The sequence below is a fragment of the Zalophus californianus genome, chromosome 9 (genome assembly GCF_009762305.2).
Source record: "Zalophus californianus isolate mZalCal1 chromosome 9, mZalCal1.pri.v2, whole genome shotgun sequence".
NCBI lineage: Eukaryota > Metazoa > Chordata > Mammalia > Carnivora > Otariidae > Zalophus > Zalophus californianus.
Genome location: NC_045603.1, coordinates 17455447 through 17938598, shown reverse-complemented (window position 1 = coordinate 17938598; position 483152 = coordinate 17455447). Strand labels below are relative to the sequence as shown.

Sequence of the window (483152 nt, the reverse complement as noted above, 5' to 3'; positions counted from 1 at the left end):
TCTCCCAGAACCTCCACGTGGTCACCAACCTGGAAGCGCTCCAAACCCACACCTTTGGTGGTTTTGTAAGGCTCATTACATAGGCACGATTGATTAAATTTTGGCCGCTGGTGATTGAACTCAATCTCCAGCCCCTCTCTCCTCTCAGAAGGTGGGTGAGGGTGGGTGGTGCCTGCACGAAGAGTTCCAACTCTCTAAGCACCTGGTTGGTTCCCTTGGCAACCAGCCCCCATCCTTAGGGGCTTTCCAAAAGTCACTAGATGACATAAACTCAGATGTGTTTGAAAGGAGTTTGTTACAAACATCAAGACGCTTTTCTCCTCTTACTACTTACACAATTCTAAGGGTTTTAGGAAGACCAAACATCTATTACTTATAATAAATCAAAAGATCACAACCACCCAACAGGATCTTCACCACAAATAGCTTGAGACACCCTGGCCAGGTGGATTGTCCCTGCCCCCACCCAGCTGCTGTCGTCCATGAGCATGATGGAGCGTGTGAAGCGGCACAAGCTCATTCTATCCCACCATCTTTTCAGTCATCTTGTAATTGCTTAGTGTCCTGTATTCTTCTCTTCACCACGAATTCTTGGAAGGCTAGGGCATCTTTTGTTTTTCCTCGCATAGGGACCAATATAGACACTCCATAAATGTTAGTTAAATGAATATATAAATGAATAAACGAATAACATGATTTTTTTTCCCACGGGCAAACTCAGAAAACGGCCTTCAAATGTGGATTTGAGGATTGTGAATAGGGCGCAGTTTACACATATCGAGATGCCCTGGTAGAGTGTTTCTTAAGTGTCTGTAGAAATGTTATGTTACCCAAAAAGGGAGGGAAGGGGGAATCCTATGCTCAAATGAGATGGGAAATTCTGAGTTCAAAACTAAGTGAAAAAAGAAATTCTTTTAATCGCAGGACTTTTTAGAGCCTGGATTATATAATGTGCATTATGACTCTCATGACAGGTTAATTTGCCTGCAGTGTTTCCCCTTTCTGGAAAAACATTTCTCTAGGACTACTGTTCTGTGGACCACACTTCAGGCAATGCTTATCTTATCTCTGGATTTGAATTTAAAAGAAGATGAAACCATCCTTTGCGTTCAGCGAAGTTCAACCAACATTCACTGACTACCCTGTGTCCCAGGACGCAGGTGGTGCACTACACAACCCCAGGGGGCAACATTCACTTAGACGTTAATGAATGGCATCCCCGGTAGTTGAGCAACATGGTGGCTCACCCTACTTCCTCCACCCACCATATCTCGTTTTCCGTTTTAACGCATCTGTCCCCACATCATACCGCCACCATGCTCAGAAAACCCTTCCCTAGCACACTCTGGACTACTACATATCACAAGAACCATAATTTGTGTACCAGCCCTTTTCCACTTGGCGTGATGCAAATAGTAACATAAATATTTACGAGATAAAATGCAGCACGGCTTTGTCCTTGTTTTTCTTCTCGGTGATATGAGGCTGTGTTTGTGGCAGCTGAGTCTTATTTGCCTTGGGCCATTTAAAAAAAAAATTTCCTAAACTAGGTAGGATTGAACAGGCCAACTATTGAATTCGGGAGACTCTTAAGGTTCTAGGGGCTCTAAAAACAGGGCAGTGACGAATAGAGGCAACTCAGCTAGGAGCACTTTATTTATTCACTAGCAGAGGAGAGAACCAATGCTGGAAGGCCTTAGCCCTTGCAATTGTCAATACACTTGCATATGAGACCACAGAACCAAAATCCTTCAGTCTTGCCATCAATAAAGATTTTTCAAACGTATCTTTTGGAGGAAAAATTGATCTGGAAGTTCAAAGTTATTCTGCCCTTTTGATCTTTAAGTCAGTCTATGTTTATCTTTTTATTCTTTGGTACACTGCGGAATTCTCATTAAATCATGCTTAGGGGGCGCCTGGGTGGCTCAGTCGGTTAAGCGGCTGCCTTCGGCTCAGGTCATGATCCCAGGGTCCTGGGATCGAGTCCCACATCAGGCTCCCGGCTCAGCGGGGAGCCTGCTTCTCCCTCTGACCCTCTCCCCTCTTACGCTGTTTCTCTCTCTCTCTCTCAAGTAAATAAATAAAATCTTTGAAAAAAATCATGCTTAGAATGCACTCACATCCCATTTTCAGCGTTAACCTTTCAGGAGGGTGCATGGCTAGTAGCTCTTCCTCGCAGGTGAGGGTCCAGGGAAAAATACACTCTGTCCCTCCCCAGCGCAAAACTTTTACGGTAGATTAACTGATACTAAAATTAATGCACAGGACTGTCTCAAGTGGAAGATAAGACACAACAAGATGGCTGAGGGGCAGGAGAGAGCCCAGGGTCCCCTAACCTCCCTACCCGCCTGCAGCGTTGGAAGAATCCATGGGCAGACCATGTGGAGGCCTTTTAGTTTTTCTACTGCCCACTGGTTAGGCTATTGCCATACCGAGTTGGCCACTACACAGAAGCTAGAGCCAGGAGTCCCACTGGATAGAATCTTTCAAAGTCCTCAGGCATAGACTAAACTATCAGTTGGGGGGGTGGGGGAGGGCACCTGGGTGGCTCAGTCGGTTGAGCATCTGACTTTGGCTCAGGTGGTGATCTCGGAATTCTGGGATTGAGCCTGCTCAGCGGGGAGTCAGTTTCTCCCTCTGCCCCTCCCACCCGGACCCCCTGCTTGTGCTCTCTCTCTCAAATAAATAAATAAATAAAATCTTTGGGGAAAAAAATAAACTATCCGTGGGGACTAGGAAGGCAGTTTGGAGTGAGATGTGCTCTGACCCTCTCATGCCTTTTCTCTGGGCCAGATGCTATGAATTCTGACCAAAGGGTGGCCAGGCAGCCTAGGAGCCGGGCGGTGGCGGGGGGGGGGGGGGGGGGGGGGGGATGTACCTGGGAAAGCCAAAACGCATTCTCTTGGGGCAAACCAATAGTAGCCGGTCAAAACAGAATCAACGATCAGAACAGATAGGGGTCCACTCAAGAAGGTGAGTTGTGGTTATACTAAAGGAGGCTGATGGAAACAATCAGGAAGGATATTGACAGTTGATAAAACCTAGAGAGCTGCTGCACAAGGGGATCAGGCTAAAGTACACCTGGTAATTCACAGTTTCTTTCTTTCTTTTTTTTTTTAAAGATTTTATTTATTTATTTGACACAGAGAGAGACAGCGAGAGCAGGAGCACAAGCAGGGGGAGTGGGAGAGGGAGAAGCAGGCTTCCCGCGGAGCAGGGAGCCCGATGTGAGACTCGATCCCAGGACCCTGGGACCATGACCTGAGCCAAAGGCAACACCCAACGACTGAGCCACCCAGGCGCCCCGTAATTCACAGTTTCTGCCCTAGGTCTCAGGCTGTCTTATATCCACTGTGCAGGAGAGGTTCCGGGTATAGGGCCTGTGTGATATTTGGGCCTATGAAAATATTTGGGACCTTGCAAAAAAATATTGCTCTAAAATACAAAGAAAAAAAACTCAAAAAGTTAATAAATGTTAAATAAATGTGTACGAAGTATCACATTTGTCAACTTCATTAATGGTTCAATCCAGTGTTCATAAAAATGTTCTTCTATTGGAAAATAATTCGTAGATTAACATAGTGGTTAAGAGCATGGACTGTGAAACCAAATTGCATGTGTTCAAGTCCTGACTCCTCCATTTACTGTGTGACTTCCAGCAAGTTACTCAATCTCTCTGGGGTTCAGTTTCCTCCTCCTCTGTAATCCTAGAGAAAAAATGGGAAAATCATACCACCAACTTTGAAGACTGTTGACAAGATTTAAATGCAAAACACTGAGCTCGGCACACTCTCAGTACTGGATGTGTACTAATTACTGTTATTACCATTATTTTCCCACTTGGAAAGCATTCCAAAATATGAACAGGTTTCTAACAAATCATAGCCAAATTAAATGAGTTACTCAACTTAAGTCATTTCAAAAGCAAAATTCTAAGAACTCTTTCCAAAGGATTTTTTAAAACATTTTTATCGCTGAAGTTTCCAAGCTAATACAAATGTAAAGAAAATAGTATATAATGAACCTCAGTACTTTTCACTCAGCTTCAACAGTTATCAACTCACAGCTACTCTTGTTTCATCTATACCACTATGCCTTCCCCTGCCCCTCAACTCAGGATTATTTTTTTGGGGGGGGGAAGCCAGATATCTTATCATTTCATTTGTAAATATTTCAACATTTCTAAATGTTTTAAAAACATAACCGCAAAACCCCAAAACAACATAAAAATTTAATACCATCAAATATCTAGCCAGTGTTAAAACACTTGTGTTTATTTATAGAATTGATTTTTTATTATATTTTTAAGATTTTATTTATTTATTTGAGAGTGAGCGAGAGAGGAGAGAGAGCACAAGCTGGGGGAGGGGCAAAGGGAGAGGGGCTGAGCAGGGAGCCTGATGCAGGGCTCGATCCCAGGACCCTGGTATCATAACCTGAGCTGAAGGCAGACGCTTAACAAACTGAGCAACCCAGGCGCCCTAGAATTGATTTTTTAAATAGTTTGTTTGAATCAGGATCCAAATAAAGTCAGTTCATTGCAAATGAATATCTCAAATACTTTAAATCTATAGGTTTTTGCCTTCATCTCTCTTCTTTTTGCTTACAGTTTTTGTTGTTGAATAAAAACCAGGTTGCTTGTTCTATGGAGTTTACTGTAGTCTGGATTTTGCTATTTGGCACCTTACGGCATCATTTAACATGTGACAGTAACTAGTAACAGTCTAGTTACTTGACTGGATTCAGATGCAGGGTTTTTGGAAGCCTCCTTCAGAGTTATCTACCTCAGAGCCACACCTTGTCTGGTTGTCTTTCTTTTTGAGATATTTGCAACCATTGGTGATTGTTGCCTAGATCCATTAATTCATTAAAAGTTGGAAAATGGTGATATTTTAATTTTATCATTCCTCTAATAGTTGAGATACTATAAAAAGAAATAACCCCTCATCAATTATTTGGTTACCCTGAAGTAGAGTTTGTATAGAAAAGGCAAAAGAAATGTTTGATTCTTTCCTTTTATTTACTGGTTTTCAAAATCATGAGTTGGTCCTCTGGTACCCTCGGATGGTGCCCCAAGAGTGTTGGTTGTTATCTTGGTCTTATTTCTTCACAATGTGGTTACACCAGCAATTTAAAAATTTCACTTGCAGTATTAGATATTGCTTTTTTATCTTTTAATTTTTTTACAATTATATAAAATATTACATGGTTCCTTGAATCTACAAAATAAGGTATAGTCAAAGAAGTGTAGCTCTTGTTTCTATTCTAATTCGTTTCTTCCCTTTTTCTATAGAAAACTGTTCCTTCTGATGGTATGTAGTTCCATTGTCCTTTTCTGTTCCAAGTAAGTAAGTATACATGTATCTTTCTATCTCCCTCTTTTTTATATAAACATTGGCACAATCTACTCACTTGTCCCCATTTTGATCAAATAACATTTACAGCAAAACCCAACAAGTATGTTTAATGTGTGATGTGGTTGGGTGCTCTTCTAATTTTGCCATAACAGGTAGGCAGGCCTACAACAACTCAGAGAAGGTCAGGCCAGCTGATTTTACCTTCCCACCCAGACAGAATCTACCCCTGAGCCGGGCCAGTTTGAGGTCGATAGAGTGATTGCACTCAGCTGGCCAAACGCGGGAAGCATCCTGGGATGGCGAGGAAGTGCAGCTCTTGCCAGAAGCAGCTCCTGTGAGGATCAGGGTGCAGAGCGGAGTCTTCAACATCAGGCCTTTGTGATGGGGTTAGGATTTGAGGACGCTTCCATCTCTCAGAAGGTAAGGTGGAGGCTCACCTTAGGTGAACCACATTGGCTGCTTGGCTCTAACAGTAACAGCACGTGACAATGAACACTTCCTGGTAGCTCTGTTTTGTTTTGCTTTTTTGTTTACAGACTCAAAACAACCCCATACAGAGCGATTAGGGATATGGACCATCAGAGCCAGAGGTCCGCGTCTCAGGAAGACGACAGGGGGCGGGGCGAGGGAGCGAGGGCGGGGCCGGGCGCCCAGAGGGAGAAGCAGGCGGAAGCCCGACAAGCTGGGGTCTCGTCTAGTGGCCGGCCAAGCAGATGGCCCCCCCCATCTCGGTCAGCACATCCCAGCCTCTTTCTGCAAGATGATTTGTCCGGCTAAGCCAACTCACTCCGCACCTCCCTCGGGGGCCCCCTGAACCCGGCACGCCAGAGGGCGACAAGGAGCCTAGGTCAACGGAGTGAAGCAGCAAGGAAGGGAAGAGGAAGGGGCAGGAGGAGAATCCAGTGGCTAGAATAGCCTGGAATACCCCTCTTCTGCACATAGTCTCAGGCTTCATCTTTGCGACCAGGCCTTGCTGAGAGATCTTGTCTTCCACCAAACATCTGCCCTCCCTTGTTCTTAAGTCTAAATTATTTTTCAGACTGCCTTTGGTCTTCACTTAAAAGTATATTTCCCCTGCATTAAACGTGGCCCCGTTTCTAATGGGAAGAGGAAGAACATAGCAATTTGATCTCTTGGGAAGGCTCTGCCACTGGGTCTCTCCTCGTGTCTTTCAATGCAGAAAAAGCGTACAAGATAAATGATCATGGATAAAAGCACGTTGATTAGGGCACATCCCTGTATAGAATTCTATGTGGTCATGAAAAAGATGAAAGAAGATTATATGTAATGACATGGAAGGATGTACAAAGTATATTAATGGTTACAAAATAAATCAAGTTGCAAAATGGTATGTATGTCGGTAAATGTACCCGAAAAGCTCATGGTAAACTGTTATAAAAATTCCTTTTGGGAAGTGGGATTAGAGGGTAACTCTATCAGTGGCAATGCTTTCTGCTGCAAGTAAAGGGAACCCCAACTCGGTGGCTTACACGACAAGGAAATTTATTATCTTGTAAAACAAGAAGTCCATGGGGAGAGGTATTCTGGGGTTGATTAGCTCAGCAGCTCAGGAGATCCCTGGGGACCCAGGTTCTTTCCATCTTCCGATTTTGCCATTCTCTGTGATTGTTCTCAGGCAGCTCCCCTGCTGGGGGACAGGTGCAGTAGTTTCAGGAGAAACATTCAAACTTCCCATCCCTGGCAGAGGACGAAGTCACCCGCCAGAGGAGCCCCAGGTCTCCCTGAAACAAGCCTGTCTTAGTATCCCTGCCACACTCCATCATGGCTGGAAGCAGCGCCTGGGAAGCCAGGCTCAGATGCTCAGACCCTGCAGCAGCCCTCATCCACTCATACTCTCTGCAGCTGCAGATCCGACAGGACGTTCTCATGACATCCACAAGCCTTCGCTTTTTTTAAGAACAAATGCCACAGCTGAATCCTCTATGTGTCACATATGTCACATGCCCTTGTCCCAACCAACAAGACCATGATGATTGATTTAAAAATAAACCCATCAGAACCATACCTCAGACTCAGCTAGTGCCCACCTCCCTGGAATCATTTGACTATTGTGGGGAGAAGAAACTGAAAAAAAAAAAAAAAAAAAAAAAAAGCATCCAAACTCTGTTAGGGAAAAGGAAGGGGGGAATGAATATCAGGTAAGTAACCAATAGGGCCTGCTACAATGAGAGAGGGGGACCTTTTTAATCTGTGTATTTCTGTATAGTTTGGATTTTTATGAGTTTGTATTACTTGTATAATAATAGTTGTTAGGGCAGTTCGAAAAGGAGACTTGGCATCAGAAAGAAAAATATTTGTTTCCATCTCTATGATTTATAATCTGTAATCTTGAGCAAGTAATTTAACATCTTCAAGTCTTTATTATTAAAAAGTTGAAAGTAATTCTCAAATTGGAAAAAAGGACAGAAAACATTAAAGAAATAGGGGTTTCTCTTATGTCCTGGGAGGCAAATTATCTCCTATCTGTCAAGATTTAGAAACATATGTGTTAGATTATACTACTTGAGGTTTGTTATTGTTTTGATATTTCAAAGAACCAGAAAAATGCAATCCTTCTCCAGGCACATTAAAGAAAGTCACAATGATTTCTTTTTAACAAGTTGAGTACAATGTTCTTCTGTTTCCTCTCAACTAGTTTGTTGTTTGGAATGATGAAATAATATATTTCCCAAAAAGTTATGAGGTTTGGTTATGAGGTTGTATGGCTATTTTTTTAGATTTATTTATTTATTTATTTATTCATTCATTCATTCATTCATTTTAAATTCAATTTAATTAACATATAGTGTATTATTAGTTTCAGAGGTAGAATTTAGTGATTCATCAGTTGCATATAACACCCAGGCTCATTACACCAAATGTGCTCCTTAATGCCCATCCCCCAGTTACCCTACCCCCCCATCCATCTCCCCTCCAGTATCCCTCAATTTGTTTCCTATGATTAAGTCTGTTATGGTTTGTCTCCCTCTCTGTTTTCATCTTATATTTCCTTCCCTTTGCCTATATTCATCTGCTTTGTTTCTTAAATTCCACAAGTGAGTGAAATCATATGATATTTGTCTTTCTCTGACTGACTTATTTCGCTTAGCATAATACCCTCTAGTTCCATTCACATCATTGCAAACGGCAAGATTTCATTCTTTTTGATGACTAAGTAATATTCCATTGTACATATATACCGCCTCTTCTTTATCACTTCTTCTGTCAGTGGACATCTGGTCTCTTTCCAATTTTTGGCTATTGTTGATAATGCTGCTATAAACATTGGGGTCATTGCATGGCTATTTTGAAAATGATCAGTTTAGTTCTATTTATTCATATACTTATATCTAATCTTGGTTCTTAATCATTTAAGACTGAATCGAAGCCCACTCTCTTAATATCATTTTGAGTTGCCTGATAAGAAAACTGGAAAGTGGGAGAACCATCATTAAGAGGTAGATTAAGGTTTGGGTATTTTCTGAGAGCTACTGGAAGTTGCAGAGATGAGGTGGTCTTTAGAGTCTAGGAAGTAATGTAAGACTTAAGATCTAACCCCAACTTGCAGTGAGATTTTGGAGTCATTTACCTTTGCTGCTTTAAAGTTTCCTTGTAAAAAAAAAAAATAATAATAATTAAGCTGTTTGAAGTTTACACCCTATCAGTTATCTATTGCTGCATTAAAAAAAACCTACCGTAAAATGTAGTGCCTTAAGACAGGGATCATTTAATTTGCGCAGCGTTTCTTTGGGTTAGGAATTTGGATTGAGTTCAGCTAGACAGATGTTCTGAGCTAGTAATTTTTCTGCCGGGTTCATCGAAGATCACTCATGTAGGTTGGCTGAGAGCTGATTGACCTAGGAGACCATGCTGGGATACTCATGCCTGCTCCTTAATTTCCAGGAAACGAGCTTAGGCTTCCTCACATGCCATTCTCTGAGAGCAAGAGAAGAGAGAGCAAACCCAGTGGTCAAGCACTGCATCCTAATGTCCCATTGGTCAAAGCAAGTCACACGGCCACACCAAACATCAGTGTAGGAGGGGTCTACACAAGAGGTTGGCTACAGGAAAACCTCATTGAGTGGGAGCCACTGTTGTAGCCATCTACCACTGGGACATCACAAAAATCAATCCGCAGATATGAAGAGGCATATTGTAAATTTTAAAATACTGAGTGAGTTATAGTCATAAACCCTTGAGGGCAAAACAAGTGTTGTTATTCAGGGTGCATTTAAAACTGCAAGATACTTGGCAAAAAGAGTGCTTTGTGATGTCAAAATGAAGTTTATCAATATATCAAAATTTTTGTTATTTCGAAAATGCCCTTCCCAGATGAGGGAGTTGTGAACAGTCCCACTTAGAACCCCAACTTCAGTTTGACCCCTCATCCTGGGACGTTCTCTGCTCCTTAACTTTCCATTCCTTCTTACTGCACCCGGAATCAACTGCCTTCGCATACTTTTTTTTAAAAGATTTTATTTATTCATTTGACAGAGAGAGCAAAAGAGCACAAGCAGGCAGAGCAGCAGAGGGAGAGGAAGAAGCAGGCCCCCTTCTGAGCAGGGAGCCTGATGCGGGACTCGATCCCAGGACCCTGGGATCATGACCTGAGCTGAAGGCAGACGCTTAGTGACTGAGCCACCCAGGTGCCCCTGCCTTCATATACTTAACACAGTTTGTAAATTTAAATGATGCACACATTTGTTTGTTGCCCTTCTCCCCCAGGATGGTATACGGAAAGCTCCGTGATGACAGGACCGATGTCTGTTTCATTCCCCAGCTTATACCCAGCGTCCAGCGTAGGGCTGGCACATAATAGGAGCCTAATAAATATTTGTTGAGAGGTGAATGAAATGAAAAGCTACACTTACACAACAAGTACCTCCTGATGTTGTTTCCCAGTGACAGGCATCTTCTGTTCTGAGAACACAATGAACTTTGTCTCTTATGGATGATTCATTCTATCAATAATTTGCCAGGGGAGGGCAGTAGCTCCTTGCTTCAAACTCTTGTCTCCACATACCTCTTCTGTAAACCAATTCTTCCCTGAACGGTGGCAGAACCAAATCCCGTAGATTCCATCTGAGCTTGGCTTCTGGAATCCCACACTTCCTTCTACCGCTGTCTTAGGGGTCTTTGTCACTTCTTGCAGGGATTCCCACCCTGGATCTTAACTGGGCTCCTTGCCAACAGTCTTGCCCAATCCTGCCCCTCCTCCCCCTCAGCTGCCAGGGAGATAATCATCAAAATATTTGAAAAACTAATTCTAAGGTTAAAGACCTCCCCTGCTCTCCTGAACCTAGAGATAAGATCAAGTTCAAACATTTTGGCATGAGGCTCACGTTGTCTCCCCTGGGGTTCTTCTCCCAGCTCCTCTCCCATCGACCCCCTTTCCTCCCCCCCCCTCGCCCCCCGCAGCCTCTGCCCAGCCACAGGGAAGGTTCCAGTACTGAATGAACTTGCCTCCCCTGCTGCAACACCGTAATTTGATGCCAGGCATCTCCTTTACCTGGCCTGTCTTCACGGCGCCCCCTGCAGCCAGCAATCTCCCTCCTGACTCAAAATCTCATTCTCAGACTGTTGGGGTCTCCATTGTTCCTATCTCTATTAAAGTCTTCATCTTAATGTGTCTGAAGTCCACAGTCGCAGCTCCTGCTGCTGCCATTTCCAGCAAGGGAAGAGCACTGTTAGAAGAGTTGAAGGAAGGGAGGAGGAAGGGAGAAAATTGGAAGAAAAAAAAATTGTGTCCCACAGTTGGCACCCCCTCCCTGACTTCCTTCCTTCCGCCCCTCTGTTCCACTAAGTTACTCTGAAAGGCCTTTTGTGGAAATTATCTGTTGTGTTTTCCTGCCTGACATCCGTTCTCTCTCTGGACATGGCATTCTTCTTCCATTCTTTTTCATGGGAAAATCTACCCTGTGTAGTTTGAGTGGCTTTGATCATAGCCACCTCTCAAGGAACTCCACGCCCTTGGACATAATGAATGGAAAAATTGGGCACGTGACCCAAACCATACCATTCAAAATCCTCCTTGAGACATTTTTTTGCAAAGAAATTTGGGAAGATGCTCTCCTTCCTCTGAGGTTGCTAAGCTGGTAGGATGTAAGTCTGGGCTTCCAGTGATCATTATGATCTTCAGTAGAGAAGGCCTGTTTAAGATAAAGGGAGTCCTGAAGACATCATTTGAGCTCCTGGATCAAGCTGTGCCTGAAGCCAGCTGACTTTCCTTTCTATGAGCCAATAAATGGTCTTTTCATTTAATCTAGTGAGTTTAAAGTTTCTTCCAGTTGCACCTGAAGGAGTCCCCAACTACTATACCTTTAAAACAAAAATGCTTCCTTATTATCTCAGGTTTACTCAGAGGAGGTGTGGATTAGACACGAAAAGTAAGACCCTGGCCTCAGCAAGGGGTAGGAAACACGACTGAGGTAAAATCTGGGGGTGAAGAAACTGTGCATCTCTCCAGCCCTTCTTGAGTCAGTCTCTCACAGAGCAACTTCATTCTTGTCTGGATATGTGGCAAGGAAGTTGCCAGAAATCAGGCAAACCCATTTCCAAATATAAATACCAAAATGCATCCCTTCGCCCAAGATAAACTCTTTGGTTTAGTTCTCTTTTGCATTACTAACACCTTAATTATTATTGTTGTTACAAATGCTACGTGTACAGCTATTTTAAAAGGGCTGGATTAAGAAGACTGGCACTCATTTTCCAAGTACCAAAGCCAGGGGCAACTCCCCTCCCCGCTCCCGATAATTTCAGTGAACCACTGAGTTCATTCTTATTTATGCCCAGAAAAAATCTAAAATGAACACTTACTTCCTAGGTCTTTCTGTTAAAGCCCATCTCAAGCACAAAAGGTGTTTCATGGCTACTGAATAGAAATAAAATGGATCTTGAGATAAACCTCACACCTTTTGGGGAGCCAGTTAGTATTTAAGGAAGATAAAAGGAGAGAAACCCAAGAAATAATGGCACTTTAAGATCTCTTTCTATATAGGACTTCAAAAGACATTTTTTTAAGTGGAGAATTTCTCTATTTAGAGGTTTTTAGGGCAAAGCAAAATTGTGGACCATTTTGGGAAAAGGGGAATTGTTAAAAAAGCAGTACTGACAAGAATAAACCAGTAGGAAGAAAATCTGTTTTTAAACCATTATTGGCAGTTCAAAAAAGGCCAGTGAACCCATACAGTGATGTTGAGAAAGGAGCATGGGTGAAATGTCTGTGAGAATAAAATCAGTTGGACCCCGTCACTGAGAGTCAACTTCAGGACAAGTTAATAAGTTCAGGACAACTTGTCTAAAAGGATCCATGAGAAGCTGTCACCAGAAAGGTGTGTCCAGGGGGCGCCTGGGTGGTTCAGTTGGTTAAGCATCAGACTCTTGGTTTTGGCTCAGGTCATGATCTCAGGGTCGTGGGACTGAGCCCTGCATGGAGCTCTATGTTGAGCATGGAGCCTGCTTAAGATTCTCTCTCTCCCTCTCCCTCTGCCGCTCCCACCCCCAGCCCTCACACACTCTCTCTCTTAAAAAAAAAAAAAGAAAGAAAGAGCTATCATGCAGTTCTCCTCCGAGATGGCGGCGCTGTCAGTGTCTGGCGTTACCAGAAGAGGTCTCATGTGGATCGTCTTAGGGGCACCACGCAGAGAATTTTGGTCTCAATTCAGAAAAGAGAAAAAGCCAGTGGTGGCTGAGACAGTAGAAGAGGTGAAGGAAGAACCTGTTTTGGTGTGTCCACCCTTACCACGCCGAACATACATACCACCTGAAGATCTCCAGAGACGTGTGGAATCCTGTGTCAAAGAAATTTTTGGCTCATCTGTTCCTAGCAATTGGCAGGATGTGTCCCTGGAAGATGGTCATCTGAAATTCGGTTTGTTGGTACGTTTAGCTGATGACCTGGGCCATGCAGTGCCCAACTCCAGGCTTCACCAGATGTGTAGGGTAAGAGATGTTCTTGATTTCTATAATGTGCCTATCCATGATAGATCTAAATTTGATGAACTTATTGCCAGTAATCTGCCTCCCAATTTAAAAATCACTTGGGGTTACTGGGCAGTTCAGAAGAGGAAATGTTGAAATCATTTTGTCCTGAGCAAGGGGTTGGTTATTAGACTTGATACTTTACCATGTAAAATGATCAGAACTGTTCTCTAAACCCACTTTTTCTGTGGAAGAATGAATTACCTTTTTTTCCCTCAGATCATGACTTAACAGCAGGATTTTCTTTTTTCACATTTGCTGAAATTTTGTTGTTTTTTTAGTGGAATCAGATCATTAATCATGTATGAAAGTTTCCTTCTCTGGAGGACACAGTGATTAAACTTGTTCTTTAGATATGAGGCTATTATATGTTCAGACGTGGCCTTTATTCTTCATACGCATAAAATAGTAGATGCAAAAACGTGTTTTAATCCTGTTAGGACTCTTAAATCTAAGGTGGCATTATGTATAGTACAAATACAAATAGGAAACTTGGATAAAAGAAATGTAAAAATCTATGTTGTTTATTATAGCAAGTTGTTTCTTTCACTGCTTTACTACACAAGTAGAAATAGTAGAAAATGATAGTGTTCATTCTAGATTCGTCTCTTTTGGAATTAAAGTACATTTTTTTGAAAAAGAAAAGAAAAAAAGAAAGGTTATGTTTGGGAGGCCTGGAAAAAAAGGCAACCTTTATGTGCCTTGCTCATCCACCTTCCTTTCTTTTTCTCTGTAGCACCTTGAGATCATTGCTGAGTCCAAGTAAATAGAACATTTATTTCTTCTGACATTTACTTACTCATTTGAGGAATGGTCTTTCTATTACAGGCCAGGCACTGGGGAGCAAGCTTGTGTGACTCAGTGGGGAGCAGAAGGAGCTAGACTGTAGAACTCCTGTGCACACTCTCCACTCCTCACCACCTCTAACCTGGACTAGTCAACCAATATTTATGACACAGGCATATTTTGTGCCGGGCATCGGGAAACCATAGAACCAGTCATTCCCCTTTGCCGTCATGGTGGCAGTTAAACAGGGGTTGATTCCTAAAGAAGCCAAATAGGAACCCCAATGACAACATTGCAGGAAAAGACTAAAATACAGCAATAGCATTCAAGTCGGGTCATGCATAAGGAGTAGCCAAAGTCTGCATCACGACAAAGGTTCTGAGGAGGCCAGATGTGGGCACGATTGTCCTCTCTTTGCAGGGCTGAACAGCTGCATTTTCTCTTTCAGATCAGGAACCACCAATATGTGCACTCAACATCTTAGAATCAGGGATGCCTGGGTGGCTCAGTCAGTTGGGCGTCTGCCTTCGGCTCAGGTCATGATCCCAAGGCCCCGGGATCGAGTCCCACGCCGGGCTCCTTGCTCAGCGGGGACCCTGCTTTTCCCTCTGCCTGCAGCTTCCCCTGCTTGTGTGCTCTCTCTCTCTCTCTCTGACAAATAAGTAAAATCTTAAAAAAAAAAAAAAAACCATCCTAGAATCAATGTCCAAACTGGATATGGAGGCTGGGCTTCTTTTTATTTGTTTGTTTGTTTGTTTGTTTGAGAGAGTGAGAGTGAGTTAGAGAGAGCACAAGCCAGGGAGAGGGGCAGGGGGAGAAGGAGGAGCAGATTCCCGGCTAAGCAAGGAGCCCACCACCGTGGGACTCCATCCCGGGACCCTGGGATCATGACCTGAACTGAAGGCAGACGTTTAACTGACTGAGCCACCCAGGTGGCCCCCCCCTTTTTTTAAATGATAGCATGTTATACATATGGCTACATGCTGTGCTCTGTTTATTGTACTTAAGGACTATTTTGGAGGATGTGCATATCAGTACATAAGAGCTTGCTCTTTCTCATTATGGGGTCTTAGCTTTCTATTTCATGGATATGTCATAATTTATTTAACCTGTCTCTTCTTGCTGGATGCTATACACTGGAGGTTTGTGTATCCCTCCCCGCCCAAATTCACGTTAAATCCTAATGCCCAGTGTGATGGTATTAGGAGGTACTGGGAGGTGATTAGGCCATGAGGGTGGAGCTCCCATGAATGACATTAGTGCCCAGAGCTCCCTTGCCCCCTTCACCAGGTGAGGGCACAGCAAGAAGGTGGCTCTCTGTGAACCACAGAGCAGACCTATATCAGACACCAAATTTGCTGGTACCTTGTTCTAGAACTTCCAGTCCCCAGAAATGTGAAAAATAAATTTACATTGTTTATAAACTGCCCAGGCTCTGGTATTTTGTCATAGCAGCTCCACCTGGTTGAAGACACTAGGCATTTAGATGGTTTCTAATCTTGTGTTACAAAAAAACTCATCGCTTTGTACCTGTGGGACTACATTTACAGGATCCGTGATTAGAAGCAGAATTGAAGAGTTAGAGATTAAGGACGTCTGTTGTTTTGAGGATAATTACTCTGCTGCATCGGTTTGCTCCCCACCCGAAATGCGTGAGAGCGGCTCTTCCCACTACCCCCCACCAATGTGGTGCACCCCTGCTGTCAAATTCACTCCTAAGGGTGTGTTGCAGTGAGCAGAGCTGGTGACGCTTCTTTTGCATAGGAATAGAAAAAAGTGTTAGGGACACACAAGGCAAAATGCAGCGAAATTCCTGCGCAGGTGGAGCTGGGGTAGGTGGTTTCTAAGCTGCAGAACTCAGGGCTGGTGGTGAGCGGCTAGGTGAGCAGGGGAAGCAACGAACCATGCCCAGGTAGGAATGGCAACTCAATGCATAGAGACGTCTGGAAACAGGGTGACCTCAGCGACTCTGTCCCAAGGAGGTAATTTACATATTGAAAAAGCTTTATGCGCTGTCTTGGTTGGCGTGGGCCAAAGTACCCTAGACTGGGCAGCTTAAACAGAAACTAATTTCCTTATAGTTCTGGAGGCTGGAGTTCTGAGATCATGGTGCCAGCACAGTCAATTTCTGGTGAGAACCCCCTTCCCGGCTTATTGATAGGCTGCCCTCTCACTTAGGGCTCACATGGCAGAGAAAGAGAGACAGACACACAGAGAGAAGTTGGTTGAGTGCTTTTCAGTGTCTCTTCCTAGAAAGGCACTAATCCCATGAGAGCCTACCCTCATGACCTCATCTAACCCTAATTACCCCCCCAAAGCCCCATCTCCAAGTACCATCACACTGGGGTTTAGGCTTCAACATGTGCGTTTTGGGGGCCACAATCATTCAGCCCAAAACAGGCACAAAGTTGTTTATCTAACCTAGTGTCTAGCAAAACAGACCTGGCTAAGTGCACTGGGGGACCTCCCTGCAATGGAAGATCATGTAGCCATCGAAAATTTTCAAAAAAAAAATTGACAGCTTAGGTTTATCACCTAGGGTTCGTTGACTGTCTTTGGCCCACTTAAGCAAGAGAGGACCTGTGGAAAGATGTTGGGGGCTGAGACCACCCCAAAGCAAAGCAAAACTGGAGGCCCAGGTGGAAAGCGGGCAGGAATAAAGAAGCTTCCAGAGTCGTGGGCAGCAGGGATCTATCTGTCCAGTGGTCTGGTAACAGGAGCGGCTCACGAGAGCCCTGACGTGGCAGCAAATAACCTGAGAATAATCCTTCCCTCCTTGCCTCATGCGTCTGTGGGATGCCTCAGCCCACACTGAAAGACACCAAATTGCTATTAGTACTTGTCTTTGGGAGGTGCAGTATGGGTGTTTTATCTTCTTCCACTTTTCTGTGTTTTCCACTTTTTTTCTAATGTGCCAAATCCCTACTTATTTATCTTAAAATATCTGTGTGAACAGTTTAAGTGCACTGCTTCCAGGGAAAAATACAATTTAGGACTGGCACTAGGTAACAGGGTGAGGGGGCTTTCTGGAAAGCTAACTCTGCTTCTTTTTCTTCTTCTTCATGGTCCTCATCCTCAGGCACCCAAAGACTACATTTCCTCCACTGACCTGCCACTTTCTAACAAAACCTGCTCTCAAAAAAGTGGTATGATGCCAGTTACCTTCCGGAAATTCAACAGGAATAACACAATAGCAATAAAACCAACTAACAGTTACTGCTAAGGACTGAATTGTGTGCCCTCCCCCGTCCCCGCAATTCATTCACTGAAGCCCCAACCCCCAATGTGACCGGGTGGGGTCCTAATCTGACAGGATTGGCTTTCTAAGAAAAGGAAATGAGATCTTTCTCTCCCTCTCCCTCCCTCTCTCTCTCTCCCTGTCCCTCCCTGTCCTTCCCTGTCCCTCTCTCTCTCTCTGTCTCTCTCCTCTCTCTCTCTCTGTTTCTGTCTCTGTCTCTGTCTCTGTCTCTCCTTAACACATGCCCAGAGGAAAGGCCCTATAAGCAGAGTGACAGGTGGTTCTCTGCCATCCAGGAGAAGGGCTCTCACGAGCATCTAGCCCTGCTAGCACCCTGATCTCACACTTACAGCCTCCAGAACTATGAGAATGTAAATTTCTGTTGTTTAAGCCGCCCATTTTATGGTATTTTTTACGGCAGCCCAAGCAGACTAACATACCTAATATAATATATTCTAAGTGTTTTCCATGTATTAACTTATTCAGTCTCATAAACACCCTAGGAAGTAAGCACTGTTATTATTATCCCCATTCTTCAAAGGAGGAAAATTGATGCACAGAGATACTACACAGCTCACCTGCAGTCAACACGGCCCATCTTTGCTGGCACGGGACTGCGCATCTGAATCAAAGCAAACAGGTGCCGGTCCGTGCCTACCGCATACTGAGCATTTACGTGCCTTATCTTATTGGGTACCTAAAACTCCATGACTTGGGTATTATCCCCATTTTCCAGTTAAGGAAACAGCCTGAGAGAGGTTAAGAAATTGGCCAAGTTGATATAGCTAGAAAGGTGAGGCTCTTCCCAAACAATTTAACATCAACATCAGAGCCACTGTCTTAAACACAAAGTAAATTCCAGAGGGATTTTTTGTGTGTGTGTTGTCTTGTCTCTATGGCCCACCATATAGAAATTGGTATGATTCTAAGAATGTCCTTGCTACATATAACTTTAGAACGCTGCGCTCAACTATTACCCATAAATTCTTTTACGACATATTTGATAATCCTAGTATTCTACAAGTAATTTTTATTAGAAAAATAATGCAAGTTGGAATCAGATAATTTCAAATGTTGCAGCAGGATGGTGAATGAACAACCTAGGAAAAAATCACAGACTCTCCCTCAATGTCGTGAAGTTTAATGTTTGCTCACATGTCACCCTCTTGTTCAGGCCTGCTCAAAAAATCTGTTTATAATGGTACCCCTGGGTGCCTGGGTGGCTCAGTCAGTTAGGCGTCTGCCTTTGGCTCAGGTCATGATCCCGGAGTCCCAGGATCAAGTCCCATGTCAGGCACCCTGCTCAGTGGGGAGTCTGCTTCTCCCTCTGCCCTTCACCCCGCTTGTGCTCGCTCTCTCGCTCTCTCTCAAATAAATAAGTAAATCTTTAAAAAATAAATAAATAAAATAAATAAAATTGTACCCCTTTATCACTCCCTCATCCCCTCATTACCTCAAACCTCCTTCATCTAGCTCAATTCCTTTTATTTACAGCTCTTATCACCTTCTAATTTACTGTATGTTTTACCTATTTATTATTTGCATGTCCCCGGCACTGTAGGGACTGGCACCGTGTAGGTGCTCAGTGAATACTTTTTCAGTATTTTTCTCCAAGGACTTATTTGTTGTATCTTAAGTTAAAATGCCCATCCAAAACAGAGTTTGGAGGAGATGGAGGCAAAATTATTTATGATCCTTTGGAATTCTTTTTAATAAGTCATGTATTCAAGTGGCTCAAAATTCAAAATTATGCAAGGTTGGATAGTGAAAAATCAAATCTCCACCCTGTTTTCCCTGCCATTTTATTGTTTCTTTCGCTGGGGACAGTCAATGTTATCAGTTTCTTTTGTAAACACATATACATGTGTATATCTCATCTTTCCTTACACAAACATTACACCATATTTATATGTATACACCGTAGTGTATGTGGCCTTTTTTTTTAACTCAACAATATATGGTAATTAAGAAGGAATTAAATACTTTCCAAAGTGTGTTCTTCACTAATCTGATTATGTGTGAGCATTTAGAATGCACATGGGGAAATACCAAGAACCTTGTGTTTCAGTCATTTCTTTCTTGATATCTTGAGTAAATGGGAATGACATATTGCACTGCTATCTCAGTTCTCCATCCGTGGTGATGTACCCAGGGGGCTGGGGTCAATTCGCCTACAGGAGTCATAGGTGGGTGTGGCACATAAGGGTGCATACTGAGTATTTCTAAGATTATGGACACGTCCAGATTGGTTCGTAATGCATATTCATGTATGTTGTGTCAGTGTTCTCCAGAGAAGCGGGACCAAATAGGTAGGATGTAAATGCGCGTGTGTGTGTATATGTGTGTATAATCTCTCTCTCTATATATATATATGGAGAGAGAGAGATTTAAGGATTTTACAAAGACTTGGCTTATGCAATTATGAAGGCTGGCAAGTCCAAATCAGCAGTGTGGGTCAGCAGGCTCAAGACCCAGGAGAACTGGGCGCCTGGGTGGCTCAGTTGGTTAAGCGACTGCCTTCGGCTCAGGTCATGATCCTGGAGTCCTGGGATCGAGTCCCGCATCAGGCTCCCTGCTCGGCGGGGAGTCTGCTTCTCCCTCTGACCCTCTTCCCTCTCATGCTCTCTATCTCTCATTCTCTCTCTCTCAAATAAATAAAATTTTTAAAAAATCTTAAAAAAAAAAAAAAAAAGACCCAGGAGAGCTGATAATGCAGATGAAATCCAAAGATGTTGCAAAATGAAAAAAAGTTCTGGAGATGGATGATGTGAATGTACTTAATGCCACTGAATTGTAAATTTTATGTGTATTTTACTATAATTACAAATAAATTTAGGGCACCTTGGTGGCTCAGTTGTTTAAGCAACTGCCTTCTGCTCAGGTCATGATCCTGGAGTCCCGGGATCAAGTCCCACATCAGGCTCCCTGCTCAGCAGGGAGTCTGCTTCTCCCTCTGACTCTCCCCCCTCTCATGCTCTCTCTCTATCATTATCTTTCTCAATAAATAAATAAAAATCTTTAAAAATAAATAAATAAAATAAAATAAATTTAAAAATTTTTAAAAAGAACCTTTAATTATATCACTATTTCTGTGGGCCAGAAATTTAGGAGCAGCTTAACTCGATGGTTCTGGCTCAGTGCCTCATAAAGTTGCAGTTGGATGTTGGCTGGGGCCATAGCCACCTGAACATCCGAAGGCTTAACTGGGGCTGGAGGGTCTACTTCCAAGATGGCTACTCCCATGGCTGTTGGCTGGAGGTCTTAGTTCCATACCAGTTGTTGGCAGGGAGCCTTAATTTCTCACCACATGGACCTTTCCTCAGGGCTGCTTGAGTGTTCTCATAACATGGCAGCTGGCATCCCCCAGAGCAAGCCAAGTCGAGAGAGAGAGAGAGAGAGAGGAGCCCAATGTTGTTTATGATCTAGCCACACACTCATCATGATGACACATACTCATCATTTATGCAACATCTTCTTTGTTAGAAGTGAGTCACTGAGTCCAGCTCACACTCAGGACAGGGATATTAGTTTGCAACTTTTGAAGGAACTGGTGTTCAAGAATTTGTAGACATATTTTAAAACCACTCTAGCATTTGAACTTATGTAGGAACAGATTCTAATAAAAACGACTTAATTTTCCAAGCTTCTGTTTGCTCAAATGACGATGACCAGAAGGGTGGCATATGTGACTGGCCTGGCTTGGGTTTCCTTGAACTTCATGGTATGGATCCCTCCACCAAAAAGAAGGAGTCTGTTTTCAGAAGGAAGGGGAAGGGGATGCTGGGCAGTCAGGCGTGTCCAGACACCTGAGGGGCACATCACCGTGGCTTCAGCAAGGTGTCTCCATGAACGGACTCCAGCAGAGGCATTGCCGTTTGTCCTGTCTGACTTAGTACAAGAGGAGTCTCAGCATGTTTTCATTTTCAATTTTTAAAAATTGTGGTAAAATACACATAAGAAACTTCGCTATTTTAACCATTTTTTAAAAGAGATTTTATTTATTTATTTGAGGGAGAGAATGAGAAAGAGAGCATGTGCAGGGAGGGGGCAGAGAAGCCACAAGCAGACTCTGAGCTGCGCACAGAGACCCACGCGGGGCTCGATCCCAGGACCCCGAGATCGTGACCTGTACTGAAGGCAGACGCTTAACCCACTGAGCCACCCAGGTACCCCTATTTTAACTGTTGTTAAGTATACATTTCAGGGGCATTAAACACATTCACATTGTTGCACAACCATCACCAGCATCCATCCACAGAACTCTTCATCTTCCCAGACTGAAATTCTGTATCCACTGAGCAATACCTCCCCATCTCCCTTTCCCTGTAGCCCCTCATAACCACCATTCTACTCCATGTCTCTATGAATTTGTCTACTTTAGATTCTTCCTATACATGGAGTCATACTGTATTTCTAAGCCTTCTATGACTGGCTTATTTCACCAGTCATAATGTCCTCAGTGTTCATCCATGTTGTACCAGGTGTCAGAATTTTCTTCCTTTTTAAGCTAATAATAGTCCCCTGTATGTATGTACCACATTGTATTTATCCAGCCGTCCAGGAATGGACATGTGTTGCCTCCATCGTCTGGCTATTGTGAATCACTCGGCTATGAACATGGGTGTAGAGTCTCAGCATTTTATCGGTAATTCCTGTGGAGCAATTGGAAGACTTTGTTCTAGAATTTAGATCCAGGGCTCTAAGAGTTGCAGCCACGTCAGGAGAAGAACACACTGGATGTGCAGGCAGAAGATGTGGGTTGAGCTTGCTGCTTGGCCACATATCAGCTACATGCTGTCTGAACCTCAGGGTTTCTGGGAAGCTCAGATGAAATAATAATAAATGAAGTGGCTGGAAAGACCGATAAAGAGGGAGTCAGAAATAACAATTGTGGGGTTGCTTACATCCTTTTCCCAGCTTCTGGCTTACTCTGTACCTAAAGAATCCTCAGGACAAGATTCTTCGGAGGGTACACGATATTGATTTTATACAGAAGCTAGTCATAGGAGCATCTTTCCGTGGCACACCTGGGTCCAGAAGCTCAGAGCTGAAAGCCCACTTTAATGAAATAAAAATCCAATCTGTTCCCAAAATGGTTGGCCTTTGGTTATCCTTAATCCTCAGTATTCTTTCAGGCTAATCTAATTTTTCCCCCAGAAGTTGACTGATTTGCAATATCATTGACACTAATTCCTCATTTGTCCAATACAGGAAAAGGCAATTCCCACCTTACAGCTGTGCCCTGAGTAGAAATGTGAAGATTCTTTCTGGAAGGATCCATAAGAACCTAACAGTAGTTGCATCTAGGCAGGGAGATTTGGGGCTTGGGCTAATGGGAGAGAGAGCCTATTTTTTAGTGTAAACTTTTCTGTATTTTTTCAGGAGAAAACTTTATATTGTGTTTTACTTTAAAAATAAAAACACTCTTCTTGAAGCAAGAACAAATACTAACCATGTGTTCATTCAACTCTGAGTCACTGGGAAGGGGAGGGGCATGAAAATGGCAGAAGAAACAGTGCTTGAATCAGAAACCAAAGCCAGCCCAAAGAAAATTATAAAGCAGATGAAGTTGCTTTAGAGGCAAAAGTGTGTAATATCTGTCAACAAACAAGGTGGGAATCAGATAGAATTGGGAGCAAATTCTAGTTTTGCCACTTTGGAGCAGAGTAACCTGTCTGCCGCCTTCACGTTTCAGTTCCCTCATGCACAAAATGCGGATAATAATGCCCATCTGTTATTATTAATGTTGTAAGGGTATTTGGTGTTTTTTTTCGGGGGAACTTTGAAGAACACAGCTCCCAAAGGAAGACAGGAAAATTTCACCTGTCTGCTGTGTGCCGATGATCACGCTGAGTGCTTACTTGTATTTTATTTAATCTTCAAAACTATCATGCCAGGTAGATATTATAATCATTCTCATTTTGTAGACAGGGTGGAAGCTCAGAGAAGTTCAGTAACTTGCTCAAAATCACACAGCTAAGAGTGACAGAGCAGGCTTTGAACGTGGGTCTGTCCCTTAACAAAGCCCGATTCTCTACCCTACTCACCTGGACTTCAGTCCCCAGGACAGGCACTGTGGGAACCTTTTAAGACAAGCAGCAATCCTGACTGGAATGCATCGGGAGGAGTGGTTTGTAGCTACATCTCCCAACGCTCTGCCCCAGGTAGTCTCTGAGCTTACGTTTCCATCCATAGCAAAACCAGCGCGCATTTTTATCTCACCGTCATACCTAGTTAATTGTCTTGGGTGAACAGACAGTCCTACAAATGGGTGACCCAGTGTTATAATCACTTTTAAAATGGACCATGGAGTTTGCGTGTGACTCAAGCAAAAAGTTCTAATAGTAGAGAAATTGAATTTAGGAAAATTGCTTTAAAATGTAAATTTTACCGCAAATCCGAACAACTGGAAAACTCAAAAAACTAGAATGTTCTTCGGTGTATAATTGATGACCGATGTTTTTCAATGCATATTTGATGGTGGGTGTTGTGTTATATTATTTTCATATTAATTCTCTTAGACACGGAGCCATGTGCTGGGGACACAGAGGTGAATCAGACAAGACCTGCCCTCCACACAGTCACCCTGTTGTAGGGAAAATGGTGGGGGTGGGGTGGGCAGCCGAGGCACCAGAGGTAGGGCTGGGAGCCGCAGGTGGATTCAGAGATTTAGCAGTGGAGGGAGTAGAACCCGGTGGTGACCTCTGGCTGTGGGACCAGTAATAGCAGGAGGAGGACAATCCAGGCAGGGCACCCAGTTGCCTGGAAAAGGGAATTCCTCTTCTGGACGAAGAGTGTACCCCACCTGCACTGCCAACATCTAGAGATTAAATTAATCCAATAATTGTGGAACCCTAATTGTTGGGACTTTAAGACGTCATTTGTAAACTCCATTTATGGAGTGGCCCTCCGAGGCGGACTGATGGTTTTAAAGTAAATAAGATGTTCTGACTTAGATCTGACAGCAGCTTTGACATCCATCATCCCATACTGAAAATTACAAATGTGGTAGCAAGGGGGGTGGGCATCCATAAATTATTATCCTGTGGCATGTAAATGATGCCCTGCACACAGCCGTAAGTATTTTCTGTAGGAATGAATGAATACTGCTCCAAGATCACCAGTTTGTAATCACATTGATGTTCCTTCTTTCTTTCAGCAAATATTTAGTGACTGCCTTGCTAATACCAGATGCTGCCCTGGGTACCAAACAAAACAGATAGAAATTCCTGCCCTTGAGTTTACATTATTTTGAGGGAGGCAGACAATAAACAAGATTATTAAGTAAAATGCATAGAATGTACTATATTAACATTATATAAGATTACCTTATGTTGTTATATTATTATCATTTCCTGTTATATTAAATGGTGACACTTTCTTTTTTTATTAGAGAGAGAGCATGAGCAGGGAGGGGGAGAGGGGGAGAGAGAGAGAGAGAGAACCCAACTTGGGGCTCAATCTGAGATCATGAGATCATGACCTGAGCTGAAACCAACTGAGCACCCAGGCACCCCAATTTCTAAGGAGAAAATTGAAGCCTGGAGGAGGGAAAGGAGGTGTTGGGGTCAGCGGCAGAGCAAGGAGTGAAAGAGAAAGGGAGCGTGGCTAGGGACATCTTCATTGAGAAGGTGCATTTTGAGTGAAGATCTGAAGCAGGCAGGAGAGTGAGCCACATGGGTACATGAGGGGATTGTGGTTCCAACAGAAGGAACAGCCAGTGCAAAGGCTTCAGATGGGAGTGTGCTTGGTGTGTTTCAGGGAAGAAGAAAACCAGTGTAGCCAAAGGGAGTGAGCAAAGAGGAGAAAGACAGGAAGGGAGCAAAGAGCAGAAAAGCAGGAAGGGAGGTCAGAGAGATATGGGTTGGGGATGCTTCACAGAGGACCTTTTAGACCACTGGTTTCACTCTGAGGAGATTGGGAGCCATGGCAGTTTCTAAGCAGAGGCATGACATGATTTTAAGAGGATGCTTCTGGTTGGCCCGTTGCAATAGCAGGAGCAGGGGGTGGGGGCAGGGCAGAAGCAGGGAGACCATTAGGAGGCTCTTGTGATAATCCAGGTGAGAGGTAATCATTTTTTGGATTTTTAAAAATATCTTTTAAAAAACTCTTTAAAAAACTTATTATGGAAAATTACAGACAAATTAGAGAGAATGTGGAGGGAATCCCCACATTCCCATCAGCCAGCTTCAACAATCCACACCTGGCCAATGTTATTTTATTTATATTTCTACCCAGTACACTGGATTATTTCATTTTATTGATTTTTAATTTTTTAAAATTTATTTATTTATTTAGAGTGCGCACTGGAGCGGGGGCGGGGGGCACAGAGGGGGAGAGAGAGAGAGAGAGAATCTCCAGCAGACTCCACGCTGATCATGGAGCCTGACTTGGGGCACGATCTCATGACCCTGAGATCATGACCTGAGCTGAAATCGAGTCGGTGGCTAAACTGACTGAGCCACCCAGGTGCCCCATACACTGGATTATTTTAAAGAAAACCCCAGATATATAATTTTAGTTGTAAATATTTCAAAGTATATCTCTAAAAGATGAGAACTTTTAAAAAATTGCTATAATAAAGGAATCACAATTAAAACGCTGACAATATGTAAATAGCTAGTCTGTATTTTATACACGTAAAGGTTTTCATAATTGATTCGTTAAATCGGGATCCAAAGTCCACACGTTGCCTCCTATTAAAATATACAGAACGTGAGAAATTTGCCATTTGGAGCATTTTAAAGTATACAGTTCGGTGGCACTAAGTACATTCACATTGTTGGGCGACCACCACCGTCCATCTGTAGAACTTTATCATCTTCCCAAACTAGAACTCTGTCTCCATTAAACACTAACTCCCCGTCTCCCGGCCTCTGGCAACCACTCTGCTTTCTGCTTCTATGAATTTGACTCCTCTTAGATACCTCATACAGCCTAAGTCTCTCTGAAATAATAAGTTCCCACTTCTTTTTCTTCTCTTGTCATTATTTGTTGATGAAATCGGTACATTGTGGATATTGCTGATTACATCTCTATGTATGGTTTAACTTGTTCCTTTGTCCTCTGTTTCCTATAAACTGGTAGAGAGATTTTTTTGTTTTTTGGGGGGAGGGTTGTTTATTTTATTTAATTTATTTTTTTAAGATTTTATTTATTTATTTGAGAGAGAGAGAATGAGAGAGAGAGAGAGCACATGAGATGGGGGAGGGTCAGAGGGAGAAGCAGACTCCCTGCCGAGCAGGGAACCTGATGCGGGACTCGATCCCGGGACTCCAGGATCATGACCTGAGCCAAACGCAGTCGCTTAACCAACTGAGCCACCCAGGCACCCTATTTTATTTTATTTTATTTAAAGATTTTATTTATTTATTTGAGAGAGAGAGTGAGATAGAGAGAGAGAGCATGAGAGGGGGGAGGGTCAGAGGGAGAAGCAGACAGCCCGCTGAGCAGGGAGCCCGATGCGGGACTCGATCCCGGGACTCCAGGATCATGACCCGAGCCGAAGGCAGTCGCCCAACCAACCGAGCCACTCAGGCGCCCCTGTTTGTTTATTTTAAAAATATCACTTGAAGGTAGAATGGACAGGATTTTCTGGCAAACTGAATGCGGCATATATGAGCAAAGGGCCAAGGATAACACCAAGGTGTTCAATCCGAGCCCCTGGAAGAACTGAGTTGCCTTTTTCTGAGCTGGGGAAGACCAAGGGACATACAGGTTTGGGGAGGGGACCATCTGTTTGGACACTTTAGGTTTGAGAGTTTTATTAAACACTCAGGTGCAAATGATAGTCAGGGCAGGAGATGTAAATTTGGCAGATGGCCTGGAAAGCTTTGAGACTGGATGAAGTCACCAAGGGAGCAAAGGAGACTGAGAATGGGGGAGAAGGGCAGAGAAAGTTTAAGGATTCAGCCCTGGGGCACTTAAATACCAAATGCCAGGGAGACTGGGGAGGAACCAGCGAAGGAGACCCAGAGGGGGGAGCCAGAAAGATAGGAGGAAATGGGAGAGCGTGGTATCCTAGAAGCCAACTGTTCCAAGGAGGAGAAAATGATAAATGGGGGTCCTACGGGATGGTCAGGTCAAGTAAGCCAAGGACTGAACATTGACTATTATTGGATGAAAGAGAGATGCCCTCTCTTTTGATGCGCTTTTAAACAGATCATATATAATTAAACCAACACTCAAAACATTTCCCAAAGAGGGGTACCTGGGTGGCTCAGTCGTTAAGCATCTGCCTTCGGCTCAGGTCATGGTCCCAGGGTCCTGGATCGAGCCCCACATCGGGCTCCCTGCTCCACGGGAAGCCTGCTTCTCCCTCTCCCACTCCCCCTGCTTTGCTTGTGTTCCCTCTCTCGCTGTGTCTCTCTGTCAAATAAATAAAATCTTAAAAAAAAATTTCCCAAAGAGGGGCATCTGGGTAGCTCAGTAGTTAAGCGTCTGCCTTCGGCTCAGGTCATGATCCCGGGGGCCTGGGATCGAGCCCCACATCGGGCTCCCTGCTCGGCAGGTGGCCTGCTTCTCCCTCTCCCACTCCCCCTGCTTGTTTTCCCTCTCTTGCTGTGTCTCTCTTTGTTAAATAAATAAAAAAATAAAATCTTTAAAAAAAACAACATTCCCCAAAGAAGAGTCCTTCCATGTATAGGGATTAGTGGATTGCAATATCACAATGATCAAATAATTTAGTGGTTAAGATCAGAGGCCTTGGAGTAAGGAGACTTGGATTTGTGTATCAGGCTCTGGGAATCCGGGCAATTAACCCACCCCCTCGGGGTTCTCACTGTAAAACAGGAATAATGATCGTCCCTACCATGTAGGGACGTAGATACATGAGATGAGATGAGAAAAGCAGTAAGCAGGGTGCTCAGCTCATCTTCAGTGTCCAGCAAATTGTTGGTATGTGGTAAGATGACTCGGGCAAGCACGTGACTCTCAGCTACTCTTGTCTAGGTTTTAAAAAGACGGAAAAGCCATCATCTTAGTTTAATGTGTGCTTTAAATAGGGAAAAATAAAAGACAACCACAATTGGGATTTTGCTGACAAAATACATAGTAATTTTAGCAATAAGTTGAACAGCATGTTTCAAAAAATCTCCAAAATAATCATTCCAGCCGAACAAAGGAATTATAGACCCGGCTCACAGAGGGAGGGAAGTTTTCTTTGCCTTTAAAAGTTCCTGGCTTAGTTATATTACTTACCATCCTAACAGATTGCAAACACCTGGATGAGATTGTTCAGCTTCACTTTGGCTTTGTGCGGTGTCTGTTTTTAAAAAGTTTTGGTTCAGCCTTCGCTTTCTGCATTTAAGCGAAAAACACCCGGTGTTTTCCAAGAGCATTTTGACTCTGGGTTGCTCCCAAGAAAAGCAGGAAATAAGCTTGCCCACAAATCCAGATGAAAACAGAGGCCTGCACCACTGCCACACATCTGGTGACCAGACAAGGTCACGAAATCTCAGCTGGGATGGAACTTCCTCAAGAGCAGGAAACTTGTTTTAGATGCCCTGTAACCCTAGAATAAAGCCGGATATGGGTTGGACGCGTAACATATGTTAATTCATTGAAAGAAGGAGAAACCAAGGACTGCACTGAGAACAGTGACCCCACCTGATGTGGCACAATGTTCCTTTGGTGTTAAAAATCAGTCTTGGGGGGGCGCCTCTGTGACTCATTCATTAAGCGCCTGCCTTCGGCTCAGGTCATGATCCCAGGGTCCTGGGATCGAGCCCCGCATCGGGCTCCCTGCTCGGCGGGAGGCCTGCTTCTCCCTCTCCCACTCCTCCTGCTTGTGCTCCCTCTCTTGCTGTGTCTCTCTATGTCAAATAAATAAAATTTTTAAAAAATCTTAGAAAAAAATCACTCTTGGGTAGCATGGAACTTTCATTCCTTACTACTGGGAGTACAAATGTGGACTACCATTCTGGAAAGCATTGTGGCAATGTGTAAGGAGAGCCTTAAAGTTCTAAACACAAAGATGTTCACTGTAGTCTTATTCATAATATTTTAAAATAAGAAACAAATTAAATGTCTATCGCTAGAGGACTAGGTAAGTACACTAGCTCTATTGGGAGGACTTACACATTTATAATTACTAAAGATAATGTTTTCTTCCTTCTTCCCCTCAATATTCAATTCCTACAGTGTCCCAGACACTGTTCTAAGTTTTGGGATACACAAAAGGAAAACAAAATGCCAAGATGCTATTCTGGTAGGAGGCGTGAAGTGAGAGCAGGAGACAGAGAACAGAGGGTAAGTTAGAAGGCTCTTAGTGCTATATAAAAGGGAAGAGTATGGTAAGTGGTGCAGGTGAGGTGAGGATGGTGTGAGCGGGTTTCTGTCTAAAATAAATTGATCAGAGGCGCCTAGGTGACTCAGTCGGTTGAGTGATGGACTCTTGACTTCCCTTCTGGTCATGATCTCAGGGTCGAGATCGAGCCAGGGGTGGGGGGGGGGGTAGGTGCTCAGCAGGGAGTCAGCTTGAGATTCTCGCTCTCTCTCCCTCTCCCTCTGTCCCTCACCCTACTCTCGTAGGCACTCTCTCTCTCAATTAATAAAATCTTCAGAATTAAGTGGTCAGGCTGAGATGAGAGTGGAAGCAAAGAAGTTATCTGGGGGACTTACAGGACTATGCATAGAAAAATGCTAGTATTAGGTGAAAACCTGGGTGCAAAACTAAATATTGAGGGTAAAAAAAAAACTGGAAAGAAATAGTAAATGCGCACAGTAATTTGAAAGATAAGATTTTGGACAATGCCTTTTTCGTACTTCTTTCCACTTCACATTTTCCTACTTATCTTTAGTGAGCGTACTTTAATGTGAAAAAAATCCACCTGCTTGAAAGAGAGGAGGCGTGGGCATCAGGGTGTGGCCCACCGACGCCCCGCCCACCGACGCCCCGCCCTCCGCCGGCAGGGGGCGCGCGGCCTCCGCTCGGCTGCTGCTGCCCTCAGCCGGGAATTCCCACAGGGCCCTGCGCGCCATGGGCTGCGCCAAGAGCAAGAAGGTGGAGGCGGCGGCGTGCCCCCAGCCGAAAGGCAACGGCCACAGCGGCCAGGGCAGCCCATCGCCAGGTACGAGCGAGGGCGAAGGCGCCGCCCAGGGCGCGGGGCCGGGCAGGCCAAGGGCGTGCGGTGACCGGGAAGCGGCCTCCAGACGGCCCACGCCTCCCGGGAGCCCTGGGCCTCGGCCGACGCGCGCCACGCGGGGGAGTCGAGAGGCGCCCAGGGTACCCTGCCGCCGGCGCGGAGCGGCCTCCCCAAGTCTGCCCCCAGAAGGGCCCGCCCGGCCGGTAGCTTTGCGAGAGGTAGGAGACGGAAGGAGGAGCGTGCCGGCCGCAGGACTTGCCCGAAGAGGGCTCACGAGCGAGCGAGGCCGAAGGCGGTTACTGGGCTGCTTTTGGTCGTGGGCCGTTGATGCTCCCTTGTTCCAAGCCCCGTGTTTCAAAGGGGAATTCACCTTCACCTGTCAAGGAGCCAGGATCCCGGGGGCCGGGGGACAGAAGCCCAAATCAAAGGAGCTTAAGCGCCAAGGGGAAACTTGGGCCGTTTAACCGGAGATTCTGACTTGGTAGGTCGTGGGTGGGCCCCGTGTACCCCCATGCCCACACACACCCTCCGCCTTCGAGACTCATCGGATCTTCCTGTTCTCCCCCGTCTTCTCCCCCCCGAGTCTTAGGCACATTTCTGGCAGCGCCAGCCCACTCTATCCTTTCAATGACTCCGGCATGGGAAAGGCGCTTGTATTTTCTCCACTTTGCAGATGATGGTAATAATGGCCAGCAGTTACCAGCACTGTTTCAAGCACTCCACACGGCTAATCTTGTTTCACTTTACCAACAACACTAAAAGATAGGTTTATCATAACCCTGATTTTACAGGTGAAGCGGCTAAAGCACAAAACGACGAAGAAACGTGCCTCAAGTTCCACAGTAGTAAGTGGTAGGGCTGGGGTACAGGCAATTGTTGACTCCAAACCCCAGATCATTATCTTTGTACTGCCTCCTCACCCCCCGAATTTACAGGTGTTAAAAGTGAGACCCGGAAAAGTAACTTGCCCAATAGAAGGAATTGTTTTTTTTTTTTAAGATTTTATTTATTTATTTGAGAGACAGAGAATGAGAAATAGAGAGCACAAGAGGGAAGAGGGTCAGAGGGAGAAGCAGACTCCCCGCCGAGCAGGGAGCCTGACGCGGGACTCGATGCGGGACTCGATCCCGGGACCTGAGCCGAAGACAATCGCTTAACCAACTGAGCCACCCAAGCGCCCCAGAAGGAATTGTTTTAAATGCTGTAGGATCTGTCTTTCCGTGGCTTACAATCTAGTTACAAGGTTACCATATGGTGAAGGGCTTAGAGGAATGGTAAAAACAGCCAAGTGGGGAAGGCAACTCCCTTGGAAGAGTTGGATTTGGCAGCGGGCAGCAGCTGATAAAATCATCGTGGAGACAGTGAGGGTGCATATCCTGCTGGAATAGAGGACATGAGGTGGGGGAAAGGGAGAATGGGAGAGAACGTTGGGTGGGGGCAGCTGCTCAAGATCAAGCAGCTAATTTGTGGCAATCACTTGAGTTTCTTCTCATCTACACAGTGGAATTTTGAGTCTGTGTGTCCCAAATTTACCTTTCCTTTATCACCTTCAGGATTTTTCCAGTGTCCACGTGCTATCATTTATTTACATCCACTTAAAAAGATACTTTTGGATTGAAATATACTGTACATACAGAAAAGAGCAGTTGTCATAATACAGCTTATAACTGACCATCCCTGTGCAGCCAGCACCCAGCTAAAGAAACATTTCCTGTACCCCAGAAGCCCCCCTCATGCCTCTTACTCTCATACCAACGGCAACCACTAGGATTTCTAATAGCATAAAAGTTTCCCCTGTTTTATATTTACTTTTTGAAATAAATTTAGCACTGTTTTAAGCATTAATCTATGAAAAGCACTGCTTTGTTCTATTTTCTATACACACATAGATATGCCTCCTACTGAAATTAAAAAAACTTTTTTTCATATATCACCTATAAACATTCTAGAAACTATCTTCCTTGAGTACCACCAATGATCTGCACACCAAATTTAGTGACATGCTGGACCACACGTTCTGTAAGTTCCCTCCAAATGTGAAATTACATGGCTAGGTTTCAAGGAACTGACTTCCTAAATGAGCAGCCAGAATCTAATGTGAAGTTTCTCACAATCTGTGCCAAGTTGTAATGATGAAGAATTTCTTGATTAAATGACTCTTCAACCCAGTATTTATTATTTATCAGGCACTAATAACTCAGGAGTGAACAAGGCATGATCTCAGCCCTTTGAACATACAGTCCCATGGAAGGGCATGGAAAATGCTGTGTCATCGTGTATAATCATAAAGATGGATGGGTACCAGATGCTGGCAGAGAATGGTAGAGGGAGTCAACTTCTGAGTGCTTTGAGTTTAATTTGTATTCTTGCCATGACACATATTCCATTCTATTTTAATTAACTTGTAAACATTTATTTTTCCTGCTGGATTTGTGAGAGTCAAGAATGTGTTTTGTTCATTATTTTATCTGTCCCAGTCCTTGACACACTGCCTTACAGATGGTTGAGACTCCGTAAATGTATCCATATGGTCCATATGGCAAAGGACAACTTTTTGTAAGTGAGAAATTTTCCAAAAGCCAATGTTACTAACATTGACCAGTGTCACAAGCACACCACGGAGGCACACACACAAGTTGTGTCTTTCTGCAGCGTCAGCTTTATTCAGTCATAAAGCAGGGTTAACATAATTATAAAGCAGGTTCAGGATTCCAAACTCAAATGACATGTCACGATATGATTAACTTGGCTTCTTACACGGCACACGATAAACAAGATAACAGATTGGGTAGAAGTTAATAAACCAAACATGAGGTCAGCCTGTGGGCGCATAGTAGAGATAAGCCCTTGGTCCAGTCCAGGTCAGCCCTCCACACTTACTGCTAGTGATGTTCAAGCAGTGAAGGATCTCAGCCCTGTTCAGAGATCAATCAGGCAGAGCCTTTGGCGGCAGCTGCCTTTTTAAAGTGGTCAGACATAGAGGGCTCATGTCTGAGAAGTCTGACAGTTTGCTGCAGAAATCCTCCCTTTTTAGAGAGATTTAATCAGTCTTGGGCCCCTGCAGACCTCCTCTGCTTCTGCTTTTTATCAGTTCTGGGGTGTCAGCTGCTGCTGGTCTCAGCAGTATCTCGTAGCTGCAGTACCCTTAAGTGCTTACATCATCGCTTGACACAGGCCCCTGCTTGACATGAATGACTCCATCTTGCTCTCTCTAGTGAAGCAAGGAGACAGTGTTTGTCAGTGTGTATCCTAAGACCACCTGCAAGAGAATTACTTAGATAAAGGGTGGGTATGTGTAAGTTAAAAGTTCATTTTCCTGGCCTCCATCCCAGACCTACTAAATCAAGTCTCAGGGTGTTGGGCCAGGAATCGCCATGTTTGGTGCTTCAGGGGATTCTGTTTGAACCAAGGTCTGAGAACATGGGAGTGAGGTGTTTGAGCCAGAGTGAACCCACGTTTTCCTAGGGAGAGGCTCCTGATCTCAGCAGTGGGGTTAAGGTTTGGGTGGAGGATGTAATAAGAGGAAATTGAAATCTGTGGTATAGAAACTAAAGTCATCCTGACTGACACACTAGGAATCTGCAGTCAGAAGTTAATATTGCATAACTTGGCTAGATAATTCAAGGGAAAACTTGCTCATAGCCCACATTAGCCTGATGATTTAAATAAAAGTCTTTGGTCATTGTTTGAATCTTCACACTTAAATGTTCACCTCTTTGTATTAATGTTTTCTGAGTTTTAAAGCTTTTAAATTTGGCTTTTTTAAAAAGTATATTTTGGATTTGCAGTTGTATTAAGCCCTTGAAAGAAGGGATTAATGTGTAAGGTGGTTTTTTTTTAACCTTCATACGACATCATTGAGTATTTCATGAATATTCCTTATATCCTCTTTTTAAGCTCTGAGCTTTACTTTGCTGGTAGAAACCTGTCTACATATGGGACACCTCGGTGGCTCAGTAGGTTAAGTGTCTGCCTTCAGCTCCAGTCATGATCCCAGAGTCCTGGGATCCAGTCCCCACATCCACTGGGCTTCTTGCTCAGTGGGGAGCCTGCTTCTCCCTCTGCCTGACCATCCCCCTACTTGTGCTCTCCCTCTCTCTGACAAATAAATAAATAAAATCTTTAAAAAAAAGAAAAAGAAACTAGTCTACATGTGTACAGCTGTAAAGCACTATCATGAATCTCTATTTGGTGTTGAAAAACAGTTTGTTACCTATTGGTTTAAAGGACAGTGCAATGGTTTTCAGCTCTCAACTGTCAGGTGTGTTGAGAATGCATTAAAAATATGCTACCAACTTTCTTTTTTTTTTTTTTCTGCGTGTCCGGGCCTGGGTTTCACCTGCCCACACGGACGAGTGGGCGGTGAGCTGAGGCCCCCGGTGGCTGTAGGCGCTGAATCTCACCAGCGGCCACGGCCAAAGCCGCGGGTGATTTTCAACCAACGCCGTACCAACTTTCGATCAATATTTAAAAGTTATTTTTTGCCACAATTGAGTGTGTGTGTGTGTGTGTGTATAAGGCATGTGTACACAAAGAGACACAGGCACTTCAGATGTCAGTGTCTATTGGATGAAAAACTGAGCTGAACAGGTGGTGTGAGGTGGGATAGACTGAGAATCAGCTTGTTATGAGAATAATGGACAGGCCACAGTTGAGGGATTGAGAATTTAAATTCACTGCAAGGACAGACAGGTAACAATAGAGAGCGGTGGAGACTAGGATGACCAAGGAGACTAGAATGTGCTAAAAGGGGGCTCAGCTCTCCTTCGTTGGGTGGGAAGATGACTCTAGTGCTGCCAGACCTTTAGATTTTTTCAGGAGAAACTAGAAATCCATATTTATTTATTGTTTTTGTGACTTCTTTCCATTTATAAATGTCAGCAATAATTCAATTAAATAAAACCCTGAGGGCCAAACAAGATACGATTGCAGGTCATTATGGTCTGCGAATGTGTAGTATCAGTACGGCATAGGTTCGGGAAGAGAAGGTGGGCCCTTTTGAACGTGTCAGAGCAGTAGCCGGGGCAGAAAGCAGGTTTTTTTTGTTTTGTTTTGTTTTGTAGATAGGAATGCAACACAGAGAAATGACTGAATGAACAGTGTAATGACCAAAGTGTGATTCTCAAAAAGTTAAAAACATGATTCTTGTAAAAAATAAGATGAACATGTATAAAAATTTATTAAACTAAATGTATGAAGGAATCAGTTGGTGGCAAAGCTACTGATTTGAAGGAGAATCCAAGGAGTAGAGGCTTAATTGGTCAAAGAATTGCTGAATTGAATTTGCTAGTAGTTACAACACTGGTTAATGTCCCACAGGGCAATAAAACTGTAACCTCTGGTGTTACTGGACAGACGTGTACAAGTGAACATAAAACATCAGTGTCCCCGGGGGCGCCTGGCTGGCTCAGTGGGTAGAGCATGTGACTCTTGATTTTGGGGTTGTGAGTCCGAGCCCACACCGGGTGTCGAGATTACTTAAAAATAACATCTTTAGAAAACAACAGAACTTCAGTGTCTGGACACTTAACGAAACAACAAAGTCAAGAACAGGTACATTCTCTTAAAGGATTGAATGGTCCTTCAGTGGGCTTGTTGCACAATACCCCAGTATGACACTGAAATGGCATTGTCGTCCTCTTCCCTTATGTCCAAGCTTTGGATACTGTTTTTTTTTTTTTTTTTTAAGATTTTATTTATTTATTTGAGAGAGAGAGAATGAGAGAGAGAGAGAAAGCACATGAGAGGCGGGGAGGGTCAGAGGGAGAAGAAGACTCCCCGCGGAGCAGGGAGCCCGATGCGGGACTCGATCCCGGGACTCCAGGATCATGACCTCAGCCGAAGGCAGTCGCTTAACCGACTGAGCCACCCAGGTGCCCCTGGATACTTTTTCTTAAGATCATGGATATTATACCATATCATAGTTATGATTAATGTGGAGTTAACACTCACTTATTTCCTGGTATTTTAAGCTACTTATTCCTCCCTCCCCAATGTACTGCACAAATTCGACTACCTTTTCAGGTTTGTGCCGAAGCCTGCAAAAGGTTTAAACCGCTAAACCGCTGTGAGCATATTGAAGACTTGCACCCCTCTCTGTCCAGTTAATGATTGTTTCACTGAATGCTTTATCACAAGGATTTACTTTGAAGTGGGTACCGTGCTCTTGGTCATCATGTTTGTTTTAGGTTTAAGGAAGTAATTGTACGTATTTGAGCAACGGCTAGGGTTGGTTTTTTTTTTTTTTTTTACGTATACAGTGAGATCAAAGAAGTATGGGAGGGTAGTAGAAGGAACTAGAACTTGGTAAGTGGCTCTCCACCCCATCTGGTTTTGTCAGAAATGTAATACTGGGCTAAACGATCTTTATGTTCGGAGAGCAGGGAGCAGGGTTTCTTTGTACCCGTTTGTAGTAGGATTCCGTGGTATCTTTCTGGATGTGATTTGATCTGCTAGACTGGTAACATGATCCTCAGGATTTGGTCGAGCTGATCGCTCTGGGCAAGAGAGGGTGTCCAGGCCAAAGTAGAATGAAAAGGAAGCTGAACGGGGATTGGTCCTCAGTCAAGCCTAGGGAATAGCAGTAACAACTCTCTGGTATCACTAAGAGGCAGCCACGGGTGGGGATGGCAAGGAGGGAGGAGAAAAGCTTGGGCCAGTGTGTGTCTGGCAGCTGGTTTTTGGGCACAACAGCCAGAACAGACTTGCTAAAGAGTACTAATTGTATTTATTAAAGCAACGCAACAAAACAAAGTCAAATCAACATCTTTGGCTCTGGGTGTGGGCAGAGTAATGTGAGAAGGGGAGGGAGTAGATTTATTTTTTTTAAGATTTTTTAAAAAAATCACCATTTAAAGGTGCATAGTTCAGTGTGAAACCATGTAATTTTCACTACCCCTAAAAGAAACCTTGTACCCATTAGCAGTAAACACTACTGCCAGTCCTGTCAACCACCAACCTATCTCCTATCTCTATAGATTTGCCTCTTCTGGACATTTTACAGAAGTTGAATCATATAATGTACATTCTTTTATGACTAGCTTCTTTCACTTAGTATGTTTTCAAGTTTTATCCATGCTATAGCATGTTATCAGTACTTCTTTTCCTTTTGTTGCTGAATAATACTCCATTGTATGGATATGCCACAATTTATTTATTCAGCAGTTGATGGACATTTGGGTTGTTTCTACTTTTTAGCAGTTATGTATAATGCTGCTGTGAATAGTAGTGTATAAGTTTTGTGGGGACACATTTTCTTTTTGGGGGGGATATATACTTAGAAGTTGAATTGCTGGATCATAGGATAATTGCATTTAACTGTTTGAGCAATTGCCAAACTGTTTTCCAAAGGGTCCATACCATTTTACATTCTCGCCAGCAATGTATGAGAGTTCCAATTTCTCCACATCCTTACTAACACTTGTTATTTTCTATCTTTTCTATTTTAGCCATCCAAGTGTTTGTGAAGTGGCATCTCACTGTGGTTTTGATCTGCATTTCCCTAATGACTGATAATGTTGAACATCTTTTCATGTGCTTGTCGATTATTTATATATCTTCTTTAGAAAAATATCTTTCAAACCCTTTTCCCATTTTGTGATGGGCTATTTGACAAATATCCTGAGTTTTTTATATATTCTAGATACAAGTCCCTTATCAGATACATGATTTGCAAATATTTTCTCCCATTCTGGAGGGTTTTTTTTTAAGTTTGCTTGATGGTGTCTTTCGAAGCACAAAACTTTAAATAAAAATTTTGATGAAGTCTAATGTGTTGTTTCCTTTTATTGCTTGTGCTTTTGATGTTGTATCTAAGAAACTATTCAAGGTCACAAAGATTTACTATCATGTTTTTTTCTAAGAATTTTATAGTTTTAAAAAATTTTTTAAAGATTTATTTATTTATTTAGAGAAAGAGCATGAGTGGGAAGGGCAAAGGGAGAGGGAGAGAAATTCTCAAGCAGACTCCCTGCTGAGTGTGGAGCCTGACGCAGGGCTCAGTCTCACGACCCTGAGACTGTGCCACCCAGGCACCCCAAGATTTTTATAGTTTTAATTCTTATATTTAGTTGTATGATATATCTTGAGTTAATTTTTATGTATGGTATGAGGAAAAGGTCCAACTTCATTCTTCATTCATATGGGCATCCAGTTTTTTGCTGAAATGACAATTCTTTCCCCATTGAATTGTCTTGACACCCTTGTCAAAGATCAATATAACAGTTTATTTCTGGAGTTGCAATTCTATTGCATTGATCTGTATGTCTATCCATATGCTAGTCCCACACTATCTTGATTACTCATGATTTGTAGTAAGTTTTGAAATTAGGAAGTGTGAGTACTCCTACTTTATTCTACCTTTTCAAGGTTCTTTTGGCATTTCTGGGTCCCTTGTATTTCCATATGAATTTTAGGTTCAGCTTGTCAATTTCCGCAAAAAAGACAGCTGGGATTTTGATAAGGACTGCATTGAATCTATAGATTAATTTGGGGGTATATTGCCACCTTAACAATATTAAATCTTAAAGTCAGTGAATTTGAGATGTGTTTCCATTTAGTTAGTTCTTTAAATTCTTTCAAAGATGTTTTGTAGTTTTCAATGTGTAGGTCTTGCCCTCTTTTTATTATTTATTTATTAAAGATTTTATTTATTTATTTGTCAGAGAGAGAGAATGAGCACAAGCAGGGGGAGCAGCAGTCAGTGGGAGAAGCAGACTCCTTGCTGAGCAGGGAGCCCGATGCGGGACTTGATCCCAGGACCCTGGGATCATGACCCAAGCCCAAGGCAGACGCTTAACTGACTGAGCCACCCAGGCATCCCAGTGTGGCCTGTTAAACTTTTTCCCAAGTAGTTTATTCTTTTTGAGGTTATTGTAAATGGGAAAAAAAAATGCTTGCCTAACTTCATTTTCAGATTGTTCATATATAGGGATATAATTGATTTTTCTATTTCAATCTCATATCTTACAACCTTGCTGAACTTGCTTATTCATTCTAAGAGGGGTGTGTGTGTGTGTGTGTGTGTGTGTGTGTGTGTGTGTGTGTGTTCTACATAGAAGGATTTTCTACATAGAAGATTTTGTTATCTGTGACTATAGATAGTCTTATTCTTTCTTTTCAACTTGGATACCTTTTATTTCTTTGCCTAGTTGCCCTGGTTATAACTTCCAGTAGTGTTGGATAGAAGTGGCAAGAGCAGACATCCTTATCTTATTCCTGATATTAGGGGGAAAGCATTGCGTCTTTCTTTTTTATTATTATTATGTTATGTTAATCACCATACATTACATCATTAGTTTTTGATGTAGTGATCCATGATTCATTGTTTGTGTATAACACCCAGTGCTCCATGCAGCACGTGCCCTCCTTAATCCCCATCACTGGGCTAACCCTTCCCCCGACCCCTCTCCCCTCTAAAACTCTCAGTTTATTTCCTGGAGTCCATAGTCTCTCATGGTTCGTATGCCCCTCTGATTTCCCCCCCCTTCATTTTCCCCTTCCTTCTCCTAATGTCCTCCATGCTGTTCCTTATGTTCCACAAATAAGTGAAACCATATGATAATTGACTTTCTCTGCTTGACTTATTTCACTGAGCATGATCTCCTCCAATCCCATCCATGTTGATGCAAATGGTGGGTATTCATCCTTTCTGATGGCTGAGTAATAGTCCATTTTCGATATGGACCACATCTTCTTTATCCATTCGTCTGTTGAAGGGCATCTCGGCTCTTTCCACAGTTTGGCTACTGTGGACGTTGCTGCTATGAACACTGGGGTGCATGTGGCCCTTCTTTTCACTACATCTGTATCTTTGGGGTAAATACCCTGTAGTGTAGTTGCTGGGTTTTGGTAGCTCTATTTTTAACTTTTTGAGAAACTTCCACTCTGTTTTCCAAAGTGGTTGTACCAACTTGCATCCCCACCAACAGTGTAAGAGGGTTCCCCTTTCTCCACAACTTCTCCAACATTTGTTATTTCTTGCCTTGTCGATTTTTGCCATTCCCTCTTTCACCATTTGGTATGATGTTAGCTGTGGTTTTTCATAGATGGCCTTTATCAGGTTGAGAAAGTTTCCTTCTATTCCTAGCTTGCTGAGTATTTTTTATCATGAAAGTTATTAGATTTTGTCAAATGTTTTTTCTGCATCTATTGAGATGATCATGTGGTTTTTGTTTTTTATTCTATAAATATAAGATTACATCAATTGATTTTTTTCATATGTTAAATCAACTTATGCAAAGTTAATCCTGGGATAAATTCCACTAGGTCATTGATACATAATTATTCCTATATGTTGCTGGATTTGGTTTGCTAATATTTTGTGGAGGATTTTTGTGTCTATAGGGAATATTGTTCTGTGTTTTTCTTTTCATGTAATGTTCTTGTCTGGTTTTCAAGGTAATAGTGGTCTCATAAATTGAGTCAGGAAATGTTCCTTCCTTTTCTATTTTTTTGGAAGAGTTTGTGAAGAATTGATGTTAATTCTGCTTTGGATGTTTGTTAGAATTCACTAATGAAGGCATCTGAGCCTGGGCTTTTCTTTGTGAGAAGTTTTCTTTTTCTTTTTTTTTTTTTAAAGATTTTATTCATTTATTTGACAGAGAGAGCATGAGAGCAGGAACACAAGCAGGGGGAGTGGGAGAAGGAGAAGCAGGCTTCCCACCGAGCAGGGAGCCTGATGTGGGGCCCGATCCCAGGGCCCTGGGATCATGACCTGAGCCGAAAGCAGACGCTTAATGACTGAGCCACCCAGGTGCCCCGTGAGAAGTTTTCTTCATTATTAATTCAACTCTTTACTTGTTATAGGTCTTTTCAGATTTGCATTTCTTCTTGAGTCAGTTTGGGTAGCATGCCTTTCTAGGAATTTGTCCATTTCACGTATGTAGTATGTTGGCATACAATTGATCGTGGTGTTTTTTTTTTTTAGACCATTAATATGGTAGATTACATTGATTGAATTTTGAATATTGGACCAGCCTTGTATCCCCAGGATAAACACCATTAGCTCATGATGTATTATTATTTTTTTATATATTGCTGGAGTTAATTTGCCATTATTTTGTTGAGGAATTTCATATCTTTGTTTATGAGGGATATTGGTCAATAGTTTTATTATCTTTTAATACCCTTGTCTAGTTTGGGTATCAGGGTAATACTGGCCTGATAAAATGAGCTGGAAAATAATCCTTCCTCTTGTATTTTCTGGACAAGACTGTGTAGATTGGTAGAGTATCTTTTATTAATTTTTTTCTCCTCCTGGTATTCTTTGTGTGTTATGTGTGTGATGTGTGATGTGAAAATGTTGCTGAATCAGAGGGACTGACTTCTAATCAAAGGGACTTCTAAAGACATCTGCCTTCTATAGTTTTCTCTTAAGCCCTGGGGTTAGAAAAAATCTGTTTAAATAGAATGCCACCTTATCTTTTGTTTCTAAACCTTTTTGAGGGAATTGGAAAGATTGAGACATTTTTTTCAAAACCCTAGTGTTGGTCACATTGGCTGGACATTCTAATGTACTATTACTCCATTCATTGGCTAGTCTTAACACTCATTAGGTAACATAAAGAATATGAAAAATGCAAAATATTTTCTGTATAAATGTTTGAAGCATGTTTATTGAAATTATAAGAATTAATGGTCTAGTGTAGGTGAGAGCTTTTTAGCTAGCTCTTAAGTGGTATTTAGTAGGGGAGCGTGTGTGTGTGCGCGCGCGCGCACGCGCGGGTGCGTGCATGTACATGCGTGTGAGGGATCAGTGGTGTCATTTTCCACAGATTCTTTTTATATTTTAGTGACTATAATTCAGGTTTTATAGTGGGTATGTTATACAATCAAAGGTAGCATCTACATTTTTTCCCATGTAGATGCTTTATGTTCACAAAGGGCATATTTGCAGAAGTTTTGTATGTATCTAGACCAACTCATATCACAGCTGAAGAAATTGAAATCCAAAAGGCATTATTAAATCAAAGATATATCTCTCAAGTCATTGAAAGTCATTTTTTGAAGGACATACTAAGGAAGACTTCTCAATTTTATTCTTTTATGTAACATCATTTATGTTTTTACGCTTCTGATTTTAAAAAACTTCTGTAGTATTTCCTTTAAAATGATTTTCTTATTAATAGCATCAATATGAAATTTAACAGCTAGGTAAAAGGAAGTTGGATTTTTTTCTTCTTCCATTTGGTCCTTCAGTAAGCCTTCTAAGGTCCCTGTAGTAGATCCTAACCCTGACAGGATAATCTTTGGGCTGAGTGACCCAGTAAACAACACTAACCTTACTCCCACCCCCTTGCACCCCCACAAGAAGAGTCAGTTTCCAGTGACGACACACTTGAGCTTCTGGCGTATTTTCTCCTACCATAAATCAGTCATTTGGAGAAGAGATACTTCCTTTCAAATGTGTATTCTCAGGCTCATATAGCTACCAAATCCCAGACATGGCATATAATCACATTAGCATACAACTGTGGGGTAAGGCAAGTGGGAAATTCCTAGTAGGTAGGACCTTCAACACAACCCAGGTTTAATTTTAACCTTCCAATGAGACTCCTCTGAAGGAGATAAAGAAGAGCTATATTCAGGATGTTGTAGGCCTGTTTGTAGCAGCTTGCCCGGAACATAGTAAGTACTTTACATGACAAGTTCTTTGTGAGAACTAAAAATCCCTTTGCGGCTTAAAAAAGCATCCTAATGTTTTGTTTTAATTTGGCAAATAAATACTACTAAAAACTAAGATATATTTATTATATTCAGCATCAGAGAAGTCATCATCATGTCCTATGAAGGAGTCTTTAGTCTTCCTTCTTATGTTATGTTTTATTTTTCTAGCATGTCTCATACCCTGCAGACTTTAAAAAGCACGCATAATTATCTTGTCTTCTCACTTTATAGATCATGTCATCCTTCCTCATTAAAGCTTCCCCACTCTTAGATTTTTTTATGGAATAACTTGTTATTTCAAGTTATTTCAATAACTTACTAGACCCGAGTGTAATAATATTCTGTGTGTCTTGTGGGTTGAATAAAATACTATTAATATTGTTAATTTTTTAAAATAAATCTAAAAGTAGTGGTGTGTTTGCAAAACTCTTGAGCCGAATTAAAAGCTTAAGAGCTATAGGATTTGCAGAAATCCTTGATTTCTTCCGATGTCTTATTGTCCAGATGCTTTTAACTGCAGACAATGGGGTGAAAACATGCATGTGACATCTACAAACCAGAAAGTGATGACAGTGGGCAGAGTGGAGTGCTATAAAAATTTTATCATCACATTTGAAGTGATCGTATTGCTTATTAATGGCAGAAATTCGAGTTCTAACAAGTGGCAGTTTTAGTATGTGTTTCACTTTGCCATTTTGCTTTCCTTTGCTGGGCTCCTCTTTGCTTTCCCCCTTGTTTCTCTGCTCTGAAATTTATGAGCCACTTCTCTCATCTTTTGACAGCCTTGACCTGGTGCTCTCAGAAGTCTAAGCGGTCAACTCTAATAATGATCTGCTTCTGGTTTTCTGTCCTTGTGAGCACACCATAGAAAGGCAGGCCTCTGGAGCCTCGGGCAATGTGTGAGGACCAAGAAAGGAGGGGAATGTTGAATCTGTTTGTTCTTTAGTTGGAGTCAAGCCACCTAACTCCTTCTTCTCCTCCTCCCCCTCCCCCTCCCCCTCCCCTCCTCCTTCTTCTACTTCTGGCTACGTTTAATTTAAGTGGCATGGAATTAGAACTAACAACGACAATAAAAGCAATTAAAAAAATTTTTTTAAGAGAGGCCTAGATTGAAGGACTGCCTCATCCTAATTAGTTTTGGGGGCTTTGGAAGAGAAGCCAAGTTGTGTTTGCTTTATTTAGTTTTAAGAGAAGAATATTATTTTTCAGTCCTAAATAAAAAAATTTAGCTCCTATGGAAACTCTACTTTTCACGTTTTATTTCTTTCAAATTTTTCAAAACGTCAAGGTTGGTGGTTTTCCAACTTTTGGTCTTAGTACCCCTTCACATTGTTAAGGATGCCAGCAGTGAAAAAGGCAAATATATCTTATTATTATGAAAATAGTTTTGAGCTCAGGGATTCCAGGGGTATGCCTACCACATCTTGAGGGCCCTGGTCTAGGAGATGTTTATGTTGCCTGAACAAAGGAAATCAAGAAATCAGTCCCAGAGATTCCTTATTAGCTACAGATTGATGTACCCAAAGTGGGCTGCCTTTCAACTTCCTGAGTTTTTCATACTTAAACCAGCCATGTGCAGAGACATGACTGAAGGTGATGGAATGAAGACGAAGGAGCCAGACTTTTCCCACAAATCTGAACAGGAATATACTATTATGGGCTCTGTAGAAGAGTTTTGAAGGCTATTATTCCAGCAATTCTAGCAACTCCCTCAGTCAACAGAAAGGTTGAAAGACTAATATAATGAATAGCTCTATTCTCTTCTTAAGATTCACATTTTGCTACATTTGTTTTATTTTTCTTCCTTACATCCCCTTCTCTCTCCCAATCAGTCTTTCTCTCTCTCTCTCTCTCTCTCTACACACACACACACACACACACACACACACACACACACACACACACACACTCTTTTATCCTGAACCATTTGAAATAAATTACAGACATCATGACTTTCAGCCATAAAAATTTCGGCATGTGTCTCCTAAGAACAAGTACTTTTCTGTGTAAACCAGGTGGACTTAACACAATAATATCATGCTATGTAAGTTCATATGAAAATTTACTCAGTTGTGGGGTACCTGGCTGGCTCAGTCCATGGAGCATGTGACTCTTGATCTTGGGGTTGTGAGTTAGAGCCTCTAATTAAAGATCATATATTGCAAACTGTGGCCAATTATTATGTCTTGCAAAAAAATTTTTCTTAAGTTTGAGAAATATAAGAAAGGAAAAGTCGTGCATAATTCTATCATGCTGTATTGCATATCCCTTTTCAGGATTCCTATATGCAAAGTTTCACGTAATTATAAAACTATGGTACATAGGATTTAGTATTCTGTTTTTTTGCAATTAACATTATGTCAAACCATCTCCATATTGTTTCTTTTTTCCACATTGTTTTGAATCTTGCATAGTATAGAACCATTAAAATTACTGAAGAACAAGAAAATTATTGTCCAACAAGAAAAATGTTGGATATGTGTTGTTTTCCAATTTTTTACTATAACCAATGATCCTGTGTTGGTAATATGTAGATAAAAAGAGTGAACTGAGGGCGCCTGTGTGGCTCAGTCGGTTAAGCCTCTGCCTTCAGCTCAGGTTATGATCCCAGGATCCTAGGATAAAGCCCCACATAGGGCTCCCTGCTCAGTGGGGAGTCTGCTTCTCCCTCTCCCGCTGCCCCTCCCCGCTTGTGTTCTCTCTCTCAAAAATAAATATATAAAATCTAAAAAAAAATAAAAGAGTGGATTGAGGATGGGAATAGACAGGGGTGAAGGAGGCTGGAGAGTAGGAATACAATCTCTTTGCAGTTTAGCCTTTGGAGAGAGAAAGGCAGAAGAGACAAGATATAACTTTGTCCCTGCCTTAGAAAGGTGATACACATGTTCAAGAGGTAGAGAATGGAGAATGTTGATAGGTTAGTGGCCTATTTTGTTCCATTGGATTTCACAGGAATTTAACATGATTGTTCCTAAAACTATAGAACTCATGTTGAAAAGAGATTTGGAAATTTTCCTGTTAACTACATGATGCTAACTGTATTAATAAAAATTACTAAAAGCTTTTCCTATGAGACAATGAAGAGATGAGGGTCATTGTTATGAATATAATGTTTTCATTAGTTTAAATTTTTTGTTTTTAAGATAAATTCCTATAAGAATCCTTCGTTAAAAGGTATGGCTATTTCATTGGTTTTTGATCTACACTGTCAAATTGTTTTCAAAAAGAAAAGTAACAGCTTATATTATATGCTGCCTTATGTTCATGGACTTTTATCAGTGTACACTTACCAGCACTGGGAGTTGCCATTTTTATTTTTTTTTTAAAGATTTTATTTATTTATTTGACAGAGAGACAGAGACAGAGATAGTGAGAGAGGGAACAGAAGCAGGGGAAGTGGGAGAGGGAGAAGCAGGCTCCCCGCTGAGCAGGGAGCCTGATGTGGGACTTGATTCCAGAACCCTGGGATCATGACCTGAGCTGAAGGCAGATGCTTAAGGCCTGAACCACCCAGGCACCCCTCCATTTTTAATATATAAGAAATGATATTTTGTTGCTTTAATCTGCATTTCTGATTTTGAAAGAAAAGTAAAAAGACATTTTATTCTAGGTTTGCTCTTTTCTTTCTAATGAATTGGTTGCTCCTGTTCTTGAATCACTTTATCTTGTGGTCCTGCTGTTTCTTTACCAATTTTCTTGAGTTCTTTTTTTCTTTTATTATGTAGGTATTTTCTCTAGGGTGCTCTTTTGCTTTAAAAAATTATTGTTATTATTATTACTATTATTTTGCAATATAGTCTGTTGCTCTTTTCCTTTGTATTTATTTCTAAGTTTAGGAAGTTATCACCTCATTAGAGATCTGGTAATGATTCTATTTAACATGCTTTGTTATTTAGTGAGAGATAAGTGAAAAAACTTTTTTCCAAATTATCAAGCCATTATTACCATGCTATTTTAATTTTTTTTTAGGGGGGGGTGAGGCAGAGGGAGAGGGAGAGAGAGAATCCCAAGTAGGCTTCATGCCCAGTGTGGAGCCTGACACAGGGCTCAATCTCATGACCCTGAGATCCTGACCTGAGCTGAAATCAAGAGTAGGTTGCTTAACCGACTGAGCCACCCCGGTGCCCGATTACCATACTATTTTAAAAAATACATTTTTTCTTTATTGTTTTGTGCTGTCTTTTCATCATAAATTGTTCTGTATTTGTCTATTTCCTGGGTATCCATTCTCTTTCATTGATGTGCATAATTTTTATGAGTGTTAAGTATGGAGCACTTTTATTATTAACTTTTGGTTTGAGTTTTTACAAGTGGATAGTAGGTATTTTATTGATCCAAATATTAGGAACTGATCTTAGGCATAAGAGTTGGGGCAAAATAAAGAAACTCATAATTACAACTTTATCTGAGTTTTTCTAACCACATGGTTGTGTGCTGTTCTTGCCACATTTACTTAATATATTTCTTTGAATGCTGATTCAAATTTTATTTCAAAATGAGGGGAAACATTTAAAAATAAAATTTGCCTTTTTTGTCAGAGGCAGAGTTTAAGGAAAAATTCTAATGATTTTGATTAGTTGGGCAATCTCTCTGCTTTTTTTTTTTTAATTTTTTATTAATTTGACAGAGAGACAGAGAGAGAGGGAACACAAGCAGGGGGAGTGGGAGAGGGAGAAGCCAGCTCCCCGCTGAGCAGGGAGCCCGATGCAGGGCTCGATCCCAGGACCCTGGGACCATGACCTGAGCCGAAGGCAGACGCTTAACGACTGAGCCACCCAGGCGCCACAGTTGGGCAATCTCTTATCTATCTATTCATTTGTTTATTTTATGTTTATTTGGGGTGAACAATCTCTCCCCAGTAATACTGCAGCTCTTTTTGATTAAAGAGGATATCCCTTTCCCTGTGATGGCCTTGTTTTCTGTGTTCCGTGTACTGGCAGATATCTGAGCTTAATAGGTGGGTGGTGACCTTAGCATAGATGTTATGTAAGGAATTGTCACCTTCCTTTAGAGTCAGCATCCCATGAAGTCAAAGGACTCAGTAAGGTATAATGGAATCAAGAGGCTTGTGTGGTAGCCCTGACTCTGACACCAATTAATTACTGTCTGGAGCTCAGTTTCCTCAGTAGGTGAATGAATAGGTTGGCCTACTGACCCCCAGTGTTTTTCTTGTGCTGACATTCTGTGATTCTCTTTCCACGAGATGTTACCACTAAGAATACTCATTTCCATGTTGTGTAAATAAGCAACATGGAAAAGAGAGTATGAAAACCAGAGTTCAGTTAAAACATTTTGAAGTGTCATTGGTGAGGCTGGAGGGCATTGGTGCAGCTTATGGATGGATGGCAGATACGAAAGGTCTGGTCTGGAATGTCCTGCAACAAATACCAAGCCCCATTGCTCTTTTGGGATCCTATAATTAATTGGCATAGATTTTAGTTTTTCTTTAAGAAGCACCCGTTCTTCATATTAGATATGGGAATTTCTATATCCCTTTTACTTTATCTATATTTCGGGTATTAATAATATTTGAATGTTTGGTATATAAAAAAACAGTCACTTGGGTTTTGACACTGTCTTAACCATGTATAATAGGGGTTATTTTTTTAAAAAATTATAATTAACTAGCTTTAAAAAAAACTTTCTATAGGGTCACCTGGGTGGCTCAGTTGGTTAAGTGTCTGCCTTTGGTTCAGGTCATGATCCCAGGGTCCTGGGATCGAGCCCTGTGTCCGACTCCCCACTCAGCGAGGAGCCTGCTTCTCCCTCTCCCTCTGCTGCTCCCCCTGCTTGTGCTCTCCTTCTCTCAAAATAAAATAAGTTTTAAAAAATTTTTTAAAAAAAGTACCCTTACAACTTAGCAATAAAAAGACAAATAGCCCAATTGGAAAATGCAGAAAGGATCTGAACAGACATTTCTCCAAAGAAGATATATATACAAATAATCAATAAGCACATGAAAAGTTGCTCAGCATTACTAGCCATCAGCAAAATGCACATCAAACTACAATGAGACACCATTTCACATCCACTAGGATGGCTAGAACCCAAAAGCAGATCATAAGTGTTGGCAAGGATGTGGAGAAATTGGGGCCCTCATACATTGCTGGTAGGAATGCTGATGCTTTGGAAAACAGTTTGGTGGTTCCTCAAAAGATTTAACATTACCCAATTCTACTCCTAGGTGTTTACTCAAAAGAATTAAAAACAGGTATTCAAAACAAAAACCTGTGCACGCATGTTCATAGCTGCTCTGTTCACAACAGCCAAAAAGTGGAAGCAGCCCAAATACGGAAACAAACCAAATGTCCATCAATGGATGAATAGATTTAAAAATGTGGTATATTCATACAATGGAATATCTGGCCATAGAAAAGAAATGAAGCACTGATACATGCTACAGCACAGATGAACCTTAACAAATATAATGCTAAGTGAAAGAACTCAGTTACAAAAGACTACATATTGTATGACTCCATAGAGTAGAGTAGTGGTTGTCTAGAGGTAGGAAAGGGGGAAGGGCTGGCTGGGGGAAAACGGGGAACAACTTCTAATGGCTACAGGGCTTCTTTGCAGGGTGATGAAAATGTTCTCAATTTGATTGTGATGATGGTTGCACAACTTCGACTAAAAACCATTGAACTGTGTACTTTCCATTGGGGAATTCTTAAAAAAAATTTTATGTATGTATGTATGTATGTATGTATTTATTTATTTATTTGAGAGACAGCACAAGCAGGGGGAGTGGCAAAGGGTGAGAGGGAAGCAGACTCCCCAAGAAGCAGGGAGCCTGACACTGGGGCTCAATCCCAGGACCCCAGGGTCATGACCTGAGTCGAAGGCAGATGCTTAACTGACTGAGCCACCTAGGCACCCCTTCATTGGTGAATTCTATGCTATATGAGTTATATGTCAGTAAAGCTGTTTTTTAAAAAAGTATGGGTTCTAGAGAATTATAATGTACATTTGAATTCCATTTCCATCACTTAGTGTAAGCTGTGCAACCGTGGGGAAGTTGCTTAACCTCTCTGAGTCTGTTTCCTTATTTGCAAAATAGGGATGACGGTAGCAGTGTTTATATAATGATATCCTTGTAAAGATTAAATGAGATGATGCATACAAATATTAACTCCCTGTCTAGTTCTGGGTAAACATTAATATCAACTATGAAGATGATGAGGAGACTGAGAAAGAATGGGTAGGTCTCAGACAAGCAGAAATGAGAGGAAATAACTTATGGAGTAGGTAATAAGGGTAGGATTGAGCTTGCTTTGTTTGTGGCCCTGGAGAAGAGAGCTAGTTGAAAATATTTACAAGCCAGAGGTAGCAATCTGTCAGTGGCTTTGGCTGATAATGACGCCCAGGATGATAGTGGTGTCATGTGGGGTAACATACCACAAAGCTGGGTCACATTTGTTATGGTGCCAGACTGGGTTGCAGAAAAATCCTGGAGAGGAAAACAGAGAATCTGAAGAAAGTCGTTTTTTAAATCTTGCCATGCTGTGGCCTGAAAAGCCTGTGTCTGCTTGTCCTGAAGTTAACTGGAGAAAAAGAAGTAAGCCTTGGCTTGAGTCGCCCAATCTTGTGTCTCTGAGCAGGGTTGTGTGAGAAAGGGATGTAATCTCTGTTCTTTGGCCCCTCTACATTTAAACCATGGATAGGGTGGGGCTGAGGTAATATATGGCCCTCAGTGTCAGAACCTGTGACTTAGTCTCCTACCTCAGGGAGGTTCAGTCTCCTGCTATCATTTGTCAGGGGCCCCTGAGAACTAATCTCAAATGTAGCAAAAATGAATTGGAAATATCCAGTGAGTTGCCAGGAGTCTGCAGTCAGATGACAGAATTTAATGTGTAATCCATGTTCGAGCCCTCCCTCAGACTCCTTATTTTGGTGGTTGGGGCTAAAATTGTAAGGCTTGCTGAGTGAATCTAATATTAGGAAATGCATCATCATGTTTTCCTTTCTGATAATTACTGTCTTTGCTTCCATTACTTCTAGCTAAGGATCATCTCCCTAGTCAACCTTTGCCAGAAAACCCAGCCACTGGTGTGAGTGGCCCCTCAGGGCCCAGCAGCCCAAGCATCTCCGACCCCAGAGCCCAGCTTAGGGCCTATATAGACAACCACCCTGTAGTCATCTTCAGCAAGTCCACGTGCAAGCGCTGTGCTGAGGTAAGGCTTCAGCCTCCAGGAGCAGCAACACACTGTTGCCTTGAGAAAGTTGAGACTTCTGAGTTCTGCTGTAAACAGTTGGATTTCACCTGAGGAAGGGGTTTGGTGTGGGTGTAAGTTGCTTTAGAGTCCTTGGAGAGTGATGCTTTGAGAACAAAATGTTGCTTGAGTAATCTCCTGAGCTTTTGCAAAATACTAGATGTTTTCTCAAGGTCAAGCAGATTTGGTGTGGGTGAGCTCCCAAACCAGGTGATTGGTTGCTCTTTTAGGCACTTCTGTAGAGAATATTTTCTAAGGAGCTGTTACTTAAGGTACTCCTAAATTTTGGTAAGTACCTCTTCATGCTCATTATGGGGAAAATGACTTCCCAAAGAATAAACTGTGCTTCCTACTTGGTTCTTAGTCTTAGATTATCTGAGAGAAAAGGGCAATGATCACAGCCATGGGGAGGGTTGGTTTAGTCCACCGTGATTTAACCACAGAATGATGTCGAGAATTGAAAGACAAACCTGATCGGGTGCTTTATGGGAAGGTTGAGGATGTTTAATGTCACTGAAGCTTAGCTTTAAATTATACTCAGGATAGCTCTAGGACTAGACACAGTGGATTCTTAAGTCAACATAACTGGCCTTCTGTCAGGGTTCACCTGTAGGGTAATTTATTAAGTTTAATTTTCTCTCCGTTTATCTATCTCTTGACTTACTTTCCAGCTCTCAGAGAGGTTGACCTCAGAAGCCTTAAACAGAGACAGGCTTCTTGGACTCCGTGTGTGTGTGTGTGTGTGTGTGTGTGTGTCTTCCCTTGTTCTAAATAAGGAAAAAGGAAAGGTGGGCAAGCAGTGGAAACACTGAAAGTAGGCAGAACCTTTCATATTTGTTTCTCACCCAACATAGTCTGCTTCATTGTCATCTGGGGCTTCATCTCTATTAAAGCCATCATGGAGCCTTTTGCGCAGGACATCATGTTGGGAACAGGGTTGCAAAGATGTAGGAGACAAAGTCCCATCCCTAGGGCGTTTAGTCAAACTGAGAAGGTAAACCTTGGGCTTAAAAAGAAAAATGATCTGGAGTACCTGGGTGGCTCAGTCTGTTAAGCATCCAATTCTTGATTTTGGTTCAGGTCATGATCTCTGGGTCCTGGGATGGAGCCCCAAGTTGAGCTCCACCCTCAGTGGGGAGTCTATTTCTTCCTCTCCCTCTGCCCCTCCCCCCCTCATGCTCTCTTTGTCTTTCTCTCAAATAAATAAATAGAATCTTAAAAAAAAAGAAAAATGATCTAAGGTAACCGATGCTAAATTCTAAGTGATTAGCATAGGCAGTAAACATTAGAGAATTTGGAAGAGGGCTGTATATTAGAAATCTGCATAATTCCTGGCCTCTGAGAGCTTCACTATATAGCCCTAGTGGTCTTTTGAGGCTCTTCTCCCTTGTTAGTGTAATCTGTAAAATGAAGGGCTTGGACTAGTTGACTGTTGAGATTCCTTTTAGTTCTGAAATTATGGAGTTGTCTAGTCTTTTCTGTTTCCAAATAATGGTGAAGAGCCTGAACTCTGAAGTCAGAGTTTAGACCTTGCCTTTGTGACTTATTAGCCATGTGATCTTGGTTAAGTTTTTTACCTGTTGTGTCTCAGTTTCCTCATCTGTAAAATGTGGGTAATAATACACCTATCTCATAAGTTTGTCATGAGGATCAAATTAGTTAGTATTTGTAGAAGCCACAGAACATGCCTGGCACAAAGTAAATGCTACATAATGTTTTTTAAATGAAAGAACTACTTGCCCTTCCTGTTTTCCTATCAGGACTTCACACCTTGGATGGTGATCTTCCTTCATCAATATTGAGCCTCAGTTAAGTGGAAATCAACAAATATCTGACTCTATTCCCAATATAGTTACTCCTATTAAAAAGTGGCCATTTTTTTTTTCTAAATTAGCCTCTCCCTTCGAAACTATGCATGTGGTGGTGTAATGGAAGGAACACCTGCAGTTAAAAGTGCTCAGTTCTCATTCTATAAATCAGTTTCCTCAACAGTAAGGTTGGCAATACCACCTTATCTACTATACTTGTTAAATACACAGCTTCATGATGAAAACCAAATAATTTCAAATCCATATGAAAGCCTACACTGTAGGCTTGTATTAGGAGCCACCATTGAGCACCTCCTATGTGCCAGGCAATGTTTGGTCACTCTCCTTATATTTTTTAAAAAAAAGATTTTATTTATTTATTTGAGAGAGAGAGAGATTGCATGTGTGCAAGTGCGAGAGGGGGGAGGGCAGAGGGAGAAGGAGAGAGAGAATCTCAAGCAGACTCGACGCTGAGAATGGAGCCTGACATGGGGCTCCATCTCATGACCCTGAGATTATGACCTGAGCTGAAATCGAGAGTAGAACTCTTAACCAACTGAACTACCCAGGTGCCCCAACGTTACTAAAGAATTGGGAAATTGCAGTTTTGACTCTGCTCTAGTCCTGCAGTGAAGGAGGTCTAACGTGTCAGGATTGCTGGGTTTCATTGCATGCTCCCTGCAATCTCCCATCTCTTTGACCTGTAGTTACTCTTATTTCTACTATCTTCTCCCTGAATTCTACTAACTTCTTCATTTCCTGACTCTCCTCCCTGACTCTAAAAAGACAAAGCCTTTTTTTTTTTTTCTCAATTAAATGTACTCTAGGAACAATGAACATTTCCTGTAAAATTTGTGGTAGGGGTTTGCATATTTATTGTATTAAAATGTATAGTAATTCTGGAAACTATTTAATGTCATTATCCGAATAGTTCCTGGGTATGCCAGGTCTTTTGGACAAGCATCCCTTGGTTTTACCTTGACAACTACCAGTTCCTTAGCTTTTCTGATTACATAATATATAAGCTGTTTTCAGATTTGTGCCAATTAATATGGAAATTAACTTTCAATGTCTTTGGCTGTGAAGGATGGTTAGGTGTCTCTTTTTGTAAAAATAGTGATTTTCTTCTGTGAGGGTACAACTTATAGACTTGACTGTTCGTGGTTTTTTAATTTTAATTTTTAATTTTATTATTTTTAAAAATTACCTTGAAGTAGCATTTCCCCAGGTTATTTCCTTCAGTTTTGATCTTATCCTTTAACAGTTGTGATGTGAGTAAATCAGAATGGAGAAACTTCATTTTTATATCTGTACTTGGCCTGATGAATTTATATTTCTCTCTAGGATGAGTAATGTAATTTGCATTGACTCAAGTTGGGATATGCCCACAAAGAAATGAACTTCTATGTAAGTTTCCTGATGTTGCATAACACATTAAGGTGTGTGATTTGCCTGCATCCCGCTGTGAAGACTGGGTTTTAAAATGCAAAGATAACTTCCTACCTCTTCAGAAACTGTGGTATTTGTTTCTTATGGATATTTCAATGGGAAATTAGAAGTATGAAGTTGGAATTAGCAAATGATGTCTCATATAGCTTATCTATTGCCTGACACCCAGATCCACTGCCATTTCTCTGTAGTGTTTTTACAGGCAAAGTTGACCATCCTCTACTTTTATCAATTAGAATATTCTGGAAGCAGGTGCTAATGATATTCAATACAGATCTTTAATCTTGTACTGTGGAGCAGTGTGAAAGTTTCATCAGAGCTAAAATAATCTACCAAAGAGTTTCTTGCTGAGGGGTCACGTGTACTCTGGAATCTAGAGCTGTTATTTTCTACATTTCACATATTGTCAAATTTTGATACTTTTAGGAGCTGTTTTTAGGATTACTCTCTAAATCTGGAAAACTTGTTTTCTGTAACAAACTGCAAATGGTTTATTTCTAAAATTAAGTGGCTGAGGAAGACTTAAGACTCCACGATTTTATATGTGTTTTAACTTTTTTATTTTTAGTCTTAGAAAATGAGCATTGGAATATGAATTGACTTTTGTCCAGATGGTCTCCCAGCTGTAGCTTTCCTTGCCCTTTCCTTAAAGTCCCTCTTTACTCACCCCATCACTCTTCAAAAAGACTCTTATCTTTTTAACTGTATGCTGCCTAGGAGCTGAATTCCCACTAGGGCACAGATACTGCCCCGAGGAGCATAAGAGGAGGGCCGCTGAGGTCATGTGAAGAAACTTATTCTCCCATTTTTATCAAAATGTTATCTTTGGTCCTGTACAATTGATAGAAATCTTTCAGCCTACTGTTTTAGTAGTTAAATTAGGATGGGACAAGAATACATTCTCTAGATTGTTAATTTCTGTGAACTCCAGGCCATAGTTCTGTCTGACCTTTTTCATTTTATTGTAGAAGCTGGAGATGGTTCTAAGCTGTCCTAAAGCATTAATGACAGGCTATTATGTCTTATATATAAATGTCATTTTAAAGCCTCTTTTATCAATAATTTAAGTGTTATTTAGTGGCACAAATTTGGCAAAAATAACTTATCCTTCCAGTAAAATTTTTTTTACCATTATAATTTGTGTAATCTTGGGACACTTGGGTGGCTCAGGCGGTTAAGTGTCTGCCTTTGGCTCAGGTCGTGATCCAATGGTCTTGGGATCGAGTCCACATCGGGCTCCTTGCTTAGGGGGGAGCCTGCTTCTCCCTCTGCCTGCCACTCCCCCTGCTTGTGCTCTCTCTCTACAAATAAATAAATTAAATCTTAAAAAAATAATTTGTGTAATCTTGAGCATATGACTTTTGTAATTGATTTGTTGGTTGAGGTTTACTCGGCTAAAAAATAAATAATATGTTAACTATTGTAGGATGTGGTTTTTTTCTTAGAGTTTCCACATATGTTTTGGAAATAGTACATATTCCAGTGCCTTTTAAAACATGGTTAGTATTAAACCCATTTTATAGTGGGGTAGATGGAGTCACTAAACATGTAAAATGTATTTTATGAAGCTATATAGGTGAATCATTGAACATAGAGTAGAATCAACAGACTTCAAATACCCATTAAGTATCATTACTGTCGGCAGGGAGAGTCTTGTGGGTTGTATAAAAATGGGTTGGTAAGTTTGCAAAAGCTGATTAAAGAGGAAAGTAAAAAGCTGGAGAGAAGGCTTTAAAAAAAATTCTCCCCCTTGTTTTTCCAGGTAAAGAAGTTATTTAAGTCGATGCATGTTCCTTATTTTTTGCTCGAACTTGATCAAGCAGGTAAGATTCTGCTTAATATGTAAATTATATCTGCTGACTGTACATTTTATTTAATCTACTTTGTCTGTTTTTTATTTTTCTCCTTTGAGGTTTTTATTGTTTAGTGAGCTCTTTCCAGTAGATTCCTTTTTTTGACCATTTAGCTAGGCCATTCTCTGGGACTAATGATCATATTTGCCTTTAGTCATTATCTCGTTAATAGCCTTGACAGTAGCTTCCTGCTGTTGAAATCATTCTTCCTATTAACCTGGAGTTTAGTTACAGGTACAGTATTTGCTGGTTTCGTGGTAACTTTATTATTTTTGCAAATTTGCCACCTTTCTGATAAGTCATATCAAATAGTATTTGAAAACAGGAGAGAAGAGGCTCAGCTAGCAGGATATGGTAATTGGGATAGAAAGCTCATTTCTGGGGTCCGGAGGAAGGAGGTAGTTGTGGGGCAGGAAACTCTTATTTGTCTTTAGAAGACAGGTTCCCTAACACAGAGAGAGGCAGGTAATAGCTGCCACCTATTGAGGGCTGGTGCTTCCTAGCAACTGTGCTGGGCTTGTATGCAAAGCCCTTAATCCTCACAAGAATTTTGCAAGGAACTTATCCCCATTTTACAGATGAGAAAATTGAGTTCCAGGAAAATCCAATAACTTTCCTAAGGTCATGTAAGTAGTGGATCTGTAGTCTGGACATGGGCTTGTTTAATTCCAGTCTGTGTTCTTCCTATAATACCATGCTGTCTGTCTCCCCTAGCATGAGAGCATGACCTTTCTATTTCTCTGTCAAGGAACGTTCTTGCTCCAAGCACTCCATAGTATATGGAAGGAAAGCCCAATAATTAAAATTTTACCTGGGCCAAAAAAATAGCCTTTTTTTTTTTTTAAGATTTTATTTATTTATTTGACAGAGAGAGACACAGTGAGAGAGGGAACACAAGCAAGGGGAGCAGGAGAGGGAGAAGCAGGCTTCCCACTGAGCAGGGAGCCTGACGCGGGGCTTGATCCCAGGACCCTGGGATCATGACCTGAGCTGAAGGCGGACGCTTAACGACTGAGCCACCCAGGCGCCCCCAAAAAACGTCCTTTTAAAAATGTACGTTTTTCTGGGAGAGTTAAGTCAACTTGCAACTTGGTGTGAATCAGAAAACTCACAACAAGCTAATTAAACTAACAAGATAAAGCAAATGAACATGTTTGTTAAGGACGGGACATGGATGGGAGGTAATAATGGAAGAGGATGGGCATCACGGAGGTACCAAGTGCCTTGGGGCATGAGTAAGAAGGCAAAGACTGTGACCAAAGTGCCGAAGGTGGATGGGAGATCAGTAAAGGCAAGTATCAACTACTCTGACATTTTAGTTCTGGCAACCCTAATCAGACAGGAAGCTCTTTCCCTTTGGTGTGGAAGTGGCTGTGGGTCTAGAGATCACAGCTGGGAGCTCCCACTCACCCTTTGGTAAAGTCTTACCTAAGAAAACCTGAATGATGTATATGAGCTGGGGTAGGTTTGACCTGACCCAGCTTCTGTAGTTGAAAGACGGGAGCCTCTTGCTGGATGAGGGAGCTGATGATCCTCTGTGTCCTCATTTGCTGCTTCATCACCCAGAAGCTGTCTTCCTTCTCATGCTTACTTAGAGGCTGGGCAGCTTGTAGGAACAGAACAGGATTTATAGAGTAAAGTAGCAGTTCTCAAAATGTCTGCACACTCCTGGGGGTGCCGGTGACTTTTGGGGGGTCCTCAAACTCAAAACTGTTTTCTGATAATGGTTAAGATGTTATTTGCTATTTTGACATTTTCACTGATGGTGCTAAAGCAGTTGTAGGTAAAACTGCTGAGGCTTAGCATGAACCAAACTAGGGGTGCCAGATGGTGCTGGTTTATATTATAGTCTTCACTACCACGCTGATAAAGAAAATGGCAATTTTACCTAAGATTATTCTTGAGGAAGAAGTAAAAATCATTACCTTTATTAAGTCTCAACCCTTTGAGTATACCTCTTTTCATATTCTGTGTGATGAGAGAAGTATGCATAAAGTATTTTTGTTGCATGAAGCATGATGGTTGTCTCAAGGAAAGCACTTATACAATTAATAGTTTGCGTTGCAAACTGAACTAGCTGCTTTTCTCATGGAACACTATATATACTTGAAAGAATGCCTGACAGTCAAATTATTCAAATGATTTGGATTATTCAGATTTGGTTATCTGGCAGACATTTCCCCTCAGATGAACAAAGCAAGTCTGTCACTTCAAGGAAAACTACTGACAATATTTGTTGCCCATGATAAAATTTGAGCTTTCAGGTGAAAATAAGAACTTTGGAAGTTGTACCTGGCATGTGAGCTCAATAGCTTTTCAGTACTTAAAGACTTTTCTGATGAGGTTCGATGTAATATTTATGAATCTAATTTTTTGGTACTGTGGATTAAAATATGTCAACATGTGGAAGATCTGTATAACTCAGTGAATGACTATTTTCTGAATGGTCAATGTATGATCTTACAAAGTCATTCATGGGTCAAAGAGCCATTCAAAGTATAAGATAGACCAATGGGTTTTAATGTGAGAGAGTATGAAAAGCTCATCTATGTGGTTTCAGATTCTACATTGTAACACTTTAATCAACTATTACTTATTGAGTTTTGGTGTAGTATCAAGGATATCTGCAGTTATCTGAAAAATCTACTAGATATTTCTCCTTTTTCCAACTACTTGTGTTTGTTAGTGTGGGATTTTTTTTCATATACTTCTACTAAAACAACATATATCACAATATATTGAATGCAGAAGTGGATAGGGGAATCTGTCTTGTGTTAAACCAGACAAAAAAATTGCAAAAATGTAAAATAATGCTAACTTTCTCATTGTATTTTTTTGTCTTGGAAAATACAGTTATTTTTAATTAAAGTATGTTACTTATGTTAACATGTAATGGGTTTACTATTAATTTCAAGAGAATAAATCAGTATTTTTAAGATGTCTCAGTTTTAATTTTTTTTTTTTTAAAGATTTTATTTATTTATTTGACAGAGAGAGACACAGTGAGAGAGGGAACACAAGCAGGGGGAGTGGGAGAGGGAGAAGCAGGCTTCCCGCCTGGGCAGGGAGCCTGATGCGGGGCTCGATCCCAGGACCCCGGGATCATGACCTGAGCTGAAGGCAGTCGCTTAACCAACTGAGCCACCCAGGCGCCCCTCAGTTTTAATTTTTAATGTGGTAAATATTGATAGCTATAACCCATATAAACAAAACTTCTTTGGGGTCCTCAATAATTATTTAAGAGTATAAAGGGGTACTGATACCAAAAGTTTGACATCTTGAGTTCTGAGACAAGTAGGAAGTGTGAGTGTTAATCTAAGAACTTTGGGGGCGTCTGGCTGACTCAGTTGGAAGAGTCTGTGACTCTGCATCTCAGGTCGTGAGTTTAAGCCCAATGCTGGGTATAGAGATTTAAATTAAATTAAAAAATTAAAAGAGATTAAAATTTAAAAAAAAATCTAAGAACTTTGGATTCTGTGCGATTTACTGGTATCCAGCACAGGAGGATCACTGTACAACATTTGCTGGGCCTCACAACTAGCTGCACAGGAGAGAGACGTGATCAGGTCTGTGTCTGCCAGCATCTTGTAATTACTGAGCTGGAGTTGTTGCCATGGTCTCTAAGTGCTGGTTTTGTCAATGAACAGCTTCTTACCTGTTTTAGCTTGGCTCCACGAAGAACGTTCCCCAGGCATTATTTTCTCACCGGTCTTGGCTACCTGATCTCCCTAGTGCTTGGATCACGGTAGGTGCTCCTAGAGCCAGAGGGTCATTTGGTAGGCAGGAGTATTCGGGATAGAATCAGGTGGGTGCATTTTCTCATCCAGAGTGTTTATTGAGTACTTGCTGAGTGCTAGGCTGTGTACTAGGCACTAGAAAGAGAGTAGGGAACTGTGCTCTTGTGAAGTTAGACTCGCAACCACCCCCACCCCCCGAAAATCCCCGTCCTTTTCTTTTTGAGTTGAGTGTCCGTGGCGGCCAGCGCAGTGTGCCCCCTGACCGCACTGGTAACGGAGTTCCTGGTGGCAGTGGTATCCTCTTAAGGAAAATCAAGGAGGAAAGCTGTGCTGCCAGGAACCTCTGCTCCCACCCTGACAGTTTCTTCTTCCTTATTTCGGGCTGTATTTTGGACCAGTCTATATACATGAAGGTTATTATTTGAGAACCACCATCAAGATCAACTCAGACAGACCAGGACTGGTACTAGAGAGAAGAGCTCAGCACCTGGAAGGCTTGGCATTAGTACCTGTGTGTGGGCAGTGGTAATGGGCATAAATGCTACCCTCCCTGTGCCAGAGGCTTATGCACGTCCTCCTACCTAATCTTCAGAATACCATCAGTGTGGTAGGTAGTGATATCACCTTCTTATGATGAGGAAACAAAATGTAGACAAGTATTCACATAGAGGGTGGGTGGCTTACTGGTGAACCCATTGGTGATTCCAGATTCCTCCCCTCGGTGTCCTCTGATTACCTCCTCAGAGGCTTTCATGACTCACCCGATCTGCCTAATGGATGATGTTCATGGTATTGATACTATGATGGGTGTTCCTGGATGTGCCCGTGACTACTTGTGGCCGGGCACCACCGGGGGTGGTGCAGCCTTCCGCTGTGATAGCTGCACCTCAGCTAGCCCTGTGCATGAGCCGTTCCTCACAGGGCCCACTGGTCTAGGAAGCCTCGATCTTGGCCTGGGGCATCTGCCCAGTGGCTTTGATCTGAGGAACAGACAACATCAATGTAGTCATCTTAATTTGGTCTGGTAGCTGCTGCCACTCTTCAGCTGTTGCTGTGGAAAACAGAAGTTTTGAGAGGACTCGTGTGACCATTGCCAGAAGTGTGTATCCGGATGCCATATGTCACTCACTAGCTTGGGGGTGTTGATGGGTACCATCCCTGTCCCCGGCTGCTTACAGAGGGCATGGCTTTAATGCCTTCAGCAAGAGGGCAAGGAATCAACCTTGACTTACTCACATTTGAATTATATTGATGAGCTTTTTTTTTTTTTTTTTTTAATGCCTGTATTTCACATCTCTCTTACTTAATCCTCCCAATGACCTTGTGAGGTTGCTGGATTTAATCCAGCTTTCTAAGTGGGGAAGCAGACACTCAGCATTTTAGTAACATGCTCAGTGTTGCTGTGTCAGGCCCAGGCCTGTCTGGTTCCCCAGCTGCCTCTTGAGGGATTGCTTTCTTTAAACAAACAAAAACCCCTTACATTCCAAGGTACCCTAGGCCAGCTCAGACCCTACTACTTGGGTATCGATCTTATTCATTCGACAGATGTGTTTTGGGCACCTATTTATGTGCTAAGCACTGGCAGGAGCAAAAAGATGAAGAAGGCACAGCCTCGTTCTTTAAGGTCATTCTATTTGTTTGCATCTGCCTCCCTTCTAATTTCAGTGTGATCTGGTACCTGGAAAGGCTTCAGGATCACAGAGTACTTGTGATAGCATGTTGCACAGGTGTTTTCCTGATAGAACAAAGTGGTGAGTAAGGAATTCATAGCTATAAACAAAACAAATTGGAAAACATCGCGATGTTTCATTTAGAGTGAATCTAGTGAGGAGTGCCTGGCAGGGGGGAGGCAGGCAGAGGGAGAAGCAGGCTCCTTGCCAAGCAAAGAGCCCCATGTAGGCCCAGGACCCTGGGATCATGACCTGAGCTGAAGGCACACTTAACCGACTGAGCCACCCAGGCGTCCCTCTGTGAATCTTTTTTTTTTTTTTTAAAGATTTTATTTATTTATTTGACAGAGAGAGAGAGACAGCGAAAGCAGGAACACAAGCAGGGGGAGTGGGAGAGGGAGAAGCAGGCTTCCTGCGGAGCAAGGAGCCCGATGTGGGACTCGATCCCAGGACCCTGAGATCATGACCTGAGCTGAAGGCAGACGCCTAACGACTGAGCCACCCAAGCGCCCTCTGTGAATCTTTTTTAAGGGCTGCATAATACTACGTGAGTTAGCAACTACTACTAAGCACTGACTGTGTGCCAAGAACGGTGCTAGGTGTTTTATATACATCCTCATTAGATTCCCCACTTTACAGATGAGGAAACAAAGGCTCAGAGGAGCAAAGAGCCCTCCACCTGTGGTGCCTATGACTAATGACCCACAATGGATAATGAGCCCATGAAGAGCAGAACTCTTATCATTTATGTGTAAGAGCAGGCCCTCCAACATTTGTTCAAAGAATGAAAAGAATCAACAATTTACTAGAATGTATATCTGGCAATTAAAGAGAGCTTTATCTTGCCTCATAAAAAGTTTAATCTAAATCTAGCTTTTTCAGGATGCCTAGGTGGCTCAGTCGGTTACGCATCTGCGTTTGGCTCAGGTCATGATTCCAAGGTCTTGGGATCAAGTCCCGCATTGAGCTCCTTGCTCAGCAGGGAGCCTGCTTCTCCCTCTGCCTGCCGCTCCCCCTGCTTGTGGTCTCTCTGACAAATGAATAAATAAAATCTTAAAAAAAAAAAAATCTAGCTTTTTCATACCCAAGTACATTGGGAAGAGGACATTAATTAAATACTATGTTAGATGCATTATAAACATCCTGTTTATTTTTTATTTTTCTAAATTTATTTTTATTGAAGTATAATTAACATACAGTGTTATATTAGTTTCAAGTGTACAATATAATTATTCAACAATTCTATACATTATTCACTATAGTTTTAATCCCCTTTATTTGTTTCACCTCCCCCCCCCCAATTCCCTTCCTCTGGCAACTATCAGTTTGTTCTCTGTACTTAAGAGACAAACATTATCCTATTTAATTCTTCCAACTCAAAGAGGGACAACATTATCCCACCTGGCATGGATTTGAACCTAGGTCTGTGTGATACCAAAATATATTTTCTACTTCTTACTTAAGAGAAATCTTTTCATAAAATGTGTGAGTTGTTTTCTTAAATAATCAGCTTCCCCACCCACCTTGCATTCATTCCAAAACAGAAATTCACTTGAATAGAGGCATATATGCACAGATTCTTATGTGAATGCTATATAACCACTGGTCTCTGTGCTCTTTCTGTAAAAGCAAAGCGTACATGAGCAGTTCAGTCAGTGCAGTGGTTATCTCCACAAGCAGCACTAAAACAGGTTTAAGGAGCAGTCTGGGGCAGCGGTATGTGCGTGTGTGGAGCTTAGTGAGGAGCACTGGGCCTGCAAGATCATCAGCACAGGTTAGATCAGAGTTCAGCGGTAAGAGCTTGGTTGTATGACCTTGAACAAGTTGTCTGACCTCTTTGCGCCTTCATTTCCTCATCTGTGAAATGGAGATAATAGAAAAATCTGCCTCACAGAACTGTGTGGTTAAACTAGTTAACACTTGCCGTGCCTAGGGCAGTGGCTCATAGATACTGCCATCAAAGGGTTTCCTACTGGGACACCTGGGTGGCTCAGTAAGTTAAGTGTCTGCCTTCAGCTCAGGTCATCATCCCGGGATCCTGGGATCAAGCCCCGCGTTGGGCTCCCTGCTCAGCGTGGAGCCTGCTTCTCTCTCTCCCTCTGCGCCTCCCCCCTGCTTGCTATCTCTCCTGAGCTTTCTCTCTCACTCTCTCAAATAAATAGATAAAATCTTTTTTTCTTTAAGAAGAAAAAAGCTTATTTCTCTCTTACCTAAAAGAAGTCTAGATAGAGTAGTCTGTGCAGGGCTTGTATGAGACTCCACAGTGCTGGATCCGTTGTTGAGTCCTCCTGTGTTCATGTTCCACACTTCTCAGCGTTTGTCTTCCATCTTACGTTCCAAGATGGGGGTCCAAACCTCAGCTATCGTTTGAAAGAAGAACTGAAGGAGGACTTGTCCTTTCCGTTTAAGAACATTTCCTGAAAGTTGCACTTGGCAGTTTGCTTATGTCTTACTGATCAGAATTTAGTCACTTAGCCATATATATGCTGAAAGGAGACAGGGAAATGAAACCTTTATTTTGGGAGTCAAGTGCACAGTTAAAAATCAAGAGTCCAGTTAGTGATGCTAATAATATCTTGGTTTTGCCTGCAGAATAGCTGAGGTTGGTTCATCTGAAGATTAGTATAATAATTTCCATATAAACCATACATTTGTCTCCTATTTAAATCATAAGTATACAGGCACCCTGCTATGTTCATTAAATGATGGTAGTGAGCTGGAAAATACTTTGTGGTCTAAGAAAAGCCAGTGACTGAACTAGAGGCCTAGTTATCTCACTTAATGGTTAACACTGAACCTGACTTATCAAGGGGGTAGGAGGTAGTCCAGCCTTGTCTATTGCAACTCCTCAAAAGAGTTTCTGAAAGATTATTACAGTTATTGTAAATCTGTAGATAAAGAAATTCAGAAATATTTTGGTGGAAAATTACAATGTTCTCATTTGTCTTTATAGTGGAAAAGTTGGTCTTAATACATCTATGGTTATAAATGAGACGAAGATCCCTCTCAATTCAAATCAGGGTCTGGATGATTAGTTGCCATCCAGGAAGATCCAAGACCACTTCATGAGGTGTCAGTAGCCCTTCACCAATGACTTGTAGTCATCAACTGTCTTGGGATTCTGGAATTTGGGCTCCTGGGGTGATTAGAGGTAGATGTTCTCTTTTTTTTTAAATAAAGATTTTATTTATTTATTTGTCAGAGAGAAAGAGCACAAGCAGGGGGAGCGGCAGGCAGAGGGAGAAGCAGGCTCCCCACTGAGCAAGGAGCCCGATGCCGGACTTGGTCCCAGGACCCTGGAATCATGACCTGAGCCAATGGCAGACGCTTAACTGACTGAGCCACCCAGGCGTCCCCGAGGTGGATGTTCTTAGTATCAACTACCTAATAGGGTTTAAGAATTTAGAGGTTAACAGTGGTAATAAACTGTATGGCTCTTCTTTCATCTGTAGGATCTAAAAGCTGTTTACCATTACTAATTAATACTCACACCACCTCTTGGCTGGTGGTAAGGGTGGCTCATCTCCAGTTTTTTCAGACGAGTCATCTGAGAGTTGTCTTCAAGAGAGCCTGTGTCTCCTGAGGTTCTGCTGGCTGGTAGTTTTCTGCATTAAAAACATTTTCTTTCCTCTAGAATTGGGATGAGACACCAAGAGATCTAAAACAAATGAAACGCAGAAGGGGCCTCTTTCTGCGTGTTCTAGTGTGTGTACATTGCGTGTGTATGGACGTGCAATTCGAGATGCATGTACTGATTCTTTTAGAAGTTCCTCATGTCCTTTCCATTTCTTTTAGCAAATTGTTTAAGGAACATTTTTCTTCCTGTAGGTAAAGAACAAGTTCTGAGTAATGAGGATAGATAACTGTGGAAAATGGCGTGCTTAGCCACAGATTGCTAATTAAAAGAAAGATGAATAGGTTGCCCTTGAATTAGTTTGAAAGATGAATGGGTTGCCCTTGAATTAGGTTTTGAATAGCGTCTCATGTAACACATTGTTGATGGTCACTGTGAATAATTTGTCAAAGGAGGAAATCCAAACTCTTAACCACTCTGGTCTTCCTAGATTTACACCGTGCTTAAGGATGTAATGATGATAATAACTCGGATATTGAATACCTACCACATTCAGAGCCCTTTACATCTACTTACTCATCTGATTCCCGCTGCCACCACATGAGGTGGAGGTGCTATATTTACCACCATTTTACAGAGGAGTAAACAGAGAGGGAACAGAACTTGCCTAAGGGCATGCTTCTTGGCAGAAAAGCCAGGCTATGTGACTTCAGAGGAGGTTCCCTGACTATTGGGCCATACTGCTTGTCACTAGAAAGCTGGATAAGGCTGTGGGGTCAGTCAGATATTTACAAAAAAGGAGACCTGGGCATGTTTGAAGGCAGGAGGGCTTGAATAGTCCTTGATAGAAGATAGGAAGAGAGGATGTTTAAGGGATGTGGGGTCCCCTAACACTGCCTGGAATTGGAATAGATTGTGGGGTCTGGTAAAGGTGTGCTTAAACAGAGGTAGAATGATTCTTAGCCTTCTGAGATTGCAGTCAAGTCTAAGAATAGAGAACTGCAGTGAAGAGGAGATGTAGGAGGGGAAGGAGCTTGTATCTGATGACCTTGGGCCCTTAGGGGTTGTGCTGGAGCTGCTCCATTATTAAACGTTGAGGAATTCTGCAAGTAGGTTGATAGATTGAAATCAGCCAAAGTGGGAGTATTTATACTATAGAAGTTGGCAAATGCTACAAATTCAGGCTTCCCTCACAAGCTGGTTTACCAGAACACTTTGGACTCTCTTCTCCACTTCATTAACATTTGAAAGCCTGCCCTAGTGCCAGTTGAATTCAAACCTCAAGTGCGCTACTGTGGGAAAGGCACTGTGCTAGGTCCTGGGGCAACAAAGACCAGGCCCTCAGGTGAAAAGTACCATAGTTGGAGAGAAGAGTATGAGACAGAAATCCTGCACTAGCTGTCAGACATCGCTTGGGCCACTCACTTAACCTTGCTTTCCTTGTCTGCAAATGGAAATGGTAATACATATCGCAAAGGGTTATTGCAGTGATTAACGAGAACATGTAAAGTTCCTGGCACAGTGCTCAATAAGTGACCGTTCTAAGCACGGCAGACATGTAAACAGTTTTAATGTAGATTGATGTAAGAAATAAAAGAGTGCCTAGGTCTGTGTTTGATCAGAGAAGGCATCACAGAGATCATGATCCCTCAAGCGGGATTTTGGTATTTTCAGTGTGGATGTTTCATGGATGAAGACTGCCCTGGTCTTTGTCAGGAAGTTAATGGGTTTTTGCTTGTTTGTTTTTGTCCCTACAACATGTTGCTTTTGCCTCTTTTTGGCTCCTATCTCAATATATATTATTGAATTGTAAGACAGACAATGGATTTGGAGATAGGCACACCTGGATTTATTTATTTATTCTATTTTTTTTTAAAGATTTTATTTATTTATTTGACAGAGAGACACAGTGAGAGAGGGAACACAAGCAGGGGGAGTGGGAGAGGGAGAAGCAGGCTTCCCGCTGAGCAGGGAGCCCGATGCGGGGCTCGATCCCAGGACCCTGGGATCATGACCTGAGCCGAAGGCAGACGCTTAATGACTGAGCCACCCAGGTGCCTCCACACCTGGATTTATATCCTAACTCTAATATACCTGTTTTGTGACCTTTGGCAAGATTCTTAACTACCTGAAATTTCAGTTTCTAATTTTTAATATATTGTAATACTTAGATAATTTTTGAGGATTAACTGAGAATGTAGGGAAAAGAACCAGACACTTAGCTGCCTTGTGAACCCCAAAGTGAACCCAACATATATTTATAGTTTCATCTCCCCTTATGCTTTGGCATCTCATGCAGAAACATGCCATTTCTTTCCTATGACTGTGTCTGTATGCATTGCTCTCTGCCTAGAAAAAATTCTGTTCAAGAGGTAGAACAGCATCGTGGTGATTGCCAAGGACTGAGGGTCAGTCTCAGCTCTGCCAATTGTTATTTAGGTGGCTGTGGGCAAGATAATTATCCTTTCTATACCTCGGGGTTTTTTTGGCAAGCACTGAAACATTGATAGGCATTTCTCCCACTCCTATTACTTCTACCTCCATTATTCCTCAAGCTATGGTTCAGGTATCACTTGCTTTGTGAGGCCTTCCCCAATTTTCCCAAACCATCATTTGCTTTCCCTGTTTGAAGTTGATGGACTGCCACATTTTGGTGAACACTATGGTGAGCATAAATAATCCTGAACCCTGCCTACATGGGGCAAACTACATTTAGACAAATTAAATAAAATAAAAGTATCAGATGTGCAATTGCACTAGCCATATTTTAAGTGCTCAATACTCACATGTGGTTAGTGGGACAGTGCTGGCTGGACAGTGGTTGGGTTGGACAGTGCTGATAGAGAACATTTCCAACATCATAGAAAATTCTGTTGAACTGTGCTGTCCTTGGGGGAGGCTGACATTAACCAAATAATCATCAATAAAAATATAACTGCAATTGTGATAAGTAGCAAGCAGAAAGAATACATGGTAACACAGGAGCATTTCATAGGGGGATGTGAACTATGTGATGGCTTCCTCAAGGAAGAATGGTTGAACTTAGGTCTGCTGAACGATTGGGAGTTAGCAAAGACCCGTGGTTAGGTAATTAAAGAGACTGAAAAAAGGCGAATGGCGGGGGTGTAGAGATGGAGAGCAGGTTTGGGTGAGGTAGAGAGGTAGAAGGACCACAGAGGGTCTTGTAGAAAGGGGATGAGGGAGCTGAGAGGCTGAGTAACTGGACAGTCTAGTTACTGACAGAGCCTGTGTTGACGGAAGTCCATGCTGCATCATAGATGCATATTCAAAGAACTTTGCCTCTGTAATGACCTCCTTGCACTCCTTTCCTCTTAAAAAACTGCCGAATTTTCCCTCTTTTAGATTGGCTTTTCAGCATCAATACATGCTATAATAATTTCCTTCTTAGACAAAACTAAACAAAACACCTTCCTTGATCCTACATCCCTCTTCAGCTACTTTCCCACTTTTCTGTTTTTATAGCAAAATTCCTTGAAAGAGTTGGCTCTACTCACTACCTCCATGTCCTTTTTCTGTTTCTTGTTGAACCTCCTCTAATCAGGCTTTCTTTCCTCCCTCATTTTCATAAAAATCAATAAGGACATCCATGACTCAGTTTTTATCTTGGAGTATTTCTCAGCAGTACTTGACATAGCTGGTCTCCCTCCTTTGGGGGGAACACTTCTTCACTGGCTTCTGAGACCCAACATTCTCTTGGTTTTCCTCCTACCTCCCTCCAGTTTCTTCTCAGGCTCCTTTGCTGGACCCTTCTCCTCCTTTGCACTCTGCCAGGGCTCAGTCCCGACTGTCTTCACTTCTTTAAATATATTTCTTCATTTTTTTTTTAAAGATTTTATTTATTTGAGAGAGAGAGAATAGAGAGACAGAGCACATGAGAGGGGGGAGGGTCAGAGGGAGAAGCAGACTCCCCACTGAGCAGGGATCCCGATGTGGGACTCGATGCTGGGACTTCAGGATCATGACCTGAGCTGAAGGCAGTTGCTTAACCAACTGAGCCACCCAGGCGCCCCTCCCTGGGTCTTTTCATCTAGTCTCAGGTGTGATGGTTAATTTTATGGTGCCCTGTTGTTTGGCCAAACACCAGCGTAGATGTTGCTGTGAAGGTATTCTCTGATGTGATTAACATTGAAAACAGTAGACTTTGAATGAGGCAAATTACTCTCCCTTAACGCCAGTGGGCTTCATTCAACCAGTTGAAGGCCTTAAGAGAAAAGACTGCAGTCTCTTGAAGAGGAAGGAATTGAGACTGCCTTGAGACTCAGACTGCATCATTAAGACTGCTAGTATTTCCAGCCTGTTGGCCTGTAGGTTTGGGACTTGCCAACCCCCACAATCCCGAGAGCCAGTTTGTTTCTCTCTCTCTTTCTCTCTCTGCATCCTATTGGTTCTGTTTCTCTGGAGAACCCTCGCTAATATATATGGCATTAAATATCTTTTATATTTGACTCACAGATTCTTATTTCTAGCTCTGACTTCCTCCCTGAACGCCAGATTTGCATACCAGCTGTCTACTCAGCATCTCCTTTTGGATAACAACAGGTCTCTCAAACCGCACTGTGGATTTGTCCCAAACCCCATTTACCCAGCTGCCAAGGCTAAAACTCTATAGAGTCATCATTGAGTCTTCTCCTTCTTTTATGTCCCTCATTTCACCTACCTGCAAAATTTATGAGCTTTACCTTCAAATATCTCTTCTCACCCCCTAATCCAAGCCTTCATCATCTCTAGCTTGGACCACCACAGCAACTTCCTAGCTGGTCTGTGCTCCTCCATTCCAAGTCCCTACCTGCCTTAGTCTGTTCTCCAGACAGCAGAGCAATCCTTTTAAGATACAAAATAGATTATTTCCCTGTCCTCTGTTGTGACACTTTGGCTTCTTATCACATTTAGAATGAAATCCAAAGTCCTATGGCCTTTGGGTTCTGACCCCTGGCTACTCCTCTGGCTTCATTATCTACCACTTTCTTCCTTGTTCACTGAGCCTTAGGCACACTGCTTCCCTTGCAGAGCTTTGGACAAGTCAAGCACGCTCCCAGCTTAGGACTTTGTACTTCCTGTTTCCTCTACTTAGAAAGATTCCCCCCCACCCCCGCCCTAAGTCTTGCTCCCTCCTTTCACTCTGGTCTCTGCTCAAGTGCCATATTCTTAGATCTTTCCTGACTTCTGTACCCTACTTCTTTTTCAGGGTACAAAGAATTCTTTCAAACAGTTTTTTTCAGGGGCACTTGGGTGGCTCAGTCATTAAGTGTCTGCCATCGGCTTGGGTCATGATCCCAGGGTCCTGGCATGGAGCCCCGCATCGGGCTCCCTGCTCAGCGGGAAGCCTGCTTCTCCCTCTCCCACTCCCCCTGCTTGTGTTCCCTCTCTCACTGTCTCTATCAAATAAATAAAAAAATCTTTAAAAACAAACAAACAAACAAAACCAGCCCCCCCCATGAAGGGGAACAATGAAATGGGGTGGTAACTATGGGGGTTGGGCACATGGGATCATGGGAGGCTTTTTTTTTTTTAAATGGGAAAACTACAGTATATATGATGATGGAATGATCAGGCAGAGAACAAGAAACTGATGATACCAGAGAGGGAGACTAATTTCAGGAGTGAAGTTATTGAAGATGGAGAAGGCAGGAAGAAATGAGAATCTGTACACAAGTGGAGAAGTCGGCCTTCATTAAAATGGGTGAAGGTAGAGAATATGGCAGCTTGGTGATTGAGAGGAAAATGGGAGGGAGTTCTAGACAGAACAATCAATCAGGCAATCAATTCTATTTTCTTAAAGTAGAAAGTGGGTCATGAGTTAATGGCAAGGTGTAGGTGTATTAAAGGTTTGAGAAAAGAGGAATAAGTATGAAATATTTACTTTGCACACTAGGAAAACAAATCTGCCAGAGACACAAACGATTGCTGGGCAGCTTTGGGGACACATTGAAGGTTGCAATCTTGACTTTGAAGTGAAATCACTTTTAATTTCTGTGTTTTCTCCAGCAATGTTTTGCTGTATAAGTAGGGTACAGAATATGTGGACAGCTAGGTTTAACAACAGTGGGCCTTGCCAAGTCAGTACAATTGAGTTTGGACTTTATTTTACAGGTCCTGGAGAGCTACAAGTTTTGAGCAGAGAAGATTTGAGAGTCAGAAAGATTGTTCTAGCTCAGTGTGGTGTGTGTGTGTGTGAGAGAAACTTATTGTAGGAGGACTAGTAGTTTAATGTGATAGGACCCTTGCTCAAATACCTGCATAGATCTGCTTATAGTGTGCTTACAGGAGAGCTCAGGAACATCAAGGGTCTTTTCCAGACTTTCCTGAGTAATTTACTACATATAGCAGGTTCTGGGAAGACTAAATAAATCAAACAAGGGTTTGCCTTCCCAAAGCCCATTTGGATTTGCATGATTTATAATTATTCTTAGGTATTTGGAATCCCAGAATAGGGAAGGAGCTATCAACATCGGGTGGGAATCAGGGAAGGCCTCCCAGAGGACATGACATTTCAGATGAGCTTTGAAGGAGTAGGCCTTAGGGAGGGAAGCTTATTTTAGGCAGCCGGAATAACATGAGCTCAGTCAAGAGATGTTAGAGTTACATCTAGAACAGATGCTGCATGATGAGAAATGGTGGGAGATGAAGCCCTTCTTCCACTACCCAGACACTTAAGTATAACTAAGGAGTTCTCTGTATTTTGTGGCAAGGGTAAGGCATCTGGGCCCTTAACTGCAGCAAGAAAGGTTTGAAAGAAATGTGACGGTTTTTAAAAATGGTGATTTTTTTTTTTAACTTAAAAAAACTACATGGAGCTACTCTAGGTATTGGTGCTATAATTTGCTCACTTAAGAACATTGTGAAGTTAAAATGCCTTTTTTGATATGCTGTTAGAAGATATGAACTATGGCAACTCTTGACCTGTCGTATGAGGCTCATAGAAATCAATCCTTATCATTTGCTTTTAGTGCATTATTTCCAGGTAAATGATTTTATAGTCCCTCTCTATCTTGAGACATACCTTTGAAGGAAGCTGTAGTTTCTATATATCTTAGGAATGAGGAGTTTATGACCCTGATTCATGGTTCATTATTGTGTAGATTAAATGAGCTAATGCATATAAAACGGTTAACAGAGCTGGGCCCAGCAGCCAGGAGGAAATGTTGTTTTCTAGCTTGGAGTCCTGGCTTTCTTGCCCTCTCATTATTCATCCTTTGCTCCTTAAATCACATTGCTTCCTGAACACCTGTGCTAGACCTCTGTTCAAAGGATCCCAGAAGAGGTGAGGCACGCACTTAGGCATACAATCAACCTGCACAGAGAGTGACCATTTACGTATGCTGTGTGTGTGTATGTTTGCACAAGTGCACCCGTGTTCAGAAGCTGAGAGGCTATATACCAAGCCTCTAACTTGTGCTTTGGAACAGACCCACAGGAGCAAACTGTGGTTGCCTGCCACTTCAGAGAAGGCATGGCTGCTCTCAGCCTTAAGAAACCAACAATCCTTTCACCCCTGCCTGCTTCAGTGGGCCAGTATCCAAAGAAGTGGGAGAGACATTCATTCACTCATTTATTTATTCAGCAAATATTCGTAGCTACCTACTGATGCAAGGTGCTGAGTAAGAATATGAGTAAGAGCAGGAAGTATGAGAGAGCATGGCTCACTCCAGCAGCTGCAGGTGGTTTGGCATGGCTGGAGTCAAATATACTGTTTTCCCTAAAACAAACACAACAAAGCAAAACCTGAGTGGGTTAAGGAGGAAGGATATAAGGGGAAGTTATGTGCTGGTGAGAATTTGTCACTTTCCAGGATTACCCGGCATGAGTTAGACGTTTCTTTTAAAAGCCTGATAATTTCCTTTAGAGAATTGCCAGACTGACTAATCCATTACCTTAGGGCAATGGGTCCCAAACTTTGCTCTTCACTAGAATCACCCAGGGAATTAAAAAAAAAAACAAACAGCCACCACCATCTCAGATGCCCAGGTCGCACCCAATACCTATTACCTCAGAATGTCTGGGAGTGGGAACGAGGCGTCAGTATTTTTAAAGGGCCTCTCGTGATTACAATGGGCAGCAAAGTTCCGGAGTCACTGCCTTCGGGCATAGTCCAGTTTTGTTTCGTTAAAACACTCTTCTTGGGTTCTGGTTCCAAACATTCCTCACATTGTTTTTGCTCTTTTCTCGGGTTGGGGGCGCTATGAGCAGGAAGAGGATGTGGTGTCACCCAATTAGGAGGTCCCACTGCGCTAAGCCCGTCGGCGTATCGGCTGGGCTGCACGGGAGTGGATTTCTGCTTTGTCATTCTGACTCTGGCGACCGGCCCGAGCAGGGCGTGGCTTCTAGTGGCCGCGGGGAGCCCGCCACCCTTTCGCCTCGCTCTCCAGCAGTCCGCAGCGCCTCGGAGCGGAAGGCGGGGGCCGCCAGCGAGAAGAGCCTGGTGCCCCGGCGCGCGGGTTCACGCCAGCGGTGGGTTCACGGAAACCGGTCAGAGCTCCGAGCCTCTGGGCTGTGAGGCCGGGGCCGGGGGCAGCCGCCTGCCGGGTGCGCTTTGGATCGCGGAAAGGGGAGATGTTCTGAGGTGTATCTGAGTAGGGGTGAAGCTTTTCTAAGCCGGTGAGCTTCTTGGCCGCGTTATTGTTGCGCGTGGGTCGGTGAAAGCTTAGCCTGGGGTAGGTGAGACCGGCCGGCCCCGGTCGGCTGGTGGCTTCCTTCCGCTAGCTCTCTGTAGAGACAGTGTGCAGAAAGGTGGGGAAAAAAATGAGTGTTTGTATTCCCTACTGCATGAGTATCGGAACGTGGATGATAATGTGACGAGTAGATTGACAGATCCTCGACAGTACTAAGGGAGTATAACGATTTAAAAAGGGCTCTTAATAAATTTTCGCATCATTTAATCCCCGGAAATCCTGAGCTGGCAAATCGTCTGTATCTCCCTCTTTACAGTTCGGGAAACTGAGGCTCAGAATCACGTGACTTGCCCCAGCCTCTGAACCGGGACAGCTTGCGAGGGCACCCAGCGCGTGTCTCGCTGTATCGGGCAGTACTGGGTGGCGGTGAAGAAGGGTAAAGGGCCCCGCCTGGGTTCGAGGCATGGCTCTGCTGTGGGCTTTCTAGCCAGTTGAACTCGGGTGAAATGGACCCGCTGGGACCTCCTTCAAAAGAGCATTTGTGGAGATGAAGTGTCGATACGTGCAAAGGACCGAAGAAATGCTAGCTGCCATTATTGTTAGACATCCGCACTTCTGAGTGTTGGTGTGATTTCTGCCTCATGAATGGGCCTGATGATGTTAGAGTAACTGGAGTCTATTTTTAATTCCACCACTGACTCACTCCCTACCTGAGTTCACCCGTTTGTAAAATTGGGCCATTAGCTCCCGGTCTGTCAAGAAGGGTGTTGCTGTATGGCTTCCAGGTTTTGAAATGAAAGCACCCTAAGAGGGCAGAGTGTTCCTAATTTTGCCTGGTGGTTTCAAATTTCAAAGAAACCTGGGAAGCGGGCTTTTGGCATTCTGTATAGATGCAGAGTTCAAAGGCAGATTACATCGGGAGGTGTTTTATAGAAGCGGAGCTGCCTGTCTCCTGTGCGAGGCCGTGGTGCAGTGGGGATTGACCAGGATTCGGAGCGCCTGCTCCGGCGAGACGGCCAGCACTTGAGCGCCGCCGGCCCTCAGGCGTCCGGAGCGGGTCGGAGGCGCCGCGGGCAGCGCGCGCAGGTGTGCAGGGGGCCGGGCGGGAGCGCTCGGGGGCGGTGGCCGGCGGCGGGCGGGCGTCCCCCCGGCCGCGTGGTTGGGGACGCGGAAGCCCCGCCCCTGCCGCGCACTTCCCGCCGCGGCCGGGCCGGCGGGGCTGACCCGCGCCCGTCTCTGCTTTTGTGCCGCAGAGGACGCCAGGGCCCTGGAGAGAGCGCTCTCGCAGCTGACCTCGGAAACCGACGTGCCCGTGGTGTTCGTGAAGCGGCGAAAGATAGGCGGCCATGGTCCAACTCTGAAGGTAGGAGGGGGGCATTAACGTTCTTTATCCGCCTGCTCTGGGAATGAGCTGGTCGAGCCCGCGGTGCTCGCGGCCCTCCCTTCAAGGCCGGGGTGGATGTGAACGGACTTCCACACGGAGCGTGTCCTTAAAAACGACAAAGAAACACACGGGGGCCAGCTCACGTGTCGATGGAAGTTGATGAGTCGGCGGGTAAATTCAGAACTGGGGAGGCTTGGTAGGGAATATGTAACTTTTCATCTTTTTAAAACACGTGTTCAGAAAATTTGTTTCCTCCTACTTTGCCTTCCTTTGCCCCTCCTAATCAATCTAGATAACTTAAAGTTACCCAGCAGCAGTGTAAACTGCTGAAAGTGAGTTGTTTGGAGAAGTACTGAGAAAAGGGGATCAGGAAATGCATATCTTCGTCCATCCCTATCATCTTTCTCTTTAATTCTCTGGGAGGGAAACCCAGGAGCCCCAGGCTCTGGGGAGAGCAACCTGCAAGCTTCAGGAGTGAGTTCATTTCCCTTCAGGGATCTCTTTTCTGGCCCAGAGTTAACAGTTGGGTGGAGGGAAAGGAAAGAAAGAAATCTTCTCTTTGGCTGGTGGCAAGCGTGATGGCACTCCTCCCTTAGGACCGTGCACCGTGGGGTCGGGCGGATGGGTCTGGCTATGGTACTGGCAAAATGCTTGGAGGCGGGGTGAGTGTTTAGGAGGATACCCAGCGCAGACCGGGTGTGGTTGGCTACCAGGTCAGAAAGCCTCATAATCTCATCACCTTGATGCATTTGCTTTAGTTTTTGCGGATGATCTTTTTTTGTCCTTACCTGTTTGTATCCATGTAATTTTTAAGAAATGGAACTCATACTGGAACATTGCCTTCTTAGAAGTAAACCTGAGGCCTCCGTTAAATGTAAAAATTACTTAGATATGTGCATATGAGGAAGAAAATTAATTTGCATTTTTATTTGCTACCTTTTCTTCTAAGAAAATCTTATTTACCATTTTTGAAGAATGGGTAATGAAATAGGAAATGCAGATAGGCTTCAAAAACAAATAGCAACTTAGTGGGAAATAAAGGATAAAAAAGCTTTTAGCGTGATTTAAAGTGTGTTGTATTAGTCAGACCTTTAGTTTGCAAGTACGATGAGACAAAGGTCTATTAATATTACTTTCTGTTCTGTTTTCTCTACTTGTGTCATAACTTGGCACTTAACAAGTTTTAGGGGCATTTGACCTTTATATAAATTCTACAAATGGTTCTGGTTTTAGCATCAACGGGAGTAGAAAGAATCACTGTTTTTATAAGCTTTGAATCCACTTTATTGGTATGATCTGATGTTTTCAGTCCATAGATGGTAGTTAATTTCAGACATTTAGTGAGGTGCAGTGCCAAGATTGAAAAGTACACCCCCAAATCATAATTAAAATAAAAAAAAATATTTAGCACATCTCTTCTAAGTAAGCTTACCACTCTATTTTCTATCATTTATTTTTGCTTTCTAATGAGTAGTAAGAAATGGAAGGAGACACAAGGAAGTAAAGACTACTGATTTGAAATGTTTGTGACTTTCCAGCCAACTGTTGCCCACATTTGGGGCTAAATGATGGGTTTTGAAAATCTTTAGGGAACGTTGGGTTAGGGTGGAGGAAGGCATTTATTTAGTGGAGATTTAAGTGTTTATAGGATTAGTGTTATAATCCTAAAGTCCACACCTTAAAAAAAAGGTTAAGATTTTATACTTTAATTGCAACGTAAATAGGGGAGAGGGAGCTCTTCAAAATGCCTGCTTTTCCTTTCTCCTCTTGTTTCTTCCTTTGTCTCCCTTTCCCCTCAGTAAACACAGTAGCTGGAGCATCAGCAAAGCCTACCTTGCTTTAAGGAAGTGTATTTCAAAAAAAGCAGTGTATGGGCCACCTGCACAGAATCCCCTGGAGTGCTTGTTAAAGGTACATGCCTGGGCTTTACCTGAGGTCTTCAGTAAACCCTCTGGAAGGGGCTAGGATTTGCCTTTTAATTTATTTTAAGCACAGTCCCTCAGGTAATTCTTAGGATAAATATCACATTTGAGACTTACTTTTTTTTTTTAATTTTATTTATTTATTTGAGAGAGAGATTGAGAGAGAGAGAAAGGTCAGAGGGAGAAGCAGACTCCCCGCTGAGCAGGGAGCCCGATGTGGGACTCGATCCCGGGACTCCAGGATCATGACCTGGGCTGAAGGCAGTCACTTAACCAACTGAGCCACCCAGGCGCCCACATTTGAGACTCACTTTAATGTATAAGGTAGTTTGGTCAAGATTGGTTGCTAAATAATTAGAATTGGAGGATAAGGGAAGTGAATGGAAAAGTATTTATTGGCATTACTGAGTGCAGGACATAATTAAGACTAGTAGTTTGAGATAATGGTCTTGGGAGATAAGACTAAAGCCAGCAACAGGGGACTTAATTTCTTCAAGGTAATATAGTAGGAGAGATGCCAGGCATAAAGCAGTGCCTGATTGTCTCCATAATTCACCTGGATGCCAGTTGTGGGCAGAGCTCAGATGTGATCCTGTTGCTGTGAGGCTCAGGCCCCATGATCCATGGCTGTGTGGGTAGCCACTAAAACAAAGGCAGGTCTCCCCCTTTCAAGCCAGAAACCAGATTCTTAACTGAATAAACATCGGAAAATGAGTGGTAATTTAATAACTCTCCAGCCATCCCCTTCCTTTCTTAATACTCTACCAAAATTGGCAGAAAACTTTATTTCTTTTGATTCTTCCCCCTGACATAATCCTGGGGAGATTAGGGGTGTACCTACTTCGGCCTAGAGAAGGTTGAGGCCCGAGGGGGATGGGAGGACTGCTTTGAAGATGAGGGAAGTGAACAGACTCTGGCTGACCTAAGAAGGTAAGGGGTAATAATGAGATTTAAAAGAGGCCTGGATTGTTAGGACTGCAAATAAATTTCTCTGGGGCTGATTTATGTAGTAAAATTTTTAGTGGTTGTGAATCCGTGTTGAGACTCCATTGCGCTTCCTCCCACTTGAACTAAATGACAACACAAACCTCCTTTCTGCTCTTCATCTATTCTTTCACTGTTCTACTGGTCCTGGCTTCAGATCGCTTCTGGCCTCTCCTGTCTATTCACTTGCTAGGGCCTGACTTACATGCCCGCTGCCTCTGTTAACTTCTGCTGGGGCTGTTCCAGGTCCTCATTTCCTCTTGCCTAAACCGCTTCAGCAGTCTCTCTGACAGGCCTCACACTTTTGATCTCCCTCCCCTTCCAGTCCATCTGGACTGGATGTTGGAGGCATCTTCTGGTTGCTCCTTCCCTGCCCCCAGCTCTGCATGCAGGGTACACAGCACATTCCTTAGCTAGGTATTCTGTTTTCTCCAGGGCCTGGCGCCCACCTGCTTTTCTGGTTATCTCTTGCTCTGCTCCCTTACCTACCGGAAGTGGGACTACCGTTGCAGCTAGAGTCCCTAAAATTTCCCTCCTTTGTTCAGCTCTTTATTCCAGTTTCTGATTTATCTTCCTGCTCAAACTGACTTTTCCGACTGCCTACCTGTGTTAGAGTACAAGGCCAGATTTGCCCATTCTTTCTTATGAATTCTTATCTCTGGAAAAGGAGGAATCCTGCCAAATAAAATTTTTTGGTTTCCTATCAAAAGTGCAGAGTGAGTTTTATTCTTTGTGCCTAGGATACCATGTCTATATTAATTAGAGTTCAGCAAATATTTAAATGAGCATGCCTATTAATGATAGTAACTACCATTTATTGAATGTCTGCTATACATTAGATTCTAAATGCTGTGATACCTAGGTGATTAAATTCTCACAGTAGTCCTGTGCAGAAGGGGGTATTATCTAGTTTTACAGATGAGACAATGGAGGCCTTGGGAATGTAAGGAACATGGCTAGATTACACAGCTAGTTAAATGGCAGAACCAGGAATGGAATTCAGGCCTCTCTGTGAAGTTCATGGTGTTGTACTCATACTTGCTGGCACTTGACTTTGTGTTACAGCTATTGGGAAACATGCCTGATCTCCCCAGTGTGATTGTGTGCTCATGATTCAGGCCTGAGCCCATGCAAATCTTGGTATTTCTAGCATAGCTCTGGCAAATGGAATTCATTCATTAAATGCTTGCTGAGAGGAACTGCATTCCTTTGTACCTACTAAATTGTGTGTTCCTTTAGGACAAAAATGATTTATTTTTGTGTCTTGTGTGTATGTGTGTGTGTGTGTTTTAACACCTAGTTCGCATTCAGTATTTGTTGAATGAATGGATGATGGTAGGGCCAGAGGAGACTCACTTCGAGTGAGGTATTTAGCTACAAGCTGTCTGATTTTATAGGGGTGGACTACTCTATCTGAGACCAACCCCTAAGATATTCTGAAGAGATTCTAAGCAGCATATAAACAGTTCCCAATTTTAAAGAGCTGTATGACAGCAGCATTGTCTTATGCAAGTGTGTCCAGGTCATTTGAGAAGGAAGTCACATTACATTTATTTAGCTACTATTTATTGAGTACCTGTGTTCTCAGCTTTGGCTAGGCACTGTCTTTGCTCTCCGTAACACAAATCTGCAGGGCCAGTGTATATATTTAAAGATGTATTTGTCAACAAATGTTTATATATGATTTTTTATAAAGAGTGACAACTACTCGGTGTGGCAGAGAAGACATCCAATAGACTCATTTTACAAAGGAGGAAACTCAGACTCTGAAGAAAATCAATGGAAACTAATACAGCACTGGTTTTGATTTGAGCCCAGGCCTTCAGAGTGAGTTCCTTCAAGGCTGCCAGCTTAAAAACCACATAGCCAGTACCTTCCTCCCCGTAGTCTATCAAATGATGCTCCTGGTCTTTGCTGACTTCTGAGGTGTGTCCTAAAAGAATTGGTAATTGCTCTTGTAACTTGAAAGGTTCTATTCTTAACTCACACCCTTGTTTATGTTAGTTCTTGAGGCTTGGTAAGTCAGCCGGCACTGGGTTTTCTGGTGTCAGTGAAGTGTAAGATGGATCACAAAGAGGGTGGAGGCTTTATGTGCTCCAAGGGATTTGAATGCTTGAGTCCACATTATTTTGTGGGACTTGGCTGTCATTTTGTCTTTTACTTCACTAACAGTAAAGCCATGTTATTTGAATAGAACAGTTATTTGAAGCCTCTTCTGGATACTGTGTTGTTGTTGTTGTTCTTTAAAGAATGTGCTGAAATCCTAGGAACCACTCATGAGAACCTCAGACTCTTCATAGGCCCTGCTTCAGATTATCTAGTACAGAGTTTTACCTCTTCAAAGTACTATATACACTTCCATTAGTTGAAACCTTAGTAGGTTTTTAAATTGCATTATATGGCAAATTTCTTTTCACCAGTATTAGTTATAGGGGATATATTTCTGTATTGCTCCTTATGGATTTAACCTTTAAAATATTTTTCTGTCCTAAAACAACATGCAAGAGTGAGGCTACTGGTTTGTATACTTTTTTCTGTTTAGTTTCTAATGTTTACTAATAAACATTTGCTATCTTTGGGTTGAATTAGACTTACTAAGTACTCAGTAATTGAAATTATTATCAGATCTGTCATGTAATTCTCATTCAGTACTTAGAGTAGCTTTATGGTGTGTAAGTAGTAGTATTCCCACATTTCAGATGAGGAAACCGGAGGCTGAGCAGTTAAGCAACCTACCTAAGGGAACCCTAATAACTAATAATAGGTCAAGATTGGAACCCAGGTTTGCCTCCTTCCCCTGTCCATGGTTATTTAAAAAAATACATATCTGCCTTGATCATGGCAAACTTTACCTTAAATGTTAAAACACTAACCGAAGCAGGGCGCCTGGATGGCTCAGTCGTTAAGCGTCTGCCTTCGGCTCAAGGTCATGGTCCCAGGGTCCTGGGATCGAGCCCCGCATCGGGCTCCCTGCTCAGCGGGAAGCCTGCTTCTCCCTCTCCGACTCCCTCTGCTTGTGTTCCCTCTCTCGCTGTGTCTCTCTCTGTCAAATAAATAAATAAAATCTTTAAAAACAAAACAAAAAAACACTAACCAAAGCAAAAACATAAACACACAAACATAACCTTAAAGGAAATTAAGATGAAAGAGAAAATATACCTAACATCCTGCTACTCTGACAAATCAAACTAGCACTTTTATCAGTAAGACTCTTCTCAGCTAAGTGTTAAATAGATACCCTGGCAGAATGAGGGGAGAGAAAACCGCTGTGAAAGAAGGAACAGAAAAGTTCAGGGAGGTAGCTAATAGCAGGGTAAGCATATCTGCTAGAGTGTGGGATTCAAACCTGATTGGCCCCTGGCTATGGCTCAGAGGCCTCTTCTGTGCCCATTTGTTATAGATTAATCCTGCAGTAAAAACCCCACGGACCCTCCGTGAGTTCTTTTTTTATTTGGCCATAGAGAGGCCTTTAACCTGTGACATCCATCTCATGTTTGTGTTGAGCACTGGGGGTTGTGGGAGAGAGCCTAAGAGCTGGGAATGAATGAGTCTGAACTTGGAGCAAAGGGACTGGAAAAAAAAAAAAAACTGAAGAAAAGAAGAAAGGAAATGTAGGGCCATGCTGAGTTCTTGGCAGCAACTCCTGAAAGAGGAAAAGGGGGAAGAGAAGAGCTGAATTATCTTGGAGGCCAAGCTGTGTGTCATGGTTGCCTGAACTAGCCTTACTGAATGAGGATGGTAGACTTCAGTGATGTCTTTGAAGTACTAGTGCACTTTTGCTGTTACAATCCAGAGAAGTTTACCAGCATAACTGTTCAGACAGTTGCTGCTATTCTTTTCTTTGATCTCCTGTTGAGTTTGTAGGTTTTCAGAAGGGTTTGATCCCTATCTAGCTGAATTCCTGGACCAGATGAAATTTAGGTCTCCTCCTCCTCCTCCATCTTGCTCCTCCCCCTACCAGCATAACTGAATTAGTTATTGCTGTTCTGTCTTTTTAAGCTGCATTTATATAATTATTATGAGTAATTGCACTTCAGGGTAGAAAATCGCTATTTAGTGATCTCAGAATTCACAAGTGTAGAAATCCATTTTTTAAGTGATTAATGAAAATCGTTAGACTCAACATTTTTAGTTTGTAGCAACATTTAAACCTTGTGCTCTAAAGGCAGAGTTAAAAAGGCAGAATATAATGCAAGTATGACTTTCTGAGGATGATCTAAGTTACATGTTACCAAGGTTCTTAGGGACAGGGATCTAGCTAGCATAGAATGAATGAATTCAGCACTGGAAATCAGTACTTAATAATATGCTTGCCTTGATGTGTTCTGTTGCTCCGAGCAAGTTGTGTGGGCTGTTATCTCCTGAGAAATCCCTGTAAATGGTATTAGTAATACTTTACAAGTAGGTTGGGAGAATTTACTTTTTTTCTAAGCCATTTTGAAATTCTTAGATGAAAGGCTCTGTATAGAGCAAATTGGTGTCTGCCTGTTTTCCCTCCTCTGAGACAGGAGAAAATAGGCACCTTAGGGTGGGGAAGGTTGGCTTATTTTTTGGAGTTCTCTTGTAAATTGCTTTTATTGAATTTGAAAAGGATATCAGAAGCTCTCAAGAATATGGTTAACTATAAAAGGAAACATTTTTGGTTTTGGAACTTGGAATTAACTGGGTGTTTTCATCTAAGATTTAAAACGTTTGTAATTGGCCAGACTTGGGGAGGAAAATATGGCCCTTTGGTGATACTGGGGCCCACCTTTGTTTTTCTCTTGCTTTTTCTTTATTTCAGAGAAGAGTTAAGGTTGACTTTCTGAAAAGCAGTCAGCTTTTATTTTCAGTTTGTTGGATCTGTTTTTTTCCCACTAATCTGTGAAATTAATCTTTTGTGTCAAATAACTTGTAGTAGGTACTGGAACAAAGTTTCTCATCTCCATTCATTTATACATTCCAACGTGCATACTCAAATGTATCCTTGTGAAAACAGCTTTGCTTGGAAGATTTAACAGGAGATTCTTGCTTTAGAGAAGTTCAGTCTAATATAGCAGGGTAATATATATGCATGAATAACCATAATGCCTAGTGTTTTTGGAGAAAGCATATTTTTTCCCCTGAATTATACCTCTACTTAAGAAAATTATGGTGGGGGGCACCTGGGTGGCTCAGTCATTTGAGCTTCCAACTCTTGATTCTGGCTCAGGTTGTGATCTCAGGGTTGTGGGATGGAGCCCTGCATGGAGTCTACTTGTCCCTCGCCCTCTGCTCCTCTCTTTCTCTCAAATAATCTTAAAAAAAAAAAGAAAGAAAATTGTGGTGGATGAAGAGTAATATAACTAATTTAGAGAAATTTAATATTAGGTTGTGCTTTTCATGCATTTGCAAGAAACTTTCTGCTAAAGACAAGGAAAAATGAACTAGTCTAGATTAACAGGAAGGAATGTAGGGCTAATTTACTTCCTTGGTGACTTGAAACCCGAGTTGACAGGTGGTACAGTGTGGTGTTCCGTCTGTGGTGTGCTGCTCCCCCCCCCCCCACAAAGGGGCACCTGTTGAAGTGAAAAGCTTTCGATCTTGTGGGTTGAGAGTGCACTTTTTTTTGTTCTCTTTAAAAACAAAATGTATTCCTTATTGTTGTATATACTTTGCTCCTTGTGAAACTGATGAGCTAAGCCCTTTCTCCCAACTGTACGTGAATTTCCAGTGAACTAGTGGGTGAATTTTCCAATGTAGTTAATTGATTTACAGCATTCACTTTCATATCTTTATATCGATTGGGTTTAAAGTCGTCTTTAATCACCTTTCAGGGTTCAGATTTATTTCCACTCAGAGTTTGTGGCCTTTAGCTTTTGGCAAGCTTCCAGATAAACCGCTCTTTTGCAGAGACTGTACCCACTTTATTCTTCCACCCTTGGGTGGTGGGGAACCGAAGGTCACTTGGGTAATACCCGACATTCCCCTACCTTTGCCCCTGCACTAGCGAGCAGACACTCGCCTGGCATCTGCCTCTTCCGTTGGTTGGAAGGGGTCTGGCTTTTGAGGGTCCTTGAAGGTAATTAACCTGATACGCATTTGTATAATGAAGAATGTATTCCAAATAGCCACCTAGCAAATGAACCCTGAGAATTCCATCTATTTGTGGTGGACGTTCTGCAACTCGCGATGCTTGGCTTTACGGGCAGTTTATAACGTAGCCAGATTTAGTTTTCAAAAAAAACAGAACCCCAGAGACCCTGCCTTTTAATCATAGTAAGAACGAAGAACATAGGTTGACCTAACAGCAGTATGTGATGGCAAATGTTTTAAAGCGCAGGACCTTTGGCGCCCAACCCCCCCCCCCCGCCAATTTTGGCATAAGATTTTCCAGGTATTTCTTAGAAAGCTGGATGACACTGTCAGTAATTGCTAAAATAAATAATAGCAATAAAATAAATAATAGCTATCACTTGAGCAGGTATTATTCCAATATGGAGAGGGGGCCCATTATTGCGCGCATTCTGTGCGCCGCAGGGAGGTGGGTGTGAATGCGCTGGGTCTGGGCTCCGCGGGGCGGGGCCGCCGGGAGGCGGAGCGAGCGGGGGGCGGGGCCGCCGGGCCGTCGCCAGCGCGCATGGGCGGACATCCTCGGCTCCAACGGACCCCTTCAGTTTCCGCTGTTGTCGGAAACGTTCCGAAGGCCGTTAGCTGAGTGTTGGCCGAGTGCGCGGGTCGCCGAAATGTCTGATGAGAAAGGTTCCCTGGGGAGAGGCGTAGAGAAAGGAGAGGAGCCAGTGGGGACCATCGCTGCTAGTGCGTACTCTGTGAAGCAGGCGGATGGTGAGGAAGAACCGATGAAAGTGGAAGTGGCGGTGGGGGCAGATGGCTGCTCTGGCGACCTCAGCTGTGGGGAGGCCGACCTAGACCCCCACCTCCTAGGGCTTGCGGACGACAAGGAGAAATGCCGGAAAATCCGCAAGCAGTACCGGCAGCTCATCTATAACGTCCAGCAGAACCGTGATGACATTGTGAACACCGCGAGCGACTCGTTAACCGAGGCTCTCGAAGAAGCCAATGTCCTGTTTGATGGAGTGAGCCGAACAAGAGAAGCAGCTCTCGATGCCCAGTTTCTTGTTTTGGCTTCTGATTTGGGTAAAGAAAAAGCAAAGCAACTAAACTGTGATATGAGCTTTTTTAATCAAGTAGCGTTTTGTGACTTTTTGTTTATATTTGTGGGTCTAAATTGGATGGAAGATGATGAACATGATGAATTGAGTGGCTGTGATGATAATATAGCTCTTTTCTTCTGGGAGACAGTACAGAAGGAAGCAACATCCTGGATATTGCAAGCTGAAACATTCCACTTTATTTTTGGTTCATTCAAATCCAAACCTGCCCCAAAGCCCCGACTTGAACACCACAAAAAAGCTCACAAAACAGAAGAAAATGGGGATATGCCTACAAAACTGAGGAAGTTGGACCTGAGTAATAATCAAGAAGCAACAGAAAAAGAAGTAGAAAGAATCTTGGGATTGTTGCAAACTTACTTTCGAAAGTATCCTGATACTCCCATGTCCTATTTTGAGTTTGTGATTGATCCAAACTCTTTCTCTCGTACTGTGGAGAATATATTTTATGTTTCTTTCATTGTAAGGGATGGTTTTGCGAGAATAAGGCTTGACCAAGACAGGCTGCCGATATTAGAGCCGATTAATATTAACCAAGTGGGTGAGGGAAATGATCCCAGTTCTCATGGCAGGAAACAAGGAGTTATATCTTTGAGTTTACAGGACTGGAAAAATATTGTGGCAACTTTTGAAATTTCAGAGGCTATGATCACAAACTCATACTAGGGATTTTTGTTCTTAGTATAGGATGCATTTTGTGGCTTTTCCAAAGTATCTCAAAATGGAGAGTAAAATCAAGCAGAAGCACATAATTGCATTTCATATAAAGTGAAAAAGTATTTTCAAAAACACCAGAAATTGTTCTGCTGTGCAGTGTATTTTTTTTTTTTTTGGTAGTTTATAAGGTGGTCACGATCTTCTGTAATTAAAAATTATTCACTGGCATGTCGCAGGAAGATTTTTTTGAATGCCCTTTGAGACTTTATCAATAAAAATCAGCTCTGAATTTCATAAGAGGCATTTGATAATTTATCAAAAAATCAATTTTGTGATGCTCTGTGATAGTGCATTGCTTTCTTTGTTACAGGGAACCTATATGGGACTCCTGACAAATGGGGCTCCTGACAAGGTTGGGGGAAGATTGGGGGAAAAAAATGGTCAAGAAAGACTTTATCTGTAGGGCAGTGAATAAGCAGTGTTAATACTGTAAAAAAAACTTAGATGTCAGGCTTCATGCAAGGAGGACTAAGTAAGATTAATGAGTGGGTATCCATATTCTAAATAATTTCTCCTGTGATTAGACTTATCTACTGTAGAGATGTTCTACTTTTGTTAGGGGAGGCATCAATTAAGTGCATGCTGAATGGTTGAGTAGGGTTTGGTCAAAGATAGGAAAGGGATTCTGGGCAGGGGAATATGGAGGCCAAATACGTGGAATTGTGAGAAGTTATGGCACCAGAGAATCATGAGATTTTTTTTTTTTTGAAAACTTCCATTTGAATGTTAAACTGGGCAAAAGCTGAATTACCTTATCTGTTAGTATCCTGGAGGTAGAAGATACTTTTGTCAGATTATTTCAAACACAAAACCAGTTATAGTCTTTATCTAGTTGGTTGATTTCTTCTCTAGCCTCTAGTATCCAAACACTTTTGTAATTTCTGCTAGTGCACAGAGTGACCTTGAGAATCAGTAGTTGTTTCATTATGTAACAGCCTTGAATATTCCCAGTTCAATTTTGTGTTTCTTATTCGGGCTTTTAATGCCTGGAAATGATCTCTCTTTATACTGAGATATATAATTAACTTAACCTGAATGTTCTTTACTTAACCATAAAAGCTTTTTTTTTTCTTTTTGTTGCTTGTAGATGTTTTAAGGTTATAAATTACAACCTTATTTTGAGGTTATGCCAAAAATTTGGGTCTTTAAGAAAACAGTTTTGAAGGTGTAGAGCATGCCTAAATAAACTGCTTTTCTTTCTTCTTCTTTTTTAAATAGGCTCCATGCCCTATGTGGGGCTCAAACTCAGGACCCAGAGATCAAGAGTTGCATGCTCTGTTGACTGTGCAGCCAGCCAGGTGCCTGTAGGCTGCTTTTCTTGATCCCTATAGGAACTTAATCTTTGGTAGTAGTAGATTTTGGCATTAGGCATGATTTGGCAAATGGATAAGTATCTGTTTTGCATAGAAGTAACAATAAACTTCCTTCCTAAGTCTAGTGTGGTACAGGGAAGGGAAGTCCAAGGACTAAATAAATAACATCAAGATTGACAGGAGTAATCTTAATGTATGTGGTGGGGAAGTTTCTTCAGTAATAATAGTTGAGGTTTTTAGCCAAAATAGAAATTTCTCATGAAAGTTGTCCAGTTTTCTGAAGTAGCCATTCCTTCCCCATTTTCATGTGAAGGAATGCTAACCCTCCTGGTGTCTACCACCCTTTGATTTATTTAGCAGTCATGGGAGTATCATTTGGTCTTGCTGATCCTCACTTTAGCCTGTCTTTCCTGATCAAGTTCCTGAGTTTTCCAGAGATTTGCCATTAGAGGAAAATAATTTCTTAGTAGCAACAGGATCCTGCCTCCCTTTTTTAGTCATCACCAGATGGCTCTGTTAAGTGCCTGTCTCTTTACTGAGAGTATTGGAGACTTGACTAAAAACATTAATAAAGCATGTACAGGTTTAGGGGGATGGTAGTTTTGGGGGCCTTCCCTGAAGTTGTAGCTTTTTAAAAATTTTTTTAAAGATTTATTTGAGAGAGAACGAGTGGGGAGGAGGGGCAGAGGGGGAGGGAGAAGCAGATTTCCCACTGAGCAGGGAGCCCGATGGTGTGACTCAGTCCCAGGACCCTGGGATCATGACCTGAGCCAAAGGCAGACATTTGACTGAACCACCCAGGTGCCCTAAAGTTATAGCTTTTAACATATAAATCATGACCACTTGTCTGTATTTTTACTAGTTATTGTGACACCTCAGTTGCCTCATCACTTTGAAATTAAAGTGACTGCTTACTTTGAAGAAAAAAGAATTGACCAATAGATAATTACAGAGATAGGTTATGAGCCAACCTGCAGATCTACTGTTTTCCTAGTAATATAATGAGAGTGGCTTAAATTTCACAGGTTCAATAAAATCAACTGAATTTTAGAAGAATATTGCAGAAAAATTTTTAACTAGAACTTTATTGTGTAACAGAACCACTTTTCTGATCAAAGCACCTGGCATCAAATCCTTACTAACATCCTAGAGACTTTGGGCAAGTTATTGAACCTGTCAACCTTTGGGTTTTGACTTGCTAAGTGGGAATAATACCCATCTCTTAGGTTTACAATAAGGATAAAATTAGAAAATCTATGTGACAAGTACAGTTGACTCTTTAACAGTCAGGGGGTTAGGGACACCATTCCTGCTGCACAGTCAAAAATTCAGCGTAACTTTTGACTCTCCCCAAACGTAATAGCCTGCTGTTGACCAGAAGCCTTACCCTGAACATAAAGAGTCAATTGAAACCTATTTTGTATATGTATTGTATACTATATTCTTACCATAAAGGAAGCTAGAGAAAAAATATTAAAATCATAAGGAATGGGGCGCCTGGGTGGCTTGGTTGGTTAAGCGTCTGACTCTTGATTTTGGCTCAGGTCATGATCTCAGGGTTGTGGGATTGAGCCCTTTGTCAGGCATGCGCTCAGCGCTGAGTTGGCTTGAGATTCTCTCCCTCTCCCTATGCCTGTCCCCTGTTCTCTCTTACGAGTGCACTCTCTCAATCAATAAATAAAATTTAAAAATCATAAGAGAAAATACATTTATAGTAGCATATTTATTGAAAAAAAGTTTGTATAAGTGGACTGCGTTTCAAACCCATGATGTTCCAAGGGTCAACTCTTCTTTGAAATGTGAGTTACTAGGTTTGGTATTGTGAGAAAAGCAAGAGCTTTGTAATCATTTAATCCTGGGTTTGATTCTTGACACATTGGGCAAATTTCTTAGTCTCTAAGGACCTCATTTATGAGATGGCAGTGACATTTGCTGGGAAGACTGTTGTGAGGATCAAATGGGATCATATATTGCTTGAGTACTTGCTGTACCAGACACTGCTCTAGGCACCGGGGAAAAAGTGGTGGGCAGCAAATTGACCATCTCTCGTGTAATTTATATTTCAGAGTGTGTATTGGTGTCCTTTTGTTGCCCTAACAAATTGCCAAACTTTTAGTGGCTTAAAACAACAGAAATGTACTATCTTACAGCTCTAGAGGTTGAAAGTCTCAGATTTGTTTCTCTGGGCTAAAATCAAGGTGTCAGCAGGGCTGGTTTTACTGAGGCTCTGAGGGGAGAATCTGTTTTCTTGCCTGGTTCAGTTTTTGGAGGCCATATTCCTCCATTATCACAGCTGCCAGTGCAACTTCTTAAGTCTGTCTTCCCATTTACTACTGTGGTGAAGTCTCCCTCTGCCTGCTTCGTGTAAGGATATGATAATGTGTTAATGGAGTGGCAAGGAACAAAAGGAGGATGTTCGGGAACTTTAGGGGAGACCTAATGGAAGAAATGGGCATTGTGTTGGAGTCTTAGAGTGTTGATAAAAGAACCCCCCGGGCCCCCAGCCCTAAAGGAATGCTTTGGAAGGGATGTGTTTGTGTACATTGAATAAAAATAATTTAACATCATGGTTTATGTACTGTATCAGGATTTGATGGGAAGAGGGCATTTCAGGTAAGGTATGGTGCAGGGAGGTGCAGGGGAATCTGTTGAACTCTGCAGGAGCTTTTTGACCACACAGGTTCCCTTCTTTAGGAAGGGGAGAGTTAGTAACCTAAAGAGATTTTTTCCTACTGGCCACTGTGCTGATAGGCATTATTTCACTCAAACCCTGCAGGTTGGTGAAGTAAAACGGTAGGTTAACTTCATTTTACAAAATGAGAAAGCTGACTCCTAAGGATTAGGTGATTAGCTCATGTCACCTAGCTTAGAGAGCGGTAGAGCAAGTATTTTATTTGGCCCAGGTCAGTTCAACACCTGAGCTAATGTATAATGGTAAAAACTAGTGCATGTCTGTGTTCAGTAGATAGGAGTCCTGTAGGGGGGAGGGCAACATAAAGATTATTCTAATTTTAAAGAAATCTCGTACACTTGAATTATTTTTGGTATTGTGCCTTTTCAGAGGTGAGTCTGGAGCAGTGTTTCGCTAGGGGTGGGGTGGGGCAGAGGCGTTCCTGAAAGGCAGATGGAAGAAATGGAAGAATATCCAGTGTGTAAGGCTGGCAGACACCTGCAGGTGTGAGGTGTTGTGTAATTACACTTAAGTCCTATAGCAGTGGTTCTCAAAGTGTGGTCTGCATTCCTCTGGGGGCCTCCTGAGGCCCCAAGAGGAAGGCCTTGAAGTCAGAATTATTTCCATAGTACTAAGATGCTTTTTCATTATAATTTTTTCGCAAGTCTACCATAGAATTTTCCAGACAGGTTGTAATAGACTGAAATGCAGAAAAGATAGCAGCGGTCTTCTATTAAGACAGACATTAAAGAGAATTACAAAGATACAATGCCACTCTTCCCACTAATTAAAAGATTATTGTTAATAAGTTATGTTTAACAGTAATACTTAAGGTATTTAATATTTTAATAACAAAATATTTTAATATTAAAATTTCTTTCTTAGTTTTAATTTCTAATTTACTAAAATTGATAAATAAACCTCACATTAACCAAAGCTCTTTGGGGTCCTAAATAATTTAAGGTTTTAAAGGGATCCTGAGGCTAAAAAGTTTAAGAACTCCTGTTCTTTATCAGCTACTATGGTTGGTGGTCACTATTTCTAGTGCTCATAATTGGAGGAGAATAGGGGGCATTTTTCTCCTTCTCGCCTTACCTATGCTCCTTCCTGACCCTGCCTGGGGGAGCTGTTTTTTACTATCTATCTTGTATTACAGGTGGGAAACCACTTAACTTGGACCTTATTGACAGCAATTTCAGTTTTAAGTTGGATTAAAATTTTAAAACACCATGTTTAGTTCTGGGGTCAGTGGAATGCTTTAGTTGCCTGTGTCTTACCGATTTTACTTTATAGAGTTAAGTGTTCAGGCTCACTCAGCTTTCTTTGTAAAATGTGTACACTGGTTGATACAATTTGACTTCCAGTTTGAACTGTAAGCATCCGGTGTGATCCAGAATTTCAGTACAGAACAGATTACACATTGGTGGAGGGAGTATGTGGCTTTTCAGCATGACAGTGCATTTTCTTTCTTTTGTAGATAGGTTGGGGGATTGGTTATGAAATGGGTAGTTTCCATTTAGGCAGCCAATGACTGTGTTCTGTCACTGTCTGTGTCAAGTACTTGCAGATAAAATTGAGGCTGAGATTAAAAATGGTCATGTTATTTTTCCAGAAGAACATCTGGTTGCATTTATTAGTTAATCCTTTTAAGCCAGCAAGTCAGCCTGTGCTCTTTGAGAGCAACTAGAGAGTAACGCTTGTTATCTGAAGCTTATATTGATCCTTTATAAGTGAATGGCTATTATGATTACCAAATTGTTCCCCCCCCGCCCACAGTGCCTTCTGTTGAAGGAGAAGCCTCTGCCATAATGCAAGTTCGTGAATACTGGCTGTGTTTACCAGCCTCTCACATTAGACCTTTCGTACAGACGGTCAGGGTGATGCCGTCTGGTTCCCACTGTTGCTGGTGTCCACGTGTTCTCCCTTCAGTCCCCAAGCTGTCATGTGCACCAGCCACGCTGCCAAGGGCCAGCCACAGTGCCATGCCTCCTCCTTCACCTTCCTCCACTGCACCCCCTTCCACATCCCAGGCATCCTGCTCTACTGACTCTAACTGCCTTCCAACCTCTACAGCTGATGGTAGGCCGGAGGGAAATGTACAGTTGGGGCTGGTAAGTTTGGGGGCTCTTTTTGACTCTTGAGATTAAAATTGGATTGTTACAAAAACTTTTTTAGTGCCTGTTCACAATGTTTCCAACCATTATCTCCCATTAGCACAGATTTTTGTTTTAATAAAAGGTAATATTAAATATATCACCAATATAGTTTTCCAAGCTAACATGAAATGGGTATAAAAGCTAGTGGAATGAAATGGTTTTTAAAATTAAAAGTCTGTAATATTCATATTATAAAGCTTATTATGTGTCAAGTACATGGAAACTAAATCCTAAAAACTTACAGGAGGCCTCGTGCATAGGTAGATGAAAGAAGTAAGCTTGAGGGGTGCCCGGCTGGCTCAGTCAGTAGAGCATCTCGGGGTCATGAGTTTGAGCCCCAGGTTGAATGGAGAGATTACTTAAAAAACTAAAAATATATATGTCGTTAAAAAAACTGTGTTCTTAAAAAAAAGAAATAAGCTTTACAGAGTCATGTTTATTTATTTAGCCTGCTCCATCCTCCTTTTTTTCTTTGCTTATTTAAAATGCCTTCGAAAATCAGGGACTTTTACACTTTTCATGCAGCGAAATGTCAGTTCATGATTTTGTTCTGAATTTTTACCTAAGTAATGTAGAAAAGTCTTATTTGGCTAATCTGCTTGAGTTGCTATTTACCAGGTCCCTGTCTTAACGGGAGACCTTAGCCTGCTTATTGTGGTACTTTTTTTTTTTTTTTTTTTTGACAGAGACACAGTGAGAGAACACAAGCAGGGGGAGTGGGAGAGGGAGAAGCAGGTTTCCTGCGGAGTAGGGAGCCTGATGCAGGGCTCCATCCCAGGACCCTGGGATCATGACCTGAGCCAAAGGCAGATGCTTAACTGACTGAGCCACCCAGGCGCCCCTCATTGTAGTACCTTTGACAATAGAAAATAAAGATGCTGCCGACTCATATTGATAGTTGTTTTTTTTTAAGATTTTATGTATTTATTTGTCAGAGAGAGAGCACAAGCGTGGGTGCACAAGCAGTGGGAGTGGCAGGCAGAGGGAGAAGCAGGCTCCAAGGAGCCCAGTGGGCTTGACGCCAGGACCCTTGGATCATGACCTGAGCCAAAGGCAGACACTTAACCGACGGAGCTACCCAGGCTTCCCTGGAATTGACAGTTTTAGTAAAAACATACAGTATAAGTGTTTTAAAAACCTAGTTTGAATCCTGGTGTAATAATTCTAGGAAAAAAGGACTGATGATAATACTTGATTTAGGACAAGGTTGATCTTTTTGGAATGTCACTCCCTAACGTATGTAGAAGTTTGCAGGAACATCTCAGCATTAGCTCTCCATCAAGTGAAAAGGAATTCGAACAGTCCTAACAAAAGCAGATCGTTGCTCACCGCTTGAAAGGAGGGTTACACATTTTCTACTTGGGTGCTGTAATATAAATTAATATTTTTCCTTTGAAAATTCCTTTTGCTTTTCTTTAAAGAAAGGTTTCCTCACAAAACTTTTCAGACATTGCTGTTTTTAAGTGACATTATTTCCCCTTCCATTGTTTTTCTTTAGGCTTATCAGGAGGGCAGACTTCAAAAGCTACTAAAAATGAATGGCTCTGAGGATCTCCCTGAGGCCTACGACTATGACCTCATCATCATTGGAGGGGGCTCAGGAGGACTGGCAGCCGCCAAGGCAAGGCTCCCTGTGTGTTATCTGGGTGATGGCTAGAATAGTCACATTGCTGACAGACTTCTGGTTCTCCCTGGAATTTGTTTGAGCCACTCTTGTGCCATTTTGCACATTAACTTGGGCAGGACATGTTTATAAAGGAACTATTTTATAAATCATTTTTCCAAGTTGAACTCTATCTTTTTTTTTAAGATTTTTTTTTTTATTTTTTTATTTATTTGACAGAGAGAGACAGAGAGGGAACACAAGCAGGGGGAGTGGGAGAGGGAGAAGCAGGCCCCCCGCCGAGCAGGGAGCCCGATGCAGGGCTCCATCCCAGGACCCTGGGATCATGACCCGAGCCGAAGGCAGATGCTTAATGACTGAGCCACCCAGGCGCCCCTGAACTCTATCTTCTTGATGAAAGTACTTCTATAGCTTCTGTAGCTTAATAAGAATAGCTTGGAGTTTTAAAAGCCCATTTCTAGTCTGTCATGTTTACCTTTCCAATTGATTTTAATACTTTTATTTTCCAGGAGGCAGCCAGATATGACAAGAAGGTAATGGTCCTGGATTTTGTCACTCCAACCCCTCATGGAACTAGATGGGGTAAGCTTTAAAGTATTTTAGAAGTGAATTTGTAAGAGCAGGTTTTTCCCTGGCATTGGCTTAAATGGCTCCTAAAACCCAATTAAAAATTTAAAAATTTAAAAAAAATCTACCTTTTTCACTTTGGGCTGTTAAAATGGACTCCAGTTAAATGTTGAAAATTTAGGGTTTTTTGGCAGTCAAGATAATGCAAAACTTTATCCACAGCTGTTATGATGATTTAAAGCTAAATATTTGAGTTATCTTTTAAATTTAGGGGCTCAATAACTGAAAGTTTAAATACTTTATCTGTGGATTTCTGTTTTAAAACCAGTTCCTACATTCATCAAGAACTGGAATTAGATATCTTAATGAATAGCCCATGCTGCTTCTGAGTCTTGGTGAATTAAATGTTCCTTATTCATTTATTCCACAAATATTAATTAAATTATCACTTATTATGAGTAAGGGCATTGGAGAATATAGCAGTGGACTCGGTAGACATGAAGTTCCTGCCCTTGTGCAGTTTATATGCTAGTGGGGAGACCAAGATAAGCAAGAACTTTATGAATTATGATAAGTGATACTAAAAATAATTATATGGTAGAATAGAGAGGAACTGGGTAGAAGAACGAGTTTAACTTTGAGAAGATTATCAGAGAAGGCCTCTGAAAAGGTGTCCTTTAGATGAGGCCAGAAGAATAAGAATGAACCAACTATGCCAAAAGCTGAGGAAGAACCTTCCAGGGGACTTTTCTCAGTTTCTCTCACAGAATAGAACATACAAAGGCCCTGAGGCAGGTAGGAGTCCTATATGGTTGTAGCACGGATGGTATGAGCTGGAGCTAAGAACGGAGAGGAAGGCAGGTGTCAGTCTGTACAGGACCTGGTAGGTCAAGATGAGGAATTGGATCTTACTAAAGCATAGTAGGAAGTCTTTGAGAAGGGGATTGATGTGATATGTAAATCTTATCAAGATAACTTAGCTACTCTAATTAGGAAGCAAGAAGCAGGAACTCTGGATAAGAGAGTGTCAGAATTTCTAATTGATCCATTCAGCAAATATTTATTAGGTATCAGTCACTATTCTTGGGCTGGGCATAGCCGCTCTGGCCTGTGGAGCTTATACTCCATAGTCGCAGTCTGGAAGCATTCTCTTCAGAGGGCTTATGTGAAGTCCACTGCCGTCCTGCACTCTTAAGCCATTTTGTCTCCCTCCCTGCTTGCCTACGTTTTGTTTTAATGGAGACAGTCTATCACCATGTTCTTTAAGCTCAGAGATTCTAAACCTTTTGTTTGTTTGTTTTGGTCATGAATCCTTTCGTGAGAATCCACGAAAGCTGTAGACCACCTTCTTTTTTTTTTTAAGATTTTTAATTTATTTGTCAGAGAGAGAGCGAGCACGAGCAGGGGGAGCGGCAGGCAGAGGGAGAAGCAGGCTCCGTGCTCAGCAGGGAGCCCGATGTGGGACTCGATCCCAGCACCCTGAGATCATGACCTGAGCTGAAGGCAGATGCTTAACTGACTGAGCCACCCAGACGTCCCGACCACCTTCTTTAAAAAAAAAAAAAAAAAAAAAGTTCATATATACCAGATTTTATATGTAGTTCTAGACCCATTACAGTCCAACCATGGCCAGCTTAACAACCCTGTTACCATTTAGTTCTATTCATAGATGTGGTGGCACGTGTAGGATTGTACACAAAGTAAAATTTCAATTTCTGGCATCTTACCAGCAGTTAATTTTGAATCTTTGCAGTGTGTGGAAATTGTGGTAATCTCATTTTTCTTATATTTTAGGATGTGTCACTGTTTGATACATAAGGCTCTCTGAGCTTAGAAATGCCACGAGTCTTAGAATAAACTTGTAAAAACAGTATTGGCTACATTAGATTATGATCTTCCGTAGCACAGTAATAATTATTGACCGTTTTCTTTAAAGGATTGTGAAGCTGGATGTAAATTTATCTCTCAATGTTGTTGCAGGTCTTGGAGGAACATGTGTGAATGTGGGTTGCATACCTAAAAAACTGATGCACCAAGCGGCTTTGTTAGGACAAGCCCTACAAGACTCTCGCAACTATGGTTGGAACACCGAGGAGACGGGTATGGTGGGAGAAGCCGCTCTTCCGTTTGTGCTTTTGAGGGATTTGAGCTATGAGCTTGCAAAGCACCATCCATTTTTATGGGACTAGAAATTGACCTGGGGGTTTTTACTGCTGACAGTTTTTATGTATAAAATTACTGTAGTTATTCTGTGTCAGGTAGCTGCATAGCTGTTGTAGTAAGAACAGATACTGTACTTGGAGTGCCTTTCTATGATAGAAAACCAGAATTTTTTAGATAAATTCTTTATTATTGTTGTTGTTATTATTATTTTTAAGTAATCTCTGTGCCCACTGTGGGGCTCAAACTCATGACCCCAAGATCGAGAGTCGCACACTCTACCGACTGAGCCAGCCAAGTGCCCTTCAAATAAATTCTTATATATAGAGTTTCATAAAGAGTGTAAGTTACATTTGCTCTCCTTTGAAGCTGTTTTATTTTTCTCTCTCCAAAGAAATGTTTCATGAGCTGATATTTTGGGGGTGGGGGGACTGCTTATTTGTTGAGAAAGAGATGGTTAGTCTTTGTTGGGTAAAATATCTAGAGTACCCTAGCAACCCTAGGAAAGTTGAAGAGAAATTGCTGCCTTTGGAAAGTAGATTACATTATCTGGTAGAAGAAAAAAATGAGGTTGGCACAGCTGCATAGTTAATTAACGACATAGGTCACCATGTCCTTGAAGAGGGAAACTCCAGTCTTATGTGATATTAGTTTTTTGTTGTTGTTCTTAAAGATTTTATTTATTCCTTCGAGAGAGAGAGAGTACAAGCAGAGAGAGAGGCAGAGGGAGAGGGAGAAGCAGGCTCCCCACTGAGCTGGGAGCCCAACATGGGGCTCCATCTCAGGACCTGGAGATCATGACCTGAGCCGAAGGCAGATGCTCAACCAACCGAGCCACCCAGATGCTCCCTGATAATAGTTTTGAGATCTACAGGGTATGGGGCATTTGCCAGGGTATTTTATTTTGTAGTTTTTTCTGAGTTTTAATTAATAGTTTATTAAATATTAAAATAAGGCATAAATACATGCTTTGAAACATTTTGCCCCTACTCAAATTAGTCCTGCTTCCTCTGTTTGATGCTTTTACATCCTGTTTGAAATCAACAGTACTTTTTTCCCCAAGTCTGTAGTCTTAGAAAATCAATTACTTTAAAAGTGTTCTTATGCTGGGGTCACCTCTCTTTCCTCAGATCCTTACAAAGCTATTCTCTGTCCATGACCTTCGGGGCCTGAGGCTGGTACTAAGAGTTTCCTTGTTTACTTCTGAGGTGCCATGCCTCATATCCTTTTCTCTTGTCAACAGAAAGGGCAGTCGAGGTGACCCTTTTGACCTATGGAATATGAATTTAACACATAATCTACCGATAGTCTGCCCCTAGGCCCACCTCTGTCCCCCTACCCAAGTTATTGTTTCCTTCTGTGTCTGAAAGTCTCCTCACTGAGTCTGCCATTCATACACTCTTTCCCTTCCTGGAAGCCTGCTTTTAATGTACCTGGTTAACAAGAGGTCTCCCTTCAGTTAATTTATTAGACTTCTTAGTAGACATTTTAGAAATTCTGATAAGGTTATAGAATATCGCTGTTGAGTGCCCACTATTTGCAGTTGAGTCTGTGCTGGGGAAATACAGAGATGAGTAACACAAATGGTATAGGTACACAGATTCCGCTAATCACTGATGCACTAATATCATTGATGTGCAGACCACATACCCTGGGAGCCCAGAGGTAAAATTGGTAACGTGAGTTAAGTGGGCACACAGTCTTTGCTGGTATTCTGGGTCCCTTGGGTTAAGAACTTCCTTCACCCCAGCCCTCCTGACACATTAAAATGTAGGTTAATGTAATAGTCAGACCTGGCACAACTTCTGACTTTGCCGTTCACTGCATGTCATGAGGATTAAGTACGGCAGCGGCTCAGATAGCCACTACTCATCATATCGTTTTTGTGTCTTCCTCTGGACTTGCTGCTTTTAATTCTTCCATTCACAGTTTCAATAAATTGGAGTAGACTCTGCCAAGCACTTGGTTCTTTGTTTAATGGGGTGTAGAAAAACATTTACAGATATAGGAAGTTCGTATGTTTGAACCAAGTTAGTTCCCTCTTAAAGAGGACATGTAACAAGAATATTCACCTGAAAAAGTCTAGAGTTCGTTGGAAAAAGTAAGGTTGTTCCAAGCAAATTTTGATTTATGTAGCTTTATAATTTCCATATGCTGTCATCTATACCTAATGTGTCTGTCTCTTAAATCTAGGTAAATAACAGTGCTGGGAGCTATATAACTCAGTCACGCAATTTTTATTTATTCATATAGGGATCTAGTACTCAAATTGGTATGTTGTACTAATTGCTGTTAGCTTTAAGCTATCCACTCTTATGAAAAATAAAGTCACAGGAACAGAATTGCTTAATTTAGTTAGAAATGTAGAAGTATATATAGTGGGTCTTTAGAATCTTAAAAAGTTAAGTACAGACTTCTGCTGAATGTGAAATTTTATTAACAGGGCCAACTAAGTATAATTCTAATAAATTCAGTAATCAAGTGGGTGGTGAAATAGAATTTGGTGAATTGACAGATCTTTCCAGCAGAAGAATATCTCTGTAGCTGTCAGGTAACAATAAACAGTAGCTATGCTTATTTATGTTGAATTTATTTCTAAATTTTATAACAGAGAACTAATAAATGTATAGCCGCTGAGGTAATAAAGAGCCACTACTGGCATAGTCCAGATCTATACATTAAAACCAGTAAAAACTCCCTGAAATTTATCTATTTATTTATTTATTTAAAGATTTTATTTATTTATTTGACAGAGCGACAGGGAGAGAGGGAACACAGGCAGGGGCAGTGGGAGAGGGAGAAGCAGGCTCCCCGTGGAGCAGGGAGCCCGATGCGGGGCTCGATCCCAGGACCCTGGGATCATGACCTGAGCCGAAGGCAGACGCTTAATGACTGAGCCACCCAGGCACCCCAGCTCCCTGAATTTTAATGGGATTTTAAGACTTGGACCAAATCAAAGTCTGTCTTTAAAGAAATTATTTATTCAACTGAATTAACAGTTTTACTCTTGTGCTTCTTCCCCCTTTCCAGGTTGTAATGTTAGAAATATATAATTTTCTATTTTTATACCTTCCTCCTCTTGTATATGCTGGGAGCAACAATCTTTGATGAGAGTTGTGCCCTGTATTTAAATCCCTTCACTCTTCCTAAATGGAAACCTTGTGGTTTGTTTACTGTGTTATCTTCCGTTCTTCTCATTGAGCCTTGGGACTTCTGAAGCTAGCTGTGGCCTAGCAGAGACCCAGGTCTGCCGTGCCTGTCAGGACCCACCACTGAGGGAGCGGTCACCACCTCCCTCCTTTTAAAATGGTTGTAGTGAGGAGTACAGTGGATTTAGACAGATGTTACTTTATGTCATTAGGTCTTAGAGCGAGAAAGAAACTTGGCAATGTATTTTTCAAATGAGAAACCCCTAGAGGCTGCTGATCCCTGTTCCCACAGATAAAGCATGAAGGCTTAATTTTGCATTTTTTAAATAGAAACACAGCTAATCTCATGTCCTTGACCAAGTAACAGTGTAACAGTGCTCCAGTGTTCTGGGAAGGTTTTCTTCTCTGACACTGTAGATAGCTCTAGGCGTGGAAGGAGGAGAGGGAGCTGGACCAGGCAGCAGAGCTGAATCTGTGACTGGCAGAGTGACACATCTAGGACTCAGCTGTGATCTGCCCTTTATTTGAGAAGTTTTATGATCCCTCTATCATTACAAAGAAAGCAAGATCATTGAGGATTTACAGGATTAATTCTTCCTACACACTCCTGTTGTTTCATATATAGTGTATCTGTGTCTGCCACTGAATTAGTGTGTGGCCTTGGGTAGGTCATCCATCCTTGATCTCCCTGTGTATATACTGGAAGTAATTTGTACCTCTTCAGGTGTTCTGAAGTTCGAATAAGTAGGTGCGCTGAAGATGTTAAAGATACCACAAAGTTCAGTTAGTCTGATTACTCTTGTCAAATTTAAGAGTGTGGCCTGGCTTTCTGTAGTAGGATGGGGCAGAGCAGGAGCAACAGACAGTTGGCTTTAAGATCCAGCTGCTGTGGTGGGCATTAATGTCACACACAGGTGAATTACACATCTTGCCTGCTCAGCTAGAATCTATATTGCAGAAGCTTAACATTGGATTATAACTGGCACACTGAGCCGGCTGAATCTGGAGACCTATGAGAAATGCTGGAACTGTATCGGCAGGTGGGCTGAGTGGGGATGTGCACTATCCAGGTAGTATTTGGGAATTCAAGGAAGTGGTGGATTTGGGGCATTATCAGAAGGCAGCACAGCCCTAGAGAACTAGGGTTCCAGATATGTTACCATCCAGAGTCCAGCAAGGATCCATTTACCACCAGTAGTACATAAAGTAGGAATTTGGATTTTACAAGACAGAAGCTTAATTCTCAGAATGAAATGCAAGATCAGGACCATAGGAGTAGCTAGAGTTCCCAGATGCTGAATCCCAAACTGGTGGGCTAGAATTTTTGAGTTCCTTCTGCCTGAGCATAATCACACTAGAGATTGGGGGTGGGGGTGACTGCCCTCTATACCAGAGGGTGAAGAAGGAACTTTGGTAGAAAAGGGGTTTGAGGAATTTGAAAATCAGGTGGGGCCTGATGGCTGCAAAGGAAAGCTTTAACAGAATTAAGGCTGGGATAGGTCTAATTGTCAAACTTGAATTTTGAAATAATTGAATTTTTTGGTGCTATTATTTAATCTCAACTCTGTCTTACTTAGAATATAGTATCTCCTGATGGATTAGCAGAGTATAATCCACTTAATAGTTCTATAATTGTGAAATTTCCGAAGTGAATCAATCCTCCCTGTGGTCTAGTTCATTATTTCTCCCCGGGGGCGTTATTGGTATGTTGGGCTGGACACTTCCTAATTGTAAGAAACTATAGTAAAGGATATTTAACATCGCTGGCCTTTGGTCATTCCTAAATCACTGTAACAGCCAAACACATCACCAATAAAATGTTTGGGATTTGCTTAAAATAATTCTAGTAAAGGGGCACCTGGGTGGCTCAGTTGGTCTGACTTTGGCTCAGGTGATGATCTCAGGGTCCGGGGATCCAGCTCCATGTCAGGCTCTGTGCTCAGCCGGGAGTCTGCTTCTCCTTCTCCCTCTCTTTCTGCCCCTCCCCTCGCTCATGTGCATTCTCTCTCTCTCTCTCTCTCTCTCTCTCTCTCTTTCCCCCCAATAAAATAAAATCTTAAATACTCTAGTGAAAAAGGGGGTATATGAAATGAGATTGGCAAAATGTTGGGAATTGTTACAGCTAGATGATTAGCATGGGGGGGGTGAGTTACACTATTGTATTCCATTCCTGGGGAAGAAAGCAGGAGTGAATCCTTTCTTTTCTTTTGCTAGACTGAGGCCAAATGGGCGGGTTGGCAGGGCTCCCTTTGCGCTCCCCAGCCCCGCCCCCCAGCAAATCACCCTCTCAGCATTGCAACCACAGTGGCTTCTGCAGTCACTCTGTTTTCATTGATCTCTCAAAGTCTAACATTTTATGATTCTGTGAACTGAATATCGGCGATCTATTCTCTGGGAGGCCACAGACCAATTTTTGTGTTGTCATTCTCAGTTCTAGAGGCTGGCCGTTGGGTGGCTAGACTTGGCTCACCACTTCTTATGTGGCCAAGCAACTTATTGACCCTGAATCTAAGATTCAGCCGACAGATCTTTCAGTATATGTTGATTCTCTTTTCCTTCTTTCCAAACCACAGCTTTCTAGGACCTGCCTTTGTCCTGTCACGAGAGTATATTTTATCTGTGTCCTCTATTTTTTTTCTAGTCATTGATAAGTCATTAATGAATGAATGATTGATTTTTATCCATTGAAATTTAATATATTAGTGCCTGGCTCAAAGGATTCGTTTTTTTTTTTTAATTGATTTATTTTAGAGAAGGATAAAGAGTGTGCATGCACAGGGAGGGGCAGAGGGAGAGGGAGAGAGAGAATCCAGAGCAGACTCCCCACTGAGTGTGGGGCCCGACCCAGGGCTGGATCTCATGACCCTGAGACCATGGCCTGAGCCGAAATCATGAGTCGGATGCCTAACTGACTGAACCACCCAGGTGCCCCCCAAAGGATTCATTTTATGATAGAATTAAAAAAAATCTTCCTCTCTTTGGTGAGTTGGGGATTTGGGAGTCAGTGAGACAGTCTTAAAATACTCTGTCTAGATCAAGGGTCAGCAAACTTTGAATGTAATACAAGGCCAGATAGTAAATATTTTAGGCTTCACAGGCCCAATGATCCCTGTCACAACTACTCAGCTCTGCCATTGTGGCACAAAAGAAGCCCTAGATGATACATGTGAATAAGTGATCGTGGGTATATAAACTTTTTAAAAAGGTGATGGGCTACATTTGGCTGTGGGGCCTTAGTTGGCCTTTGTTCGCCGGCCTCTGGTCTAGACTCTGTTACCAGCTCACTCACTCCAGACCTGGCTACATCAGGATCCCTTGGGGATTGTTAAAAATACAAGATCTTAGGCTTTACCACACCTTATTATTCCAGCAATCAGTATTTACAATCAAAGTAAAATTCTCGTTGATTTCTAAAAAAGAAAAAAAGTTTGTGCCTAGTTATTTTAAAGAATTGTCAGAAAGCCTTGCATGATGAATTGTCTGATAGTCTTCTGAAAAGGAAAGAATATTTGAGCATGAAAAAGTTGTTTATATGCTTAAAATGAAGGACCCTGCTCTTTCAGACTAAAAGCTCTGCTCTTTGTATTCCATGCGAATAGTACTGAGAAATGATCTTTGCCTGGCAGTTGAAAAGCTAAAAACATTTCGTCTTCTCTTCTTGTGCAGTTAAACATGACTGGAATAAAATGACAGAAGCCGTACAGAACCACATTGGTTCTCTGAACTGGGGCTACCGGGTAGCTCTGCGGGAGAAGAAAGTCACCTATGAGAATGCATTTGGGCAGTTTGTGGGTCCTCATAGGATTAAGGTAATTGTGTGATTGGTTGGGGGTAGGGGAGGAAAAGAGAAAGTGATTATCTTAGTAGAAGGAAAAGCCATGGTGACCCAAACTGTCCAGTTTGGCGATTTTGCAGTCACATCTTATGGGACTTTCTCTTGTGGGGTGGTAGTGTGAGCATACTGGATTTGGGGCCAGGTTACCTGGATTTGACTCTCGGCTCTGCCACTTACCAGATTTATGATTTTGACCAAGTCTATTAACTACTCAGCCTTCACATCTTTATGTATTACCAAATTTTTATGAAGATCAAATTGGATAATGTGAATGGCCTTTGTTAACTATCTAATGAATAATAAGTTATTTAAAGTTGACATTGGTTTCTTTGTAGGCAACAAATAACAAAGGCAAAGAAAAAATTTATTCAGCAGAGAGATTTCTCATTGCTACTGGTGAGAGGCCACGTTACTTGGGCATCCCTGGTGACAGAGAGTACTGCATCAGCAGGTAAGGGAGTGTTGCAGGGAGAAAAGAGAAACCCATTGTAGATTTATGCTTTTCAGGTTTTTTTTTCTTCAAACACATTCAGTCCATTCCTAGAACATCCTAGTGTTTTGCCACATTTTTGCCCAAAGGGACAGGGACTTGGGAAAAAAGAGAAGGGAAAAATTATTTTATGCAAGAATTCAAGACTAAACATTGGTCATCTTACCACCCAGTTAACATCACTGCTGACATATAGATTTATGTTTGGAATGTACATATGTGTGAGTGTATATTAGAAATGTATAATATTTAAAACCAGATGGATATTCATGCAGATGCTAAAACAATGACAGAATGGCGGGCCATGTAGATTTATTAAACCCTAGTCCCTCCTCCTTGCTGTTCACATGGTCACAATGTCAGTGTAGGTTGGCCTTCTGAAATGAGTCAAACAAGGTTTGGCTGTGTGATTTATTTTTGCCCATCTGGTGATCATACGGTGACATAACAATTCACATTAGGAATAAAATAAGGAATTTCACATTATGACGACATTAAGAGAGGTTGTTGAAAAATATGTGCTCTTGGATGCTTTTTGCCCAGAGGTTTCTGATTGTGCTGATTGTGTTATAAGTTATTCCTTTTAGGCCCTTTTTTGGGGGAGGAGATACGATTTTTTTCCTTTGTGCCTCATATAGGGGCAGCTCAGATGGCAACAGTTCTCTTTGTTGTCTTGGATAGCTTCCTTTCTCATATTTAAAAAAAAACTCATTTCCTAACAATGCTTTTCTGATCTCTCTCATGTCTTGTATATTCTTCAGTTGACTAAAAGATTTTGTCAGGTTTTCCTTTTTATAGTTGGTTTTTATTTTAGAAAACAGTTATGTTGGAAGTTTTCTCCTTTTCTCCCCATTCTTGATAATTGGTGTTCCAGATAAAAAGAAGTAACACAGATTTTCCACCTTGGAAAGAACTGAGTGGTGGTGATATGAGGGGTGGGGGTTTGGGTTTGTGAATATACGATATTAGACACATTAGGGGAGAATTACTCCAAACAGTTCAGAATTATTTTGTTTGACCATGAGTTAGGTGGTTTGCTGTGTTTGGCCCTGGGCAGCTTGAGCTACTCCCAAAGCAACTGAGTGGCAAGAGAGGGACAGTGTCTAAGGCCTTGTAAACACTTCTCATATATTATGTGTGTAGCTAATTGAATGTTTTTAATCTTAAAAGTGTATTGTTCTTGAGAAACCAAAAATTTTGCTTTGATTTAGTCATTACTCACATATGAACATTTTCAATTTCTTTCTTTTCTTCTTTTTTTATTTTATTTTATTTTTTAAAATTTCTTTTCAGTGATGATCTTTTCTCCTTACCTTATTGCCCGGGTAAGACGCTGGTGGTTGGAGCATCCTATGTTGCCCTTGAATGTGCTGGATTTCTTGCTGGCATTGGCTTAGATGTTACTGTTATGGTACGATCCATTCTCCTTAGAGGATTTGACCAGGACATGGCCAACAAAATTGGTGAACATATGGAAGAACATGGTGTCAAGTTTATAAAACAGTTTATACCAATAAAAGTAAGTGGAGTTGCTCGTAGGTTTGTTGCTTTTATACTTAACTTTATTTTTTAAAGATCTTTATTTATTTATTTGAGAGAGAGAGAGAGCACGAGAAGGGGGAGGGTCAGAGGGAGAAGCAGATGCCCCAGCCGAGCAGGGAGCCTGATGTGGGACCTGATCCCAGGACTCCAGGATCATGACCTGAGCTGAAGGCAGTCACTCAACCAACTGAGCCACCCAGGTGCCCTATACTGACCTTTAAATGGCAGGAGAGAGCGTTTTGGGGTGGGCGATGGGAGCTTTCTTTCGGCATTATAAACCGTTAGGAATGCTGCGGTGCCTCGTCTGTGACACTGGTATATGAACTTGTACCTGCTACCACCTAAACAGCTTTGTTCTCAGCTGCAGATTAATAATGTCTTTAGTCTCTTCTCAACTTTCTTTGGTTCTCTTTTGTTTAATGCTTTCCTTCAGGCATCCCTTTACTTTATAATCTTTGGTCTGTTATCCTTTGTTCTCGATACACACCAGTGATTTAAATAAGAGTTCAAGACTGGGCTGGTTTTTAAATTTTTTTCATAAGACATTTGCCCTTGGTATACTGTGTAGTCAACAGATGCACAGTATTATTCTGGCTTCTCTGAGAACGATTATCTAATTTTGTTACATGGGCTGGCCTTTTTTGCTTCTTTAATCTTCTTTTGAAATATGCCAATTTACACATATTTTGATATATAAAAGTGACAAAATCAATCACTTCTTGTATCTCAGACTAATAGATAAATTTCCTTTCGAGCAGGTAAGGATGAGACTGTTGTGTTAACACAAATTAAGGAATTTTAGCTGTGAAGTTTGTTCAGTGGCTTAACTTAGGTTCTTTGTAGGACCATGTTAGGGATCTCTTAATGTAGATGGGTAGAGTTTGAGCATTGGGATGATCATGACTTGCTTTCAATACTGTTCTGGCATTTTCTCACTATATGACTTTGGAGGAATTACTTAACCTCTCTGAGCTTGTTTCTTCTGTAAAATCAGGATGATAATAGCACCCGTCTCAGAGTTCCTATGAAGATTGCATTAGCTGACACTTAGAAAGTATTTGGAACAGACCTGGCACAGAGTAAATCTTAAATGAACCTATCTCCCAATATTGTAGTGAGGATTAAGTAGCAGATGTCCTGGAAGTAATCAGTACTTGATTACTGGAGTTGTTTTTTAGGGAGTGGAGGTAGATATGCTATGTTTGCACTAGGACCATGATTAGAAAACAACAGCTGTACGTACACGTTGTTCTGATAGAAGAGTAACCTCTTACTATAATGTCTTTTTTAAAATTCCAGTGTAGTTAACATGGAGTGTTATATTAGTTTCGGGTGTGCAATATAGTGATTCAGCAATGCTATGTGTCACCCAGTGCTCATCATGATAAGTGCCCTCCTTAATCCCCATCACCTATTTTACCCATCCCCCCACTCACCTGTCCTCTGAACCATCCGTTTCTTCTTATAGTTAAGAGTCTGTTGGTTTGGTTTGTCTCTCTTTTTTCTTTTATTCGTTTGTTTTGTCTCTTAAATTCCACATGAGTGAAACCTTACATTCTTTGTCTTTCTCTGACTGACTTATTTTGTGTAGCGTTGTATTTTCTCTAGCTCCATCCATGTTGCAAATGACAAGATTTCATTCTTTTTTATGGCTGAGTAATATTCCATTGTTTGTATAAATCACATCTTTATTCATCTACTGATGGACACTTGGCCTCCTTCCATAATTTGGCTATTGTAGATAATGCTGCAATAAACATAGGGGTGCATGTATCCTTTCAAATTAATGTTTTCATATTCTTTGGGTAAATACCTGGTAGTGCAATTACTGGATCATAGGGTAGTTCCAGTTTTAATTTTTTTTTTTTTTAAAGATTTTATTTATTTATTTGAGAGAGAGAATGAGAGATAGAGAGCATGAGAGGGAAGAGGGTCAGAGGGAGAAGCAGACTCCCCGCCGAGCGGGGAGCCCGATGCAGGACTCGATCCCAGGACTCCAGGATCATGACCTGAGCCGAAGGCAGTCGCTTAACCAACTGAGCCACCCAGGCGCCCAGTTTTAATTTTTTTTAAAAAGATTTTATTTATTCTAGAGAGAGTGTGTACACATGAGTGGGGATTGGGGGGGAGAGGCAGAGAGGAGGGAGAGGGATAAGCAGACTTGCGAAGAGTGCAGAGCGCATCAGGGGGCTCTATCCTGGGACCCTGAGATCATGACCTGAGCCGAAATCAAGAGGCAGACTGTCCGAGTCATCCAGGCACCCCTCTACTTTTAATTTTTTAAGGAACCTCCATATTGTCTTCCACAGTGGCTGCACCAGTTTGCGTTCCCACCAACAGTGCACGAGGGTTCCTATTTCTCCATATCCTTGCCAACATTTGTTGTTTCTTATGTTTTTGATTTTAGCTATTCTGACAGGTGTGAAGTAATATCTCATTGTGGGTTTAAGATTTTATGTGTTTATTTGAGAGAGAGCAAGAGTGGGTGCTGGGGGGCAGAGGGGGCGGGAGAAGCAGACTCCCCATGGAGTAGGGAGCCTGATAATGGGGCTGGATCCCAGACCCTGGGATCATGACCTGAGCTGAAGGCAGATGCTTAATTGATTAAGCCACCCAGGGATTCCCTGCTCATGGTGTGTGGTTTTGATTTGCATTTCCCTGAGGATGAGTGTTGTTGATCATCTTTTCATGTGTCTGTTGGCCATCTGGATGCCTTCTTTGGAGAAATGTCTGTCATGTCTTCTGCTCATTTTTTTTTTAAGTAGGCTCCGTGGGGCTTGAATTCATGACTCTTGAGATCATGACCTGGTCTGAGATCAAGAGTCAAGACACTTAACTGACTGAGCTACTCAGGTGCCCTACCTTTGCCCATTTTTTAGTTGGATTATTTGTTTTTTTGGTGTTGAGTGTATAAATTTTTTTTTTTTGAGAAATTCTTTATATATTTTGGATACTAACCCTTTATTAGATATGTCATTTGTATATGTCTTCTCCCATTCAGTAGGTTGTCTTTTAGTTTTGTTGATTGTTTCCTTCGTTGTGCAAGAGCTTTTTATTTTGATGTAGTCCCAGTAGTTCATTTTTGCTTTTTTTCCCCTTGCCTCAGGAGATGTATCTAGAAAAATTTGTTAGGGCCGATGTCGGAGAAGTTACTGCCTGTGTTCTCTTCTTGGGTTTTTATGGTTTCAGGTCTCACATTTAGGTCTTTAATCCATTTTGAGTTTATTTTTGTGTATTGTGTGAGCAAGTGGGCCACTTTCATTTTTTTTTTTTTTTTTGCATGTAGCTATAGTTTTTCCCAACACCATTTATTGAAGAGACTGTCTTTCCCATTGCATATTCTTGCCTCCTTTGTTGAAGATTAATTGACCATTCCTTTATAATGTCTTAATATTTGGAGAGTTTTGGGCAAGTTTGAGGATCTTGTGGACTAACTCCTAGTGAAATAAATATATCTGTGCACCTGACATTTTACTTGGGTTCCCAGGGTCTCTCTCACCCCCATGGGCCTTGGTGAAGCTGTGTTGCATTAGCCAGTGACCTAGTAGAAGTGGCCTTCTGCAGGGAGGAAGGAGAGAACATGTTTGGGACAGAGCAGTGTGATGTGCAGAGAGATTACGGGGAATAAAGTTGTTCTAAATGCAGAAATTGTTTTAGATACAGGAAAAGCCTAACTGGAATACAAAAGTAAGTGAGGCAGGAAGGAACTAGAGGTGTGATGAGGCCTTTATCATTTTTAGGCAAATCTGAGCTAATGCAGCTAATCTGAGTAATGCAGCACTTCTCCAGAGGTTAGAACATTAAACTTAAATAGGAAAGACATTTTCAGTATGTTCAAATGGGCTTAACTATATAAAAAGGAAGGGAATTTGAGAAGAAAATCTTTATTATTGTATTGATGGTGAAAGTAAAATGATCCTTGGCAGTCTTCCCATACAGAATGGTTGTATCTATAAGGTAGAGTAGAAATTGCAGGTGATTTTAAGTTTCTTTGAGCAAATATTTTATAGAAACCCATGATTTGCTGTCATTCAGAGACAAAGGTGAACTACAGACCTGCAGAAGCCTCCAGGTGATGAAGTTTTTCATCTGTCGCTACCTAGTTTGGAGGTCATGGTTGGCATCTCGGAGTAGTGGGCTAGTGTGTTTGATCCCATCTGGCACAGCACAGCTCCAGGGTTTGCTCCTTCCTCCTTACATCCCTGACAACTGAAGACTACCCCTACTTATGATAAACCTACCTCCTTGCTCACTATACTATTTAGGGTGCTCTAGCTGTTACCTGTATCATGTTTGATTTACTCCAGTGTCTATTCTTTGTTGACCAAGCTGCACATCTGTAGTTGGAAGAGAATCTCTGAACTTGAGCAGTAGTGGCTCTCCAGGGGGTTAATGGTTCTGGGTGAGTTGCAATATAGAAGCCTGGGAAAAGCAGCAAGTCTTTAGTTGGAGTTTAGTGATTGTAGTCCTCTCCCACTTTTCTCTTTGAATTTCATTCTGTTTGGGAATTATTTGAAAGAAAGCACTCCAGCAAACATTAAGCAACAAGAAAGAAGGGGGTAAAATAAAAAAAATCTTATTGTCCTAATGATGTTAAGGTGAGGGAGATGAGACATGAAAGACCTTTCCAGCCAGATTTTGTGTTTAACTTTGCATTAACCTGATAGAAGGGGGTTAGTACATGTTCTTATTGTGGAGTAAAACTTTATTACTTTTATAGGTTGAACAAATTGAAGCAGGGACACCAGGCCGACTCAGGGTGATAGCTAAGTCCACCAGTAGTGATGAAATCATCGAAGGAGAGTATAATACGGTAAGGAGTGGACCCAGGTTATTGCTTCATTAGAAAGCAAATAATGTGCTTATTGGATATTTGCTGGGTACATACAATGGCAGTTTTCTGTTTCCAAAACCCTTGATTATATTCCCATTTTAAGACACCTTTATTACTTGTGATATTATAATTTGTTTTATATGTAAATTAAAAACATCATTTGTCAAATAGCTAAAAAAGGCATCCAAGTTTTTAAATGACCTAGAACTTCTTTTTCAAAATTTTAAGCTCCCTAGCTCACTACTTAAAAAAATAATAATTCAGTCATAGGCTATGCTGTCTTTGTCCCTAAACTTGGCTAGATTTAGAAAGGAATTGTTAACTTTCTTTTTCTTAATAAATGGATAAGGATTTCTGCTATATCCTGTTCAGTGGATATATTTTTTAAAATAATTTGTTTAAACTCTTGCATTATTTTCTTAATGAAATATTTCTTTCCAGGTCTGGAAAATGAAATCAGATTGGCTTAATTATTAAGTAACTTATATGCAGCCTTTTTGATAACAGTCACTGATATATTAATAACTTTTCAGGTATTGCTGGCAATAGGAAGAGATGCTTGCACAAGAAAAATTGGCTTAGAAACCGTGGGGGTAAAGATAAATGAAAAGTAAGAGAAAAAAATTTATTATATCTTATCAAATACTATTTCAGTTATTTCTAATACTGATTAATAGTGGAGTTTTAGATTTTTAGAGTTAGTTTTTATTATAGTTGGAGAAAACTCCCAGTGCTGCTCACATTAGTATTTCCTGTTTTATTTTTTTCCCTTTTCAAAATCTAAATGGCAGAGAGAGCAGCTTGCATTTTGTTTCTTTAAGGTATAGTGTCCAGAAAAAGAATCTAACTGCACAGCTAATTGCAGGTGTGTGCTTTGAGCTTCATTAAATATGTAGATTTGAGCCATGTTTAGAGCTACCAAGTTTTAGGATGATGAGTGGTCACTGTATTTCTAGTGACAGCTGCAAGTATCAAAAACTTTTTTTCTGGGTTAAAAGTTCTTCAGATCCTCTGGACTACAGCACCACATGAGATAACTAAGATGGGTGGTAGCTGCTTATCTCCTGCCTGGGGCTATTTCCCAATAGCACCTTTCCTAAAAGGCCCAGTAAAAATAAGTACTGTGTATGCCAAATGTCTGGGAAACTAAAAATACAGGTTTCTTTTCCCCTTTCAGGAATAACCTGTATTTTGGAGAAGAAACTTCCTAGTCTGATTGTGAGGATTTTTGAAAATTCATTTTTTTACTAGGATGAAAAGACAGTTGTTGAGGAGGTCACCAATAAGATTTAGCAGACCAAATGTTCCATCAACTTAATAAACCTGCTAGCCTGTTTCCAGTGGGTCTAAAGCTTAGATTTTGTGTAATGTTAACAGCTGACACTTGCTGTGCACTTACTGTGAGCCATGGACTTTTGTGCTAAATATTTTGTACACATTTTCATTGAATCCTCATATTCCCTTAAGATAGAAGATGGTATCCTTTTTCTTATTACCAGTATTCCCATTATTATGGTTCCCATTTATAGGTGGGAAAATGAAGCTTAGCGATATTAAATAGCCCTCCCAACATCATAGAGGTGATAACTAACAGACCTGGTTATTATAGTTTAGAATCTGCATATTCTTTTTTTATTTTTTTTTTAAGATTTTATTTATTTGAGAGAGAATGAGAGCCTAAGGTGGGGGGAGGGTCAGAGGGAGAAGCAGACTCCCTGCTCAGCAGGGAGCCCGATGAGGGACTCCTGGGACCCCAGGATCATGACCTGTGCCAAAGGCAGTCGCTTAACCAACTGAGCCACCCAGGCGCCCTCTCTTTTTTTTTTTTTTTTTTTTTAAGTTTTATTTATTTAAGTAATCTCTACAGCCAATGTGGGGCTCACACAACCCTAAGATCAAGAGTCGCATGCTCCTCTACCGAGCCATCCAGGCGCCCCTGGAATCTGCATATTCTTTTCTTTAAATTTTTTATTGTTATGTTAATCACCATACATTACATCATTAGTTCTTGATGTATTGTTCCATGATTCATTGTTTGTGCATAACACCCAGTGCTCCATGCAGAACATGCCCTCTTTAATACCCATCGCCAGGCTAACCCATCCCCCCACCCCCGTCTCCTCTAGAACCCTCAGTTTGTTTTTCAGAGTCCGTCATCTCTCATGGTTCGTCTCCCCTTCCAATTCCCCACCTTCATTCTTCCCCTCCTGCTATCTTCTTTTTTTTCCCTTAACATTTATTGCATTATTTGTTTCAGAGGTACAGATCTATGATTCAACAGTCTTGCACAATTCATAGCGCTCACCATAGCACATACCCTCCCCAGTGTCCATCACCAGCCACCCCATCCCTCCCACCCCACCCCCACTCCAGCAACCCTCAGTTTGTTTCCTGAGATTAAGAATTCCTCATATCAGTGAGGTCATATGATACATGTCTTTCTCTGATTGACTTATTTCACTCAGCATAACACCCTCCAGTTCCATCCAGGTCGTTGCAAATGGCAAGATCTCATTCCTTTTGATGGCTGCATAATTAGAATCTGCATATTCTTAACCACTGTTGTAGTTTTCCCCCAAAGTTTCTTACGTTTTTCTTATTCCAGAATTGTCTCTAAGCTTTTTACGTATTTTTTTAAATTTTTATTTTATATTATTTTATTTTATGTATGTATGTATGTTTTTAGAGAGAGAGTGCAAGGGGGCTATGGTGATGTGATGTGGGGAGAGGCAGAGGGAGAGAGAGAATCTTAAGCAGGCTCCATGCTCAGCGTGGAGCCTGATGCAGGGCTTGATCTCATGATCCTGAGATCGTGACCTGAGCTGAAATCAAGAGTCGGATGCTTAACCAACCGAGCCACCTAGGCGCCCCTGTGTGTATATATTTTTAAGTTAACACATTAGAACATTGCCCTTAGCTAGAATCACAATTTTGGGCTTCTTTGGGAGAAAGGAGATTTTTTGTTCTACTTAATAGTGGTAATTGATGATTTTTAACTGAATGAATTTTCAGGACTGGAAAAATACCTGTCACAGATGAGGAACAGACCAATGTGCCTTACATCTATGCCATTGGCGATATATTAGAGGGGAAGCTGGAGCTTACCCCAGTAGCAATCCAGGCAGGAAGATTGCTGGCTCAGAGGCTTTATGCTGGCTCCAATGTGAAGGTGAGTTTGTGGATGACACTTACTGATGCTGGATTTTTTTGTTTTGTTTATTTATTTATTTGAGAGAGAAAGAGAGCGTGCATGAGTGGGGGAGGGGCAAAGGGAGAGAGAATCTCAAGCCGACTCTGTATTGAGCATGGAGCCCTACACAGGACTCGATCCCACGATCTATGAGATTACAACCTGAGCCGAAACCAAGAGTTGGACACTTAACCGACTGCGCTACCCAGGTGCCCCACTATTGATACTGTTTTCAGTAATACTACCAGTACCCTAGTCAGGGGTAGCTGTGAAGTTTTCAAGGTCTTGAATAATTTAGCTATCTTGCTGACGGCATCCTAGATGTGCTTTATTAACTGTATCCCAAACAAGATATTGTTAAGACTGCTGTACTTTTATGACTTTATTATGAAAATTGTCATTCTTGGAATCACACTGGGTATAAAATGAGCTTGATTAATCAAGTTTCAGCACTGTTATGTTCCATATATGCATAATAGTTGCATTTTACATTAATTTCATTATTACCAATTTAAGAATTTTCTAAATCCTTTTATGGCACCTATCTAGGCTATAAAAGGATTTGGGGATCTGGTTAATAATGTCAGTTTGCAAAGCTGTTAAACCAATTCAGGCTTTATTACCCTGTCATTTTTAAAAATATGTCTTCCGCTCTTGGAATGTTTAACGTGTTATATTAATGTTTTAAAGTGATTTTTTTAAAGTCAGTATAGGAAATTGAAACTCTTAGGTATGTTTCATGGGACTAGATGGCAAAAATAAATAGACTCTCATTTTTTAAGATGAGTTTTTAGAGCATTACAGGTTCACAGCAAAACTGAGAGGAAGGTACCAAGATTTCAAACCATGTGTTTTTCCCTGCCCTCATACGTGCATAGCCTTCCCCATTATCAACATTTCCTCCCTAATTAATTATTGGAAAGGATTCCAGGAACCCTGATTGTAAAGCACTTAGTCTCTGCCCATTTTCCTTACACATTAATCACCATGGGTTGATCTAGGTTGGTTAAAGTAATGGAAACCTCAAAGAATGCAGCTAATAAATTTGTGACCGGCATTTCAAAGGTACCTGGGGTTAGTTTGGATGGTGGCATAGCAAGATCTTCTATTTTGAAATTAACAAAATTGAGGCTAAAAATTAAAAAGGGTTTTAAATTCCAGATTGTCTGATCATCCAGGGCGTAGCAACTGGTTATTACTACTATTTGGGATAAATTTAACCACTTCTTTGAATGAGTTACGTCTTGTATTCATTGTTGCAATTTTTGAGTATCTGGTAAACCAAGAAAGGGGTATTTAGAAATACACCCTGCGATGCATTGAATTTGTTCTTGACCTTATGTCTTTTGTGTTTTAGTAAAATGGAGATATTTTTATATGCCAAAAATAACCAAAGGAGGCACATGCAAATATTTGCTCCTAAATAAAGTTGAAATTAAGTAGCACAAAATTCTTAAAAACCTTTAATGAATCTTTGCACCCACTTTGGACATACATGGCCTTCCATGTGTGGGCATGGTACTGTATTCTGTTCTCTGCCAGGTAGAGCAGATTTTTTCTTAAAGTGCTTCTCTGCCAGGTAGAGCAAATTTTTTCTTAAAGTGCCTTAAGCTTTATCAACATCAGAATTTAATATAAGTTGCAATTAAAGGACTCCTTTTTTGTTCTCTTTTGTGTTTTTTCCCCTTATTTTTAGTCTAACTCTAATAATAAGACAAATGTTTTCCCAAACAGGAAAATATAAACAGGTGCTGCTCAGATCTCTGAGTTTGAAATCTCACTGGTCTATCCATCTTTTAATATAGTAAATAAAGTCAAGTCGAAATGCCAGTAGATACCTAGGTTAAATGTATTTGGGGAAATCAAACACTTCTTTTTTTTTTTTTTTTTTTAAGCAACTGCATAATCTCTTTAATTTTGCCCAACGTGTGTTAATGAGACTGTTACCACGTATCTGAGAAGGTGAGAGAATCCATGTCTGCCCTCCTTCTAAAGGAGCAGCTCCCAGAAAAGATCTCTTTTCTGTTGAAAAGTTTAGCTTAACATCAACACCTGGCTGAGTTAAATCCATTATGGGATTTTAAGGGAGCCCAGATTGAATCTTGGGTGTTAGTGCCTTCCTCCAAAATTGCTATCTATTCCTCACTGCTTTACCAGAGTGTTGGGAGGAAAGGGAGACAAAGGGCTACACGTGAGTTCTTGCGACATGCTTGGCACTGTGCTAAGTGCTTTGTGAGCCTTATCTCACTCAGCCTCGGGGCAGCTGTGGAGGTTGATGACATAGTAAGGGGAAATTAGGTAACTGCGAGGTCATAAGGCTGGGAGGCAGCCGAGGCATAAATGAAGTCCAGTTCTGATCTTAGGTACTGCTGTCTTAATCATGACGATTTATTGCCTAAGAAAGATTTGGGAAGTATAGATTATAGAAAAATAGGGGATGGAATAGGAAAAGTATCTCAAGACTTAAAGAATCCACCAATTTGCAAACATCTCTGTAACACATAACTTTCCTAAATAAAATGAAGTGGCAAATACATTGGGAAAATTTAAATGAACCTTTTTAACATTTAATAATAAACTTTTGAAACTTAAAAATATTTGCCATTAAATACACTAAATATTCATTCTTTTGGAAACACAGATGAAGGGAAGAAAAAAGTTTTTATCATTTCAAAAACTGATCTAGAACAGACTGTAAAACTGAGTCAGCCTGTAGATGATGGACATTCCACTAAGCCCTTTGTTTAAAAAGCCTCACGAGAAGATGCACGTACCAGTTTAAAGCACAGTATGGTGGACGTGTCAGCAGAATGACCAGTTGTCTCTTGGATCCTTTTAGAATTGCTCTCAAACACTTGAAATACTTTGTTTTTACAAAGAGTAAACGTTAGCATCTTTATTATTAAAGTGGTACTTTATTTGTTAACTCAGTTTTATAAAGTATTTTAGGGGTGCCTGGCTGGCTCAGTCAGTAGACCATGCAACTCTTGATCTCAGAGTTGTGAGTTCAAGCCCTGTGTTGGGTGTGAAGCCTACTTAAAAAATAAAATATAAATATATAAAATATTTTATGTGAAAACCATAGAGAAGCCACAGTACACATATCTTCACGTGTTCCTGCTCCTTTGCATGTCTTGTTATTTTGGATGAATGTGGACGTTGGACATTTTACATTGTTGGGTGCTGGGTTTTGTTGAATTCCTTTATACAGTGTTGGATTTTGTGCTGGCCGCCCATTAAGTTATGTGGAACTAGTTTTATCCTTTTGTAAAACTTGCTTTTGTGTTTTTTTAGGGTCTGTCAATGGCCACCTTTCATCTAGGGCTGCCTTTTGGAGGACTCCCCGTTCCCCTTACTTTATGAATTCTTTCTACTCTGGCTTGAGGGAACAGGAGCTATTTCCAGTCCTGTAAGAGCTCTGGTCACTTGGGGCCTCCTGCTTTCTCTGCTTTCCAGTGGTTCTTTCCTTACCGTGGAGTACCTCCTGTGACACATGGACAGATCAGTTCTCAGCCCACAGATTTCAAGAGTTCTTTTGTGTAGCTCTACCCTCTGGGGCGGTGCCCCGCAGCTTCAAGCCCCCCTGACTCCCCTGAACTGTGGTCTCTTATCTCCATGACTCAGAGAGACTGCTGGGCTCTGAGTTCCCTCCTTTTGCACCCAGTCCCTAGATAGTGCTCTGGACGGTAAACAAGAAATCACTGGACTCGCCTCATTTGTTGCTCTTCTGTCAGGGATCACAGTCCTGCGCTGCCTGTTGTCCAGTGTCTGAAAGTGTTGCCTGCTCTTTGTCTCGTTTTCTTGTTGTTGAAAGCAGGACAGTAATTCTGGTCCGTGATAACACCATGATGGCTGTCCGGGGATGTCTCCCTGTGCTTTTGATTCCTAATTCCAAGGGTTTATGTTCTTTTTAGAGAAAAAGGATTATATTTATTGTTTCTAGAGGGAGACACATTTTAAAGATTTTACCCTACTGTTTTAAAGGGGAATTGAGTATCTGATATTTTAAGTGCAAACTGTTACTTAGGCTCCCCTCTGTGTACAGATGTGGTCGGTAGGTTTTTACCAAATTGCATTTACAAACAGATTTGGCATTTACATAATCTCTTTTCCACACTTCACATCAGTGTACTGAAGACTGAGAAATCCATAGTAGAGAAACCTAACCTGTTTATTTACTTAATCCAGTGTTTCACAAACTTGTTTGACTTCAGAATCCTTTTGTCATCTCTACTATTAACATCATAAAATATGCTTTGGAAATAGCGTCAGTAACTGTTTTTGTTTCTGTGGTCTTCCACTTCAGTGGCTGTATAATACCACACTGAGCATATATACTGTAGAACCACTTTCCTATTTGCATTTGAAAGCCAATCAATATATTACCACTCTTGAGGCATACTGCAGCAATGCTCAATTAATGCATGGAGCTTTTTCTGTACAGTAAATTATTATTATAGATTTCTAAAGAGTGGGGTTCTTGGCACAGAGGTAAAGAATGTTTTTATGGCTCTTAATTGGTATTACCTAATTGGTTTTCCAAAGAAGTCTATTAATTCCTGTCACCAATATGAGACTGTCAGCTTTGGGTACACTCGTCTTGTTTTTGGCTGCTTTATAAAGGGAGAAAAAGTGTGTCCTTGTTGTTAACATCAGTTGGTGTTGGATGGAGAAGGCACATGAATCTATTCATGACTGATCTTGCCAGACTTCATACCTCTATTACAACTATCACATGAGTTAATGGTTCTCAGGGTAGTAGGTTTATACCTGGGATTGTGACTTCCCATACTTGTGGTAGAAATTTATTAGTCTGCTTTTCTCCTGATTTTGAACCTTTTTGATGTATACCCTTTTTTGAGTTATAATTTCTCCTGTGTCTTAACTCTTTACTTCGTTTTGAAATAGTGTGACTATGAGAATGTTCCAACAACTGTGTTTACTCCTTTGGAATATGGTGCCTGTGGTCTTTCTGAGGAGAAAGCTGTGGAGACATTTGGGGAAGAAAATATTGAGGTAAATGATATTCTTTATGCCTGTGTTAAGTTACTGCTGCTTTCTGTTCAAAATTAAAAGTAACTTCAAGCATACAGAAAAGGTGAAAAATTGTACAAAGACCTTTCATTAACCCATAAATTTGTTTTATACTTTTCATATTCTCTTTTTATCTCTCTGTATCTGTATTTTTTTCCCTGCACCTTTTGAAAGGAAGTTAAATGCCCCTTTACTCCTAAATTCTTCAGTGTGTGTTTCCTGCGACTAGGGTATTTCTTTAGTAACCACATTATAGTTACCACTTTTAGGAAGTTTAATGTTGATTTGGATATAATCTACCTTCCGCTTTCCAGTCTTGTCAGCTGACCCAGTAATACTTCCTTCTATTTTTTGAAACCGCTTTTACTGGTTCCTTTTATTATTAAAACAATATTGTTGGAAATATGAAAAATACAGGAAAATACAAAGAAGGAAACTAAAAATTAACAACATTTCGACCACTCTCTTAGTGACAGTTGGGGGTTTTGGTACTGTTATCCTCTTGTAACTGCCACAGTCAAGGAACAGGCACGTGGCATGCACTGTTTCTGTGTACGCAGTCTACCCAGAGGGACTGCTGCTTTAAATCATTCAGGAAGAAAGTTTCCAGTAAAACCTTCCAGAAGACCAGATTTGTAAATCAGTAAATTTTATGATAGCCTATTTTAAATCTCTTAATCTTTTTCTTATAATACACATTAGCAGTAGCATGTAATATCTTGGTCTATTAGTATCACATGAGTAGCATTTTCTGATTATAAAAATAGTATATCCTCATTATAGGAAGTTTGAAAAATTAGGAAAGTATAAAAGAAATTGTAATTCATAACGAGATCACTACTATTAATATTTTGGCACATTTCTTTCTAGTCTATAAGTATGTGTTTATATATTGTATATATAGGTGTGTATGTATAATTGTAGGCACATATGTCTTAATTTTTTTAAGTGTGATTAAGTTATGGGCAATTTGCTGTTCTGTTTTACAGTTAATGTTAGGTCATGAGCATTTCACCCTAAAAACAGCGTTTTCAAAAGTGACTTATGTATTTTTGGATGCTATAAAATAATTTGTTAAGCCATACTTTTATTAGATTGTTTATAGTTTTTCACTATCATAAATAGAACAATGAACATCTTCATAATTCACTGTATTTCTCTGGTTATTTTCTGAAGATAGATTCCTGTCAAAAGATTCTTACATTTTAGGGTTCTTAATATACATCTCATATTTCTTGACAGGCTTTGGCTTTCATTTTATTAGAATTTGCATTTTTCATTATAAAAGTAATGCATTTGGGGCGCCTGGGTGGCTCAGTCACTTAAGCATCTGCCTTCGGCTCAGGTCATGATCTCAGGGTCCTGGGATCGAGTCCTGCGTCGGGCTCAAAAGAACCCTTGGGGCAGCGGGGACCCTCCTCCCTCTCTGCCCTGCTCGTGCTCTCTCTCACTATCTCTGTCTCCTTTTCTCTCTCTCCAGTAAATAAATAAAATCCTTAAAAATAAATAAAAGTAATGCATTTGGGTTGAAATTTTGAAAATGGAAATAGGAAACAATTATCCATAGACTTATGTCTGTAACATAGCAGTTGTTAGCAATTTGGGTAATTTCTTTAATCATCTTTTCCCTGTGTAATTGTTGTGATACATGACACTATTCAGTTTTGTAACCCAAGTTTAAAAAAAAAGTTCGCATTGTATTACAGCATCAAAGAAGACTTTATTATAATGGCTGCATAATCAGTTTGTTTTGGGAAGGTAGCCAGCCATACATGTTTTGAATTGAGTCTAGCAGCCTTAGGTGGAAACCGATCCCTGTAGTCACCCAGACTTAAGTTCAGGAAGCGTCAGTCAAGACACCTGCGCCCTCCCACTCTCATCTTCCCTCCCTCCCGCCTTTCTCTTCTTCATTGCTCTGGGCGAGTAACGCCAACAGAGGAAATGCCTATGGAAGCATCAAGCAAGGAACTGGATAATTGCTGTAATTGTTCGTGGCACCTTACTTGTTTCTTTCCCAAAGTTGTCATTCCTATGCAAGATAGTGTTATGTATTTTATTTCTTTTTTCCTTTGTTTTCTTGATGTAAGACAGCAAGTAATTACCTGGCTGCTTTCTCTCATTTGCTTGCTTTTTGTTGTTATTATTACTTAGGGTTTACTGTTCTGAGGTTGAGATATAATTAAGGGATGAGCTTATAGCAAAGGGGCCTGACAACAAGTTTAAGGTTGTTTACCTTCTGACCAAATGCCTACTTATTCCATGAATTTTATTGTTTAATGAAGTCTAAGTATCAAAGAGTCTCCAATGTTTTTATTTTTTTTTTTTTAAGATTTTATTTATTTATTCATGAGAGACAGGGAGAGAGAGAGAGAGAAGCAGAGGGAGAAGCGGGCTCCCAAGGAGCAGGGAGCCCGATGCGGGACTCGATCCCAGGACCCCGGGACCACGACCTGAGCCGAAGGCAGACGCTTAACCATCTGAGCCACCCAGGCGCCCGAGTCTCCAATGTTTTTAATCCACAGCTGGTGTTTGTCAAACATACTTCTTAAGATAATGGGTCTTAAATTGTGTGTATATCTTCTCAGGTTTACCATAGTTACTTTTGGCCGTTGGAGTGGACGATTCCATCAAGAGATAACAACAAATGTTATGCAAAAGTAATCTGTAATATCAAAGACAACGTAAGTGAAATCCTCATTGAATCCTTTTTTCCAGTAATTTCATTTGTTTTTAATATGTAGTTCTATTTTGATCACATGATGGACATCGCATTCCTTTAGTATTTTATGTGTTGGTCTTCCCAGCCGCATGGACACGGTCTGAGGGCAAGGGTCATGGTGACACCACTTGGCCTGCACTCAGTGTCACCGGCACAGGGCTCCGCACGTGGCCAGTAGGCCTGCCGACCTTGCCGAGCGCAGACCACAGAGACAACGCAAGAACTGTGTGTGTTCATAAAAGGGAAGCCATGAAGTCAGTGACTTCTACAAATAATGAGAAACTGTAAAAGAATGGGAGGAACACACGTTTGTGTCCCAAGCAGCTTTTCTCTAGTAAGAGAGAAGCCATCACAGAGGAAATTTATAACAGCTTATGTTTATTGAACACTTGCTGTTACCATTGCAGTACTTGGAGGTCTACATGTATTAACTTAGTTAATTCTTAAACAGTCTAATGAGCTAATGAGAAAGATGTGTAATGGGAAGAGCTCTTCACTGGGTTCTGATTTAAGATTTCATTACTGGCTACTGCATGTAATGCCAGTAACTGAAAGCCTGTGGGTAAACTCCTTGACCTCACAGAGCTTGTTTCCATACCTACAAAGTGATTGAAGACATGCTTGATTTTCTGTCTTTTTTTGGCTGCTAGTCCCATACTCAGAACACATGTATGCACACACACATACTTGTGGATTGACTCTGATGAGGACTGGTATTTTTAACTTAGCTGGGATCTTACCTTTGGAAAAAAAAAAAAGGCCTGAGTAAAAATGTAAACCATGCTAAAGAATCCATAATTAAAAGCCAAATAACCTCACGCTTTTTCTTATTTTGGGATTTGAATATAATTAAACCATGTATCCTGTTGAAAAGCTACTGTTTCAGACAGTAGTGCAGGAAAACCTGGACCCTCTACGAAAAAGATCATCCCAGATGCATTTAATAAGTGAATATGCTAGGATGCAGTTGATGTAAAGAATGATTTTACGGAATTTTTTCCTTTGCAGACATAAGTTTTTATTATTAGAAGTATTTGAGTATACATTAGCCATCATGCTGCTGTAGACAAAAGGAGAAAATGTCTGACGTTCTCACTGTCTCCCTCTAGCAAGAGGTAGTTCAGTTGCATGTTGCATGTAGCAATCAATGAAACCTCCACATTTTCCTTCAGACCAAGCAAATCTGTTTCATCAACATGTGGTTCATTTTGTCTTTTTTTTCAGTGTTGTGTCATTTGTTCAAATAATGCTTTCATTTTAAAGATGTTATTTGAGAGAGAGAGCATGTGAGAGAGAAAGCAAGAGAGAGTATGAGCAGGGGGAGCAGCAGAAGCAGACTCCCCACAGAACAGGGAGCCCTCAGGGCTCCATCCCAGGACCCTGGGATCATGACCTGAGTTGAAGGCAGACGCTTAACGACTGAGCCATCCAGGTGCTCCTCAAATAACACTTTTTAAATTTAATATGAAAAATAGTTTTCACTACAAATGAGCCCCATCTTAATTAAAATAGTTGAGGCCGTAAGGAGGGTGATACTGTTTTCAATTATTTTCATAGACAAAGATAGTATTAGAAAAGATGAATACTTGTCATTGTTCTTCTGTCATGAGCAATCTTATGCAAAAGCATGCTTCTAGAACTTGACCATCCTTGGGGCATATGCTTTATTCATTTTGAGTCAGTCACTTCACAGTGTCTACCTGTCCTTGGTTTTTCCAGTGTTTATTGTCTACTAGGTTTTTATTCTTTCGTATGCTGTGCTTCTCATATGAAATATTTAACATTTACAGGAAGATAGGGAAAGTACCCACTGTCCAGATTCAGTGAATGTTAATATTTTGGTGTGTTTGCTTCACCAAAGCTTTTCTCTAGTAAGAAAGAAACCATCACAGAGGAAATTTATAACAGCTTATGTTTATTGAGCACTTACTACGTACCACTGCAGTACTTAGAGGTCTTCATGTATTAACTTAGTTAATTCTTGTACAAGCCTGTGAGGTGTGTACTCTTGATGAGGCAACTGAAGCACATGGAGGTTAAGTAATTGTGCTCAGCTCACTTACCTAGTTAATGGCAGAGTTGGAACTAATCACAGGCAGTGTAGATCCCATGCTCTTAAGCATTACCCTATGTCTGTGTAGTCTTTTGTATTCCTTCTCGATCCCATAGTCCTCACCCCTTGCCCAGGGGTAACACTGTTTTGAAGTGAGTGCCTCACCTGTTCATGTTTTTACATTTGCTGTCTGTTACATATCCATAAACATTATGCATTGTGGTTTAAGAGTGGTATCCTCAGCTAAAAAAAGAAGCCTGCAACTTTTTTTAGATCACTTTCTTTGAGATCTATCCATATTATTAAATGTATATCTAGTCTATTTTAAGTACATTGTGTTTGGTGCTTTGTCCATACGCTAAACCCCTGATGGGCAGGATGAATAATGTAAGAGTTCAAGGTGGAATATATTACAGTACTTCAGCAACAGGATGACCTTCCTGATTGTTCTCCAGGCAACGATGGAACCTTAGATAAGGCTGTATACCCCACAGCCTGAGGTGCCTTACCTGGGGTGAGGAGGTTGGACTAGATAGTATAGCTCAGTCATGAAGTCTGAACATTAGAATGCATCAGATTTCTCTGCCCTTGGTAGCTAGAGTCCGGGATTTAGAGTTTATTCAGAGTTGCCAACATTTTCCTGTTGATTTCAGAAATGGTTTCAGATTGGAAGAATTTTAAGACTAACTGTGCTGTCTACCCCCAAAGCCTTAGTTAAAATGATTTTTAAATTTAAATGATTGCTTTTATTTATTTTTTCCAATTTTTTTTTAAGACTTATTTTAGAGAGTGAGAGAGTGGGTGGGGGGTGAATAGGGAGAGGGAGAGAGAGAAACCCAAGCAGATTCCACGCTGAGCGTAGAGCTCGATGTGGGGCTTGATTTCATGATGCCGAGATCATGACCTAAGCCAAAACCAAGAGTTGGATGCTTTGACCAATGGCACCACCCAGGCACCCGTAGATTTTTACCTTTTTTAAGTAATCTCTACACTCAGCATGGGGCTCAAACTCAAAACCCCAAGATCAAGAGTGGCATGCTCTACCGACTGAGCCAGTCAGGCGTCCCGAAATGACTGCTTTTAAATGTTACAGCTATCACAGGTAGTTTATCTAGAGCTTTGAGGCAACCAAATAGAGGAGATGAGGACAGAACTGCCCTTTGAAAACATTTTCCAGAACATTTTGGTGCTTACGGAATTGCAGACATGTTTGCTTTTAATGATTTTCTTCCTCGGTCAAGGCCAGCTCTTGTCTCTCCCTTCTTGCTTGCTGTCACCACCACACTCTACTGGCTCATGTTGGAGTATCTTCAGCTTAAGTCACTTTTAGCAAGTGTTAATATAGGTCTTTGATAAATTCTGAACAGGGCTTTTAGAATAGACTAGGTCTGTGTTCTAGGTTATAAAGGGGGAAAGAATTAGTATAACTGTATTACTTTATTTTACATCTTAGGAACGTGTTGTGGGCTTCCACGTACTGGGTCCAAATGCTGGAGAAGTGACACAAGGCTTTGCAGCTGCCCTCAAGTGTGGACTGACCAAAAAGCAGCTGGACAGTACCATTGGAATCCACCCCGTCTGTGCAGAGGTGGGTCCCCTACACTTTAACAGCTCTGTTTAAAAGTGCACAACAGCATGTGGCTTATAAGTGGCAAGTCCAGGACTCTGAAGTTAGTGTCTTTCTGCTGTAGTTGAGCTACTTCTGTACCTCCTTACAGTTTAATTCTTGATGGAATACCTCAAAAGGAACCTTGTCTCTAGAAATGATTTTTCCTTTTTCAAATACCTTCGTTCCTGGCATGAACTGGATAGTAGTTTCATGCTGATGGTAAAAATGATGGCAGTGATTTATTTATAGAGATGTGCCTTAAATCTTCCTTTTTTTTTTTTTTTTTTAAGGTTTATTTATTTATTTATTTATTTGACAGATCCACAGCAAGAGAGGGAACACAAGCAGGGGGAGTGGGAGAGGGAGAAGCAGGCTTCCTGCAGAGCAGAGAGCCCGATGCGGGGCTCAATCCCAGGACCCTGGGATCATGACCTGAGCCGAAGGCAGACACTTAATGACTGAGCCACCCAGGCGCCCCAAGATGTGCCTTAAATCTTCTGTCATGTCTCCTAAATTATTTTCACGGCAGTCAGTGACTAGTGCCGTTCATACCCAGAAAGAGCTTCAATCCTATTATCCCAGAGCTACCTCAAGGCTAAATGATGTTGTCTCCCTCTTTAGTTTTGGTATCAAAGGGTGAGATTTGAAAGTGATGCTTTTAAGAGATCAAGCAAAAATGACATGAGAAGTGGAAGTTGACTGCTCTGGGCCTCTGGGTGTCAGTGTTTCTTCATGGTTGCCTGGCATCATGCAAGAGTTGAATGTTGTCATGCTTACTGCGAAGCAGGCCTTGTAAACCAAAAGTGTGTCTACTTTGGAGACCGTGGTGAAGGTTGGGAGGAGGTAGCTCTTATTAGACCAGCTTAGCTATGGAGTTGAAAATCGTAGCTGTTATCTGGCTGCCAGAGTCCGTGGTTTCCAGGGCGGGTGTGTGCTTACCCACACGTGTGCGTGCTCACACCTGATTTCATTCTACAGCCGGTTACCTGGTTGGTCTCTGTTCTTTTTGCCCTCGCACAGCTGAACTCTGCTGAATATGTGAAATGTCAACTTCAAGACCTGGAAAAATGTTTCAGTTTCTTTCTGCTTTGCCTTTTCTATGATTAGGGATAGGGTCCTCCTCTGTGTTAATATGCACCTGGCTGGGATGGATGCATAAAATATTAACATGTTTAGTGACCAGGGCATTATTCCTAAAAAACTGCTGTTTTTGTGAAATAAACCTAAACTTCTAAAAAGATGACCCCCAAATTAAAAAGAATCCAGATGGAAGTTCTTAAAGAATGTACAATATATCTTTTTCTTGGGTGTAATGACTATCTGCCTAGGGATGGAGCCAACTAACTTCAGTTTTTCAAAAACACGTTCAGTGAGATAAATATTAGAATATAATATGATGCTTTAAAAAGATCAAGCTGACGTAACCAAGTGCCACACACTGGGTGGCCTAACACAACAGAAGTTTATTCTCGAGTAGTTCCGGAGGCCGGCAGTCTGAAATCAAGGAGTTAGCAGGGCCACGCTCCCTCCCAGGGCTCTTGAGAAGAATCTTACCTGGCCTCTTCCAACTCTTGGTGGTCGCTGGCCGCCCTTGGCTGTCCTTGGCTCAGTCCTGCATTGCTGCAGTCTCTGCTTCTGTCTTCATGTGCACAGCCTTGCGTCCTGTGTGTCTGTGTCTGGATTCGCCTTTTTGGAAGGACATGAGTCATTGGATTAGGGCTCAAATCCAGCTGACCTTATCCCAATAATATCATGTTAATAGGGATCGGGTGTTAGGACTTGAGCATATCTTTCTGGGAGACTCAACTCACATCAGTGAGTGTATTTAAAACTTTATTTTTTTACTTTTTTTTTTAAAGATTTTATTTATTTATTTGAGAGAGAATGAGAGAGAGAGAGAGAGAGAGCACATGAGAGGGGGGAGGGTCAGAGGGAGAAGCAGACTCCCTGCCGAACAGGGAGCCTGATGCGGGACTCGATCCCGGGACTCCAGGATCATGACCTGAGCCGAAGGCAGTCGCTTAACCGACTGAGCCAGTCCAAGGTCCTTACAAACGATAGCACTCCTGGCATGGATGAAAAGATGACTTCTCAACTTGTGTGTGTGAGTGTCTAACTTTTTAAATCTGAGTTTAGCTCTCGGTGGGCTGGTGAAAAGACTGCCTGCCCCCACCCGCGTGGTTGTGTTGCCTTGTGGCCCAGCAGTGGCGAGTGGGATGGCATCTGGCAGGATGACTGTCAGCTGGGCAGAGAGATGCGCCGAAGAGCCAGGGCATCTTCCCAAGGCCCCTGCCTGCAAGGAGATCAGCCAAGGGCCTGTTCTCCCTGGTGGACCTGGCACATTTGGGGACCTGGGTAAGCATTTGCTGCTATGCATCTCCATCTGTTGGTTCTCTTATGACTTTGAAGCTTGGAGGCTGAAAGTTGCACTGATTTGATAGGGCTTAAAAAATTTTTTTTTCTTCCCAACCTGGTGGTTGATTAATGAGAGAAAAATAGGTGCTCTGTCAGTCTGCGAACACATTTGTTGTGCAGTTGTGTGTGTAGCACTGTGCTGGGCACTTGTGGGGCTAGAGCAGGGATTTAAGATGAGATTAAGAGAGAGCAGGAGGCAGCTGAGTGAAGGACCAGTGGCAGTTAAGTGTAACAAGCCCCCAGATCAGGGTCCGTCCAAAGTGGCGTCTGGAGTAGGGATGCCGGGGCAGTACTGGTGAGGAGGTAGTTCTTGTCTACAATGAGTAGAATGTGTTGGTGGTTAGCCAGTCGGAGGGATCACCAAAGACAAGCTGGGAGAGATCATGTTCCTTCATGGAACTGGAAGGCCCTCAGTGCTGCTGTAGCTTGAAGGAGCCCAGAGAGAGGTGGAAAAATTATGCTAGAGAAGTAGGTAGGAAGGTCATGGCCTTGTAAACCAAGGCAGGGTGTTTGGGCTTTATCCTGGGGGCACTGGGGTTTGGCTGAGAGAAGGTTAGCGCAGGGGGTAACGTGATCAGATGCACTGTGGAGAGAAATCCCTGGCTGCGTTGTGGCATTGGACCTGGACCAGAGCAGGCACATCCGGAAGTAAGAGAGGAGATGGTGCTGGCAGTGGACATCGAGAGACCTTGATACATTTGGGAGGGAAATAGGAGGTGGCTTCACGGTGCTTGCCAACTGACGGCAAGTGGGAGAGGGAAGAAGTGGGAATGACTTACAGCTGTGGCTTGAAGCAGCAAAAGCAGGTTCCAGGGGAGTGATGCTGACCACGGCGCTGACATTCATCAGGCCTTCCTTGTGTGTCAGGCAGTCTGCTCTCTGCCAGGTCCTTACGAGAATTCCCCCCTTGGTGGGGAGGGGCAGTCGGAGCTCCACTTGACAGATGGGGAAATGGAGGACGGGGAGGTTGAATAACTCGTCCATAATTCTCCAGCTTGGAACCGGCAGAACCAGGATTCAGACCCGACCAGTCTGGCTCCCGAGACACCACTGTGCAGACGGTACTCCACTTGGGTGTTCCTTCCACGGTATTGGACATAGGACTTAAAAAATGGAAGTGATTTCCTGGTGGCAGCACGAGTGTGTGGAGACAAAGCTGGATTGTAATCTCAGCAAAAGCTCAGTGAGCCTGGCCCCAGCACCCAGCTTTTCGGCTGCTTTAGTTTCCACATTAACTAAAACAGAGATGGTGCCGGAGTCATAGGGTCGGTGAGCAGCGCTGTGCAGAGAGTGTCTAGGCTGGGTTCTTCCGGGGCTTTGCATTATTAGAAGATGTGGTTTCACTCAAGGTCATCTTTATAGTATTTCTTCAGGGGGCTGGGGGCTGAGGTGGGAAGGGATGCCTATTTTGAAAAAGCTCCTCTTCCGGGCACCCGGCTGGCTTAGTCAGAAGAGCATGTGACTCTTGATCTCAGGGTCATGAGTTCAAGCCACATGTTGCGTGTAGAGGTTACTTAAAAATAAAATAAAATAAAATAAAAATTATTTGAAAACAAACAAGAAGAAAACAAAATAGTTCATCCATTTCTCCCATCCCCCCACCCCTGCCTCTTGCAACCACTGGTCTGTTTTCTCTGTGAGTTTGTTTTTTTGTTGTTTTTAAGATTTTATTTATTTATTAGAGAGTAAGCGAGAGACAGCACAAGCGGTGGTGGTGGGGAGAGGGGCAGAGGGAGAAACAGACTCCCCCCACTGAGCAGGGAGCCTGATGCAGGACTCAATCCCAGGACTCTGGGATCATGTCCTGAGCTGAAGGCAATTGCTTAACTGACTGAGCCACCCAGGCGCCCCATGTTGTTTGTTTGTTTGTTTGTTTTAGGTTCCACATATAAGAAAGACCCTATAGTATTTGTGTTTCTCTAACTCATTTCATTTAGCATAAAGCTCTTAAGGCCCAGTCATGTTGTTGCAAGTGGCAAGATTTCAGTTTTTTAATGGCTGAGTAATAGACGTGTGTGTGTGTGTGTGTGTGTGTGTGTGTGTGTGTATGTGTATACACACCACATTTTCTTTACCCATTGATGGACACCTAGGTTGCTTCCATATCATGGCTATTATAAGTAATGCTGCAGGGAACATGGGGTTGCAGATACTTTTTCAAATTGGTGTTTTTTTGGAGGGAGGATACGTACCCAATACTGGAATTCCTGGATCATATTGATAGTTCTATTTTTAAGGAACCTCCATATTGTTTTCCATAGTGGTTGCACCAACTTATGTTTCCACCAACAGTGCACAAGGGTTCCCTTTTCTCCACATCCTCGCCACCACTTAATTCTTTTCTTTTTGTTAGTAGCCATACTAACAGGTGTGAGGTGGTATCTCATTTTGGTTTTGATTTTCATTTCCCTGATGATTAATAATGTGGAACATTTTTTCATGTACCTGTTGGCCATTTGGATGTCTGCGAAAATATCTGTTCAGACCTACCTGTTTCTTAATTGGATTTGATTTTTTGCTGTTGAGTTGTATGAATTCTTTGTATATTTTAGATATTAGCCTCTTATTAGATACATGATTTACAGTTATTTTCTTCTGTTCAGGCAAGAGAGGAGTGTTGGTTTTTTTTTTTCCTCCCACAGTATGAAGTACTTGCTCACAAATCAGATTTTGAAAGACCAAAGTCTTCCAGTCTCCCAGCTATGGAAATATTTCTTACAGCGTCTTGAACAAGGGAAAGTGAAATTTGATTTGTAGGCAATTTTAAGGGACGATTTTTTCTGTGTTAAAGGTAGGTGTGACTTGGACAATAATTAGATTAGTTACTGGACCCACTGTTTTCATGTCCAGCTTTAGGCTCTAGAGATGTGCCACTCACAATGTCCCCAGAGGGTTTGTGACCAGTCCATGTGAGATATGGATGGAAATGAAGAAGGGAGGGTAGGAGTTTGATAAGCTGTTTGACCGTATCTGAGCTTGGCTTTTAATTTTACCTGCCTTTTAAAATTTCATTTTCTAATACATTTTTATTGGATTTCACAAATGTCAGTCCATGGGTTGGATTAGAGGTAATAATAAAGTTAAAAACTGGTCCTGAGCACTGTTTTAAAATGTTCAGAACTAGCCCCAGCTCCGGGCCAGCCATGGGTGGTTTGCGGAATGAATCACTGAGTGCTTTTCATACCATTTTGATAACATTACCTGGGCAGTTGAGCAACCAACCTCTGGTTCTGAGGACTAATTACTGAGAAAAGACGACAGATTCCTCAGTTGAGGAATTGCTCTAAAAGAAGGAGAGAGTACTCTTGTTTTGATTGAGATCTCTTTGGTGTGAATAACGGGGGAGTCTTAATGCCTGGAGCATCAGTAATGTGTTAGCGTTATTCAGTGTGAAGACAGTGTGGTGATAATTTATTCCGGATTTCTGAGCAGCGATAATTGAATAGGAAACTGATTGCACATCATTTGGAGTAGTAATTTCAATTAATCAAGTTTATTTGTAGGGGAAAAATAATAGCTCAAGAGGAGAGAGCATTAGGAAAGACTCCCGTGAAATGTTTTTAAGTCAATCTTAGTGCTGAAAATCAAAAGTTTTAACTATCAACCTAATTGCAGCCTGGAGTAGGGGGGCTTGTGAGCCTGGGGAGGCAGTGGCAGATCTGAATGTGAGGTAAGTGCCTACAGCAGCCCTTGACCTCTGTAAGTGATCTTTGTGCTGGCCTAGAGAAGCAGAAAGGGGCGGCCTCCAGGCTCATTTTAAAAAATATGTGTTTTTATGAAAATTCTAAAGCAGCTACGTGCAAATAAGAATCTTGCAAAAATTGACCTTGTTAGTTTTTTCATGTAGACTAATCAGCAGTGGCACTTTGGCTTGTGCATATCTTCCCCGTAAGCATGTTATCAGTACAAGAAAATAGATAAGAGCTCTTTTAAAAAAAAATCTTTTGTTTTGATGGGTTTTCTTTTCTTTCTTTCTTTCTTTCTTTTTTTTTTTAAGAGAGAGCGGGTTTGTGTGAGCAGGGCAGGGTGGGGCAGAGAGAGAAGGAGAGAGAGAATTTTAAGCAGCCTCCACACTGGCGTGGAGCCTGACTTGGGGCTCCATCTCATCACCCCGAGATCATGACCTGAGCCGAAATCTAGAGTCAGACACTTAACTGACTGAGCCACCCAGGCGCCCCAGGGTTCCTTTTCTATCCACATCTCCTACCAGTTCTATTTCTAAATTAGTTCCTGAAAAATAAAACTTAAGCTTATAAATTCAGAAGCCTGAAATTTACTGTAATGCATTCGCTGGCTCTTTATGTTTTTTCCTTTATAAAAATTGAAGCCAGCGTGTTTGATGTTACTTTAAATTGCCCATGATATCATTCTAACACAGCTATTTTCATTATCATGTATAGTCTTTCTGTCCTTGTCCACAGTTGCACATTTTTTTAAACAAAGGAATTTTACTGCTTTTCAAAAGAGTTGTCATAGCTTACAGTGTCATCAGCATGAATTTAGGAGTGCTAATGAAAATGTTACAAAATTCAGTGTAAATTTTTTTTCTGTTTTAGTAAAAAAGGACTAACTTTCAAGGATTTTTATATATCTTTGCTAACCTATTTTTTTTTTTTTAAGATTTTGTTTATTTGACAGAGAGAGAGACACAGCGAGAGAGGGAACACAAGCAGGGGGAGTGGGAGAAGGAGAAGCAGGGAGCCCAATGCGGGGCTTGACCCCAGGACCCTGGGATCATGACCTGAGCCGAAGGCAGACGCTTAACGACTGAGCCACCCAGGCACCACTTGGCTAACCTATTTTTTAAAAATGTGAATCATTCATATTTTCTTCTGGCTTCATATTATTAATGTTTTAAAATACTGCCCATTATTACTTGGGTTTGAATTTTTTAAGGTGTGGCTGATATATATATATATATATATATATATACTGGTATATAAGCAATAAAAAGGCTTTTTGTCACTACTTTAAGACTGAAATGGACCCAGGGCTTTTCTCAGTAATGTTCCTCTTTTACACAAAAGTTTTTCTCCTTTTATTCATAAGTAGTTTTGATGCTGATTCCTGTTGCTTTGACCTGCATAAGTCAAAGTGGTCTTGATTTCTTTGATCCTTCCTCTTTATTGGAAGCCAGGAAACTAGTTATTTCTCAGGAATCAAGGGGGTAGCTGACCAAAAAGTTTGCCCAGGTGTCCAGGTGTGCCGATACAGATGTGGGTACTCGATGAGTCTTGCTTCCCCCCAGGGACTCTTTTGAATAAGCCATTGTTTTTGTGAATAGATGCTCTTGAGTAGTAGACAGTTAAAACAGCCACCTGAAGATGTTAAGGCTCTAAGTCCACAAGCACCAAATGTTTGCAGGGATGTGACAGGAGGCAGACTCATCAGTCACTGCGGATGAGAGTATCTGTTGGTCCGGGACCTTGGGAATCCAGTCACATAGAAGTGACACATAATCCTCCAACCCAGCAATTGTACCTCTAGCTGTGGGTGCAAGGAGACTGCTGGAGTGACCCAGAGCATATTGCAAATAGCATATTAGTAATATAGGAGCCTGGATATGTAATTTGTAATATATATTAACTGTTGGAAATTGGGTTCTGTAGTATACAGTGTATATAGTATACTGTAGTTAATGGAATACTGTTCAGTGCAGAGTTGTACCCTTTTAGGTCAATGAGGTACAGAAATGCAGGATGGGGCCAAGGAAGCAGGTGCAGAGGAGTACATATATCACTTTGCTAAGTCACTCTTGATAGGTAGGTATGGTGTTATCTGCACTGCTCGCTGTTAATTCATCTGCTCAGGTGTCTGAAAATCTCCTGCTCTCTCCTCCCCGCAGGTATTCACGACTCTGTCAGTGACCAAGCGCTCTGGGGGAAGCATCCTCCAGGCCGGCTGCTGAGGTTAAGCCCCAGTGTGGATGCTGCCGCCAGCACTCCAAACCACTGCCCTGTTTCCTTGCCCAAATCCAAGGAGAAGTTTTAGGAAGGGTCTTGGGCTTTGGCACATGCATGTCCTGTGCTCACAGCACCCAAGGCCCCCTTGGATCTCGTGGGTAGGAGGTGGTGAATGGAAGGCAGGCAGCGTCTCACTGGGGTCACCGTGATGGACTGGAACTGACATTCGGCAGTGCATCGGCGCGGTGCGTCCATGAAGTCACTGGCCTCAAGCCCATGTGGTGGGCAGTGATGGAACAGCTGTCGAGCAGTTTGAGCACGACCCTCCCTTTCTGCGTTTGCTGATTCTCACTGTTAAGCTTTCTAATGTTGATTCTTTTTTTCTTTTTTCCTCCAAGGTGTAAATGAGACTAGAGACATGTTAGTAGTCGATTTTTGTCCAAAAATAAGTCTTGGCTAGAGTATGCAAGTAAGGCGCCTTGTGCATGGGAGGCATGACTTGGTCCCTTGGAGGCTGCATAGGCTTGTCGCGCACAAGAGAACCGTCCCAGGATTCCCGTGTCCTGTTCTCTGTGACCGTTGAGCAGTGTCTCCCCTGATGAGTTCTGTGTCCAGAACAAGTACAGTTATGGTTGAATCTGGCCACATTTGCTCCATGTGCTACATCACCGACTATTATCAGTTGTAATTGTGTTTAGGAAAGGAGGTGGCTGCTTGGCCAGCCTGTTGGAAGTAATCCTCTGGTGCATGGAACTCTCACTAGAGGAGGATTCCCACCAGGACTCATCAGGGAGGCAGAGGGGCACCTTAAATGGGGAAAAACAATAAATGTTTTCCTTTATATAGTTTATTGTGTTGGTCTAAGTGAGCTCTTTTGCAGTAAGAAACATTTAACTTGTGTAATACCTTTTTTGGGGGTAACTTTAGCTTTAAGCTAAAAACATAGACTATCACGGCCTTACTTTTCACATGTGCTTTGTATCTGTCCCTTCCTACGAGCTACATTCATAGGAAGAAAATAGGTCTTCCCACATTTATGATTTAACTCTTTTGTGGTAATTGCTTTTTTAAGGAAGGTATTCATGTCATAAGTTATTATTTTTGACCACAGGTGGATGTGAAGGATTTTCATTTAAAAACCAAATGGTTTTGACTTTTTCTGTTGAATGAATGACTGGTCCTGGCGGAATTGTGGCCGAAGTGTTTATGCTCCATTAGCATTCCAACTTGTAGTGTCACAGAGAGGGATTAGCTCTGCAGTTCTAGATTTCTGCGTGAATGTGCTGACTACTCCAGGATTACGTGTGGGCCACCTTGTCTCTCTTGAAGTTGGATTTGAAACTTGTGCTGTGGCCATCAGGCCTCCCGCCAGCAGGTCACCCCTCCCCTCAGCCCAGATTCTCAGCGGCAACGCCGATCAGCTGATCCGCAGTACATTTCTTGGTCACCTCAGGGAGCTTCTGCGTCTGCCTGGCACTTAGTCAGCACAGTGCTTAAACCTACCCCACACGGCTGTGCCTCACGCCCTCACCCACGTGGTTCTGTGAAGACCCTGGGAAAGGAGAACAGGGGGAAACTGAGGCAGTTGACTGTGTTCAGTTTTATTTATTTAATAGTTTTTTCCTCCAAGCCTGCCAGTCTCAGAAGTTAGAACAATAGGCAGTATGATATGTTTGTGCCTAATCATGTTGTGATTTTCTCTTCTTAGTGGAATGGAATGTTTGGCCCCTACAAGAAGGATTATACTTTATCGACTTGTCCTATTTAGATTCTATAATTGCCCACTGTACTGAGATTCATATTAAATTCTATGTATTTTGTTATATATCTTCTGGAGAAAAAACAATGTGAAACATTAAAAGGTATTAATATCCACTCTGTGTGCCTTCTTACTGAGTGGTGGTCTTGGGATTCTTTGCACGAGTGCTGAATAGAGTTCGGGTTTCGTGTTGATGATGATGAGCACTCGCTGCTGAAGAAGCTTCATGGAGGTTGCTGAGCTTTACGTTTTCGTGTTGTTGGCTTTTTGGATTCCATTTTTCAGCTTATCTTGATTTGACCGCTTGGTCTTGATCTTTAGGGCAGTAACCCCCGCCAAGCTCCCTCTCAGCACTCCATGTGCCCTTGGCTGCGTGCCTCTGCCCACAGAGCGGTGTGTGGGTGTGTGCTCCCTCCTTCCCCTCTGGGGATTGGGGATGGATCGACTGGTTATTGCCGTTGCCAGCCTTTGGCTGAGTCAGGCACGGCGCCGCCGTCCTTCAGTCAGTGCTTACGTGAATGCTGCCTGTCCTGCGCCCTTTAGTCACCCACGTGCACTTCATTTTCTTGTGCATAGGTTGTTGAGCAGAAACTCCTATTTCGTGTTAATCCTTAGCCAAAAACCTTTCCAAAATATTTCTGTTCCATCCTGAGTGATTGTAGAGTGCTAACAGTGTTAGCCAAATGCGTGTTCGCCACAGCCCGTGCCAGGCACTGGCCGCCTCCATCCTCCGTCCTCCGTCCTCCGTCCTCCGTCCTCCGTCCTCCGTCCTCCGTCCTCCATCCATCCTCCGTCCTCCGTCCTCCGTCCTCTGTCCTCCATCCATCATCCATCCTCCATCCTCCATCCATCCTCCATCCATCCTCCATCCATCCTCCATCCTCCATCCTCCGTCCTCCGTCCTCCATCCTCCATCCATCCTCCATCCTCCATCCTCCATCCTCCATCCTCCATCCTCCATCCATCCTCCATCCTCCATCCATCCTCCGTCCTCCATCCTCCATCCTCCATCCTCCGTCCTCCGTCCTCCGTCCTCCATCCTCCATCCTCCATCCTCCTCAGACCGCTCTCTCGGGAAGTGCTCTTGTCCCCACCCAGTTGTAGGTGGAGAAACAGGCTGAGGTGGGAATCCCTGCTCAGGATGGCACAGCTAGACAGTGATGGAGCAAGTATTTGAAGTGAGAGCTAGGCCCGTGACTTCCCCGGGCCCCGCCTCTTCGCCACCTTTCCATTCTGCCTCCCATCCCCCTCTGACGAATAGGAGCTTTCAGAGCTGCTGGCGCCATCCCGGGGACTCCCAGCTTTTCACATGCCACGGTGCAGTGTTGTCGGCACAACTAATCAATACTTTGTCTGCATTTTAGCACATTTAGCACTTTTCCTGACTGGTTTTTACATGGCCAGGCTGTAGCCAGGATGTTATTGTTCAAACTTACCTCGCCTCAAGCCCTTGGCATTTTCCAGAGGCCTCTAAATAGGCCCGTAGTCTCCTGCCAGACACCAGGCTTGTCACCTGCAGACCTCTGCTTTGATTCCCTCGTATGCGCGCACCTGCTCTGTGCTCCAAATACACTCTTCTCCTGACCTCCCTGCTCTGGATTGCCTCCACCAAGGATTGTCTCGTACGCTCCGTGGTACTCAGTGTTTTATTAGAGCACTTTGGTTTACTCCGCATGGAGACGGTATATGTGACTTCTGGTCTGTCTCTACCTCTTGATGATCAGGGTTCTTCACCTCTGCCCCCCAGCTTCTAGGACAAGGCCCTGTGAGTGCACAAGAGCAGGTGTGCTGCAGAGGCACCTAAAACATTCCTGTAATTGGCTTGGCTGGTGGAGCCTTAGCCCGGGATCAGGGCCTGTCAGAGATGGCCACTTTAGGGAGCCTGTTAATCTCTTCCTTTTACCTGGGGAACCTTTGATGCAAATGTTAATGAGAGTAGAAAGGGCAGGAACATAAAAACAGTCCACCTCAGCAATGAGGAAAAAGACACATTATTAAACTGCTTTGAGATACCATTGCATTTCAGCTACGGAGCAGATTTCAAGTCTGACAGCCAAATGTTGGCAAGGATGTGGCGCAAATGGAACATTTATTTATTGCTGACAGGAGTGTAAATTAATTGGTACAGTCACTTCGGAAAACTTAGTTTGACATTACCCAGTATCAAGTTAAACGTGCATGTCCTGCTACCAAGCTGCTCCACACTCAGATACATACCCAGCACAAATGTACATCTATGCACCAGAAGGCACGTACAAGAATATTCATGGTGCTGTTAGGAACAGCAAAAGCCAAAACCTGGGAACAGCCCCAAGAGCCGTCAGACAACAATGGACACAGGAATTGTGGTGTCTCCATGTAATAAGACTACAGCAACAAAATGAGTGAAAAAGTCATGAAGGGAATATGTACAGTGTGACTCCATTGCATACCCAAACAGGCCAAATGAAGCTATATGTATACATGTTTAGAGATAAAATTGGCATAGAACCATAAGGAAAAGCAAGAGAATGAAAATTCAAAATGAAGAATATGGAGTGTAAGCCGGTGGTTGCCTGGGAAGGGTAAGAATGGAGGTGGGTCAGGAAGGAGCATCTAGGAACTAAAGGTTTCTTTTTTTTAAAGATTTATCTATTTGAGAGAGAGCAGGAGCTGGAGGAGGGGCAGAGGGAGAGGGAGAAGCAGACTCCCTGCTGAGTGGAGATCCCAACATGGGACTCTCAGAGGTGTAACAGACCGAGCCACCCAGGCACCCCTAAAGGTTTCTTAACCCACCTGGAGGACTTCTGCATCTGTTGTATCATTATATTGTTTACGAAAGTTCATATGTATCTTCTCAGTAGTTCTTCAAACAACTTTAAAAGGGCAGGGAAGGGGGCAGCTTGAATGTTAGCAGAATGTCTGGGAGCAGGAATGTATCCATGGAGGTTCTACCTTAGGAGCTAGGAGACCAGACTCTAAGGAGGGAAAATATTTTATTGTGCTTTGCAGTTCCTGTGTGTTTTTTTGTTTTTGTTTTTTTTTTTTTTTAGACAAATTGAAGGTTTGTGGCAATCCTGCATAATATTTATGCCCTTTTTCCAGCAGCATTTGCTCACTTTGTGTCTGTGTCACATTTTGGCAATTCTTGCAATATTTCAAACTTTTTCATTATCGTATTTGTTATGTCATCTGTGATCTCTGACGTTACACTTGTGATGGTTTAGGGGCACCATGAACTATGCCCACACATAAATATTGTGTGTCTTCTAACTGCTCCACCAACTGGCCATTCTCCCATCTCCCTCCTCTTCCATGGGACACAAAAATCCTGAAATGAAGCCAGTTAATAACACTACGGTCACCTCTACATGTTCAAGTGAAAGGAAGAGTCACGTGTTTCTCACTTAAAGTCAAAAACTAGACCTGATGAAGCTTGGTGAGGAAGGCATGTTGAAAGCCAAGCCAGGCCAAAAGTGAGGCATCTTGGACCAGTTAACCAAGTCGTGAATGCAAAGGAAGAGTTCTTGAAGGACATTTAAAGTGCTACTCCAGTGAACACACAGATGATAAGAAAGCAGAGCAGCCTTCTTGCTGATATGGAGAAAGATAATGAAGATGAAACCAGCCACAGCATTCCTAACCAGAGCAAGGCCCTAACTCTCCTCAATTCTGTTAAGGCTGAGAGAGGGGAGGCAGCTGCAGAAGAGAAGTTTGAAGCTAGAAGGGGTTGGTTCATGAGATTTAAGGGAAGAAGTTGTCTCCATAACATAAAACCCAAAAAATGGTTTGGTTTTTTTTTTAAGATTTTATTTATTCATTGAGAGAGCGAGAGAGACAGAGCACAAGCAGAGGGAGAGGCAGAGGGAGAAGCAGGCTCTCTGCTGAGCTGGAGCCGGACGCGGGGCTCGATCCCAGGACCTGGAGATCATGACCTGAGCCGAAGGCAGACGCTTAACCATCTGAGCCACCCAGGCGCCCCAAAAAAGTGATTTCTTGATACAGAATCTACTCCCTGTGAAGATGCTGTGAAGACTGTTGAAATGACAACAAAGCATTTGGAATAACACATAAACTTAGGTAATAACACAGTGGCAGTGTTTGAGAGAATTGACTCCTAATTTTGGAAGTTCTCCTGGTGGTAAAGAGCTACCAGGTAGGGTTTCCTGGGTGGTTCAGTTGGTTAAGCACCTGACTCTTGGTTTTAGCTCAGGTCGTGGTCTCAGGGTTATGAGATTGAGCCCCCTTGTGGGCTCTGTGCTGGGCATGGAGGCTGCTTAGGATTTTCTCTCTCTCCCTCTCCCTCTGCTCCTTCCCACCCCCATGTGTGCATGCTCTCTTAAAAAAAAAAAAATGCTGGAGCGCCTGGGTGGCTCAGTTGGTTAAGTGTCAGCCTTCGGCTCAGGTCATGATCCCAGGGTCCTGGGATCGAGCCCCACATCGGGCTCCCTGTTCAGGGAGTCTGCTTCTTTCTCTCTCTCTCCCTCTGCCCCTCCCCACTGCTCGTTCTCTCTCTCTCTTTCAAATAAATAAAATCTTTAAAAAATAAATAAAAATTAAAAAAATTCTACCTGACAACATCTCATGCTACAGAAAAATCATTTGTGAAAGCAAGAGTCAACTGATACAACAAACTTCAGTATCTTAAGAAATCCCCACAGCCACCCCAACTTTCAGCAACCACCATCCTGATCAGTCAGCAGCCAACATGGAGGCAAGACCCTCCTCCAGCAAAAAGATTATGACTCGCTGAAAGCTCAGATGATAGCTGTTTTATCAATAAAATGTTTTTTAATTTAGGTGTGTACTTTGTTTTCTTACTGACATAATGCTATTGCATACTTACAGTATAGTGTGAACATAACTTACATGCACCGAGAAACCAAAAATTTATTGATTCGCTGTATTGTGAGAGTCACCGTATCTCCGTGGCTTGGAACCAGACCTGCAGTATCTCCAAGGTGTACCCGAACAGCGGAAGGCCTTTTCTGACCATCACACCATGATTCCATCCCTGATAGGAGATCCAGAAATGGGCAAAACATAAACTTAAGTTTTGGGGTAATTTGTGACACAGCATTAGATGATGGGAGTTGGAGAGGGAGGTCATAGAATGACAGGCCAGTTCTCTTCCCTTGAACCCACTTTAAATCAGATCACTCAACTTTTAATATTTTATAAGATTTTTTTATTTAGAAAAAGAAAAGAGCTTTTTTTTTTCTTCAGGTTTTTAAATTTGAAATTCCACTGCAAGGAAGCGTTTTACTGCAGAACCTTTCCTGCTAATACTCCATAGCGGTGGCACCATACGCCGTCCTCTGGGTACTCCTGGGGTGTTTCTGGACCCCCAGGGCCGGCTGTGCATGGGACCTCACCATGAACAGCCTTATTACAGCCATTTGCCTCTCAGGCACTATTTCATAGTATTTGAGATTGGAAAGGGAGGTCAGCTCCTGCAAGTCTGATTACAGGTACAGAAACTGAGGCTGGATGTGAAGCTGCCTCCTCAACATCAAGGTCAAGGTTAAACAGCTCAGCACAGAGCTGGGACCAGCAGCCATTCTGGCTTCCAGCTTTGTGCTTTCCCACAGCGCGGTGCTGCTTTGTTCTTCCCACCGGCTCCTGTGTAGTTTTCCACATGCCCAACAACACCGGCCATGTAAGCACGCTCTTGATTGCAGGGAAACTGACGGGCACGGAAGCATGTGTTGACTGAGAAAAAGCCCGCAGACGGATAGGGCCTTGGCCCCGTGGCCGGTGCACAGTAGGTATGCAGCAGCACATGCTGACGGACGTGCAACGGGGCGTCGGATCCCATGGTGTTGGCTTCCCTGCGCGTATGATGGGGGTGCCTTGTATGTCAGGACGGTGAGCTAGAGCCTGCCTAATAAATAAAGCGAAAATCCTGGCTGAGTGTTTGCTGAATGAATGAAGAGACAGGAGACACAGTTGAATGCTCCTTACATCCAAGGAAGGCACAATGGATACGAAGTGAGTAACCATGATGATGATTACTTTATGTGTCAACTTGACTAGATCATGGGATGCCCAGATATTAGGCTAAACATTATTTCTGGGTGTGGTGGGAGGGTGTTTCTGAAGGAGATTAGCAGCGAATCCGTGGACTCAGAACAGCAGTTTGCTCTCCCCGTGTGGGTGGGCACCGTCCAATCCATTGAGGGCCTTGGTAGAAGGGAGAATTTGGCTTGTTCTACCTGACTGCGTCAGCTGGGATATGTGTCTTCTCCTGCCCTTGGTGCTCCTGGTTCTCAGACCTTTGGACTCGGACTGAACTATACCGCCAGCTTTCTCGGGTCTCTCCGGCTTGCCCACGGCGGATCGTGGGACTTCTCGGCCTCCGTAATGGCACGAGCCAATTTCTTGTAAGAGATCTTTTCCTGTACATATATCCTATGGGTCTAGTTTCTCTAGAAAACTCAGACTAAAACTCTGAAGGTGTGTGTGGTCAGGTAGGGTGGTTGAGTGTACACAGTTATTCCTTCATTTCTTTAAAAACTGCTGTGCAGGGCCCCTGGGTGGCTCAGTGAGTTAAGCATCTGCTTTCAGCTCAGGTCCATGATCCTGGGGTCCTGGGATCAAACCCAGCGTCAGGCTCCATGTCAGTGGGGAGTCTGTCCCTCTCCCTCCGCTCCTCCCTTCTGCTCATGCTGTCTCTCTCTGTCTCTCAAATAAATAAAATCTTTTTAAAAATGCCATTCAGCAGTAAACAAAACAATAATCCTGACAACCATAGTTGAGGGAAACAGGCAAAAATAAGTCAACTGTATAGAACGTTCACGGGTGATAGATAAGTGCCAAGGAGAAAAATCTAAGCAGAGAAGGGGATGGGGGTGTGGGGCACGGGGAGTGGGATTTTAACTAAGTTGGTCAGGGAAGACCCCATTGAGACGGTGACATATGACTGAAGACTCAGAGAAGGTGAGGAAGGTATTGAGGCAAAGAGCATTCCAGCAGAGACATCAGCAAGTGTAAAGGCCCTGAGGCAGCATATGACTGCAATGTTGGGGGAATAACTAAGCAGGGTGTAGTTGAGTGAGCCGGGGGCGGGGGTGGGGGGGCGCAGAATTAAGAGTCAAGGTCAGAGAACAGGGAGAGGGGCAGATCCTGTAGGCTTTTATTGGTTAGAGGAACTGGCCACCACTGGGAGCCAAGGAAGGCTCTGAGCAGAGGAGGAGCAGGACCCCACTTACAGATTATCAGGAGCACGATGGTGGCTGGGTGGAGGGCCACTGGGCAAGGTGGACTGCTGAGCAATCCAGGGGAGAGAAGATGATGCCTGAGTCCAGAGTGGTAGCAGAAGCTGTGATGAGTAAGTCCTGTTTGAACATAATTTGAGAGGAGGACCAATGGGGTTCAGTGTTGGAGGCTGTGGGGTGGGAGGGAGGGAAGCGCCGGACAACGCCGACACTTTGGGCTTCAGCAACTGGAAGGATTGAGCCTGGAGGTGCTGTTTCACCCAAAATGGGAGGGCTGGGAGGAGGGTGGTCCCTGGGGTCTATCCGATGCTCGGGCCCCGGGGACCGAGTTGGAGATGCCTAGTAGACGGCCGAGTCAAGGTGTCGAGTAGGCAGGTCTGCAGCTCGGGATAGAGTGTGGACTGTCAGAGCGTCAGCCCAGAGCGGGGGAGGTTTCAAGTCCGAGAATGAAGAGACCCTGGGGCATGAGCACAGAGGGCGAAGAGGAAAGCTCTGCTGGAAACCAGCAGCGGCCCCGCAGGAGAACAGAGCAGGGTGGTAGGACCCCTGGGGACCCTCTGCGTGGCGAGGGATGGCAGGTGTTAGATCCACAGACGTGGGCCGGGAAAGGACATCCCAGGCAGACAAGCAGACACGACGTGGAGACAAAATGAAAGACGGGAAGGCCGAGAGGTGAGTCGTAAGCAGCCTGTGGAAGGTCCCCAGCAGACGTCGTTCTGGGGCCTGGGGGAGTGGGGAAGGCACACAAGTGCAGGGCCGGGGTGGGGGTGCGGCGAGGGAGGCCCGCCCCCTCAGGGCCTCCTAAGAGCAGAACCAGCCCTGGCCCAGCTCCAGGACTCGAATTCTGCCCCCTCGGCTCCTCATGCTCCTCACCCCGGCCCCGAGCAGCCAACGGGCAGTCAGGCTCTGGGCAGATGGACGTCCTACCCCGCCCCCACCAAGGCCGCACACTTTGAATCGCGGCTGTGCCACCGCTTGGCCATGTTACCTGTTGCTTAACCTCGCTCTGCCTCAGTTCCCTCACCTGTCAAATGGGGGTGTTAAGTGTACCTCCCGAGGGTGTCTGTGAGGTTGAGAAACCTAAGGTGCTTGCAGTACCACCTTACTATGTGGAGAGAAGGCATGTGGAAAAACCAACTGTTGCTATTAGGTGATTTGGTCAGAATGAAGAACGGGAAGGTGTTGGAGAGACGGATTCGTGGGCAACTGCAAGTCAGAGCAAGAGACAGAGGGAGCCTGAAATGGCAGTTGCTGCAAGAAGGACGAGGTGGTGGCTATTATGGAGACGAGAGCCATAAACGCTGTGGGACACGGCAGGATGCCATTCTGCAGTTCGTATAAATTTCCTACCACCTGCTTGAACTGTTCTCAGAGCTGGCTTGACTGGAAAGCAAGGGAAAGTCTAGTCTTCCAAAAAGGACTCCAGGGGCCAGAGGGGATGGGCGTAAGGCTCAATCCCTAGCTTCCAGCCAGGCACTTCAACCAAACAAGCCTAACGCAGCTCATTTGTTCACCTGGCAGGATTCACAGGTGATGTAGGGGCTCTAGGTCTAGAGACGGGATTTAGGCTGTGTCCGCAGCAGGGCCCAGGGCAAGGGGGCGCCTGACCCCTGGATCCCTCAGCAAAGAGTGAGGCCTGAGCTCCGTGAGCTTCTGGGCAGGTCCCAGGCAAGGTCATGAATTCGTGGTGGGAGCACTGCCTGCCTCTGCTCTGGGTCTCCCCAGAGAAGGGAAGTTTCATTCCTTGCATGTTGGTTTGCTAGGGCTGCCACATCAAAAGACAACAGGCTGGGGGGTTTAAACCTGTGTTTTCTTACAGTTCTGGAGTTCTGGCTACAGGTCCAAGATCAAGGGGCTGGTAGGTTCCATTTCTTCTGAGGCTCCTCGCCTTGACTCGCAGACAGCCACCTTCTTGCCGGTTCTTTGCATGGCCTTTTTCTGTGCACGGGTCCCTGGTGTCTCTGTGTATCCCAAATTTCCTCTTCTCTCAGGACACTAGTCGTACTGTATGAGGGCCCATCCATATGACTTCATGTAACCTTAACTACCTCTGTAAAAGTCTTATCTCCAAATATATAGTCACATTCTGAGGTTAAGCCTTAAACACGAGTTTTAGGGAGGACACAGTTCAGCCCCTAACATATTCATTCTCAAGTATTTCAGTGCCCTGTGCTAGGCTTGTGTTGGTGTTGAACTGTAAGACAAATGCTACTGGTTTCCTTTTAAAGTAAAATATATTAAATAGCAGTATAGCTGTTACGTGGATACGGAAAAGGATCACAGAAGTGAGTATTTTAATAACTCTAGTTTAGAAAACACTGAAAAAGACCAAAATAATGAGGATGTAGAATATTTGAATGACATAATCAGTGAGCTTTACAGCTCTGCCCCTACAGATAGAAAATACACATTTTTCTTTTATGTCCACAAAGCATTTCTAGAAACCATAAAAGAAACCTTAGTACATTTCACAGAGACATACTATCACAACCATTGTATCTGATTGCAATAAATCAGGAGCAAAAATATAACCCAGAAAATTTGCCCACCTGGAAATTGAGAAACAGTCTTTAAAAACCGGATCAAAGGGCGCCTGGGTGGCTCAGTTGTTAAGCGTCTGCCTTCGGCTCAGGTCATGATCCCAGGGTTCTGGGATCGAGTCCCACGTCGGGCTCCCCGCTCAGTGGGAAGCCTGCTTCTCCCTCTCCCACGCTCCCTGCTTGTGTTCCCTCTCTCGCTGTCTCTCTCTGTGTTAAAAAATAAATTAAAAAATCTTTAAAAAATAAAAATAAAATAAAAACTGGATCAAAGAAGTCATTAAAACTATAATAATTGAGGAAATACACATCAAAACCTCAATGAGATACCACCTCACACCAGTCAGAATGGCTAAAATTAACAAGTCAGGAAATGAGAGATGTTGGTGGGGATGTGGAGAAAGGGGAACCCTCCTACACTGTTGGTGGGAATGCAAGCTGGTGCAACCCCTCTGGAAAACAGTATGGAGGTTCCTCAAACAGTTGAAATTAGAGCTACCATACGACCCAGCAATTGCACTACTGGGTATTTACCCCAAAGATACAAATGTAGTGATCCGAAGGGGTACATGCACCCCAATGTTTATAGCAGCAATGTCCACAATAGCCAACCTGTGGAAAGAGCCAAGATGTCCATCGACAGATGAATGGATAAAGAAGATGTGGTTCATATATACAATGGAATATTACTCAGCCATCAGAAAGGATGAATATTTGCCATTTGCACCGATGTGGATGGAACTCGAGGGTATTATGCTGAATGAAATGAATCAATCAGAGAAAGATAATTATATGGTCTCACTCATATGTAGAGTATAGGAAACAGGGCAGAGGATCATAGGGGAATGGAGGGAAAACTGACTGGGAAGTCAGAGAGGGAGAAAAACCATGGGAGACTCTTAACTCCAGGAAATAAACAGAGGGTTGTTGGAGGGGTGGTGGGTGGGGGGATGGGGTAACTGGGTGACGGGCATTAATGAGGACATGTGATGAACACTGGTTATGTGGAGCTGACAGATTGTTGAATGCTACATCTGAGACTAATGATGTACTATATGTTGGCTAATTGAATTTAAATGAAAAAAACTATAATAATTGAAAATAACACAAAAGAATACTTATGGGATATAGTTAAGGTCTTAGGAAAATTTAGAGCCTTTATTTTATTTTATTTTATTTTATTTTATTTTATTTTATTTTATTTTAATTTTAAGTAAGCTCTTTGTTCAACGTGGGACTTGAACTCACATCCCCAAGATCAAGGGTCTCATGCTCTACCAACTGAGCCAGCCAGGTGCCCCTCCAGCTGTTTTTATCAAAAAAATTAACTGATAAAAACAATTTAAAAAAATGAAATAATGATCTGGTCCAAGGAAGCCAGAGACTAAGATGAGAGACAGAGAAGGAAGCTATGCCCCAGGCATTGTGCAAGGTGTTATGGACACTGTTCTAATTCTCACTGCAGCCTGGATAGCCCTTATCCCCATTTTACATAGGGGAAACTGAGGCACAGAGAGACTCCATAATTGCCTAACACTATATGATTCAGATCTGAGATTGAATCCAGAATCCAGGGCCCCACCCCAGACCAACAGAATCGGATTCCTCAAGGGATCGACCTGGGGATCTATATTTTTATCAAGTCCTGCTGGTGATTCTTGTGAGTGAGCCAGCTTTGGAAATACCTGAGTGCCTCCAGTGGGGAAGCCTGCTTCTCAGAACAGAACTGTACTCATACCACACGGGACTTTGGCACTCACCTGCCCCGCACTTTGCACATGGGGTTCCTTTCATATATTCCTCACAGCAACGCTTCTGAGGTCACTGTCATTCCTGCCCCGTTTTACAAATTAGGAAATGGGCATACAGAGGTCAACGAACTTGCCCAAGGTCACGGCTAGTGAATGGCGGAACAAGAATTTGAACCCAGCTGGCCTGGTTCAGGGCCTGCGTTCCTGGCTATTGGCACTAGAAAAGAATACCACACATCCTCAGGTGGAGATCCAGGCAGGGCACTCGGTGGGGTCGGTCAGGTGGAAGATGGCGCTGTGGGTCTCGGGCTCAGGAGGGAGGGGTGGTGCTGGGTTCTGAGTCCATGTCTACACAGGATGGCAAATGGGAGCCACAAGATTATTTAATGTTGCTGAGGTGGAGGAGCCTGGGCTGTTTTATCCACTAAGTGCTAGTGTTTATAAAACATTTCAGACCTTTAAAAAAATGCTTCAAAATATGAAGGAAAAATGTCAGCACAGAAAAATTGCAGTGGAGACATCTTTAAATGCCTCCATAATACTATCTCAACCAATCAAATGCAATCAGATCTGGTTCCCATATATTTGCAAACATTATAGTTAACATGGAAGGGGATGCGTTTCTTATGTCTGGGATGATGTGGGGGCAACTTGCCAACAGAAGTGTGTAGAAGAATGGAGGCCTCAAAATGGCCCCAAGAGGAAATGTGAAAAGAGGCCTTAACTGATGGAAACTTCAGGCAAGTAGAACAGAAGAATTGCACATCCAAGGCACTTCACATGCAGCGGTTCGATTAATCTTTTAAGAACCCTCGGGACTGTTGTACCCATTGTTCTGGTGAGAAAGATTAGGTTCCCAGTCCGGCATCCAGTCATTTGTCCAAGCTCCCAGGGCTTGTAAGCAGCGCAAAGAGAAGGTGTGCCCCCTGGTGTCCATCTGTGTGAACAGCAGGCTGCCGCTTCTGCCTCCTGCTTGTCATCCGTTACTGAACACAAACAATTCCCTTGAATGAGTAAGTCCACAGAGCCAGAAAGTTACAGGACTTGCAAATCTAGAGGGATGGACACACAGTTTGGCAGATGATGCTGGGAAAAATCCATCACTATATATGTATAATTGTATATATGTATAACTGGGAAACTGATCCTTGTCTAACACTCTACGAGAGGCAGCCTTGAAACAGATGAAAGACCTAAATGCATGTGGATGGTACAAACATGAAGTGTGTCTGGTCATGTAGGAAAATATCTCTGTGACCTGGAGGCAGGGAAGGACTTGTAAACCGTGGTCTCAAAGCACGAACCATAGGCAGAAACATCGAATGGACTGATGACATCACAGGTTCTGACCCAAAAGACCACCTGGAAAAGAGGTCATAGAGACCCAGCAAAATTGGGAAAAGACAACTTCCAGCATCTAAAACTGACAAGGGACTTAGACCCCGGTGACACCAAGGAATTCTGCCCAACCCTCAAGAAGACGGGGTGCCTGAAGGAAAATGGGCAGAGGACGCTGAGCTGGTTACTCCATGAAGTCTCCCAAGACAGCAGAGGTGTGCAAGCTTGTGAGGAACTAAGAGGCGAATGGGTAACAGTTTTAGGATCTGCGCTGGATTCTTATGAGATCCGCCGATGTCAGAGGCTGATTGATGCCAAAGGAAGGGACTCCCGGGCTGTGCGAGTTGAGATGGACCAGCACTGTGTATCCCACGACGTGGCCAGCCTGCTCCCGGACGCCAGCCCCAGAGAGTTCTCACACGGCCATAAGGGAGCGTGTCTAACCGTGTCCACTGTAGCATCACTCTAGCGTGGAAACAACCCATGGGGAGGGAATTTTGTGGATGAGTTCCACCCCCAGGGGGTGGCGTGGTGATGGGCTGCGTCACAGGCACCTCCCTCCCCTGGCCTTCCTTCCTGTAGTGAATTTGAGCCTAATAGTTGGGGAAATGAAATTCTCATGGTGAAGTGAAGAGATAGGAGAATGAATAGGGATGTAATTGACTTGCCTCCTGTGTGGCTCATGGAGTTCAATGACCGCCTTATTACAAATTTCTTTTTTTCGAATCTAGTGGCGAATCCTGGGTGTGGACCATTAAACAAAGGTAGGGAAGGAAAGGCCATCAGCCGCGGATCAGGGCTGGTCCTGCCGGGGCTCTCCCTGCTGGGTGTGGTCAGGCAGCTCTGGGAGACGGGCGTGGGGGCTTTCCCGCAGCCACATGCAGAATTCCAAGAGCTGTGCTTCCTAAGGGCTTTGCTTGTGGTCACCATCATCGACTCTGCTCTCCCCTGAGCCTCTGAAATAAGAAGGAAGCTCTAGTAAATGCACCCACTCTGCGGCATACCATCGGAAGCTCTGTCCTGCCTTATCTCATTTTGCTCACAGATGGGCCCAAGAGCTGGGCATTACTGTCCCATGTTTTAGGAGGACCTCTGGGCGTTGGCACATGTGCAGACTGTGGACAGAGACAATCTGCTCTCTTCAGCAAATAAAATACAAAGGAGGAAAAACAGGATGGAAGGAACCAGGTTCCTGGGTGAGCAGGCCCAGAGTACCCTGTCCATCTCTAACTGCTGGATAAGAGGGAAAGAAATATGTGCAGTGATCCCTCTTTGAAGATATAGCGCTCTGGGGGCGGGGGAGGGGTCTGATATAGCAGCTTGCCTGTGCTCCAGCTAATACAGCCGTGTCAATCACTTTTTTCAGAGAATATTTAATGATACAAGAAAAGGCTTATAGTGTATAGCTCCGTGGGGAAAAAAAGTCAGTATATAAAAGCAAGATTTTTAGGGCACTGAAACTACTCTGTATGATTATATAATGGTGGACACATATCTTTATACATTTGTCCAAACCCATAGAAAGTGCAACACCAAGAACGAGCCCTGATGGAAACTTTGGACTCTGGGTGCTCGTGCTGTGTCAATCATAGGTTCGTGGATTATAGCAAATGTCCCACTCTGGTGGGGGATGTTGAAATGGGGGGAGGCTGTGTGTGTGTGTGTGTGTGTGTGTGTGTGTGTGTGTGTGTGTGTTTAGGGGCAGGGGTTATATGGGAAATCTCTGTCCCTTCCACTCAATTTTGCTGTGAACCTAAACCTAAGAAATGAAGTCCAATAAAAAAAAAAAGAAAAGAAAATGTAGCTGCATAGATGTACGCCAAGTATGAAGACCACACATTTTTCTGTGGCATGGCCTTAACCTTCTCATGGCTTGCTGAGAGGCCCACATGTTTATTTGAAGGCAGCCCCTGGGACACGGGGTTTTTTGTGCCTCGTGAGTAATTGTGTAAGGTGCGCAGGTAGGTTCTCAAGGCTCAGCTGGGCCAGAAGTTCCCGTGATCCCTGCAGCTGATGAGTGTGCAAAAAGCGTCCAGGGATCATAGGACAGTCAGGTCTGTCACTCTGCGAGTGGCCTGTGGCACGCGGCACCACAGAGTGACTCTGACAGCTGTAGGCACTTCTGAGCCTGTTTTCATTTGACCCTGTGAAATTCACCTTGGAATCGTTCTGTGCGGTGGCAAACCCGTGCCGCCTCTCTTGAATCTAGCACAGCTCCTAAAACTGTGCCCGGGAGGTGGACACGCTCTGTGTCCTCAGGGCCCCTCTTGAGAGGCTGCATGCATCTCCCGAAATCTGGATCCGGTGAGGGATAGTGACAGTAGGCGGTTCCCTCTCGGTTGTGTTCATTAGATTCATGAGGTGTTGTGTCTGAGAAGAATGAGAGCGTTAATTGTATTTATAATGAAATTCATTAGCGCATAAATAAAATGCATGAATATTTTATTCCTAACTATTAAGCGCTGCCAGACAGCCAACGCTGCGCAAATACGAGTTTGGGATCACTGCTCTGTTTCTGCAACTTCTGTGCTGCTTTACTGAGACACACATGGGGGCCCACCGGCACCTCCATCACATGGGGGCAACAATAGAAATGGGCTCAAAGGCTTCTGATGTTCTGCAGGAGACAGGAGGCCCCAGGTGCCACCTCCAGATTCCCGTGATGGTGGGGGCCGTGCCTTCCACCTGGGCTCCCCTTCCTTCCCAGGGGAGAGGGTGCCGGGGAGGGGCTGCTCCAGCAGGAGGCCTGGATCTGAACTAGGCACCTTCCAACCTCTGACACTGGTCACGGGGGGGGGGGGGGGGGGGGGGCGGGCGGACGAGAGAGGGAGGGAAGACTGCCCCTGGCCCCTGCAGAGAGCAGGGCTGGGAGCAGGTTCTGTGGGCGTCATCTATGGGCATTTACCTAACACTGTGCTTTAATAAAGTGATCCACCCCTTCTTTTAAGTGTGAACACATAGTATGTGTGTATGTAACCTCTATCCCCATTGTGGGGCTGGAACTCAGACCCCGAGACCAAGAGTCACGTGCCCTACCCACTGAGCCAGCCAGGAGCCCCTGAACACATTTATCTGAAAAGAAAACCATATATCGAAATCATAAATGGAAACCAGACTCACTTGCCATAAATAGATACTAATTTTTAAAATAAATGCAAGAATGCACATTGCATATGCCTGCAGTGCAAGAGATATTTCTGGAAGGCCTAAGAAGCACATGGTGATCGCCTGGGAGAGAAGAACTGGCGGCTAGAGATGGGGTTGGGGAACCGCTTTGAGTGACTATTCCTGTGCAATCCCATTTATACTTTCTGCCTTCGGACTTAAACAAAGACAAAGAGTTTGAAAAAAATGCAGTGAAGACAAAACATTGGCATTGCCTCCTGAAGGTACTCAGCCTCGGCCCTCTCTGTGATAAAGGGGATTAGGTAGCAGAGGGAGGGGGTAAGGAGACTAGAGCATCCAGCTGAGACTTTCTCTTTGATGTCATCAAAGAACAAAAACTGTAAGAACCATCTTCCCACTCTGACTCCTGCTGTTCCTTTCCAACCCTTGTCAAGCTCCCTCCCAGCCCCCAGCATCCGGGCCCTGACTGGTGGTCAGCATTGTTCCAGGAACAGAACAGGCTCCAGGAAGTCAGAATTGAAAGCAGGCTTAGAGGCTTCCGACTGAATATTCCTGACTGGGTTCATGCCTCCTCAAAGACACCTGTGAACATGCAAGGTTTTATGCTCATCTCTCTTTTCCAGGGAGATGGTGCCTAGTCTTTCTCAGATTTGCAAAGAATTCTGTGGCTTCTAAAAGCCACTCACTTTGCAGAAGCAGAAACTGAAGGTTGGGAAGGAGTGACTTCTCCAAGGATGGGCAGCTCACGCCTGGCTGCGGCATCAGACTCTTGGCATCTCTTGGCAAACGCTCGTTGGATGCATTAGCAAGTTGAGGATGCCGAAGATCCTAGATCTCTGAGCTGGACGGAAGAACCTGCAAGGACCCATTCTGTCCAGCGCTCTGCCTTCGAGCAGGTGAGGGCTTCCCAGCCTTGATTTCCAAAGGAAGCTTGGAGGACCAGAGAAGCTAAGTGGCTTTGGTGATACTTATGGCGCCAACCTTTACACAGTGATCAAATGTCATGCTTGTGCAAAGCAAAGCAACCTGAGTGTGGGAAGATTTGCTCTGACCACGGGGAAGTGGGAATTTCTGACCTCACCGACCACTGGGGATGGATGTGGTGCCGGTGGCTTGCCCTCCAAGGCACCCCCTGTTCAGATTGCGTTCTTTTCCAAACATTAGGATGATTCAAAGGTTAGAGTGTGCATCAGACCTAGTTTTTCTGTAACTTTGAAGCTTGTGTTTCCACTAGAAAGTGGAGATGTGGGGCTGTGTTTGAACCAGCGTGTTTCTGCAGAAACTCCGTTCTTTGGGAAGTTGAAGGGCCTTTCCTCTGATTAATGGATGTGTTGACTGTGTTGGATTCTGATCCAGTCGTTCAGGAGAAGTGGTTCTCAGTGAGGGGCAAGTTTGCCCCCAGGGGACATTCACATCTGGAGGCATTTTTGGTTGTCATAGCTAGGCACAGGGGTCCGGGCGGAGGCAGGGGTGAGCGTGCTGTTGGCATCCAGTGGAAGACCTGTGATGTTGCAGAACACACCACAGTGCACAGTTCCCACAACAAAGAATGATCCAGGCCAAGTTGCCCACAGTGCTGAGGTTGAGACTGGGCTGTAGGCTTGCTTTAGGATGGCTTCCAGAGCGGTCTGCAAGACTCCCCATAAAACCCCACAGAAAATAAGATGAAACCAGAGAGGGAGGCAAAGCATAAGAGACGCCAAACTCTAGGAAACAAACTGAGGGTTGCTGGAGGGGAGCTGGGGGGGGAGATGGGACAGCTGGGTGATGGGCATTAAGGAGGGCACGTGATGTGATGAGCACTGGGGGTTGTATGCAACGGATGAATCACTGAACTTTACCTCTGAAACTAATAATACACTATATGTTAATTGAATTTAAATAAAATAAAATTAAAAAAAAACCCCACAGAGCTCTAAAAGGACCCATGCATATAGTGTTGGGTTGAATGGTAGAATATACATACACTGTGAACTCACGTCAGCCAGCTTCCTTAAGCAAATGGCGAGGTAACCTCTGTTTGGTGGCAGAGGCCGGTAGATGTTAGGGGTGGTACTCCCCGACTTTGTTCCCTGGTAGAAATGCTACCACTTGGACTGACATTTATCAGCGAAGAGGTGCAAAGCAATCCTACAGCCTGCTCACTAAGTCCCAGTTCTTTGTCCTTGGAGGCACTCTCCCTGCACCTTGGATAAAAGGCTCATTGAGGCAAAGTGTCACCCAATCATCTCAACTGGTGGCTGGACACCCTTTAGAATCAGAGCCTACGGCGGTAGCATGCAGGAGGGTGCCCCGGGCCCCATTTCCTGTTCACACATGGATGGCACGTCTCTAGTGTGTGTCAGCCACTGCGCATATCTGAAGACCACAGATTTTACCACGGAGAGCCCATGTAGCTTCCATGATGCTCCCTAGTCATGAATTTCAGCACCTAAATCTATTTCTAATATCTGTTATTGCTAAGTAGCAAACTCTCCAGTATGGATCCGAGATCAAGAGCGCCAGAGTGTGTGGTGGCCCCTCCAGAGTGGGGCCTTTTGACTGGAGGCCCCAACCCCTCCTGAAATGTGGGAGACTGATCGGGGCAGTCGGCCACCACTGGGGCAGCCTAAGTCCCACAGTCTCCCCTACATCACACTCCGTGGGAAGATTCTAAGGTACATTCCAGGGGGCAGGGCTTCCGGAAGGCCTGAAGTCTTGTTGGGAGCCAGCATGGGGACCAGAAAGAAAGACACGTGGGAAGCAGGGTGTGTGAGAGAAGCCCCCAGAGGAAGGGAAGCCAGGAGGAGTTTTGCTGCAGCAGCTCATCGGCCTTCGGTCGGCAGCCTTCCAGCTTGCCCATGGCCTTGTGTTTTGAGGACTGGGAACCTCAGCCAGGGAGCTTCTCTGCACATCCCCTGTGGCTTCAACCCAGAAGGGCATTGAAAAGAGCAACCCTGGTGCTCAACAGGCTCTTCCCATATCTCAGGAGACTTGATTATTGGGGCGCCTGGGTGGCCCAGTCAGTTAAGTGTCTGCCTTCAGCTCAGGTTGTGATCCCAGGGTCCTGGGATCGAGCCCGGTGTTGGGCTCCCTGCTCAGCAGAGAGTCTCCTTCTCCCTCTGCCCTGCCCCCTACTCATGCTCCCCCCACCCCGACTCAAATTAAAAAATAAAATCTTAAAAAAAATAATAAAGATTGGATCATCAAAGCAAGCATCCCTTGGAAGTTTCCTTTATAGCGCTGATCATGGGGGGATTATTTGAGGAATGTCTTTCTCCCCAACCAGACTGGAAGGTCCAGGATGCTTGGGGCTACATCTGTGGGACAGCATAGGGAACTGTGGGGAGCCCGTAGCCTTGAGTCCAGACTGAATCCTGATCTGCCACTTACTAGCTGTGTAGCTTTGAAAAAAGAGACTGCATTTCTCTGTGCCTCATTTTCCTTTCCCATAAAATGGAAATGTTGTAGCATCTACCTTAGAGGCTTGGTATGTGGATTAGATGAAGTAATGGTTAGAAAGCATTCAGCCCTGTGTGTGGCCCATACTAAGTGTTTCATGAATGTTAACTGCTATTATTGTTATTATTCACCTCTGTACTTTCAAGGCCTAGAACAAAAGCCAGATCAAAAGGGGAGGGAAGGGCGCCTGGGTGGCTTAGTTGGTTAAGCGTCTGCCTTCAGCTCAGGTCATGATCTCAGGGTGCTGGGATCGAGTCCCGCATTGTGCTCCCCCTCCTCTGCAGGGAGCCTGCTTCTCCCTCTCCCTCTGCCACTCCCCCTGCTTGTGCTCTCTCTCTGTCAAATAAATAAATAAAATCGTTAAAAAAAGAAAAAGAGGAGGGAAAAACGTCAGTTGCCAAGAGAACATGTCAACTTGCTGCGTTGGGAGAGACGGTGCGGTTTGAACTCACAGGAAGGAGAAAGAGCTGCTGAACCCATGCAGTTATCCACTCATTTATTCATTCAAAGAGCATCATCGAGGGCCTGCTCTTGCCCAAGGGCTGTGCTAGACTTGAGGGTTATGTCGGTGAATAAGACTAGCAGGGTCTCTGCCCACGTGGAGCTTCCAGTCTAGTGGGGGAAACAGACCTCCAACAGATAATCGCATAAATAAGGGTTTAATTACAACTGCGGTAAGTGACAGACAATACAATACAGATGACTTAGAGGCATTTGAACAGGGAGAACTGCTATAGTCTGGGGGTCGGGCTCACGGGAAACTGGGGTTAAGCATTCAGAAAATCAGCCTGCACAGGCCAGAGGCAGCAGTTTGGTAAGAAAATGTGCATCGTTGGCCCTGGGGGGTGAGGCTCCATGAGCATCTGCATAGGTGGATGGAGGTCAAGGGTCACTGGGTGCCCTCTGGACCCTCAGCTGGCGTCCGTTGTTCCCTGACATCGTCCAGTAAGATGGTGGCCAGGACTGCACTCAGCTAGGCCTCCAAAGTGGGAGGGAGAGCTTGCAGAGTATTACTTCAAGCCGACTTAAAGAACGCATCCTAAATCTGACAGCTAAGATAGTTTACTCTTCCCTTTCTGTGACCAAAGTCCCAACTAGTTAATGTCTGAAACGTGGTTGAGGGAGCGCTGCACACAAACGCTTGGACCATTGACTCAGGAAAACATATGAACTGCTTGAAGGGAGTAGTAGCTCTTCATAGCCAGTGGATTTTTCGCTACGTAGGATTTCTCCACCACCGTAATGGGGAGACAGCGGTGAAATGGCGGGGAGAGGCCAGGATAAGACTCATGCTTCAGTTCATGCTCTGTTGATTGGCAATGGGACCTTGAACAAGACACTCAGTGTCTCTGACCTCATTTTCCTTACCTGAATAATGGAGATAATAGCACCCAAATAGCTCCCCAAATAGCACTCCATAGTTTAGGAGTGTTTTTGGCTGCAGGTAACAAACACCCTCTAACAGGGACCTAAACAAATAGACGTTTCTTTTTCTTCCGTAAGGAGAAGTCCCGGGGCAGGTGGTTTCAGCTATTGGAGCAGCAACTCAGTGATGTCAAGGTTCTGCAATTCTCGTCTCCTTTCCCTCATGGTCACAAGATGGCTGCTGCAGCTCCAGGCACCAAGTCCATATTCAGGGCAGTAAGAAGAGAGGGTAAAAGAGGTGGAACTGCCTCTTTACCTTTTATGCAGCTATTCTAGCAATCCCCAGCAGACTTTTGCTTTTACTTCCCTGGCCAGAGCTGTGTCCCATAGCCACCTTGAGCTGCAAGGGAGACTGGGAAAGTGAAGTTTGTTTTGTTTTGAGCTTTTCCAGTCTATTGGGTGGATTAGCCATGCAAAGCAGTGATAACACCAGGCAGTGGAGGGAGGCAGAGGAGAAGCTGGTCTTCGTTTCATGTCTGTCTTCCTCCTCCAGGCTCCGTAACTTCCCCACAGTTGTTATAGGCTCAGTGAAGACTGTGTGCGCGAAGGAGCTCTGTAATGTGCTGCACAACAAGCTAGAGGCATAATTCAGAATATCAGAGCTGCCAAAAGGGAAAGCAAGATGAACCATCCTGGAGCAGTCTGCTTTCCCCCGTTTATTTGTTAGAGAAGGTTTGGATGTGAGTTAGATCATCATTAAGCATTCTAAGCATTTGCTTTAAAACCTCACCTCTTGTGATCCCTCCGTATTCTGTTCGTTCTTTGTTCTCAGTGCAACAAGGGCCCGCCAGTTCCCTCTGCAAATAAAATCAGTGAAAAACCTTCCGGGTACATTTCAAGGCATACATGGGCACCCTGAATGCCGGCTGGGCTGTGGCGTGTGTTAATTCATCAACAGGGGGGAAAAAAAAAACCTCTGTCAATATTTGCAGGGAAGAGAAGTCTTCACGAGAAAGAAAGGCCACATTATGGAAATGGAATGTTTTATGCAGGAGATATTTTAGAATCAGGGACGGTCAATAAAGAGGCTAAGAAGGGTTAAGTATTTTGGTATAAGAATAAGGCACCGAGGAGTCTAGGCTCAGAAATAGCATGAGACTTCCATCACCTGCCCCTCCCTGCTGCCCCATGCCCTCATTGTAGGAAATAATGGACGTTTCCCTGAGACTGTTTGGTGGAAAATTCTAGAAGTGCATATGCAGAGAGGACGGAGGGAAAATCACCACGAGCCATCCCCACTGTGTCCTGTACTCTGAATGGACTGACTGTTCTGTTCATCTTCAGCCCAAAAGGAATCAGAGAAGGTGGTGAAAGTTACAGCTTTGGGGTTCAGATCCCAGCTGAAGCACTTGCTGTGTGACTTGGGCTGGCTGTTTAACCTCCCTGGGCCTCGATTCATCAGCTAGCAGAAGGGGGTGATAAGTAACATGGGTCCCTCCCTCATGTGGTGATCGTCACGAGGACTAGGTGCTCCGTTGCTGTTAGCGGTGATCACACGTGAGCCGTGGATAAGCAGCAGAGCTGGCTGGAGGAGACATGGGGCTTTCCCAGCCAGCCCTGTGAATTCGTGCGTGTGCCCAAAAGACACATCTTCTTTCCTTCCTCTTTGGTAATGCAGGCAGTGACTGTGAAAGCAGTGAGCGCACTTTCAAGAAGGCCGGGGGTGACCAGGTACAGGCCGCAGAGCCCAGAGGCTGGGAATCCCAGCTTTGCCCACCGTCAGACCCACTTTGATTCGGACCGGTGGTGGCTCCTTCCTGGTGTGATCCCGGAGAAGGTACCTGGCCTCCTGTGTGAAGGAGAGTTGGGCAGTGCTCCTGGTTGGGGGCTACCCAGATGATTCAACAGGACGGTGCTTTCAAACAGTTGGCACCCTGCTGGACACATAGGAAGGGTTCAGTACATGAATTTAGCAACCATAAATCAAAAGCGGCCCGCGGCTGAGGGCTCCCAACCATCTGTGCCAGAATCCATCGTCCCTGCCTTTGCTGTACCCCTATCCCTCAGTTTCCATGCAGGGTTGGGGGGTGCAGGGGGTGCGGGCAGGGAGGGGGCTCCAGGTGAAACAGCATCCTGGCTTCTGTCCGGAGAGGAGCGAGTTACCTGTTCCAGGGGCTCAGGAGAAGGAGCTGCACGTGCTCAGAGCATCCTCTCCCCTTTGGAGTCAGCCTGTCTGCAGGAAGCATATTTTCTACCTGCCCTGCACCCCAGATGCCAGCATTTTGCAGGGGCGGGCCCCTGGGTGCGTGCGTCGCGGGGAGGGGACAGGGAGAGGCCTACAGAGGCCCGGCCGTGTGCCCTGTGACAGGGCGGGCGAGGTCCTTCTGCAGTAGAGCCTCAGCCACCTCCAGCATGGCCCGAGCCTGTGTCTTCAGTCTGGTGCCTGTGGAGGTGAGCTGCCATCGCTGTCCCTCCTCGTGACTCCCATGCGCTCTGGGGGCGGGGGTGGGGGTGTGTGTGGTGAGACAGGGGTGTTGGTGATGAGCCCCAGCTCCGTGGGTCCCAGGCCCCAATCTACCTTCTTGGCAGTGAATGCCACAATGTTTAAATCAGAGGATTATTGTATTCGAGAAATCTGCAGGTTATTAAAATATAGAACGCTTAACCTTTGGGGCAGAGACAGTGAATTTTTTTCACTTGTCCCCAGGGCCTAACATAATAGGCACCCAATAAACATATGTTGAACAGATAACTGAACATTAATTTCAGTAGTTGGTATGCAAAAATCACATAGACACAGAGATGTTCGTTGTAGCATTATTTATAATAGCGAAAAACTATTTTTTATAGTCTAGTTGAGAAACCTGTGTGTGGTATTGAATAGGATTGAATAGGATGAAATACTATTATTAGAGTTACCCCGAAGAGCATAAAAACACGGAAAAGTGTTTATGGAATGTAAAAGAAAAAGCTACAGTTGAAATCTAAAAATACTGCGATTAAAACAATATACACGTGTAACTCTCGATAAAGACGGGAAGGTGCATTTAAAAAGAAAGTGATTCTTGTATACAATTAGCGGGCTTACGTGCAAGCAAGGAACACTTGTGATAATGTTCTACAGTGGCGCTAGGATATTTTTAAAGTCTTTTAAAGAAACCCCTGCAGCACTTTCTAAACAGATGAGCCAGTTTGCTATTTTCCAGGGTCTATGTGGTGAGCTGTGAAAGGCCTCATTGGATTGGGGGCTTTTGAAAATTTCCAGCTCCCCACCTCCCAGTGCAGACCTGGCAAAATTATTCTTGGCAAATGCACGCTCGTCTCAGAACTCTGAGTGCAAAGAGCCTCCAGCAACCAAGGTGCTATAATCTGTACTGGGAAGACTTCGTCAACAGAGGGGATTTGACAGAGGGCTTTTCAGGCTTTATTACTAAGTCTGTTCCTTCTCTTCTCCCCGCCCCCCCACCCCAATTTTAGTAAACAAGCCAGGCGTGTAGTTTTTCTGTCCCCCTGGCCTGTGGGGTCACAACACGCGGAAGGAAGCCTTGCATTGGCCCCTTCCCTCCCCTCTGCTCTGTCCCTGCAGCTGAGCCCAGACCCCTGCGCCCCCCCCAGCCACTCCAGCCACCCTCACTCCCCCTCCCACCGCGGCACCCCAGCACTTGGGGAAAGCGAACTGTTGCCCATTCTCACACCTCTTCCCGCTGGACGGCCCGTGGCCTTAAGGAGACAGTTTGACTCTTTGTGAGACCTGCTGGTGTCCTGCCCAGGTATTTGGTTGACTTGCTCCTGGAACTGCAGCTTCGAACTCTCCAGGCCTTCATTTGCCACAACCACACGCTGGGACACCGAAATAGGTCTCTGCGGAGGTCCAGGTGGGGCTGGCCTGGGCTCTGCCCCACCAAGAGCACCCCAGTGCCACCAGGGTGGGCCGAGGCCATTTGGGGCCCTTCCTTCTGCCCAAATCTCTGGGCATTCCACTTAGGTGAGTGAGAGCAGACAGCCTGTCTGGGACGCAGTGTGTACCTGGGCCCACCTGGCCTTGCAGGAGAAGCAAAACTTTCACTTCTCAACTCTGCCCCTGACCAAGGCAAGTTCAATGATGGCTGTCCTCTGTCAGCACCAGTTAGGTCCGTGCTAAGCCTTCTGCATGTTTTCACCCCTTGTGGACTTCTCCGCAGCTCTGCAGAGACGAGGCCCAGAAAGTTGTTGGGCCTGGGCAAGTTATTGGCCCGGGGTCCCCCAGCCTACAGTAGGGGAAGTCAGCATCCAAACGCAGATGGGCTTCCTTCCCCAGCTGAGGACTTAATCCTTACCTGGCCGGGTCATGATCTCCTTGGGCCTGGCTTAAGCCCAATTCTCTCTCAAAGCAGCAGGGTGACTCTACCTTGTTCCTTTCTCCATAAATCCGAACTGCAAAAATTCTGAACACTGAAAGTTTGGTTTCTTTTTTTTAAACATGCTTTTTAATCTTTTTAAAGATTTTATTTGTTTGACAGAGAGAGCGAGAGCACACAAGCAGGGGGAGCAGCAGAGGGAGAGGGAGAAGCAGGCTCCCCGCCGAGCAGGGACCCCGATGCAGGGCTCGATCCCAGGATCATGACCTGAGCCAGAGGCAGACGCTTAACCGACTGAGCCATCCAAGCGCCCCATCATACTTCTAGCTCCAAAACATAGATAGTGGCAAAGCCTGCCCAGAGCTGCCAGGAGATTCTTTGCGGTTTTGATTTATCTCACTTATTGTGAATGCTCTGTGTTTTACTGGGGAAATGTGAGTCATGAGCTGGATTGTGGGTCTGCCCCAGAACCTGCTGGAGGTGTGACACAGCCCCTGGAGTATATACACTGCTGTGTTTCTCTAGAACCTGGAAAATTCTGAATTCTGAAATGCATCTGTTCCCAGGGGATTCACATGAGGCCACGGAGCTGGATAAAGCTGCCCACACACACTCACGCCCGCCTGCTTAACCTCGCCCAGCGGGAAATCTGTAGGCAGTAATAAATGTCAAAAGCCGACATGTACACGCTCTCTGACTCAGCAATTCCCGTCCTAGGAATTTCCTCTAAAGGTTGGAGAATTTAGGATATTCCTCATGATGACAATCTGTAAATAGCCTAAATACCCCAAACTAGGGACATAATTTAAATAAAGGCTGATGCATTTGTGCAACAGAACCCTGTGCAACCATTAAAATTGGTGCTGGACTTGTAAATTTAGTAACACGGAAAAATATTCATTACATGTTTTGGGACACTTGGGCTCAGTCGGTTAAGCCTCCAACTCTTGGTTTCAGCTCAGGTCATGATCTCGGGGTCCTGGGATTGAGCCCCACTTCTGGCCCCCCACTCACGGGGGAGCCTGCTTGTCTCCCTCTGCCCCTCCCCCGCTTGCGCACGCTCTCTCTCTCTTAAATAAAAAAAAAAATCTTTTAAAAATATATACATTGTATGTATTTAAGTGCGGGGGAACCCTCCCCCCAGAGTTGCAAAATAGCGCATACTATATATGGTCCCATTTTTGTTAAAAGGAAAAGAAATCAAATGACAAGAAAGAACCCTGTCATCACCTTTCCTCTCCTGGGAGGACAGGTCTCCGAGCTATGGTGTGCTCACACCAAGGGCAGCGCTGGGCTGTCAGGACACTGCGCTGGCTGGCATGGCTGTTGATCTGTGACAGTAAGGGATGCCTTCTGTCCTTAGGTGACTCGGACCCTTCCTGCCCTCATCACTGCCCCTCCCTGGGTGCCAGGGCTACATGGCAGGAGCGCTCGGAACAGATTTCAAGGGCAGCCCTTTCTGCAACGTGACGTGGGGTCATGTAGGGATTTTCATCCCTTCCTTCAACAAACATGTCTTTTATTTGCGAGGCACTGTGCTCAATGCCAAGGATACAAAAATGAGCAAGACACAAGGCTCCCGCGTCGAGCACTCGCCAGTGGCTGTGGCTGTGTCTTATCCATCTCTGCCTTCCATGTTCAGCATCGTACCTGCTGTACCTCGAAGGTGGGGGCTCGCTAAACCAGCGATGGATGCACAGGGTCCCTGTCCTTAACAGACTCTTGGTCCAGGAAAGGGCAACAGATAAAGAAATAAGCTTGCTCAGGTGTTGTTGGTGGCACGTCTCAGTGGGAACACAGGGAAGGGAAGATCCATTCTGGGCGCAGGGGGAGAGGGAGACAGGTGCTAATCCAGCCTTTATTGGTTTCACGGACCCCTCTCTTCTGGATGGATGATCTCATTATGCCTAACGGCGTGGTTAAGTCCATCGAAAAGACAACGGGCTTAGTGCCTTGGAGCTGAGCATACATGTGGATGCCAATGAGGAGCCGGACAACGCGGCGCCTATGTTTGGTCCCTAAGAAAGGATAGTGATAAAGACCGCATAGGTTCTTGCCTATTTAATCCAGCGTGTTCTCTTTCCCCTTGCTAGCTCTCAAGTCAGGGGGGCCATGGGGAGGGGTGGAGCCCTGGGTAATTGACAGAGGAGGTCATTTTATTTGTCAGAATTAGTTTCACAGCCCTCAAAGTCCTCTGTACTCCACCTGTTCATCCCTTCCCCAGCCCCTGATAACCTCTGGTCTTCTGACTGTCTCCGTAGTTCTGCCTTTTCCAGGGTGTCAGATAATTGGAGTCATCCAGAACGTAGCCTTTTCACAAGGGCTGCTTTCGCATAGCAATTTGCATTTGAGGCTCCCTCATGTCTCTTCATGGCTTGATAGCTCATTTCTTTCTTAGCACTGAATAATATTCCATTGTCTGGATGTGCTACCATTTATTTATCCATTCACCTGCTGAAGGACATCTTGGTAGTGTCCAAGTTTTGACAATTATGAATAAAGCTGCTATAAACATTTGTGTGTAGGTTTTTTGCTTTTTTGTTTTTTTGGTTTTTCTTAGAGAGAGAGAGAGGGCGAGCACATGCGTGCACAAGTGGGGTTGGGAGTGCAGATGGAGAGAGAGAATCTTTTTTTTAAAGATTTATTTTTTTGACAGAGAGAGACACAGCCAGAGAGGGAACACGAGCAGGGGGAGTGGGAGAGGGAGAAGCAGGCTTCCCACTGAGCAGAGAGCCCGATGTGGGGCTCAATCCCGGACCCCAGGATCACGACCCGAGCCGAAGGCAGACGCCTAACAACTGAGCCACCCAGGCGACCCGGAGAGAGAGAATCTTAAGCAGGCTCCACACCAGCCTCATGTGCTGGGACCCTGAGATCATGACCTGTGCCGAAATCAAGAGTCGGATGATTCACCTACTGAGCCACCCAGGTGCCCCTCGTGTGCAGGTTTTTGTGAGGACCTAGGTTTCCAGCTCCTTTGGGTAAATGGCAGTGGAAAACTTTGTTTATAGCCATTCTGCTTACTGACTCATGACTCCACAGGAAAGACCCAGCTGGGAAGTACATGGTCAAGGGCAGAACTAGAGGTGAGGTGGTTCTGGACGCTGATAGACAAAGGGGATTAAAAGAAGGATTTATACTCATTAAAATTAGTCCGTTTACATGGAGTTCTGGAATGCATACTCTGTGCTATAAACCAAGTCCTTTGGGATTCCGTAATGAACCGAAGGATCCACTCACCTAGATACAACTCTCCGGTGAGAGCCCTTGCCCCTCTCAAGTGACCATGCAAGTGAAAGTGTAGGGACACTGGGGTGTCTGGTCTAAATGGGGAAATGAGTAGGGAACATGTGAAGCGGGACATGGACAAGAGAAGCCTAGAGCTAGCTTGCAGCCTTCCTGTGTCATCTTCCCATCCCTGAAAAGTTCCCTCCTGACTGGAGGTAGTCACACCACTGTCTATCCACCATCCAGAAAATACAGCCACCTGCCGCTTCCCGATCACTAGAAGGTAACTTCAATCCCTCAGATGGGGTTTGTGGGTCCCTTTCCTTTAATAATAATAATAGCTAACAGCATTGAGCCTTCTGTGTATTCCGGGCACCATTCTAAATGGTTTGCATGCATTGACACATGTAACATTCTCACAACAACCTGCTGAGGAAGGTCCTGTGCTGTTCTTTTCATACCCATTTTGCAGATGAAAGTAGAGAAGTAGAGAAAGGTGAATTAGCTTGCCCGAGGTCACAGAGCTGATAATCCATAGAGTTAGGATTTGAACCCCGGGAAGACTGAGCTTAACCCTCATTCTCCTAACCTCTCGGCGCTGACACCTTTGAGTATATCTCGGTGGGTAGGATATAGTCCATGCAGAGGATGAGTTCCTGGCTTATTGAGGGAGAAAGCCCTCAGGTATGCAGCTATAATGCGGTGTGGTCAGAATTATAATCGTGATATGTGTCTGGTGCTGTAGCAATACTGAGGGAGGAACTGACTGCTTAGCAAATTTTATCTTCCTTCCTCTCCCCTTCGCTTCCCCTTTCTCTCTGTTCCTTCCCTTCTTCCTTCCATCTCCAAATATATATTGAGCATCTGTTATGTACAAGGAGAGGGACCAGGCTATCATACAAGAAACACGGGGTTCTGCCCCTATGGATCACTGTCTCATGGGGGAAAACGGAGAGTGAACAAGAATTGTACCAATCTGCTAAGTCTTGTGTCGGGGGACAAAATTGTCCTGACTTTAGCACAGAAAGTCCCACTTCTGGGAATCTCCTCTGTTCCGGGCAAACTGGATGGTACCCTAGTTGTGTGAAAAGGGAAGCATAAAGTATTATCTTTTGTTTGATTTATTCCTAAATTTGCTCACTCATGTGAGCAAATGTTACATGTGCCAATGCATGCAAACCAGGTGTCAGGTGGAATTTCCCTGCTGTTTTTCTTTTTTTAAAGATTTTATTTATTTATCTGACAGAGAGAGACACAGCCAAAGAGGGAACATAAGCAGGGGGAGTGGGAGAGGGAGGAGCAGACTTCCCGCTGAGCAGGGAGCCCGATGCGGGGCTTGATCCCAGGACCCTGGGATCGTGACCTGAGCCGAAGGCAGAGGCTTAACGACTGAGCCACCCAGGCGCCCCTCCCTGCTGTTTTTATGTTGCTTCTCTTTTGATCACCGGGGAGGCTGGACAGTGCTCTTACTGCTTTTCAACTGCGTGTATTTTCTTGTTTGGGAGCCAGCTGCTGTCTGTGTCAGAATTTGCCTACTGAGGCAGAGATTCTCCAACTTGAGTGGGCATCAGAATCCCCTGGAGGGAGGGCTTGTTGAAACACGGATGGCTGTTTCTGATTCAGCAGGTCTGGAGTGTGGCTTGAGAATGTGCATTTCTAACAAGCTCCCAGTGAGGCTGATGCTGCAGGTTGATCAGGGACCGCCCTTGGGAAATCACTGTACTGAAGGTGTTTTGTGGGAGTTCTTCATTTCACAGAGTGGTTCTCAACCTGGCTGCACGTTGGAATCACCTGGGAGCTTTTCAAAATGCAGATGCTCAGGCGCTACCCTGGACCAAATGCATCAGATCTCTGGGAATGGAACTTGGGCATTGGTAGCTTGAAAATGTTTCCCATGTGATTTCATCATTTCTGTAGGAAAGGGTAGCAACTGGGAAGATGAAGAAAAGAAAGTGCTTCCTACCCTCTTTGAAATAGATTACTGTATATTTGTGTATTGTATTTTTAAAATTAAAATAGCCTAAACCTAGATCCCATAAATTGTCTCCTCTGTCTTTTCCTCAAAGTTTTATAGTTTTATGTTCAGCATTTAAGTCCATGAGAAATTTAGAGTTAATTTTTGTACAAAATGTGTGGTTTAGGTTAAGGAGTTTGTTTGTTTGTTTATTTGTTTGCCTACAGATTTCCCATTGTCCCTATGCCATGTTTTGAAAAGGCTACCTTTCCTCCACTGAATTACTTTTGCACTTGCCAAAAATCAGTTGAGCATGTTTGGGTAGGTCTATTTCTGGGTTCTCTATTCTGTTCCATTGATCTGTGTGTCTATTCCTCCACCAATACTACCCGTCCTTGATTACTCTGGCTTTATAATAGTCTTGAAATTGGATGGATGGATTCCTCCCACTTTATTCTTCTCTTTCAACATTATTTTACCTATTCTGGTTCTTTTGCCTTCCCATATAAAGCTTAGAATAATCTTGCCTATATCTACAAAAATCTTGTGGGAATTTGACAGGAATTGAGTTAAACCTGCATAGCAATTTGGGGAGAATTGACGTCTTTACTATATTGAGCCTGCCAATCCATGAACATGGTATGCTTCTTTGTGTATTTAGATCTTTGATTTCTCTCATAAATATTTCGTACTTTTCAGCCTACAAGTCCTGTACATGTTTTGTTAGATTTACACCTAAGTATTTCACCTTTTTTTGTGACCAATTATAAATATTGTTTTAAAAATTTTGATGTCCATCTGTTCATTGCTAGTATATAGAAATACAATTGTATATTTATCTTGTATATTTTTGTATATTTATCTTGTATCCCTGTATCTTTGCTAAACCCACTTATTTGAGGATAATCTTATAGACTCCTTGGTGATTTTCTACATGGACAATCATGTCTTCTGCAAATATATCCTCTTTCTGGTCTGTATGCCTCTTTTCTTTTCTTTTCTTTTCCTTTCTTTTTTTTCTTTTCTTTCTTTCTTTCTTTCTTTCTTTCTTTCTTTCTTTCTTTCTTTCTTTCTTTCTTTCTTTCTTTCTTTCTTTCTTTCTTTCTTTCTTTCTTCTTCCTTCCTTCCTTCCTTCCTTCCTTCCTTCCTTCCTTCCTTCCTTCCTTCTTTTCTTCTTTTTTTTTTTTTTTACCTTCCTTCATTGCCTTGACCTTACAACACTATGTTGAATAAGAGTGGTGAGAGTAGACGTCTTTGCCTTCTTCCCAATCTTAAGAGGAAACGTTCAGTCGTTCACCATACAGTATGTTAGCTGTATGGTGGTTTTCTTTTTAAGCTTTTTTTTTTTTATTTATTTGAGAGAGAGAGAGTGAGTGAGAGAGAGAGAGCACAAGCCAGGGGGAGAGACAGAGGGAGAAGCAGACTCCCACCGAGCAGGGAGCCCGATGTGGGGCTCGATCCCAGGACCCCAGGATCATGACCCGAGCTGAAGGCAGATGCCCAACCGACTGAGCCACCCAGATGCCCCTGCTATAAGGTGTTTTTGTAGATATTCTTCATTAAGTTGAGAAAGCAATTCTCTATTCCAATTTTTCTGTGAGTTTTTTTTTTTTAACATGAATGGCCATGGAATTTTGTCAATGCTTTTCCCACATCAATTTATATGATTATGTGGCTCTTCTTTAGCCTATTACTATGGTGGATTCCACTGATTGACTTTCAAATATTGAATCAGCCTTGCATCCCTAGGACAAACCCTGCTTGGTTATAGTGTACAATTCTTTGTATATATTGCTGAATTCTACTTGCTAATATTTCATTAATGATTTTTATGTCTGTATTCACAAGGAATATTGATCTGTAGTTTCCTTTTTTGGTACTATCTTTGGTTTTGATATCAGGGTGATACTAGGGTCATACAGTGTATTGGAAGTGTTCCTTCCTCTTGTATTTTCTGATACAGAATGTATAGAGATACTGTTAATTTTTTTTGAAACATTTGGTAGAATTCCAATGAAGCCATCTGGGTCTGGAGACTTCTTTTTTGGGAGTTTTTAAATTACGAATTCAATTTCCTTAACAGTTGTAGGCATATTCAAATTTTCCAGTTCATATTAAGTGAGTTATAGTCTTTGTGTTTTTCTAGGAATTGGTCCATTTTATCTAAGTTGTCAAAAAATGTGTTCTCAATAGCTTTTTAAAATTCACTCTCCTCCGTTATTTCCTCTCACATTGAAATAAGATGCTGGGTCCCCCACATGCCTTCCCTACACTCATTCAGGTCACAGAGCTGGTAAATGACAAAAAAACATTGCTCTGTATTTCAACCCAGAGCCAGCATCCTGGACCCTCAGGCAGAGCCCAGGGTGGGGCAGTCTCAATGTAAATTCACAGTTTCAGGGAACCGGCTGGCCTTGGGCATCTCTAAAGTGTCCTGGAACCCAAGAGGGCTGGAGATCCTCTAAGTCACCTAAACCTCCCCAGGGAGATAACCTCAGAGGAAGGGAGGTGGGAGCCCCTTCCTGGAGATGGGGTTTGAGAAGAAATGCTGGGGGCCCCGGGCACCACTAGGTGGCGCTCAGAACACACAGTTACTTGGCGGTGGCCAGTGGTGGCTCTAAGCAGCTCAGCTCAGCAAGCCAGGTCTGTGGGGGCATTTTGTTCTTTCAGAGAGATGAACGCTTGAGCCTAGAGCCTGCAAGGATTGCAGGAGCTCTGGGGTGGTGGAGTTTGCAACCCTTTCTCAGACTTCCCTGCAGACAGAGGTGCTGAAGCTTGAGAGTAAGGTGCTGGCGAGGCTCCCAGGAGGTGTCAGAAGCTCCAAAGAGCAGCTGGAGAGACAACGTCCACACGGAGGCTCTACGTCTGTACTGGGATGTGGAGCCCACACTGGGGCAACATCCACACTGAGGCAAGAACAGCACCCCAAAGCCTCTGGTTAGGAAGTAGTGACACCCCCAGCTGGGCCTGGAGCCCAGTCCTGAAGAATCTACTTTGTTTCCCTTCCGGTCCCCCTCTGATCTTGAGGGTCCTAGCCTTTAGGTGGACGCTGAGTGGGGCAGAGCAGGGGGAACGGAAAGGGGACAGGTTTCTCAAGATCTCAGAGCTGCTGGCCTGTGCTTCTGACTTCCTACTGGGAACGCCAGCAGGTCTACCAGTTTATCATACGCTGGGATTGTGCTGCTGATGGAGGCACAAAGCATAAACCAAACTTTTCCATGGCTCCCCCCACATCTTTTGTTCCATTTTAACGGCACTATAAAGTCAATAGATTACCTTTTGGTAAGGAGCCACTTTTTGAAAATGCGTTGCGTAGAAAGGACGCTTCCCAGTGTTCTCCTCCCACCATGCCCATTTTTTCCCCTAAAGCCGTGACCCGGGAACTTTAGTTATATCGGAATCATGGGAAGGAGCCAGTTCTTTAAGATGCAGACTCTTGGGTCTCACTTCCGGAGTCTGCTTTAGTCCAGTTCCCAGGGGGCATCTTTTGTCTGCATTTTTACCACACTCTCCAGGCGATTGCACTCCCTCCTGATTGGAACAAGAACCATGAGTTCCACTACACTTAGAGGGACGCCTCTTGAAAGATGGGCAAAACCCAGAGGGGTTAAAGAGAAAAGGCCACCAGAAGGGAATCAACGCTGGGCTTGCTGCTTCCTCCCTCAAATGCATGATCAAACGCACAAATAAAAAAGGACTTGACCTTTCCTTTCAGAACTCCTTGGATAGGGACCTGCACATCCCAGGAGAAACTGGTAAAGGCTACGTGCACCTGATTTGGGTCAAAATTAAACAGCCAAACTGAAAATCGTGCTCTTGTGGAATGACAAATTGAATGTGCTCAAAAGATCCATTTGCACAACTGATTGTGATCCTGACCGAGGTTAATAGTTCTTTACAATTCGATGAAGGCTTGGGCTTGGATGATGCAACCATTTTAGCAAGCTTTGTCTGCTCTATGTATAATGACAATGGAATATTAACACATTTTATTGATTCTGAGATGCAATGCCCACCCCCTCCACACACATTTTTAGCAGCTAGGCAACTGGAATGTGTCTTATGATTAATGTCTTACTGTCTTTGACACAAGGTCATGACATGGTTGTCATTGCCCGACACCTCCTTTCAGAATGCAAGCGCAGCACCCAGGAAAGAAATGCTTCTTCCTCACGCCATCGATTGCCTGGAGGGCCAACTTTGTGTTGAAAACTATGAACATTGACAACACTGAGTTGAAAATCGCTAAGAAGATTGAGACTCTGAAAACATTTTGAGAATAACTTGACCACTTTTTTTCACCTACATTTTTCTCTTTAGGTGTGCCCAAGGGTGACATGTGATAAATCTACATAAGCCACTAAATAAGTACTTTTGGTAAGTCTAATATAAGCATTTGAAGAGATAAGGAAGCACTGCATCATAGTTAATTGGCAGCATTTTTTTACTTTCTTAGCAGTACATACAACAGTGGTACTTCTTACAATTGTTGGCATCTCAGTCATGGTGAGATGTAGGAGCTCACACATGTAGCCCTTCCTACCTGCCAGGCACGAACACTTCATGCGTATTAACTCATTTGAATCCTCATTATCATTAGGCCCAGATTACAGATAAGGAAACTGAGGCACTTTGGGGCTAAGGCAGCAAGAGATTGGTAGAGCTGGGTGGGATCCCAGTGCAAGCAGCCAGCTCCAGGGTCCAGGCTCAGATGCTATACTTCAGGATCTCACGTACAAGGGTGTAAGTTTGCAATGTGTCAGATAATACCTGCTGAAGAATTTTCAACTGGATTTGTATTAGTTAGGGGGAAAAAATGTGCCAACAAGGTGCCAACATGTTGCATAGGCAAAGTCAATTCTGTGACAGGCAAAAGGGCAGCAAAGGTGGCCTGGAGCAAGGTTATTTCTCACCTGACCTCCCTAGCAGGCACTGTCTCATTTTACCGGGACACCTCACATCAGAAAGGTTCTCGTGGCTTCTCATTGTGTTTAGTGGAACGTTAAGATATCTTTACACCCGAGGTGGGGCTCGAACTCACGACTGCAAGATCAAGAGCCGCATGCTCCTCAGTGGAACATTGAAAAGAGCAGAAACAAAAGTTTTTCGTCTACTCCGCATTTTCCATTGCTTCATATTGAAATGGGTATGAATTTAATGCTGACTTTTGCGCAGATGTTGCTGCCTTTGTCAGGGGAGGAGGCACTCCCAGTTTTAAGGGACTGAATTCAGGCTTGAATCATTCTTCGAGAAGGAGTAAATAGACATTAAGACAAAGGGTAAAAGTGTGGATTCAGTGTTGATCTAATGGTAAAGCCTTGCTCCCAAGTTTACTTCATTTAGCAGATTTTTTTTTCATTTAGCAGATTTTTTAAAAAGCCTGAATTAGCCCAAATTTTTTTTTCTTTTCTTTTTACCACATGTGACAAAATTGATACGATGACAATGAAATCTGAGCTATGAATGGAGTTGATTGTGGAGACTGAATCTTTGGAGGCTTAGTTCATTTACAGATGCCAAAAGTCACAGTCTTGGTAATAAGACAGGAACAAAGGAATCAGTCGTCTTTGTTCAGGGACAATGTCTTTGGAAAACTGTTTTTTTTTTTTTTTTTCAAGGTAAAAACAGCCCAAAAAAGAGACCAGGATCTGAAAGTCCACCATCTGACCCAAGCTTCTTACTCTCTCAGTAGGAGGATGGTTAAAGAGTCTCCCCGGATAGGAGCCTCCAAGACTAGTACAGTGTTTCATCCCTCATAGCACTTTGCCCTCTGATTTCCCCCCCATCTGCCTTCTGCACCCACACATTTATGAGTATCTGAATTCTCGAAGTATCATGAAAAGAAATCGCCCAGGTCCTGAATCTGCTCTGCAGTATCCACTCTCTTCAATTCAGCCCATATTTTCTGGAATTTACAGCCTTGGTACTTTTGCATTGCCTTCATTGACTGAAAAGAAGGTAGAAAATTTTAGGAAACTTCTATAAGTAATTTAAAACATTATTTTTGTATTAAATCAGATGCAACTGTATTACTGAGGAAATGTGAAATCTTGGGTGAATTTTAAGGAGGAAATTAAGAATAGCAGATACATTTCTGGCTTTCTGGGCAGCTTCAAAACTAGACCCCCAAGCCCCCAGGGTTGAGTTTTCATTTTTGTCTACCCTAGAGGGATACTGATGTGGAAAAGTTTGAGAAGCTCTGCTTTACAAAGAGCCTCTTGAGCCTCATGGCCATTGGTCTTTAAGCAGAAAAATACAGCCGGTTCCTTCTGTCCTGGGCTGCCTTCCATTGCTGTCCACCCATGACCATGGTCTGCCCATTGGTGGGCACTGGGAGTTGAGGGCTTCCTTGGCAGAATGTTCCCTGTAGTTTCATCCCAGGAGCCCATGTAGTGTGGTTTGCAAAGCTAAATTAGAGACCACCCTTCAAGGCTGAAATGAAGTCCTATGCTCTGCTCAGTCCCAACTGGTTTTGATGTAGTAGGGGGTTATAGCTACAGTGGGAGCCATCTGGGAGCCCACCAGGAGCCCCTGGAAAAACCAACAGAGGCCATGCCTATTTGTGTAGAGAGGACAGAATCTCTGCCAATCTTTGGATAATGTTTTCCCTGTCGTCTTGGGCTTTTAAAAGAAAAGAACACATCTCCATGTATTTTAATATTCATTCATTCATTCATTCATTCATTCAGTAAAATTCTTGAGCTGCTTTAGGCATAGGGAATACAGCAGCAAACAAAACAGATAAAAATTCCTGCCCTGATGCAGCTTATGTGCCAAGGTGGGGAGAGAGATAATTTTAAAAATGATAAAAATGTCTAGAATGATAGTGATCTATAAAGGAAAATGAGGGAGGCGCCTGGGTGGCTCAGTCAGCGAAGCGTCTGCCTTTGGCTCAGGTCATGATCGTGGAGTCCCGGGACTGTTGGTCGGGCTCCCTGTTCAGTGGGAAGCCTGCTTGTCTCCCTCTGCTCCTCCTCCCCCTGCTTGTGCTCTCTCTCTCTCAAATGAATAAATAAAATCTTGAAAAAAGAAAAAAGAAAAGTGAGGGAAGAAGGATGGGAACACGTGTGTGTTAATGGGTTGGTTGCAATAGTAAAGAGGATGATCAAATATTACTCAACAGGCGACATTTGAGCAAACAACTGAAGCATTTGGATCTGTTGCTTTGAAGGGACAGCCTGTCATGTTGCCTGATGGGTTGGGTATAGGGTGTGAGAGAAGGAGGGAAATTGAGGATGATTCCAAAGTGGGACCAGCAGCTTATAACATGGCTCCCGGTGATCCCCACCTCCTGGTATTCATGTCTCTGTAGCTCCCCTCCTCTTGAATCTGAACTGGACCCTGTCACTTGTTTCTAATGAACAGAATATGGCAGAGTTGATGAGCTGTCACTTCTGTGATTAGGTGACCCAAGGTTGACTTCCTCTATGCGCAGTTTCTCTCTATTGTCTTCTCTGTGTGCACATGTCAGTGAAGCAAGGTGCCTTGCTGGAGAGGTCCATGTGACAAGGACCTGGGGGCAGCCCCCAACCAACACCCAGGAAGGAACAGAGTCCTCAGTCCAACAACCCATGAAGAACCGAATCCTGCCAACAGCCACATGAGCTTGGAGTGGGTCCTTCCCCAGCTGAGCTTGGAGATGAGATCACAACGCCTGCTGACACTGACGGCATCGTGTGAGCCACCCGGCAGCATGTCCGGGTCCCTCACCCACAGCAGCTGGGGGTAAACCATGTGTGTTTCAAGCTGTTAAGTTTGGGGAGAATTGGTTATGCAGCAATACTTAACTAATACACAAGGTTTTTGATCTGGGCAACTGGAAGAATAAAATTACCATTCATCATGGCATGAGATCAGTATAGATAGAAGGGCTTTTTGGTAGAGAAATTGCAAATTTGGTTTTGCATATGTACAATACGCACACATTTCTGTTTTGGTGATAATGTTTATCGTGAATTTTTCAAATGGTGGTTAGCTACCAGTATGTATGCCCTAAATGTTCTCCCACAAACCACTTTAAAAAATGTTAATTGATGCATCTTCAGAAATCAGATTCTATAGCAATTTTAGTCACAATTATTTCTGGAAACTGAGAACATCAAATACAGTACCAACCCATTAATTCTGATGTCTCACTTTTAGAATTTATTTATTTTTTTATAGTTTGCACAAAAACGGGGATAAAATGCATCTTTGTGTATCTATGAGGAGAAGTTTGGCTGGAGCAAATTGACATACAAATGATTTAAGAGTAAGAATGTCTAATTTTTAGCATTTAAGAAGGATTTATTTACCTGCTCACAGAGCCACTCACGGTTAGTAGAAGTTTGTTCAACCTACTGAGGCTTTGGATTATGATAGCCTCTATGGGGACAAAAAGGAAAGTTTGCAACCAAAGAGACACAAAGGAGATGAAATTGGCAGATAGCGGTGATGGGTTGGATGTTGAAGAAGGGACCATGCAGACACTGTCTGTTACCTATGCCGTCCCTCATCTTTCTTGCCCAAAGAGCACCATTTTGGCTCTGATATCAGGTGGCCAGTGTGATGAGAGGGGCCTGGTCTTCACGTGACCCCAGAAGGCAAATCGCTGTTAATCTCAGCCATTCTAATGATTCCATTCCCCTTGCCTATGACTGGCTTAGGATGGGCATGTGACACAGTCATGGCCAGTGAGACATGAAGGAAGTCTCCACTGGGGTGCCTCTACAAAGGGTTTCTTTGCTCTTTAAAAGATAATGTTGAGGGAGACTTTCTTTTCTGCCTCTGGATATGGCTCTTTGCTTGTGTTAGCTGGAACCAGGCTAAGAGATGCAGCCAACAGGCTGAGGGTGGCCAGCTGGAAAGACAGAGGAACTTGGGTTCTTGATATTCTTGATGCTAAAGGCAAACCACCACATCAAGCAATCCTGGAGCTCCCACATTTGGGGGCTTGTTTTTATGAGATGGGACATATCATAATGACGTAAGCCATTTTGAGTTTGGGTTTTCTGTTACTTGCTGCTACAAGCATTCTGAGACAAGAAAATTCTAGGGTAAGGTCTAGTTTTCTGATTTGGTCAGTGGATTCATTTACTGAAAGGAATTTCAGAAGGAGAAGGCAAGTGGGCTGGGGAGAAATGATTGGCTGGGTTCAGATCATGTTGAGTTCGAGGTGCCTGTGGGACACTCAGGGGAGGACATCTGTGGAAGGACTGACGTGCAGATCTGGAGGGGAGGAGAGAGCTCTGAACAGAGGTAGAGCATGGGAGTCCTCGTGGAGAACAGAGGTGATGGTTGTGACACAGTCTTTGGCTTGGTCTTGAACCCAAGCTTTACCTCTTAATGCCTGTGTTACCCGGGCCAGGGCGCTTGACTTTTTAAAACCTTCCTTCCCTCATTTGTAAAATGGAAAAACACTTTGTCTCAGTGTTTCCAGAGTAGGGATTTTTTTTTTTTTTTTTTTAGATTTTATTTATTTATTTGACAGAGAGAGAGATAGCAAGGGAGGGAACACAAGCAGGGGGAGTGGAAGAGGGAGAAGCAGGCTTCCAGCTGAGCAGGGAGCCCGATGTGGGGCTTGATCCCAGGACCCTGGGATCATGACCCGAGCCGAAGGCAGATGCCCAGTGAGTGAGCCACCCAGGCCCCCAAAGTAGGAATTCTTACCTCGATGTGGCAGAGGCAATTTTAGATCTTCACTGAACCTGTTTTCCATTCCTCTTGGGCTCAGGAGCAAACTACATGTCCCAGCATCCCATGTTGTTAGGTGGGGTCGTATGGATGAACTCTGACCAATGGGATGTGACACTCTCTTTTCCTTCCCGTGCCATCTGGATGCAGAGAACCCAGAGAAGGCCTTGAGGCTCCAGAGGAGGATGGAACCTTTAGGAGGAAGGAGCTTGGGTGCGTGAGTGACTTTGTGGAGAATCCCTGAGCCCCAATCACTTACATGGGACTACAACATGAGCAAAAATTCAACCGTGACCACATTGTTTCTATAGCAGCTACTGTTCCTTACCCTGACTCACATCCACAGCATTTCCCAATGTCTGAGACACAAGATGTCTTAGGTGGTATCCAAACAGTTTTAAATTTTGATTTGTTATGCATTTGTTTAAAGGTAGTAGGAAGGACACCCGGGTGGCTCAGTTGGTTAAGCAACTGCCTTCAGCTCAGGTCATGATCCTGGAGTCCCGGGATCGAGTCCCGAATTGGGCTCCCTGCTCCTCAGGGAGTCTGCTTCTTCTGACCCTCCCCCCTCTCATGTGCACACACTCTCTCTTTCTCTCTCTCATTCTCTCTCTCTCAAATAAATAAATAAAATCTAAAAGAAAAAAAAATAAAGGTAGTAGGAAGGGGTGCTTTGGTGATGCAGTCCGTTGAGCATCCGACTCTTGATTTTGGCTCAGGTCGTGATCTCAGGGTTGTGGGATCGAGCCCCGTGTCGGGCTCCGTGCTCGGTGTGGAGTCTGTTTGAGATTCTCTCTTCCTCTGCCCCTCCTGCTCGTGCTTTTTCTCTCTCTCTTTCTCAAATAAATAAATAAATCTTAAAAAAATAAAGGTATTAGGAAAAAATACATATATACATAAAACTAACCTTAGTTTTATGATTGCAGCCTTATGATTGCAGAGATATCATTACTTAAGATATCTTAAGGGTTGGTTTAATTAAAGAAAAATATCAAGTAAATAACAGAACAGGTGCTGGGTGGAAATGGCAAAAATTGTAATGGTGGCACCCATGTGCTGGCTTCCTTCATGAGGTCGTGAGCCTAAAATGATGTGATGTATGGAAAGTACCTCTCCTAGGCCTGGCACACAGTAAGTGTGTGATAAATGGGAGCCCTTATCTTGTTAGTGTTCACACCTGCAACACAGGATTTATGACACTGCATTGTATGACTGGTTTACTGTTTGCTCATCACCCTTGCTAACTCGGAGCTCTTTAAGGTTGGAGATCTGTTTTATTCCTCTCAGAATCTCTAGTAGTACTTCAGTGCCTGGCACTGGGAAACCAGTAAATGGAGGCTGAGTATTGATAACCTTGGGGGCATAACCTCCTTTCTGTCCTTTCTAGGATTACAGATTTGACTATATTGCCCTGCCCATCCCATGCAGACAAGACCTGTGTCTGACTCAGTGTTGGGTCCTAGCACCCAACACAGTACCTGGCACATAGTTGGAGCTCAAGAAATCTTTGTTGTGGGGGCACTGGGGTGGCTCAGTCGGTTAAGCATCCGGCTCTTGGTTTCAGCTCAGGTCGTGATCCAGGGTCGTGAGATCGAGCCCTGCATCAGACTCCATGCTCAGCACGGCATCTGCTTAGGGCTCTCTGTCCTCCCCCCCACTGCTCTTGCTCTCTCTCTCTCTCTAAAACAAACAAATAAATCCTAAGAAAGAAATACTTGTGCAGGAACATATTGATTTGATTGTATTTTTTTTAAAGATTTTATTTACTTATTTGAGAGAAAGAGAATGAGAGAGCGAGAGCACATGAGAGGGGGGAGGGTCAGAGGGCGAAGCAGACTCCCTGCCAAGCAGGGAGCCCGATGCGGGACTCGATCCAGGGACTCCAGGATCATGACCTGAGCTGAAGGCAGTCGCTTAACCAACTGAGCCAGCCAGGTGCCCCGGAACATATTGATTTTAATCATGCTCATGCACTCCTACACTGTCCAAATGGGCCTGAGCCCAGAGAACAATACATCTCAGCTAAAGATGAGGAAAGGAAAATCTGGAGAAGCAAAGTGACCCAAAAAGATCACAGGCATACAGGAATGTGCAGCAGGGCCTTTGAAAGTCACGTGGGCTGTGGAGCAATTCTTCATTGTGCGAGACTGTCCTGAGCATCGCAGGACATCTGGTATCCCTGCCAAAACCCGTTCGTGTCGATGGTGTCCCCAGTCATCGTGATCATCACATATGTTCTCACAGATCTCCAAGACACCCCAAGGGGAACAGTACCCCCACTGGTCTAACCCATCCTTCCAAATGGAAGAGAAACTAAGAGGCAGGGAGGGAGAGAGGCTTGCCCGAGCCAGAGCCAAGACTTGGACACAAATCTTTGATATTGTACCAACAATCTTTCTCCAGTCACTAATACTCTGACTTATTCAGATCAAAGCGTGAGCTCCAGGAGGGAGCAGGGATTTGGGGCTGGTCAAGGCGGTGCTAAGTTTTCTCCCACTGGCTGATGAGGAGTGGAGCCCATGGGATGAGTCGCTGTGTCCTGACTCCTACCCCCTCCCCCAGCAGCTCAGCCTTGCCCGGGGAGGAGAGCAGCGAGCGGGAGTGGGGAGAGTGGCAGAGATAAATCTGCCTCGACAAAGAAGCTGGCTCTACCTCCTAACAAAACTGAGATGAGTGTGTGTATTATAAAGCAAATACACGTTTCAGAACCTGAGCAGGGGGATGTTAATGGCTCCATTCGAATCCATGGAATTTATTTGCCATCGGGGCCAGACTTTCTGAGAAGCGTGGTCAATCAAGGTTAGACATGAAAGAAGCACTTGTGGGCTGAATGGACACAAAGTCAATCCCTGAGCCTTTCACCTCCTGCACATTCCTTAATTAGATCTCTGAGCCTCCAGCTGCCCCTGGCTGGGACACACAGACATGTGAGCTTTCTCTTGCACTTTCTGGCTTTTTCCATGTTGGAAAGATGATCTTTTCATACTCGTTTTCACAATCAGCACTGAGACGACCAGCTAAACACTCGGGCTGCCCTGTGTGTTTGCAGCCTCTCTATCCGAGGGGGTACCCATCATCCAGAAATGAGAAGTTTGGCTTGGCCTTTCAAAATGATTATTTTAAACAATGAATGGTGTTTACAGAAGTGCAACGGGGAATAGAGGTTCATAATGAATAGCTCCAGCAATAATTACTTATTTTCTATGTTTATCGAAAATGACTGCATACAGTATTGCTGTTTTCTCTGAAGAGAGAAATGCGGAAATTATCATGACTATTTATCAACCCCTCTGTTAGTGACTAGCAATTGCCATTTTTTAATTACTAGGGCAAAAGGAAGATCTTACCCCTTAGATGAGCTGGCTCTACTGTGATTACGAATGCATCTGCACATTAATGTCAGTAACTTAGTGTGTAGAGAACAAACAGGAGGTGTGCCCCAGACCACCCAGCTGGTAGCCTATGACGCAACACAACTTGGGGCTGAAACAGTTTGTCCCCGGATTCCTCAAATGATGAGTTGTATGGGAACCACCTCTCTTAATAAAGGAGGTGTCTTCCAACAGCACGTGCTCATTGATGTTCAGTGATAGAGTGGTAAATGTTTAAAAACCAGCTTTCCGGGGGTAAAAACTTCTGGGATATAGCACTGGCCAGTTTCTGTGGTGTAAACACTCCCATCCTGGCAGATTTTAAGATACAGCATTAAAGAGCTGTGTGCGGTGGGCCCTCGCAGGCTGCCGTGAGCTGCCCCAGCGCACCACTGTGTATAAATGATACCTGACACACGTTTGTTGAGAGCCTACTATGTGCCGGGCACTGTCCTAGTGCTGAAGTTACAGCAGCGAACCAAACAGACAAAGCCGCTGCTGTAGTGGAGCGTAGATCGAGTAGGAGAGACAGAAGGTAGCCAAACAGGCTAACCCGTGAGCACGTAACCCACTGTCAGGACGGATGAGTGACAAGTGAAGCCGAGTAAGAGGGAGGATTGAAACAAGGTGGGGCTTTTGCCTACAGCAGACAGGGTGGCCTCCGTGAGGGTATTACGAGCACAAGTTTAATGAAGTGAAGGAGTGAGTCCGCGAGGATGCCCGGGAAAAGAATATTCCAGGGAGAAGGAAAAACCAGCGCCAAGTGGTTGAGGTGGCAGGTGGGAGGTCGCATGGGTACTTGGGGGTTGCATTTAGTCTCTCTCTGGAAGTCTTGAGATCTGGGAAGTCTGGGGTTGCCTTCTTTCTAGGACCCGGATGTGTCTCTGGCCGTGATCCGAGGAAGCCGTATCGCTCTAAATTAAAGCAAGCGTGGAGACTGGGAGTGGCCCTGATTCTCCCCCCTCCCATCCACGTGCAAAGGCTTTGTTGTAGGATGTACGATAGCTTTTATTCTCCTGTCTGCCATGCTGCCAACTCCTTCAATGTCCTCATATAGATCGGCTCCTGATCTTATTCGTCTCGCTCGCAAACCTATGCCCCTGCCTAGAATGGCCTTCCACAGGGGAAGGATGGGTTCGCTGCTCATTTCCTATCTCCCCGAACAGTGCCTGCCCCTCCTTCCCCATCAACATTCAGTAAATATTGAATAAATTAACACAAGAATATGCAAGCATCTGATTAGTTCATTAGGACTTCCAGTGAGGTCTTGCCTGAGCTGTTAGCCCACACCCTCCACGTTTCCTAGCCCTCTGCTGCCAGTTTTGTTCACCACTCAGCACCTACGCAATTGCTGACAAGAGGCGCTCATAAACATTCATTGAATGATTGCAAGCATGGGTATTATTTTATTCTAAATGACTAATTTTTACTCTAAATTTCTTTTATTCCTCTTTCATGTAATGGATAGGACATTCTATTGATTTCTTTTTAAACTGTGTGCAGGGAGGCAAAATTATCTGTGAATTTCATTACAACCCAGTGAAGGAGGCATTAACACCTTTTGTTCTATAAAGGGGCTGCTGGGCTGGAGGGTGGGAGAAGTAGTGTGGTAGACAGAATGACAGCAGACCCCGGGGGGTCACCTTGAGCATCTCTGAAGCTACAAGAGAAACTCAGGCAGACCCAGGGCAGCTCCGGGGGCCTTGGGAAACTGCTGGTGTCTCGGCTGAGACACCCATCTGCCAAAAAGGCAGGCCTTCCTTCCTGGGCATCCATAGCGAGCGCGAGCTAGAAGCAGGAGAGAGGGCTGGGTTCATTTCCACAGCTTTTAGAAACTCTTCAATGATGCCGAGAGTGGGGGTTTGAAGTGAGTGTGTCACTTCATGCCACATTTGATGTGCGGCGCACAAGGAAAGTACAGAGTCAGAGAGGCGACCCAAGAAGTGAGAGTCTTTTCCTTGTGGGAGCAAAGTCTTGCTGAGTTTAAACACGGATCAATCTGCTCTGCGCTAATAATGAGACTGGGAAATATATTGACATTGAAGGTGTTTTAAGTGCAAAGATGAAACAGACGTTTCCTTTTATCTAGACATCAGTGACTAGACAAGACTCCCAGCTCAAGAGGTTTTGTTTTATTTATTTATTTATTTTCACACTGACTTCTAAACTAAAGAAATTCCTGGCAGCACCTAATCTGTAGAGATAGGTAACTGGCAGCTTAGTGTTGGGAAGTGATATTAAGGACTGTCACCGTGGTGATTCTTGGCTCTGTCCCCCACTCCCCTGCCACTGAGGTTGGAATGGTCATCTCTGTGTTAGGGACAGGGAAACCAGGCTCTGGGAGGTGAATGGCCAGCCTTCTGGTGTGGGGGGGGGGGGTCCCTGGGCTCTAACATGGCCTTTCTGGCTCCAAGACTGCTGTTATCTTTGACAAGGAGTTAACAATAGAAGGCAGGAACCATACTGTACAAGGCAGGGTTCTCCAGAGAAACAGAACCGATGGGAGATGTATACATATATACCTGGAGAGAGAGATTTTATTCTAAGAAATTGGCTCACAGGACGATGGCAGCTTGGCAAGTCCAAACTCTGCAGTGTAGGCTGGCAAGCAGGAAGCCCAGGAAAGAGCTGCAGGTCAGGTCCAAAGGCAATCTGTTGGCAGAACTCCCCCTTGCTTGGGGGAGGTCAGTCTTCTAGCAAGGCCTTCCACTGATTGGTTGAGGCCCATCCTTATTGTAAAGGGTAATCCTCTTTATTCAAAGCTCAATCTTCTAGAAACCACCTTTACAGAAACATCCAGAATAATGTTTGACCAAATATCTGGGCACCGTGGCTCAGCCATGTGGATACATTAAATTAACTGTTACACATATATTCATTTTTAGATACATTTCTTTTTTTTTTAAACTTCTTTTTTTTTTTAAAGATTATTTATTTATTTATTTATTTGAGACAGAGAGAATGAGAGAGAGAGAGAGAGAGCACATGAGAGGGGGGAGGGTCAGAGGGAGAAGCAGACTCTCTGCCGAGCAGGGAGCCCGATGCAGGACTCGATCCAGGGACTCTTGGATCATGACCTGAGCCGAAGGCAGTCGCCCAACCAACTGAGCCACCCAGGCGCCCTTAAATACATTTCTTAATGATAGCAAATGCAGTACACGTTCAATATAGAAACTTCAAAATGGCAAAAAATATAAACAAGAAAAAATGTTCAATCCTATCAAGGCCCAAGGGATGGATATTGCCTTAATTCTAGGCATATGAACGTTGTAAGAAATATGTTTTCAGGGTGCCTGGGTGGCTCGGTTGAGCATCTGACTTTCAGTTTTGGCTCAGGTCATGATTTCAGGGTCGTGAGATTGAGCCCCAGTGTTGGGCTCCGTGCTCAGAGGCTAGTCTGCTTGAGATTCTCTCTCTCCGTCTCCCCGACACACTTGCATGCATGTGTGCACACATTCTCTCTCTCTCTCAAATAAGTCTTTTTTAAAAAGAGAAATATGTTTTCATACCCCTGTGTGATATCATCTTGCAGTAATGTTTTACAGCCATTTCTTTTTCATTTAGCAAGGCTCCATGAATTTTTCCCCAGGTTAATAAATATTCTTCCATATCCTTGTTTTTTTAATTTAAATTTTTATTGTTATGTTAATCACCATACATTACATCATTAGTTTTTGATGTAGTGTTCCATGATTCATTGTTTGCGTGTAACACCCAGTGCTCCACGCAGAACGTGCCCTCTATAATACCCATCACCAGGCTAACCCATCCCCCACCCCCTCCCCTCTAGAAACCCTCAGTTTGTTTTTCAGACCATATCCTTATTTTTAATGATAGCGCAGCAGGTCTGTCTCATGATGGCTGCAATGAATGGCTTCCCGTCCTGCTCAACATCCTTTCTTCTTTGTTTCTGATAATAATATTTGGTTCAGGTGGTGCTAAGTCTTACCTCTTTTGCCAGTGTATAGACATAGGGCAAAGTTGCAAAAATCAAGAAAGAGGGTTTTCTTTTCTCCAGGTTGCTAGGCTGGTACTTTATAGGTCTAGGACTATTGGAGGCCATTTTTGTCAATACTTGGACTTGATCCTAAGAATGAAGCCAGTATAGAGGAAAGCAAAGTAGAGAAATGAAGAAAAACAGACTTTGGATTACATTCTTTGGATGCCTGGATCCAGCCTTGCCTGAAGCCACTCTCTTATACTTTTCAGCTCTGAAAGCTCATAAATCCCTCCTTTTTTTGCTTAAGCCAGTAGAATTAGATTCTATGACGTTCCCCTAAGAGAGTTCTATCTGATATGGCATCATTCCAGCTGACATGCACCAGTACATGACTATAATGTTTTGTTTTTGTTTTTTCTGATAATTTACTCATGGTAGGCAAGATGTTGCAAGGGGATTTGGAGATTGCAAGATGACTAAGATGTACCCCCTGATCTGAAGGAGCCTGTGATCCAGTAATTGCAGCCAAGTGCATTTTAGACATGTACAAGGATGTAAATTCCCATAGCTTATGGGAATCAGGCCAGGCTTCCCAGAGGAAGAAGCACTTGTCATTGACCTTGAAGGAGAGATTGATAGGATTTCAAATTCCTAAATCTAAAAGGATCTAAAAGAACCCACAGTGGACTGGTCTTAAAGCACAGCTATAATGTGCCTATGAATGGCCTGGGGGGTCTTATTAAGATGCAAATTGTGATTCAATAAGTCTAGGGAGGAGCCAAGATTCTGCATTTCTAAAGAGTTCCCAGATGAACTGGGCCCTGCTGGTACACAGGCCACACTTGGAGTAGAGAGGGTCTGGCCCTTGCCCTGTTCCTCCAGCCTCGCCTCGCACCAGGCCTCACACCAGGCCTCTCCCCGACCTGGCAGTCTTCCTTGTGTCCTGGGAGCACACACAGCTCTGACTGCCTTGAGGCCTGCAGCCCACTGGACCCTCTGCCTGGGATTGCTCCTTCCTGCATGCCCACCCATAGGGCTTCTGTCCACCCTCTGCCCCACTGTCTACAGCTAAGGCAGGCCACTGGGGACCCCTGCTTCGCCTGTCACTTTCCAGCCTCCATTATACCCAAGCTTTCTCACAGCCCGCTGGAGGCAGAAAATGGTGCTTGTAGGGCTCATGGGACTAAATGAATAAGCAAACAGTCGAGGGGGGTGCTCCACATCTCACACACGTGTAATCCATTCCTGGCAGGTGGCCAGGGAGCTCGGCCGACCTGCATCAACCTGTTCTACCTCTTTTGTACCAATTACCAGAATCTGCAAGGATGGTGTTGATTGATTTGTTCAGTACCTTCTTTTTTTCCAGCAGAGGGTAAAGCCAGAAAGTCAGAGCCCCATTCTTCTGGCTCTCGCTCTCTCCTCCGTGGTGTTCGACCATGATGGGCGCTCTGCAAATATCCCCAAAACGAAATGGATGAAGGCATGGCTGGGGAGCGGAGGGAGACAGGTAGCAGGAAGGACATTTCTGGCAAAGGGAAGACCGTGAGCAGTAGTGAGGAATAAAATGAGTCACCCGGTTTAGCTGGAACCGGAGAAGAGTATGTGTAGGAGGCGACAGATGGCAAGGAAGGTTGGGAACGCTCTGTAGAGGGCACCTGCGGGGAACCAGTACTTAATCTGCTGGGTGATGGGGTGCTATGAGCAGATATGGTCGGAGCTCAGCCTGAGGAGTGGTGGCCCGGCCGGTTTGGGGGGGGCGGGAGGGGGGCTGGGAAGGCTGGGGATGGGGTTCCAGTAGCTGCCTCAGGCTCTGCAATGAGGGTGGGGAGCACACCTTGTGGAATCATCATGAGGTTTTGGGACAGCATATGTCGGTGAGTGGTTCGTGGTGGGGCGCAGTGTGGTATAGGCACAGAGGACGTCGTGCTGCGCCGGTGGGAACCCCTCCAGGACAGAAGCGTTTATGTCCCCAGTTGTTGGGGGTGTTGGTAGCTGACAGATGACAGCGGAGCCCTGTCTCACCCCAGGACGCATCTCCTTCCCCGGAGTCAGCTACATCCAGTGACGCGTAGATGTGGGGGTACAAAGGCTGGGCTCCCTACCAAGTTGGGACCAGTCCAAGGCACCAGGCTAGCTCCAGAGCTCCCTGTGGGAGGGGCGAAGGCCTTTGTTGTGACTGCCCTGCAGGCCTCCTTCCCTCTGTCCAGCCCTGCTTCCTGCCCTCTCTGGACAGGACAGGCTTTGTTCCAAAGGGCACTCCCCGACACACTTCCTGCACTCACGTCTCTCCCTGAGTCTGCTTCACAGAGACCCACCACAGGACACCCGGAATTATCTAGACAGAGTCAGTCTAAGCTACTAGAATATCAGGTGTGGCTTTTTGGCCACAAACTGAGATACCACACTGCAAATTTTCAGTCCAGAAGCTGAGAAAGAAAGCAATGTTGTAGAGGCTGGACCTGTGGGTCAAGAGTCTTCTTGGGCATGTCAGAAATTCTGTTTTTTGCGCTATGGACCCTTCTTAGATTAATGTTTATAGATGCATAATAAAATACATAGGATTGCAAAGGAAACCAGTTGTATTGAAACATAGTTATCGAGGCGCCTCGGTGGTTCAGTTGGTGAAGCATCCAACTTTTGGTTTCAGCTCAGGTCACGATCTCAGGGTCCTGGTTGATAAAGCCCCATGTCGGGATTCATGCTCGGGGGGTGGGAGGGGGTCCCCTCTCCCTCTGCTCCTTCCCCCCGCCCCCGCGGCTGACATGCACGTGTGTATGCACACATGGACTCTCTTTCTCAAGTAAATAAATAAAATTTAAAAAATTTTAAAAAGAAACATAGTTATCAAACTATTATAAAAACAGACTTATGACATATTAATACATGGCACAGAAATCATTATGATGCAGTAATACAGTTAATGAAAGGCCTATCGGTGGGTCTAATAATCTAGAAGAAGCAATTAAGATAGATAAAGCTGCTAAAATGTGACCTGAAAATTCTGTTAATGATAAAGTTACAGAGTTCGTAAATACCAGGGTCAATGAAAATAAAGATGTAAGTTTTCCCCATGAAAGCCATGGACCCCCCCCAAATTCAGTGCATGCCCTCCCTGAAGATTTGTGACCCACAAAAGGTTAAAAAAGAAAGTCTTGGTATTATAATATCTGTTATTACTTTACCATGCTTAGTTCTCCATGGTGTGATATGAATGTGTGTGTTAGGGACCCTCTAAGCCAGTCAGGAATCCACTCTTCAGGGATGATTCTGTTTCAGTCAGAAGGGTCACACTTCGGGTGCCTGGATGGCTCAGTCAGTTAAGTGTCTGCCTTTGGCTCAGGTGATGATCCCAGGGTCCTGGGACAGAGTCCCTCATCAGGCTCCCTGCTCAGCAGGGGAGTCTGCTTCTCTCTTTCCCTCTGCCCCTCCCCCCTGCTTGTGTGCTCTCTCTCTCTCTCTCAAGTAAATAAATGAAATCTTAAAAAAAAAAAAAGAGTGGTCACACTTCAAGGCACCTGCTGCAGGCTCATCTGTTCCTTATCTCTGGTCAATACCGGGTATCTCACGAATTAGCATAGAGACTAGCAAAAGTGAGTTTTTATTGGTGAAATTTGTGACTAACCATCTAACGGATGTCAGAAATGGGCTCTTGTTAGTAAAATGAGTGGTGTTCAAGTTTAGAGTTGTGGGTGAAATGTTTCTGAGACTCTCTCTGTGCTTGGATGAATGGGCTTAGGAGTTCAGTGAAGTGTCCTGCACCCGTAGGGTGCACGTCCCACGTCCAGCCGGGGACTGCAGGCTAGCTTCTGGCCTAATGTCAACCGTAGGGGAACAGGATCCTGCCTCTGAATTTTGTCTTGTCTAATCCTCCACAAAACATTCCTTGTAATGTGTGAGCAGATCAGCTAAAAAAGTTGGAGAACTGGAACTTTACCAAGTTCGTGTGGTATAAACCATTTGTTAACTGCAGGTGTTTGTTAATAAAGTCCGTGAGGTGGGTGAATTTGCCTGAGGTTTGCTTTCAATATAACTGGCAGCGAGGTTGCCGAGAAGTAGCTAACCCTTGCTCGCCTCAGATAAAAGTTCTTGTATCCATCAAAAAGAACCCAAGAGATTGTGCGTGGCTGTGTTTGCTTAGGTCAGCTGGCAATAATGACAGTTACAAGTTCAAGGGTTCTGTGGTATAAAATCATGTATTACCCTCAGCAATACTTTGCAGGAGACAGGTTTGAGGGCAGGAAGAAGACTTAGTGTCAGAGGCCTCAGAGCAAGGAGGGTGGAACTTGGGGTTAATTACTTAATGAATGTTTAGATAATTAGCCTGGATGGGGATGAGAGGTCAGAGCTCTCCCCAAATGGCCAGAGAGAGGGTCTGTTTGGCTTGGCTGCTTCCCTAGCAGCTCATACGGACAATTCTTGCTTTGTTGGGATGATTCCAGCCTTAACAAACAGCCAGCAGGGCCCCCCTAAATGCTCCTCCAGAGAGAAATGAATCCGGAGGAGGAGGGGCGGGGGCGGGGCTTACTGTGAGGAGCTCTGTGTCTGCTGTATGCGCTGTATTGGGCTTTATCAGGAGCCCAGAAAAAGCTCTTTGAGTCTCCTACCTGGCAACAATGAGGGTACTATCAGGAATGGATCATAGTCCAAAGTAATCCTTTCTTGGGGCGCCTGGGTGGCTCAGTCGGTTAAGCGGCTGCCTTCGGCTCAGGTCATGATCCCAGGGTCCTGGGCTCGAGCCCCATGTCCGGCTCCCTGCTCAGCGGGGAGCCTGCTTCTCCCTCTCCCTCTGCCTGCCACTCTGCCTACTTGTGCTCTCTCTCTGTCAAATAAATAAATAAAATCTTTAAAAAAAAAAAACAAAGTAATCCTTTCTTTTTACCAGTAATCCCTCTATATGAAATTAACTACCCATCGCAAGACTGGAGTGAGAGAGAATAATATTTTAATAATATGCTGACATATCTATCCATCAGGCTAGAGGAGGGGGGAGGAGGAGGGAGATGTGCAGAAACCCAGCCCATGTCCCCCCCATAAATGCTTCATCCATCCAAAAACAGGAGCTGAAGGCCGACTGTTCATCTGCTCACTCATCCACTCACGTGTTCGTTCAGCACATGAGTTTGCGCACCTACTCTGCTCCAGTCACTGTGCTAGATGTAGGGACGCAGCAGAAGCAGGGGAACAAAGTTCTCACGGATCTCAGACTGGTGGCAGAGACAGACATCAATCACATAATTATACAAATTAGTGTGTAGTTCTAATTGTACCACACGTTGAGGAAGAAGATGGAGGATAGCGTGAGAACGTATAAAAAGGGAGGAAGGGTGGCATCTAACGTAGCTTGGGAGATCCGGGAGGGACTCTGGGAGCAGGCGACATGTAAATGAGGACTAAAGATCGAATCAAACATTCAGAATGGTGCCTAAAAGGGAAAGGGTGTGTGTGTGTGTGTGTGTGTGTGTGTGTGTGTGTGTAGATAATTCTACATAGAGCTCACACAGCAGCTTTATAGTGGGAAGCTCTTGGTCAAGTTCAAGAAAGAGAAGGCAGTGTGACTAAGGTGAGACATAGAGGTAGAATGGTGGGAGAAGAGGTAGGGACCATGCTGGGAACAGTGATATGAATTAGACACAACAACTGTCCTTGGGGCTCCCCATCAAGTGGGAGAGATCGCTGTATGACTGGGTGCATCATAGCAAAATAGGGATATCTACAAGAGGGCTATAAGACCTCAGAGAGGGGCGCCTGGGTGGCTCAGTGAGTTAAGCGTCTGCCTCCAGGATGGAGCCCCTGTCAGGCTCCCTGCTCGGCGGGGGGTCTGCTTCTACGTCTTCTTCTGTCCTTCCCCCTGCTCATGTTCTCTCTCTCTCTTTCTTGCTCACTCTCTCTCTCAAATAAATAAATAAAATCTTAAAAAAATAAAAAAGACTTCAGAGGACAGAGTGGCTGATACTGCCTGGAGGAGTCAGGGAAGGCCCCCAAGAGGAGATGATATTTGACCTGGGTGTCAATGATTGCATAGGAGTTTGTTAAGCCAAAGGAAAGGCAGTGGGGGAAAAGTAGAAGCAAAGGCCAGAGAAGTAGTCGGAGTGACTGGAGCATAGGGTTTGCTATAGGAAATAGAAGGAAATGACACAGGACCTACCATATGAACTGAGGGCCAAAGACATTTATTTTTTCTTTTAATATTAGTTCCACTGTGAATTTTCTCTGTATTATAGACACATTTGGTTGCAATTTTCTGATTTTAAACCCTGTAAAAATATTGCCATCATCTTTGTTTTCTGGGCTCGTGAGTAGATTCAATTCTTTTTCTTGGTTGGGTAGAATATTTTCAACAACCCCAAAGTGAAGGCTTCTGCAAATACCTTTAAAATAGTCATATTCTTGCAAATGTATTCTACACTACCCAGCGCTCAAGTCTGTGATATTTACATAACTCAGATGTCTGAGCTGGGGGCCATGACACTGATTAAGCTTTGAGGAATTTACATTTTTCTATTTGGAGACTAACTGAATCACAGAGATGATTCTCATATCCTCAAAATCCTCTTATTGCATACATATGCTACGTAGCCTGGATCTGTCTGGGGGCTCGTTATTACTGGAATATTCACTAATCCCACTCATTTTCCAATCCATCAACATTCCTGGTCTGCCATCTTCCATCAGTATAATCATGTATTTGTTTTGGTGCAATGTTAATATTTCAATTAGACCAGTTACTAGCTGTGCAGTAGCATGCTCATCAACGGGGAGGGGGGAGCCCTAATTTGTAGCATTTGCCAATTACTATGGTCTTAATATTCCTACCACACTAATTTCAAGCTACCGATGTTTAACAACTGGCTCACAAAAATCCTGAATATGTCACAGTCGGCACCCCAGTGGAGCTGTGTGACCTTTGTCAATTTACTTAACAGCTTCAGGCTTGTTTCCTCATCTGGAAAATGTGGATAATAATAGTACCTACTTCCTAGGGTGGGTAGGGATATTCAGGAAGTTGATCCATTGAAAGCACCGGTCAGAGTGCCCATATCTCCAAGAGTATGCAGTCAGTAAATAATTGTTGCAGTGGTTGTTATGGTTTACAAATACCTAATTGTTATTTACTGAATTAAACCCCAAACAAACAAAACACTCCCCTAGATTTCCTGTCACGTTCGTGGGTCTCCGGACAGGTGCGTCACGTATCATCATTTTGCTGCACAGGTCCTTTTTGAATAGCTAGGATTTGGTTCCCTTCCATTTAGCAAAAGATAAGTCCATAGTTGTTTCAAGAGTGTCCTGCTGGTATATGTTGGACTTCCATGACTTTGTCGCCTAAAAAAAAAAAAAAAAAAGAAAACTTTTTGCTTTTCGTGATTTAAAAAAACCCTGCTGAAAGCTTGAAAAATGTCCCTTATGATTTTCTCTTTAATTCCCAGAAAGCACTGAATTATACCTTGTTCCTTCGTGTACTTCAGAGGGAATGGAATTAACTTGCCTACTTTATGCAGCTAATAATATAGTACAGTATACTGTCAAAACAGCTTTATAAATTAGCAACACTGGCTGCAGATGCCCGGCCTGCCTCCAGAAGTTATATTAATGGGCAGCTGCTGAAATTCTGGCAGAGAGAGCATCTGAGTTAATGGTTTTGGTGAGAGCTTCTAGATAGTCTTTTATGATCCTTCAAGGAAAACGGACGAGGGGTGTAATAATCTTTCATTTTTGTAATAAAGTGTCAAGGTGCGTCTGGCTGCATGTTACAGAATACCTAACAATGGCTGGAGCAATAAAGACATTTAATTATCTCTCATAACAAGACCTGTGCCGATCGACAGTTCCAGGTGGGTGCAGGGGCTCGGTCACACCTTCTTTCTCTCACCCGTCCTGCTCAGCATGCTGCTTTTGGTCTGAGGCTTGTTGCTTCGTGGTTGCAAGGTAGCTGCTGCAGCTCCAGGCATCTTGCCCTTCCACAGCTAGTCCAGGGAAAGAAGTGGGGAAGGGATGGCCATAGGGAACTCTCCTGACTTTTATCGAGAAGCAAAGATCCTCCCAGAAGCCCCCAAGCAGACTTCTCCTTGTATATCCCACCGACCAAAACTTGGGCATGTGACCACCTCTAGCAGCAAAGAAGACTGCGAAGGACAGTATTGGCAAAGCACGGTGGGACCACCATGTTGGTTTAGACCAATCACGATTTATCCCTTGGAGCTTGGGGAGGAGTCCTCGGCCCCTGCCCTCAAGCGTTCTAGGCTATCTACTAGAGCAAAATTCAGGTTCTGGGTTCTGTTAGGAAGAAATGGGGGTGTGGAGGGAGTGGAGCAGTATTTGCCCCGTGCAATGAGTAAGTGCCACATGTATGACCCTCATCTGTTAAATCTGACGTTGAGAGGCAGGTGAGATAGTGTAAAGGACACCTGAGTGTGCATGCCTGACTTCCCTTCCTCTCTCTTCGGATGACGGAGCCTTGATTTTCCTTGGGAGAATCGCCTCTCGTCCACTCCTGGACCACATGAAGCGGATCCAGGCCCCCCCGGGGTTTAGGTGACCCTGGCTGCCCAGCTCCTTCTGCCTTCGGTCCACAGCGTTGTCTCAGGGAGGGGCGCACGACCCAGTCTGGTTCCATAACCTCAATCCAAGGAGACCTTGGGGTAGCTACTGCAAGGAGTCGGTTTCTTCAGGGGGTGCTGGTAGGATGGGGCCTTGGCCATCTCAAGGGGAGGGTTCACCTGAGGCAAGAGCCAGTCAAGAAATGAAGAAAGACGGGTTGCTGCCAACACATGACTTTACACACATGAGCCATTATAGTCCTGTGGCTTATACAGAAAGAGCCCTCAGTTACCTTCCATGTAAAACTTCCCCAACCTGGTGGCGCATGGATCCTTCTTTCATTTTTGCCCCCACTGACCATAGACGGGCTCTGCCACTGCATTTCTTACTGTCTTGCATTGTTTTTTTTTTCTTTATGTATACACTCGTCCCTCCGCACTAGGCTGGGAAGCTTCTCGTGGTGTGGACTGTGGTGGACAAGGGCGCAGGTGCTGGAATCCTGGCTCGGCCACTTCCTGGTGTCACCACTCTGGTCACGTTGCTTAACTTCTCCCAGCCTTGGCCATGTCATCCATAAAATGGGGATAATAACCGCGCTGTGGGATTCGTTCCCTGTGGCTGCTCTCACCGGTCACCACACATTTAGGGGCTGCAAACAATACAAACAACTTCATTGTTTTACCTTACAGTTCCAGAGGTCAGAAGGCTGACATGGGTCTCCCTGGGCAGGATCCAGAGGCAGGCAGGGCTGCGTTCCTTCTGGAGGCTCTAAGGGAGACTTAGAACTGCCTTTTCCAGCTCCCAGAGACAGCACACGTGCCTGGTTTGTGGCTCCCCTCTTCTGTCTGCAAAGCCAGCAAGGGCAGGGCAGGTCCTTCTCACCCTGTGTCCCTCTGATCTTGCTACCATTGTCACTCCTCTGACGCTCACTCGCCTGCCTCCCTCTTCCCGCTTGAAGGACCTTGTGAGCACACCGGGCCTGCCTGGACACCGTCTCTACTTCAAGGTCAGCTGGTTAACAACCTTCATTCCATCTGCAACTTGAATTCCCCTTGTCACCCAACATAACAGAGTCACAAGTAACGTACCATATTCACAGGTTCCGGGACTTCACCTGGGGGCATCTTTGGGGGTCCGTTATTCCACACCACATCATACCTTTATTTTTTTTTAAGGTTTAAGTGAGGTAGTACATGGATGCTGGTACATAGCAAGTGCTCAATAAACTTGGCTATTATTTCTGTTTCCCCAGTGCCTGGCATATAGTGGGATCTTATAGTAGCTACTCCTCCCCTTGAGAAATGGATCTATGTCCCCTCTCTTTTAATGATTTGTTGATTGATTGATTTTGAGGTGGGGGGAGGAGCAGAGGGAGAGGGAGAGGGAGAGAATCTCCAGCAGACTCTCTGCTAAGCACGGAGCCCAACACGGGGCTCAATCCCACGACCCTGAGATCATGACCTGAGCTGAAACCAAGAGTCGGATGCTCCACCGACCGAGCCACCCAGGCTCCCCTATGTCCCCTCTCTGGAACCAGGGCTGTGAGATCGCTTGACCAATGGACTGTAGTGGAAATGGCACCGTGCCAGTTTTGGGTCCAAGGCCTTAAGAAGCTGGCATCTTCCACTTCCTGTCTCGTGGGATCCTGGCTCTGGAAGGGCAGTCAGTAGGCTGTGAGGAGGCCCAAGCTGCCTTCGAGGAGAGATGCGCATGGAGAGGGGCCGACAGCCAGCACCAGCCCAACAGCCGTGGGAGCCCATCCCAGAAGTGGACCCTTGAGCCCGGTCGAGCTGACCCAGAGGATGCCACGCAGAGTGGTGACAGGCTGCCCAGCGGAGCCCTGCCTCAGTTGCCGACCTGTGAACCAATGAAATGATTATTGTCATGGCAGCCACTGAGTTTATGGTGATTGGCTGTACCGCAACAGGTAACAAAACAAGGCTCAAAAAATTATTCAGGGAATGACTAAGGAAATGAACCCTCAGGATTTAAAGACAGGAAACAGTTTGCTGTGAAGGATCCGTGTGCCCTTCACCCACAGATCATTTTAAAGCTCATGACGCAGCTTCGAAAAAGCCGTGAGGGATGTCATCTTTACAAATGACTCATACCCCCCAGCCGCGCTTGCACCTTCTTCCGACCAACTGGAAAGTAACCAGTTCAGGAATGACCACTTTGCTGTGAATGGCTGACCTGGCTGGAGGTGTGTCCGTAGCCTTTGTGAGGTGGCGCGCCTTGCGAAGGAAGACTGCAGACATCACTCCACCGGCCGGCCGAATCTATTCCCACCCCCACCCCCAGGAATTGCGTTTCCAGGATGGGAGGTTGACTTCCCACCTAGGCCTGGAAGCAGACAGGGATGACATTCTCATTCAGGGGCACCCCTCGGTTCAATTACATCGCTACCAAGTCTGCTGAGGGGAGAGCACAGAAGCTCTTTCAGGGGAAAAAGGCATTAAGAATGCAACATCAAGATCTTGATTTATAACATTCACATTTACCTGTCCGTCTCCTTGGATACGCCTCTCAGTTGCGGGGTACGGATTTCGGTTAGGCATTCTCCTCACATGCTGGGGTTGGTTGCTGCATAATTCAACTTAAAAGAGCCACCCAAGGAAGCTGGAGAGAGAGGACAGTTCTCCACAGGATGGCCAGGGAGGATCCCGGAGGACCTCAGGGTCTTAAAGAGGCCTCAAATCAAATTGCTGCCCTTTACCACTTCTTCCTACCAGAGCAGAAGGTGCTTGGCTGCTCGCAGAACGCAGGGGTGCGTCAGAACTCCCTTCTGACCTTTGTTATTGATGAGGTGGCCACCATCGGGTGGCCTAGATCCAACCGAATGGCACGTAACCCATACGTGCCCTCCCTCCCCCTGCATGAGGTGAATCAGCCTAATTCCCCTGCGTTCACGGATCACCTACCCAGGCCTGGGCAAATGCAGGGCTAGGCCACTCCAGCCGGTTGAATAGTGTCCCGTCAACACTCATGTCCACCCGGGACCTCAGAATGTGACCTGCAGGTCTCTGTGGATGTAATTGGTTAAGATGATCTTACTGGATTAGTGCAGGCCGCAAATCTAATCACTGCTGTCCTTATAAAAAGAGGAGAGGACACAGAGAGACAGAGAGAGAAGAAATTCCTGTAAAGACGGAGACAGACCGGAGGGATGTATCTGCAAGTCAAAGAACACACCAAGGATTTCTGGCAATGACCAGAAGCCGAGAGAGAGGCATGGGACAGATTCTCCCTCAGAGCCTCTGGAAGGACCCAATCCTTCAGGCACCTCGATTTCAGACTTGTAGCCTCTTGAAGAGTGAGAGCATGAGCCCCTCTTTGTGGTAATTCGTTACGGCAGCCCCAAGTGCAGCCATCGGGGATGGTGATGTTCTGAGCTGGTTGTGAGTGCAAGACGAAGGGAGAGGCAGAGCCTCAAATGCCCTGGTTCTCCCCCCACTTTGGGGGTCTGAGGTGGTGCTGATTCACGTGAAGACACCTGAGAAGTGTCTCCCCCTCGCGCCACCACTAATAAAAATCACACCAGTGGAGCAAAACTTTAACGCTTTCATTCTGACTAAGCTAGAGTCCTTACTTGTAATGAAGGTTTATCCTTTCCTCTCTCTTTGTCAGAAGAACAAACAAGCTTATCTCAAGTACTTAATCAAATCAAAACCATGTCCAGGGGTGATTGTAACCACGTGCAGATGTTTATATCTGCGGATGAGTGTGGACACGGTTGGTCTTGAGAACTGTGACCACAGCTGTTCAAAATGGCACGCCAGAGACTTTCGTGAGCCCCATCCAAATGGGTTCACGGGGCTGAGCAGGCCCTAGTAAATAAAGACATTCAATCAAGCAGGACACACGTTTGTCTTGAAAGCTGTATTTGATCAAATTTCCTTTGTCTGAGCCAGTCTGAGGGGAGAACCAACCCAAGACGGATGGGTCCCCCTGGATGACATTGCCTGAGGCCTGGATGAGGCTGTGCCTGAAACCATTCTTATTTGCCACCTTTTAAAAAAAAGCGGACATCCGTGGAGAAAGCTGAGGTGATCACAAGCCTCAGATGAAGGCCTTTTGTTCAAAGTCTCCTATTTATTTCTTTATTTCCAATAACTCCCACAGCTTTCTTCCTGCCCCCATCTCTCCCTGTGGGCGGTGATCCTTCTGTGTTTAACATGTAACTTTATGTCCTTTGTTGTATTTTTCATTCACACAAAGGACTTTGTCACATTTCATTCTTTCTTTCACTTTCTTACTGAGTACCGTGTTTTTAAGGTCTGTACATGATGCTATGGGTACCGTGTCATCCACTGCTCCTCGTCATGGCATACTTCTCCGTTTTGTGTGTTTACTCTAGTTTACAAACCCATTCCCCTACCACAAAATACACCGCAGTGAACGTGCTGTACGTATCCCCTGATGGAGCTATGTAAGAATTTCCTTGAGTCATAACATTAGCAGTGGGATTGCTAGGTCCTGGGGGTGGGGAGGAGACACGTAATTTGATTAAGTAATGGCTGACTTCTCTGGGTATTATGTGTCTCAGTCGACCTTCCCTACAACCGTGCCAGAAGGTTCCCATATCTCTATTTCCCCATCAGTACCGAGCATTATCCAGTTTTCTAATATTTACCAGTCAAATAAAAGTAATATCTTCTGTTTTATTTTATTTTTTTAAAGATTTTATTTATTTGACAGAGAGAGCACAAGCAGAGGGAGAGAGACAGAGAAGCAGGCTCCCTGCTGAGCAAGGAGCCCGATGCGGGACTCGATCCCAGGACCCTGGGATCATGACCCGGGCCGAAGGCAGCCGCTTAACCGACTGAGCCACCCAGGCGTCCCATATCTTCTGTTTTAAAATTAGCATTTCTCTAATTACTAATGATTGTGAGCATCTCTTCATATACCTTAAGTATTTTGGGTTACCTCTTCTACAAACTGCCTGTTCATACTCTGCTCATTTCTTCTTTTGGATTTGCAAGGATTCCTTATATATTATAAATATGTTGTAACTATTATAAATATTAACCCTTGTTGGTCTCAGAAATTGAAAATATTTCTCCCCTTCTTTCATCCGTTCATTAACTTTGCCCACAGTGTCCTTTGTAAATCAGAAATCCTTAGTTTTAATGTCATTGTAGCAGGCAGAAATCTAAAGATGTCCCCCCAAGATTTCTGTCTCCTGATTATCCAGTCAGACTCTAATCGAGGTACTGCCATGGAGGACTTTGCAGATATGATTAAGGTTATGGACTGTGTTAGTCCATTCTGGCTTCTGTAACAAAATACCATAGATGGGGTAGCTTACACATTTGTTTTCTTATAAGAAGAAATTTATTTCTCACAGTATGGGAGTCTGTGAAATCCAAGATCGAGGTCCCGGCAGGTTTAGTGTCTGGTGAGGCCCACTTTCTGGTTCAAAGATGGCACCTTCCAGCTGTAACCTCACATGGAGGGAGGGTCAAGGGAGCGCTCTAGGGGCCTATTTTATAAGGGCACTAATCCTGTTCATGAAGGCTCCACCCTCCTGACCTAACCACCTCCCAATGACCCTACCTCCTAATACCATCACCTTGGCGTTTGGTTTCAGTGAAATTGGGGGTGGGTGGGAATAGAAACATTTAGATCTTAGCACAGACCTCCAAATAGGGAGATAATTCTGGATCATCTGGGTGTGCCCAATCTAAACACTTGAGTCCTTAAGAGCAGAGACATTTCTCTGGCTGATGGCAGAAGGAGACAAGAAGAGAAATGAAATAGGAGGCCAGAGAGATTTCAGTCATGAGACAGACTTGAGTGTATGCTGCTGGTGTGAAAGACAGAGGAAGGAGGCCAGGGTAGATGTGGCCTCTAGAAGCTGAGAAGGGCCCCCTCCCCCCACCCCCCGGCTGATAGCCAGCAAGAAGAGGGGGAGCTCAGTCCCACAACTGCATGGAACTGAACTCTGCCAACAATTCAAATGAGCCTGGAAACAGATTCTCCTCCAGAGCCTCCAGAAAAGAGCCCAGGCCAGCTTGGTGGAAACCTACACCAAGTAGCCAGTTGAGCTCACTGGACTTCTGACCAACAGAACTGTGAGATAATAAATGAATGCTGGTAGAAGTCAGTAAATTTGTGGTAATTTGTTATGGCAGCAATAGGAAAGGAATAGGGTAATCGAACTGGGTAATCGAATTTATCAGTCTTTGCCTTATGCTTTGTGTTTGCTTTTGAAGTTTTCTTTTATTTCTATTGAGCTATAGTTGACATAAACCCTGTGTAAGTTTAAGGTGTACCGTATGATGACATGACTTCTGTATATTATGATATGATTTACCATGATTAGTTAATATCCATCATCTCATATAGTTACAAAGAAAAGGAAGAAAGAAAGAGCTTATTTGAGCTGAGAACTTTCAGGATTTATATTCTTAGCACACGGCAGTGTTCACTACGGTCATCATGTTGTGTGTCCCATTCCCAGTGCTGATTCACCTTATAACTGGAAGTTTGAACCTTTTGACACCTTCATTCAATTCCTCTTGCCCCATCCGTCCCTCCCCCATCTCTGATCACCACAGATCTGATCTTTTTTCTGAGTTTGGGTTTAGTTTTGTTTTTTATTAAGATTCCACCTATAAGTGAGATGATACAGTACTTGTCTTCCTCTGTCTGACTTATTTTACTTAGCATAATGCCCTCAAGGTCCATCCTTGTTGTCACAAATGGTGGGATTCCCTTCTTTTTTTATGGCTGAATATGATTCCATTGTGTGTGTATGTATAATATATATACTATGTGTACCACATTTTTTTTAAGTAGGCATGGAGCCCCACTTGGGGCTTGAACTCATGACCCTGAGATCAAGACCTGAGCTGAGATCAGTAGTCAGACACTTAACCAGACTGAGCCACCCAGGTGCCCCTATACCACATTTACTTAATCCATTCATCTGTTGATGGACACCTAGGTTGTTTCCATGTCTTGGCTATTGTAAATAATGCTGCATGAACATGGGGGTGCAGGTATCTCTTTGACGTATTGATTTTGTTTCCTTTGAGTACATATCCAGGAGTGGAATTGATGGATCTGAATTTTTTTTTTTTATTTCCTCCTTACCTTATGCAGGTATGCATTCTAAGTGGGTGGGTGGAGTGATCAACCCCAAGAGGGCAAATACTGGTTCTCGGGCGATAAAAAAACTTAATTCTTTTATATATAAAGCACAGTATATATTATATATGTACATACTATATAAACAGAAAATCAGTATAACTGTGGTATTAAAATTTCCCTGAGGGTGAGGGTGGGGGTTACAATTAGGAAAATAAAGTTTATTTATTTATTTTTAAAGAGTTTTTTTTTTTTTTTTAATTTATTTGACACACAGAGAGAGACAGCGAGAGAGGGAACACAAGCAGGGAGAGTGGGAGAGGGAGAAGCAGGCTCTCCTCTGAGCAGGGAGCCCGATGTGGGGCTCGATCCCAGGACCCTGGGATCCTGACCGGAGCCAAAGGCAGACGCTTAACGACTGAGCCACCCAGGCGCCCCAGGGGAAAAAAAAAGTTTTAAAAAACCTCCTGAGGAGGTGATAATAGAAAAAGGTTGAGAAACATTGGCCCATGTCACAGTGATATTGTGTATTTTAAAAAATTAATTCTAGGGGTGCCTGGTTGGCTGTCAGTTGAGCATCTGACTCTTGATTTCAGCTCAGGTCATGATCTCATGGATCATGTGATTGAGCCCTGTGTCAGGCTCTTGGCTCAGCTAGGAGTCTGCTTGAGATTCTTTCTCTCTGCCCGCCCCCCTACTTGTGCTCACTCTCAAATAAATAAATAAATCTTTAAAAAAAATTAATTCTGTAGTTTTATTTTTCATGGTGAGGTCTTTATGTAGAATTTTACTGAGTTCCTCTGAAACATCTATATGGAATTTTCATTGGGATTGCATTGAATTTATAGGTTAATTTGGGAAGAGTTTACAATTTCGTAATAGTCACACCATCAAGAACACAAAAAAATCACTTCTTCAGATCATCTTCTGTGTCTTTTATTAGAATTTTAAGGTTTTCGCCGTCGAGGTCTTATGTATTCTTTGTTATTTCCAAGACATTTAAAATACCTATGACTACTGTGAATGGTGTCTTATTTTTGCTTCTGCATTTATTCAAATGTATGATGCGTCCCAATTTCAGAGACATTAAAATGTGGAAAAATATGTGTCTTAAAGTTATTTTCTTCTATTGATTTACTGCTGGTGTAGAAAAATGCTCTTGATTTTTATGGGCTAATCTTGTATCAGGCAACACTGCTTATAAATTCTAATAATTTTCTGTTGATCCCGTTGGTTTTTCTAAGTAAATGATGACAGTTTTATCTCTTCCCTTCCAATTTTTACATCATGTCCTTCTTTCTTTATAGCATCGGCTATGACCTGTAGTACTATGTAATCATTAGTGGTATAGTTGACTGCAAACTTTCAGTTTATGGACCCATAAGTTATTTTTCTTCAGTCAGTATGCTTGGGGTTTCTGAAATTTACAATCCGAGAAACCTAACTGATATAAAGTAACTTTTTCAAGGATACTGAGTGCAGAGCTATAGCCAGTTCTTTAAAGGAATCTAAATGTTTCAGTCTACACCACTAGGCAGGGGCTGAACGTGGTCTCCCTTTGTGGTTGAAGGCACATGCTCTTAGAAAGGGATGTGGCCAGGAAGAGAATAATTGGTGGGTTTAGTAGAGTGATAATAATAATTAAGATAATTACAAAGATAATGATGATCCTTCCATCTTTACAACCTTAAGTTTTCAAAGTAATCCTTTATCGCATTTGATTCTCGCTACAGTCCTATGAAGTTAGGTAGGAAGAGTATCATTATCTACATTTTGCCCAGGAGGAAAGGAGATCCTTGTTTCCCGCTGGGTCCATGAATGGCTTCTTGGGAACTGGCTTACAAGGGTGAGGGGAGCATGGGGGAGGGGAGTCCCTGGATCAGCTAGAGCTGGGAGACTTGCTTATTCAAGACAGTCTGCCAAGCGGCTCAGATCAAGAACTCCAAATGAGAAAATGCACAGTGTCAGAAAGAATGTTATCTCCGAACGGTGAAGGCGGCCTCGGGTGAATGGTCTGCAATGAAGACATTGAACCAGAGTTTCTAAACTAGGGTTCTGCAGAACGCAGTTCTGTGAGAATTTATGATTAATCAAAAAGCACACATTATATTTACAATTTTATGTCTGCACTCTGCTAGCATTTGCAATAAAAGACCCTGATGGAGCAGCTCCATTCACAATTTTGTGAAAGGTCCTTCGGCCCCTGTATCAGAGTTCCACTAGAGAAACAGAACCAGCAGGAGATGCGTGTCAAGAGATTTATTGCAAGGGACAGGCTTAAGCAGTTGTGAGGTCTGCCTAGGCAAGCCTGAGATCTGTAGGGCAGGTCTTGAGGAAGGGCAGGCATGAATGGAAGCTGCTGTTCAAGGAAGAATTTCTCCTTCCTGGGGAGGAGAAGCCTCAATTCTGCTCCCAAAGCCTTTAAACTGATTGAATCAGGCCCATCCAGATTATCTAGGATAATCTTCCTTCCTTAAAGTAAATTGATTATACACTTTAACCACACCTACCAAATACTTTCAAGCAAGACTTAGATTAGCGTTTGATTCAGTAATGAGGACTATAGCCTAACAAAGTTGACACCGAAAACTCACCACCCCAGCCCCTGTGGGAGTATAGAGTCGTGCCACATTCATCTCTTGAGCGCATTCTCAGCCATGGATTCAAGGGCTGCTGCAGAGAGTGAGCTCTGAATTAACCCGGGGGGGGGTGAGGGGGGCCGTGGGGGGACAGCAGGTTGATGACATCAGCTGCTCCCTCCCAAATGACCTCTCCCAGCCATCCTCAGCCGCCACTGCCTGCCTTACAGGAGCGAACAAATGCTACAGGTGTAATAGAAAATCAGGGCGAACGCTGCCCCGCCTGCATCCCTGCTACCATTGTAAACACGCAAAACAGAGACCGGGTGGGTTAGGAGAGAATTACATGGTGAATTATCGCATGTGTTCGTTTTCTTGTTTATCAGGCCCTCCTACTTTGTTTTTATTAATGGTAGTGTTTTACAAACGCTTTTGAGAGTAGGGTGGTGAGTTTCCAAGATGAGGGATGATGTGTTAAGAGAGCTCCAGGTCTAGGCTGTGGACAGTCCTGATGAGGTTAGGGATGGGGCATCGCAGGTGCGATCTGAAACCAGAAGTCACCGACTGACGAGGAATTATGGTCTTCTGAGACACTGACGAGGGACACAAAAGAGACGCTGTTCCTTACGATGGAAGCCACTCACGTCCACGGGCTTGACGCAGCCTGGGTGATCCACAGGGTCCTGGCCTGTGGTTTTCTCGTGTGGCACGCAACTTGCAGGTGCAGCGGTGGCTTGGCCCACTGAAAAGACACAGAGCCACAGGCATGGCCACTTGATAAGAAAAGAGCTGGTCATTTAAATGGTTATTGCAATCACAAGCAGTGTAAAGCTTTTGAGAAAAAGTCACTCAGGCACAGGAAGCAAATGAGCTAGCAGCAGAGCTTAATGCCCAGAAGAGGAAAGGCCACCCAGTTGGTGCAAACCTAATAAAGCCAGTAAAATTTTAGCAAGTAAAATGCCAAGATAAGATGCAGTATGAGGAATCGGGACGGTTTCATCCTCAAAGAATACAATCAAGTCAATGTACTGATGACACGTCCCCCCCAATGCTGAAGAGGTTTATGTGAGAAACTAAAAATAGCTTCTTCATCCAGGTGGATATGTCAATATATTTCACTAATATGTGTCATGGTGTAGCATTTGTAAGACTTATAAATGATGAAATCCAAGAGTAGTTTTCCTGCTGCAAAGAGTTGCCCCAAATAAGTAAAGGCCAATATATATATATATATTTTTTTTCATTATAACTTTGTTGAAGTATAATTGACATGCAACAAACTGCATAATTTGATGAGTTTTGACATATTTGTACACTGGTGAAACCACCACCACAATCAAGATAATGAATACACGCATCATCCCTAAAATCTTCCCTGTGGCTTTGTGTAATCTGTTTCTCTCTGTTCCCCATCCTTGTGCCCAGGGGAAAACATCCATCTGCCTTCTGCCACTACAGACTAGTTTGCATTTTCCAGAACTTAATATAAGGGAATCATACTGTGTCTACTTCTTTCACTCAGCATCATTATTTTGAGACACAATGGAAACATCCTGTTGTATATCCATAATTTGTTTCTTTTCATGGCTGAGTCACATTCCATTGTATGGACAGGCCACAGTTTAACCATTCACCTGTTGATAGACATTTGGTTTGTTTCTAGTTCTTAACTGGCAGGTAAATCTGTTATGAACATCCATGTACCCGTCTTTGTGTGGACATACACTTTCATTTCCCTTGGGTAAGTATCTAAAAGTGGAAGGGCTGGGTCACACGTTAGGGATGTGTTTCACTTTATAAGAAACTGCCAAACTGTTTGTACCACATTATATAGACAGCTCGTGGACTTTGAGAGTTGCTTGGCATCTTTAGCAATACTTGATACGATCAGTCTTTTTAATTAATTAATTAATTTTTAAGAAGATTTTATTTATACATTTGAGAGAAAGAGAAAGAGCATGAGCAGGGAGAGGGACAGAGAGAGAGGGAGAAATAGACTCCCCACTGAACAGGGAGCCCGATGCGGGGCTCGATCCCAGGACCCTGGGGTCATGATCCGAGCCAAAGGCAGACGCTTAACTGACTGAGCCACTCAGGCACCCCCCAGTCTTTTTACTTTAGCCATTCTAGTGGTGTGTGGTGTTATCTCACGTGGTTTTAATATGTATTTCCTTAATGACCAGTAATGTTGAACATCTTTCCATGTGCATATTTGGCCATCTGTATCACTTCTTTGGTGAAGTATTTGTTTAAGTATTTTGCCCATTTTTTTTATTAGGTTTATCTTCTTCTTATTGAGTTGTAAGTACTCTTTATATTCTAGATACAAGCTCTTTGTCAGCTCTGTGTTTTGGAGATATTTTCTGTCCATCATGGCTGTCTTTTGAAGAGCAAAAATTTTGAATTCTGGCGAAGCCCAATTTACTGAGTTTTTTCTTTTTTGTATTCTGTGTAAGAAATCTGCTAAACCCAAGGTCATTAGGATTTTTTTTTCTAGTGTCTTTGTCTGGAAATTTAATATACTTCATGCTGGATTTTCATATCTAAAAACAAATGGTCTGTCTTGGAGGAATTCTTTGACATCTGTAGGGAAGGTGCCCCATCCGTAGGTGACTCCAGGAAAGGTTTTGCCTCTCTTATAAAACAGAAACTATGGATACTGTCACAACATCCTGTTTTCTTCCTTGAGATCTGATGTTATCAAAAACTCTTGGTGATGAACTGAGGAAATGCTAGTTGGTGATAGAAAAAGAGTTAACTTTATTAAACAAAGATTAATTTATTCAAGATTATTTAACAACTGCATGAAAATCTGAGGTGAGGAAGAAGGACTTCTTTCCTCCAGGAACTCTCACTCTTGAGATCCAGCTGCCATGTAAGGAAGCCCTAGAGAGAGAGAGAGAGAGAGACACATGCCTGGCCTTCTAGCCATCCTGGCTGGGGTGCCAGACACGTAAGGGAAACCATTTTGTTTGTTTGTTTGTTTACTTATTTATTTTTATTTTTAATTTTTTATTAACATATAATGTACTATTTGTTTCGGGAGTACAGTCTGTGGTTCATCAGTCTTACACAATTCACAGTGCTCACCATAGCACATACCCTACCCAATGTCCATCACCCAGCCACCCCATCCCTCCCACCCCCCACCACTCCAGCAACCCTCAGTTTGTTTCCTGAGATTAAGAGTCTCTTATGGTTTGTCTCCCTCTCTGGTTTCATCTTGTTTCATTTTTCCCTCCCTTCCCCTATGTTCCTCTGCCTTGTTTCTCAAATTCCTCATATCAGTGAGATCATATGATACTTGTCTTTCTCTGATTGACTTATTTCGCTCAGCATAACACCCTCCAGTTCCATCCACATCGTTGCAAATGGCAAGATCTCATTCCTTTTGATGGCTGAGTAGTATTCCATTGTGTATATACACCACATCTTCTTTATCCATTCATCTATGGATGGACATCTAGGCTCTTTCCAGTTTGGCTATTGTGGACATTGCTGCTATAAACATTGGGATGCACGTACCCCTTCGGATCCCTACATTTGTATCTTTGGGGTAAATACCCAGTAGTGCAATTGCTGGGTTGTAAGGTAGCTCTATCAGGGAAGCCATTTTGAATGTTCCAGCCTCCATCTTCCTGAAGCCACGTGAGAGACATCAAGTGACACCAGCAGAAATGACCCAGCTGGTCAGCCCACAGAATTGTGAGAGAAGTCACTCAACCTCTGCCTTGATCCCTGGCCCTGTGGCCCATCCCAGCCCCCTCCACATTCAGCCAGACCCACCTTCGTGGTGCTCAGAGCAGGGGGGCGGTGGGTCAGAGGTGTGGACTCCCACTACTCTGCACCCCTGCCTTGGAATTGGTTTTGCTACACCCATCAGGACTTCTCTGCCGTTTCTCTGGAAAACCCTGGCTCCCGGGTTTTCTGTGAATAAAAACCACCTGTGCATCTTGTTACAGTGCAGGTTCCTGGGCCATGATGAGTCTGCCCCAGTAGCTCTGGGGTCTGACTGGGGAGGGTGGGAATGTTTAGGTGGAGATGATGGTGACAGAAGACTTCGGGGGGCCCGTGCTTGGAGAACCTCTGCCCTGGGCTCACAAGGCTCTCCTGGTGAACAGAGGGCATTTCTTGGTCACAAGTTGTTCTTGGTGAGTCAAAGTGTGAGTGTGTATGAGAATGTGTGTGAGCGTGTGGGAGCATGTGTGTGTGGTGTGTGTGCGGGGGACGTGTGAGCGTGAGCGTGGGACTGCCGGCGTGCGAGCATATATGAGCGAGCACATCAGTGTGAACACATGACCGTGTGAGTGTGAGTGTGTAAGTGTGAACACAGCACAGTGCCCGTGGGAGGGGGAGGGACAAGACCTGGGGTGGGCCGCAGAGTTGGGCGGCAGTGGGGTGGAGGCGGTGTGGGTGCCCCGGGAGGAGGAGGAGAAAGGGCTTCGGTGTGGGACGTGGCGAAGTCCACAGCCGTGGTTGCTGGCACTGATGGTTGGCGGCGCCCGGCCACTGCTTTGCTTTTCCTACGAACACATGCGCCTGTGCTTTGGTGGGGCCCAGAAGCCTCACGTTATAAAAAGGTGTCCTGTGTGGGTCATGGAAAATGGGCAAAGAAAACCATCTGGACCTGGGAAGGGATCTGGGCTAGAGCTTGGCAGGCGGCTGGGCCCTCCCGAGGCGCTCACAGCCCCGCTGCCTGCCTGCCCGTGGCCCGTGGCCCGTGGCCCATGGCCCGTGGCCACACTCATAACCTGCCCGGGTGGTGGGGGATGTCACCTTGTTCAGTACTACCCTCTCCCCACCCCGCCTCTCTTTAAGTGAACTCCTGGTACTGGAGCTGGGGATTAGACGTGGTGTGCTTTTCAGAAATTCTCCACCGCCGTTCAGAAAGTCACAGACATAATAATAGTACTAATAATACTTGCTAGCATTTATTGAACATAGGTCTCCGTTCCAGACACCACGCTAAGTGCTTCTGGGGCATTAGCTCATTCAGTTTCGACTTACATGATCACAGACATCTTCTGGAATACTGATCCTGAAATTAACATTTAAAGTGAAGTGCAGATATCCCTGCTTAAACCAAAACTTTTAAATACAAATATAGAGGAAAAGGCACCAACCAGAAGTGTGCACCCCAGTGAGTCAGCACAGGTGGGCACACCTGTGTAAGCAGCGGCCAGGGGAAGAAATGGAACTGCCCCAGTTCCCAGCACCCCCCCCCCCACCCCGTGGTCCTGCTACCCACTGCCCCCTGCCCACTTTCCAAAGGGAATTGCTATCCCGTCCTCCAATGCGTGGGTTAGGTTCGCCTATTCATAAACTTTCTGCCAGATGAAGCACACAGGAGGTAGTGTTTTTGTGTCTGGTTTCTTTCCCTTGACATTGTGCTCGTGGGAATCAGCCATGTGGTTGCATGTAGCAGGGCGCATACGTAAAGTCGCTGTGGGGGATTCCACGGGAGACTCCACTGAATTTTATCTAGCTCTTCTGCTCGTGATAGATTGTTTTATTTTTTTCTGATTTGGGCTATTACAAATAATGCTTAGGTAGCCCTACTTTTTATTGTTTGGTTTAAGGAACTCTGATTATATGTCCCTGTTCAACTCACAGTCTTAAGTGCTAGATCCAAATCCCAGATGGACTCTTCCCTAGCTCTGTGGCCATTGGGGAAATTCCTTAGCCTCTCTGAGTCACGTTTCTCTCTGGGCGTAATAACCGTGCCTGCCTGATGTCAGTTTCCTCACCTCTCAAGTGGGAATGAACAAGATCTGTGTCCCAGGACTGCAGCGAAGGGTCCTTGACTCCTCCAGGGATGATTGTGAGAGCAGAGAAGGTAATTCCTCTGACAAGCTCCATGACATGCTCAGCACCGAACCAACATTTCCCTGTCCCTGTCTTCATATTGGCAAAAAGGAAAAAAAAAATTATCCCTGGACTATGAGACCGTAAACCAACTAAAATAGTTTGCTCATCAAAACTAACAGCTTGGTTGGGAAGACTCCCACACCTTGGATAGCACCAAGCCAGAAGCTTTTGTATTATATTATATTTGCCCAACCCCAGGCAGTTCCCAGCTTTGCAAGGCTCACTTCAAACCATCATCTCTAGCTCTTAACTCTGTCGCTGTCCTCCCAGACACCCTCACTCTGAGATATCCCTCAGATGTTGTCACAGTGATGCTCTCCCTTAAGTCCAACAAACCGTTCTGCTTGACCTATGGGTTTGTCTGGGGTTTTTGGGGGTGTGTGTGTATCAATACTTAACATTCCCCTATCTCCCCCCCCTTTCTCCTTCTCCGTCATATCATTTGATCCTCCGAAGAGCCCGAGAGAGTAGGTGTTATTTATCCCCATTTTACAGATGAGGAAGCTGAGGCTCAGAGAGAAATCAAGTAATTTGCTCAAGGCTACTCAGTAAGTAGAGCGTGTGAACTCAGATCTGGCTGACTCTAAATTCTGCTTGACTTTGTGCTTAGTGCTAAGCGGGTGGGAGCTAGTATTCGTGTTGCTATTACCTGGAGTCAAGCTGGGCCACAGGGAGCACAGGCATGGCCCATGAGGGCCCCTGCTGGCGCGGAGGCCAGGGCGACAGGGCTGAGAAGTCCTGAGGCCCTTCCTTCCAGGCCTTTGCCTCTGACCTCTGCCTCCAGCATTGTCGTCTGGTGCTCTTCTAGACCCTCAGGTTACATTCTACCCTGAAATAGTCTGCTCATCCGGGCTAACAGGTTGACGGTGAGGATTCTCACCGTTTGGCTTACAACAAGCCAAAAACTCTTGTGCCATATTATAGTCACCCAGTCTCGAACATGTGTTACTCTATGTTCATATTCAACTGACAGTTGAGAGCAACAGATTCAAGTCTTGGATACAGACTTGCTGGCTCTGTGAACCGCGGGAAAATTACTCAACCTCTCTGAGCCTCATTTTTCTCTGGAAGGAATAATGCCTAACTTACCTTAGTTTCCTAGTCAGTCAGCAAGTATTTTTTGAGCACCTACCATGTGCCAGGCATCATTCTAGCTCCAACAGGGAACCGCACAAAGATCCCTATGTTGTTTGGTGCCTTCATCCCTCCAGCGGGAAGCGCTCTTCCCTTCTTCCTCTCCCCCACCCCACATTTTTACCTAGTGATTGCCTTCTTATTCGATCTAGACTCACGGTCTAATGTCCTTTCCTCTGGGAATGCTCCATGGCCCCTGGCAGAGCACTGACCACTGTTCACGGAAATGCTGGGGAGCTCATGTCTCCCCATCACCCGTAAGCCTCTGGATTTCCTGCATCCTGGCATCCTTGGTGCTAACTGTGGGGCTCGGCGCCCAGTCAAGTGTCAGTACAACTTGGATAGAACTTCCGTTGTCCAGGTGGCCCGCAAAGCCCGTATGATGGCCACTCCAGGCAAATCTGCTGAGTTAGCAGCACTCCAAGAAACCAGGACTTATTCCAGAGAGTTTGCAGGGTTATTTGGGAGGCTTACTTTCCAGGGTTATTTGGGAAGCTTAAAGAAAACATATGTGAAGTGCTGGGCATCTAATAAAAGCCACATTGGCTGCTTGCTGTATATCCAGCTTCAAAAGTATTTTACTTATTTTAACTCATTTCAACAGGCTTGAGGGAGGGGTTGTCACTGTCATCAGCTTATAGGTGAGGAGACCAAGGCACAGGGGGCTTGGGGAATTTGCCTTTGTCCACAGTGACACAGCCCAGAGGTAGCAGAACTGGGAAGGAGACTGTGACCTTGACTGCCCCGGGCCCCGCCGCGCAGGGTGCTACCACCCTGGAGACAATTCAGAAGTGTCCACAGAGCACGTTAGAACAAGCTCCAGAGCCTGGCTGATCTTCCTCCTCCCTGATTCACCCAGGGCCAGGCCGCGGCTTCGGGCAGTAAAGTTGGAGCCAAACCTGGCTTTCTTCGGAGTCCAAACTCAGTTCTCCCGTCTCTCTGGATGAGGCCTCAGGGCACATGAATTCTTGCCTCCTTATCTCCGCAGCGAACAACTCCCCAAAGACAGCAGCAGCTTGTCTGTGTGGGAAGCTCTGGCAATATTGAGGACAGTCGAATTGATCCATTCATTCATTTATGTGACAAATATTTATCGAGCGTCTACTCGGTGCCAATGCAGAGGACGAGCTCTAAACAAGGCAGTGGAAGACTCTTGCCCTGATGGGGCTTATGTTCTGGTGTTGGGAGGAACAAAGCAAAACCCAAACCGAACAGAACAGAGGAAAGGTAGTTTCCGGGAGTGACAAGTACTTTGTAGAAAACCACACAGTTACGTGATTGATCGCGGCTGGCTGGTGGGGAAATGCCACTTTACAAAGGGCTGTCAGGGGAGGCCCCGGTGAGGAACTGGCATTTGCGCGGAGACTGGCCATGTGCACGTCTGAGGGACAGCACCCCAGGGGGACGGAGCAGCAAGCCAAAGGCTCTAAGGCAGGAACAAGGTGGGTCTGTTCAAATGGCATCCAAAAAGGCCCGTGTGGCCACACTGTTAAAACAAGGTTGAGGGGATGAGATCAAATAGCAGGCAGGGGCCCATAAGTGGCAGGAACTGCTAGCTACCCCCTCCCCCAAATATCCAGTCTGTTCTCTTCCACAGTAATGAAAACTCCCACATTTAGGGGGGCACCTGGTCACCTGAAAAAAAGACTACATTTCCCAGCCTCTCTTGAAAGTCAGGTACAGTCGTATGACTGAGTTCTGCCAATGAGATGTTAGCAAAATTGCCTTCCTTAAAAGGTAGATAGTGTGTGCTCTTTGCTTCTACTTTTCCGTGCCTCCCTCCATCGTGCTGCTGGGACCCCTGATGCAATGACCGGCAACCTAGCATCCATATTGTACCACGAAGAGGTGGATCCCACCCAGGGATGGCGGAGCAATGATGTCAGGAGCTTGCATCCCTGGGGACTCCATGAGTGGAGTCTGAGTAGCAAGTCTGGACTGCCTTCCTCTCTTCTCTACATACAGGAGGAAGAAAGGAACAAAATAAAATTCTCTTTTGTTTCAACAACTTTTATTTGGGGTCTCTCTTACCTTCACCTGAACAAAAGCTGCCTTTGCAATTGATATCCACTATAAAGATTATGGGTGATTCCTATATTTTTGGCTTGAGTAACTGGGTAGATGTTGCCCTTTAAGGAGATGGTGAAGTCTAGGGAAAACAAACCAACAAGGTCGGGTGCGATTCAAGAGTTCTGTCTTGTTTACGTCCAAACTGAGATGCATATTATACATCCACGAGGGGCTACAGACAAACAAGCAGCTGGATATTTCAATGTAAGCCTCGAGGCTTGAGTGGGAGGCAGAACTGAAGGTACACATTTGGAAGCCATCATAATGGGGTTGCGACTTCTCAGAGAGGCCTCAGCAGCATTCAGTCTTCCCAGGGGAAAATGGCTTTGCCTTCCCTGTTATGGGTAAGCTTTGCTTTACACTGTAGATTCTTAGATAAGGATTGAATTTTGGTAAATCAAATTCCATTATACACATACTGGACAAACTTGCCATTTCAAAAAGTCCTTTGTAAATTATTATTATTGGAAGACCAAGTTTCTGTCACCTTTTCTTCTTTGATCCTGTTTAGTTTGTCCACATTTTGGTATTCTGATTTATCCTCAAGCATTTCCTTCTCGCATCTTCTTTCCTAAAATAAGAAATAAGCATTTAAAACGTTATTTTAAAAAGGGAAAGTAAAAGTGAGAGTGTTACAGGGGGATTCAGACAATCTAAGAGACATGGGACTATGGCATTAAAAAAGAACTTTCTGATCCAGACACCTGCCTGGAGTGGGTTCCATGTGAGAAATCACGGCACATTAGGGCTGGCAGGGACTTCTGAGGTCTAGTAGGGCCAGTGTTTCCCAGGTGCTGACTTATGGAATGGCACCGGGTTTTAGGGAATTTTTTCCCACTTAAAAACTTTCAGTGCTCAAGGTATTTACTTTTGACTCACCCAGACACCAATAGACAAACCCAAACTTTATTCTCCATGGTCAAGCCAAAACTGGGAATTTTTAAAAAATGTATCCCTTTATTTTAGAGAGAAAGAGAGAGGGGGGGGAGGGGTGGAGGGAGAGGGAGAGAATCTCACGCAGACCCCACGTCAAGCACAGAGCCCGACACGGGGCCGATGCCACAGCCCCGCGCTCGTGGCCTGAGCCGAAACCAAGAGTCAATTGGCATTCTGGCCAATGCTCAGAAATCTGTGGTTCTAACCACAGCTCTTAACCGACTGAGCTACCCAGGTGCCCCAAAAAACTTGGAATTTTTAAGGAATCTATATATAAGTATAATTTCCTATTGAGGATTTGTGAGGTTTTATTAAGGATAATGAATTTAAAAGGAAGCTTAATAAATTCCTAAATCTACTGAAGAATATATGTGCTATGGACTGAATGATTAGTTCCCCCCTCCCCAAATTCTTTTTTTTTTTAAAGATTTTATTTATTTATTTGAGAGAGAGAGAATGAGAGATAGAGAGCACGAGAGGGAAGAGGGTCAGAGGGAGAAGCAGACTCCCCGCCGAGCAGGGAGCCCGATGTGGGACTCAATCCCGGGACTCCAGGATCATGACCTGAGCCGAAGGCAGTCGCCTAACCAACTGAGCCACCCAGGCGCCCCCCCCCTCCCCAAATTCTTATGTTGAAACCCTAATCCCCACTGGGATGGTCTTTGGAGATGGGGCCTTTGGGTGACAATCAGAGCATGAGGACAGAGCCCCTACGATGGGATTCGTGCCCCTGTAAGAAGTCACTGAGAGAGCTCGCTTCCCCACTCTCTGCTCTGCCCTGTGTGGATAAGGCAGGAAGGTGGCTGTCTACAGCCCGGAAGTAGGCTCTCATTCCCTCACGGCCAGACTCCGGGACTGTGAGAAATAAATGTTTGCTATGTAAGCCACCCAGGCGATGGTATTTTTATGATAACAGCCTGAATAAAGAAAATATGCCTGGCGCATATTTGTCTGTGCTGAGACACAGGCACCCTCATAGGTAATTATGCAGTTTTACTGAGCAGTGATCAAGAATTCAGATAGTGTATGATTCCAACTCTCATTTGACAAATAAGGAAACTGAGGCCACCAAACATAGAAATATGTTAAACAAATACGTATGTTAACCAAACATATATATGTGTAGATACATATATACATACATACATAGATATATATTTGGAAGAGATAAGGCTGGTGTTGAGAGGAGTTGGATGTGAGCATGGGGTGGGTGCTGGGTAGTTGTAGGAGCTGGGCAGATGTGGGGGGTGCACAGCAGATTGTCCAGTGAATGCCGAGGCACCCACTGAGTGGACGGGAGAGATGACAAATGGGGCCGGTGGGGAAGGGGGCGGTTTCTGATAATCACAACATGGGCTTGAGCGCTCCTAAGTGTACAGCGGAAATGGAATGGATGGTAAGAAGGGGAGAAATCAACGTGTGGTCCCATAAATAATTTATACAACCTCTTGAAGCGATGGGTCGCTCAACATCAAATGCTCAGTCTTTCAGATTCCACCCCCCACCTGCTTCTCTGTAAGATGTCAGCTGGGTGTATGGAGGGGAGCTCAGGCGACACTGGGAGGCAGGGGAAAGGGGGACTGGGTCGGGAGTCACCACCGACTTTGAAGACTCCCCAGAGGACTCGCAAGACTCATCATGTCATTATACTCATGGCTGTGATTTATTACAGAGAATGGGCACAGAGCAAGACGAGCTAAGGGTGAGGGCGCATGGGGCAATGTCTAGAGGAAACCAGGTGCAGGTTTTAAGACTCTTCTCCCTTCTCCCAGCGGTCACACAAGGATGCACTTAATTCATTAGCAACCGGTTGTGACAACACGTGTGAAATGCTGTCTGTCAGGAAAGATTGACGGAGCCTAGAAGGCCAGGGACTTCACTGGGGCTCAGTCACATGGGCACCCTTGGCCTTGCATGTACCAAAATTCCAGACTTCCAGAGGAGGGCAGGTGTTCAGCATAAACCATATTGTTTGTACCAAGATTTTGGGCACAGCAAGCCACTCTCGTCAGTTCTGGGAATGGTGACAACCCTGCCTGAGTCCGAGTTCCCAGAGGCCAGCCAACCTTGCAAATAGTCCAGAGCTGGCTATGTTAACTCTTTTCCTCAAGGGGCCTTGGATCCATTTGTGTCTTCTCCACAGCTGGATCCGTGATCACCGCATCACCGTGGGTTCTAGGTTCTGCCGGGGGCCATGTGCTTTCCAAAGTCCTGCATATCCTGAGCTGGCCACAGGAAGCTATGTGTGTGGGCAGGCCATCGACCCAGCCAGACAGCCTTCAACCAGTGCTGCCATCCCGTGCCAGAGGTGGCCTCACTGGGGCTTCTTTCCATCCTTCCCGCCCCTCCCCAGTTCCTTATGGGAAAGTATGGCATGACCCTTCTCCTGCTTAGTATCCTATCTGCCCCTTAGGTCTGATCATCTGTCCATAGCTTGGTCCCAAGGCAGGAGGTGGGAAGGCAGTGCAGGACCCTGGCATTTGAACTGCTTTCTCTGCCTTCTTTTCTTTTCTCCTTCCCCCAGGCCCCTGAACTGGGGATAGGTGGCTTCCCATGCCTTCAAAGCCACAACATCATACTCAGAATAGACTTGGGCATCTGGGCAGCCAGTCCTAGCTGCTGTTAATGTACTCATGAAAGATAAAGAAACATAGACAGTCCTTTTCTCTCTTGGCAAATGTTGGCTTCCAGTGCTACTTGGAGATTCAACATGGACGAATTACTTTTTTGCTCTAAGTGGGACCTTTCTTCCAGTGGGGAGAGAAACCTCATGGCCTACGCTTGGCATGGATGGCTCAAAAGGTGGGTGAAATTTAATATCCACACATTTCATTCCAGAGATGATAATTTCCATTTGTATGATGCTTTGCAATGGAAATGTGCTCTTACGAACATGTCGCAGTAACTCAGTGATATTCATTGTACAGGTTAAAAAAAACCAGAGACAGAAAGAGGGTCAGTTAATAGTAGAGCTTGGACTCAAACTTATGTCTTTTGACCTTGGTGGCCAATAAACTTCTTACTATATGATATTCATTGTTAGCAATAAATCTTTATTGACTTTTGTATTCTTTGGACAGATGAAGATGTGGTTAAAAAAAAAATCTGTTTTTCTCATCCAGTGAGATGGGCTGAATAATGTCTGAATAATAACCCAAAGATGTCCACGTCTTAACCTATGGAACCTGTAAATATGTGACCTTATATGGCAAAAGGAACTTTGCAGATGTGACTAAGGGATTTTGAGATAGGGAGATGATTCTGATGATCTGGGTGGACCCTGTGTAATCACAAGGGTCTTGGTTAAGAGGGAGGCAGGAGGGTTTTGGAGACAGAGAGAGAGAGAGAGAGATTGGAAGATGCTATGCTATGACCTTGAGAGTGGAGGATGGGACCACCAGCTAAGGAATGCAGGTGACCCCCAGAGGCAGCTAAAAAAGACAAGGAAAGAGATTCTTCCTGGAACCTCCAGAAGTGACGCGGCCCTGCTAACAACCTTGATTTCAGCCCAGTAAAATTGACCTTGGACTTCTGACCTCCAGAGCTGTAAGATGATAAATTTCTGTCATTTTAAGCCACTAAGTTTGTGTAATTTGTTACAGAAGCAACAGGGAATGAGTATATTCAGCATCCCTTCTTATAAAAGAATCCATCTTGGCCTCCTGGGGAACCACCCTGCCCATTCTTCCTGTCCTTGTGCAGTGGGTGGGGCTGATCCCACTTCTGGCTCCGGGATGGAGCATGTTACTGGGGCCTGGCCAATGAGAACGGCACAGTCTCTGTCCCTGGTGAGGGATGAGCAGGTGACCACAGTTGGGCACAACGGGCTGAAGCACTAGACTCTTGTTGGGGTGGTCAGGAAGGAGGCATGCATTTTCCACAGTGAATACGGAGCTGAAGCAGGTAAGCCTGGAGTAGGGGGCGGCCACCTGAGAATGAAAACACAAAGGACAGCAGAGTAGTGGGCCGGAGAGAGACATTGTCCTGAAGACATGGCTCAAAACCTTAAATCCAGGCATGCCTAAAGCCACCTTTGCCCCTTGAAGATCCCAATTACAGGCTTCCAAGTCCCTTTTTGTTCGAGCTGGTTGGGAGTCAGATTTCTGAGCCCAGATGTTCCTGACTAATATAATTACTGGTCAGGAGTCACCTAAGTGATATTATTTGATGATTAATTTTGTTGAAGTTTAATGCTGTTGAGCATTAATCTAGATGGGACTACTCAAGAGGAGGCATGTTCTTGTCCAAACGGCACTGACTTTATAATTAAAACCCAGGAGAAAATATGAGCCCTTTCTTATAACAGATCCTAACAGTTGTCTTTTGGGACGTTGCTTTTCTGAGGCTTTGTCGCACATGGCTATGGAGAGACCGGGAAGGGGAATGACTTGCTTCCAGCCACATGGTCAGCTGGTGGCGGAGCTGGGATCAGAGCTGCCTCTGACTCGTGGTGCCCTGTGCTTTCCCCAGCTCCCCAGTGAGTGGGAGCGCACTCCCTCCCTCCCACTTTCATGGCTCTGGAAATTCACACCCTGCTGTGTGCAATTAGTCCTGGCTGCTCTCCCTTGCTGATCAGCATTCTCAATTTTGTTTTCGGAGCCCTAGGTTTATCATGATCATAACGAGATTATTTAACATCCTGAATATTAACAATTTGACTCCACAGAATAAGGTTTGGGTTCCAAGGTTATTGTTGTTTACCCACACCCATCGTTCAACCTTTTTTGAGAAACATCACTTTGAGGGCAAGACATGCACGCATCCCCTCCCCGTAGAGGTCACGTTTCAAAGGATCTCCATTTGAGTTCCTAATAATGGTGGCACTGGTCTGACACATCCACCTACAGGAACCAAGCTCATCTGACAATCCTAGAGTCGCCCCAGAGTCAGGACAGGAAGGGATCTTAAAGCATACTTGTCCAATCTTTGTATTTGTTTGTTCAATGAAAATTGTTTTCTACAATTTAAAGATGTCCTTTTAAAATGAACACTTTATTTTTTTAGAACACTTTAAGGTTCACAGTAAAATTGAGGGGAAGATAGAGATTTCCCGTATATCCCTGGCCCCAGACATGCACAGCCTCCCCATTATCAACATTCCCCAGCAGCATGGGACTTTTATTGCAACTGATGAAGCTACACATGACACATCATCACCAAATCCATAGTTTACATCCAGGTTCACTCTTGGTGGTGTACATCCTATGGGTTTGGACAAATGTTGAATGACATATATTCATCATTATGGTATCATACGGAGCGTTTTCACTGCCCTAGAAATCCTCTGTGCTCTGCCTATTCATCCCTTCTTCCTCGCTAAACCCTGGCAACTGTTGATCATTTTACTGCCTCCATAGTTTTGCCTTTTCCAGAATGTCATGTAGTTGGAATCATACAGTGTGCAGCCTTTTCAGATTGGCTTCTTTCACATAGAAATATACATCATTCTTTGCATTTTCCAGTTGGAAAAGGGAGGCTGGAAAGTCAAGTATGTGTCAATCAGAGTCTTCCATTGAAGGCAACTACTCTGGAGTGTTCAGAAGGAGCTCAGCCCTGCCGATGCCCTGATTTTGGACTGCAGGACTCCAAAACTGTGAGAGAATAAATTTCTGTGGTTTAAAGCCACCAAATGTGTGGTGATTTGTTTTGGGTGCCACAGAAAATGAATACACTGTCACTTGGCATCGATGCCAAGGTTCCTGGGGGAAGCATGTGGGATGGGGTCCTATGAACTCACAGCTCCTCCAAAGAGCCAGACCCTTGGGCTCTGCCTTTGCCACACAGCACTTACCTCTGATAGGCAGAGCCGAGGTCCCTTGCTGCATTTTAGCTGCAAGGCATGCTGGGAACTGGTATACTTTCTGGCCCCTCCCTGGAGTGGGAGGGATTTGCAATGCTCAAAGATGCTGGGTGGCTGTAAATATGACAAGCATCCTCTCCAAAGGGGCTCAGCCACTGTGTTATTAGTCTACTTGGGTTGCTATGACAGACTCTGTGGCTTAAATAATAGACATTTATTGTCCCATAGTTCTGGACACCCGAAGTCCAAGACTGAGATTCTGGCAGGGTTGATTTCTGGGAGGTCTCTCTCCTTGGCTTGTAGACAGCAGCCTTCTCATGGTGTCCTCCCAGGGCTTGTCCTCTGTGAGTGTGCCAGAGAGAGTGAGCTCTGGGGTTTCTGCCTCTTCTTATCAGGACACCTGTCCTATTGGATCAGGGCTGCATGCTTACGGTTTCATTTAACCCTAATAACCCTTTTGTTTTAAAGATTTATTTATGGGGCGCCTCGGTGGCTCAGTCAGTTAAGCATCCGCCTTTGGCTCAGGGTCCCGAGATTGAGCCCTGCGTCGGGCTCCCTGCTCGGTGGGGAGTCTGCTTCTCCCTCTCCCTCTACCCCTCACCCCCACTCGTGTGCTCTCTCTCAAAAAATAAACAAAATTTTAAAAAGTAAAGATTTATGTATTTATTTGAGAGAGAGAAAGCGAGAGAGAGAGCATGGGGGGAGTGGCAGAGAGAGAGAGAGAATCCCAGCAGACTCCCCGCTGAGCATGGAGCTTGACACAGCGCTCGATCTCATAACCCTGAGATCATGACATGGCCAAAATCAAGAGTTGGACACTTAACTGCCTGCCACCCAGGCGCCCCAACCTTAATAACCCTTTTAAAGACCTCACATCCAACAGTCACACTGGGCATTACGCATCTCCATATGAATTTTGGAGGACAATCCAGTCCAGCACAGTGACACAGGGGTTAGAGGTGTGCTGAGCTCTGTGCGTGCACGTGGCTCTGAATCCAACTCCTAGCTCATCCCCCATCAGATTTGGGCATGCCCGTCACCATGTATCTAGAAAAAGCAAGGGTGACTGGCTTCTGGCACCATTTTACCTTATTGCCTGGCAGGAAGGGGGCAGAGGAGGGGAGGACTGGCCAATTACCCTAGGACGTTGGTGGCGGGGCCGTAGGTTCTGCGTCTCCATCCACACCTTATGGTCTGTGTATTCATAGTTCTTAGTGGCAAACAACAGAAACCAACTGTGGCTTAGGTGGAGAAGGAATTTATTAGAGGATTGTTGGGTGACTCAGAGAAATGCTAAGAGGGCCGGGAAATAGCTAAAATGTCAGCAGGAAGAAGGGAGGTGGAACGCCATGATCCCAGTGCACAGTCAGTCCAGAGAGGCCACCACTGCCAATGCCACAGGATTTTGTGGTCCTGCCACTACAGCAGATTCTCTGCTGTCCCTGCTTTTCTACATCAGCAGCTCCTGGCTCAATGTACTATAGTGGGTGCCTCTGATTGGTCAGACTTAGATCTGTGTAGTCCTCACAACAATTCTAAAAATACGTATTATCGTTCCCATTTTACAGATGAGGAAACTGAGACCCAAAGACGTTATGTGACTTGCCAATGGCAGGTTTAAGTTGGCCTGACTCCCAAGCCCACGCTCCCAGTAACCCCACCTGGTGCCTCCGCCCCATTGATGGATAAAGGACACGTGTGCTTCCAAAAGGGTCATTCCGGTTGCTCCTGCCGGTAACGTAAGTGTATTGTCTTCTCACTCCACCCTTCCCAGCGTCAGGGGAAGTGTATCATTTATCATAAAGACTTGCTAATTTGATGGACTAAAACAGAGTCTTCTTGTTTTGGTTTGCTTCTTTGCTTTAACTGTTGAGATTGAACATTTCCCCATATTCTATCATCCACTTATATTTCCTTTTCGTATGTGTGAAAAATCCCATCCCTGTTTTTTGTTCATGTGTCTACTGGGGTCTCGGTGGTTTTATCTTAGTTATTTGTTCACATGAGCTCTTTACATATAGCAAAGAAGTTTAACTCTTTCTTTCTTTCTTTCTCTTTTTTCCCAATGAGTATTTTCACTTCCTGTTTAACTTTATTCATTTTCCTTGGACAAACAGGAGCTTTGCACTTTTAGGGTCAAATATTTAACAATTATTTTTCAGGCTGCCTGCTTAAGACAAGGGACTGTTTCAGGGGGAGACATCTCTAACCCTGAATACTTTGAGAATTCCTCTTTTTCATGCCCTGCCGCCTCACAATACTTCTGGGTCAATAGGCTTATAGGAGTCCTTTCATCTCCAGAGAGAGGGTCATAAACAACTCTGAGAGGCATGGTTTTTCACTACACCCTGGGGCAAAGAAAAATAAAGACAAAGGTGAGTATTGTTTGCTCCAGTCATTGACACAGACTCCTCTCTTCCCCCATCTAAACAACTATGGCTTGGGGAATGCTAAAACCCTGTCTTTAAAATTCGGGAGGTTTGACCTGCAGGAAGGAAAGGCTCTGAAAGTGGGCATGTCTGTGAGTGCAGGGCCTGCTGACAGCCTGAAAAACTCTCCTTTAACTCTTTATTGCCCACCCCACCTTGACCTGTGCCCCCAAGCTCCTCTGAGGGTTGATCTTGATAAAGCATGATCTTTGAGGGTTGATTTGAGGGTTAATCTTGATAAAGCATGATCTCGATAGGAAGTCTAGACGATGCGCTGTTAGACATCTGGAGAACATAGGGACATGGTTGGTACACTGAAGCATGAGTCTTGGAGCCATATAATGTGGCACTTACAAGCTGTGCAAACGGGAGCAAGTCCCTTAATCTGCCGGAGGCTCAGTCTTGTCATCTGTGTAATGGGATACTCCTGCCGGCCTTGTGTGATTGACATGAGGATTAGGGGTGTGCACGACATGTGCTTAGCAGTCTGGGATGTGGTTAAGTACGCAGCAGAAGCCCGTTCTAATGCATCAGGAAAGTAACGGGCAAGAACTTGTGGGTCATCTGCTGTGTGTCCAGCTTTGTATCAGGTCAGTGGCAACTGGTCCCCAAAATCAACCTTCATGAATTTACAAGGTGCCTCCCAGGAGCCAGGGCACAGCTCAAGAAATGACTCTGCAACCATCTGACAGTGTAGAAGTGCTGAATTATAGAGGAAGGGCTTTGCGTCTTACAAGAAGTGAGATAACGTCTGTAGGCTGAAGTATTAGGGAAAGCTTCCTAGAGGAAGTAGCAGCTTGAGTTGGGTTTTGATGATTTAAGAAACATTTTCTCCTTCTATTGGAACATTTTTTTCCCTCTGAAAATGAAAATAACTATATGTTTTTCCTTTTTAGAAATAATATGTACTCTTTAAAAAATACTTAGACAATGCAGTAAATTGATTTTAAAGATCTCAACACTCAGGAATACCTACCATTAATGTTTATATAAAATGTATATATTTGGATACAAATATAATTAGATTTGCTTATGTATTTATACAAAAACAAGAGGATATATACATACTGTGTGGTAATGTCTTCAACTGATTCAGTCATTTCCTTTGTAGTGGCTGGAGTATTCCATCATATGGAGGTTTTATACTTTTTTAAGCCAAACCCGAGGGGTGCCTGGGTGGCTCAGTCATTAAGCGTCTACCTTCAGCTCAGGTCATGATCCCGTGGTCCTGGGATCGAGCCCCGCATCGGGCTCCCTGCTCCACGGGGAGCCTGCTTCTCCCTCTCCCACTGCCCCTGCTTGTGTTCCCTCTCTCGCTGTCTCTCTCTGTCAGATAAATAAATAAAATCTTAAACAAACAAACAAACAAACCCGAATTGCTAGGCCCTTAGGTGATTTTGGCACAGCTAAGTATGTGAATATTCAAATTCTTTCAATCAATAGCTTAGTGATTTTAGTTAAATCATTGTTGGATCACTTTCCAGAAATGTTGTAGAAGTTGTATTGATTTATATTCACTTCCACCATCAGTACATAAGGATTCTCTCTTCCCCACACCATTCCCAGCACTGGGTCTTGCCAATATTTTATAATTTCTGCCAGGCTGCAGGCAAAAATGATATCACTCCTTTAATATGTATTTCTAGACCGCCCTATGTTAACACTATCATGCTAGGCATGGTAGAGACAGGGCCCCAGCCCTCCCCTCACAGAGTTCAAAGACCTACAGGATTGAGAGGCATTAATTAAGCAGTTCCCGCAAATTTGCGAGGAGGGCTGTTATCATTTGCCTTTCTTAGATTATCCAGTCAGGTCCTTAGGTTTTATGGTGATGTAACTTCATGTTTGTCAGTGGACCAAGGAGATGGCTGCTCTCTTTTGCCTCTGTTTACTCGTGAAATGATACAGATGAAGGGACAACACTACAGAACATCCCGAGGGTTTTTCTAGGGGAAAAAGATGAAATTAGTTAGGCTTTTCTGGCCTCATTTCTATAACATCCTTGGAACCTTATTTATTATTAATGTCTTGAAGACTGCATCATGCCTGTGGGGATTATATCCTGATGTGGCATACTTTAATTGCACAACATGGGATAAAATAATAATTGTATAAAATGGTGCTGGAACAACTGGATATCTGTATTAAAAAAAGAGAGAGAGAGAGAGCGAGAACCTCCATGCTTACCTTACACCAGACAGCCAAATTTCACTCAACATAGATCAAAGACTTCAACATAAGGGCTAGAACCTTTATGCTTCAGCAAGAGAACACGGGAGAAAATCTTTGTGGCATTGAGTTAGGCCAAGATTTCTTTAACAGAACACAGAAACACGAACCATCAAAGAAACACTAAAATGGACTTCAGTTTTGAAAACCTTTGCTCTTCAAAAGGCATGGTTAAGAAAACAAAAAGGAGAGCAGACTAAGAGCAGATATATGCAAAACATGTATGAGCTTGTATCCAGAGAATATGAAGAATTTAGTAATATCACAACCGATCATGAGAAATAATAGTTAAAAATTTGAACAGACGCTGCACAACAGAAGATTTTTGAATGATTAAGAAACACATGAAAAGAGGGGTACCTGGGTGGCTCAGTCATTAAGCCATAAGACATAAGCCATAAGACATTAAGCCAAAGACATAACTCGGAGCGCAGACTCTTCCTCCCAGGCTTTGGCTCAGGTCATGATCCCAGGGTCCTGGGACCGAGCCCCGCATCGGGCTCCCTGCTCATCGGGGGGCCTGCTTCTCCCTCTCCCACTCCTCCTGCTTCTGTTCCTGCTCTCAGTGTCTCTCTCTCTCTCTGTCAAATAAATAAATAAAATCTTAAAAAAAAACACATGAAAAGATGCTCAGCATCCCTAGTCACCACGGACATGCAGTTAAGATGAAAGTGGCAGATCATTAAACATTCAGTAGAATGGCTAAGATTAAAAAGACTGACAACACTAGGTATTGAAAAGGATATGCAAGTCTCCTCCTTTGCTGGTAGTGATGCAAAAGGGTACAAAAGTCACTTTGGAGAGGTAGGCCATGTCCTATAATGTGTCCTAGGTATTTGCCCAAGATTAATGAAAACATTCGTTCATACACAGACTTGCATGCAAATGTGCTTTGCAGTGCTATTCATATTAGCTAAAAACTGGAAACCGTGCAAATGTCCGTCAACTGATGGATGGATGGATGAACAGATTGTGGTAAATCCACACTGTGGAATACTGCTCAGCAATAAAAAAGGAATTCCATATTAAGATGAATGAATTTCGAAATAATTTTGTTAAGTGGAAGGAGCCAGCCATGGCAGGCTACATAGAGCATGATTCCATTTCCATAGAATTGTAGAAAAGGCAGGGGCACGTGGGTGGTTCAGTCGGTTAAGTGTCTGATTCTTCCGCCCAGGTCTTGAGCTCAGGGTTGTGAGTTCAAGCCCTGCGTTGGGCTCCACACTGGGCGTGGCGCCTACTTAAAAAAAAAAAATGTAGGAAAGGCAAAACCTGTAGTGAAAGAAAGATGATCAGTGGCTGCCTGGAGGAGCCAGGGTCTGGGCAGGAGATGGATGGCAGAGGGGGCAAGAGGGAACAGTCTGGACAGTGGAAATATTCTGTATCTCGATTGCAGTCATGGAGGTTATATACTGTTTACAATCGCCTAAACTCAGCAAACTGTACACCTAGAGTTAATAGGTTTTATTTATGTATTAAAGCTGGGAGGAAAAAAGAAACATCAGAAAAAAATTGAACTTTCTTGCCTTTCTTCTTATGTATTTCCCGCTTTGGTATGATTTCTATTTTGAATCACATGTGGGAGTGAGCAATCGTAAGGTTTTCAGTTTGAGGTTCTCAGTGTCTTCATCTGGCCCCCAGCCGCACAGCATCGGAGGCCCTTTTGGTCATGCGCTGGGGACACCGGTCACCTCCAAGGCATCTACTGCTCTTGTCCTCCAAGCTGTGTGACTTTCATGCCAGGCTTGGGGCCCCAGAGTCTCTGGTGACACGGGGGCCACCGGGCCGGGTTCCTGCCTCCCCTGGTGACTACAGATGTCCTCTGCCTCCCAGGGCACAGGGTGGGAGGCACTCACACCTCCCTTCTGAAATCCCCCCCAACACCCCCCCCACCTTTTCTCCCTGGCATTCTCCCTCCCATAATTTTACATTTGTCTCTAAGAAAGTCTTCATCCAATCCCTCAGCCAGGTAGCAAGAAGCTGCTTGAAAGGGAGGGGTCGTGGAGCAGTGAAAGATACAGGAGAACAAACACAAGTGAATATTTCAATAAATTACTGGGCCATGGATAGCAAAGTGTGCATCAGCGATGCTAATGTCCGAACCGAAGAGCGGCAGGAGGTAGGGGTCCTGGAAGGATGGGTCACACGGGCATGCAGAGGGGCTGGCAGGGGTGCAAAGGGAGATGAGCCGTGAAGGCACCCAACAGTCATAGAGTGCCATGTCATCTCTCTGGCGTCCTGCCCATCGGGGCAGCTGTGCCTGTAGGGCTCAGAGGGGGACGTGACCTGCCTCAGGTCACACAGGTCCACATGGGCCGTCCAAGCCCTCAGCCCGACTGGCAGTCAAACAAGAGAGGGGACTCAGGAACCACTGCTGCTGCCTGCCGTCTGGCTTTGTGACCTGGAATCTGCCAAGACTGCTGTGTGACCCTGGGTAGGTTAGGTCACCGTTCCCTGCCTCAGTTTCCTCCTCTGTAACACAAGGACGGTAGCGGCCCCCACCTGCAAGCGGGTGGGGAGGGGAAGCACATCAAACGTGGCCTAGAACATGGCCCCCTGGCACCATGCCTGAGCGGGGCGTGGGGTGGCCAGAAGCACCCAAGTCATTGGATCGGAGCTGGAGAGCTTCCTTTCAGGTCATCTGGACAGGAGTTGGGGAGCTGGCCAGGGCCCGCTGCAGCGGGGAGCAGCTCGGGAGCTGATTTCTGAGCTGTGCGTGGACGGGAGGGGTGGGTGAGGCCACGCAGGGGGCATCTGGGGTGGGGTCGAGCCCTAGGGTCCAACAGCCCTCTCTCCTCCAGAAGGCAAGGAGGGGAGCCTCTGGGGCCTAAATTGGCCAGAGGGGGCATCAGAAAATGAACAGAATAGCGGTGGGTATTTCTTCCCTCCTCCTTTGTCTCCCTCATCTTCCCCCCCCCCGCCCCCGCCGTCCTTCTCTGCCTCTTCCCCTTCTCTCCCCCTCTGTCTTCCTTTCTTTCGTCCCCACTTTGTTCCAAAAAGCCTGGGAGGAAGAGTCTGCGCTCCGAGCTATGTCATAAGTAACCCCCTTGTGTACTTGCGGTTTACCTACCTGTAGAAAAATCTGTACCTAAGATCACCACATGCTGTGGGCAAATGGTTTCTGATTCCACTCCACAAATATTTACTGTGCTCTGGTTAACTGAGCGTACTTTGTGCTGGAGGTGCCACAGAGATGCAAATGGGCAAGGCCAGTCCTTGCAGGAGCCAGTTGGGGGCCCCTGGCTGATGTTGGCAGAAGACAAGCCCTCCTTTCCCAAGGATGCTAAAGGGCTCTCTGTCTCCCAGTGCCCTGGGCCCACTTCCTTCTCCAGCCGAGTGCAGAAAGGGCCATGGCTGCCAGTCCTGCAAGGTCTCAACAAGACCGTACATTGAAGGCGTAAGTCCACGGGAATGAGGCCGAGCCCGGCCTGCAGGTATGGGAGGGCTTGGTAAATATCTGTGGGCTCACTGCTGATGGCATGCATGAGCTGAGATTCTGATTTCACATCTATTTCTTCCTTGCCTGTGAGTTTTCCACGATCATCCATTTACGTAGAACTTTCCCCTTAACGCATTTTCTCCGACCACACCAGGCTTTGAAACGGGCGGCCCCAGTTTTATTTGCATGCCATTTAATTCGGAGAGGACATTCCCAGCCTAACAATCAAGCAAGATTTAGCCAGGTCCCAGGATGAGCACAGTGCTGGTTTGCCAGAACTCTCGGGGCTAAAGGGCATTAGAAAAATAAGGGAAAAATAAGATCTGAAGAGCAACTGGGGGTTGCAGTCGGGAAGACTGTTCCCCAAATGCTTTAGGCTCTGAATTCCTGGACTTGGTGTGATGTGGAGCCGTCTGTGAGTAATTCTGACCGATAAATGATGAACAGAAGTGACACGTGCTTCTTTTGGGCTGGATCCCTGAATCGTTCACGTGAGGCCTGCCGGAGACTTCCTCTCCTCAGGCCTGGCAACCATCATTGTTCTAAGTAGGGGCTGCTTCGGCCTCATCCTTGAAAAATGCCATGTGGACAGCCCCTCTTCTGGCCCACCGCAGACGTGGTGGAGTGAGATGTAAGCCCTGGTTGTAGCCACTGAAATTGGGGCTTGTTAGTGCAGCATGACTTGGCCTGTCCTGACTGGTACACTGGGAAAACAGAAACCCTGACCTGAGAGGCAGGCCTTCCTTATCCTCTCTTCAAAGTTCAAAATACCAAATCTTCTCCCTTTTCCTCACTCTTATCAAGCAACACTGTGCTTTATCTGGTCAATATTTATCATGTAGCATGAGTAAAAGAGGTAAAAAAAAAAAAGTTTTGTTAGAAATGTACAGAAAGCAATGAGTCCATTTGAAGTTGGGAAGTTTGCAGTGTGATGGAGGAGACAAGAAATGGAACCTTTTCCCTCACCCCTAATATGGGTAGAACAACAGAATCCCAGGCCATTACCGGTGACCTTTATGGTAGACTTTAGAGGTGATCTAACTTAACTTTATAGCCTAAGAAGGCATTACTTCTCCATCTCTGACTTAGCTGTCCCTACCCAATGCCAGTCATGAAGCTGAGCACTAGAGACAGGTGAATGAAACCCAGTCTAATGGGTACAGTGACCCAAGAGGGGTTTGGACCTAGTGCTCAGAGCACCGAGGAGGAAAGAAGCTACTTCAGATGAGAAATCAGGGAAGGCTTCTTGGAAGAGGTGGTAGTTTACCTATGAGAGCCTTACCCCTCACTGTATGTTTATTTGTTTGGGCCAGTTCCTGACTGATGTGGGAAATACGAAAATGGATATTGGGCGTGGCTCACCACCTTCTCCACCATTTGGGCCAACTCAACCCTCCGTAACCCACCAGAAATTATACTTCTCAGCCCTGTGACTTCCCAGACTGCCTTATGGATGTCCAGACTTTTGTCCAGGTACAGTGTGGTCTCTTCTCTGGATGGTGAGAGCCCAGTTGGGTGAACCCTGCCTGCTCTGTAAAACCAGGAATTAAAACGAGAGCCTGACATTCTAGGCAAAGTGTTGCAAGTGCTCATCTAACCATGCTCTGTGCAAAGAATCCCTGCCTTGGTTGGGGTGGGTGGCCATGTGCTCAACTCCCATCCCCAATCTCCTGTGGGGAGAATCACTGAAGAATGGCTTTGTTCTGGGTTGTTCAGCTCTGCAGCCTTTAGCAAGCAACTCATTCACAAGTGAGTACAAATTAATACAGTACACACCAGTTACATAAATATTGTGCTGTAATTGATTGTCTTCTGTAATCAAAGGCAAGGCTGCTGACTTTGTTACTTCCCCTACCTTGCAACTCTGGGGTAAGGGAACTGAGGTGGTAGAAGTGGGTTTTGCTGCATGGGTCTGTTTGTGAGCTGTGTCTCATGTATTGAGAAGAGGGGTAAGAGCCCTTACATTCAGATTCAATGAGTATTTATCAAATGCCTATTATGTGAGAGGTACTGAAAGACCTATTATCTTAGTTCGTTATGAATTGAGTTAATAGTAGGAACAATTTGATAATATGACACAAAAGTTAGTCTTTACAATAACATTTTCCCCCCTGGTAGATATTCTTGTTGGACTTTAAATAATCCTTTAGGTTTTAAAAACCTGATGTAAACTTACTAAGGAAAATAAAAAGACAGGGCAGCTCCTATCTCTTCGCTTACAGAAACCACAGAGGGCAGAAGAACAAGATCTTCAGTTCCGGGTGGTAGGTAAGTGGACTGTAGTAGCCGATTTTCGAAAGTTAGAACAGGGTAGGTGAGCCAGTGATCTCCTGCTATTTGCCTGCATCTGCTTTATTGATTGTTGAATCACTTCCATGCATGGCATTGGAAATTTTAAGTTACTTCCCACAATACAAGAAAGCAACGTCATCTTTCCATTTACCTGCCAACGCTAAGGCCGGCTGGGTTTTTCCATCAGTTGTTTGGATTCGGAGGACAGTGACTTCGTGGGGGCAACCTCTCACTTCCCCCCCTGCTGGGACTCGAGTGTATCTGGGAGAATTTGGACGGAGCTCTGCCCGTTGAGAAGCCAGAGTTTTAAAATCCTCAAGCAAGCCCCCTTTGCCTTGTCTACGGAGAGACTTTGCGTAAATCCCCGAGGAAGCTCCGTTGTCGCCTGACCCCTGCGGGTAGTGCAGTTTCCCTAACCTTGACCCGAAGTCAGCCGTTTTTAACTCCTTTCCAAAACATCGCACCAGCCTGGCTGTGGTTTGAAAGAAAAACGAAACCGCCCGTTTTGGGCGTCCGCAAAAGGGCACTCGCTCCCTGGGGGCTAGGAGCAACTTCTCGACCACCCGGCCCAGTGATCTGAGATGATCGCGGACCACCAGACCCCTTTCCGCTCCCGGTGCCCAACTCGCTCGCTGCCACTTCCCTCCACAAACGCCGGCAGGAGTGGGTGGCAGCACCGAGGCGATTTTATTCGCGTTTTTTCCCTCTGCGTTTTGTCATGGAAACGCTGACACAACCTCCAGACGGCGGCCGAGCCCGGCCGGGGACTGAGGGCTTTTGGGACCCTGCGGGAGCGCGGCGCGCACTCCGCACTCCCCGGGAAACAGCTGGACGCGACCAATTCCCGGGTAGGGGCGGGGGGAGCGCGACGCTCCGCCCCGGCGCTCGGGTCCCTCCCTCCTCCCGGCTCTCCGCGGGCGCCCTCCCCTCGCCGGGGGCTGCGAGTTGCATTTGGTAAAACCCAGCCCGGAATATATAGATCACTGGAGCGCAATGAAGTAGCCTTTGGAGAGGAGGGAGGGGGCCCGTCCGACAGCCCCAGCGGCCAGCGCAGCGGCGGCACCATCCGCGCTCGCACCCCAGCCGCCCGGCCCGCGAGGAGGCAGCGCGGCGGCCGCCGGCGGGAGCGGAGGCGGCGGCGGGGAGGCGGAGAGGAGCAGCAGGAGGAGCAGGGGCGCGCAGCCGGCGGGTCCACGCATCTCGGCACTTCCAGAGCAACTCCGGCGCCTTCCATACCCCTGCCCGGGGCTGGGGGCTCCGAGAGCGGCCGCGAAGCCCTCCCGATCGTCCCCCCACCCCGAGCCCTGCCCAGCCCTGCCCTGCGCCTCCCGGGCTCCGCTCCGCGCGGCAGGGTCCCGGCTCCTGCGCCCCGGGCGCGCCTCCCGGACACCCCGGTCCCCGCAGCCAGGACAAAGCCATGAAGCCGGCGCTGCTGGAAGTGATGAGGATGAACAGAATTTGCCGGATGGTGCTGGCCACTTGCTTGGGATCCTTTATCCTGGTCATCTTCTATTTCCAAAGTATGTTGCACCCAGGTAGGGGGCGCGTTAGCGTGGTTTTGTTGGATATTTTTTTTCCTCTCTCGCGCTCTCGCTCGCTCACTGGCGCCGGGTTTCTGCCTCTTCCAGCCTTACCTCTTCCCTCTCAGCCACCTCGGGGCTCCTTGCTGCCCGGTCTGCCCGGGTCGCCGAGTCGGGATGGAGAGGAGGAGGGAAGACGTACTCACCTTCCTCTTCTTCCTCCGGGTTCCAGGCTGGAGGATGAGAGCAAGGAGGGGCGGTAGTTTTTTTTCCCCCCCTCTCCCTTTTCTCTTTGTGTCTCTTGTCTGTCTGTCTGCGAGGTAGCAGAGCAAGGTAGAGAGGTTGTGGGCAGCTCCTGGTGGTGGGGGACCGGTTTGAAGAGAATGCAACTCCCCGCTGATGCCGCGATCTGAGGATGAAAGAGGCGCCGGGAGCCTGCCGCCCTGCGCCCAGGCGCGCTGCCTTTTCCTGGGTGGGGGGCCCGGGGGCGAAGGCTCTGCGCCCCAGCGAGGTCGCCAGTCCCCGCCGCGAGCTGGGGAGCCCGAGGCTTAGGCTCCCACGTGTCCCGGGCTCGGCGCCGCGCAGAGGTGTGGGGAGAGGTTGGGTGCCCGGCGCTGCCCCTCCACCAGGCTAGGGAAGCGGCCGGGCGCCCGCTGATTGCCCCCGGGGTCTGGCTCCGCAGTGACCTTGCGGCTGGTGCCCTGGGGCCTGCTTCACCCTGCGCCCCCACCCCAGCGGCTCTCCCGACCCTGCGCTGGTCACGGCCCCCGGGTCACGCCTTGACCACAGCAGTTTTAGAGGAAACTTTGGTCTGGTCCTGGGCTGACCGTCAGGTTGCTTCCCCCACTCCTGGGTTCCGAGCATCTGAAGTCCCCCAGAGGGCCCCGGGGCCTGTGGCAATGAGCCCCCTCCCCCGCAGCCCTCGGGAGCTTCTACAAGTTCCACATCTGAAACGTGGACTGGGGGAGGATTGAGGCTTGCCCCTTTCAAGGGGCGCTAAGGAAAGTTTGGGACCTGGGGAGGGAGGGGCGCCTTCGAGCGCGGCGGCCGGGCGTTCGCAGCTCGAGCCCCCAAGCCCAACAGGTAAAAAACCTTCCGAGGAGGCTTCGGGGAGACGCGGATCTCCCCGGGGAGCCGTGGTATCCCCACCCCACCTCACCCCCGGCAGGCCCCCGCTGGGCCACTTTGGCTCCGAAATCCATTTTTTTTACGCCTCCGAGTTGCCTTTCTCAGTATAGCCACAGCAATAATTTGCTTTTATAATTGCAAGGAGGGAGATGGAAGCACATTTCCTTCCAGGGAAATGGGGTTGGTGTTTTTCTTTTTGCCCCCCCCCCCCCCCGCGTTCTTCTTTCAGTGTGTATCTAACACTTTGAGCAGACGCAGCCCCGAATTCTTCTAGCCCGCGTTTGGGTGGGTGGCAGAGGGATAAAGCTGTTCTTTCCATCAATCATGCCGGGGCTGCTGGTGGGAGCTTCCTTTGACAGCGCGGGGCCGGCCGGGCCACTGGGCTCCCGCTCCCCGCTCGGCGGGAGCAGTTGTTAAAGCGGCCACATGGCTAAGGATATGGTCTGACACTACCACACGGAACCTCAGGACATCCGAGCCAGCCTTGTAGAAGATGGCTTTTGTTTGCAGCTGGGTATTTTTAGTTCCATGTCAGCAAACTGCAGCCGTGTTTGTCTCCTCACCCAAACCGGTGGTTGGGAAACTTCTAAGGCAATTTAAAAATGGACCTCGCTGATGTTCTGGGCGGTGTCGGTGGTTGCAGCGCGCTGGGCCAGACAGACAGAGGCATCCTGGAGGCCAGACCAGACTCCGCCCCAGAGACTGGGGGACTGGGTGGTGTGCAAGTACACTGGGGCTCCACCAGTTTAAACAAAGGGCCGAATGGTTTGGTCTAGACTCTAGACATGTGTTTAGGTCACTTAAAATTTTGCCTGGATGGAACCTGCCAGGTAGCTCTTTGCAGAAATGCCTGGAACAGGGATGGATCTTAGACTCCATTCGGAATGCACTTGAATTTCACTGTACCTGTTAGTGGTCCAGGGAAATATAACTCTATATGTGACTATATATATATATATATATATGTATATATATATATATATATAAAACTATAAATTAACTGTAATACCACCGCTATCCATGCTTTTCATGTAGCCTGGGCTTTGCTTTTCTTGTCTGAGAATTAGGAAATAACTTTCTAACCAGAGACACTGGGAAGAAATTTCCAACTTGTAATTGGCACTTTGCTAAAATTTCCAGCCCTGGTTTACAACGTTGGCTTGAAAGTGGCACTGGACTTTTCTTCGGTCTAACCTTTGGGAATCAGGGACAGAACTTTCTCTCAGGGTATCCTGATAAGGATCCTCTGTCCTTGACCCTATGTTCTCAGCCTTTGCTTCCCTTCCTCCTGGCCCCATTGCCACCCAAGAAATAGCATTTGTTTATTATTTAAATAAAGTAATTTAATAATTTAAATAAAAATAATAAATTATTATTTATCTCTATGAGTATGCTCTTTTGACTACCCCCCCCACCCTGTCCTTAGCAAGTACTACTTTCAATACCTTCTATTCAATACAGACCTGAAGATGGTTCAATCGAAAGGTCTTCCTTATTTTGAATTACATATGGTTCTGCGAAAACTTCATGCCAATGGTTCATTATAACACAGGGTGTAAAAATATGTTTTGAAATCAATATTAAACATTTCCCTTTCTATTTTTTCCATTTTATTCAACTTTACTGACATTAAACATCGCGGAGCTGATGCTCCATCTTTTCTACTGCTTTGAATTTCTTTAAAAGTGAGCTGATCTTTGCTTCTTCAATTTAGGTAATGGTGGGATGATCCTTTGGCCGGGCTCTGCAGTTTCAGTCTTTACAGATCACCCAGGGAGAGGCAGAAAGGACTGCAGCATGGCTTAGATTGTGTTGCTAAAAATTTGGAGCCCTCTGGCAGGAGTTTCACATACCTGTATCTGAAATAGAAAAATAGTATTCCACAAGAAATGGATTCCTGGCTTCTTTGGTGGCTAGAGAACACCTGGAGTGTGAGAGGAGGGAGAGAAAGAAGAAAGGAGACGTGACGTGATGGGGAGGGCTGGCTGTTTCTCTCTTTCTCTCTCATTAGACAATGAGTCTAATCTGGGGCCCATTGTCTTTTGTACTTTTCTAATTCATAAACTGAAGCAATTCCTAAACTTGAGTAGCTGATCTTTCATTTGTTTGGAGCGTTCGGCAGAAGTGGGCCTTGTCAGGAAGGCAGCTTTCTTTAGATCTGTGACACTCTGATTTAATAGTTTTTGTTTAGATCAGGGCTTTTTTTTTTTTTTTTTAACATTTTAGTTTTAAGTGATCTCTACACCCAGCGTGGGGCTTGGACTCACACCCCTGAGATCAAGAGTTGCATGGTCCACTGGCTGAACCAGTCAGGTGCCCCAGGATCAGGTTTTAGGTCCCATTCTAGTTCCGATGTTTTGCACAGTGCCTGACCCATAGTAGGCTCTCAGTAAAATATTTGCTGGATGAAAGCATGAAGTGGCTTAACCCTAGAAGACCCACTTCTCTGGTTTTTAGGAAAGTTGTCAAGCCTTGCCAAGAATGCCCTGTCAGTGAGTCTGGGTCTGTCTGGTGGAGACCGTTCCTTGCCTTCCTGGTCTCTGAGAGCCCCCGCCCCCGCAGACATGAATTTGGTTTAAGTGATCATACACCAGACAGGAGCATTCCCCAAGGCCTAGATTTGCTGCCCCGAGGTATGATGCAGCTGGGGGCACTGCTCCGTGTCCTGGGTACCAGGGAAGCTTGGCCTTGTTTAGCTACTGACTTCAAGAAACCCATCCCCAGGACGAAAACCTTTTGTGGGTGGGAGCTGCTCCTGAAGTTGGTGAGAAAGGAACTGCAATGCTATAGTGGTTTCTGCACACGTGTAGTCCCTCAGTGAGTGCATCCTCTAGAAGTGCATCCTGGACGGTTCGGCGTCTCACATACCTGCCCCGCATACCTGCCCTGGACGGCTGGGCTTTGATGGAGCTGTGTTGTGCAAGGCGAAGCTGAGAGGCCCCCAGGCTGCATTTGTGCCTAGTGTGTGAAGACAGATCCCCTCAACCTTCCTTTTGTGTCACTCCATACCATAGGGTTGTGGTTTGGTTTGAAAGCTCGTGTTCAAAGAAGAGAAGCCTACGGAGGAGAAAGCCTTTCCTCTGTTTCTCATCTTTTTTCCTTTGCCGTATGTTTACTTTCACTGTTGCCTGGGATTTCTTTGCCTTGGTTGCATGTATTGAAAGCTTATACCCTTTATTTAAAGACTTCCTGGGTTACCCCTTTGTAGTTTTACTTGATTAGATGGAAAGCACAGTGCTTTTGTGTTATAATTTCAGTCTAATTATAAATAGAATATGTGCTCTTTTTAGAAAATTTAGGAAGTATAGAAGAGAAATAATCGTTTTTTATTCTGGCACCCAGAGGCAACAGGTGCTTTGTTCTATAAATTACAGAATATATAGATTAAAAAAATAGTTGAGACCACAGTATGAATTTTGTACCTGTTTTGATGTATTTTAGACAAATTCATCGTTATGGTGACTAGTTATTAAGTTTAAAGACAAAATTTAATTACAGCCTTTTTAATTTATAGACTTGCATATGCCTCTGCTGACCCCTCCCCTCCCCCTCTTTGTAGGATGTCAGTCCAATTTTTTTTTCCTTTTTTGCTGCACATGTTTAATTTTATTTTTTAGTTTAACCTAATTAATTATTTATTTTTTTAAAAGTAGGCTCCATGCCCAACACAGAGCTTGAACTCACAACCTGAGGTCAAGACCAGAGATCAGGAGTCGGAAGCTCAACCGACTTGAGTCACCCAGGCGCCCCTGCACACATTTAATTTTACATTAAAGAATCTTTTTGCTTAGACATGAAATGAGTTTGGAGTCAAAACAATTTGTAGGGGCTATCCTTAGGTCATCTATCTGAAACTTCCTTTGGAAAGACATCAGGAGGGTCTCAAATATGAGACTGTTATGGATCCCTAAAGTAGCATGAAATAACTGAAGGTTAGGACTTGTCCAGTATGGGGTCTCCCTTTGGTGGTTGAAATGTTTGCACCTCAGTGGGGCATTTTCCTAGCTGCGTTAAGGCAAGACTGATGCACTTAGGCAATTTCCTCCGACAGTTCTAGCCACTGCTCGTGAGTCCATGAGTCGTTGCTTTCGGGAATAAAAGTGGCGGTCAGGCACCAGGGGAAGGGTGGCTGGAGATTTCTGTGAGGTCTGGGCAGGGGGGATCCAGCCTGCAGCAGAGGTGGCTGTGGTTTATATTTATATGGTTGGAAAGTCATCTTGCTTATGACCAGCTCTATCGGCACAGCCATTTAAAAACAGGAAATCAAAAGCTTACAAGCACAGGCTCCACCCTTTCCCCCCCCTCTTCAACCCACCAACTGGACAACCTCTTCTTGATCTGGGGAAGGTAGGTGAAAAAGGCCTCAGGAAGGTCATTGCCAACAGGCATGTGCGTTCAGATTCTTAGAAAAACCAAAAGTTGTTTTGCTTACTCGTTTGTTTTTTTTTTTCCTTTTTGGTTTCTCTTGGGTTTTGAGACCCCATCTTTATGACAAGTGAAGAGGAAGGCACATCTTGCTAGGAGGTCACTGAATAGTTTGATCTGTCAGTTAAAAATTCCTGGAGCCTGTAATTTGACACATCTCAGATCAAATATGATTGATCAAAATTTATGAGTCTGTCTCTGTCTCTCTTTCTCTTCTACTCTGCGCTAGGCACTAGGGATTGTCCTAGGCACTTGGGGAATCAACGTGGGTTTTTGCCCCCGGGGTACTTATGTTCTAGTGCAGAAGTAAAACAGATGGCTTGTCAGATGGTGTGAAGACAGAAAAACAAAGCAGGGGGAGATGGATGGGAGGCAGGGGTTGCAATTTAATATAGAGGTGATTAGGGACTGCCATTGGTAAGATGACCTTGGAGAGCAGAGACCTCAAGGAATGGAAGGAACCATCCATGCGTCCATCCCAGGAAGAATGTTCCAGGCATAGAGCAGCCCAAGGCCTGTCCTTGAGGTGGGGCTGAGCAGGGCAAGCCACAGATTGTTCACAGCACAAGGCAGAGAGAGGGAGCAGCTAAAGAGTGTGGGGTGGAGAGAAATTTGGGATGGGAGGCCCTGGAGGGTCTGAGAGGAGTCTGGGGCAGGCTGGATGGGAAGTGAGGATGCTTCTTACTTGCAGCTTCGTGTTTATCTTTGGGCAGCTGGTCGTGCACTTTGGTAAAGTGGTCACCGTGGAGATGCCATTTCTTCTCACTCCGCCACCCCCAAACTAGACTACCACTCGGTAAGAGAGATTTACGAAAAATTTTAACAGAGCTTGTGTTGGGAAATTCTTCAACAAAATGTTCAGGATGCGATCCGTGGTCATTCACTATAGAGAAAAGAATACAGAATTTGTAGTCCAGACACTGGCTTTCAGACCTTGGCTGTCTACTGTATCCATTCGACATCACTCAAGATGTTTTTGTTGAATGTTTATTAACAGTTAGGCTCTGTTCTGGGTGCTGGAGGCACTGCAGGAACACAAATAGACAAAAATCCGTGTCCTCATGGCACAATAAATAAATGCATGTTTAAAACATAGAGCATGTTTGGGGCACCTGGGAGGTTCAGTCAGTTAAGCGTCTGCTTTTGGCTCAGGTCATGATCCCGGGGTCCTGAGATGGAGCCCTACATTGTGCTCCCTGCTCAGCGGAGGTCTGCTTCTTCTTCTCCCTCTGTGCTCTCTCTCTCAAGTAAATAAATAAAATCTTAAAAAAACAAAACAAAACAGAGCATGTTTGATGATGACAGAACAATAAAGGAAGGAAGAAGGAGGTGAAATGGAAGCAGCCAGGGGACGGCAGTTTGGAGGAGGGTGCTCAGACAAGGTGTATCTGAGAAGGGGGCTTTGAAGATACAGTTAAACGGGAACATACGGGAGATGAGCCGGGAAAATAATACAGGTGTTTATTGGGTATTATTTCTGAAGGTCAACATGGGCCAGGTGTTTAATATGTTATTTCTCAAAGGAATCTTACAAGGTACACATGGTGATTATTACCATTTTATAAGGCAGGGACCAGGAGGCAGAGAGCATCTCACTTGTCTAAGGTCAGATGGAGAGGATTGAGGAACCACGGCTGTCTGACTTAAGAACTGTTGCCCAGGCCATCTGGTAAGGGCTCTCAGTTGGGGTCTCCCCCACTCCCCATGTTTGGAAATGTGTAGGGGATGCTCTTGATTGTGTCTGAGGATTGATGACATCAGTCTCATTGGCCAGGCCAGGGATGCTAGACAGCCTGCAAAGGATGGGATCTTTCCGCCCATCAGAGTCATCTTGCCCAAGTGCCAATAATGCTTCTCCTTGAGAACTAGCTCAAGACTCTCCAGGCTCAAACAGTATCTGGCATAGTACTGTCCACACCCCACCACTTGGGCAGGTGCCCGGAGATTGTAGCAACTTAATAATGGATTGAATGACTGACTGCGTTGGAAATCACGGCCTCAGAGATTTTGTCCCCTCTTTGCCAAGTGAAGGTAGCAATATTCCCTCTCCAATGTGGTGCTGGCGGGGAGGGTTAAGTGAAAAACGAGAAGGAAAAGTGCTTTGAAAATGGATACAGACAGAGCGCACACAGATTGTTGGAGTAAAGGCACTGTGGTTTCTCATCCTGAGATCCTAATCTTCGTGTTTACGACAGGGTTTATCTGTTTTCGTATGTGCGCCCTGTCACGTTTACTGGGAGGGTCCTGTGTCCAGACTGTTGTGTCTTCTTTCTGTCTGCACTAGCCTTCTGTCAGCTGTGCCGGCACACGCCCTCCCCCACTCCCCACCCTCATCCCCCGCCCCCCATGGCCGAAACTGAGCTCTGCCTTGGTGGTGCATTTTATTTATTTTATTTTATTTTATTTTATTTTAAAGATTTTATTGTTTATTTGAGAGAAAGAGAGAGAGAACACGCAAACATGAGCAAGGGGGAGGGGCAGAGGGAGAAGGAGAAGCAGACTCTGCTGAGCAGGGAGCCCAACGCGGGGCTCTATCCCAGGACCCTGGGGCCATGACCCAAGCCCAAGGCAGACGCTTCACCGACCTTGAGCCACCCAGGCGCCCCTCGATGTCATTTCTGAAGCTGAACTCAGGAGGATGAAAAGTCGTTTCAGAAAAATAGCGGTTGCTCCGTGGTAGCCCTTCAGTGAGCAGCGGTTGGGTGGCTTGCGTGGCTCATGGCACAGGACAGAATTGATTGGCCTTTGTCACCACACTTGAACCTCCTGTGTGCAGAGGAGGCCCGTATGACTTCTTCCTGCCCAGGAGCCAGTCGCCCCACTCTTGGAGCCTGGGGGCGCTGCCTCTGTGGATGGCATTCATAGCCGGGGCAGAGGCCCGTTTGTGCCAGAGTCCCCAGAGCAGGTACTGGGATTCACTTAGAAGGCTGTGATCCTGATCTGGGCGAGGCCAAGGTGTACTTGGTGCTCTTTGCTGGCCTAATGCTTACTTTCCTGGAGAGAGTCCTGCTGGGCTTGATCGCCAAGGAGGGAGTCCATCAGTGCTCAGAATTCTTTACATGCTGAAAAAGTCTCTCTTTTTAGGCATTGGACCCTCCTCCAGATGAACTTTCCACCTCACCTGTTAGAGACCAGTGGTTCTCAACTGGGGACCATTTTGCTCCCTTCTCTCCCCCACTGCAAGGAACCTTTGGCAATGTCTGGAGGAATCTGGTTGTCACACCTGGGAGGGGGTGTCCTACTAGTATCCAGTGGGGAGAAGCCAGAGATGCTGTTAAAACATATTCTGTGCCCTGGACAGCCTACCCGCCCTTCCCTGCCCCCCGCCCTCCGCCCACCACTGCTCCCCACCAACAAAGAATAATCCAGCCCAGAATAACAATAGCTGGGAAACCCTTATTTAGAGTCTATTATTTTTCTGATGCTTTTTAAAGAACAACACACGCACATACACTCACACAAAGAATAGTACAACCTTCCTCACTTACTGAGTACCTAGTATGTATTAGGCAGTGTGCCACCTGCTGTATTTGGATTAACGCATTTAATCCTCACAATCTTGTGAGGTGAGCATTTACCAGTACCATTGTACAGGTGAGGAAACTGAGGCTTAGAGGTGAAGGAGCTTGTCTGAGGTCACAGACCTGGAGAGTTAGAACAGAACCCCTGCCCAGGTCCGACTGACACCATAGACTATGTTATGCTCCGCGTACGTGCTGGTGCTTTCAGCTAATTAGGTCAGGAGGTAATTTGTTTAGAAGGGCCTTAGGCCCAGCTGTGGACTCCAAGTGGGACATTCACTGATAGCCTCTTCTCTTACCCTGCACTCTATCCCTGGGTGAGCTTATCCCCTCTGGGGGCCAGTACTGTCATCTGCGTTCAGATGACACTTCTCACTTCAACGTGGATGTGTCCTGAGGTCAAGGTCCACTTCCTGTGTTGCCTCCTGTGTCCAATCTTCAACCAACCTTACGTGGTCCGAATAAGGGGATGGGTGTCCTTCCTTGGCACGCTGTGGTACTTTGTGAGCGCACACTTCTGTCATTACACGCTCTGGTGTGTTGGGTCATTAAGAGCAGCCGGGTCTTGTTTACCACAGTACCTCAACATCTAGGACAGAGCCTGGTACGTAGCAGTCGTCCTGGTCCCTGTTCAGGCTCTGTAAACTGGGTGGCTTATCAACAACTGGAATTGATTTCTCACGGTTCTGGAAGTTTCAGATCAGGGTGCCAGCATGATTGGGTGAGGGACCTCTTCCGGGGCACAGACTTCCTGGTGTAGTTCCACATGGCGGAGGGGGTGAAGGAGCTCCCTGGGGCCCCACCGTCATGAACTAATCCCCTCCAAGGGCCTCCCCTCCTAATATCATCACCTTGGGCATATGCTTCCAACATATGAATACTGGGTGGGGGGACACACATACATTGAGACCACAGCAATAGCCACTTGGTAAATATGAAAAGAATCGGAAGAGTGAACACATTGATGTTGATAGGCAACCAAGAAGAAAATCCCACTTCCTGGGGTGGCGAGCGTGGAATTGTCAGCCATCATCTTTGCCGATCGGTTTTTCAGTTTGATTCGGCAGTGACTGAGCTGGCACATCAGAGGGCAAAGAGTTAACTCCGTTAACACCATGGCTAGGTGTAGACCCAGCCAAAAAAACCGAACAGCTTTTGAAGGTGTGGTTGGTTGTTAGGTGCTCGTACCCGCGAGAGGAACCCGTATACCCCGAGAGGGGATCTGCTCGTTCACCCGGAGTAGGAGGGTCTGAAACAGGGCTGTCCTCGGGCCAGCAATGTCCAGCCAGGATGTACCGTCGGCTGCGTGTGTCACTTTAAATTTTCCCGTAACCACATTGAAAAAAAGTAAAGAAATGAAAAAAAACACAGGTGAAATTAATATCTAAAATATCCACTTAACAGGCAGTGGATATTACAAATTGCTGAGATTTTACTTTTCTGTGCGAAGTCCTGGAACTCCAGTGTGTATGTTATGTTTACAACACATCTCGATTCGGACCAGCCACACTTCACGGGCTCTGCAGCCACACATTAGTGGCTACCCTATTGGATGGAGTCGCTCCGAAGTGTTAGAGAACTTTTTATGGATTAGGGCTTTTTGTTTGCTTCTCGTTTATTTTGTTTGCCCCTTTCCCCTTAATTTAAGGCACGATTTATTTCCTGGGTCTAAGTTGAACCCTCTGGGAAGACTGTTGGCCATCTAGGACTGTAGGTGTTAAATAAGAGATGTTAGCTTGTGTATGTACGTGTCGCTCAAGTAATTTCCAGCCTCTGAACTATCTTCAGAGTCTTCTTGTCATCTGAAGCTCGACCCTCCTAATGAGACCCTAACAAACTCTGTAACGTAGAGAAACAGTTACCAACTCCATTTTCCAGATGAGGCAGTGGAAACTCAGAGGGGTTCAAGGAATTGCTTACGTGTGGTTTAAAATGATTCTAACACAAACGTTTGAGTGCAAAGACTGGCTCAAGGAACATTCATTCTGTGGGGGTGGACAGAAGACACATGATTAACCGTCTATGGGTCCAAATGTGGTTGGGGTTACAAAGAGAGACAAACTGCTAAGGACGGAACTGGGGATCCTCGATTTGGGGGGGTTGTTGAGGAGGACTTCACAGGAGAGGGGATGTTTGTTGGGCCCAGAAAGATGAGTAGAGAATTTCTAGGGAATATGGGAGAAAGAGAGGAAAGACATTCCAGGGGAGGGCACCTGCCAGAGCAAGGGTGAGGTGGGAAGGAGAGTGATGTCTTGGAACACAGGAGGCTCCGGGGGGAGAGAGGGGGTCAACAGTGGACCTGGAGGGCCCCGAATGCTCTCAGGTTTGAATTTTATTCTTGGGACCTGGGAGCCATGGAAGGTTGAAGGTCTCCTGTTTTTCAGATGATGAAATTTAAGCCCCATTTAATTAAACTCTCCTGTTTCATTTGAAGGGCAGAAGTTTTCAACTCACTTTCTCAAATGAACTGGGGCCAGTTTGCAACAGTTTCTATTATTATCGTTTAATGGGAGGTAGGAAGATTATTCATGCATGTCTAAAGTGCAAAGTAAGAAATAGCTAAAAGCACTCTGTGATGGGATTTAAAACTCCACTGTTTGCTTTGCTCGTGCCAAAATGATAGGCCACGGAGGTTAAGTTTCAGTCTCTCAGTTGCTAATGGTGCCCTGGGTTCACCCTCAGAGGCTCTGGAAGAAGTAAGTGGCAGGAGAAAGGAAAAGTGTGTAAATAGTCACAGGGAGAATTTCTTCCTCCAGTGTGAGCTCCCGGGTGTGTCTGGGGTCCAGCTGCAGCTGTGGGCTGTCCTGGAGAAGGGCAGTGCAGACTGGAGAACCAAGTCAGCTGCTTCCTCCTGGGAACCAAGGCCCAAAGGTCAGGCTTTTGGGGCCCCAAGGAGACTCGCCCTGTGGGCTGTGTGTGGGGTCTGATCTCATTGTCCCCCTGAGAGATTCTGCCCTATGTGATCTTCATATCAAAAGGCCCCCTCTTTTTACCACTCCACTCCTGGGCTGTGGGAGAGAGGACGGGTTAATTATAGAGCTCACACACAGCATAAAAAGGCATCCCTGGCTTTCAGAATCACTTGTGGGGGACATTGTGCTTGGTACAAAGCTGAGGGCCCCCTTCATTTTCTCCGCTAGACTGTAGTACTTGACAGCCATTGATAAATATCCTAGAGCTGGTTCCCACATAGGGGTTTGATCCCCTTTTTATACCCCCCTCGATCCCCCTTTTTCCCATTAAAACAACGCACAGAACTTTCCAAAAGGCTTCATTTTTTAAGAAAGTGAGATAATGGCGTAGATGCGCATCATTGTTTAAGGGGGCGTGCGGCCATGCGAAGGGCAGGGGTTTCTGGGTTTACGCTGGCAAACTTGTGCGGATTTAGGGATTAAGGATTGGAAGGTCTGATGAAGGCAGTGCTTATTATTGGAAGTCTGTGCAGAAGTACTGGAATGGATGAAAACGGAAGATTTAGATAGTGAAACCACTTAATGAGTCCAGGTTTTATGTGCGGAGGGCTTTCTGTATAATATTGCTGTTCAAAAATGGAAGCACAAGTTTGAAATCAGAAACCAAATGGGCAATCTTTTAGTCACTTGTGATAAAACGGCTTTTGTTGAGAAGGTGTGAGCCCTCGATGAAAGACAATTACGGGCTTAAAGATATTAACTAGTAGTGGTGGCTTTGCTTATTTTAGGATAATCCATTTAATTCAGGAGGCGAGTGGCTCAGGGCTTTTACCTGCAGGACTAGGGAGAGAGTTCTTGCAGTTACACAGACTTTGTTTCCTGTGTCTGTAAAAAACAAATAGATTTTTAAAAATAGACACAGTCTGATAGTGCCTTCCTGCAAATGGGATTCAAGCTACGTAAAGGATGTTGTCATTGGAAGTCACAGCGATGTTCCTTTTTTATTTTCATGGGAAATAAATGAGGAGTGGCCCCAGGGCACCTAGTCTCAGCCCTGTAAACCTCTGTGGTCATTGCCGAGTGTTTGATCTGTGGTAAAACATGGATGACCTTGACTGGAGGAGGCTGTGCAGGGAAGTGGAAAGGGCCCTGGGTACGGGTCAGGACACTGGGGTTCTAATCCTGGTTTTTCTCCCCCCTTCTGGGGTCCCTTTCATGTGTTACTGATAAATGAAAATATATGGAGACATTGGCAATTTTCAAACTACTCGGCCAAGCCCCAGATGACTTAAGGTCAAGGAGGGTTCTGGCAGAGTAGTTCCTTGCCTCTCCCTTTTATATTTTGGGGTTCTGAGTAAAATTTTGTTGGAAGAAAGTTTCAAGGCTAAAACCAACAAAGACTTTGCAGTTTACTGCTTAGACTATTTCTAAGACTATTTCTTCCAACTCAGATCTTGTTTATTAGTGGGTCTCAAAATTGATACACATTTATAGTTAGAGTTAAATCATCATTAAAATGATTGACTTTTTCTTTAAGTGGGGGGGGAAGGGGCCGAGGGAGAGGGAGAAGCAGACTCCCCACTGAGCAGGGAGCCCGATGCGGGACTCAATCCCAGAACCTTGGGATCATGCCCTGAGCCGAAGGCAGACACTTAACCGACTGAGCCACCCAGGCATCCCTAAAATGAGTGACTTCATACGGTATGAACAAACTGACATCCATCTACCCCTCCATCCATCACTCAAACATTATTGGCCAAACATTTATCTGACTAAAGAGACAAATCTAAATAAGACTTAGTTCCTGCATTCAGATAGCTTGTAATTTAGCAAGTGGTGGCGGACCCATAATTGTTGGCTGTGGAGCTTTGTCATAATGGCTATAGGCGGCTAGAAAAAAAGGAGTAATTAGTTTAGGGGAGGTCAGGGAACTTCACAGAGGAGGAACGTTGGAGCTGGACTCCAGGTATTCATCAAGTTATTCAACAAGCATTTACTGAATGCCTACTGTGTGTGCCAGGACCATTTCAAGTGCTAGGGAAGCAGCAGGGGACAATCACAGACAGTGATCCCTGTCTTAATGGAGCTGACGTTGGTATACAATTTATCAAGTGACAGGGTTGGCAACCCCACTGGCTCTGTTCTACCCTTGTCCCCTCCCCTGCCATGCAATGTCAGAGTAAAGCAGTGTTTATATATATATAAGCATGTATAATATATAATATAATGTATATATATGTATAATGTATAATATAATGTATATATAACATAAGTATAACATAATATAATGTATATATAATATGTACACCTATATAATTCTGACTATCAATTTAATTCAGGTGTATTATAGAGAATTTTGAAAAAACAGATCCACTTCTAAAAAAGTCATCCCTGATCCCCGCCACCTAGGAAGGATCTCTGTTAACCTCGAGTTTGTTTTTCTGTGCACACACATATATTTACAAAGATGAAAGCCTTGTGTGTGTAGTATAGCGTATCTGCTTTTACCATTTAGTACTGAATCATGGGTATTTTCTCATGTGATCCAATTTTCTTTGAAAACACCATAATATTTCATCATGGATGTCATAATATTCTATCATATGGATATGTCATCATATAGATAGAATTTAGTCATTCTCTTTTGTTGAACATTTTCGAGAAAGATTTTCCCTTTTTAAAAATTGCCATGATATACCTCTTTGTACATAAATTTTTATCTGAGTTTCTTAATGTTCCTTTGAAATAAATGTTCAGAATGGGAATGCACAGGTCATAAATTTGTGAAGGCTCTTGATAAGCATAGCCAAATTGTTTCCTAGACGGTTGTGTCCATTTATGCTCCAACCAGCTGCGTATGAAATAGTTGGTCTTACTGATTGCAGCCAGTTTGATGTAGCTGTCAGCCAGATGCCCAACAGAGCCTCCCTCAGACTCAGCATGGATGCCCTCCCTTCATTTTTGGTCCACACTAGGTGACAGGCTTCAGGAGAGCACAGACTGTGTCCCCGGTGCCTCTCCTGTCGCAGACGTGCTATAAAATAGATGTTTGTTGAGTACGTGCTTGCACGTACTGAGTCAGTGAGCCAAGAAGCGCAGGGCGAAGTTCCACTGGACAGCTGGGAAGAGACTAGAACTTCCTTCATTGTCCCAAAGTACCTTGGCAGTAGACTTTCAGGGAAAGGGAAACTCATTAGTAGGCCAGCGCTGGTCTGAAAGCCACCTCCACAATCTCAGTGCGTGTCTACGAGGCCATTGGATCATCCTCAGGGTTGAAGTTCAATTAAAAGATCCATCTTAGCTGCTTCCTTGCTTTGTGCCTTGTTTCACTTGTGTTAAACGCTTTAGTCTTCTCAACTGCCTGGTGAGGGAAGCTCCGTCGGCATCCTCGTTTTTAGGTGGGGGACAGACATGTTTTGTAATTGATTTAAGGTAACATAGCGCTGTGGTCTAAATTTTTGTTCTCCCTCTCCCTGCCAAATTCATATATTGAAATCCTAAGGCCTAGAGGTGATGGTGTTGAGTTGGGAACTTTGGTGGCGCCTGGGTGGCTCAGTCAGTTAAGCGTCTGACTGTTGGTTTCAGCTCAGGTCATGATCTCAGGGTCATGAGATTGAGCCCCGCGTCGAGCTTCACAGTCAGCGTGGAGTCTTCTTGAGATTCTCCTGCCTCTCCCTCTCCCTCTGCTCCTCCCCACACTTGAGTTCTCTCTCTCTCTCTCAAAATAAATAAATAAACTCTTAAAAAAAAAAAAAAAGAGCTGGGAACATGGTAGGTACTTGGGTCATGAGGGTGGAGCCCTCAGGAATGAGATTAGTGCCTTCATAAAAGAGGCTCCAGAGAGATCTCTTGCCCCTTGCAGCATGTGAGGACTGAGAGAGAAGGTGCCAGATGTGAGCCTCACCTGAGCATGCCGGCACCCTGATCTTGGGCTTCTAGACTCCAGAACTGTGAGAAATACATTTCTCTTGTTTATAGGCTACCCATTCTCTGCTGTTCTGTTACAGTAGCCCGAGTGGACAGAGACACGTAGCTGCTAAGTGCTAGAGCTGGGATCCCGGGTCTGTCAGACTTCAAATGCTCTACTGAGAACTTATGTCTTTTTTTCTTTTTAAAGTTTATTTACTTATTTAAGTAATCTCTGCACCCAGTGTGGGGCTCAAAATCATGACCCCAAGATCAAGATGTTCTTCCGACTGAGCCAGCCAGGCACCCCTACTGAGAACTTACTTCTGTTTGCCAACCATGGGGTTAGTGTCTGTGTGCAAACCTCTTTTCTGTGATTGAGGAGGAAAGATGTATAGCGGGATGTTCCCTGTGTGAGAAGGAAAACGGACAACTGCTCTACAGTTGACATAATAATAGCTCTAGGAGGCATATTGTGTACCCGATGGTCCTCAGCTAATGGAGGAAGGAATTCAGATGGGAGGGAGTTCGTTCAACACTGTGGCACCGTGGAGTGATTCTTTAGTGCCTTGTACCCCGAAGGGTCGTGGTCAGCGGTGGTCTGAGAATGAAGCCTCTCTGGGCAGCTGAATCTTGGTGATGCTCTCAGGTTTGGGGGACAGACTCCCCTAAACAGGAAGCAGGGGCGTAGGGGGAGAGAAAAACACAACCAAATCCAGCTGATGACTGTGTCTTTCCTTTTGCGAAAGTAAAAGACGTTGCTGATGGTTATGTGCACACGTGCGCGCACACACACACACACACACGCACACGGGGCAGATGGGGCTTCCCATGTGACATCTCTCTTGCCTGTGCCTCCAGAGGGGAATCCGCCTTGATGGGTTTAATTTAGTCATTCTCTTGAACATTTTAAAACAAGATTTTCCCTTTAAAAAAATGCTATAATTAACATTTTTAAAGTTAAAAAAAAATTATTTAAGTAATGTCTGCATGCCATGCGGGACTCGAACTCACGACCCCGAGATCAAGAGTCACATGCTCCTCCACCTGAGCCAGCCGGGCGCCCCTATAATTAACATTTTTATACATAAGTCTTTGAGTTCTATAGTATATCTTTGAAATAAGAATGGTAAGTCACTTATTCTTGGTATTGGAGTTAAGACTGGGTGAAACCACTCTAATGGCAGCATCAAGGGATGGCTTAGGGGAAACATTAACCCCCCACAATTTCCACCAGCCCACACCTAATCACCCCAAAACACACATGAAGGACAAATGCACTGTTTGCAGATGCAGTGCCTCCTGCCTCTTCCACCAGGGAGACTCCCCTAAGCCTTTTTCTGTCAGAATTCTGGGGCGCCTGGGTGGTTCAGTCAGTTAAGCGTCTGTCTTCAGCTCAGGTCATGATCCCAGGGTCCTGGGATCGAGTTCTGCATCGGGCTCCCTGCTCAGTGGGGAGTCTGCTTCTCCCTCTCTCTCTTGTGCTTTCTCTTGTGCTCTCTCTCTCAAATAAATACATAAAATCTGAAAAAAAAAAAAGAATTCGAGTCCTCACTGTCACTCCCCCCTTTTGTCTTTTTGCACACTCTTATTTCCTATCAACTTTGCGCTGTGGGAGAAGAGGGTGAGGGGAAGTGAGAATAGCTCTAAAATAGCTGGCTGGTAGGTTTCCTGTTAAATAGGATGTGGTCAATTAACCTTGGTTATCTGTGTCTAGTTCAGACACTCCTGCTAACCTGTAAGCACACGGAGGGCCCTGGAACATGGCGATCCCTGCCTAGGGCTGAAAACAGTTATCGGAGGCACTGGGACCCAGTAACCACCTTGAGAATAGCCATTGTGACTTAGTCCTTTGGGAAGTAAAGGTGATGCTACCTGTAGCCATCAGCAATGGCAGGGAATTTCAAGAGTGCCAGGTGGCTGGAACCATCTAGTTTCTGGTCATTTTGGAGCTGTTGATATCATTTGGTTCTTAATGCCCTGTGGGAGAGGCCATGAACTGGTTCCTCCATTCTAGGAGGTGATTAGAGGGATGTCTTTTTTTTTTTTTTAAGATTTTTATCTTTAAGTAATCTCTCCACCCAACGTGGGGCTTGAACTTAAAACCTTGAGATGAAGAGTCGCATGCTTTCCTGACTGAGCCAGTCAGATGCCCCTAGAGAGGTGGTTTTTAAAACTGGAAATGACAACATGGAAGGAAACTTTAAAATAGTGCCTGGCAGTGAGGAATATTCAAGAGTGGGCCTTCTCGGAAAAATTACCTGTTTTTACTTGGCATTTCCAAACTTACCTCAAATACCTTTCTTAGGGAGCTTAAGATATTGGTTGGTCAGGAGACTTTCAGATGTAGGTCTCCCTCTCCCTGACCCTGTTCACACTGGTTTAAGCAAAAAAAGGACCATTTTTTTCTGGGCACAGAGAATTGAAAAAGTGTGGCAGGGTACAGGCACTCTAGCATCAGGTCTAATGCCCTGTCTCTCTCCTCTTGGTGGCAAGATGGCTGCCAACATTTCCAGCCACCATCCCGTCCTCTCAGCAATCCCGATAAAAAGACAGAGTACTTCTCATTCACAGCAGTTTCCGTAAAAGTCCTATACTGTAAACTCTATGAGGACAGGGATTTTTATATTTTGTTTACTGTCCTTTCCCCAACTCTTAGAACAGTGCCTGGCTTATAGTAAGTGTTCAATAAATATGTGTTGAATGAATGAATGAATGAATATCATTGGTGTGGCTGGGGTCACATGCCCAGTCGAAGAGTTGAGCTGAGAATGGGGGAGAATGGGGAGAGAATGGTTTCCAAAGAAAACTGGGGGTGCTGTTGTTTAAGATGGGGCACTGAATGTTGGTCAGAAACCACAGTGTTTGTATTGAGCTGTACCAATGACATCAAACCCGTGTTGAGAGTGTTGGGAGGAGCCACCTCGCAAAACCAAAATGACAAGTGATACCAGCTTAATCACTTGGCCAGCAGGAATTCTAGCCAGCTTGTGGAATCCTAGAAGTTCACAGTGCCTTGACTGAAGAGCTCAGGTAAGAGTGTCTAGGACTTATCTTGTGACTAAAGTAAGAGGTTTAGAATTGGCTTTGGAAACTATTTTGGAAAATAAGATAGCATCTGGGCATGCTCCAGTGTGGCCTTGGTGATGTGGTCTCCATGTGGCATCATGGCTGCTTGTGGTCCAGGGTCACCATGGGCTGTTGAAGGCTGTTCTTTTTTTTCAGAAGAATAACCAAGGCAAGAGGTGAAAAATCTATAATTGGATTAAAAAGACACCTTGCACTCTTAGAGTAGGCAGTATTCTTTGGAATTTTATTTTTGCTACTTGGAAAACCAATTTTGATTAAAGTGGTGACATGAATTTTTGAGTCCATTTACCTCCTGTTTTAGGAAGACACAAGTACTGTTGTGGCCCAAACAAGCCGGTAGTGCCTATTTTCCTTGGGTCACCAGTTCTGGGTGGATGCAGCGATTCTGTGGTGCTGGAGGCTCACACGCCTTCCATCTTGTTGCATCACTCTACCGAAGGTTGTATCTTCATCCACTTTTTGAAAATGACTCACCTCCATGTCTGCATCCTGCCAGTGGGAAGAGGGAGAGAGGTGCGGTGGAGGGTGTGTCCTTGCGCCCATTACTTCTGCTTATGTCTCATTGAGTCACAGCCATTGCTGTCTGCAAGGAAGGCTGGGCGAGGTAGTCTTTATTCTGTGCGGTTACGTGCTCTGTTAATATTTTGGTCTTTTAGCTCTAAAGAGAGCTAGAGAATGGATATTGGGGGTTAACCACTCGTTCTGCTACATTAGGGTTCTATACTTCAGATGGTTATCTGTCCAGTCCTTGTTGAATGCAAGTATATTTCATGAACCTCTGCTTGGTCAGTGGACTGGGTTGGATGGTGTTGCTCCAAAATTCATGTCCTTCCTGGAACCTCAGAATATGACCCTATTTGGAAATAGGGTCGGTGCAGTTGTAATTAATTAAGATGAGGTCATATTGGAGTGGGGGGGTTGCTTAGGGACTGGTGTCCTTTTAAGAGAACAGAGGAGGAAGGCCACGTGACAAGGGAGGCAGAGACTAGAGAGATGCAGCCACAAGCCAAGAACCCCAGGAACCATCAGAGTCGGGTAGAAGCAAGGACGGATTTTCCCCCAGAGGCCTTGGAGGGAGCACAGCTCTGCGGACACCTTGAGTTTGGACTTCCAGCCTCCAGAATTGGGAGGGAGTAAGTTTCTGTTGTTTTAAGCCCACTGAGTTTGTGGTACTTTGTTACAGCAGCCCTGGGAAACAAACAGAGTCAGGAAGAACACATTTCTTGCCAGTGGGAATTGTTCCCAGCTGGAATCGGTGGGTCTGGCTTCTCAGCCCTGCCCTATGAGTAGGTGCAACACACAGGGGTCGCTGTCTGGGGACACTGTAGGTGGTCAGTGATACACACCTGTCATTCTTCTCAGTGTAGTGGACGATCAGACATTAAACGAGTATGAAACAGGTACGTATTTAATAACAGGTGAGGTAGGTCATTCGAAAGAGGACAGGATGTTGAGAGGCTGTGGTAAGGAAACCAAATTGGTACTGGTGACCGGGGTGTGGTGGTGCTCATAGAAGGCTTTCTTTCTCTAAGACATGGGTGAGTGGGAGTTAGGAAAAGGATGGGGAAGGAGTGGGGGCCGCTTTTGGGGGGAAACGGCCTGATGTCGGGAGCTCACAAACATGGGTGCTCTCTGGGGAATTAAGTTCTCAGGCCCCACCCCAGATGGTCTCCATCAGGGATTCAGGGAGGGAGCTCTTGCAGGCTGTGGGGGTCCAGAAATGTGTGTTTCTTTTAAACCTGCCCTTGGAAATTTTTTGCGGGGACTCCTGCAGTAGGGCAGTGAGTCTCAAACATTCATGGGCTTCTTGAATCGCCTGGAGAGCTTGCTCAAGATGCAGATGTGGGGTTGGATTCAGCAGGTTTCAGGTGGGACTCCATTTGGCAGACAGATCCCCCAGGTGATTCTGATTCAGGGCTCCATGACCTCATTTTGAGAAACACATCTCTGGCAGATTGGGTGGCTCTGCAAAATTGACCTCCGCAATGGTAGGTAATTCCAGTGGAGAATACAAGGGATCACCTAAAGGGACATTTGTATCTGATCTGATCTTAGAAAGCTGCTTAGGGGGCGGGTCACAAGGGCAGCATGGGGCCCAGACTCAGCAGCAGCAGGAGGCCTGGGCCGGCAGGTCCCAAGAAGGGCCCACGGTCATTGGGAGCTCCACCGATCCTGGCCCCCACCTCATCCCAGAAGGTGAAGCCTGGACATCGAACAGCCAGCCCTGACTTCAAAGTTCTGTGCGGTGACAGCTGTACAGTGCATCAGTTTAGACTTTCCTTGCAAAAAGAGGACAGATTTGGGCACCTCTTCATGTTCCCATCCATTGTCGGAGCTGGGAGGTGGGTGGTGGTGGTGGGGGAGCCTTACATTCAGACCCAAAGCATCTTTAATGTTCGGTAGCCACAGTGCTTTCATGATCGGTGGGGCTCATCGTGAGCGCTTGAGCTGAAAATGGGAACAGTGGAAAAATGAAAAGACCTCTGACCGCAGACTTCCTGCTGGTCCGCCTTCCTCCTCCACTCTGAGTGCAACACTCAACACACCATTTTTAGGTGGCAGGGCGATCTGAGGTGAAGAGCCTTGGCACAGCCTGACTTGGTTTGGAGCTGGAGTGTAAATCATCACACAGCTCTGTGTATGAGTGCCTGTGCATCCGCGCATGCATGCATGGTGCGTTTGTGTGTGCGTGTTTCTCTCCCGACATCCTTCTCTGCTGGGCTGTGAGTTTCATTTCGTTGTGTTACTTTCTGCACATGATGCTGCTAGTCATTCCTGCTCAACCTTTAGATTTTCGTCTTTAGGGAAAATATGATCAGTATTAGTCTGTATTCTCGAGCAGATGTAATTGAGTCACACACTGTCTTCCTGCCTCCCTTTGCATCTATGGGAAAAAAGTTTTAAAGTCAGCATGGATTTTTCTTAATAATATGGAAATGAATATTAGCTGAGGACCACTCTGTGGCTACTGGCTGTTGGGTCGGGAGCCTGAGAACGGCCCGCGGTGCGTCTGGCTCTTGAAAATGATGACTTCAGCTTTTTGGGGGTCTGGCTTTGTGCCTCTTGGCTGTTGCCTGTTGCTGGGCTGGACTGTGGGGTTAATTAGCCCGAGCTTAATCCTGGGCCTCAGGGCCCATGTGAGCGTGAGCGTTTGAGAGAGCCAGCCCAGGGTTCATGAGCTGTGTGTTCTGGTTCATTCCTCTGGATGCAGACACTGTCTGGAGGGTGTGTTCCTGGAACTTCTCTGTCAGGCCTCACTGTGGTGCCTATTTATAATGAACACCCATGAAAGGCCCCAATTGCCAGGGCCGTTTCCTAGGATAAACCAAAGCATGAAACCACGGAGTGTAGAGTTGGAAAGGGCCCGAAGCAAATCGGAGGGAAGAGTTCTCCTCCTGAGGACTAGGGAGACCCCAGCTTGAGGCCCCACTACACTCCCAGTTTGCAGCCGAAATGGTATTTCTGATGAGGGAGCGTGTTTTAAAAGCACCGGGGTCTTGCTAGTTTCCATTTTTGTCGTACAAATACATGATAGTCCAATTTAGCAATCCCATAGCGCTAGGTTTTTATGAAGAGGCATAGCTGGATACAGTTACAAATAAGCAACAGCAAGCCACATTGCTGGTGTGAGATATTTTAGTGTCTCCCCTTGCTTTTGTTGAATCCATTGGTAGACACAGTAGCCCCCCCCCCCGAATAAATGAAGAACCCAGCCTTGGATGAGTTTAGGTTCCGTCTGCTTAAAAATAGCCTTCTCCCCACCCCATGACTCTGTCAGAAATTCTGGCTTACAACGACCCTGTTGTTAGCAATAATCACTAGACTAATAACAGCGGCGCCTCTTCATGAGTGCCTGCCACCTGCTATACAGGGTGCTGAGGAATAATAGCTTGTTTAAGCAACAGCTTTGGAGCGGTTCTCATTCTCCCTAATTCACAGAAGAGGGAGTTGAACTTGGAGAGGCAGCCGAATGTCTTTCAAGGTCACCCGTTGAACAGAGATTTCCAGCTCCTTCAGGTTAAGAACACTGTTAAGAGGCACAGGCAACAATATTCAACAACAACAACAAAAAGTAAGAAGTAAATCTAAGAAGTGGGAGGTTGGGTTATGGATCGTTTTATTATTTGTATATATTCTTTGCATGTTTAAAATGCTGTTTAGAGTTTAGACATGTTATCTGACAACTTAATTTTTTATGTGGATGATTTTTTTTATTAAGCCAGCTAGTCAGGGAGCCAGGACTTCTGGGAAGGGGGACCAGTGTCTGAGGGAGGAGGAGACAGGGGCTTGTCCTGTCCAAGGAGGCAGGGCCAGGTCAAGGCACCATGGAGAGTGAGGATTTGCTCTGCCAGCTAGGGCAGCCTGGGGCACCTGCAGGTGGAGGGGTGTGTGTGTGCGAGTGCGCACGTGCGTGCATGTGTGCATGTGTGTGTACGTGCACCGAAGCCTGTTTGCTGTCCACTGTTGTATTAGTCTGCTCGGACCGCCCTGCCGTGTATTAAATACCACAGACCGGGGGGCTTCAACAACAGAAATGTATTTCCTCAGGGTTCTGGAGGTCGCAGTCCAAGATTCATGTGTCGGCAGGTTGGTTTCTCCTGAGGCCTGTCTCCTCAGCTTGCAGACGGCTGCCCCATCGCCGAGTTCCTCATGTGGTCTCTCCTTTGTGTGCATGCACCCCAGGTGTCTCTTTTTGTGTCTAAATTTCCTCTTTTAAGGACACCAGTCAGATCTGGATTAGCACCCACCCTAACAGCCTGACTTTAGCTTTACCACCTCTTTAAAGGCCTCATCTCCAATTATAGTCACAGTCTGAGGTACTGGGGGATTAGGACCTCAACATAGGAATTTTAGGGTGACCCAATTCAGCCCATAACAACTATTATGCCTAATTTTGACAGAGATCTGTGTCTCTGGCATTTCAAGGGAGCTGAGGGCCATTGGGCTTCCCACAGAATCGATTGTGGGAATGTTATGGAGAAAGCAAGCCTAGACCAAACCCTGACTCATGCACATTTTCCAGCAAGGAGTCCCATAAGCCTTTGTTATATTTTGTGCTCGGAGCCTGATGAAGTCCCAATTGTCTGTCCTCTCTGTACCTCACATGGAAGTTTCCCTCAGGGCAGATGAGAAAGTTCTGGGGAAGCATTCAGCTAACTTTCTAGCTGGGTCAGGCCACAGAATCCTCTGAAAATGTCTGCTCCTAGACCCTGGGGGACTCTGGGCTGGGGTGTACTCTGAAAGATGTAGGTTTTGGCCTAGAATTTGTTGAGAAAAAGCAGACAAGTCTAGCCAAACCACACATCTTGAACACCCCTCTCTTTTCCAGTGTGGAGTTATTTCCAATATTCATTATGCTGAGTTTCCCACCTTCTGGTGCATGTGGGAGATAAAGATGGCGGATATGCTACTGGACGGCCAACGGGCAGTGAGCTTCTGATTGTTAGTTTGCAAATACTAACCGTCCCTCGCAGTGTGTGTTTCCTCTTTAGGGACCTTAGATGTTACCTGACTACACCTCCATTAACATGGGTGTACGCTATGTCACACAGTTGGTGCCGGAGTGTTTTAAGGTAAATTGCAGACAATATGAGATTTTGTCAGAAAACTTCACCATGTAAGTGTTTTGTCTTGAGCCTGTGCTATTCCCAGATGAAGGTATAAGCACGGTGATTTCCATTCTAGAAAAGTTCAACAAAATCGAGAGGTGTTGGGTGTGGTGCTGCATTTTTGTTATAGGTTAAGTCTTGAAACTGTTTTTTGCTAAAATTGGTCAGGGGAATTTGAGGAGTAGACACTGGGCAGCTTTCACCCTTTGGAAAGAGAGGATGGATTCATCACAACAAGAACTGACTTTCCGAAAAAATGTTTTAGTATGTACAATGGGTCTGAAGAGAAAACATTTAGATCTCAGGAATGCCTGCTTTTGAACTGTAGCCAGGATTCTAGAGTCAGGTTTGAGAAATAATAAAATATTGACTATTGTTCAAAGAGAAAAATACAGGGCAATCTTACGGATAGCCTGTCATTTTGCTTACATTTCACTCGTTTCTCTAACTTGTTGAGAGCCCTCCCCCGCCATGGACCAGGTGCTGTGCTGAGTATCAGCGTGTCCCTTGACTTTTTTGATCTGTCTTGGCATCGAGCTAAGTGGAGACAGTGTGTTTAATCACTTACTCGTTTATCCAACAAATATTTCTGAGAGCCCCGTTGCATTTAGGTATGGTCTTAAGCTCTCTGCAAGTATTCTCTCATTGTGTACATATGAAATGAATAACCTGTTAGATTTCCCCCAGATATCACCCTTCATGACCATCAGAGATAATCCACCATACTCACCTCGTTTGATCTAAACTTTTCTGAGAGTGACCTGGGGTAGAATAGACAGGAGAAGTTAGCCAAGGCGTACAAGTAAAGTCTACATAATGAAGAGTTGTCCCCATGATCTATTCTTTGTACCGTAGTTTACCTTAGTCCCCTCCTTAAAATCCTTCAGAGCTTCCCATTGCACCTGGAATGAAATTCTCATCCCTTACTACGGTCTGCAAGCCTCTTGCAGACCAAGCCTTTGCCCACCTTCATGTCTGTCTTCTACAGCTCTTGGCCTCACTTGCTGTGCTCCGTAAAGTTCCTCCGTTTTGAGGTCTCTCCGCCTCAAAAACTGCCTCAAGTCCTTTGCATTTGCTGTTCCCACCACCTGGAATGCTGTTCTTCCTAAAGACTCTGATTCCATCAATCAGTCTCAGCTTCTGAGGTTACACGCTTACAGAGACTTCCCCTGACCATTTGCTCTAAAGAATTCTCCCTTATTACATTGCTCTCTTTAGTTTTCTCCAGAGCAAGTATCACTTTCTGAAATTAGCTTCTTTCTTCTTTTTCCTTGTTATCACCCCTTTCCCCAATTAGAATAGAGGCTGACTGAGGGCAGAGCTTTTGTTTTTTCTCCCTGTATATCCCTGGCACACACTCCAGGGTCTGCTCCAAAGTAAGAACTCAATAAACGTTATTGTTGACTCACTGCATGAGTAAATCCCTGTTAATGCCCTTTGGAAGCTATGAGTAAAGAATGGAATTCCTTTTAAAGTTATACTTCTGGCTATTGAATGAAGCTTCTAGAACGAGATTCAGCTTGGAGATACCACCATGGGGCACAACATCAGTTAAGCAGATTAAGGTTTTATTCACAAGAATCCAAGATGTAGCAGAGGAAACTTTCAAGTTGAAATCATATATACGCCCACCTATAACTCTCTTTCCTTCTCCCAGCCAAGTTAGATTTTCTTGACCAACAGAAGATCAGAAAGTGAAACAAGCCTGTCATGGAAATGGTGTGTTCGAGCTCTGTGGCTCGCCGGCAGCCCATGTAAGCCTTGGCCATCCCTTTCATGGGGGAAGCCTCTGCTCTGGGTGTGCTTTGGGACCGGTGTCTAGCAGTGGGACAAGATCTTGATTGCTTGTTCATCAGAGATGCTTGGGGAAAAGAGCTTTTTGCCTGGAACCAGGTAGGCTGGGGGCTGTTTAATGGGCTCTTAAGTGTGGTTCCTCCAGCACACATTTACTGAGTACCTGTTAGATGCAGTGGTGCTGGGGGTGCACCGGTGAGTAAGACGTGCTGGCTTGAAATCTAGTGGCTTTGGAATGTCCATATGAGAGAGGGGGAGTAGCCTCTGCAGATATGTGTCGGATGCTTCCTAAGTGGGAAAGGAGGTATTCAATTCCCTGGGAGGCATGGGAGGAGAGCAGGCTTCAGGTTGGCTGTGGAGGGGTGATTGAAGGCCTGAGGGTTCAAGGAGTCAGTGAAGCTTCCCTCCTTCAGGTCTGTGCAAGGCAGTCCCTTCTGAAGCGTTTCAGGCCGATTGGTGTGAGGCTCCCTGGGGGGTATATGTGTGCAGAAACGAGCTGTTTGTTATTTGTGACCCAGCTGTGGTATTAGGACTTGGGGCTACAGCCTGGTGGATAGAATTGGGCCAATTTCCCCAAATCTCTGACAGGGTCCCCTCTGCAGGGCTGCCGTGGAGGTGAAAGATGGACCCTGGAACTTAAGAGCTTGCTGGCTGGGGCCTCCCTGGTGCCCACAGGCCTCGCTGCCTTGGAGCCACATATCACGTGTTAATGTTCCTTGTCATTGCTCCTCTTGGAACGGCTCAGTGCTAACATCTCCAAAATGAAAAATAGGGTCTCCGCTCCTGAGGATGTGATCATTGAGTTGGAGGCAGTTTCCCAGGGGAAGGATTTTTGTCTCGAAGCCTTAAAATAGAATCCGTTTTAAGGCACAATACTTCTTTTCAAGTTAACTTCTCAAAACTCCTCCGAGCCTGATCTCATTAGCAGCTGACTCCTGACGCTGAGCTGCACCCCTTCTCTGAGCAATCTGTGGGTGTTAGTTCTGTGCCACCACAGATTCGGAACCCTCACACTGAGGGAGGGGTGGGGGGCTAGCTGGCTGACTTGGATGCGTCTAGAGTTCATTTTCTAAAACACCGAAACAACTCAGTTGTTTCCATGTGGAGAGATTTAAAACCATAATTAAAAAAAATTTTTTTAAATGGTGGTAGAAAAGCACATCACATAAAATTTCCATTTTCATTTACATTTCTATCTTCCATTTTTAAGTGTGCAATTCAGCAGTGTGAAGTATATTCACATGGTTGTGGGATAGATCTCCAGAACTCTTGTCAGCTTGCAAAACTATATCTGTTAAATGATGCCCTATATCCCCTTCTCCCCCACCCCATTCGACTTTCCCATCCCATGACTTTGACTACTTGAATACCACCTCCTAAAGTGGAATCTGAAAGTATTTGTCTTGCTGTGACTGGCTTATTTCTCTTAGCACAATGTCCGGAAGGTTCATCCGTGTCGCAGCAAGTGTCAGAATTCCCTTCCTTTTTAAGGCTGATATTCCAGTGTATGTATCTACCCCATTTGGCTCATCCATTCATCCATCGATGGACACATGGGTTGCTTCTGCCTCGTGGTTATTGTGAATAGTGGTGTTATGAACATGGGTCTGCAAATCTCTCCTTGAGATCCTGCTTTCTGTTCTTTTGGATAAATAGCCAGAAGTGGGATCGCCGAATCATGGGGTAATTTCATTTGTAATTCTTTGAGGAACCTCCATACTGTTTACTGTAGCAGCTGCGCCATTTTACATTCCCACTGACAACGTGCATAAGGGTTCGAATTTCTCCACATCCTTGCCAACACTTGATTTCTGTGTTTTTGGTAACAGTCATCCTAATGGGCGTAAGGTGGTATCTGATTGTTACTCCATGTTGTCATCAATGCATAATTTAGTATTGACTGATAAGGTCTTCTAAGCGCTCTGCGTGACTAAATTCTCACCACAACTCTGTGAGGAGGGTTCCATTTTTACCCCATTTTACGGATGAGGAAATTGAAACTTAGATAATTTAAGTAATTTACCCATGGTCACACAACTAGTGAAGGCCTGCATCCGAGTTTGAACCTGGCTTTCATGGAATTTTCTTTCTTCCTCCCTAAGCTGTAGAAAATCCACATCCAGAGTTGACCCATATCAGGGTAGTAGGTAGTAGGTAATGAGATCTCTCCTGGAGAATGGAGTTCTTTGGTGGGCTCAGGAGTTGTTAAGATTCCAGAATAAGACCCATGTCTCGGTCATCATGGAAGCCTTATGTAGCAGCCCAAAGCTGGGATGCCACGAACAGTGGCCAAGTCTCATAAGCCCTTGGCTTGTGAAGGACTTTGTACTTTTTTGGTTTCAGTTCCCATAACGCTTGAATAAATAACAGAGGAACTGAAGAAAGAGACACAATTCATTTTGAACATTTTTCATTGACACTGTTCAACTCCTGAATTTGGTTTCTAATCTGTGTGTGTGTGGGGGGCGGGGGTAGGGGATGTTGAATTAATGAGTTATTACATTACAGGGTTCATTCTTCGAGCCCCCAGATTTTCTGGAAAGCCATGGAAGCCGTGGAATAAATGTCAAATATCTGGTTTAATTTTTGTTAATCTTTATCCTGTTTAATTTTGTTTTTTGATTAGGTGTCATATTAGCCCCGTTTCCTTTAGGCACTGTTGCAGTGATTGGTGGCCACAATTCCCCATATCAGCTCTACTGTTTGTGTTGGATTATTGTATTAACTAACACTTCAAATTACATTAGGAAAAATACATTTACATTATTTCAAGTCAGGGGAGTGGTTGCACTCTCCCATCTGCTAATCCTATCAGTAAATAATGGCACAGGGTCGTTCCAGCAGCACCAATTAAATCTGTGGGGCCACTCCTCCACTCTGATAGGTTTTGTTTACATATTTCTGATTTTGGCACCATTAAATGAAGTCTCCATTAAGAAGTTGACTCAGACTAATCCTCTGAAACTTTTTTTTTCTTTTTTTTATACGAGACAAAGAAAATATGATGTGTCATTTCCTGCCACAAAATCCTAGACAGTTTGAAGGATGAGTTACAGGGCGTGTTCAGGGCTCATTGAACTGGGGAGTGTGAAAGAACTTGCCATCCAGAAACAGCCCTACCACCATCTATCCCTCTCCTGGGCTCAGAACTACCTCTGTGGCTAGGCTTGTGGGTATTTGAACCACGTGACACCTGGAGCTGTTATCTGGGACTTAGAAATGAGAACACTTGTAAACGTTCAATGAGTTGAGGAACATCGAGTGCCCGGTGTAATATGATTGTTACTTAACAGGTCAGTTACTGCCATTGTCATTTGTTGGCGGATGAATTGTGTGTTCCTCCCCCCTCCCCCCGCCCCCCGCAAATTCCTACGTTGAAGCCCTAACCTCTGTGACTTCAGAATGGGGCAGTATTTGGAAGTTGGGTCTTTAAAGAAGTGATTAAGTTAAAATGAAGTCCCATGGGTGGGCCCTAACCCAGACTGACTGGTGTCTTTGTAAGAGGCAGTTTGGATACACACGCTCACACGGGATAGACAAGTAGTACTCGACAAGTCGTTTCTTGGGAAGTTCCCGTTACAGTCGTTTTCTGGGTTTTTCTGTGAGGGGCTGAATGAAGTCTCTTGGTCTCCACTAACCCCTCCCACCCTTTCCGAGGAGCTGGGTCAGCGATGGTGGCCGAGGTGGGGTGAAGAAGAGGAGGGTCTTCGGGCCAAGTGTGCTGAAGCCTGCTGCCCCCTCATAAGCTGTTTGCATGCGGACCTGGGCACCTGGCCCGGGGCCCCACCTTGCCCTGTGTCTGCTGCTGTTGGCAATCGTCCAGGTCCATCTTTTTGCCCCCTGCTTTGTTCGATCCTGTGGCTTCAGGGATGTTGGGCCTCACGTTTCTTCTTAATCACAGCGCCCATCTTTGCGGGGGATCTCCTCTCCCTCCTGGTCTGTGTGTGGGTCCGATGTATGCTTCCCCACTTCCCTGAGCATCTGGGTCCATTTTATTTTAAAGGCTTTACTGCCAACCTGTAGTGAAAAACAGGCAGATAGAATGGGAAGTGACTAGGTTTTAGGGGGATCTTAAACCACCAGGGTGGGATTAACTTCAACCCCATGAAAAACCAGAAGAACAAAGGGATGTGGGCATGAAGGATGGGGATGGTGTTAATGTCTCCTGACTGGAATGGTCTACTGTGGAGTTCGGTTCACCGAGAGCCAATCCTTCCAAGATGCTTTTATTGGAAACTTCCCTAAGAGACCCTTTCCATCGAAGATTTTAGCCAATTTCACTTCTGGGTGATCTGACTTGTCGGCAAGGGGTCTTGGCTGTTTGTGCAGCTCTTAATGATTTCCAAGAAAGTCCATTCTGGCAGATGTGGGAGGGATTCAGTTCAAAGAGTTGGCGTACTTGAGTTAGCCATTGATTTTAATAGTCTTTCGCATCTGATAACATTGTTGGGGGTTTCTTTTAGGAAACTTTTTTTTTTTTTTTTTTTTAGGAAACTTTTAATATAATGGTTTGCAGGTGGCTGGAGGGAGGAGTTCTTTTTGTTTTATATCCTTTTCCAGCAATAGGAAGAGAGAGAGAGAGAGAAAGAGAGAGGTGATTCAGTTTTGAATTTCTTCTCATCATTTCTTGATCCCTTTAACTCCTTTGCAACATGGCCACTACTCTCCCACTCTGTAAACTTCAGGGGCTCACTGTTGCCAGCCTGTCTTCTTTTCCTCCCAGAGCTAGTTTAATGTAGGTCTCCCTGTCTGGTCCATGGTTCTTGTTTTTAATTCACCTGGATCTGAAAGAATAGAGGAAGCACTCAGCAAGTATGTATTGATTGGTCTTTTTTTCAGGGGAAGGAAGGAATGTTAGGTTTTTCATTCATTTCTTACAGGCTGTTAGAGAAGCAGGCAGTTAGTTTTGATTTACTCTTCTGTGCCTGGGCTTTCTGTGGAGGCCAAGGTGGGTGGGGATGGGGGTGAGGGGTTGGGGTTTTTGGGGTGAGGCCTGTGACCCACCATTGGATCCCCAGCAGTTGAGGTGGAAATGCTTGTACCCTCCTTCTGGTCTGAGTGAGGGTGGGAAGGGATGAATTGGAGGACCCCAGGGCCAGATGCCTGGGCTATACTCTGCCCCACCCTCCCCACCCACCCCCCAAGCCTGGAGCAGCAGTTGCTTGTTGGGCCATTAACTTTATGCAGTCCTGGGACCAACTGTACATTTTTTAACCTTGGCTTCTGCAAGAAAACACCGAGGAGGAAGACATAGAGAAAACGTGCCCTGACAAATGGCTCCAGATCCATGCTGGTGGTTCATGAGAGCTTCATGAGTGTGGAGAAGGCATTATTATGTAAATCAAATAGACACTTAGCTCTGGACTGCAGGTAGCTCAATGCTGGAGAGTTCAGCACCCTGCCCTCCCCCCCCAAAAAAAGACAGGAAAGGGAATCATCAAAGACAGGGGTGGGTTCTCCAGGGCCTCTGCCTCCTGCCACTGCTGGGGTCCTCATTCTGATCCCCTTTCTTTCTTGCTGTCCTCCCTTGGCCCCCCGTGGCCGTGACGCTGCTCCCAGTGGGTCTAGGGCATCCTCTGAGCCCCTGTTCCCGTGCCGCCAGCCCAGGGCCCAGCGGGGAAGTGCTCTATAAACTATGTTTTGATGGCACTAAATAAGATTCATACAGCTTTGCAGTATTTGATTGTGGATTTTTAATCTGGCACCCCAGGTGACCTGTAAGCTCCTTTTATTTTTCCCTGCAGCTGTCTTCTGAGATACATTTGCTGGGCCTTGTTAATGGTTTGTTTTTTTCTGCTTTGATTTATTAGATTAGAAGCTCAGTTCCTGGCCTCCCCCCTCCTTGGGAGAAGTTCTTGCTTTGTCTCCATAAAACGTTGCTGTTGGGCCTTTTCCTGGTTTATTACTTTGCATTAATACCTGGCAGCTTATCTGAGTTCGCCTTTTATTTCCTTAACGTACAATAGTGCCTCCCCTTTGGAGGATGCAGCTTGCGAAGGGTTTATTGGCCTCTCATTTTTTACGTTGGGAGGTATCAGTCCCAGCCTCGGGGTAAGCAGCACGGGAATTTTAAATGGTTTGCTCTAAGCCACGTGGCTAATCAGGGGTAAAATGAACCAAGGATACTAGAAATGAATGAGCAAGGAAGAAGGCACATGGACTTGTGACATCTTCTGCCCTTTGGCGTGTGACCAATACGAGACCAATTTGCTTTTAGCTAGTTTCTCTCTGAAGTGGGTAGAAAAGATTATGTGAGCTAAGAAAGGAGCCATCCATCAACAGGAAAGCGGGGGATATGCTTTCCCCCCAAAAGCCATTTAGTAGAGGGATTACCAGTTCCTTACCTGGGGGGTTTCCGTTGGGTAGCAGAGCAAGCAATTTTGGCGCTGGGTTGGTGTGGGATTCCTCTACAGGGTTTTGGGTTTCAATGCATCGGATCCTCTGAAAGAAATAAGAATGGTTGCATCAGGCTGGCCGATTAGTCTGGTGACTTTAGGGAATACATTGAGAGGAGGTTCCTCAGGCTCCCATCTCTGTAGGGTCCCAGGTGGGAAGGTAGGTTTGCTTCCTAGGGCCCAGGACCTGCTGTTAAGGGCACTTCATTTCCCTCAGAGTCCTTGAGGATCGGAGGGACTGAGTTCCTCAGCCTCAGGGGGACAGGCATAAAAGCTGAACAGCTTTCCAGAGCATTCTGGAATGAGAGGTAAAACATGGGTCTGGGGACGGAGTACAAAGATGCTCAGATAGGACCACCCTCCTGGTGTTCACAGCTGGGCCATGAGCCCAGGTCTGTTTGCAGATTTTGTGTCCTTAACCATAAAGCCTGCTGTCCGGGAGCGATCGGGGATCAGCCACGTGGCCGGCTGCTGCTGATTTTAGGGTAGGGCACGGCTCTGAGCAAATAGCGTAACTTTCCCTCTTCTCTGCCAGCACGCAGGCAGGCAGAGGCTCCTAGCTCCAGCTCAGCACACCCCTGTTCCCTGCTTCTCTTCCCTTAGCCCCTCTGCGTGCCTCGTTTTTAGAACAGACCGGGTTGACTTCAGTTAACGAAGACATCCACTTGTTGGAGTAAGTACCTGTTGGTTGCTGTGGGGCAAAAAATACTGGCCCCAAAACGCAACAGCTCAGGTCTTCCCTTTAGACTGCTGGTAATTTAATAGGATGGAGATAATTTGTGTGTGATAATTTATTTCCATAGCCCCTGCAGCCAGCTTTAACTTTTCACCCCCACCCCCTGCATGTGTGAAACAACTAACATGTAAGCTAGCTGGGAGACAGCTCTGGGTGCTAAATTGGGTAGCGACAGACGTTTGGCAGTTCAGCTATCAAGTGCAAAAAGTATCTGATCAGAGCTTCTCACGCTGCATTCAGCAAGTCTGGGGCAGTGGCTAGGAGTCTGCCTTTCTAACAAGCTCCCAGGTGATGCTGCCAGTCCGAGGTGTACCCTTGGGGTAGTGAGGTGTTAATAGATAGGAACTAGCCATAGATTTAGATAAGGTAATACAAGGTACAAGTTACAAGGGAGAAGGAGCTGTTGGCACATGGGACTAATATGCCTTTCCAAACATTCTCAGGGTGGTGAGTGGCCCTGGATGGCCTGCATTCAAACTCCACCGTTGCCACTTTCTAGGTGTGTAACTTTGGTGTCATGGTCTGCTTGGGCTGCTATAACAGACTCCAGAAGGAGGGGCTTATGAACCACAGAAGTTTGTTTCTCACAGTCTGGGGGCCGGACGTCTGAGATCATGGTGCCAGTATGGTCGGGTGAGGGCCTTCTTTCTGGTTCATAGCCGATGCCTTTTAGCCATGTCTGTACCTGATAGAAGGGGCTAGACATCTCTCTGGAACCTCTTTTGTAAGGGCACTCATCCCATTCTGGAGGGCTCCCCCCCCATGACTGAAGCACCTCCCAAAGGCCCCACCAACTAATACCATCATCTTTGGGAGTTAGGATTTCAACATATGAATTTGGGTGGGGGGAGGGGGACCCTCAAATCCAGGCCCTAAAACTTGGGCAAGTCATTAACCCTGCCAGAGCCTTGTTGCCCACCTGCAAACTGGGGTAGGTAATTACTACCCACCTTCAGAAGTGCGTATGTTTGGGAATAAAAGAGCAAGCCCCTGTAACTGGTTAGAACAGTTCCAGGCCCATACAGAGCAGCCAAGATCTAAGCCTTTCCATTCTCTCACCTGGGCGCGCCTCGACTTGACAGGGCCTGACCAGTGAGACTGTGGGCCCTGGGTCTCTAGCAGGCACAGCAGGACTGGGGACCTGGTTCATGGCAGGGCTGCCTTGACCCTTCCCGGGAATCCCGGCCACCAGCGGTGACCGCTCTTGGCACCTGGGACCCATTAGGACTTGTTCCCTTTCTCTGTGGCCAGAGATTGCTTCAGGAACTGACCAGAAAAGCCAAGGACGGGCTGTAACTGAATGGATGAGGATTTAAAGGCGGGGGGAGAAAATTCTTGTAGGGAGAGGAAAAAGAAGTCTTTGGGTGGATTCTTGAATGAAAAATGGTGAGGTACTTTGGGCTCAGACAGCCCCTCAGTTGTTTTGCTGTGGGCCAAAGCCTTGAGCATCGTAACTTGGCATTGAACTCTGGGGATTGCAGCTCGGTTCCTGGGGCCAGGCGGTGTGGCAGAGGGGGCTTCTGCTCACACCCTGCCGGGGGGGGGGGATTGGCTGAAATTGGAGAATTGGTGCCTAAAGGTCCCTTCAGACACAGCAGACAAAAGAAAGCAACAAGATGGGGCCCCTGGGTTTCTTAAGAAAGAGGCCAGAGGCGCCTGGGTGGCTCAGTTGTTACGCATCTGCCTTCGGCTCAGGTCATGATCCCAGGGTCCTGGGATCAAGCCCCGCATCAGGCTCCCTGCTCCACGGGAAGCCTGCTTCTCCCTCCCCCACTGCCCCTGCTTGTGTCCCTCTCTGTGTCTCTCTGTCAAATAAAATCTTAAAAAAAAAAAAAAAGCCCAGATCTCTTCCCACCATGGATTCTGGGGGTCCTGGAATGAACTGCTTTTGGGCTCCGAGCCTCAGTTTCTTCTCATCTGTAACAGATGTGGCCAGCCTCCCTGAAGTGATGAAGGAAGTGCCTCACACGTTCAATGCACCTGGTAAATGTCAGCTTTTCTTTCTGGCTCTGCAGAGATCCTTCCACTGAGTCTGCCCCAATCAGGAAAGTGGCTCCGGGCTTTCTGGCTGTCTTACCGGGGAGTACCCCCTACACCCAGGGCAGCATCCTTGTAATCATCGTCTTGCTGTGTGGATACTTGATGGCTGCAAAGGACTTGCCCCTCCGGGTCACATTGGTACCTCATGCAGCTTTGCAGTTGCAGAAAAGTCTTATGTTTGTGCCTCATTCCCCATGATTACACTTAGCTGGAGCAGCCCTGCCCACCCCCCACCCCCAACTCGATCCAGCTGTGTTAATGTAATTAGCAGAGTTAGGCAGCAATGGCACGTGTGCTTAAAAAATCAGACACCACGGTGCTGCCTTTGGTACCGCTGAGTGCCATCCCTGCGGAAGCCACCTCAGCGTGCCCAAAGCACCTGCCTCTGTGTGTGTGTGTGTGTGTGTGTGTGTGTGTGTGTGTGTGTGTGTGTGTGTGTGTGTGTGTGTGTGTGTGTGTGTGTGTGGTTCATGCAGGTTGGATCACAGCTTGTGGCAGCCTGAGGACTCTCGGGGTGATCTGGTTTCTTCGAGTCGGCTGTCAGTCACATGGCTGGGTGGGGAGGAGGCCTGAGTCACTTGAATTTAGGACCCTTTGGAATGTTCTAGTCTAATAACTTCCTAAAAGTCATGGATGAGGTACATTAGGATCTCTTGAGGAGCTTTTTTAAAAAGCAGATTCCAGGGACTTAGTAGATCTGGAATGGTTGGGTCGGGCACAATTCCCAGGTGATTCTCATGTGCCGTGAGGTTGGGCAAAGTCCGGCGCTAGTCCAGCCTTCTTGGTGCTGGTGCTGGACACACAGGAGCAAATCTGTGATTGTCACCTTCTGTTTCACGGGGTAGTCAGTGACTGATCTAGAGCCAAACACCGTCCTTGGAACTCAGAGGTTCTTTTTTTTGGCGTGCAGACGCCAATGAGACAGGCCTCTGTAATTTTTGCATACAAACTGCTGATCCATGCCAGAAATTCAGCCCCGCTAGAAGACTAAAGGTCTAACCAGAGCTCCCAGCTGGGGACTGTTCTGTTCTCTCTGGGGACACTGGGCACTGCTGGAGGTATTTCTGGTCCTCATGACTTGGGGAGGAAGGAGAGTTACTACTGGCGTCTAGTGGGTGGAAACCAGGGATGCGGCTAAACGTCCTGCCCTGCACAGGACAGTCCTCAGAGCAAAGAATCATCCAGCCCCGAACGCCAGTAGCGCTGAGGCTGAGAAACCCTGGTCTAGGTGAATGCTTTGCAGATTTAACAGGGCACCCACTCCTGACTTCATAGGCCTGAGATTCTGCATTTCTAACAAGCTCTTGGTGATGTGGTTGCTTCTGGGGACCACATTGCATAGCAGGGGTTTTTAGAGGAGTGGATTTCGCAGTGACTAGGGTGTGGGCTGGAGTCACAGCTCTCCTACTGAGCTGGCTGTTGTGACCTTGGGTAAATTAACCTCTGTAAACTGCAGTTTCTTTATCTGTAAAATGGGGATAATATTCCTTGGAGTCTGATAACATCTGGAAAGAGCTTGGCACTTCTCGACTTTCGCGAGCACTCGATAAGCGTAGCTGTTATTGTCATTACTATTATCTGCTTAGCCACTCAGCTTTGTCCACCAGTGCATTATTTACCTACTTTGTGCCTAATGCTTTGCTAAAATAGGACCAGTTGGGAGGAGATTCGAAGGATTATCTCTGATGGTGAATTTTATAGATAACAAATGTCATTTTTACTGCCCAGTCGCCCCACCCTCGGGCACTGAGTGGGAATTGAGGTTGGACAAGAGATGTGTCGTCGGCTCTGTCCTTCCCATCCCCAAAACACCGCGCGGGCACTACACTCACTCACCTCAAGTGACTATGGAGAGAATTTCCTAATAGTCAGGTGCCCGTTTTCTGAGTTCTCGTTCTGATCATGGCTTTAGGGATCACAGAGATGCATAGACATCCAATGTCGCAGGTGCTCGGAACTCTGAATGTCATCTTGCCTAGGAGTACTTCAGAGCAGGCTCAGAAGGTGGGGTGGATCTTTGTTCAAAGCCCCGCAGTGCTTCACATTAGCCACATGGCCTGGGAGTTATATATACTGCAAAGCCTCTGTTTTCCCATCTCTAAAATGGCAGAAAAGTCGTACCTGCTTGTGGAGCTGCAGAGAGGCGGATGTGAGATGACGCATGTACGTGCTTTGCTGACTGCGGGCCAGTGTTGCCCCCGTCCCGTCGCTTAGGGTTGTCCCTGGGAAGGCCGTGTTCAAGTGTCCGTGCGTTCCAGCCCACGGGAGGCTTACCTGGACAGAACTTCTAGGCCTCCCTCAGGTAGGCTGATTCATTCGGGCTGCCTTGCGGACGAGCGCCCCAGGTTAGAGTGGTCGCCTTCGGTCCCGTGGCGATCGGCGAGGATGGGAAACGCGCAGGCGACCTGGCTGGGCCGAGGGGTAGAGGACACAGTAACTCCGAGAGTCGGCTTGACGGACCTCTTATTTTGGCAGAGGCTCATGCTCTCCTTGCCAAGCCGTCGTCATTCGTTACTTAGAGGTGTTGGGGGGCTGAGGTGGGGGGAGACAGGAGAGGGAACATACGCAGCCGGCTGTCACAACAACGCCCTGCACATGGGGTAACCTGGAAGCCGGGCGGAAGCCGGAAGTGGAGGTGAAGGAGCTGAGTGCCGAGGCCGGTGCCACAGGCACTACGCCTGCAGATTTACTGGTGAGTGTAAAAAGACGCTGCTGCCGCCAAGCTGCAGCCGGAAAGCTTGGCAGGGGTGAGCATGGGGCGGGGAGTGATGGAGAGGAAACCCCTGCGTGCTCCAGGTGCTGGCCCTGAGGAGGCCCCTTTGGAGGTGCGGGTGTAGTGCTGGGAAGGGCAGGTCGAGCTCAGGTGTGCAGGCTCCCTCTGCTTGGTACACAGCTCCTCGGAGAGCAGACAGCCTCCATCGCTGTCAGTGGGAACTCAATGGCTAAAGGAGGGTGGGTGCCACCAGTTAGCGGTACCGAGGATCCCTTCTCCCAGCCTGGAGGGCCCCGCTGGGAAGCCTGGGCAGAGCGCTTTGCCTCCTACTGATAAAGAGTCAACTCTGGGGCGCCTGGGTGGCTCAGTTGGTTAAGCATCTGCCTTCAGCTCAAGTCAAGGTCCCAGGGTCCTGGGATCGAGCCCTGCATCGGGCTCCTTGCACAGCGGGAACCTGCTTCTCCTGCTCCCTCTGCTGTTCCTCTGCTTGTGCTCTCTGGCACTCTCTCTGTCAAATAAATAAATAAAAGCTAAAAAAAAAAAAAAAAAAAAGAATCAACTCTCACTGCTTTATTGAGAGAAGTGCAGGTAGATGAGATGGATAACAGCGAAGGCCATAGAGCCCCTGCGTGCTTTCCAATTCCAGCTTTGCCAGGTACCAGCTGTGTAACCTTGATGAATTCACTTTACCTCTCTGTGCCTCGGTTTCTCTGTCTGTAAAAGGGGAACAAGGACGATAGTGCTCTATCAGTTATTGCCACAATAGGCTGCCTAGCAAGCAAGCAACCACTAAGCCTCAGTAGCACACAATGATTGTTTATTGTTCACACATCTGGGTGCTCTTGCTTAGCTTTGCTCACACGTCTGAGGCTCACTGATCCAGAATGGCCTTGGCCGGCATGACTGAGGTGGTTTGACTGTGTTCTACAGGTCACTCATCCACGGGCAGGGTAGCCCAGGCAAGTTCTAATGGATGCAGCAAAGGTGCCGTGGCCAGCAAGCCACGCAGCGAGCCATGCTTTTAAATCCACGGCAGGATGTTTGCTGACAACCCATTGACCAGAGCAAGTCACACGGTCGAGCTCGGAATGTGGGGCAGAATGCCCTGCCCAGGAGGACATGCCAAGTTCCAAGGCCAAAGGAGTGTATCAGGGAGGAGTGAAGAAATGGGGCCATTTTTGTAATTTACCACAATTACTAGCCTCACAATTTCATATACAAGCAAACCCTCACCCACCCAATTATCGTTCTTAGGATGTAGGATGGTATGATTGGTTTTTTGTGGATATGCTGATCTTGTGAGGAGAGACAGTGGTGGTAGTAGTAAATAAGTCTCTTGTGATTACGTGTGTGGTGGGATAGTCCTTCTAATGGCTGAGCCATCATTACGGCCGGCACTGCCCCCATCACCAGCATTCCTCACCTCTGGGACCACCGTGACCACTCCCAGCACTCCTGTCACCGCCACAGCTGCCTCTCCCACCACCGTCAGCACAGCCAGAATTAGAATCATCCTTCAGACTTGGCCAGATCATATTCTTCATGATGTCTTCCCTAACCAACTTCCCCCAAGGAAGGAGCAGCACTCTACGGTTTCGTAGCTTGCCTGGGCTTCTGTGACGTCGTGCGGTGGTTGATGTACACTATTTGCTGATGGGTCTTCTCTTCGCCCCTCTCAAAGGGGGCAGGAAACATGTCTCTGTGCCAGAGTGTCTAGAGAAGAACCTAGCTTAGAGTGGGTACTCAGTACCTGTTGGGGACTATGGACGGGAGTTTTACCCCACTCTTGTGATACCCTCGTTCTAAGACCAAAGACTGTGGGAGAAGCCCCCCCAGACTGCTAGGGGTTCAGGGGTGTATAATAAGAAACCTTCACAAGTGGCACAGGACACTGGATTCCATGGATCCAGACCCAGGAGGGACTCTAACTTAGATACTTATGATGGACTCTCATGATTGCCTGTGTTAACATTAGCTTCTGTAACCTACATCCCCAAATCCTGGGAATGAACACAAGCTTATTTCTCACGTATGCAACAGTCTAGCATAGGTGTTCTCGTTGGGCACCTGTCATCCATTTGGTGTTTCAGGGCCCCAGGCTTCTTCCATCTTGTTGATCTGCCCTTTAAAACGTAGCACTCCCAAGGTCACGCTGAAGGTCATCTGCTCTTTTAGGCAGCTGAATTGGGCCTGGAATTGGGTCCTACCACTTCTACTTTCATTCTACTGGCCAGAGCTTGGTCTCAGTGGGGCAGAGAAATGTATTTAGCCATACATTCATTTTCTGTTTAGCAAGACCCCTTACAACAGTGTTTATGCAAGAGATATGTAGCATTCTTCTTCTTCTTCTTCTTTTTTTTTTGTAACACCTCTATCTGATTTTTCATTTTAAAGCCAGTCTTAACCAAGTCTTATTTACATTTCATGCAACCTTGGGTCCTAGTCTACAGCTCTGTAACAAAATGGGGATCTTTGAATCAGGAAGGTGGGGTTGGAGACTGTGCTTTGTGGTTTACAGTTTATGCATGGTGAAGATAAGAGTGTTGCTCTATGTTCTTCCTAGAACCAGTTAATTATTATTATTTTTTTCTAAGTAATCTCTATTCCCAAAGTGGGGCTTGAACTCACAAGCCTGAGATCAAGAGTTGCGTGGTTTACCAACTGAGCCAGCTAGGTGCCCCAGAACCCAGTTAATTTTTAGGCTAAAGGTTTATATGGTTGTTGGCTGGCAGCTGCAGGGTACATAGCACCCATCTTGCTGGTTTAGAACTTTTGAGTTGAGGGTTGGCCAAATAGGCTTTCAGGAGCAGAATGGAATCTGCAGGGAGTTGGCAACTATTGAATTTAGTGACTACAGCAAAACTTTGCTCCTTTCTTCTCATTATGGAAACACTGTTTATACAGCATGTAGCCCATAATCAATACAAGAGAGACATTAATGAAGAGAATCTCTTGTTTGGCAGACAATGCTTTCCCTTTGTTGGGGCTGAGCTGCTCAGCTAATTTCCTGGGAGTGTATTTATGAGAAGTCGGTTTGTGATTCTTGCAAGTTGATATGTGAGGTTCTTGATTTTTTTTTTAACAGAGGAGTCAACAACCCAGTGTGTTATTGTCAAGTATTTTGGTAGCTTGTAATTTGAGGAATGTACCCATGAGAGTGCCTCGTTTCATAGCTTTGGGGAATTTGTACATACTTTTTAATGGGTGAGGTTGACAGGGGGCTTTCAACCTCTTTTGTGAGATGTGAAACTACCATAAACAAGCATCAGGGGAGATGAATTTTTTAGACTTTTGGAATTTCACCGAGAAAAAGAAGTTGGACAAAATGCTGGAGCAGTTTGGGGCAACCCTGGGGTGAATCAGCCTCCATCCTATGGAGTTTACAGCCTAAATTCCCTCCCCTCTTCAAAAGCAATTTTTGTTGGTCTTGTTACTAATAGAATGTCTTCTCCCCCGTGCCGGTGTTCCCTTCACTTCCCTTCTGGAGTGCAGGGGCTCACTTCCTTCCATCACTTAGGAAATTCTGTTTCATGTCCTATTTGTGGGGCTGCCCTACAAAACTTACTTGGAACTTGGAAATCAGGATGCCCATTTCTGCCTTCTTGCTGTCTCTCAAAGAAGGGTTGTGCTGTATGTTGTCATAGTGTCTTCCTGATGTTTTTCCAGGTCTTCTCTTTTTTCGTTTAGTTTGAAGGTACAGAATGTAGTAGTAACTGCAGTGGATGGTCGGTGGACAGCTGGACCTCACATGGCCAATTTCTTGGCTTTTGGATAGTTAGTTGAATGTGATGACACCTTGTCTTGATCATGAAATGGTTTTGAAAAATAACATTTTGGGAACCGAGATGTTCTGGCTGATAAGTTTTCTAGTCAGTGGAAGGGAATGACCTTGGCCAGAATCTGTAACCTTTGAATTATTTAGCCTTGTTGAGCCTCATTTTCTTCTCTAACAGACTAGGTGTGCTAATGCTTCCTTATTAGGATTTTGGGGAGGATGTGTCTGAAGTTTCTTGACTGTAATGAACATACAGAGGACTCAGTATGTGATAACTACTATTAATTATTATTATATACAAAATCACTATCGGTGAGGGACTTTAAAATAAAATGATATGGAATATCAGAAACAGTGATTTTCTAGAAGGATTATTTTGTAATCATTTGCAGCATCCTTTGTGGAAGCAAATCCAGAGTAGCTGGTACCTGTGGTACCCTGTAGGGCTCCTATAATTTACAGAATCAGTTTCATAAATATTTATTATCAAGTGCCTATGATGACGGTTCAGATGCTATGCATGGAGCTATTTGGTTAAAAAGGTTGGGCAGAGTGAACATGATAATACAGAGTGCTTCCTCCACTGTCTTATAGTTAGAGTGACCTTGTGCCCTGGTTTGCCCTGGACAGTCCTTGTTTATTGCCGTAGTCCTGGCATAATTATTAATAGTGCCCCTTTCATTTCAGAAGTGTCCCGGTTTGGGAAATCAATTTTATGGTCACCAATATAGGCAATTATTGAGGCAGAAGGAGTTTCTTGAGAAAAGGACTATTTAAGCTCTCTGAACAGGAAGGAGCACAGTGAAAACTGTTCCTCAGCAAGTTGAATCCCAGCTAGATGGTTAGCTGTAGGACCAGAGAGGAGGAGGCAGAGGCGAAGGCATTTTGGAGACAGACCAAGGCAAACACCACGAATGTCAGTGACAGAAACCCAACTGGAGATACCATCTTGAATTCCAGAGTGTGAAGAACCAGCCTGAGCTGTCCAGGCTTTCTTGTTTAGGATTCATCCATTAGCCCATCCCAGATGTTTTCATTGAGATCCTATTAGGCTTAAATCTTTGCCTTAAGAATTCCCTAGCAAAAGGATTTGGGGAGTAAGGAGCAAGAGAGGGGTCTACTGCTTCAGATGCTGAACTAGGTCATTTCTCTGGTTTCTATGGTCATTTTCTTTCTGAATCTAGGTGTACAGGTCCTGAGGGGTGAAGCTCAGGGCTTTTGCAATTCCACTAGTGCTTCAAAATAACCTGATTCCTTTGGGCGGGGGGAGAGCAAGGTAGTTAGCCCTTCCCCAACGTAGTGCTTGAAATTGGGGGGGCTTTGCTTGCTTTTTTGTCTTGTGCATACGGAGAGAACATTGGTTGCAATAGATTTGGGGAGCATTTTAAAGTGTTAATGTACATATATTCAGAGGTTTTTTCTTTTTCTTTAAAGATTTTATTTATTTGACAGAGAGAGACACAGTGAGAGGGAACACAAGCAGGCGGAGTGTGAGAGGGAGAAGCAGACTCCCCGCTGTGCAGGGGAGCCTGACGCAGGGCTCCATCCCAGGACCCCGGGATCATGACCTGAGCCAAAGTCAGATGCTTAACGACCAAGCCACCCAGGCGCCCATCAGAGGTTATTTCTAAGACAGTAATTATGAAGAATGCAGCTCAGATTTCTTGGATTTTGGATGTGAATTTTTCCCCAAGTGTTTGCCTTTGGTTTTGAGAGTCTTAGTTAGCATTAGGGGACCGTCTGTGAAATGAAGGTGGGAAAACGGTCACGCCTGGCTTAGGTATTAAAATATAAGCCCTGCGTGTTTATTATGAAGGCTTCACCTTTTGAGTTCCTATTTGCCATCCTGGGCAGCACAACCAATTTTGTGTGTTGTTAACTTTTTCCTGTAACACCGGAGGGCAGGAGGCTACCGGTATCCACGCTGTCTTTCTCCAAGGCAAGTGGAACAACCATCTGGGCTGGGGGGGGGCGGTGAATGCACAGCTGCCCTCTTGTCGATTTGGTGTTTGTATTTTAATTCAAAAATCTTTGCTGATTCCAATGCTCACTTCACTGGGATTCTCCCTGCTAACTCTCTGAAATGAATAATGGATTAATTGATGGCCTTGTATCCATTTCGGACAAGGTTTTGTGACAATCTGTTAAGTGCAGAAAGAATTCTAGCGCTAGAGTCAGAGGCCAGGGCTCTGTGACCTCAGATAAGGCATGTCAGGCCTCTGTGTCTTCAGGGGTAAACTGAGGTAGAGAAGGACATGAAGGACCACCCTCCTGGGGTTGCTATGAAGAAGATAACAATTGCACGAGGACTCTGGGCCGCCCTTTTTGAATAAATCACCAAAATTCGTGAAGATCTAGAACAAGGGTGAGCAAACTGTTGGCCCCACCTAGTTCGTCTCCTGGTTCTGTGTAGCCTGTGAGCTGAGAGTCGTTTTTACGTTTTCAAATGGTTGGGACAAAAATCAAAGACTATTTCCTGACACACGAAAAATTCCATGAAATTCAACTTATCAGTGTTCTTAAATAAAGTATCACTGGAACTCAGCCAGGCTTACTCGTTTATTATGTATCTTCAGTGGCAGAGTTGAGTAGTTGCTCCAGAGATGGAACAGCCTACAAAGCCAAAAATATTTATCTGGCTCTTTCCAAGAAAAGGTGTGACAGCCCGATCTAGACTAATGGTTACTGAAGCAAGATGAACCAGGTTCCACAGAGCTCTTTTCCCCTGATGATGCTAAAGCTTTGGGGAAGCTAAAGCTCTTAAATGCCTGGGGAAGGAATCTCAGCTAGTTCATTCACTCCTTTTTTTTGAAGATTTTATTTATTTATTTGACAGAGAGAGACACACAGCGAGAGAGGGAGAAGCAGGCTTCCCACCGAGCAGGGAGCCCGATGCGGGGCTCGATCCCAGGACCCTGGGATCATGACCTGAGCCGAAGGCAGACGCTTAACGACTGAGCCACCCAGGCGCCCCTAGTTCATTCACTCTTGACTCATTCATTCACTCTGTCAGTCGCTATTGCTTCACCACATGTCTACTGAGTTCCTGCTACGTGCCAGACAGTTTTATGGGTGTTGAGGAAAAAGCAGTAAGCAACACAGAAACAGATCCCTACCCTCAGGGAGCTTACAGTCTAATGGGAGGAACTAGATAATATCCAAATAAACAGATATGTTTTATTACTAATAAGGGGGTGGTTGGTGTGAAGGAGGTGAGGTGTGAACCCCAAACATACGTGATGGATTTGGTGGGAAGGGGGAAAGAAGTGCTCAGGCAGAGTTTGGAGAAGCAAGCTCAAAAGCCTTGGGGTAGAAGCACTGGAGAAAGTCAAGGGAAGCAAGGGTAAGCCATGATCGTATTTTTAATTTTCAGCATTGTTTATGGGGCTGTGGCACTCCGATTTATGGTCATTTAAAAAAAATATTTATTGGGACAGCTGGGTGGCTCAGTTGGTTAAGCGGCTGCCTTCGGCCCAGGTCACGATCCCAGGGTCCTGGGATCGAGTCCCACATTGGGCTCCTTGCTCAGCAGGGAGCCTGCTTCTCCCTCTCTCTCCCCTCTGCTTGTGCTCTCTTAAAATAAATAAATAAATAAAATATTTATTGCCCTTTTCAGGCACATGAGAAAACAAGAGGGGAGACATTATAGTGCAGTGGGTAAGACTAGAAGTTCTGGGGCAAAAAAAAAAAAAAAATGTTCTAGGGCAAACTTTCTCACTGTGCACTGTGGACATTGAGGGCTGAATAAGTCTTTGTTGTGCTGGGCAGCCCTGTGCACTGGAGCGTGTTTGGCAGTATTCCTGGCTTCTACCCATGCGATCCGAGTAATAATCCCCCAGATATGACAACCAGAAATGTCTCAAATGATGTCAAATGTCTCCTCAGGGCAAAATGCCCTTCATTGAGAACCACTGCTCTGGGATCAGGCTGCTTGTTAACTGTGTGACTTTAGGCAAGGTACTTAACCTCTCTGAGCCCCAGTTTTATCGTCTACAGAGTGAAGTATTATCTCGACCTACCGTCCTAGGGCTGTTGAGAGGATTACAGGGGTGGAATGCAGCCAGCACTCACTGTGGGTCTTGGTATGGCCCAAGCCCTTGACAAATGTTAGCTGGGAGAGCGGAGACCCTGGCTCTTCTTTCTCTTTCACTCACTTTTTTCCTCCACTGAGAGCAGTGTCTATTTATGTCCCGGTGAGAAGTGTATTTATATAATTTTTATGATGGGCTCAGATCCTCGTGTTAAAGTACAAGCTCTCAAAATGGCCATCTTTTGCTTTTTCTCCCCTCTATTCATCATCATCCCTCGTGGGTGGCTGCCATTTGACAGTTTCCAAACTGACCTGTGCAGCAATCAGGTGGACATCACTCCTTCCAGGTTTTCGGGATGGTTGGAAGTGGAGGACCTCAGAGCTTAAGAAACACACCTGGGGTCCCCAAAAGCCCACCGCCACTTGGAACCCCCAAGATGGGGAGCTCAGAGCCAGCAAATGCTGGGCTGTGGGGGGCAGCCCAGATAATGAGGTATGAGAGAGGAGGCTTGTAGAGCAGTTGAATACAGGAGAGAAGCTTTTCCACTGTCCTCTGCAGCTGCCCTGCTTACAAAGCCTGCTTTGCCCCGGGGAGCCCCCAGAGCACACTTGACACCAGTGTCACCATGGGCCACAACACTGGATGAGAGGGACACCTGCTGTAAAGGGGAATGGCAACCGGAAGGAATCGGCAGGCATTGGGGAAAGCCTGGCCTCCCCAGTCCACTCAGGGCACCGAGAAGTGGCATGTTGGGAGCACTCATTTGGCTTCATTTCGTCCCCTACATCCCCTAGGCTTGTGCCTAAGCTGGTCATGGGACGAAATGTTCCCGTGGGCTCTTCCTTCTCGAGTTAAAGGGGCAATAGCTGATGTTTATTGAGCACTTGTGATGTGCTGGAGGCATTTTCTATATTATTTTGTTTCACTTCCCAATCCTCCCTGCTAGGGCTGTAGTGAGTTCCCTCCTGGGCCGGGTAGTTCAGTCATGTGGGGAAGCTGGAATTTGACTCCCATAATCTGTTCCTTTTACAAAATCTTGGTTGCAGCATAAGGGGAGGCTGAGGATTTTGCTAAGAAATTAAAATTGCACTCCAAAGATGAGCCCTCTGGTGGGGTCCCTGGGCTGCTCCGCGGGCTCCACCTGTCTCAGAGCCCACTTCTCACCATTAGTGTGGGTGAGTTTCTTGAAGCAGGGCTCATCCCAGTCTGTCTGCACCGGCGATGGCTTGACATCCTTCTCAGGAGTCATTTTCAAAAAGAGTCTCATCCTGTCCGTCAGTGTCTGTTCTTTCTGAGGCTTGTCAGTTTTATAGCTGTAGTTAGCCTTCATAGAGCACCCTTGAAATGTGAGGGAATCCATCTGGGATCTGGTTCAAGAGCAGACTGTGATTCCCTGGGAGGCCCGGCCTGGGACCTGAGTCTGCATTTCCAGTACGTTCCAAGGTGATGCTGAGGTCCCACTGATCACACTGGAGTTGGTGATAGATGATGGTGCCCTCTCTCCCACTTCGGAGGCTGAACTGAATTCTTGGAAGAAGAGTTTTGCCCCTGGAGAGACTCAGGAACCAGGCCCTAGGAAGAATTCAGTCCTTTGAGGGAGTGAGGCGTCTGCGTGATAATGGTGTCATGTAAGCTGACTGCTGATAAACTGGTGAAATGAAGCCAGATGTTTTATAAATGTATTATAATTTTTAAAAATTATAAATAAATTGGCCCCTTTTCTTAGTAGAGTGGCTGACATTTCCTGAGCACCTACTATGTGCCAGCCCTTTTTTCCCCACTGAGTAGCATGCTAGGTTGCTTTGGACCTGCGGTCCCCTTGGTGGTGAGACATACAGCTCATTTGAGTCAAAAACTGTCTTCAGGGCCGCAAGCCTGTCGTTCCTTTGCTTGCCAGGAGCCTGTGGGTAAGAGGGAAGATTTGGATTTACACACATTTTCATGCTGTATTTCCTTCATTAGTTATGTGGTTCTGAGGGAGTCCGCTTTTTGGAGGCCCAGGAAGGGGTATTTAGGAGGTTGGTTAGATGACTCTGTGCCAGATTGACTCTGATTCTCTTGAAGCCCCTGGCAAGGCCTTCGCTTGCAGACCCTATGCCGTCTGTGCATCTTGTTCCGGGAGGCACTTAGGAGGGACCCCGGACAGATGTGCTGTCACAGTCAATATACTTTGGCCGCTGCATATGGCGGCTTATGCAAAGCAAATGGAGACTAGAAAATCATCTGTGTGTCACTTGCAGGAAGAACACTCCAGGTAATGAGACAGGATTTGAGGATTTGAGTGGGAAGGTGATTTTAGCCAACCCTCTGCCAAACAGTCAACACGTAGCCTCCCAAGCTGCATCATGGATGTAGCGTCCCAATGGCGATGTGGGGAGGGTTTATTTTTTATCTGTGATCTCATACTAATTTGCCTTAAACAAAAGAAGCAATTTACTCTGTAATTCTGAGGTTTATGGTGTTTCCAGTGAGTCCTTTCATCTATTGAAAGATGGTGTTACGCATTTTAATAGAAAATATTGTTTTCCTTAAAAAAGATTTTTTTTAATGCTTTCTTCTCTCTTCAATCAAATTATAGAGTTGGAGCTAATATGGTAAGGAGCTTTGATGCCCAGCACTGCAAATCTTGAGTTTCTTGTGTGTGTGCATGGGCGCGTGCATGTGTCTTTGTCACGGAACCAGGCCTAAACAGAGGTGTGGCACAGCACTTTTGGTGGACAGAGTGCTGTTTCTCTAGCAGGGGATTTGAGCCTCCACAGACTGTACTCGATCTGGGTTTTTGTGCTGCGTGTAGGACCTTTAGCCTCTCTATCGATGAAGACTTCCTTTAAGGAATTTCCAGGAAACCCTCTTAACCATGAGGGTACAAATTAATGTTTCTCTAGTTTAATTACAGCAGTTTTGAAGGGAAGCCCCTTTCAGACCATTATCTAAAGCCAAACTTCCTTTAAAATTCAGGGGCACAGCTTCATAGCTTGCAATGTGCCCGAGCACGCTGGAAGTCCCCCTCGCTCAGGGCAGCCACGCGATGGGCTTTGACCTCAGGGGAGAGGTTTGTGTTTCCGGGCATCAGGGTGGGGATAGTTGTAGAAGAGCGAGCAGAGCCCCTTTCTCTTAAGGCTGTCATCATGCTCGTCCAATTCCAGCTCTCTCTTTAGTAACCACCTCCCTGCCTCACAGGGGAGTGACCCCAAGGAGCCTGTTATTACAGCCCCGGCTTGATGGATAATTACTGGTTACAAGGTCTGATCTGACACCAGCACTTTGCGTGATAGCCTGTTGGATCTGCTGGGCATAAATTGATTATTTCCATTCATTTGAGGCTGCCGCGCGGAAACACGGTTGCGGTGGGGTTTGCTGGGGATGCGAAGATTATTCCCTGCACTGCAGCAGGGCCGGGCCAGCCGTTCCTAGAGCCGTTGGAGCAAAGCCTTCGCCATCCTGGGCCTTGAAGGTTCTCCTGCAGGGGCAGGGTTGGTTGTGAAGGGTGACAATCGGGTTTTCCTGGGAAGTCACTTGCAGAGAGAGAGAGAGAGAGAGAGAGTAGTTTAGGAGGCCCAGCTGTATGTAGGAGAGAAGGGGACTCCGTTGGGGTGTAGGAGCTTCTGCCATAGCTGTCATCCCAAGCTGCCAGCCGCAGAACTGAACGAGGGTGCACGGCTGTCATTGGGGTCACTTGTCTCTCTGCACGGCTGTGCTGCAGGCAGTGAGGGATGAGGCAGCCAGAAGCATCTTACTGCTTATGGGCTGTGAGCCCTCAGCGGAGTCTCTGAACTGCCGAGCCTCAGTATCTTCATCTGTCAGATGGGTCTAATAATACCTACTCTGCAGATCTCACATGGTCTTATGTATCCTGTAAGATCACCGACAAGGATATGCTTTATTTTTTTTTTTTAAAGATTTTATTTATTTATTTGACACAGAGAGAGAGCTCACAACAACACAAGCAGGGGGAGCAGCAGGCAGAGGGAGAGGGAGAAGCCGGCTTCCCACCAAGCAAGGAGCCTGATGCGGGGCTCAATCCCAGGACCCTGGGATCCTGACCTGAGCTGAAGACAGATGCTTAACCAACTGAGCCACCCAGGTGCCCCAAGTATATGCTTTATAAACCATAGAGGAATAGATGTGGGTTCATTCCGTGAGAGACAGTTTAGCCTAGCGGTTAGTGATAAGTTAGCAGTGTACTTGCAGCTGTAGTTAGTAGTAAGAAAGACTAGTCAGTACATGGGTAGTGGTTGGGAAAATGAATACCACCCCTGTTACAACAGCCAGCTGTGGGTGGTTTTTTTGTTTTGTTTTTTTTACCCTGAGTATACTATAGGATAAATGCGTCTGCCGCCTGAAATTTCAGAACACTTGCTGAAGGAAATTCTTAGGATGTGTTCAGTGATAGAATCTTCCTCCTGGGGCATGACCCTGGCAAGGCACAGGCTGAGCTCTGTGCATGGAGCCCTTGCAGCAGTGTTCTGTGGGTGGAACCAAATCTGTCCTGGGCTCTGAGCATCAGAGGGGCAGTTTTGAATTCCCTTGAGAGCCCTTGACCTTTGCTTATCTCTGCTCAGGAAGCCAGACAATCCATGGCCCCTGTGGTGCGTGCATCTACCCTTTCTGGTCTGGCCTTGGAGGCTGTGGGCTTTCTGTTTTGAAGTTGACTGCCTGATATTCCTTTGGAATATGTGAGTCGAGGGGGAAAGAATTGGACATATTTTGAATCTTGCTGGTGGACTTTTTTCCTCTGTTAAGGCACTTTTTTTGCCCATTAACCCAGCATCACTTAGAGATGTCTTTATTTCCCAACGGCTTTAATTATATAATAGTAATGATAATACTACTACTAATAATAGTTGGCCTCCGTGCCCCTGGCTCCCAGTGCAGTTTCTTGTATGTATTTATTCAGTGAGTGGATGAATGACTCAAGGTCTTTGGGGGAAGATTTGGAGGTTACCATCAGATTCAAGTCTGGGGGGACCTTTGAGACAGACATTCTTTTTCTCTGGGTCTCTACCCTTTGCTTCCCCCCATAACCGCTTCCTTCTGATCTGCCTGCATTTCTGCAGTGTATGTCCACCACAGACGAGCTTGGGCAAATACGGTTCCAAGCAGGTTGGCTGCCCTCCATCCTATGGACAGCATCTTGGGAAATCTCTCTGCCCTTTTGTCCTGCCAGCCTGGTCACTATTGTGGGTCTGGGGTCAGGGCTGGCAGGGGATCCAAAAATGGGCTCCTTCCACCTCTGTATTTTGGAAGCTCATGCACAAAGTGAAATGACTTGCCCAAGAACGCAGAGAGTTAGTGGGGTGACCAGGTAGAAACCTTCATCTCCTGACTCCTCTTAGCTCTGGCCTATTTCTAGGAAAACAGGCTGTGACTTCTACCCCATGTGTCCTGGGCAGAGATGCTATTCTAGACGGACATGTCCTACATTAGGACATCAGAATACCTCACTCTTGCCCCTGGGGGATCCCAGGGTGATGCCTTGAGTCTTCAGTCACTGAGAGAAAAGTAGATTTGGGTCTGCTTCACTATCTGATTAAAATGGCCTTCTCCCTCCTCAGACTGGAGAAGTGTTTCCTGTTTCCCTGCTGGTGGGCATTTTCTGCCTTTTTCCCTTCTCCTGGCTGCGGGATGGGGCTCCCATGCTGTGGCCGGCAGAGCTGCGGGCTCATGAGCTTGATCTGCCTAGTTCCTGCCTGGTGGTGGCATCCCAGACAGGATCCCAGCACCCTCCCTATGCCTGGCAAATGTGACTCTACTGGAGCTTATAACATTGGGGTGCTTTTCTCCACTAGCATTTCTTTCCCAGTTATATGAACCAGTAATAGGAAATTAAATCAAGGCATTCCTTGAAGGAGCGCCAGCCATTCAAATGCCTTTGTGGTGTGTATGTTCTAGGGCTCACTCTGGCTCTTTCCCTCAGTGATGGGTTTTCTCTGCAGTAGAGGAGTATAGAGCAGGCTTCCTCGGGAAAGCCTGGGAATTCATGCCTCCTGAGCAGATCGGTATATCTCATGAGCCCCAGTTTTCTTATCTGTAAATGGGTGCAATTGCGCCAACCTTAAAGATGTTGTTAAGGATGACGTGTGATTCTGGTATATGTGGAATAGGCCGCCCTCAGTGCTTGGTCTGTGGTGTTCAGCCAGCCTTTGTTCCAGGATGATCCCTGTAGGTGTACTGCAAGGTTGTCAAGCCGGCTGATTATCAGAATTACCGGATGGGTGCTTTAAAACACAGGCCCTACCAGCGCCGAACACCTGGGCCCCTCTAGAATACCCACTTATTGAAATCTCCGGCAGTGGGCCCAGCATTGCATCATTAAAAAGAGGTTCCCTGGTACTTCTTCTGATCCCCAGCTCTGTTTGGGAACCTCTACAGGTTGGGCTTCGTTTATTTTTCTCTATAATCATCAAAATGGTAGGGTGGTGTAAACGATTTGAGGATTTAAATATTCTGACCATTTTTTTTCATGCTTGATTTGGGCTCTGTTTTCACAGTAAGTTATTTCTGTGTGTTGGGATGGGTGGGGTGGAAAAATAGGACGATTATAAAAAAATGTCTACTAGGAGAAGCTATGATGCTCGATTAATTAGAAATAGATAATTTGCTCCTTAAAAAGGCCTTCTTTGTGGGATGAAAGGCAACTGGATTCTCTCTATTCAGCGGCCAGTGGGTTCATTTCCAAGACACAGAAATTGATCTCCGAGCTAGCTTGCAGATGGACAGATGAGAGTCAGCTTGCATTCAGTTCTCTATTTCAGATGTGTGGGTGGGGTTTCTTCTCTCTCTGCTTCTCCCTGCCGCCTTCCCTCCCACCTCCTCTGGCTGGCTAGTTCCTGGGAGAACTCTTAGCAGTTCCTGGAGGACCCTGTGCTTGTGGAGTCAGGGAAGCCAGCTTAAGTTTCTGGCTGCAACCCTCAAATGCCTGGAAATTTTACAAGGACAGGAACCTTTCTTCGCTTGCAACTTACTTGGGTACAATCTGGTTTGCGGTGTGAGGCCACAAATGTTTCTGTTGAGCAATGAGAAATATATCAGAGCAGGATGCAAAATGTGGCCCTTTCTGCTTCCTGCTTCTATGACCTGGAACAAGTCATTGAACCTTCATAGAGCGAGCCTTGCTTCCCTTACTGGTTAAACGGGGTGTTCACACTGCTTTCCTGAGCTTTCCCAAATGAAATATTTGTGTAGAAATGCTGTGTAAAACCAAAGAGCTGTGTCACCTTATTGTATAAGGAATATTTCGTTGCCTATTAGAACACTGGCATTTGCTCAGGAGTTTTGCTGGTTGTTTACCTGTTATTTTTCCTCCATGCTTTTTTTGTTTTGTTTTTTGTTTTTTAAAGATTTTATTTATTTACTTAACAGAGAGAGAGAGAGACAGCGAGAGAGGGAACACAAGCAGGGGGAAGTGGGAGAGGGAGAAGCAGGCTTACCGAGGAGCAGGGAGCCCGATGTGACCTGAGCCGAAGGCAGACGCTTAACGACTGAGCCACCCAGGCGCCCCTTTCCCCCGTGCTTAACATGGCAAATTATTTGTATGTAAGTTTCTTTCTTTTTCTTTTCTTTTCTTTTCTTTTCTTTTCTTTTCTTTTCTTTTCTTTTCTTTTCTTTTCTTTTCTTTTCTTTTCTTTCCTTCCTTCCTTCCTTCCTTCCTTCCTTCCTTCCTTCCTTCCTTCCTTCCTTCCTTCCTTCCTTCTGTCCGTCCGTCCGTCCTTTTTTTTTTTTTTTTTTCTTTTTTGGTGCTGTGGGAACATGGCTATCTTTCTAAGTTGGTCTCAAGCGCTGTGTTGCTAGTGTGGGAAAACAAGACATAGGCTCATTGCTGCAGCAGTTACGGAAGCCAGAGAATTTATTCTTGTTCCTTGCTCCTCCGTCAGAATGGAATGGCACAGCACGACTTGTATTCTGGAGTGGTTTTGAACCCAAAGTATCTTTCTTTGAATAAATGTTGCTCCCCACTCTGGTGACTCAAGAATGGGAAGGACACACAGAAATCACAAGTACTTTTTGGTGCCAACAAATGGGGCTGCCTCTCAGACAAATTATTTGCACTCGGCATGTGTTTGTTAAATGGGCAGTGATTGAGCACACAGTTGCGGGTATGTATCTGCCTGTTCTGGTGAAAGGTCATAGTTCAGTAGCAGCCCACATTTGGTCCTGTCGTCACCACGCTAGTGGGCTCTGCAGCTAGGTCTTCCATTTGTCTGAATCTGGGATGGACTGTGGAAAAATAGACATCTGGTGAGGAGACAATTGTAGACACAGAAACAGAGAGTAAGTTCCATATAGATACTTTCAGCATTTAACCATTGGTAGAAGCGTCCCTTCATCTGAACATTTATTTCCTCATCCATCAGCCATCTCTTTACCCATCCATCCATCCATCTACCTGTCCATCCATCCATCCATTTTGGCAAATCGTTATTAAGCACCTACTATGTGCCAGTTTTGTGCTAGGCCCTGGGGATAAAAAGTCACAGGATCCCTGTCCTCAAGGAACCAACAGTCTAGGGTATAAGATGTTTTCCTAAATTTTAAGTCAAATTCTTACTTGACACATACCTATTATTGTTTTGTTTTGATTTCCGTCTCTTAAACAAAGCACGGCATGTAACCATTGTGATGTTTCCACTAGTTTTATTTTTTTTAATTTTATTTATTTGAGAGAGAGAGAGTGAGAGAGAGCACAAGAAGGGGGGAGGGTCAGAGGGAGAAGCAGACTCCCCGCTGAGCGTGGAGCCTGATGCAGGACTCGATCCCGGGACTCCAGGATCATGACCTGAGCCGAAGGCAGTCGCTTAACCAACTGAGCCACCCAGGCACCCTCCACTAGTTTTGATAAACCCATGCCCCAGGGTTGGATTTCATGTTTTGTATCACTCTAAGCATGGTGTAAGTGCTTGATTAAACAGAGAAGATGGAAGAAATCATAATCCAAAAGAAAAGACAAAATCTTACGTATGAAGGTATCCATCGGAATTCTTAAAAGGTTTTTCAAAGCCTCATAGTGTGTATATTGCTTTTTGAGACTTGGGTAAATTTAACTGCAAAAAACCTTCTAAGTCTATTATACTAGAAGGCCGGTTGGGAGGCAGAGCTTTCTGTCTTTCAGATTAGCCCAGGAACAGGCCATTATAAGGAGCGGTTTAGAGCCTGGATTTGGGATCTTGCAAGCTTGGGCTGGGATCTCCATTTTGCCACTATCTGTGTGACCCTGGTTACTTAAGTTACTTAACCTCTCTGAGCCTGTTTCTTTCTGAACCGGGAATAGCAACAGTACTCACCTGAGGATGAAGTGAGCCTGGCACAGACTAAATGCACTGTAAGGACTAGCTCTTTTGATGATTATGGGGAGCAAAGGTCCTGGATGGTTCAAAAAAAGAATGAGAAATCTTGGCAACTTGTGGTTTTAGTATGGAAATGAGATGGATGATGCCTTTTGGTATTATAGAACTGATAATCCCTGGGGAATATTAATGCTTCTCAGATGGCCCTTCTTTTATGCATCTTTGCTGTGACAAGGATGAATGGTGAGCTTTAGCTGTTTTTGCAGGGAAAGGTTGGAGAGTGTTTGCATATGTACAGAGATGGGAGGAGAAGGAGTTTAAGCCTATAAGCACTGTCATAGATTTTCCACTAACATGCCTGAGTGTTAGCATTATCATTCAGGCAGTTCACCTACTCGGGAGAAAATCCAATTCTGAAATGAATTTCCACAAATCAAAAAGGCAATTGGTAATTATAGCTGACATTATACATTTTAAAGGGCTGACTGGCAAGTTGGATTTTATAACAACACTCGAGGCAAAGAGTTCAGTGTAGTGGGAATTATTTTCACAAAAGGATCATTTTCTTAACAAAAAAAGAGAGGGAGCGTTTCTCTCTCTTTTTTCTTTTTTTTCCATTTACTATGAAGGTAGTGCTATATACTGTTTATAGAGGCCTTGATCCTTTTTAAACTTAAGGAGCACAGTTGGCCTCCATGCTAATAAATCAAGAGTCATACGGGGGCTCAGGGACGTTTAATTTATGTGCGAGACTCCTTCCCCAAATTCAGCTGGCTACTTCCTGGGATGGTGTACTTGATTGATGATTTTCTGGCATTTTGTGCTACTGGGATGTCTTTTGAAGTTTCTCCTACAGGGGCCTGAGGTTTGCCCCTGTGAGGTGTTAATGGGCTTCCTGCTGGGGCTTTATTTGTGAGGGGGCTGGTTGGAGGGACACCAGAGCTCTTGTTCTTCCACTGCTGAAGGCTCCCAGCTCAGGCCTTGGGTCCTGGACCCCCGACTTGTGTTTGGAATGCACAGCAGTGTTTTTATTCCTGCTCCCCAGGCCACTGTTTGTTTAGCTTCTGGGGGTTCCCAGAGCCTAGCAGGTATTGGTGGTGGGTGATCAGGCCCAGCCTGGGATCATGCTGGAACAGGAGTTCAGAGAATGCACGTGGACAAGTAGACTCCTTGCAGCAGGGAATGGCAGAGATTTGCACTGGGCGACAGGAGCTTGTACAAGTCTTGAGCAAGAACATACAGGCTCCACTTAAAGACGAGCCTCATGTGGTGAGTACATTACCTCCTTGGTGGCCTGCCTGCCCCAAGGCACTTCCTTTCCAATTTCCATTCTCCTCCCTGCCCTCTTGAGTGTTCTTTCTAATGTGAACACCTGCTCCTGTCACTCTCCTCCACATCCTTTCATGTGTTACCGGCTGAATTGTGACCTCCCCAAATTGATCTGCTGGAGTCCTCATGCCCAATCCCTTCTGTTCTTGTTCTAGCTGAGGCCCTCAGCATCCGTCGCCAGGACTGGTGCAGTAGTCTCCTGGTTTCCCTGCCTTCTGCCTCTCCCCTTTCCAATGCAGGTTCTCCCAGCACAGATCTGGTCTGGTCAACTGTCTTGGTTATAGATAGGTAGTCCTTTGGCGTTGCAATCAGTGGCATGGAGCCAGCCTTCCTTCGCATGGGGTCCAAGGCCAGGTCATTACTATGGTTGTCTGCTGACATATTGATAACAGGTGGAATAGCTGGCCACTTAGAACCCTCTTTGATAGCTGAAGGCATGGAAGCTAGAGAGAGTAAGTAAACTACCTAATGGGACCTGAGAAAAAGTAGTGAAATCAGAATTAGACTCGTGCTCTCAGGCGCCATGTCATGTGTTGGGCTCATTTCTTTCTAGCCTTTTCTTTGGCTACCTCCTTCCCTCATGCCCTGGCTTGCAGCCCCACCAATCCCCCATGGCCCGTCTTGTTGCCTTGAACAGCCAGGCCTGGAAGCTGCCATGTCTCTGTGCCTGTCCCTTTTTGCAGTTCCTTTGCCAAGACTGCTTTCTCTTGCCTTTTTTTTTTTTTTTCAAATTGAAGTACAGTTGACATACAATACTAGTTGCAAGTGTACAGCATGGTGATACGGCATTTATAGACGTTACAGTGATCACCATGAGGAGTCTAGTTATCCCTTGCTTTTTTTGACTGGCAAAGTTTATCGCAAGGTCTAGTTTACAGCCTCCTCTCTGAAGATTCTCCCTTCTGCCTCCTGTTACATAAATGTGCAAAAGATGGCCACTGTATTGGCTTCTAGCTTTTTATTTCTTCAGTGCAGGCTAAGACCCTGTAGCTCAAAAACCTGGCACCAGACTCAGTTTTTTATGCATCCAGTGTTTTAAAAATAGCCCAAACATACAGATTTTTTCGCCATTTAGGGCCTGCCTGCTTTGCATATCCCACGAAACTATACCCAGCATCTGTTGGTCATTGATAAGATAGAGCCCTGTGGTTATAAGACCCCAAGTTGCTCCTGCCCTTTGGAGCTCTGAGACTCAAAGACTCCCCGATGCTGCTGAGTGATGTCACTTAGACTCGTAAACCTCCTTTCCTGTCTGCTTTCCCTGCAGGGAGTTCCCTAGTCCTTGTCCCCTTCTGAATGGTGGACCCTGAGCCAAGCCCCTGGATGGTCTCTTGCAGTGAGGGACTTGCCCATCTCATGAAGCCCTGTCTAAGTGTCCCCCCCCACCACGCCCCCAGACTCCCAATAATGGTTGTTGTGTGTCACTGGCTCTCCTGGTCATATCTTTTTCCTTGACCAGACCCCACATCTCTGGAACCCCTCTACCCCCAACACATTCGATCATACTTCCCTGAGTTCCCATCATATTTTGAACCTGCCTCCTTTACTCTACTCATCACATCCTGCCATTGTGGCTATGGATTTCATTGTCAGCCTCCTTGGATTACAGACCAGGAATTGAGGAAGCTGAGGAGCCCTGAGTTCGTGAGAACTGCAGAAAGTTTAATACACTCATGAACATGATCGAGCTCTCCCAGCATCATAGATTCATTTGGTGTTTTGCACTCGGTTATACTTTGTCTTGGCACCAAGGACCAAAGTGTGGGTATTCTGTGAAGTACTAGGGGGAAGGTATCAGGTTAGTTTAACTGTCAGTTTAGTTTTCTATGATTCTGAAAAAAAAAAAAAAAACAATGACCATTGGCAAGATATTAGGCAGGGAGGATTATTAAAATTTAGAGCACTTTTCATGAAGTCTCATTTGGATGGTTGTATGTGTCCCAGGGCCCCTTGAATCTGGACTTTTCAACAAAAACAGAATACGTGGATAGATAAATGAGGAGAGGGTTATTGGCATTATAAAAGGATACTTCTCAACACATTTCCTTCCAAGTTGTGCTCCCCTGAGACATGTAAGTGGTCGTTTGTGGATCTTTAAGGCTCGGGCAGCCCATAGCAAATGCAGATCAATCAAGAAGCAATGAAAAGAAAGCACACCTTCTAGTCAATACATGTTCAGAGTGAGTCACATGCAGCTTTTCCAGAATAAGTCTTTTCGGGTATCACTCATGTCCTGTTTGTGTCTTCACTGGATTGGCCTGAAGCTGGCAATGTGAAGGCATTTCTTCCCAGAGAAACTAAACTTCCACCCCTTCCCCTCTTCTAAATAAGAATTAAGTTACCTCATAATGAAAGGAAGATCTTGGGTTAGTAGAGATGCTAGCTTTTTTCTTTTTCTTTCTTTCTTTCTTTTTAATAGAAAAGGAAAATTAAAATGTGGTTTTCTTGGCAGAGTTCATTTTGAAGTGAGTGAGCTCTTTTTTTCCTTCAAGATAATTCATGTCCTGCTGATAGAAGTTTTAGGGGTAAACTTATTCTGCAAACCAATGTACTAAATATCTCTGTGACACATTTGGTGTCTCAGTTCAGAATATTTTATTAAGCAAGAAGGGCGGCAGAATGAATACCGGTGCTCTGGGTCCCTTTTCTTTGATGGTGTGAGAGACATCATGCATGGAGACACCGGCCCTGGGACTGTCTGTAGTTCCCCAGCTGCTCTCAAAATGTGGCTTCTTAACTCTTTTCTCAGAGCCAGGGGGATAGAGGAAGAACAGGAGTGTTCTAACACAGTGGAGTTCGCCTCTTGCCCCTCATGGTTCCTATGTAGCTATTTCCATTTCCTTGGATGCTCCCCTTAGCGCCAAGGGACTTCAAAATTCATTTGTATAACATGAGAAGCACAGATCGGAAGGTTGCCGCATGGATGGATTTCAGCCGATCCCGTGGAGGAAGTGAGAGAAGCCGCTGTCTCCTGAATGTTTCCTTCCAGGAAGGAAGGATTTGGCGGGTCATCCCATGTTGGCCTCGCGTGGTTCCTACTGTGAGAGGTGCGGGGGCCCCAAAGCTCTGCGAAATCTCCAGTCAGCCAGGTTGAAGATCGTCGTGCGCGTGTAGACTGATTTCTTGGGAGCTTTGTTGTTTTGACTATTTCTGTTTGCATCCCGGTTTAGGAAGCACCAGAAAACATAAGGGCTAACATTTTTTTAAGTTTTATTTTATTAAGAAGCACGACTATTTTTAGTTTGCAAAAGCCAAGTTTCTGATTAGCTGCACCACCCCGTCTTCATTAGGCAATTTAAGAGGGGAATTACACATTTTTTAAAAAGGAGCTCATTATGGTAAGACATGACACATTTGCATTTCTGTAAAAGTGCAGTCGGCAAGGATTCTGGGATGGAAGACTACATCATACTGGGTTGTAAAAAGTCAGTCCTGGAGGGAGCTGTTTCTTCTTCTAAGAAAACTTGGACATGCAAAAAGATGGCACATTATTCCTTCTGATCCCCTGCCCTTAGGAGTCTGTGGGCCGAGTTGTAGTTCCGGGGCTCTGTCCCTGACATCCCTGTGGCGACCCCCTTCTGTGTGGAATGACAGAGGAGCCTAAAGCCATCAAAGTCTGACACTGTCCTGTTAAGTTGGTAGCAGCTTGTCTTTGGGGGTGTCTGTCCTTGGCGCCCCGTGGGTCACCATGCACTGGGTCTACACTGCAGACTGTTGTAGCATACTAGGGTCTTAATGTCTGGGTGTTCTGATCTGTTCATCGTGATGAGGTCTCCATGTCCTTAAACCTCAGGGCCAGATCTCACACTGACTCTTTGACTGTGCTGCATTCCAGAAGCAATGTGGAATGTTGCTTACCTCAAGGAACATAAACCTTACATTGTGGAATGGAGGCATTTGAAAACATCTTCTCCGCTGCTATTGCCAAGGTGGCTCAATGTCTACTAAAATTAAATCCATATGGGTACACTGAGCAGATGGGGAGGGCTGGGGGGAACGTGGAGTACACTGCCTTATGTGTCTGTGATGACATTCATTTAACCAGAGGTAACCTCAGAGTTATAAACCAGGGCATTATTTCCTAAAACAGGATCGTGGATTCATTTGTGGTGCTTTAGAAAATTTAATTTAAAGATGTATTTACACAAAGACATATGAAAGCAATCATAGCTCTGGATTCAATGTGAATGATGAGCAGATTCATTCTAGAATCCTGTATACAGTTAGATTGTGAAGGACAATCCTCTTTATTATATTACATTAACTTTTCCTTCATGATATCTGTTAGTTCAGCTATCTTCCATGGTGGGTCAGCAACGTATAGAAGGGATGTGCATTAGAAGGGGGGAGAGACTGTAATTTGATAAAGCATATCTATTCAATTGGTTATTTTCTTTTTCTATATATAAAATGCTGAGAGTAAAGCTGGCCAAGTCTTCTTCAACCAGGGACATGATGGACCAAGAAAGCATCTTAGGGACATGGGTTCAGAAAGGCTGAGAATTGATGTCTTGGAGTTGATGAAAAATGATAGTACTTTCTCATATCCTTTTAGGACAGACTAAGACCACTTAAATTTAAGTCTGGTGTTGGTATCCATAAACCCAGGATGTAAGTCCAATGAGGCCAGCCTCCCCTTCAGATAGAACTGACTCTGAGTTTATGGTCTTTGTTGCTAGGTAAGGGCTCCTACTCAGTGTGTGCCCGAGGACCAGTGGCATGAGCATTACCATCATTAGAGTTTAGAAATGCAGAATCTTAGGCCTCGCCTGCCCAGGAAATATCCTTACATAGACTACCCTTGCCCTTGCTTCACTGTTCTTCCGGTCACCTACAGTAGCCCATGATACCACGTATCACCTTCTTCCTTGGGTAGCGGGGAGCTCGGGTTCTGGATCGTGTCAAATGCACTCATCTTTTCTCTTTTTTAAATTAATTAATTTATTTATTTGGCATGGGGGTGGGGCAGAGGGAGAGGGAGAGGAATCCTCAAGCAGACTCCCTGCTGAGCGGGGAGCCCGACGAGGGCCTTGATCCCAGGACACTGAGATCAGGACCTGAGCTGAAATCAAGAGTGGGTTGCTCAGCGGACTTAGCCACTGAGGCGCCCCCAACCGCGCTTGTCTCGGCTCTGCTTAGAAGTTACTCTGCGCCTCCACCCCTTGCTCTCTTCATCTGTAAAGTAGAGATAAACAGCAACCACCTCCCAGGGGCTTTTCATGCATTAAGTAAGAGAATATTTCTAAAATACTCATCCAGGAGCCAAGCCAGTAGTATCTAGTGGGTATTTAGTGTGATGGTGACGATGCTTCTGTCATGTCTCCCCTGCTGATTGTGCGTGCCTTTGACAGAGGCTTCCAGTCTGGTTCGTCTTTGCTCTCTCCAACCCCCGCCCCTTCTTGGTGCCTAGAATGTGGTTGATGGCTGAGGGACTTGCTGTCCAGCACTAGTGTCTGTAGCTTAAAATCCTTGATCTTTGGAAAATTCAGTTTAAAGGCAGCAGTCTGAAGAACCTTAGCTCCATGGGAAGTGTTCTAGAAGCCTATTAGGAGAGCGCTGCTTGGCCGTCAGGTTCAGGCAAGTCGAGACTGCTCTTGGGCTACACACCACGTTGCGCACAGGTGTGTGGGGTGGAAAGGAGTAGTTCCTGGGAGAATGCCAGCTCACAGCTTCCATCATCATGTCACTTTGGAATGAGACAGAGAATGAAGAGCTCAGATACATTTTATTTATTTATGTATTTCTTTATTTATTTTAAAGATTTATTCATTTATTTTAGAGAGAAAGAGAGCACGCGCGAGCATGTGAGTGGGGGGAGTGGCAGAGGGAGAGAATCTTCAAGCAGTCTCCCTGCCTAGCGGGGATCCCGCCTTAGGGCTTGATCTCAGGACCCATGAGATCACAACCTGAGCCGAAACCAGGAGTCAGAAGCTCAACCGACTGAGCCATCTAGGCATCCTCAAATACATTTTAAATTGGTTTAAATTGTCCCCCAGCTTGGGAAGATGTTATGTTGGATTGGAGTGTGGTTGTGAGACCCAGAAGATCTAATAAAACAGCAAATCCTAGGGCAGTGGGCTGCGCTTGTCCATGGACACAGCCAATCGGGGGGGCTTTAACCACATGCCTGGGTGCCATTGGTCTTTTTTTTTTTTTTTAAGATTTTATTTATTTATTTGACAGAGAGAGACAAAGCGAGAGAAGGAACACAAGCAGGGGGAGTGGGAGAGGGAGAAGCAGGCTTCTCATGGAGCAGGGAGCCCGATGCGGGGCTCGATTCCAGGACCCTGGGATCATGACCCAGAAGCAGGCTTCCCATGGAGCAGGGAGCCCGATGCGGGGCTTGATCCCAGGACCCTGGGATCATGACCTGAGCCGAAGGCAGACGCTTAACGACTGAGCCACCCAGGCGCCCCTGCCTTCGGTCTTGAGAGACCACACGGGTTTTCCATCCTGTAAGGGGGCAGCGAGGCCAACCAATTACCTGAGTGGGCTCTGAGGTCTGGCCTGGGTGGAAATCTTGGCTGTGTCTTCTTCTAGCAGCCGGATCACAGGTGAACCTCACCGAATCACACTGCTCATGAGGAAACTGTAGATGGATTTCTGCCTGGCGTGGTCCCTGAGCTTTTTGAGTTGGCTGTTCAGTAGAAATTTAAATAATCTCTTTAATGCTTTCTAAATTCTAGAATAGCTTTAGATTTAGGGAAATGTTAGTACCAATAGTGGAGCTCATACAGAGTTCCCGTGTACCCTACTTCCCTGTAACATCTTACACTAGCATGGTACATTTATCATAACCAGTGAACTGATACTGGTCCACTATCACTAGCTCAAGTCCACATTTTGTTTATATTTCTTTAGTTTTTAACCTTGTGTTCTTTCCCTGGCCCAGGATTTCCACCCAGGACACCATGTTACTTAGTTGTCATGTCTCCTTAGGCATGTGGCTGTGATAGATCTTCAGACATTTCTTATTTTTGGTGATCATGACTATTTTGAGGAGTGCTGGTTACGTTTTCTTATAGACTATTCCTCAGTTGGGATTTATCTGATGTTTTTCTCATGAATTGACTGGGGTTTTGGGATTTGAGGAGGAAGACCACAGTCAAGTGCCATTGGTGTCCCATCACATCCAAAGTCAAGGGTACCTACTTAAAACAAGACTTATCACTGTTGATGTGGCCTTGATCACTGGCTGAGGTGGTGTTTGTCATTTCTTCATTGTAAAATTGTCCCCCTCCCCCACACACACTGTGTGCTTTGGGAAGAAATCATCTGTAGTCTACAGTTAGGTGTTCAAGAAGATTAAAAAATTTTTTGCCCATACCATTATTTAGCACTTTCTACACCCGGCATCTTATATCTACTCCATTTCCTTTTTTTTTTTTAATTTTAAAGATTTTATTTATTTATTTGACAGAGACACAGCAAGAGAGGGAACACAAGCAGAGGGAGTGGGAGAGGGAGAAGCGGGCTTCCTTTGGAGCAAGGAGCCCAATGCAGGGCTCGATCCCAGGACCCTGGGATCATGACTTGAGCCAAAGGCAGATGCTTAACGTCTGAGCCACCCAGGTGCCCCTCCATTTTCTTTTTTTTAAAGTAATCTCTACACCCATCATGGGGCTCAAACTCACGACCCCAAGATCAAGAGTCTCATCCTCCACCGACTGAGCCTGCCAGGCTCCCCCACATCTGCTCCATTTCTTTCCACCACTAGATTGTTTTCTTCCTGGCTTATTTGTGTGAACATTGTAGGTCAGTTGTTCAAATTATTTGACATTTGGGATCAGCGCCCCAATTTCCAATCCATACCCTAATTCAGTATTCTGTCATTCATCATTGGGAAGCATTCCCTCTGCATATTTTGAGCAGTGCTGAGTTTTGAGTAATTAAGACCTGGGAAGTTCAAGTACCAATAACAAAAGCTCACTCCTACACACACGCACTTCTCACGTGCCAGACGCAGTGTTAACACTAAACATGTTTCATCCACATGGGAATTCTATAAGGCAGGTGCTGCTATTATGCTCATTTTACGGATGAAGAAACTGAGGCACAGAGAATTGCAGTGCACAGGGAAGTGTTGCCCAAAATTACACAGCTAGTCAATTGCAGAGCTGGGCAATAGAATTTAGAAAGCAAAAAGTTATCTGTATATTTGCCAACCGTTCTTCCTTGCTACCCACGCTAGCTGATAATTCCACTTATCACTTTCTTCCTGTGATAGCAGAGAATCCAAGCTTGGCCACACAATAGCCCTGTGTTTATTCCTGGCTCCAGCACCTACCTGCTGTGTGACCTTGGGCAACTTATTTCCCTTCTCTGTCTCTGCATCCGTAAAAATATGGATAATAATATTTGTACCTCCCTGAGAGGTTTTGAGAAGATAATGCATCAAACCTAGTATTTATCATATATTACAGATGCAACTGCCATACTTTCTGAATTAAAAGTAGGGGCACGTGGATGAAAACCTGTGACAGGATGGGGACTGTAAGATGAAATATTTAAAATAGGGCTTGTCTCCTAAAAGTGGGATGGCTGCATAGTGGAATTATAAGATGCTCAGGAAGAAGATGGAGGTGTAAGGGACGGAGAAAGGCAGGACAAGGCAGGACCCTTGTTGCTCAGGACCCCCCAAACTGTCAGTCACAATGGCAGAATATATAGCAAAGCATAGTTTGAGAGACTTCAGTAATCTTTTCAGATTTTTAACAGTTACCTAAATATGGGAATAAAAATCCTAAATAACATGAATAAATAAAGTGTGCCATTGAATAGACCTATTTTTTTTTTAAGATTTTATTTATTTATTTGAGAGAGGGAGAGAGAGAGCATGAGCAGGGGAAGGGGCAGAGGGAGAGGGAGAAGCAGATTCCCCGCTGAGCAGGGAGCCCACTGTGGGGCTCAATCCCAGGACTCCAGGACCATGACCTGAGTTGAAGGCAGACGCCCAACCAACTGACCCACCCAGGTGTCCCTGATTTGACCTATGTTTTACAATTTATTATAATTTAGGATCCATAAGAAGAACATAGGTAGCATCTCAGTCACCATTTTTTTTGACTTTTTTATTTTAGCTTCTCTTCTATCAATAGTTCTGGCAGGCAGCTTTTTGGGGAGAGCCTTATTTTCGCAAAGAAAGAGTGAGAGAGCGTGTGAGCGTGCAAGAGCTAGAAACCCCAAGCCATCAGGCCATAAGGGCAGGTCTCTGGTGACCTAAGGCCACCCTCCTGTCCGCCCCTTCTCTTGCCTGGATGCCCTGGACTCAGATTCATGCCTCAGCAAAATCAGAAGCGATTGACTTCTGATTTGTCAAGGGCCCGTGGGGGAAGTTGCAAATGGCTAAAGCCGCAGCGATCCGTCTGGGAACACGGAGATCCCATCCTCTCTAATTACAAAGCTAATGAGCATTGGCGACAAGGGCTCCAGGTGGCCCGCGGTGAGCCAGCAAGAATTTTGAAGCCCTAAAATGGCACACGTTTTCATTCTGGAAGCATGGTGTTTTTGAATCACGTGTGTGGGTTGAATTGAAGGAGTGGAGTAGAAACTGAACTTTTCCTCTGAGATTTTGCTCACTGGGCTTAAGGTTGAGATCAAGCCAGAAAATTACTTCTTCATCTCTGGGATGATCTCTGGCAACCGTTTTTGTTTGTTGTTTGTTTTAGACACAGGCACAGATACACACACACACACACACACCCACCCCGTTTTCACCTGCTCTGGTCATTCTGTCCTCCTTTGGTGATTAATTGGCAGTCCTCGGCTTTGCTCCGGAGATGCTAATATCCTTGAAGGTGACTGACATGAAGCCGTGTCAGCCTACAGGGCGATTCGTCACATGTCCGAGAAGTTCACGTCTTAAATGACAGTCTGCCTTCACATCCCTTTTGGAGGGTTTCTTCTTGGTGCCCACAAGACCCTTTTCTTTAAAAGTGCTCTGTGTTCAGCCTGCATGTAGGCTCTCTTTAGTTCTTTCTTTTCACTAAAACAAAAATAACGAGTGTTCTCTTTTTGATTTCTTTAAACCTCCCTGTCTGACATTTATGAAGTGGTTCTCTCTAACATTCTAAAAATTTCCAGGGTGGCCCAGTGGATGTGCTGAAATAGAACTTTGGCCATCGCTTCTTCCTTTCAAATCCCCCTGTTGAGGGTGGGATATTTACTCAGAGGCATTCGTCTGCAAACGTTTTAGAGACATGTTTGTTCCTTGCTCCATTTCATGGGGGACACGGGAAGACAGTTGAGGAAAGGGCAGCAAAAGTTATTTCAGGACAGCTAATCTGGAGGGGGAAGAGCTATTTTGGGAGTAAAGATGATCAGATGCCCTGTGGGTATACCGTAAGTAATAACTGGATAATAATATCACTGCCTTTTCCTTTCTAGCAACTTTCATGTCTGTTATTCTGTTTGCAACATCTTGGATGTGAGGGATCAAGCTGGGATTAACAAGTAACTTCATCTTTCCTTAACTGAGAAAAGTGCGAAGTGCTTTTGAAATGGTAGTGTAGAACATTGTGGAGAATATGCTAACATTTGTTTTAAAAATAACCCACGTGCGGCTGCCATGGAAAACAGTATGGTAGGTCCTCAAAATGTCAGTGTGGAATTACCATATGATCCAGCAGTTCCACTTCTGGGTATGTTACCCCCCAAAAATGGCAAGTAGGGACCTGAACAGATATTTATATATGTTCATGTTCATAGCAGCATTATTCCCAATAGCCAAAGAGTAGCAACAGCCCATATGTCCGTCAAGAAATGACCGGATAAACAAAAGGTGGTATATACACACAGTGAGATATTATACAGCCTTAAAAAGGAAGGAAATTATTTTTTTTAAAAGATGTTATTTTTAAGTCATCTCTACACCCAACATGGGGCTAGAACCTATAACCCTGAGATCAAGAGTGGCGTGTTCTACTGACTGAGCCAGCCAGGTGCCCCCAAAAGGAAGGAAATTGGGACACAGGCTACAGCATGGATGAGCCGTGAAGACGTTATGATAAATGAAACCTCAGTCACAAAAGGACAAATACTGTGTGCTTCTACTTATGTGCGGTACCTGGGGGCGGGGGTCAACTTTCTTGAGACAGCAGGGAGAGCAGTGCTTGCCAGGGCGTCAGGGTGGGGAGGGAAGGGGGAATTAGTGTTTAATGGGTATGGAGTTTTAGTTTAGGGAGGATGAAAAGGTCCTGGAGACGGATGGTGGTGATGGTTGCACAGCAAGGTGAATATTCTAGCAGCGAGGTAAATATTTAAGGCTCTGAACCGTATGCTTAAAAATGGTTAAAATGGTCAAATTTGTGTTAGGTCTGTTTTACCACAATATAGACAGAGATAATCCACGTAGCCAACACATGCACCACAGGCCTGTAAGCACAGACCGTTCCGGGAGGGACACACGGGAGCTGGTATCAGTGAGAAGGTTTGCAGCCCAGGGCTGGCAGCAGGTTTCCAGCACCCAGTATATGTTCTGTGAGCATCTGTGGAGAGACTGCGGCTGCCTCGGGAAGCTGTGGGGGAGAACGGAAGGCATATTTTCATTGTATGCAACCTTTCATGCCTTTGGGGGGGCTTTGGGGGGATACTGTGTGGCTTCATCACCTATTCAAAAAATAAATTCAACTCTTCGGATCCAATGGCAGGGAAGGGGGTAAGAGGAGACCTAAGTTCCCTTGAGAACATTCTGGGAGCACAAAAGGGTTGTTGCCCTGCAGAAAGTTGAGGCTGGCGTTGTCTCTGAGAGGTCCTCATGGACAAAGGGGTTGGCTGGGTAGGGGAGGAATACGAGGTGGGTTCCCAGCTTTTACATGAGCGGGACAGGTATTTTGTCAACATGTCCTATTTCGTGAGTTTTGTGTGTGAATGGGAGAAGAAGAATGGTGGTTCGTTTGTCCTTCCTTCCTTCCTTCCTTCCTTCCTCCCTCCCTCCCTCCCTCCCTCCCTTCCTTCCTTCCTTCCTTCCTTCCTTCCTTCCTTCCTGATTCATTCATTTATTTATTTTAGAGAGAGAGAGTGCATGTGAGTTGCAGGGGGCAGATGGGGAGGGAGAGGGACAAGCAGACTCTTTGCTGATTGTGGGTCCCACTCGGGTCTGGGATTCCGGGACCCCGAGATCATGACCTGCACCGAAACCAAGAGTCGGATACTTAACCGACAGAGGCACCCAGGCACCCTGGGAGTGGTGATCTTTTCTAACCTTAAATGCCTTTAAAATGTGTTCTTCTGAGGATATGGCATGGCTCCCCACCCCCTTTCCTCCTCCCTAGCCTGGAGTTGGCTCAGTCTTACAGGAGCCTGGAAGTCTGAGTCAGGGGAAGTGAACACGTTTGGCTGAGCCCTGCCTGATGTACTTGATCTGTCAGTGGCATCCTGAAGCACAGAGTGACAATCACTGAAGTCACTTCATACTTTTACTCGCCCCCTCCCACCTCCTCCCCGACCTCCCCTCCCCCGCCTCAGTAACCGACAGATTCCACCCAAGGGGCTGGTTATCGATAATCTTTCTTTAGTTATTCTGGCACCAGTTGAGAAGTACGAGAAAAATTGATTAACGTACGCAAGTAGGATTTCTGAAGAGAACCTTCCTGGTTCTAAAGAAGGTGCTGGTCAGCTAACCTCCCTGGGCAGGTTTCTCTGAAAATAACGAGCCTCGTTAAACCAGAGGGACTGTGCCCCATGTCAACGGCAGAGAGATTAACAGATTGGTAGGGAGAAGCGGGGGTAAGGGACACAATTTCTTTTTTTTTTTTTTAAAGATTTTATTTATTCATGAGAGACAGAGGAGGAGAGAGAGAGAGAGGGAAAGAGAGAGAGAGAAGCAGAGGGAGAAGCAGGCTCCCAAGAAGCAGGGAGCCCGATGCGGGACTCGATCCCAGGACCCTGGGATCATGACCTGAGCCGAAGGCAGACGCTTAACCATCTGAGCCACCCAGGCGCCCGGGACACAATTTCTTTTGGTGTTGTCGAAACCGAAAGTTTGAGCTGGAAATAATGAGCTGTGGTGGTCAGAATCCTTCTCTGGAGGTAATGGATCAGTTGCTTTTCTTTTGGGTTTCTTAAAATAATCATGAGGCCGTTTCTACTCCCTCCCATTTTAATCACTTATGGTAAATTTCTTTTTTTTTTTAAATCTTTTTTTTTAAAGATTTTATTTATTTATTTGAGAGAGAGAGAATGAGAGATAGAGAGCACGAGAGGAAAGAGGGTCAGAGGGAGAAGCAGACTCCCCGCCGAGCTGGGAGCCTGATGTGGGACTCGATCCCGGGACTCCAGGATCATGACCTGAGCCGAAGGCAGTCGCTTAACCAACTGAGCCACCCAGGCACCCTCACTTATGGTAAATTTATATTGGGTGGTTATTGGTCTTCCCCACAGCAACTGTGTGGTTTAGCCGCGTGCTGTCATTTTGCCTGAAGCTGAAAAATGGGGAGGTGTCGCTCTGAGATCCAGCAGGTGTGGTATCCTTGTTCTGAGAAGTGGGAGGCCCCCAGGAGGGATCCACAGTGGTCCTCTTTGCTTGGATCATCTCTGTGGAAGGCAAGATTCCCCGCTTGGATCATCTCTGTGGAAGGCAAGATTCCCCGCTTAGATCATCTCTGTGGAAGGCAAGAATCCCCTAGAATGGAGCACAAATCCTGGCTGAGCACACTTAACTATAGAACAAAATGGCTATGGAGATACTTGATCGTTAATCTTTTAACTTTTTTTTTTGAGAGGTAAACTAATGTTTATTGAATGGAAACTCTGTGTCCTAAATTTGTTATTTTCCATAGTTCATGCAAGATCTGGTGAGGCAGATAATAGCAATAATAGAGTAACCCCAATTACAAACACAACTGTGTCAGTTGTCTTCTGAGTATCTTGTGTGTAAAATTTACGAATTTATTCCTCTTACTGGTGCTCTGAAGGGGGATAGAAGAACTCAGGATGCTGAGACACATAAAAGTTAAGAAAGTCACCCAAGATCATACTTAGTAAGTGACAGAGGCAGGATCCCAAGCCGGCTGTTCTGGCTCCAGAGCCCAAGCATGCATGTACCTGTTTCACCAGAGATGGGGAGCCACAGTGTGACTTGCTGGAGCTTGTGGAACCCTAAGTGGTCAGTATTATTTCTCAATAGTTTCCATTTTTCAGGGACACTAAGAGGTTTAGCTTTCCTTCCCAAGTTCTTAGCTCACATACCAGAGGCACTCTGAGCAATCCAGAGTGCCCATTTAGAAAGCTCTGGTATTTGATTCAACACATATTGAAAACGGAATTGAAGTGGAGCCCCCAGAAAGGGGTGTGTGCAGCCCCTGGTGATCTTTCTTTCCAGGGCGGAAGGAAAAGTTCCATCATGTCAGGCTCCTGTAGGTTCCTGCAGCTACTTCGGTCTTTCCATCTCTTTTCTCTTTAGGACAGAACAAAAACAAAGGAAAACAAAAAGTCCAAAAGCAAAAGTCAAGACAGATGTGGTGTTAGGACCAGCCGTGTTCCCTTTGGGTAGTTGGCACCTGCTCAGGGTGTGAGCCCAGACTTGCCATGACAGATACAGCCCCAGGCTGTGCCTTTTGCAACTGTGTCCTCCAAAGCACTAGTTAAGTGGTACTTAGATTTCCAAACCAGATGACTTTCTTTGCAGAGCAGGATTTCTGATTCTGGCGTATGTCGTAGAGACACCAGAGAACCAAGTAGAGACCTTACTTCTTCTGTTTAAAAAAAAATTATTAATAATAGTGTAATCAAAAGTCTTTTGGCTCACTCTAGCAAATACTAATGTTTTTCCTCTTGATGCATCTGGGGAGGAATACCAGCAGTTTATGGTGGGGATGCCAGTTGGGGTTGGAACTTTCTGTGTTGGGGGAACAATTGAGAGGGTACAGATCATAAGATCTTCCCAAGCAGTGAGCAGAGTACAAAGGAAAGCAGCCCCAGAAGGGAGGTGGTGGTGGTGAGCAGTTATAGGCAGATAGTCCAAGAAGATGGTCTGCTTGCCAAGTGGATTGGAGCCTGAGTCTCCAGGTTTTCGAGTGGGTAATTGGAACAGGAGGGTGCCCAATGCAGGCTTGCTGGCGCCAGGACTGGTAGGGTTTTCTGTTCAGGTTGGATAGTCTTAGGGCTGCGATGGGTGCATGTCAGTTAACAAGTCCAAGCACCTGATATCTTGTTCATGATTGGGGTGGGGGTCATAGAAGAATGAGGAAACGGGATTTCCATTCCTGAGCAACAAAACCTCTTGGGCTGGAAGGTGGGTGCACATGACAGTGGAGGGTAGTACAAGGCCGTGTAATGAAGCAGTCGATGGTGTGGTTTCGCTCCCCAGAGCATGCATCTCTAGTTATGATATATCTGGCACAGTGCACAGGCTCTGGAGAATGCTTGGATTTATATTCTGGCTGTGTGGCCTTGAGCACATTATTTAATCTTTTTGGGCTTCAGTGTCCCTATTTGTAAAATGAGAATCGCTCTAGGAGCTACCTCATGAATTTGTTAGGAGGATTAAATGATTTTCTTCCTTGATAAGAAGAAAAAGGCCTTGTCCCTGCTTCTTGCTTTTGAATGCAATCTTGATACCTAGAACTATAACAGCTCTCTTGTACACATGGGATGATGAGCATGAGGAGAAAAGTCAATCTGCAAAGAGTGGTTGACAAGAATGATTGGGATCCTTGACTCTGCCAGGGGGCCAAACGGATGCCTCCCTCCAGACCTTCTTAAGTGAACATTGCTAGTTGGGTTTTCTGTTACCTGCAGCCAAATGTATCTTCACAGATACAAATTTATTGCTAGACTATGAACTCACTGAAGGTTGTGCAATGATTTACTCACCTTGGAGTTCTCAAGGAGAACCCAACATAATGCCCTACATACAGTAGGTACTCACTGGTTATAATAGGGAGATGGATGGTTGGAAAGAGGGGAAGTGGGGCGGGGAGGCATGTAGAAATAGCATGCTGGTAAATATTTAACTGTTAGCTCTCTGGGGGGGAAAAAGTCCTGATTTGTAGCATTTGCCAATTTCTGTGGTGTAAATATCCCCATCATGGCTGATTTCGAGTTACCTACGTGATATCACTGAACTCATTGTTGGGAAGAGACACATACAATCGACTCTTTTTTTTTTTTTAAAGATTTTATTTCTTTATTTGATAGAGCGAGCACAAGTAGGCAGAGCGGCAGGCAGAGGGAGAGGGAGAAGCAGGCTCCCCGCTGAGCAGAGAGCCCGATGTGGGGCTCGATCCTAGGACCTGGAGATCATGACCTGAACCGAAGGCAGACACTTAATGGACTGAGCCGCCCAGGCGCCCTGACAGTCAACTCTTATGAATGAATCCAAACCAGCGTTGGCTCACCACCAGAGGGATGCAGGGAAAAAAGGAGAAAAGGAAAGAAAAGGTTCTATTAAAATGAATTGTAGGGCGCCTGGGTGGCTCAGTTGGTTAAGCGACTGCCTTCAGCTCAGGTCATGATCCTGGAGTTCCCTGGATCGAGTCCCGCATCTGGCTCCCTGCTCGGCAGGGAGTCTGCTTCTCCCTCTGACCCTCCCCCCCCCCACCATGTGCTCTCTCTCTCTCTCATTCTCTCTCTCTCAAATAATTAAATAAAATCTTAAAAAACGGAATTGTAGTAATGATGATAATAACAATAATAATACTTAAACTTTATTGAGGGCTTTCTCTGTGCCAGGTTCTGCCCCAGATCCTTCCCAGGGGTCTTCTCACACCTTCTGGTGCAGAACTGGGTCACACTGGCTTTTTCTAGCTGCAGGAGAGGTGGGGGAGTGAACAAAAGGGTGGGGCATGTGGTGAACGTGTTGGAACTGGCGTAGACCATTCGTGTGTCATTCTTTAGAGCTGCGCCCTCTGTGTCTCTGAACACAGTCAGGCAGGTGTCGGTGTTGAAGGATGGCTGTTGGATGGGCAACCAAGAGTGTCCAAAAGGGCAAGACTTTCCAAGTACAATGAGTTATTTTTCAGACACCCAAACTGCCTTTACAGCCAAGTTAACTAGCCCCACTATCATCAAAATTATGCAGTTCTTCCCTGCCTTCCTTTGTGTCTGCCCTACACTCCAGACATCATAAACTGACCTTGTCCTTCTCAGTAGAACGGTTGGTTTTCTCAACCAGATACCAAGCACAGTGATAAATGAGGTGGGAAGAAAGGAAATCAAAACATGATGGCAATAAAGCATCCAGAAGAGAAAACAAGTGCTCCCAGTGTGCAGATTCACTGCACTTCATTTGGGCTGTGAAGTCCTGCGTGGGCTCGGGGTGAGGACTGGCTGTGGTGGGCAAGGTGGGGAGGATGGGGTGACTGGGGTGTCTACTGCAAAATTCCTTCCTTACGAGGTCAGTTTCCTTCTTTACATACTCTCTGGGCAAATTGCTCACACCGCCATCCAGACTTATCGTACTCCTCTGGCGGCGGGTGGAAAATATATAATAAAGGAAGATGCCAAAATTGGGGCCATTGTCGGGGACAGAAGGCAAGAACTATTTGGGGGTATATTTCTGTATCATCTTTAGAATTTTTGCAGATTTTATATCCAGGTGTCAGTTTCTTTAAAAAAATAAAAAAAGGTTGTAAGTGATTTACCCAGTTCCACTTCATCAGAGGTCCAGAGAGGAAAAGCAGAGGCAGAGGAGGAATAGATGTGAGGAGATGGATGATTCTGTTCCGAGGACTCCCTGTGATGGAGAAGCCTAAGCTCCTCTGTGTATCCAGTTGACGGAGAGAGTGATGAAGAGCTGAAAGCCCAGACTGTGGGTTTTTTTTTTTTTTTTAAAAGATTTATTTACTTGAGAGAGAGAGAGCGAGCGTGAGTCAGGGAAAGGACAGAAGGAGAGGGAGAAGCAGACTCCCCGCTGAACAGGGAGCCTGATGCGGGACTCAATCCCAGGACCCTGGGATCATGACCCGAGCCGAAGGCAGATGCTCAACTGACTGGGCCACCCAGGCGCCCCCAGACTGTGTTTTGAAATGAGGACTCCCCTCCACTCGAAGAAATGCCTGGAAGAGCCGGCACAGTGAAGAGGCCATAATCTCTCAGCAGGCTGCGTAGTGCACACTGGGAGTTAGAGTTGGTCCCTACCTGACCCCTTCGGACTCTTTGGGAAACCGAATTAGAAGGCACCCCCCTCAGTGGTTCTGAGCCGATACCCAGGGGAACACTGGTGGAAGTCGCAGTTCCTTCGGGCTTTTCTTAGCTAGAAGCTGCAGGCCACAGCAGAGGGGCAGGGCTGGTTCTTTGTTATTTGTCGTGTTCTTTCCTGGGTCAGCTGGCATCATCCCACTTGGTCCGTCCTTTGGCGTTAGAAAGTCAGACGTGCTTTAAGTTAGAGATCAAGATCTGGAGGGTCGGTCACCAGCCAAATATTTTGATCTTTCTTTAAGCAAAATGGAAAAGACATACTTTTACTCTGCTGTGAGCATCTCCTGGTTCTTCTAAGGCAGGATTGGCAGACTTTTTCTTAAAGGGCCAAGTAGGAAACATCTTAGGGCTTTGGAGGGGGGCATATGCTGTCAGCTGTAGAGCAAATGCATCCACAGGTGAAAAGTGCATGAATGAGCGTGGCTGTCTTCCAGTGAAACTGTTCACAACAGCAGGCCGTGGGGAGGATTGGGCCCGCAGGCCTTTGTTTGCCAGTCGCTGTCATAAGGGGTCAGAAATGGAATAGAAACCTCTTGCTTGCCAACGTGGGTGATAATGCATAGTATTGTTATGCTACCAGACCTTTCCGCACCTGAAATTAGAGTGGGGAGCAAAAGGGGGACGTCAGACCCCCTCACTGCATTGGTGGTGATGTGGGGTAAATATGGGGAGGAATCAAAGGTTGAAGGAGGCAGAGAATGTCTTCGGGCCACTTTAATGACATCACTGCTCTTGCCTGGACGGTGCAGCCCCTGGAGCTCCTATCGACATGGTGTTGGCATGACCTGTGTTGGCTGGCTGGCTGGCCACAGGTTAACTACACACTCCCGCCCCCGGACTTTGCTAAAGCTTTCCTTCTCTTATTTCCTCCATCCTTCTAATAGTCTAGATAAAGAGGAAAATAAGGTGAGTGCCGACAACCCCCATTTGAGACCTATGACAGGTTAGTTTTCAGCAATTTTTCAGGCTTTGGCCTTATTTCAAAGGCGACCTACTCTACTACCTTGAAGTGTGCGTTGGGATTCACTAGCATTTCCTCTCAGACTGTGAGAGCTCTCTTAAGAAAGGAAAACAGTTCCTGGTTTTACAAATGTGATTTCCCGACAGACTTGCAGCGGGAAAGAGTAACGTACAATTGCATGCTGCGCCAAGGTATTGTCACATTGAGACTCAGAGGAGGGGCGGGGTCAGACCAACACCTCCTAGACCCATGTGTAGGTGTTAACCTCTCCAAAGGCTGACAGCGGGATTCCCTGGGGCTGGGAGGAGGGAGGTCACCTATCTAGTGTCTACTTGCTTTTGTAAGCACGTGCTGGTTGTAGATTGTTAGAAGTCGTTCAGCCCCACGCCACGAAAGCCTTGCTCATGTTCCTGGAATTACCCACTTCCAGTCCCTTTGAGGTCTTGCAGGAAGAAGGGACATGACTCACCCCTCCTTTCCTGGCCTGCGCTGTGCCAACGTAACCTCGCTGGGCACCCTGTCTAAGGGAAGGCTGGATTTACATATTTTCTTTATTACAGCTGTCAGATTCCTCCAGGTGATTTCATGGTGGGGAGGTCCAACAAGTGTGAAGGGTATTTTTAGCTAAGCTCTGTGGGTTTGATAGCCATTTGGGGACGAGTCATGGAATCCCGAGCTCCGTGTGAGGCTGGGGTGGGTGGAGCGGAGGCAGATCGGGGCTGTGAAAGACAATGTGGGACACCTGTGGGGTGATTTGACCCTGCAGTGGGCTGGTGGTACACTCTCACGTTGTGCTGACAGTCGTCAGTCAGCCTGCTTTACAGGGTGGTGAAATTGACACCCTGCCCCCCGCCAGGGATGGGGAGGCTGTCTGGGTGCTGGGAGGGGTGCAGTTGAAGGTGGAAATTTGATCTGCAGGGCGTTCATTCATTCATTCATTCATTTGACAAGCATTTTTCAAGTGCTGTAGACCAGTTTCTCGAACTTTCAGGTGTATACGAATCAGCAGGTCATCTCATTAAAATTTAGCAGAACCGGATTGAGTAGGGCTGGGGCTGGGCTGAGATTCTGCATTTCTGAAAAGCTCCTGATTGATGCCAATGCTGGTGGTCCAGGGACCATACCCTGGCTCACCAGGCCTAAGACTAGATGCCGTTTTGGTGAGACAAGATGTGAACACTGAGGGGCACCTGGGTGGCTCAGTCGTTAAGCATCTGCCTTTGGCTCGGGTCATGATCCCAGAGTCCTGGGATCGAGCCTCGAATCGGGCTCCCTGGTTGGCGGGAAGCCTGCTTCTCCCTCTCCCACGCCCCCTGCTTGTGTTCCCTCTCTCGCTGTCTCTCTCTCTGTCAAATAAATAAATTAAAAAAACTAAAAAAAAAAAAAAAAAAAGATGTGAACACTGAGCTTGTCCCTGCCCCAGGACCTTCCTGTCCCATCCGCCCCGTGCTTCCCCTGGGTCTTTGCTTGTCTGTCTTCTTCTTTTTTGGGGCCCAGCTACAGTGTTTGTTCATTCAATGCTGTGTTAGGCACGTAGAGTTCAGTGTCATCGTGGGGCTGTCTCAGGTTCCCAGCCAGTGTGTTTTGTTCATGCTAAGCATTTGGGGTAGGAAACTCCAATCCCAGCCACGTTAGGGAGGCAGGTCATAATCAAGGTGCTGCTCACCTTGCGGCTTACTCTCGGGAGGAGGGTAGGGAAGCTGTTCCTTTTTTTTTTTTTTTTTTTGAAGCTGTTCCTTTGATATCGCTACATTATGGTCATTGGCCCTCTCTTTTAGGGGACCCCATGGAAAGAAGTATCTGTGGAAGAATGGGGAGTGAAGATTAGTAGGGTAAGGAGGACTTGACCCCTAGGAGGGGGAAATATATTTCTGTAATAGGGTTTTCACTTTTTAGACTTAAGGGTTGAATTCCACTAATCTGGAATGACCCAGGAGGAAATCTTTTGCTCACTTTCTAGACTGGTGGTACACACCTCTCCCTTGTCCTCCTTCCCTCTCACTTCCTGTCTTCCTCTCTGCATATTTTGAACTTTTATCGACGATGCTGTCCTTTGCCAGACTCAGAGTAACAGCTGGTTCTAGTTTTGGAATTAACTGCCACTAGCCAGCTGTGGGACCTTGGACAAGTCACCCAGCCACCTGGAGCTCAGGTGTGGAGGCAGCGGTTGGGCCCCACAATGTCTAAGCCCCTCAGGACCATGCCTGGAAGGCTGGGTTCTATCTGACTGCTGTGTCCGGGAGCATTAAAATTCATTGTCTTCCCTGGAGCCAACTCTCGCTCCATTAAACAGCTTGTCGCTGAGGCAGATGGAGCTGGCGAGGGGCCTGGTCTTAAAAGCAACAGGTTGGGGGCTAGCAGGCGCACAAAGGAGGTCTCTGGGGAGGTCCAATCTCCCTGCTGCTCTCTGGGCAGGGGGAGCCTGCTGGGCAGAAAGGAGCCCTGCCCCAGGGAGAAGGGATTACTGGGGCCCGGAGGGGGAAGGCAGATCCTGGAACACTTGGCATGGGTGGCTGCACTCATCGGGATCTCAGAGGTGCAGTGTGTGGAGGACATTCCTGGGATGAGCCTTGGAAGGACGAGAAAGACCTCCCAGAAAGAGGAGTCGTAATAATAGCAGCGGTGCTTATTTATCTTCTATTCTAGGCAAATTAGTTAAGTGTATTATCCATATTACCCAAGATAGCATGGTGCCCCATTTTACAGAGGGGAAACCAAGGCTCACAGACCTTAAGGATCCTCTTCCAGGTGACTCAGCCGGGAAGCACTGGAGCTAAGATTAGAAGCCAGGGTCACTTCCAAAGCCTCTCTTTTCCATCTCTCCAACTGAGAGATTATAGGACAGCTAGAAGGAAGGTTCTCCAGTCTTAGAGTCCAGGTGTTGGGAAGGTTAGTTTCCTAGGGCTGCTGGAACAGATTTCCACAAACTAGATGGCTTGACACAACAGAAATTTATTCTGTCACAGTTCTGGAGGCTAGAAGTCTGAAATCGAGGGTCCATTCCTTCTGGAGGCTCTAGGGGAGAATCTTTACCCTGCCTCTTTCCTAGTTTCTGCCAATTGCTGGCAATCCTTGGCATTCCTTGGCTCTTAGATGCATCCCTCCAATCTCTGCCCCTGTCTTCACGTGACATTCTCCCTGTGTGTTGCGTCTTCTCTTCATGTCTTGCATCCAAATTTCTCTCTTATAAGGATGCCAGTCAAGGGATTAGGGCCCACCCTACTCCCGTATGCCCTCCTTTGAACTTGATTACATTTGTAAAGATCCTCTTTCCAAATAAGGTCACATTCATGGGTCCCCAGCAGTTAGGGCTTGAACGTTATCTTTTTGGGGAACGCAAGCTCGCCCACAATAAGGGAGACAGCTGTAAGGCGGGAGTGGGCAGAGGGGGGGGGTGGGGCTCACACACAGCAGAGACACCTGCGGCTGGACTAGCTAGCTCATGGAGGGCTTATGGCCCTGCTGAGGACTTTGGACTTGGTCCCAGGCTAGGAGTGGGGGGCTGTTGAAGGATCTGAAGCAGGGATGTGGGTGATCAGGCCGGCATGGTGAGCATTGGGAGAAGAAGGATTTGTAGGGACAAGAGCGGGCTCTGGGCGCCATAATGGGTCTCATGGAACAGCCCTGGGGCGCACAGGCCCTGGTGGAGGGGTGAGAGGCAGAGGAGACTGGAGAGGAATGCAGGTGGTCGGGGGGGCAGAGCTCAACCTTGAAGGAAGCTCGCCGAGGAAGGAATGTTCTCTGAGTGAACTGAAGCAGCCAGTAGGGAGGCAGCGTGGACCTTTCCACAGAAGGAGCCGTGAGCATGGTGGGAGGAAAGCCGTGTGAGAGGGACATGGAAGCCAGGTCACTCCGCCTCATGGACGTTGGGTTTGTCTCCCAGAGAATGTGGGAACTGGACTGCTTGGTCTCGAAACTTCCTGCTGGCTCTCACATTGCAGGTTTTCTGTGGCTCCAAGCCAGCGCAGGCTGTGGCAGTCAGAGAAGGCTCCGTGGGTGAGGTGGCGTCGACTTGCGGAGGGACAAGTGGAAGGGCAGGAGAGTAGGGAGGGTGTTTCCGTGGTGGGGCCGCCTGTGCATAGGCCCGGAGCTGGCTCCGCACGCACTTCCATCTGAAGCCAGGGAAGGACCAGCTTTGACGTGCCGAGAGAAACTTACCCGGCAGCGGCAGCCGCGGCTCCTATCCTGTCACGGGGATGTGCAATTACTGTCCCTCATCAATATTTCAGTCTCAGCTTTCACAAAGCATCTCCCTCCGCCTTTTTGTCTTTCTCAGCAGCCTCAGTAAATAAAGGGAAGGACTGACATGTTGCAGCTGGTGGGCCTGCCAGACTGGGGCCGCCAGGGCTCCTGAAGCCTTTGCATCTGAGCAAGGCTTCTGGAAACAAAGCACCCAATCCCTCCACCTGCAAATTGGGGGCTGTCATGCCTGTCCCTCTCTGCCCCCGTTCCCTTTCCAAACTATGTAAAATCAATCCCATTGTGCTGTCATCCTTTCTTTACACAGAAACTCTTCATTCCGAGTCCTCAGGCACCAGGAGCATCTCTAACAGAGACTTTTCAGAAATTGTTCTAAAATTTCTGGAGTTGGGGTGCGGGGTGGGCGCAATGCAGGAAGGTGGTTAAAAGGTGCAGACTTGGGTGCCTGGGTGGCTCAGATGGTTAAGTGTCTGCCTTCGGCTCAGGTCATGATCCTGGAGTCCTGGGATCGAGTCCCGCATCGGGCTCCCTGCCCCTTGGGAGCCTGCTTCTCCCTCTGCCTTTCTCTCTCTCTCTCATGAATGAATAAATAAAATCTTTTAAAAAAAAGGTGCAGACCTGCAGATAAAAAACAAGTAGGTCTTGGGCATCTCACACACAACATGAGGACTATAGTTAATAATACTGTATTGTGGATTTGGAAGTTGCTAAGAGAGTAGATCCTAAAAGTTCTCATCACAGGAAAAAGGACTTGGAGCTCTTTGTGGTGATGGATGTTAACCAGACTTTTTTTTTTTTTTTTTTTTTTAGATTTTATTTCTGTATTAGAGAGAAAGAGAGCACAAGTAGGCAGAGTGGCAGGCAGAGAGAGAGGGAGAAGCCGGCTTCCCGCAGAGCAGAGAGCCCGATGTGGGGCTCGATCCCAGGACCCTGGGATCATGACCTGAGGCGAAGGCAGATGTTTAACCGACTGAGCCCCCCAGGCACTCCGGATGTTAACCAGACTTATTGTGGTGCTCATTTCACTACATCTACAAATACTGAGTCGTTATGTTGTATGACTGAAACTAACATAATATTATATGTCAATTACATCTCAATTTAAAAATGGAAAAAATATTTTTTAATGGTTCTAAGCTTCTATGTGGGTTCTGACTGCTCCCTGAGCAGAAGAGTCACATACCCAGCATAAAGAAATGATGCGATTAAGTTCTCCATCTGGTGTCATTGTGGAACCCTTGTCTCCAGCAGGGCAGGGCTTATGGTTCCTCAGTGTCAAGTAGTGGGGTGGGGGTGGGGCAGCACTCCCTCTTCTGTGCTTCCAGAACACCGTGAGTATTCTCTCTTCCAACACTCTTGGCCTTGGCCACCTCTGTAGGCATCTCCCTCTCTCAGCTGTGAACTCACAGCTAGGAACATTGTCTTGGCTTGTTGGTTTGTTTTTAAAGCTCTGTGTTTTCAGAGCCTCGCTCAGTACTTGGCCCATAGTAAGTGTTGAACGAATTAATTTATCCACTTATTTTTCCGATACTTATTGGGTACTCACTATGTGCTAGGCTCTGTTCCAGACACTAGAGATACAGCTATGAACTAAACAGAGTCCTTGCTTTCATGGGACTTCCATTCTGATGGGACAGATTGTCAGTAAATAAACACATGCCTGGGAAAAACATGATTTTGGGTAATGAAGAAAACGATTAAACCGGGGTTAGGGAACAAAGATTGGGAAAGCTATTTTGGAAGGGATGGTTGAGGAAGGCTTCCCTGAAGAAGAGACTTTTTAGCAGACACTTAAGGGATGTGAAGGGATAAGCCATGTGAAGTCCTAAGGGCCACCAAGGATAAAGGCCCAGAAGTAGGAATGAGCTTGGCATGTTAGAGGAATGATATAGTGAGGGTGGAGTGGGAGAGGTAGGCGGGGGTAGTTGTCAAGTAGAGTCTTAAAGGTCAAGGTTGGGTGTTTAATGGTTTATAATCCAGGTTAGCAACGATCTGGATGCACATGAAGGCCCTATAGAAGACTGAACTACTATTGGAAAAAGAGGGCAGTTGTATTAATGTTGTTTTCTTCAACTCTGCAATTTATCCACTGTTCATACATACAAAGGCATAGCTGTTAGAGTTAATCTAGGAATTCAACATGGTGGAGCAATAGTTGAGCCATTGGTGGGGCTCATGGTGCCTTCTATGAATTCTGCCTTGTGTGGGGTGAATTAAAACTTAAAACGAGGATCAGTACCAAGAATGCGTCTTGAAATAGGGGTTGGTCAGGATGGCTCAGCAGGCAACACCAGTAATTTATGGTGCTTTGTAGTTGGGTAACAGAAGAGACACCAGACTTGAATTTAGAGGAAGGTAAGGATTTTAGTTCCAGTTCTCCCACTTACTGAGTGATCTTGGATGAGTCACTTAACCTCTACAAGCTTAGTTTCTGCAGCTGGTGTCCCTGTTCTTCCACTCCATGATGAACAAGGAAACCTTCCATAAACTGTCACCACTATTCTTTTTTTTTTTTTTTTAAGATTTTATTTATTTATTTGACAGAGCCATAGCGAGAGAGGGAACACAAGCAGGAGTGGGAGACGGAGAAGCAGGCTCCCCGCGGAGCAGGGAGCCCGATGCGGGGCTCGATCCCGGGACCCCGGGATCATGACCTGAGCCGAAGGCAGACGCTTAACGACTGAGCCACCCAGGTGCCCCAGTGTCACTACTATTCTAAAGGAAGGTGTTGACCCTATATTGTAATTTTTCTATTAGATCGTGAGTTCCCTGAAGTCAGGGGCCACACTTTATACATCCTGTGTGTCTCAGACCTAGCCGAATGCCAGGGTACTAGGAGGCACTCTTTGAATTTTTTGTGAATTGAATTCTGCTGTGGTCAGCCATATTCCTTGGGGACAGAGCCTGGAATAGTAGTATCCTATAACCTGGAAAAAGACTCCTAGAATTGGAGCTGAGACACTTTGGGGCTCTGTGGCTTCAAACAGATCACTTAGCTTCTCTGTGGTCCTTTCCCCCATCTCTGAGCTGAGTAAGAGAATTTTACCAACCTCACCTGGTACTTGGGAGGTTTGGATGAGAAAACACGAGTATATTAGCTTACACTTCTGATTGCTGTTACTGGTTTCCCAAATAACAGTGGCTTACAAAAGATGGAAGTTCATCTCTCGCAACAGTCCTGCCATGGGCTACTGTGGTAGCTTCAGGGTGTCCGAGGCCTAGATTCCTTCTTTGTTGTTGCTCTGCAGCCCCTAGAGTGCTAACCTTATCTATGTGGTCCAAGATGGCTCTCCACATGCCATTGGCTGGAAGTGGGTCGTGTGACCTACCCCCTGCAAGGGAAGGCGAGAACTCTGGTCTTTCTTGCAGATGCCCAAGTACCCTATTTCATTTCTAATCCTGTGGAAGAAAGTGAGATCAGATTTTGGGGGGACAAGTCAAGTCTCTACCATGGCACAATGAAAGACTTCTAAACCTTGAAATAGAAATGATTCTCAGGTCACTAGCAGCTTGAATTGGAAATGATTTTACTGTGCTGGAGTCTGACAGAAACAATGCCCCAGATTTTCTGTTTTCTTGTTGTTAAATGCTTGCTTGGTACCAGCCACTGTGTGTCACACACACAATTTCCAATTAATCGTCATAGTAGTATTATGAGGTATGTCCCATTTTAAGGCCCATTTTTGAGATAGGGAGACTGAGGCTGAGGTCAGAGGAGGATTTGAACTCACATCCGTGGGACTCTAGAGCGTGTGCTCTCAGTACCTCATACCACTCAGTCTCTGGTGCTTCTTCTCCCCTCCCGCTCGGAGCCTCATTTCCAGGAAGTCTGTTGATACAGAGCATGGCCCTGGGGGTATTCCTGGCAGTCCTCTGTGTTGTCATCTACACAAAATGAAATCCACTGGCAGCGAGCAACAGGCATGGGCTTTGCAAGGTGGCCCCTTGGGTGGCTTGAGAGGGACACCAGTGGGCAGGGGGAGGCAGAGTGGGCGGGACGAGGAGAACTGGCCTCAGGTGGATGGATGTCATTTGGAAGTAACAAATCAGCATGGGATTCAGGCTCCGAATCCCTTGGGGTTGCCTGCAGCGCTGTAAAAACAGGGGAGAATGAGGCCATCTTCCCCCTGTTCCTGGGTCATTCTGACAAGAGGTAGTGCAGGATCCACAAAGGGGCCGGAGCCTTCTCTTGGCCTGTCTGGGTCTGCCGCCAGAGCAGAGCTTTAAGAGTCTGCTCTGGCTGCTGCAACTGTGTTTTCTTATGATTTGGCAAGTTGGTCAGGTTTAGTGTGTTCAGAATTCAGATGCATTTGCATATTTCTCAATGATACCAAATTAATTACCCAGTGAAAGCTTACTGTGTCCTGGTTTAGTTGTACAATTTTAGAGCTCAAGGGGACTTTGGGCATTATTTAGTCCAAGCTTTATCTCACAGAGGAAGATGCTAGAAGACCGGAGAGGTTACCTGGCCTACCCAGGGCCACACAGCTAAGTTGTGTCAGGGCTCCATCTTTGGACATCCTGCTTGAGCATGAGGAGGGACATTGCTTTGTGAATTCTCACACATCCATTAGAAGAGAAACGATAACTCATGGTGGTTGAACATTTGCTTCCTGGCACCTTCTTGAAGCACAGCATGGGCTCAGGAGGCATTTCTAGCTCTCTACTGTGTATTTGCTTAACAGTTTGGTTCCTCAGTTTCCCCATCTGTAAAATGGCCACGATAGTAAGAGAACCCACCTTGTAGAGGGTGGCTGTGTAGTTTAAATGGGTTGATAGCATTTATTAAGACCATATCTAGCATGAACTAGACACTCAAAGCATTAGTTACTATCTCTTCCATTATAACCCTTTTCACACTCCCTCATGGGACTGTGTGCTCCTAAAAAAGCCCAGGGGTCTTTGTCTTTCTCCAGCATTTGTAGTCCCCGAGTCACATCACAAGCTTAAAAACCTCTTTCTGTGCACCTTGATTATCTACATTGCTTTATGCATGTATTATTCACCAGTAATACTCTCTTCTTCCACAAGTTTAATTCCAGCTTGTTCCACCACCCAGAACTTGACTTTCTCTGTGATTAATTGGCCACAAATAAGCCCACCTGTTTTAGGCTCTGTGTGGCCCAGTGAAAATGGTGTTCTGGTTCTGGTTCTGGATCTGGTGGCAGTACTGTGGATGTTTGTTCTTGGTGGGTGTTAGCACGTGGGAAGGGGGCTCTCTGGTGGCTGTGTTGCGTTGGGGGTCAAGAAGGACACAGTGTAGGCTCTGCCAGACCCTGGGGCGTGCAGGGGGTGGTGAATGTAGCTTGTAGAGTGTTCTCACATAGGTGCCTGTTTGCCCGATGCAGGAGGGATTCAGGGGGCCGCTACTGAGGTCTGGGTGGAGTAAGTTCTCAGAACAGTCATCTGAGATCCAACTACGTGGAGACACTGAGGCGGCATTGAAGGCGAGGCTGACTTAGACAAGAAGGAGGTGTCCCATCTTCCAGGAATGCTGTCCAGCAGGACCAGCTCTCCCTCCAGCCTCCCCTCCTTCCTGGAGCTCCAATGAGCAGCACACCTCAATGCAGGCTAGGCCTGGTTCCCCTGGGGAGCCTCTTCTGTGTGTCCTCATGGTTCAGCCGACACAGTGTTTCCCTTTGCAGATTGGCCCATCTGGGGTGTTAACATCTAACATCCCAGCACTCAGCCACCCTATGGCTCCCGATCGGGTACAGTGCCTGGAGCCACATGTGAAATAAATATCCCTTGAAGGAAGGAGTGAACAGTGTGTTGCTTTGGCCAAGTTACTGACTCTCCCAGTGCCTCAGTTTCTTATCTATAAAATAGAGGCAACAGTACTTACTTCCTAGTGTTGTTGAGGGGATTCAGCGAGATGATACCTTGGAAGTCAGAATCATAGTGCCCAGTGGATAGCAGATGTGCAAAAGATTTAACTGTTATTTTTATGATGTTGTTCCTGTCACCCCTAACGGCTCAAGGCTTTTGGGTTAAGCCCCATCAAATCTTACCCATTTTCTCCCCAAGTCTGCCTAAGGATGGGACTGTGCAGGATGGGAATCAGTTATCCCTTTGCCAATGTATTATTTTCCCCCCAATAAGATGTTTGTCTTTCACCGCTGGAGGGCCTCTGATGGTGGGGACTTGAGGCTTCCTGGTGGCAAGTAGCGGCAGTGGTCAAAACCAGCTGTGGATGCCTCTGAGCTCCCATCCTAGAAGGGACTCTACAGACTGCCCTGTACAGCACTTATTTTTTTAGGACTTTAGTAAATTGCCTACCGTGTGTTGCCTGTGGCTCAGAACACAAGACTCCCTGCCACCAGCATCGGAGGGATCTGCAGGCAGCGGGAACTGGGGTGAGGAGGCAGAGTGAATGCGTGAGGACGCCACGGCCCAGGGGAATGGCTGATGAGGGCGCTCTACAGTTGGTTTGTTGTTCTTCCCGGCAGTCCCTTGAGATTGGGCAGCTCCCCAGGTGATCTCTGAGAGACCACGGAGCACAGCATATCATTCTGTCCTTGAGCAGCAGTAGCCCATCCCCCAGCTGTGCTAGTTGGGGGGGGGGGCGGGGGATGGGAACGGTTGCCGAGAAGTCCAGATAGAAACAGCTAGACCCATGTGGACCGAGTTTCTTGGAGGAGTGGGACGGGCAGCGTGGAGACCACATTCTTGTTCGTTTGTGCCTCTTCTTTTGACTTCGCTGTCTAGGGCCTGTCCACATTCCAGATCCTCCAACCCTGCCCCACCCCACCTACCATGGTCTATCCAGTCCGCACTGCTGCAGCATGGGAAGAACAGGACTTGGGAGCACCTGGGTGGCTCAGTGGGTTAAGCGTCTGACTATTGGTTTCGGCTTAGGTCATGATCTCAGGGTCCTGGGATCGAGCCCCATGTTGGGCTCCACGCTCAGTGGGGAGTCTGTTTGAGATTCTCTCTCTCTCCCCTTCTTCCCTTTCCCCTCCCCCCTTCTCTCTCTCTCTCTCTCAAATAAATAAATAAATCTAAAAAAAAAAAAAAAGAAAGAACAGGGCTTAGAAGCCATTCATTGTTTCTGTGACCTTCCTCTGACATTAATGTCATGACTCTGAGCCTGAATGTCACTGTCGTAATGGGAATCTAGAATGTTCTCACAGACAGGTCTTGAGGCTTGGTGGTCCTCATAAACCACTCCTTTCTTGGTTCCCTCTCCTAAGCACTATCTTAAACTCCACAGAAGTAATTATTTCACTTGTGTAAAATTCCCCTTTCTCCTTTCCTTTTTAAGTTGCATTGAGGGGAGCCTGTCTATAAAGTGAAAGCCTCATGTAATGGAAATGATTTTAGACTCTGACAGAAGTTATAGTGACTCAACGGGTCTGCCAGATTTCTGGGGTTCTTCTCAACACAAACAGCATTTTTTTCTCTTAATTGCCACAAAAAGACTGCTTTGGGAGGCAGCTAGGCTCACCACTGTGCCACCAGGGCTGCAGAGGGACAGCTTTGAACCCACGAGTGTGGCCTTTATATAATTCAGTGCTCAGAATGTTTGAACTAATAGGCCTTTAGAGATTCTAAAATACCCCCACCCCGTTTGGGACTCAGATGATTATTCAGGATCTGAGAACTGTCAGGAGGGTCCTTTGGGCTGATCCGGAAACCAGCAAACATACCTCCCATCTCTCCTGAGTGTGACCCCTCAGACATCACCAGTGGGCCCCAGTACCTTTCTCTGTGCTGAACCAGAATGGAGTCTTAGAATCCGTGCCCCACGGTGCCCCAAGCTTGAGAAACCCTATACCTTTGCAGTTACAGAACTGAGACCCAGAGTCTTAAGTATCCAGCTCAAGGCAGCGCTTCTCATTAGGTGGGCTAAACATACATGTACACATGTAAACACACACATGTATGCTCTCACACACGTATACACACAGGTTCCTATACGTATATTAACCTTTCTCCCCGTGCCTTTAAATCTGAGGTTCTCCATCAGGACCAGTTCTCCAGAGACAAAATTTGCTGCTATCTCTAAAGAATAAAGTGTACTATCACACTGATAAGAGATTGTATCCACTTAAGCCAGTCACATTAAAGCTGCAGGAGCCTTTGGGAAACTGAGGCACATGGGTCAGACTGGTCACGTCACACGGAACAGGCAAAACGTACCCAAGATTGAGGGTGACCAACAAGCTGGGACATTTTTAGGTAGGCAGGGAAGTGCAATTACAGAATCCCTTGGAGATTCAATCAGATCTGGCAGAAAATCCAGTCCTTTCTTAGAAGGCAGAGGAAGGTTTGTTTTCAGGGATTGGCTTCTCTCGGGATAGAAAGGTGTTCCCTGGGGCGCCTGGGTGGCTCAGTTGGTTAAGCGACTGCCTTTGGCTCAGGTCATGATCCTGGAGTCCCGGGATCCAGTCCCGCATCCGGCTCCCTGCTCAGCGGGGAGTCTGCTTCTCCCTCGGACCCTCCCCCCTTCCCCCCTCTCATGCTCTCTCTATCTCATTCTCTCTCTCAAATAAATAAATCTTAAAAAGAAAAAGAAAGAGAAAGAAAGAAAGGAAGGAAGGAAGGGAAGGAAGGTAGGAAGGTGTTCCCTGGGTGTGCAGGGCAGGTTACCACTCCTCCTTCCCTGCCTCCTTTTCCATTTTCTTGTATTCTTCAAGACCCAGCTCCCTCCTGCAGGAAACTCTCCCTCTGCGGAGTGCCCCCAGCACCTCTATTCCAGTTCAACTCCTGTTGAAATATATTGTCTTATGTTGTGTCGTTCTGACCCAGTGAGATGTGTCCAGGCTCTTCTCAGGCATGAGCTCTCCTGGGAATCTTTTGCCTCCCTCCTGGAGGTGTTGAGCCGGGTTGCAGTCTGCATGGGGCTTCACCAGGAGCCGGGTGGAAGGTGTAGAGGCTTCCCAGGGCAGGTCACCATGGGGAAGGACCAGTCTGTTGTCTTTCCACACCAGGATTCAGAGGGTGGGCTGGCTGCCTAGGCTGCTCTTCGGGGCTCGGATGTCCTTGCCTTCCCGCCTTGTGGATGCTTGTGTGCTTTGACTAGGGGAGGAGCCAGGCTCTCTGTCTCTGCGGCTTGCTGGTGCTCTGTTAACCATCGCCATGGGACAGCCAGAGGAACCCACTATATGTGCATCTGTCCTTCTGTCTGTCCCCTTAGCTCTCAGCCCTGCCGCGGGCTGGGGACAGAGGGAACTAGAACAGCAAGCTGGGCCAGTTGTAATTCTGCTTGCTACACCTTCCCTGATGAGCTGTAAGTCAGCAACTTTGAACAGAGCAAGGATGGGGTGAGAGTGGCACGTGGCTGGCTACCTAGATGCTTCCCAGCACTTCAAATGTCATCTTGACATTTTACAAATATTCCCGTGGTGGGAATTGCTGACGGGACCTCCCCTAGAGATACAACGATAGCAGCATACTGTCACACTTTGCTCTTACTTTCTGTGTGTTTCATATTTGTTAACTCACTTAAGGCTGAAGGCAGTATGAGCTCCATTTTACAGATAAACTAACTGAATCTCAGAGAGGTTAAGTAACTTGCCCAAGGTCACACAGGAAGTAAGAGGCAGAGCTAGCTGGGTGTCAGTCTCAGGCAATGGGGTTTTATAGTTTGTGTTCTTAACCAGTATTCTATACTGCCTTTCTTCTTCTAAAATAAAAGTTGAAACCCACCCTTGGAGATCTTTAAAATGAAAGTGGGTCAGTAGATCTTTAAGGTGGTGCTGTGTTATGTATGTAGCTACATTTATTAAGTATTTCCTTAATAAGTAGTTACAAGGGTACCACACACTCTTTTAAGTGCTCTTAGAAAGCTCCTTTATCCCCACAACAGCCCCGAGAAGGAAGCATTACTATTATTCCCACACAGATGAAGAAACTGAGGAATGGGTGGCTCAGTAACCATGGTCCCAGAGCCAGGGTCCCAGTGACAGGGTTGGGATTGGAACCCACTAGTCTGGTTCCATATTCCACACACGTAAATAAAACTACTAGTTTATAAATCTAAACACAACAAACTCGTCTACTTGGTTATTCTGGGGGAAGAAATTCTAGGGATAGAGACCCTCCTGGAGTTACCTCATTAGAGAGTAGAGCTCAATTCATGGGGCTCCTGAGGGTTTCAGAGTATTTTATATTCTGAATGAAAGACAAGGGCAAAGACAACCAGTTGAATTTATTTCAAGGAACAGTCATCAGGGTTTGTGGACAGTACCCTCACAGACTGGTCTCCCTGACATTCTCAGTTTTCCATTTTGAGCAGTTAGCTTTAAAACTGAGAGAAGAGCTCAAAGGCTGTCTGATTCCATTTCTTCCTGACACGGAACTCCAAGTGGAGCACAGCCTGGGCTGTTGGGTGACCGCAGACGTACTGGATTGATTGGAAATTGAACTCTCATGCCTGGGATCAGCAGATCATGAAATGGGGAGATGATCCATCCACCTGCCCCAGCTCCTGGGGCCGTGAGCACTGAAGGGGATGGCGGGGCAGGTATGCCCTGTGCTGGGAGCCCCCGGTGTCCGGCTTTCTCTGCCCAGGTCCAGCGCTCTGTGCTGCATTCTTGGTTCTGTTTCATAATCTCGTTTTACAGTTGGTGGAAAGGATGAGGTTGCGAAAGAAACTCTCTTTGCAGGCAGCGCTTGGCCATCTGAGCAGCCCCACTCCACATTCTGCCAAATTGCTAAACTCAGCAACGGTTAACGGCCTTGACATATCTGACAGCCTACAGAACTGACACACCCTGAGTTTGCTCCCCCCCACCCCCGGCGGTGTCAGAGGAGTAGAAATGAGCATCCGTGCACGAGGCTGTGTTCCAGCCCACTGGGGAGGATCTCACTTGAATCCGTGGCTCCCTCCCCTCCCCCCACGTGGCTGCTTTCTACCCCCCACCCCCCCACACCCCAGCACCGCTCATAGAGGGTTAAGTTTCACAAGAGTCCAGCGGAGGTGCCTCTTTCTCTCCTTCACCCACGCCCTGTTTATTCCTCTCGCCATCACTGTCTTTGTTGTTCTTGTTGTCTAAGAGAAAGTTGACTCATTTTTAACATTCAACAAGCTTTCTCCCTCCCACTAGTCGGTGTGTGAGCAGCTGGGGATTTTTTACCATCTGTGAACCCTCCACACTCTCAGCAAAGTCTCTTCCTGCCTTCGCAGCGCTGTGCAGCCAACCCGAAGCCACACGCCTTCTCTCATCCACACTCTCTCTCGCAGCGGGAATCCAGCTGGCTGGTGATGGGCATGGGAGCACCTCAAAGAGAAGCCCGCTTCTTTCCTTCCTTCCAGAAAAATGTGCCAGGCATTCAGTGTTAGGGACAGAGACCGGGAATGCGTGGGTCCTTGCCCTTAAGGAGGTCACGCATTTAGGAGGAAAGGTGACAATGTGGATGTTACTGATGGCCACTGTGTGTTCAGGGCTCAAGCACTGCCCTGGGCACTGTGTCCCCCCCTCCGCACCCCCCCCATGACCTTATCTCATCCTGTGAGCAACACCCTGTGAGCTTAGGATGTTATCTTCCATTCATTTGAGGTATGAGAAAATGGCAGGGAGGAAAGGTAGGTAGGCCAAGGACACACAGCTCATGAGTGGTGGACTCGGTAGTCTGTCTGCAGAGACGAACATTATTTATGGAATCCCTACTGTGTGCCCACAGAGCGAGTGCTTGCTTGGAGTTGTTCAGTTCTCTGAAATGCTATAAGGCTGGTTTTGGCAGGAGGTCATGGCTCACTGAGGATCACATGGTAGGAAGGGATGGCTTGAGACTGACACCAAAGTTTGTCTGATTCTAGAACTTGGGGCTTCTAACCCCTGGACTCACAGAGTGCAGGCTTTAGCATCAGAGCCAGCCACTTGGTAGACTAACAGGGGTGGCTTACGAAAAGGACCAGGACCACCAGCATAACGTGGGATGAGCCCAGGGTGCCTGGGTTCCATGTTCCCCCAAAGGGGATTCAGTCAGCAAGTATTTTCTGAGCATCTGCTATGGGCCAGACACTGTTATCACAGTGAGGAGGACAGGGGGACCCATGAGCTTAACGCTTAAGGAGAGGGGGCCGGTGCTCTGAGGAAAACCACACAGGCTAATGGGATGAAGGGGTGCTGGAGAAAGCCGCCCTCAGGCAGGGACGCTTGAGCTACAGCCCGAGTAAAATGTGCGTGAAGAGGGTCTCATGGCTGAGGCAACTGAGAAAGCAAAGAAAGTTCTGTAAGTGGAACGGCTTGACGATGGGAAGGAATAGAAATTCCTGGATGTGTCCTGAGATCTGTGAGTCGCTCTGTGTGGCGTTCAGTGGGGTGAGGTGGAGCACAGTCTGCAGGCCTTCCTGTCTGAGCCACCCAGCCACCATGTGACTCCCTTCCTTCTGAGGGAGTCCGCTCTGTAAGCAGCAGGGTTGGGGCCCCTTCTTCGTCAGAAGCCCCCCTTGTCCTTCCCTCCTTCAGCAGTACTCAATAATTATTGATGGACGTATCCCTTGGCCTCTTGCCTAGAGAGTGGAGAGACATCTGAAATAAAAAGGTTGGCTTCTCAAATTCATTCTTGTCACCGCTACGCCAAAGGGCCTTGATTTGTAATCACAGGGTGGGTGGTACGAATGCATAGGGGTGTGTGTGTATGTATGTGTTTCAATAACATAAGGGTGAAAGCTGTCATCTCTTAGATTTGTTCTCTCCCAGGCACATCCACAAGCAACACGTTCATAAATACTTAACAGTTAACACTTCCGAAGAACTCTGTGTGTGCGTCTTGCTGGTTGAGCACTTTGTTTGCATTGCCCGTGTAGTGCAGGTGAGAACTCTGTGAACCGGATACCGTGTTTGTTCCCACTTTAAAGATGTGGAAGCTGAGGTCTAGAGAGGCGAAATGTGAAGAGCCCGTGGTCACACGGTTGGGAGAAGCGGGGCCGGAGTCCCTATCATAAGAGCCCGAGGCGGCTGCCAAGGCAGGTATCATCGGGCCCATTTTATAGAGCTGAAGCCCGAGGCTCGATGATGAAGAGGCTGTGTGCGGAGAGAGTTGGCCCTGGGATCTGGGCGTTCTGGTTCTGGCTGATGGTCCGTCCATCGGCAGTGGGAAAGACAGGAGAACAGTGCACTGTGTGCCTTGCCCTGACTTGTTCAAGGACTCAAAGTTGGGGGCCTCCTTGAAACCGAGAAAGAGCACAGCAGTCCCTGTGGCCACATGCCCCTGGTGTTTCCAGAGCCCCTGCAAGGGTTCGCTACCCCCCTTCTCATTGTTCCCAGACCCTTTCGTGCTCCCCAAATCCCCCCAAGTCACCTAGGATGCTTTTAAAAGGGCAGACCTTTGGGTCTTGAGATAGGCTTATTGAATCAGGTTCTTGATTGGGGGGCAGGGAGGGGGGTGTCCTAGAATCTGCATCGACCTCACCCAGGTGGTCCTGAGGAGTGGTCAGGTTGGAGAACCACCCATCCAGGCCTCAGTCCGGAGACCCCGAGAGGGATGGAAATGGCCGTGGATTCACTCTAAGCTTCCAGGCCTGATGCTTGAACAAAGGACCGTGGTTACTTTGGCCAGGGCAGAGGCTATTACCATCAGGCCCAGACATTTTGGGGACATGCTACAAATAGCTCACTGGCTGAGTGTTTCTATTTTGCATCAGTGTGATTAGGTGTGTCTGGGGCTGTAGCCTAAACTTTTTTTGGGGAGGTATCTTTTAAAACACATTGTGGTAAAATGCACATAACATAAAATTTACCTTTGAAACCATTTTTAGGTGCACAGTTCAGTGGCATTAAGTACATTCACATTGTTGGGCATGCAGCCCAATCTGGAGGACTTGTAGGGAGACAGGGCTCGGCCCATGTGAGGTGCTCAATACCTGCTTTCAGGGGACCGTGGAGTGGCGGGGATTATTGGGGTGATAGGTAAATCATTACACATTGGGTAGGCATCCCCTCTCCTGACTTTCTTATGAACCACCTAACTTCGGTCTGAGATGCTGGTCAAGGAGACGCTGGTGAGCTATGTTTAACGCTCAATTTCTATTTCTGCACCAGGCAGGATGATGAGTTCATTGTCTGGTCAATGCCAAGGGCAACTTCCCCTGCCTGCCCCAGCTACCCCAGCCGAATAGAGGATACCTCTGTGAAAAATCCGTTTCCCTCCTATGTGTGTGTGTTGGTAAGAGGCAACCCATGGCCATGACTGGGACTAAAGTTTTCAGATGCGGCCGGCTCAAGACCCATCTGGTCGAGAACCAAACAAATGGGCCTTTTTATATTTAAGAGACTTTTTTTTTTTAACTGTTGTGTCAACAAAAGATCTGTGGACAATCTTGTTATACATTTCACACTGCTGACTTCATAAGTGTAAGAGTGCTTACGACCCATTTACATTTTTTGGTGCATTTGTGTTTATTTCTGTGGTTACCGTGCTCGGAGGAGGCCCAAGAACTGGCCTGTTCAGTGGTGGAGCACATTGCCAGTGGAATTTTGTGAGCTTCACGGTGCGGAGGGGAGGACACAGTGAGCCGAGAGTCGCAGAAGTACTGAATCTTGCAGCTGGAAGGGATCTTATATAAAGTAAACCCCCTAATTAAATGGGGATAATGGAGCGCCTGGGTGGCTCAGTCGTTAAGCATCCCTTTGGCTCAGGTCGTGATCCCAGGGTCCTGGGATCGAGCCCCTCATCAGGGAGCCTGCTTCTCCCTCCCACTCCCCCTACTTGTATTCCCTCTCTCGCTGTGTCTCTCTCTGTCAAATAAATAAATAAAATCTTAAAAAAAAAAAAAAAAGATGGGGATATTGAGACCCAGAAAGGGGGGATGTCACCAAGGTCACACCCCTAGTTAGGAACTCAGCCCAGCCCAGGCTTCCTGGTCTCCAGCCCACTGACTTCCCACTACAGCAAACATTCCTTGTCCTTGAACTCTGGCTTCTGTCAGCTAGACGGCTTGCAGTATAATAAACCCAAAGATAAGTTTTCCTGAATCGAGAGGTCTTTCCAAATTCACATATATTTTGTGCCTTCTCTGTGTTTCTTTTTCTGGGTTGAGGTAGAATCAAGCTTTGCTCTGAGCAGACCTTTCTATTTGAGTTTCTTTCCTAAGATCTTGATCTTGCTGATGGCGTTTTGGAGCCCCCTGCCTCTGTTCTGACAGCCCTGGGTACATGGGCCCTCTGGCCAGGATGGCAGCACAGCTGGTTGAAAGCTTTCTGGGGTCGCCTGGGTGGCTCAGTTGGTTAAGCGACTGCCTTCGGCTCAGCTCACGATCCTGGAGTCCTGGGATCAAGCCCTGCATCGGGCTCCCTGCTCTGCGGGGAGTTTGCTTCTCCCTCTGACCCTCCCCTGTCTCATGTGCTCTCTCTCTCTCTGTCTCTCATTCTTTCTCTCTCAAATAAATAAATAAAATCTTAAAAAAAAAAAAAAAGAAAGAAAGAAAGAAAAAGCTTTCTGGCTCTCAGCTTCCTGATGTGGACTCTCCTTTCCCGGAATTCTGAAGTCCCGTCTGATATTCCCTGTCCTTTCAGTCTGGGAAGGAATTCGGATGAAAGCTCTGGAAAGAACTCCGTAGAGCTCTCTGTGATGGGCGTTCTAGAGGAGGCAGTGGGGAGCTGGCTCTATTACTTGGAGATAGACCAGACCCCTCACATTCCTGAGTAAAAACTAGGAAGGTTCTGGGCTCTTAGGACTCACCATTGTCCCCGCTACAAAGACAGATTAGTTAATTGGCTGAACACTGAATGTTTGTTGAGGACTTAGTTTGTGCCGCGCCCCCTCTCCCCCGCCCCCGCAACAGGAGGTACAAGAAGGAATTTAACTCGGCCTCTGAGGGGGTGCCCAGGTACCTAGGAAGGGGCTTAGTTACATGCCTCTGTTTCCTTGTTGTCTTTAAAGTATCCAAGGAAGAAGCTAGAGAAGAATGAGGGCGTTGCCGGCCCTTGAAGCTCAGTGAGGGCTACGTCTGTCCTGGTCACCTCCGTGTTGCCTAGACAGTGTGGACGCTCAGAGGACAGGTTCTTCAGTGCACATCACCCCCTCACCTGTTTAAAAAAAAAAACTTTCATATGGGAGGCAGCTGTTGTGTAGAGGGAGGGAGACTGAACTCGGGTCTTATTTACCTGGGTTGGAGTCTCTGCTCCACCGCTTGGCTCTGTGCCCTTGGACAAGTCACTCATGTCCCCGAGCCACCATTTCCTCATCGATGGAATGGAGATGCAGTGATTCATCTTGTGGTCATGGGTGCATCACGTAATCTTCCTGACCTCGGATGTCTCATCTTTACAATGAGAGGCGTGGCGATGCGTGTGGAGGGCCCGTTGGAACAGGCAGACAGCTAAACGTTATTATCACTCCCGTGTCAGGAATGGGCGATTTTATCCCTTTATCTCAAATGTAGTTTTAAGGAGCATAAATACGTTCCAGCCTGGGTAACTTCTGATGGCCAGTATGTGTATGCGTCCCCTGGGCTGCGCCCTTCGGACCCCCAGCCCCAACTCTGCTCCTGACTCTCCAGCCAGCCGTGCTTGACTAACTCTGCAGGCCGAACATCCCTGGAGAGAAAAGCTAAATGTTGAAGGATCCCGTTACAGGACCCAGCTGACCAGAAGCGAGGCTTTGGATCACCTGCTCATTCTGAATGGTCTGGCTCATCGCATTCTCACCAGCATTGATAATCGAGAGGGTATGTGAGGTACACAGAGCCATTACTTGCAATTGAAGTCCACAGACAATGGTCGCATAAGATCAGCCCTGAGTAACGAGTCCCTTTTATTTCTGATGGACATTTGAAGAGTAAGGCCTGAACTTTGAATAAAACCATTTGCTTTTTGCTTTTGAGGCCTTTCAGTTACTTCATTAGGGGATCGAAGCCAGAAGTCATTTGTGACTTCTCCCCCATGCATTATAAGTTTGGTGGATGAAATATCTCTTGCGGTTTCTGTTAACAAGCAGGAAGATTCCAGGCTTAAGCCAGAACATAAAAGAAAATTGAAACTAAAGATTGGTTTTTGGATTTGACGAACGTTTCTAATGTTGTTCATTAGAACATTAGAACAACATTAGTTGTTCATTGCCACAGGAAAGCCAAAAGCTTTGACTGTATGCACAGGCTGGTATAATAAAGTTCAGGATGTTAAAAAAAATGGCGGTAATTAGGTCAGTTAGGTGGGACGTTATCCTGCCTATTTCCAAATACCGTGAGACTTGATTTCTTATTTTCAGTGTTATTTTATTTTACTCTTTTTAAAAAATTTTTTAAATTCCAGTGTAGTTAACATACAGTGTTATATTCGTTTCAAGTGTACAATATAGTGATTCAAACACTTCCAAACATTACTCAGTACTCATCAAGATAAGTGTACTCTTACTCCCCTTCATGTATTTCACCCTTCCCCCCCCCCACCTCCCCTTCAGTTGGAGTTTTAAACCCTCAGTGCCCCCACAGACATACAGATTTTGGATAAAGTAAGAGAAGGCTGGATGAATATTTAGTATGTCAGATACGATCAGAGAACGGTAGGTAAGTATGTACCTGAGCCTTCCATCTCTGCACCAGAGCTAAAATTGGGCCCCACAAAGAGCTTCCTGGCAGCGTAGAGAATCCAGTGCTTTTTTCCCCTGCACGTGTTCTGTTCTGCTTCTATGATGTAGCTGGCCTGGGAACCAGGAAGACTTTTGTCAAGACATAGGTGCTCAGCCCGCTGAAGCTCCCTACTTCACTTGGAAGGAAGTGAAATTTTCGTATTTCTTAGGGGGACTTCCTTGAGCAAACAACTTAGAATTTTAGGGTTCCAACACACTCATTGTGAAAAAGCAGGGGAAGCCTTGAGTGTTGACAATGACTGAGGTCAGAAGGAAGTGAAATGCAAAGGTGCCTCCCCTGCTGTTTTGGGTTGTCCCCGTTCTGTTCTGACTCTTCTCTCTGCCAAATCCTCACCCTTGACTTTGGACATCCGGGAAGGATTTCTCCATCAGCCTTTTCTGTATAGAACCTGTTGTGAACTCATGCTTCCTGCATCCTCACCCTTCTGGATCTTGGGCCCTGATCCCCGGGATGCTGACCTCCTTTACCTTCTTTCTATTGGAGGAATAACCTCAAACTTGGTCAGTTGTCAGATCATCTGGAGGCCATGGAGATAGATTAATATTTTTCAGATATTAATACTTTTGATACCTATGTGTATCAATCTATATATGATTTAAGCATAACTGGGTTAACAGTTTAACAAAGTTTTGTGGCAGAAATGCTTGATAACTGGGAAAATCCTACCCTGTTTGTTTTAGATGTTGTGGCTTTTCAAAACTTTGAGGAAGCTGGCTATTATTTAAGTGGCAAAACATTGGAAAGTTACTAGAAACCGTTGATCTAAAGAACCCCGGATTTCTGGCCTCAGCAAGAGCTGGGGCAGTTATGTGGAGGAGGGTTGCCTCTTATGACAAGAGGGTTTTTCTTGATGCTGCTGAAGACCCATTACCCTGGTCTGCCTGCCATGCGGGGCACCGAGGCAAGTGTCCTCTGACCTGCCACGGGGCTGTCTCTGGGGGGCTTGTTATCCTGTAGTTGCACCTGAGTGAGCCCTCGCTCTGGCTTCACCCTCCGAGGGGTCAGGGCATTGCATGCTGCAGCACTTTGCCGTTTGGACTTGGGGACCTTTGTCTTGGCTTGGAGAACAAAGCATCAAACTTGTGGGAGGTTGAGACAGGAGGGGGAGGGGGGAAAAGAGAGGGAGAAGGAAGGAAAGGAAAGGAGAGGGGACACGCTCCTTGCAGGGGGTTGAGCTGGAAGTCGAGGGTTGAGGATGGGGGGGCATGGGTCTGGGAAGCGAGTTGGGGATGCTCCTCACCGTCGCCCTCATCGTCTCCTGCTTTATCAAGTGGAAGAAGGCTGCATCGTGATCTCAGAGAAGTTACAACCCGTAAGAACATGTGCGCTTGGAGTTGTGGCTGCTGGCGTACTTGGTGCTCTCATTATCCCCTTACTAACCCACAAGGCACATTCTCTTGTTATTCTTACCATATTGGTGAGAAGACTGGGGCACAGAGGGGTGAAGACACTCGCAGGACCTCCAGTCCCCTTGGGGCTTAGCCGTAGCCACTTTGTTCTACAAAGTCCGCGTTGTTGCGTGTGTGTGTTTGAACACTTTCTTGTCAACATTATGACCCAGCTGAGTCTGACAGGTGTGGCGATTCTGCTCCAATTCCTCTTACTAAGTGACTTCAACCCTATTTCCATGGTTTCACATTCTTACTCGTACTAAGGGATGGGCCCAGTTTTGTGAAATGCTATGTTCTGTGTGTTTCGTGTCTGCTCTGCTCCCCTCCTCTCCTAAATCAGGTAGGTCTCTGTTGATAACACTCAGAGATAATAGACATTTCCCTGCTCCGTCAGTCTACAGAATCCATCAGGCACTAGCTGTGTGACTTTGGCAAATACCTACCTGAATTTGTTTTCTCATCTGTAAAATGGAAATGATGACACTTAGGTTTCAGGATGGTCCCAAGGACGGAGAGGTTAAACCATGTTTCCTAAAGTGCTTAGCATTCAGCATGGCATATCGTAGGAACGCCAACTATGTTCTGCTTATTTTTGTCCCCCTCTTCTCTGGGCCACCCACACCGTTGGTGGCAGCAAGCTCAGAACCAGAGCCCTTTCTAACCCACCTTGCCACTGCTCATCGGACCCTCTTGTAGCTACAACCATTTGCAAACACCCTCTTATTGGTTTACAGCTTTTTAATTTGTTTGCACCCATAGATCCTGCCTGGCTGACCTTGAAAATAACTTTAATATCTAAACTCATGCTGGACATGTGTGCTGCACCCCGCGAGGCCTTGCCTTCCTGCTCGTCGTGGCAACAAGGATACTGGGCACAACGTTCATACTTTTGGAGAGAGATGGGACTCTGTCCCTCCATGTGCTCACAAAGCTTTTTATGTATCTATCATCTGTGTATCTATTATCTCTTATCTGTGTATCTATCTATCTATCTACCTACCTATGTATTGAAGGAAAAAAGAAGTCTCAAAATGCTAAATATTTCCCTAGGGAAAATCACTGTAGTAGCTTTGGTTGCTACTTCTTGCTCCATCCACCCCTCCCCGCTTGGGTTCATTCCCTTCCCACTGCATGTCTCCAAGTGAGGTTCAGCCTTGCATCTTGGACTCAGTAGAAGGGATGGAGGGAGAGAGGGAGGGAGGGAGATGGGGAGCGTGGGCATGTTTAATAGGCTACAGCTGCAGTGGTCTTTCCCTTCTGACCGCATTTCAAGAAGAGTAACATTTGAAGCACAGCATAGCTGTTCTCAAAACATGGATATGCCTTCTCTACCCTCTTCCCCGCCTCCTTCCACCCACTTTTGGATCTTCTTCAGTGCCTGCTATTATCTGTCCACCCCTATACCACTGCTTGGTAACAGCATCTCAAGTTATACTCAGGCAGCTTGTAGTCCTGAGACATGCAGACATGAAGCACCCTCATTGAGCCCTCATTTGTCAAAGATCTGTTGGGGGGAAAAAATAGCCCCATCAGTGGCTATGGATAAGTTTTTCTTCCTCTTTGGGAGAAATCCAACACTTTGTTTAGCACTTCCCTGCCTTTCCGGGGCATCTGTAACACTCAGAGTTGCTTTGGACCTAGCATGCTATTGACGTCATCATTTTTAAGAGGGGGAAAAATGATAAAAAACGCGGAAGAACGCGTTTTCATGTTTGTACGTTGTCATTTGTGTGTGTATATATTTACATAGCTGAGATCCTGAACCTCATAATATTTTGAAATCCGCTGCTTTAACTTAAGCCCTTTCCCCAGGTCTTCATGTCATTACTTTTAGTAACAGTATAATTTTTGAGTAGTTATATACTGTGATTTATTAATGATGTACCTAAGTGAACTATGATTTATGAAATGATTCCTTTAATCATGGACATTTTACAGTGGTTACAGTTTTTGGCCATTGGAAGGGAAATATAGTAAACATCTTCGTGCATAAATTCGTTAGCTTCTGTTGGATTATTCCCTTGGTGTCATTTCCCAAGAGGGAAACTGCTGGAGTTGAAGGTTGCAAACATCTTCGCGGCTCCAGGGAGGTAGTACGTGTGGGGATATTTTAAAAATTAGTATTAGCATCTTATGGCCAGAGGAACATCAGAAGAAGATAACACAGATTAACAATTAAAATGATAAATTCCCATCCTTAACTCATCTAGACATATGGGAATGAAAATACGGGTTTGGGTGGATAGGTGGCTGGATGCCCTTCACTACCGTGGGCATGTGTTTCGTTGTGGGGGATAGTCTCTTTCTAGCTGTCTCTTGCTTCTGCCGCAAAGGTACACACAGTGTCTGTTCAACAGCCCCCTTTCGGCACCCCACAGCTGCCTCACGCTGGTCTGGAGCAAAGCTAAGATGGTTGGACCTCCACCGTACATCACCGACTCCCCTCTCCCTCTGTGGAACGATCTAGTGTCCACAGATGAATGTGTATATATCATGTCCACAACAGTGAGATTTCTGGTTGGAATAGAAGAGGATTTTGAGGCGCTCTCTTGGGGAATAGTTAGAAAGAGAAGGTACTGGACACCAGGAACGGTAGCCAATTACAGCTTCCCAAGCCCTTGCAAATGCCTGACATGGTTTAGTTTATGGAGGCCTCACAACATTCCTACTAGGTAGGTCATATTGTTATCCCCATTTTCCAGAGAGGTAACTGAGGCCAGGAGATTGAGTATATCATCAAGGTCGAATAGGACATGAGCGCATGTGTATTAGTTTCTTAGGGCCGCCAAAACAATGTGCCACAAACTTTCTCTGTTCCCTCCCAGCTCTGGGGGCTGGAAACCTGAAATCAAGGTGTTGGCAGGGCTGAAGGCTCTAGGGTAGAATCTTTCTTTGCCTCGTCCTAGCTTCCGGTGGCTCCCAGCGATCCTTGGTACTCCTTGGCTGGTACCTGCACCCCTCTGCTCTCTGTCTCCCTGGGCACAGGGCCTTCTTTCTGTGTGTGTGCATCTCCATGTCCCCTCCTCTCTTATAAGAACTGTGGTCATTGGATTTAGGGCCCACCCCAGTCCAGTATGACCTCATCTTCATTTAACTAATTACACATGCAAAGACTGTATTTCCAAATAAGGTCCCGTTCCGAGGGGTTCTAAGTGGGCATGAATTTCGGCCGGGGGGGCCTATCACTCAATCCACTACACCATGCTCTTAGCCAGGACCCCATTCCGCCTTCTAGGACAGGGTGGAGAAAAGGGTAAGAAAGCGAAAGCCGGGGTATGCTCAAGTTTTGCCCAGGTGGCCTTGAGAGAGACAAAGGATGGGCAACAATCCCTGTGTGGCCAAGGGGAGCAGAGGCTTATGTGAGAGGTGGGGTGCCTGGCACAGGCCAGCTGCATTAGAGCGAAATTGTCCTGCACGGAGCCTGACAGCTTTCTGCGCCTGAAGGGAGAGACTAGGTTTGGGGTTAACACCCTGCCATGTTTGAGTAGCTTGCATAAAGGTTACCTGGAATGTGTCCCTTCTCAAGCAGCTGTGTTATTCCCTGTCTCTGAAGCTGGGTGGGGGGAACCCCAGAGGCAGACATCAGTGTCTCCAAGTCATAAAATCAGACTTGGAGCGCCAGCCACGGGGAAGAAAATATTTTGGCATATTATCTGCATCACTGCAAAATAAATTTATAAGCATTCCAGGGAAACTTCAGGGGAGAGTATAGAAATTCTCCAGCACGCAAGGAAGGGTAAATGAAAATTAACTGTAAGATACCCATAATTACTTATTCAAGGTATAGAATGTAATTAATACGATCTATACTGCCACGGCTGTCTCTCTTGTTTTATTTAAAGGAACATAAAATGTCATTTATAAGGGCTTTCCTAGGTTAACGGCCAATTTCAATTCCTTGAACTCGGTTTTTCCACAGGGTCTTATGTTTCTCAACAATAAAATTCGTCCACTGCTGTCAGGTTTTCGGGAACAGAATTTGGGCTGGGGGCTGGTTCTCCCTTACCCCAGACAACTCTGATTCCCCACCTTTGACCAGCCTGAAGGTGCCAGTTCTTGTTAATTCTGTTACTGTGTGTCATTCAAGGTGACAGCTGTGTCCAAAAGAAGCTTCTAGAAAAACTAAAGCTACAAAACTAAAGCTACACGTCTAGGATGCTAGCCTATAAGAATCTGACTCTTCCCAGAAGTCTAGTAAATGTTCATGGCTACATTCAGGTAGCCTTTGATTAATATTTGATCCTTTAACAAACTTAACCTGCTTTTAACATTTTCAGTTGCATTTAAAATTTAATATATTTAATGTCCCTTTTGAGTACTTCAGTTGCCTGGTTAACAAACGAGCACTTGGGTATAATACAAATCTCATATTTCAAGCTTAGAAATATGGTGACTAGTAAGTTTTTAAAATGCTCCAACAGTATATGTGAACAAGATTTCAACTTAAAATCTCAAGTCAAATAAATTGTTCAATTAAATCTTCCGTGTTGGCATTGTGAGGGAGATCTCCTACTCACATAGGTCGAAATCTTGAAAATATTAATTTTACAGGTTTCCTTCTTAAACGTTTCTGTACTTATTTTTTAAAAAGCCTTATTGTTGATATAATTTACATATAAAATTCACCTATTTTGAGGGTAGAATTTAATGAATTTTGGTATGTTTACAGTTATACAACCATCCCCACAATCTAAGTTTAGAACATTTCCATCACCCTAAAAAGAACCTTTATGTCTGTTTACCGTCACTCACCATCCTGCCCTTAGGCAACAAGTAGTAGAAAATCAACTTCCTATGTCTACGTATTGGCCTGTTTTGGACATTTTCTGTATTTAATTTGAAGTCATGCTGGGTTTTTAAGGGAACAGTTTTGCTCTCTCAGTTTTGGGGTCATTTTCTCCAGCAGTTTTTTGGGTTATTGCCTCAGTGGCCTGGAATTTCTTCATGAGGGAGAGCTGAGCGACCCAGTCTGTTTGTGTGTGTGTGTGGGGGGGCTCTTGTAACCCAAGACCCAGTCTCAAGTCCCTGCAGAAGACTAAACCCCAGCAGGTGGCTTCATGCCACTCCGATTCCTCACCTGTCCCCCGGCTCACTGCTCTGAGACTGGGTTAAAGTGTGAGCTGCGGGCAGACTCTCGTGGTGGGGGCTGGCTCCGAGGCCATGGTTCTGACTTGAGCTCATCAGCCAGGCTCCTGTGCCCACCTGCCGTTCCTCACAGCACCTGCTCAGAGGCCACCAGCCAGCACGCTCACCCAGAAGCCTCCGGGCCCCCTCAGGTGCACATTCTGCATGCAAGCAGGACGGCTTAGGTACACTCGTGTTCACAGCAGCATTATTCCCAGTAGCTAAAAGGTGGAAACAACTCAGGTGTCCATCAACAGATGACTAGATATGTAAAATGGTATATGCACACAATGAAATATTATCCAGCCTTAAAAAGGAGATTCTAACTTATTCTATAATATGGATGAACCTTGAAGACCTTCTCCTAAGTGAAACAAGCCAGCCATCAAATACTGTATGAGTTCACTAAGGTGAAGTACCTAGAATAGTTAAATTCAGGGACAGAACGTAGAATAGGGGTTGCCAGGGGTTGGAAGGAGAGGGGAATGGGGAGTTAGTGTTTAATAGGTACAGAGTTTCAGTTTGGGATGATAAAGTTCTGGAGACGATGGGTGGTGATGGTTACATAGCAGGGTGAATGTACTTAACGCTACTGAACCATACACCTAAAAATGGTTAAACTGATACATTTTCTGGAAGCCTGAAATCAAGGTGTTGGCATACATAACAGTTTCTGTTATGTATATTTGACCACAGTTTTTAAAAAATCGGCAAAACCCCATTGGTGTGATTCTCCACCTCGAAGATCGTATTCGAGGGCTCCATCTTGATTACAGAATCAAAGGAATGTTTTCCCAGTCTGGCCTGATATTTTTGGAATGAGTTAGGTACAAATCAAGGAAGATGCCTCAGCCTAGCCAACACACCCTTCACAGCAAGGCTCCCCCCTGTCCTGGGAAGGACATTGGCTGTGACACCTTCCACCCCGGCCCCTGAACTCACTGGCCGCAGCTGGAACGAGCTGCCCCCCGCCCCCCCCCTTCTTCAGGTTGTCCTGCAAGTGCACCGTCTACGTGCCCTGTGGGCCGTGTCTCCTGTCTGGCTGGTCCGGCATCCCCAAACCCTTCTGAGACATGAATCCCATGGGGTGCTCATTCACCTCCTTGCTTCCCAGGACCCCTTTCTGGGGGAGCCTGATTCAGAGGGGCTGCGGATGTGTGTCTTTTTTACGAGGACCTCAGAAGACTCTTATCAGACAGGTTTTGAAGACACTGGATTAGGGTAATTGTGTTTTAGAAATGGTCTAGTTTCTTACCCTTTGGAAAAGAGCTCAAATTCATTCATTCATTTGTTCATTCATTCACCCAGGCACTGAATTTAAGCACTCTTTTAGGGACTGAGAAGATCGGGGTGAAGAAGACGATCCAAGTCCCTCTCTCATGGAGCTTATAATCTTATGGCAGCAATGGGCTGTAGACAATAAAGCATTTAAAATAAAAAATCAAAAGACAACAGGTGCCTTGAAGAAGGATAAAAAACAAAGCAAAGGGGAGACAGTGAGAAAGAGGGGTCAGGGTGTGTTAGCTAGTTTGGTGGCGGGGACGATAATGTGAGCAAGCGCAGAGGGAAGAGTGTCACAAGGGATGGAACAGTGAGTGCCCAGAGCCTCATGAACTGGGACAAGTACTAAAAAAGAAAAAGAAGAGAAGAGAAAGGATCAGTTCATCACACCTAAACTGGGTGTGAAAGGATAGGAGACAGGAGATCTCTAGCTTTGTGACCTTAAATGACTCACTTACGCTCCTGGATGTCCATTTCTCCACCTGCAAAGTTGGGCTGGGGATGCGGTAGGTTCCACTGGATTGGGGTTCCTTAACCTTCCAGTGCCTGACACCTCCTCTCCTTTCACCTCTTCCATGCTTTCTCGGGGTGGACTGCAAACACGACTGTCCAGGAAGGTCATTTTTGAGCTTGGTATCCTGCCATTTGTCCTGCTCACTCAGAACCAATTCTGAGGGTACATTTCTCTGATCATAAATACCCATTCCTTCTGCTTGTGTGAAAGCCATTGGGCCAGATGGCCTCTAAAGGCCCTTCTTGTCCTAGATGTGCCTGATTCTGCATTAACCTGTCAGGTTGACAGCTGGTTTGCACTTGGGCAGGGACCTTGTGCTTTGTGGAAGTGGGCATAAGCCTCTGCTCTGGGGACATTTTTGCAGATGGGCCAGAATCATCTAAAAGAGGGGGTGCATGATGGCAGAGGCCATTGGTTTGGGTAAATTATGTTTGATGGCATATTTCTGCTTCTCCTGGCAGGTCAGTGTTGTAGTGTATGTGGTATGTTCTTCAGAACTGAGTATCACAGTCTTTCCATGGAAGGTTTCTATGACTGTAAATCTCCTGGCCCTCAGATGAAGCTGTGACTTTTCTTTTCCAGAGTTATGTCAAGTGCTTTCACCTAATTCTGGGATTTATACCCTTGACCTTGGTCTGCCAAAAGTTTAATTCCCTTTAGTTCTGCCACCACCTCCACAGGCCTGGCGGCAGGAGCTTTATGGAGCTTATGGTAGGGAAAGGACACAGACCTGGGAATTAGCTATCAGAAGGGCTCCGATTATTTGCGAATCAAATAAAACCCAAATTCCTCAGTGGTCTTTAGTGGTTGCTAGTAGGATCTCCAATAAGGAAAAACAGATCTGGAAATGATATTGATTAGCTCTGGGTTGTTGTAGGGACTGAGAAGGAAAGACTAGAAAGTTGAAAAACTTAAGTTTGATAATAGTATTAATGATAGTTTAGGTTGAACCCCAGCACCCTGGGCCTCCCACCCTCAGTGTTTTGGGGCTCCTGAAAAGTCACAGGTGTGCTGAATGTTTTATAAAGCTCCCAAAGCCTGGGTAGTTGGAGGACACTGGGTCAGTACTCGGGACTGTCTTTTTGCCTAGCCTCTCCCAGTTCCAACCTCTATAAGCTACAACAAGTCTCATTTCAGAGGAGTGGGGGAGAGCCCGCAGGGTTTGCATCCACAGAAATGTGGGTTGGAATCCCAGCTCTGCTGCTCACTAGCTGTGTCAGTGGGTAAATTCTTCACCTTCTCTGAACCTCAGTTTCCTTGTCTTTAAAATGGGCGTAATGCCACCTACCTTCAGGGTGGTGGTGAGGAGTAGAGGAGAGACATAATAAAAGCTAACGTTTATTGAGTGTTTGTAGAATTCATTTAGGGCACATCACAGTTCTACAAGAATGGATCATATTAATTTTGCCTTATGTTTTTGTTTTCATTCCTTTGACTAAGATAGCCAACTAAGTAATTTTGAGGATGTTTTGTTAGCTAACCAACTTTGAACTTCTCTTCTTTGTTCTTTTGCTAAGTGGTTTGGCCTGATAACCCCTTTAACAGAAAAAACGTCTTTGGTTAAACCCTCCCATCGCTTGACTTGTTGTTTTATCTCATTCACTTGACAAATGTGCTGAGTACCTATCATGTGCTAAGCACTTAGTTGGGCAGAGGGCATGTGGAGGGGGCCGACAAGAGAGCCATGGGACTGGGCTGCCAGGGACTCAGAGGTGGAGGGTTGAGCTGGCCTAGGACAAGGCAGGCTTGGCCCTTCTTTCCCAGCCCTGCTGTGGGAACTTTGGCTACCCTGTGCCTGTACTGTGGGCCACGTTTTCTTCTCTGAAAATGAGCAGGAGTGGTCAGATGGGAGCTAAGAACCCCTCAGGCTCCAAACATGAGTTTTGATTCTTAACTCTTTGACAGGAGCAAATGGAATGCAGAAACCTGAACCCATCTGGGCATGCAGATGTGCTAAGCACACACAGATTCAAAGAGCCTCAGATTCCTTGAGATAAAACTAAATCTCACAGAGATACAGATCTTTTTTTTTTTTTTTTTTTTTAATTAACCCATAGTGTAGTATTAGTTTCAGGGGTAAAATTTAGTGATTCATCAGTTGCATATAACACCCAGTGCTCATTACATCAAGTGCCCTCCTTAAAGCCCATCTCCCCACCTACCTCCCCTCCTGCAACCCTCAGTTTGTTCCCTAGAGTTACAAGTCTCTTACGGTTTGTCTCCCTCTCTGTTTTTATCTTATTTTATTTTTCCCTCCCTTCCCCTAAGTTCATCAGTTTTCTTTCTTAAATTCCACATGAGTGAAATTATATGGTATTTGTCTTTCTCTGACCGACCTACTCTATCTAGTTCCATCCACATCGTTGCAAATGGCAAGAGCTCATTCTTTTTGAAGGCTGAGTAATATTCCATTGTATATATATATACCACATCTTCTTTATCCATTCATCTGTCAATGGACATCTGGGCTCTTTCCATAGTTTGGCTCTTGTGGACATTGCTGCTGTAAACATTGGGGTGCATGTGCCCCTTCAAATCACTATGTATCCTTTGGATAAATACCTAGTAGTGCAATTGCTGGGTTGTAGGGTAGCTGTATTTTTAACTTTTTGAGGAAACTCCATGCTGTTTTCCAGAATGGCTGCACCGGGAGAAAATTTTAATATATTGGCTACAGACATGGTATTTGTGAGGACTTACGTACCTCTGTTTCCCTCTCTGCTTTACAGGAACTGCTTGGGATTGAGCCAATTCTAAGCCAACTTGTGATGTCCGAGAACCCTGGGAGCTTCAGTACCTTATCTGCCCTGTGCCCCCCCCCCCCACCATCTTTGTTTTCTTCTCTCTCCCTCCTCTTTCCTCTAGTCCTGAATATTTCTTCCAGAAACCTGGGCAGAACAACTAGTATGTTCTGATGTCAGTGAGCGACTCAAAGGGGATTTCTTCCTTTGTGTTTTAAAAGGAGGGTGGTGGTCCAAAGGAGATGCTGAACTCTAAAGAACAAGAGAGCTCCCGGAAGGCCAGGCTCATGGGTGCTTCTGGTTGAGGGTTGGGTTCTTTCCACTCTGAGTCCCTCCGGTGTGGCATTTCAGGTCCTGGGTTACTAAGACAAGAGGGTTTTGTTCCAACAACTGCTCCACCAGAGCTAGAGACCACCAGTTCTGCTTCCATATAAGGTTTTGGGGGGGGTAGGGGGGCTCCCATTTTTATATTGTTATTATTAATTTTTCTTTGTTGATGGCATTTTTTCATTTGAAAAACCTCTTCATTTCAACCAGGATGCCAGCCTTTGGTCGTGAATTATAAACTGGGCAGAAATTGAGAAGTCTGTCTCACAGCCAAATACTGCTTTTTCTTTCCCAACCTCTCCTGGGCCCACACTCTTCTCTCCTGCTTTTCTGTTACTGGGTAACTGCCACCGGGTCCTCTGTCTACACCTCCTGCCCCTTCCCCCTGACTGCCCCACCCCCGGCCCCTCTCCAGGGTTTACTGAACCCGTGGTTCTCCAGGGAAACTTCCCGCTGCCCAGTGCTTAGACATCGGGAACTTAGAGATCACCTGGTTTTATCTCTGCACCTGACCAAGGAGAAATCTGAGGCCCCGGGGGGACCTGGTTCAAAGCGAGGCTCTTTGGTGGCAAAGCGAGGTGTAGGATCCAGGCCTGTGACTTTTCACATGGACAGTCCTGGATGCTATGTACCAGGCTATTTTACATTTTCATTTAATTCCCAAACCATCCTAGGATGTAGGCATTATTATTGTGCTTTATAGTTGCATTTCAGAGATGAAGACGTTGAGTGAAGGTCCCAAGGCTGGTTAATAGTGAAGCCAGGATTTGAATCCGAAGGGTGTGGCTCGGTGCTTGGGACTTGGCTGGTTTTAGCATGGAAACAGTCCAGAGTTCCAGGAATCTCTTCTGTCCCAGGCAAGCCAGGATGGTCGGAACTACAGGGTGACCTCCACAGGAGAGGGGCCAGCTGTGACATAGTGGCCTTTTAAGGCAGGCTCTGCGCCCTGCTGTTGCAAAGCAGATGGCCCATCTTTCCAGGAACGGCTCCCTCTGAGGGAGCTGGGTAGCGCTCTCACTTCTCCTCACTTGATGATGTTGACCTAGACACGGTCCCCTTCCAACATCCTTTAGACACATGTGCTGGACGGTACTGAACCAGGGCACAGCGTGATTTGGTGCCTTTGGAGAAGACATCTCCCTGATTGCATTTTTGCTCTGCACCCGCAGAGTGTGGTGTAGATGAGGGATCATGCCCAGGCTGTTAGCAAAATCAGAGTCGGAAAGTGTCTGAAGTCAGTGCAGTATTAGAGTGGTTTTGCTGGCAGGGTGGGGGTGGGTGGGAGGTGGAGACGCATTTGGACTTGGGTGATTGAGTAAGCAGTGCCTCACTTTGGATGTCCAGGGAAGTGAAAGCACAGAGGCTGTGGAGCTGGACTATAATCCCTGAGCGTCCCAAATGTCTGTAGTTTTCTAAAATGCATCAAAGGTGAGTTACCACCCAGGGCCCCAAGGCCTTTCCGTTTTACGTCCTCAGACCCGAATTAGCTATCCAGCAGCTCCCGTCCAGCCCAGAAGCACAAGGCGAGGTCACGGGGAGTCACTCAGAGGGTGAGGTGGGCTCCACTCGTTTGTTGGGAGCCCACTTTGTGTCCCCTGCTGTCCGTTGACTGTGAGCAGAGGACCCACTTAAGGACAATGTGCTCTTTGTCATCATAAAACAAACACAGGGGCTGGTTTCATTCATGTACCTTGGAATATGCAGAAATGTGCCTGGGTCCAAGAAATCGTGCTGTAAGTTGAGCCAATTCAATTCTTACCAAACGGTCTTGAGTTTCGTTGACTGGGGTTTAGAAAGGAAAAAAAAAAAAAAAAGTGTCGCAGCTAAATAAAACTCGTGGTGGCGGGTGGGTGGCAGAAGGCCACTGTTAAATGTCCTCAGGGATTCCTTTCTTAGGGCTTTTGATCACCAGACCTTTTATTTTTCAAAGGAAGAAAAAAAAAAAAAGAACAGCTGTTGGATGCTACGGGCAGTTTCTTCCTTATATAGTAGAAAACAGCTTGTCCAACGCTTGTGCAGGAACCCTGAAATCCTAGCTCATTCACAGGCTTTCTTGAGTACCGACTTGTGCCAAGCACCAGGGGAAAATGTGAATAAGATGGGGAGGGTCTATACCCCCATGCCCATGCCCGGCATACCGTGGGTGCTTGAGAAAGTTCGTTGAATGAATGCAGTGCGATAACTTAGTTATTAGTCTGGCTGTCACATCACTTTAGTGACTCCTAGGACACTGGAGTTCATTTTAGATCTTCTGTCCTAGAGGTGGCCAGCCAACCCAGTCTGGGGCCCAACTAGAAAGATGCGTGGTGGACTTGGCACCTGACCCTTGGCCCAGCATGGCAGCTGAGAGCACGGGCTGCCTGTGTTGGAGTCCATGCTTCACCTCTTAGTCATGAGACCCGGGCAAGTTACCTACCCCTGCTGTGCTTCAGTATTCCTCTCCATAAAGTGGGGACAGTGGTGGGGCGCCTGGGTGGCTCAGTCGTTAAGCGTCTGCCTTCGGCTCAGGTCATGATCCCAGGGTCCTGGGATCGAGCCCCGCATCAGGAGCCTGCTTCTCCCTCTCCCACTCCCCCTGCTTGTGTTCCCTCTCTCGCTGTGCCTCTCTCTATCAAATAAATAAAATCTTAAAAAAAAAAAGTGGGGACAGTGATGGTACCCACCCCATACGGCTGCTGTGCAGATGGAATACGTGAGCTGCTGGGCGCACCGTCAGCACTCTAAACTCTGCCCGCCATCTGTGTGTGTCAGTCACTCAACCTTCTCTGATGCCACTTTTCTGAAGACGCACACGGGACCAACGTACTTAGTACTTACGTGCATAATTGCCAGCCCATCCTTTGGCTCAAAGGCACGCGGTAGGTCCTCACTATCCTTGTTTGGATGTGAAGCACCTACAGCAGTCAGGTCTGAGTCTTCATGTGGTTACTTTCCACTCCCGTGGTCTTGACCTTGGTCCAGTCTCTGAAGTTAAGGGAGGCTCAGACCTATAAAATGCAGGTCCTTCCTTCACCGTGGGAAGGATTACACTTAACCAAGTGCCTGGCACACAATGAGCGCTCGATAAATAGTAAGATTGTTGTCATTCTCATAAACAGCGCACAAGGCCCCTTTGGCTTTTGTGGCCTGGGGTGCTGAGGCTGGTTCACGTGGCGCCCAACGGAGCGCGCATGGCCAGGGCGGGAGGAGGCACGGAGGGCGGGCGGCCTTGGGAAAGGGCCCGCGTTGCAGGCCCCACACGGTCAAAGCATTTTAAAGGCCTTGTATTCGAAAAATAAACCAATTAAATAATACTGCCCCCCATAAAAGCTGACTTTTAATGGACTCCACGGTAGGGTTTTCACCGTGGCAGGTCCTGCAGCCACCGGCCCCGGGAGCCTGTCTGCCGCCACGGGGAGAGTTTAATCTTGCACGGCATGAGCATAATTTTTACAAGTTTTATGGCTGTTTTTTCTCCTCCAAAGTGTTGCTATGTCATTGTGCACTGAGGGCAAGTGGCGTGCATTTAACAGTTTACCTCGTTTTTGGTGGAAATGAAAAATGAAGCAATAAATTAAAGAAAAACACAACGTGGATTTTTCCCCCTTCTTCTTGAGGCAGTCGTGGAGGAACAAAGAGGCAGTGTTCCCCCCCTCCCCGCACAGCCTAATCAAATTCAAACAGCTTTTATGGATGGACATTTGCCCGCAGGTTGCCTCCCCGGAGAGGGCCATGGGGCACGCAGTGTGTGTTTGGGGCTTGTTCCGCTGACCCCAGGAATCCCGGGGACCGTTCTCCAGGGCGGGGGTCAGCAAATGACAGCCTGTGGGCCCGATCTGGCTCCACGCCTGTTTCTGTGACACGGTTGGAAAAAAACCATCAAAAGAAGACTTATTTCCCGACACATGAAAATGACACGGAATTCGCTTTCTGCGTCCATGAATGGAGCGGCGTTGGCAGGAGGCCACGCCCTTTGGGTTCTGGATCATCCGTGGCTGCCAACTCGGTGCCCCAGATCCCGAGGGCACAGGGCCGAAGCGCCACCTGCCCTTCACAGCAAAAGTGCAATGACGCCGCTCTCTGAGGCAACGGAGAAGGGGACAGAAAACGCAGCTTCCAGCTTCCTGGAAGCGATGATTTACTCTGAGGGTTTCCACGTGGCTCCAAGGGACAGGTCAAAGGAGAACTGCCTGAGAAAGGGTCAATTCACCTGGAGAACGTCCAGAAGGAATTGACTCCTTGCGGAGATGGCTTTTCCCCTCACATTTCGGACCTCTGGCTGGCTTCTAAGCGGAGGGAGGGGCCTGGGTGTGTCCCCCTTGGGCCCCCCCTCCCAGCCTTCTGTGGCTCTCGGGTCAGGGAAGCTTTTGAGGTCTGCTGACTTCCCATCAGCTCGCTGGATGGCTCAGAGTAGAGAAGTTCTCACCTCCCCCCACCCCGGGGGTAGGCGGGTTTTGGTCAGGAATCGTTCTGTGTAAATTCAGCATACGGTTTGATGCCCTTCAGAAATTTGTAAGAAACGCCTTCTGGCCAGCACCCCGGTTTAAGCATTCTGCAGATAGGAGTAACTCGTTGAATCCTCACAGCCAACTGCATCTTACAGCTGAAGAAACACAGGCACAGCAAGGTTAGGTGCCTTGCCAAAGATCACACAGCGGGAATGTGGTAGAGCCGGAATGCAAACCCAGGGAACATCATGGGTCCACTCTGCGGCTGCTACATAGCTACATAAAGGCGAATTCTTCAGGCTTGCGGATGGACCTGCTTTCCTTGTCCCGCCCATGCCCCTACCAAGTCATTCCACAAGAAAATCGCGTCCTGTGGAAGAAAACGCTTGTTCGCTCATTCATTTGCTCCTCCCTCCTCCATGCCGCCCGCCCTTCAAATAATTATCAACAGGTGACAGTGTGTTAGGCTCTGGGAGGGACTGCCCAGAAGGAGGGTGTTTTGTGAACAAGAAGAATGAAAAAAAAAGAAAAACTCTTTTCCACTTAAAAATAGTTCGAGGGGTGGTGGGGAGAGAGCCTGCCTGGCTCAGTTGGTGGAGCACGTGACTCTTGATCTTGGGGTTGTGAGTTTGAACCTCATGTTGGGTGTAGAGAGTACTTAAAAATAAAACCTTTAAAAAAGTAGTGCTGAGTGTCCCCAACGCCACTGGCTTTTGAGAAGTTCCCTTTATTCTCCCTCTTTTATTTTTTAAAATTTTTTTATGTGGGCTCCGTGTCCAGCGTGGAGCCCAGTGTGGGGCTTGAACTCACGACCCCGAGATCAAGACCTGAGCTGAGATCAAAAGTCAGACGCTTAACCGACTGAGCCACTCAGGCGCCCCTTTCCCCTCTCTTATTACTTGTAAGTGCCACCTCTGTCTGTTCAGAACCATAGCCCTTGTCCTTTTGGCCTTGACCTGACATTTTCATTAAAAGTAACCTAGTTTACAAGAGGCTTTGGAGTGACCAGGTGTCTGACTTAGCCAGTGGAAGAGCCCTCCAGGGGGAGGCCCTGCATGGGTGCTCAGGAGACCAGAACCAGGTGCCGGGGAGATGGCAGGGAAGGCAGGAATAAGAGATTGTGATTGATCACTGAGGCCTCAAGGAGGCTGTGGGATTTGAAGTACATCACCAAGCCTGGTGCTGGTAGAACTCACTCTCTCGGAAAAACCTTTACGCTGACTTTTGTAAGTAGCTTCATTTCAGTGAGTTTTAGATGCCTGTCTTGTTTTCTTAAAAACTTGCTGGGAAGAATGTTTAAGATTATTTATGTCCTTCTGAGTGTGGAGATACCTGAATGCTGGAGAAGACGTGCCATTGGGTAAAGGAACAGCAGCTTTGCTAGAAGTGGTTTTATCTCCCTTCCTTTCCTGTTTCTTCTTCCCCCACCTACCTCTGTGCCTTTTTCTTTGTCGGACAACAAGGCTTTGTTGCTCATTTCTGATGAGCCTTCACTTTCTCTCCTCAGTCATGCGGAGGAACCCCTTCGGTGTGGACATCTGCTGCCGGAAGGGGTCTCGAAGCCCCCTGCAGGAACTCTACAGCCCAACCCAGGTAAGCCCTGGAAACTTCCTTGCTTTCTCGGCTTGGTCTCCGTGCATCAATTTTTTGGGGGAGGGGAGAATGAAAGACTCCAAAATCTGGTTCTTGGGGGATTTGAAACTTCCTTGCGCTGCCTGGCATTTTACCTTCAGTGATGACTTTCTTGGCCACCCTTTGTCTGTATAATGGCTCCGAAATTCTAGCGAGCAGGATTTAGAATTCGAGAAATGCTTTGGTGTAGTGCTGGACTAAGCTTTCTGACCTGCTCGGGTTTGAGATCCACATAGTCACAGGTGCCAGCAATGGGGCTCTGAAATTATAGAGCCGGCTGGGCAGTGTCCCCCTAAGCACCCCGAAAGAAGGTTCACCTGTGGGTGAACCGGCCACCCTGCTCCCACGTTGGTTCATTCAAGTCCAAGATGCCCCAAGGATTCCACCTCACTGTGCCCGTTACCAAGACTCAATTCTTGGGCGGCAGCGGGGCGGTGCTTTTTGTTAAGTGACTGTCATGGTAAATTGAGCTCAATTATGAAGAGTTTCTCTTGGAGCAAAATAAGCTCCAACCAAGGAAATGTGTCCTTGTCGAAAGCTAGGAGCCAAGGGAAGAGGCCTGGTCACCATGGCGATGGCCTCAGTGGTGTGTGTGGGTCTTGATATGGAGACTCTAAGGCTGGTTCTCCTGTGGGAACATTAATTAGCACTTGATGCCAGGAACTGGCAAGTGAGCAACTAGTGGCCCATTGTCTGACCTCTGAGTGCTGTTGAGAAAAGAAAAAAATGTATTTCTTTGGCCTTAGTCTCTGAGCTTTACTTTGTATCAAATTCTTAATTTAGTATTTCTGTGTACTAAGGTGCTTGGTAGAGGAAGGTGATGCATGGTAATGCGACATTCCCTGAAGTCTTGCAAAGGGAACTTTCTGATCCCACAGATATTTCCTGTCTCTCACCTGCACTCCCTTCTGCAAAAATGGACTCCTGAGTTTGTGCATCATGGGTGGCCTAACCAGGTGAATTCACTCCCTTGTCAGCCCCACTGCTTTGGAGTTCTAGTGTGGCAAGGCCTGATTAGCCAGGTAATTGCAAACTCACATTGCCTGAGGCTTCCTGTTGTGTTCCCTGGTGACTCAGCAGGGAATGTGATATTTGGGTTTTGTTTGGTGCCCAATTAATCTGATTATTATAGGCAAGTCTCCTAGCATGTTTGCATACCCGTCCTTAGGAAGGGGTAGAACTAGCCTCGACAAAGGATAGGGTTTCTGGTAAGCCGTGTTGAGAACAGCACAGGCTACTGAGATGCAAGCCATTCCTATTTTTTTGTTGACATGCTCTGTTCTCAGATAATTTTCCCTTTCAAAGTACAGCTGCTGAAACACTACTTTTTCCTGGGGAAATTCTGTGGGCAGCATACAGCGTCATGGGAGGAGCTTATTTCTGAAGTAGACACCCCTCTGGACAGGAAGTCCATGGACTGTGTCTGTGCTGTTTACTGTTGTATCCCCAACCCCTAACACAGGGCCTGGTCTATAGACGGTGCCCCCAAATATCTGTGATTGAAAGAATGAAAGTCTAGGTTCACACCCCTACCTCACCTCCGACTGGTTGTGCAACTTGAATATGTGATGAGTCCGTGTCTCTGGAATGTTGGGAGGATAAAATCACTCTGATGTGTCAGGGACTATGTAATCATTTGTCATTATCATGGTCATGCGGGGGGTTTCCATATCGGAAGCCTTGACTTCCGAGTCAGACGTGGGTTCCAAGCCTGGTTTCTTCATTTCCAGGCTACGTGAGTGTGGGCAAGATACTTCACCCCTCTGAGACTGCCTTCCCTCATTTGTAACAGTACTTTGCTCGGTGCCTCCTATGGAGTTTGTTCATTCCTGGATTCATTCACTCGTTCACTCATCCATTTCTTCAGTATTACACGTGCCAGGCGCTGGGCACCAGAGAGTGAGCTGGGCATGTGGGTTAGCCTTCCATGTCTGGTTCCTCTTGGTATCCCAGGGCTGACGTGAGTGAGTTGACTGGAAAGCTTGGTCCAACCTACTTGGGTAGAGGTCATCTCTTCTCTTCCTTCTGGTGGTGTTTTGTTTTCTGGGTGAGAAGCTAATTTAGCAGCAGCCTAGGACCTGGGAAGGAAGATGGGGCTGGAGAGGCAGCTCTGGGAGCCATTTGTGAGGGTGTAGGTGGGTGAGTCACCTCCATCAAGAATGTCGTGGGCAAGCTGTCCGGCCTCCTTCTCTGGCAACCAGGAAAACATCCCCGCAGGAAGATCTCCCTGTTTCCTCGGGATGTTGCCCGGGATGTTTTTTTCTTAGGCTGGTTTCCTTTACAAGCTGCAATTACGTTCCATTCCCACGCAAATATGGCCAGTGGTCCTTCTCAGAGACACTGTCGTGGTGATCATTTGGGCTGCTGTGGGCTGGGCATTTAGAGGAGAGAAGGGAGCAAGCACCCCTGTTGAGTTAAGTTTTGTGTCCACAAGACATTTACAGACTTTGCACCTGATTGGGCATGGTTGTGGTTTGTCGTGTTTCCCTACCAGCCAAGGCTGTTGAAGCCGCTAAGTCTGGACTGGTGTTATCACAGAGGCAGATGACAAACCCTGTAAATTGCTAGAAACCAAACTGCTCCTAGAGGTGCCATTTCCCCGTCTTATGCTGACTGGTTATTTGGGTTTGATATATGATGGTGAAAACATGAACTATTTATTGTAGATAAGAAACCAAGGTTAGAGCGAGAAGGCACCATCTTAGTTACCATGTACTGGTGCTCTAGACCAGCTGTTATCTAGATGCTTCTAAACCCCTCATGGAACGCTTAGAAGAAGCCCCAAACCAGGTCTGCCACTCCCATTTCACGAATGGGAGAGCTGAAGCCAAGAAAGTTACACAGCTTGCCTAGGGCCACACAGCTAATAAGAAGCTGAGTAAGGATTCAAACCCAGGACAGACTACAAATCCATTTATCTCTATGCTATGCTCACTGTCACCAGCAAAGTTCTCTTGGCATGAATTACCCTGTCTCCCCTCCAAAACAACAACAGAATCACACCCAGATTTTTATTGGGCAAAGGCTTAAAAGCTCCTTTGGGGAAAATTGGCTATAATCTGATTTTTGTATCCAAGGTTTTCTTATTTCAGGGCCTCACAAATCCCCTAACTACTAAAACAACAATTGGGTAAAAAAAAGTTTATGGTTGATATTCTTAGAAAAACTGTACTCTGGTGTCTTATAATTTTCCTGGTTCTCTGCTGTCTCCCTGGCCCCAAAATAAAATGTAATTGCTGATCAGATCAGCTGGTGTCAAGTCACCGAAAGTTCAGGAGTTGCCAACTGCGTATTTGTGGCCCGAGCGCATCTGTGGGCCGCCCTGTTGCAGCTCAGACTCGCGGGGCAGAGCTCCGTCATCAGCCATTAATAGGGCATAATTGCCCCCAGAGTGCCAGCAGGAGCGAGACAGCTTGTCCTTTGGCCTCGCCCACCTCCTGGTCCTCGCGTGGGTTCCCTGAAATCTTCACAGCGTCACTCATGTGGTTCAGCCCTGCCCTGCCTGCTGCTTTCTTTAGCATTTCTCCTTGCTCTGTGATTACCACGTTCCGAGAAGATAGATGCACGGCCCAGGGGCTGACCAGGAATTCATAAACACAGAGTCTATCTAGAAGGCTTGCAGGAGTGCACTAGGTCCGACTGTTGACGGGCATTCCTAAGGGTCTGGGAAGGCCAGGCTGTGTTTGAGGGATCTAGTGGTATTCTGAGTGAACTGTTTTGAGGCTAAAAAAAAAGAAATGTTTTTTTGAGGGAAAAAATATGTTATTTGGCGGCCCCTTAACGGTCCAGTCTTCATATGCTACAGTAAATTTACCTCTCCGTAAGGTAGGCTCAAGGAGGAAGGATCAAAAGAGGGAGAAAGGAAGGAAAGTTACTCTTCACTGAAAGTGTAATCTACTTTCACTCTACTAGACCACATTGTTCAAGGCTTTTCTACACGTATCTCATTGAATCTTCACAACAACCCCAAAAGGAAGGTTGAACCCCATTCTTCAGATAAGTTAATGGAGGTTCAGTTAACTGAGCAATTTGCCAAGATCACGTAGCTCTCTGAAATGGTAGCGCCAGGCCCATCTGACCTGGTAAGATTGTAGGAGAATGAGAGCCTATCACTTCATCTTTTCCAGGTGGAAAAAAAATGCTTCCTTGAGGTTCTCTTCCCTAGTGACTCAAGCTGAGACGGATGTGCTGAGGACTGTTGTAAAATTCCTGAAGTCAGGGGCCAAGGCTTGTGGAGTGATGTGGAATGTACAGTGGATGTCCAATAAACAACTGAAGTTTTGTTTTCTGCTTCCTGAACCTGATATTTGGAGAGACCTTTGTCTCTTGGCTATGGCCAGGCTGAACAGGAATCCCCCTGAAGAACTCTGCTGTGGGATAGCTTACTTTGGTGAAATTGGGAAGTCGGGGTCTTTGATTAAGTTTAGATTGATAAAAGCTTGACTTGTCCAAAGGGGTTGGGGTGGGGGCTCTTCTAGCACAACCTAAATAGCTTTCTTAGCAATGCTTGCCGAACTTTGTTTCTTCTGCACACATTTATAGGCTAAGCAGAGGGAAAAGATGTGGGGAGGAGAGGCAGGTAGGTCGTAGGACATGATAAATGGTGCACAATAGAAGCCTTTCAGTTATGGGAGAATCAGGAGTAAGTAATCAGCCCTTTAAGGTACAGGGCGAGGGGGAGGCTTTGTAGAGGGGGTGGCATTTGAGTTAGGCCTTTGAAGACCCATCAGGCTTCCCCTGACAGAGAAGAGGGAACAGCATCAGGGAGGGGAGGAATAGCAGGAGTGTGGGCACCAGGGGGGATAGTCCATGGCACAGTCAGAGAATGGTGAGGGCTTTGTGGTCGGAGTGAGGAGCCTGCAGGGAGCTGGTTGGAGAGAAGGCAGGAAGGACAGGGTGGTGCCTGCTGGACCAGGCTCGTCCACCCTCGCGGCGGGTGTAGTGTTTACTCGCAGGCGGGATCGGTGGTCCCAAGGAGCCCAGAGGAGAGAGCGTACAGCTCATGAGTCAGGGCTGCTTCCAAGTCAAGCTGCTTGTTAACTGTGGGGCTTCTCTAAGGCAGAGCCTGTCCCCTCCTTGCCACGGCGGCCTCTTCGACAAAATGACCGAGACCTGGCGTTCTCATCCCTGGCTGCCCATGAGGACCACTCAGGGAGCTTTGACACAGTGGCCAGTGCCCAGGCCTCACCCAGAGGTTCTGCTTTTGTTGGTGGGTCTGGGTTAGGGGCGGAGGCATCAGTGTTCTTCAGAACTGCCCGGTGATTCTGAGCGGCAGCCGAGTTCAGAAGCACTGGATCCATAGGGGTCCCTCCAGTTCAAAACTCTTTGATTCTCAAAAGCCCCTCAAAGCGTAGGCACTGAGGCTGCTCCCTGTTGTTTCTTATGAAGGCCCTGGGGCAGTTTTGAGCACTCAGCCTCTCTCGTGTTCCACTGGCGGGTTTACGAGTCGAGGTCCCCAGCGTGGGAGACTCTGCCGGGGCCGTGTGGTCGGACCCGAGAGACGGAGCCCCCAGGCAGGGCTTTGGGAGGGGCCCTGCGTCGGGGACACTTGAGCCATGCGGCTCTGGACCCCGTAAGCAGGAGAACCCAGACCTGCCCCATGCCACGCATCAGATGGGCGCTTCAGAAGGAGCAGCTCCAGTCTTTCGGATAAGTGCGAAAGGAGAAGAGGCTCCCGGCCTTCTGAATTTTTGTTTGGGAAGACTGCTGCTAATGGCTGACACCCTGGAGAAGGCAAGGAAGAACAGACATTGTAGAGCCTCCGACTCTGGGCAATTAATCCCTTCATTACTGACCACCTGGTAAATGACGCGTCCATCTAATTATCTTGTTTTGACCCAACAGCTGTCTACCAGCCGAAGAGGGATTAATTGATTTAGTTGTGGACTGGCTCCTTATGCAAAGATATTACTTACTGTCAGCCTAGCAGAAAGGCAGCTGGCTGGCAAAGATGAAATAGTACATGAACTTGATCTTACACACAGCGCTTGGGAGAATGCTTCATTATTAGCTGCAAATTACAATAGATGAGCAAGCCCATTGCAAAACCCAGGGACAGTGGGCCGCCTTTTTCACCATGGCCAGTGCCTCTGTTATTTTTGAACCAGGGAAGGCACCCTGGTCAGATTTCCAATCGAGCCAGGACAGATGGGGACTCTAGAGTCAGACACGATTTGGGTCAGAGGAGAGAACTGGATGCCTGAAGGAACTGGGGGATCCCAGCCCAGGTGTATGGCTTGGGTTGATGACTTGACCTCCCAAGCATTGGTTCCTTTAACTGTAAAATAGGAACACAATGCAGTCTTGGAGTTTTGTGAGTTTTGAAATCCTGTATAAAAAGCACCTGAGATTGTACCGAGGAAGAATTGGTATTAATCGTGTTAATTAGTAGCCAACAATGGTCTGAGTTGAGTTACGTGACCTGGGACTTCTCTTAGAGGGTCTGGGCCACGTTGGGCCCCTGTACTACAGGCTCAGACACTTTGCAGGTGCACACTTGGAATTTTGTTGAATAATAATAAGATAGAATGATTTCCTCTCGCTTGGAAGCTACTAGCTATTTATCGTGAGCACTTCCTAAAAATTTTGATTTATGTTATGTGTCTGGTTGACTCTGTTATTAAAAAGCTGGACATGCTGATCGATAAGGCCATGGGTGCCTGTGTATGTATGTGTGTGTGTGTGTACCTGTACGCTCAACCCATAGCCTGGAACATGACAGACAGAGCCATTGAGTTTAAACCTCTCCTTTATTGTTTGTCATACCCCCAGCCCCTAGCGAAGTGCTTCAGTAATAATTGTTTAGTAAGACCCCCTCTCTGTGTGATGGAAATGTGATGATGCCATCAAGCACGTGGCTTCATCCACATTTCATTCAGCCCATCTTTATAGGCAGTTGCTCTGTTTCAGGAAGCTTGGTTTGACCCAGTATATTCAAATCTATGTAATGAGCTCAGTGCCCTAATGGGATTTTTCTATGTCAGTCTGTGTGACTATAACCTGGCCTCTTTCAGCCAGAGAAGGGCATCCGAGTGACAAAATGACCTCAGCAATTTCCAAATGGTAACACAGCTGTAAAATCTGCCATTTTCAGAAAGTTATTTCCTAAATTACCCTCAATTATAAGAGGCTTATACATAATTTGATTTTTCTGTAAATTACACAACTCAAGTAGCTTCTCAGCCAATTGGATTTGAACCTTGTCGGATGCATAGGGCTGAAACTAAGCCTTGGCTTGTTCTCAGTTTCTCTGTAGGAGAGACCTGGGTGGGGGTGGGCATTGTCTCCTGCCCCCTTTAGCCCCCCTTCCCGATGGTGAAGTTGGCCTGCGGATCTGGTGGGGAGCAGGCTTTCCACCCCATCTTCACCACTAATTACTATGAAATCACAGCAAACAGTTGAAGTTTTCTAGCACTGGAGACCTCGTTTATAAAGAAGGAACAAAGGGGTGTCTGGGTGGTGCAGTCTGTTAAGTGTCCGGCTCTTGGTTTCGGCTCAGGTCATGATCTCAGGGGCGTGAGACTGGGCCCTGGGTCCAGCCCCATGCAAGGCTCTGCGCTTGGTGTGGGGTCTGCTTAAGTTTCTGTCTCCCTCTCCTGCCCCCCCAATAAATAAATCTTTAAAAAAAAATTAAAAAGGAACAAAATAACAACAGTTCAGTTATCAAAGATTAAATTAGAAAGATTGTGAAAAGGGGCACCTGGGTGGCTCAGTCAGTTAAGCCCTTGACTCCAACTCAGGTCGTGAACTCAGGGTCCTGGGATCAAGTTCTGCTTTGATCTCCCTGCTGAGCGGGAAGTCTGCTTCTCCCTCTCCCTCTGCCCCTCCCCCTGCTCATGTTCTCTCTATCTCTCTCAAATAGATAAATAAAATCTTTAAAAAAGAGTATATGAAAAGTTCTGGGCACATGGCAAGCTATTTAATCAATGCTGTTTTGTTTTTTTTTTAATTAGCTCAGATGAAACCTCTTTTGGGAAGCTCTCCCTGATTCTTTTTTCTCCCCAAGCTCAGGTTAAATGTCCTCCCAGAATGGTGTTGCCTACCAGGAATAAACGTGACTCACATATATAATTTGAAATTTTCTAGTAGCCACATTTTGAAAAGTTAAAACAGGCGAGGTTCATTTTAATAACATATTTTATTTAACCCAATACATCCAAAGTGTGATTATTTCTACATGTAGTCAATGTAAAATTATTAGGATATTTTATGTTCTTGGGGCACCTGGCTGGCTCAGTCAGTAGAGCATGTGACGCTTGATCTCAGGGTCATGAGTTCAAGTCCCCACGTGGGATATGGAGCCTACTTAAAGATTAAAAAAAAATAAGATATTTTTGTTCCTGTTTTTGTACTGTCTTTGAAGTTTGATGTATATTTGACACAGCACGTCTCAACTCGGACTGGCTGAGTGTCACCTGCTCAGTAGCCACATGTGGCTGGTGACTGCCATATTGGACCGTGCAGGTCCCCTGCACGCTCACCGCACCTCCATTCCCACGTTTCCCTTGTTCGTGCCTGTGCATCTGAAATGATGTTACTACGCCTTGAGCCCCTTGAGGGCAGGGGCCGTATCTTGTTCACCTGGTAGCTATTTCGGGCCAGCTACAGAAGAGGGGCTCAGAAGGTGTTTGGGCAACGAAGGGAGTGGTTTGCCTGTGCTTTGAGCAAGTCTGGTGGGTGGACATTGGTGGTGAGAAGGTGACCAGGACTTCAGCCATCAAGGCAGGAGGTCTCCTGGGGCCAAGTGATATCCCTGGTCCAGAGAATACGTCTCCGAGCCAAGCCGATGCCTGGTGTCTCCCCTAAAACCATTTTTGTGTACAAGTACCACGGAAGGGCTGATGCTTAGAAAAGGTATCGACCCTTTCCATCTCAACTTCCATCTGGTAAGAATCTTTCTGGAGACCAGCATGTGTCAGTGTGGGAGGTTGGAGAGAATAGGCTCAGGGGTCTGGTGCTTGAAGGAACTGGGGAAAGCGGGCCACAGCCTGAAAGGAATGCAGGGGTGAGGTGGGGGGATTGCTCAAGCCAGACCTCACCCTCCCTCAATACTGAGTCCGCATCCAGCCGTTTCTTTCTTCCCTCTTGTCCTCCCCCCTTCCCTCCTCCTTCCATGGCCTGTGGCACAAGCAGGAACCCGGCAAATGTGCATTGATTGAAATGAAGCTGGAATCCCTTGATGCCCTCTCTCTGCGAACCCACTCAGGTAGTTTGCTCAGGATGCCGTGACACAGGGCACCAGACTGGGCGGCTCACAGAACTGAAACTTCTTGTCCCACGGCGCTGGAGGCCGGAAGTCCAAGCTCACGGTGTTGGCAGGGTTGGTTCCTTCTGAGAGCACGAGGAAGAACCTGTTCCATGCCCCTTGCCTGGCTTCTGGTGTTTGTTGGCAGCCTCTGTCTGTGGCTTATAGAAGTGTCCCCTCGGTCCCCGTCTTTCCCCCTCGTGGTGTTCTCCGTGTGTGTGTGTGTGCGCGCGCGCGCGCCCAAATTTCCCTTTCTTAAAAGGACTTGAATCCTATTGGATCAGGGGCCACCTACTCCAGTAGGACTTCATCTTAATTAATTACATCTGCAATGACCCTATTTCCAAATAAAGTCACATTCACAGGTACCGGGGGTTAGTTCCAACATATGAATGTGTGTGTCGGGGGGGTGGGGGACAGAACGCAATCTGTAACACCTGCTCTGTGCGTAGCACTTGCTAGAACCTGGGACTCGGGACAAACACCCTTGCCCTCTATTAGTATATACTCTGACAGGCGCGTCACCAGTAAACTGACCGTTACAGGATGAAATCCTATTTCAGTTCAGCGCCTGATGCTGGAGTAGCGTAGATGATGGATCAGATCATTAACCTAGACTAGGTGTGAGTACACACGTGTGCTTGTGTGTGTGCACAGCCTGACCCAGGGCGCAGGAGAGGTGGCCCACCGAGAGACCGCTGGCTCCCCCCTCCCTGCACACTTAAACCCACAAAGGGGAAAGGATGTGCTAACTTTCAAGGGACTAAAAGCATTGTCCCTCCTGGGCAGGCAGCCGATCCTCCCATGCCCCTCTGGTGAGGACAAAGAGGCCAAGGGTTTGTAAAACCAGGGTCCTTCGTGGCTCCTGATTTCTAGAAAGGTTGGCAGCTCCAGTTCCTCCAGTTGATTTTCTGCTGTTCGATATCTACATTACCACGCCAGGAGGCGCTCCCAGGTTGGCCTCATCCCAGCCTTGGCAGGTGTTGGGCAGCCCTGGAAAGAAGTTGGCTATTCTGGAATATACCACAGGGGTGTGACGCTCGGGCAGACTTTGGTGCTGCCTAAAATGGCCTTTTGCAACGTTTCTTTTTCTTCTTCTTAAATCAGGGCTTTAAAGCCACAAAACAGCCAATATGCTGTCTGGCAGTCATTCCAAGTATTGGAGAAACGGCTCTGACCATCTGTTCCGTCTCCAGCATGTTCCCTACAGGAATATCCACAGATTTAGCCATGGATATAATGACGTCCTGCCAGGGCAGAGTTCCGTTTTTGAGAGCTGGGCAAGTTCAGGGCTTGCTTGGATCCTGGCCTCACGTCCTGCCCCAGTGTTTGGGGAAAAGCTCTGAGAAAAAGGGGAGTGTCTGAGGCCACACAGCCGAGAAGTGGTTAGGAGCACGGGCCTTGGAACTGGCCCACCTGGGCTGGAATCCCGGGGCCACCACTTGTCTGCTCTGGGACTTGGGAAAGCTTCTGACCTTCTCCATGCCGGTTTCCTCACATGCAAAATGAGGATAATATTGGCCCCTGCCTCCTAGGCTTCTCGTGAGGATTAAATGAATCCAGACACGTGAAGTGTTTGCTAAGGTGATGCACTCAGTGAGGCCAACACAAGTGTTTGCTGTTTGTTACTGTTACTGTTATTCAGACACAAAAGCCAGAAAGGCGCACACGATCCCCGGGGACACATGAACAAGTCCCAAGTTCAGATCACTTGGAAGACAGAGCTCCGTTTAGCTGGATCATCTTCTACCTGTGAAAAGGGAGCGCCATCTTTAAAGCTTGGGTTCTCCGCTTTGGCTGCACTTGAGCATCACAAAAGGAAATTGAACAAATCCCAAAGCTCAGGCTCTGGGCTTTTACTACTCAAAGCCGGGTCCAAGGACCAGCAGTCTTGACAACCCCTGGGAGCTTGTTAGAAATGCAGAGCCTTTGACCCCACCTTTGCCTGCCGGAATGGAACCGGGGAACACTCCTGAGCAAATAGCCCACTCCCTGGGGCTCCTAGAAGCGGCATGGGTCCTGCGCATTGGATAACAAGGGACAAGTGCATGGGTTTTGGAGACAGGGAAACCGGAAGAGGTCCTTACCTCTCCCGGAGCTTGGCACACTTTTGCTTTCTGAAAACTTAGGAAATAAAAGCTGTGTTTGTGCAGCATGGGGTGCTTGTCATGGCAGGGACCTGGAGTCCCGTGGTGGGCTAGCTAGATGGCCAGCCTTGCGGTTCCTCTGGGGGCATTAAATATTCCTAACGCTCTCAACTCAGGGAGAAGTGAAATGGGGCTTTGAGCAAGCGCCCTGGAAGGGAGGGCCACTGCGATGCCTTTAAAAGGCAGCCCCATCCTTCCTGGATGCCGTGTCCCTGGGGTGAAGGGGATTTGTAGGGCTTGGAGCGGAGCCAGGCTCCCATGGGTGGCCAGAGTCCAAATTTATTCTCTTCTTGGGTTGGGCTGTTCCTGACCTCACTTCGTTAAAAAAGCAGGCAGGAGGAGCCAAAGGTGGGTCCTACAGACCCTGACCTCCTCATTCCAGCATTTATTTGCAAATGACCTTTTTTAGGTATCTTCCCTATCACCCTCACCCCCACATGCAACAGATCTCAAAAAACGTGCTTTAACGGGAAGAGAAGGGAATTTAGAGCCCTAAGTCCTGAGTTGAAATTCTGCCTTTTTTCACTTAGTAGCAGTGGGATCTTGGGCGAATATTTCAACGTCCTGGGGCTTCAATCACCTCTCCAGGAATGTGGGAATAATTTCTTTACCTTTAGCTAAAGAGGCCACATAGTACAGCAGTGAAAACTGGGCATTCTCCCAATCAGCCTGCCTTGGTTTAAAGCCATACTTACTAGCAGAGGCATCTTGGGTCGATTCCTAAATGCTGAATGCCTCAGTGTCTTTATCTGCATAATGGGGGGAACAGCAGTACCTGCCTCTTTGAACAGTTATGAGAATTTAACGAGTTGACTTGTGTCAAGGGCTAGGACAGTAGCCAGCACTGACGCAGTCAGATGCGCCGGCAAGCATGTTTTTTTGCCTTTATGTTTCCGTCTTTAAAATTCCCTACAGTTCTTCCTTCAAAACCAACAATCGTCGTAGCCTGGGTCCCAGTCACTGACTGATGAGAAGCTTCTCTTGCCCTGTGACTTTTACAGTCCCTCACATCCGAACTACCTGTTACTGCTCTTCAAACGCATCATTCCTCAGTTTGCAACCGAGGGGACTGAGGCACAGAAAGGTGGTGTTGTCCTTTAAAGTCACCTGTGCAGGGCCCTCCAGACGAGTTGAGGAGTTGCAGAGCCACGATTCAAACCAGCTCTGAAGCCCCTGGCTCCGGGAAGCAGGCCACCTCTACCAGCTCAGCTGGTGGAGAGAGAGGTTTTTTGCCTACACAGGTCACCCGAACTCCTTTTGCTTCTCAGTTCACTGGTCCTGAAGTAGAGGTGAAACCCACTCCTTGAGTGAGAGTCCATAAATGAGCTGGCTGTGTGCCTGCCCTAGGTCGCTGGTCAGCGGGGACTCAATGTGGTGAAGACTGCAGGTGCTCTAGGCACAGCTGGGGGAAGCCAGATCCAGGACAGGAGGCAGCGCTCAGAGCAAGGATGATGGGGGCTCTGTGCACCTGCATCCAGAGCCTGCAGCTTTTCTCTGCTTCCAAGCTTTGAGACCTCTTGCAGAAACTCATGCAGCCCCCTTATGAGTCAACAGAGTATCCTTGAACCAGGAACAAGATTGCTCAGGCCAGAGATGGTGCCTGAGATAGGGAAACTGCAGGGGAGTACTTCCATGGGTTTAAGAGTTGGGAGGCTGCTTTGGGATGTTCCTTTTCTGAGCACTTCCATGCTGAGGCACAGTGTCCATCTGCAATTTTCTCCCCAGTTCATTCTTCTTTTCGGGAGGGACCTGTTTAACCAGCAGTCACCAATAGAGGGAATTGTACGAAAGGGTTAACTCGCCCCCCAAATTCATTTATTACCAAGGCTAAGGAATTAAACTCACACTGAGCTCTTGGGTTTTGCAGGTGGAACAGTCTGGGTTCCACTTTTCAAGAGCAACCTGGAAGTCCATTAACGAGGGACAACTTGTAATCTTTACGGAGGGACAAATCTGAATCTGAGAAAGCCGGTCCCTCAGCTTATAAGTGAGCCCAGCCATCCACAGCCTTGTAATTCTGTAATTATCATTCTCAGAGTCCCTTCATTCCCGGACTCCTGGAGCAGCTTGAAAGTCTTATCTCATTTTATAGGGAAATGGCATGCTAGAGTGACATTTGGCAATAAGGAGGCTGTCATGGGACATGTCCCTCAAAAGTATTTTGTCACCACTTTGGCTCACAAACGGCACCTCCACTTTCTGCTCTCTGCATTGGGGCTCTCTTGTTCATAGAGTGGTTAATCTCTGTTGAGAATCTCAGCCTCATCTCTCAGTAGGTTTTCCTCCAGTTTACAGGATAAATGAGCTGGTGTCTGAAAAGAAATGTGACTTTTTAAAGGAATTGGCAGATACTAGGGGAGTTCAGAAGCAGCTGACATCCAATTATTCATGGTCCTGGGGGAAAGGGATTGAGTAAGAAATAGAAATCCACAGATAATCTCCAAACCTCTTGTTAATCAATAGCCTTCTCTTCCAACATGCTTCTAACCAGTGCCAAAAAATGGGCTGATTCATCGCTGTCTTGAAAACTGAGATCTTAAGAGATCAGTACAGGAGAAATAATTTGCCAACTCCTTTCTTAATGAGAAGGATCTAGAGGAACTGATTTCTGCCCCCCCTCCCCCCCTACCTTAGAGCAAAGTGCCATTTTTCTTGAGCAAGTGGCAAAATGAGCTTATTGTGTTGGTTGGTTTGTTCATTGTCTTATCAGAGAAGAGCATATAACATTGCAATTTTCTTTTTGCTTAAAAGAAAAAAATATGGGATTCAAGCCTAGGTAATCTTGAAATAAGAACCAGGAGCTAGGAGAATGAGAGGCAATTGCAATTGATAACAGAGTCTCCTTCCCCAGGGTACACGGTGTAACTCAGTCAGAGGGGAAGAAGTGATAAGCATCTTGTGAAGATAAGGCCTTGCCAAAAACAGCCCCTGGCAAATTGTTGCCATTCGTTATCCAATTAGTGCACCGGTGCAGGCTTTCTTGAGCCTAAGAAAACCTGCTTGTCTTTATCAGTTTGGATGTTCAAATTTAACTTGCTAAATAGCAGTGTCCAAATCCAGTGCAAATCTTGGAAGGTAGCTGTGCTTCTGATCTCAGGCTTTACACAGTGGGATCCTGGGAAAGTCCACAGATTACAGCCACCAGTTTGGGGGGCACCTTAATCGTGGCCTGGGGAAAGGATCTATTTGGGGGATAAAAGTCAAGCCAGCCCCAAAGGTGAACGTGTACCACAGCGGCTGCTGAACCCAGTTAAGAGAACCAGAGCAGACATCCGCTCTTCCTCTCTGGTGCTCTCCTTGACTTTGCCCTTGATCCAGGGGCAATCACAGCCCAAGGTCTGGAGTTACTTGCCTCCTAAACTGTGGTAGGCAGAATGGCCCCACAAAAGGTGTCCACATCCTAATCCCTGGAGCCTGTGGGTACGTTACCTCACATGGCAAAAGAGACTTGGCAGGTGTGGTTAAGTCAGGGATTTTAAGTAGGGAAGGTTATTGTAGTTGGGTTCAGGGTAATGACAAGGGAGGTAAGAGACAGAGATGGGGTGACAGATGGAAGTAGGGGTCAGAGTAATGTGAGGCCCAAGCCATGAGCCAAGGAAAGCAAGTGGCCTCCAGAAGGAACTGCCCACACCTTGACCGCAGGGCCTGGGGCCCCCAGAACTGGGAGAAGACACTTGTGTTGGCTTCAGCTGCCGATTTTGTGGCCATGTGTTGTTCCAGCAGCTAGTAGGAGACTAATCCCTGAACTCCCCCGTCCAGGGTTTGAGCGAGGACTGCAAGATGCTGGGGTGGTGACCTCAGGAAAGCGGAATCTAGCAGTGGGCTGCTGGGGGAGAGAAGTGGGAATAGTGCTGCCGGTGGCGATGTTGCCTTGTCCAGAGATTGCTTTGAGCATAAAGTACTGTGGAAATAGGTAACAAATCTAAGTTGTGAGCCCGCCACGTTGCTGGCCGAGGCGCCGGCTCCTTGTGGCTCCCTCCTCCCCTCCAGGGACTAGGCCGGGATGGAGCCAAAATCCTTACATTTGTAAGTGTCTCTTCAACAACCATCCATACCACCTGAAATTTCCAGCAGAGCACCGTTTCGTTGATGGGGTCCTGTGGATGGGAGGACCTCCCGCTATGTTTAGTTGGTACATTAAAGAAAAGGACTGAATGCATATTTGGACTTAATGGTGTTCTATTTGTCAAGCTTTTCCTCCATGGTAACAAACTGCTTCCAGTGTTCTCCTAGTATCGTCCTAAAGCCTGGCCTCACGGATGATCACGCCCTGTAGATGCAAAGAGAAGGAAGCTCCGGATACCCAGTCGGTCCCCTCAAGCAAGCTCTTAACAAACTGAGATGAGGCCCCACTTTGAAGTCGAGGCTAGAGGAGGGGGTAAAGTGTGCTGGTGTAGAGCAGACAGCCCCGCCAGTACTCACTGGGGGACCTCAGGCAAGTTACTTAACTTCTCTGTGCCTCAGTTTCCTCATCTGTCAACGTAGGGATAATCCTAGTCCGTGCCTCAGGGGTTTGTTGCAAGGACTAAATGAAGATACAGCAGTAAAATGCTTAGAACAAGGCCAGGCACCTAGTGGGGGGTGTGTCAGTGTATACCATCACCAGTAGCCGCCCCAACCATAGGCAGGGTCCGTTGGCTCCTAGTTCAGCGCTTACTCCAGGGTTGCCCACGTACTAAGAGCCAAGGCGCCCCAGAACCTCCTCGTTCTGCTGGAACATTCTAAAGCGCTAAACCAAGTTGGTTCCTTAAGTTCTAGACCAGGTCCCCACCTGTTTCCTAGATGGTGAGCGTTGTAGGTCTCTGCAGTGACAGATCAGCTATGCCATTGCAGCGCGAAGGCCTCGAGACCGAGTGGACGCCTGGATTTGGTCCACAGGTGGCCTTTGGACAAGGCTGAGAGCCAGAAGCCCCGCGTTCAAGTCCCAGCTTCACCAGGCCACAAGGGTGTTCTTGAGCAAGTCACGCAGGCTCCCAGGGCTCAGGTCTGTCCCCTCAAAAGATGGGAATAATCCGTCTCAGGCAATGGTGCGGCCGATGGGGGCAGTGTGTAAACTACAGCACCGAGCCTGATGTGGTTATTAACACTTTGCTGCTGGTGCACGGTCGTGGCCCAGGCCGCTGCTCGTAGATTACCATGCGCGTGGCGTCAGATGCTGTGTGCGGGCCACCAGCTCTCCCGTCTGCAGTTGCATGATGAAGTCGGGAAAGGCATATTTAATTTCAGTTACGTTCATCTTGTTTTGGGATAGGAGAAAAGCACCAGTCTGTCAAAGCTCCCCTTCGCTGCCCTGAGATGTGTCTTGAGCAACAATGCTTTCGGTGTAGTGAGAATGGATCTCCGTTCTGGAAATTGCAAATGAGCAAAATGACTGTGATGAATGGGGGCTCCAGAGAAGCACAATGCTCGCTCTCAAAGTCTCAGGCCGGAGAAGGGGAACCTGAAGACCTTATTGAGGGAAGATGGGTGGTAAATGAATTGCCGAGCTGAATCACAGAATGGTTGGTGAATAAAAAGCATTGTGCTAAGCAATTATGCATCTCATTAAGATGCACTCAGTCTTGGCCTCAATACGAAGGGAATTGTCAGAGCAATTATGTGCAAACCTCAATTTTGAGGTCTGAAAGGGGGTCAGCGCATAATTGGCAGGAGAAGAAAAAGGAGGAAGGTTTAAAACAATAGGTATAGAAAGGCTGTTGCAGCAAGGAAGATGGGACGGTAAGAGACACACACCCGATCACTTGAGACCGAATGTGTGTGGTCTCCGAGTCACATCCAGGCCACGTGGACCGTGCGTTTGGTGTCCTTTGTAGGCCTTCTTTGGAATCAAAGCCGTTTATTCTGTAGGAAGTTGCAGGTGTGGTGCTTGCCATATGTCTGTCGAGTCATTGAATGAAGGGGCCAGGGAATGAATGAGCAAACTAATAAAGCCAACTAATTTACGTAAAGCAAGGATCACGATAGCACCTCCTTCGTATGGCTGGCGTGAGAATTAAATGGGATGATGCACCTAGAATCCTTCGCCCGGGGCCTGGTACTAGCAGGTGCTCGATTTCAGTGAGTCCTGTTACTCCGTGTTCCCCAGGGGATTAATCAGCGAGGGCTGCCGTCACAACACACTGCCTCATTGGATGGACGTGTCTGCTGGAGGCTCGAAGTCCCAGATTGCGGCGCTGGCAGGGTCCAGGTCTGGTGAGGCCTCTTCGTGGCACCCAGACAGCCGCCCACCTCTCGTGGCCTTTTCTCCGTGCGAGTGTAGAGAGGGGAGAAAGAGATCTGGTGTCTCTTCTTCTAAGGACACAGATTCCTATTGGATGAGGGCCCCGTTCTTATGGCTTCTTTTAAACTCGATTACCTCCGTAAAGCCCGTCTCCAGATACAGTCCCACTGGGGCTTAGGGCTTCAGCATACAGATCTGGGAAGGATGCAGTTCTGTCTGTAACACCCAGTAAAGAATCAACCTTTGCTTTTATAGTTATCAGGCCCAACCTTGCTCTAAGCAGTGACACAAAATCTTTGAAACTGCTGCAATAACCTTTTCCCGGGATGAGAAACAAGAGATGCCCAAACGTTCTGGAAAATTGGTTGAACTTCCAACAACATCTGTCCTTCCACCTGGGGGTGCCTGTTTCCATGCTCTTCAAAGACCCCAGTGGTCATTCTTTTACTCTCCACTGTTGGACAAACGGGCAGCTGACTAATGCCTTTTTTTCTGAAATAAAAGCAAAACACCCGAACTGCCCGTCTCAGGCTTCCATTAAACAGACGCCCTGAGAGCAGAAATCGACCAGGTGAACCCGCGATTCTGTATCTGAGTAAGTGCTACTAGATCTCATTTCTTTTTCTATTTTTGTTCATCTCCAAATCGACCTGGAAGATGGTAAAAGCTCATTAATTTGAACCCTGCTAATTTAGAATATGTAGCCTTTCCTCCACCTTCACCATGAAGAAGGAATTTGAGGAGCAAATTAATAGTGTGAACATAATTAGAAAAGACGAGTCTTGTAGAGCTGTTAGGTACCTGGAGATGATCCAGTCCTTTCCCTTGGCGGCTGATTTCTTTTCAAATGAAGAAGTCGAGGCTCAGTGAGTGTTCGAGGCTCCTCCAAGCTTGCAGAGTGGGACTGTTTACCCTCGTTAAGGACACCAGCCCAGTTCATGGAGTCCTGTTTGTTTGTGAAAGACACAGGCGCTTTATTAGCTGTGGGTTCCTTTTACTATGTGGACTTCACGTATTAAAAGTGCATTTAAAAAAATATTCTGCATTTTAGGTTTTCACTAATTATGACTGGCCTTCTCCCAAGTTAGTTTGAGCTATTTTGGTGAGGTTTTATAGTTATTTAATAAGAAAAGCTTTTTTAAAACCTCATAAAGCCTTCTGTACAATTCATTCTAACCAACACCCCCTCTTACAATTATGTCACTAACAACTTCTTTTTAAAAGACCAGAACTTTTGTCTATTCATGTTAACCTTAAAAGCAGCATTCACCCCGAACCCCTGAGAAACAAGGAGAAGTGTAATACTTTATAAGATCGAGGCAGAGCAAATGAAAAAAATGGGTGTGAAAGCGTTCTGTGCATTGGGGAAGCATACACGAATGCTTTGTGTTTTTCTTAATTACCGTCTCTGGCCTGGAGAGCCCCCAAAGAGTGGTCAAAATATATTTATGGAGGCAAATGCAACATTTCCTTGGAGACGCCCCAGGGAATAGGCTTTTTTCCTCTGTGATTTTAAAAAATAAACGAGAAGCCAATTTATTAATTTAAATCAAACTGTAACTGCCACAAGGACTGGAATATTCTCATTAGCACATCAGCACGTCCTCTCTGTGGAGTCAGGCCCATTAGGGCACCAGACTGCAATCAACAGATTATTTAGTGAGCCCAGGTTCAGAGCACCGGTGAGGTGGACAAAATTGCAGTGCGTTTCCTTGACCTTGGGACTTGAATTCTCTGCCACAGCCGTGGCCACCAAGAATGGAACACTCCCAGTATTTGGGGCCCGGGGGGAAGAGGGGCTTCTGTCTCCTTCCCGAGTATTTAATGCATCCTTAACTCCAATTTCTCAGATTGTGGAAGATTAAAGCTTATAAGCTTATTCATAAAGCCAGTTCTGTACTTGATAGAATATGCTGCTGCTGGTGGTGGTCATGACCATGACCATGATGATGCTGATGATGGTGGTGATGACACCACAGTGGTGGTCATAACAGCAGTGTTTCTAGTTGTTAACCTCTCCTTGCACGCTTTCTCTGTTCCGGGTACAATTCTGGGGCTTTCTATACTTTATTTGAGTCATCACAACCCTATAACGTAGAAACTCCACGTGACAGATGATGATGCCAAGGCTCCGAGAGGTTAATAACTTGCCTTAGGTCACACCTGGCAAGTGACAGCAACAAGAGATGACCCCCCCCGCCCTCCCCCATCTCATGCCCTTACTCCCTTCACTGCCGCCTGGCACAGTGCTCTAAGTCCCCATCTGCCAAGGCCGTTAAGACTCCTGGGACACGTGCTGCTTCCCTTACGGTGACTCAGGGCTGGAAGCAGTGCAGGTCAGGCCCCCAACATTTGCCAGTAAGCCCGAGGTCAGGAGACAGGAGACTGCAGTTCTTTTGTTTAATCCCCAAGGTCCCCTTCTTCTTGCGTTTCCTCGAGGGACCTTATCTCCAGCTTGACACGTGCTGACAGGTGGCTCCCCACCTCTCACAGCCCACTGACCGCACATGTTGAGACCAGCTCTGTGTTTTCACATGCAAGAAAAGACAGAGGGCAAAGGATTTCTATTTTCAGCTGCCAGGATCTCAACATGAGCCTATCAGGGCTTGTTGAGTCTGAAAGCATTTCCAGTTCCCTTCTCAGAAAGCAGTGCTTTTGACTTTGGGCCACCAGTGCTCCTGTTGTCTGGGGTAATGTGGCCTTGAATTGCTCTTGTGGAAGATGGTCAGTGTCGGCTGTAACGAGCAGTATCATTCCAACAGAGCTGGCCCCTGCCTCCCTCTTTTTTTTTTCTTTTTTTTAAGATTTTGTTTATTTGACAGAGAGAGACACAGCGAGAAGAGGGAACACAAGCAGGGGGAGTGGGAGAGGGAGAAGCAGGCTTCCCGCGGAGCAGGGAGCCCGATGCGGGGCTCGATCCCAGGACCCCGGGATCATGACCTGAGCCGAAGGCAGACGCTTAACGACTGAGCCACCCAGGCGCCCCCTGCCTCCCTCTTTAGCCATCTCAGGACCCTCTTTCCCTACCAGCCCCTTGGGACCTGGTTTAGTTCCTCCCCTGTACTTGCATTTTCCTACCACTGGGCCTTTGTACATGCTATTCCTTCTGCCTAGAAAGCTCTTCTCCCTCTCCTCACCTCTGCTTGATTGATTCCTGCTCAGACACAGGCCAAGGTGTTCCCTAGGACCTGTTACACATTCCCTTAGCACCTTTACTTCTCTGTAGCCCTTGGCTTATTGTAATTATTATTGTTGTTTGTTGAGTGCCTCTTCCCCACTGGGTGCCAGGGCCATGCTGGCTGCCTCTGTGGCTGCTTTATGCCTCATGGAGTTCCTGAAACATGATGGGTGCTGGATAGATGGAGTGAGAATGAGACCCCCCCAGCTTCGCAAGAGCAGAGCGTTCTGACCGATCTACTCAGTAACTCCTTTCCCACCCACCCCAGGTCCCAGATCTAGAGTGGCAAATAGAAAAGTAGTTATGAGTGAGAACTCTAGAGCCAGGCTACGTGGGTTTGTAGCCCAGCCTTGCCCCTTACTAGGTATATTTGTTCTGCATAGCACATCACCACCAACTTAGCAGTTTACCACAATTCACATTGCCTATCCCACGGTTTTCATGGTTCAGGAGTCTGGGCAGGCCTAGCTGGGTCCTTGGCTCAGGCAGCAGTCCAGGTGTCCTCTAGGACGAGGGTCCCCTGTGAGGCTTGGCTCGGGTCTCCTCCCAAGCTCTCGTGGTTCTTGGTAGAATTCATTTCCTTGTAGCTGTAGAAATCATAGCAACTTGGTTTTTCCAGGCCAGCAGGAGAGTCTGTCTGAGTTCAGAGAAAGTATAAGCCCTCTTTAAAATGCATACCTGGGGTGCTTGGGTGGCTCGGTCGTTAAGCATCTGCCTTCGGCTTATGATCCCGGGGTCCTGGGATCGAACCCCGCATCGGGCTCCCTGTTCAGCTGGGAGCCTGCTTCTCCCTCTCCTACTCCCCCTGCTTGTGTTCCCTCTCTGGCTGTGTTTCTCTCTGTCAAATAAATAAATAAGATCTTAAAAAAAAAAAAAAAAAAGCATACCAGATTAGGTCAGGCCCACCCAGGATAGCATCTCTTTTGATTAACACACAGTCAACTGATTAGGGTTCTTAATTACATCTGCAGAATCCCTTTGCCCTTGCCTTCTAATGTAATGTAACCACGGGAGTGATAGTCCATCATATGGCCAGGTCCTGTGCACATCAAAGGGAGAGAATTCCACAGGACATGCATACCAGGGTGGACAACGATCAACAGGGACCATCTTGGATTTCTGACCACTCCTCTAACTGTGTGGTCTCTTTGTGCAACTGTTACCTCATCTGTAAAGTAGGAATAATGGCAGTACCCACTTCATAGGGTTTGCTGTGAAGATTAAATGAGTTAATTTGTGTTAAATGCATAAAAAATTCCTGGCAGGGGGTGAGTACTCAGTAGATGTTAGCTGTTACAACCATAAAAATGATAATCCCCACCCGAGCCAGCGGCATCTAAGCTTAGAAATACAATCCACCAACTGGCTGGAAATGAAATCTGAGAAGCCAGGCTAAAGGGGAAAGAAGAGAGGAGAATATCAACGAGCTTGGTAAATTACCTGTTTAAGAGGGAAGCTGACAGCTTCTTCTCCTTGGGGCAAAAATGGGCAAAGCAGATGGAAAGCTGTATCAAGTTACTAAAGCAAATTGGATAAAGTGGGTGCATGTGCCCCCCCATTTTATTTTCTTTCCTTAAAACATCTCAAGGCAAAGAGTGATGTTCTTGTCTCCCTGAAAAGCTTAGACATCCCTTAGATCAGGAATTTTAATCAAGATTGACATCGCAAATATGGAGGAACGGACCCAACTGGATAGTTAGACAACTTATGTAAGCAGTTGCACCCCACAATTTAGGTCTGACCTAAAGAACGGCTGTCTCCTGAAATGGGATCCTGGTTGGGTTCAGTTTAGAAAGAAGGGTCCCTCGTGACCCCAGGGAGACCCACAGTTGTGTGAACCCGTAGTTGGCGCAACATGGCTAGCAGGAGGCATTCATGGAAATTTGCTACGTGATGTGTGCAGGTTGCTGGAGAGTGTTAAGAATCAATTTGTTGCTCATTCTGGGATGCTGTTAACCGAATGTGGGAAGATGCAGCGAAGTGGGGTGGGGAAGCGAGTTCACGGTGGTGTGTTTATGAGCCCTGGCTGGTGGGGAGAGAAAGATGACAGCTTCTGTCTTTGGAAGGGAGTGGCTTCATTGAAATCGGGTCGGGTCGGGTCATCTAGGGCAAGTCATCCGCTCTTCTTTAGACCTCACATTTTGCATCTGATAATTCAACTCAAGTAATCTTATTGACAGCGTTAGTGGACACTTTTGGCACTCTGCCCAGTCCCCCTCCGGTCCCCTTCCGCTGTCTGGGTGCCCATCCTTCAGCTTTTATGTGCTTGGGTTTTATGGCCACACCTGTAACTTGCTTCGGAGGCTGCATTTGGGCTACTGGAGTTGCTTCTCCCCTGCATGGAGATAGAGAAGAATCGAGGAACTTACCTCTTCCTGGGCAGCCCTTAACCTCAAGTCACACAAGCTTAGAGGAGTAAAGTCATGCTCCTGAGCTCCCCACGGGATCGGGTGCAACAAGACCGGCATTAAGCCTGAAATTATATCCTTGCTGGGCTTCTTCATTTCTCCTATCTTCTTCCCAGAACTGGCTACATTATTTGCGGGGCCTCTGGTTAAAATATTATTAGGAATCAAGAGTCTCAAGGTGGTGACAGCAGAGCATGGTACCAAGGGTGACTTCTCACGTCACACCCCTGCCTTTCCAGGAGCATCCCTTATGCAAGTCCCTTGCACAGAATTCTTGTCTTGTCTGGATGGGTTCTAAGATGGAGCTGAGAGAGGAAAGATGCAGGCACAGGTCATTATGTCGCACAGCAGACTGTGCGTTAAAACCCATTCCCGGAGGTGCCCACTGCGAGAGGTATGGCGGGGGGGAGGTGTGTCTGGGAGCTTGCAAGGGCTCCCGGTTCCAGCTTCTTTCTTTCTTCTGCCCTGGGAACGTGGTGTGTGCCCCAAGTGTAGGACAGAGAGCCTTGGGGGTGATGATGGGAGATGGAAGGGGGGACATAGCGTGAGCAGAGTTACAGGGGTGAGGCTTCTGCTGCTTTAGCAGGTGCCCATCGTGTGGCAAACAACGAAGTCCTTGCCCCCAAGTTGCCCTCCAGAGAGGCTTCCACCCAGGTCAGGTGGAATTCTGTGCAAGGGGAGCACTGCGCTGAAGGAGGTGGGAGGAAGTGCTGAATATAAGAGGGCGTCTGGTCTTCCAAGAATGTACTGTTTGGTGTGAGGGGCTCCGAAACCGCACCACAGAGAAAGGAGTCCCTGATAGGGGAATGTTGGAAATTGACCAGGGGTTGGGGTTGACTGTTCGGGGGGAGAGGGAGAACATCTGGAAACTACCCCGTGGTCTGCTCTGTTTGGTCCCCTAGCCTATCAGTTTGCTCAGATGAAATTGTTCAGTCCTCTTCCAAGTTTGTGGGGGCTCTGCTCTGAAAGGACCCCGGGTCCCTCAGTCACCCTCCAGCTACTTCCTGAGCTGGGCTGGTGACGGTGCTGTGCAGACAGCACCCACTCTTCCTCACCCCTCTCTGGGGAGCCCGCTAACACCCCACCCGTTTCCCAGCATGCTGAAGTGATAGGTGACATCAAGGGGTGTCCCTACAAGCTGGGAAGTGTAGGCGCCGCCAGCTGTGGGCCTCCTGGTGAGCCCGGGGGGTGTGGAAACCCTGTTCTCTGGGGCCCCAGAAAACCCTTCTTTTTATCATCGGCTTTGTCAGACAGAGGCCATCCCTCGTTTTCCACAGTGTGACCGCTGGTGGGGAGGATGAGCTCTCTTCCATTCGGGAATAAGTGCATAGATGCCACGAAAGCCTCTGGGCTCTGCCAGGAAGCAGGAGGAGGGGGCCGTCTTCTGTTTTGTGTTGCTTTCTCTTTCCAAAGCTTGAAATATTTTGCTGCTCCCTGAGTTCGAAGTGAGCCCTGACCGGTCATGGCTCGTCCTTCTTCTTGACAAATATCCCATTTGGGGCAGTAATTCATGCTTTCTTTACTGCCTTCTATTAAGCAATTAAAACACACATTATTCTATGGATATATATCATCAAATGATTTTTAATTACTTAGTGGCCTTGGAAGGGGAAGAGCACAGTGAGGGGTGTTCGTCACATTTCCTCTCTCCCTCTATGGTCTTAATTTGGATTTCTTTTTGGGTGGGGGTGGGCAGGCTTCCCAGTCATCCCAGACTGTGGGTCTGCACCATCTGGCCCCCGCCTGCCCCTGTCCACACCCAGGGGGAGGCTTCTCAGTCCCTCCGACACTCCCGTCGCCTCCCCCAGCTCACTTTCCTTCACCCCGTAGCGCCTCCGCAGTCTCGTATGCACTTCATGTGGCTTCCTCCCGGAAAGCCTTCCCTTTTGCCCCAACTAGCTTAGGTCCCCTCATCATGTGCCCTTACCACACCCTTCACTTTTCTTTTCTAGCACTTCATTCATTCAGCGTAGCTTTACCGAGCACCTGCTCTGTGGCAGGATCTGTTCTAGGCACTTGCGACATATCTGCGAACAAAACACACAAATCCCTGCCTTCCTGGAGCTTGGGTTCCAAATTCATTGAGACCGTGACAGTGAATAATTATTTGGTGATTAGTTGATGGACACTGACTTTGATGCTCTGTGGGGACGGGGCCGTATCCGTCTTGTTGGCAGCAGTCTCTGTACTACCGTGTACCGTGAACCCCTGCCATACAGTAGGCGCACTTGGGGTACTTGGGGGAATGAACGGCAGCTTGTGATCTGATGGCTGCTCTTTGATTAACTAGGGTCTCTGAGGTGGTAGCGTCTTCCTTGGGAATCCAGATTTCATCATGTGCAATTAGGTTCTCAGGACTGGATTACAGCCCGAGTGAGGGAAGGTGAGGGAAGAGGCGCTGGTGCAGCCCCGGGTCTCCCAGAACCGCCGGGGTCTCCTCTGGGGACTGGAGATACTCCTCGTCCATCCCCTGCGATGCGCCCTGTACATCTTGTCCCATTTCCAGATCTCTCCCTAAGGATCGCTCCTCCATTCTGCTTCTCTGTGTTTTCACTCCTGCAACTTCTTGGGGTCATTTTATTGATGTGTCAAATACATATTTGCTGGGCGATTGTGACAGGGCCCTTTACCAGCCCCGAGGCCACCTCATTCAGGTGTCAAGACAGGTCTCCCCTGTGTTTGAAGATTGGTTGGGTGACTCTGTTTCACCATGTGTGTTTTTAACCCAGACCTGGCTGCTTCCCACTCATCTGTCTTCAGAACAGGCATTAATCCCCTAGAAACCCTCTGTTGAAAAAACAGATCATCACCCCCTCAACAAGATGTATTCTCTCCATTTATCTCCTGAGGTCGTTCATTTGACGGCTCATTCATTCATTCATTCATTCATTCATTCATTATCACATGCAGGAAGGAGGTCAGGAGAGACAAGGAAAAGTTATGTGGCACGAATGATGGCCCGAAGGCCTTTCCCTTGGGAGCAAAAATGCACTGAAGACCTGCCCTGCCTCTGTAGCCACCTCCACTCCTCTTTTAAATTTGATGGATCACAAAAGCCTTTCATTAGGTGATATCTGACCTCCAGCTGGGAGTCCAGGGTAACACGCCGAGGGAGCTCAACACCCCTGCCCCCAGGTCTGTGCTTTGTAGGTAGCAAAATTCTGCGAAAGACACCATGGTGGTGGGGGGGGGCGGGGGCAGAATCTCCACGTTTTCAGGAAGGAAAGTACATTTTGACACTTGCATGAGCATTTCCAGGCCCCTCCCATCACGAAGGCTACCGGGTCAGTTGGTGGCACGTGTCCATGGCTTCTAATCCTTTAAATATGCCCAGAGTCTTAAAAGGGCCGAAACTGCCAGTTACCTTACGAACCACCATCTGGTCCCCGGGGATCAGGGGGCGCGTGGAGGAGGCATCTGGCAGCACGAACACCTGGCAGAGTCACTTCAGCCGGATGATGTCGTTGAACAAGATGAGAAATGATTGTGTTGGTAGCTCCAGTTTGCGGACGTGTGGTGGGTTGACAGAGCCGCGGGATGCGCCTCGCTGCTGCGGGGGGAGGAGTATTAGCTGCATCTGAGGCAGTGGGTCAGGGAGCCCAGGGGCCACTTGGCTTGTGTGGCTTGGCGATCACACAGCCCAGAAGCAGCCGCGCTCTGCTCATCAGGCCGTCTTTGCGTTCGGCAGCTACCAGGGAACATCGTTCTTGCTGGTCCCCTGTGTGGTTTTTCATTCTAGGCAGGGTGGGCTGACTCAAGTACAGTTTTATAATACTACCCCCCTACTAAAGCACAGTGTTATAATGATGATGATGATGACAAGAGAGTGAGCACTTACTGAGTATGTATTATGTGCCAAGAGCGATACTTCTTTGTATGAGGTTCCACTTTGGGTCGTAGCCACGATCATTCCATTTTACAGATGGAGTCACTGAGTTCCAGGGACTGATCCAGGGTGGTACGGTAGAGCAGTGCCCTCCAGATCCAGATCCAGGCGGTGGGCCATCCCATGTCCTCATTTCTGTGCTGTTCAAGGTTTTCGCGGATCCTGCCCCACTTCTCCACCCAATCCTACCACCTTCTACTCTGGCCAGACCGAGTTACTGTCTTACTTGAAGAAACATCATCAACCACCCCTTGCTTCACAGAGAAGGACAGTGGAGTCCTGGAGAGGGGAGGCTGAGCCAGAGTAACACCCTGGGTCTCCGCCCTGTGTTCAGTTCTGTACCTTTGTTCTCTGTGTTCTCTCTGCCAGCCTGCGATGCTCCCCTGAAAAGTCTTTGGCTTTCTAGGCGTGCTCTGGGACCCTCCATCCCCGTGATACCTTTCATGGCCAGCTCAGGTAAAGAAGCAAGAAGGAGCGCCCTCTTTACTTTTCTAACACTCGAGTTTTGTGCCACTTACTTATTTAGTGGCATTGTGTGGTATTTAAGAGTGTGGACTTGAATCTTGGCTCTGCCACTTAGCAGCTGTGTGACCTTGGGCAAGCCATTAAGTTCTCTGCGCCTCAGTTTCTTCATGTGTAAAATGATGATGCTATTAGCAGTGGGGGTGTGGAGTAAGGGTCAGCTGTGTGTCCTGACCTGAACTCCTGCCCTCCCTAACCAAGATGGGATGGGAAAGGGTGTTCAATACCCACCACTCTCATGATAAAGGGAATGCTTGGGGCTTGGGGAGGGGGGATAGGGTGGGTACAGGTGCAAAGTTAATGTTGGGGTAACAGAGAAAACCAGCTTATGTGTCCGCCAGGAATCCCCCTTCTTTTGACCTGGGCACTTTGAAGAGAAGGAGCTGTGGGGAATTTGTCTCCCGTTCCCTTCCTGTGTCACTTCGGTGGAAATCTCCCTGGAATAGGGGAAGGAAGTTTCTCTATCTGAACGGGTCCAGGTCTTACTTTTGTTGGCTGTAACTTGAGTTTTTAGCTTTTCCCCTCCTTCTTCCTAAAACCAGAAAGGCACCGGCAATCTTTAAAGAGCAGCAGCGGCTTTGAGTTTCACAGACCCCAAATACCAGCAGCAGGCACAGAGCCGGAGTGCTGCGCTCATGCCTTTTCTCCGCTGGCGCTCCAGCAGAGAATGTCTTTTCTAGAAATGTCAGTTGGGTAGTGCTAAGCTTGCAAATGTCAGTGTAAAGTGCATTTCCTGGTCTTGATACTCTCGATGCACCTTGGTTTGTTGAGTGGCTTTCAGGGATTGGAGTTCTCAGAGTTAAATCTGGCTCCGCATTGACCTTTTGTTAGAATTTTATGCCATCCTCCAGTCGCGGGGGCGTTGGCAGTAACTTCCGGTTCTGAGCTTTGAAATCTAGGTCTGGAGTCCCCTAGGCCGCACTGCCCTTTATTGGTACCTGTTGGCACGGTTTGGTCTGGAAGAAGGACATGCTTGTATATTATGGGTGGAGGATGAACAGGACAAAATATTTTAAAGCAACTGGTCACAGCACAAAGACTGTACATGAACACTCATAGGAGTTTTCCTAAAGGCCCTAAACTGGACACAACCCAAATGTCTACAGACTTGCAAATGGGTACGTGCCATGTGGTAGAACCAAGGCATAGAGTACTGCTCAGGAACAAGGGGGAACAAGTCCCAGGACGTGCAGCATTGAGGGTGAATCTCAGCAAAGGGTGCTAAGTGAAGGGAGCCAGGCTCTGAAAACTACAAACTTGTCTAATCCCATTTATATGAAATTCTAGAAAAAGCCAAGTTGGGGTGAGAGCAGATCAGCTGTTGCCTGGGGCTGGGGTGAGAGAGTGTTACAGGGGGCATGGGGGAACCTTTTGGGGTGATGGAAGGACCATAAGATTTGGAGGCAGTGGTAGTTACGGTTGTTAATGGACTTTGAGTCTATAGAAACTCATCAAGCGGTACGCTTAAAATGGGTAAAACTCACTGTATGTAAAACTGATATTTAAATGGCAAAAAAGAAATAGAGCTGGATGAACATGACCAAAAACTTGGGCAAAGAACACACCCAGGCGGTTCTGGAGAGAATACAAATGCCTGGCCTCACTAAGGGGGAAGTTAAACAGTGAATTCAGACACAGACCTTACCTCTCTCACAAAAATTAACTCAAACTGGATCATAGACCTAAATGTTAGATGCAGAACTATAGAAAATAACTCCTAGGAGATAACATTGGGGGAAATCCAGGCAGCCGTGGGTTTGGTGATAACTTTTGAGATACAACAGCAAAAGCACAATCCATGAAAGAAAAAATTTGTAAGTTGGATCTCATTAAAAATTTCTGTTCTTCAAAAGATATTGTTAAGAGATTGGAAAGATAAGGGACGCCTGGGTGGCTCAGATGGTTAAGCGTCTGCCTTCGGTTCAAGTCATGATCTCAGTGTCCTGGAATCGAGTCCCGAATTGGGCTCCCTGCTCAGTGGGGAGCCTGCTTCTCCCTCTCCCTTTGCCTGCCGCTCCCCCTGCTTGTGCTCTCTCTCTCTCTCTGTCTTATCTCTCTGACAAATAAATAAATAAAATCTTTAAAAAATTATTTAAAAAAAGAGATTGAAAGATAAGCCACAGACTGGGAGAAAATATTTGCAAAACATATCTGATAAAAAAAAAAAACTGGTGTCCAACATATACAAAGAGCTCTTAGACTTCAACAATAGGAATGGAACTGAATTAAAAATAGGCCAAAGACCTGAATACTTGACCAAAAAATACACACAGATGGCAAATAAGCACATGAAAAGATGCTCAGCATCATGTCACTAGGGAAGTGCAAATTAAAACAATAATGAGAGACAAGTATACTTCTTAGAATGGCTAAAATCCAAAACATGCCACCAAATGTTGGTGAGGATGTGGAGCAACTGGAACTCTCATTCATTGCTGATGGGAATGCAAAATGATGCAGCCACTTTGAAAGACAGTTTGGCAGCTTCTTACAAAGCTGAACATAGTCTTTCCATACAACCCAGTGGTTGTACTCCTAGGTGTTTACCCAAATGAGTTGAAAATTTACGTCCATACAAAAACTTGCACAGGGATGTTTATAACTGCTTTATTCATAATTGCCAAAACTCAGAAGCAACCAAGATGTCCTTCAGGAGGTGCATGGATAAATAAACTATGGTACGTCCATACAATGGAATGTTGTTTAGCACTATGAAGAAATGAGCTCTGAAAAGATATGGAAGAAACTTAAATGCATATTACCAACACTACATACTGTTTGATTCCAGCTATGTGACATTCTGGAAAAGACAAAACCATGGGGGCAGAAAAATGATTAGTGTTTTCCAGGGGTTAGGGATGAGGAATAGATAAATATGACGAGCACAGGGATTTTTAGGGTGCTGAAACGGTTCTGTATGATATCGTAATGGTGGATACATGTCACTGCACAGGGAGTGAACCCTAATATAAACTATAGACATTAGTTAAAAGTAATGTATCAATAAGGGCTCATCAACTGTAGCAAAGGCTTCACACCAATGGAAGATGTGGATAATGGAAACTGGAGGTGAGCAGCTAAATGAAAACTCCGTATTTTCCACTCAGTTTTTCTGTGAACTTAAAATGCTCAAAATAAAAAAAAGCCTATTAGCTTAATTAGAAAACAAAACACAACAGTGGACTGACCCTCCTTACATTTACACTAGCAGAAATAGAAGGGAGGATGGACACTTAACCTCTGGAGGGCATTTTCGCAATGAGTAACAACATGAAAAGTAATGGAATTCTGGTCTGGCGAGTTTATCCTAAAACAGTGGTTCTCAACCAGGGAGCGTTTTGTGCCCTGCCCCCCACTCCCTGCCCCCACCCTGGTAGGGGAATATTTGGCAATGTCTGGCCATTTTGGTTGTTGCCACTGGTGAGCTGCTACTGGTGTCTCGTGGGGAGAGGCCAGGGGTGCTCTAGACATCCTCCAGGGCCCAGGGCAGTCCCCACCGTAGAGAGTTCTCTAGTCCTGCCTGTCACAAGCATTGCTGCTGAGAAACCCAACTGGGAAAGTGTGCAGGGACGTAGATATTCATCTCAGTGTTGTTCATAGCAGTGAAAAATTAGAAATCACCAAAAATCATTCAGCAGAGATTAGTTAAATAAAGGATGGTACAACCCTACTGCAGAATTGTGAGCAGCCTTTAGGATGACAGTACAGAGCTGTGATTTTTAAAATGAAAGAATATTCATGAGACACTGTAAATGAGAAAAGATTATAAAGCAACATGCATAGAATAGTTCTATCATTGGGAAGACAGAGAGCGTCTGTGCATTTCTTAAAACGCCTGGGAAGATACCTGACAAAATCTCAAGCCTGTGTCTGGGTGGTTTCTTTACAAGAGCCAGGAAGCATGTTCAAGAGACTTTTAAAATTACTTTTTACCTTGTAAAATCTACCCTTTCAAATTATTTTTTATATTTATTTTTTTTTACAATCAACATGTATTACTTTTATCATTAAAACAATAAAAACAAAAATGTTTTTTGAAATTAAATGATTACGCCCTTGGATATGTAGTCAAGTGAAGGTTGCTGAGGTTTTAGGGTTCATTTGCAACTCTTAGTTACATTCGGAAGTATTTTAAGGAATCCACTACCGTACTAATGATGTGCCCGGTTTTAAACCAGTTGGTCTCATTTAACTTATCAAAAAAAAAAAAAATCCTATTGAGTTACTCGCCACCCATTGTATAGACACGGAAGCCGAAGCTCTGAGGGTGCTTGAGTCAACAGCAGACATTGAGATGATGTCCCATGGTTTCCAAATCTAAGCCCTGTAGCTTTCCTGCAGAACACAGGAGGGCCTGTCTGCCAGAGGGCACGGGAATCTGCCCATGTGAGATTATCAGTGACAGGTCTGATTTTCCTCATTTTGTCTCTTACATGACCCTGACATGTTTAGGGGAGTCCCATTTTGAGAATTTAGAGAACACTCTGATGACTTTTATTCACACACACGAGAAAAGTTTCATTATTTTTGTTTGTTTGCATTTAGAGAGATTTCTCTTATCTGAAAAATTGCTTTGTCTGGAACAGCTCGTCCTAGATCAGCGGTGGAAATGTCACTTGTGCCGGAGAGTCTGGTCTGAATCTCAGGAAAGTGTTCATTGGCTCCCATAGAGCACAGCCTTCACTGTTTCGACCCAGGGTGATAACAGGGCACGTCAGAATGTCTCCCCATGGTCCTCTCGTAACCAGACAGTTATACTTTATTCCTTTGGTACCAAGAGTTCAGGGGTGCAGTTAGCCAGGAAGGGGACCTCTTTGGTGTTCTCAATGTGGCCATCTGCTGCTGGAGGCTGGTTTTCTTGAAGGGTTTCTCCCAGGGAGCTGTCTGGTATAATTTGAAATGACTCGTGAGCAGGAGAACTGTTTCCAAATTGCGAGAGGCTTCCCCGTGCTAATCACGGTCCTTACTGATAGAGGCTGGACGTGCCCTGCAGCCTCCACCCTGCACACCCAAAACACACACTCCTGAATATCTCTCTGCTCAGAGAAGTTTCCAGACATCCCTACAATGGTTTGCTCCCCACCTTTCAGGCACCTGGGCGGGCTCCCACATCCTCCCGATGCATTTCATCTCAGGTTGCCTTTTGACTCTCCCCACTTAAAATGACATGCAACAGCCTCCTCAGGGATCACCCTCTTGCCACTGTCTTTCCTCAGTCACCTTTTAAGTGGCTTCTCCTCGGTTCCATCCTTCATCAAGGCCAGATTCTGTTTCCTGCCTCCAGTGTCCAACATGTGGCCAGTCTCCTCCCTTCAAAGGCAGAGCGACTTGGTGCACCTGACAAAAAGGCACACCTGTGCGCACTGGCCGGCGCTTCCCGGGCGTCCCGACAAGCCAATCTGCCTTCCTTCCCGAGCTGTCTTCCTGCTCTGTATTTGGGGGCAGAGGAAAGAGCCCGGGGGCTCGGAGTCTGGGTTTGAGTCGCAGACCTCCCATTTACGGCGAGCAGTGTGGCCTTGGCTTGCAAACTCCTGACCCGGTTGTTTGGTCTCAGGGTAAGGGAGTAAGGCGGCCGGGCTGGCCAGCATGGGTAGGAGACGAATATTGGCATCCGCAACACAGGTCTGTCCCTCGAAAGTGGGGTTGAACTTAGACCTCCTCGGTGCCTGAGGCTGGGAGGGTCTGGTCAGAGCTGGGAGGGGTCCTGGAGTAGGCCCCTGGCTTAGCTGCGTGAATCCCTCAGGACCGATCCCCGCAGCAGGGCTCATCCAGCTTTCAAATGAATAGTAGGACTAGTTACTGTGGTTTGAGTGCACTCACTCTGTGCGGGGTACTGGCAAGAAGCCTCTGTGGCGGGAACTCTGATTATCAGTCTGTCACACAAGTGTGGAAATGGAGGCTCAGGGGGTTAAGACCTTGTCCAGCACAGGACCAGGAGGTGGGCCAGGACTGCAGCTCAGGCCTCCATGCTCCGGTTTCGGAAGAGACGTTTTGTGTTGGAAGTTTGGCCCGAGCCCAGGGAGGAGTGACCCACCAGCGGGGTGGACACTGTGGTGGTTTTTATGTTGGCCTCTCCTGAGTTTGCTGTCTGTCTGCCTGGGCTGTGGAGGGACATCTCCGACCCCTGCTTTCCCCCCTCACTGGGCCTGGCTTCCAAGGGACCCACAGCGTCCCCTCCACCCTCCTCCTGGGTTGGCCGTAGACTAATCCCTTTTCCCATTAGGTGAGCCAAGACAAGATTAGGGCTTTATTAAAAGGAAATTAAACTAGGAAATGAAAGGATAAACAAATCCGAAATGAGAAAACACAACAGCAGCAAAGCAGATGAGTTTACAGAGCACAGTTCTTGATCCTACAGGGGTGAACACCTTCCAGCAAGCGGCCATCAGCCTGTTGTCCTCATTGTCAAGGGCCGAGCTGGTCTTCGTGGTGGTCACAGCAGACATGCTTCTCTCGTCGGTGGGGGGCTGTACTCGCCATCACCTTGCCCATGTCAGTCCCTCCTTAGCCCCTTCCCGCGTCTCGTGTGCAGAATGCTGCTCCCTGCGGGGGTGGACGCAGGGAATGGTTTGCACCCGTCTCCCCCCTCCTGGGGGAAAGCGACATTTCACACCCCTCTGTCCTGCTTCCCAAGGCCTCACTCAGCCCTTTATCCTCACCACCCCTCCCTGGGCACCCCTGCCACTCTCGCTCTTCTGTTTCTCGATTGCCTTGAGCTGCTGATGGCCCCCACTTGTGTTCTCTCCTCACCCCCCCCCCCCTTTGCTTGGCCAACTCCTGCCTCCTCTTCAGACCTTGTCTTAAATGTCGCTTTCTCCGGGAAGCTTCCCTGGGACCTCCCTAAACCGGGTTGCTCGGGCCCCTTGAAATGCTCGCCCACTGCACTCGTCAGTTAGTTATGTAGTTATTACTCTTTGATGCCCATCTCCCCTGCCGGACTCTAAACTCCAAGAAGGCGAGGATGGGATGTGTTCGCCTCGATACTGAGCCCCCAGAGCCTTAAGGGCCTGGGAAATATGATCCATTCATCCATTCACCTACCCAGTCATTCATTCAAGAAATATTTCTTGAGGGGCGCCTGGGTGGCTCAGTCGTTTAGCGTCTGCCTTCGGCTCAGGTCATGATCCCGGGGTCCTGGGATTAAGCCCCGCATCGGGCTCCCTGCTCCGCGGGAAGCCTGCTTCTCCCTCTCCTACTCCCCCTGCTTGTGTTCCCTCTCTTGCTATGTCTCTCTGTCAAATAAATAAAATCTTTAAAAAAATATATATTTCTTGAGTACCTACTGTGTTTTGGGTACTGTGCTAGGTACAGAGGGTACAGCAATGAACAGAGCAAAGTGCTTGCTGGTGTGGTGCTTGCAGACCAGCCGCTTTTTCCTGTTTGCTAAATAAGTGACCGACCTTAAGAGGAACAAGCCATTCATCTCAATGAGACGTTTCTAACAACGAGGGTTGCTTGTCATGAGATGGGCCGCCTCCTGGAGGTGAGCTCCCCATCACAGGAAGTATTCAAGAAGAGCCTGGGCAACCTATTGTCACAGACTGTAAGTGGAGCCTTCTGAAGGTCCCAGTCACATCCAAGCTTCTCTGAAAGGACACTGTGGGCTGGAATATGTCGTGTAGCTGCCAGGCTAGGCCTACGGGAAGGAAGCAAGATGAGATCAGGAAGGGGCCGGGCGCAGTGTGCAAGGTAGACATTGTCTTTGTGTTTTCCTGATGGAAGTCAATAGGCTTCTCTTGAAAAAATATTTTCACTTTATGTAAAGTAAATTACCATTTTTTAAAAAATATATATATACCAGGAAACCTATTTTTTTTGAAGTACATGTTTTTTCAGAGTATAAAAAGTGATCACTTTGGAAAACACAGGAAGACATAAAGAAAATTAGAGGGACTTTAATTCTTGTACCCAAAGGTAATCATTGTAAACATTTAAATTTATTTTCTCCCAGTCTTTTTTTTTGAGGAATATATAAAAATATAAATTTAAAACAAACAAGATCCCATCTTGTATCTTGTTCTTTTGACTTAAGAGATTGTGAACATTTTCCACTTCATGAAATATTGTTCCAAATTAAGATTTCCACCTACTGTATAATGTTTCCATTTACATGTTCTTTGTTAAAATAATAAATCATCGCAACAGATAGTGGCTGAAACAATAATCATTATCTCTCACAATTTCTGTGTGTCAGGAATTTGAGAGTGGCGTGGTTGGGCCCTGCTGGTTTGGGCTGCAGTCAGCTATTGGCTGGACCCGAGAACCTCCCTCCTGGGTGGTTCACTCCCACGGCCGGCAAATGGTGGCCTACCTCCGTGTCCTCACAACGTGGCAGCTGGCTTCCCCTCGAGTGAAGGATCCCAGGGGGAGGCAGCCTGGCAGAAGCTATGTCTTTTCTATGACCTAGCCTTGAGGGTCACACATGGCCACTTGGGTGGTATTCTGTTTGTCACGCAGGTCATCCCTGTTTAGTGTTGGAGGACGTGAGTACCAGGCAGGAGGATCCTTTGGAGCCACCATGGAGGCTGACCCCCACACCATCCTGTTTCTATTACCCTCCACTTGACCAGTCCCTCATTGTTGAGCATTATATTGTTTCCATTCTTTGCTATTATATGGAATGTACATTCCTCTTTTTAAAAAAATTTTTAAAGATTTTATTTATTTATTAGAGAGAGCATGAGTAGGGGGAGGGGCAGAGGGAGAAGCAGACTCCCTGATGAGCAGGGAGTCTGACACGGGGCTCAGTCTCAGGACCCTGGGACCATGACCTGAGCCGAAGGCAGATGCTTCACCGACTGAGCCACCCAGGCGCCCCTGGAACGTACATTCCTGAAAGCCTTAGGCATCTGATATGCTACCAGTGCCTGGTCTGCTTTTGGTTTCACTTTAGTCCAGCCAGGGTTTCAGAGTCACATCCTAGGAGCAAGATCATCTGGGGCCATAACCCAAAGCTGGGCTCCCTCTGGACCACTCCCTTTAATCATCACCATGCCCCACGAAGGGATGGCCATAGTACTTCAGTGGGTTGGCTGGGTCCAGCAGGAAGCGGAATTCAACTCTGAGACTCTCTAATGAAGGAACCACATGCAGAGACCTGAGCTGGAATGGAGACACCAGCAAGATTTGGGGTGCCCTGAGACTGGCAACAGGGATGAGCCATTGCCACCTTGATGCCTGAAGGGCCGGGGCAATGGAACTACAGTGGAAGTAGGGGAGATACACCCCACTCTCTCCTGTCCACTCTCCTCTCCCTGTCCCCCTTTCTCTTTCTCTCTCTCTCTCTCTCTCTCTCTCCTTCCCTCCCTCCCTCTCTTCCCTTCTGCTGGTTCCTCCTATTGGTCAAACTGAAACAGGTCAGCCAACAGCCAGTCAGGAGCCCTGTGGATGTGGTCCATGCGGTCAGCGTCCTGGAGAAGAGAGAAGGGTAGAGAATGAATGTGAGCACAGAAAGAAGGGCAAATGGAGACTAGCCAGCACATTGTCAGTCAGTAGTTTCACTGACATCCTTCAGATTCTTCCGGCAAGGGAGACGTGTCTTGCTGCTGCTGCTGCTGCTGGGAAGCACAGAACAATGGACCAGAACCGAGGTCACTAACCCTTGCCATGTTACAAATGTGGGCTGATTTTGCTATTACCCATAGTCATAACAGCAGTATTCCCTAGCTTGTGTTAAGCATTTTCCACGTACAGGGCAAGGCGTTCTGTGACAGGGCATTCTACACATACTGTTGCTCCTCTTTATAGCCAATCCGTTAGGCACATGCTATAATGAGCCCCTCTCAGGCAAGGAGAAATGGGTTCGGAGAGTCTCAAGATCCTGCCTGAGGTTACGCAATTAGCAGCAGAGCTAGGATTGGACGCAAGTCTGTTTTCCTCTCCCCTCCAAGCGCAGCCTAGGCAGGCGGTGGTGGGGGGGGGGGGGGGCGGCATGTGGTTTCTGTACGAAACCTTCAAGGGCTGCTTCCACAATGGAGCAATTAAAATAAAAGATCTTTCACATACCAACTCTCTGGACACAGATTTGCCCAGGAGTTCGAGTATTGTGTGTTTGACAGCTGATGAGTTTTGTGCCAGTGCATACAAAGTAGGCGAAGAGGAAAAAAAAAAAAGACACCCCTTGGAATAACAGAATGGGGAACGTGGTGCTCAGTGTGGTGACCTGTCGTAATGGAGGTCGCCCTTGAGACCTTGGTAAATGACCGTGCAGAGGCTGCTGCTGATGGACGAGGCATGCTGTCAGCCCCCGAAACAGTGCCCCGGTAGCCCTGAGCACTCAGGAGGCACTCTGTTAATCACTTGGTTCTAGAAGAATGCCTTCCCTGCGCCGCCTGCCCCCCCCCCCCCGCCCCGCCCCCCGCCTGCCCAGGGCCGATGGATGGGTGTGAGGAGGATGGGAGAGGAGCAGAGGTGGGGAGGGAGGAGAGATGCAAGGGAATGGCTTTACTCTGCGCTCAGCATTTTGCAATAATGAAAACTACCCACTCTGGCTTCAGTGCCAGGCATGTGGTCAAAAAAATCGAGGAACTTCCCTGGTTTGTTTTCATCAACATCCTTCAGATTCTTCCGGCGAGGGAGAAGTGGCCTTGATGACACTGCTGGGAAGGTCACCCAGAAGGAGGAGGGGCCAGAGCAGAGCCCTTCGGAGGACTGTGGTCTGACTCTTCCTCAGGGTCTCCTGCAGCTGTAGCCAGAACCTAGTGAGTTGGGGGGGGGGGGGGGGGCGTGTTTTGCATTTCTCTCCCAGGTAGAGAACCTTCTGTTTATGCTTTAAACTCTAGGTGCCAAGATCAAAATACCTCATCCACCCTGGGGTACGTGGACATTTGCCCAGATAAGCTCACTAATTGGAAGCCAAGTCTGTGAAAGGGTCCCCCGCACATCTGCTTATGCACTTTGGAGATGCAGGCCCAGGGCCAGGGGTAGGAGGGCGCTGCTGGAGGAGATGATATTGGGGGGGGGAGGGGGCGGCCCATGTGTTCACAGAGTCTCCAGGGCAGAAAAGTGGGAACCAGGTTCCCAGCCAGCAGGACAATTCCATATGGGCTGGAATTTGAAATCAGACTGGATTTCCGCCTCGAATGTAGGAGGCACAGTAGTGCTTGGTGAACTTTGCCCCGGGGTCCTGCACACAGTAGGCGCTCCCTCAGGCAGCATGGCTGAGGGCCTGGCGAGTGTGGGGCGGTGTTGGGGGTGAAGAACAGAACCTCAGGAGCCGGATGGCCTGGGGTTACATCCATTCTCTGTGATCGTGGGCAAGTCACAGATAATAACCCCTACCTCATGGGGTTGTTACAAGGATTAAATGATTTGATTCTTGGGGCGAGTTTAACACATAAGTATTCATTAATCGTCATCATTATTATTCCTAATTTTTAGCCCCATTTCAAGATAGCTCAAATAGCCTCTAATACCTGGATTTTATCAGCACCCAGTTGTCAGTTCCTCTCCTGGTTCAAAGCCATCCAGCATAACACCATTGGGTTAATTTCTAAATTAATCTGAAACTTTATGTTCAATTCTTATTTGCATTAAAAAATTAATACCGGATGTAAGAGCCCTGATTTACAATTTGGCCTCTGTTCATGTGAAAATGATCTGTGGGTTTGCACCGAAAAGGTTTAACGTGAGCCAAGAATATGACACCTGGATTGTTCGTTTTGAAATGAGAGACGTTTGAGTGCATATAATTTAATTAACATTTATCGAATGCCTCCTCTGTTCAAAGCACTGTTCTGTTCATCACTACACATCTCAACAGTGCCCCCCCCCCCAACACCCCGCCGATGTTTTTGAGAAGAAAAACACTGTAAACAAAATATTAACTTGGAACTCCAGATGGAAGAGAGTGTTTCCATTTTGGAGTGGGAGTGGGAGAAGCCCCTCACCCCTCTGCTCAGCCTTCACCTGCAGGCCGGTCCTACCTGGGATTCGCTGGCTGGGCCGCTCCCTGTTCACTGCTTCTTGTGCTGGTGGGAGCACTGAGCAGAAGTGACCAACCCAAGGCCATTCTGGGAGGTTTTGATGAAACGAAGTCAGACCGTCCAGTCCCCTCCCCTCACTTTTCACCCTAAGTCTTTATAGCACTTTATTGCTAATTTAAAAAAAATTTTTTTTTAAGTTGTTCCTTCTACTGCCCTCCGCTACTTTCAATCCCAACTCTTGCTAACCTGACCTGTTTTCTTATCACGGATCTTGCTTCCAGAAGCTCGTAGTAGGTGTTTTCTGGGGGTATCACCCCTGGCCCTAGTCCTCACCTCATACAGAGTTCTCTGTCTCTACACAAGCAAGACCCCAGGTGACGCTAGACAAGGAGGGTGACAGGGTAGGGTAGGGTCGGGAAGGGATAAGTAGACCCCTATAACGGGGCCGTGACGCGTAAAGCAGGTGCAGCTATGCCCAGCCCATGTCCCAAGGAGCTTTCGTGAAAAGTGCAGAGAGTTCGGAGTGTTTTTTAACAGTCATTTACATGTTCAGGGTAATCCTACTTGCAGTTTGATTGAGAGGAGAATAACTGCCAAATAGACTAAAAGTGGCACCAGGCAATGAGAGTAATTGTCCAGCAGCAGGATAATTGATCTAATTACACAAAGGAAAGCTGCTAGCCCGGGAGCTGCGCCTGTCAGCCCTGCAGGCGGCAGCTGATGAGGTCCCGATGTCCTGGGTGGCTGCAAGAAGAGAGGAAGGTACCAGACCAGGTGGGGGCCGGGGAAGGGCGCCGCGGCCACCACACGACGTAGCTATGACCAGCCAGCAAGGTGATCCCTGGTGTGTGTCCTGCTGGTCGCCTCTGAGAGCAGAGGGTGCATGGGGGGGGGTGTAGTTTAGAAAATATTCTATGACTGCTGTGTTTACCGTTAACTTGCCATGTCCTAAATTCCTAAGGCCCGAGATGGAACACGTCATTTCTAAACCCGGTCTGGAAGAGCCACCCACTCCGTCTTGGAAGCCCCGATGCGGCTTCGCAGGCTGAAATGAGGCTGTGAATTGTTGAGTCTTGTTGGTTTTGATCGTGAGCTATGTCCCCCCTGGAAGCAGGTCCAAAGGGCCTGGGGCCACAGCCCTGCTCTCTGATGGTGCTCCCCGCCCACACTGTGGGCCTGCCTGCCTCTCTTCCCTGGGCCCAGCGACTGTCCCATTTTGTCTACATAAGCATTTATCCTTTTTTATAAAATTGTGGTAGACAACACATAACAAAAGATGTGCCGTCCTAACATTTCTAAGTCTGCAGTTTGGTGGTGTCAAGAATATTCATATTGTTGTGCAATAGTTCTCTAGAACTTTTTCATCTTGCCCCAACAGAAACTCTGTACCCCTGATCAACTCCGCATTTCCCCCTCCGCCCTGCCCCCGGCAACCACTCTTCTGTTTCTCTGAGTTCGATTACTTCAGATGCCTCCTGTAAGTGGAATCATATGGCATTTATCTTTTGGTGACTGGCTTACATGACATAGCCTCCTGTCCTCAAGTTCATTCATGCTGTGGCGTGTGTCAGGATTCCTTTCTTCCCGAGGCTGAAGAATATTCCATTGTATGGAAGTAAAGTAAGTATTGCTACCATTCTCTCCAGTGAGGAAACGAGTCCAAGAGGTGAAGGGACAGTCTGTGTGCATATAGCAGGTAGTGGTGGAACAGATTAGAACCCAGGCTGTCTGGCTCTGGGCCTGTGGCTCCTAAGTAGTAGTTGCCCAGTGAGACTGTGGAGTCAGACCCAGACACTGAGGAGCAGCCTGAAAAAGCTTCCCTGACAATTCTCCTGTCCAGCCTTGATGAATGATAACTCCAGACCCTTATCCCCACCCCTGTTCCCCAAAAAGAGCTGGAGGGACCAGCTAAAAAACCTCAGGAGGGTGCTGTGTTTGCACGTCAGGGTCCTTTGCACCTGCAGGGGGCCCAGATGCTGTTCCCAAAGCGGTTGAATGCCTCTGGAGCAAATCATGGATGTGTAGCTAGTTCCCCAGTTGGCAGAACGTAATGGGGTGCTGTGTGAGGCCGGGGGGGGGGGAGCCTAGCGTGCTGCGCATCTACATGGCCTTTCACCGTCCTCATCTGAGAAGGAAGGGGTTGCGCGGGTGTAAGACATTCGTTTCAAGAGTTTATTGAGCATCTAACGTGCCAGGTGCTGGGGTTGCGAAGGTGATCTAGCAAGACCCCGACTTCATGGAGGGAGCTTTTTGAAGACCACAGCCATGGATATAAGGCGGGGCATGGGGGGGGGGGCTTCCTGAATGCCTGCAGTAAGCAGGTATTCGGAATTCAGAATCCTCTGGGCTTATCCTAGTACTTGGTGGAACCCAAAGACTTTTCCATCAGCTCTTCACCTAGAGTTTTCTAAAAAGGCCTAGGGATTGGGAGAAGCTGCTGGTGATGAGATCAACAGAGAGATGCCCACAGACTGCAGGAAATGGCCAAGGACATGGATGTGTGTGGAGAGAGCTGAATGTGGCAGTTAACCCTGGGTGCTCCTGGCGGAGGGTGCAGCTTCCCTGGTCCCCCCGTGGGAAGGACCCCCTGCACCAAGGGCGAGCACAGAGGAGGGGTGTACCTTGTGGGGAAGCTTCCTTCTCCTTTCCTTTGGGGGTTTTGTACCTCCTGTGTACCCCCTGTCCCCAGCCCAAGGCTCTGGGGACTTTGGCCTGTCCAGTCACCAGGAGCAAGGAATTGGGGCTAGACAGCCCCATCTCTTTGCTCAAGGGGGGTGGATGCAAGGTCACTTCCAGACCGATGTGAGTGTCTGGCCTTCTGCAAAATGAACCAGGATCACCCTGCAGCCCCTCATCCCTAGTTCCTATTAATCTCCACTGCCAACCTTCCCCTAGAGTGTGGAGCTCATCATCAGACCTCCAGCCCCTCCATCTTCAGAACTGAGATGATCACGGCATCTGCACCGGAAGGACTGAAGGAAACATATGCGAAGCGTCTGGCACAGTGTCTAGCAAATAAGGAACATGTTGTTAGCTCTCATTTCTCTCGTCCTTTGGCTGCTGGCTTGTGTGTTTTGGGTCTCTGTCCCTCTCTGTCTTATCCCTTCATAAAATTCTGGGAAATGCTGAGAATTTGGGGGGAAAGGGAGCATTGCATTCATGTCCAGTAACAACAGCTGATGGAAATCGGGGGGCTCTGTGGATTTGACGGGGAAGCTTTCTTCTGCATGCCCTGCTTTGGGTAGTGGTGGGGTGAGCGGCTTTGCAGAGCTCAGAGACGCTTCTAGCTACTCAGTACAAATCCCCCTGACCTTGGAGCTGGAGTTGTGGGCAGGAATGTTTCACTTCATGGCATTTCTTTTAATTCATTCCTGATTGATTTAAGAGATGCCTGTGTGGAGGCAGCTGTGCCCCTCTAGCCTCAGCAGGATGGCGAAGGATGGATTCCTTCTCTGTTCTCATTCCCTGAAGACCTGTCAGGCTTCTGTCCAGAAGCCCCAGGCTGGAGGGGCCGAGCAGGTGGTGGGAAAGGAGGGAGAACTGCCTGCTGGTTTGTGACACCTGGACGATGTGCATTTGGGGAGCAGGAACCCTCAGGAGGCTGGGGAAGGTATGTGGGAGGCAGGGGCCTCCTTGGTGTTTCATAGCCAGAGATTCCTAGCAGACGTCAGGCTGCATTGTCTTACTCCTTGTTCCTCAGACAGAATACATTGGAGAGCCAGCCTAACAGAGCGATAGCATTCCAGGAAATGGGTAAGAGATTTGGGTAAAAAGGAGAGCGGAAATGTAATCATTTTGAGCCCAAGAAGCACATTTGGGTTAGGAAGTTCCAGAGTGTAGTGGGAGTGTACTGTAGCCATGTTAAACCAACTCTGCCATCTTGCACCCCTACGGGACCAACTGTGGTGTGCTAGCAGAGGTCAGGGTGCATGTGGTGACCCCCCCGATTGGCCTCTGTGGCATCTGAACCCCATGACATCCTCAGCCCCAGGCTAACTGTGATTGGTCTAACTGATGCACAGGTGGCCCCTGCCCACTTCACTTATGGGACTTTGGAATGTCACCCCCAGCCCACAGGATGCAGAGTAAAGCACATCCACAAACCATCTTCGCAACCAGTGGGGCTCTCTTGGGCAGGAGGGGGAGACCGTGGAGGAACAAAGAAGGACCTAGTCAGTCTTTATTTCTGCTCAGCAAGCATTTATTGACCCCTTCTAGGCACTGAGGCTCCGGGGGTGACCTGGCCCACGTCCCTGCCTCTGGCTGTACCAGAAGGTTTCAGTGTTTCTGATATGTGGTCTATTCTCTGCGAAAGGACAACGTGCTGGTAAAAATCATTAGACTTTGCCTAACTGGAACTTCATCTTTGCTTTTTTTAAAAAATTGATCAAGAAAGGAAGTGTGACTCGGGGAAGCTGAGTTACATAAGGCCACAAAGCTCCTAAGCAGTGGAACCCTTTCTCGGCTCCCCCCACCCCCGCTCCAGCACACCGGTTTGTTTTTCAGGTTACAGAACAATCAAGCCGAGTCCTAGTCTCTGTTCCAGGCAGCGTCTTGAGGTCACCGTTGCAGGTCTTATCTCTGGGAAGGGAAACAGAAAGGATACACTTTAAAGGTTCCACTCCCTCTCTCCTTAAAGGGCCATTTGTCCTGCCTGTGTTCCGAGTTCTAGAATACAAGACTTGCTATGTTTCTCTAATTCTCCCGGGTGAGAGGCATGATTGATTAGAACCTAAGAGGCTGTTTGTGAAGAAGGGAGTGAGGTCTTCCAGGAAGCCGCCTCTCCCACCGCAGCATGCAGGAGTGCAGAATTGATCTGGGAGCCACAGTGCCTTCTTTCTCCCGAGGCAGATGAGAAAAACCCCTCGGAAATCACTGGCCAGCTGCCCCCCTCCCCCGGGTTCCGCCTGTGAGCGGCGGGTGACAACTCCTGCACGTCCAATCTCACCACGCCGAGAATGAGCAACAACTGTCTCCCACGGTGGGGATCTTGGAAGGAAGAGGAGAAATAAAGGTCCCCGCGCCCCACCTGTTTGAATGAACAGGGAGTCATGACGGCCGGCAACCGGAGGGGCTTCTGTGCCTTCACCCTCCTTTGCGGCTCGGGAGACTCGATGGATGAGTGTGCATTTGGGAGGGTCCAGGGGCTCCAGTGAAATGTGTCCGGAACACACGGAGGGAGGACCGTGCTCAATGAGCCACTGTGTCGGTCTTGGCTCCGGCCGGAGTGTGGTGTCCAAGGCAGCCTGGGCCCGAATAAAGACATGCTTTATTTCCCCTCCGGTTGACAGAGGGGATTTTGAAGGTAACAGGGGGGGAAACAGAGTGAGCAGTGTTCGAAGACACAGCCCACCTTCCTGGATAGTTTTCCACTGCAGCAGGTCCGCCCAAGCGAGCTGGCCAGGGAGATGGAGAGTTTTCCGAGCACGCTGCGGGGACGGGGCTGGGGGCTGCCCCACAGGCCCTTCTGCAGCACCACGGGTCAGGGGTCAGTGGTGGGGAGACGTGTGTCCCTGTGTGTGTTAGTGTGGTAGGGCTCCTGGAACAGAGTCCCACAGACTCAGGGCTTCAACACAGAAGTGTGTGGTCTCCCAGTTCAGAGGCCAGAAGGCCAAAATCCAGGTGTGGGCTTGGAAGGAGCCACTCCAGGCTCTCTCCTTGGCTTGGCCATGGCCTTCTTCACACTCACACGGCGTTCTCCCTGTACCGCTGCATCCAAATTTCTTCTGTCTATATGGCATCTGTTGCACTGGATGAGGGCCCACCCTAATGACCTCATTTTCATGTGCTTACCTCTGTAAAGGCCCCACCTCCAAATATCACATTCTGAGGGGCTGGGGCTTAGGATTCCAACGTAGGAATTTTGGAGGGACACAATTCAAGCCACAAGTGTGTGTACCTGGTGTTCCATCTTGTTCATCTGGAGTTGAGGAAGTGGCCCTGGAGGGGAGTCGGGGTCCCTAACACCGGGACTTTATAATGGATTGATGATTGGCCCTTCTCTCTGCCTTCTGCTTTCATCTTCTTCCTGAAAGGCCTATCTTTCAGACCCCCCAGTGTCTAAACCCTGCTTATATCAAAATACTTAGAGCTGCTCCTTACTGTTGGCTCCTTCAATACCAAGCAAGGTGCTCAGTAGGCACTTTATTTGTATTAACTCGTGTAATCCTCACGATGACCCTTATGAGTCCCATTGTTTAAACAAGGAAACTGAGGTATAGGGATGTTAAGTCACTTGTCCAAGGTACACGGCTTGTACGTGGTGTGGCTGGGATTTGAACCCAAGCCATCTGGCTGCAGAGGGTACATTATAAACCACTTCCACATCACTTACTAGGACTCAGTATTTGACACGAAGCCCTTCACAGCTTCCCAAGGGCTCCAGATATGTTCTCCTGCTTGGTCTTCATCACAAAGGGCAACACTGGAGAGGCTGAGGGGGATGGGTTCTAACATGGAGTCCTCTGGCTCCATGCTCAAGACTTGGGAGGATGCTCTGGGTATGAGCACAAGCTGTGGATTCCACACCTATGTGCCCTTGATTACCCCCTTTGTGACTTTGGGCAGGAGGTGTAACCTCTCTGTGCCTCACTTACCTCAACTGTAAAGTGGGGATGACAGTCTTTTAGGGTTGTTTAGGGAAGTTCACATGAGTGACTGGCACATGGTAAGTGCTTGATAAATATTATCGGTGGTAATTTTATTTTGCCATTTGCCTCCAAGAGCTGTCAGCCATCACTGTCCCCGCTTGATCCTCTATCTTCATGGTCTAGAGCTGTATTGCTCAGTGCGGTGCTCCGAGCCCACATGGCTACTGAGCACTTGAAATACGACTTGTGTGAGCTGAGATGTGCTGTCAGGATTAATTACATACATACCACATTTTGAAGGTTTAGTGCCCCAAAAATAGTCTCAATGATTTTTATGTTGATTACATTTTGAAGTGATAAAGGTTTAGATATATTGGATTAAACAAAATATATTATTAAAATTAATTTCATTTGTTTCTTTTTTACTTTTTTTTTTTAAGACAGCCTCTAGAAAATCTGGAGGATTTTCCCAGACGTGCTTCTTGGGTTCAAAAAGATGGCTTGTATCGCTCACATTATACTTCTGCTGGATGGTACCGGTCTAGACTGTAGAATATAAGCTCCAGGGGACATAACTGTTTGGTTTGTACCCCAGCACCTCACTCAGATCCTGACCCCATAGGAGGCACTCAAAAAAAAAAAAAAAAAATCATTGTTGATGTGGGTTTGATTGTTCTTAAACCCAGAAATTTCTGTTGGGTACCAAGCCAGGATCCGGGGAAAGCCCTTCGTTCCGAAAGCTCAGGGAAAGCCCACAGACTGGAGTTTCCAGCCCCCCGGGTCTCTGGCGTTGTTACCCTCGAGCTTGGCCCAGGTTGGCCTCCCACCGGTAGCTGGGTTGGACGGCCGGGCCTCTACTTCTCCTGAGGTAGTCTCGCTCTGCAGCCAGAGGGAAAACATGGCTGTGGACATCTCTTCTATTTCAGCATGTTAGGGAAACCAGTTTTGCACAGAGGGACGGTGAAAGCTCACTTTGTAGGCCAAAGGAGACCCATGAAAGAGATCACTGTGCACGGTGAGCGGGAGAGAAAGGCCTGAAGGAAGTTCCACCAAGTTCGAGGTCCTCTTCTGCACTTGCTTCTCAGACTGAGCTTTGTGAAGATAAAAAACTTAGTCCCTTCTACCTCCATGCCTCTTCCACATCCCCTTCATCCCCAAAGCAAACCCCAAACCTAGCCTCATAAGGGGGTATAGAGCTGACCTTTTTTTTGACCTTAGGCCTTCGGGTTGGACTAGCTCCCCCCCGCAGTCCTGACAAATCCCATGATTTGAGGCCACGGAGTAGAGCATCTGAGGAGGAATTTCGGTCAAGGAATGCTGGGGCTGGATAGGTCTTAGAGAGGTCCCTGGTCCAGCCTCTTGAATTTCTGTTGTCCTTACCCTTCCTGTGACATCTCTTCTACCGGTGAAGGCCCAGCATGCAGGAGGCGTGATCCGAATGACCGTGTCCACCAGCTTCACTAACCTGCCCCCCTTTCTTCTCACTGTCCATCTGGTTTCCCGTCACCTGGACTTGCCTTGCCCACTCACTCTGATGAAGGTCAAAGCGATGTCATTGAATTGCTACGAACTTTGATTCACCTGCGCCCCAAACCTGATGTAGCTTGACTCGAGTTTGTGTCTGTGAGCAAGCGACAACTTCTCAGGCCCTTGGTTTCTTCATCAGTAAAAGTGGAAATAGTGGCACCTGCCTCACTTGCCCTTGGGGTCAAATAAGATAATATGTAAAGAGCCACAGGCAGTGCCCAGGATGTGGCAGATATGGGGGAAGCATGAGCAGCCCTTCTCTACTTGCCCCTAAGTGTTTGCTTTTCCATCCGGTCCCGCTCTACCTCCTGGGTAAGGTGATTCCTTCCTTTGACCCTGACCGGTGAGAGCCAGGATGCCGGACTCTGCCTTGGTCTCTGGCACACACAGGATTTTCAGGCCAATCTAGTGATATCCGATGAAGAGTTCTCTTCCATGGCAGATACAGAATTTGGCTGAAGTATGCTGGAAGTTGGAGATTACTAGTATTTCTACCTCCTTGCTTTTCGGAAGCCACCTGTCCTTCTATTGTGTCAGGATTAGAACAAGGAATCTTGGCAAAGAGGAGATATTACTTTTAATTAAACATTCTGAGCCTCATTTCCCATTTGGGGATGACTCAGTGAGCTCCAGATGGGTGGAGAAGAAGGAAAGCAGGAAGTCCTTTTTAAAAGAAGCTCAAGTGGTCACAGGGATTACTAACTGAAGTCAGGGAACCCATCGCAAACATGGTGCCTGGCACGTAGTAGGATCTCCGTGGGCGGATCCCTTATCTTTGGTATGGTGGCCGAAGCAGGCCATTGAGGAAGGGAAAAGAACTCGGGAGTCCTACATCTGGGTACAAGCATCAGCTTGTACACTCATTAGCGGTGTGTCCTCAAGCCAGCCACTTTCCATCTCTGAGTCCCAGGCTTCTCATCTTAAAAAGTAGGAATCACAACTCTCCCCACTTCGTGTGGTGATGATGAGGATGGAATAACTGGATGAAAGTGCCTTGTAAATGGCAGAACTCCACGGCATGCTGGGTTCCCCACTCTTAATTATTGTGGTTAATGATAATAATTGTGCCTCTTTTTTATTTGGTTTGGGTAAATATTAGTCAATTCCCAGTTGTGATTCAAACGGGATGTTTTTTCAAGTAATACAGTTTCTCGGCCATTTCTCAACTCCTGCAACCAAATATTGGTCACATTTGCTTTCTGGGGGCACAAACACCCAGGTTCTCTTCCATCCTTTTTTCATTTTTGCCTGACCCATAAACGATCCCCAGCTCACCAAGGCACCAGATGGGAGACCAGGGAGCTCTTTTGAGAAGAAAGAAAAAGCTCTTTGAAAAACTGCTGATAGAGAAGTATTTATTTAATATCAGAAGAAGAGGGTCTGTTTTTGTTTTTTAGGTGTAATGCAAGTAGAGTTTATTGCTCCTTGAGCTTTTAATTGGTTTACTAATATTTTTTATAGCTTCTTATTTTAATGTTCACAGGTCCCCAGATGCTGAGATTTACTGACATCCGTGAAGGGATTGATAAATGATTTAGTTGAAATAGCAAAACTGGAGGCATTGTATGAATTAGAAATTGTGCCATAGAGCCCGCTCTGGAGCCACTAATTTGTTTAATGTGATTTGCTTCCTGCAGTTATTCCTCACCATAGCCCAAGAAAAACAGATACCAACTGTTCCCCCAGCAAAGCGGGAGGTGCCCAGGGGATTGAGGCCAGGCCCCTCGAGAACGTCAGGTAGGGGCTGGGGACTGGTCTGGGTTAGTCAACAGGGCAGACTTCCTTCTGGAGGTTTGGGCAAGCCCTGATCCACTCTGCCCTCACCTCTGTGTGACTCTACTGAGGTTTATCTGCATGAATGGAGGGGAAGACTGAGCCATTATCCTCATATCATTTCAGAGCAGCTATGGGACTTTTGCAGAGTTACCCTCGTTAAGTCAGCTGGGATTGAAACCCTCAACAATTCTTTCGACCTCATGATTGTCTACTGAATCTGAGATTTAGCTAAGGCTTATTGCACTGGGTTTGTTTGCTATTACTTGTTCTTCTCTGGTGCAATCAGATTTCTTGCAATTTCTAATTTTTTTTTTCCTGATATGAAAGAGATATTTGTTTATTACAGAAAACACAAGTTGAATGAATGGACTAGAAATCACCAGTAAATCCATCATCCAGAAATAATCATTGTTAACAGTTTTGATAGATATCCTTCCAGACTTTTTTCTCCAATATACATCTTTGTGTTTTTTTTAAAGAATGGACACACACAGCCTGTATTTTTTTTGGTAACCTGTTCTATTCACTTATCATTTTTGAGCAGTTTTTCTCTTTAATTGTCAACAGCCTTGCTTAGGCTAGTGTACAGAGGTGCTTGGGCAGACTGACCCTAAAAACAAAATATCTCACTAGGAAGGGTTTACCTAAGTGCATCATGCCCTTGCAGAGAAATGAGATTAGCTGTAGCTGCGCATTTCTGTTTGGGTTGCTTCAATACCATTTCAAGGACACTGATGTAACATAGACGGCCCTCTCCCTTTCCTTAGCCCATTTAAGGTACCATTCTTAACAAGTTCCTAAGGATAACTGTGTTATTTTTGTTCCCTTATTTCTTCCTTCTGTCCATTCATTCATCCATCCATTTAACCCATCCATCCAACGTATTGTCTGTCTGTCCTTCCTTACACCCATCATTCATCCATCCATCTAACATAGGGATCATCATTATATCTTATGTCACAGCAACCGGGCTGTGTTTGGTGGTAAGGATGCGGATACATGATGTAGGCCCCTGTCACTTGAAGTTACCCGTCTCCATCCAAAACTTCCATCTGCCCTGGACATGAGATGATAACCTCCATTTAGTTCTCCACCATGAACTTGAGCACTTCCAGACAGCTGCCTGACAGATAACTGGGGGTATGGCAGGTGATTCCCCCTTTATAGTCGAGGCATCTCTCCATCACTTCTTTAGATCCCTAAGTGCCAACTAACCCGATAGCCCAATGCTCGGCGAGACCACCAAATGAAGTGAATATTAGACGAGAGGGTGAAGTGGCAGCAACACTTTTATTTTACTTTATTTTATTTTATTTTTTAAAAATTTATTTATTTTATTTGAAAGAGAGAGGTGGGGGGAAGGGCAGAGGGAGAGGCCCTTCAAGCAGACCACCCCCCCCACTGCCACCAAGCATGGGGCTCAACCCCACACCCCGTGAGATCACAACCCAAGCCAAAACTAAGAGCCAGACGCGGCAGCAACATTTTTAAAAAGCTGTTTCTCAGCACAACTATTACATAGCTCATATATCGAGGAAGAGTGAGGATGGTGACAAAAAACTTTTCTGAATCTTTTAGGTTTTATTTTAAGTGCGGTCTCCTCAGGTCTCTCCTCCTGAGAGACAGCAAGGCTATTCTATTGAGGGTTGAACAGCATTCCCCTCCCTCAGGGTTGGTTCTGGAGAAGCCCGGCTTTGTATAAAGAAGGTAAGATTTATTTTTGCCAGTAAAATGTAATGCAGAGCACAGCCCAGCAGCAGCACGCGGTGGGAGGAAGTGGCTCATGGACGCCGGCAGCTGTTACTGTAAAACGTTACAAGTGTGAGCAAGCCCCCACAGCTCCTCAGACAGAGTAAGTAGGCTGCGCTTTTTCCAGGGAAGTGGGGTTGTTTCTTTTTATGGTACCATTTCAACTTCCTAAGACCGCCATAGATTTATAAGGAAATAATTCTTCCAGGGGGCTTTAGTGATATCCTAAAGTTTTGCACGTGCCACTTATGAAATGACTAGAACTGTTCCATGCACACATTTCCATGTCACCAGCTCAGGCCCGTTTATTGACTGCATTTAGGGAACTTCGCTGTTTGTGGCTTTTTAAAGATACCAAACTGTTTTTAATAACCCCAAGCCCGAGGCAGACGTCAGAGGTTTAATTAAAATAACGAATGTGGCCAGCGCCCGTGCTATTCAGAAGGAAACAGTGGTTCCTTGCCACGCCCGAGTGCGTCAGGTGGATAGCAGGTGTGACCTCCGCACGCCTGCTCATCTTCATCGCCCCTCCCTGCCATCTTTTCTCTAGTGGTCTGGCCACTTTGGGGTTGATAGCAGATGTATGGAATTAGCCTTGAGATTTGGAGTCGAAGGGCCTGAATCTGGGGTCCGGCTTTCTCTACCCCATTTATTGTGAGCTGTGTGGCCTTGCTTAGGTCACTGACTTTAGGCCGATTTCTACATCTGCAAAACACAGGCATGATAAGAACACTCCTTTCAGGATGTGGGGGAAGATAGAGCTTTGGCGGGGAGCAACAGCGTAGGAAGCAAAGGAAGGTAATACCACCTGAGCAACATTTGAAAATCTATCAGAGTCTGGAAAGTCTCTCTTCAGACTGCACCGTTTGAGTGTGGAAGTTAATTACAAGAGCAGGTCCTGGGGTCACACTGCCTGGGTGTGAATCTTGGTATTAATGTGTCACTTTGGGCAAGTTGTGTGACTTACTCTGACTCCATTTCCTCTCTGTAAACTTGGGATAATAATAATAATAACCCAATGGGGTCATTCTGATGATGATCTTAGATGATCAATCTAAAGTGTCTTACAGAGTGTCTGTTACATACATTCAATAAGGATACATAGTAGTGTTCCTAATTTTCAACTTTTTTATGCCCATTGAAAACTCTGCATGAGGGCGCCTGGGTGGCTCAGCCGGTTAAGCAGCTGCCTTCGGCTCAGGTCATGATCCCAGGGTCCTGGGATCAAGTCCCTCATTGGGCTCCCTGCTCAGCGGGGAGCCTGCTTCTCCCTCTCCCTCTGCCTGCCTCTCTGCCTACTTGTTCTCTCTCTGTCAAATAAATAAATAAAATCTTAAAAAAAAAAACGAAAAGGAAACTCTGCATGTAAATTGGAAACAGAAATTAGTGATTTTCTCTAGATGCAGAACAAATACCCACTTTATGTCTCCGTTCCTTCCTTCCTTGTGTCTTTCCCTTCCTCCTTCCTTCTTTCTTTCTTAGCATATTTAGACCAACATATATAGAATTGGCATAGGGATACTTTATTTAAATAGATACCAGTTGCAAGTTCTGTTTGGGTAGGGGTTAAAAATATATTTAACATTTTAAAATTGTGCCAAGAATAGGTTCTCTCTCCCTGAAAAACACCTGTACTGTTTTTCTCAATCTTGCCAAAAACAATTTAACTTTGGATGGAGGCAGGAACAGAGAAATTTAATAAAGGAAGTTTTGGGTTTTGTGGGGTAGTTTTGTTTTGTTTTGTTTTTTTTCTGAAATACAGAAAGATCAGGGGTGATTGTGAAACATGAGGACCTTTGCAGCCCCCTTGGCCTTGAATTCTGCCCTGCCAAAGCAAGATTTTATTAAGATAAGACTATCCAATTTCCTTCTGTTGTTCTTGGGACTCTGCATTTCTGTAAGTGATTTGCATCTGTCTGCATGTTGAATTCTAGAGGGTGTGATCATGGACAAATAAAATGGGATGAAATAATATGAGCATCCGGCTCTATTGGTATTCAAATTCAGTATTCGAGGCTCAACATGCCTGAAATACAGATTTTGCTCTGAAATACAATGGATGGCCAACAAATGTTTCTTGATTAAACAAAGAAGGAAAGACTGGGAGGGGAGGAGGAAGGGGAAGGCGTAGTAGTAGGTTGGGGGACAGGGAGGCAGGGAGAGGTCTGAGAACTGCCCCCCCACCCTCCTCCATGGTTCTATAATACTGTGTGTGCTGGGACCCAGAGAGCCAGAATGGGCAAGTTGTTGCCCCATCCTCTCCTCCAAAACTGTGCCAACGCTAGCTGGGTTGCTGGCGAGGACTCTCTCTTGGTCATATCCCTTCTGCCAGTGGCTGGCATGGCACCTGGCAAATAAGAGATGCCTTAAAAATGCTTGTCGAATAAAATTTCTGGTCGTTTCTTAATAAAGATAGTGGGTTTCACTTACAGAACTCGTGTTAAATGATGTGACTCTGTTTTGAGAGTTAAGTGGGCCCTGCCTGACTCGTCCCCAAGAATCCTTCCGTTCAGTGAATTTGGTCCAGCAGAGTCTCTGGTTCTTCATGGTCATTTGTCCCGAACTGGTGACTGTTGGCAGCCTCTCTCGTAAGAGGTCAACAGCATCTCGGCGCCATGGAGACCCGCAGGTGTTCCCCTTGCTGACCACTATTTGTGTAATAAGATGTGGAGGTCAGGCAGCCTCTGTCCCCATGACTCGGTGCTCTATGTCACGCGGGCCCTCCAGCTCACAGACTGCCTGCCGAGGCCGCGTCTTCCACGCGTTTGCTAGAACACGGGTCCAGTGCTAGATAAATGCCATGCAGTAACGACACACATGTTCTTGAAGACTCTGGGAGTTTTATATCAGCCCTTATCTTGCATCTCAGTCAGAGGCAGAATTTTTTTTTTAAGAGGGTACAAGCAGGGGTGGGGGGCAGAGGGAGAGGGAGAAGGAGAATCTTGAGCCTGATGTGGGGCTCGACCCCATGACCCTGAGATCGTGACCTGAGCCGAAATCAAGAGTTGGTTGCTTAACTGACTGGGCCGCCCAGGCGCCCCAGAGGAAGAATTTTGCCCTTTGTTGGGAAGGGGCCCAGTGGAGACAGAGAACAATCTTGGTCGAGTGGCCCTTTCTTCGTGCTTCCACCCATAGCAGGGTGTCTCAGGTATAGGAGACTCCAGTGTTCATCCAGTCTCTACTTCCTGCTCATTTCTGATCTCGGGCATCCATGAGCTCCCCTGGGACTCCGCTTCCTCATCTGTAACACGGGGACAGTAATGGTTCTATGCTAGAAGGCGGTGAGGAACGAGTGAGGCACCTCCCGAGGGCCCAGGTGATAATGGTCACTGTGGTCGCGCATCCAAGTCACTGGGAGGGCCTTTCAAATTCCTGAGATGCCCAGACCTACTGAATCAGAATCCTGGGGGACCAGGGATTCATATCTTTTAAAATCCCCAGAGGTGATTTGTATGTTCAGCTAGGGTTGAAATTGCTGATTCTAAAGGAACTGGATTCACTGGGGTCGGGGGCGGGGGGGGCGGGGTGTAGCCAGAACAGCCAGCCCATAGAAGCTAGAGTCAGAATACCTGGGTTCCAATCCCAGCTCCCACCACCCCTTTACAACAATTTACCCTTGACCTTGAGCAAATGCCTTAACTTCCCTGGAGGTCAGTTTACTTGACAAGAAAATGAGGACAACATTAGCACCTCCATAGGGTCATATAGGGATTAAATGAGATAGTACGTGCCAAGTTTTATAAAGTGCCTGGCACAGAGTAAGCCCCCAAATCAGTGGTAAGCCCTTAATACATATTAACTGATTTAATCTTTATAACAACTCTAGACAGGTTACTATCATTATCCACATTTTACATATATGGAGACAAAGAGGGCACTTATGTAACTTCTCTAAGGTCACAGGTGTTTGAACCTGCTCCCTGGAGACACACGCCAGAATGAGCTATCAGCAGAGTCAGTGGAATCTGCCCAGCTAACTGGGCTACGATTGCTGGTCCATGAGCCGCAGCTGACCACACAAGTGGGCACGGAATACATTCTCCGGAAATGATGTTTATTTTATCTGGGGCTAGAGATCAGCTGTGCAGTGCAGAAGGGAAGCAGCATTCCAGGTCCCTCCCTCTTGCCAGTGACCATTTATTGCCCCCCCCCCGCCCCCGGTGAACAGCACTAATTTATACTCATCTGATGGCAGCAGCCCCCAGAGATATATGGGTCATGGAGGAAGAGGGAGAAGCTCACCCCAAACCCATGCTTTTCGGAGGGAACTGGATGTGGGAATTTACAGCCCTCCATGAACTGTTCTCTTCTTTGGAATTGATACAGTTGTTTTCCTGTAAGAACCCAGAGAAGCCCCAGGCAACACTGAGTTCCAGAAAGGAAGGCATCCTCAGGCAGCCATTGCAACCCTGACATCTCTCTCTCCCCATTTCTATGGACAAGGAAAACTGCCCCCAGGAACTAAGGAAGTCCCCAGCCCCGGCGATCCGCAGACGTACGCACTCCTCTGCAGGCACAAGCCTGTACAATTGCCGGCTCTGTCTCCTGCCAGCCAGCTGGGCTGGATGTTCCTGGGCGCCCGGAGACTTTTCCTCCCCACCCCTCCCCCCTTCTCCTGCCCCGCTGGCTCCACACCCTCCTGAATGTGCCATTCTAAACCAGCCACAATCAGGAGCCTGTTTCTGTGCTGGGAAAAAAGAGCAGCGTGAAGGCTTTTAAACTTGCTGGGTAATTTAAGGTATTTATCGCTATTTGGAGAGCTTTGCTTGTTTTCAATCCATTCCTCCTCCAGCTTTCAGAAATGGTGCAAATGATTATTTTTTTCCTCTGAAAAGGATGCTTCTGGGTCCTTCCGCTGCCCCCGAGGCTGGATTCTGAAGTTAGTCTCCAGACCCGGGTGTGTTAGCTGAGGTTTTGTTCATTTTTCATTCAGGCTGTCCACAAACATGAATTGGGCATCTCCCTGTTCCAGGTCAGACTCGTGTCTTTCCTGTGCCAGACTGGGAGTGTTTCCAACACACAGGGCAGCCAACTGGAGGTTAGAGAGCATGGGCTTTGGGTCTAGGCTGACCCTGAGGTCAAGTCATGCTTTGTCAGTTAGCTGTGGGACCCTGGGCACAGTTTCTCAGCTTCTCCAGAATTTTGTTTTTCATCTGTAAAATGGGTATGGTAACAGCTCCTTCCTTCTTGCTTTAGAAGTTAGGCATAAATAAATCTTTAAAAAAATTTTAAAATTCTCTCTAAAATTAAAAAATTTTTTTAAAGAAACGGGGCACCTGGGTGACTTAGTTGGTTAAGCATCCAACTCTTGATTTGGGCTCAGGTCATGATCCTGGGCTCGTGAGACTGAGCCCTGCATCAGATTCTGCACTCAGCAGGGAATCTGCTTGAGATTCTCTCTCTCTGTGCCCCTCCCTCCATTCTCTCTCTCTCTCTCTCTCTCTCTCTAAAATAAATAAATCTTTAAAAGAAAAAAATTAGAAGTTAGGCAGTGTGGGTTCAAATCCCAGCCTTGCCACTTTCTCATTCTGTGATCTTAGCTTCCCTGTTTTCTCAGTTAACTTCTTTAAGTTAGGGGTAACAGTAAGTCCTTAAAAGGTACTGAGAAAACTGAGTTAATGTATAAAGTGCTAGTTCCTGGCACATGGAAAGTGCTCAATGCAGCCAGTGTTAGTGGAGAGAGAGAATACACACCACACACACACACACACATACACACACACACACACACACACCTACTTCTTCCTGTGGCAAGAGGCACTTGATAAATATGAGTTACTCTCCTCCTCCCTTTTTTCGTAAACCCTAAACAAGCCAACAGCTGGACAGCGGCGGAAGCTTGCCAAGAAGTCGGAAGAATCTGTACTCTCCGCTCAGCTTGCTGAAGATCTTATTGACCTAATTGGGCGAGAAGGAGAAAGAAGGGTGTCCCCTGGCCAACTGCACTCTGGCAGGAACGGCTCTCAGAAGGTCCCTGGCCTGCTGACTCTGTCCTTGTCATGGACGGGAAGACCCTCCCTAGGAGGCCAGCAGCAGAGACCGTCCTCAAAACCCAGGGGCTTCCCCACGCTCAGAATCCCCAAGTAGGGTCAGCCCGACACCACCCCTGGGGTAGAGTGGTCCTTCCTTCCTTTTCCATTCAGGGCCCTCTGAGCTGTTTCCCTCCCCCTGTGTCCCCACACTACCTCCTTCATGGACTCCCCCACCCATTTCTCTCTCTGTCTCTCTCTCACATGCACACATACTCTCAGCTCATGTTTCTGCTTCTGCCTTTTCAGTGACTGATTTCCCATATGAAACAAAAACAAAACTGGTTTTCCTGACATGCCTTCTGCAGGCGATGGGCACATGAGAAAGCCCTAAGATCATGAATGGAGATGAAAAGCTAATCACCGGATTGGAAGGCTTGAGTGAAAATAGTGGCCAATGGCTGGGTTTATCTTTACTCCTTAACATGGGATGGGGACACCGATTATCTTTCCCCCTTAGCTTCCATCTCATCTGTTGGCCTGTGTTCCCTCCTCTGGGAAGCCTCTTGGGATGATCTCTAGTCTGACTGCAAGTAGCAGTTTTGTGCTCCTGGGAGTTTAACCAAGGGGGCCAGATAGGAGCCGGCCTGCTGGAATGAAATCTCGACCCCAACGTGATTTGCCTGTGCCGGGCCTTACTTTCCTCATTTGCAGCATCAGGCCAGTATGAACCCCCATCTCATAAGGTTGTCAATATTCAGGGAGATGGTCCATATAAAGTGCTTAGAACGTCTGGCCACGTATCAGTACTAGTACTGCCCTTACCAGTTTCTTCACTGACGCACTTGTTGGACTGGACTGTAATCAGTGCTATACTTGTCTGCTCTCCCCGAGGGTCTGGCAGCAAATTAAGAGCCAGAACAGTATCTTATTCAACTCCTGAGAACAATTGGCATGTAGAAAAAGCCACTGTTACAAGTGAGGTGATACTTTGTTTACAAAAGCTTACTTACAGAAAGCCTTTCTTTTACTTAACATTTTCAGCCATCTTGCCCACGCTTAATTTTTTTTTCTTTTCTGTTTTTCTCCCTCCATATTCTGTAAAGTGAGGAGAGCCTTTCCCCAGCCCCACAGAAGCCCCTGCATTCCTTACAGGTGTGTGGCAGTGGGGACACTGAAGTGAGCAAACTGGGCAGGGACTCTGGGCTTTCCTGTCCGTAACTGGGGTGCACTTCTTCCGACCCACCATACCGGTTAGAAAATATTTTAATCATCAGCCCTGGAGGAAAGAATGCTGTGATTTCTGCTCAGGCTTTATATGTTTGATACGAGGAGTTGGTAGCCCAGGCTTTTGATCCTTGACCGAGAATGCCTGAGAATTTCAGCATAGCACGAGGTTGTTTCTAGAAGCACAGTGAACGGAGGACATGCATATGGTGCCTACAGGCTTCCTGAGGCCTGTCTGGTCCACACAGTGGGGTGCAAACTGCAGGGGCAAGGGGATCATGGAACAATGGCCAAGATCGTCTCTGGCGCACAGAGTAACAGCTGGGATGAGTGACAGGTATGACTGCACTTGGGGTCCCAGATGTCCCATCTGTCATACTGCAGGTGTCCATGCGGAGAGGGGCGGGAAGGAGCGGATAGCTCCAGAAACGGAGACTGAAGACGTTGTTGCTTTCTGCTTCCTAGCCTATCCTGCCAAAATACTACAGAAAAACCGTAAAGGAAGACCACTTTGTGAGCTCTCTCATGACCGGTGTCCGTTGATTCAGGGAGTGAGTGTCTCTGAGCGCTGGTCACCTGGCTGGCCCTGGGCTCCTGTAGTAGCAGGACATGGGAGTGTGGTCGGCTCCCGATGCCAGCCCCACCTCCAAAGAGACCTCGGGAGGAATAACCTCCTAACAGGGCTAGATTCCTCGGTGTGCTGGACAACTCAGTACTTCACAAGAAGTCTACACAATGCTGGGCAGCTCTCCTGGCTGGCAAACTGGCTCATTATATTGACTCCCAGGTCTTCCTCCTCCAGCCTCCAGCCAGTGAGCCTCCCCCGGGTTTCACATGCCACTAGCAAGGCGCCTCTTCTTCCCACGGCTTTCACCCACACATCTGGGCCTGAAGCTTAGCCTCGACTCCTGATCCTGGGCCATACCTTCCCCATCACTTTCCCAAGGCTGCCATGAAAAATGACCATAAACCGGGTGGCTTAAAACAACAGAACTGTATTCTCTCACAGTTCAAGAAGCCAGAAGTGTGAAATCAAGCTGTTGGCAGGGCTGTTCTCCCTCTGGAAGCTTTAGGGGGGAATTCGTTCTTTGCCTCTTCTAGATCCTGGTGGCTGCTGGCTTCCTCGACTTGGGGCTGCATCTCTCTGCTCCACCTTCACAGTGGCCTCTCCCTCTCTTGCTTCTCATAAAGATACTTGTCATGGGATTTGGGACCCACCCCGGGGAACCAGGATGATGTCCTCATCTCAAGATCCTTAATCATGTTTGCAAGGACCCTTTTTCCAAAAGATCACTCACAGGTTCCATGAACTTAGACTGGATCTATCTTTGGGGGGCTATATTTAACCTGTTGTCTTTTTTAATGGGAAGGTTAGTTATATGGGTTAACACTGACTGGAGGAGGTTTTCTATGGTGAGCCTAAAGCATTTTCTCAAGAATAAACATCTGGGGATATCTGTTCCAGGTGTTTGACTTGGACAAGTTCCTTAACCCCTTTGGGCCTCCAGTTTCTTCACCTATAAAGTGGGAATAATAATAGGAGCTCCCCACAGACCTAAGTGTAATGTGCAGAGTGCTGTCACATCACAACCACTGTCTAAATATTAGCCATCCTTATGGTGATACCATCAGGGCGTCATAATCACCCCTGGAACCTACCACCAGACAGTGGGATTTTCCACTAGACTTTCATTTAACATTCAGTCTAGTCTCCTAGAGTGCTGGCCTTTTATGCCTCCACTTCTTGGCTTAGTGAAAATAGCTTGGGATTTGTTGCTGTGTGACTTGGGGCAAGTTCCTTAACCTCTCTGAGTCTGGTAGACCATCCCCTGGCAGGGCTGCTAGAAGATCGAAAGCGGTCAGTTGTGTGGCACGTGGTTGAACAGTGAGGAAATGGCACGCGTGCAGTTTACTGCTTCTCCAGAAGCACCCGGGGCATCTTTCTTCCCTATGTCTTTACGGCTGTTTGGTCTCTTCCCAGAAGGTAGAGAATGGCTCGCAGTTAGTTGTAGTCAGTTTCCTCCCCTGAGCCCAATTTGTCTTCTGTTCCCAGCACAGATAAGGCTGTGCTTTCCAGATTGCTGTTTCCCAGAGCAGTTTTTTGCTGACATGTTTGGGGAGGAAGTTTGGTACTGGCTAATCAAGCCGTAGTTCTAGTAGTTAAAAGGTTTCCAGGTCAATTCTAAGTGCTTGCTTAAGTGCTTAAATCTCCTAACCTTTCATGAAGATGCTGCATCGTCTGTCATAGTGGGCAGTAACCACCTCATAAATCCTATAGTAGCTGCCATTCCTATAATGGTTGCCACCCTCACTTAGGGCTTCCCGTGGGCCACCAGCTGTTCCAAGCTCTTCACATGCATCTCCCTCACCCCAATCCTCATGAGGAAGATCCTGTTATAATCCCCATTTTACAAATGAGAAAACAAGCAAGACCCACAGAGTTTCAGTAACTTTTTGCCTGGAATCACCAAGTTTATAGGTGGTAGAGCTGGGGTCTGAGCCCGGGACTGCCCCTCATTGAATATCTGCAGTGATGTCTAGGACACACAGAGCTCCAAAACTGTATTATCAATTTAATTGAATGTTGACTGGCTTTTCTTGTTAACTGAGAAATCTCAGTCTTGGGGCGCCTGGGTGGCTCAGTTGTTAAGCTTCTGCCTTCAGCTCAGGTCATGGTCCCAGGGTCCTGGGATCGAGCCCCAAATCGGGCTCCCTGCTCTGCGGGAAGCCTGCTTCTCCCTCTCCCACTCCCCCTGCTTGTGTTCCCTCTCTCACTGTGTCTCTCTCTGTCAAATAAATAAATAAAATCTTTAAAAAAAAAAAAGAAATCTCAGTCTTTGCTGGCAGATTAGAACATTTTCTTTGCACTCCCCCCAAGCCACCCCCCAGCTTGAAACTAGTGCAGATTTTTCCCTTATTGGTTTTTCAATCAGGGATATAATAATGCCCTGGTTTTCTTAACTTGTGTGAGGTATCAAAAGATGTTCTCTCAAACACAGATGCTGTGTGACCAGGACAAGCCACATAACCTCTCTGAGCCTTAGTTTTCTGGGGTTAATAATATTGAACACATTAAATACTGATGTATATAAAGTGCCAGGCACAATAGCAGGTCTCAATACATGGAAACTTGAAAGGTAAAATATAAAATACTTGGTGTTTTCCTGAAGAATATTGCTGCATAACTCTGAAGATACATTTTTATTTTTTTTTTACTATATTTTGCTTGCTCAGATAAATTTGGTGTAGGTATCTGTTATACCCTGTGTTTTTAGTGGAGATCATGCTAATCAGTTTTTATATTAAAATATTCTGGCCAAATAAAAGTTTATAAAGAAATACTTTTTAAAGTTGAACCAAAAATGGGTGATGATGGGCATCATTTTTGATGAAACAGAATAATTTATCATTGAAATGGATCTAATTAAGAAACTGTCATAGACATCAATGACTTTGGCTTTTCCTGTGCTTACTGTTTGGTTGGAGCTGTGAACCCTCGTGTGCCCCCCCCCGCCCCCGCACAACAGTGAAAAATGGTAGCAAATGACCTTTTCTACCTAAGTGATAGAGTCCCAGCCTTCTGACCTTTGCTTTCCTTCTCTGGTTTTTTGTTTTTGTTTTTTCCTTAGCTATGTAATGTCAGTAGGATACATGACTATCTTCAGGATCCAAGTAGGTAACTGGGACCAAGAACAATAGTAGAAATGGTAATAGCAAATAATAATACGAATACAGTAACAGTTGTTACTACCGGAGCGCTTAACTCAGTGCCAGATACTGTGTTGGGACTTTACTCACAGTAGTGGCTGAAGAACCATGAGCTCCGAAGTCAGACTCTCGGCCCTAAGCCATGTGCTTTTCTGTGCCTTGGTTTCCTTACCTGTAGAATGGAATTAATGCCATCATCCTCTTACAGGGTTGTTTGAGGTTTAAATGATATAATGTATACTAAGCATGTAGCAGCTATCTGCTATTTGCAGCTGCAAACACCTGGTCACATTAATTACTGGTAATCCCTTAAAGAACTTCTCTGGTACACCCCAGTGTTTTGCATGAGGAACTCGGGCTCCGAGAGGCTGGGGGCTTGCTCGAGGTCACACATGCGTTGGTTGGGAGGCATGAGCTCAAGCCCAGTGCTGACCACAGAGGTGGGGCTTCCCGTCTGCACCGTGACATGCCTCAGCCAGTCCTCCTGCACTGGGTGACACTGGCTGCACAGGATGGGAACAGCTGAATGATGACCTTTCTATAGAAGTTTCGTTTTTCAGTCATTATCTCATTGGGGCAAGAGACCAGCCTTCAGTTTGTAAATGGTATATTAGTTTCCTATTGCTTCTGGAACAAATTACCACAGGTCAGGGGATTAAAACAATGCAAATGTATTGCATTCTGAAGGTCAGAAGTCTGATACAGGTCTTCTGGGGTGGAACTCAAGGTGTCAGTTGGTCTGAGCTCCTTTTGGAGGTTCTTGGGGAGGATCTGTTTCTTGCCTTTGCCAGCTGCTAGAGGCTGCCTGCATTCCTTGGCTTGCGGCTACACTGCGTCAGCCTCTGTTTCCAGAGGTCTGACTCTGACCTTCCTCCCTGCCTCTCGTAAGCACCTTGGGATGGTCACCCACATAATCGAGAATAATCTTCCCCTTCCAAGCCTCTTAACTTGATCACATCACGGAGTCTCCTGTTGCCCTGTAAGGTCACATAGCCACAGATTCTGGGGCTTAGGACCTGGCCCTCTACGGGGGGCCATCATTCTGCCTCCTGCAGGTGGTCATTCTCATCTTGCTGTGATGCTGTGTTCTCATTTCTTCTGGTGCTGGGTGGTGTTGGCTTCGGGCATGACAGCTGTAGGCCCAGCCCCTCCCCTCACTGACCTGTGAGCCTCTGTTATCTCTTGCTCTGTGCTTTTTCCTCACCTGAAGATGAGAGGCTTCGCTACCAGGGTGGCAAGGCTGTTGAGCACCCAATGTGAGGAAATATGGGTAACGTGCCTGGTCCTAATTGGCCCCCCAAAATGAGAACCACTGGGGTGCCTAGGTGGCTCAGTCGTTAAGTGTCTGCCTTCTGCTCAGGTCATGATCCCAGGGTCCTGGGATCGAGCCCCACGTCGGGCTCCCTGCTTGGCGGGAAGCCTGCTTCTCCCTCTGCCACTCCCCCTGCTTGTGTTCCCTCTCTCACTGTGTCTCCCTCTGTCAAATAAATAAATAAAATCTTTAAAAAATAAAATAAAATAAATGAGAACCATTATTCTCATAATGATGACTTCTAAATTATTTTTAATGCTCCTGTAACAACAAACAGAGCCCAGTGTCTTGGTAAAAATGAATAAAGGTCTTAGCGTATGGGTCAAGGGGGTCTCTAATAATGGCCTATGAAACACAGGAAACAACCAAACTTGGTTCCAAGCCCCAGAACTGGACTCAGTTGGAAACAAAAGCGTTATTCAGCTGACCAGATGATAGGTGTGAACGAGAAGAGGAAGGGGGCAGAGATTAGCTTGTCAAACAGTATATCATTGTGAAAGCTGCAGATCAAGGCAGGCTTTTGTAACAGCGTTTATATTAAAGGAGGCACAAGATATTTTATGGCCCCTATCGGGGCCCAGAGCCTAAATAGCCACCCTGTTTGTTCGGCCTTTCGCAGGTTACATGAAGTTTGCAGGAGGAATTTGGTATAAGTCTCTCCAGGTGTCCATTTGGAAGTGGGAGACACCAGTAGAGATTCGAAGGGAGCAGAGCAGAGAGGGGGCGGGGAGTCCGGTCCCTGTGAGTAGTCACAGAATCTCAGGTACGGTGCACTGCCTCCTTAGGTGCCATGCTGCCGAGACGGGCCGTTGGAGATTCACTGGCAAAGGGAATGGTGATTCTTTGTTTGCCGAGGGGCCCCTGCTTCCTGCCACCCTCATTCATAGCACCCGCCCTGGCCGGCCTGTGTTCCTCAAACACACCAAACTTGTCCCCACTGTAGGACTTTGGCATTGGGAACAACGTCCCCATAGATCCCTATGTGGTTGGCTCCAAATCTCAGACGAAATCTCAGCTCCCCCGAGACGTCTTCCCAAATCTCCCTATCACGCATGACGCACCTAGCTTTGCTGTCCACACAGCGCTTACCCCTGTCAGCAGTGACTTCGCTCTTCTGCTTGTCTGCCTGGTATCCCTGTCACCACCTCGGGAACACCATCTCTAAGGGAACAGGGACCCTGGCTCTTGTTTAGGGCCATCACCCCAGAGCTAGGACGTTGCCGGAGCACATAGAAGGCATTTGTAGTAATAATGGCCAACACCTGGTGCTCGTTTTGTGCCGCATCTCGTTCTAAATGTTGTATGGGCACTAATTCGTTTAATTTCTCCCAGGTCAGCTCTTCTACAGATGAGGAAATGGAGGCAGAGTTTGATAAATGGAAAAGAAATCAAATGAATGGATTATTCAGCCATATTTGAGGTATCGCTGAATTAATTCAGCCACTATATCTGTTATCTATTGCTACAATAATTCTGTGTAACAAAACACCCCTTTTCTTCATGTTAGCTGTCTTCGGTGCCCAGGAATGAAAAAAACAAGGTTTTTCATTTTTTTCTGTTGGGTGGGAAATAGAGGATTTACATTTTCAGGGAGTGGCAGTGAATGTTCCTTGAGCAGCTGTGACATTTTATTTCATTTTAATTAATCAATTTTTGGGGTGGGCTTTAACCTCTACTGTTGGGCACATTTTATTTGTAAACACCCAAAACAGCCCTGACAAGTGTGGCATTGGCCTCATTTCATTCCACTTAACCTACGAGGGTGAACAGCACCGTCTTCACCTTACAGATGAGGAAATGGGAATTTTAAGAGATTCAATTCAAGGCCACCTGACGGGTAGATGAGTGCAGAATTCCAACCCAGAGAGTTGTAACTCCTCAAGCCAATACTGTCTGCCCGGGGTGGGATTCAGGGTCTGAAATGTCTTCCCCGCAGTGAAGAGCCCCCAGCAGGAGACAAGCGAGGGGAGATCGAGGATATATACGCTTGTTTGTAAGCCCCTCAGGACACTGCCCACGCCTCTCGCTGGGCCACCATCTCCCCTGGGCAGAGCTCTGGAGTGGGGGTTCTGCTTTGGCCTCTGCTCCACGCATGCCTCAAGAATGGAGAGAGCCCTCCAACCAAAGCCATTTGCCACAGGGCCCCGGGTGGACGGTGAGGCCAGGCCCGTGTGGACGCTGCATGGGATTTGGGGCTTGACCAGTGTGGCCGTTGAGTCCTGGCCGCACTGACACCTGCCCTCGGAGGAAGCACAGGCACCTTGTCTTTTGCATCCTTCACAACAGAGCATGAAAGCAGATGAAACAGGTCCCCAGCCCATTAAAGGTGGCCCTGGGGTTACTGAGCTCAGTTCTGAGTGTGCTTCGCTGAGGGGGAGAGGCCTCGCCCACGCCCCTTTGGTGGGTTTTTGTTGTTTGTGCCCCACCTGCATCCCCGGGAGTCCAGGTCACCTGCCGGACTGCCCTTCACTGGTAAAGCGCCGTGACCCATCTGCTTTCATCCCAGTGACCTGAATCTCATTCAACATCCGTTCACTCACCAGATAGTAATAGCATACCATGAAGCCGGCCGGTAAGGTAGCAGGACAGTGTGGGGGCCGGTGAAGGAAGGCCTCGCTAAGGCAGGGTCATCTAAGCGGCGTGAGATGTGAAGGAGAGGAAGGGGCCAGCCACGGAGGCATTTGGAGGAAACGATCAGGCAGAAGGAAGAAGCAAGTGCGCCAGCCCAGCAGCAGAAACAAGCTGGTAGTTCGAAGACCCCAAAACAAAGGGTGGGGCTAGACTTTATGAATGCGAGAGAGGGGAGGGAGGTGTGGTCAGGTGGGCAGGGCCAGGGCCGATCCATCAAGCCTGGTGAGGCTGCAGAAATAAGGATGTTTTACTAGGAAACACCATCATTTGGACTGTTGGGCAGAAGTGCGGGGCCTCCCAGGACGTCCTCTCAGTAGACAACTTACTTCTGCCAATGGAGACCATGGCTCGGCTCTCACACCTGCCCCAGGGCGGATGGAAAGGGAGGCTCTCTCCCTTCTCCTCTGGTTCGTGCTCAGCCTAACTAACCTGACCTTTGACATACACCACATGCGTACTCCTGCTCCTCCAGTGGAGGAGACCTGGACCCACCGGGTCTGCCGTGCTGAGTGCTAAGCTCCACGTTCATGCTGAGGATGAGGATTTGGGGGGGAGGAGAATGGATATTAGGGTTGGACAGGTCCACGACTGAATCTCAACTTGTCACTTAAAGGCTGTGTGACCTTGGACAAGTCCCTCACAGTCTCTGAACCTCAGTAACAATGGGGACAGATGATCTTATCTCCTGGAAAAGGTGGTTGTGAGGGTTCACTGAGATGATAAACGAAATCCTGTAGCACAAAGGTAAGTGCTTCATCAGTGTCAGTGTGTTTTTCCAGTCTATCATGTAGAACTTGGAAGCAGAGGGCCAGAACTTGTCTTGCTACGCGTCCCTGAGGGAGAAGGAGCAGGCTCAGGCCATGCGCCTGTTTGCATTACCATCTGAATGGTCGTGCCCAGGAAAAGGGATCATTAATAAAATGGGATGAGGTGCCGATTCGTGCCACAACATAGGTGAACCTCAAAAACAGTGTGCCAGGCGAAAGAAGCAAGTCACAAAAGACCACATAGCGTACGATTTCATTTCATTTCCGTGAAACGTCCACAATAGGTAAATCCAAAGAGACAGAAAGTGGGTCTGTGGCTGTATGGGGCTGGGGGGTCAGAATGGAGGATGAGGTTAACTGCTAATACAGGGTTTCTTTGTGGAGCAACAGATCCACGCTAGAATTAGATTATGGTGATGGTGGCAAAACTCTGTAAATTAACAGCCATTGAACTGTGCATTTCGAGTGGTTGACTTTTACGGTATAAAAACTGTATCTCACTGTCTTTAAAAAGATGTCATTTCATTACTTTCAGGAATAATGGAGTTTCAAAATAAAACATACAAAAATAAGACCTAGGTGTTAATGCAAAAATGCATCCATTATCTGAGAAGATTGCCATGTAAGAGTCGACTCGGTTCCCCCCTCCTAGGGCATTAGAATAGAAGATGGAAAACTGAAGTCAGCAAAGGAATCCTTCAGTTTGTGCAAGTTGGATTTCTGGTCCTTTTCAGAGTAAAGCCCCGAACAATCCCAGGAAACAGAAATGATCCCTAATTCCACATTGACTTTCTGTAGCCTCAGTTCAGATGTACATGCTGAGAACCCACGGTGTGTTTGCCCCTGTCCTAAATGCTGAACCAGAAGTCGGCACAGTGGCTGTGCTCAGGGGTTTCCAGGGCAGCCCTGTAAATACAGGCACACTTACAGAAGGGTGTTGCTCAGGATACTAGCTGTATTAGAGTTCTGCCGAGAAACAGAACCACTAGGAGATGTGTGTATATACTTAGTAGGAGATCTGTTATAAGGAATTGGCTCACGTGGTTATGGGAATTGACAAATGCCAATATATGCAGCCAGCAAGCTGGAGACCGAGGAGAGCCCGTGCTTCAGTTTGGGCCCAGAGGGCAGGAAAATACTGATATTCCAGCTTGAGGGTAGTTGGGCATAAGGAGTTAGCTCCCTCTTACTCATGAGGAGAGTCGGCCTTTTTGGTCTATTCAGGCCTTAAGCTAGCTCGATGAGACCCACTCACATTGGGGAGGGCAATCTGCTTTACTCAGTCTATCATTCCAGTGCTAAACTCATCCAGAAACACCCAGAATTACCTTTGACTGAATATCTGGGCACCCTGTGGCCCAGCCAAGTCGACACATAAAATTAGTCATCACACCAGCCCAGTGAGACATTCTGCCACCCTCCAGGGTTCCTGGAAGAGAAGTACCACCTCCTGTATTCCTTGGAAATTCAAAGAGCACTCTTGGACACCAAAGGCTCTGATAAGTCCTGCAGTGAAAGGAAACTTGTTTACTTTCATAAGCCTACTGTTTCTCAGTCTGAGCAGTCTATGTGCTCACTTCGGCAGCACATATACTCAGTCTGAGCAGTCTAGAAACACTCATCTACCATTTTTTTCATTTCATATTTTTTTGTTTTATTTTTTTAAAAAAAGAAACTGAGGTATCACTGACTATTTTGACATGTGTTGAAGTAATATAATGTGGGATTGGGCCATACTAGAAGTATAGATATTGTACCCCATTGGGAATGGCAGGCTCCACCTGGGTGGGACCGGGTGAGGGAGCAAGAGTATCAGGCAGGCTTCCTGAGGGAGGTTTCACCTGAGCATGGTGTTGAGGCATCAACAGACATTCCTCTGGCTGACCGCTGATGCAGGTAGAAGGAGCAGCATGCAAAAGATCTCTGCTTTGGGGTCGCCTGGGAGGCTGGGTCGGTTCAGCATCCAACTCTTGGTTTCGGCTCAAGTCATGATCTCAGGTCATGGGATCAAGCCCCGCGTCGGGTTCTGCACTCAGCGCAGAGTCTGCTTGAGATTCTCTCTCTCCCTCCCCCTCTGCCCTCCCCCTACTTGTGCTTGCTTGCACACGCGCACTCCCTCTCTCAAATAAATAAAATCTTTAAAAAAAACTCCACAGCAGTGTTTGTTACAGTTGTATTTTAGTTCCATCCTTGGTGACAAGAAACACTCACTGACCACCAGACGTAAGTGGGCCCTTGATTTCAGTTGACCCCAGCTGACCCCAGCTTTGGTAACACCTGTAATGTCTCGGTTTCCATCTCTCCGGAGTTGGCGGTCTTGTTTTTCACAGACTGACAGAGAGTCCCGCGTTAGTAACGGTGCCCTCTGTCTGTAGGGTCTGAAGATGTCACCTTTCCACTGATTCTTACATGAAGCCACCTCATCAGGGAACGAGAGCTGCCCCTGTGGCAATAGACACTTCATCCCAGTGGCAGCCACAGACATACAGTAGCTGAAAGTGCGGAGAACCAGGTTCTGGACCTGGGTGCTGCTCCTGGCCCTAACCGGCCAGATGCTGTGGCCACAGCGGGGGCCACACTGAGTACCAACCCTGTACCAGCACCACCGGGCAGCTGCATGGTGCCCTCTGTGCCCTCTTTCTCCGGATTGTCGGGTGGGGGTAAACTGTACCTGTCTTCGTGGGACAGGTGTGGGTCCGCTGCAGAAGATGGGCTGGGTATCTCAAAAGGGCCGAGTGGCCTTTGTCGGGAAAGAAGAGAGTGGGAGAGGGAGAAGAGGGGTCCCGAGCAGAAATGGAGTGGAGGTTGCCTGGGGAGTAGGAGAATGTCCTCGGGAGCAGGGCTTGCTGCCTGCTGGCTGAAGACCAGAGCCTGCCCGGTGAGGGATGACTCGGCAGACAGGCGGGACCAGGAGGCTTCAGCAAAGCTGGGAACATGCTCCCCATCCCAACCCCCCCCAAGAAAAGAAAAAGAGAAATTTCTGATGTTTATAAAAATCATCAACGTAGTCATGGTGGGAAAAATCAGAAATGGGTTGGACTCACAGTTACTTCTTGGTTTGACCTTGTTTTTACTTGGAATCCCACCCTGGAGGCGCCCCGTGGTTAGGTCAGGGCCGAGGGCCTCTCACGAGCTACATCCAGCTGTGGTTACACTGAGCACGTTCAACTGCCGGTAGCAACTCCGTGGTCAGAATAAACGGTTCAGAGCAGGTGGTGTAGACCGATTTTCCTCAGGACACAGTAAAGGTATGGTGAGATCCCCCTGACCACCCACTCCCAGACTTCACCGGGGATCTGTCCTTGATTTTCCAACACCAGACTATCACCCCCAAGGGAGAATGGTTTAAAACTCCTTGACCAGCTGTAGCTTATTCGTTGCTCGGTCCCTTGGACTTCAGAGCTCTTTGTTGAGTGAAGGAAGGAATAGTGAGCGAATGAATGAACGTGTGGGTAGACACGGGTATGCATTTACATCTGTGGGGAAATGCACCACTATTGGATGCTCCTCCCTGGATTCAGTTCCATCATGCTCCTGTTTGTCCGCCGTTTGTCCCAAGCTGGAGGAGAGGCAGCCTGGTTTAGGCAGGAGTCCTACCAGTCCGGTAGGTTCGCAAAAGGGCAGAGAGGTGAACTGAAATGAGGGAGGGGCAGGGAGACACAGCAGAACCAGGAAGGAGGGCTGGGCTCCAAATCCCCGAGCAGAACTGTGCCCAGACACATGGGGCTGGCCCCACCCCAAAGGAGCCCTTTTCTTTTCTTTTCTTTCTTAAAGGATTACAGAATACATAGGACTTGGTAGGAAATACAGATGAACAGATGGCTGGGTGGATGTGTGGGTGGCTGGATGGATGGAGGGTTGGGTGCATGGGCTTCAGCACTGGATAGCAAAAAGGGCATTGGTCTTGAATGGCAGAGCCAACCGTCTGTTCCCTCTCTGAGCGCAGTTCTAGCATCTGCAGAGAATGATAGACCCTTCTCCTCCCTAGCTCCATGGGCCATCGGAAATCTCAAAATTAGAGCCAGACACCTTTGTTGAGTCAAGGTGCTTCACCACCATAGGAATTATTATCTGTGTAACCTTGTCCCTTCGAAGACTGCCCGTAGTCCCCCATGCTGCAAATATATTATGATTAAAGTGCACGAGTAAGTCAAAATCTTAGTAAACTCTGTGATCACTTTGGAAATCCTCCAACAAACTCTGCGCGGATTTTTTTTTTTTCTCCTCCCTGTTCCCAAGCAATTTTTCTTATGCCGGAGGTTGCCAAGATTTTATGGCTATTTGGTTATCTTATCCATCCAGATGGTTAGCATTAATTTATGTTGAAATAAATCTGTAAAACCTCATCTGTCTTATTTCTCTAGAAGCATTAGGTAGAAGGCCTCTAAAAAAAATCTTAATATATAGCCTCCTGAAAGGGCTGAGGGGTGATGTTACTGCGTACTTTTTATTCAATTTGGCTTGAAATTCTGCTTTTCTAGTCCTTGATATTTATATATAAGCAAATGAGTTTGTTTGGTTTAAAAAACCAAACTTCTTTTATGACTCTTGATACATATGCTTGTCACAAGTTACTTAGAGTTGCTTTGTACTGAGAAAAATTGAACCGTGATTTATCATCCAGTGATAAATTTTGAATGCCCTTTTTTTTTTCATTTTTAAACATTAATCATTAAGGCATAATGTGTGAGTCAGCAAACAGGGATTCCAATACTAATTAGCTGTGTGACCTCAGGCAAGTCTGTGGGCCTCGCTGAGCTCCATTTCACCACGTTAGCGAACACCTGTTTGCAGGATCGCTTCGAGGAGTAAATGTGATAATGTATTTGGAGCGTCTAGCATATCCTAGCGCTTAGTCAGTGCTGGTAGGTAGCGCTATTGCTGTGGTTGAGCTGATGAAGGGGTTGGTGTGAAGGATTGGGATGGGCTTTCATTTAGAGCAAGTTAGATCAAAATCTCAGCTGCAGGCCCTGCTGGTGCTGAGTGCCCCCTCTCTGCCTGGGCACCCCTGAGACGTGAACCGATCTGCACCATTACTCTTGTGCTATTTTGGGAATTTCTTGGGCAGACACTCTGGTCTTTTCTGATGGTTCCAGAAAGTCATTCAAAACATTGCTACACAGTGATTCACAGGGTTGACCTGACTTTTCCTAAAAGTCAGATGGAAGCATGCTCCAGGGTTTGGCCGACTGTCCCTGGTTGCCAGACTGTGGGACCGGCATGCTCCTAAGAGACTGTCCTCTGTGTTTCCCTTGTCACCAAGCGGCAGGAGACATGGAAGTCCAGGTGGCTGGCTGACGATCGCTGTCAAAATGCAGGAAACTTGATTCTGCTACTAGGCCCACCCAAATTCAACTCCTATGTGTCACTTTCTAGACTTTTAGGTCTCCTGGACAAGGCTTGGAAGTATGGATACCACCCTATCAAAAGGAGCCTGCTGCTAAGTAGAACCTTTTGGGTTTTTTGTTATTGTTGACCTTGGCTTTGTTTGAAGCCTTTATATTGTCAATCCTTTGGCTCCCTGTAGGAGGTGGTTTTGCAGGGCACATGGTTCTTCTCCCGTGTAGACGCTGCAGACCTATGGTTACCACAGCAACCCCGCCGATGTTGCCAGGTGCTAAGAGGGGCTGTGGTAGGGCATAGGGTTCAGGAGTTGCTCTGGGAAGTCAGCAAGGGCCCATGCCAGGGACCAGCACTTCTAGGTCCATCAATTTAGCATCCAGGTGCTTTTATACCTTGTCTTCTTCTCATTTGGGTATTTAAGCCTATGGTTGTCAGCTGAATTCTCAAAAGTATCTTGCACATTAGAGATACTAAGCAAATGTATATAAATCTTAGCACAGCAGTAATAATGATTAATAATAATGGCTTGCATTTATTGAGCACTTACTGTGTGCCATGCACCATGCTAAGTGGTTTACTCGGTTTATCTCACTTCACCTTCCAACTACCCCATTAAGTAGATGCCATGATAATCCCCATTTCGCAGATGAGGAAACTGAGGTCCAAGAGCTTAAGAACTTGCCGACCATCACAGCTAGGAAGCAAGGCAAGGACTCAGTCCCAGGGTGGTCTTTAGGCAACTTCTGGGAGGTGAACAGATGCTACCAGTTGAGATGAAAGGACAGATGCCAAGGTCAATTGAGCTCACAATTCCTTTTAAAGAAATGGCCTTTTTGTCCAGCCTTACCCATATTCCAGAGAGCTCCACAGAAACATTTTTTTCCACAACTTTAGATTTTAGTAACTCTTCTTATGGAGAAATGGTCCAGATTCCGTCCTCTGCTACACTAGGCACTGTTCTCCTACCACACTTCCGTTTCACACTGTCTCATGCCATTGGGTGGGGGGTGGTGTTTGTCACTCTATATTTCCTGCTCTCAGTGTGTGGAGGGGTAAGAGTTCACATTTGAATTTAGCAATACTGTGGTCATGCTTTCTGTATGTCACTTCCCCGCATGACATCAGGTGGCCCTGTAATTCTCAGAAAACACAACGATGTGGTTACTTCTGTGTCTGTTGGGGGCTGAGTGTATACTTTAAGGCTGGTATAACAGAGGAGAAGCTTAGAGACCCCCTGGTGCCATCCTTCCATTTTGCAGATGAGATGCAGCATTCGGGCAACCATAATTCTCCCGGGTTTTAATGTGCCTGAAAAGTTTGCTGTGAGGCAGGCAGGTTCCAAAAAATCCCTGGAGCTCTTGTCCTGGCCCAAATTGCTCCCAGGCCAAATCCCTTCCTACCCAACCTGCCACCTGAGGGCCACAAATCGCCTGCAGGGAATGTGCTTCGTTCTGATCGAACTGCATTGGAATCTCTTTCCGTTGCCGAGGGTGGGGTCCAATGACTGTCCTGTCCCATGTCGCGCAGACACGGGAGACCCCCGTATCTGTTCTATGACCTGATGGAGGCAGTGGCGAGACTCACCTCTAGCACGTGAAGCTGAGGAAAGGTGGGGATAGTCCATTCAGGCTTTTCTTTCATGTAGTGATTCAGCAACCATTTATTGAGCACCTACTATAATAATAGGATTAATAGTAGTAGCTACATTTATTTGATGCTTTCTGTGCCAGGCACTGTGTTAGGTGCTGTCATACTGGGTACCTGCCCAGGGCTAGAGACTGGGTTGGGAAAGCACTGCTCATCCAGGGGAGAGGTTGGGGCTGACCCTGGGAGAGGCGAAGCCCCAGGAAGACCATCTTTGGGAAAATCGAGGCCAGCGAAGCCACCATCAGCTTAACGTGGGAGAAAAATCCATCTTTCTGTCTCTTCTCCCAGCTCTGCCCCCTGCATGCGGCCCCCCAACCCCCTCTCCTGAGGACGTCTCTCCCGTTCTTCTCTTTACTGGCCCCCCCCCACCCCCAGCCCACACACTCCTCTTTCACATAATGCAAGTGCATATTTTTTTATTTAAAATCACTGTGCAGAAATCACCATTTAGGTCAAAGCTGGGTCGATTCAACGTGGAGAGCTGGATGAGTTTGCATGAAGTTCTCGAGAGTATTTTTAATTTGTCGAGTAGCAATTGCCTCTCCATTCAGGTGAGCTAAAACTCTTGTGACTAAGGTGAAGTTCTAAATATAAATTATTCCCATGTAGCCACAGGAAAGCAATTGAGCGGAGACAGGATTGAAAAGACAGAGCAAACAAGATTTAGTTTTCATTAAAATGACAGGGTACCTATAAATAAGGTGAGAATCCGGTTAATAGCTTTCTATTCAAGGGGAATTGACAGGGAGCATTGCATTCCGGAGACTCTGCGTGGGGTACCTTGATGATGTCAACATTCCTTCCTATCCTGGCATCTTCTGTGCGTTTGGAGGGTTGGGTCACTTCATTTGTATTTCTTTTTTCTATTAGCTAAAACAATTGTTAATTTTTTTTTTTTTTTAAGTTCACTTCGTTGTTTCCTTCATGGATAAGAATAGAAGTTGATTTGTGATTCTGGCTCATAGAAGAAATATGACCAGCATCTGAGGCCTTCCTCTGGCCAATCTGGGAGAAAACAGTGAGCAGCAGTCTACTTTTTTTTGTTGTTGTTGTTAAAGAAATTTTTTACTTATTCATTTGAGACAGAGAGATAGAGAGAGAGAGATAGCAGTGGGGAGAGGCAGAGGAAGAGAGAGAAGTATACTCGACGTGGGGCTCAATCCTAGGACCTGGAGATCATGACCTGAGCCCAAGGCAGACGCTTAACCATATGAGCCACCCAGGCGCCCCTTTTCTAATTTTTTTAAAGATTTTATTTATCTATTTGTCAGAGAGAGAGACAGAGAAAGCCAGCACAAGCAGGGGAAGCGGCAGGCAGAGGGAGAAGCAGGCTACCAGCCGAGCAGGGAGCCTGATGCGGGACTCGATCCCAGGACCCTGGGATCATGACCTGAGCCGAAGGCAGATGCTTAGCCGACTGAGTCACCCAGGCATCCCAACAGTCTACTTTAAAAAAAGAGATATGAACATCTTGGAAGATTTCTCCAGAGCTTAAAGAGGCCCAACAAAGGTACTCGTTATGGCACTGATGTTTATAATAGCGAATGGTTTGGATAGCCAAGTAAACTGTATTATATCCAAACTATGAAATACTATGCAACACTTAGCAAGAAGAAGGGAGCTCTCAGCCTAATAAATTCATATTCTACTGTTGAAGAAAAAAGCAAGTAGCTAAAAGATACTCTCAGTACAATACCATATACTTAAGAAACTATACAGCACATTTTCTAGGGATGCACTTATGATAGAGGCCTGTGAACATATAGAAGATAGTCTGGGAGGACTTGTATCAGACTGAAACCAGTGCTCCATCTAGAAAGGTAGAGACAAGACCACGAATTAAGCGCTGAGCACTTAAACCCATGGAGCGATCCTCAGGCCTCGGGTCCTGGGGCAGGAAGCCCATGAACTCAGCTGCTCCCTGACCAGCTCTGACAGGCAGAGCTTTGGGGCTGGCCTTGTCTCTCCTCTGTTGGTCCAGGAAGCGTGTATGACTGTTGGCCACGGACAAGACCCCTCATTAGGCATTGTGGATTCCATGTGACCTGTTAGCAATAATGGCTGACCCTTCCATAGCCTTTGCAATCTGCCAGGTACTATCCTAGGTGTTTGATGTATAGGAACTCATTGAATCCTCACAGCAAACCTATGATGTAAACACTATTACTAGTTCCATTTTGTAGAGGAGGAAATTGAGGCACAGAGCAGTTAGCTCCTTTACCCATTGTCACACCACTGGAAAATGGAAGAAGTGAGAGTCAAGCACAGAGCCCGTATTCTTAAGCTACTGTTCAGTTCATTGGATGGCAATATGATTTATCCTCTACAACGGGACTCTTTTGAGAACGATGGGAATGTTAATACTCACGCGGGTCAACAGGCACAAGTCGGGGCTGTCTGGCAAACTAGGACGTGTGGTCACCCACGTTGTACTGTTTCTCACCCCTGACGGAATGGTGCCTGCCCTCATGGCATCTGCAGTCCATCAGGTGGGAGACGAGGAAGTAGCAGGAAGTGGGGGTTTCAGGGGTCTGTGAGAAGAAGAGAACACAGGAAAGGGTCCCTGTTTGGTTTGGTCTCTGGGAATCAGAGAGGGCTTCCTGGAGGAAGGGACGACCAAGCTGAGACTGATGGGTAGGTAGGGAGGCATTAGTCTGACAGAGCAGGCGGGTGAGAGCTGATGTTAGAGGGGGACCAAGGCCCGAGACTAAAGAGGAGGTCTCTAGCTTCTGGCTTCAGGCACACCCCTACTCTCTGGGACCTCAAATAAAACAAGATGTAGCTTATTTATGTTAGGGGTTTGCAAACTTTTTCTTAAAGGGCCAGGTAGTAAATATTTTAGGCTTTGTGGACCAGGAGGCAAAATTGAGGATATTTTGTGGGAATATACAGGACTATGTAACCATGTAAAACTATGAAAATCATTCTTAGCTCAAGGACCAAAAAAAAAAAAACAAAAAAACAAAAAAACCCAGGCAGCTGATTAGATCTGGCCCTTGGGTTTATACTAGAGGTTTCGGTCTTGCCCTGGCTTCGGTGACGTATCTGTTGATCAGAAAGCTTTGCTATGTATTGGATGACAGCAGGGAGACAGTATCGGGGACATACACAGCTCAAAAGTCCAAAAGCCCAGCAGATTTGTGTTCAAACCCACCTCTGCCCCTCAGCAGCAGGGGGGCCCCGACAAGCCACTTAACCTCCTCAAATCTCACTTCCTGTGATCTGTAAAGTATGGATAATGCCGCTTCCTTCTCGGGGATGCTGGAAGGACCTAGTGAGAGTCCCCTTGTTAGTATACCTGTTAATCTGCCCTCTTCACTGATTCTATGCCAGGCACTGCACCAGGCGCTAGGAGTTCAAAGGTCTGTCTGGTGGCCAGGACACCATTCACAGTTCATTTTTGAATGTGCTTGTGGCAGTCATTTCCATGAAAAATGCGGGCCCACAGTCAGGAGCACGAGCCCCTGTCCCAACACTGCTTTGGTGGCACTTGAGGTAGTGTGCCTTCACCTGAGTCCCCTGCCAGGCATTCTCCCCGGGATCATGTTTACCTCAGTTCATGAAGCATGAACGTGGCAGAAGGGGGTGGGAGCTTTTCTGAGCCTGGAGGATCCAAATTCTCTAACTCGTGGAATAGAAAGGCCATAGAAAGGCCAGGCTGTCGCTGGAACTGTTCATCTCTGGGCGTCAGTCCTGGGGAGAGTGGGGAGTGATTAAAGCCCATCGGGAGTCTCCATTGTCTTCTTGCTTTAGAACTTTCTGCCTTCTCTCTACTTAGCCAGAGCCACGTGGAGCTCTCGGCTTTGATGTGGGAATTAGAGTCCTCTGGGCCTGAGTCAGATTCCTGGCCTGGTGCTACAGAAATCGGGAGCTTCCAGTTGGCTGCGGGAGTTCCCACCAGTCCCTTTGCTGGGTGGAAAACAAAGCAGCTGGAGAAGACTCTGGAAGTTGGTCCTTGAGTCAGCTAATGGGAAAAGGCAACAGCCTTGGGGGAGTTCTTGGGAGCTAGAGGAGGTGCCTTCAGATCCTGGCATTGTCACCAGTAAATTGTGTGGCCTCCAACAAGTCACAGGACTTCTTTGAACCTTAGCTCTCCCATCTGTAAAATGGGCATGGTATTGCCCGTCCACCCGGCTTGCCATGAGGACTAACTGGTGAAAATTACTGACGTGTAGTGGGTGCATCTTTTGTACCAGCTGTGATGGGAAGGGCCTTGTCCTGCCCTCCTCAACACGCCGTGAGGGGAAGATACAGGGCAAAGAGAGAGCCCGTGTCTGTTCCAAGAATGTAAGCAATTTGATTCCAGAATCTACATCCTTAACCATTTAGGTGGTCCTGCCCCATGAAGACAAATGAAACTCGCAAAAGCAAAAACATAGTTCTCAAAAATGTGTGTGTGTGTGTGTGTGTGTGTGTGTGTGTGTGTGTGTGTGTGTGTGTGTCCCCTTGTGGTTCTGCTTACTGAGCAAGTATTTCCTGAACACCTACTCTGTGCAGAGCCCTAGAGACATAAAGATGACGAAGGCACACTTCCTGGCTGCAAGGGAGGCGCTCCAGACAGATATTTTTATCTGGCTTCAAAAAATAGTGATAAGAATGCTTCCTTGCTCTCAATTCCACACGTTATGTGCTTCAACTTACTATTAATTTTTTTTTTAAATTCTGTGCCCACAGAGCTCTTTGCCAGAAATAGGGGAGGAGCCCCATGATGCAGGGGCAGCCCTAGCTTGCCCCCCATCAGAGTTCCTTCTTGTGCACGTTTGGCGTCGCCGCACTCAGAGGTGACTTAGGGGTGTGGCGCTTGCACAGTGAGGTCCTGTTCCTGGTCTGCTGGGAATGGGGGGGTGGCCCCTAAGAGGAGCCAACCAGATGCATACTGTTACTAAAGGCATGCAGATGGAGACGTCCTTGTGTCAATAAATGATGTGACAGCCGCACCCTTACTTTGGCCTGGGTGGCAGGGCTGAGAAAGGGAAGCACAGAAAGTGTGTTTATTTTGCCTTTGCCCCAGGAGTCATCTGAGTGTATACAACGTGACATTAGACCCCAGCGGGCACCTCCCAGGTACATTCAGTCACCATCTGCCTGCTCCTTTGCTGGGGGCGAGGCCAGCTGGTAGGGCTGGGTAATTTCCAAGCCTTCTGTTTGGCTACCTCCTACTCTACCATTTGCACCCCCACCCCAGTTTGGGAAATTTTTGCAAGTGTAGCAAATAATGTAATAAACCCTCTTTTCCTCACAATCCCAAATTAACAAATCATTTTGGCATATTTGTTTCGGCTCTCGACCAGGTCTGCATATATGGTAGAAATAATTCATCAGCAAGGGAGAAATCTCTTTGGAGTCTCCTCTTCACCTCCCTCCTGTCAGTCTCCTGTTGTGGATTTCCCATAAATACCAGCCTATGTGTTCACGCTTTTACGTCCTCCCTCTGTAACCATATACAACATGCAGTCCGGGCCGGTGTGGGTGCTGTCATCCCGGGTATATTATTCTTCAACATGCTTGTTCCCCTCAACTTTGTATTTTGAGGTCCAGCCCTCAGTATGGTTTTAATTTAGTATCGTTTCCCGACATATAAGTATACCCCGTTTTATCTATCCGTCTCCCTGTAGGTAGCCACATAGGCTGCTTCCAGGGTTCCGTTCGGGCAGACGACCTGGTTTGGGACGTTCTGGTGCACGCCTGTTTCTGCATACACAAGTGCGGGAGTTTCCCTACAGTGTGTGTGTCAGGACACCCACCAGCGGTGGTTGAGGGCTCCCGCTCTCCTGGGTCCTCCCAGCCACTGGATCTTGGCAGATGTTTTGCATTTCTGACCAAATTGATGATCTTCCTATAGGAAAAAAAAAAAAAAGTCTTTTTTTTTTTCTTAGGTGAGGATCTTGCACTGAAGTACCTAAGCATGCCTGTGAAAAAGAATGCTGTGGAAATCCCAGGCTTCGGCGTCTTCGTTCCTCAGGGCTCTCGGAGATTCTGGCTTCACGAGCCTCTTCCTTGCTTTCCTGGGGCTTTTAGCCTCCTGCACAGCATCGCATTTCGGCCTTTACCCCATGGAGGGTGACTCGCTACTGCAGACTTTCTTAGCCTGGGTCATTTGAAAACCTCTGCCATCCGCTGTCAGTGCTTGGTCCAGGTCTCATTACACCCTCTCACCCGGACAGCTGCCCCTCCGCCTCACTGGCCTCCTGGCTTCAGTGTTCTCACTCAGTCTGTCATTTATCAGTCCATTCATTCATCCGTTGTCGACGGAAGCCCTGCTGCGTGCATCCCTATAACCACAGTTATGGCCCCTCCTCACCTGCTGGACTAAATCCTACTGTCTCGGCCTGGCCATCAAGCCGTTTGACCCTCCCCGCTCCAGCTCACCTCCCCAGCATCCCCTCCGTCTTCTCCCCCAGGCATCTCATCTCCTTGCCTGCACTTCTCCAAACACTCAGGGACAAGGTGCTCACTCCCTCTGCCAGTGTCCGCAGTCTCTACCTGTGAAACACTGTGGTCGCCCAACACTCAGCTCCATTCTTATCTGAGGAGCCTTCCCATGCTCCAGGGTAGAACTGACGCGTTCCTTTCTGTGCTCCCCCAGAACTTTGCACATCCTCCTCTGTCCCACTAGCTACTATGCAGACCCCTTCCCGAGCATGACCCGTCCTCACCCACCCCTGGAGCTTCAGGGCTGAGGACTGCGTCTGGCATACAGAAAGTGCATAATTAAAGTCTGTGATGAGTAGCTCCTCACTCCCTCACTCCTGCCTTTCCCAGTTGAGCATAGGCACCCCGACCATCCAACCGACCATCCAACTAACCGTCCATTGTCTGCCAAGGACGCTTTCTGTTCTGCAAATTAGTGCTGGAGACCGGACAGAAGGTTTGTTTCATCTTAAGAGTTAAACTTAATTAGCTTTTCAAGAGTTTAACAACATGTGCGGATGAATATTCTTTATTTTTAATCAGGAAGTCTTACCTAAACAAACACCCTCTACTTGAAGACTCTTTTGAGTCTTTATTCTTAAAAGTAATTCAGCTGAATGTAACCCAATGTTGTCTTTAGTTCAGATTTTGCTCATTAAGATCAAGCTTTCCCTAATCAATATGAATTAAGGAAGAGTTTTCACTCGCTAAATGGCCATTCTCTATTAGGTACGACAAATGACGGGGCTGCATTTCATTTTATCAGCTCAGTGGTTCCAGAATAACCAGTTGTAGCAGAATCGCCTGGAATGCTGGTTAAAATACAGATTCCCAGGCCTCGCCTTCCATCTCCAGAATTTCCAGGTGGGACCTGGAAATCTGTAGTTTTAGCAAGCTCTCCATGTGACTCTAACACACCCTGAGGTTGAGAACCAGATCTAGATCTGCGCCGTCCAGTATAGTGGCCGCTGGCCACATGTGGCCATTGAGCACTTGAAACATATTCAGTCCAAATTGAGATGCACTTCTCTGTAAAATACACACTGGATTTCAAAGCCTTATACCCGCCCCCCAAAATATCTCAGTAGTATTGTCAACTATCGATGACCTGTTAAAACGATACTTGGGAGATGCTGATTTAAGATAAATTTCACCCATTTACTTTGTAAATGTGGCTGTGAGAACACTTTAAGTGGTAAGTGTGGCTCACACTCTGTCTCTGTGGGACAGGGCTGGTCTGCACAGTCGAGTCGCTGAGAACATGGTGCTTGTCTCCTGGGGAATCTCAGAGGGTTGGTATTCGTTGTGTGTCTGTTGGACCAATGAACGAGGTTGATCAGTAACACATGGCTTCTGCTTACCTACCGTGGGACCTTAAACAAGTGGTTTCACTGCCCCGGGCCTCAGTAGTCTCATCAGCAAAATGAGCGGGGTAACGCGAGTGCAGTTGTCCACTTGCGGTTGGATCTCTGCGATGACTCTGGGAAAGGCTCTGCTGTGCTTCTTGCAGTGGCCACGGAGCATCGCTCGGCGGGGACAGGAAATGATGCAGTCCCCAGCCTGCTGAGTGGTGAGGTCAGAAGCCTCCCTGGGAAGCCTGGATAATTTCATCTTCTGTTTCATCCTTCCCCTGATCTCCTCTCGGTTTCACTTAGACCCAGGAACACTCCTGACCGCCCTCGTAAGCTGTGGTGCCCGTCTTTCTTACAGCTGTCCCCACACAAACTTCGGGAATTTATTATTCATTTTATCCCGTCACCCATAATGCATGACTCAACTCTAAAAGTCCCAGATGAAACATCAGTGGGCTTTTTTTCCCCTCCTGCATTTGCTCTGAAAATTACACATTCGTGAGGCGGTATGGTGGGTCAGAAGGGCAGATTCCAAAGTTAAATCATCTGGGTTTAAGTCTCATCCCCACATCTTACTAGTTATGTGACTTTGGGCGAATTAACACAGTACCTCAGTTTCCTGGTCTATAAAATGGGGTTAACATTAGCAGTAAACTCCTATGTAAGATGGAGACAGTTACATGAGAATAATGTTTATAAAGCAATTAGCACATCACCTGGTACCTGGGAAGATAGTTGTATTACTATGAACTATGTTATTGATGGCAGTTTCCAAAGCCTTTACTGTGTACCCATGCAATGCCAGGCATTATTGGGATATCATCCAATATCCCAAAGAAGTGAGGTTCCCCCTGCATTGCAGCAGCTTTTAGGGAAAATGGCCTAGTTAAAGGGTATAAGCAGCCATAATATTCAGAAAGGAAAAGTCACAGGAGCTGGACAGGCAAAAAAATAACAGTAGCGATAACAATTATAATAATGCTGGGGGCGCCTGGGTGGCTCAGTCGGTTAAGCATCCAACTCTTGATCTCGGCTCAGGTCATGATCTCAGGGTCGTGAGATCAAGCCCCATGGTGGAGTCTACTTAAGATTCTCTCTCTCTCCCTCTCTCTCCCCCTCCCCACACACTTGCTCTGTCTCTCAAGAAAAATAATTAATTAAAAAAAAATAATGCATGGGGCGCCTGCGTGGCTCAGTCGTTAAGCGTCTGCCTTCGGCTCAGGTCATGATCCCGGGGTCCTGGGATCGAGCCCCGCATCGGGCTCTCTGCTCGGCGGGAAGCCTGCTTCTCCCTCTCCCACTCCCCCTGCTTGTGTTTCTGCTCTCACTATGTCTCCCTCTGTCAAATAAACAAACAAACAAAATCTTAAAAAATAATAATAATAATGGCAATCCCCTGCCACAGTCCCATTACCCATTCATTATGTCCATGGTCTCGCTTCTTTTTCATAACCACCCCATCTGCCACGGATGGGGAAGCTGAGTCTCAGAGGGGGTGAGTCCAAGGGGAGCCAGCTCCTGAGAGACCTCTCTGTATTCAGACTCAAGTCTTTGCACCCATAAGGCCTCTACTCTTTCTACCAGCTTGTAATTCTCTCTATGAAAGTGATGGGGTCAATCAATCCTTTTGATGTGTCTGAAAATCTTATAATAAGACATTTTCATCCCCAACATTATGGAATCACTGAGGTTAAAACCAGAAGATCCCTGTTTTCTGTGAAGTGTACCCCTCAGGCACACTGTGGGTGGGCTGTTCTCAAAGTCTGTAAGAGGGGCCTGGAGATGATTATAGGTGGGGTGGTGGGGTGGTGGGCTGGGCTGCCTGGGCTGTGTGGAGCTCCCTCTCCCTGTGGGAGCCAAGCAGACACTAAAGACACAGCGGTCAGGGATGTTCAGCCTCGAGCAGACCCGTGTGGTCCTCCAGGTGAGACTTCAAGAAGGGAAGTCAGGAACACAGTCAGGGAATTACCTGGGAAGCTGAGACCTGGGCCTCTCCAAGGCTGGTCAGTGGGACTAGGCAGGAAGGATGGAGCCTGATGCCCTCTTGGGTGCTGGAACATGGCAGAAGCATAGTGTGATCCTGGCCACGGACGGTCCTACATCCCTTTCCCCAGTCATGGGTTCCCAATGTTTTTCTAGTCCAAGATCATCTGGGTTGGGGGGCACAGTGGACTCAGTAGGCACACACTCCTGGTAGCCAGGTTGGGCTGGGGTGGGCAGGACTCACGGGTTCACCAGCTGCTCCAAGCACGTGGTGACATGGCCACAGAATCACTATGGATTCTAAAAGCCCATCTTTTATTCATTCAACAAGCAGGCTGAGAAATTTTGCTCCCTTCCATTTTCAGAGATCCTTGGAGGGAGTTTCTCCATCTTGGGTAACTCATTTAGAATGTGCTGGCATTGGGCGCCTGGGTGGCTCAGTTGGTTAAGCGACTGCCTTCGGCTCAGGTCATGATCCTGGAGTCCCGGGATCAAGTCCCACATCAGGCTCCCTGCTCGGCGGGGAGCCTGCTTCTCCCTCTGACCCTCCCCCCTCTCATGCTCTCTCTCTCTCATTCTCTCTCTCAAATAAATAAATAAAATCTTTTAAAAAAATAGAATGTGCTGGCATTAGGGATTTCTTTGAAATGGGCAATGGACAAGTTGCAAGATGGCAAGGCATCCCTCATGCTCAGTAAATAATAATCGTCAGGAAAAATTAACAAGTTCTTACTGCATGACAGATGCTGTTCTAGTTCATGCTCTGCTATTCCATTGAATCCTTTAGTAATCCTGTGAGATGTACAGATGTGGAAACTGAGGCATAGAGCAGGTGAGTCCCTTGCCCAGAGTGGCCCAGCTAGCAGGGCTGGCAAACTGGGGGCAGTCCCAAACCCATGCTCTGGATGTAGGCACGAAGATGAGGCCTGTGGGGCTTTGGAGGACTGGGCCCAGGTGATTCCTCAGGGTGCCTTCGGAAGAAACTTCAGGAAGGGAACAGATAGTCCTTTGTCTCTGGTGGTGGAACGACCCCCAGCCCACTGCGGCAGGTCATCTCTCCCTCCCTGCTCCCCGGGCTCCTTCCCAGATTCCACCCTGCCCCCAGTGGTGTCTTAAGCACATTGGAAACATTAATGCGTCCCCTGCTATTCGTCTTAGCTAGTGTTGGCTCCGACCGTACAGTTTAGACATTTCTCCAAGGGCAGACAGCGGGTCAGGGAGAGTCGATAATGGATTCCAGCAAATTGGACACCGTTCAGATCTAATGCAAGCCCGGCCTTCAAGTCCCCCTTGTGCATCGGCAGCTGCTGGGCACAGCCTTGGGAAGGGCCTGGGCTCCGTAGCGGCCTGGAGGCTCAGTGGGTGTGGGGGGTCACGGCTGACCTCCTGGCCCCGCAGCCCCACACCCACACCCCTCTGGGACTAATAACCACCAACGCTGGCCTCCCCGGCTCTCCCGGCTTCTTCCCTGGCCATCTCGTCCTCCCGGGCCTGCTGGAGCGGATCAACTCCCGAGGACAGGCGTTCCCTGCCGCACCCGGGGCAACAGTGCCAGCCCAGGGGAGGCGTACGAGAGGTTTTACTGAAAGAACCAGTCACGGGTCTAGTATTGCTCCGCTAACACACCAGCTCCCCGGACCCCAGATGCCTCTCCCCATCAGCTTCCTGGACATCTTCATGAACCCACCTGGAATTGAGGGAGGCTGCTCATCTCCCATCTCCCACCTCGGCAGACGGCAGCCCCCTCTTTCCAGCTGCTTGGGGCAAAAGACCCTCAGGGTCCTTCCTGGACACCCCGTTTTTCCACGCATGTGCTCAGCCCACACGCAAATCCCCTCGGTTCTACCTTCAAAATCGATCCAGGATTCAACGCCTTCTCCCCGCACCCCCACTGCGGCTCTCCTCCAGCCTGCCCTGCCTTATCCCAGCCTCTACCCCTCTTCGCGCCAAGAACATTCTAACGCTGCCGCGGAGCTATTGTGGAACCCAAGTCGGGGCCTGGTGGTCCTGCAGCACCCTCCCCCGCACAGCAAAGGCCCAGGGCCTCCCGCCGCATCCCAGGCTCGCCGTGGGTCCTTGCACCTGCCAGGCCACACGCCAGGCACGCACCTCACTCCACCGCTGGCTTGCTTCCCCAGATAGGCTCCCGGTTGGCTTCCTCACTTCAGGTCTCCGCCTAGAAATCACTTCTGATGTTTTGAGGATTCATGAGTTAACATGTGAAAGGCATTTAGGACAGTGCCTGGCTCCAGAGCTGTTCGTTCTTACTGTAGGCTTAAGAGGGGTCCTGGGGGCCTAATCCAGAGCAGACAGTAAGGTTGGTGAATGGGCTATATGTCCGGGGCCTGGCCTGATGCCTGGCATCACGCAGGAACTCAGAACATTTGTCGAGCTGAAGACGGAGAGATGGGCCGAGCCCGGCGCAGGACTCTCCCGCCTGCCTCCACTGCCCCACCAGCCCTGGGAAGTACCTCTGCCTGGGACCCTTACTACCCGGCTCCAAGCTCGGGGATTTCGGGACAGTTAGGGATGAAGTCTGCTGGTGGGAAAGGAGCTCCTGACCAGGCTTATGGGGAGGCTGGGGTGGGGAGAGGGAGAGGGTGACGTGGGACGGCGCGGCCTCCCCTCCCCCCAGTGCTCAGGCTGCACAAGCATCCCCGATGGCCGCTGGTCAGGGAAGTGGGTTAGGACTTTCTGTCTCCGCTGTCACTGCTCCTGGCCTTTCCTTCCTGGGCCTCTCAGCTGGAGGCTTCCCCCAGAAGAGTCTGAAGATGAAGGCTGTGCCCCAAGTCCCTTGGTCTCCTTCCAGGGCTGAAAAACTTGTTAATGTGCGCTCTGTTTGGAGTAGTTTGTAATTTGAAGCAGCTGCTGTCCCCAAGCAAGATCCCTCTGTTGGTGTCCCAGAACCCCAGCGTCCAGGGGTCTCCCCTGGTTAATTCAACAGGGAATGGGAGGTTGGTGGTCCCGCCTCGCTGGGCCACCTGGGTCCCTAGGAATGCCCCCAGTGGCGCTCACAGGAGCACAACCAGCTTCAACTTCAGGGTGCTCCGGGGGAGGTATTTAGTGGCATGAGTTTCTGCCTAAATGTTCAGTGTGCTGAAAAACAAAAAGCATGGAAATTTCTTATGAAGAACAATACAACATGAAACTTTCCTTCCACTCGGCGGGGATGACCCAGCCGTTTGGCAGAGAGTCATCTCTCCCGATTAACAACACACACGCTTTGCCCTCTTCAGGCAAAACAAAAAAGGAGGACTCTCTGCCTACGGTGCTTGCTTCTGGAAGGCTCTTGGTTTGGGTCAACTGGTTTATACAACATTATTGTTATGTGAGTGGATGCGCTGTGGCCTGGTGGGTTTGCAGTCAGAGAGACCCCGGTTCATATCTGTATCCATCACTTACTCATTGCATTCACTAGCCCTCTCTGGCTCTCGGAGCATTCATGTTCTCATCTGTAAAATGGGGATAAAAACAACCACCCGCAGGATTTCTATGAGGACTAGAGACCATGGATGTAAAGAGCCCAACACATAGTAGGTGCTCTCTAAATGGAAGCTTTTATTCACTGGCCCATGCAATAGCTATTTATTGAGCATCAGCTGTGTACAAGGTGCGGCATAACACAGGCAAAAATCCCCACCCTTGTGGGGTTAACATTCTTGATGAGGAGCCAGACAATAGCCAGATAACAAGTCAGGAGGGAAGGCTGGGGCCTAAATAGTGGGGGCAAGGGAGGCTTGCAGAGAAGACGGCATTTGAGCGAGAACTGAAGGCAGCAAGGTTGCTGGCCCTACAGACACCTCTGGAGAAGCTGTGCCTGGCCATGGAAACAGCCTAGAAGAGAGGCTTGCCCATCGCCCAGATGGGCTTTCCGACACGTGGCTGTCTGAGCCCCACTGCCCGTCCTCTGCCTCCTCATTGCTGAGCTTTGTTGACCGATGGAACCACCCTCCACAAACTCAGCTGTGTCTTCAGGAGTTTGCCTTAATAATGGAATTAATTGGACCAAATGTTATTTTGTATGTTCCAGGAAAAGAATGAATATGTGCCATTGCAGGGCTGCCAAATTCCAATGTGGCGCTTTAGAGAAAAATGTAGCTGGAAGGGGAGAGGACGGGAGAGCTGGGGAGGGCGGGAAAGAATCCCTGCCAGTGGGTCCCAACCAGGGTCAGTGTCTAACCTTTGATGGTAGAGACAGGACACGAGATGCAGAGCCGTCTTTCTCCCCCACCTCTTGCGTTGGCCAGCTCCTTCTTATCATGGGGGTCTTAGCAGAAATGTCACCTCCTCAGAGAAGTCCTCCCTGACCAGCTCGCTGAAATACCTCTCTGCCACCTGAAATGATCTTATTATTTAAGTGTTTCTGGGTTCATGGTTCATTTTCTCCTTTAGAACCCAAGTGCCAGAAGGGCAGGAAACGTGTTTCCAAAGAACCTGGAAAAGTAGTTGGCACATAGCAACTGCCCAGTGTTTATCTGTTAAATGGATGGATGAAATCTCTTCATATAGAGCCAGGGAAGGGTCACCCTAGGCCAGTGTTCTTCAAATTGTAGGCTCTGCCCCATTAGTGAGTGGTGACATCAGTTTAGTGACTCACAGCTAGTATTTTTTAAAAAGAAATAGAAAAAAATTGGGGTACCTGGGTGGCTCAGTGGGTTAAGCATCTGCCTTCGGCTCAGGTCATGATCCCAGGGTCCTAGGATCGAGTCCCACATCAGGCTCCCTGCTCAGTGGGGAGTCTGCTTCTCCCTCTCCCTCTGCCGCTCTCCCTGCTCATTCTCCCTTTCAAATAAATAATCTTAAAAAAAAAGAAATAGAAAAAAAAATTTTAAATATCAGAGCATATTACACATGGTAAGGGCAAGTATTGTTTTAAGAAATATACATACATGTATAGACATATATTCAATGTATGTGTAACGAAATACTTTATTTCTCACTGTGGAGTCATCAAAAAAGTTTGAAATGCAACAGTGAGTTCTGAGTTTTCTCAGGCTTGATCTTCAAAGGACATTCTTCCCTCAGAGACTGTAAACCTAGTCGCATAAAGTTTACATTCTGGGGCCCCGAAGCAGAACTTTAAGAAAAGATTCCTTTGTTTCCTATTAACTGAAAAAAATGAATAACTTTCCACCGTAGAGGGGGCCCGATCTCCTGAGTCTCCCCCAACATGTATGGGGTTATTTACACGCTCATGTACAAACACACAAATACACAGATACACACATGTGCTCATACACCTACCAACATACAGGCTTACACGGACACATGCACACATGGATGCAAACACGCAGTAATAATATGCATCTACACATTCAAATACACATGGACACACTCACACTTATATATACACACAGTTATGGACCCACACATGCGTGCACGCACACACACATGTCCACACAAGAACATCCTCATTTCTTCCATCTTCTTGCTTCCCCCAAGAGACCCCAGGCCATTTTCAGATCTGCAGCCCACCAGGCAGCCATCAGTGGGGCAGTTGGGTCCTGAAAGTCCACAGGCTTTGCAGCTGGCTAGACTGGGGTTCGAGTTTCCATGGACTGGCTGAGTGACCTCTGTCTTGTAGAGCCGGATTCCTGGCCTCGAACTGGGGTTGATGAAGGTCCCACCTCCTTCACAGGGGGCAGGCGGGGGTCGGGGCGAGCTGGAGCGCCAGGGGACCCACTCGTGTCTCTCTCTAGCTCTGTGACGGCGCCCGCTCCCTGGGCCTCTCCCTGGGTGAGATGGGGAGAGTGCGTCTCCAGCAGGCAGAAGGGCTGCGAGGAAACACCGAGATCTGTGGGAGTGCCTGGCACGCGCTCTGCCCCCAAGGCTGCATCTTGCCCCGTGCGCCCCCTCCTAGCCCACCCCACCCCATGCTGTCCTCACCATTTCTGGGGCTCCATGGAAGGCAGGCTGGGCTCTCCCTGGAAAACCACTCTGAGCCATGTGGAAACGACATCTGTGATTTCTTGGTTGGATACGCTCTTCCTCCTATGTTATGAGGATGGGCTTCCCCATCTCTAGGAGGCTCGGGTATAATGATCCTGTGATCCCTGCAGTGGGGCGGAGACCCCTGGGGAGCACTAATGCACACGAGCTGAGAAGACTGTGTCATCTATCTTCTTCTTAGTTTCACGGCATCTTGGCTTTAAGGGAGGAGGTGAGGAGGAACGAGAATGCAGGAAAGAGAAAGATCACTGAGGTGTGGGGGAGTGGGGGCCGGTGGTCCTGGGTCCAAGGGCAAGTCCAAACGAACCCACTGGGGTTGGGAAGGAACAAAGCTTCCCAGACACATTTTCTCCTTTACGCTTCGCCTCTAGAACAATGCAAAGCAGTAGAGTTTGCCTGCCATCTGGTGCTGCCTCCTGGCGCTCCCGAGCAGGCATGGACATGCGGGAGCCCCCTGAGCTGCTCTGCCCGGGGACTCACCCCCACGCCCCCCCTGCACTCCAGCACGCCTTCCCTCTCCCTTCTCGGCTGCCCTCCATCATCAGCCAGCAAATAAATGTTTACTGAGGCTCGGAGATGTGCCAGGCGCGCGCCAGGCGCCTTTGGGGACAGGAAAGTGAAGGAGGCAGAAGTTTTCCTCTGGTGCAAGGACAGACATTACCCAAATCACGACACCCCCACTGCCAAGCGTGCTGTGAGGCGGGTGAGCGAGGAGATACGTTTCGCTGCCAGCTGGAGCCCAGCTGGGGAGTTGGGTGAATTCACTCAAATGAAGCGGTGAACTGGGGACATATTTAATCCCCATCATTTCCCTTTGAGGAAGGGACTGCTTGCACCGGCCTGCCCGAGAACCCAAGCCTAGAAAGTGGCAGAGCCGGGATGTCCGGTCAACACTGACGGTTCTTTCATTTAGAAGCCGGTCACAGACAGCCACACATTGTAGGATCGCCTTTCTGTGAAAGGTCCAGAACAGGCAGATCCACAGAGACAGAAAGCAGGTTAATGATTTCTTAGGACTGGGAGGACCGGCATGGGGGCGTGAGAGCTAAGGAGGGGCATCGTAGGTACAGGGTTTCTTTTTGAGGTCATGGAAATGTTCTAAAATTAATTGTGATGAGTGGTGTCCAACTCTGTGAATATACTGGAAACCAGTAAATAGTACGCTTCAGATGGGCGAGTTGCGTGGCATGTGAATTATATCCCAAGAAAGCTGTCCCCCAGTTTTTCATTTGCAGCCGGGTCCGCTCCCCCTCTCTCAGCTGGCCTCTCCCTGCAGCTGGGGAGCAGCTGGATCAGCATCTGTGCTTGCTCTCGCTCTCTCTCGCACTCTCTGTCTCTCTGCCTCCAGCTCTGCTGGGAGGAGGGCGGGAGGGGGCGGAAAAGATGCAAGAAAATTCTGGCATGGCTGACACAGTCTTGAGTTGGGCTCCCCCTAGACCAGGCAGATGCTTCCAGCAGGCTCTTTTCTTTCGCAGTACTTTTGCAGGTTCTTGGGAGACTTCTCAGTCCCTGGGGATCCTCGCCTTTGCTGTCCTTCAGGAGGTTCTATATCAGCTTGTGGCTTGTGCCCTGCATCTCAGCATCTCAGCTCCTTCTGCAAACCAGAGACTGGGGAATGAATCCCTATTACCCCTGTAGGCAGCCCTGCCTGGTCCTGGAGAAGCCACATCCATGCCCTCCTTGACAGGGTCTGGGCGGGGGGGGAGGGGTGCGCTGCTCTCCAGCTCAGAGAGTCCTTACTTGTAGCCAAAGTGGCTGCTAAATTGCAGGTTCGGGCTTCACACAGTGGGTAAATGTGTTGCCTTAGACCCTAGGGGCGCGTATATTAAACTTGTGAGTGATTTCAAGGCCCCTTTCTCAATTTAAGACGAAAGAAGAAACCTCCCAGCCTTCTCCCTTGGGTGCAGGTGGGATTTGTGGTCCTTCAACAGCTCTCTCCCGGAAACCTTCCTAAAACCTCTTCTCTGTCTCCTCAGACCCCACCCTTGGTGTTGATGTGGGCAGGGTTGACCGAGACTGTGGGGCAAGGTCCAGAGTCGGGTGACTCCCTGCTTTGTACCTCCTCTGCCCATAATCTAACACCCGCTTTGCATGGAGACATCTCATGTATCATGTAGCTTGGTGCCTCAGCGAAAACTTCTATGTTAATATCCTGATACAATGATGAAGTGTTGCGGGGGGGCCTCATATTCTCCCAGCTTCCCTAGAGCAGCTGTGTCGCGTTCAGGAAAACAGGATTCGTGCCAAGATGGGCTTGTCCGTTGAATATATTGCCTGATACCCCGAGAATGCTTTTTAAAAATCTCTTTTTTAAAATGGTGCCTGCAGTACCCAGATGGATTTGATTTTTGCTCTGGTTTATAGATGAGCTTCCTTTTGTAGGAGGTCCCCGTGTTTTCCTGCCCCGGCGAGACATCATTTGACTAGGTTATAAATCCAAATAAATAAGAAGTGCTTTTTTAAAAATAGGGGGGAAAAAAGTTGACACCACAGAGTTCACTGGAGTTTTTGTCTGTTTGCTGGCACATTCATCCTGGAGCCTCTGGTGGGGATGTCACAAGAAGATGGAGGGGCGCCTGGGTGGCTCAGTCGTTAAATGCCTGCCTTCAGCTCAGGTCACGATCCCAGGGTCCTGGGATCAAGCCCCGCGTCGGGCTCCCTGCTCGGCGGGAAGCCTGCTTCTCCCTCTCTCACTCCCCCTGCTTGTGTTCCCTCTCTCGCTGTGTCTCTCTCTGTCAAATAAATAAATAAAAACTTTAAAAAAAAAAAAAAAAAAGAAGATGGAAGAAAATAGCACTAGAAATTATCCCCCCTTTCCTTCCTCTGAATAAAGAGCTAGGCTTACTTTTTACAAATGCCCTTAATGTTGGTTTTCTAATTAATCTTGGGAAGGACCCAAGGACAATGTCAGCCAATTTATAATTAAATCCAAACTGGGGTGGGGGGGGCGGGGAGTGGGAAGTGAGGGCTCATTCTCTCCTCGGCCGTGTGCGGTGGCATTTTTTAAACACTGTCTGCAAGGGTGAATGGAAAGAGACCTTCAGAGGGCAAAGTCAAGTTGGCAGCCAGACTCTTTGAAGATGAAGGATGCTTTGGGAAACTTAAAAAATAAAAATAAAACAGCTCTGAAAGGAAATAACGAAAACACAGGACCTGGATACGTCTTACATGGCTTCGTTCTAAGTCCGCTTCAGGCTCCTTGTCTCAAAAGGTTGCCCTGTCTCGCTCCCAGCAAGGAAGAATGAGAAGCTGGCATAGACAAAATTCTTCCTTGAGGCACCACGTGCTTTCTCTGACCCCTAAGAATTCCCTGTGTGGGAGAGGTGGGCTGGTGGGCGCCGGATACAGGTGGGAAAGGAACCTTCTCGGAACAGCTGACACTGGGTGTTGGTTGGGCCAAGGTCAAAGTTGGGCGGGGTAGGGTCAGACTGAGTTGTGAGGATGGGAAAGTCCCCCTGGGAGCTACCACGTATCCAGCATTCCCCGTGGCTAAGGCATGGTGCCCGCATTTTATACAGATTTTGTCATTTGGTTGCTCTGAGGTGGGAACCGTATTATTCTTGTTGTACACCTGAGGAAAAGGGGGCATGGAGCAGCATGACCTCCCCGAAGGTCCACAACCAGCTGAGGGGCAAACCAAGTGCTGGAGTTGGCCTTCGGAGCCTCTCTTTGACTCCTTATCTTTGTGGCAAGAGGTCAAAGGAAGAGATAATTCATTTTGATTGTGCGTTTACCATGTGCCTGATATAAAGCTCCTCACAACGACTTCACCTCTTAGCCCTTCTCCCTCATTACAGATGCGGAAATTAGGACCCAGAGGGGTTAGGTAATATGTCCAAGGTCACACAGCTAGAAGGTAACAGAGCTGAGATAAAAGTCCAGGTCTGTCTGGTTCCAGAGCCCAAGCAGCCGCCCTTTCTTGGAGCCACTCAATTCCAGAGGCCTGTGGGAAAAAGCATGTTGTGAAGATACCTGGTCGAGTCTACACTGATCCGGCTATTAACCCTCAGGACTAGCAGCCGAGAGGAATCCTGGTTAGCCAGAGCTTCCCACACTCCACAGACTCTCTGCTGCTCCCTGGGGAGCCCCCACCCCAGCATCTATCAACATGCTTCATGGGCAGCAAAGGGACCCCTGCCCCCCACCCCGTCCCTGCCCTGGCATGGCTTGGAACATTATGATTTTTTTTTTTTAAAGATTGTATTTATTTGTGAGAGAGAATGAGAGAGAGCAGGGTCAGAAGGAGAAGCAGACTCCCCGCCGAGCAGGGAGCCCGATGTGGGGATCGATTCCGGGACTCCAGGATCATGACCTGAGCCGAAGGCAGTCGTCCAACCAACTGAGCCACCCAGGCGCCCTGGAACATTACGATTTTGATCATTTCAAGTCCAACACTGTGGGATTGTATACATGGATGTGTATATATATTCTGAAAGGCCAAAGCACATGAAGAAGGGGCGCAGGGAGAGACCAGCTGAGGGGAGTCCCGTCCTGTGAGCAAACTGACCCAAGTCCCCATCTCTGAGGGCCCCCCCTTTTGGAGGCCTCCTGCCGCCTCTCCCACAAATGCCAGAGGACGAGCAGATTGAGGCTCTGGGGGAGAGGCCCCTCAGGAGCGGTGGGGCCTCGGGCGGGTCCCCCTCTGCGTGCTGGGCTTGTTTGCCCTGCCTTTGTACCTGTCAGGGCTGAGTGAGGGCAGGGGAGCCAGCAGACAGATGGTAAATGGCTTTAAAATATAAAAGGTGCTGGATGATGGTCAGGAATTGGGCTTGCTCTGGTGACGGTGGTGACACGGCGATGATGAGCTCCACCAGACACCTGTGTGGTTTCACATCCGACCCCGGCCCCATGCCCAGAGACTCTTTTGCAAAGTGAGCTTTCGCAGTGGAGGGGAGCGCTACCCGGGATGGGTCATAGCCTAGCAGAGCATGTATTTTAGATACAGCAGAGTATGATGAATGAAAGACCGCCCTGGTTGCAAATCTGGGTCCACTACCACCCAGCTCTGTGCCTCAGTTTCCTCATCTGTAAAATGGGGATGAGAACTGTACCTCCCTCATAGTCTTCTTGGTTTCTTTTTTTTTTTTTTTAAGATTTTATTTATTCACCTGAGACACAGAGATACAGAGAGAGAAAGCATGAGCAGGGAGAGAGGCAGAGGGAGAAGCAGGCCCCCCGCCGAGCCAGGAGCCCGATGTGGGGTTTGATCCCACGACCCCGGGACCCTGACCCGAGCTGAAGGCAGACACTTAACCATCTGAGCCACCCAGGCGCCCCGTCTTCTTGGTTTCTAAGGCCACGGGCTGGAATGTGAGACCTCCTATTCAAATCCAGAGCCAGTGCACACTCGGAGCCTCTGACATAGAGGCAGAGCTGTGGGAAGAGCCCAGTCTTGAGCCCTGGGTGCGAGTCCTGCCCAGGCCCTTGACTTGCCAGAAATCCATGGGCAAGTTCTGGCCCCTCTGGGGACCTTGGAGTCCTCATCTGTAAAATAGAGCCAGGAGCGGCTGCGCTGTCAGTCATTGCCAGAGATTATATAAGACTGCACGACATCATCAGACTCACGCTAAGTTTGTGATCGATCATTAGATGCCAGGCACCAAGCAAAACCCTTCATACCGTCTCATTCCGTCCTCCCTGACTCCAGCAGGTGGGTACTATTAGGGTTCCTTACTTTATAGGTGTGGAAACCCTGGCCCCTCGGCTGCCCCTCCCGACTCTCACTTGGGCTCCTGCGCTCCCCGCCCCCCAACAGGAAGCCTGGCCCACCCCCCACCCCGAATCCCGGGGAATGTCACCTGGGGATGAATGGGTCTGGGATGGCGGTGCTGCTGAGTTCATGTGTGGCGTTGCCCATCTCTTGCTGAGTGAACATCACCCTATGAATTCTCGATGAGCTTACCCAACGTACAGCGATATTGGATCAGCGCTTAAATGGACAGCCTTGTGCTCACTGAGAATGAACTGTCAGTAAAGGCCTGTTGACTGTCGGCCAGCTCAGCCCAGCTCGGGCTCAGACCTGGGGTCCCTGCCAAGCCCAGAGAAAGGTGCGGCCCCCAAGCCCCGGCTCCAGCGGCTCTGGTGGTGCTTGGGGTTCTCTGCACCCCCAGAAAGTCCGAGGGCTTCCCTGACACGAGCATACCTCCTACAGTTTTGTTCTCCAAGCTTTCAGTAACTTGTGCCTTTTTTTCTCAAGAGCCTCCCTTGTCTTGTTTAATTTAGACGGGGTGGTGATGAGGGCTGTGATTCCGCTCTCATCCACAGGATTGAAATTTTTCATTAAGGAGATCCTGGGAGACCAGCTACATTTACTCTCCAGGCGTCTCCTCGGCCTGTGGGTTGCAATCTGCAGGCAGCCTGCTAAACCGAGGCCCTGGGTGGGAGGCAGGAGACACCTTCCATTTGTCCTCCTAAGTAGCAGTGATTGCTTACTTTTGGGGGCGGGGGGAGGTTATTAAAAACAGCCCACAGTCCTGAAAGGGACTAGGGGGCAGGGGGTGTTGTGACACTGTTGATTTTCTAAAATAAATTCTTCATCCGTAACACCCAGTGAGGCAGCCTGATGCAGAGAAGGAGCCTGAGCAGGGCAGGGAGCGGCTGGGTCACACAGGGCTGGCCTCACGGTCGTTCTTGGCCAGTCTCCCAGTCTCAGCCATGGGGACTGAAAAGAAATCCTGCCCTCACACGGCAGCTGTGCAGCTGAAATGAGAGAATGTGTGTGAACGGTAGAGAGGCAGGAGAGCAAACCAGAAGTGAGCAGGATTCTGGAGTCCAAACCCCGGGGTTCAAATCCCAGTTCTGCCACTGATGGGCTGTGTGGCCTGGGGCAAGTCACTAAGCCTCTCTGTGCCACAGTTTCCTCATTAGAGGGTGCTCAGTAAAGACTGGCTCTGAGGGTGCCTGGGTGGCTCAGTTGGTTAAGTGACTGCCTTCGGCTCAGGTCATGATCCTGGAGTCCCAGGATCGAGTCCCGCATCGGGCTCCCTGCTCAGCAGGGAGTCTGCTTCTCCCTCTGACCCTCTTCCCTCTTGTGCTCTCTCTCTCTCTCTATCTCATTCTCTCTCTCAAATAAATAAATAAAATCTTTAAAAAAAAAGACTGGCTCTGAAATGTAGCAATGCTGCTGAATGCAGCCAGCACAGGAGCACTGCAGGGGCTCCATGAATGGTTCCCGATTCTGATTCTGGACTATTCTACTTTATTAAGTCTGGTTTTACTGGCACCCATTGCCCCCTCTAGAGAATGGCCACTGCATGGGTGCCTGGAGCCATGCATTTCGGGAAGAGCTACCCAGAAGGAGGTACTAGTTTTAAGAACTTTACTTTCCAGGGGCGCCCGGCTGGCTCAGTTGGTGGAGCACGCGACTCTTGATCTCGGGGTTGTAAGTTCAAGCCCCACGTTGGATATGGCGATTACTTAAAATCTTTAAAAAAGAAGAAAGTTACCCTCCAGAAATGGTCTGGAGCAGTTAAACAGGGAGTTTCTGCATTCGTTTTCCCATCTTCCTGAATGGTTGAAAGTCCCTGTGGTAGGCAGGGATGGTCCCCAGAGATGTCCATGTCCTAATCTCCGGAATCTGGGAATATGTTTTGTTACCTGGCGAAGGAGGAAGGAATTAGGACAGCAGATAGAAAAAAAGGCGCTAATCATCTGACCTTAAGGTAGATTATGCTGCATTGTCTGGGTGGCCCAGTATAATCACAAAGGTTCTTTAAGTGGGGAAGAAGGAAGAGTTTCTGAAGATGGCAAGAGACGATGAGCTGGGAAATGCAGGTGGCTCCTAGAAGCTAAACGCCCCCTTGATTTTAGCCAAGTGGGACCCCTGTCAGACTTCTGATCTCCAGAATTGTAAAATATAAATTTGTGTTGCTTTAAGCCACAAAATGTGTAGTAATTTGTGACAGTGGCCATAGGAAACTGGTCCGGTGCCAGATGTTTCCTTCCAAGGTAACTTTCGGGTCTTGAACCCCTAAAGGGCTCAGTAGCATCCAGAGACCACGGTCTCCCGCCCCCATCATGTTTGGAGCAGTAATACTTACTTTTGCTCACCCTTCCAGCAAACACTTTCTGAGAACTTGTCAAATGTCAGAGCCAGCACTGAGTGTTGGGGACGCAGCAGTGAACGGGACAGGTGGGCCCTCTGCCCTCGGGGAGCTCAGACACAAGAGTGGATGCTGATCTTTACCAGATACTTATGGAGAATGATAATAGAAACCTTTTATGGGGCTTACCACATGCATGGCCCTGTGCCAGCCCCTTAACATCTATCAATTCATTGACTCTCACAAGTACTCATGGAGGAGGTGGTGGGGCACCCGTTATCATTCCCATTTTACAGATGAGGGAACTAAGGCACGGAGTGTTTGGGTGACCTGCCCGAAGTCTCACAGCTGAGCAGGAGTGGACCAGATTTGGAACGCGGGCAGGCTTTTCAACACTGTTCTATGCTGCATCCACAATGACAGGGAATGGGGAACGTCCCAGAGATGTAGGTGTGACTGTGGCCCCCAAGGTGTCCCTCTGGCCCAGAGGATGGCAAGTCTCCCTTGAAAGCAGGTGTCCAACGCTGGCTCCGGGGGCTGATTTTGAGAGCATGTGTGTGAAAGCAAATGCTAAATATGGTCACAGATCCCTCATCCACTGAGGTCACGGGTGCAGAATGGGTTTGGCTGTGACCGTGGCCGTCTCTGCCGGCCTCAGTGGGGGCTGGGCTGCAAGCCTGGCCCCAGGACTGGGACTTGGCTACAGTGGCTTCCAAATGAGGGAAACAGACCGCTGATGCCAGACTGTCTTCCAGGTCTTCCGCTGCATCTCGGGGGGAGGCAGGGGGGCCCGCTGCATTGGTTCTGGAAGTCAAAAGGCTGGCCCTTATTTTTACTGTACATTTGAATAGGTCCATCCACTGTCCCCTTGCCCACCATTATTCACTCTTCCGCCCCCTCCTTCTCTCTGTCTCTCTCTGTCTCTGTCACACACACGCACACACGCACGCCCGTGCAATGCCGGCTACAATCTGACCGGAATACAGGCTTCCTGCCATTAATTGGAGGCCCCTGACTGCAGACACAGCATAAAAGTCTATTCATAGTTCTTTTTAATTCCAAGAAATGCTGCTCCAGCTAATGCCTACTTCAGGGCAAATGACTAGTTGGCATATCGGCACTTTTCGAGTTATAAACACCCCCTTTTAGCTGGGACTCCTCGTCTCAAGTGTTGTTCAGAATGAAGAGTTGCTGAGAGGCCAGCAGGCCCGAGAAGGTGACACAGAGCATCGATGAGCTGGCCAGAGCAGCGGGGGGGGGGGGGGGGGGGGGGGGGGGGGGGGGGGGTGGTTGCTAACAGGCTCCACTTCATCTAGGAGCCCCACGAGCCCTGGGGCCTGAGCCACTTCCTGCACGGCTGCCCCGGGTCACAGCTTTTTTTGCCTTGTGCCCATTTCCTGGCGTAAAAGGAAAAACGGTTTAGAAATTGGTCCCTGCTCCATAGCGTCTGAGAATAAATCCATCTCTCCAGAGCTTTGCCGCCTTCCCAGCTTTTCTGCATGTTTGGGTCTGAAGCTATAGGGGCCTGGTAAACACATTGCTTTTTGTAAATTGGGTAGGTAGACTCCTCTAGCTCAGTAAACATTGCTGGAGGTGCCCAGGGCCCCAGGAAGCACACTTTCTCCCCAGAGCAGGCAGGGTGGTGCTCAGAATATGGAACACCAGCTCCCGTTTCCGGTGGGCCTACTGTGTGCTGGGCATTTTAGCCACACATTCTGATTTTATTCTCCCCACAGCCCCATGCGGTGGGTGCCATGACTTTCTCCTTTCCCCGATGAGAAAGATGGCACCGAGGAAGGTTCAGGAGGGAACCACCAAGGAAGGAACCCCTCGTGGGCTGCAGTGCAGCCTCCCTTTCCAGACCCTTGTTCTGTGCGGCACTTGCCCCATCCAGCAGGACGCGGGGGCCGGGTCCTGCGCTGCAGCCACACTCACCCCAGGGGCTCCCTGGGACCACGGCCACCTCACACCTCACACGCATCTTCCATGAAGATGCACTGTCGCGGGTATTAATCTCAAACGGTATGCAATGCCGTGGTCGGCAGCCAGCACTGAACAGGACCAGCAGACGCTTGGCCTTTGAGGGAGGAGAACACTGTGAGCTTTCCTTGGCTTTTCTTTTGATTTGCTATTCAATTAAAAAAAAAAAATTGGAGAGGCTCAGTGAGTAGAAATCTAATTGGGAAAAAAACAGAACAAGTTCACACAAACAGGAAGTGTGGTATGCTGTTAGCTGGTCGGATGCCGCTTCGCTTTGGGGCTTTTTAAAATGACCCTGCATCCTCTAGACCGGCTGTGTGTCTCTTCTTGCCTCCCTTAGTGAGCCTGGCTTCTTGGGCGCAGCATTCTGGGGGGTCGAGGAGGAGGGCTCAGTGGCCACGCATAAGGGACGGGGAGAAGTGCCATCTTGTGCACCCTTGCTCTGCCCCTCCCCTGCGGGCTCCTCGGCTACTCTTACTTCCTTGGTTTCGCCATCCATCCATGGGAAATGCTTGCTTGTAAAGGACAGGAACCCACCTTGTCCCGCTGAAGCAGAAAGGGAATATATTGGAAGGGCAGACCCTGAGGCAGAAAAGGTGTTTGGGTTTGTGCCTGCCCCTTGCCCTCACCCCCATCCCTGCCCCACCCCTTCAGGACGAGGCTGTGACTCCACAGGGCTCTCTCTGGGCCCTTGAGTCTCAGTAAAAATAGAAATGCTAATGTACCCCTATCCAGAATTTCTGTGAAGGCGAAATGAGGTTAAGTTGCGTTGCTTAATTCATTTAAACTCAAACGGGTATAACTGTGCCTGGTACATCATCAGTGCTCAAAAGTGGTGGTTATTGCTGCTCTCCTTTCTGGTATTTTGTGGCCCTTGTATGAGGAGTCGGGGGATGGAATGTTTTCCAAACCACCTCAAAAGCCACGGGCATTGAACAAAAGGGTGTTTGTTCTGAAGAACTGATATAAATACTTCATGATAAGTAAAAGTTGTGTAAGATACTTGATAATTTTCAACGCACTCCCACATACGTGTCTTATTTGACAGGAATGACAGGCTATTCCCCCGAATATACTAAGGTGTTATTAAGATTGCCCACTAATGAGGGATGGGAGGGATTGAGAGGTATGAGTATTGCCTGAGGTCACAAGGTCTGCAAGTTGCAGAGCCTACACTCAGTCCAGCGTCAACTCTGATCCCTGTGTGTTTTCAACTCTGTCAGAGGTGGAAGGTCTCGTGATGCAGCATATTTCCCTTCCTGCCTTGGCTGCTGGGAAGCTCAAGCTAAGCCCTCTCCTAAGCATGGCTGTTTGTCTATTTCTCACATCGCAGTCACCTGCAGGACTTGGGTAAGGGGGCTTGGCTTTAAAAAGCACAGCGTAAGAGCACCTGCATCAGATGGATGAACCATGACTTCCCAGTGCCTTTAAAAGTGGTGGAGATGCGTTTGGCCTCTAGAGCACCCCTCTTTCTGCTCGCAGGGGAGGATGTGCTCTCGTGGCTGCAGGCCGGCCCCTCTGCCTTCCGGCCTTCTGGGTCTCTTCCTCAGCCTGGCTCTGCGGACTCTTTGCCCACCGCTTTCAGAAGGAAAGAGGGTCCCTCTGTCTGCCCCCCTCTGATATCTGGGGGTTTCCTCAGACACTCTGGCAGTGACACATTGTCAAAAGTTAGCCAAGACCTTTTTGAGGCTGAGGTGGAAAGGACATCTTTCCAGAACTCTAATCGCGTCAGCCCCCTAAGGGTTTTAAAGCTGCCACCTACAAACCAAAGTGTGTTACGGGAAGGGCTCACGTGGGCCTGGGCAGAGGCTGATGACTTTCTTGGCCCTTGGCCCTCAGTTCTCAGGGCTGCGATGCCGAGGTGCCTGGTCAGACCCTTGCCGGGGCACACATCCCACCACGAGATTCTGAGTCCCCACTCCAGCCCTGCGCGAACTCCCTGAGCCTCAGTTTCCTTCTGTGTAACGTGAGGGTAGTATCCCCTCCCTCGGGAGTTGCGGTAGCAGCCAGCAGTATTAATAACAAGGATAAGGCAGCTGACATGGAACAGGACATTATTAGCGGTGGGATAATAGGAGCTAATGCTTCCTTGAATGCTCATGGTGTCCCAGAGGCTACAGTAGGCACTTTGTGTGTTAACTCATTAAGGTCTTCCAATAGCCAGTGAGAAAACAGAGAGGTTAACACCTTGCCCAGGGTCACACAGCAAGTCTGCACGGAGGCAGGACCCCAAGCTGAATGGAAGGCACAGGCCCGGGGCATGCCGCGGGTGCTCAGGTCGCGTCGTTGCCCTTCCCTGGCCCAGGGACTGGGCGACCAGCAACCTGTCTTCAGTGTGGAGTAACGCCTCCCCTTGTCCCTCTCTCTCAGACCCCCTCCCACTCCCCACTCTTCACTTTGTTCTTGTGCAAAAGCGCAGGCCGCATGAGGGATGGCTTGGAGCGGGAGGGAGCTAGGAGCGTCTCCACTTGAGCTGGGGCTCACGCGGCTTGCCTCTTCTTTCTGAGGCAGCCACTTCTCATTTGGACACACCTGTGCTTTGTTTAAAAAACCCAAAAATGCACTGCCCATCCCCAGCCAAACACTGGGGGCTCAGACCCTTGGAACCTGGGGAGCGGTTTCCCCCGGAGCGCACATCTCCAGGGAGGAGCGCAGACAGCCCGCTGCCTCAGACAGTAGCCTGTAGGCATCTCACCAGACCAAACAACCCGAGGCAGGGGCTTTTTAGTCAATTAATTTTTGCAAAATCAGCCCTCTTTTTAATCTACGTGAATAATCCTGTCCTCTGAAACTCATTAACAGACTTCCCGACACACCCATAAAATTGGGGCTTTTGTCTTCTGAGCACCACCACCTTACCCCACCTTCCGGAAAACAGCCGTCCCTCCAGGGTACCTGCTGTATGCCGGCGACTCACCCCCACCCTCTGGGTGCTCCCTGTGGGTACTATTACCGCTGGTACAACCGAGGCCCTGACAGGCTGTCCTGAGTGCCTCCACTGCCCTTGACTGTGCAGGCTCACTGGGCCTGTGGCCTGGTGCCAAGTGGGAATTTGCTCTGCTCCCTCCCCAATGCTCGCCCTCAATAAATCACTCCCTATTTCAGTTGTATAGTTAGAGCAGAAATGAAACCTCCTTGGAGTGCCTCATATATCTGCCTCTGGCTTATTGTCAGATGGCCTTTGGCGTGGAGAGAAGCGCCCCCGGCAGGCGGTGAGTCCTATAAGCCCGTGGGGGTCCAGGCTAGATTCTGGGGTGGGGGCTGTCTCAGCCACCCCACCCCTGAGGGCCCCTGATGGATGCGACCTCAGCAGCCCTCCTGGGCAAGGGGCTTCATCCTCAGAGCCCAGAGGACGGAGTATATCAGGGTGTTTTCTGCACCTCTTCCCAGAGAGGAGACGTTACATAAAATAAACTGTTCAGCCTTAAGAAGGAAGGTGATTCTGGCACATGATACAACATGGCTGAGCCTTGAGGACATTCTGCTCAGTGCATGAGGCAGACACAAACGAACAGATACTGTGTGATTCCACCATATGAAGGCCTTAGAGGGGTCCGGTTCATAAAGACAGAGAATAGAGGGGTAAGGTTGCCAGGGGCTGGGGGAGAGGGAACGGGGTGGGGGGGGGGGCGGTTAATGTTCCCTGGAGACAGAGTTCCAGTTTGGGAAGATGAAACATTTCTGGAACTGGGCGGCGGCAGTGGTCACACCATTGTGTGAACCATACGCTTAAAAACTGCAGATGGCTGACTTTGTGGGGTGCATACCGTACTGCAGTTTGAAAACAAAACCAAGTAAGAACTCTGGGTGGTTCTCTGCTCACATCATTGCCCAGGGAGCTTGTGCCTTCTGGAAGCATTTGTCCTGAAGGGTCAGGGAGGAGCTAGAAGGGTTTAGGAGCCAGGCACGCACCCTCAGGCCTTGTCCTGCACCCCCGAGGCCTCCATGCACATTTCAGAACAGTCCCTAGAGAACTGCTTCGGTTGCTCCCTCCTCCTGGCGATTCGGTCACAGAGCCTTTGGGCCGGGCTGTGGTCCATCCTGTCCTTCTACTAGGGAGAAATGGAGACCGGAAGAGGCCACGCGCCTTGCCTCAAGGAACACGTCATGTTGCCGTAGGGCTGACAGATAAATACAGGATGCCCAAAGTTGAATTTCAGATCAACAATGAATAATGTGTTGGTGTAAGTATGTCCCATGCAATAGTTGGGACATACTCATACTAAAATTATCTGAAATTCCGATTTCAATCATGTTTTGTATTTTCATTGCTAAATCTGGCAAGCCTCCGTTTGAGGGGACCCGGGGTCTTGTTCCCCAGTGTCTTCGCACTTCAGAACCTGAGGTGGTGGGAGGGTGTTGGCGTGAGGGACAGAGGTTCTGGTGTCAGACTCCTCGGATACCAGGGTGACCTTGGGAAAGTTCCTCAGCTCTCTGACCTTCAGGTCTGCCTCTTAAACATATGGATGATAGTAGTGTCTTCCTCATGAAATGGGGAAGGGTTGAAACAATAACACCTGTGAAACCCTTAGCACAGTGTGGGTTCAATTGGAGGCAACTCTTTTCCAGTTATTCTTGGAATTTTCTTTCCTTTATGAATTAAAGATAACCATGTACTTAATGAGCTTTAGGTTGCGATGCTCAAACAGGAAAACAGTGTGAAGACCTGGCTCTTCGTCCCAGCCTTGCCATCACACGCTGTGTGACGCTGGGCGAATCAGTGCACCTCCCTGGGTCTCCGTTTCCTCAGCTCTAGAAGGGATCCGAGAGTTCCGAGGTGGTTTTCAAAACCAGAAGTGTAAAATTATGCCCCAATAATGCTGTTATGAATAATGTTTTTTCATTCCAAAGTGTGCCTCCCCTGAGTCTCCCAGCACTGCACAAGACTCTCCTGTGGGTTTTCTCACCTAATGCTCAAAACCGTGAGAAGTAGGTGTTCTTTTCCACCACTTGGCTAATGACTCTCAGGACTCAGGTTAAGTCCCTCACACAGGGTCACCCAGCCATTTTGTGGCAGAGCCTGACTTGCTACCCTGGTCTTCCTATAAGTTCCTGTAAGTGTGTACAGTTCTTACCGTACTGTACACACCAGGGATTGATTTCTCTGAAGGTGTGGTAGGGGGTGAGTGGGGGTTCTACAGCCGCGGCCCCGGGTCAAGTCTCCCTGGCTGGATTATCCCCAGGGCAGGTTCACCGCTCACCAGACCCAAGCAAATCTAGGTGGGGCCGTTGGCATGGTTCCCAAGGGCCGATGGGAACGGTGCATGGAATATCTTCCTCACCACATTGCCCCCGCCATCTTGAATCATCAAGATGTGACTGGGCAACAGAGGCCTCTTCCTTCTTTAAGCCATCAATCCCTCGTCGTCCAGCCCGTACTGAAGTAAGGTTGGCAAGAACAGTGCCTGCAGTAAAGGCATTCTTAGTTAGGCCTCCATCAACTGGAGGACGGGACAGAGAACAGATCAGCCCCCTCCCCTCACGGCAGAGAGAAATAACTGCCTATTTCCTGAGGGGTGCTTAGTGTCTCACCTGAAATCCTTAGCAAACTACATAACCAGCGACTGTTTCATCCTTTGTTTTAGGTCCAGCTTCAGAGTTCAAAGGAGTTTTTGTCCTTTCCATTATCTGACAGACCATTTAGAAGTTGGGTTCTGGGTGGTCTCTGTGACCAGCGGAGACCATATTGCGTGTCCCCGGGACGCAGAGTCCAAGCTCGAGGTAGACGCGGGACCTGCCCCTCAGCATGTTCTAAGAGAAAAGGCAAGGCAGCTGGGCTAAAATGGAAGCCTACGGGGCTTGTAATTAAAAGGCAGTGGTATAAACCGGAGGCCTGGGATAAGTACCTGCTACAACAAACTGAAAATGGGCCATTTCCGCAAAGCACGCCGGAGAATCCCAGCGATGGCGGGCCACTGGGAGTGCGACGGGAGAGGGGCAGCGTGCGTCCACCTTCCCGTCTCCTCACACTCCGCGCTGCCCCCCCACAAAGGAGCTCAGCAGCCCCGCTCCAGATGGGACTTTCTAGGAAGAGCACTCCCAGTGTATCGGTGGACAGGCCTGGGGTTGGGGGGCATTAAGGGCTGCTGTAAACCCGCTGGAATATCAGAGTGTTAATTTCTCAAGAATGCCCTCGTCATGTGTGTTTGAACTGGGCTTAGCGATGTAGGAGTAGAAGAGGCCGCCTGGCGAAGTGCATACTGCTGGCAAGGTTTTCTGTTGCTCAACAATCCCTTTTATCTGCCTAGCAGAACTCAGGGCCCTGAAAGAGTAGGATGTGGGGCAGATAAATTTTGGTGGGTGGAACGGGGAAGATAATAGGAACAAATCTAGGACACGTCAGATGGTTACTGCAATTAAGAAGGACAGTTTTACCCACTTTACAGTTTTGTTAGATCCACCAAGTTACCTTAGGTGACCAGTGTAATTATGAACAGTTAGGTCTCTAGGGATTTAGAAGGAAACAGGCATTTATTTGGCCACAGCTCTCTCCCCACAAGTGGTGACATAGACATAGCAATGACAAATTACATTGTTTAGAACCTTCTAGAAGGAATGGTGCCTCCTCCCAACCCCCCACCAAGCATTGGGGGTTCCTAAGATCTCAACTTCAAATTTTGTGTTATATACCCTTCGGGGTCTTACATTCAGGATCCCTTAAGGTCATAACCTTGCTCCTGGCTCATCCCATTCAACCTGTTAAGGAGCAGTAGAGGTATGAACCTAGCCAAGAGCTGACATCAAAGCCAGGAAAGTGGTACAACTGCCCAGGTGACTGAAGTTATACCAACCCAAACAGAAATTCACTCCTCAGAGCCCAACACTGGAGGGCTGTGGAGCCATCAAAATGGCCAGTGGGAGTGCAGAGCTCTGGGGAGCAGGTTCACCACAAACCTTGGAGTGGTATCTTGGATGGTAATGGATTGGAGATGATGAGACTGGACCAACCAGACTGCCACCCAACATGCTATAGATGCCTAAATGTCTGTTGAATGAATGAATCAATCCGTCCATCCCGTCAATCTGTGCCCTTCTATAACCAAGTTTAGACAGAAATCCACACTCAGAACCCAAGGAGGAAATACTACATTCTCCAGTCCCTTTATTCAGTCTTATTCAGTAGGTGCTTGGTGAGCATCTCCTATGTGCCGGGTGATATTCTAGATGCTGAGGACACAGCAGTGAACACAATGTACACAGAACTTCTGGGCTGGTTGAGAGGACAAGCAAATGGTCACAGAATCATAGAGGCGCTGGGAAGGAGGAGGAGAGGGCTCAGGAAATTCCCCCAGGAAGCATTGTATTATAGAGGCCTGACATTGCAGGAGTCAGCAAGTAGAAGGGGAGGAGGGGATCCAGGCACAGAGCACATTCCTTGTGGAATGTGTTGCAGTAAAATTCAGTATTGAACAAGTAGATGGCCCCTAGACATCACATGATTTTAGAAAACAATAATAATAATAGAAATAATAATGGCTATGATTTCTTGCTGCTCTCCATCAAAAGAATTTTCCCGTCCCATTCATGGGCTGTCGCTCTAATTGAGTAAGTAGTTCCTTTAGAAATAATTAGAGATTGTAATCAGTTGCTATTCAGAAGTCTTGCAGGAACTAATTTGCAAGTCTCTTCAGGGTTGGCCTTAAAATCTCCCCAAAGCCGTGACTACTCGTACATCAAAGCCCTGGGGATCTATGCTGGATTTCAGAATAAAAGAAAGGAGGAAGTCAGACATCCATACAGTGTCTTGCCATTTCAGAGGCATCTGGAATAATTAAATTGTCTTCAAACCTCAGCTCCTCAAAAAAAAAAAAAAGGGAAGGAAAGAGGGAGGGAGGGAGAAAGAGAAAGAAAGAGGAAAGGAAGGAAGGAAGGAGAAAGAAAGAAAAGTACAGGTCATTTTGCATAACCAGGGAGTTTGTCATCTTCCAGAAGCAAGGAGTTGGGAGGTGGAGCTGGACCGGGCCCCTCAGACGCCTGCCTCCTCTCCCTCCGCCTGAGGTAATGATGGAGTTTGAGTCCCCAGTTCCTTACAGTATTTGCTGTGTCCCCGTGGAAAGTACTAGCTTCAGTGTGCTGTTGTCCCCCCGGTTCAGTTCAGGAAACCAGTGGAGACCCCTGAAGTTTCCTAAAGTCCGGTCCTCGACTCCTGGAACATCCGGAGGCCCCACCCCTGCCCGGGAAGGTGGCCTCCCGGATGCCACCTGCTCTTATAATGGCTGGGGGCAGGGGGTGGGGGAGCATGAAGGGGCAGTGGCCACAGGGGAGGGCGGTGGCCAGAAAGGGACAAGGTAGAGAGCCAGCGTCTTTCCCTCCTTGCAAGAGCCCGGTGAAGCAGTACCGGCCTTGATCCCGGTTAACTGTCAGAAGGAAAATGTGGCGCACAAAACAGTGCCGTGGTAATTAGAGCACGAGAACAAAGCTGGAAGAACACACCGAAACGTTAATAATGCTCTCTGGTCAATGGGAGTTTGGGTGATTTTTGTTTTCCTCCTACGGTTTATCCCTGATGAGTACCTTGAGTTTCTAGAATTGTTTTGAGACTTACGGCAAAGAGGCACAGATAAGTGGGCAGAGGCGGACGCCCGGCTGGAATGACAGAACGGGCCGTGGGATCTGGCCTCCCGTCTGACTGGCTCCGGCACCTTGAGCCTGCAAGCTCTTTGAACTTCACCTTCCTCGTCAGTGCAGTCGCGCCTCTGTCTCCCGTCCAGAGCGTTGTATCAGTTGTTGTGAGGCTCCAGTGAGAAGTAAGGGGACCTAGCAAATTAGGAGAAACTGTAGACCCGTGAAGGGTTGCTGTCATCCAGTAATTAGCCACTTGAGGTTTGAAACTGTGAGTCACCTGGGTGAGTGGTTAAGAATGCAGATTTCTGGGCCCGTGGCACAGATTGGATCTCTGGGAGCTGGGCCCCAGAATCTGCATTTTAACGAGCAGGCACATGCCCTTTACCGGCCCTGTGGATTCCAGTGTTCATTAAAGTTTGAGATCCAGGCATCTCAAACGTGAGAAAGGGAGGTGCAGAACCATACAGTGTGAGTGGTGGTTCAATATCAGCTGATAGGTGTGCCGGTGAGTTCACCGGGAGCTGGGTGAAGCCGGGGAAGGGGGTCTATGAAGGGCAGGCTGGACTCAGAATGACTAAGAGGAGGGGAGGCCTGAGGTGTCTGGCTGGGGAGCGCCTGGGAGGCAGGGGCTTAGACCAGCCCCTCTCCTGGCCCCCCTCCTGGGCTGTGTGTTGGGCAGCCTGGGTCGGTGATTTTGCACTCTCTCTTCCCTGATCTCCACCTGCTCTCATGACCGGGGGCTCTAGGTAGCACTAGATGGTTGAGCAGACCGGCACCCGGTCCCCTAAGCTGTTGGTGGCTGGCTGGTGTCAGATGACAGCATAGTGACCGCCCCCCAACACATAGCAGCGGGGCCCGGCGCTTGGGCCTGGTACCTACTGGTGTGCTTCCGGTAGCCTCGGAGCCTGCCCTGCTGCCCATACAGACACTCCACTCGTGATCGAAGGGGCAGCTTGTCCAGCGGCCTGCACGCTCAGGAGCCCCCTGCCTGGGTCAGAATCCTGTCTCTGCCACTCACTCACGGTGTGGCCTGAGACCAGTTACTTAACCTCTCTGCTCACTTGGCCTCTTGTATCAGACGGGGGGAAGGATGGTGCCTGCCACAGAGGGTTGTCAGAGGGACATTCACGGAGGTAAGCCACACAAAACCTTGTGGTGAGGCGGGGCCCAGAGCCAGGGTGCGATCATTATTAGCTACGGATAACAACGATCCGTCCTTCACCCAGCGGCCATTTACTGAACACCGGCCCTGCTAAGTACAGAGAAGGCGCTAGAAACACAAGGAGCTCGGGATCTGGGGCCCAAACAGGTGTGAAACAGCTTCCTGTGACATAGTGTGATGAGAGTGGTGTGTCCAGGACCCAGGGGGCCCAGAACACTGAATGGCTGCCTCATTGATTGGCTCAGAGGAGGCGACATTTGGTTGCGCCTTGAAATAAGAGGGGGCAGAAGGGGTGAGGGGGGTGGGGCTTGAAGGTGGACAGTGGAGCTGTGAGAAGTCCATCTACGGTGTGACAGCCTCACTCAGGCTCTGCTTTGGAAAGAAATGGGGACAGGCGTCCTCTGGGTTTCCCACCCTCTGTCTCCATGGGAGGCTGACGGATGAATCCAGAACTGCCCTGGAGCAGAGGGAAGGTGCACCAGTTCCTCAGAAGGGCTCTCCTGGCTCCTGGGTTGCAGCTGCCCTAAGAGTCCCAGCTCAGGAGATGGCCCGCTGTCCCAGCTGTGGGGGAGGGGACTCTCGCAAGAAGCACCTTGCAGCTCCCCAGTGTCAATGCCGGTGCGCAGACGAGCATCTTCTCACCTTCACGGACTTGCAGCAGCTCTTCTACATCTTTCTGAACGTGGCCTTCTGCTCTCTGCTCTCGAGCCATCTCCCTGAGGCCAGTCTTTGCCGTGCACCCCTTTTCATCCTGTTTATACGTGTGCCTTGACATGAGCAGTCTCCTCTGGCCTTCCAAGCCAAAGAACACAAACTGGCTGGAACCTTCCTTGGAGGGCTGGCTCGCTGCTCACGCAGGCTTTGGGGGAGTGGAGGGTGGGCGTATCCGCCACCCAGACTCGGCTGACCACCCCATTCCCCCAGGAAAAACAGAAAGTTGAAGCCATAAGCAAACCAAAGCCCAAAGGAGTGTGCCAGAGATTTAACTATTTTCCAGCGTGTTCAGGGAGGTAGCTCTCAATGACACTCAGACTTTGGAGAGTAAGTCCTGCCTGGGTTAAAAGTATAAAGAGAACAGACCTGAAAGGGGGCTTCTCCTGGTTTTCTTTATTTGGGGCGGGGGGCCCATGGAAGGGGAGAATCTCGTACCCCTGTCCTGTAAACGAGCTTCCCAGCAGTGGCTCTGAGACCCTTTTATTCCAGAAGCACAAGCAAAGTGTGTGTAAGCCCGGCCCGCCTCCCTGGCGGCCCACAGCCTCAGGACCAGGACCCGGGACCTCTCGGAGTCTCAGCGTCGCCATCTGTAAGTCAGAGATGAGCTTACCCACCTCTCAGGGTTAAGACAATTCAGGAAATGTCGGGTGTCTAGCACCACGTGAAGGTTTCCAGAATGTTAGTTCTCTTCCCCAGCCTTTCCCGGGATGATGTCCCTGAGTGTGGTGATGCCAGAATGCGGTGTAGACCAGGCTGTGTCCTCGGCGTCCGTGAGCCCTAGTGGTGTGGACTGGGGTGAGTCCCAGCGGTGTAGACCGGGCTGTGTCCTCGGCGTCCGTGAGCCCTAGTGGTGTGGACTGGGGTGAGTCCCAGCGGTGTAGACCGGGCTGTGTCCTCGGCGTCCGTGAGCCCTAGTGGTGTGGACTGGGGTGAGTCCCAGCGGTGTAGACCGGGCTGTGTCCTCGGCGTCCGTGAGCCCTAGTGGTGTGGACTGGGGTGAGTCCCAGCGGTGTAGACCGGGCTGTGTCCTCGGCGTCCGTGAGCCCTAGTGGTGTGGACTGGGGTGAGTCCCAGCGGTGTAGACCGGGCTGTGTCCTCGGCGTCCGTGAGCCCTAGTGGTGTGGACTGGGGTGAGTCCCAGCGGTGTAGACCGGGCTGTGTCCTCGGCGTCCGTGAGCCCTAGTGGTGTGGACTGGGGTGAGTCCCAGCGGTGTAGACCGGGCTGTGTCCTCGGCGTCCGTGAGCCCTAGTGGTGTGGACTGGGGTGAGTCCCAGCGGTGTAGACCGGGCTGTGTCCTCGGCGTCCGTGAGCCCTAGTGGTGTGGACTGGGGTGAGTCCCAGCGGTGTAGACCGGGCTGTGTCCTCGGCGTCCGTGAGCCCTAGTGGTGTGGACTGGGCTGTGTCCCCGGCATCCGTGAGTCCCAGTGGTGTGGACTGGGCTGTGTCCTCGGCGTCCGTGAGCCCTAGTGGTGTGGACCGGGCTGTGTCCCCAGCATTCGTGAGTCCCAGCAGTGTGGACCAGGCTGCTCCAGAAGCATGTCCTGATCTGGCCCCTGTGCCAGAAGCTGGCCGGGCTTTTCTACACACATGCCCACTGTGGAAAGATGGAAAGCTATGGTAACTCTAAGAACCTTCCCAGCACATAACCAGGTCCTGGCATGTTTTAATGGCATGTTTTAATGGCTGTTTCAACCCCAGGGGCACTTGTGTTTGGCCTGGAAACCAAATAATTGGACTTTCACTTACTTTTCAAAAACCCAGCTTTCCTATGTGAAATCAAGCTTCTTGCCTGATCTCTGAGTCTTCCCTGGTCTCTTTTCCCTTCTCCAGCCCCCCTCCCAGGGGTCAGGGATGGGAAAGACTCCAGGGTGGGTGATGGGCAAGAGTGCCGTCACTCACAGGACTAGATAATAAAGCACCTGTTGGTATTTAGTGGCTGAAATCGCCTGGTCCCGTGTCCCTCAGGTCACAGTGGCCGGATCAAAACCTGAGCTCAGCCATGTCAATCCCACTCATACAGGTGTCTCTGGGGCATTTGCTGAATCGGGGCAGGTGACGTCATCTATCAACACCCTCAACCTCCGGGGTCTCGTTGGGACCCTCCTTCCCCGCTTGCTGATCACTTATGAGACCAGATGGCAAGACACATGGTGATTTGTTTAGCAGCGACAAAAGGAATTAGAATCTTTCTTTCGCTCTGGAGCTAAGCATCTCTTAAGTATTTTTTAAGCACTTGTTTCTGGATACAATCCACAAAGAAGGCACCAGCCTTGTGCTTTGAACTTGATGTGGATCATCTAGTTGAATCCTCACTGTGCACTTTTGTGTGGTAGGTGTTACCAGCCCTATTAGAGATGAGTGAACCAAGGCCCAGGCCAGTTAAGGGACTTGTCCAAAGTCACGGAGCTGGGACGCCCACCTGACCCGTGCCCCTTGGCTCCAGAGAGTATGCCCTTTCCACAATGCTGTGCTGCCACTGGGCTCTTTAACTGGAAGATGGTGTTGGTGAGAAGCATCCTATACATTGTGTAGAGGGCAGGAGGCCAGATGTTGATTTTTGCTTGATGGAATATGTCCAGATCCCCCAGGGAAAAGATCTCCAAACCCAAGATTTCCCCATGGAATGAAAGGAAGGGAAAGTTTATAAAGCCTTTGTGGGAGGAAGTAACACTGGGACTATGGATGTCAAGAAGGGGCCTTACCTCATTGTGGGGGCACCTTCAAACCTGGTGAGCTCCATGGTGCCCAGTCCTGCACGCCTGAGCCTGCCCACCTAGCAGGACTGAACCCCCCCACCCCCCTGCCGCCGAAGCCAGAAAACACAGCACTCCTGGAGAAACCCCCGTGGCCCGGCATGCCTCCTTGGCGACCCTGTGGGGCCAGGGCTGCTAAGAGATGGGGCCGGGCATGCAGGTCTTGAGTTCAGGGCTCAGGAGTCTGAAATCCCCGCAGAAGGCAGTGGAAACTCACTGGGGGCTGGAGTCAAAGTTGTGTGTCTGGTCTGGAGGGGACCCGGGCCTGGAGCCCCCAGGAGCCAGGCTAGAGCCTATGTGGCTTGGGGGGAGGGGTGACCTGGGCACAGAGCGGTGCCATTCCCAGAAGTGAGGACATGGAAAGAGATGGCTGACAGCTCATTTTCAGATATTTTAAGTTTGAGATTCCTCTGGGACCTTACAGGCTGATGACCAAGGAAGGGACAGGAAATTCAACCACCTCGAGAATGAAATGAGTGTGCCGCGTTCAGTGGAACGGAGAGGAGGAGGGGGGAAGGGAAGGAGGGAGGGCCGTTTTACAGAGGAGGCTGCTGGGAAAGAGGCCAGTGACTCAAGCTCCTAGAGCGAATGCCCAGCCTGGCCAAGCTGGAGCTCGGCCCTGAGGCATCCAACTCTGTCCCATGTATTTCCAGATGTTTCTGGTTAGAAGTGTCTATAAAACTCTGAGAAAATGCCCCGCCCTTCTGGATTCTGGCCTGATTGAGGAGCACTCAGGCTGACTGAGCTGTGGCAGAACCTAGAGAAGCAGGGTGGGCAGGGGGCCGGGCCCCGCGGCAAGGGCATCTCGGGAAGCCCGTGTGGACGGCCGTGCGACCGGCCAAGGCTTCACTTGGCCCTCAGCTGGCGGAGTGGGGGCTTTAGCGAGCAGCCCTTTGAGATGCTGGTTCAGTTCTGAGCTCCTCCCAGGTGCCTGTGGAAGACACGGGTCCTTTGGGCCCCTTCAAGGTCCCCAAACAGACCTGTAGATGTGCTAGAAGGCAGTGTAAACCACCCAGAAAATCCAATTCATGAAAGCCAAGGAGAAATGTTAAGTCTACTTAACATCCCTCAGCACCCAGACATTTTCTTCCCCTTGTGGTGAGAACTTTTAAGATCTACTTTCTTCACAACCTGGGGAAGACCGTTCAATCAGAGCTTCCTTCCTGAGGGTTTATTTAGTTCAATACTCATCACCCGAGCATCTTTCCTGCACCCGGAAGCCGTGCCTGCCCCTTCGAGGTAGATCTGGTCTGTGGGTCGGCCTGGGTGCTCCTGGCCGTGCCCAGTGGGAGTGGCTGAGGTCACAGAGGCAGTCAGCATGAGGGTCACTGGCTTGGGCTGCAGACCCATGCTCCACACTTGGACCGCCAGGGTCAACTCTGTGCCCCACCACTTAACAAGGTTGAGAGGTGTTTAAGTAGTCTGAACCTCAGTTTACTCATTCTGTAAAGTGGGTGGCACTTCTCAGGTTACCGTGGGGTTTAACAGATGGTGGCTACCAGCTGCTCAGCAGGATGCCTGGCATTCGGAGGCACCCCCATCCCATTGCTGAGCTCCCACCCGCGCTCCCCATGTGGTCCCTGGGCAGCGCCCACGCTCCAGTCACAGAGCACCCGGCTCCCGGTGGAGGGCACTCAGAGGAAGCCCACATAGGCTATACTTTGAGGATTTCCCAGACCCGGGGTGGCTGAGTATCCGTGACCTCACTGAAGGATGGAGAGGTCCCCGTGTCCCTAGGGAAGAAGCGGGAGTCAACCGCCACAGAGGGCCCTCTTCTCCCGGCCTGGGCCTTCCTGGCCTGCCCCTCTCCTGCCGCCATGTCTGACTCCCTCACTGGGCCCAGCACCTCGGCTACCACGTGACCAGCACTCCCTCCATGTTGCCCTCCATAAACGCAACATCTGCTCTGCTTCCTCCTTCCACCTGAGCCTGCAGGTGAATTTGTAGTTTTCTGGGTCATTCTGGGTCACTCCAGACCCCACACTGACCCTTTGCCCAGCACTTTCCTCAGGCCAGTCCAGAAAAACACAAGGGCGGAGGTATTCCTGCCTCTCTTGAGCAACTATAGTTTTTATGTCTTTCTAAAGAAAACAGAAGTAGAGGAGGGAGACCACCCTCCTCCCGGCCAGGAGCTTGTGCCCCCAGCGCCAGGCCAGGAGGATGCGCTGAGCAGGGGAAGTGAAAGGGGCCCCGCGGGAGGGGAGTGCATGCTCTCTCTCCAGTGAAGGCCCTGTGGTCGGCCTGGGTGTCCCCAGCTGTCACCAGGTTACTTTGTTCCCTGGAGCTGAAGGGTTCCCCGCCAGAGGAAGTGGATTCATTCATGGGAGTCAGCCCCCCTCAGACCCTGACCCCACTTGCTCTTCTGCATCTGTTCGTTGCCTTGGCTCAGAGAATAACACTTCGTGTATAAAAAGATCCCCAGTGGCCCCTTCGCTCCAGCAGTGTCCTTATGTCTGTGGAGCTTCCTTTCTGGAAGGCCTGGGGTGGGGGGAGGGGTGCGCCGCAGCCTCCTGTGGGCCCCCCAGGCTCATCCAGCTTCAGTGGGTCGACCAGCCCCCGTCCTTGCAGACCCCCAGCCTGTGCAGGGACAGCAGTGGAGCGGCACAGAGCCTCCGGCTTCCAGGACCCGGAGCAGAGGGGCCCTGGCCTCGGTGCCGCCGCCCCCCCCCCCCCCCCCCCCCCCCCCCCCCCCCCCCCCCCCCCGCCTACAAGGCCTTCCTTTGATGCAGCTCTCAGCTTCTTATCTCTCCAGCGTCTCGGGAACATTCCTTCCTCGGGAACACCATTCTCTGCCAAGGAAAGGGCACTGCATGCGCTTTCTATGCCCCTTCGTCCCCACACCCACCTTGTGAGCCGGTTCCTGAGCATTTATGGGCGGAGGCAGACGTAACTCCGCGTCTGGTCTTTTCTCCCACCTTTGAGGCAGGGGCTGTTGTTGAGCCCATTTCACAGCTGGGGAAACAGAGACTTGGGAGGCCTCAGGCCTCCAGGTAGAAGGTGCTAGATCCGGGCGTCTGATACCAGCATACTCCTCATCCCTGGGGTAGTTCTTGTCAGCTGCCATGCGGCATTAGGTTTTTTTCCTTTCCTCATCTGTGTGCCCTGTTAGAATGTGAGATTCATCCCTGAAGACAAACCTGATCTTGCTTCCCAGCGGGCCCCCTCCAAAGCTGCAGCCCGGGGCTTGGTGGTTTACCCGGGGCCAGCTGATGGAGTGGCTGCCAGGTTGAGGTGTCCCTCCAGGGGATAGACAGTAGGGCCAGGAGGTCAGCGACCTGCTGGGCAGTGGCAGGGGGCAAGCTGGCCAATCCAGAGCCCAGTGATGGGCCAAGCGGGACCTGCAGGGTGTCGGCTGGGTCCGCTGCGGGCTAGGGAAGCCACCACGTTGCCTGCCGGTGGTCAGGGCATCAGGGCCCTTTCCCACACTGCTTAGGAGTCCTGGCCAGCAGCGTGGGCACATGCAGGCCTGAGCCTTCTCTCCTGCTCTGCCCCGACCTCACCACTATTGGGCCTTCACCTGTGGGAGACAGGGAAAGGGAATGACAAGGGACATCAGCCATTCTCCCTCCTTGTTGGCACGTCCGGGCAGAGCTCTAGTCAGCGAAGGTGAGTATGGGGTATTTCCTCCTCATTTCATGTACGAGGTCACAAGACAAGTGAGGCCTCAGGGACAGTCACCTGTGCACCTCCAGGGCGTTCTGCATTCAGGAAGCTATTATCACCATCACTTACAATTTTAGAAGGTCGGTGCTGTCATAAGCCCCATTTTACAGATGAGACTACTGAGGCCCATGTTCAGTAACTTGCCCAAGTTCCACAGCCAGTGAGTGGTGGGGCCAGATTTTCACTCTAGGCTGTCTGGAGGTAGAATCTGTGTTCTGAACCATGCTGCCACTCCACAGAAACAGCTACAACGTCAAGAAGACCTCTGTGGGGTTTTTTTTCATGGAAAAGATCCTTTAACTTTGAATATTAACTGCAAGCACATTTAGAGCAGCTGAGGTCCTGCTGATAGTTCTTTGCAAACTTTATCCCTTTAAAATTCAAAGTTCACAACAGACTGTTGGGTAGATGCGTCTATCAACCCCCACTTTACAGATAAGGAAACCAAGGCTGGGAGGGGTAGAAAGGCCTGCCCCCAGGTGATGTGTCTGCCTGACTCCAGTCTGACCTCCAACCCCTGCGTCAGGTCGGCTTCGCACAATCCCAGACTTTCTATGCAGGGTAAGAAACCATATGCTCTTGATATTTGCTTGGTGCTCATGTAATGGGATCAGGGAGGCACTGATTTTTCTATAAAAATCCTGTCCTGAAATTGATCCATTCATTTCCTTCCACTGGCACAGAGTCATTGCTTTTTGTGTTTTAATGGTCAAGACTTCGCCCACCTCTTGCTTTCGCTTTTAACGATTTCCCAAATCAAGCTGGCCCAGCGGGGAAGGCTTTGCCGTGTTTCCTATCTCGGGTAATAAGAGGTCACTGGCTCCTATTTGGTTTCTGGATTGCCACTGATCATGACCCCACATGGAATAATAGCCTCCTCTTAGGTTGGTGGAAGGTAGCAGGGATATTTTTTATGCCTCACGGGGATGTGGCCCTTGGACTGGCCCACCCCTCTCTGTGTCTCCGAATCCATCCCTGTGCCACCAGCAAGGGCTGTGGGTGGATGGAATGAGAAGAAGCCTCTTTTCTCTGGCGTCTTAACTCTGCCACCCCCTGGGAGGGCGTGATGAGTTCCCATCTCTGGGCCTCAGTGTTGCTGTCTGAAAATCAGAACGTGGTACCAGTTGTTCACCCAGGTATTTTCCAGCTCTGAAGCTCTGTGTCCCCGGGACTCCGGGGGTGTGAAATCACTCCAAAGCTCTCCAAACAGAAGGGCGTTCTTACCTCTGACGTCATTAACTTGAGGATGTTTTATTCACCTGCGGGCCCAGGTCGATCCACGCTGTCTTGTGTGGCTCTGTTATGTGTGTGTTCCCAGACACGACCTAAAAAGCAGCCCAGGTGCATAGGCTTCTCGGCACACAGCTAGTGAACGTAGACACATGTCCCCGTGGTGCTGTATGATGGCCTCCCTGTTATACTTCCATGATCCCAAATGGGCCATCCTTAAAAGAGGGAGAGGCGGTGAAGTGACAGAAAATCTTAGTACCAGAAAGGCTTTAAGGTGTTGGCACAAAACTCACCGTCTCTAAGTCCTACAAGTGTTGGGCACTGAGTGGCCCTTGGGATACCCAGTTAGCCGGGGGCTGTTGTAGCCCCCTGGGAGGGGGCAAAGTTGAACTCACGTCATTCATGGCACTGTGACTGTGATTAGGATGGAGCAGCTTGAGGCTAAGGGGACGGGGTGAGGGTGATGGAAGCAGCTCCTCAGGGGCCCCAGGTCTGTTGGTGACTGTGGAGGGGAGGAGGGCTCTGGGGGCCCCTCTGCAGCGCTGGCTCAACCTCCCCACTTTGGGAAAGGCCAGCCTTCCCATCTCTGGGAGACAAACAACATGCAGACATGAAGGCCCCACAGAGTGGCTCGTGCATACCTTTTCCACAACAAGGAATTGGGATATTGTTGAACCATGCTACTTGATTCGGAAATACATCAACCTTGTTGGGTGTCTCGCAATCCAGAGTTCACTTCCTCTGCAATCCCAAGCATACTGAAAGTCTGTTAGTACATACTGGCAGGGGATTTCTGTCTAGCGAGGAAATTCCTCTTCAGACCTGCAGTTTGCTTACCAGCTGCCAACCCAAGTTGCCTCTGTCGGCGGCTGTCCGGGTCCTGTGTCCGCGACACTGAATGGCCGTGATCCCGCTGTTTTGCTCAGATGACAAATGTGTGGGACATTGACTGTGGAACCTGCTCGCCTAAAAGCAACGCTCGGTCGGCAGTGCTGAGAACGGAGCACAGGACCGCCGTCCTTGGATTTGGCTTATCGAATTCCCACAGGACGACATTCAAGGGCAGGCACACCAGGACAGCCCTCCCCTCTGAGTCAGACTCTCTCAGGACCAACATGGACCCCCCATGGCCCTTACATACACTAAGGATTGAGAGCTGCTGTTAGAGAGATAGGCTCACCGTCCTGCCGGCCACTTACGAAGCAACCCTCTGTGATAGGATACATTATAATGATAAAGCACAGGGTTGTTGACTGAGGGCCTACTCTGTGCATGGCCCTATGCCAGGTGCTTTCTGTGTGGGCGCTCACTGAATCCTTAGAACAACTCTGAGACGTAGCCACGATTGTCCCCGTTTTATAGATGGGAAAACCGAGACCTGAAGGAATCAAGTGATTTGGAAACAGGAGTAGTTGAACATTCTGGTGAGTCTAGGAAGGGAACCAATGAAGCCAGTTGGTCCAAGGAGGGAGAGACCAGAAAGAGAAGCTGGGGCTTCACAGGCCCCTGCCCTGGAAGCACGTTGCCCTCTGGGAGGCCCCTCTGGGAGGGGTCAGCACGTTGGCTGGGAGACCGTTCGAGCCATTCGAAGCTGTGCCTTCCTTCGAAACTTCCTCCTTGCTCCCCCCCGGCCAGCAGTGACTTCCGAGGGCCCCAAAGCGTCCGTCGGCAGGTGCACCTTACACGTGCTCACTGATTTCTGATTTCCCAGGAAACCCAGCCTCCCAAGCAGGGTGGGGGCCCACGTCCCTTCACCATTGTCCCTGTTCCTGGCTACCATTCATGGGAAGCCGGTCCAGCTTTGGCAGCAGCCCCATCCCTATTCCTGCGCCCCTCCCACACCCTGCCCGGGCCTCCGGAAGCCCAAACAGCTGGTCTAAACCGGAAATGCAGCCCCTGCAGCCACACCTGGCCCGGCTGAAAGGGAGCCCTAGCAGCACGGGCCCCACACCAGGCCTTCCCAGGGCAGCCCTTGGCTCCAGCACCCTCTGGCACGATTTCCCTCGTCCTGCTTCCTGGCCTCACCAGATGGGTGGAAAGTGCCAGTCGCAAAGGCTGTCGCAGCTCTCCGGAATGTTTCCAGCCAGCGCCGAGAGTCCTGGTGTAGCTGCAGGGTCTGTGCCAGAAACCTCTGTGGGAAGACGAGGTGAGGCTGCAGGTTTAGGCACCAGGAAGCCCCTGCAGCTGCATCAGCCATTCTGTGGCCTTTAAAGTCCCTGCCACCCCCACGTCATTCATTCGACACAGCTTTGAGTGTCCGGTATGGACCAGGCGCTTGGGGATACGGGAGTAAACAAAAAAGTGAAAAAGCTACCTGGCCTCCCAGAGCTTGCCTTCTGGAAGGGAGAGCCACACCGAATAAGTACCCTGGGATAAGAGCATCAGAAGGAGGTGGGTGAGCACTAACCGGGAAAGGGGATGGGAGAGCTGAGAGTTCCAGTGGTTTCTCTTAACAACTCTTGCTGATTAGGAACTTTCCTAATTGCTCTCTGGGACACCTGCAGTCCGGCGGCTTCCACATGGGCTTTCTCCCCCACCTCACCTGCTTCCGGGTTCCGTTAACTGAGCTGGAGCCCCTGGGGCAAGGGGGGTGCTGCCTCGAACAGCCTGCCCCAAGAAGGGCACCTCACCTCCTTATGAGCCCTAGTGTCCCCAGATGCCTGGCTGAGGGCACCAGCTGGTGGCCCGTAGCAAACCCAGCCCAAACAAGCATGGTTTGGCCCATGTATTAAGAAAATTTTTTTAATTGTAGCTAACATTTAAGAATGCCAAGATTTCACATAAAATCTGGTTTTCTGGCTCCTCTTGAGAAATGAAAACATCTTGAAAGACCAGGTTCCCATTCCCTCCTGGCAACAGGAGCCAGATATAAGAGGCATCACTTTACTTTTAGCGGCCCAGGGACTTCTGGCTGGCTCTGGAGGGCATTTTGAGTTTGTGACCCTAATCCGGGTCACAAATTTAAACCCTGCATACAAAAGAAGTAATTTAACCATTAGCCTGAAACCTCTGCTTGCTTGTTTCCGCCCACCAAGCCCTGGAGGTTAAAATCCCCTCAGAGCCCTTAGCTCCCTGTGGCCTTGTCAACTGAGCCTGGCTGGGGTTCTGCTTCCAGAGGCGAGTACTGGGCCCTCGGGCACCCAGTGTCTCCTGCACCTCTACCTTATCTGCCAGAGCTCAAAAGCCTTCCCATCTGTGCACCTCTTCCTTCTGCTTTGGAAAGGTAGGAAAAGCTCTTACAGACCTTGAGTCCTCGTAATCAAAAAACCCTTGCTTCCTCAGTGACAAGGACAAATCCTAAGCAACCAATTTCCTGGCACCGTTAAACCCTTTAGGTTTTGTGACAGATTCAGACCAGATTGTTTCTTTAGAGGTTCAGTATTTCTCTCCTTTCTTTTCTAAACATAAAAGCGTTTAAGCATTGTATGATTCCCAGTGGATCCCTAAGGATGGATCCAAACATGTCTGAGAACTATGGCCTTCTAGACCTTTGACCTCTGGCCCAGCTGAATGAATGGAAAGCCCCTTAACCTTAAATCTGAGGACTAGGAAAATGAATTTTGCCCAGGATCACGCTCAGGCATTGCTTGGGTCGTGTACGTGCTTTAATTTATAGCTGGTGGCATTGGAACCTGCAGGGCAATGGTCCCCGCCCCCCGCCCCCGGGCAGCTTTAGAATGCCCTGGGAGCTGGCTGCACTCAGAGCAATTACATCAGATGGCGGGGGCGGGACTCAGAGGTGTTTATAGCCCCTCCTGTGATCCCAGTGAGCTGTCAGGGGAGAGGCCCTCAGCTCCAGCGTCTCTACCCTCGAGATGGTAACTCCAGTGGGGGGTGTGTGGACCCTGGGAGGCCATACAGTGCAGAGTCCCAGAGCACAGCCCAGTTCCTAGCTCCCTGATCTTGAGCAAGTGACTTAGTCTCCCTGTGCCTCAGTTTCCTCCATCCGTAAGTTGGGACTAGGAGGATACCTATCTGCTAGAGCGTGAGGATTAACAGTGCGTGGTCCACAGTAAACACTCCATAAATGGTCGCTAGGATCAGTGTGCGCCCCTCGTCCGCTGTGGATGCCGATCCTTCAGTGATCCCTGCAGACGAGCCCTTTTTGTGAGCAAACGTTCGGGAATTTCTCTGCCAGAAAGAAATGTGGTAGAATCACAGGGAATCGGATCATCGGGTTTCTCTCTCCTCCAGTTCTCAACTTGGCAGGGTGATGGCAGGTGCAGCTGAGTTGTCGGGAAGGGTCCTGTATTAGGATTTTCAAGTGGAGAAACTGAGCCCGGGCCCAAGCTAACAGTTGTTAATGGCGGACTGCACCAGACCCCACTCAGTTGAGGCCTCCAAATTTACCTTTTTCTCCGGGTTTCCGTTTCTCTGCGTCTTCCCCACCAGGGCAGCAAAATGGAACAGCTGCTCCTTCCCGTTGGGTTCTTATGTCTGAAAGAAATTGTAAACACCACGGAAGATGTTTTAATTTAAAGGAAACCAGTTTTTCTTCCTTTTAAAGATGAAACATCGTGAAGTTTTAAAGACTTTTCCAAACAGTCCCTCAATTTGGTACTTAAACTAATTATAGATGCCTTTTTTAACCATCCACATTAAAAATAGACATCTAAATGAGAATGCAGGACACAGCCCAGAGCCGCTAGCCATGTTCACGGCTTCTTAGAATCAGCCCTCCTCTGACCTAATTTATACTTTTGGGCGATCAAAGGAAGAAGGGAGTCCGGGCTGAGAGCGGAGGTGGGTCCAGGAGCCTCTTGGCAGCAGACGAGGAACCTGGGTTCTGTGTCCTGAGTTTGAGGGTAGCTGTGAGTTGGTGAGTTCCTCATAATAGAACCCTGTGGTTCTCAAAGTGCGGTCCCTAGACCAACAGCATCAGCAGCACCTGTGTTATGGGCTGAATGGTGTCCCCCACCCCACCCCAAATTCACATGTTGAAATAAATCAGAATGTAACCATGTTTGAAGCAAGGGCCTTGAAAAAGGTGATTATTATTAAAATGAGGCCATTAGTGTGGGTTCCAATCCAATAGAACTGGTGTCCTCACAAGACGAGGAAGGGACACCAGAGGCAAATGCGCACAGAGGGCATCCATGTGAGGAGGCAGCGAGAAGGCAGATGTCTGCAAGCCAAAAAGGGAGACCTCAGAGGAAATCAACCCTGCCTCCCAGAACTGTGAGAAAATTAATTTCTTAATTAATTAATTTCTTAATTAAGCCACCCAGTCTGGGGTATTTTGTGGCAGCCCGAGCAAACTAACATGCCTGGGAACTTGCTAGAAATGCAGTCTCAGGCCCTGTCCCTGATCTACTGAATCAGAAACTGGAGGTGCGACCCAGCAAACTGCGTTTTATTTAACAGCCCTCCGGGTGACTCCCATGCATGCTAAAGGTTGGGAACCACTAACATGAAGTATTCTCAATACCCGGTGGTAGCCCCCCCAAAAGATGTCACGTGATTGGAAGTACAGCTAGTCTGCCAAAATATAAACCTCTTTTACTAGGCTCTAGAGAAGTTCCAGTGTGTTCTTTAAATGGGATGGTGTGCGTTAGTGTCCTATAAATTCTGAAGCCGTTGATAGGCATGAGGTGCTCCTGGACCCACCTCTGCTCTCATCCCGGACTCCCTGCATCTTCCTTTAATCTCCCAAAAGTCTCAATCAGGTCAGAGGAGGGCTGATTCTAAGGTGTGGAGTGGTAATACTAGCATTCTGTCAGGAGAAGAAAGCGGCCCTCCGAGTACTCCAGCATGAGCCAACTGAATCCAAGACTCTCCCTCCTCCAGTGAAATCTGAGTCCTTTAAAATCTTGTACATTTTCCACTCCAAGTAATTGGAGTGACTCAGAACAAAAGCCAGGAGATTTAATCACATTTCCGTTTTGTCCCTGCTTCTAGGAAGCCCACAACTAAATGAGATTCTTAATCATGGCCCTCATAGCATATTTGCTTTTTCCTCTTTCAATGTTGTCCTTTGTTGTGTTCTCTTCAAATACCTTTGAGAAAGAAAAAAAGAAGTGGAGAGAGAAAGGGAGTGAAAGGGGAAGGAGACTGACCTCCTAGCTCAGACAGTTATCAGATCCCCCGATAAAGACAGCTGTTCTCTTCCAGTGACAAAGGACCAAACTGTTCTTCATCAGTGAGTCCTCGTCAGTCCCTTGTCTTCCTGATGTCCCATAGCTCCGGGCCCCTTGGAGAGTTCCCTGATACTCAGGGAACCTGTTAGTTGCCCCCTGCTTGGAGGCATGTATGGAAGTGACATGACCAGATTTGCATTTTTTAAGGTTAGAAGTCACCATCTACCGGATCACAATTTCTCACACGCTGTTGGTCCTAATAGCAAGCATGGAGAGATCTGGAACTGGCTGGGGGCTGCCACCAGAAATCTCTCCTGCATCATCTTGGCCATGATGGGGCAGAGGGAGAGGGAGAAAGAGAGAAGCAGACTCCGCACTGAGCACCGGGCCCAGGGACGCAAGGCTGGATCTCACCACCCTGAGGTCATGACCTGAGCTGAAATCAAGAGTCAGATGCTTAACTGACTGAGCCACCCGGGGGCCCCTAAAATTATTGTAAGGTAAAAAACAAACAATTTTGTGAAAAAATTGAACACTAGAGGGCCAGGTGAATTTCTTCCCCTGCAAGGGAGACTGGATATGACTCACAGTTGAGAATGTGCTTAGTCTCTTGACCTGTGCCCCAAAACCCTCCCGAGGGGAACTGGCCATACCTCGGTGCAGCAGGTGCGCCATTTGTCACCTAAACTGTCATGGAGGAGAAGGAAATGGAGAGAGAAAGAAACCTCAATACCACATTTCAAAGCCCCATTGAGTTAATTTTGTCCCTGCAACTGGACGTAAAATGACACCTTGGTATCGTTTCCATTTCTCATGGCTTTGTGGTCTGAATGCGATATTAACTGACATGCTACCTCCCTGGAGATTCAGGGGGCCAGAGAATTGTCTCCAACGGAAAAGAGCTAGGGGGAAAAAAAAAAACTGGGGGAGATCCCTTGGTTTCTCTGCTCATTTAGTGATTTATTGCCTTCAAAATAGTCTAAAGAGATTTGAACAGGCAAAACTGATGGGTCTTTTCTCCTTCCTAGTCCTTCCATTTCCTTTTGGATAGTTTGTTGTTGTTGCTGTTATTTGAATGGTATGAATGCTCCTCTTAAGGTGATGAATACTATCTGCTAAGAAGTTAGGAAATGGGAAACAAACCGAGGGTTGCTAGAGGGGAGGTGGTTGTGGGGGATGGGGTAACCGGATGATGGGCATTAAGGAGGGCACATGATGTGATGAGCACTGGGTGTTATATGCAACTGACAAATCACTAAATTCTACCTCTGAAACTAATAATACACTCACTATATGTTAACTAAATTGAACTTAAATAAAAAATTTTTTTTAAAGTCAGGAAATGTAAGTCAGAACTTTTCATATTCAAAATATTAATTGACTTCCATGACTTAGAACTGCCTGCAACAAAATTATAGGGCTGGTGAAAATTGTCTTTGGGATTCCTGGCCCTCTCTTTTGGATTTCTTTTTTTTCTTTCATGGCGGAAAAAAAAAAAAAAAACGCCTACATATTAACTGCCTGCCTTGTACCATACCTTGTCCAAATTCTGCACTAGATTTGATCTTATTTTCTAAATGCTGAACCCATACCTGATTTGATTTAATTCACATCCCTGCAGAGGAGGTGGTAGTGTCCCCATTTTGCAACCTAGAGAACAGAGGCTTGGAAGGTTAATGGTCTTGCCCAAAGGAGATCAAGCCCAGATCGTCTGTTTTCATATCTCATCCTCTCTCGTACTAGTGCTCTAAGGCCCTTTCCTTTTTTGCTATGGAAAACCATCCTCTTGCATAATGTTATCTTCTCTTACACATTTAAACTCTATATCAGTTTGCTCAAAGTTACTGACTGAAGCTTTGGCTCTTGTATTCATTTCCTAGGGCTCCTGGGTAGACCCTTCTTGCCTCTTGCCGGCTTTTGGATGGTGCTGACAATCTTTGGCATCTTGTAGCTGGTAGATGCATCACTCCAACCTCTACCTCTGTCATCACATGGCCTTCTCTCTGATTGTCTTGGAGTCTCTGTTTTCTCTCCTAATTAGGGCACCAATCTTTGGATTAGAGCCCATCCTAATATATGACCTCAACTAATTGCATCTGTAAAATACCTATTTCCAAGCAAGATCCCATTCTGAGGTTCCAGGTGGACATGAATTGGGGGGGGGGGCAGTATTCATCCTAGTACAACCTTTATTAAAGAATGTTCTGGCATCCATGAACATTTGGGAAGTTTCATTTGCTACACAGGGACCTTCCTGCTTTCATATCACATTTCCCTAAAGAGATTATTAACTGATTCATTCATCACATCAAATATTTATTGAGCATCTGCTATGTGACTGGCGCTTTTTTAAGCACTGAAGACACAGCCCTGGGAAGTCAAAGTCCACACTACATGGCACTTCTGTTGGACAGGGAGAACCTTATGCCATTGTGGTATGAAAGGCAGCCTTTCAGGATAACAAAGTATAGGAACTACAAGGTTTCATACCTGGCCCCAGACCTTGCTCATCATTGCTTCCACCACATTCGACTAGTCAGCAACTCCCAGCGGGGTGGAGTCAAGGAGCTGGAGAAGGAGAGACTCTGCTTCTTGATGGGAAGAGTGACAGTGTAGCATCGCAAAGGGGAACGTCTATCAGGAGAGCACTAATGATCCCTCTGCTCTTTCTGGTGGTTTGTGAGGCTAAAAGTAGTGAGAGAATCTCCTTACTCTTCACACATGGAATTCTCATTAGAATTAGCACGGTCTTGGTTTGCTTTGTTCCCTTGAGTGTGGAAATTTCCAGTGGTGATAGCATCTAATTCAGAGAATTACCAGGAAGATTAGAGATGATATATTAAAATAACCTGTGAAGGAGCCTTAGGGTAGTTCCCCCTACTATCTGTTGTTGACTCATGCTGTCTGATGATCACCACTGTCCTGGCGACCATGAGAGGAGGCAGATACAGAGCTCCTAATGCACGATGTAATGATTTCCTCTGGTGGCCACCAGATCGTCCCTCAGGTCTCCAGTAAACTCAGCAAATTTCCTAATTTAGTCCCATCCCAGTTTCCCTGTGAATGTTTTAGGATGAACTGTAGAGATTGTGCTTCATTGGAAACTCAGAGCCAGCCTCTTGGGTCATACCCAGGTTCATGGTTTTACTGACTTGGCTGTCCAGGTGGTTGGGGGTGGGTAGGGTGGGGTATTCACTAATCCCTCTGCCTTCTCAGGACCCAGGCCACCCATAGTCTGGCCTGGAGTGGGGCAGTGGTTCTGGGGCTCGGAGTCTCTGTGAAGCAAGTGGCCACCAGTCTTGAGAAAACCAAGCATGAACTAGATGATGGGGGGGCAGGGGGTAAAGGATGCTTAATGCAGTGGGTGTCCAGAGGAGAGAATGATTCTTCCACTTGTGTGGCAAGGGAATACATTGGAACTTGAAGGACTGTCAGGTTTATACCAGCAAAAATGGAAAGGGGGGAATCCCAAATAAGAATGGTTGGGCGCAAAGGGAAAAACATAGGACTTCTGGGGAAGATGGCAGAGTAGGAGGATCTCAGGCTCACCTTGTCCCACAGATAAACCTAGATGACACCCACAGTCAGTGAAAATGACCCAAAGACTGGCAGAACAGACTCCCCACAGCTAAAGGTAGAAAAGAGGCCACATCAAAAATGGTGGGAAGGGCAGAGATATGGTCAGGAACCAAACTGATCTGGGACACTGTCCATGGGAGGGAAGGACACTGCCAACACAGAAAAGGGAGAGGAGCAGACCCCACACAGGCTCCCCAGGCACAGGGGACCTGCATTGGGAAGACAAACCCCAATAACATTTGACTTTAAAAACCAGAGGGACTTAGCTCCATGAGTTCTTACAATTATTGGGGCTTAACACTTAGAACTTTAAAAATTAGCAGGCTCAGCTCTGGGAGAGCGAGAGGGTGATAGGAAACTGAGCCCCCCCACCAACCCCCTTAAAGAGACATATAACAAACAAACAACCTTGCTGAGATACAGCATAGAACCAGCAGCTTTAAAAAGTGCCTGGGGTATACAGGAAGGCAGTAAATATACAAATATGTTTAGTGATCTCAGGGTGTGTGCTGGAGAGGCAGGGATCTTTAGGAGACTTCAAAAACAAAAGAGCTGGCAGGCACTATTTCCCTCCCTGCCCCCTGGCTTAGATGCATGGACACCTGCAGGAACCAGCGTAGCATGAACACACTCGACGTAGCTTGCCAACAGTACCCCAGCCCCACGTTCTCCTGCTGGCCTGTCCCATCCAAACCAGCATCAGCAGGAGTCCATCCACAGTGGTGCCACAAGCCTAGCAGTGTGCAAGCAGCCCCGACAAGAACCAGCATCGCTCCAAAGTGCCTCCTTCCCTGTGAGGAGGAGATGATAACCACACGTGCCAGTCTGACTGCAGCCCTAGCAATGGGCGGGGGTGGGGGGGTGGGGGGCAACATTAGTCTGCAGGCTTTGCTCACCAACGAACGCTTCTCAAGGGACAACACAAGGAGAGTCCCTGCAGTTTGGTGCTACTGGAACTCTGGCAAATGCCTGGTCTGACCCAACTCAAGCCCAAGGCAGCCCCAGACTGGCCCACTAACACCACGGGGACCAAACCCTGCCCACAACAGATCAAGAGAGCCATTGCCGATGAATGCACTGGAGGCAAAAGCAGCTCAGCCACAATAGTAAGGCATGTGCAGTGCACACAGGAGACCACCCACCCCCGCCCAAAGTGCGAGGTTCTGGTGAACAGGGAGCATTGCACTGCAGGGCACTACAGGACCTCTTCTTCATAAGGCCACTACTCTCGAGAGCCGATTTTCCTAATCCATAGAGACAGCCACAGAGAGTTGGACAAAATGAGGAGACAGAGCAGTGTGTCCCACATGAAAGAACAGGAAAAAATCACAGCAAGAGAGCTAAACAAAACGGAGATCAGCCATATGGGGCTGGTAGAGAATTTAAAGTAATGGTCATAAAGAAACTCACTGGACTTGAGGAAAGAGTGGAGGATCTCAGACTCTCAACAAAGAGAAAATGAAGAATACAATGACTAAGATTAAAAATACACTAGAGGGAATAAATGTAGACTAGAGGAAGTGGAAGAACGGATCAGCAAGCTGGAGGACAGAGTAAAGGAAAGCAGTCAAGCTGAACAGGAGAAAGAGAAAAGAAGAATAGAAAGTGAGAATGGTTTAAGGGAACTCAGTGATACAATCCAGCATAACATTTGCATTATAGGAATCCCAGAAGAGGGAAAAAGGGGGTCAGAAAATTTATCTGAATAAGAGCTGAAAACTTCCCTAATCTGGGGAAGGAAACAGATATCCAGATTCAAGAGGCACAGAGATCCATCTCAACAAAATCAACCCAAGGAGGTCCACATCAAGACACATAGTAATGAAAATGGCAAAAAGTAGTGATAAAGAGAGAATGTTCAAAGCAGCAAGAGAAATGAAAGCAGTTACAGAGAAGGAAAACCCCATAAGGCTGATTTTTTTTTTTCAGCAGAAACTTTGCAGGCCAGAAGGGAGTCGCATGATATATTCAACATGCTGAAAGAAAAAACTACATCCAAGAACACTCTACCCAGCAAGGTTATCATGAGAATAGAGGGAGAGGTAAAGAGTTTCCCAAACAAAAGTTAAAGAAATTCATCACCACTAAACCAGCCTTACAAGAAATGTTAAAGGGGATTGTTTGAACCAAAACCAGAAAAAGACACACACACAAAAAAGAGAACTACAGGCCAATATCTCTGATGAACATAGATGCAAAAATCCTCAACAAAATACTAGCAAACCAAATCCAACAATACATTAAAAAAATAATTCACCACAATCAAATGGGATTTATTCCCAGGATGCAAGGGTGATTCAATATTTGCAAATCAATCAACATAATACATCACATCAACTTAATACAAAGGATAAGAACCATATATGATCATTTCCATAGATGGAGAAAAAGCATTTGACAAAGTACAACATCCATTCATGATAAAAACCCCAACAAAGTAGGTTTAGAAGGAACATATCTCAACATACTAAAGGCCGTATATGACAAACCCACAGCTAACATACTCAATGGTAAAAAACTCAAGAGTTTTTCCCCTAAGATCAGGAACAAGACAAGGATGTCCACTCTCACCACTCTGATTCAACATAGTACTGGAAGTGTCAGCCACAGCAATCAGACAAGAGAAGGAAATAAAGGCATCCACATTAGTAAAGAAGTAGTAAACCTGTCACTATTTGCAGATGACATGATACTATATATAGAAAACCCTTAAGACTCCACCAAAAAACTACTGGAACTGATAGACAAATTCAGTAAAGTTTTAGGATATAAAATCAATATACAGAAATCTGTTGCATTTCTATACACTAATAATGAAGCAGCAGAAAGAGAAATTAAGACAACAATCCTATTTACTACTGCACCAAAAAGAATAAAATACCTAGGAATAAACCTAACCAAGGAAGTGAAAGACCTGTACTCTGAAAACTATAAAACACTGATGAAAGAAATTAAAGATGACAAACAACTGGAAAGATATTTCATGCTTGTGGATTAGGAGAACAGATATTGTTAATGTCCGTACTACCCAAAGCAATCTACAGATCCCATATAATCCCTATCAAAATACCAACAGACTTTTTCACAGAACTAGAACAAACAATCCTAAAGCGTGTATGGAACCACAAAAAACCCTGAGTAGCCAAAGCAATCTTGAAAAAGAACAAAACTGGAGGCATCAGAATCCCAGATTTCAAGATATACTACAAAGCTGTAGTAATCAAAGCTGGCACAAAAATAGACACATAGAGAGCCCATGATTTTATGCTCAATTAGTCTATGACAAAGGAGGCCAGAATATGCAATGGGAAGGACAGTCTCTTCAACAAATGATGTTGGGAAAACTGGACAGCTACATGCAAAAGAATGAAACTGGACCACTTTCTCCCACCATACACAAAAATATACTGAACATGGATGAAAGACCTAAATGTGAGACCTGAAACCATAACAATCCTAGAAGAGAGCACAGGCAGTAATTTCTCTGACATCAGCTGTAGCAACTTTTTTTCTAGATATGTCTCCTCAGACAAGGGAAAACAAAACAAAAATACACTTTTGGGACTACAGCAATAAAGAAGAAGAAAAAGAAAAGAAAAAGAAAAAGCTCTGACACAGATGTAGTGAAAAGAAGGGCCACATGCACCCCAATGTTCATAGCAGCAATGTCCACAATAGCCGAACTGTGGAAAGAGCTGAGATGCCCTTCAACAGATGAATGGATAAAGAAGATGTGGTCCATACATACAATGGACTATTACTCAGCCATCAGAAAGGATGAATACCCAACTTTTTTTTTTACATCAGTATGGATGGGACTGGAGGAGATTATGCTAAGTGAAATAAATCAAGCAGAGAAAGTCAATTTTTATATGGTTTCACTTATTTGTGGAACATAAGGAATGGCAGGGAGGACATTAGGAGAAGGAAGGAAAAATGAAGGGGGGGGAATCGGAGGGAGAGATGAACCATGAGAGACTATGGACTCTGAGAAACAAACCGAGGGTTCTAGAGGGGAGGGGGTGGGGGGATGGGTTAGCCCGGTGATGGGTATTAAGGAGGGCACGTACTGCATGGAGCACTGGAGGTTGTACGAAAACAATGAATCATGGATCACTACGTCAAAAACTAATGATGTATTGTAGGGTGACTAACATAACATAATAAAATAAAATTAAAAAAAGAAAAAGCTTTGTAAGCAAAGGAAACAACAAAACTAAAAGACAACCTACTGAATGGGAGAAGATATTTGCAAATGATACACCCAATAAGGGGTTAATATCCAAAATACATGAAGAATTTCTATAAAACACCACCACAAAAAACAAATAATCCACTTAAAAATGGACAGGAGACATGAACAGACATTTCTCCAAAGAAGACAAACAGATGGCCAACAGACATTTGAAAAGACGCTCAACATCATTCACCATCTGGGAAATGCAAATCAAAACCACAGTGATGTATCACCTCACACCTGTCAATCGCTAAAATCACAAGAAACAAGTGTTGGCGAGGATGTAGAGAAAAAGGAACCCTCGTGCACTGTTTGTGGGAATGCAAAGTGGTGCAGCCACTGTGGAAAACAGTATGGAAGTTACTCAAAATATTAAAAACAGAGTTACCATATGATCTGGTAATTGCACTACTGGGTATTTACCCAAAGAATATGAAAACACTAGTTCAAAAAGATACATGCACCCCTATGTTTATTGCAGCATTATTTACAATAGCCAAGATATGGAAACAGCCTAAGTGTCTAAAGATAGATGAATGGATAAAGAAGATGTGTTTGATACACACACACACACACACACACACACACACACTGGAATTTTTCAAGGATAAAATCTTGCCATTTGCAACAACACGGCTGGATCTACCGGGTATTATGCTAAGTGAAAGAAGTCAGAAAAAGAAAATACCATATGATTTCACCCATATGTGGGATTTAAGAAGCAAAACAAGAAAGAGGCGAACATACTCTTAAATATAGAGAGCTGGTGGTTACCGGGGGGAGGGGGGGCCGGGGTGTGGGGAGCGAAATAGGTGAAGGGGATCAAGGATATGCTTATGATGAGCACTGAGTAAAGTACAGAATTACTGAATCAATATATTATGTATCTGAAACAGTATATTGTATATCCTGCACCAGATGAGGCACGAGGTACATTGTATATACCACGGTATATATACTGTAATATACCACTGTGTGTCGATTATATTGGGATTTAAAAAAAATTTTTTAATTAAAAAACAAAGGGAAAAGAGGGAATCGTTGATATTTCTCTGGAGCTCCCTTTAGTTCTGAACAGGGGCGGAGTAGGAATGGGACTGGAAAGGTAGGTTGGTACGGGACCATGGAGGACATCAAAGACAAGTGCATGGATGAGGTCTGTGTTCTCGGGGCAGGAAGGCCAGGACACCATGTCCTCTGCAGCCCCACACCGGCTATTCCATAGCCATGGTGCGCCAGTTTCTCTATAGCTTTAACCATAATTAATATCAATGTCCTTGATACTTAAAGGAAGAACCACATTGCACATTCAGGAGGGTAGATGGAGGCATGGCCTTAAGCAACAACAGTTAGGGTTGTCAGCACACCGGGGGGGTGAGGTGTTCTGTTTCCTACTCCACGTGGACTCCAAGGACCGGCTCCCGGTATATGGCCTGTGAGGAGAAACTTTTGTTCCTAGAATTCAAAGGAGCACACACAGCCTGTCCCTTTGGGCCTTTGGAGGCCGCCAGCTCTCTCTGGTCTGATGCCTCCTTGACTGTGAGCCCTTTAGGAAATTGTTCTGTCTCCCAAGGGTGCTGAGCCAAGCGCTGTACACTGTGAGGTCTGGACACGTGTTTGAATGGTACATCAATGGATGAATATGGCAGAGAAGAAAAGCTTGAGGGTAGTAAATGCCAATACCCATATATTTGGGTTCGAAACGATAGAATCCAGACTCACACTGCTTTATGCACCAAAGCAAATGTACTGACTGATGTCACAAAAGTCCAGGAGTTGAGGGGTCTGGTCTCAGCAATGTATGGACCCAGGGATTGAGGTGACGGCACGGGGAGTACGTCCCTCTGTCTTCTCATCTCTTTGTACCCTCCCTTCCCAGTCTAGCTCTCCCTGCATGGTGGCCTTCCTCCCTGTCCCCAAGCTCCAGGCTGCCATTCTCACAGCACAGCTGCTTGAGAGGGAAAAGGAACTAACTGGGAATGGAGGAAAGTGGGTTCCCAGAGGCAGCAAGAAGGCACTGGCACCAGAAGACGCACAAGGCAGCAGATGTTCACAGTGATAGGCTTGTAGAGAAACTGGATCCCCTTGCTTTAAAGTAGATCAATCAAATGCCAGAGTCCCCATGCTTCAATCAAGAAGATGGGCATACTGGACCTCAGGGTAGCGTGCAAAGTGGGTGGCTTCCGTTGCCAGGAGGACCCGAGTTTGAATACGAGTCAGTTGCTCACTGTGTGATCTCAAGCTGGTGACTTAACCTCTCTGAGCCTCAGTTCCCTCTTTCTTAACAGCTAGACGGTCAGCTCCATAAGGGCAGTTGCCTCCTTGTATGTTTTATGGCCGCATCCCCAGTGCCTGGCAGCAGGCTTCCTGGCAACGGGGGCGGGTTCTTGATACTGTTAAATCAACCCCGTTTCTACGTGGTTGTACAGGGAGAAGAAAAACAGCCAACGCAAAGCCCACTAGTAAAATGCCAGGCAGGTAGAGGGTGATGCGAAAGCTAGAGTTGATCATTACTATTACTCCACAAAGGAAACATGGTGGAACAAAGAACCCAAAGAGTCGAGGCAGCTGGGGTGGAGAATTAGGAAGGAGGACCGGCCATTTCGGTCGTGGGCCGACTGTGCCCGCGGCGGGGGGGGGGGGGGGGGGGACACACGCTGGCCGTCGTGGTTGTGGAGGCGGCCCAAGGGCCCATCTCCCGCGCCCGTACTGAATTCGTGTTCCTCTTGTGTACCCTCTGCAGCTGGAGCTCTCGAACACCGCCGTCCTGCACCAGATGAGGCGCGACCAGGTGACGGACACCTGTCGCGCCAACAGCGCCCTGAGCCGCAAGCGGCGGGTGCTGACCCCCAGCGACCTGAAGCACCTGGTGGTGGACGAGGACCACGAGCTCATCTACTGCTACGTGCCCAAGGTGGCGTGCACCAACTGGAAGCGGCTCATGATGGTGCTCACCGGGCGGGGCAAGTACAGCGACCCCATGGAGATCCCGGCCAGCGAGGCGCACGTGGCGGCCAACCTCAAGACGCTGAACCAGTACAGCATCCCAGAAATCAACCACCGCTTGAAAAGCTACATGAAGTTCCTGTTTGTGCGCGAGCCCTTCGAGCGCCTGGTGTCCGCCTACCGCAACAAGTTCACGCAGAAGTACAACACGTCCTTCCACAAGCGCTACGGCACCAAGATCATCCGGCGGCAGCGCAAGAATGCCACGCAGGAGGCGTTGCGCAGGGGTGACGACGTGCGCTTCGAGGAGTTCGTGGCCTATCTCATCGACCCGCACACGCAGCGCGAGGAGCCCTTCAACGAGCACTGGCAGACCGTGCACTCGCTCTGCCATCCGTGCCACATCCACTACGACCTCGTGGGCAAGTACGAGACGCTGGAGGAGGACTCCAACTACGTCCTGCGGCTGGCGGGCGTGGGCAGCTACCTGAGGTTCCCCACCTATGCCAAGTCTACGAGAACTACTGACGAGATGACCACAGAGTTCTTCCAGAACATCAGCTCGGAGCACCAAACGCAGCTGTACGAAGTCTACAAACTCGATTTTTTAATGTTCAATTACTCAGTGCCAAGCTACCTGAAGTTGGAGTAAAGGGGGCGTGGGGAGAGGGGAGAGAATCGTGCTTTTTAATTTAAGATGTTTATTTGTCAAAAGAAATTATATGGATATTGGGTTATTTTGTAAAGTAATATTTCTTTGGGGAATGATGCTGCGAGCAGCATGGTTGAGAATTATTTAAAATCCTTAGTAGGGAAGGACGGCTGTCTTTGCAGGGGAATAGGTTGGGTGTGTCCTTGTGCCTAGACGTGAATACCTGCAACACTGCCTCAGAGGTTTCCTTGTGCTCTGGTGAATTCCACAAATTGTGCATCCCAGAAATTCTAATTAATATTATTTATCGTTATTTAAACATGGTCTCTGTGTAGATTTCTTTCTGTGGCAGCAAGATCCTAATGTCTTTGCAGAAGAAATGTGTGTTTTTGTTCTGTGCTTGCTACAAGCTCATTCTGGGGCATGAATGTTCTCCTCACTAACCGCTCACAGAGTTAACTGTCTGATAACCCTTGCGATGTCTGTTGATACCACCTTTCTTGGAAATCGGTGAGAAATAAATAGAAAAAGGCACCTTTGCAAGGGACTGATTCCAAACAGATTCCAAGCAACCCAAGAGTCCCTTGCACTAAGAAAAAAAAAATGTGATTTTTTTTTTTTTTAACCCAAGGAGAAGAGCTGAGTGTAGCTTTTTTTTTTTTTTCTTTTTTCCTTTTCCACCAGATTAGCAGTCTGATAGAATAGGCTTTTCTACGGAAATTTTTAACTGGCAGTGCCAGTTGTGATAGTGAAGTGGCTGTTACTTTATAGTCAGCAAGTATTTATTGAGCAACTGCTATGTGCTGGGCCTAATTGTAGGCCCTGCGGATAGAGCATGGAACAAAACCAATGGTCTCGGCCCTCAAGAAGCTTTATGTGGACACAGTTTCCAGCTTGACAATTAGCAAACCCCTCATATTCGTGGACTTTACATGAGATTTGGACCATTTTGAACAACCCCAGAAGGTCCATGACCCCTACAGATTTGCGTTTTTCTCTGGCCCAAATTTGAAAACCACACACTTAGAACAGGCCACTTGGTGAGTAATCCAGGCTCATCGCCCAACACAAGAGAAGACAAAAGTGTTTCCCATCATGTGTCCACTCCAGTGGATTGGTAGTGTCCACCTTTAAGCCCCAGAACAGATTCGCCAGGCACAGCATGGAGGGGAGCTGTCACCAATTAGTGATGTCTGCCTTGGCGGGGGAGGGAAGAGGATCATTCGCCAAGTGCCTCTTCCTGCCCCGTCAGCCCTGGCACCCACGCCTCCGCATGGAAGTGTTCTCTCTTCTTTGCATGTGCAAGAGTGAGAAGCTATGGCAGACCTCGTACATTTGGGATCTGGAGTGGTCTGGCATTTCTCCCCTGGTGAAGGTCAGAGGTGGACCCCCTGTACACATACGCACGCACATACCCCTCCCAAGTCCTCCAGAGGCCGAGACCATCCGCACCTTGGCAAGCACCATGCATGAGCAGCAAGGACAGCCTTCTGCGACTGTAATCCGTGACCCCTTTCCTCCGGAAGGTCGGAAACATTCTACTTCCTGTTCCTTGCTAATTACCATCTGCACATGCTTCTCATTTTCCAGCCATTTCGATGCCTCGGTTGAAGTTTGGCCACATCCCTCTTACAACTAGTGAATGATTTGGTAGCAAATCCTGTATATAATAACTATAGTTCTAATAATAGGGGGTGGGGTGGGATGGGGTGTGGGTAAGCTTTGCTTTTTGTTTTGTTTTTGATGCAGTATATAGCAAAGGGGTGAGAATATTCTCAACAAACAGAAATGAATAATTTATTCACAGAAACTATTAGAATTGTATTGGAAAGCTCACAGCCAGTTCAGCAGCAGCTGCTGAATCTCACTGAGGACATGATTTTATTGAATGTGAGTGAGGTGTGCACTGGGGAGGGGGCGGCCAAAGCTTTTTATAAAATGTTGTGTCCCTTCGTCCAAGCTCTCTCCCCTTTGTGAAGGGCACAGCGACTGTGCCCTCCTTGGACAGAGATGTATGCCGTGTGTTTTACTGAATAGAGCGACAGACCTCAGCTGTCCCTGGAATTGGGAGTCTGGGCCCTGTTTCCAGGCAGGGGACACTGTCCTCCAAAATAGGGCTTCTGCTAATGAAACATTGTCCAGCATTTCCTGATATGTGCTCCACAGAACAAAAAGGTTCTAGGAGATGTGAAGTTAGTGTGATGCAAAAAAAAAAAAAAGAAAGAAAGAAAAGAGAAAGAAAAAAAAACATTTTGAGGTCAGATATCTTTGGGAAACAAAGTCAATTTCCTCTCTACAGGACTTTTCAGAGCCTTGGATGTAAGCTGTGCATTATGAACCCCCAAAAGCATCATTGAGTTGGTAGCATTTCCTGAACTTATGTGACCAGGATACTCTATTTTGCAGATCTCACAGAAATGTTCCACAGAATATACTTTGGTTAGGTCGATTTACATATCTGAGGTCATCAAAGATAAAACGACTTCCCTGACCCTTCTCCAAAACAAAACAAAACAATAAAACAGTACCAATCCATCTCTATCTGGTTTATAGCAAGAGGTACTTTATCAAATCAATTAAACTTTTACTTAAGTGCAATGGTTTTAATCCTGGATACTACCCTGGGCAATGATTCCATCCCTCCCAAAGGGAGCAGAGGATGGTCTTGAGTGGTGTGGACAGAGGAAGGGAAGGGGACATAAGGCCACAGAATAGTCCCCTTACTCCTCAAGCCTTAGGTTGCTCAAAGCACGCAAAGGGAGCTCAACCCTTCAGGAGTGCTTCTTCAGTTCCAGAGTTTGGAATTGTTCACCGTGTGCTTTTGTTTTTCCAATGGAAATTCCCATAGATTTCACAAACTCTGTGTTCCCGCCACCATCTTTGTTGGATCGGGTGAGCTCACTCGGGCCGTGTGCAGAGTACCGCCTTTCATCCATCTTCTCTCAAGCGAGAAAGACTGTCCTTCAGGGGACAAGACATCAGTGTAGTTCTGCAATGAGGGACTTTGTCCTTGTGTTTGTTTTGTGTTCACATTTTATTTTCTAATGGCATAAAAATTAAAAAAAAAAAAACTGAATCAACTGTTCTGCAGAATGTAGAAAGTATTCTGTGTCCTTGGTATAAAAGAATCCATGGGTAAAAATGTGCCTGGGAAGCAAAAGCTTGTGTTTTTGTTTTTGTTTGTTTTTAAGAAAACTGTTTGAAAACGCTTTTCATTGCATGCTTCGCTGGAGAAAAGTACAGGCAGGTGTCCCACCTCCAAGCCACTTTTCAAAGGTGCTGCTGTGTTTTCAAAACCAGGTACAGTTAGGGTAGTATTTACAAGGACATTCCTGCTTAACCTATCCCTTTGGTTGGAAAATTCTAGAATATTAGCCACAGGGTTTGAATTCCTGCAGCTTCTCTGGACCACCCTCCCCATCCCCCTCTCCACCTCCCCAGCTGGTCTGGGAAGAAAGGCAGTCCGTTGACCTCTGGTGTCTCAGAGGGGACCTTCCTTCCTCCCTGTCCACCAGGTGAGCTCCACCCTCCTGATAGCATCCTGGTGTGGAGGCACAAGGGGCTAATTCCTGCTGGTAGAAAGTTCCCAGGGGAAGAAAAAAAAAAAAAAAAGTCACTGGCGCACTTAGCTGGTGGGGTCTGGCCCACTGCTGAGGTAGTGATTACTCAGGTAGAACAGGTAGAAGTCCCTGTCCGAAACTGGCAAGAAGCCAAGGGACTCTGTCCCCAGTGGGTGATGTCAGACCATGTCCCTCACAGACTGCCCCTCCCCCATGCACACCAACACACACAAAATGAGCTGCCCCCTTCTGTGCAATCCGTGTGACCAGAATCCCTTCCCGGCCCCCTCCTATGTCAGCAGGACTGACCTCATGGCTCCCCCAATTTCCGAAAACCAGCATTTATTTCTTCCAGCCTTTTCTCATCAGCTGACCGGACCCTATGAACAGGCAACAGGACCTACGATAACCAGCTTGCCCCTTGGCTGTTCACAGGCGAATTTCGGTTTGCTACTCTGTTGGGTACAGAAGGGGCTGCCCGTACTGTTTTCCTATGAGCATGCTCGGTATGATATATGCGCATATAACTTAACATCTTTGTGGAGTGTGATTTTTTTTTTCTTACCTATTTGTATGCAGTAGAGGGCTTGTTTTAGAAAACTCTCCGTCTCCTACTGTACCGTTCAAGAAAGCTGAATTCCACATTGCCAACAAAAGCGTGAAATGTTCATGAACCTTCCTCCAGGAAAAGCCATTCAAGCCTGATTATTTTTCTAAGTAACTTCAATTAAATTGAAGAAAAAAAAAGAAGCTTCTCTCTGTGTATGGTTTGTTCATGGCTCATTGACAAAAGGCTGTACGGGTTGGGTGGGCTGTGTGCCTTAGCGTGTGGGGGGCCCTGCTCCTGTGCACCAAAGGATGGAGAGGGAGAAACAGAGATGTGAACCCCACCGGCAGTCTTGGCCATGGTAAAGGCCACCACTGATCTGAACCCTTCCTGTTTAGTGGATGAATGGGAGCTTTCTGCGTTCCTGTTTTGCCTACAAATTCTGTTGGGTGATACTTTAGGAGGCCCACCATGATCATGTAGTCCCACCACGCATGGGAAAAATAAGGAGACAGTCTCTGGAAGGTTAAATGGTTTTGGTGACAGAGCCGGTATTCCAGCATGGGTTGATGTGCCTTCAGAACCCCACACTCTGGCCACTA

The 483152-nt window shown here is 46.5% G+C and overlaps 5 protein-coding genes and 1 non-coding gene across 12 annotated transcripts; 5 read left to right on the top strand and 1 right to left on the bottom strand.

Moving 5' to 3' along the window:
* The first annotated feature begins 12932 nt into the window (after nucleotides 1-12932).
* Nucleotides 12933-13509, top strand: LOC113922907 (39S ribosomal protein L50, mitochondrial-like). Its single transcript, XM_035721869.1, has one exon. It carries the CDS (start codon nucleotides 12933-12935, stop codon nucleotides 13434-13436), a length of 504 nt encoding a protein of 167 aa, XP_035577762.1. The 3' UTR covers nucleotides 13437-13509.
* Nucleotides 13510-30343: 16834 nt separating this feature from the next.
* On the top strand, nucleotides 30344-64263 carry LOC113922423 (thioredoxin reductase 1, cytoplasmic-like). Its single transcript, XM_035729298.1, has 4 exons — nucleotides 30344-30434; nucleotides 51114-51286; nucleotides 56345-56405; nucleotides 64157-64263. Exons 1-4 carry the CDS (start codon nucleotides 30344-30346, stop codon nucleotides 64261-64263), a joined length of 432 nt encoding a protein of 143 aa, XP_035585191.1.
* Nucleotides 34766-34892, bottom strand: LOC113923288. The gene has a single exon (XR_003520285.1). It is a non-coding gene; the product is annotated as a small nucleolar RNA ACA64 (small nucleolar RNA).
* A 9468-nt stretch (nucleotides 64264-73731) lies between the features above and the next one.
* On the top strand, nucleotides 73732-135343 carry LOC113921420 (thioredoxin reductase 1, cytoplasmic). Of its 5 annotated transcripts, XM_027591989.2 has the most exons (16): nucleotides 73893-74032; nucleotides 75300-75409; nucleotides 91965-92299; nucleotides 93843-93965; nucleotides 94478-94550; nucleotides 96516-96635; nucleotides 103511-103653; nucleotides 104015-104130; nucleotides 105463-105688; nucleotides 110432-110524; nucleotides 111079-111155; nucleotides 113558-113714; nucleotides 118644-118751; nucleotides 121355-121450; nucleotides 124995-125129; nucleotides 133411-135343. In XM_027591989.2, the coding sequence occupies exons 3-16, from the start codon at nucleotides 91997-91999 to the stop codon at nucleotides 133471-133473; spliced, it is 1833 nt and encodes a 610-aa protein (XP_027447790.1). In that variant the 5' UTR covers nucleotides 73893-74032; nucleotides 75300-75409; nucleotides 91965-91996; the 3' UTR covers nucleotides 133474-135343. The 5 variants fall into 5 exon arrangements, with proteins under 5 accessions (XP_027447793.1, XP_027447794.1, XP_027447790.1 ...); XM_027591992.2 differs by lacking the exons at nucleotides 73893-74032; nucleotides 91965-92299 and adding an exon at nucleotides 73732-73885; XM_027591990.2 differs by lacking the exon at nucleotides 91965-92299.
* On the top strand, nucleotides 84884-86438 carry EID3 (EP300 interacting inhibitor of differentiation 3). The gene has a single exon (XM_027591994.2). The coding sequence runs from the start codon at nucleotides 85041-85043 to the stop codon at nucleotides 86151-86153; it is 1113 nt and encodes a 370-aa protein (XP_027447795.1). The 5' UTR covers nucleotides 84884-85040; the 3' UTR covers nucleotides 86154-86438.
* An 82820-nt stretch (nucleotides 135344-218163) lies between the features above and the next one.
* On the top strand, nucleotides 218164-482719 carry CHST11 (carbohydrate sulfotransferase 11). 3 transcript variants are annotated; one of them, XM_027594355.2, is made up of 3 exons: nucleotides 218164-218239; nucleotides 343248-343333; nucleotides 477589-482719. In XM_027594355.2, exons 2-3 carry the CDS (start codon nucleotides 343250-343252, stop codon nucleotides 478441-478443), a joined length of 939 nt encoding a protein of 312 aa, XP_027450156.1. In that variant the 5' UTR covers nucleotides 218164-218239; nucleotides 343248-343249; the 3' UTR covers nucleotides 478444-482719. The 3 variants fall into 3 exon arrangements, with proteins under 3 accessions (XP_027450156.1, XP_027450154.1, XP_027450153.1); XM_027594353.2 differs by lacking the exon at nucleotides 218164-218239 and adding an exon at nucleotides 227830-228409; XM_027594352.2 differs by lacking the exon at nucleotides 218164-218239 and adding an exon at nucleotides 227830-228424.
* Nucleotides 482720-483152: the final 433 nt, after the last annotated feature.

Excerpts from the sequence above, each read along its gene's own strand:
- LOC113922907 (XM_035721869.1), top strand. The coding sequence starts at position 12,933 with ATGGCGGCGCTGTCAGTGTCTGGCGTTACCAGAAGAGGTCTCATGTGG.
- LOC113922423 (XM_035729298.1), top strand. The coding sequence starts at position 30,344 with ATGGGCTGCGCCAAGAGCAAGAAGGTGGAGGCGGCGGCGTGCCCCCAG. Across the intron at positions 30,435-51,113 it reads CCAGGGCAGCCCATCGCCAG|CTAAGGATCATCTCCCTAGT; the intron begins GTACGAGCGAGG and ends CATTACTTCTAG. Across the intron at positions 51,287-56,344 it reads CGTGCAAGCGCTGTGCTGAG|GTAAAGAAGTTATTTAAGTC; the intron begins GTAAGGCTTCAG and ends TTGTTTTTCCAG.
- EID3 (XM_027591994.2), top strand. The coding sequence starts at position 85,041 with ATGTCTGATGAGAAAGGTTCCCTGGGGAGAGGCGTAGAGAAAGGAGAG.
- LOC113921420 (XM_027591989.2), top strand. The coding sequence starts at position 91,997 with ATGCAAGTTCGTGAATACTGGCTGTGTTTACCAGCCTCTCACATTAGA. Across the intron at positions 103,654-104,014 it reads TGGGTCCTCATAGGATTAAG|GCAACAAATAACAAAGGCAA; the intron begins GTAATTGTGTGA and ends GTTTCTTTGTAG. Across the intron at positions 111,156-113,557 it reads GGGGTAAAGATAAATGAAAA|GACTGGAAAAATACCTGTCA; the intron begins GTAAGAGAAAAA and ends ATGAATTTTCAG.
- CHST11 (XM_027594352.2), top strand. The coding sequence starts at position 228,307 with ATGAAGCCGGCGCTGCTGGAAGTGATGAGGATGAACAGAATTTGCCGG. Across the intron at positions 228,425-343,247 it reads CCAAAGTATGTTGCACCCAG|TCATGCGGAGGAACCCCTTC; the intron begins GTAGGGGGCGCG and ends TTCTCTCCTCAG. Across the intron at positions 343,334-477,588 it reads AACTCTACAGCCCAACCCAG|CTGGAGCTCTCGAACACCGC; the intron begins GTAAGCCCTGGA and ends TACCCTCTGCAG.